The sequence below is a fragment of the Nomascus leucogenys genome, chromosome 2, assembly GCF_006542625.1.
Source record: "Nomascus leucogenys isolate Asia chromosome 2, Asia_NLE_v1, whole genome shotgun sequence".
NCBI classification, from domain to species: domain Eukaryota; kingdom Metazoa; phylum Chordata; class Mammalia; order Primates; family Hylobatidae; genus Nomascus; species Nomascus leucogenys.
In genome coordinates, this window is record NC_044382.1 from 21,221,405 (window position 1) to 21,798,120 (window position 576,716).

General features: G+C 43.4%; 9 protein-coding genes, 1 long non-coding RNA gene, 1 other non-coding gene and 1 pseudogene across 15 annotated transcripts; 7 read left to right on the forward strand and 5 right to left on the reverse strand.

Annotated features, from left to right (window-relative positions):
• Window positions 1–804: 804 nt before the first annotated feature.
• LOC115831845 lies at window positions 805–908 on the reverse strand. Its single transcript, XR_004027337.1, has one exon. It is a non-coding gene; the product is annotated as a U6 spliceosomal RNA (small nuclear RNA).
• Window positions 909–4,552: 3,644 nt separating this feature from the next.
• On the forward strand, window positions 4,553–102,887 carry ADAM19 (ADAM metallopeptidase domain 19). The gene is made up of 23 exons (XM_030825914.1): window positions 4,553–4,767; window positions 9,707–9,792; window positions 16,208–16,278; window positions 42,672–42,750; window positions 49,793–49,869; window positions 60,669–60,861; window positions 61,857–61,922; window positions 67,151–67,222; window positions 71,205–71,371; window positions 73,529–73,613; window positions 74,859–74,998; window positions 77,339–77,516; window positions 80,644–80,733; window positions 83,221–83,416; window positions 85,463–85,571; window positions 87,061–87,265; window positions 88,316–88,393; window positions 88,505–88,613; window positions 89,789–89,933; window positions 91,061–91,145; window positions 91,752–91,976; window positions 98,341–98,493; window positions 99,203–102,887. The coding sequence occupies exons 1-23, from the start codon at window positions 4,674–4,676 to the stop codon at window positions 99,254–99,256; spliced, it is 2,757 nt and encodes a 918-aa protein (XP_030681774.1). The 5' UTR covers window positions 4,553–4,673; the 3' UTR covers window positions 99,257–102,887.
• A 2,645-nt stretch (window positions 102,888–105,532) lies between these two features.
• NIPAL4 (NIPA like domain containing 4) lies at window positions 105,533–120,123 on the reverse strand. Its single transcript, XM_030825924.1, has 5 exons — window positions 119,792–120,123; window positions 116,860–117,099; window positions 111,439–111,529; window positions 108,442–108,602; window positions 105,533–107,927 (listed from the first exon to the last, which is right to left on the reverse strand). The coding sequence occupies exons 1-5, from the start codon at window positions 119,826–119,828 to the stop codon at window positions 107,299–107,301; spliced, it is 1,158 nt and encodes a 385-aa protein (XP_030681784.1). The 5' UTR covers window positions 119,829–120,123; the 3' UTR covers window positions 105,533–107,298.
• A 34,760-nt stretch (window positions 120,124–154,883) lies between these two features.
• Window positions 154,884–185,878, reverse strand: LOC115837013 (annotated as a pseudogene).
• A 2,923-nt stretch (window positions 185,879–188,801) lies between these two features.
• On the reverse strand, window positions 188,802–324,602 carry CYFIP2 (cytoplasmic FMR1 interacting protein 2). Of its 3 annotated transcripts, none has more exons than XM_012504947.2 (32): window positions 324,487–324,602; window positions 305,222–305,361; window positions 303,578–303,667; window positions 295,859–295,936; window positions 294,073–294,174; window positions 289,877–290,058; window positions 287,885–287,981; window positions 286,418–286,546; window positions 282,915–283,019; window positions 280,952–281,043; window positions 279,005–279,122; window positions 276,320–276,439; window positions 275,687–275,812; window positions 270,877–271,043; window positions 270,003–270,150; window positions 267,786–267,860; window positions 266,727–266,880; window positions 265,191–265,347; window positions 264,558–264,654; window positions 262,780–262,856; window positions 259,980–260,088; window positions 257,390–257,509; window positions 251,288–251,487; window positions 249,387–249,474; window positions 231,527–231,670; window positions 230,306–230,396; window positions 229,095–229,225; window positions 202,952–203,024; window positions 202,258–202,352; window positions 196,234–196,472; window positions 194,984–195,131; window positions 188,802–191,583 (listed from the first exon to the last, which is right to left on the reverse strand). In XM_012504947.2, exons 2-32 carry the CDS (start codon window positions 305,336–305,338, stop codon window positions 191,416–191,418), a joined length of 3,837 nt encoding a protein of 1,278 aa, XP_012360401.1. In that variant the 5' UTR covers window positions 305,339–305,361; window positions 324,487–324,602; the 3' UTR covers window positions 188,802–191,415. The 3 variants fall into 3 exon arrangements, with proteins under 3 accessions (XP_012360401.1, XP_030681758.1, XP_003268621.1); XM_030825898.1 differs by having other exon boundaries at window positions 305,222–305,356; window positions 324,487–324,557; XM_003268573.4 differs by lacking the exon at window positions 267,786–267,860 and having other exon boundaries at window positions 188,815–191,583; window positions 324,487–324,595.
• FNDC9 (fibronectin type III domain containing 9) lies at window positions 196,490–248,945 on the forward strand. 2 transcript variants are annotated; one of them, XM_030825932.1, is made up of 2 exons: window positions 196,490–196,652; window positions 247,024–248,945. In XM_030825932.1, exon 2 carries the CDS (start codon window positions 247,031–247,033, stop codon window positions 247,703–247,705), a length of 675 nt encoding a protein of 224 aa, XP_030681792.1. In that variant the 5' UTR covers window positions 196,490–196,652; window positions 247,024–247,030; the 3' UTR covers window positions 247,706–248,945. The 2 variants fall into 2 exon arrangements, with proteins under 2 accessions (XP_030681792.1, XP_003268627.1); XM_003268579.3 differs by lacking the exon at window positions 196,490–196,652 and adding an exon at window positions 244,288–245,046.
• An 8,945-nt stretch (window positions 324,603–333,547) lies between the features above and the next one.
• ITK (IL2 inducible T cell kinase) lies at window positions 333,548–408,701 on the reverse strand. Its single transcript, XM_003268572.3, has 17 exons — window positions 408,487–408,701; window positions 379,988–380,092; window positions 377,924–378,005; window positions 374,965–375,093; window positions 371,370–371,410; window positions 365,981–366,132; window positions 360,633–360,698; window positions 356,612–356,666; window positions 350,837–350,919; window positions 348,844–348,977; window positions 347,317–347,391; window positions 344,875–345,046; window positions 344,191–344,407; window positions 342,890–342,954; window positions 342,681–342,799; window positions 339,669–339,826; window positions 333,548–336,055 (listed from the first exon to the last, which is right to left on the reverse strand). Exons 1-17 carry the CDS (start codon window positions 408,622–408,624, stop codon window positions 335,981–335,983), a joined length of 1,866 nt encoding a protein of 621 aa, XP_003268620.2. The 5' UTR covers window positions 408,625–408,701; the 3' UTR covers window positions 333,548–335,980.
• Window positions 408,702–422,258: 13,557 nt separating this feature from the next.
• FAM71B (family with sequence similarity 71 member B) lies at window positions 422,259–426,302 on the forward strand. The gene is made up of 2 exons (XM_030822574.1): window positions 422,259–422,996; window positions 424,978–426,302. The coding sequence occupies exons 1-2, from the start codon at window positions 422,391–422,393 to the stop codon at window positions 426,184–426,186; spliced, it is 1,815 nt and encodes a 604-aa protein (XP_030678434.1). The 5' UTR covers window positions 422,259–422,390; the 3' UTR covers window positions 426,187–426,302.
• A 20,377-nt stretch (window positions 426,303–446,679) lies between these two features.
• MED7 (mediator complex subunit 7) lies at window positions 446,680–450,748 on the forward strand. The gene is made up of 2 exons (XM_030825936.1): window positions 446,680–446,920; window positions 449,741–450,748. The coding sequence occupies exon 2, from the start codon at window positions 449,758–449,760 to the stop codon at window positions 450,457–450,459; it is 702 nt and encodes a 233-aa protein (XP_030681796.1). The 5' UTR covers window positions 446,680–446,920; window positions 449,741–449,757; the 3' UTR covers window positions 450,460–450,748.
• Window positions 450,749–484,459: 33,711 nt separating this feature from the next.
• HAVCR2 (hepatitis A virus cellular receptor 2) lies at window positions 484,460–505,627 on the forward strand. Its single transcript, XM_030825944.1, has 7 exons — window positions 484,460–484,669; window positions 486,602–486,940; window positions 488,807–488,890; window positions 494,676–494,719; window positions 498,067–498,220; window positions 502,486–502,522; window positions 504,172–505,627. The coding sequence occupies exons 1-7, from the start codon at window positions 484,612–484,614 to the stop codon at window positions 504,362–504,364; spliced, it is 909 nt and encodes a 302-aa protein (XP_030681804.1). The 5' UTR covers window positions 484,460–484,611; the 3' UTR covers window positions 504,365–505,627.
• Window positions 505,628–510,148: 4,521 nt separating this feature from the next.
• On the forward strand, window positions 510,149–528,392 carry LOC115837258. The gene is made up of 2 exons (XR_004032312.1): window positions 510,149–510,197; window positions 528,305–528,392. It is a non-coding gene; the product is annotated as an uncharacterized LOC115837258 (long non-coding RNA).
• A 1,439-nt stretch (window positions 528,393–529,831) lies between these two features.
• Window positions 529,832–557,899, forward strand: HAVCR1 (hepatitis A virus cellular receptor 1). 2 transcript variants are annotated; one of them, XM_012504686.2, is made up of 8 exons: window positions 529,832–529,884; window positions 532,261–532,593; window positions 534,815–535,042; window positions 538,256–538,363; window positions 544,981–545,036; window positions 550,060–550,174; window positions 554,510–554,543; window positions 557,578–557,899. In XM_012504686.2, the coding sequence occupies exons 1-8, from the start codon at window positions 529,839–529,841 to the stop codon at window positions 557,684–557,686; spliced, it is 1,029 nt and encodes a 342-aa protein (XP_012360140.2). In that variant the 5' UTR covers window positions 529,832–529,838; the 3' UTR covers window positions 557,687–557,899. The 2 variants fall into 2 exon arrangements, with proteins under 2 accessions (XP_012360140.2, XP_030678449.1); XM_030822589.1 differs by lacking the exon at window positions 554,510–554,543 and having other exon boundaries at window positions 529,839–529,884; window positions 557,578–557,765.
• Window positions 557,900–576,716: the final 18,817 nt, after the last annotated feature.

Below are 576,716 nucleotides of genomic sequence, written 5' to 3' on the forward strand. Positions count from 1 at the left end.
AGACAATGCATACAAATTTATTACCATGCATGGAAGAGAATCACAGAGTGATTGTCCAATATCCCATTGGGGTACGGAGGTTTATATACCCTACTTCTTAGGGGAAAGGGAGATAGGGGAGTGCGGATGATTTTAGGGGGATAGTACATGATTTTTAGGGGAATTCAGTGGGCTTGAAGAACATACAATGGCCTAGGACAGAGTCTTTTGGCCCACAGACCTGACAATAGTTTGTGACAAAAGTCTGTTCAGGTGTGTTGACAGACTTCAGTCTTCCTGCGATATGAATGCAGTTAATGAAAACACAGGGAAGGCACCCGAGACTGTTGTCTTCTTTGGCAGGTCCAGACTTTAGGCAGATAAGGGAACTTCAGAGAACAACTTCATGCTGTGCTTTGGGAGAGACAAAGGATTGAGAGACAGGAGAGTGTGGGGAAAGGTCAAAGAGACCTTAAGACTTCTTTAGTTTAATGTGTCAAAGTGCCATATCTTGGGCTATTGGTTTCTGAACCCCAATACTACTTACAACGTGGCAAAGGGTTCAGGTGAATTGCTGTGATATTATGATATATATGTATATTGGTTTTCATCCATGGTTCCTGGCTCATATCTCCCATAGCCCTTGTTATAGTCTTTTGTTATGACGTTGGGGCACTTTAGGCCTCAGAAACAGGTGTCGGGAAACAGAATCTGACCTTCTTCTGCCCTTCTTTCACCTGCCTACAGCAGGACTATAATCTAATTGTGGGTCATAGACCCTCATTGCAGAGATGATCCCGCCCTATACTCTTTATTTTTTATTTTTCAAGTACAGAATGCGTCATGAATTTTCATGTCATCCTTCCACAGGAGCCAGGGTAATCTCTGTATCTTTCCAATTTAATAGATGTAGTGCTGAAGCGAGCTGCCCTATACTCTTGAGGAAGGAATATTGCACAGAGAGGTCAAGAAGAATCTAAAGACACAGGCCTTGCTGGGTTTACGTAAACAAGCGCTTCCCTGAGTTCTGTGAGCTGCTCTGGTAAACTAATTGAACCCAAAGAGGTGTCCTGGGAACCCCAACTGGAAGCCAGTCGGTCAGAAGTTCTGGAAGAACACAAGTCTGGTGTCTGAAGGGGGCCCAGTCTTGGAAACTGAGCCCTCAACCTGTGGGATCTGATGCTGTCTATAGTGTCCAAATTGATTGCTGCTTGGTGTGTGGGGAAAGCCCCCACATCTTTGATTACAGAGGTCTTCTCTGTTTATGATTGTCGTGTTGAGTGAGAGAAGAGGAAAAAGCACTTTGAGTTTGTGTTTTCTCCACCACCAATTGTGTTCTAGTGTTTTGTGGAAAGTAGAAATTGCAAGTGATGAACTTAAATATTTAGCTGCAGAGATTTCCAGAGTGTTGAAGATGAGGCCTGGCTTCTCCTCGGTACTTATGTAAAATGTGAGTGGACGGAGATAAATGGAAGGAATTGCTGAGCAAAAAGGAAACAGAACTTGAAGATTTGGAAAATTATCGGCCTATTCATATTGCAAAAAATGAAAAAGGATTTTCTGGAGAGGACACGAAGGGTGTGGCTGGACAATAACCCATGGAGCTAGTCAGCCATCTCTTTAGAAGCCAGAAATAGAGATGGGTTTTACCAGCAAAGACATTGCCAGTTTAGACCAAAAGGAATAAAGACAGGATGAAACAAAGGAAGGCTTTTAGAATTTTGTTCTACCGGACAGGACAATACAGCTCGCTTCATTCTTTAAGAAAAATGATTCACAGATCAGGGTTGCCACTCCCACCACAGCGGGCTGTTGGGGAGGCAGGGAGTGAAAGGGTGGAGTCTCCTTCTCTTAAACAGGCCAGGCTGCTCCTGCCCAGTGCCTTGGGGTGGGGGACTGTGACAAAGAGCTATGGTGCTGGCCACTGCCTGGTGCTGTGGGGGTGACACTGCTGACCCAGTGGGCCTACAGGGCAGAACATCCAGCCAAAGAAGATTGTTGTAAAGCATTAAGATCTGATGGAATTTGCCTTGCTAGGTTTTGCAATTTTGGGGACCTGTCACCTTGTTCTTTTCAGTATCTCTCTTTTGGAATCAGCACGTCTATCCTATGCCTGTCCCACCACATTGTATTTGGAAGCTGAGAGGAATTTTGCCTCAGGATGAATCAAACTTCAAGTCTCACCCATATCTAATACAGATGAAATTTAGATGACACTTCAGACTTGGAATTAATGCTGGAATGAGTGAAGACGTTTGGGCTGCTGGGATGGGGTGGATATATTCTGCATGTGAGAAGTGTGAAAGGAAAATAAATCTTAGGACCCCCAAATCACTAAGCCAAGGGAAAAGTCAAGCTGGGAACAATGTCAGGCAAACCTGTCTCCCATTTTATTCTTTTCTTTTTTTTTGAAATGGAGTCTCACTCTGTCGCCCAGGCTGGAGTGCAGTGGCGTGATCTTGGCTCACTGCAACCTCCACTTCCGAGGTTTAAGCGATCTCCTGCCTCAGCTTCCTGAGTAGCTGGGATTACAGGTGTGCCACTACGCCTGGCTAATTTTTTTGTATTTTTAGTAGAGACAGGGTTTCGCCACATTGGTCAGACTGGTCTCGAATTCCTGACCTCAGGTGATCTGCCCGCCTTGGCCTCCCAAAGTGCTGGGATTACAGGCATAAGCCACAGTGCCAGGCCACCATCTTATTCTTAAATAAGATAGCTACAAAGGTAAACAGCTACATACCTTCCTCACAATTTTCACACAAGGAAATTCCTTGTGGACAAAGGACGGACAGAATTTAAAGTCATCCCTCTGAGGCTCACCGGAAACAAATGCATATCTGATTGCTTCTTCTGCCCTATTGTTTATGTAAAAATGCAGATTCACTGAGCTAGACTAAATTGTGTATTCGGTGGAAGGTCAAGGACTCAAAAGAATGTAACCTCTTCTGTTTCTTATTTTACTTATAACCTGGAAGCACCACCCCTTCTGCAGCTTGGAGTTGTCTTGCCTTACCGGACTGGAAGCAATGTACATTGTACACATATTGATTGATGTCTCATGTCTCCCCAAAATATATAAAAGGAGACTGTATCCCGACCACCCTGGACACATGTTGGGACCTCCTGAGGCTGTGTCATGAGCACGTTCTTAACCTTGGCAAAATTAACCTTCTAAATTGACTGAGACCTATCCCAGATATTTTGGGTTCACAGAAAGATACGAATTTTACGGCAGCTGGAGGAGACTAATGGAGTCCCAAACGACATTAATGGCCAGAACCACTTATTTGATTTCCCTCATGGGTGCCCATGAGTAGGGTTTGATAGACCTACCTACCCATCATCTTCAGGAGTGCCTTGCCCTCTCCAACACATAGCACTTCTCTAGTCAACCTGGGTTTGACTAAACAGGCTCAGAAAAAGGAACAGATGGACGAGGTTTGAGGCTGGGTTTCTACAACGAGGCTTTGCTAAAACTTGCTGAGGGATCTTAGGCAAGTCATTTCTCTCTCATTATCAGTTTCTCCACCTGGAAAATAAGGTGTGTTGCATCAGGCTCTGGAGTTACACGGATGTGGGTTTGAATCTCAGCACTGACATCAGCTGTGTAATCTTGGGCAAGTGGTTTAGCCTCTCAGGTTTGATTTCCTCATTTCTAAAACAGGGATAGTACTAGTACCTACCCCATGGGATTATTGGGCTAATGAAAAGGGATAATGTATGCAGAGTCCCTGGCTAATAAAAGTTATTTTCTTCGATTAATTAAATAAGTGAATATGTGTAAAGTGCTGAAGACAGCGTTTGACACTTAGCGTTTTATCAGTCTTAGCTATCACGATTTTCTTATTCTAGTACATAGAAAGTCCTCAATAAGTAACAGTAGTTATTATTATTTTTGGTCACATCTCCCTGTGTTTCCCTCCAAAACCCTAACCATCCCCAATTCTAGTTTTCTCCCCCCATGCAGCCCAAGGGTTTTCAGGTCCCAGCGCGATTGTCTGGGCTGTTTCCTCCGCCTGATGTTCCATTTCTCCTTCTCCCGATCTCAGATGTCTTCTCCTCTGGGATTCCTCTGGTCTTCACCACTCCCTCCTCCCAGGCAGAAGGAATGTCTTCTGGATTTGTGTCCTGCTTAAAAAAAAAAAAAAAAGAAGTCCATATAGCACTTAGTTGTTTGTGCCTGGCTGTTGGGTTAACTCTTTCTGAGCCTGTCTCCGAGAGTGGAGGCCCCTGGGGGGACGGCGCTGGGTGAGTCACCTCTGAGTGTCACCCAAGGCGTCTGGCACAGTGCGGGACAGTAAACCGGCCGCTGTGCGGAGAGGGGTCCAGTTTAACTCCTGGAAGCCCGAGTCCCCGACCCTCTACAGGCCGCGTCCACCACGAATCCCTCCTCCTTGGGGGCTCGGATTCTCCCTTCCCCGCGGTCTCCCTCACCTGAGCCAGCCCCGCTCCCCCGAGTCTCGCCAGCTCCTCCCCGGCCCCTCCCTCCAGCCCCCTCCGGGCTGGAGCCTCCCCTCCTCCATCCCCTGGCGGAGCCCCGCGGGGCTGGGGGCGGAGCGTATCGGCCGAGGGCTGGGAGCCGGGTGGGGAGGCGCGGGGCGAGCCGGGGGGTTCCAGACGCGCCTCCACCGCCGGGCAGGGGGCAGGCATGGCTGAGGGCGTGTGAGCGCCGAGCGCTAAGGGCCGCTGCCACCATGCCAGGGGGCGCAGGCGCCGCCCGGCTCTGCTTGCTGGCGCTTGCCCTGCAGCTCCTCCGGCCGCGGGCGGCGCGGGAGCCTGGATGGACAAGTAAGTGGCCAGGAGCGGGGGGATGGAGACTGGGTGGCCCGGAGACCTGGGAGTAGCCCTGCGGGTCCGGAGCGCTGGGACCGCGACCCCTGCGCCTCCTGCAACTCCGCGGGGCCTGCGCCCCCGCCGCCCCCAGCCTGGGAGCCCGGGCTTTGTTCCCACGTTGTGCGCCCTGGGAGGTGGCGGAGGTCGGGAAACCCGGCGCAGCCAGAAAACAGCCGGCCGGCTCACTGGCTTGCCTTCCCCTCTCGCCTTCTCCTTCCTCTGTTTTTCTGCTTTTGGCTTCTCTTTCCGCCGTTCTCGGGGCTTATCCTCCTCCGTTTTCTCACGGTCCCTCGTGTCCGCTCCGCCTCTCTGTCTTTCTCTCTACCGCCCGCTGCACTCGCCAACGCCGAGCATCCCGAGCGCCCTGCCCGTGTGGCCTGGGAGCGGCTTCCTGGGACCAGGCTCGGTGCCTGCCACACTGGTGGGGTAGGACATAAAATGCCCGCGGGAGACTGTGGTAGCCTTGCTGGGGGATGGCTCGCTGGGTATCTCCAGCCGTACACTTCGGATCCCCGAGCTGGCAGGAGCCCTACCGAAGGCCAAGTCAAACGCACCCATTTCACAGATGGGGAAACCGAGGCCCACAAAAGGGAAAGGACTTGCCCATGGCCACCCCACGGGTTGAGGTCCGCGGTGGCACTGGAAACCAGGGCTCTCTTTCCACGCCAACCCGACGGCCGCCTTCTTTGGTCCTCAGTTTCCCCTTCTGTGAAGCGAAGGGGTCTGACTCGATGTTTCCAGCTAAAATGCCGGGTGATGTCCGTGTTTCTCACGATTAGTTTCCCAGACACCAACCCCCTCCCCGGCTCCATCCCTCGGGGGCTCTACGCAGATTTCGCGGAAGGAATGGTCCCGGGGGGCGGTGCCCGGGTTCTGTCATTACAACCGGAGAAGGCTTAGCCCTGGCTCCACCGCTGGAGACGGGCTGGGCTGACTCCAGACTGCTGCCTGGGGGACCAACAGTCAGCGTTTTCAAATAAAGCGAGCACCGGCGGAGCGAGGGTGGGCTGGCTGGACCCCCGGGCCGCCTCAAACCCAGAGGCTGAGAGCTCTTCCGACAGTTCGGAACTTCCAGGGGCCGAGGTCGGGCGGTCCTCCCAAAGGGCTCAAAGGAACTGCCCTTTAAGCTATTGTACCGAAGGGGAAACTGAGGCACAGGAGGTTCTAGGGTAGCACCAGGCCTGTGTCAGTGCTTAGTGCAGGAGAAAAGCATGAAGAAAGGCAAGGAAAGCAAGTTACTGCTCCTAGCACAGGCGCCTTCTCTGAGTTTTGAGTCCTTGGAGACCACTTGCTGTAGAATATCTGGGAAATAACGAAAAGTGAAAAAGAAAATGATCTGCAACCCCCAAATCCACAGTTGCTATTGATATTTTGTTTTTTTTTCCCTCCCCATTCTTTGTGTGTTCCTATGGATATATATTGATAAAATTGGAACCATACCCATAAGTACAGTTTTGTGTCTTGCATTTTTCACTTCACACCATGAGCATTTTCCACATCATTAAATTCTCTGTAAAACATGATTTTAATGACTCTATACAAAGTTTTCAAAAGTTAAAAGCACGACTCATACAAATGTGGCCAAGATTTATTCAACTCATTAATGAGGTAGCAAACAGGAGAGTAAAGCTGATTCAGGGAGCATTAGAAAGGGGTGATACAAGCATCGGAGAAAGAATGTTGAAATCATGTGGCCCAGGACAGAGACAGAAATGGTGGATGCCCCATGAAGCAAAACCATAATTCTTGGTTATCTTTCTTTTTTAATTTCCTTCCTTCCTTCTTTTCTTTCTTTTTTTTTTTTTCAGAGTCTCTATCTGTTGCCCAGGCTGGCATGCAGTGGCACGATCTGGGCTCACTGCAATCTTTGCCTCCTGGGTTCAAGTGATTCTCCTGCCTCAGCCTCCTGAGTAGCTGGGCTTATTGGCATGTGCCACCACACCCGGCTAGTTTTTGTATTTTTAGTAGAGACGGGGTTTCACCATGTTGGCCAGGCTAGTCTCAAATTCCTGACCTCAGGTGATCCGCCCGCCTCGGCCTCCTAAAATGCTAGGATTACAGGCGTGAGCCATTGTGCCTGGCCAGGTTATCTTTCTACTATGCTGAAATCACTTACATCTCTGTCAGACAGAAATCTGTAGATATATCTATCTATCTATATATAGATTATATAACTTATATAACTTCACAGAGTATAGCCTTTAATCAATGGTAAATAAAAAGTCAATGGTACATTCCCCTAGATAATGCAATAATCCATGGGTGGTCTGTTAAACAGTGCTCTGATATGACATTGAGAAGACATCTTGCTTGCTCTTTGCCTTATTTCTAAGTTTTGGAGACCTTTTCTTAACATGTACTGTGTTCCTCTTCTGGTGAGACTTTAGATTGCTTTCACTATTTTTTTTACAATCATAGATATCATTTAATTTCATTAAATGTTCCATTAAATATTATAGAATTCCTTTTTGTTTAAAATTATCTAGACTTATCAGAGCCACCAGGGCAAGAGCGATGCTTGTCTTTTTTTTTTTTTTCTGAGATGGAGTCTTGCCCTGTCACTCAGGCTGGAGTGCAATGGCGCAATCTTGGCCTCCCAGATTCAAGGGATTCTCGTGCCTCAGCCTCCTGAGTAGCTGGGATTACAGGCATGCGCCACCACACCCAGCTAATTTTCATATTTTTAATAGAGACAGGTTTCACCTTGTTGGCCAGGCTAGTCTCGGACTCCTGACTTCAGGTGATCCCCCCACCTCGGACCTCCAAAGTGCTGAGATTACAGGTTGTGAGCCACCGTTCCTGTCCTGCTGTATGCTTGTCTTGTTCCTCCATGAATATTAAGCACCTATTCACAGCATAGCACTTGGCACATAGTTAAGTACTCAGAAAATATTTGATAAATATATGAATGCATTGTTTCTAATATTTGCCTGTCTGATGAATTGGTGTTGGTCCAATAAGATTATTTTTAAAATCTATGTTGACTGCAAGTGCATTATATCGGTATTCTGAAGGGAATGTTAATAATTACTCATAGTCACCACTCTAACAGAACAACTATGGCCATCTTTTTTTTTTTTTTTTTTTTTTTTTTTTGAGACGGGGTCTCGCTCTTTCGCCCAGCCTGGAGTGCAGTGGCGCAATCTCGGCTCACTGCAAGCTCCGCCTTCTGGGTTCACGTCATTCTCCTGCCTCAGCCCCCCGAGTAGCTGGGACTACAGGCGCCTGCCACTGCGCCCGGCTAATTTTTTGTATTTTTAGTAGAGACGGGGTTTCACCGTGTTAACCAGGATGGTCTCGATCTCCTGACCTCGTGATCCGCCCGCCTCGGCCTCCCAAAGTGCTGGGATTACAGGCGTGAGCCACCGCGCCCGACCGGCCATCTTTTTATCACTCATATTCTGTATGATTGATGTAGTTAGTTTAGACAGAATAGATTTTGGGGTCCTTGGCCCCATTCCCAGGAGCACTACGGAGACCAGTCCGTTTAGGTGTCGGGAAATTACCATTTTGTTAAGATGGTCTACAGCCAGTATTTGAGTTCTCCAGCACCCTGAACAAATCTCTCCTATAGTTTAAATTCTCTTTCTTGCAAAACAGGACTCCTCCCCGTCTCTACTAAAAATACAAAAAAATTAGCCGGGTGTGGTGGCGGGTGCCTGTAGTCCCAGCTACTCGGGAGGCTGAGGCAGGAGAATGGCGTGAACCTGGGAGGCGGAGCTTGCAGTGAGCTGAGATTGCGCCACTGCACTCCAGCCTGGGCGACAAAGCGAGACGGAGTCTCGAAAGAAAACAGGACTCCTACTTCCTACTTCCCAGGGTTGCCCTGAGCCTGAAGGAGAACTGGTTTGGGTGAGTGATTTGGGAAGTAGAAAGTGGAATACAAATGCAAACTTGCCATTAGGAAGCTCCAATTAATGTAACTTGATGCTCTGCGAAATAGGAGGCAATTTCATATTGACTCTTCACAATAAAGCTGTGAGATGGGCAGGTGGCATCACTGTCTTCATTTTACAGGCAAGAAAACTAAAGCTCCATGGGAGCAATATTCATGGGCTTGACCTCCAGAATATGCCCAGAATCCCACCGCTTCATTCCTCTCCACTGATGTCATTCTAATCTGAGCCACCATCATCTCTCACCAGGGCTCCGACATATCTCTAGCCTGGCCTTCCTGCTTCTGCTCTCACTCTCGCCCGCTCTGCCTCACCCCACCCCCATTCTCCACCACGCAGGCAGAGTGATCTTTTTTAAACTTAACACAGATCATATTGCTCTGTATTTAAAACACCCAGTGCCTTCCAAGTCTATTTATAAGAAAATCCAGACACTCTCCATGGTCTCTGCATTATCAGACCCATGGCTGTCTTGCTGACCACATCTCATACCAACTTCCTCTTTCATTTACTAGCTACCCCTACCTTATGCTTGTTCCTTCAACAGGCCAAGTTCACTTCTGCTCAGGCAGGGCCATTGCACTTGCTGTTTCCTCTACCTGGGGCACTCTTCCCCCAAGTTTTTGCATGGCTGCCTTCTGGCTTCTCAGGACTCAAATGCCATCTATGCTGATCATCCTGTTTCAAATGGGCACCTCCTGCTAGATGTCTCTTTATTCCATGACCCCAACTTATTTTCTTCAGGGTACTTAGTAGCATGTGAGAACATTTGTTCATCGTCTGTCTCCCACCTTTACAAGTACAGAGACCTTATATGTCCTATTTACCACAATATCATCGACACCTAGAGTGCCTAGTTCCTAGGAAGTGCCAAGAGCCTGAAATCCAGCAAGTCTTCTAATGACCCAGTGCAGGGGCAGCTCACAGAAAGTGCAAGTGTGGCTTAGCTGGGGTATAGAGGTCTGGGATTCCAATGGTTTTGCATCTTGTATTGGCAGGAGGAAGTGGGGAAGGCAGCCCCAAGCTGCAGCATGAACTAATCATACCTCAGTGGAAGACTTCAGAAAGCCCCGTGAGAGAAAAGGTAAGACTCAAAAGACCTCATTTACATTGGCAGGAGTTGACAACTGAGGTTTGGGCTACCTACTCAACTTTCTTAGAATCCCAGTCGTCACCATTAGTTCTGTTTCCAGCCTACTCTATCCTCTGGGTGCCCATTTTGGATTTCACAGACGGGACTTTCCTTCCTTGTATGGCAAACTTCTAGAACACTTCCAAATGCTATTAGTTGAGGAAATGAAAATTCATATTAATGCTGACACAAGCTAAGTGCAAATGTGTTGGTGTCACAGAAATCACTTAGTCTTGATTGGAATTCATTAAATATTGTCATTGTTATTTTTGCTCTGCATAATACATACTTCATTTTCTTGAAGGAATAATGTACTTGGAGAGAAAAAGGATAATAATGTAAACTATTTTAATAAGAGGCAGCGTAGAGACCTAGTACTGGGGAATGTATCTTAAAATCTAGTAGGCTCCCCTGGCCAGAACACCAGGAAAATGCATAGGCTTTATCAAAGAGATTGGGGAGAAAACAAGAAACACTGTCCTGTTCCTGCAGAGAGGACCTGAGCATTTAGGATATTCTTTGTGGTTCTGGTTTTTGTTTTTTATTTTGTTTGTTTGTTTGTTTGTTTGTTTGTTTTAACAGAGTCTCACTGTCGCACAGGCTGGAGTGCAGTGGCATGATCTTGGCTCACTGTAAGCTCCGCCTTGCAGTTTCAAGCGATTCTCATGCCTCAGCCTCTGGAGTAGCTGAGATTACATGTGTGCGCTGCGAAGCCAGGCTAATTTTGTATTTTTAGTAGAGACGGGGTTTCACCATGTTGTCCAGGGTGGTCTCGAACTCCTGACCTCAAGTGATCCACCCACTTCGGCCTCCCCAAGTGTTGGGATTCCAGGCGTCAGCCACTGTGCCCCACTGTGATTTGCTTTTTCCAGCCCAAGTGAGACGTGAAAGAGCAAGTTGTGTGCCAGTAACCAGCTATGTGACCTGCCACTTGCTGAAGTGGTAGATTTTCCTCATTTATAAAAAAGTGCTTAGAGAGAATAAGGAGAAAAGAAAGCTGGGGGCGGGGGGGAGTTGTTTTCTAAGATCTCTTTGGGTTAAAACGATTTGTGATTTATTGGGCAAAATATAGGAGAAAGATTATAGCAGGAAAGAGATGTGTCAGGAAGGACTTCAGACATTGTGGCTGTTGAATCTGGAAAGATAAATGGAAAGGAGTAATGTCCAGGATCCTTGAAACTCTGGCCAGGATAATACAGACATGTCCAAAAAGGCTCCAACTTGGATTTACCAAGGGAACCTAACAGTGTAAATTTTAGGACAGACCAAGTGCGATGGCTCAAGCCTGTAATCCCAGCACTTTGGGAGGCTGAGGCATGAGGATCATTTGAGGCCAGGAATTTAAGACCAGCCTGGGGCAACATACTGAGATCCTACCTCTACAAAAAAAAAAAAAAGAAAGAAAATTAGCTAGGCCTAGGGGTGTGTGTCTGTAGTCGCAGCTACTCTGGAGGCTGAGGTGGGACGATCGTCTGAGCCCAGGAGTTTGAGGTTATAGTAAGATATGGTCGCATCACTGTCTTCCAGTCTGAGTGACAATGCAAGACCTTGTCTCAAAAAAAAAAAAAAACAGGACAAATAAAAGCAAGTAACATTTTGTCCTAAAGGCAGTAAACGCATGGAATTCATTTCATCAAAAAGTAGGAGAGGCTGAAAATAGCTTCAGGAAAAGTCTTGACAAATTAATGGATGGTCATTCTAGAGCAGATTACTTTTAACAATTAAGATCTTGGGTATTGCAACCTATTCATACTGCCTGAGGAATGGACCTGCTACTTTTTATAGAGGTTTCTTTGTTCTCTCCAGATGTGGATGCTGGGCATCCTCAGGAAGGGCCTGAGAACAAAGCAGAGGACCAGATCCTGTCTTTGTTCCCAATCATTGTCTGCCCAGCATATGGGTCATTGTATTCTGTAGGAATAGTCAGCATAGTGCCTGGCACCGTAACTATTTGTTGAATGAACAAATGAATGAATGTCGAAGAGAGAGAGACTAGAGGCTGGATTTCACTTAGGCCTCTCATTCTCATTTATATAATTAATTCACTCATTAAACATTTTTTTCTTCTCTTTTTCTCATCACTGACTTAAAGCTCACATTCATTAAACATTAGCTGAACACTTATACTGTATACTAAATATTATACTAGATCTTAAGGGGAATGCAAATATAGGACAGATTTCCAATACCCCCTATGGAGCTAAAGATCTATTTAATCTAGACTGAAGGAGAAAAAATTCTTAACCCATCCCTAGGAGAGGTATAAACAGTGGGTCAGTTTACTGTACTTCCTAGGAGAGGAGAGCTGATGGTGCCTCTTCTTAATACAGAGTGGAGTTTCATCAGAAAAGCTCATTAGTAGAGCTGGACAGAAAAGCTTCATAGATCCTTAAAATGCAGTTTCATTGTTTTGCTTGAAATGCCCCATAGAAAAAGGGAACATCCTTTTTTAAATATCAGTGCCTGAGCACCTTCCAGAATAGAGAGAATTATTTTTGGATCACCCACATAAAAATAAAGATTACTACTCCTGGCGGGGCATGGTGGCTCACGCTCTGTAATCCCAGCACTTTGAGAGGCCGAGATGGGTGGATCACCTGAGGTCAGGAGTTCGAGACCAGCCTGGCCAGCATGGAGAAACCCCATCTACTAAAATTACAAAGATTAGCCAGGCGTGGTGGTGTACACCTGTAATCCCAGCTACTTGGGAGGCTGAGCATGAGAATGGCTTGAACCCGGGAGGCGGAGTTTGCAGTGAGCCAAGATTGGGCCACTGCACTCCAGCCTGGGTAACAGAGCAAGACTCTGTCAAAAAAAAAAAAAAAAGATTACTATTCTTGCTGCAGCTTGTGTCTCTTTTGGGGAGGGGAAGATAGTGCTTTGATCTGGGGCAGTATTCATTCTCTGTGGGGACAGTCACATGGTTACCTACCTCTTGGATGAGGGAATTGCTGTAGCTCTGTTGCTGTGTCGTCTTTCTTTCTTTCCTTCTTATTTTTTTTTTTTTTGTTTAGACGGAGTTTCGCTCTTGTTACCTAGGCTGGAGTGCAATGGCATGATCTGGGCTTAGCTCATCCTCTGCCTCCTGGGTTCAAGCGATTCTTCTGCCTCAGCCTGCCAAGTAGCTGGGATTACAGGCATGCGCCACCATGCCTGGCTAATTTTGTATTTTTAGTAGAGATGGGGTTTCTCCATGTTGGTCAGGCTGGTCTTGAACTCCCGATCTCCAGTGATCCGCCCACCTCGGCCTCCCAAAGTGTTGAGATTACAGGCGTGAGCCACCGTGCCCGGTCTGTATGGTCTTTCTTAAATGCCCACTTGGGGCTGGGGTCCCTGATGCTCAGTGTGATTGGGCAGGGCACTGCCTCAAAAACTCCATAAAGTGGCAAAGGATCTGCAACCAGAATAGCTGTTGGCAGAGCTGAATCAGGGCATGACAAACAGAGAAGTGAATCTCTTAGTGAAAGTTATTGGTCAATCATCTCCCCAGCTTCCTACTCCGGTGGGTTTGAAATGTTCCTTCTTGAGATGAAGTAATATGATTAATTAGGCAATGGCCAGGGTTGCCCAAGAGCCCTTGATCGGAATGTTGAGATCTCATCAGAGCCCTTGGTGACCTCAAAGTCTCAGAAATGCCCAAATCCTAATGCAGAGTGGGGTTTGCAGCGAGGAAGGGGAATGTGCTTAGACGAGGTAGGCTTCTAACCAGAGGCGGCAGAACAGGTGACCTACTTTCTCAGACATGCAAGAACTAAGCTTTGAGGTCAACCTTAGAAGGGCTAGGAGCTCTACTCTAGCAATGATTTTGTGGATTGAAAGGGACTTCAAGAATTTATCTGCTGGATGAGGTGGCTCACACTTGTAATACCAATACTTTGGGAGGCTGAGTTGGGAGGATCACATGAGCCCAGGAGTTCAAGATCAGCCTTGGAAACATGGTAATACCCCAGTATCTACAAAAAAATTAAAAATATTAGCCCAGTGTGGTGGCACGCACCTGTGGTCCCAGCTACTCAGTATGCTTGAGCCTGGGAGGTTGAGGCTGCAGTGAGCCGTGATTGTGCCACTGTGCTCCAGCCTGCACAACAAAGCAAGACCCTGTCTCAAAAAAAGTTGTCAGTTCCTTAGTCCCAAAATAGAGAGCTTATTTTTAAAACATTCCAAAGAATCTGTTCTGTTTTAAATATGTAAATATCCTTTTTTAAATAAATAATTTATTTCTTCGAAAAAAGTTCAGTAGCCTTAAGTTGAATTGTTGAAGCATGGAGATTTTTTATGACTTGGTTTTTAAATTTCTTAGAAATTCTCCACAATAATAAAGTAAAAAGAGATTAATAAAAAGTTCCTTTCTTAAACTATGAAAGCAATTATAAACATGTGGAAAGATGTGCAAAAGAAAACAGAATTAACTCATGATCCCATTAGCTATGGTAACCTTTAGGCTTATTTCTCTCTACATTTTTCCCTTTGCAAAGTGTATTTAAATAAAATATTCAGTGTTGTATTTTGAGCTTTCTGACTAATGATTATTGTGTACATTTTGTCAGTAACTTACCAACTACTTAAAGTTGCTGCTTTTAATGATCATTCAGTGTTCTTTCATATGAATGGATCATCATTTATTTAACCATTCTCTAACAGGTTATATTTAGGACAGTTAAGTTACATTTCATTATTCATTACTTTTTTTTTTTTTTTTTTTGAGACCGAGTGTCACTCTATCGCTCAGGCTGGAGTGCAGTGGCATGATCTCGGCTCACTGCAACCTCCGCCTCCCAGGTTCGAGCGATTCTCCTGCCTCAGCCTCCTGAATAGCTAGAACTATAGGTGTGCACCACCACGCCCAGCTAATTTTTGTATTTTTAGTAGAGACGGGGTTTCACCATGTTGGTCAGGCTGGTTTCGAACTCCTGACCTCAAGTGGTCCACTCGTCTCGTCCTCCCAAAGTGCCGGGATTACAGGTGTGAGCCACTGCGCCTGGCCCATTATTCATTATTATAAGTAATAAATGTCCTTATATACAAACCTTTGCCTGTGCCTCCATTTATTCCTTTCAAACAGCCTCACATTCCTGAGTCTAAACATTTTTTTTTTTCTTTTGAGAAAGTGTCTCGCTCTGTCACCCAGGCTGGAGTGCAGTGGCGTGATCTCAGCTCACTGCAACCTTTGCCTCCCAGGTTCAAGCAATTCTCCTGCCTCAGCCTCCTGAGTAGCTAGGGTCACAGGTACCCATCACAATGCCTGGCTAATTTTTGTATTTTTGGTAGAGAAGGGGTTTCACCATGTTGGCCAGGCTGGTCTTGAACTCCTGATTTGCCTGCCTCGGCCTCCCAAAGTGCTGGGATTACAGGCATGAGCCACTGTGCCCAGCCGAGTCTAAACATTTTTAAACTCTCGGTGCATACTGTCATGTTATCTTTCAGAGAGTTGCCGTCAGTTTAAATTCTCAGTGGTAGGGATTGCGAGTGCCCAGTTTACATTGGGCATTGTGCATTGTGATTTAGAGTTTTAGATAACCTCTGGCACTTTGATTTTTTTCAAGGTAACTTATTATTTTTAATTTTTTTTTCTGGAGGTGGGGAGGTGGTTTATTAGCGATGCTGAACATAGTTTTTGTGCTTATCAACCACTGGTATATGTTAAGTGATCCGTTCTGGATATATAGCACCTGTGGCCACTACCAAACTGCTTATGTGTAAAATGTATCTACTTTTTGGCCTATAAAGCCTTAATTTGAGGATCTCTTAGTTGCTTCCTCTGAGATGATTGGGGTTTTCTAAATGGAGAGCCAAAATGAGATAAGAACCCACTACGAAGAGGATCCCCTAGTATTTTACAAGATAATAGGCAACATGTATCATGGCTTGCCGTGTGCCAGGCACTGTGATACATTATTTATGCTAATTATCTCACTCAATCCTTACAAGATGCCCATCAAATTGACTATTACTATCCCTGTATCATACATGAAGAAACTGAGATGTGGGGAGGCTCAGCAACGTGTCCGACTTCACACAGCTGCAGGTGTCAGAGCCGGTGCTTGAATCCAGATCTGACTCTGCAGGACATTTACTGCTGGAGATCGTGTTTTCCAGTGTTTCCCTTCACCGCACCACATACATACACTTACACCACATTGCAGCCTGGAGTTTCTTCCCTACGCCTTTCAGGAGAAAGCAGATGGGGGAAGGATTTGGATCATTCTGGGATTGAGGTCATTTTACATGTGGGCTGGAAATGCAGTTGACCTTTGCTCATTCACTTCCTGTGGATCAATGTCGGAGCGCTGTGCTAGATCCTGTGCCCGACCCTGGGAGCCAGGGTGCCGGCTTTTAGGAACTGACATTGTTTTGTTGTTGCTTTTAGCATCCACTCAAAGCTGAGCTCAGGGTAATGGCTGAGGGGCGAGAACTGATCCTGGACCTGGAGAAGAATGAGTAAGTGGACTCCTCCTTTGTCTAAAATGAAACAAATAACTTCTGTGTCAACGCCGGACGCAGGTGTCGCTGTTCTGGAAGGAAGCAGTTGATGGAGTGACCCCAAGCTGTCAGTCCTTGGTTCCTTTCAGGCAGCATCTTGCAAAGCCAGAGCCTTTCCACAGCCTCTTGACTTGATGTGAGATTGCTGGACTGCTAAATGTGTTGCTAAAATTTCCTTAGGCAGTATTTCGGGGGCCCCTGGAGTTCACTGCGGGCACACAGAGGTCTGTGTATGTGTGAGATTACGGGAGTGGATGGACCGGAGGTCTTTGGCAGCTGCCTTACTAGCGCCAGCCCAGTGCGTGGCAGGAAATCAAGGAGATTAGAGGAAAACAGCAGAGAGGAGCTAGCAAAGCAGGGTGTGCTGGGGCTTGGAGCCTCAGACTCAGATTGTTCCATGTGTTCTGGTTCAGCTGCATCTGAGATTTTGTCAACAGGGCATCGTCAACAGTCTCCTGGCTTCATCGGGCCCGGCTCTTCCCTCTTCCTAACCTCATTCATCTTGGGTGGTAGCCTGGCTCAGAGGCACTTGCACATTGATTTGCCATCAGACGCAGTCATATCTGGATTCATGTAATGGAGGAGGTGAATGGGCACGATGTATGGCTATGTCTGTGGCTCATTCTTTGGCCATTCCCCATCTACTTAGCCATGAAGAGCTCTCCTTACTTGGCCGAGGGACTCTGAAAACATTTGGTATTTCCCCACCGATGGTCCCACTTTTCGTTCTGCCACACAGACGTCGCAGATAAGGCTGCATGGCTTGGAGAGCTGCCTGTCTCCTCTTGGCAGCCTCCAGAACCCCCTGGAAGCCAATGAGTAATCAAATGCATCACTGCCAAGAAAAGGATGAAGAAGGACCTTCCTGTATACAAAAGGATGGGAATAGCTTTTAGGCTTGGGTGGAAAGGGAGAATATAATTTATTCCAAATTTGGGCTTTTTGGGCACTTGCAAAGGAGGATGAGTGGTGTCCCGAGTGTGGTTAAAATACAACTCACAGCTTATGCAGTGGTGGGGCTTCGTCCACATCCTTCCTCTGCCTCCAGGACATGGTGGCCTCGGGAAGCCAGAAAGATGGGGATCACAGTCATTTTTGTTCCTCTCCTCTTGAGAGTAAAGCCACTTTAGGCTGTGAGTCTTCTCTCCTGTGTCCCTGGAATAGACCTGGCCAGCTGCGTCCCCAGGCAGTGCAGCATCTATTGGCCCTGGATTTTTCCTTGTGTTGTCTTCCTTTGGTCCTACAAGAAAAGGCCCTTAGAGGGTTTGTTCTTGACTGTGTCTCTCGGGGGCCTGCCTTTGTTTCTCATGGCAGCTTTGTTCCCATTAACTCTAGTCTAAGTGTTCCCTGTTGTTGCCTGTGTCTAATCTCTCCTGTTCTGCCCCCAGTAGAGCCTGTGGCCCTTCAGCTTCCTCTGGTCAGCCCAAGTGATAGTGTTGGCGTTGTGGGAAAATCTTTAGGAGTTGGACTGGCCAAGCAGGAGTCCCAGGACTCAAGTCTCTATCCTTCCCTCCTATTTTGAAACATCTGCTACAGACCATAGGAAGTTAAAGCAGGAAGATGCCTTAGAAAACACTGAATGGAATGATCTTAGAAAACTCTGAAATTATGGATGCAGAAGTTTTGATTCAGAGAGGGATAGGCATTTGTCTGAGGCCACCCAGCAAGTAAATGAAAGAGCTGAAACTAGGATCATGTGTATTCTTGGTGTGAGTCTGGAGTTACAGAACGTGACCCAGGGCAAATGGCTGAATCTTTTGGAACTTCAGTGTCCTTGTTTGTAAAATGAGGGTAATAAGGCCAGCCTCCTGGGATGGTTGTGAGGATAAATGAGGTGAAGTGCAGGAAGTGCTTGCAGAGTGCGTGGTGAGTGGCCAGCCACTCTTGAGATTTTTATCGTCCCACACTGAGGCTCCAGAGGAGAGCCCGGGGCTGTGGTTCTAGCATCTGCTTTTCTGAGAGCAGCTCTCGTTTCCCATTGAGCCGCATGGGGCTGGATGTGGTTCCTGGCCTCCTTGAGTTGGCAGAAGGCAGCAGAGTTGGTAAAAATGGAAGCAGCAGAGCCAAGCAATATGACCTCACCAGGTGTCCCTGGGGGACGACTTCCTGCTATTTTCATCCAAATTGGGCTTTTTGTTTTGAACATGTGTTAGTGAGCGGAACTCCAACTGCACACGACTTCCTAGTGTGTTTATTTCCCAAAGCCTTCTCATTCATGGTGCGTGCGAGTCCAGATTCAAAACAGCTTTGGAGCGGGGGAGATGATTTTCTAATTTTTCAAATCACTGTATTGAAGTTTCTATAATCTCATGATATTTGGGGGAAACTAGGCCCTGGGCCAAGCCATTTCTCAGCCTCTCGTTCTTAACCTCCTCGATCAATGTATACTTTTTTTTTTTTTTTAATCTATGTGCCCCTGTGACATTTCAGGCACCAGTGCAGGTACTGGGGATAAAGCTGTGAATAAAACAGTTCAGTCTTTATGGAGCTTCTATTCTAGTGGGAAACGGTAAGCAGACAAGTGAGTGCACTGTCCGTCAGGTGATGGGTGCTTCGCAGGAGACAGAGGAACATAGGGAGTGGGGCCAGGGGAGTGTGGAGGTAGAAAGGAGCTGCTGTTTCTGAATGGCAGTCAGGGAAGGCCTTTCAGGTGAACTGATACTTGAGCCAAGACCTGAAGGAGGTGACGGAGTGAGCCATATGGGCAGCTGAGAGATGACAATTCCAAGGAGAGGGAACAGCCACGTTCAAAGGCCCTAATAGATGATGAAGGTTTCCACTCTCCCTCTGTACATTTCCCCATACACTGGGTTCTCAGGTCTCCCAGGAGCGGTGAGCGAGGGCTTCTGGGACTCTGGGGGGAGGGAGAGGACATTTTAAATTTCTTTTTCATTATCCTGCCATGTCTGGCCTTCTCCCATCAAATCAAAGCCCACGTGTTAATGCATCGCCCAAAATAGCAGTGAGCAAGCCTTTAATGGAATTCACACATGGAGAGATCGCCAAGAATGGTGAGGATGGAAAGGCATGGGGCATGGGCCAGGAGAGGAGGGGGAACACAGCAAAGGGAGCTTCAGCTCAGGCGGCAGACACACTGAGGTGTCCTACAATAGCACGGCAGCCGGCAGCCTGTCCCTGCTTTGAAGCAACTCAGGATAAACAGATGACATCCGTGAGAAGCACACATGCTTTTTTCTATTGAGTGCAGGTGAAAAACAGTGACCCTTTAGGGATGATCTGAGCATTGCTTTTGTGCCGTTATTCCTGTGTTCAGATCCTGGCTCTGTCACTTACTACCTTGTAGCCTCTTTAAGCCTTAGTTTGTGCATCTGGGGTGTAATTATAGTCCCACGTCATAGAGCCACAGGGAGGATGAAATGAGATGGTGCAGGTGAAGGACTTAGCAGAGTGCCTTGTTTGTATTCCAAGCTCACGGTAGCTATGATTATTTCTTGCTCATTGTTTTTAAATTGCAAAAGCAAAGCATGCTCATTGTAAAACATGTAGCAATTCCAAATAAACAAAAGAATGAAAGTTTCCCTCCCACAAGGAAAATCCACTGCTGTTTGGTGAGCAAACCCTGGGTCTTTTCTATGCATACAAGAACATGCACACGAATCCTCACAGACACAATCACATATAGTCACAATCACATACAGACACTGTCACACGGAAGCTGCTATTTTTGTTGGGGAGGGAGGAGCAGAACTGAGATTATGCCAGACATATTGCTCCAGCGTTTCCTTTTTTGAACTCAACTGGATGTCATGAAGACAGTCCTCTGCTCTAATAAAGTATATATTACATTGTTTAATATTTATACACACATGTAATCACATAATTTGCAAAGATTCGTGCATAGCTGCTGTTGGAGAAACTTGTGATTGAGGCAGTGTGGTACAGTGGACATAGCACTGACCTCAGAGACAGATGATGTGGAATTGGTCAAAAAGCCAGCCAGCTCCCCTGAGCCTCAGCTTTCTCATCTGTAAAATGCAGATTTTGGCCCTGGATAGGCTCTGAAGGCTCTTCTTGCACTACCTCTTTAAAGGACGCTCTGTGAGTAGAAAAATGCAAAAGAAGTCTCTGCCTCAGGAAATTTGCTCTACCTGTGGAGACATCCTGGGAAATATTGGGCAGTGGGATAAAGGAAAAAGGTGCCCCAAATCACAGGACCTTGAAGTTGGGGATGAACTTCTAGGTCAGAACCCGCTGGTTCAGGCAACAGAAAATGCAAGAAGGGAAACTACAGAGCAGAAATTATAGACTGCTGTTTACACAACCCACAGATTTGAGCATTAATCCATATTTTTTCTCCATGTTCTTTTCCCCATGTCCTGAGACTGCCTCACCAACCCAGGAACCCATATTTGACAAAAACTTGTTTGCTGAAATCAAATGGAATCCTCCTTAGTTAGCTACAGGCATCCAGGGAGATGAACAGGGCTGTGTGAGCCCCAGTGCCATCTCCTGTCCTTTCTTGGCTTTTTCCCAAAAGGAGGGCACACTGAATTGCTCAACCAGATTCCTGGATGCTCACTGGGCCGCATTGCTAGTGAGCAGGATCACTCTTTTACAAGATCACCTGCAAAAGCAAATGAACGGCTCAACTAGTAGGCACTTTGCCCAGAGGCTCTTTGGCCATATGCTTCTGTCTTCTAGTATCTTAAACACATTCTAGGACTCTCATCTCTTCAATATACTGTCTTTCCTCAAGTCCAAATTACGATGGCTTGAGAAAGGGAGAGACGTCCTTTGGTCTCACCCCATCCATTTGTGCTCCAGCTGAGTTAGCTAAAGAGAGATCCCATTTGCTCAAGTTTAGTTGATAAGAATGGGCATTTGTTTTCTTTTGTGAGTGTATTTACCTCCAAACCACCTGGGGAACTGCAATTGTCAAGGCAGAATTTGGGCATTTAGAGGTTTACTGATTTTAATATCCATCATTACTTCCGACTTTAATCTTTCTTCCTATCCCTAACTTCTTATCAGTCCTTCAGTGATATCATAGGGAAGGAGAAGGCTTTCGTTGTCCTGGAAATCAAGCTACAATCTGGAAAATTAACAGTCATTCAGTGCTAATGGAGTAATCTAGCTCCCTAACGTTCTCATTTTTCCTCAAGTCCATTATACAATTTGGATTGCATAATACTGGTAGAATTGAAGAAGGGCAGAATTAGCATGCAGGAAAGGGATTTTTCAGCAACACACGAGCAGATTAGTTGCCATCTCTTATTCCTGCGCTTCTTTTTCAAGGAGACCTGGTAGAAATAGTAGCAGACCCAAAGCAAAACCCTGAATACCACTTAGGCAGTGGAGCTCTCCCCACCTCCACCCTCCCAGCTTCCTCCCAGGTCAAGAGTAGACTTTAACATCTTACCTAGGATAAAGGACAGCTCTCTTTGACCCTCTCTTGTCAGGAGCTTCATTTGTTGTTGGCAAAATTCAATTTCCTGGATCAAAGAGCAGCTTAGAAAGGCTTAGATGGTATCCCAATGCTCTTAGTAAACCATGCTTCACTGAGTTGCATTTAAATGAGTCATAGACATATGGATTACATTGCACTTAAAATACACATGGCTCAAGAAATTAAAGGATATCATTCTTTAACCAAGTATTTGGCAGATCTAAAGTATTCAAAATGTTTTTCCAAACTCTACTCGCAGCTGGGCTCCCCATTCCCCATGGCTAAGGTTGTATAACCCAGGGAGATGGGTGCTGAGGAAACAGTTGGATGAATGGGTGGGGACACCAGAATTTGATGAGAGCTGCCTGTGGTGTCTGAAATTTTCTTCACATGTTCTTTGGAAGTATCAAGAACTGGTTTAACCCTGCTGTGTTGACGCTGAAGGCAGTGAATGCATGAGTGGATTTAAATTCCAAGTGCTATGCTAGGCACGTCATCCCAGAGAGACCTGGTAGTCCTGTTTGAGATGTAGTTTCTAATTGTAGCTTTGTAGACTGAGAATGATTTCATTTGCAATTCCCATGTTGTCCCAAATGCCTGGAGTTGCAGAACAAAGGGATTGCCAGCCAGTCTGATGTGATTTTTTATAAGCCAAACTCTCAACCCCACCCCTGCATAAGCAGGGTCTCCATTTGCAATGTACTGAATGTTTATGTCTCCCTTTAAATTCTTATGTTGAAGTCCTAGTCCCCAAGGTGATGGTATTAGGAGGTGGGGCCTTTTGGATATGATTCATTTATGAGGGCTCTGCTCTCATGAATAGGATTAGTGCCCTGATAGAAGAGACCCCAGAGAATGAGCTCACCTTTTCCACCAGGTGAAGACACAGCTAGCAGCTACCGTCTATGAACCGGAGAGAGGGCCCTCACTAGACATCAAATCTGCTGATGCCTTGATCTTGGACTTCCCAGACTCTAGAACTGTGAGAAGTAAATTTGTTGCTTATTTGCTACCCAGGTTATGCTGTTTTGTTATAGCAGCCAGAATGGACTAAGATGCCATTGTTTTTAAATTGTTGGAAACATGGTATCACTTTCTTAGGGTCCATTGCTTAAGCTCAGACTCAGTAATAAGCCTGCTGATCTGAAGGGATGCAGCTTCATGATACACTTGCCTAAGGTATCAGAGAGCATCCAAAATTGAAATAGCCTAGATGTGTTGATTCTGAAAGCCTTGTGCACACAAGCCTTAAACATCGTAATCCATAGAGTAGAACAGATTTAGACTTTGGTCCCAGAGACCCTGATTCAATTCCAGATACTGACACTTCCTGGTTGGATGGTCTTTGGTAAGTCACTTGCCTTCTAAGTTTTACTTCTTCGTCTGTATTCACAGTAATACTACTGTTAGTAGTCCCAGCTACTCAGGAAGCTGAGGTGGCAGGAACTTTTGAGCCCAGGAGGTGGAGGTTGCAATGAGCTGAGATCATACCACCACACTCTAGCCTGGTTGACAGAGCCAGACGCTGTCTCAAATAATAGTAATAATACTCACTGCTTTGTGAGTATTTGCTGAGAATGGATACCTCGGAAAAGGCACTTCACACAGTGTCTTATTGAATCCTCATGGCAACCCTTTGAATGAGATATTGTTGTCTGCATTTTATAATGAAACTCAAGCATGAGGAGTTTAAGTAATTTACCCAGTATTGGGCATAGCCAGGAGTCAAACTCAGTCCTGCCTGCCTCTTACTACATTACAGCACTTGCACAGAAAATAGAGACATTGATACCTTCATTGCAGGGTGTGGAAGGCTGAAAAATGCACCCTCTCCCCTCCAGTGATAACCACATTCGAATCCCTGGAACATGTGGCAGAATCTTTGCAGATGTGATTAAGTTAAAGATCTTGAGGCTGGGCGCAGTGGCTCGCGCCTGTAATCCTAGCACTTTGGGAGGCCAAGGCAAGTGGATCACCTGAGGCCAGGAGTTCGAGACCAGCCTGACCAACATGGTGAAACCCGGTCTCTACTAAAAATACAAAAATTAGCTGGGCGTGGTGGTGCGCCCCTGTAATCCCAGCTACTCAGGAGGTTGAGGCAGAAGAATTGCTTGAACCCGGGAGGCAGAGGTTGGCAGTGAGCTGAGATTGTGCCACTGCACTCCAGCCTGGGCAATAGAGTGAGACCCCATCTCAAAAAAAAAAAGAAAAAGAAAAAGAAAAAAAAAACAGGTTATAAAAACCTTGCTGATAAAACAGGTTGCAGTAAAGAAGAATCACTTGAGCCTGGGAGGCAGAGGTTGCAGTGAGCCGAGGTCACACCACTGCACTCCAGCCTCAGCGACAGAGTGAGACTCCGTCTCAAACAACAGCAACAACAACAAAATTAAAGATCTTGAGATGGGAAGATTATCTTGGATTACCTGGATGGGCCCTAAATACAATGGCAAATATATTTGTAAGAGGGAGGCAGAAGGAGATTTGACTATAGACAGAACAGGAGACAGTGATGTGACCACAGAGGCAGAGATTAGAGTGGTGCAGCCACAAGCCAAGGAGAAGCTGGAAGAGGCAAGAAACAGATTCTCCCAGAGGGCACGCAGCCCTGCTGACCCCTTGATTTTGGCCCAGTAATACCGATTTCCTTCTTCTGAACTCTCGAGCTGTGTGAAAACAACTTTCTGTTGTTTGAAGCCACCAAATTTGTGACAATTTATTACACACTAGGCCCGGGTAACACACACATAGGGTTTGTGAGGTTAGGAGATAATGTATTACAATGTGCTTAGTACAACGTCTGGCACATAGCAAGCAGGTTTTCAATGCATGCTAATTTGTATTAATGCAAAGTCCAGAACAAATGTTTTCAAGTGTTTTGGGGATGCAAGCCGTGACATGTGGCCCTTGCAGCTTTCTTCAAGCATGAAAATGACAAGAGAAAAAAACATATTGAGCAATAATCTCTGTGGTTATTGCTTATCTACATTACGTAAGTTCTGGGTCATGTTCTCTGATGCTCTGTCTGCCCTTAGGGAACTTCTGGCTGAGGATAACTAGGAATGATTGTCACATATTAACAAATGGTGATAGCTAAAAAGTAGGAGATGCCTGTATACCAGGCATCGTACTGTGGTATTTACATGGGTCATCTACTTCACTTGTCACAACCAACCAATGAAGAGTAGATTCCTATATTAGCCCTATTTGGCAGATGGGGACCCTGAGGTGTGGAGCAGTGTGACTTGCTCAAAGTCATGTGGGTGGGAAGAGCAGGGCCAGGATGTGAAGCTAGATCTGTGTGACTCCCAAGTCCAGGCTTTTAACTGGGGCAGTATATTGCCTCTCAGATGCATAGTCCTGGCTCAGTATGCTTTGGGCTCTTCTTTGGTTAGCGCTGGCATTTCTTCTCCATTGTTCTATTCTCCCCCTTCGCTTTCCTCCTACCTTTCCCAGGCCCTGGTTAGAATTTGCATGTCAGTGTAATGTGATAGTGTAATCCAGGCAGGTGTGCATCCTGAGCTTGGCTCCTTGCACTACCTGGAGGTGTAAGCTTTGGCAAGTCGCTCAACCTTTGAGAGTCTCAGTTTTCTCATCTACGTGATGGGGATAATAACCTCATAGGATGTGTGTGGAATTCAATAACGTAATGCTCTTAAAGGATTTACAGGGTGCCTGGTGCACTATGAGAGCACAATAAATAGACACTGTTATTTGTGTTTTGCAGGGTCAGAAAAACATTTAAGAATGAAGTCAGAGGGAATTCCCCTGAGTTGGTTTCCAAATGTAATTAAGAAGAGTTGACCTTAAAACCCATTGCCCCTGGGAGGAAATTACTTCTGCTCTCCAGCGATGCCCAGTTTGACCTAATTATATCTCGAAAACACTGCTTTGCAGTGTTCTCCAGTGGGCCAAACTGTACCTCTTTTCTGTGCCTGCAGAATCAGATGAGGCCCTGAACTGTCCAGTCTGGGGTTGGGATTTGTTCACTGGTTCCGGCTCTCCTTCCAGGGACCTGCAACCAGGGCTGCCTGTGCAGCCAGGAAGGATGTCCACGGTTTTCTTTTGTCTCAAGCTTATTTCTCCTGGCTGCTCTTCAGCAGGAGCACGGGGTAAAATGAATGGGAGGAAGCTGTCAACTGCCGTGTTGGCCTTAGATGGACCCTTATCCGAATGAAGGGAAGCTGTGGACTTGGAAGGAGTCAGGATGCTTGAGTTTGGGGATCCCTTTATCATCAGGCTGCTTACCTTCAGATAACAACAATAGCTGGCATTGAGGGAGTGAGCATTTACCATGAACTTAATATTTTATGTAGATTTAAAAAATCTCTATGTGTATTTATATACAAATGAGGTCATACTGTATTCTTGGTTTTTGTGACCTATTTTTTTCACTTGGAAATATACCACGGGCATTATAAAAACATTTAAAAGATTTTACATGGAACTTTTTGGAATGTTTGACATTTTTCATAATAAAACTTCAGAGAAAAATTAAACAAGTTACAGAGTTTTTAAATGCATGGTATCGTACTTTATATACTATTTTATAATTGGCTTTTTTATTTTTTGTCTTCAGTGTCTTTCCACATGAGCACATTTATAGACCTGTTTCATTATTTTTAATGGTGACATAGGATTCCACTGAATGGATGAATCAAAATTTATTAATTTCCTTGTTAACTGACAGTTAGGTTTCTGATTTCTTGTTATCACAAATAATCCTAGCAGTAGGATTGTACATAATCCTTAAGCACATTTGCAAGTGTTTCTGTAGGACTGATACCTAGATGTAGAGTTACAGGATCCTGTGGGGTACACAATTAAAACGTTTTTAAATTTTGACAGGTTGTACCTCTCACTCCACAAATACCTCCCCAAAGGCTGAATGTACCGTTTTGCATTTATACAACAACAGATACCTCCCCAAAGGTTGAATGTACCATTTCGCATTATGAGTATATTATAAATATGTCTCCATGTACCTTTGTCATATTTAAAAAAATTAATTAGAAGTTTTATTTTTACTTACTTTTTAGCCCGTAAAACAAGTCTGAGTAATTTTATCTTTTCCTTTTTTAATTTTTAATTTTTGTGAATACACACATATTAAGTGTATATATTTATGGGGTACATGAGATGTTTTGATACAGACATGCAATGTGAAATAAGCACATCATGAAGAAAAGGGTATCCATTCCCTCAGGCATTTATCTGTTGCATTGCAAACAGTCCAATTATACTCTTTATTTTAAAATATACAGTTAAATTATTATTGACTGTAGTCACCTTGTTATGCTATCAAATAATAGGTCGTATTCATTCTTTCTATTTTTTTTTGTACCCATTAACGATCTGCATCTCCCCACTACACCCTTCCCAGCCTCTGGTAACCATCCTTCTACTCTTTCTGTCCAGGAGTTCAATTATTTTGATTTTTAGATCCTACAAATAAGTGAGAACATGAGATGTTGGTCTTTCTGTCTGTACCTGGCTTATTTCACTTAACATAATGATCTCCAGTTCCATCCATGATGTTGCAAATGACTGGAGCTCATTCTTTTTTATGGCAGAATAGTACTCCATTGTGTATATGTACCACATTTTCTTCATCCATTCATCCCAGATAGAGACTTAGGTTGCTTCCAAATCTTGGCTGTTGTAAACTCTGCTGCAACAAACACAGGAGCGCAGATATGTCTTCAGTATACTGATTTCCTTTTTTTTTTTTTTTTTTTGAGTAGAGTCCCGCTCTGTCACCCAGGCTGGAATGCAATGGCACAATCTCGGCTCACTGCAACCTCCGCCTCCCAGGTTCAAGCAATTCTCCTGTCTCAGCCTCCCGAGTAGCTGGGACTACAGGCACACACCGCCATGCCTGGCTAACTTTTTGTATTTTTAGTAGAGACGGAGTTTCACCTTGTTGCCCAGGCTGGTCTGAAACTCCTGTTGCCCAGGCTGGTCTCGAACTCCTAAGCTCAGGCAATCCACCCACCTCGGCCTCCCAAAGTGCTAGGATTACAGGCATGAGCCACTGTGCCTGGCCCACTGATTTCCTTTCTTTTGGGTTTATACCTAGCAGTGGGATTGCTGAATCGTATGGTAGCATGACATAGTGGTTGTACTAATTTATATTCCCACCAACAATGTGCACAAGGGTTCCCTTTTCTCTACATCCTCACCAGCATTTATTATTGCCTGTCTTTCAACTGGGTGAGATGATATCTTATTGTAGTTTTTTTTGTTGTTTTGCTTTGTTTTGTTTTTTGAGACAGTCTTGATCTGTCCCCCAGGCTGGAGTGCAGTGGTGCGATCTTGGCTCACTGCAACCTCCGCCTTCCGGGTTCAAGCGATTCTCGTGCCTCAGTCTCTTGAGTGGCTGGGACTACAGGTGCCCGCCACCACACCTGGTTAATTTTTTTGTATTTTGTATTTTTAGTAGAGATGAGGTTTTGCCATGTTGACCAGGCTGGTCTCAAACTCCTGGCCTCAAGTGATCCATCCCAAAGTGCTGAGATTACAGGCATGAGTCATGGCACCCAGCCCGTTGTAGTTTTGATTTGCATTTCTCTGATGATCAGTGATGTTGAGCACCTTTTCATATGCTTGTTTGCCATTTTTATGCTTCTTTTGAGAAATGTCTATCCAAAGCTTTTGCCCATCTTTTGATTGGATTATTAGGTTTTTTTGTCTTACAGAGTTGTGTGAGCTCCTTGTATAGTCTCGTTATTAGGCCCTTGTCAGGTGGGTAGTTTGCAAATATTTTCTCCCATTCTTTGGGTTGTCTCTTCACTTTGTTGATTGTATCCTTTGCTGTTCAGAAGCTTTTTAACTTGTTGTGATCCCATTTGTCCATTTTTTCTTTGGTTGCTTGTGCTTGTGGAGTATTGCTCAAGAAATTTTGCCTCGACCAATGTCCTGGAGATTTTCCCCAATGTTTTCTTGTAGCAGTTTAATGGTTTGAGATCTTAGTTTTTTTTTTTTTTTTTTTTTTTTGGGCGGGGGCGTTGCAGGGACAGAATCGCGCTCTGTTGCTTAGGCTGGAGTGCGATGGCGCGATCTCAGCTCGTTGCAGCCTCTGCCTTCTTGGTTCAATTGATTCTCCTGTTTCAGCCTCCCGAGTAGCTGGGATTACAGGCGTGCACCACCACACTGGCTAATTATTTTATTTTTAGTATAGACAGGATTTTGCCATGTTGGCCAGGCTGGTCTGAAACTCCTGACCTCAGGTCATTCGCCTGCCTCGGCCTCCCAAAGTGCTGGGATTACAGGCATGAACCACTGTGCCTGGCCTGAGGTCTCAGATTTAACTCTTTGATCCATTTTGATTTGGTTTTCGTATACAATGAGAGATAGGGGTCTAGTTTTATTCTTCTGCATATGGTTTTCCCACCGTTTATTGAAGAGACTATCATTTTCGTGGCCGTGTGATATTATATTCTATGTGTATGCATGATTAACTCTTACAGTTTCTTATAATGAAAAGTTATCAAACGTGCAGAGTAGAGAGAATGATGTTATGAATCACTGTATACCCAACTGAGTCAAAGAGAATTTACATGTAACGTGAACATATAAAGGCAAGTTGCCCTTGGCTCCTCTACAAGTTTATATCTCACTACCCTTGTTAAGAGATCCTGTTTTCCCAAACACACCATTGAGTTGATTATTGAGCTTGGGCAGACTCTTTAAACCCAAACTCTCTTGTCTTTTTTTTTCCAAACAGTTTACTGAGATATAACTCACATACCATATAGTTCACTCATTTAAAGTATACAATTTCATCTGTTTTAGTATATTTACAATGTCATGCAGCCATCGCCATAATCTAATTTTAGAACATTTTCACCACTCCAAAAGGAAAACATCAGCAGTGTTATGAGTTGAATGGTGTCCCCCCAAACTCATATGTTGAAGTCCTTATCCCCAGTACGTCAAAGTGACCTTATTTGGAAATTGAGTTGTGGATGTGTTTAGTTAAGATGAGATCATACTGGAGTATGGCAGGTCTCTAATCCAGCATGAATGGTGTCCTTTTAGAAGGGGGAGGTTTGGAAACAGACACACACTCTGGGAGAATGCCATGTGAAGGTTAGAGTTATGCCACCACAGGTGAAGGAACTCAGAAGCCGGGAGAGAGGCCTGGGATAAGCCCTTTCCTTGCACCTGCAGAGAGAGGATGATAGCTTGATCTTGGACTTTTAGCCTCAAGAACTGTGTGACGTAAGCTTCCGATTTTTAAGCCACGTGGTTTGTGACACTTTGTTACGGTAGTCCTAGAAAACTAGTACAGTCATTCTTAATTTTCCCCCACCCCACGTCAGTCCTGTGAAGCTGATGTCCTATAAATCTGATGTCTCTAGATTTACTTATTCTGGATGTTTCATATAAATGGGATTATACAATATGTGGTCTATTTGACTGGCTACTTTCACTTCGGGTAATGTTTTTGAGGTTTATTCATGTTGCAGTTTATCAGTATTTCTTCTTACTGCTATATAGTATTACATTGTATAGATATACCATATTTTGTTAATCCATTCATTAGCTGATAGAGCTGCCTTTTAAGCTCGAGCTAATTTTTCTCCATTCTACAAGTTTAATTTCAGGGGATACTGATTGAGCACCTCTATGTAAAGTCCTGTGCTAGGTGCTGTAGAGATTAGGCATGAAAACAGGATATTCTTACCTTCTGGCAGTTTAGACTGTGGGGGAGAAAACAGCATGCAAACAGCATAATCCAAGACAGATTATAAATTTACATGATAGAATTGAAAGTAAAGAACTGTGAAGGCAAGAGGAATGGGAATTTGTGACTGGGGAAGAGGGGAGCCTTCCCTAATGAGGGTTACTTGGAATATTGTCTTGCAGAATGAGGGGAGGCTTTTGATGAAGGAGGGAGATGAGATGAATGGAGAATGAGAAAGGAGTTCAGACTGAGAAAACAATGTGTAAATGTTTGGTCTGGATCAAAGGGAACCTAAAACTGTAGTGCTACTAATCTTTTAGGAATCTAGTATCCCTAACTAGCCAAATCATTTGAATTCAGAAGAATGTTATGTTGAGGGTGGGGAACAGGTTGCTTTTTCTTCCACTGGTGGGCTACCAGAGGATTTGAGTGGCGTAGAGCTCAATATTTTAATTCTCTCATTTTTGACTTTGAGTTGCATTCTCTTGCCTCAGGTAGACCCATGTGGTCAGGGAAGTAGGTGAGCTACTTCTAGGAAACATACTTGAAGTGCGCTTAAAAGCTAGGCTGTATTTCTACATCTTGGAAGAGAAGCAGCTTTCCTCCCACCCCTCCCCACTGAAGAACAATTTGGGCTGAGCCAAGAGGATGGAGGTGTACTTGGTGGATGGAGCCCATGGATTGGAAGGGGCTGAGCATAAGGCATTGATGGCTTCTTCACAACTTCTGTAGATGGGGAAGCTTCCTGAGATGCAAGGCTGGTGGGCGGGATGCAGACAGATTTATGGATATACATTTGGATTTGGGAGAGGCCCTTTTGGCCTTCTCTTTTCTCCCAGCTCCGAGGATGTGATTAAACTCTTCATCTAGGCTCTCTGGAAATTGGAGGGTGTTTCCTACTCTTTACCCTTTGTGCTTGGGCAATGGAGCATGACTATCCTGGAGAAAAATGAGAGGAGGCTGACAATGTGGCCCCTGGACAGATCCTGTCCGGAAAATGAAACTACATTTACATTTCACCCAGGAGATGTTTTTGATTTTGAGCAATTAAGGTTTGCTTTTTCTTTATTTAGAACTCTGTGACATACACAGACCTTTGGCTGACCGCTTGAATAAACTAAGTGAATAGTCTTCTGGGTACTATACGGCAAGTTGCTAGGTCTTGCACAAACTCAACTGGGGCAGGTATTGAGTCAGAGAATCCCTGGCTTTTCTGGCAAGTCTCTTCCCAGTGTACTGGGCTTGAGCTCTGGACTACTCATGGAGAATTCCTAATTTATGTTATTCCTTTCTTCTCTTCCTTCATTAAACAAATATTGTGAGTGCCAACTATGTGGCAGGCACTGGGATAGGTCCTGGTTATTCCTGGGAGAATCAATGGTGATCAAAATAGTCTCTGCCATCATGGATCATGGGGCTTAGAACGTAGTAGAGGGGACAGATAAACAGTTACAGAACAATGTGGGACCTGCTAGGAGGGAGGAAGTAGAGGGTACTGTAGGAACATGGGGAAGGGGAACTTCCCCTGGATTGGGGCACGGGAAGTCTGATAGGAGGAAGTAAAGAAAAGGGGGAGTGTGGTGGTGGTGGAGAGTGTGGCAGAGTTGGCTCACAATAGGGAGTATGTGCCATGCAGCACAGATCACAGGATCAAAGGCCCAAAGGCAAGAATGACATTGAAAATGAAAAGTTCTCTATAGTTAGAACAGAGAGCAGGAGGAAGGAAATGATGAGAGAAGAAATTGGTGAGGCAGGCGGAGGTGAGTCCTCCTTAAAGGGCCTTGTAAGCACCTTAAAGAGTTTGGGCTTTTATCTCTAGGGCAATGGGAAGCAGATGAAGAATATTTTAAAAGTCACATAGTGACAGCATCTAAAATGCATTTGAGAAGGACTAATTTAGGGAAGAGGTAGCTGATATAAAGAGAAGAGGATAGATTCCAGAGATATTTATAGGGTGGAATCATGGAAACTGGGAAATGGGTTGCATGTGGGCTGAGGGAGAGGGTGGTTTCAAGGGACAGTCCAAAGTTTCTAGCTTGAATAAGTAGCAGGATAGTTGTCTTAATTCATTTTGCATTGGCAAAACAGAATCCTAGAGACTGGGTCACTTATAAAGAAAAGAAATCTGTTTCTCACAGTTCTGCTGGCTGGGAAGTCCAACATCAAGGTACCAGTGTCTGGTGAGGGCCTTCTTGGTATGCTACCCCATGGTGAAAGTCAGAAGGGCAAGATAGCACATGAAAAAAAGAGCAAGAGAGCAAACTTGCAGCCTCAAGCCCTTTTATAACAGCATTAATCCATTCATTAGGGTGGAGCCCTCATGGCCTAATCACTCCTCATCAGGCCTACCTTCCAACACTGTTGCATTGGGGATTAAGTTTCCAAAACAGGCTTCTTGGGGGACACATTCAAACCACAGCAATGGTGGTGTCTGTCCCTGGAGTTTTCCTTAGCTTGTGGTGGGACCTTGGACAAGCCACCTCTTTCCTTGGATCTTTAGTTTTCTCATTAGATAGGTAATTAGACTCAATAGACTAATTAGACTAGGTAATAACTCCTAATCACCAACTTGGCAGGATCATCATGGGGATGCAATAATAAAACCTATGTGAAAAGCAGTGTCCTGTACTCTTTCCATAACGCTGACAGGCCCAGCAGAATCAAAATCTGTGCCTCCCCTGGCTTTCTCTGTTTTTTCCTCCTTATCTAAAATTCTAAGCACTTGGTCTCTTAGGAGCTGGTGAGACCTCTGCCCATTCCAGCAGCTGAGGCTTCATTGGGGACCTCTCTAGGGGTTCTGAAACCGGCTTTTGTTGAAAACAATGATATCATTGAGTAGGTGGAGCTGGGCCGGACTTTCCTCAGCCAGTTGAAGGAGAAATGGGGTCTTTATGACTTCTGTACTTGTGGCTCTTTTCCAGCCTCTTCCATGGCTCCCATGTGTCTCACTTCCCCCCTTTCCTCCTTGCAGAAAACTGGCAGTCTCCACATTTTCTCCTCTTGCATCAGTCTCCCTGGGGAGAGGGCCAGAAGGGCCAAGGAGCTATAATAGCTGCATTATATCAAGCATGGTTTCTTTTTCCAAGGCCCCCCTTCTGGGGAAGGGAAGGGCAAGTCATGGAAAGGGACTCCTTTGGAGGGAGACTGGAGTGCTGGGGAAAAGGGTGATCTAAGTGTTGGGAGGAATGTCAGGCTCTTTGTATTCTAGAAGCTCTTTGTCTCTTGACTCACTGATGCTAGATTTGGGGCTTGGGTAAGAATGCAAAGGTCAAACTGGCTTCTCAGGGATATGGTGATAGGAATATGGATTTGGAGAAGGAGGGCAGCCATGTTGAGTGAGTATCCTTAATTCCTGATCCCTAGACTGGCCTTGCTCTCTGCTCTCAACACACACACACGCATGCACACACACATCCCTTTTCCATAACTGTGTAGACAGCTTGTTAGGAGAAACTAGAAATTGGTTACCACATTGGTTTGCAGCTGTCCCAGGAAGGAAGATGAGCTGTGAAGCAGTGCCTTCTGGGGACCAGACAGTGATACCTGCCCTCTGCATGGTGTCAGCATTTGCCAAGCACTTGGGAGCTGCAGGTGCCAAGCCAGGAGAGGGGCAGGAAACCTAGGCCTGCCTCATTGGCTGCTGAAGCCCCATCCCCTAGCACAGTGCCTGCACATCACGGACCTCCATAAATGTTTGTGGAATGTGCAAGTGGACTTGCAGATACAGGACCTGCAGGGCTCGATGCTCAGAAAAGGTGCTGCATCTTAACCAAGGACCCCCAGCAAATAATGATGAAATCAAGCTGTGAGAAACTGGCCTCCCGATGCCAGGTGGCCTGCAGTTTGTACCACATTACACTGCTTAATATGCAGTTATTCATGAGATTGCATGAATAGCCTTTCTCTCTGCCTTCTGGGTGTGTCTGGATGGCCCAACTCTTGGCTTGTCTACTACTGACATTTAGCTTACTCTAGTTTATTGAGATGATGGGTTTAGAAACAAAAACTGTGTGATGCTGGGCAAGTTGCTTTTGCTTTTTTTCAGATTCTTCATCTGTAAAAATGGAGGTCAGGGTTGGGCAGAGAGGGTGGTATATAAATAATGTTTCACTGTGGTAGACTCTGTAACTTACACACTAACCCTCACTTCTCCTAAACAATCTTTTTGGAAAGGATATGGGGCAATGCACAGAATGTGGGAAAAGTTGAAAAACTAAGGTTTGGAAAGGTTGAGATCCCAGAATGAATAGACGGTCCCTTCATGTACTATCATCTTGAAATTCCAAGATGAGATCTGACTGTCCAGGCATATCATGAAGCATTCATTTGGCCAGGCAAGGGCAGGGACCTTGACCAACTCCAGGTGCCCTAGTCAGCAATGCAATGAGAGGGGAGTATTTCTTTAAATGCAAATCGGGCCATTGTTACCTCAAGAAGGTGGCATGGATGCTGGGCAGGCTCCGACAATAGGTATCCACTATGATCTAGGAGGGCTTTCCAAGTTCTGACATCCTTGACTTATGCTTTGGGTGTGGTCTGTGTCTTAGTATGCTAAGAAACATTGGGCAAGTTTATGAAAGTTACTGGGATATTTAATCAGAGCCTAAAAAGGGCTAAGCACCTACATTTAGCAGGCTGGTTTGTGGTCCTCACCTACCTGTTTTATGTTTGTTTGTTAGTTTCAAGGAGTAGTCTGCTTATTCCCTTTTTTCTAAGCATGTTCTCACAGCTCCAATGATCTCAGAGGGTCCTTCTCTTCATTTCCCCTGTGTCTTATCCACACCATTTTTCTTTATGATGTGGCTGTTGACTCATACCTCTTACATTCGTCTTTCCCTTCAGGTTTTCTGTGGTATCGGCTAATCTGATAAACACTGTGGTTATTTACCAAAAACTGGTTGCTAGAGAAGTTGCTCCTACTCACCATTTTCGCTTTTAGATTTTTCTCAGAAATACTAAAGGTAGTACCTCATTTCCCCGAACTGTTCTTATCTAATTCCGACAAATACACATAATGGGCTATTCGGGACACTGGAAAACAAATTTGTGAACTCTTCTTGGGTGAGCCACTTTGAGGGCCCCTCAGGTCCCTGCCAGTTAAGTTGTCTGATCTCAAGAAGTCAGCTCTATTTGTGCAGAGAGGTTGCCCATCTTCATAGAGGCAGCCACGAGGGAGGCCTGAAGAGGATTAAGTAAAGGCCCTGCTGGCCAAAGGAGTCAGTGGTGCTCATCCAAACATCCTTTGGTATATAACGTAAAAGCAAAACACAGGACCAGAAACCGGTCGGAAGGGTGCCAGGTCTTGTGGGGACTGGGAGAAGATGTCGTGGGAAGTGGTTGGTGAAAGGGAGTGTTGACTTAACGCATTGTTTGGAAACTTCCTTAATAGGAAGTTAAAGAAAACATACTGAGTAGCGTTGGCCTTTTGCCAGGCTTCTGGATGGCACCATTTTGCCTTTGGAGTGTTGCTTCCAAAGCTGGTCCTCTGGCAATGATGGTGCTTATTCAAGGGAGTCCCTGGGATAGGAGGAGATCCCAAATTTTTACTCTAGGAGCAACCTCCAAAGTTCCCCCTTCCTTGGCCTTTCTGTTCCGTCATAAAGGAATGTGTCTGCTTGCAGCCCCCTGGACTCATCAGTCCCTTATTTGGCTTTGGGGCCATGCCTTTGGCACGTTGGTTTGTTTCCATTCCTTTGGAGTCAGAGGTGGAATGAGTACTGATGCAGAAATCTTGGTTCTGAAGCAGCTCTGGCTGTCTCTTCCCTGCTTTTCTTTCAGCATCTTAGAAAACAAAATAATACTCACTGAATTTATTTTGTCCCAAATCTAGACTAGTGCAGGCCATGACATTAGAATAGCACTCTGCTTTTCAGAGACACTTTCCAGTACCTGTCTGTCCTGGACATGGCCATTTCTGTTTGATAGAAAGGGAAACTGGGTCTGAGTAGTTTGTTACTTGCACCATATCACCTAGCCAGTTAAAAAATATTGTCAAAATTTACAAACCCGAAAGGAGAGAGACTAGTATTATAAACCTCAGATGCCCATTACCTAGATTTAACAATAATCAAGATTTTGCCACGTGTATATATAGCTAGTGCTGGAGAAAATGATAGTAATATTTGTAAAACACAAATACTTTCTACTTTACAAATAATTCTTTTACATTTGTTCATACGATCTTCCTATATGCCAGGCACTATTCTAACATCTTACAGGAGCACTATGAAGTAGATTTTGTCATTCTCCTCATTTTATGATGAGAAACCATAGGCACGGAGAAGTTACTGACCAGTCTGAATTCACATGACTTATAAGAGCTAGGATTTGAATGTATTTTCTCATTGATCCTCAGCATTGCTGTGATATTGATGGTGATTATTAGTCTGTTCATTTTGCAGTCTAGAAAATGGAGGGGGTCTATGTGGCTCACGTGAAAACAATTTTTATACAAATACATAGTGAGCACTTCTCGAAGTTTTATTTATCTAATTAATGGGCTAACCAGCAAGATGATAAAACTGGTTTAAAATTGGATAAGGGAAACTAAGATGTATTTGTGTGGGGGTGTATGTATATTTAATAGTGAAAAAAGGAATGCTGAGATAAGATTGCTAAATTAGATACAAAACTAGTTAATATCCTAGGGGCTATAAAATCATAACCTTTGGGGTTATCTTTTCTACTAGATGGAAATATTTGCATTTCTGTTGTATCTTATTAAGTTTTTACAAGTTAACATCTGATCTTACAGAGTGGAACAAGGGCTGCCCTAATTAATTGTAAATAGTACATCTTTCAAAGCCACATTCTTCCCATAAAGTCCAGAGAACCGTAGACAGGCCTCTGAGAGTCTAAGGCTTGGCTGTGCTCCCTTAATGTTTTTTAATTTAATGTTTTGAGACAGAATCTGGCTCTGTCACTCAGGCTGGAGTGCAGTGGTGCAATGTCAGCTTACTGCAACTTTCACCTCCCGAGTTCAAGCGATTCTCCTGCCTCAGCCTCCTGAGTAGCTAGGATTACAGGCGCATGCCACCACACCGGGCTATTTTTTTTTTTGTAGAGACGGGCTTTCGCCCTGTTGGCCAGGCTGGTCTTGAACTCCTGACCTTGCGTGATCCACCTGCCTTGGCATCCCAAAGTCCTGGGATTACAGGCGTGAGCCATTGCGCCTGGCCCTGGCTGTACACTTGTGTGACATTGAGAGGAACCATAGTCATCTTTTGCTTTATTTCCAGGCTTTGGAAGGGCAGTTGCCTAGTGCGGCTGCTGCTTAAACCAAAGCATTCCGACTTTCCCTCTATGCTGGGCTAGCACCATCTTTAGATTTTTGGAAGGTGATTAGGAGGCTAGAAATGAAAAAAAGAATTAAAAATGTTAAAATTGCTCAAATAGAGTAGAATAATCCCTAGAACCTGAAAACATAAATCACCTGAAAAAAAAAAAACTATTAAAAATACAGATTTCTTAATCCTTCCCTAGAAAAGGGAGGGGATTGTGTATTTTTGAACAGTCTTTCCAGGTGTTGTGCAGTTGTTGGGCTAAGTTGCATGGTGAGGACATTATTACTAACACAGGCAGGATGAAGACCCTCCAGGTGAAATAAGAGAGACCAGAAAGGCAGGACCTCCCAAGGCATCATCAGGGTATAAATGCCTGGAGACTCTTGGAAGAATTAGATAGAGAAAGACCCAGAGAAAGGAGGTGTCAGCAAAACTTGCTACAGAGATGAGCAGAGTGATGCTGACCTATGCTGAGCTCATCTGCAGAGGGTGTTTTTCAAGGTAATTTGGAAATTTATCACTTTATCTTCACTGGTTTGCTTATCTGAAGCAGGAGGAAGAAGGTTTGAGCTCCCAGAAGATGTTTTGCAAATTCATTTTGTGTCACTGCTCCTTCCTCTCTAGAGGGTGGTTTAGCATAGAGAGGCATTTGAAATTTGTCTGATGATAAATAGAACTTAAAGGAATTGTCCTGAGTTTGAAGCTTCTCAGCTTTAGGAAAGACGGGTCTGAGCTGTTTTCAGGCTGCAGTGTACTTTCAGGGCCTGGCTGCTTGTACAGGTTCCAGTTCTTCTTCCCTAGAGAGTGACCTAATGTTTTATGTCCGGTATTTGGGGGTAGCTTATTTTTCTAGCTGGGAGTCTGAAGATGCAGGTTTTGCTCAGGGACTTTGGAATCTAAATGACCCAGATTTTGCTCAACTCTAGTGCTGGCTACTATCATGATGGTGCCGAGACGTGGCAGAGTGTCCTACTGATTTCTGCCTGTCCGTGGGCTCCTGAGCACAGAGCAGACAGAGCGGGAGCCAGCAGGGTAGAACAGAAATTGCTTTTCTATTAAAGCTAGAAAAAAGGAGTGGGCGGAATGGGAAATCTTGCACAGTCCTTTCTCTTCCTGGATGCACATCACTCACAAGTCGTTTCCTGAAAATCCTAATGCAATCCAATGGTGAGAGACGGCTTCCTGCCGGTCTGCTGAGCCAGCCCCTTGTCAAGGAGGAGATGAGAACAAGATGTGGCCAGAGAATGGGGCAGCTGGGCTGGGCCGGGCTGGTCAGTGGCCTTGTGCCCTCCTCTCTATGGGATAGCAGCGTCCTTTGGTTCTGAGAGCAGCACCTAGACACATGGGCGTGTATGGACCTAGCTTGGGGGAGTTGCAGAGTTGTTCAAACAGATGGCTGGCCCTAACCCTAGAGTTTCTATCTGATTCATGAGTCTGGGTGGAGCCCGACAGTTTGCATTTTTAACTAGTTTCTAGACGATGCTGATACTGCTGCTTCAGAAAGGGTGATTAGGTGGAAAATGAAAGCAGATTGTTTTATGTAGATTCAGAGGCCAGAATGAAGGCCTGTGGGTGCCAGTGACAGAGGGGTAGTTTTTAATCTGAAGTAAAAAATTTAACTACTGTATGTGGTCAGAAGTGGAGTGGGTAGTCTCAGGAGCAGCCTCTCCCTGGAGGTGTCCAGTGGTGAATGGCCATTTGGCAGATTCCTACACGAGATAAAAGGTTCATTCATTCGTTTGTGAGTTTATTCACTCATTCACAGAATGCACATGTACTGCCTGCCTGCTAGGTGCTGGGGGCCGGGAAGAAGCCTTCAAAGACACAAGGTCCCTCTTTTCGGGGAGCTCACAGTGTAATTGGGGTTTGACTACATGATTTCTAGGATTCCTTTCAGTGTTGAGGGTCGGAGAGTCCTGTGATGATGGGGTAATGTCACTGGATGAATGATCTTTTCCCCCCTTGCTAAGTCTCAGAAGTGGCTGAGAATGTTTTTACCAGGAGTGCATTTTCTGTGGGAAAATTCACACTTTCCCACTGGCACCTGGAATGAACCATTAAACTCTGAACTCCTGACCAGCTGTACATGGCGCAGTCTGTGAAAGCAGACCCAGGAAATGGGCTGCAGGAATGAGCACATTGCTTTTTACCACCTTTCTTAAGTGATGTACTGGAGAGTTCATGGCTGGGGAAAGTTAGAGAGAGAAACTTTCTGGGTTCTTCTGTCCTACTCCCTGTTGAAAGCAATAATGAGTATCACTAACTTTAACTGAGCTCCACTTTGTGCCAGGCATGGCATTAAGCCTGCTGCATTTATTATGTCGTTTGATCTTCATCACAGCCCTTCATCACAGCCCTATCAAATGAGTATATCATCCTCTTTTTTGTATAAGAGGAAACAAAGGTTCAGAGGCATACATTTACTTGTTCATGGCCATAGAGGCAGTGAATGTCAGAGCTGGAATCAAAACTTCAGTTTTCCAGCGTCCAGACCATGCTCTAAGCTCCTAGTACACTGAACTACTCATCCATCCATTCATTCAGTAACTAGTTAAGTGGTTTTCTCATTGAACAAATGTTAAGCACTGGCATAAACCAGGGAGCAAAACTGCTTGGCCTCTGCCCTCATGAGGCTTACAGTTTTTCTCCCTCAGGCAAATGCGTGACTCCTCCCTCAACTCTTGGGCTAGTTAGATGCTAAGGAGAAAGAGAAAGGACTGCGGGACAGATTCTGGCAAGTTAGCCACTGACCCAAAGTTTCTGTGTGAATGAGAATTTCTCTTCACAAAGCTGGGGTTTGTGCTTTACTTTATTTTTACATTTTCCTGTTGGACTTCTTTTCTTCTTGTCCAAGGCGAGAAGTTGAAGGCCTTGACATAGTACAGGAGACAATTCTTGTGGCATTTGCCTTCTGACCACACACTGGGGATGGAGGGAAATCTGAGCAATCCCAGAACTTAAGAGCTGGATGTGACTCTAGAGGATTTCTAGAGACCCTCTACGATGACCCTCTCTTGCTGGGAAATGTCACCTCTTTCAAAACCTGGGTTATCCCTGCAGATTCCTTTGGCTTTCTGTGCTGGCCTCCGCCTACATTTTCTTCTTTTTAAGAGCAGTTTTAAATTAAAATTTCAGTTTTCAAAACACCTCTCTGACAGTTAATTTAAAAGTCAACCAACTTCAGAAATGTGCAGCTTATATTGTGAACATCTTCTGCAACCCCTGAGATAATCACCATCAACAAAGGGCATTTGTTTCTCTCTCTCTCTCTTTTTTTTTTTTTTGAGACAGAGTCTCACTCTTGTCACCTAGGCTGGAGTGTAATGACGTGATCTTGGCTCACCCCCAGGTTCAAGCAGTTCTCCTGCCTCAGCCTCCCAGCTAGGCACCTGCTACCACACCCGGCTAATTTTTGTATTTTTAGTAGAGACGGGATTTCACCATGTTGACCAGGCTAGTCTTGAACTCCTGACCTCAGGCAGTCCGCCCACCTCAGCCTCTCAACGTGCTGGGATTACAGGCAGGAGCCACCGCACCTGGCCTCTAGTTGTTTTTGATACCTGCTTTAGAGTGTGTAGTATTTGATTTTTAATGAAATGGACTTTTAAAATACATACTCTTCAGAACTTTACTATTCCTGTCTAACTCCATTTTAGACACCTTCCCATATTAGTACATATAGAGCCACATCATCCTCTTTTTTTCAGATTCCAATTTCTAATGGTGCGTTCCTTTAGAAACTTTTCTTGCCCCTTGACCTTGACTTTTCTTTTTCCTTTTTTTTTTTTTCTCTTTTTTGAGATGGAGTTTCGCTCTTGTCACTTAGGCTGGAGTGCAATGGCGTGATCTTGGCTCACTGCAACCTCTGCCTCCCAGGCTCAAGCGATTCTCCTGCCTCAGCCTCCCGAGTAGCTGGGATTACAGGCACCCGCCACCATGCCCAGCTAATTTTTGTATTTTTAGTAGAGATGGGGTTTCACCCTGTTAGCCAGGCTGGTCTTGAACTCCTGACCTCAGGTGATCCGCCCACCTCGGCCTCCCAAAGTGCTGGGATTACAGGTGTGAGCCACCGTGCCTGGCCGACCTTGACTTTCTGTAGATCAATTCTGCCTTTAATGTGGCTGAACTATTAATAGTTGAAACATCCATTTGACTCTTATATTTTTCTTTTAATTTTTAGAGAAAATTCTAAGAACATTTCTTGAAGTTGCCTGGCCTTTGGTGAGGGGATTCTTAACCTCTACTTCAAGGGGTCTGTGGTGAGAGAAACAAATGTCCAAGTTTAGAAAAGAAAAAAAGGAATTTATTGGAAGAGTAACATAGAATTACCAGGTCTCAGGAAATCTGAACCACTAAGTGTCCGAAAGGGCAGGCAGCAGAAGCTTAGGGAACCCTTGCAGCAGGAACAGAAGAACAGATGCATTGCTTCCATCTGTTCAGACCTGGCAGTATCACTCCACTGGCTTCTCTTGAAACACGGGTCACCCCTTGGCCAGGGCCAAGTAGGACACCTTGATTGACAATCTCACCAAAATATGCATCAGCGAAGAGGTATTCCCTTAAAGAAAAATTGGTCTGCTGATACTAAAAATTGGTAGATCCAGTGCTGGAAAAATCAACCAAGGTACACAATAGGGTTCATAGGCCCTGGGAAATTTTGCATGTGTTTGCATGTCTGTTTTCCCAGGACCCAGACAAATATTAAGATCATTGCTTTAGTTCTGTCAATTCCATCTAGTTGGAGTGATGTTCCCATAGTGATGATAAATTATATTTAATTTACATTAAATATAAAATTAATAACAAACTTCTGGTTTTTCTTTTTGTTCCTTGGCCCCTTGTGGCTGCCCAGTTTCTTTTACATGGAGATGCTTGGGATAATCCTGCCTGGTTCAGTTAAAATCACTCGTTGTTGTTACTAGGAGGATGGAGTTCATCCACTTATGATATAAATGTCTCTTTTTATTTTTTGCAGGCAACTTTTTGCTCCTTCCTACACAGAAACCCATTATACTTCAAGTGGTAACCCTCAAACCACCACACGGAAATCAGAGGTGAGTTCAGGTCAACAAATGTCTATCCAGCAGCTGTCCTCTCCCAGCCCCACTCCTAGGACCCCAGGTGATGCCTGATGGAATTGGTTCCTCCTCTGAAGGGAGTGTTTCCCCCAAGCGAAGACCAAGGGAGCAAACAAGAGAAGCAAAACATGTATTTGATGTTTCATAGGTGCTTCTCCTCCTTTGCTGACTAAAATGGCTAAAGAAACATAGACTATTTTAGGGTAATTGCATCTGATTACCATTGATGCAAATTATTGTGAAACATACATGTTCTTTGCTTTATGTTAAGTACCCACATATTAACAAAAGTTTTAGTAAAAGGAATGACTTACTCATAATCTTGTTGTCTCATGCAATTAGATGTTTAATCAGTCCTTTTTAAAGGGATGTGTAACATTTACAGAGTTGTAATCACTGTGCATATACATTTTGTAGTCTGCGATTTTAATGTGATTTTTAAGTTATGAATATTTTCTTATTTTGCTTCTATATCTGTATTGGACATTTTTTCCCTCAAAGTTGTTTTTGAGTAGGGATGTTTATACAATGTCAAAGATCTTTCATTTAGAAAATGGTCTTTCAGATGGTTACATGTCAGTTTGCTTTGCCACACTCCACTGGTAGACATTTAAGGTAGTGAATGATACACATTTCATGGTGGCTAGCTCTTCTTACAGGGATGCCTATTGGAATTTGTAGGCTCAGAACGTTGATTCTCAACCAGGAGAACCAATGGCGTTCCCCCGACCCCAGGGGACACCTGGCAATGTTTGCAGGCAATTTTTATTGCCGTGACTGGCAGGGAGGATCTACTGGCATCTACATTCTATAATGCATAGAACAGACCCACCACTCCCCCACAACAGAATTATCCAGCTCCAAATATCCGTAGTGCCCAAGTTGAGAAACCTTGGATTCCAATGACCATTCTCAAAGTCTGGGCTGGTGAGATGGGGGTGAAGAAGGGAAGACGCACAATGGCAGGAGCAGCAGTGGCCTTTGCCTTTGGGGCAGGATATAATGGACTACTGAGGCACACAGACTGGGAGTTGTGGTGTGGAGAACAGCAAGAGAGGTCCCCCTGCATCAGGACTCCTCCAGCAGCTTCTCATGGAACCTGAGTATTCTACCAGGCCCATTCTTTAAAATATCCCTGCTGGAGTGCAAGTGTCCAGCAAGATAACACTGGCCACTATCAGTCATTAACAGCTCAGATTAGTTCACCTGATTACCCCTGGATGGGGAAAGGGACACAGGACAGGTAATTTGTGTGTGTGTGTGTGTGTGTGTGTGTGTGACAGAGTTTCACTCTGTAACCCAGGCTGGAGTGCAGTGGCGCGATCTTAGCTCACTGCAACCTCCGCCTCTTGGGTTCAAGCGATTCTCCTGTCTCAGCCTCCCCAGTAGCTGGGATTACAGGCATGCACCGCCACACTTGGCTAATTTTTGTATTTTTAGTAGAGACAGGGTTTCACCATGTTGGCCAAGCTATTCTCGAACTCCTGACCTCAGGTGATCGGCCCACCTTGGCCTCCCAAAGTGCTGGGATTATAGGCATGAGCCACTACGCCCGGCTAATTTTGTAGTTTTAGTAGAGATGGGGTTTCACTATGTTGGCTAAGCTGGTCTCGAACTTCTGACCTCAGGTGATCCGCCCGCCTCAGCCTCCCAAAGCGCTGAGATTACAGGCCTCAGCCACCGTGCCTGGCCACAGTTTTTGATAGATCCAAGAGCCCTGGAGCATAGTAACTGGGTAGCTCAGGGGCTGTGTTATGTGGCTGAATGTGAAGACCAGTGCTGCCTTCTTCACCAAGACTTTCCTGGATGGGGAAGGAGTTGGTAGTGTGGCCAGTGCCTGCAGCAAAGTTGGACTGGGTCTTCTCATCCCCAGGGAGGCTGTCCAGCTGTGACTTCATATTCTTCAATGCCCCTTGGTCAAAACTTTTCCTCTCTTCTTGAGACCTCTGTTCTCTGCCTCCAGGGGCAGGGGTGGGATGGGGGAACAAGCATGCCTAGAAAGCCGTTAGCTATGACAGCCTCCTTCAAACACTCTCCTCTGAGTTTGGATCCTGCCACTTCTGTACCCGCAGCTCAAGAATGGGTCTCAGTCCACAAATTTGCCATGAGCTCATGCTTCCTGCTATGAAAGCCCCCTTGGGGTGGCCCCATCAGGCTGAGAAGCTGAGGAATGCAATGACTTCATGACTGATCCTTGACTTGTTCTTTGTGCTCTCAGCTTGTGCATTAGGCAGAGATGTTGTAAGGGCCTTTCAGAAAGAGAGGATTGGAAGAGAACTCCCCCTCTCCCAGAATCCCCTCCTTCTAGAAGGTCTTGTTGACTGAAGCACATCCTAGCTGATCCTTGGGACGGACAACTCATTGTTTGCTTACATCCCCTGCTGCTAGACTCTTGCAAAGCTCCCACCCAGGCCCATGGGGTTCTCAGTCAGACTTCTCATTTGGGAGCTGAGAGCTCAATGAAAAATGGGAATGGAATAAACCACTCAGCTGCCCTTGACCCGAAAGTTGGAGACTGCACTCTACTACCAAAGTTGGCCTGGGGTAGCTAGAGTTCTGGGAACCTTATCGAGACTCATCAGCCAGGCCTTTAGGCGACAGCCTGCATCTAGGTCAGGCAGTTGGGGGAATGGGTCTGTGAATGTGTTCCAATAGAAAGGATGACAGGGTTTGCAATCTGAAGCCAGGGTTGTTATCTTGGCTCTAACTAGTTATATGACCTTAAACAACCCCCTTGACCACACTAGTGTTGAGTTTTCTCATTTGTAAATTGGATATGCTGACATCTGACTCGCAGGGCTGCGGAAGAGTAAGATGAATCACTGATTTTTATGGGAATTCATACACATCTCTTCCAACCCCACATTTTACAGATGAGGAAATTGAGAGGAGAAGGGGAAAAGTAACTTGCCCAAGTTCATATAACCAGTAAGTGGCAAGGCTTAGGCTAGAACTTGTCTCCTTTGTTGCTAGAGAAGGTGGGGATAAAAGAGCTCTGACAAGCCAAGTTCCTCCTTTGCTACTGCTAGGAGAGGCAGAGGATGGAGCTTGGGGCCAGGCTGCTGGGGTTCCAGTATCCACTTTGCTGTGTCACCTTGTGAATGACTTAACACCTTTCTTTCAATTTCCCTCTTTAAAACATGGCAGTAATAATATCTGCCTCATAAGATTGTGGTCTGAATCAAAAGGAAAAATCTGTCTAAGTTGTTCATCAAGCAGTAAGAGCTGGGTAGATGTTAGTTCTTTTATTTTAGACATAGGGCCTTGCTCTGTCCCCTAGGCTGGAGTGCAGTGACATGATCATAGCTCACTGCAGCCTCAAACTTCTGGCTTCAAGTGATCCTCTCGCCTTGGCCTCCCAAAGCATTGGTATTACAGGCATGAGCTGCCATGCCTGGTTAGACGTTAGCTCTTATTGTTTTGTTTGTTTGTTTTGAGACAGAGTCTCACTCTGTTGCCGACGCTGGAGTGCAGTGGCGTGATCTTGACTCAGTGCAACCTCTGCCTCCCGGATTCAAGCAGTTCTCATGCCTCAGCCTTCTGAGTATCTGGGATTACAAGTGCCCGCCATCACACCTGACTAATTTTTGTATTTTTAGTAGAAATGGGGTTTCACCATGTTGGCCAAGCTGGTCTCAAACTCCTGGCCTCAAGTGATTTGCCTGCCTCGGCCTCCCAAAGTGCTGGGGTTACAGGTGTGAGCCACCCCACCCGACCTCTTACTGTTAATAATAGTAAGTTGTAGGTGTCACTGTCACAAGAGATAGCATATGTGAAAGCTCTGTAAATTATAAAGCATGCTACAGAAGCCAGGTGCTCTATTTTCGAGAGAACTAGGGCTGTGGACACTATTAGCATCCATTCAAAGATAGGAAGAGGTGCAGGGATTCTTCACAGCCATCCCCAGGTTTCAGTTCTTTCTTTTTTCTCTTTTTGGAGACAGAGTCTCATTCGGTCACCAGGCTGGAGTGCAGTGGTGCCATCTTGGCTCACTGCAACCTCTGCCTCCTGGGTTCAAGCAGTTCTCCTGCCTCAGCCTCCTGAGTAGCTGGGATGACAGGCGTGCACCACCATGCCCAGCTAATTTTTTGTATTTTTAGTAAAGACAGGGTTTCAACATGTTGGCCAGGATGGTCTAGATCTCTTGACCTCCTGATTCACCCATGTTGACCACCCAAAGGGCTGGGATTACGGGCGTGAGCCACCGCGCCTGGCCTCAGTTCTTTCTGTTAACCAGCGTTTTGAAACTGTAGCTGATAAACGTTTCTGAGCTCCTTGATTCTCTGTCATTCCAACTTCTCTGAGTCCCATTTACTCCACACAGGCCTGGCCCCTCTTCTCCCCATGAATAATCCTGTGCTACAGGGTTTGTGGCTCCCCTGTTGAGTTCTAAGGACCAGGTTCAGGACTTGAGTGCTTCATGAGGGGCCTCCAAATCCCAGATCCCAGGGGTAGGTTGAGAAACCACATGACAGGCTGGCATTTGAAAGCAGTTGGAATCCTGACCAGGAGGAGGGTTTTGCCTGCCACACCTTCTTTCATAATCACAGCACAGTGGCTTTCCTTTGTGCTCCTCTCATGGGTAGCATCTGACTTGTTTAAAGTCCAGAAGAGTTTGATGCAAAGACAGGAGTTGGCTCTGTCCCTCCTCCTGACTGTATGAGCTTGAATGGGCAGAGGAGCCACATCGCTGGCTGATGGATCATATGCAGATGAAAGGGCACCTGTGGTCTGGAGAATGAGGCCGTGTTGAGTGTCAGCTTGGCCTGTATCCTTTGATCTGGCTGCATGGCTGGCTGGATAGGATGGAGCATTGGCACAGCTAGGGCTTTTCATTCAGCCTCTTGGTGGGCTTGCAGGTGCCTTGAGGCCATATTCTTTGATAAAGGAGAATTTCATGATTATTTGGTTGCCGATGTTTATTGCCTGCCACTCTGGGCCAGGTACTGTACTAGCTCCTTTATATACGATATTCTCACCACCACTCTGGGGTATAGAGGCTAAAGACACTGAAGGTCAGAGAGAGGTTGTGGAACTGCGTATGCTTGGATTTAAATATGCCTGGCTATGCCAAAATGTTTGAATTTAATTATTCGTCTATACTCAGGCTTAGAGCTGGGAGGGAGGTGGAGCCAGAGAATACAGACACACGGGGTAGCTGATTATTGGGTCACATCCTTGTCTGGTGGGGACAAAGAAGCAACTGCAAGCAGCATGGTCCTAGAGATGGGGGAAAAGAGAAAGCTTCCGTGTCTGCAACCATGTGGTTTGCATCCATCCCTTTTGAGACCTTTCCAGAACTTGGCTCTACCCTGTGGGTTTTACCTTCTCTCTGTTCTGACCAGTGCATCTCTCTTGACTTATTTGGGAGGAAGCCTCTAGGAATGTGTCTCTTGTTGTTACCCCTCAATCTGTTGGACACAGTCCTGATTTCATCCCCATCTGTCTGGTTTAGCACTTTAGCATGCTCAACAGTGCATATTTGCTTCCTACATTCTATGGTTACCTGACTTATAAAACACTCAGCCAGCACCTGAAATGTTTATTTCAAGCCCCTTCTTTTGGTTTATAATTATATCTGTTTGGATTTCTCATTAATGACTGCCTCTCACAAGACCAAAAGCGCCACGAAGGCTGAAGCCATGGCTCTGTTTGCTGGCTATGGTGTCTCCAGGGCCTGGCCCCAGGCCTGGTGCATAGTGGTGCTCACAGCTGTTTGTAGTGATGGAGGAATTCTGACAGCCATGAGACAGTGGCTGGGGAGCAGCAGCAGAGCTCATGGGCACAGGTGCCAAATCAAGTATGATCCAGGTGTGGAGGCATTCGTGTGGAAGAGCATTTTGAGCTGTGGAAGGGTAAGGAGTGTTCGTTTCCTAGGGCTACTGTAACAAAGCACCATAAACTTAAAGGTTTAAAACAGTAGAGTTTTACTTTCTCACTGTCCTGGAGTCTAGAAGTCCAAACTCAAGATGTTGTCAGGGCCATACTTCCTCCAAGCCTCTGGAGAGAATCCTTCCAGGCTCTTCTAGCTTCTGTTAGCTTCTGGCCATCCTTGGTGTTCCTTGGCTTGCAACTTCATCACTCCAGTCTCTGCCTCCATCTTCAAATGGCCTTCTTCTCTTTCTGTGTGTGTGTCTGTGTGTCCTTCCCTTTTCTTAGAAGGACACAAATCATTGGATTTAGGACCTTCTCTAATTCAGCATGACACCATCTTTTTTTTTTTTCCTTTTTCTTGAGACAGAATCTCACTCTGTCGCCCAGGCTGGAGTGCAGTGGTGTGATCTCGGCTCACTGCAGCCTCCACCTCCTGGGCTCAAGCAATTCTCCTGCCTCAGCCTCCCGAGTAGCTGGGATTATAGGTGTGTACCACCATGCCCGGCTGACTTTTGTGTTTTTAGTAGAGACAGGGTTTCACCATGTTGGCCAGGGTGGTGTGGAACTCCTGACCTCAAGTGATCCATCTGCCTTGGCCTCCCAAAGTGCTGGGATTACAGGTGTGAGCCACCACGCCTAGCTCAGCATGACATCACCTTAATTAAATTACCTCTGCAAGACCCTATGTCCAAATAAAATCACATTGTGAGGTGGACATGAATTTTAGGGGGATTCTATTCAACTCATTGCAGGGGGTTGCAAAGATAACGTTGGTGAGGAGGCAGGCTCTTTCCATGGCGTGCTTTTGGCCACAGAAAACACTGATTCCTGAAAGAGCCCTGAACTAGGAAAATTCTGGATTTCCCAATCAGCAGGGAGACCTTGGGCAAATCTCTTTGCTCTTTTGAGCCTCAGCTTTTCATCTGCTTCATGGAGATAATGACATCTGCCTTGCCACGTCTCCTAGGATTATTCTGGGAATCAGATGAAATGGTGGCTTGGAAAGCTCTTTGCAGGTTGTAAGATGTTATAAGGTTGGGTAGGTATATAATAAGCCATGAGTCACCCATCACTGTCCTGAGACATTAACATTGCCATGCTTATCAGTGTTCTTTAGCCTGACCACCTCCTTTCTCCTTGCTAGGATCACTGCTTTTACCACGGCACGGTGAGGGAGACAGAACTGTCCAGCGTCACGCTCAGCACCTGCCGGGGAATTAGGTAAGAGACCCTGAGGCTGCAGGTGGCACCTGGCACTCTCCCCAGGAGTGGAAGTTTCAAGACAGACAAGGCTAAGGCAAGGACCTTGGGAAGGAGTCCATTGAGAATGTGTGCAAGCCGGCCCAGAGAGGGGCTGAGCCTGGGAGGAAGGGCAAGGGAAAGCCTAGGTGATCCACAAATACATTGGGATTTAACTTTCCTGATGAACTTGATGTTTTGAAATATAGGTTTTGTTATTATTTAGGTATGGTAAGGCCAAAAAATCAGGAGATGACTGCCACTGAAAAGATGGTCATACTCACAGAAAAAGGAGGGGCCCAGCTCTGCCATTGGGGGCGGCACGGGGAGGCGCTGGGGTTGGTCAGCGGGCAGAGGGAGCCTGGAGAAATGTCAGCAGAAGCCCTTCTTGTGGTTTCTGCAGAAAGGAATGGGCGAGGCAGAGTAAGCAGGTTTAGGATTGGCTAGTTTGCATCATTTCAGCAGGCTCTGGGGTTTATGGGCTCTCTGTCCTTAGTTGTCCTATACCTGGTTCTGGGGTGATTAGGGAAGGGGGATAGTGGCCCAGAGGGTGACAGCCCCATAAAATAGATGGCTAGGGTATGGACTCTGGATTGGTTGGCTTGCATTTGAAAGGCAAGGTAGCTGGGAAATTGTTGACCATCTCTAGGAATTGGCTAACCCTGGAAGGGGCAGTCCCTCTACAGTCAGTAAGACCGAGATGTCAAAGAAACAGGATATAAAAAAGAAGACACATGGTTAATACACTCGGGATGGATGAGTTTGGGCATTTGATTCCACACCTCCTCAGTTCTTCTCTGGGAGATGTATTTGGGGGTGGTGAAATAGGAAATGGACGGTTAATGAACAGAGAGTAGGAAGAGAAAGGAGAGGCAAGGATAATTTTCAAGACAGAAAATCAACTGAAAAGTTCTAACCAGAATGTGCTTTTGAGAGTGACCCTTCCTTCTCTGAGTGAGACTACCTGGCTTTGAGCTGGTAGCAGTTTACCAGCTGGGTGACCTTGGGTCTCAATGGTCTCATTTGTAAAATGTGGATAAAAAGAATATATGCCTGCTGTTGTGAGGATTCAGCTTGCGAATAGCTATCTTACTTAGGAACTTGCAGTGGCACACTGTCAGCATGCAGTGACCTCCTAGGCCTTTGCTTCTCTAGGTGTGGTCCATGGATGGGCAGCATCAACTTTACCTGGGAGCTTGTTCAAAATGCAGCATCTCAGGTTCCTCACAGACCTACTGGATTTTAATCTGCATTTTACCAAGATTCCCAAGTGATTTGTGTGCACATTACAGTCTGTACCTGAGAATGTGTGTTCCTTGAGAGTATGGAGTATATCTCGAATATCTATTTCTCTCCACCAGTCTGCCCTAATGCCTTGCATGCAGTAGGATCTACACATGTATGCTGACGTAATAAGTCTTATTTATGTAGACCACTTTCAATCTCCCCCTCCTTTTTTTTTTTTTTTTTTGAAGAAGGATGATGATCTAAAAAACCTGGTATCTTGTTGCATATACTAATTGCCTGGGTTTTGATTGTCTGTACTATGTGGTGCCTCTGTGCAGTGATAGACAGTGAGCTACAGTTTCCCAGAATACACAGGCTCAGTGAGAGAAACTTCAGCCCAGTGTAAACTGGCTCTATGACAAAAAGGAAAAAGCCCTGATTTGTAGCATCTGCCAATATGCTGGCAAAGATCATCCCACCATGATCAATTTCAAGCTACCGATGTGATGTTATTGAAGGCAGAATTGGGAAGATATGCCTTTGATTGGCTCTCGTGAGCTGATAGGAGGTGGCTCCACTGTATGTTCTTCCTCTCTTGACTGATTCATTCATTCATTCAATGATTGCATTTTTCATTCACAAATAGAAATTGGGTGTCTTCCTAATGCCATTGCCCTACACAGGTGGAGGGAAAACCAGCATTGTAATTTTGGAGCCCTCAGTTTCCTTGTCAATAAAGTGAACATCAATATTAGGCATGGTAGAGATTATTGCTGTGATTATAGTACTTTTAAACATAAGGGTTTTTCCTCATCTTACATCGGTGAAACCATGCTAAGACTTACGCAGGCTCCTATATAAATGGAAGGTTTCTCACACTGCAGGTCCCAAGTATCTGTTTATAAATTGGGCCGTGACTTTGAATGCTGCATGGTGAGTTGGCTGGAGGAAATCAGGCAGGAAATGGGCTTTGGATGGGAAGCAATAACAGAGTGGCCCCAAATCCCCTCTGCTTAAGTGACCTGATTGAGCCAAGCTAACTGGCCTCACAGTGGTATTTACAAGCCCAGCCACCGCCACCTGCAGTCTGCAAGTAAACAAAGTTTGTCCCAAGAAGGAGGAAAAAGAACATGCAGGTGTGACCTGCTTCTGTCTGCCTCTTCCTCCATCCCCTCAGTCTGGAGCAGTGGGAACTTGGCTTGGCATCTTGTAAATCATGCCAGCAGCAGTGCTGAAAGGGAGGGGGATACCGGGTGAGCTGTCCATGTGTTTCTGTTTTGCATGCTTCCGTCTGGTGAGGTCCACCTGCCTTACTTTCCCAGCCTTCTCACTACACACGCCTTAAGAAACCAAGGCTGTGGGTGGACTGATTTAAGAGCTGGAGACTCATGCCAGATGGTTCCATCTGGACCCTGGAGAAGGAGCAGCTGCAACAGCAGCAACATTCAAACCCGTGTCTTCAAAACACAAGGCGCCTCCCAAAGCTCGTAAAGCACTGCTGCAGTGAAAAATCTCCATAGTGATTGTTCTCCTCTCCTGGAAACATGCTCCCATGATTGGAGAAATAGATAGGATTTCTATCAAGTGAGATCTTCAAGCTGATGATACCAAGAGGAATTCAGCTGAGCTTCTAGGTGGTTGCTAGGCCCCCTCTTCTCTCCAAAGCAGTTCTTTAGGTTACTTTAATTGAAGAAGTCATATATGATCTTAGCAAAAATAAATTCAAAAAGTACAAAAGAGTGTACAATGAAAGATAACATCTCTTTCTCACCTCAGATTTCCAGATTTCCCCCCTTCCTAGAGACAGCCGTTGTTACTAGTTTCTTGTATATCCTTTTAGGAATATTCCTTGTGAAAAAAGAACATAGATATGTAATTGATATGGTTTGGCTCTGTGTCCCCACCCAAATCTGATCTCCAATTGCAATCCCCATGTTTTGAGGGAGGGTCCTGGTGGGAGGTGATTGAATCATGGGAGCAGTTTCCCCATGCTGTTCCGGTGATAGTGAGGGAGTTCTTACAAGATCTGATGGTTTAAAAGTGTCAGTTTCTGGCCGGGCGTGGTGGCTCACGCCTGTAATCCCAGCGCTTTGGGAGGCCGAGGCAGGCAGATCACGAGATCAGGAGATGGAGACCATCCTGGCTAACACAGTGAAACCCCATCTCTACTAAAAATACAAAAAATTAGCCGGGCGTGGTGGTAGGCGCCTGTAGTCCCAGCTATTTGGGAGGCTGAGGCAGGAGAATAGCGTGAACCCAGGAGGCGGAGCTTGCAGTGAGCTGAGATCGCACCACAGCACTCCAGCCTGGGTGACAGAGCGAGACTCCGTCTGAAAAAAAAAAAAAAAAAAAAGTGTCAGTTTCCCTTGTGTTCCCTCTCTCCTGCCATCTTGTGAAGAAGGTGCTTGCTTTCCCTTTGCCATCCACCATGACTGTAAGTTTCCTGAGGCCTCTCCAGCCATGCAGAACTGTGAGTCAATTAAACCTCTTCCTTTATAAATTACCCAGTCTCAAGTAGTTCTTTATAGCAGTGTGAAAACACACTAATACAGGAATATAATGTTTGTAATCTTATTTGGGCCTCTGGACCCTTTGAGAATTGATTGGAAGCTATGGGTACTTATAAATGACACCAATAGGCCGGGTGTGGTGGCTCATGCCTGTAATTCCAGCACTTTGGGAGGCCGAGGCGGGCGGATCACTTGAGGTCGGGAGTTCGAGACCAGCCTGGCCAACATGGCAAAACCCCATTTCCACTAAAAATATAAAAATTAGCCGGACGTGGTGGTGCATGCCTTAGTCCCAGCTACTTGGGAGGCTGAGGCAGGAGAATGGCGTGAACCCGGGAGGCGGAGGTTGCAGTGAGCTGAGATCACACCACTGCACTCCAGCTTGGGCGACAGAGCGAGACCCCATCTCAAAAAAACAAAAAAAGACACCAATAAAAAGATGTGGCATCCCATCTCACTGGGGATGTCAAGGGTCATTCTCCCGAGCTTGTCTCAGATTAAGACATTCTCTAAATATCTACACTGGGTTAAGGTGTCTCTGACTGAGCCTGTGTGTTCTGGGAAACTCTGTGTGTGTGTCTGTAGTTCACTGTCTATCAGCAGGAGGTGTTGGTAAGATGGTTGGTAAGTTGTCTACTTTTAAAAAAAAATTTTTTTGTTAATAATTATCATTATATAACTAATACAGGTTTAGTGTTAAAGTTCAAATCATGCAGGAAAGTGTAAGCTTTAGAAAGTGAAAGTTGTTTATCTTGTCCTACCCTTCCAACCAATCCCATTCTCCATCTGTTATTACTGTTGGAGGTATCCTTAATGACTGTTGGAGGTATCCTTTACTGAAATACATAATTGTGTGTGTGCATATGTATATATATATATATATATATATATATATAGACATATTTAATCCAAATGAGGTCACCCTATGCATACAGTTTTGTATTTTTTTTCCAACTTAGCATTATGTTTTAGGTATACATAGATCTATCTCATTCTTTTAATGGTTGCATAATATCGTTTGTACTAATGTCTGGCAGGTTTCATTATATAGAAAGTCTTTCAGAGGTATACAATAAATCATCCATAGTGGTCTATTTGATGGATCACCTTTGTATTACAGCAGCTCTGCCTTCAAAACATAGGGCTCACTCTCACAGTAATTATACCTTCGCCGTGGTCCCTGGACTCAGATTCTGTGAGAGAGGGAGAGAGGGAGAATATGAGATTGAAAATGAATGCAGGAGAATGTGTAGGAAAGTGTGCATGATGGCCTGGAATAAGCTCAAAATTTAAAGTCAAGGGATCCATGTTTAAGATCTAGCTACATACTTCCTGGCTGTGTGGATCTCTGTGTTTTCCTCTCCCCGTTAAATTTTTTCCTTGTCTTTGCTGTGGACAGGCTGGTACCTCCACAGGACCTACTCTATCCAAAAGGTGGCTAAGTCCTGGGAGTGGGGTGGGTGGTCAGTGGGGGTGAGGTCAGGGGCATACCCCAGAGTCATGAACCTGGACATTAGGAGAGCTGGGATTTGCCCCGGCTCTCACATTAACTCACTAGGTGAGCTTGGGCAAGTTCTTTTTTGGGTGGGCTTTCCTCTCTTCTGTAAAACAAGTAGACCAGACCATTAAAAGCTTCCTTCTGTGTTGGAAGTCCTGGGAGGCAGAGAGGTTGGGCAGAGTCTCAGGGAGGTGGGAGCCTGGGGCAGAAGGAGGTGGCTCATGTACACACAGCCAGCCCTGGACAAGAAGTAGCAAGTACTTTCCACCTTTGAATTCCTTGCCTTCCTTCTGCAGAATGGATCATAAATGCTACCTCCGTGTCAGGCATCACACAGATTAAGCCCTCAGAGGACAGTATTATTAAGTTGTGATGAATTTAGATTCTGGAGCCAGATGCTTCCTGGTTTAAACCCTGCCAAGCTACTTAAGTTCTCAAGTCTCAGTTTTTTCATCCATAAAATGGGAATAATAATATTGACATCACTGGTGGATTTACAATAGGTGAGGAGTGCAAGCTCCTTGACAGTAGGGACTTTGCTTTGATCGTGCTGTTTCCCGTGCTGAGAACAGTTCCTGTCGCACACTGGGTTCTCAGTACAGATGTGTGGAATGGCTATCGAATAAAACACTTTGCACTTTGCGTGATAATACACAATGACCGTTAGCTGTTCTTTTAAAATGCTGCTTTGGTTATTAGTAAACATTGCCTATTCAGTCCATTATCACAGCAACTCTGTGAGATGCGCAGTGTTATTACATCACTTACCACACAGCTAGGAGACAGCACAGCCAGAGTTTGAATCCAGGTGCTATATCCAGGGGGCACCCTGTCCTTGAGAAAGCACATGACCTACAAGCGTTCTCTTCACTTTTTTGCAGCCTTTGGAGTTCCCTGTAACTCCTTTTGCATGGATATAATTTGCGGAGAAGGGGAGAGGAAAGAAGGGTAGCAGGGTAGTTACCTTTTAGGGCACCTCTGGGTATAGGGATGTAGAATGTGTCCCCTTTGGTTTAGCTCTGAATGGACAAGTCCCCAGGAAGCAGTTCTTGGCCTAGTTCCTTGAAGAATGCATTTGGTGAATCCTTCGGTTATGCAGGGGTTAGACATGAATTGCCTGTTACCTGCCTGGCCTGGCCTGCCCGGGTTTCCTGTACAATTTCATTTGTATCCGTCTCTTAACGATGAGCAATAGGATGGAGAACAGAATGGAGAATGGCATGTGAGGCTGGCCACCCAGCCTCCTGGGCCCCGGCTCATGCCTTCTGGCTGAGTTCTGCCTTTGCCAGGGCTAACATTCAGCAAATTAGATCAACCAAGGCTCCTAGAAGGATAAACAACTGGTGGTGCTTGGAAGAGGGCAGCTAAAGGATTTAGGGGTGAGGGCGGGGAGGGCTCCTGGAACCACATTCTCAGACATTCCCCCAGCAACAAAGCTGCAGTCCGCTGACAGTGCTGGGGCTTGTGCCAGCCTCTCCTCCATCCCCAGGCCTTCTGAGAGGATTGCATTCGTGACATGGGCAAATTACCAGGAACAGCAGTTGGAGGAAGGGAGGGAAGTGGCCACAGAATCCTATTGCTGGAACGACCTTCAGGGTCCTTCTGAGCCTCTGTTTCTCTCAAATTGTAATCTGCCCACTCCCTGAATCAGAATTACTAGGGGCCTGGTGAAAAGCAGGTGCCTGCTGCAGAGGATGGTCTGCAGGCCAAAGTTCCTGAGTGTGGCTAGGCAGGGAATTACTCATGGGCCTTGATAACAATGCAGACACTCAGGCCTGCAGCTCTGGGTTTTTTAGGTTGGGCCCTGTATTAGTCCATTTGTGTTGCTATAAAGGAATACATAAGGCTGGGTAATTTATAAAGAAAAGAGGTTTATTTTGGCTCTTGTATGGTTCTGCGAGCCATACAAGAAGCATGGCACCAGCATCTGCTTCTGGTGAGGGCCTCAGGCTGCTTCCACTCGTGGCAGAAGGTGAAGGGGAGCCTGTGTGTGCAGAGATCAAGTGGTGAGAGAGGAAGTGAGAGAGAAAGGGAGGAGGTGCCAGGCTCTTTTTAATAACCAGCTCTTGAGGAAACTCTCACGGGAATTTGCTGAGTAAAAACTCTCTCATTACCACCAGGATGCACCAAGCCATTCATGAGGGATCCACCCCATGACCCTAACACCTCCTACCAGGCCCATCTCCAACAATGGGACCACATTCTACCATGAGACTTGGTGGGGACAAATAAACCATATCCACAGCAGACCTGGATACCCATGTTTTCAATACACTGTAGCATATTCTAATAGATATCCCTGAGACCTCTGCTCCTAGAGATCTCTGACACTTAGGCTTGGAACTCACTGATGGAGGCAGAAAGCATAGAGGCTAAGCGGATGGGGTCCAGAGTCTGTGGACCTTAAATCTTTGACTTCAGATTACCTAGTCCCCATGCCTGGAGCCCACACTGCCCTTAACCGTGAGAGCTTGTTATTTAATGTCTCTGAGCCACAGTTTCTTCATCTATAAAGTGGGACTCATGAGGGTGCCTCCTTATAATGATGATGTGGGAATGAAATAAGAATAACATTTGTAAACACAGTGCCTGGCATCCAGTTAGCTCAATCAGTGGCATCTGAAGGTGAAAAGTAGGCTGCATAGCTCCTTTGTCTTTTCTCCTAGGAAACTGAGGTGAGACCAATCACCCCTAAGAAGAGAGCTGCTGGCACTATCGCTGGAGCCATCTGTAGACTGGTGGTATCTTTCTGATTCACTCTACAGGATATTTTTTTTTTCTTTTGGAGACGGAGTCTTGCTCTGTCACCCAGGCTGGAGTGCAGTGGTGTGATCTCAGCTCACTGCAACCTCTGCCTCCCAGGTTCAAGCAATTCTCCTGCTTCAGCCTCCTGAGTAGCTGGGATTACAGGCGCCCGCCAGTATGCCTGGCTAAGTTTTGTATTTTTAGTAGAGACAGGGTTTTACCATATTGCCTAGGCTGGTCTCCAACTCCTGAGCTCAGGAAATCCACCCGCCTTGGCCTCCCAAAGTGCTGGGATTACAGGTGTGAGCCACGATGCCCAGCCTCTACAGGACTATCGTGACTGAGGCAGCAGAAGGTCAGGGTAAGGTTGTGGGACTTGGAATAATTCAAATCCAGACTCCTTTAATGCCTAGGTGATAGGCTGATCTGTGCAGCAAATCACCATGGCACATGTTTACCTGTGTAACAAACCTGCCCATCCTGCACATGTACCCTGGAACTTAAAATAAAAGTTGATGAAACAAAAACAAAAAACAAATCCCTACTCTTACTCTTACTATTTGTGTGACTTCGGGTTAATTAACCTTGCTGAGCCTTTGTTTTCCCATTTGTACACTGGGGACAATATTTGTAAGGGTCCTAGGAAGGTGGTGGGAGTAACAAAATGCTCACTTAGCACAGTGCCAAGTCCATAGCAAAGGCTCTATAATCTGCAGCCGCTATGGGGATTCTTATTTATTGTGCACCACACTTTGGCTTGGTTTCTGTCCTGTTTGGCTCACAGGCTTGTGCAAGTGATGCCAGATCAATTGCGCCTTGTGACCCTCCATTGGAACTTTCCCTGATTCCTCTATGGAACTTTCCACTCACTGGGTGTAATCTTGGCAACCACAACCTGGTGCACACAGAACCATCAGTTGGTTGGTGGTCAAGCCCTCTGTGTTCCCAAAGTGTGTAGCCATTAGGGGAAACTGAGGTGATGGAAGAGGCCTTGGTTGGCTGGGCTGAAAAGATAACTTGGGAACAGGATGCGTGTAGCAGCTCTCTCCTCTGCCCTTTCCTGGCTGGATTAGGGAGTGGATGTGACCCTTGCTCCTTGCCCCGCTCCCATCCCCAGATGTTCAGGGAGTACCTTAGATGTCCGTCAGAGGGGGTGATTGGGTACTGCTGTGTCAGACTGGGTGAGGCAGCCAGGAAGTCATTAGGCTTCCTGGATCTGGAATGAGGTCAGCCAGGGATAGGATCCGGGAAAGGCTGCTGCCCATCAGAGCCTGGCGCTGATTTTCCAGAGAGCGTCACAGGCTCTTCCCAAAGGGCAAAATCTGGGCAGGAATCCCAAGTGGCGGTTGTGGTGGAGGTGGAAGCTGAGATAAGCTAAGAGAGAGGTCCTGCCAATTTACAGTGGCAAAGACTGGGTTGGAGATGCTGTAGGTTCTGAGCTCTCTGCATGGATGAGAGCCTGCCTGAGGTTTTAGAGCATACAAAATGCTGCTAGAGTCCGTGGGGCTTACTCCTGGGCTTCCTCCTCCCCCTGAGCCTTGATGACATACTTTTACAATCATGTTTATCTCATTGTATTAAGGTTGGCAGATATCTGCTGCCCGGGCCTTCACTGATCATTAGCAACAGCAATTGATAATAAGTCGTGGTCCTCTTTCTTGCTGAGGCAAGAAAAGCCCTCAGAAGCCTTGGTGATGTAACACTTGAAGCAGCTGCCTCCAGTCCAAGGGGTGATGAAACTTTTTGCTCTCTCTGTTATACATTAGAGTGACTTATTCCAGTGTTTACACTCAACGCTTCACAAGGGTAGGCACTTGGTTTGTCTTGTTCACTATTCCATACTCAGCAACTAGCATGATACCTGGCCCATAGCAGGAGCCCAGTAAATGTTTGTGACTGTCCTCCAGAGGACTGTGAGTTTCTCAAGGACAAGGATTATATCTAGATTATGTCTAGGACACAGTAAGGACTCCGTGAGTTTATTCTGAGTTCAATGCTAGTATCTATAATCAAGGGAGGAAAAAAAGTAGTCCCTCATGCTTCGTGGTGGATGTCACTTCACCAAATAACTGCCGTGCTGACGTGGGGCAGGTGGGACAGGTAAGCATGTCATCACTGATGCATCTAGCTCTGGTTTCCAAGCACAAAGACCCTTGTCTTTCCACTTAATCATCCAGGAGTCTTGATAAGTTATCATTGTCGTTTTAGGGATAAGGAAACTGATGCTTGGAGAGATTTAAGATGCTTGTTGAAGAGCATGTGACAATTGAATGTTGGAGCTAAATCCAGAACCTGGGTCACCTCTCTTGCAGGCCACTGTTCTTTCTCTGGCCACTGTACTGCTTTTTCTGAGTCTCTAAAGTTTTGACCCATGATTTGTTATATGCCATGTTTTGGTTTGGGAGGCTTTTTGGAATCCTGGACCTACCATCCTTCATAAGTTTTAAGTGTCACAGGTACAGCCTTTTTAGAACTTTTTGAGGTTTCCCAGTCTAGAGACTCTTAACCTGGAGTCTCACAATGAGCTTGGTGGTGGTGGTTGGGTGGGGTGGGGGTCGGGGGGGGAGGTCCAAGTGCCCTGAGCTCATGCGCCACTTTTTATGTATAAGTGCATTTCTCTAGAGAGGAACTATGAGCTTGCATCAGAATCTCACAAATGGGTACATGGCCCCATAATTAGGTTAAGAACTCATGATCAAAACCCACTATGTCATTTTGCATATGGAGAAACTAAGACCTACACAAGGGACTTTTTCAGAACCATAATCTTTGACCAGAGATTCTATTCCTCCTCTCAACAGAGGACTGATTACGGTGAGCAGCAACCTCAGCTACATCATCGAGCCCCTCCCTGACAGCGAGGGCCAACACCTTATTTACAGATCTGAACATCTCAAGCCGCCCCCGGGAAACTGTGGGTTCGAGCACTCCAAGCCCACCACCAGGGACTGGGCTCTTCAGTTTACACAACAGACCAAGAAGCGACCTCGCAGGGTGAGTTTTGAGGCTCTCAGTGCAGAAATCAACCTGGGGACGGGCTTGCCCCCTCTGAGGTTGCTCACTTTGAATCCAGGAGTATTTCTAAATTGAAGGGTGATGCCTAAGAAGAAGGAAATAGTGTTTTTCTTTTATTCTAAGTGATTGTTGAGTGTGAAATATCCTCATCATAGAATAACTGCTTTTGGGGGAAAACACTACTACCTTTAAAACACTCAGATGCTGATTTCAGAAAGCTTAAAAAGTGAAAAGAAGGCTGGGCGCCATGGCTCATGCCTATAATCCCAGCACTTTGGGAGGCTAAAGCAGGCAGATTGCTTGAGGCCAAGAGTTTGAGTCCAGCCTGGGCAACATGGCGAAACCCCATCTCTACTAAAAGTACAAAAATTAGCTGGGCGTGATGGCTGGGTGCCTGTAGTCCCAACTACTTGGGAGGCTGAGGCACGGGAATCACTTGAACCCGGAAGGCAGAGATAACGGTGAGTCGAGATGGAGCCACTGTACTCCAGCCTGGGTGACAGAGCGAGACCCTGCCTCAGAAAAATAAATAAAAATTAAAAAGTGGAAAAAAAAAGTATGCCTTCCCTATTGGAGTAGACACTACACCATATGCACACAGTCCTCATATTGATTCATGCTGAAAACGACAGGGTGTTTCGAGGTTTCGAGGTTCTGTGGGAACGTGGTGGTTAGCACACTCCCTCTCATATGCTGGCCTCCGTCCTGCCTGTGCTCACCAGCTCATCTCAGTATTTTCTGAGAATAAAGGACTGAATCCAGTGTTCCAGAGCAGTCTCCAGCAATAACCAAATGGCAGTGGAAGGTGTTATGTGAGTGACGGCCACCACAGCCAAGAACATCTCTAGTGCCCAATGACGAAATCATCACGGAGGTAGCTGCTGCTTATCCAGCAGCTCTGTTTCTTAGCAGTTTTTTTAAAAATGAGGCCAAGTCCACTATTTGTACAGCGCTGATCTGTTTCTCTTTCTTAGATGAAAAGGGAAGATTTAAACTCCATGAAGTATGTGGAGCTTTACCTCGTGGCTGATTATGCAGAGGTAAGGGGGAGGCAATGGGTCTTGCAGAAAAACTGCTCTCTTGATAGGTTCCATTCCAGGCTCCAGACTGCTTTGGGGAAATGTTGCCCATTCATCTTTCTCCAGTTCATCTATGATTTTGACCTTAAATCTGACCAAAGGCCGGGTGCGGCGGCTCATGCCTGTAATCCCAGCACTTTGGGTGGCCAAGGCGGGTGGATCACCTGAGGTCAGGAGTTTGAGACCAGCCTGGCCAACATGGTGAAACCCCATCTCTACTAAAAATACAAAATTAGCTGGGCATGGTGGTGCATGCCTGTAATCCCAGCTACTTGGGAGGCTGAGGCAGGAGAATTTCCTGAACCTGGGAGGCGGATGTTGCAGTGAGCTGAGATCATGCCACTGCACTCCAGCCTGAGCAACAAGAGCGAAACTCCATCTCAAAGAAAAAAAAGAATCTGACCAAAGGCTCATTTTGCCATTTTAAACATAGTTGGGGGGAACTCCCCCAACTCCCCCGGCCCCTTCCTCCCCCGCCCCCACACACAGCTAAGCCTCTCCTGGCTCGAGACATCAATCACATAGAAAATCAAGACAGTTGTCTGATTAACATTTCTTGTACTGGGTCTGAAGACCTTTAGATTCTGGTGTTTATTCTGAGGTACCCAGGAATTGTCTATGGAAATTCTAAAACTTTTTTTTTTACAAAGATAATAAATATATTCCCAGTCATCCGACTGAAAACTGTATTCTTGCCCATGTGTGGGTCCATTTTTATAATCATGTCAATGCCAAATGATGACCTAAAGCCATGGTCCCCAAAATGTGGTCCCCACAGCACCAGCGTCAGCAGCACCCTTGTGTAAAATGCAAATTCTTGGGCCCCACCCCCGACCTCCTGAATCCCAGACTGTCAGGGTGGGGTCCAGAAATCCATGTTTTAACAAGACCTCCGGGCAATTGGGTTGCACGGTCAAGTTTAAGAACCACTGACCTAAAGGCCTAGCAGTTCAGCCTTTAACTCCATGTTCCTCAAATCAGACAGGTTCTAAGATTTGATGAACCCTCACCTGGCTCATCATATATTTCATTTATTCATCAGTGATCTCTTGATTTTCTACTATGTGCCAAGCCCCTGGACATATAGATTTCAAGAAGATAGACCCTCCCCGGGCATCGCAGAGTTTGCAGTAACAGCACACAAACCTGTAGGTCCAAAGTGTGATAAGCACTAAGATGGACCATTAGGAGGGATGAGATTGCAGATAATGGGGGATTCAACATGGTTTTGGGAATTAGGGAAAGCTTCTCTGACATTGAAGCAGACACCTAAAGAGTGAGTTTAGGCCCCAGAGCCCGTATTTGCCTAAATTAGCCAGATGTTACCTTCAATTCTCACTTTGTTTAGCGACTCCATCATGTAAGTACTAAGTGCATCTTCTGTGCATTGGATGTCATTATGAGCTGAGCGCTCGCTGTGTTCGAGCAGGGCAGGCACTGGCCTTGGTCTCTCCTGAGGACAGAGCCCATCACAACTCCAGTCTGTCTGTATCCCATCCACATGGTTTAGCTACCATCTCCCTAAAGAGCTCATTCTAAGGCAGCTGTACCTAGTCACATTTCCAAAGCATGTGTCCTGGCGGCAGGGCCTGGTAGTGGGGAGAGCACTAGGCTGCAGGCCAGAAGGTCTTTGAGTGTTAGTCACTGGATGTTAGTTAGCTTCAGAAGGAGGTGGCCCTTGAAGCTGTCTTAAAAGACAAGGAGGAGTTAACTGGGCAGAGGAGTGGAGGTGAAGGGCATTCCAGGCCGAGGGAACATTGTGCTCTGCTTTGAAAAGCATTTAGCTTTTTAATTGACGTTGATATTGGTTTTTCCAACAGCTATTTGTGTGTGTGTGCGCTTGTGTGTGTGTGTGTGTGTGTTCTATGTTTTCTGTTTCCTCTCCAAAGACTAGTGTGTGTATAAGATGGGGGAATAGTGTGGGGAGCAAAATCCAAAGCTGGTTTAAAAGCCAGCTGAGGCTCCATAGTTGTGGGAGGAGATAACTGACTCTGGCCTGCCCTGCCCGACTGCCTGTAGTGGGAGGACTGGTGGAAGAAAACTGAGCTCCTCTGACTCTGGGACATTTTTACATTTAAGTTCTGCATCTGTGATCATCTAATACAATGGTCTTGAGTCATTTTTTTCTGCTACAGAATCCTTTGGTTACATGGAAGTTCCTGGGAACCCCAGTAGTTAAGCATATAGAGCCCAGCTGCTGTGTTTAAAGGTGGAGTGTTTCTCCCCTTTGGCCTTGCACTGTTCTCAGAGGAATCTCTGTGCAGGGTTTAAAACCCACTGGGTGTGTATCTCCAGCAGCTGGAGAAGTGGGCAGCATGGTGGGAGGCAGGGATTAGGCATCTTCTGTCTCCTGACCTCCAGAGTCACAGCACACCCCCAGAGAAAAAGTGTCCGCTCAAGGCGCCTCCAGGACTCTGGTGTCAGCTAGAGCCATCTTTCTCTTACAAAGGAGAGCATCTCAGCAACAGCCCTGGGTTCCCAACAGGGCTGTGATTCATGCAGCCGTGGCGGATAAGGGAATGTACTCATTTCTCAGAGTCCTGGACACCTCTCCGCTGAAGGCTTTGACTGATTCATTTGAGGGACTGGGGTGGGGGTGTAACAGGCTAGGCTGAGTTCACAGCCTCACAAATCATCCCCTCTCCACCCTGTCTCCATCCTCTGCAGACAGAAATATATTCTTGATAATTAATTAATCTGAGAGGATGGGAAGGCAGGAAAGGGGAGGGCTGCTTTACCATGATTTATAACCTGCTGCAGAGACAGGACACCCTTCACCTTGGGGTGAATGCAGAGCAGGAAGTGGAGACACAGGTAGGGAGAGCAAGACCCTGCTGCTGCCGAGAGAGAGAGAGTTGTCAGCAGTAAAAATGAGCAGGCAGCTCCTCGCTGCCTGGGCCTAGGTGGGAGCTTCTAGGGTGGTTCTCAGTTTATTCATTCCCCAGGTGGAACGGAATCCAGTGGGGGATAAAGAGTAAGGTGGGCTGTTGTAGGGGTAGACAGGATAGCTGTAAACATAGGCCTGTAAAGGATTTCCATGATGCTGGCACAGTGCAAAGTGGCAGGGAAAGGATGGTGCTGCATGTGGTACTTGCTGTGTCACCCTAGAAAATGTAAGCTTGAGAGAGTCCTTTCTTTAGATCAGGGGTCTGCAAACTATACCCCATGGTCACATCCAGCCTATCCTGTGTTTTTGCAAACAAAGTTTTACTGGAACACAGCCAGGCCCATTGGTTTCTGTATTATCCAGGCCTGCTTCTGAGCCACCATTGCACAGTTGAAGAGTTGTAGCGTGACTATGTGGCCACAAAGCCTAATCTGGCCTTTGCAGAAAAGGTTTGCTGACTCCTGCTTCAGACTACTCTGGACAACAGAATTCACTTCTTAAATTATGGTGGTCTCATTGGGCAGTTCTTTGAAGAGAAGATTAATATTTTTTTGAAAGACAATGAAATCTGACCCTGATGTTCTAATAAATATTACGAAATGAACGGAAATGCTGCAACGCAGTCTGTGCCGAGAGACCAATTTAGAAACAGGAGGCCTCTATAATGAGAAACTCCTGGATTAACGCCTTGGAAAGGTCTAAGTTACAGTGTCACACTGAATCTAACTCTAGAAAGCAGCGGTGACAGATTCTCTTCTGGTGAGTGGCAGTTTTAAGGAAGCCTAAGAATGTCCACAAGCTGTGGTAAAAGGCAAATGGTGGATTTCTTCCCTGTATCAGGGCTGGTACACACCGCTGGCCAAACAAATATCCCTGGGTGTTTTACTTGGCTGTTCTTGTTGTTTCTTGCTTAGATATTCTCGTGGGATGGGGTGGAGGAAGGATGTGAAGGTTTTGAATTGAAATAACATGTTTAGTGGGTACCCAAGATAAATTAGAGAGGACCCAGACTCTGTGTAACAATGGCAGTGTACGGGACATGCCCATCATTTTCAAATTTGGTTTGCAGTTGTAGCAGGTTTTCTCTTTACACTGTGAAGCTTTCCTTCATCATTGCAGCTCAGAGAGATCTATCTTTTTGAGGCAGGAATGGTAAATAGGAGGTATTCATACTGAAATGTCCTCTTTCTGGTACCCATGGCAGATATTTCTAATGGAACACAGCTTTCTTTCCTGTGCTTGGTTAGAAATGTCTGATTGCGGCTGGGCGCAGTGGCTCATGCCTGTAATCCCAGCACTTTGGGAGGCCAAGGCAGACAGATCACTTGAGGTCAGGAGTTTGAGACCAGCCTGACCAACATGGTGAAACCCCATCACTACTAAAAATACAAAAATTGGCTGGCCATGGTGGCGAGCACCTGTAGTCCCAGCTACTCAGGAGGCTGAGGCAGGAGAATCGCTTGAAGCCTGGAGGCGGAGGTTGTGAGCCGAGATTGTGTCACTGCACTCCAGCCTGGGCAACAAGAGTGAGACTCTGTCTTAAAAAAAAAAAAAAAAGAAATGTTTGATTGAATCGATGCAGTCACAGAATTCTCATTCTTCTCACTGTAGAAGGCACTGCCAGTGGATCTGAGTGGTGTGCAAGATGAAGCCTCTTTGCCAGTGTCTTATGGTCCTCCTCGTTAGCACTCATGTCATTCACATGGCCTCCCACTGTGGTTATTTCTGTGCACGTTTTCCTGGCAGGTTTTCTCAGATCATTTCAGTTGTATACTCCTTAAGTACAGGATCTGTCACTCAGGATCTGCCACAGTTATTTCTGGCCCTCTCTGTTTTAATTGAAGCTCCTCTAGGCTAGAACCAAGATCTCACACTTCTTTGTGTCCTACGTAGTGCAAAGCACAATGCCTTGCCCATAGCAGGCATTCAGCAACAATTCGATCATTGTTGATTGACCACATGTAGGGAAGCCTCGTGAGATCTGTGTGATGGTGGCTTCATGTTGGGGTGATGACCAAGGTGAGGATTGAATCAGTCCTCCTAAGCCCCAGTGGGAGTTTGCCAGAGGCCTTGTAGTTCGAAGGACAGGAGAATAGCAGTGCTGCACTGAGCTAGTAGCTGTGGACATTGACAGGTCCTACCCTCCAAAGCTCTTACTGTGGTGGGGAAGACAATTGCATAAAAATGACGGCTCATAGAAGACAGAAGAAAATAAGAGCAAATTCAAAGACAAGTAATGGGGCGCAGGAAGCATCCTGCGAGAGGTTCTGTGATCTCACGTGGTTCTGCTTGTCCCATTTAGTTTCAGAAGAATCGACGAGACCAGGACGCCACCAAACACAAGCTCATAGAGATCGCCAACTATGTTGATAAGGTGAGACCAGGTGTGTACTTTGTGGGAAAGGTGCCAGGTGCCAGCACTTCCAAGGGCACTGGAGCTGCCTTCTGCTGGATTGGCTGCCCCAGCCATCTTCTGAAAGGGAATGAGCAGTGCCATAGAGGCCCAGGGTGGTCCTGACAGAGCCCTGAACTACATACCCTTAGGCAAGTAACTCATTTTCTTTATGTTGCATTTGTTTTCTTTTGTTTTGTTTTCAACTTATAAATAGAAGGGCTGTCGTAAATCAATGTGTGGTTTTTTTTTTGTTATTTTTATTTTCCTGGTGGAATTTTAAAAAATGAAATCTTATGCCAATGTCTAGTATGAAAGTTAGATGAAAACAGACTGCTCTAAGCGGGAGCAGGGGTGAGGACCCAGAACACTGTCCTTCTGACCCCTTCCTCTTACCCCTGCAGTGGCTCCCGAGCAGCTTGGGGCATGGAAGAGCCCAGTTTAAGAATCCTTTAAGGTTCTTTAAGGTTCCTTCCAGATACAAAGCCCAGGGATTCTCTGACTTAGGAGGGAATTGAGGTAGGTCAGGGTGGGAAAGACACACAGCCTTAAAAGTTGAGAAGTGGGCTGTTTGAGAAGCGAGCTGTTTGAGAAGTGGATTCCTTGAGAAGTGGATTGTCTGAGAAGTGGGTTGCTTGGGGCTAATCTATAAAGTCTCCATCTGTAAAATTATCCTAAAATTATGTCTTGTCTCTTAGGAAGGATGTGCAATGGTTAACTTTCCTAGATCAGGACCTTTTACAAGATGCTCTTGGGAAATACCTACATTTTTGAATTTTACTAGAACAGGCTGGTCTGGGACTTGGAAATACGTTGTGTATATGAAAGAGGATATTTGTTATAGTACAAAATGCAGAATAGGTAACCTAGAGTGACAGTAGCCTCTTGGTAGGCTAGTAGTATATAGTTTTTAAAAGTAGGTTTTAATGTGTTTGGGATCACAGGTCTCTTTGAGAATCTGGTAACGTTTATTGCACAATTTTAGAATACTCATAACATTGATGAAGCTTAACTTTGGGCCTGCTAGGGATTCACGAATTCCAGGTCTAAAGGGAAAATCATTTTTTCCTAAACACTAGAGAATGTAGGAGATCACTTAAAATATTTTTTAGGGATTAATAGGCAAATGTATTAGTGTTCTGAAGTCATCAGATGGCAGTTTCCATGCCCATAGTTTTTTTCTGCCCTAGATGGCTCTGGAAACAAAGGTCAGTGGTCAGTGACAGGTGAAAGTCAAACACTGGCATTTCCTGGAAGGACAGACTCTAGGGACACAGTCCAGTCCTCTCTCTAGCTCCTGACTCACTCAAGAATAACATTTAAAGAATCCTACAACCCAAACACTCGACATCTGGGAAAACAAGGGAAGCTTGTTTCCCTGGGGAGAATATGGGAGGCTGACTCTGCCTTCACCCATGTGACATCTATTGTTTGGAGACCTGGCGGGTGCGGACTTGGCTGGGTATCCCCTCTGTGGGGTATGTGATGGAACGAAGGGCGCTGGTGACAAGCGAAGGGAGAAGAGAGGCACCAGCAAGCCCCAGTCCTTACTGAAAGCCCTAAGCCTGGGTGGCCCATGCATCCCGTTCAGCCGTCTTGGCTCTCTCCTCATGGCTGGTGTTAGTCACTCCTGGCGGGTAAGGGAAACCACGCCCACTTCTCTGGAGCTTGCTGACCCAGCTACTTGAACTGAACTATTGTTGAACTAAAACTGGAATGAATTGGACTCATGTGCTGAATCATGAACCCAATCCAAAATGTTTTTCTGTAACTGTGAAAAAAAGCCAAGTTTACTTCCTTCAAAAGCTCCCTAGTAAAGCAAATTCAAATTGGAATCTGAACCTTTTATTTTCTGTAACGATTGAACTGGCACAAAACAGAAAAATCAAAATTTCCATTGAAATAAACTGATATTTCAATGAATCTGGAGCCCATCTTGACCAGCGTTTCTTGGAGCGAGTGGATTATCTGGATGTGTAGATACTGCAGCACTGAAGTAGTAAAAGGTCACAAATAGGCTCTGAGGTTGTAATTTGGGCCTTCATCCCGGCTCCACCATCTTCTTGCTGAGACTTTGGGCAAGTTCCTTAACTTCTCTAAGCCTCAGTGCCTGGTACATAAAAAGTGGTGGAAAAATGTTGGTGCTATGATTATTCTTTTTAGCTGGGGCAGTACCTACCAATTTTGGACAAAGATGGTATCTCCTGCTCATATGACCTCTCCATACATGGGGCTTTTTATTAAGTCACTGGCTCAGTATTTGTAGGGTGGACCCAACAAAGAACCCATTGTACCCACACCTTCCAGTGGTTTTACTTTAAAGAAAACCTTCCTCTTGCTTATATTTGTATGAGATGAAAAATGCCAGATCATAAAGATTAGATGTAGCTCTAGCCTCGAGGAGGTCGAGTCAGATCTTGCGTATAGAATTTCAGGATCTCTGGTTTGGACAAAACCCTGAAGATTACCAAGGACCTCTGTAGTCTATTGCCTGCAACCTGCTTATTCCATCCTTGACAAAACCTGAGACTATCCAGGGATGGGGAAGAAAATTTGAAGAGTAAGCATATCTATGCACTTTTATGTCATTGATACTCATTTACTTCCCAAATGAGTGGGAGACATTTTATAATAAAATATCCATGTATTAATATAATTTGGTATATCCATACAAAAGAATATTATTCAGTAATAAAGAGAAATCATAAATGGATACGCTCTAACACATGGATACATCGCAAAACATTATGGTGACTGTGAGAGAAGCCAGACACACAAAACCACATACTGTAAAACAAATGTCCAGAAAAGGCAGAATAAAAACAAAGTAGATGCATGGTTGCCTGGGCTGAGGGTGAGAATGGGAAATGACTATCAACAGACATGAGGGACCTCACCGATGTGATGAAAATATTCTAACACTGGATGATGGCGATGGCTTTATTTTATTTTTATTTTTCTGAGATGGAGTTTCGCCCGTTGCCTAGGCTGGAGTGCAATAGCGCAATCTTGGCTCACCGCAACCCCTGCCTCCTGGGTTCAAGTGATTCTCTTGCCTCAACCTCCTGAATGGGATTACAGGCATGCGCCATCACGCCCAGCTAATTTTGTATTTTTAGTGGAGACGGGGTTTCTCCATGTTGGTCAGGCTGGTCTCGAACTCCCGACCTCATGTGATCCGTCCACCTCAGCCTCCCAGAGTGCTGGGATTACAGGTGTGAGCCACCACGCTTGGCTGGTGATGGCTTTAAAACTTAGTAAATTTACCAAAAAGTATTGAGCTATACACTTAAAATAGGTGGGTATTATGGTATGCAAATTATACCTCAATGAAGTGGTTTTAAAAAATCTATATACAAGAGAACTTTTTAGATACCCATAAGAAAGATAAGGCCCACGTAAGGAATTGGGAGAGAAAAATTGTACCAGACAGCCTGGCCAAGGGCACTGATTACAGAAGACAGCAAAGCTCAGCTCTGAGCTATCTCATGACCAGCTTTGTTTGAAAGCCTTCTTCCTATTTTAAAATGAAATTTATGTTCCTGTCTGTTTTACCTATTGACCTAAGCCCTACTTGAACATCATGCAGAACAACTTTTTCCACATGATAGACCTATTCATATCTGAAAGCAGTTTTATCTCCTATCTCAGTCATCTCTAAACAAAGTCACTGCAATTCTGCCACCAGAATGTCCTGCTCTCTCTCAGGATCTCATTTTCCCTTTCTAAAAAAATGTCAGTAACACCAGTTGCCTCCTTCCCTTGGAGCCATGGGCAGAAGAGAAATCTGGTATCTGTGCTCTGAGTTCTTAGGCTAGGAAGGAGCTTTTTTTTTTAAATTTATTTTTATTTTTTAGTTTTAGTTTTTTTCCTTTTAATCTCAAGCTCCAACAGAATGAAAGGAAGGGGCTTTTAAATCCCAGGTGGTATTGACAGATACTGTGGTTTTTCTGTGTTCTTTCAGTTTTACCGATCCTTGAACATCCGGATTGCTCTCGTGGGCTTGGAAGTGTGGACTCACGGGGACATGTGTGAAGTTTCAGAGAATCCATACTCTACCCTCTGGTCCTTTCTCAGTTGGAGGCGCAAGCTGCTTGCCCAGAAGTACCATGACAATGCCCAATTAATCACGTAAATAGCCTTTTTCCATACGTTGTGTTGTCCTTGGCTGCAAAGCCTCTGCCCACTGAGCGCTTGCTCAGAGTTTGCCCCATGGCGAGTGTTGTTTGTACAAAGCCATTCTGACTCAGAATCAGGCATCTCCTAAATATGTGCTCTGTACCCAGCATACACCAGAAAATGTTTAAAAGCCTGAGTCACATTAGTGCTAAGAAGCGTTTACGGTCTAATGGGAAAATTAGACTTACCCATATTCCACTGAGCATCTGAAATAATTGTGTATGTATTTGGGAAGGGACTGACTGTTGGTCAGGTCTTGACTTTCTAAGAGGCTCATCTCAATCTTCCTGGCACTTTGTTTTCATACATGAGCTGATCTCCCAACACAGGCACAGGAGAGCGGGCTCTTGTGTTGTCCTTCACTTGGTTCCCAAGGGGCACAGGCTGAGTGCCTGAGAGAGTCCCAGTGTTAGACAGTGCAGGGACTGAGAGTTTGGTTGGAGGGAGACATTGAGAGGGATTGTGCTAGATTTTCATCAGCCCCAGAGAGACAGTGATGGGGGGTCACATGTGACAGTGCCCCAGGGTGATCATTTGGTACTTATTAGTGTTGACTTCTGAAGGTATTTTGAGGCAGTTACAACAAACGGCATATAGATAATAAAACCATTTGTCTTCTTCTTCTTTTTTTTTTTTTGAGACAGAGTTTCCCTCTGTCACCCAGGCTGGAGTGCAGTGATCTCGGCTCACTGCAACCTCAGCCTCCTGGGCTCAAGCAATTCTAGTGCCTCAGCCTCCCAAGTAGCTGGGATTGCAGGCATGCACCACCATGCCCGGCCAATGTTTGTATTTTTGATAGAGACAGGATTTCACCATGTTGGCCAAGCTGGTCTTGAACTCCTGGCCTCAAGTGATCCGCCCGCCTCAGCCTCCCAAAGTGCTGGGATTATAGGTGTGAACCACACATGCCTGGCCTTAAAACCATTTTTCTTCTGTTCCCCAAATATAGCTGAGTTAATAATCATTTAAACCTTGGCTTATCCTTTTAAAGAAACTGGGAAAAATAACTGTCCCCAAAACCTGGGCTGTGAATAGTTACTTCATGACAGTACATTTGCCTAGGAAGAGTCTTTGGCTATTAGAATTTTGGCCTGAACTTTGGAACAGTTAGAAAATAACTGGTAGGACTTCATATCAATTTGCATAGATTTTGCATATTTCTTTGCAGATTGTTTCCCTGAAGATAAGTCTGCCTGTAATTCAGCAAACATTTATTATATACCCACTATGTGTGAGATTCTGTGCTAGGTTCTACTGATCCCAAAATAGTTAAGATAGTCTTGCTGTCAAAGATATCATGGTCTAGATGAGAAGACAAACGTGGAGATAAGTACCGCATAATCAATTTCCGTATAGATTCTTTAAATACATTACATGTTTGTGGCATGCACAGAAACACTGGTAGTTTTTTTTTCTTCTCCCCTACCCTGGATGTATATAACTGAAAGAGGGATGTATTCATCTGGGGAAAATGCAGCTTGCTGCTGGCAGATTAGGATCCCATTGCAAAACAAAGGCAGAAACAGCTCATTCTTGCATCCAGCTGCACGTTGTGAGGCTCCTGATGGGACACAGCTGTTTCCTTGGCCCCTGAGTATGTGGGAATGAAGCATCATCAGCCCCACAGCTGCTGCCCCGATGCCCCCACCCCTACCCTGCGGGACTCACACCACAGAGCCAGGGATAAGGTATTGGATCCCGGCAGCTGGTGGAAGTGGGCATGATTCACTTCAGCATCAGAATCTGTGCCACCCTTCCATCAACCTCTCCCTCTGACCTTTTCCTGTGCAGCAGGAATGCAATGCAGCTTTGCAAACCCTGCCCATTTCCTTCCAAGGAATCAGCTATGGGTATATTGTGGGAGATAAACGACCTTTCTCTCTCTCTTTATGTTCCTCTGGAGTCATGAGGGAGTAGGTGAGAGGAAGCGAGAGGTGTGGTGAGCTGGAAGTTGTCCAGTTGGCCTGGTTACAAGGGCCTCTCCCCTTGGGAATGACCTGGGAAAGTCAGCGGGGCCAAGGAACCCCGTGATGGCCACCTACTCCCGGGCACATTGGAACAGCCCTCTCAGTCCCCTCCCCTGTCACCGTCTCTCCTTGCCTCCTGCAGGGGCATGTCCTTCCACGGCACCACCATCGGCCTGGCCCCCCTCATGGCCATGTGCTCTGTGTACCAGTCTGGAGGAGTCAACATGGTGAGTCTCAGCCCGTGTGTGTGTGCTGCAGAAGGCGCTGAGCTGCCTTTCAAGACCAGTGGTCATCTTTTGAATAATAAGTTGATATTTATTATTGTGGTGGAAAAAGCTTTGACATCAGGAAGGGCAATTGTTTAAAATGAAGTCATTAAGTTCTAAGAGATGGAGGTACCGAAGGGTGAATTTTCATTTATTATAGTTCATTCCGTATCTTCAAGTTCAGGAACCCTGAAGAGATTACATGCATACATCACTAGATCTCATATGTTCCAAACCAGGGGCTGGAAAATAGTAAGAGAGTAGAGGTTAAAAGTGTTTTTATTTCAGGTCGTGTGCTGTTATATGTCATTAAGAAACAAGAACCTGTCTCAAAGTCATGGTTAGGAAATTACTGCCTTCTTTTGAAATTCACTCTGACTTCGTGAGACTATTTGTTTTGACTCTTCATTTCTAACCTGTGAAGTGCATATCAAGGAAGACTTGTCTTCATCTATTTGTCTGTCCCTCTATCCATTCTGTATTTATCGACAAAATAGCATAATGGCCAAAACCACAGGCTCTAGGGTCTGAGGCTGTTGGGTTGAAAGAACAGCTGTGTGATTTTGGGTAAGTTAATGAGTGTTCTCAGCTGTAAAAAAACAGATAGTTTTACAGTTGATAATCATAGGATAGGAATGGGAATTAAATGAAATAATGCAGGAAACACACTTCCATGTTTAGTAAATCTCTTTCTGCTGCTTCTTTCCTGCTGGGTTTTTTTCCTCTTGATTTCTTTTGCTTTTGCGTCATCAGACGATACACCAAGTGCTGTGCCTGGAGTGTGTCTGTCTTGTGTGGCTCTCTCAGGAAACACTAAGCCAAGTACACCCTATGTTTGAATCAAGGTGGTGTTTTCTATGTTGATTTCCTTATGTCTGGAGAGATATATATGTTCAGAAGAAGAATGGGGAAAAATCTTCCTCTTTTATTTATTCAGAAAGCATTTATTGGTCTGGAAGTTCATCAATAGGTCAGTTGTGGTCTGCAACCTTTGAGAACTCAGGAAACATGGACTTTTAAACATTTGATTTCCTCCTAGTGACAGCAGATTCAGTCTTGCTGTCAGAGGCACATATGGAGAATCTGTATGCTTAGTGACAGTGGAATTGGTGGAGATCTGAAAGACTTGGCTAAGGATAAGGCAGGGATGGGGTCAGAGGCGGATCTGTCCCCTTGACCTTGACCTCAACTCTGTCTTCTGAGCAGGACCACTCTGAGAATGCCATTGGCGTGGCTGCCACCATGGCCCACGAGATGGGCCACAACTTTGGCATGACCCATGATTCTGCAGATTGCTGCTCGGCCAGTGCGGCTGATGGTGGGTGCATCATGGCAGCTGCCACTGGGTGAGTCAAACAGGAAGAGGGAGGATGGGGAGGAGGGCGGGCACACCTGGACAGTGTGACCCAGGGGTTCCTCCCAGCTGGCCCCACTGAGACTGCCTTAAACTTCTGATGGGGCCAAAAAATGTGGTTTTTACAACAAAGAAATTGAGAGAAGACCAAGGCAAATGTGTGGCAAGAACTTAACTTTCCAGCAGGAGGTTTGGTGCTGGTGTAACCCTAGATTTATTTAATTTCTGTTTTAAGGTGTTGAGTTATAAAATTGGCTTGGCCATGTGTGTCTTTTTTATTTCATGAATTTTTGGTGAGGACACATTTTGATCATAGCCACAACCCTTAATTCTTCTATCCCAAGAGAGTTGGATCAGTGCTGTTTCAATTCCAGGCTTCGTTGAAAGCTCAGATGTAACAGAACAAGTTGAAGAAGAGGGCCATCCACACACCCCACAGTGACTTCTCAGGGAATTTGCTGGCCACATTACCCATGAGGAACAGGGCGAGGCAGCTGCATCTCCCTGTGGTCATGAGGGTTTTTTTTTTTTTTTTTTTTTTGAGACGGAGTCTTGCTGTGTCGTCCAGGCTGGAGTGCAGTGGCGTGATCTGGGCTCACTGCAAGCTCCGTCTCCCGGGTTCATGCCATTCTCCTGCCTCAGCCTCCCAAGTAGCTGGGACTACAGGCACCCACCAGCAGGCTGGCTAATTTTTTGTATTTTTAGTAGAGGCAGGGTTTCATCGTGTTAGCCAGGATGGTCTTGATCTCCTGACCTCGTGATCCACCCGCCTCGGCCTCCCAAAGTGCTGGGATTACAGGCGTGAGCCACCGCGCCTGGCCGGTCATGAGGGATTTTTAAAACCAGAGCCCTTGAAGAGAATTAGGGAGTTTCTTCAAAGGACTTGTCTTCTAGCATCTGGACTCAGGCAGCACAAAACATTGGGTTCTTCCAGGTTCTTTGGAAGGCATCACGACGGGACCTTGTGTTTCTTCACCCCAAACCATTAGGGTCTGCTTATGATTCTTAGAGCATGGTGTTTCAATGTCTCCAAGAAACAGTGCAGCTTTCTTAGAGCTCTGGTGTCAATTTTAAAAAATTACTTCTCAGCTGTGACACGGAAAGGATGATGTTGGCTGGGTGCGGTGGCTCACGACTGTAATTCCAGCACTTTGTGAGGCTGAGGTGGGCGGTTCATCTGAGGTCAGGAGTTCGAGACCAGCCTGGTCAACATGGTGAAACCCCATCTCTACTAAAAATACAAAAGTTAGCTGGGCATGGTGGTGCATGCCTGTGGCCCCAGCTACTAGGGAGGCTGAGGCGGAAGAATCACTTGAACTCGGGAGACGAAGGTTGCGGTGAGCCAAGATTGTGCCACTGCACTCCAGCCTTCAGCCTGGGCAACAGAGCAAGACTCCGTCTCAAAACCACAACAACAAAAAAAGAATGAGGCAGGATCCAAGTTCACAGTCATGCCTGGATCCCTATAAGCCCATGGTTAAGCTCACCCCTTTCTCTCTCAATCTGAAAAGCATATCTGAAGACAAATGATTGAGAGTTATATTGATTACTACTCCCTTTCATTTTTAAATTATTCACAAATTTGGATAGTTTAACAATTATTAGTAACAAATTCCTTGTAGCATACCTTCCCACTGAAGGAAAACCTCCAGTTTCTTGGAGGGTTTAACCTTTAATTGGTTTAGAGAATTGGGAGCAGGATAACTCTCCTTTTGTAGACCCAGATGGTTGTACTTTTTGTCCTTTTCACCAATAGTGGGACCCAGGACCTTCCATACTCCTGTGATAAAGAGCATGCGTTTATGAGTTGGCTGGTTGAGTTTGGAGTGCCCTCTGCATCCTTAGAACAGCGATGAGATCACTGGCCCAGAAAGAAATACAACTTATGATCTTGGCCTTTTTTTGGCCTGGTCCTCTGTTGCAAGAGAATATTCACCTGATACCAGCTTCAGGAAAAGTTTAGGTTGGCTGGTGTTTTCTTCAGCGCTAAGGCTCGGGAGACCTATTGTAACACACAACCCTTTACTTATTGCAGCCCCCTCATGCAATGGGCAGAAATTGCTACTCCTGATCCTCAAATGCTTCCTCCATGCAGAGTGAGAAAAATAAAATGCTATGGGATGGTTAATATCTCATCACTAAGGATGAAAGAATTCTAAATTAATATATTGGTAAATGTTCTAAGGGGCCAGAATGTACGTGTGTGAGACAATGGGGGTCTGAGCCCAGGTGGAGTCGGCCCCACGGGTAGCAGGAGTGACAGCAGGAGTGACACCTGCCTGACTGCTAGATGCTCAGACTTCCCACTAATTCCAGCCTTGTTCTCTGCCAGGCACCCCTTTCCCAAAGTGTTCAATGGATGCAACAGGAGGGAGCTGGACAGGTATCTGCAGTCAGGCGGTGGAATGTGTCTCTCCAACATGCCAGATACCAGGATGCTGTATGGAGGACGGAGGTGTGGGAACGGGTACCTGGAAGATGGGGAAGAGTGTGACTGTGGAGAAGAAGAGGTGAGGGGTCACAATGGTGCTAGCAGGAGGGGAAGAATTTGCATTGGTTTCAAAGCTCAAGGTCAAAAGAGAACACAATTGAAAATTTCTTAGTCACAGGCGTTTCCTACATATAACTGTCCAATACCCCATGAAAAATCAGATACGAAGAAGCCTTCTAGATGGAGTGTTTGTGCCGCCTGTCCCAGTTTGTGGCCAGCATCACTAGTGTCCAAGATCACTTCTTCTTGTGAGTGTCTGGTCTAACCAGAAACCACGATCATGTGGCATGTTGACTCTCTCTTCCTCAGTGGAGCTGCACATGCCTGCTTGGCCCTCCAGCTGCACGGAATTTATTCTGGAGGCCACACAGCCAGATATATGGGCTTGAACGGGAGCCTTATGAGGATGCTTAAAATAACAAGCTCATGCTGTTTAGGCTGGAGGAGAGATGATGGAAAAGGAATGTAAGAAGTGCTGTCAAGTCTCAAAAGGGCTGCTAGGAGGAACTGTTTATGTGTAAACTTTCTCCTTCCTTCTGATCTTCACAGTGAGTGTGGAGGGCACACGGCAGAGCCCGGTCATTTTTAACAAATGCTTGTGGTTTCTGCAGAAAGCAGAACTGGATTGTTTCGTCTCTATTTTTTGAAGGCTGAAAATATGTATGTTTATACATGCATAACAATTTGGGATAGATAACAAGTAATAGTAAATTATGGGGGTGAGACTGAGGTTCTGTATAAATGGAAAAAAATCTGATTTTATGGCCTTCTCTCTCTCACTCTGTTGCCCAGGCTGGAGTGCAGTGACGTGATCTCCACTCACTGCAACCTCCACCTCCAGGGTTCAAGTGATTCTCCTCCCTCAGCGTCCTGAGTAGCTGGGAATACAGGTGTGTGTCACCACACCTGGTTAATTTTTTTTTTGTACTTTTAGTAGAGACAGGGTTTCGCTACATTGGCCAAGCTGGTCTCAAACTCCTGACCTCAGATGATCCACCTGCCTTGGCCTCCCAAAGCGCTGGGATTGCAGGTGTGAGCCACCGCACCCTGCCTGTGACCGCTATGATGTGATTTTCTTTTTTTAATGCCAGTATGTCACTTTCAGAATAAAACAAGAACTAGTCGAGGATGCCACCCCCCCACCACCATGAGCCCAGAGAGATCAATATAGACCCATCAGAAAGGAGGGAGTGGTATGAACATGGAGGGCCACTGGGGTTGAGGAATGGCCTGAGAGTGGGCGTGGCCAGTTGGCTTAGGTTCTGAGCAGTTGCTCATTCAACAGGCATACTGAGTGTGGGCTATTGTGTCTGGTCCTAGGGTTAGGATGAATGGCAAAAATGGCATAGTTCCTGTCCTTGGGGAGCTGATAGTCTAGTGGGAGAAACACATATTGAAATAATTGCAAAAGAATATATGTACAGTCCATGGCAAGTGCTAGGAAGACAAATGGCACAGTGCTCTGAACATATATAATGTGAGGGGGAACCTCCTTGCTTGTGTGGGAGGTGACCTGGAGCCCGTATCTGAAGGCTGCATTAGGAGTTGGTGAGACACGCAGGAGGGAAGGCACATTTCAGGTGGAAGGGGAGCCTGTGCCTTCGTGGGAAGAAATATGGTACATTAGGAAGGCAGGAACACAGGTCTTCCTGGAGCCCAACATGGTGGGAGAATAATGGAGGAAAGTGTTGTGTTCCTTCTCTTAGGGGAGACAGGTGGACAGGTGTCTGTGGTCAGGGGATGGGATGTGGCTTTCCAATGTGCTAGAGCCCTGGACAGTTAGGGGTATAAGGTTGATAAACATGAGGCAGGCCTCAGGCAGACCTGACTTGAATTCGGCAGGTGTGTCCCTCAGCCAGCTACTGGACTTGCCTGAGCCACAGCGTCCCCATCTGTGGAATGGAGACAAGGCTGCCTCATAAGGCTGTGGTGGAGAGATGTGTGGAGCCCCACACACTTTTCATCAATGGCTGATGGATTTGCCTGTTAATATGTAAGAGTGTGATGAGGACACTCAGGGTCACTGGAATGCCTCATCATCTTTTAAAAATCTCAGGCTGGGGGAGAGCAAGGAACCCTTCTGTTCCAGAAAGGTCCAGGCCAGGAAGGGCTTAGGAAGAGAAGCAGATGGAGAAAAAAATCTAAGGAAACAGGCCTAGGAGTTGACATAAACTATTTGGAGAGGTTGTTCCAGCAGACCCTTGCACCGGCAGCCCCTTTTCATGAGATAAGAAGGCCTAGGAGGGTTGGGGGCAGGAGGGCACCCATGAAAGACAGGGTGTCTGGATATTCTACTGGGGATTAGAAAAACAAATCATAAAATTTCCATATACTCTGCTAAAAAGTCAATTTTAGAAGAATACATGGTTACAGGGAGAAATATGCATGTTATATTAAGTAAAAAATACCGTGGATACTATGATTTTGTAAAGTAAGTATAAATATATATGTATGTGTGTAGAAAATGCTTTGGAAAATATTCATACTCAAAATGTAGCTCTGTCCTAGCAGGGCATGGTGGCATGCGCCTGTGGTCCCAGCTACTAGGGAGGCTGTGGCATGAGAATTGCTTGAACCTAGGAGGAGAAGGTTGCAGACTGTCTCAAAAAAAGATGTAGCTGTGTCCAAGTCATGTTACTAATGATTGTGCATATATATGGTTCTTGTGATAAGTACACATTAGCTTAGTGACGAAGCTGTCACATGATTTTTGAGGTCAAAAGTTTCTAGGCCAGGTACGGTGGTTCATGCCTATAATTCCAGCACTTTGGGAGGCCGAGTTAGGTGGATCACTTGAGGTCAGGAGTTTGAAACCAGCCTGGCCAACATGACAAAACCCAATCTCTATTAAAAATACAAAAATTAGCCAGGCGTGGTGGGGTGCGCCTGTGGTCTGAGTTACTTCAGAGGCTGAGGCAGGAGAATCTCTTGAACCCAGGAAGCAGAGGTTGCAGTGACCCAAGATATTGCATCACTGCACTCCAGCCTGGGTGACAGAGTGAGACTCCCTCTCAAAAAAAAAAAAAAAAAAAAAAAAGGGAGTTGCTAGAGAAATGGGGTGCCAGGGGTGTGTGGGCAAGGATAGGGAAAACGTTGGGGGTGGTGAAGGCCCTCCCCCACTCACATCCACCCCACTGCCTCCCCAGGAATGTAACAACCCCTGCTGCAATGCCTCTAATTGCACCCTGAGGCCAGGGGCGGAGTGTGCTCATGGCTCCTGCTGCCACCAGTGTAAGGTAAGTGGCCCTTTCCTCCACGCCTTGGGCCCTGGCCTGACGGTGAGACCACAGGACTGCCCTGCTGGGGTGGATGGCTGGGGATTTGCCTCCATCCTGGGGGTGTGATGGCAACAGAGTTTCAGAAACATGGAGCAGGAAAGGTGCCTTGAATAAAATTTACTATTCCTATACTGGGCCTCACTGAATTCAGATCATCCCAGAGGAGGGTGGCGCCTCTTTGGAAATGGTACTTTTTTTTTTTCTTTTTTAAGGAAGTATCCAGAGAGAGTGGGCTTGATTTTATTGAGCTCATAAACAATAATAATTTTCATAATTTGTATTGACATTAATGGACCTCTTAGTAGATGCCAGGCACTGTGCTGGGAATTTTATGTACGTTATCTCATTCTCTTCTCACAAAAACCCCATAAAATATATGTGATTATCCTCATTTTAAGATGTGGAAACTAGAGCTTATAGGGGATAAGAGGTTTATCTGGAATCAGGCAGTCAGGAAGGGACTGAATCCAGCTTTCCCTGACTCTGGCGCCCACATTCCTAATATTGTCGTGAGAGATAAATCGTCTGTTACTGCTAGTGTTACTGTAGAACCACAATCTCTCTTCCACACTTCTGAAATTAAGGGAGTTCTAAAAGCTGAAAAAAAAATGTAAACACATTTGGTGGCAAAACTTGACCTGAATTGACATGAGACGGATTATAGTCTTTTTTTAAAAAAAAAAACACTCCTAAAGTGAATATTTATATTGCATTACAGAAATATTAATATGTTTGATCAGAAGGTGTTATCCCCAGCCTTGCTATGGAGTTATGTAATATACATATGTAGTTATATATGCGGACATATGTAATTATCCACATCTATATATATATATATACACGTGTAATTATATATGTACACACATGTACATATGGACCTATGTATTACAATATCTGCTTTCTAAATCTGAAAAGCCTGAACCCCATCTGGCCCCATCATTTTAGGCAGGAACTGTGGGCCTGCCCTTCTGCCCAGCACTTGCTGAGTGCTCGTTAGGGGCCAGATACCATTCACACAGTTCGTTCTAACTCACGTTTAATCACCCATGAGTGTGTTATTATCTTGAGTTGTGGGTGAGTGAGCACACACAGGTTACGCAGCAGGTGCCCAAGGCCCCGCTGCCGTTTAAGGAGCTGGGAAGTGTGCCCAGGCAGGCTGGCTGTGGGGCGGGTCCTCTTTGCCTCCACCTGCCTCTGGGTGGCAGAGGTGTGTCCTGCAGCCTCCTCCTGCATACACCACCCATGCCCACACTTGCGACTGGGCATCCACTCTCAGCAAGCTGCTTGGCTGGCCCAGTCTCGACCTGAGGGTGGCCAGTGGAGAAGCCTGTCTGCCTTCTCCTGGAAGGACCCTGTGGGTGGGAGGAGTGGCCCAGGAGCAGGGGAGGGGGTCTATTCTCAGTCACAGGTTTTTGCCTGGCTCTCGGAATTTGCACGGCATCTGGTTTGGCTGTGCGTCCCCCAGGGAGGCTGTTGCTGGGTCAAGTTCTTCCAGTCTTGGCCCAAGGCCTAAGCATAAGCGTGGAGTGGACCGCTTCATTCCACACAAGAATTTCAGTTTGAGCCTCAGAAAGGATTCCCTGGTGTCCGAGACTGTGACTTCAAACCCTGGCTGTGTGATTTGGGGCAACCTATTAACTGTCTGAGCCTAGGTTCTTTATCTATAAAATGGGAAGAGTATTAGTAACACCGACTACCCAGGGAGGCTGTAAGACTCTTCACCCTTTGCCCCAGGTGTGCTGTTGATCAACTTATTGATCTGCAAAGTGGGGCAAATAGCACTATCTATCCCATGGAAGCTGTGAGGATCCCACGAGATATGTGTATGTCACACAGTCAGCCCAGTGCCTGGCCCCTTAGTGGGGATATAGTATCGCTGAGGTGCTTTGTAAACTCACAGATGTTATGTGAATGCTAGTTTTTTTTTTTTTTGTGTGTGTGTGTGTGTGTGTGTGTGTGTGTGTATTAGTGGGCCTGGCTCCTCTGCCACTTACTATGAGTCTTTGGATGCATCATCTAACCTCTTTAAGCCTACAGATTTTATCATCTGCAGAAGGGATAATTATATTACACAGGACTGTCATGAAAACTAAATGAAGTCATATTTGTACTGCACACTTAAGTGGGAGCTGCACGAAAGTAGATGCTATTACTAAAGCGTGTAGGAAACTGTAAATTGTTGTATAGGTATTATTTCTTGCCTCCTTCTTAAGACTTCTATGAAGAGAAAGTGAGTTAGCATTTGTGAAAACAGCTTGAAATTCTGTCAATATTCACATGAGAAGGCTGAAGATGGTTTGGGCTAATGAGGTCATGTAAAAAGTGCTGTGAAATCATGGTAATGGAAAATTCTGTTCTATGAGAGTGATCCTTATGAGCCCTTGGGCAACAGGGTTGAGGGCGGGGAGGAGATTGACTGTGTTTTCCTCTCGTTCCTTGGCTCAGCTGTTGGCTCCTGGGACCCTGTGCCGCGAGCAGGCCAGGCAGTGTGACCTCCCGGAGTTCTGTACCGGCAAGTCTCCCCACTGCCCTACCAACTTCTACCAGATGGATGGTACCCCCTGTGAGGGCGGCCAGGCCTACTGCTACAACGGCATGTGCCTCACCTACCAGGAGCAGTGCCAGCAGCTGTGGGGACCCGGTAAGTCTCTCCTGGGGAGCATGGCTCTCCCTAGCCCACCACTTCCCAGCCAGCCTCCTCTGGCCCTCAGGGTAGTTTGGAATCTTGGCTTCAAATGGCACCTCTAGATACTACCTCTTGCATCCCCTTGACTCAGGGTAGATGTTCAGGGATAACCAGAGGACAGTGTTCCTTCCCCGTGCCTTGATGCTTTTATTTCTCAGAGTGGACAATTGAATAAGAGTAATCCAAAAGAAAAATGAGCAGAGGATGGAGACAGAGAAGCAAATGCAAATGGCCCTTAAGCTATGAAAAGACATTTAACCTCAGTCATATTAAGGGAAAGCAAAGTATAATTATGATGAGGTGAGATTTTTCATATATCAGATTGCAAAGACTGAAAGTTAAGATAATAATAATATAACAACAATAATAATGATATAGTGTTGTGGAGGGTGTGAAGAAACAGGTAGATATAATCACTATGGAAAGCAATTTGGAGATATACTTAGAAATGCAGCTAACACTTGCAAATGTATGTGAGGATATATTTACTATGATGTTTACTGCACCATCGTTAGCCATAGCAACAACAACCTATATGTCCTTCGGTAGGGACCAATTAAATTAATTCTGGTACATTCATATAATGCAATGCTTTATGGCTAAATAAAGAGGCAGCCCTATATTTACTGAATAAAATCATCTTCCACAAAAAATTAAGTGAAAAATGCAAGGTGTAGAACAGCGAATAAAATATGCTTTCAAGCCAGATTTGGTGGCTTGCCCCTGTAATCCTAGCTGCTCAGGAGGCTGAGGTGGGAGGATGGCTTGAGCCAGGAGTTTGAGGCTGCAGTAAGCCACTCCACTCTAGGATTCCAGCCCAAGTGACAGAGGGACGTACCATCTAAAAAAAAAAAAAAAAGGCTGGGCACAGTGGCTCACGCCTGTAATCCCAGTACTTTGGGAGGCTGAGGCAGGTGGATCACCTGAGGTCAGGAGTTCAAGACCAGCCTGGCCAACATGGTGAAACCCTGTAACTGCTAAAAATACAAAAATTAGCCAGGCGTGGGGGTGGATGCCTGTAATCCCAGCTACTCGAGAGGCTAAGACAGGAGAATCACTTGAACCCGGGAGGCGGAGGTTGCAGTGAGCTGAGATCGTGCCACTGCATTCCAGCCTGGGTGACAGGGCAAGACTCTGTCTCAAAAAAAAAAAAAAAAAAAAAAGGAAAAGAATATGCTTCCATTCTTTATTAGATAGATTATCTTTAGAAGATACACACAGAATTATACCTAGCAGATATAGAAATTAGAGATATAAGTATCTTTAGAAAATATACTGTTAATAAGTGCTATTCCTCCAGGATGTAGAGAAGTAGGAACTGGATGACTACAAGAGAAATTTTCCAAGACATACTTACATCTTTAAAATATTATGCATGTATGACCTATTTTTTAAAATCTTGAAACGGAGCATGGCTTCTTCATTAGAGAGCAGGCTTAGCATGCAACCCTCCCCACCCACAAATATAAATCCTCAATAAGGTAGGAAGAATTTATATAAAACAGGCCAGGTGTGGTGGCTCACACCTGTAATCGCAGCACTTTGGGAGGCTGAGGCGGGGGGATCACGAGGTCAGGAGTTCAAGACCAGCCTGGCCAAGATGGTGAAACCTCATTTCTACAAAAAAAAAAAAAAAAAAAAAAAATTAGCCAGTCGTGTTGGTGGGCGCTTGTGATCCCAGCTACTCGGGAGGCTGAGGCAGAGAATTGCTTGAACCCAAGAGGCGGAGGATGCAATGAGCCATGATCGTGCCACTGCATACAGCTTGGGTGACAGAGTGAGAATCCATCTGGAAAAAAAAAAGAATTTACATAAAACATTATTCTCTGAGTAGATCTTGATGAGAATATGGGGATGGAGTAACCTGGAGGGAACAGGAAGAAGAGGCTGAGTATTCCCTCCTAGAAATTATTCTTAACTTCATGACTTTACCAAAGATACCTTTGCCCTCGGGGGCTTCTGACAGACGAGTATACTGATAGATGTTGCTTGCCCACCCAGGAGCCCGACCTGCCCCTGACCTCTGCTTCGAGAAGGTGAATGTGGCAGGAGACACCTTTGGAAACTGTGGAAAGGACATGAATGGTGAACACAGGAAGTGCAACATGAGGTGATGACCAAAGGGCAGGCCCCATGAAATGAGGATGAACAAGCAGTTTCTGCTCTGTCCTCACTGCTGCCCAGCTCAGCAGCATGACTGGCCCCAGAGCTGCACCTTTACATCAATCAGTTGAAGTCAGTCATCTATTCTTGGCCCCCTGTTTGACAATGCACTTTTCAGCTCTAAGGACGTCAGAGGAGGGTGTGGGTGGCAGTGCTTCCTAGAAAGCTGATTAGGCTTCCTTTGGGGACCATCTTACAGTAGGGCAGGGAATCAGCCCTTTTGGGTCATTTCTGCCAAATTCTAATCATGCCCTAATTTGAATAGCTCCTCATTCATTAATTGACTCATTCATTCACTTATTCATCATTCATTCTAACCAACCATCCACTCATCTGTCTACCCATCCATCCATCCATCCATCCATCTACCACCCACTCACCCACTGATCCATCCATCTATCCATCCATCCACCACCCACTCACCCACTGATCCATCCATCCATCCATCCATCCATCCATCCATCCGTCCGTCCATCTATCCATCTACTATCTGTTGAAGATTTACTGTCTATCTACTATCTATTGAAGATTTACCATGTGCAAGATACTGTGCTGAGTGCGTGGAACTTTTAATTAACAATATAGTATGATAATAGGAATGTGGAGAGAGCCATCCAACCCATCTTAGCGTGTCTGAGTGGTTTCCCAAAGGAATTTGTACCTACACTGAGATCTGGAGCAGTTACCTCGGTGAGCAGAGTGGAGAGTGGTGCTGGTACATAGGAGAGTAATCCAGGAAGAGAGATGAATATGGAAAAATTGGTGGTTGAAAGAACTGAGAACAGTTTGATACAGTTAAAGTATAATGTTGGGATGCAAAGGAGAAGGTCTGCTGAGAAATTAGCCTGGATAGTTTAGCATGGACCAGATCATGAAAAGCCTCAAATGCATGGCTAGGGGAGTTTGGACTTTAGCTTGAGAGCAGTGTGGAAATTAGACTCCTATGGGGCAGACTGGAGGCAGGGAAATCAATCTTCTGCAGACCAGGTAAGGGGGGTGGGGCAGTGTGAATTAAGGTAGATATATAGGAGGGAAGATTGACAGGGTTTGAAAATGGCTTGAGCCCAGGAGTGAGGGAGAATGGGGAGTTGGAGATGACCCCAGATTTCTAGCTGGAGCGCCTGGGTGGATGGCGGTATAAGGAGCAAAAAGGGAAAGATTGCTCAGCTCAGGTGGCTGTTCTTGGAGTTAAGGACTTTTCGAGGCCAGTTCTCTGGTCTAGATTTGCTCAGGGTCAAGGAGCCTGTTCTCTTCCCTTGGTGTCAGTCCACATGGAATCTCTCCTGGTGGGTTCCAAAGCACATGACTGCCCTAAACCTTTGCCCCACCCCACGCAAGCCTGCTGTCTTGGTCAAGAAAGACTGAAGCTCTCTGGTGCCCCAGCTCTTCCTCTGCCTCTGATTCCACTTCCTTCCCTCTCTGTCTCTTGTGCCCAGAGATGCAAAGTGTGGGAAGATCCAGTGTCAGAGCTCCGAGGCCCGGCCCCTGGAATCCAACGCAGTGCCCATCGACACCACTATCATCATGAATGGGAGGCAGATCCAGTGCCGGGGCACCCACGTCTACCGAGGTCCTGAGGAGGAGGGTGACATGCTGGACCCAGGGCTGGTGATGACCGGAACCAAATGTGGCTACAACCATGTGAGTCCCCTCCTCCAGCTCACCTAGGAGCCAGCTGCAGAGCAGAGTGATTAAGAAGTGAGCTCTGAGGGAAGGATGCCTGGGCTCAGATGCCACCTCCCCAACCTCAGCCTCGGTGGCTCCCTTCATGAAGCGTGTATAGTGACAGCAGGCACCCACCCCAGAGAATTGTCAGAAGGATTAAAGAAAATCATCCTGGTAAAGCACTTAGGTGGCCTAGCTAGTGCCACTCTCATCATTGCTAATTATCATGGGAATTAAAAATGGACTAGGAGTTAGGGAAGCCTGAGCAAAATAATAGCAACTATCCCAGAGTCGATTCTGATAATGGGGCTATGGAAAACATGAAGCATTTAGCATAGCACCTGGCATAGAATACTGTCACCATCATTATTTTTAAATATAATGTTAAAATTGATACATATTAATGGCAAGTAATTAACATAATCAACATAATAGTCCTTTAATGTGATAACACATATTTAATATTGTATTGTTAAATATGATACTTTAAAAATATATTTGTGTTTTCTCCCTAATTACAAAAGTAATAGCAGAATTTAGTTGGCTGTTGTCCTGTCCTTAGCGTGTGGGCTGTTTTCCATTTTTCACTTTGATAGTAACCTGAAGTGGGCTGCCTTTTTGGGCCCTCATACTTTTTTTTTTTTTTTTTTGAGATGGAGTCTTGCTCTGTCACCCAGGCTGGAGTGCAGTGGTACAATCTTGGCTCACTGCAACCTCTGTCTCCCGGGCTCAAGCAATTCTGCCTCAGCCTCCCGAGTAGCTGAGATTATAGGCACAGGCCACCAGGCCCAGCTAATTTTTGTATTTTTAGTAGAGACAGAGTTTCACCATGCTGGCCAGGCTGGTCTTGAACTCCTGACCTCTGGTGATCCGCCCACCTCAGCCTCCCAAAGTGCTAGGATTACAGGCGTGAGCCACCAGGCCGGGCCATGGGTCCTCGTATGTTCCAAGTGCAAAATCTTGCCTCCTAACTCCCAACCAGCATCCCTCCCACTGCACTGATCATTCTGTTTTCTCTCCATGCAGATTTGCTTCGAGGGGCAGTGCAGGAACACCTCCTTCTTTGAAACTGAAGGCTGTGGGAAGAAGTGCAATGGCCATGGGGTGCGTGCTGGGTTCTGGCTTCTCTGTGTCATGGGGGCGTCATGAGGGCAGGCCCTGTGGGTGGCTGACACTCTCCGGGGTGCTGATGCCTCTGCCCTTTCTTCGCTCCAGGTCTGTAACAACAACCAGAACTGCCACTGCCTGCCAGGCTGGGCCCCGCCCTTCTGCAACACACCAGGCCACGGGGGCAGCATCGACAGCGGGCCCATGCCTCCTGAGAGTGAGTGCCAGCCTGCTGGGGCCACTGCTCGCTTTTGTGACAAGAGCGGGCGTCAGGGACAGGTGGCATGTTGCAGAGCATCCATATTGAGTCAGCTTCATTGTCCTGATTTTGTAGAGAGGAAATCAGGATAAAGAGAGACCAAGAGAGAGGAGCGACTGCCCATAGTGTGGTGTGGGGACACGGTTCAGTCTCTCTTCTCCCATCCTTTCTACTGAGGAGAGGGAGCCCGCTTAGTAGAGTGAGAGTAAGAGAGACTGTAGGTCATTGAATGTTCCCATTCTTTTTAGGGGACACGGTGACTATTTATCTTTGGGCACTTAAAAATAATCATGAACCTAGGACACATTATGGTGGTTTAGATTTCCTCTGATGGACACAAGTTAAAATGGAGAACCAGACACTCAGAAAATTTTATAGTATTTTAGTGGATCTCTCAAGGATTCTAGCACTATGGTTTCTAAAGTTTTTTGTTTTTTTTTTTTTTAAAATAGCAAATAACTTAAAAAAAAGCACCAAAATCTTTCAAGGAAGAAACCCCAGTATGTAAAACTGATAAAAAGTAGTGTTTTGTTAGTACAAATATATTCTCTATATTTACATTAACCACTTGAGAGAATATTGGGGTAGTTTTGATGAAACCAAATGTTGAGTTATGGATTATGGGTGAGAGTTCTAGTCTTAAATCCGTCTGAGTCTTTTTGTTTCTTTGTTTTTTTTTTTTTTTTTTTTTTTTTTGAGACAGAGTCTTGCTCTGTCACCCAGGCTGGAGTGCAGTGGAGTGATCTCAACTCACTGCAACCTCCGCCTCCCAGGTTCAAGTGATTCTCCTGCCTCAGCCTCCTGAGTAGCTGGGACTACAGGTGTGTGCCACCACACCCAGCTGATTTTTGTGTTTTTAGTAGAGACGAGGTTTCACCATGTTGGCCAGGATAGTCGTGATCTCATGACCTTGTGATCTGCTCACTGCGGCCTGCCAAAGTGCTGGGATTACAGGCGTGAGCCACTGTGCCTGGCCCATAATGTGTGTTTTTAATTATAATTTGTAAGTTAAAATAAGTAATACAAATTAAATGCAAATCAAATGCCTGAAGAGGAAGCATGAATACCTATTTTGAAATCTGCTGTAGCCCAGACAGCTTCTAAATCTCCCACTTGGGTTCTGTTTCTGGAAGGTGTGGGTCCTGTGGTAGCTGGAGTGTTGGTGGCCATCTTTGTGCTGGCGGTCCTCATGCTGATGTACTACTGCTGCAGACAGAACAACAAACTAGGCCAACTCAAGCCCTCAGCTCTCCCTTCCAAGCTGAGGCAACAGTTCAGGTATGACAGGGTTCGATGGAGGATTCAGGGTCAATTTATGGGTCACAAAGGTCTCCATAAATGGTACTTAGCAAAAGTGTTGGTGATAGTGGGTCTAATTCAGGGAAGACAAATGCAAGGTACACACTGCCCTCTCCCCTGCTGTGACTGTGACAGGCATTACTAGTTGATCTTATTGTAAGTACTCTACTGATTCTGGTCATCACTCCTGAGTTCTTCTCAGCAGAATATCCCCAACCAAATCAAGTTGAAATATAAAATAAAATCTATTTGCCATCCTTTGTCTAGTTGATTTGTTCCCCATTTTATTTTATTTATTTATTTCTGAGATGAAGTTTCGCTCTTGTTGCCCAGGCTGGAATGCAGTGGCGCAATCTTGGCTCACTGCAACCTCTGCCTCCTGAGCTCAAGTGATTCTCCTGCCTCGGCCTCCTGAGTAGCTGGGGCTACAGGTGCATGCCACCATACCCAGCTAATTTTTTGTATTTTTAATAGAGACGGGGTTTCACCATGTTGGCCAGGCTGGTCTCGAACTCCTGACCTCAGGTGATCTGCCCGCTTCGGCCTCCCAAAATGCTGGAATTACAGGCATGAGCCACCATGCCCAGCCCCCTCTTTGTCTTTTTAACCACTGTTGCTTTAAAGTTTGTTTCATCTGGTATCAGAATAGCTACTCCTGCTCGCTTTTGGTGTCCCATTTGAAAAGTGATTTATTATTTTGGATATGGAAGATGTACAGTCTCTGAGTCACCTATTAAATAACACTTGTTCTGGAGGGGATTTTAAGTCCCAGGTCTTTCTGGATCTATGCCTGATGGGGATTGGTTGATGGCTCGTGACACCCTTGTGTCTCCTCACAGGGGAAGGGTCTTAAAAGGGTGAAGAGAAGGTGCTGAGAGAGCTCTGCTTTGTATAAGGCCAACTCTGTTTCCTTGAGAGTTCTCTATTGGCCACACGTTTTTCTACTTAGGAAGATGTGGTTTGAGAAGACCAATCCGACTCCCTCCAGAGCAGACTTGGGAAAGATTTAGCTGCTTGCTGGCCATGCTTGGGTCAAAGGGAACTCAGGCACTGTCTCCTGCTGAACATCTTCCCCTTTCTTTTCCTCCCCCGTTTCATGTTTGTAGTTGTCCCTTCAGGGTTTCTCAGAACAGCGGGACTGGTCATGCCAACCCAACTTTCAAGCTGCAGACGCCCCAGGGCAAGCGAAAGGTAAGAGCTTTGCACCACTGAACTTTGCTACTTTTCCTTTATCCCTCAAGGCCATGCTGTATTTTTCTTTTTGAGATGGAGTCTTGCCCTGTCGCCCAGGCTGGAGTACAGTGGCACCATCTCAGCTCACTGCAAGCTCTGCCTCCCGGGTTCATGCCATTCTCCTGCCTCAGCCTCCCGATTAGCTGGGACTACAGGTGCCCACCACCATGCCTGGCTAATTTTTTGTATTTTTAGTAGAGATGGGGTTTCACCGTGTTAGCCAGGATGGTCTCCATCTCCTGACCTCGTGATCCACCCGCCTCAGCCTCCCTGGGATTACAGGCATGAGCCACCATGCCCGGCCGCCATGCTGTATTTTTCTAAGAGCCTCTGTGGGCCCATGGGATTGGTAATAAAAGCCCTTTTATTGGCTAGAGAGACATGTTATTTGGTTCCGACATCCCCTAATGACTTTAAAGGTTGCATCTGACTTCTGGGATCCTCAGGGGTTTAATAGATTGGTGTGTCTGTTCTCCCTTTGGGCTCTGGTTTATCTCAGAGAGACACACAAGGACAGCCCTGAGTGATTTCTTGTCTCAGGTGTTCCTTGACTTGTGCGTACAGGTGATCAACACTCCGGAAATCCTGCGGAAGCCCTCCCAGCCTCCTCCCCGGCCCCCTCCAGATTATCTGCGCGGTGGGTCCCCACCTGCACCACTGCCAGCACACCTGAGCAGGGCTGCTAGGAACTCCCCAGGGCCGGGATCTCAAATAGAGAGGACGGAGTCGTCCAGGAGGCCTCCTCCAAGCCGGCCAATTCCCCCCGCACCAAATTGCATCGTTTCCCAGGTAAGTGGATAGTCAGCAACCTTGGGCTGGGAACATTGCTTTTAAGGCCACTTTCAATGGGTAATAGCAAAGGTGGGGAAGGTGAAACTTGTGGGGTCATGAGCTGACTGCCTTTTCTGCAATTCAGTCAATACAGGGGCGCACAGCAGGTTAGAGCAATGAAAGTGGGGAAATAGACTCTCTAGGCAGCTCCTAAACCACGTGGCATTTTCTCCTGGGGTTGTCCTATTTTATGACAAGCCACTACCTACCTTCCCAAATTAACTTCCACCCCAAATTAACTTCTGTCAGTTCCCCATGCTCGTCTGCCTGCTAGGTCTTTGTAAATGCTGCTTGTTCTGCCTGATACACTCCTTCTGCCCTTGGCGGGGCCAGCTGCTGCTCATCCTCAGATCTGCTCCTAGATGCCGCTTCTCCCAGGAAGTCCACTCTGATTCCTCAAGTCTGAGGTTGATGGGACTGTACTTCTCTCATCATAGTACTCTTCCCACCAAATTGTACCCATTGGTACCTTCTACTGATTGGAAAGTCTTAGGGATGGATCCTGATGCCTTGCCCATCCCAAGGGGCAGGTGCCTCTGGGAGGTGAGAGTGGGGTCTAGACTCTCCGCCCCCAGCCCTGGTGCTCTTGGAGGCAGAGCCTGCCCAGCAGCGTGTTCCCACTGCGTATGTGTGCTCTGATGGCTCTGACCACACCTTCTGCAGGAGATCCCCCAGTGCAGACACAGGTGTTTTCTGGGTGGCGGCCGGGTGGGGTGCCTTCCGGAACTGGCCTGTGTGTTTTGGGTGTGACCCCTCAACTGAGACTGCTTTCTTTGGGTGTAATCCAGAGGGCTCCATGGAACCCAAGCTGTCTCTGACCCTAAGGACTCTGGGGTTGGCTGCAGGCTTTGGAGGGTCCTTGGGATGTGTAGCAGTGGTACAGTTTGGGAAGGCTGAGGGCATCCATTCTGTTTCTCTGCTGTGAAACCGCTGCTCTCCCCTTCCTTTTGTGTGGGGCAGAGGTAGGATGGAAAAATCCATGCAGAAAGAGAGAGGAAAGATTGACAGGGAGAGAGAAGGAAGGAGGAAAGGAAAAAAGCAAGAGAGGGGAGGAGTGGAGAGAGAGGTAGAGAGTGTACTCGTGTGCTGAGGGTGCTATAACGGAGTACTGCACACTGGGTGGCTTCAAAACAGACACTTATTTTCTCACAGTTCTAGAGGCTAGGAGTCCAAGGTCAAGGTGCTGGAAGGGTTATTTCTGAAGCCTCTCTCTGTGGCTTGCAGGTGGCCACCCTCTTGCTGTGTTCTCGCGTGGCCTTTCCGATGCACTGCTGCCTCCCTGGTGTCTGCATATCCAACTCTGCCCTTCTTATGAGAACACCAGATTGGATTAGGTGGCCTCATTCTATCCTAATCTCCTCTTTAAAGACCTTATCTCTAAATATGGTCACATTCTGAGGTACTCAGGGTTAGGGCTTCAGCATATGATTTTTTTTTTTAAATGATGAGTGCACAGTTCAGTCCCTAACAGAGAGATGAAAGAAAGGGAGAAAGCAGGCGTGTAGAGACTTGGGGTTACAGGAGAACAGGGGTGCCAGCAGAGGGAGGAGGGAGTGGGTCGGTTTGAGGGAGCAGTCCACTCAAACTGTTGTTCCGAAAAACCCACACTAGAGGCATGTTCAGAGAACACGGGGCCAGCCTCACCCCTGTCACCCCGAGGTGCTGAGCCATAGGTCAGGAAGCGTCAGGGACAGCGGGGACCCAGCTGTGTGTTAAGTGGCGGAGGCTGTGCGTACCCTGCAGCTGAACCCCTGGGACTGCTGGCAGGAGTCCCGGGTGCAGGAAGCTGCCCAGCCAGTGGCAGGCACCCCAAAACACAGCTCCCAAGCACAGCTTCTCCTGGGCCTCAGGGCCCAGGTGGGTGTCTCTCTACAAGCGAGCAGTGGGAGGCAGCTGCTCTGAGTGGGGGCTGCTGTGATGACATTGGGCTGCCACCTGCCTCCTCACAGCCATTCCAAGAAGGGAGTTGCTGCAGCCCTCCTTTCTCTTGGAGGTTGCCAGGCCTCATAGGATTGAAGGGACTTGCCCGACATTGCACAGTTGTGAGTGGAGGAGCTAGGACTTGAACCCAGGTCTCACCTAGCTGAGCGAGACAGCTGGGGGTCTCACCCAGCTGAGCGAGACAGCCTCCTGCCCTGGGGCCACTCAGTCTCCAGTCAGCCATCAAAGATTCCCCACCTCCTAACTGGGGGACATGGAGCCCCTGGAGAAGTGATGGATGAAACCTCATCATCACATCTTGAGCTCTGCTATTCTAAACCGGCTTATGCACCTGCACTCTGGGCCAGGTGATGACAAGGAAGGCAGATGGCAGTTTTGCCTCCAGGAGCTCACATGCTGCTGGGGCAGCGACTCTGGGATATGTGTCACTGCAACAGCGATACGTGCTGTGAAGGAGAGGCTCAGGGTGCTCAGAAGAGAGTAACGAGGATTTGACCTAGTCTGGGAAATCCAGGAAGGTTTCCATGAGGAGGTGACATTTGAGCTGAGACATGAAGGAGGAACAGGACTTAACCAGGCTGTGAGGGCAAGTGATGAAGGAGCTTTCCTGGTCCCAGGACCCACTAGTAAGGAGGCTCTGTCATGGGAGAGGGCCCTGTGGGTTGAAGGAACTTAAAGGTTTGTGTGCTTGGGGCCCAAGGAGCTATGAGATGAGGCTGGAAAGCCAGGAAGAGCCTATCTGTGCCCAGGCCACATAGCCTTGGTCAGGACTTTGGTCTGTATTCCATAGGAAGAGGACAGTGGTGACGTGATGGAATTCTCTGTTGACAAGGATTGATCGCTCTTTGGGATATCTTTAGGCAGGAGAGAGGTGTATTTCCTGCAAGGGGCCCATAGATGCTTCTGAAGCTGTTAATCTACTGTTTGACCTGCATGGGGATTACTTAGTGTATTCACGTTGTGATAATTCATCTAGTTGTATATTTATGATTTGTTCACCTTTTTCTGTGTGTATTATATTTGAATTTTTAAAATAGTTTTAAAAAATGAAAGTCACTCTAGAAGCAAATGGGTGTCCTAGTTAGAAGATTTAAAGGTTGTCCTGAAGAAAGATGGTAAAAGCTTGGAGCAGGGAGTAGGCAGGGCTGATGGAGTGAAGCTGATGAGAAATGTGCAGAAGAGAGAATAGATAGGAGTTGAAGATCCATTGCTTGGCAGGGGATGACGCCCTGTGTCAGGCTTGTGCAATCTGATTGAGTGAGATGCCGTCCCTTGTGGAAGGGAGCGTGGGCCAGAGTAGCTGAAGGACTGTTTCTGCTTTAGAAAAAGGAAAACAGTGCTGGGCGAGGGCCCTGGTAGGGCTGAGTTGATCATCGCAGATGTGGCCTGTGGCTGGTTGCTGCGCTGGGAGGCCCAGCGCTGACATGCTGATGAGGCTCCTGCCCAAACTCCAGCCCCTCAGTGGCTCATTTGCACAACTCCCTTGAGAGCACAGCCTTTCCCAGTTGCAACCTGACATCTGCACCCAGCTGTCACCTGCCCCAGAAGGTCTCTATCCTGGCTTCCAGCAACCACTGCAACTTGGCAGCTGTTCTGAGCTGGGGAAGGCGGTGGTGAAGGGGGCGGGTTGCATTGTCCTAGATGGAGCTGAAGAACATGGCTTTTTGGCCCTAAGAATTTTAGTTTCTGATGCCATGAAGCTTCTTGGGGAAAATCTCAGCTCTTTGTGTTATTCCTGCCCTCTCTATGTGCTTGCCTTTTGTCCACTTTAATATGTGGTAGTGACCCTCTCAAGAAGGGAAGGAAGTCAAGGAGAGCAGGCACTGGAACTCCCATCTATGCAGTTGGCTTCCCCTTAAACCCTAACAGCTTGGGGGCCTGCGGGTGGGACAGTCATTCTTTGCCCCTTAAAAAACAATGGATCAACTAATACGTGTTGAGCACCTACTGTATACTAGGCACTGTTCTGGAAGCCAAAGATGTATCAGTGAACCAAACAGATACGGACCCCACCCTGCTTCCACTCTGGAGGGGAATGGAGAGACAGAAAGTAAAAATCAACTGGATAAGTAAATAAATTATATATGTTGGAAGACGGTAAGTGATATGAAAAGAAAAGAAGAGGTATATTAGGATAAGAAGGTCAGGGAATGTCAGGGTGGGGGCTGTTGTAATTTTAAATAAGGTAGTCAGGGCAAAGCCTTGTGGAGATGGTGAGAACATGAAGGTAATAGTAACACAGCAAGGACAGAATCCATGAAATATGCCACACACATGGACAACCAACATGAACAAAATGTAGCTGCTGCTTTGTTTAAATTTTGTTTTAATCTAAACAGGCAATACACATACATGCTCTTGTTAAAAAAAAAATGGAATGTTCAAGGGCTGGGCGTGGTGGCTCACACGTATAATCCCAGCACTTTGGGAGGCCAAGGCAGGCAGATCACCTGAGGTCAGAGTTCGAGACTGGCCTGACCAACATGGCGAAACCCTGTCTCTACTAAAAATACAAAAATTAGCCGGGCATGGTGGTGGGCGCCTGTAATCCCAACTACTCGGGAGGCTGAGGCAAGAGAATCGTTTGAACTCGGGAGGCAGAGGTTGCAGTAAGCCGAGATCGTGCCATTACACTCCAGCCTGGGGGACAGAGCAAGACTCCATCTCAAAAAAAAAAAAAAAAAAAAAAAGGAATATTCACCTGGAACATACCCCTCCCCTCTCGCACCCCATCCCAGCGTAATCTCTTTGGTCTGTATCCTTCCTTTTTTCTGTTACACACATTCCTACTAGGCGGTGAGCGTGCTGACTTATTTTATGTCAACTATCCTCTACAGCTTGTTTGTTCCACCTAACAACTCTTGAACATCTCCCCACGCCAGCCCCTATCAGCCTACTTCATTCTTTTTAAGTGCTATATCATCTGTCACTTTATAATTTTAGTTATTTTTCTGCTGATGAAATTTTGCTTATTTATAGTTTCTTTGCTGTTACAAACAGTGCTGCAAGGAACAACCTTGCAATTTCATTTTTGTGCACGTGTGCAAATAGTTCTCTAACATAGGTCAGAAGAAGTAGAATTACTAGATCAGAGAACAGTTATTTGTATTTTTTTTATTATACTTTAAGTTCTGGGGCACATGTGCAGAACGTGCAGATTTGTTACATAGGTATACACATGCCATGGTGGTTTACTGCACCCATCAACCCGTCATCTACATTGGGTATTTCTCCTAATGCTATCCCTCCCCCTAGCCCCCCACCACCCAACAGGCCCTGGTGTGTAATGTTCCCCTCCCTGTGTCCATGTGTTCTCATTTCATGTTCATCTCCCACTTATGAGTGAGAACATGCGATGCTTGGTTTTCTGTTCTTGTGTTATTTTGCGGAGAATGATAGTTTCCAGCATCATCCATGTCCCTGCAAAGGACATGAACTCATCCTTTCTTATGGCTGCATAGTATTCCATGGTGTATATGTGCCACATTTTCTTGATCCAGTCTATCATTGATGGGCATTTGGGTTGGTTCCAAGTCTTTGCTGTTGTGAATAGTGCCACAATAAACATACGTGTGCATGTGTCTTTATAGTAGAATGATTTATAATCCTTTGGGTATGTATCCAGTAGTGGGGATGCTGGGTCTAATGGTATTTCTAGTTCTAGATCCTCCCTATTTAATAATGGTGCTGGGAAAACTGTCTAGCCATATGCAGAAAGCTGAAACTGGAACCCTTCCTTACACCTTATACAAAAATTAACTCAAGATGGATTAAAGACTTAAACTAAGACCTAAAACCATAAAAACCCTAGAAGAAAACCTAGACAATACCATTTAGGACATAGGCATGAGCAAAGACTTCATGACTAAAACACCAAAAGCAATGGCAACAAAAGCCAAAATAGACAAATGGGATCTGATTGAACTAAAGAGCTTCTGCACAGCAAAAGAAACTATCATCAGAGTGAACAGGGGCAACCTACAGAATGGGAGAAAATTTTTGCAATCTGTCCATCTGACAAAGGGCTAATATCCCTAATCTACAAAGAACTTAAACAGATTTACAAGAAAAAAACAACCCTATCAAAAAGTGGGTGAAGGATATGAACAGACACTTCTCAAAAGAAGACATTTATGCAGCCAGCAAACATATGAAAAAAAGCTCATCATCACTGGTTATTTGTAATTTTAATAGATACTGCCAGCTTGCTCTCCTGACTTCCTCTTGAGAATATAAACACATTATACATACGGTTTCTTTCTAAATGGGACCATACAGTATATAACTTTTTCCTATCTGATTTTGACCTGTAAGATATCAGGGATATTTTCTTTCAAACAGGCCTCTGGCCTTCAAGTGAGGTTTATTGCTTTCTCTCCAGGACTTCTGCAGGCCTCGGCCACCCCAGAAGGCACTCCCGGCAAACCCAGTGCCAGGCCGCAGGAGCCTCCCCAGGCCAGGGGGTGCATCCCCACTGCGGCCCCCTGGTGCTGGCCCTCAGCAGTCCCAGCCTCTGGCAGCACCTGCCCCAAAGGTGAGTCCACGGGAAGCCCTCAAGGGCTTTGAACTTCCAGAACAAAAGCCAAGGGCAAAACATTCATGTTTCTTGGTGCCCGCTTGGCTGTGGAGTTTTGGCTTCATGTGAAAGGTGATGCTGAGAATCCTGAACTGTAGTGGCTTCAGTCCTGCCCTTGCACCTGACCTGCGGAGGGACCCTGAGCAAGTCCCTCTTGAGTCTGTTTCCTCATTTGTACAGAGGCTATGATGAGCAGTAGTACCAGCCCCATCAGGTTGCTGTGAAGAGCAAGGAAGTGCATTAGTAGAAGCCACCTGGCCTGCGGGAGGCTGTGTACACTTGGCCCCTCCTCGTACCTCTTCTGTGTGGCTGACAGTCTCAGTTTGCCAGTCTTGGGAGTTAGGTCAGAAAGGGATGAGGTGAAGAAGCTGGCTGACCACTCTGTATTCCCACGAGGCATTGGGAAAACTATGGACTGTGCTGCTGCCTTAGCAGGGAAGGGAAGAGGGAGGGGTGACTGGTCAGCTTGAGATGGGGGCATCCACCACACCCCTCCCTGCAGGGCTGATGGTCTGGGTGAGTAGACCCATGGATGGACTTCACAAGAAGCCTTTGTTCTCAGTGGGTGGTCCATCCTTCCTTCTAAAATCGGGAGGATGGCTCCACCTTGATCCCATTGATCAGCATCAAGCTGATGTCTCTCTCCCTCCCTTCTTTTTCTTCCCAGTTTCCAGAATACAGATCACAGAGGGCTGGAGGGATGATTAGCTCGAAAATCTAGACCTGTCCAAGGGGCTTCTCCTTTTCCTTGAGCCCTCTGGACACTGCAGAGGACCCATGGCCATGGAACCCTGAAGAAGCATGTCTGGCCACCTCTGAGCTCCTCCCACCCTCCTCCAGGAACCTCCACATGTCCAAAAATCTCCTTGTTGACTCAGTGCCTCCTTGGCTTCCTCGGAAGCCCAGAGGGACTACGATCTGATGGCTTCTAGGTGTTGTTTTGTGCAATATACAGCCCCAGGTAGGGAGGGGAGAGTATGAGGAGGGTGAATGGCAGCTTCTCCTCCAGACTCCTATCCCCGAGGTGCTGATGGAGATGCTCAAGGCGGGCAAGCCCCTCAGGCCAGCACTTCGCTTGCAGAAGCCATCCATTCACTCCTGGGGTGCAGGGCACGCAAGAGAGCTTCCCATTGCTTCTGCTCTCCTCAGAGGTCCCGGGCTGGACAGAGGCTGGTACTTACCCACCCGTTTTAGCTTTTAGGGATTAAGGAAGGGTCAACCAGCCACTGCTGTGGCTCTGCCCAGGGCTTGGTTGAGGGAATGGCTTCTGGCTATATGGCTGCATGTGACAAGCCAAGTCCCCTTCCACCTCTCCCCAAACCCCTGCATCCTCGTATTCACACGGGTCACTCTGACTCAGACAGGTACTATTCGTAGGCAGTGTAGACAGCAGGAGGAGCACCGGGCTTGGGCTTCCTCTGAGCTGTGATGCCAAAGGTTGCGACTCCTGACTCTGGATAATTTCTAGTTGCTCTTTGTTTTCTCTGCCGCACTTTCCTGGTGCCCCATGCTTTTCTCTCTTCCTTCCCTTTTCATTCCCCCTCTAATGTGTGGTGCTTTGGTGAGCAAACCCTCAGCAGTCCTGACCTTCGGGTGACCAGGTGTTTGTGACCTACAAGTCAGAGTCCTCTCTCACAGTCGGCCACTGGATTTCCCTCATTGGCTCTCAGGAGTGTGACCAGAGTAGACTCGGGGCATGGCAATTGGGGTCATATGTTTATTTTTCTTTGTGTTTTGTGACCTCAGCAGGGTGGGAGTCTTCCTCCTTACTCTCTGAGCTAAATCTAGATGAGGTTCCCCCCTTAGGGAGCCCAGCTATTTACAAAGTACACACGAGGGAGCCAGCCTGCCCTAGTGGCTGGTCATTGACTTCGGGCTGGACCATTGCCCTCTGAGCAGAGAACAGACCCATTTCTTGGAGCTGCCGAGATCAATGGAGAAGGCAGCCAGCAACAGCTGCACTGGAACAGTCAGAGCTGGGAGCCTCTTCCTCAACCCAGCTTTTTGTCATTCACTTCCTTTTGTTCTCTCCCTGGTCACTGCCCTTACCTGACCCTCACAGAAAGAGAGCTCTGAGCAGGTGAGGGGGTCTGTGGTGGCTCCTGTCTTCCCTGCAGCAGGGAAGGAGGGCCGTGTGGTGCTTTGCTAGATAGGACGGTTTTTGCAAAGCACCTGGAGATGTTTTCTGGGAGATTGACTCCCACCCCACAAAGGTGCTGGGTGGCTCTCCGGACAGGAGCTGGCCTGACTCTCACTCCTCTGAGGCTTTCCTGGGGCCTCCTCCCATCCTGCCATGAGCAATTGTTTGCTCTTGAAAACCTCACTGCAAGGCTGAGGCTGAGTTTCTGATTCACCACCCCAGGGCCTCCTTATAGTTCTCTGCACACAATAGGTGCTTCTTGGATGTTCTCGGGTTTAGAAATAAGTGGAAAATACGGGATGTACCCCTGGGGGAAAAGCCTGGGTTGGGTTTAGAAAGATCTCAGGAAAATGAATTTCTCTTCCCTCAGGGTGGCTATGATACAGGTTCCCCATGTCCTTGCCGTGGGTCATCCTTGCTGTGGAGATCCATTCCCCACCTTTCCTGTGGCCCAACCTTTTATTTAAATGTGCCACCCTCTGTCTCAAGGCTTGGTTCCTGGAAAGTAAAGGTGAAAACAACCCCTTTCACCCCTCTGCAAAACAAACAAGCAACATCCTCAAAACCCAACCCTATGCCTCCCAGAGGTTCCTGTGGCTTCTCCAGCCTTTCTCCCTCACATCAGGAGGTAGATAGCTCTGAAGTGACAGCGCTACAGCCATAGTGACTGCATGAGCCGTCTGAACCTGCAGTCCACCCTCCCTGGAACCACACCAGAAAGAGACCTGGGTTGTTGTTTTCTTGCTTTTTGTTTTGTTTTGTTTTATTATTTTCATATCACCTCCATCCCATAAAGTTGTACTGTGAACTGGAAGATGGTGGAATGTTTTGGAATTTGATAGACTTTTGGCAACCAGTTCTACTGATGCTTCACTCCTGGCTCTGTTCAGGGAGGCTGCCCAGGAGGAAGACTGGCCATTACACATCCCCTTTTCTTTCCAGTGCCCAGTACGCTGTTTTGAGGTGTCAAATACAAATAAATCTGGGCTTAGGGAAGGAGAGACCTTATTCCAAAGCATGATTGCAGAAGGGGAAAGGGAATACTGCAAAAGGGAGAGGAAGGGGCCTTATGGGAATAGTGAAAAGGCTCAGACCGACTGATGGCAAGATCTGCAAGCACCTCAAAGCCCAGGCAGAAAAGGCCTTTTCTTTTATTGGAAGAAGTAAACATGGCTAGAAAGAACCACGTTCAGGGAATGACTTTGTGCCCAGCCTTTTTTTTTTTTTTTTTTTCTCCAGGGGAGGGGCTGTTTGCTGGCTCAGGCTGAGGGTGGACCAAAGTCCAGAGTCTGGTTGGGAGGAGGGAAGCTTAACTCAAGTTTGGATTAGTGAGTTAGCAAGCTCTTTGTGCAGATGGAGATGTAGGTAAATCTTTGTAAAAGTGAAATTAACCTCCTGCCAATTTTACAACCCAATAATTTTTTTTTTTAAGGGCCTTGGAGCCGTCTCTAAAACAAACCTCAAGGGATTTAGTGCCCTGTCTCCCTGTCTCTAGAAGACTTATCCTGGGCACCTGGCTCCATCTTGTAACTGCCTGCTAGCCGTAGGTTCCTTTCAGCCTTGCTGACTTCTGCCTATAAAAGTAAAGCCCTTTTCTGCTCCAGCTCTGAGATACTTGCAGATCTTAAGGTCTGAGACTTACTGATTTTCTGGTTGGAGTGTTTTTTTGTATTGCCATAGTCCCTTCCCCCTGAAGCAATAGCCCCTCACCACCTCCTGCAATACGCCTTTCCAATAAAGTCTCTCCCTGCCTACTTCCTAATTTATTCTTATTTGACAGAGGGTTTGGAAGACTTGCAATTTGAAAATTGGGGACCAGTTCCAAAGTCAGTAATTGTGTTAACCACGTGTATAACAGCTCTGCTGGACACCCAAGAAAGCCATGGGAACGCCAACTGGAAAGGTCCCCTTCCTGAGGGAACCCTGCGAAGGAGAGGTTCTGTAGAATCCAAGCCCACATTTCCAAAGTCACCCCCAATGCGCGCCCTCACACCGTCCACTGTGCGTTTGTATGTGTCTGGGATCCAGGGCAATGTGAATTTTCTTTTTATTTGGGAGATTGTTCATGGAAAACAGATCTTCTTCTCTCTTGTCCACCTATTAATTGTTTACAATATTTGTACATCTATGCAAAATACTTGAATGGGCCGTGGTGCCTTTTTTCCTTGTTTGTATTTAATTAAAAATGAATTGTTTGTCATTTGCAATGTTATCTGTAACTCTTTATTGTGTGTTTGTTGTAATATCCTACTGCTCAGATTAGATAGGATTCATGACGTGGACTCCAGAAAGAGTTCCCACAAGGACGGTCAGTTCAGCCTATACAGCCATCATGGTGGACCCTGAGCCACAGCAAAGCCTATGTTTTCCTATGACCAGTAGAGGGGGCTGTTTGTCTTTGCACCTGGACGCAGGCTGCTTATTAAAGGCCTGAATGATCCTGAGATTCTTCGATATGTTTTTTCTCATCCCACACTACTGCATATAGAAGACAGCTGAGAGCTTCTGCTCACCTTCTCATCTTAATAAGGCAAGGGATCATACTTTAAAGAGGGGAGACACTTGCCCAAGGTTTCTTGGGCTGGGTAGGCAGGCACAGCTAGGGATAAGGTTGGGTGTGCTTTCTGATTCCAGAACCCTGCGTGATACCACAGCTCGTATTCATTAGTGCTTCCTAGTCCATAAAAGGATCCCACCCTTATTCTCTCATTGATCCCTACCCCAATTTTGAGGTTCTCGCAGGGAGATGGAGGATTAATAACCATGATCGAAGGTAACAGTTACTGAGTACAGTCGGTCCTCCATATCCGTGGGTTTCAAATCCGTGGATTCAACCAACAGCAGATTGAAATATTTGAAAAAAAAAAGTACAACCATAAAAAGTAATACAATTTTAAAATACAGTATAACAACAATTTACACAGCGTTTACATTGCATTAGGTATTATAGAAATCTGGAGATGATTTAAAGTATATGGGAGGATATATGTAGGTTATATGCAAATACTATACCATTTTATATAAGGGACTTGGCCATCCTTAGATTTTGTTATCCATGGGGGTCCTGGAACCAATCCCCTGCAGATACCGAGGAACAGCTGTATTTAACATATATGAGCCACTGCATGCTATTTACAAATAAGGATTATCTCATTTAATCTTCACAAAAACCCTGAGAGGGGCTTCTTGCTCTCTGATATACTTCTTTTTTTTTTTTTTTTTTTTTTTTAAGACAGTGTCTCTGTCTGTCACCCAGGCTGGGGTGTAGTGGTGCAATCTCAGCTCACTGCAACCTCTGCCTCCCGGGCTCAAGCAATTCTCGTGCCTCAGCCTCCTGAGTAGCTGGGATTACAAGTGCCCACCACCATGCCTGTCTAATTTTCGTATTTTTAGTAGAGATGACCTCAAGTGATCCATTTGCCTCAGCCTCCTGAAGTGTTGGGATTACAGGCGAGAGCCACCGTGCCCAGCCTGATTATATTTTTCTAGCCTCTCATGGTTATGAGGTTGCCTATGGACCCTAAAGACATCTAAACACAAATGCTTTCACTATTAACATGCCTGCTCATGAAATTGCTTCCCACTCACAAATCCCTACCTGGTTAAGAGGCCACTCTTTCCCTGCTGTCAGCCAGTCTCTGGGGTGATGCTCACGTGTTGGTCACTAGCATAATGGAAAAAGCCTGGTTGGACAGACCCTGGTTGGAGTCCTGACTCTGCTTGCTACTCAGTAGATAAGCGGGCCTGGATAAGTTCCAGATTTCTGAGTCTCTTTTCACCAGATTTCTGAGTCTCTTTTCACTATACAAATAATATACCTACCTCAAAAGTGTTGTGATCATCTAAGAAGTTCTGTATGTGAAAGCCCCCAACAGCGCCTGTCACAGGCTATGTGCTGAGAAACTGCTGATGACATCAACTTACAGTTGCTTTGCTCAACATGCAGAGTTCTATTAGGATCTGCCTTACATTGAGTGCTGGTCCCCAGGAGAGTTTGGGCAAGGAAGGACTGTGATATTGTTCCTTCACTCTTGTTTCTTTTTTTCTTTTTTTTCTTTAGTGCCTATGATGTGCTAGGCACTGAGGATAAGCAGTAAATCAAAGCCAACCCTCATGAAGCTTATATCCAGATGGGGAAAGAGCACAGATCACAAGAAAACAAATGAATGAAGTGGTAGCAGATTATGCACCAGGCACAGTGGCTCAAGGCCTAAAATCTCAGCATTTTGGGAGGCCAAGGTGGGAAGATCACTTTAGGAAAGGAGTTTTGAGACCAGCCTGGGTAACATAGCAAGGCCTCGTCTTTACCAAATCTTGAGCCTGGGAGTTTGAAGCTGCAGTGAGCTAGGATCACACCACTGCATTCCAGCCTGGGGGACAGAGCCAGACCCTGTCTCAAAACACAAAAAAACAAAACAGATTATGCAACTGGGGGCAAGGTTAGTCTTGGAGAGACACATTACGCTTGGTGGTTAAACGAGATATCGGCTTTGCTCTTCCTGGCCGTGTGACCTTGGGCAATTATTTAACCTCTTTGAGTTCCTTTCCTCATCTACAAATGGGAATTAAAAACATATCCAACTTGAGGATTTGTGAGGAGTTAAAGAGAGAATTCACAGGAAGCACCTACTATGCCTGGTGCCTGGTAAGGGCTCAGGTGTTAACTAGGGATGAGTTGTCTTCAACTGACTCTATTTCTAAAACTATCTTTCCCACTCTACCAAGGGTGTTAACTACCACAGACACAGTAGGGGCTTCACTGGCAGTCACATTCATTCAGAGATTGGAGACTGCCCTTCCAGCCCTAGAAAAACCAGTTTAATCACTCCATGCTCAAGGAAGTTCAAGACACAAGTATCAAGTAAATATAATCTGTACTCTTTATTCTTGACCCTGCAGACCACACTCCTAGGGCCCTCAGTTTACTGCCATTCTCAAGATCCAACTTGTTGCATTGCTTTTAATTACAGACGGAAAGCCACATTCATCAAAAACTGGGGATTTGAGGCTGAAGAGTCAGGGAGGAAGTCTGCTGGTCAGCCAAACCTTGGAGCTCCAAGGCCAGCAGGAATTTACCTGGGCTTGGCCCACTTAGGGCACAGGATATAAACACAGAGTGCAGGTAGAGTCAGTCACACAGGGGAGGCCCTGCACCAACCTCGGGGCTGAGGATCAAGTCTTGCCTCTTTCCAGATATACCAGCCCACTAATTTCCCTTTCTAATGGTTCTTCTCCAACCCCCACACTCTTGTGGCTAGAAGGGAGATGGGATGGGAAGGAATAGTAATTATCTCTCTCTCCAGCTGCTCTGGTTTTTTGTATGCCTCTGGCCAAATGTGAGGGGACCAAAGGTACTCCCCATAGCAGGTGGTGTTGGAACAGTCAGAGCATGCTGCTTCCTAGTGTGGGCAGCTCATCAGTGGAGCGGGGGACTCGGTGGCAATCTGGTCAACAGCTAGAATGCACCCCATGCCAAGTCTGCACCTCCACTTGGCCATTGAGATTCACAGCTGATCCCACTGTCCAAGCCTTTAAGGCTGCAGCCCAGAAATTACCCCTGAGCTCTTTTCTCCTAAGTTCCCGGATGAGCACCAGAGTCAACACAAAAGTTAGTCCCTAGTATCCAGAGAGCCTGGGACTGCCTTCTGCCAAATCCCAACTTTGCTCCTCATCCTCTTCCCACCTCCCCAGATCACAGATTGGTTGACTCCTTGAGGAATAGAAAAGCGCGTTCTGCCAAATTCTAGCTTGGCAGCCAGGCCACTTTGAAGCAGTGAATTTGCTGTTCTTTTTTCAGAGTAAGACAACATGAAACACTGGGTTTGGCCACCAGAGTTTGGCTGTGGCTCTATTATTGTTTTGTTTCCAGTTCTGTGATTACTGCCTTTATGTCTCAGTGACTGACTCCTTAGGATGTAAGTAGAGGGGGAAGGAGTGATGGTGGGATGGACTGGGTGGATGCCGAGGTGCTGACTGCTAGGCTGGAGTGCTCGGGGAATGAGCTGGTTGAAATTTTTCCCTGAGACATCAAGTGGCTTTCACAGTAAGAAGGTCAGCTGAGGTCTTGCTTCTGCCTCCAAAGAGGAAGTGACAAGAGCAACAGGATATTTTACATTGGTTGTGTCCCTGTCAGCTCTGGATAGGGAGGCATGGCCAATTGCTCTCTGGGCCTCTGGGAGCCAGCTCTATGTCATCCTTGGGCTAGAAAACAACAACAACGGAGATTCCGTCTCAGGAGGAGAATTGGTGTGAAGGAACTCCCAATGACCAATATCTCAGGGAAGTCCTTGGACTGTGCTACATTCAATGGGTCAGACTCCATCTTCTTCCCAACGGCATAGAGATGGCACCGAAAGAATGAATGAGAAGGGAGGTCCGGGGGACCTGCAGGCACTGATGTAAACTTGGGTATTTGGTCACTGAGTCTGTTTCCAGGAAGTTCTGCCACCACTGCTATTTGGGTAGAGATTTTTCTCCTGGAAACAGTGATGAGGTATAAATGAACTTCTCAAGAAAAGAGAGCCCATTGGTAACAGTTGCACTGGAAAATAACCAGGTGGTTTTGAAATTGGGAGGTCAGGCTGTACCATCGGGCTCATCGTCTCACTCACATATTCCAAGCTTCAAGAATGGATTATAAATACTTTGGGTTTCTCTTCTGGCAATGAGGTGCTGGCAAGTTCTATATTGTCCACCAGGACATTCTTATCTTCCAGTCTAATGACAGTCGGTTCTGCGGCAGGAGAAGGGGGTGGGTTTTTGTGCATGTGGGGCAAGCTGGCGCAGCTGATGTCCAGGTCTTTGAAAGCATGCAGCATGAACACGCCCAGGATGATGGTGACAAAGCCCGAGAGGGTGCCCGCAATGTCCACAGCAGACATGCTGTACCACTCCTTGAAGAGGACGATGGATGAGGTAACGACCACCGTGGTGAAGAACACGTAGTAGATGGGGAACACCAGGGAAGTGTTGAAAATGTCCAGTGCCCTGTTGAGGAAGTTGACCTGAGTGCTGAGGGACAGTGCCAGGATAAGGGACAGGATGTAGGGGAGTGGGTGCCGGACAACTGGCAGCCCCTGGAAGAAGTTCTTGATGGTGATGCCCAGTCCCTTGACAGCAGCCACGGAGAATGCCCCAATCACAGAGCAGATGATGATGTAGATGAGGATATTCCTTTGCCCGTAACGTGGGGCGATGACAAAGATGAGGATGAGGCATGACACCAGCAGAAGCACAGCAAACACGATGAACCCTTTGGGAGGAGAGGGAGAAGGATCACTCAACTGTGGCGGGTGCAGGCAGTGTCTAGGGCCCAGACTCATGGCAGTGGGAGGTAGCATTAAGATTGTGGGCTCTAGAGTCAGACAAACTTGGGTTCCAGTCCCAGCTTCATGACTTCCTAATAACTTGGTTAGGTTGTTAAACCCCCAAAAACTCAGTTTCCCCATTTGTAAAAGAGGACCAACAATAGGATCATCCTCATAAAGCTGTTCTGTGGGATTCAGTGAGACAATGTATATAAAGCATTCATAACAGTGCCTGGCACATAATAAACACTTACTAATGGTACCCATACATATCAGGCCAGGAAGCCTTTAAGCTAGCCTTGCTAACAAGTACCAGCCCATTAACGTTTCTTCTTTAGCTTGCCTTCTCCTCTAGGTGGCAGCACCTGAGATGGTGAGAACCCAATCTGACCTTTTATGGGGCAGTGGGGGGCGTTCAACCTCCAGTATTTTCCTGCTCTTCGGGAGCATGGTGTCTACCTGTGTCTTTCATCTTGGAAGCCATCTCCATGATGGTAGTGACCTTCTCTTCCTCAGGGGCATGTATCACCATCACTGTGCTGCCGGCCACACAGATCACACAGCCCAGCTTCCCCAGCAGGTTCAGACTCTCCCCCAGGAAATATGAGGAGAGGATGGCACTGCACGTGGAAATGGGAGAAGGGGATTACAGCAGCCATGCCTGTCCCAGAGTCCCAAAGAAAAATGGGGCCTGAGCAAGCACTCACAGAGAACAACAGATCAGAACTCACTACTCTCTCACGTGGAAGTTTTTCTTCCAAGAAAACTTACGTTACCATGGGCAAGTCATGTGACCACCCTAGGCCTCATTGTCCCCGTCTGCAAAATGGGGATGCTAATAATATCCACGGGAGACATTGTTCTTAGAAACTAAATGAGATAATGCACAGAAAATGCACAGTACAGAGCTGGTACCAAAGAATAAACACAGCTGTCACATATGGAGGGCTTAGCATGTCCTGAACATTCTGAATGTATCCCGTGTATTAACTCATTTAATCCTCACAGCATCCCTAGCTGAGGCCAAGAGAGGTTAAGCAACTTGGCCAGGGTCACCAGGTTCTAAGAGGCCAGGCCGGAATTCTAACCCAGGTAGTCTAATTCCGGAGTCGGGGGGCTTAACTGCTATGCCACGTTGCCACTCAAATAAACACTCATCAAATGTCTGATAGTTTTAAATATAGTTGATAGGAAATATCTGTGTTTCCCGCCGCCCCCAGTCCTCCTGACCTGGGGTCAAAAAATGTTTGATATAGAAACTCATTTCTGGGAGTGTTACAACATTTGCTGGAGGAATAGAAATGCAGGTGAATTTCTTCCATTTTAGAGACTGAAACTATTCCCAAACAGAAGAGTTGGAAGAACACTTCAAAATGCTCTTGTCTAACTGCCTTCCCAATGGGCACATCCTCTCTTAGCACTGCCAACAGATGGCTCTCGGCTTTGGCTTATAGATACCTCTGGTGGCAGGGAGCCCACCCCTTCCCAAGCCAAATGAGACCATTGTAGGTTTGCTCTAATCATTTACCAAAAACGTGCCTTCTGGTAATTTCTATTTTTTGCTCCATCTCTGCTCCTGGGGTCATTCATAACACATCTATTATTTCATTTGTATAAGCCAGTGTGAACAACCTCAGTGACAATCACAGGTACCATGTCTTAGGCATTTCTTACCTACTATGTATGGTGCTAGGAACTTCCCATCTATCACACTAGCATCTCACAGCTCTTTGCAAATTGAAATATACTATCTCCAGTTGATAGATGAGAAGACTGAATCTCAAAGAAGTTAAAATGACATGGCAAGGTCAAATAACTAGCAAGTAGTGGAACCAGGAATTGAGCTCGAGTCCTTTCTAATTATAAAGCTCATGGGTTTTCTTCTATGCCTCATTGAAGAGGATCCTTGTGACTTCCCTGAGTCTTCAATTTCTGGGCAAATCATCTCCAGTTCCTTGCTGCACCGTGGTGACATGATTTCCATTCCCCTCACATCCTCGAGCCGAGCCAGCAGACGTGAGAAAGGAGGGGAAAAAAATCACGGGCAAGCCTCGTATGATCACGGGGGCATGCTTCTGTCTCTTCACGAAGGTGGCATTAGTTTAGGGTAAAAACCTATTGGCTATCTCGGGACACAATTAGCCTCAAAAATCCTGGTTCAAGTTGTCAGGAGAGAGGAGATTGATATCTAAGCTCTCCTGTCTGTCTTCTGTCTTTCCTTGGAAACTACCAAAAACATTTTGGCCACAATGTCCCATTCAAGAGATTATTCATGCAGGCAGGGGCCACACACTGGAGGATTTTATGGCTCTCCCAATTTCCCCCGGGTAGGAATTTGCGAACTCATCGGATATGCAATTATGGCATCACAGCTACATCAGCTGTGTTAGGCCAGTTATACAGCATGAGTCAGGCCAGTTGTACAGCATGCGTTCTATTTGTTTTTTGAGTGTGTAAATGTTGCAAAATTTTCATCAAGACAGTAAAACAAATCATGGGTACTGGGTGTGGTCCACTATGATTTACCAGCATTCCAAGGCTAGGCCAACAATCAGAGTCTCCTTTGAATGGGGCTCCAGGACCCCCACAGAGGAGCTGGCTCTGTGTTTGTAGCTTAGGGGGACTAGGAGCAGTGGGAAGCACAGACATTTAGTATCAGTTATTTTTAAAACTATCAAACATTTGTTGAGTGTTTACTTGAGAGGCAACGTGGCATAGCAGTTAAGCCCACTGACTCTGGAATTAAGATTGCCTGGGTTAGAATCCTGCCTGGCCTCTTAGAACCTGGTGACTTTGGCCAAGTTGCTCAACCTCTGTTGGGCTCAGCTACAGATGCCATGAAAATTAAATGAGTTAATATGCATGATACATTCGGAATGTTCAGCACATACTAAGCCCCCACCATGTGATAGCCATGGTTATTGTTTAGTACCAGCTCTGTACTGTGCATTTTCTGTGCATTATCTCATTCAATCCTCAGAACAATGCCTCCAGTGGGTATTATTGGCATTCCCATTTTGCAGATGGGAAAAATGAGGCTTCGAGTGACTAAGTGGCTTAAATGACTTGCCTATGGTAACATAACTACTAAGTGGCAGAGCGAGGATTAGAACTCAGGCAGCGTTAATCCGGAGCACATGCTCTTAACTTGTACGCCACATCTATTGCGGCACCAAAATACTGACATGCGCCATTCATCCTGGTGACGGTGGAAGCCCTTCCAACTGGTTTGGGCTTGGCCTGCCTCTCTATTACCCAGTCAAGGGGATGCTGGGGCAAGAGGCAGCAAACATTCCCAGGGTCTATAGCTCTCAACAGCACACTGCCTCTTTCTGGAGGCTGAGACCAACCCAGGTCCCTGATTGCCAAGTGGCAGTTGACCCCACTTGGCAATTCCAGACCTCAACAAACTGAAAACGGAACAGAATAAGAGAGAGCTAGAGAGGGGACAATAACCTTATGAGGACACTCAGTGCTCCCAGAGGTGTGACGACTGTTGCAGGTGCAAATGCATAGGCTCCAAAGTTGGCAACTTCTCCAGCAGCCACTAGGAAATGAAGGGAGAAAAGAGGCTAGTATGACACAGAAGCACCATCTCCATTCCAGACGAATCATACCGTGTGCAACCGTCTGGAGCATCCCAGACCAGCATTCTTTAAAATCCTGATCTGTATTCTGGAGAGTCTGATTCTGATCGAAGGGTCAGTCCCAGTCTATCTGGATCAGATCCTTCCATTTTAAAGATGGTGAAGCCAAGGCTCCAAGCCCAAGGTCACATGACATGCTTATGGGGTAGAAGCCCTCTTGTTTTTTAGGCCTCTTGGCTTCTAGTCCAGGCACAGTTAAATTTGTCTCAGGGACTGCCAGTATTTTGGGCTAAATTTTTAATTTAAATTCTAGGAAGTGTTAATTATCAAAGGAAGAAACAGTTACAATTATTGGTTCTCCAGGTACCAATTGGTCCACGGACACTTCTTTTCCCCTCTTTTCCAGGGAAATTTTGAACAATCTGGACTGAGAGGCAGGTGGTTAGAAAAATCTGACATTCCTGGCTGGGCATGGTGTCTCACGCCTGTAATCCCAGCACTTTGGGAGGCCGAGGCGGGCAGATCACCTGACCAACATGGAGAAACTCTGTCTCTACTAAAAATACAACAACAACAACAAAAAAAATTAGCCAGGCGTGGTGGTGCATGCCTGTAATCCCAGCTACTCGGGAGGCTGAGGTAGGAGAATCGCTTGAACCCAGGAAGCAGAGGTTGCGGTGAGCTGAGATTGCAGCATTGCACTCCAGCCTGGGCAACAAAAGCAAAACTCTGTCTCAAAACAAACAAACAAACAAACAAACAAACAGGAAAAGGAAAATCTGACATTCCCAAAGGGACTAAGTTCTTTCTTTCTATCCGAGTTTCCAGTTTGTAAACTCCTGAGTTAATACACAGGAGAATGCTTAGAAAGTTTAGCAGATAGTAAGCCCTCAATATGTGATAGCTGTGGTTATCGGAAAAGTGTCTTTTCCATCTCTCTGCTGATAGAGGACCACCTGGGTCTCCCCTTTAAAAGCAGATAGTCACCGGGGTAGCTCTGGCTGAGATGGGGATCAAAACTTGATGCAGGTGGATTATGAATAGAAACCTGGTTAATTTTCCACCTAAAAGAGTCAGGGTTTGATAGCAGGAGAGGGTGGGTGGAAAGTGGGGGAAATGTGTGACCAGCTATGTTCTAAGTGGGCCAACACATTAACTGCCTGTGGACTGGGGGAATTTGGCCTAGGAGTTCCAGCTTCTACCATGTAGAAGTCAAGAGTCCACTACCAACAGGCAGTGATATTATCGAGCTATGTTTAAAGGGAAGTTGAGAAAATACACCTTCATCATTGCCAGCTCTGTGCAAACCTCTCTGGGAGTAGACGCTTCATGGATGAAGACTGGCTTTGATGGTAAGACGTTCTCCCTGCAAAGGTTGTCAAGGTTTTCCCCTGGGAATCTGGGCCTCAGATTCACACTTGCCATACTAGAGACAAAAATGCCCCACCCATCCCTCCCTTTGTCTCCAGCCCTGCTATCAATAGGCCACTGTTATTAGTAACAAACAACCCACTTACTGGTGAGAAATCCAGCCCACCACATTGCATCTTTCAGGTAGCCGAAGCCTCCGTCCACTGTGGAGGGAATGGACACAAAGTTAGGATGGAACTTGGCCACACTTTCTCAGGCACCTTTCCTAACTCTCTGCTCACTCCCTGGCCTCTAAGGGCTGCTCCTTGAGGCTTGGTTCTGGGCCTTCTCCTGGGTGGGTTCATTTGTTCCTAAAGTTTTAAATACCATCTATATCTGGTGCCTCTGTATCTGTAGCCTGGACCTTCCTTCTGAGTCCAGGTGTATATCCAACTGCTTACTTCACATCTCCTCTTGGATTTCTCACAGCCATCTCAATTTCTGTCCTAAATGGAGCTCTTGGTTTTAAATATGCCCCACCCACCTGCCAAATGAAACATAGTAAGTGGCACTCTCATTTATCCAGTTGCTTAAGCCAGAAACCAGGGAATTGCCCTTTGACTCTTCTCTCCCTCCTTCTGCATCCAGCCCATCCTGGTAACTCTGTCTCCAAAAAGATCTCGCATGTGTCCACTCCGCTGCCACCTGCTACACCAAGGCACTGTTATCCCTGCTTCAGGTTGAGGCAAGAGCCTCCTTCATAGTTACTCTGGTTCCACTCTTGGCCCTTTAATAACCGATTTTTCTTTTCATGGCAGCCAGTCGTCTTTTAAGAATGCAAATCAGATTATGTCACTCCTCACCTTATGGCTGGCCAATGGCTTCTGAGTGCTCTCAGGATAAAGACCAGAATCCTTAACAAGACCATGCATAGTTTTGGCCCTGCTCACCTGTCCAAGTGCATCTCCTGCCACTCTTCTCCTCTCTCCTAGCTCTCCAAAAACGATGAGATCTTTTCTGCCTTGAGGCCTTTGCACATGCTTTCCCTGTGTCCAGAATACTCTTCCTACTAATATTTGCCTAAACTTACACTCACTCTACAGGTTGCTGTGTGAATGTTGCTTCCCCTACGATGCCATCTCTGACTCCCTGATTTCTATTATTTCCTGTTGGATTTCCCTCTCTCCCTCCCTCCCCCCTCCCTCCATCCTTTCCTTCCTTCCTTTCTCTCTCTCTTCCTTCCCTCCCTCTCTCCTCCCCCCTTTCTTCCTTACCTTTTTCCTTCCCTCCCTCCCCCACTACAGGGTCTCGCTCAGTCACCCAGGCTGGAATGTGCAGTGGCACCATAGCTCAATGAAGCCTCAAACTCTTGGGCTCAAGGGATCCTCCCACCTCAGCCTCCTGAGTAGCTGGGACTACAGTCATATGCCACCATGACTGGCTAATTGAAAAAATTTTTCTGTACAGATGGGTTCTTGCTGTGTTTCCCAGGCTGGTCTCAAACTCCCGGACTCAAGTGATCCTGACACCTCAGCCTCCCAAAGTGCTGGGATTACAGGTGTGAGTGACTGCACCCAGCTGGGCTTCTCTCACAACACCCAGCTCTTCTCTTTCATGGCATTGTTGTTTATAATTTTAGTTGATCTTCTTATTTTATGACATTTCCACCAGTAAAATGGAAGCTCCACAAAGCCAGGAATTGCGTCTGCTTTGTTCAGGACCTGGCACATAGTCAATACTCAATAACATTAGCAACAAGGATGATGATAATGATGGATGATGATGGATGGGTTTGAGACAGTTTCATAAAAATCCAAAAATTTATGTTGCCTTTTGGGAATGCCCACTTTTCTAAGGAAAAGTTCTCTTGTTTTCATCAGGCTCCTAAAAAGGTCAGAATTTCCCATAAATGTTAAGAACTCTGAGAGCATCTTACTCTAAGGGTTGAAATAACAAAAGATACTGAAATGCCAGATTGGAGAAAAAAACGGACTCCAGGAAAGTTGTCTTTCTGCATGGTCAATGATACCTTCTCTGAGCACAAGCAGAAATTTCCCTGGCACTGTGGGAGGTCTCTGGGCTTTTGAACACTTGTCTAGAAGTGAAGGGTGGAATGGCAATAACCATTATTCCTGACTTCATCTCTGCACCTCACAGCTATTCATTTTGCAGCACACATGGGCTCTAGACCTGTACCTCTAACTGTGGGAACCTCCCACTGAGATAACAGTAATACGAATACTAGTGCTAGTCTGTGCACTAGTACCTCTAACTGTGGGAACCTCTCACGGAGATAACAGTATACCAATACTAGTGCTACTCTGTGCTAGATAAGATTCTAACTATGTTGCATTTTCTTATAACCCTTCAGGCTGGTACTGTTCTTGTCTCCATTTTATAGATGAGGAGACTGAGGCATAGAAATAGATACTTTTCTTGCCCAGAATTGAATCACCAGGAATTGAGGAGCCAGAATTAGAACCCTAATAGTCTGCTTCCAAAGTGCAACATCCCACAGAAACATTAAATTGAACATGTCCAAACTTGAATGCATCATCTTTCCATAAACCTGTTCCTCCTTCTACACTCTTCATCTCAAGAAATAGCACCTTCATCACCCCAGTTGCTCAAGTCAAAAGCATGAGTCATCCTTGACTCCTTCCGCCACCCCTCCTCCCTTGCTTGAAGCCAGTCTGTATCAAAGCTGGTAAGTTCTACCTTCAAAAACTAGCTTTGGAATCCACCAGTTGTCTCCATTCCCATTTCCGTCTCCCGGGCCCAAGTTCTGTCCTTTCACTCACCTGCTTGGCCTCCCGGGCTTCAGGCTTGTCCTCTTCACCCAGCAACCAGGGATCTTTTCAAATTGCAAATTAGACTGTCACTCCCCTGCCTAAAACCTTTCAGTCACTTAACAATTGCACTCAGGCTCTGTGCTTCCATTTACCAGACCCTTCATGAGCTGGGCCTTCACTCACTGTGCACCCCTCCTGCTCCTGCCATTCTGAATGACTTTTGTTTTCTAGTATCACTCAAGTTCTCTCACCTCTGAGCCTTTGCACATGTTATTCCTTCTGCCTGGAACACTGTCTCCCTATTTCCCCTTTTACCTTACTGTCTCCTAATCATCTAGGTCTCAGAGGTCATCTCTTCTAGAAAAACCTCCCCTAATCCCCCAAGTCTGGGCTTTACACACCCCTCCAAAATATTCCCCCATTGCAGGCTGTGTTTTCCCCATGATGGCACTTAACACATGATAAAACAACTGCCTATTGACTCATCTGTCTCTTCCACTTGACTGAAGGTTCCACGAGGACACTGAATCCCCATGTCTAGCATTGTCCCTGGCATACAGCAGGCATGCGATAAATGGTGATTAAATGAATGAGTCATTTTGCACAGGATTCCTTTTCTCAAGCACTGTTTCACGGAAAAACATCTTATTTTCCAAACAAGCAAATCCCTTGGGGTCAGACACTTCACCATTTTTTGGCAGCCCAGAAGGGAGCTCAACTGGATGCTAAGTGAGGGCACACCAGCATCTGACATTGTTCTGAGCAGCAGTATCTATTCCCATTTTGCAGAGAAGCTGCGACTTGCCTGTGATAACGTTGGTGGGAAGTAAGACCAAGACCAGACCTGCAGTATCTGATTCTTGGTCTTGAGACTTGTCCCTTCCCTCCTCTAATAAACACATCATGAAAGTCTCAGGAAAGATTGGATTCTAAAGGAAGGCCTCCTGTTGGCTCTCTAAACTGAGACCTCCTATTGGAGGCCTTCCTTTATAACCCTAAACCCTAACCCTGCTGGCAGGTGGGATTCCAGACAGGGTTGACAATGAGCCTTTTGTACCTTGCTGAGGCCATCCTCTTAGACTGCAGCCCTGGACCTCGTGAGGGCTCAGCTGCCCTGTGCCCTAACCTCTCCTGGCCCAGGAACCTACCAGCTCGAGTGGCTCCCGTGGCCACGAGTCGCAGGAGGCCTTTCTTCTTGAGGATGACGCTGCTGCCGATGAGGAAGCTAGACAGGAAGGCCAGGCCCAGGCCGATGTAGAAGCCATAGTTCTGCCTGATCCTTTCCTGCCAGCTGTGAAAGGTGGCATTGCTGGGCACCTCAGGGCTGAGGTCACTGACAATCTGGCACAGGACTTCTTGGGAGGAGCAGTAGAGGTGGAGCAGAGAACCTGGATGGGAAGACCACAGTGAGAGAGTCACACTGGGGACATTTGCACACTTTTAAAATATTGGAATTGGCCACTGTTTCAAACCCTGTGCTTCTGCTACTGCAGGGCTATACCTCTATACTGTGCTTCCACCTAAAAATAATTATGTTCAGTGAGTGCTTACTCTAGTTAGGGGCTTTCTTTGCATGACCACAACAAATTTGTACCACCACGTGTCAGATAACAAACCTGGGCACAAGGGCAGACCCTCAGTCAGAGGAAGTACACAAGTTCAATGAAACTGCAAAGAATAGCCAATAATTCTCCAGTGCTACTATTCACATGGTCTTCTGCTCTGGGGTTTTCCAGGAGGGTTTCTAATGACCACTTGGAAGCAGGCACAACAATCTTTTCTAGGCTTTTAGTTGAAGAAACCAAAGCTCTGGGAAGTTTAGTGACCTGCCCAAAGCCAAAACATGGGTACTGAATAGTGAAGCCAGTGTCAGATTCTAAGCTTATCTGATGCCAAAGCCCGGGCTCTTAACCATCACACACACCTCAATAAAGCAGGTAGCATCTGGCCTCCTAAGAGGCTTTTTGTTTGCTTTTGCTTTTGGTTTTTGGGTAGAGATGGGGGTCTCACTATGTTGCCCAGGGTGGTCTCGAACTCCCAGCCTCAAGCTATCCTCCTGCCTCAGCCTCCCAAAGCATTAGGATTACAGATGTGAGCCACCGTGCCTGGCCCTAAGAGGTATTTTAAAATAGAAAACATTTAAAAATTGGGAGATTTTCCATGAAAATTCAGATGTGAGGCTACGGTGAAAAATCAGATCTGCTTACCATATTGGGCCCTCTTCTAAGGCAACAACTGGCTGCAGCTGGGCAGTGTTGCCCCCTAAAATAGGACATACTTTCTGCAGTTCCCCAAGAGTCTTATCTGGCTCCTTTCAGTAATTTCTAGCATGTGCTTGGCCTTTGTAGGCATCTGAGTTTGTGACCTCTGGAGGTAGCCTTTTTCAAGCTGTGTGTCACCAAGGCCCAGGTCCCTATACCAAGGATGTAAGCCTCAACCTAGAACTCCCAGCCAGTGCCTGGAAAGGCCCCAAAGTCCATGGTCAAGCAGCTGTGTCTCTGGCACATCTGCAGGGCAGAGTGGCATCTTGGTGGAACAGACTAAGGGCAATGTTGACCTTTCTTCCATGACACAGACCCATGAATAACAGAACTTGAAGAGCCCTTAGAAAGCAGTCTAAATTCTTATTTTCACTGGGGAAACTGAGGCCCTGAGAAGGGGAAGGGCTTGCTTAAGTCACCCCAACATCTGGTGAAAGATCTGGATCCAGCATCCACTAGGGCACATCCATGTGTCTTTTGCAGTGTGATATCGCTCTTTCCAAAACTCGTGTCACAATCAAGGGATGAGACAAGAGGCATCTCAGTCCCTAATCAGACTTGTTCCGCACTGCTCATTCCTGTTTCTCCAGCTCAGGCTTCCTTGCCCAAGAGCTGAATCTGGGGAGTTCCCTGAGCCCAGGAAATGAGCCAGAACCTGAGAGGACATGGGCTAGGGGAGGTGACTCCTGAGAGGAAGACCAAACTCATCCCCACACCCTTCCCCTGCTCCCTGAAGGTGCACCTCTAGCAGATGGAGCTAAAGAGCCCTCTATCGATGGACCTGGCTGTCACAGTAAAGCCTGCAGCACCCAAGGGCTCAGCACCCTCTATTGAGTCAAGTTCTCCCACTGCAGTGAAAAGTAAAAGACAGAGGGCTGATGGCCAAAGTAATCCAATTCTGAGCATGGGCCAGATGATTCCTGTCATCTCTTCCAGAATATGCTAGGACTGGGGAACACATTCTGGCCTAGAGAAAAGGTGAGGCTGAAAATGCCTGCCTTGTTCAGGAAACCAAAGTCAGACACCTAACAGGCTGGCTTTGAAAGCTTCACTGTAGAAGGGAAGAGGCTAGAGAAACAGGGACATCCCACAGCCTGCAGTACGGAGCCACACCAAGGAAGGAGTTGAGGTTTTACTGTCCACCAGCTCTGGATCTATATTCCATTTCCTCACTGTATTACTTTGAGCAAATTATTAGCTGCTCAGAGCCTCAGTTTCTGGATCTTTAGAATGGGGATAGCAAGATAATAAAATAATAATACCTACCTAATTTCTAGAGTTGTTTTAAGGATTCAGTGAGATAATGCAGGTAAAGGGCCTAGTCCACTACCTGCTTTATGGTCAGAACGCAATACGAAGCCAGCAGTCTTTCTTTACCCCTTCCTGTGGTTCTTTCTCTTTCTTTTCCAAAGACAAGACCATCCTGTGGTGGTCCTCCCACTGACCCAGAGAGAAAGCCCAAACTGCGCAGGTACTAAAACCTGAAGCAACTACACATGAAAAACACAGAATCCTCCCCCCGCCCCCACCACCTCTCAGGGTGTCTGCTGTCGTCAAAATGCCTGCCCCCCACTAACCCCCCCATCTCAACCCAGGGGACATACTTTCCTTCCCTGACTCCTCTCAGCCACCCCAGCTGCGAAGATGAAAGTGAAGTCTCAGCCAGAACTTCAAAGCTGGGTGGGAGCCACCTCGTGCTGGCCCTGCCCCTCCCCAGCTTTGGCCCCCCTGGGAGGAGAAGATTCGAGGGAGAGGGGTGGCGAGGAGGGGAGGGCGCCAAGCGCGGAGCCCGCCTGGTCCCCAGCCCTGCCGTACGCACCGTTCTCGCAGCTGGTGTTGCTGACCCGCAGCTCCATGGGGCCCGGGGTACACGAACCGACGCGCGGGCCGACGGCGCCCGGGCTCCCCAGCTCCGGAGCAGGTGGCCGCGACTTGTTCCCCGCGTGGCTCGCGCGCGAGAAGCCGCCGGGGTCCGGACCCAGGGGTGGGGAAAGTGACGCGTCCCAGAGTGGGAGAGTCCCCGGGGAGGAGTCACCCGGCGTCTTGGGCAATTCCGGGGGCAGGGGGCCCAGGGCTTGGGCCGCCCGCAGAGGGGCGCATGCCTTCCCGGGGTGAGGACGCTGCCAGGCTCCCAGCTCTGGAGTCACCGCCCGGTGCCAGCGGCAAGAGGTGAGGAGGCGGGTTCCCCGGCACCGCCCCTCCGATGCCTGCACCGGCACCCAGCTCCATCCCCAGTGAAAGAGTACAGGGGACCTGGATGGCTGGAGAAGGGGCAACTTTCCTGCCGAGGTGGAAGTGGCAACGTAGGGGTTGGAAGTGGGTACTGCTGCCAATTGGGAACCTGGGTTCCTTCTTTTCCTTCCTTCTCGCCCTCCCACCGTCCCCCTCTCCTTCCTCCCCTCCACCTTTCCTCCCTTCCTCCCATTCCACCCTCCTGCCCTTCCTCCCTTCCTTCTGCCCTGCGACCTCCTTTCCTTGCCTTACCCATTCATTGATTCAGCCTAGGTCTGATCTGTGCTGGTAGGTAACAGGTACATAGTGAGTGCCTAATAAATGCTCAATATATATTTCTGTCTAATGAATAGATAATAGGAGCTTGGTAAATTAAATGAAAGAAGTGAATGAAGTGATTGGAGACCAAAAGGAGTCAGACTATTCCCTGTCCCCCAGGTACCTTATATTTTAATGGGGGAAACAAAATGTGATCATCTCTTAGAGACCAATGTTTTTGAAATTACCACTTTAAAATTATTTACACACACACACACACATACAGACGTTGTGATGGAAAGCATATTTATTACTATGGGTAACAGTAAAAAGCAAGTTAGAAAAACACTGACCTGGAGCATAAAAATACGTATGTAGAGTTTGCCATAGGCCAGGCAGAGTTCTAAGTGCTGAAAAATTCCAGTTCATTTAATCTTCATGACTGCCTTATAATGTACAGAATTTTATTATTTACCAAAAGGAAACTGAGGCACAAAGTGCTCAAGTAACTTGCTGGGGATCTCAGCTGAGAAACAGAAAAGCCAGGATCAAACTCATGCTGTCAGTGGTCACATTAAGCCACCTGGCATTTTACACTGAAATAAACTGCTCCTGGGCAGTGAGGGTGTGGGGCTACTAAGAAAGCAGTGATTGGTTCTGTCAGTGGTGGTCACCGGCTTCCTGGAGGAGGCAGCTTTTAAGAATTGTCATGTATGGAGTCGTCAGCATGGGCCAGACACTGTGCTAACCCCTTTCCAGGCACTGTCTCATCGAAGCCTCCTAGGAGACAGATATCCTTACTCTTTCCATGCTACAGATAAGAGGAAATTGTTATTTTTAAAAATTTTATCGTGAGATAATTTTAGACTTATAGAAGAGTTACGAAAATAATATAGAGAGTTCCCATACACCTGTCACCAGCTTCCCTTAATGTTAACATCTTGTATAGGAATAGAAAAAACTGTCCTTTAAATACTCTGAGACACTTGCTCCCAAGGTTGCACAGCTAGTGAACGAGGGTGCCAGGTGTAAACCGAGCTGCTCTGACCCCAAGCCTGTCCTCCTAGCTACCACCTCCACTGTCTACTTGCGGACCTCTAGCTGGGCCTCCAAGGATGGGTTCTCCCAGCATGGGGCTTCCTCTAACTTGCTGGACGACCTTAAACAAGTTGCTTCCTCTACATAAGGATCAATTTCTTTGTCAAATGCAACAGCCCCTTCTCCAAGGGGTGGGGATCGGGTTGGTGAAGGGAGAGGTTAAAAGAGAAAGGGAAATGTGAGACACAGTGAATGTAACAAGCCACGTTTGCCCATTTTACTGGCCGCATAATTTCACAAGCCCTTGATTCTGTAATGATGTGCACCTCTCTGGAAAAATGCTTTGAAAACAAAACAGGATACAGCACAAGGCCCCCACATCTCTTGCCTGAGACACTATATTTCTTAAAAGATAAATGACCCTAGACCTTGCCTATTCCTACACATAGGATAACGTTTGACAAGGTTAGTGACTATGCCTCTGTCATCTATAACCAGATATACTCTTGCACCCAGACTTTCATGTGATTCTGCTTTACTGTAACTTCTGAGCAAGTTTGATGTAATGTTTGAGCACATACTGCACTTCTGCTACCTGTATATCAGCTATGAGCTAAAACACTGTTTCAGAGCAGTGGGACAGAACCTCTCTGAAAGACTCCTCCCAGACTTTTGTCTTCAGTCTCCAGTCCTCAGTAAGACTTCTGTTTTTTTTTGAGACAGAGTCTCACTCTGTTGCCCAGGCTGGAGTGCAGTGGCTCGATCTTGGCTCACTGTAAGCTCTGCCTCCCATGTTCAAGCGATTCTCCCGCCTCAGCTTCCAGAGTAGCTGGGATTACAGGCACCCACCACCACACCCAGCTAATTTTTGTATTTTTAGTAGACACAGGGTTTCACCATGTTAGCCAGGCTGATCTCGAACTCCTGACTTCAGGTGTTCCATCTGCCTCGGCCTCCCAAAATGCTGGGATTACATGCCCTCAGTAAGACTTCTGAATAAAACTAATTTTAATTCCTTAAAAGCTTGATTTTCTTTTAGTTGACAGAAGTCATAGCCATTGCCAACAGAATATATCCAAGTCTGCGGGTGAGTGCGCCCAGGCCCGCCTCTAACTTTGGAGGTGTGTGGTACCACTGTTCAGGTAGAGGTGAACACCTCCAAGACTGTATGAATTTGAACACAGAGCAGCAAGACACTAGATGATTGGCCCTATTCGGAAGTGAGACTTCATGATGAAAAAATATATGCATCCATGCTACCTGCAAGGGAGAATTTGACAAGAGAATTCAACTTATCTTTCTCTTCCCTAAGCATTTCTGCTGTTCAGCTCCTCCTTGTGCTATAAAACAGAGTCAGCACTGAACCTGGAGTGGTACAGCCCTCAAATCCTCACTGCATTCAAACTTGACTGCTTTTGTTCCAAGGACATAGGGTGAGAGATTTGGAGTATTTCCCTCTGGTCCGAACTTTTTTCTTCCTCGCTTTATTGAAGTATGACTGACAAATGAAAATTATATATATTTAAGATGTACAACATAATGATTTGATATAGGTGTACGTCGTGAAATGATACGACGATTAAGCTAATTAATACATCTATCACCTCACTTAGTTACATTGTGTGTGTGTGCACATACATGCGTGTATGTTGAGAACACTTTAAATAGTGGCTTCTCTTAGTGGCCTGACTTTTTAAATCACAAGAGAAGATGTTTCGGATTGTAGTTGCCAGAGCTGAGCCCAGATCCTGAGAGGCAGATGCACATACATGTTCTTTAATACATTTATTTTTGTATGTGTTTGTGATTTGTGGAACCTCTAAATTTTAGGCTCAGGGCAGGGGCCTCCTTGTCAGGGGTTAAGGGCAATATTGAGTTTATCCTATGCTTCAAGATGGGCCTTTTCGGAGTCAGGAGAATCTCATGTTTTAGGGCAGTGGCACGAGGTGAAGGAGGCTAGGATCCACTGCAGGGACTTTCACAACCTCACTGGGCCTCAGGCTCCCCATCTGTTCTAAAAGGGGGCTGGGCCTCAACAGGGCTGGCATCAGAGCATCTCGCCAGTGTAGACATAAAGGGCCCCATTGAACTGCAGGCTTCTCGGCTGCTGTCCTGACAAAGCCCTTTTATCCTCTAGCCACAATGGCCCTGTCAGGCAGGTAGCTGGGCCTGCAGCATTGTCTCCCCAGAAAAGAACAACAGGGTTCACTGTCTGTTCCAGGCTCAGTCTCCCTGGGGAGGGTGGGTGGCTTAAGAAGGGTCTAACCAGCTAGGGACAGATGGGTTCTGCCCTTAGCCAGCCAGCGACTGGTGACCCAGCCACAGCTCTTTCGGTCAGTTATTCTGGGATGAGTAGGAAAACAAATTCACCAAAACCCAAGTTTTTAAAAACTTTTCCAAGTGCATGTCCAGATGTTTTAGTTTACAGAGATGTGCCGTCTAATATGGCAGCTACCAGCTGCATGTGGCTTTTGAGAACTTGATGAGCCGCTAATCTGAATCATGATGTGCTGTAGGTAGAAAATAGGCTCAGTTAGCATTTTGGACTAGATCGTTCTTTGTTGCCGGAGGCTGTCCTGTGCGTGTAGAATGTTTAGCAGCACCCCTGGCCTCTACCCTCTGGATGCCAGCAATGCACACACCCCTGCACCCCAACCCCCACCCCAGTTTTGACAATCAAAAACATCCCCAGACTACTGCCAAAATCATGCTGGTTTGAGAACAGCTCAGATTTCAAAAACTTAGTAAGGAAAAAAAAGGAAAATCTCATTAATGATTTTTAAATATTGATTACATGTTAAAATGATAATATTTTGGATTATTGGGCTAAGTAAAACCATTATTAAATTATTTTTCCTATCTTTTCACTCTTTATAAAGTGGCTACTAAACTGTTTAAAATTACACATGTGGCTCATGTTATGTTTCTTCTGGGCAGTGCTGTTAATAGAAGAAACTGAGTGCCAGAGAGGGAAAGTGACCAACAGAAGGTCACAGAGCAACAGAGAGGCAGTCCGGGCCACAATCAGGTTTTCAGACTGGCACCTGTAGGATAAATGCACCTGGTAGCAATAACTTAAGCATACGCTTACAATGAGCCTGTACAGCAGACACACCTGAATGTCTGTTCTAAGCTCGGGAATCTGGGAGTAGCCAACCTGGAGACTCGTTTCTTGTCTATGAGGAACATCTGAGTCCCCTGCCTGTCCCATGGAATATGGGCTGTACAGAAGATCCAAGCCCTGAGGTTTGAGTTGGATGAAGGTTGCCAGGTGGAGGTCGTTAAGGGGAGGGTGTTAAGTGAAGATGGAATATAAACTGCATGTGGTTTGCAAATGGTTGTGGTTTTCCTGCCCAGCCCTTCACTACTGGGTTATCTTGTCCAGCCCACCGTGGCTGGACTGTAGGTAAAGAGGACATCTTTAGCCTCTTGAACCTGGTGCCTTCCCTATTGAGGTGAATAGGAGTTCAGCACAATAGCACCCCAGAACAACTCTGCTGCTCCATACAGCTTCACAACAGAAAGGAAATCCAGAAATCAGTGCATTGCGTCTTTCCAGTGTGCTATGGTCAAAGAGCACTACAGCAGGAATAGAGAGGAGAGACATTATGTCTGTGGCTCACATTATGCTTAATCTTCACTTATCTTTGCAGCAACCCTGGTAAGAGACTTTGTTATTAAGCCTATTTTCCAGATGAGGAAACTGAAGTCCTGTGAGGACCCTTAGCCTGCAAGTTGAGAAACTAAGACTCAAACCCAAATACTCCTTTCAATACTACACATACTGCCGTGCAGTCTTAGGTCTAGTGAGACCTGGACAGGTCACCTCTTCTCCTTACATCCTACCTGGATAAGAGGACTGTGCAAGATACAGTCTGAAGTCCTTCCCAGCCCTGCCGAGCTGGTCTTCTGGGTAGGGTGGGGAAAGACAGATGGTTGTCACCTCCTTCAGGCTGACGGGGAGTCATGGAATCTGGATGGTCAGCATGCAGAGGCTGGCCCACCCCTTTTCAGGTGTGTCCCTGGGATGGCTGCTGTCCTCATAAACAGCTTTGCTGACATCAGAAATAAGGCTTGGAATGGACATGTGTATTTGCTCTGGTTCTAAGAAGAGCACCATGCCCAATGATGGAGTCCACTGACATCGATAATGATTACTAACCCAACACGCTACCGAGTTCTGTGTGCTAAGCACTTAGCAGATACTACCTCACGTGCTCTTACAATTCCTTCCTCTGGTACCAATTTAAATCCCATCTTACAGATGAAGAAACTGAGGCTCAGAGACCTGAAGTGACTTTCATAAGGTCACATATGGTGACAGTGAATTTCAAACTGGGATTGTGCATTCCCACAGCAGTTCCTTTAACTAAGGCACTGGTTTGATGAGGCCACTGGTTTGAGGATTAGTCCCCTTCCTGACTCTCCTCTGTATGGGAAGACTGGGGCCATCCAGACACAACAGGGGGCAGCTGTGTAACCTTCGCGTCAGCCCTTCTCCAGAGTCAGAGTTGAAGAGGCTCACCTAATCCAACCCCCTTGGTTTGAATTTGTGGGGAAACTGAGATACAGAGAAGGTTATGTCCAGCATCACTCAGCTAATTTGTGGCAGAATCAGTACTTGACTCAAAGTCACTGGAATCCCAACCCAGCACTTTTATCTCTCTATTTGCTTTCTTTCTTTTTTCTTTTTCTTTCTTTCTTTTCTTTTCTTTTTTTTTTTGAGACAGGGTCTCTATCACCCAGGCTAGAGTGCAGTGGCATGATCTCAGCTCACTGCAACCTCCAACCCCCAGGCTCAAGCAATTCTATTGCCTCAGCCTCCAGAGTAGTTGGGATTACAGGTGTGTGCCACCATGCCCAGCTAATTTTTATACTTTTAGTAGAGACAGGGTTTCACCATGTTGGCTGGGCTGGTCTCAAATTCCTGACCACAAGTGATCCACCCGCCTCGCCCTCCCAAAGTGTTAGGATTACAGGCGTGAGCCATTGCACCTGGCCTGTTTCTTTGCTTTCTTTCTGAGAAGAAAGGACAGACTAGGACAAGTCATGAGTTAACAGTTTTTGGCCACTTTTTAAAGATAAGCCAATGCACTAAGGTTTTCACAGGTATTACCCCATTTAATCCACAAAACAAGCCTAAGAATTAGGGACTGCTATTATTCCCATTTTGGAGATAAGAAAACTGAGGCTCAGGGAGGTTGAGAAACTTGTCTTCTATTAAATAATGGAGCCATAACGAAACCCAGCAGACTAATTCTAGAGCCAGTTTCTTTTCAGGCTGATCCAACTGCATCTATGGGATTCTCCCATCAGAACATCTGCCTGCAGGTGGAAGACTGTCCAATTACTGTAGAGGGCAGGGCTCACGCCAATGCATGTATGTGGATGTGCAGCATTGCTTGGCCTTGATGTGGGTGTGCAGAGAGCCTAATGCACTTAAAGTATGTATAAGAACTTCAGATCTTGTCGAAAACCAGCTATAGTTAAAACAATAATATTGATATGAACTATTACTTGTTGCACAACTTCCGTGTTGCAGGTTCTTTATGTGTATTGCCTCTGAGCCTTACAGTGACCCCATGTTAGGATACCTTCATGGTAACTTTATAAAGTTACCCAAATTTTACAGCTGATGGCAGTGAGACTTTGTGAGGTTAAGTGACTTGCTCAGGTTCACACAGAGAATAAGTAGCTAAGCTGGGATTCAAGCAGGTTCCCAAAGCACCTGCCACTCTTGTGTCTTCCTTGTTCCCTAACGTTTGCTTCTCACTGGCAACCGTAAGGGCAGAAATCTCCTGGTGGAGGATTGAGGAGGACTGTAGTTACGCTCATCCCCTGGGCCTGTGTGGACCTACAGCATTCGGTATACAAGAACAGGGAGGGTGGGAACACAGTGAGCTTTGAGTGTGGCCAGAGGGAAGATTGATTCTAAAGTTAACTTGAACATGAACAACAAACTTAGGCTCTGTTTTCCCTTTCAGTTAAAAACAAACAAACAAACAAACAACCATCTCAGACTCTGCTGTTTGACAGGCTGGTATAAAAAGAGACAGGAGATGTCAGTTCCAGTCCCTGTTCTGTCACTAACACACTGGGACCTGTGGCAGTTCCTTTCCATTTGGGCCTGTCTTCCCAATATGCCCAATGAAAATGAAGAACTAGATCAGTGGTGTTTGTTTAAAACTTTTTTTTTTTTTTGATGGTATGTGGGTAGACAGCAAGCCTTTTTTTCAAATAGAAAGTTACATGGAAGGACAACATACAAACTTCTTTCAGGAGCAGCTGCTTTCGTTGATTCAGGCCCAGAGCCTGGAACCTTGCCCCCTCGGTCTCCATGTTGTCTCCCTGCTGCCCCTCCCCTGTGACAGCCACGGAGGCATCCCCACCTATGCTAGGACTTGGAAGATCCCGGGTTGACAGCGGGGGCCATGTGGCTTCCTATGCATACAGCATGTGCACTGGCCATGGCATTTATGGAATGCTCCCTGTATAGAGAGGCTCATAAAGGGATGCCCATAGGCTCTGGACCTTCTCAGTTATCCAGGCCCATTTGTCAGGGCCTTGGGCCATGGGCATGCTGTTGCCAAGTGGGTCTGAACGCTTATGCATGGGTGGTAGGGTCTGAGTTCCAAGGGGAAATTCCCACTCACTCCCGAGTGGCATGTGATGTGAGGCATGGAGAGGAAGAGAGGCTTTATTTGCAAGTTCAAGTAAAATTGGCTTAGCCTCCTTCGGGGATCCTGGAGAGAAAGAGCAGGTTTGGGGTTGTTTAGGGGTCTCAATTCAGCCACACACAATAGCTGTGTGGCGTTAGGTAAGCTACTTACCTTTTCTGGGTCTCTGCTGAATGATCTGTAAAACACAAATAATGATGAGGATAATGATAATAATGAAGTGACTTCTTTTTTTTTTGGTGTTGTTGTTGAGACGGAGTTTTGCTGTTGTTGCCCAGGCTGGAGTGAAATGGCACTATCTCGGCTCACCGCAACCTCTGCCTCCTGGGTTCAAGCGATTCTCCTGCCTCAGCCTCCCGAGTAGCTGGGATTACAGGCATGCGCCACCATGCCCGGCTAATTTTGTATTTTTAGTAGAGATGGGGTTTCTCCATGTTGGTCAGGCTGGTCTCAAACTCCCGACCTCAGGTGATCCGCCTGCCTCGGCCTCCCAAAGTGCTGAGATTACAGGCATGAGCCACAGCGCCTGGCAATGAAATGACTTCTTACTGTATACTTACTATGTGCAGATTCTATGTAAGTGCCTCTCATGCATTATATCAGCAAAGCCACATGATAACCATATTAGGTAGATGTTGTATTATCCATTTTGCCAAGGAAAAAACTGAAGCATAGAACAGTTAAGCAACTTGCCCAAGTTCACACAGCTATAGCTATCAAGTAAGATAGCTAAGATGCAAACTCATGTTTATCAGACTCCAGAGCCTACATTTTCATCTGCAACCTTATCCCACCTTCTTCAAATAAAACCTGCTTCAAAGCACTGTTTTGAGAATCATGAAAAAAAATCTAAGTCATAATCACAGAGCTGGCATATAGTAGGTGCTCAGCAGATGAGTTCCCTTCCTCATCTCCACATTAGCCAAAAGTCCCCTGCAGGCTTGAAGGGGTTGATGATTGTTTGTAAGTTCCTCTTTTCCTAGCAGGTGAAAATAGGGAGAAGGAAGATAATTCTGTCCGATTTCGGGAAAGATGACTTTTTTCCTGCAAACAACTATTTTCACTTTAATATTTAGACTGGGTCTTGCTTTATTGCCCAGGCTGGAGTACAGGGGAGCAATCATAGCTCACTACAGCCTCTAACTCCTGGGCTCAAGTGATCCGTCTGCCTCAGCCTCCCAAGTAGCTGGGACTATAGGTGAGTGCCCCTACACCTGGCTAATTTTTTTTTAATTAATTTTTTGAAGAGACAGGGTCTTGCTATGTTGCCCAGGTTAGTGTTGAACTCCTGGGCACAAGTGATCCTCCTGTCCCAGCCTTCCAAAGTGCTGAGATTACAGGGATTAACCACTGCGCCTAGCCCAAATAAACTTTTTAAATGAGTGTTTACCAATCTGCGTTCCATGGAATACTATTCCAACATTGTTCTGTGTTCAATAAAGTTTGAGAAATGCTATATCCTCAACCCCTCTCTTGAAAAGGCCCATTGTACATTAGCATATTAAAGGCACTGATAAATCCTGCTGCAAAGAGTTCCACCTAATTTAGCTTAACCCTGTCCCCCACCATAATACATATTAGCATGTTTTTCTAAAGAACACACATAGAAGAGAAGCTGATTCTTGTCCATTTATGCACATAAGGCAATTAACGGCCAGAAAGCTTTGGGTTTAGAGCTTAGGTCGCATAGCTATCCAGTGATAAATACTTTTGTAGATGAAGACTTATTCTCAAATCCATTGCTGAGATGCAGGGTAGAGTGGCAAGTAAAAGAAGGAAACTCAAGTCAAATAATGCGAGTTTATATCCTGCCTCCACCATTCTTGAGCCTTGTGACCTTGAGCAGTTTGCTTAACCATCCTGGGCCTCAATCTCCTCATCAGTTACATGAGGTAATATGATACATACCTCATGATGCTAATTTGGGGAACCAGTGAGTTAATACACGAAAAGTATTTAGAACAGCACCACACAGGAAGTTAGTTATCAGTATGCCTGTTGGAGTTTTGCATAAAAGGAAGTCCACCTGAGTATACATGGTACCGGAGGCCTGCTGTTTGAGAGCGCCTGCTGCCTGCCGGGGCTGACAGGGCCTTGCTGGAGGGAGGACAGGCCTTGGCTTGCAGCTCTGGGGAGGCCTGTTTTCCAGCCAAAGCTCCCAGGAGGTGAGAGCTCCTGTCCTCCCTCCCCTACCAGCTCCAGGGCCAGGCCTCTTGGGTGCGGCCAGATCAGACAATATCCACATTTCTGTTTCTTCTCCCTGTCTCCTAAGCTCAGAGGAATCCTTGTTGGAACTGACAATTTGTGAGGCTAGATCAGTCTGGAAGAAGGAGCTGAAATAAGCAGTACAGCATCGTACAAGGAGCACCAGCTTTTGAGCCAGATAGTCCTGGCACCAAACCCAGGCTATGACACTTCCCAGTTGCATAATTTTGGCCAAGTCACTTAATTCCTTTGAGTCTCAGTTTCTTCATTTGTAACACGTGCGTAATAATGGTACCTACTTTCTAAGTGTGCTGTGAAGTATGAATAACAGCCAATGTTTAATAAATGCTTACTACATGCCATGCACTGTTCTAGCAGCCAGGGATAGCTAATGTCATAATAGACAAGTTACCTGCTCTCACGGAGCTCAGTTCTATTAATAGAAGGGGTAGATATGACACAAGTAAAGAAATAAAAAAATAGATCAGAGTGTAATAATGGATATGGAGAAAATAAAATAGGGTAAGGGTCAGAGAATGAATAAAATGGTCTGGGAAAGCCTCAATGAGGCAGTGATATTTAAACTGAGATCTGACTGATAAGGAGTGAACTGTATGCAGCAATCTGGGGGAATAGACTTCCAGACAGAGGGGACAGCTAGGCCAAAGGCCCTGAGGTGGGAGTGAGCTTGGTTTGCTTGAGGGACAGAAAGAAGGTCCTTATGATGCAGAAGGGGAGAATAGTATAAGATAAAATTATCCAACCCTACTATACACTTAAATGAATGAAAACCTATGTCCACACAGAAACTTCTACATGAATGTTGGTTCACAGCAGCATTATTCATAAGAGCCAAAAAATGGGAACATCCCAAATATCTATTAACTGATGAATGAATAAACAAAATGTGGCACATCCGTGCCACGGCAGCCGCAGAAAGCAATGAAGTACCGAGATGCGCATGGGAGACAACATGTATGAGCCTTGAAAGCACTACGCTAAGTGGAAGACACCGGACACAGAAGTCCACATATATGATTTCATCTCTATGAAATCTCCAGAAGAGGAAAATCAACAAAGGCAAAAAGTAAATGAATGGCCCCAGGGGATGAGGGGAGTGGAGAATGGAGAGTGACTGCTGGGGGGACCCTTGGTTTTGGAATGATAAAAGTGTTCTGGACCAGATGCGGTGGCTCACGCCTGTAATCCCAGCACTTTGGGAGGCCGCGGCGGGCAGATCACGAGGTCAGGAGTTGAAGACCAGCCTGGCCAACACAGTGAAACTCCATCTCTACTAAAAATACAAAAAATTAGCCAGGCGTGGTGGCGGGCGTCTGTAATCCCAGCTACTCAGGATGCCGAGGCAGGAGAATTGCTTAAACCCAGGAGACAGAGGTTGCAGTGAGCTGAGATTGCACCACTGCACTCCAGCCTGGGTGGCAGAGTGAGACTCTGTCTCAAAAAAAAAAAAAAGTTCTGGAATTAGTGGAAATCGTTGCACACCTTTGTGAAGATACTAAAAACCACTGAATTGTACACTTTAAAAGCATAAACTTCATGGTAAGTGGATTATATCTCAGTCTTAAAAAAAAATCAGAGGGCGAGGCAGGGACCAGCTTAGAAGTTAAACTGGAGATTGGGGGTGGCACTACTGTTATGCCATATTACAGAGGGGGATCCTAACACAGAGAGAAGATAAGCAGCTTGCCAGGGTCCACACAGCTACAAATCGGCTGAACCTGGCTTCAGAGCCCATTCTCTTATGTAAAACATTTATGTAGCACAGGGGCTGGTATCCATCCATATAAACTCAATATATGTGGTTAGGGTTTCAGTTTCCCGATTCCCTTCCCTTGAGGCTTCTAATCTCATGTCTGGCCTCCACTTCCTGAGATGCACCCTTCCCACCTGCCTTGTTCCAAGCAGAGAGGCTAAGGAAGGACCTGGCGTTGCGTTCTTTTGTCCTTCCCTCTTGGGCAAGTCTACAGCAGCAACAGCCACAGCTTCCTTGGCTGCTCATTAACTCTCTGCCAACACAGTCACACTGGAAATTCTGGTTTGCGGGCTGGGCCTGGATAAGGGACCCCAGAGGAACCCAGAGCGTGGGTTAAGCTTTCTTCAGGCTTGTCAACTGAGGCAAAGGGTTAATCTGCCCCTCTGCTACCAATGACCTCCGCCCAGCCAGTGCCAGGCTGAATGGCCTGATGGGCAAAGGCCTGAGGGCTGGGAAGAGCTCCGCCCACCAGGGCGGGACACAGCCGCCCACCTCAGGATTGGCTGCACACAAAGGCGCTGGGCCAATAAAAAGCCACGCCTTTTTACACAGTTGCACTAAAGCTTAAGTGGTGATAATTATCTGCATTTTGCTCCCCAAAGAAAAATGTAGCTGTTTATTCTGTAGCCAGCCCATTACATACGTTGGTGCTTACCTATCTCAAGGTCTGCATTTCCAGAAAGCCTGTCTGACAGAGCCGTCTGACCCTTAGTCAAACCCCAACAAAACCAGGAGTAAGTAGTCTTTATTTTAGGGAAGGCCCTCACTGGTAATTTTTAACTTTTTAGGAGCTTCAAATTCCTTTAAGAATCTGACAAAAAGGGTCAACACTTGCCCAGAAAGAGGCACGCACCACTTTTGCACTGAATTTCAGAAGGATACAGGTCAATAACCCTTGGCTTTTGGCCAAAGCGGGGAAACATCCTATATTTTTGAATGTGCATTTTTTATTGAACCAGAACTTCACAGAGAATAGTGCACAAATGTTAAGTGTGAAGATCAGTGCGTTTTCATATATGCAGACACCCTTGTAACTACCATTTAGATAAGATATGGAACATTTCCAGCCCTCAGAATGACCAAAAGAAATTTGGCAAGACTCTTTCTTTCTTTCTTTCTTTTTTTTTTTTTTTTTTTTTTTTTTTTTTTTTTTTTTTTTTTTTTTTTTTTTTCTTTCTTTCTTTTTGAGATACAGTTTCCCTCTGTGGCCCAGGCTGGAGTGCAGTGGCACAATCTTGGCTCACCGCAACCTCTGCCTCCTGGGTTCAAGTGATTCTCCTGCTTCAGCCTCCCTACGAGCTGGGTTTATAGGCGCGTGCCACCATGTTTTTGCATTTTTTTTAGTAGAGATGCCTTTTGTCATGTTGGCCAGGCTGGTCTCAAACTCCTGGCCTCAAGTAATATGCCCACCTCAGTCTCCCAAAGTGCTGGGATTACCGGCGTGAGCCAGTGCACCCAGACAAATCATAAAATTTTAAAATTGTATGTTATAATTGGTTAAAAAATAAATAAACTGCAGTTCAGAAGGGTGTAAAATGAAGGATAAAAGTACCCTGGCTATCCTACACACAAGAGGTAGTCACCACCATTAACAGATTCTGTGATATCTATCCAGAAATTACATATACATACCACAACACGGAGTCACATTATACAGCTTTTATTTCAGGTTGCTTTTATCCTAGCAACTAACTTAGAGACTTTTTCATATTAGTACATATGAATATACTTATTTTTAGAATACTGCATCTTTTAGCATATGCTAATGTACGAATATTTTTAGAATATGCTAATGTACGAATAACTAGCTTATTCAGTTACGTTTCTACTGATTATCAGTAGAACAGGTTGTTTCCAGGTTTAAATATTATAAACTCTGCTGTGTGGACATTACCTCTACACAGTTTAGCCTGTAGGATAAACTCCGCAAGTGGAATTGCTGGGTTAAAGGATATGACTACCCAAAGGGCTTCTGGTAGGCTGAATATTCACATTCCCCACCCATGTCTTGACCCTTAAACCTGTAAATTTGTTACCTTACATTGTAAAAGAGATTTTGTAGATGTGATTAAGTTAAAAATCCTGAGACAGGGAAAGTACCCTGGGTTTTCCAGGTGGACCCAATGTAATCACAAGGGTCCTTATAATTGGAAGGCAGATAGGTCGGAGTCAGCAGGGAAGGTCATGTGAGGATGGAAGTGGGGACGGAAGTGATGCAATCAAGAATCAACAGCCTCTAGAAGCAAGAAACAGTGAGAAGAAAATTGTTCCCTGGTGCTCCAGAAAGAACCAGCTTTGCCTACACATTGATTCTCGTCTGGTGACTAAGGAGACTTACGTCTTTTGGTGCCCATAATTGTAAGATAATATGTTTGTGTTGCCGTTAATTTGGTGGTAATTTGTTACATCAGAATCAGGAAACAGGGCTGCATCCTCTCATTTTCACCAATAGGAGAGTACTGGGTTCCCCAAAGTTCCCAAATAGACTCTTTAAATGTTGCCAGTTTAGAGCAGAAGTTTGAGAATCTGAGGCTGTCCACAACTCACTGTTTTCTGAAGAAGTAAAGCAAAATACATATATATGTGCCTGTAATTTGCGAGTGCTCACGGATCCCCTGAGGTTAGAAATTTCCTTTTAGGGTTTTGGGTTCCATTTCCCTTGCCATCTCCCGCAAGCCAGGCTGTGGTTCCCATCCATGGTTCCAGTGCAGAAGATCTCAAACTGCCAGGGCAGGAAGAGTCCTTAGAGATCATCTGGGGTACTATGCCCATTTTAAAGACGGAGAAAAAGTAGAAAAACTGGAACGAGATGTGAGTTTCATGACTCCCAGTGCTGTGTATTTTTATTTTTGCCTACACATCCTCCTCCGCAAGGGAGGAGGAAGGACAGAGAAGCATCCGGGTCTGAGCTGAGGTTTGGGCGAGCTCTCATGTCACAGGTGAATCCAGTTTTAGTAACCAGTCAACCTCAGGCAATAAAGGCCTCCCACAGGCTCATTTTCCCCTCTTCTGGGGAGGGAGATGCACACACAGAAGACCTATCCGGAGACTCCTGGCCTCAGGCTTCAGGTCCTGAGAATGAACTCTGGGTTCTTGAGAGCTAAAGAGTTTGCCAAGGAGGGGCTGAGATGGAGAAATTGATCTTCTCCCCACTGGTCTCAGGTACGACCCTTTCCCACCTCTGGGCTTCATGGGCTCTGCCATAGTCCCCTCCAACTGCTGGTTTCTTCCTCATCTAGGCTTTTTGATTCCTGAATCTGTTGGAAATAGCTTTGGACTGAATGGGGATTAGGGGTGATGAAGATCTTCCAAGATATACTTCCACCTTCCCTGGGGAATCCTGAATGGAAACCCAAGTTGGAAAGGAGGAAACAAAAACGGGGCACTGACACCTGGCTGCAGAGGGTAAAAACAAGTGCAATCAGCTGACTGAACCCTTTTCTCTCTATCAGCACCAGTTATTGATCACTGACAGTGTGCCGGGCACCGTGCCAAGGCAATTCATACATACTACCATTCATTCCTTGTAACAACCCAAGAAGCAGGTATTATCACTGTTACAGTTATTTTGCAGATAAGGAAAAAGATGCTCAAAGATTAAGAACTTGCTAGTTCCTGGCAGAGCTGGGTTTTCAACAACCCAGCTCTTAACCAGTTACTCTCTTCTGCCTGCATTCTTAGTTGAGGAGGGTTCCAAAAGAGAAAATTAACACCACCAAACCTCATGCTCAGCCCTGACTCTGTCCCTTTCTGTTTGTCCATGTCCCTCCTGCCTCAACCCTACTTCCATAGTCCTGTTTTCTGCAGCCCAATATAGTATACCCGTAATAATTACAGTCAGTGCCGATTAGCCCTTTACTCTCTTCTTTTATGCCAGCTGCTGTTTTAAGGCAGGGTATTTTGTTTGTTTGTTTTTTAGGGGAAGGAGACAGAAATGGATTCATTTAGATGACATAAATGGAGCACTTACATGTCATCCGCTGTGAATGGCACTGGCACTATTACGGTGAGCAAGACAGGCAGTCCCTATACTCCTAGACTGTATTCGTTAAATGATCACACAATTAACATTGAATTATAATTTTGATAAGAGGTAAGAAGGTCAAAGACAGATGCTTAGAGAATATTTCACAGATCAACTGGAACCCAGGCTTCCAGGAGGAAAAGGCATTATAAAGATGATAGAAGGCCTTGGTCTGTGAGGAGGGGGAGGTGGGGAAAGGGAAGGGGAGAGATGGTAGGGGGAGGGGAGCAGGCAATGTGGTTGCTTAACCTCTATTGTGTTCTAAGTCTGTCCTTGTGTATGAAATGGGGATGGTATTTTCACCTCAGGGATGGGTGGAGTGACGTGGCATGAGACTATGTGGTAGCTAGTAGAAGGGGTTAAACCCAGGCTGCCCTGCCTAGGGTCAGCCCCATCCGCATTACAGTTTAACCCGGTTTGCTTTCTTCAGCTCATTCCTGGGTTTGGCTGCTTGCCAGAAAGCCTGTTAGAAAAGTTCCAACCAGGGACTCTGATTTCCTCTTTTCCTGTCAGTCTGAAACTCCAGAAGGCAGAAATCCCTGGGTTTTATTCTGGCTAATGAAGGTGGAGTTTGGGGGCTGCATATTTTTCACTTGGATAGCATCTCACAGCGTATTTTCCCAGGAAAACCCTCCCCTATCCCTGTTCTGCCGGCAGCTGTGGGCTAGCCAGACAGTGATGTGTCTGTGATCCCACCGGACTCAGCCCAGAAAGGAGCCCAGGAGGAGAAAATTAGAGTAAATCAAACCACATGGGGAGTGAACTGGCTTGGGGGCTGTTTACTCTTCTGCTTGCATAGAGGGGAAATAAATATGTCTTTATCCCTTTCCCACCGTGGGCTTTATTCTTTTTAGGGGTGCTGAATGCAGGTTGAGAGCCAGCCCTCTCCCAAAGTTTCTAGGGTCTGGGGCAGAAGTACCACATACCATATGTCTCCAAATGAAAGTTCCATATCACACCAACAAACTGTTTAAAAGATGCTCTATCTTCCTAACTTGACAAAATAGACCATTATAACACAAAATAAGGTATATTTAAAGTCATGGTTTTTACATGACTGGAAGTTGGCAAAAATATCAAAGATCACTGAATTTAATTATCATTGTATATTTCTGGGTGTTCCGTTTATGTGTCAGTGACGTTTGAATAAAGACACTTGTAATTTACATGATTCTATGCATTTTTGTTTTCTAAATCAACTTTGATTTGGAGAAACTGCTCTGATAAGTTGCACCTGGAATTGTCAAGCAACATGTAGGTTCATTTCTGAATCTAAAAGGCCTGTGGTAGGCTAAATATTCACATTCAAGTATTCATTTTACATACTACATTCACCTACTGTAATGAGGCCACATGTACAGAAAGCCCTCAGTTAACATTGTGGAGAGGTTCTTGGAAACTGCAGCTTTACGTAAAATATACAGGTCCTCGAATGTCCTCACTGGTTCAACATCATTTTGTTATAATGTTGATGAGGACAAAATAATTGGTTTTGTGTAGTTTTGCTTAAACTTGCAGTTTCCAAGAACCTACTGATGATTAGTGAGACTTACTGAAAACATTATCACAGAAAATTACAAAATATCTTCACCTTAGTATATAAATATTCCTTACATTACAATTTTCCCTGTCTCTTAAAGCAATATCTAGATCATACAGTATTTCTTGAAGTGTTCTTTCAAATTTTTCATTTCTCAGATATTATAAGGAAACCTCCTTAAAAGCAGTGTTTTCCTCAATTTGTTTTGACCTCTTTCAATCAAGATTATACCCTGACCTGTCATGGTCAAAAAATGGTTTATAAACAAGTTAGTTTGGGAGTACTTGCATGTGAATCTTCTCTTACATAGTCATGTAAAACATTTTGTTTTATTGTTTTGGTTTCTTTATATTTCATTGGAATGCCATTTTTGTTGTATATTTCACATGCATTTTTATTTGGGAAAAGCAGTTTCTAAAACTTGTAATACTTTAATTTCTAAAGTAAATTAGACAAACGTAGATTCCTTTTTTGTAATAATAGTAAAAAATAGTTCATACTAAATAACTATAGATGGTGCTTATTCAAAATTATTTTTATTTTCTCCCAAGATCACAATTTCATTCTTTTTATGTTTTTTTAATTTTTTCCCCACAATTTTATGCTTTGAGGATCCTGTTTTACTTATTTTAATGCATCTTTTACTTTTTCGAAACTAAATCTAAATACTTTAATGGCATTTTGTCAACAGTCCTTTGAGTATGTGAAAGTGGTTTCAGTGCGAAATCTGATGTTTCATCAAATGTTCTCTTTTAGCAGATCCATAAAATATTTTAATCTTTTTTATTCTAAAAATTGACATAATTCTAGGCACAGTTATAACTATGTCTCCTAGTAACAAATTTAAACTATGTGCTATATGTGGTAGAAAAAATACCCCTGGATTTTCAGCTAAAAGTTAATGCCATTTCCATGGGCTTGCCCTGACCGTCTTTTCAATAAATTCCTCAAGTTGAAAGTTGATTTTTTTTTTTCCAGTTCTCCTTTATATGATTGTTTTTTCTTTTCTCTTCCCCAAGTGCCTCCACAGCTCAAACTGCTCCACAGTTCCAGGGAGTGCTCGTACCTGATATTAGTGGTGGCACAATCCACAAACCTTTCCTGTGCTTAGATGCAGTAGCATTTTGTCTCAAGGATGTACACAAGAGATTAAAAAGATGCCACGGGGGCCTGAATGGTGTGTCACAGAGTAGATGTTTAGGATTACAGATTGTACTAAGCCAGCACTGAGCATTAGATGCTGAGTGACGATGATGCCCACTATTCTTTGATAAACTTGTTACCTTTAGGGCCTGGTGAAGTGTGGGGCTTGGGGCAGAAACATGTTTAACCTGATCTAGACTGGTGTTGATCAGGGCCACCATGTGTTGTTGGTAGATTACTTCTCTTGGTGTTCTCATGCTTCTCCCGCCATGTCCATGAGTTCAAATTCTCATTTTTTAAGGTTTATTTTCGAGTGAAACCTCTTCCATGAAGGCCTCCCTGATACAGGCCCCACCCTGTCAATCTTAGCCAAGCTGGAATATCTTTCTCTTTTCTTTGGTCTTCCAAAATATTTGATGTGGCCCTGTTAGGATCCCACAGGATAGAGTTACTGTACATGTTGTTACGTACTTTAGTGGTTAAGAGCTTGGACCTGGATCCAAATTCACTAGACTTTGGATCCTAGCTTCATTCTTTACCAGCTGTGAGACTTGTGCCTCAGTATCTTCATCTGTAAAATGGGAGTAAATAATAGTACTTATCTTCTACAATTTTTTGTGAGGTTTAAAGTGTTTAAAGCTCGTTTTCTGATAGGTGGAATGGAGAAAGCACAATAAATGCTAGTGATTATTAGATTCACCATATTCTCCTTCACATTCTAGTACAATGTGTGCATGTTTTCTCCCTCCTATAATTCCCTGAGTTCCCTCAGGTCTGTAGTCATGATGGATTTTTTCCATTGTTCTTATTGTAAAATACACAAAATCTACCATCTCGAATTTTTAACTGTACAGTTCAGTGATACTAAATTCATGTTATTATTCAGCCCTCATCAACATCCATCTCCAGAACTCTTTTCATCTTGCAAAACTGAAACTCTGTACTCATTAAATAATAACTTACTCCCCTCTCCTTAGCCCCTGGCAACCACCATTCTTTGTCTCTGTGAAATTGACTACTCTAGGTATCTCGTACAAGTGGAATCATATAGTATTTGTCCTTTTGTGACTCACTTATCAGACTTAATGTCCTCAAGTTTCATCCGTGTTGTAGTGTATGTCAGAATTTCCTTCCTTTTTGTGGCTCAGTAATATTCGATTGTATATATGAATATACCACATTTTGTTATCCATTCATCCATCAGTGAACTCTTGGGTTGCTTCTGCCTTTTGGCTGTTACATATAATGCTGCTGTGAATGTGAGTATTCAAATATCTGTCCGAGTCCCTGCTTTCAGTCCTTCTGAGTGTGTACCCAGAAGTGGAATTGCTGGATCATATGATAAATCTGCTTAGTTTTCTGAGGAACTGCCATGCTGTTTTCCATAGCAGTGGTACTATTTTATATTTCACCAATGGTTCACAAGGGTTACAATTCTCCACATCCTCACCAACATTTATTTTCTCTCTTTTTTTTTGGTAACAGTCATCCTAGTGGATGTGAGATGATATCTTATTGTAGTTTTGATTTGCAGTTCCCTATTAGTTGAACATGTCTTTATGTGGTTATTGGCCATTTGTATATCTTCTTTAGAGAAATATCTGTTTAAGATCTTTGTCCATTTTTAAATTGGATTGTTGAGTTTCAGTAGTTCTCTATGTATTCTGGATATCACTCCCTTGTCAGACATAATTTGCAAATATTTTCTCTCATTCCATAGGTTGTCTTTTCACTCCTAACCGTGTCCTTTGAGGCACAGAAACCTACTTTTTGTGAAGTCCAACTGGTCTTTTTGTTGTTGTTGCCTGTGCCTTTGGTGCCACATCCAATAAATCATTGCCAAATCTAATCTCATGAAAGTTTTCCCGTTTTTTTTCTAAGAGTTTTGTTGTCTTAGTTCTTATATTTAAGTCTTCAATCAATTTTGTGTTAATTTTAGTATATGGTATTAGATAAGGGTCCAACTGAATTATTTTGCATATGGATATCCAATTTCTGAGCACTATGTGTTGAAAAGACAGTCATTTCCCTATTGAATGGTCTTGGCACCCTTGTTGAAAATCATTTGACCATAAGTGCAAAGATATTTTTCTAGGGTCTGTATTCTATTCCATTGGTCTATATGTCTGTCTTTATGCCAGAACCACTGTTTTTAATACTGTAGCTTTATAAAAAGTTTTAATATCAGGAAGTGTGAGTCTCCCAATTTTGTTCTTTTTCAAGATTGTTTTGGTTATGAGAATCCCTTGAAATTCCACAAGAATATTAGAATAGATTTTTCTATTTTCAAAAAACATCATTGGGATTTTTATAGAGATTGCATTGAATCTGCAGATGACTTGGGTAGTACAGATAGCTTAACAATATCAAGTCTTCCAATTCATTAACATGGTGTATGTCTCTTTTCACACTGCTGATAAAGACATACATGAGATGGGGGAATTTACAAAAGAAACGGGTTGAATTGGACTTATAGTTGGACGTGGCTGGAGAGGCCTCACAATCATGGCGGAAAGCAAGTAGGAGCAAGTTACATCTTATGTGGATGGCAGCAGGCAAAGAGAGAGCTTGTGCAGAGAAATATTTTTTTAAAACCATCAAATCTCGTGAGACCCATTCACTATCACAGGAACAGCATGGGAAAGACCTGCCCCCATAATTCAATCGTCTCCCACCGGGTCCCTCCTACAACACATGGGAATTATGGGAGCTACAAGATAAGATTTGGGTGGGAACACAGAGCCAAACCATATCACATGGTATGCCTTTCTATTTATTTGTGTGCTATTTAATTTCTTTTAGCAGTATTTTGTAGTTTTCATTGTGCTTGTCTTTCACCTCCTTTGTTAATTCCTGAGTATTCTTTTTGATGCTACCGGAAATGCAGTTTTCTTAACTTCCTCTTCAGATTAGATTGTTCCTCGTTAGTATGCAGGGATGCCACTTTTTATGTGTATTGACTTTGTATTCTGCTAATTGGAATTTGTTCTAACATTTTTTGTGTTAAATCTTGGTTTTCTACATAGAAGACTGTATCATCTGTGAACAGAGATCATTTTTCTTCCTTCCCAATTTGGAAACCCTTAATTAATTTTTTTTTTTTTTTTTTTTTTTTGCCTAATTGCTCTGTCTAGCATTTCTAGTATTATGTTGAATAGAAGGGAAAGCAAGCATCCTTGCCTTGTTCCGCATCCTAAACAAAAAGCTTTTGGTCTTTCACCACTAAGTATTATGTTTGCTGTGGATTTTTCATATATGGCATTTATTATTTTGAGATACTTTCTATTTCTGGTCTGTTTTTACCATGAAAGGGTGTTGAATTTTATAAGATAATTTTTCTCCACCAATAGAGATGACCATTTGTTTTCTCTCCCCTTCATTCTGTTAATGCAGTGTATCACATTGATTCTTCTTTTTGTACATTGAGTCATCATTGAATTCCAGGAATAAGTCCCACTTGGTCATTGATATCATTTGAATTTGTGTTCCCACTCAAATCTCATGTTAAATTGTAATCCCCAGGGTTGGAGGAGGGGCCTGGTGGGAGGCGATTGGATCATGGGGGTGGACTTCCCCCTTTCTGTTCTCATGATAGTGAGTTCTCATGAGATCTGGTTGTTTAAAAGTATGTGGCAGCCGGGCGTGGTGGGTCACGCCTGTAATCTCAGCACTTAGGGAGGCCAAAGCAGGCAGATCATGAGGTCAAGAGATCGAGACCATGCTGGCCAACATGGTGAAACCCCTTCTCTACTAAAAATACAAAAATTAGCTGGGCATGGTGGTGCACGCCTGTAGTCCCAGCAACTTGGGAGGCTGAGGCAGGAGAATCACTTGAACTCGGGAGGTGGAGGTTGCAGTGAGCTGAGATCGTGCCACTGCACTCCAGCCTGGCAACAGAGTGAGAATCTGTCTCAAAAAAAAAAAAAAAAGTGTGTAGCACTTCCCCCCTCTCTCTCTCTTCCTCCCACTCTGGTCCTGTAAGATGAGCCTCATTTCTCCTTTTCTTCCACCATGACTAAAAGCTTCCTGAGGCCTCCCCAGCCATGCTTCCAGTACAGCCTGTGGAATCATGAGCTGATTAAACCTCTTTTCCTCATAAATTACCCAGTCTCAGGTAGTTCTTTATAGCGATGTGAGAATGGATTAATACAGACATGGCACATACTCGTTTAAAAATGCTTCTTAATTCTGTCTGCTAATAGTATTTTGTTGAATTTTTGCATCAGAGTTATTAAGGGAGATTGGTCTGCACTTTACTTGTGGTGTCTTTCTCTGGCTTTGGCATTGTGAAGCAGGTTCACTGCACTAGTTACCAGCTTGTCTGAGTCTGATGAGACAGAACACACACATACAAGTTACATGACGTAGGCTTATTACTTACAGAAAAGCAGCAAGGGACAATAAAAGACTAACATTCATTATGAGCAGGTCTTCCAAAGTTCAGAAAAGCCACTCAGGGTACATGGAGTCTCATCTGTGTGTGCTCCTTTTGCACTGCAGCTGAGGCAACCTGGAATGTAGCCCACCCTGGGTTTGATTTCCTTGGGGTGACATGACATACTGGGGTGACATGACATGCTGAGCAAAAGCGTTGAAGGACATCTTGTCTCTGGAGGTAGGGACTGGATCAGGACCTGGGCTTTTCTGGCCGGTTCCTCCCTGTCTCAGAATATTACACTCCCAGCACATTCTGTAGTTGTTCTTGAACTACAAGTAAGAAAGAAGAGAGAACTGTGTCAGTCCAAGGCCACCCAGGGAACTGTCCTGCTGATATCAGGCCAATACTGGCTTCATAGAATGAGTTAGGAAATGTTCCCTTCTCTTCAAATGTCTGATAAAAGTTTGAGAAGAATTGGTGTTAATTATTCTTTAAATGTTTGGAATTTACCTGTGAAACCATCAGGTCCAGAGCTTTTCTTTATTGGGAGGTTTTCAGTTGGTGATTTAATCTCCTTACAAGTTATAAGGTCTATTCAGATTTTTTTTTCTTTCTTTTTTTTTTTTTTTTTTTTTGTGTGTGTGTGTGTGTGAGATTCAGTCTTGGTAAGTTTTGTGTTTCTAGAGAATTTGAATTTTCCAATTTCCCTTCTGTTTTTGAGCTCTAACTTCACCCTATTGTGATTGGAGAAGATTATTTGTATTATATTTTTAAAAATCAGTTGAGACTTTATGGCCTAAGCTATAGTCTATCTAGGAGAATGTTCCATGTGTACTTGAGAAAAATATATATTCTCTTGTTGGTAGAGTGTCCTATATGTCTATTAGGTCTAGCTGATTTATTGTGTTGTTCAAGTCCTCTATTTCCTTCTGTCTAGTTGTTCTGTCCATTACTGAGAGTGAGATATTGAAGTCTCTATCATTGTGGAAATATGTATTTCTCTGTACAGTTCAGCCACCTTTTGCTTCATATGTTTTGATTAGCTGTTATTAGGTATGCAAATGTTTATTATGTTATGTCTTCTTACTATATTGAATCTTTTATTAATATATAATACCTTTCTTTCTTTGTCCCTTACGATTCTTTTAATTTAAAGTTTATTTTGTCTGATGGTATTACCATCCCTGCTCTTCTTGGTTGCTATGTGCATGAAATATCTTTTCACTTTCAACCTATTTATGTCTTTGGATTCTAAAGTGAGTCTCTTATAGACAGCATATGGTTAGATCATTTTTAAAAATCTATTCTGCCAAACTGTCTTTTCAGTGAAATGTTTAATCCATTTAAATTTAAAGTAATTACTGATGAGGGATTTCTGTCATTTGCTATTTGTTTTTTATATGCCTTATAACTTCTTGTCTTTTTCTGTGTTGTCTCTTATATTTAATTTTTTAAATAGTGAAACATTTCCATTTCCTTACCTCCTTTTGTGTAAATTCCATAACTATTTTCTTTGCAGTTACTGTGAATATTACATTGAACATCCTAAAGTTATAACACTATAATTTGAATTTATATCAGCCTTAATGGCTTCAATAACATACAAGTTCTGTTCATTTACAGCTCCATCCCCACTGCTTTCAGCTATTGAAGTTAAAAAAAATGCATCTTTGTACATTGTGTCCAAAAATGTAAACTAATAATTTTTTTAAAAATGCATTAGTCTCTTAAATTATGTAGAAAACAAAATGTAGAATTACAAACTTACATTGCAATAACACAGTTGACTATTGAAAATGTGGGGGTTAGAGGTGCTGACATCTGCAGAGTCAAAAATCTCCATAGAAGTTTGACTTCCCAAAAAACTTAGCTATTAGTAGCTTACTGTTGACCAGAAACATTACTGGTACCATAAACTGTTAATACATACTTTGTATATGTATTATATACTGTATTCTTAAAGTGAGCTAGAAAATACAGAAGAGAAAATACATTTACCGTTTGTTAAGTGGAAATGGATCATCATGATGGTCTTCATTCTTGTCAACTTTATTTTGAGTAGGTTGAGGAGAAAGAAGAAGAGGACAGATTAGTCTTGCTGTCTCAGGGATGGCAGAGGCAGAAAGGTGGAGGAGGTGGAAGGGGAGGTAGGAGACACGTGCACACTTGGTGTAACTTTACAAAAATACATTGTAATTTCTGACTTTTTTTTTTGCTTTTGCATTTCTCTAAAAATGTTTCTATGTTGTACCAATCCTTCTTCCACCGTTTGCTTTAGTTTCAGTGACTGTATCATGGAAGGGTCCCATGTCATAAAAGAAGTCAAAAAGCAGTCTTGAATAATCAAAACCCTTCTTCCAGATGGTCTAATGTCAATTTGTTTTCTGACGCAGCTACTTTTGCATCTTCTTCCTCATTGCCTGGCCCTGGTTCTGAAGCACTCATCTCCCAGTCATCTTCTGTTAATTGCTCTGGGGTGACATCCACTGGTGCTTAAATTTTTCCGAGGTCCAAGTAATATTCACAATCTCTTTCATGATTTCCTTGATTGGCTCTGTTGTAAATCCTGTGAAGTCATGTACAACATTTGGGCATGGTTTTCTCCAATAGGAATTTATTATTTGGGGCTTGATGGCTTTAACAGAGTTTTCTGTAACACCAGTGGCATCATGAATGGTGTAATCCTTCGACTTTCTTGATGTTCTCTCTAGCATGGTTCTCTTTGGTAGTTTCAACAATCTTTTCCATAGAGTACCATGTGTAATGAGCATTAAAGGTCCTTATGACCCTCTGATCTAGAGAGACTGGATTAGAGATGTGTTTGGGGACAAGTGGACCAATTTTTCGGTGTTGAACTTAGGGGTTTTGGGTGGCCGGGGGCATTGTCCAATATCAAAAGAGTTTGAAACGGTCTGGGTGTGGTGGCTCATGCCTGTAATCCCAGGACTTAGGGAGGCTGAGGTGGGAGGATAGCTTGAGTTGAGGCTCAAGCCTGGGCAACATAGCAAGACCCTGTTCTCCACAAAAAGGGGAAAAAAGATTTTTGAAAAGTAGTTTAAAAGGCAGTCCTTTACTGGCAAGGTACTTCCTAAATTCAGGGACAAAGCATTGATGGAACCAGTCTAGAAAAAGTATTTGTATTGTCTAGGCCTTCTTGTTATGCCACTAAAAGAATGGCAGCTGGTGTTTTTTTCTTTTTTGTTTTTTGTTTTGTTGTTGTTGTTGTTGCTCCTGTTAAGCCTCAGGGATTAGCAGCTTTATAGAAAAGGGAATTCCTGATCATAAACCTGACTGTGTTTGCACAAAACAGTAGAGTTGGCCTATCATTTCCTTCCTTAAATCCTGCTTCTCTTCCTTACTAATAAATATCCTCTGTGGCTTTTTTTTTTTCCAGAATAGAGCACTTTTGTATGCTTTAAAAACCTGTTCAGACAATATCACTTCTTCCCAGGTTGGTTTTGTTCCTGCTTTTTTCTTTTCTTTTCTTTTCGACGGAGGCTTGCTCTTTCGCCCAGGCTGGAGTGAAGTAGTGTGATCTCGGCCCACTGCAACATCTGCCCCCTGGGTTCAAGCGATTCTCCTGCCTCAGTCTTCCGAGTAGCTGGCATTCCTGGTGCCCACCACCAAGCCCAGCTAATTTTTGTATTTTTAGTAGAGACAGGGTTTCACCATGTTGGCCAGGCTGGTCTCAAGCTCCTGACCTCAGGTGATCCACCTGCCTTGACCTCCCAAAGTGCTGGGATTACAGGCTTAAGTCACCACACCCATCCTCCCCAGGGATTTTCTTAATGGCACCTGGGAACTTGTCTGCTGCCTCTTGGTTGGCAGAAGCTGCTGCTTCTCTTACCTTGACAGTTAAGCCAAACCTCTTCCTAAAATTATCAAACCATCCTTTGCCGGTGTTAAACACTCTAGCATTAGATCTTTTGCCTTCTTTTGCTTTAAGTTGTCATGTAATGACTTCATTTTTTTCTCAAATCATATTAGAGTCTCATATGCATGCCTTTTTTTTATTATACTTTAAGTTCTAGTGTACATGTGTACAATGTGCAGGATTGTTACATATGTATACATGTGCCATGTTGGTGTGCTGCACCTATTCACTCATCATTTACATCAGGTATTTCTCCTAATGCTATCCCTCCCCCTGCTCCCACCACACGACAGGCCCTGGTGTGTGATGTTCCCCACCCTGTGTCCAAGTGTTCTCATTGTATAATTCCCACCTATGAGTGAGAACATGCAGTATTTGGTTTTCTGTCCTTGCGATAGTTTGCTCAGAATGATGGTTTCCAGCTTTATCCATGTCCCTACAAAGGACATGAACTCATCCTTTTTCATGGCTGCATAGTATTCCATGGTGTATATGTGCCACATTTTCTTAGTCCAGTCCATCATTAATGGACATCTGGGTTGGTTCCAAGTCTTTTCTATTGTGAATAGTGCCACAATAAACATACGTGTGCATGTGTCTTCATAGTGGCATGATTTATGATCTTTTGGGTATATACCCAGTAATAGGATGGCTGGGTCAAATAGTATTTCTAGTTCTAGATCCTTGAGGAATCGCCATACTGTCTTCCACAATGGTTGAACTAACAGTGTAAAAGTGTTAGTTCAACCCACCAACAGTGTAAAAGTGTTCCTATTTCTTCACATCCTCTCCAGCACCTGTCGTTTCCTGATTTTTTAATGATTGCCATTCTAACTGGTGTGAGATGGTATCTCACTGTGGTTTGATTTGCATGTCTCTGATGGCCAGTGATGATGAACATTTTTTCATGTGTCTGTTGGCTGCATAAATGTCTTCTTTTGAGAAATGTCTGTTCATATCCTTTGCCTACTTTGTGATGGGGTTGTTTGATTTTTTTCTTGTAAATTTGTTTAAGTTCTTTGTAGATTCTGGATATTAGCCCTTTATCAGATGAGTAGATTGCAAACATTTTCTCCCATTCTGTAGGTTGTCTGTTCACTCTGGTAGTTTCTTTGCTGTGCAGAAGCTCTTTAGTTTAATTAGATCCCATTTGTCAGTTTTGGCTTTTGTTGCCATTGCTTTTTGTGTTTTAGTCATGAAGTCCTTGCCCATGCCTATGTCCTGAATGGTATTGCCTAGGTTTTCTTCTAGGGTTTTTATGGTTTTCAGTCTAACATTTAAGTCTTTAATACATCTTGAATTAATTTTTGTTTAAGGTGTAAGGAAGTGATCCAGTTTCAGCTTTCTATATATGGCTAGCCAGTTTTCCCAGCACCATTTATTAAATAGGGAATCCTTTCCCCATTACTTGTTTTTGTCAGGTTTGCCAAAGATCAGATGGTTGTAGATGTGTGGTGTTATTTCTGAGGGCTCTGTTCTGTTCCATTGGTCTATATCTCTGTTTTGGTACCAGTACCATGCTGTTTTGGTTACTGTAGCCTTGTAGTATAGTTTGAAGTCAGGTAGCGTGATGCCTCCAGCTTTGTTCTTTTGGCTTAGGATTGTCTTGGCAATGCAGGCTCTTCTTTTATTCCACATGAACTTTAAAGTAGTTTTTTCCAATTCTGTGAAGAAAGTCATTGGTAGCTTGATGGGGATGGCATTGAATCTATAAATTACCTTGGGCAGTATGGCCATTTTCATGATATTGATTCTTCCTATCCATGAGCATGGAATGTTCTTCCATTTGTTTGTATCCTCTTTTATTTTGTTGAGCAGTGGTTTGTAGTTCTCCTTGAAGAGGTCCTTCACATCCCTTGTAAGTTGGATGCCTAGGTATTTTATTCTCTTTGAAGCAATTGTGAATGGGAGTTCACTCATCATTTGGCTCTCTGTTTGTCTGTTATTGGTGTATAAGAATGTTTGTGATTTTTGCACATTGATTTGGTATCCTGAGACTTTGCTGAAGTTGCTTATCAGCTTAAGGAGATTTTGGGCTGAGACAATGGGGGTTTTCTAAATATACAATCATGTCATCTGCAAACAGGGACAATTTGACTTCCTCTTTTCCTAATTGCATACCCTTTATTTCTTTCTCCTGCCTGATTGCCCTGGCCAGAACTTCCAACACTATGTTGAATAAGAGTGGTGAGAGAGGGCATCCCTGTCTTGTGCCAGTTTTCAAAGGGAATGCTTCCAGTGTTTGCCCATTCAGTATGATATTGGCTATGGGTTTGTCATAAATAGCTCTTATTATTTTGAGATATGTGCCATCAATACCTAGTTTATTGAGAGTTTTTAGCATGAAGGGCTGTTGAATTTTGTCAAAGGCCTTTTCTGCATCTATTGAGATAATCATGTGGTTTTTGTCTTTGGTTCTGTTTATGCGATCGATTATGCTTATTGATTTGCATATGTTGAACCAGCCTTGCATCCCAGGGATGAAGCCGAGTTGATCATGATGGATAAGCTTTTTGATGTGCTGCTGGATTCAGTTTGCCAGTATTTTCTTGAGGATTTTTGCATCAATGTTCATCAGGGATATTGGTCTAAAATTCTCTTCTTTTGTTATGTCTCTGCCAGGCTTTGGTATCAGGATGGTGCTGGCCTCCTAAAATGAGTTAGGGAGGCTTCTCTCTTTTTCTATTGATTGGAATAGTTTCAGAAGGAATAGTACCAGCTCCTCTTTGTACCTCTGGTAGAATTCAGCTGTGAATCTACCTGGTCCTGGACTTTGTTTTGATTGGTAGGCTATTATTGCCTCAATTTCAGAGCCTGTTATTGGTCTATTCAGGGGTTTAACTTATTTCTGGTTTAGTCTTGGAGGGTATATGTGTCCAGGAATTTATCTATTTCTTCTAGATTTTCTGGTTTATTTGTGTAGAGGTGTTTGTAGTATTCTCTGATGGTAGTTTGTATTTCTGTGGGATCGGTGGCGATATCCCCTTTATCATTTTTTATTGTGTTTATTTGATTCTTCTCTTTTCTACTTTACTAGTCTTGCTAGCGGTCTATCAATTTTGTTGATCTTTTCAAAAAGCCAGCTCCTGGATTCATTGATTTTTTTTTTTTTTTGAAGGGTTTTTTTTGTCTCTATATCCTTCAGTTCTGCTCTGATCTTAGTTATTTCTTGCCTTCTGCTAGCTTTTGAATGTGTTTGCTCTTGCTTCTCTAGTTCTTTTAATTGTGATGTTAGGGTGTCAATTTTAGATCTTTCCTGCTTTCTCTTGTGGGCATTTAGTGTTGTAAATTTACCTCTACACACTGCTTTAAATGTGTCCCAGAGATTCTGGTATGTTGTGTCTTTGTTCTTATTAGTTTCAAAGAACATCTTTATTTCTGCCTTCATTTTATTATGTACCCAGTAGTCATTAAGGAGCAGATTGTTCATTTTCCATGTAGTTGTGCAGTTTTGAGTGAGCTTCTTAATCCTGAGTTCTGATCTGATTGCACTGTTGTCTGAGAGACAGTTTGTTATGATTTCTGTTCTTTTACATTTGCTGAGGAGTGATTTACTTCCAACTATGTGGTCAATTTTGGAATAAGTGCAATGTAGTGCTGAGAAGAATGTATATTCTGTTAATTTTTGGTGGAGAGTTCTGTAGATGCCTATTAGATCTGCTTGGTGCAGAGCTGAGTTCAAGTCCTGGATATCCTTGTCAACTTTGTCTTGTTGATCTGTCTAATATTGACAGTGGGGTGTTAAAGTCTCCCATTATTATTGTGTGGGAGTCTGTCTCTTTGTAGGTCTCTAAGGACTTGCTTTATGAATCTGGGTGCTCCTGTATTTGGTGCATATATATTTAGGATAGTTAGCTCTTCTTGTTGAATTGATCCCTTTACCATTATGTAATGGTCTTCTTTGTCTCTTTTGATCTTTGTTGGTTTAAAGTCTGTTTTATCAGAGACTAGGATTGCAACCCCTGCTTTTTTTTGTTTTCCATTTGCTTGGTAGATCTTCCTCTATCCCTTTATTTTGAGCCTACGTGTGTCTCTGCACGTGAGATGGGTCTCCTGAATACAGCACACTGATTGGTCTTGACTCTTTATGCAATTTGCTGGTCTGTGTCTTTTAGTTGGGGCATTTAGCCCATTTACATTTAAAGTTAATATTGTTATGTGTGAATTTGATCCTGTAATTATGATGTTAGCTGGTTATTTTGCTCATTAGTTGATGCGGTTTCTTCCTAGCATTGATGGTCTTTACAATTTGTCATGTTTTTGCAGTGGCTGGTACCAGTTGTTCCTTTCCATGTTTAGTGCTTCCTTCAGGAGCTCTTGTAAGGCAGGCCTAGTGGTGATGAAATCTCTCAGCATTTGCTTGTCTGTAAAGGATTTTATTTCTCCTTCACTTATGAAGCTTAGTTTGGCTGGATATGAAATTCTGGGTGGAAAATTCTTTTCTTTAAGAATGTTGAATATTGGCCCCCACTCTCTTCTGGCTTGTAGAGTTTCTGCCAAGAGATCCACTGTTAGTCTGATGGGCTTCCCTTTGTGGGTAACCTGAACTTTCTCTCTGGCTGCCCTTAAGATTTTTCCCTTCATTTCAGCCTTGGTGAATCTGATGATTATATGTCTTGGGGTTGTTCTTCTTGAGGAGTATCTTTGTGGCATTCTCTGTATTTCCTGAATTTCAATGTTGGCCTGCCCTGCTAGGTTGGGGAAGTTCTTCTGGATAGTATCCTGAAGAGTGTTTTCCAACTTGGTTCCATTCTCCCCATCACTTTCAGGTATACCAATCAAATGTGGATTTGGTCTTTTCACATAGTCCCATATTTCTTGGAGGCTTTGTTCATTTTTTTTTTTTTTTACTCTTTTTTCTCTAAACTTCTCACTTCATTTCATTCATTTGATCTTCAATCACTGAAATCCTTTCTTCCACGTGATCAAATCGGCTACTGAAGCTTATATGCATCACGTAGTTCTCGTGCCATGGTTTTCAGGTCCATCAGATCATTTAAGGTCTTCTCTGTGCTGAAGAGTTAGCCATTTGTCTAATCTTTTTTCAAGGTTTTAGCTTCCTTGTGATGGGTTTGAACATCCTCCTTTAGCTCAGAGAAGTTTGTTATTACCGATCTTCTGAAGCCTACTTCTGTCAACTTGTCAAAGTTATTATCCGTCCAGCTTTGTTCTGTTGCTGGTGAGGAGCTGTGATCCTTTGGATGAGAAGAGGCATTCTGGTTGTTAGAATTTTCAGCTTTTCTGCTCTGGTTTCTCCCCATCTTTGTGGTTTTATCTACCTTTGGTCTTTCATGATGGTGATGTACAGATGGGGTTTTGGTGTGATGTCCTTTCTGTTTGTTAGTTTTCCTTCTAACAGTCAGGACCCTCAGCTGCAGGTCAGTTGGAGTTTTCTGGAGGTCCACTCCAGACCCTGTTTTCCTGGGTATTACCAGCAGAGGCTGCAGAACAGCAAATATTGCAGAACAGCAAACGTCGCTGCCTGATCCTTCCTCTGGAAGCTTCATCTCAGAGGGAGACCTGGCTGTATGAGGTGTCAGTCGGCCACTACTGGGAGATGTCTCCCAGTTAGGCTCCTGGGGGATCAGGGACCCATTTGAGGAGGCAGTCTGTCCATTCTCAGATCTCAAAATCCATGCTGGGAGAACCACTGCTCTCTTCAAAGCTGTCAGACAGGGATGTTTAAAAATCTGCAGAAGTTTCTGCTGCCTTTTGTTTAGCTATGCCCTGCCCCCAGAGGGGTGGGGTCTACAGAGGCAGGCAGGCCTCCTTGAGCTGAGGTGGTCTTTACCCAGTTCCAGCTTCCCAGCGGCTTTGTTTACCTAGCCAAGCCTCAGCAATGGCAGACGCCCCTCCCCCAGCCTTGCTGCCACCTTGCAGTTTGATCTTGGACTGCTGTGCTAGCAGTGAGCAAGGCTCCGTGGGCATGGGACCCACTGAGCCAGGTGCAGGATATAATCTCCTGGTGTGCCGTTTACTAAGACCTTTGGGAAAGTGCAGTATTAGGGTGGGAGTGTCCTGATTTTTCCAGGTACCGTGTCTCATGGCTTCCCTTGGCTAGGAAAGGGAATTCCCCAACCCTTTGCACTTCCTAGGTGAGGCGATGCCCCGCCCTGCTTCGGCTCACACTCCATGGGCTGCACCCACTGTCCAACAAGTCCCAGTGAGATGAACCCAGTACCTCAGTTGGAAATGCAGAAATCACCCATCTTCTACATCACTCATGCTGGGAGCTGTAGACTGGAGCTGTTCCTATTCGGCCATCTTGGAACCATACCTATGTATGCCTTTCTTCTAGCAACTCTGTACTCACATAAAAGCTGCATTTTCAATATGAGATAAAGTATTTTGTACAGAGAAGAAGGTTTTCATGACTCCTGGCATAGCTGCAGCTTTAGCTTCTTTTTTTTAAACAGTGGTCCTAATGTAGGATTCATTTATCTTGAAGTGGTAGACAACCCCAGCTGCAGACCTCAATCTATGCATATCAAGTAATTCAACTTTTTCTTGTAATGTCAAGACTTTTCTCAGCTGCTTGAATGCTTCCAATATCACTAGTGGCATTCTGTATGGGCCTCAGGTTGTTACTGAAGATTTACAGTATTTCACCAAACATAAGGAAAAATACGTGAGAACTGCCGGAGATCTTTTTACTGCTATAAGCAATTTACTAGAGGGACAAACTGTTCACATGGAGATGCATAGCATCACACAACATTTTAAGCAGAAACTCAACATACTTGGTCTCACTGCAACAGCAACAGAAAGTGTCTATGAAATTATTACAACATTACAGTATGTACTCCAGTTAATTTTATGCAGTTATGATTTCATACCACATCTTTATTTACATTTCTCTTGACTGCAAATGGCACAATGTATGGCATGTAAGTGTGTGTGTAAGTTTTCATAAATTTTAACTTTTTCTAATTTCTATATATTTTATGGTAGACGAGATAAAATAGCACCTATTTATAGTTTATACATTCATAACATTTACTTTTTTATATTTCTAGATATGCAAGGCATCTGTGATTATTTTCAAATTGTTGCAAATCTCGAAAAAGTTTTCCAATAATTTTTTTTTTAAATCCACATGTGGCTGGGCATGGTGGCTCAAGCCTGTAATCCCAGCACTTGGGAAGCTAAGGAGGGTGGATCCCTTGAGTCCGCAGGTTCGTAAACCATCCTAGGCAACATGGCAAAACCCTGTCTCTACAGAAAATACAAAAAAATTAGCCAGGCATGATGGCACATGCCTGTGGTCTCAGCTACTTGGGAGGCTGAGGTAAGAGGATCACCTGGGCCTGGGAGGTTGAGGCTGCAGTGAACCATGATTGTGCCACTGCAATCCAGTCTGGGTGACACAGTGAGACCCTGTCTCAAAAAAACCAAAAAGAAACAAAAGTAAAAATCCACATTTAAGTGGAACCATGTTGTTCAAGGGTTAACTATACTAGTTTTTGGACTAGTAATAATTTTTAGTCTCTTAAATCATGCAGGAAACAAAGAATGTGGTTACAGATAATTCTTACAAGAATATTAGCTTTAAAAATTGCCCATGTTTTACCTTTGCTGAGATCTTTATTTCTTCATATAGCTTCCTGTTATTGTCTAGTGTCCTTTCATTTCAACCTGTAGGACTCCCTCTAGTATTTTTTTTTTGCAGGGCAGGTCTAGTGGTCACAAACTCCCTCAATTTCTATTTATCTGGGAATCTCTTTTTTCGGTTGTTAAATTTTAATCAAAGCTTGTGTATAAAATTCCTTTATTCCTGCATCTTCTCAATTGTTTCTTCCTTGTGTTTGACCTTTTCCTTTCCCATTTGGTGAGATTTGGCTTTCCATTCAAGGATCTTTTTGTGGTCTTTGCCCATCTTTAGCCTAGTGATAACCACCTTGCTGGGTGAATGCCTATGTAGACAGTTGTGCCATTAGCCTTTTCCTGCTGCACCCATACAGTGTAGATAACATATTTCTTTTATAAACCTGGACTACTTTGCCAATTTGCTGACCTATATAGTGTCCTCATACAACCTGAACTTCATCATCCTTTCAGATGGGCAGGGACCACACGTTGTACTTCTGTCTCAGCTGTTTGGAAAGAGGGGAAGACACCTTCCTGCGAATGTGGGAAGGTGCTTTGAAATGCCTTTTGCAATTCTTCCTTTGGTTGGAAGTCACAAAGGGATTGAACTTTGTTTTGGCTGCTCCCACTTCGGTGATGGCTGCAAAAGAGTTATCTGGGAATCTTTTAATATCTCCCTCACTTTTTTTTCCCCAATGAAACTTAATTTATTACCCTAAAATGTAAATTACATAAAATTTTCACGTGTCATGAAATATTATTCTTGTTAAGTTTTCAACTATTTTAAACTGTACAAATTATTCTTAGCTCATAAGCTATAGAAAAACAAGTAGCAAGCTGAATTTGGCTCAGGGGCTGCAGTTTGTTGACTCAGTTTATTTTTCATTTTTTATTTTTTTTAAATTATACCTTAAGTTCTAGGGTACATGTGCACAACGTGCAGGTTTTTTACATATGTATATACGTGCCATGTTGGTGTGCTGCACCCATTAACTCGTCATTTACATTAGGTATATCTCCTAATGCTATCCCTTCCCCCTCCGCCTACCCCACAACGGTCCCCGATGTGTGATGTTCCCCTTCCTGTGTCCAAGTGTTCTCATTGTTTTATCAGAGACTAGGATTGCAACCCCAGCCTTTTTTTGTTTTCCATTTGCTTGGTAGATCTTCCTCCATCCCTTTATTTTGAGTCTATGTGTGTCTCTGCACATGAGATGGGTCTGCTGAATACAGTACACTGATGGGTCTTGACTCTTTATCCAATTTGCCAGTCTGTGTCTTTTAATTGGAGCATTTAGCCCATTTACATTTAAGGTTAATATTGTTATGTGTGAATTTGATCCTGTCATGATGATGTTAGCTGGTTATTTTGCTTGTTAGTTGATGCAGTTTCTTCCTAGCATTGATGGTCTTTACAATTTGTCATATTTTTGCAGTGGCTGGTACCAGTTGTTCCTTTCCATGTTTAGTGCTTCCTTCAGGAGCTCTTGTAGGGCAGGCCTGGTGGTGACAAAATCTCTCAGCATTTGCTTGTCTGTAAAAGATTTTATTTCTCCTTCACTTATGAAGCTTAGTTTGGCTGGATATGAAATTCTGGGTTGAAAATTCTTTTCTTTAACAATGTTGAATATTGGCTCCCCCTCTCTTCTGGCTTGTAGAGTTTCTGTGAAGAGATCTGCTGTTAGTCTGATGGGCATCCCTTTGTGGGTAACCTGACCTTTCTCTCTGGCTGCCCTTAAGATTTTTCCCTTCATTTCAACCTTGGTGAATCTGATGATTATGTGTCTTGGACTTGCTCTTCTTGAGGAGTATCTTTGTGGCATTCTCTGTATTTCCTGAATTTAAATGTTGGCCTGACTTGCTATGTTGGGGAAGTTCTCCTGGATAATATCCTGCAGAGTGTTTTCCAACTTGGTTCCACTCTCCCTATCACTTTCAGGTACACCAATCAGACATAGATTTGGTCTTTTCACATAGTCCCATATTTCTTGGAGGCTTTGTTTGTTTCTTTTTACTGTTTTTTCTTTAAATTTATCTTCTCACTTCATTTCAATCATTTGATCTTGAATCACTGATACCCTTTCTTCCAGTTGATTGAATCGGCTACTGAAGCTTGTGCATTTGTCATGTAGTTCTCGTGCCATGGTTTTCAGCTCAATCAGGTCATTTAAGGAGTTCTCTACACTGGTTATTCTAGTTAGCCGTTCGTCTACTCTTTTTTCAAGGTTTTTAGCTTCTTTGTGATGGGTTCAAACTTCCTCCTTTTGCTTGGAGAAGTTTGATCATCTGAAGCCTTCTTCTCTGAACTTGTCAAATTCATTATCTGTCCAGCTTTGTTCCATTGCTGGCAAAGAGCTGCATTCCTTTGGAGGGGGAGAGGTGCTCTGATTTTTAGAATTTTCAGCTTTTCTGCTGTTTATTTCCCCATCTTTGTGGTTTTATCTACCTTTAGTCTTTGATGATGGTGATGTACAGATGGGGTTTTGGTGTGGATGTCCTTTCTGTATGTTAGTTTTCCTTCTAACAGTCAGGACCCTCAGCTGCAGGTCAGTTGGAGTTTGCTGTAGGTCCACTCCAGACGCTGTTTGCTTGGGTATCAGCGGCAGAGGCTGCAGAACAGCGAATATTGCTGAACAGCAAATGTTGCTGCCTGATCCTTCCTCTGAAGCTTCGTTTCAGAGGGGTACCAGGCCATGTGAGGTGTCAGTCTGGGTGTCTCCCAGTTAGGCTAATCGGGGGTCAGGGACCCACTTGAGGAGGCAGTCTGTCCATTCTCAGATCTCAAGCTCCATGCTGGGAGAACCACTACTCTCTTCAAAGCTGTCAGACAGGAACATTTAAGTTTGCAGAGGTTTCTGCTGCTTTTTATTTGGCTATGCCTTGCCCCCAGATGTGGAGTCTACAGAGGCAGGCAGGCCGCCTTGAGCTGAGGTGGTCTCCACCCAGTTCCATCTTCCTGGCCACTTTGTTTACCTACTCCGGCCTCAGCAATGGCGGGCACCCCTCCCCCAGCCTCACCGCCACCTTGCAGTTTGATCTCAGCCTGCTGTGCTAGCAATGAGCAAGGCTCTGTGGGCATGGGACCCTCTGAGCCAGGCGTGGGCTATAATCTCCTGGTGTGCCGTTTGCTAAGACCATTGGAAAAGTGCAGTATTAGAGTGGGAGTGACCTGATTTTCCAGGTGCCATCTGTCACCCCTTCCTTTGGCTAGGAAAGGGAATTCCCTGACCCCTTGTGCTTCCCAGGTGAGACAATGCCTCACCCTGCTTCAGCTTATGCTAGGTGGGCTGCACCCACTGTCCTGCCCCCACTCTCCAAGGATCCCCAGTGAGATGAACCCAATACCTCAGTTGGAAATGCAGAAATCACCTGTCTTCTGCGTCACTCACGCCAGGAGCCGTAGACTGGAGCTGTTCCTATTCAGCCATCTTGGAACCGCCTCTTGAGTTTGTTTATTTTTTAAAATTTTTTATTTCCATAGGTTATTGGGTAGTGTTTGGTTACATGAGTAAGTTTTTTGGTGGTGATCTGTGAGATTTTAGTGAATGCCCACAAATCAAGGAGTGGATAAAGAAACTATGATTTATATATATATATATCACATATGTATATATATCACATATGTATATATATCAATCACATATATACATATATGTGTATATATTAGTTTATATATATGAATAATATGTTTTATATATATATATATACACATATATGAGATGGAATACTACTCAGCCATAAAAAGGAATGAATTAATGGCATTCACAGCAACCTGGATAAGATTGGAGACTATTATTCTAAGTGAAGAAACTCAGGAATGGAAAACAAAATATTTTATGTTCTCACTCATAAGTAGGAGCTAAGCTATCAGGATGCAAAGGCATAAGAATGACACAATGGACTTTGGGGGCTCGGAGAAAGTGTGGGAAGGGCGTGAGGGATAAAATATTTCCCTCACTTCTGCAGGACAGTTTTGCTTGATATAAAATTGTTGGTTGTCATATTTCTAGAATTGATACATAATATTTGTACGTATTAAGACGGTACATGTTATTTTGTTACATGCATAGAATGTGTAATAATAAAGTCAAGGTATATAGGGTATCCATCACCTCGAATATTGTTTCTTCAGGTTGGGAATATCTCCAGGCCTCTCTTCTAGCTATTTTGACATATATAACACATTGTTAATTATAGTGACCCTACTCTGCTATCAAACATTAGAACTTATTCCTTCTATGCAACTGTATGTTTGTATCCATTAACCAACCTCTCTTCATCCCCCCTCTACCAACATACCTTTCCCAGTTTCTGGTATGTATCGTTCTACTCTCAGCCTTTATGAGATCAACTTTCTTAGCCTCAATATATGAGTGAGAACATGCAATATTTGTCTTTCTGTGCCTGGCTTATTTCATGTAACATAATGACCTTCAGTTCTATCCATGTTGCTGAAAATGGCATGGTTTCATTCTTTATTTTATGGCCAAATAGTGTCCCATTTTATATGTATCACATTTCATTCATTCATTTATTCATTCATTCATTTATTCATACATTGATGGCCACTTGGGTTGATTCCCTATCTTTGCTATTGTGAATGGTACCATGATAAATATGAGAGGGCAGGTATCTATTTGATATACTGATTTCTTTTCCTTTGACTAAATTCCCAGTAGTGGAATTGCTGGGTCACATGTAGCTCTATTTTTAGTTTTCAGAGAACTCTCCATATTGTTTTGCATAGTGGCTATGCTAATCTACATTCCCACTGACAGTGTACAAGAGTTGCCTTTTCTCTATATCCTTGCCAGCATCTGGTTTTTTTTTTTTTAATTTATAATAGCTATTCTAACTATATCTCATTTTGGTTTCAATGTGCATTTCCCTGATGAGTAGTGATGAGCTTTTTAAAAATTTCATTTACCTGTTGGCCACTCATATATCGTCTTTTGAGAAATGTCTATTTATATAATTTCTCCACTTTTTCATGTGATTATTATTAGTGAGTTGTTTGAGTTGCTTGTATATTCTAGATAATAGCCCCTTGAGGGATGAATAGTTGGCTAATATTTTCTCAAACATTCAACAGATTGTCTCTTCATTTCATTAATTGCTTTGTCTACTGTGCAGAAGCTTTTTAGTTTCTGACAGTCTCCTTGTCTATTTGTGTTTTTATTGTCTGTGCTTTTGAGGTCTTAGCCATAAAATCTTTGTCTAGATAAATGTCCTGAAGTGTTTTCCCTGTTTTCTTCTAGTAGTTTTATATTTTCAGATGTTACATTTAAGCCTTTCATCTAGCTTGTGTTGATATTTATATGCAGTGAGAAATAGGAGTCCAGTTTCATTTTTCTGCATATAGACATTCAGTTTTCCCAGCATTACTTATTGAAAAACATGTCCTTTCCCCAGTGTATGTTCTTGGTGTCTTTGTCAAAAATCAGTTGGCTGTAAGTATGTGACTTTTTCTGTGTTCTCTGTTTTGCTCCATTGGTCTGTGTGTCTGTTTTTATACCAGTACTTGCTGTTTTGGTTACTATAGCCTTGTAATATATTTTGAACCAGGTAGTATGATGCCTCCAACTTTGTTTTTTTTATTCAGGGGGACTTTGACTATTCTGGCTCTTTTTTGGTTTCATATGAATTCTGGGATTGTTTTTTGTATTTCTGTGAAAAATGACGTTGGTATTTTGATAGAGAGTGCGTTGAATCTGTAGATTGCTTTGGGTAGTATGGTCATTTTAACTACATTAACTCTTCTGATTCATGAGCATGGGATGTCTTTCTATTTGTGTCCTCTTTAATTTCTTTCAACAGGGTCTTGAAGTTTTCCTTGTAAAGGTCTTTTGCTTCCTTGGTTAAATTTATTCCTAGGTATCATTTTTTTGGAGCCATTGTAAATGGGATTGCTTTTTTGATTTATTTCTCAGTTTATTATTGGTGTTTAGAAATGCTGTTGATTTTTGTAAGTTGATTTTATATCCTATTTTGCTAAATTTACTTACGAATATAAGTTTTTTCATAAAGTTTTAAGTTTTTTTCTAGATATAAGATCATGTTATCTGCAGAGGAATAATTTGACTTCCTCTTTCCACATTTTTATTTTTTTTTAATTTTTTTTTTTAGACAGGGTCTTACCCTGTCACCCAGGCTGGAGTGCAGTGGTACAATCTTGGCTCCCTGCAACCTCTGCCTCCCGGGTTCAAGCAATTCTCTTTCCTCAGCCCTCCCCCCAGGATAGCTGGGATTACAGGCACCTGCCACCACACCTGTCAAATTTTTGTATTTTTTTAGTAGAGACGGTTTCACCATGTTGGCCAGGCTGGTCTCGAACTCCTAACCTCAGGTTATCCTCCCACCTTGGCCTCCCAAAATGTGGGGATTACAGGCATGAGCCACTGCACCTGGCCTATGTCTTTTATTTATTTTTCTTACCTGATTGCTCTGGCTAGGACTTCCAGTGCTGTGTTTAATAAGAGTGGTGAAAGTGAACATTCTTGACTTGTTTCAGTTTTCAGAGAAAAGGTTTTCAGCTTTTTCCCATTCAGTGTGGTGTTAGATGTGGACTTGTTGTATATGGCCTTTATTATGTTGAGGTATGTTCCTTCTATGCCTACTATGTTGGAAGTTTTTATCATTAAAGGATGTTGAATTTTATCAAATGCTTTCTCCATTTACTGAGATATGGTTTTTGTCTTCCTTTCTGTTGGTGTGATATATTATGTTTAACTTGTATATGTTGAACCATCCTTGCATCCTTGGGATAAATTCCACTAGATCATGGTGTATTATGTTTTTGATGTTGTATTTAGTTTGCTTAGTATTTTGAGGATATTTGTCTCTGTTAATCAGGGATATTTGCTTGTGGTTTTCTCTTTTTTTTAATTAGGGAAAACTTTGAATGAATTAGGGAAATTTTCCTCCTTTTCAATTTTTTGCAACAGTTTGAGGAAAATTGGTATTAAATCTTCTTTGTAAGTTTGGCAGAATTCAACAGTGAAGCCATGCAGTCCTGCACTTTTTTTTTGTTGACAGATTTTTTTATTACTGGTTCAATTTCATTTCTCATTGTTGGTCTGTCCGGGTTTTCTATTTCTTCCTGACTCAGTCTGGGTAGGTTTTGTGTGTCCAGAAATTTATCAATTTTCTATTAGTTATTTATAATTTCTGATCTTTTATATTTCTGTGGTATGTCTCCTATTGTAATGTCTCCTTTTTTTTTTCTTTTAGATTTGGGGGTATATGTGAAGGTTTGTTACATAGATGAACATGTGTCATGGGGGCTTGTCATACATATATTTCATTACCTAAGAGTTAAGCCAGTACCCAATAGTTACCTTTTCTGCTCTTCTCCCTCCTCCCAACCTCCCTGCTCAAGTAGACCCCAGTGTCTATTGTTTCCTTCTTTGTGTTAGTAAGCTTTTATTATTTAGCTCCCACTTACAAGTGAAAACATGCAGCATTTGGTTTTCTGTTCCTGTGTCAGTTTGCTAAGGAAAATGGCCTCCAGCTCCATCCATGTTCCCACAAAAGACATGATCTCATTGTTTTTATGGCTGTGTAGTATTCCATAGTGTATATGTACCTCATTTTCTTTATCCAGTCTGTCATTTATGAGCATTTAAGTTGATTCCATGTATTTGCTATTGTGAATAGTGCTGCAATGAATATTTGCATACATGTGTCTTTATGGTAGAATGACTTAATATTCCACTGGGTATATACCCAGTAATGGGATTGCTGGGTCTAATGGTAGTTCTGCTTTTAGCTCTTTGAGGAATCAACATACTGCTTTCCACAATGGTTGAACTAATTTACACTCCCATCAACAGTGTATAAGTGTGCCCTTTTCTCCAAAACCTCACCAATATCTGTTATTTTTTGAGTTTTTAATAATAGCTATTCTGACTGGTGTGAAGTAGTATCTCATTATGGTTTTATTTGCATTTCTCTAATCAGCAATATTGAGCTTTTTTCTTTTTTTTTAAGTTTTTTATTCTTTAAGTCTTTTTAAATATGTTTCTTGGCTGCATGTGTGTCTTCTTTTGAGAAATATCTGTTCATGTCCTTTGCCCACTTTTTAACGGGGTTTTTTTTTCTTATAAATTTAAGTCCCTCATAGATGCTGGATATTAGACCTTTGTCAGATGCATAGTTTGCAAAAATTTTCTCCCATTTTAGATTGCCTGTTTACTCTGTTGATAGTTTCTTTTGCTGTGCAGTATCTCTTAAGTTTAATCAGACCCACTTGTCAAATTTTGTTTTTGTTGTGATTGCTTTTGGTGTCTTTGTCATGAAATCTGCCTGTTCCTATGTCCAGGATGGTATTGCCTAGGTCGTCTTCTGCGGTTTTTATAGTTTTGGGTTTTACATTTAAGTCTTTAATCCATCTCGAGTTAATTTTTGTGTATGGTGTGAGCAAGGGGTCCAGCTTCAGTCTTCTGCATGCAGCTAGCCAGTTATCCCAGCACCGTTTATTGGCAAGGGAGTCTTTTCCCCATTGCTTGTTTTTTGTCAGCTTTGTTGAAGATCAGATGATTGTAGATGTGTGGTCCTATTTCTGGGCTGTCTATTCTGCACCCTTGGTCTATGTGTCTGTTTTTTGTACCAGTACCATGCTGTTTTGGTTACTGTAGCCTTGTAGTATAATTTGAAGTCCGGTAATGTGATGCCTCCAGCTTTGTTCTTTTTGCTTAGGGATGCCTTAGCTGTTCAGGCTCTTCTTTTGGTTCCATATGAATTTTAAGATAGTTTTTTCCAGTTCTTTGAAATGTCATTGGTAGTGTGATAGGAATAGCATTGAATCTGTAAATTGCTTTGGGCAGTGTAGCCATTTAAATGGTATTGATTTTTCTTATTCATGAACATGGGATGTTTTCCCATTTGTTTTTGTCTTCTCTGATTTCTTTGAGCAGTGTTTTGTAACTCTCATTGTAAAGCTCTTTCATCTTCCTGGTTAGCTGTATTCCTAAGTATTTTATTTTTGTGGCAATTGTGAATGAGATTACATTTCTGATTTGCCTCTCAGTTTGGCCATTGTTGGTGTATAGAAATACTAATGATTTTTGTACATGGATTTTTGTATCCTGAAACTTTGAAGTTATCAGCTTAAGGAGCTTTTGGGCTGACACTATAGGATTTTCTAGATACAGAATCATGTCATCTGCAAACAGATGTTTGACTTTCTCTCTTCCTATTTCAATGTCCTTTCTTTCTCTTGCCTAATTGCTCTGGCTAGGACTCCCAATACTATGTTAAATAGAAGTGGTGAGAGAGAGCATTCTTGTCTTGTGCCAGTTTTCAAGGGGAATGCTTCCAGCTTTTGCCCACTCAATGTAATGTTGGCTGTAAGTTTGTCATAGATGGCTCTTATTATTTTGAGGTATGTTCCTTCAATACCTAGTTTGAGAAGTTTTAACATGAAGGAGTGTTGAATTTTATCAAAAGTCTTTTCTGTGTCTATTGAGATAATCATGTGGTTTTTGTCTTTAGTCCTGTTTGTGATAAATCACATTTTTTGATTTTGCCTATGTTGAACCAACCTTGCATCCCAGGGATGAAGCCTACTTAATCATGGTGGATTAGCTTTTTGATATGCTGCTGTATTTGGTTTGCAAGTATTTTGTTGAGGATTTTTGCATCAATGTTCATCAAGGATATTGGCCTGAAGTTTTCTTTTTTTGTTGTTGTGTCTCTGCCAGGTATCAAGATGATGCTGGCTTCATAGAATGAGTTGGGGAGGAGTCATTCCTTGTCAAATTTTTTGGAATAGTTTCTGTAGGAATGGTACCATCTCTTCTTTTGTACATCTGGTAGAATTCGTCTGTGAATCCATCCAGTCACATGCTTCTTTGAAAGCCCAGGACTGGTTGGTAGGCTTTTTATTACTGGTTGGTTGATAGGCTATTTATTACTGATTCAATTTTGGAGCCTGCTATTAGTCTGATCAGGGAATCAATTTCTTCCTAGCTCAGAAGTGGAAGGGTGTAAGCTGTATGTTTCCAGAAATTTATCCATCTCATCTAGGTTTTGTAGTTTGTGTGCACAGAGGTGTTTGTAGTAATTTCTGAGGGTGGTGGGTTTTTTTCTTTTTTTTTTTCCCCTTTTTTGGAGATGGAGTCTTGCTCTTTTGCCCAGGCTGGAGTGCAGTGGTGCAATCTCGGCTCACTGCAACCTCTGCCTCCCAGGTTCACACAATTATCCTGTCTCAGCCTCCTGAGTAGCTGGGATTACAGACATGCACCACCATGCCTGGCTAATTTTTGTGTTTTTTGGTAGAGACAGGGTTTCACCATGTTGGCCAGTCTGGCCTCAAACTCCTGACTTCAAATGATCCACCTGCCTCAGCCTCCCAAAGTGCTGGGATTGCAGGCATGAGCCACTGTGCCTGGCTTGTTTCTGATTGTTGTTTTTATTTCTGTGGGGTCAGTAGTAACATTCCCTTTGTCGTTTCTAATTGTGTTTATTTGGATCTTCTCTTTTCTTCCTTATTCTTCTAGCTAGTGACCTATCTATTAATTTTTTCAAAAAACCAACTCCTGGATTAATTGATCTTTTGAGTGGTTTTTCATGTCTCAATTTGTAGTTCAGCTCTGATTTTTATTATCTTCTGCTAGCTTTGGAGCTGATTTGTTCTTCTTTCTGTAATTCTTTCAGTTGTGAAGTTAGGTTAATTTGAGATCTTTCTAACTTTTTGATGAGGGCATTTAGTGCTATGAATTCCCCTCTTAACACTGCCTTAGCTGGATCCCAGATATTCTGGTATGTTTTATCTTTGTTCTTATTATTTTCAAAGAACTTCTTGATTTCTGCCTTAATTTCATTATTTATCCAAAAGTCGTTCAGGAGCATGCTGTTTAACTTCCATGTAATTGCATGGTTTTGAGTGGTTTTCATTGTCTTCTATTTTTATTGTGCTGTGGTTTGAGAGTGTGTTTCATATGATTTTGGCTCTTTTACACTTGTTGAGGATTGTTTTATATCCAATTATGTGGTTGATTTTAGAGTATGTGCCATTTGATAATGAGAATATATTCTGTTGTTTTGGGGTGGAGAATTCTGTAAAGGTCTAACAGATTCATTTGGTCCAGTGTTGAGGTTAGGTCCCGAATATCTTGTTAATTTTCTGCCTCAATGATCTGTCTAATACTGTCAATGGAGTGTTGAAGTATCCTACTATTATTCTGCAGAAGTCTGTCTCTTTGTAGGTATCTAAGAACTTGCTCTATGAATCTGGATGCTCCTGTGTTGGGTGCATATGTATTTAGGATCGTTAGGTCTTATTAAATTGAACCTTTTACAATTGTGTAATGCCCTTCTTTGTGTTTTTTGATCTTTATTAGTTTGAAATCTGTTTTGTCTGTAGTTAGGATTGCAATCTTTGCTTTTTTGTTTTCCATTTGCTTGGTAGATTTTCCTCCATTCCTTCATTTTGAGTCTATGAGTGTCATTACATGTGAGATGTCTCTTAAAGGCAGCATACTATAGGGTCTTGCTTTTTTATCCAGCTTGCCACTCTGTGCCTTTTAAGAGGGCATTGAGCCCACTTACATCCAAGGTTAGTATTGATATGTATGGATTTGATTCTGTCATTGTGCTGTTAGTTGCTTAAGATTTTGGCTTTTGTGTGTGTGCTTATAGTTTTTGTATTAGCTGATAGCAGTCTTTCCTTTCTATATTTAGTGCTGCTTTCAAGATCTCTCATATGGCAGGTCTGGTGGTAATGAATTCCCCCAACATTTTGTTATCTGAAAAGGATTTTATTTCTCCTTCACTTAGGAAGCTTAGTTTGGCTGGATATAAAATTCTTGGTTGAAGATTTTTTTCTGTAAGAATGTTGAATATAAGCCCCCGCCAATCTCTTCTGGCATGTAGGGTTTTAGCTGAGAGGCCTGCTGTTAGCCTAACAGGGTTCCTTTTGTAGGTGACCTGCGCTTTCTCTCTAGCTGTGTTTAATATTCTTTCATTGTGACCTTGGAAAATCTGATTATGTGTGTTGGGGATGATCATCATGTATAGAATCTTTCAGAAGTATTTTCTGAATTTGACTGTTGGCATCTCTAGCAAGGTTGGGGATATTTTCATGGATGATATCCTCAAATATGTTTTCCAAATTGTTTGCTTTCTCCCCCTCCCTTTCATGGATGCCAGTGATTCATAGATTTGGTCTCTTTACATAATCGCATACTTCTCAGTGGTTTTGTTCATTTTATAATTTTTTAAAAAATTTTTGTCTGAAAATTTTAGAGACTTAGTATTCATGTTCTGAGATTCTTTCCTCAGCTTGGTTTATTCTACTGTTAATACTTGTGATCACGTTGTGAAATTCTTGTATTATGTTATTCAGCTCTGTCAGACCCATTAGGTTCTTTTTTATACTAGCTATTTCATCCTTCAGCTCCTATATTGCTTTATTGTGATTCTTATTTTCCTTGGATTGGGTTTTTCTGTCCTCCTGAATCTTCATGATTTTTGTTCCTATCTATAATCTGAACTCTATTTCTGTCATTCCAACTAGTTTGGCCTGGTTAAAAACTCTTGTTGGAGAACTGATGCAGTCATTTGGAGGACATATGACACTCTGGCCATTTGAGTAACCGGGGTTCATCTGTTGGTTCTTTCTCAGCTCTTTGTGTGGGTGTTCTTTTTAACTGCAGTGTAGACTGACTGCAGTAAATAGGCTTCTTTTCTGGATGTTTTCACTAGGCCAAGGCTTTGTGCAGGGTCTTTATTTGAAACTGACTTCTTGTCTCTGGTTTCAGAGGGGGTATGTTAGTAAGGTATCTTTGGTGTTGAAGCTTTGAGGTGTAATCCAGCAGGTGGCCCTTAGGCTTATTGGTCAGTTGGTAGACTCTTGCTCAGTTGTATTTCCTCACAGTTGCAGCTGTGTTCCCTCTCAATGTTCTGAAAGTGTGGGTTCCTTTCCCCCTTGAGTGCTGACTGTAGATGACAACTTGGCACTCCTGGGCTGCCCACTGTAGCTCTGGGGTGATCTCAGTGTTTGTTTCTCTTCCCCAACTTGGAGGCATCAGAGGAAGGGATTTTAGTAGTGGTTGTGGTCAAGGGTTGTTTGCTTGTCTCCTGAGGGCTCTACCCCAGAGAAATGAAGGTCAGCAATGGCTCAGTACAATCAGCCCAGGATGGAGAGTTTGTGCTACAGGACTAAGCCATGGGTTCCCTGTCCGGTGACAAGCAGTGAGGGGTAGAGGGGGTGGCATTGGATCAATGGGATATGGAGTGGACTCCCCTCCTTGGATTGACTGCAGCTTGTTGGAGGTGTGGATGAGGCACTTTAAGGTCTTTGCTCCCTCATTAGTCTGAGGGTGGCAAGGGCAGTTCTACTGCAGAGGCAGTGACAGAGGCTTTCAATTGCACCTGGAAGAGTCTGACCACTTTTCACAGGGCTGCTGCGGTATGCTTGGGTCCACTCCAGTCCCTAGTTACCTCAGATTTTCTAGTACTGAGAGGTATCACCAGTAAGGCTGAAAAACAGCAAAGATGGCAGCCTGTTTCTCCCCCTGGGAGCTTTGTTTCAGGGAGGTATGGGCCTGTTGCTGGCCCAAAGGCACCTGCAGGAAGTAGCTGGAGACGCAGGTTGGGAAGTCCTGCCCAATGAGGGGGAATGGGGATGATCAGGGACCCACTTAAAAAAGCAATCTGGCAACATTTTGGTAGAGCAGCTGTGCTGTGCTGGGGGTCTGCTTCAGTGCCCTCCCCGGTCACCTCAGACGCTCTGAAGTCCAAAGGCTGGAATGGCTAAGTCGCTCAAACAGCAAAGATAGTGGTTCACCCCTCCCGCTGGAGCTCTATCCCAGAAAGATTAAAAATCTTTGTTCACCGGAGAAACACCAAGAGCGGTGGCTGGAGGACCCGGTTGGGAGGTCCTGTCCAATGAGGAGGAGCAGGATCAGGGATCCACTTAAAAAAGCAGTCTGGCCATGTTTTGGTAGAGCTGTGCAGTGCTGAGAGATCCCTCCTACCCCCAGTCGGCTTGGATTCTCTAAAGTCTGAAGGCTGGAACAGCTATGTCACTCAAACAGCAAAGATAGTGACCTGTCCCCTGCTCTGGCAGCACCATCTCCAGCAAAATTCAACTCTCTATCAGCTAGAGACCACTGTTGGCATTGGTTGGAGGGCCCAACCTAGGAGGTCCTGCCCAGTGAGGAGGTCTGGCATCAGTTACCTGCTTAAAGCAGCAGTCAGGCCATGTTTTGGTAGAGCAGCTGTGCTGTGCTGGGGGATCCCTTTCATCCCTGGTCAGCTTGGACACTCCAAAGCCTGAAGGCTGGAATGGCTAAGGCACCCAAATGGCAAAGATGGCATCCTGCCCCTCCCACCAGGAGCTACTTCTTAGGGAGGTGCAATGCCACTACTGGTGGCTGGCTGGAATTCCAAGCCAGTGGGTCTTACCTTGTGAGGTGCTGTGGAAGTGGGCCTGCAGGCTATTGCTGCTCAGCCCCCTGGATTCTGCCTCTTTCCTAGGATTATGTATGGGGGTCTAACCTCCCACTTTGCTGGAGCTGCAGCTACTTTTGCCGGAAAGCGTGAGTATCTAAAGCTTCAGTTTCCACACATGCCTGAGTGGCTACAATGCTGAGGCTCCACATAGTTCTGTCTGTCAGACTGAAGGCCTTTGTGGAGTGGGTTCACAAAGACATCTCCTGACCTGAGGGTTGCAAAGATCCTTGGGAGAAGCATGGTTTCCCAGGGTCACTCATTCACTCACTGCTTTCCTGGGTGGCGGAGGTTCCCCTAGTTCCGTGTTGCTCCCTGTTGGACTGTTGTCCTGTCTTTTTTTTTTTTTTTTTTTTTTTTTTTTTTTTTTTTTAGACAGAGTCTTGCTCTGTCTCCCAGGCTGCAGGGCAGTGGCACAATCTCCGCTCACTGCAAGCTCCACCTCAGCTTCCCGAGTAGCTGGGACTATAGGTGCCTGCCACCACGCCTGGCTTAATTTTTTGTATTTTTAGTAGAGATGCGGTTTCACTGTGTTAGCCAGCATGGTCTCCATCTCCTGACCTCATGATCTGCCCACCTTGGCCTCCTAAAGTGCTGGGATTACAGGCATGAGCCACCGCACCTGGCCCTGTCTTGCTTGTCTTTATTCTCCATGGGTCAGGTTGTTTCCTTGATTAGTCCCAATGCGAGCACTTGGATGTTTCAGTTGAAGGTGTTGTATTTACTTGCCCCTTCCATTCCTCTCTGTGAAAGCCATACACATTAGCTGCTTCTAGTTGGCCATCTTGGCCACTCCCCACTCTTTTTTTGTTTCTGACTTTGTGTCTTCTTTTTTTTTTTTTTTTTTTTTTGGTTAGTCTAGTTAATGGTTTATCAGTTTTTATCTTCTTAAAAAAAACTATCTTTTCATTGACGCTTTGTAGTTTTAGTTTATATTTTGCTTACTTCCACTTTGATCTTTATTATTTCTTTCCTTCTACTAATTTTGGGTTTGGTTCTTGCTTTTCTCGTTCCTCGAGGTGAATTGTTGGGTTATTTTAATTCCTTCTGCTTTTCCGATATAAGCATTTATTGCTATAAACTTCCTTCTTAGCACTGCTTTTGCGGTGTCCCATAGATTTGGGTATGTTGTATATCAATTCATTTCTTTTAAGCAGTTTTTTGATTTCCTCCTTAATTTCTTATTGGACCTAGGTGGTTATTCAGGAGCATATTGTTTACTTTCTATGTATTTGTATAGTTTTCCAAAGTTTCTCTTGTTATCAACTTCTAGTTTTATTCCATTGTGTTCTGAGAAGATAATTAATAGATTTTGATTTACAAAAATTGTTGAGACTTGTTTTCTATCCTAACAAATGGTCTATCCTGGATAATGTTCTATGTGCTAATGAGAAGAATATGTATTCTGTAGTTCTTGGTTGCAATGTTCTTAAATGGCTCTTAGGTCCATTTGGTCTGAAGTACAGTTTAAATCCAGTATTTTTTTTTTAATATTTTTTTTATTATACTTTAGGTTTTAGGGTATATGTGCACAATGTGCAGGTTTGTTACATATGTATCCATGTGCCATGTTGATTTCCTGCACCCATTAACTCGTCATTTAGCATTAGGTATATCTCCTAATGCTGTCCCTCCCCCCTCCCCCAACCCCACAACAGTCCCCGGAGTGTGATGTTCCCCTTCCTGTGTCCATGAGTTCTCATTGTTCAATTCCCACCTATGAGTGAGAACATGTGGTGTTTGTTTTTTTGTCCTTGCGATAGTTTACTGAGAATGATGTTTTCCAGTTTCATCCATGTCCCTACAAAGGACATGAACTCATCATTTTTATGGCTGCATAGTATTCCATGGTGTACATGTGCCACATTTTCTTAATCCAGTCTATCGTTGTTGGACATTTGGGTTGGTTCCAAGTCTTTGCTATTGTGAATAGTGCCACAATAAACATACGTGTGCATGTGTCTTTATAGCAGCATGATTTATAGTCCTTTGGGTATATACCCAGTAATGGGATGGCTGGGTCAAATGGTATTTCTAGTTCTAGATCCCTGAGGAATCACCACACTGACTTCCACAATGGTTGAACTAGTTTACAGTCCCACCTACAGTGTAAAAGTGTTCCTATTTCTCCACATCCTCTCCAGCACCTGTTGTTTCCTGATTTTTTAATGATGGCCATTCTAACTGGTGTGAGATGGTATCTCACTGTGGTTTTGATTTGCATTGCTCTGATGGCCAGTGATGATGAGCATTTCTTCATGTGTTTTTTGGCTGCATAAATGTCTTCTTTTGAGAAGTGTCTGTTCATGTCCTTTGCCCACTTTTTGATGGGGTTGTTTTTTTCTTGTAAATTTGTTTGAGTTCATTGTAGATTCTGGATATTAGCCCTTTGTCAGATGAGTAGGTTGCAAAAATTTTCTCCCATTCTGTAGGTTGCCTGTTCACTCTGATGGTAGTTTCTTTTGCTGTGCAGAAGCTCTTTAGTTTAATTAGATCCCATTTGTCAATTTTGGCTTTTGTTGCCATTGCTTTTGGTGTTTTAGACATGAAGTCCTTGCCCATGCCTATGTCCTGAATGGTATTGCCTAGGTTTTCTTGTAGGATTTTAATGGTTTTAGGTCTAACATTTAAGTCTTTAATCCATGTTGAATTAATTTTTGTATAAGGTGTAAGGAAGGGATCCAGTTGCAGCTTTCTACATATGGCTAGCCAGTTTTCCCAGCACCATTTATTAAATAGGGAATCCTTTCCCCATTTCTTGTTTTTGTCAGGTTTGTCAAAGATCAGATAGTTGTAGATATGCGGCATCATTTCTGAGGGCTCTGTTCTGTTCCATTGATCTATGTCTGTTGTGGTATGAGTACCATGCCGTCTTGGTTACTGTAGGCTTGTAGTATAGTTTGAAGTCAGGTAGCGTGATGCCTCCAGCTTTGCTCTTTTGGCTTAGGATCGACTTGGCAATGCGGGCTCTTTTTTCGTTCCATATGAACTTTAAAGTATTTTTTTTCCAATTCTGTGAAGAAAGTCATTGGTAGCTTGATGGGGATGGCATTGAGTCTATAAATTACCTTGGGCAGTATGGCCATTTTCATGATATTGATTCTTCCAACCCATGAGCATGGAATGTTCTTCCATTTGTTGGTATCCTCTTTTATTTCATTGAGCAGTGGTTTGTAGTTCTCCTTGAAGAGGTCCTTCACATCCCTTGTAAGTTGGAATCCTAGGTATTTTATTCTCTTTGAAGCAATTGTGAATGGGAGTTCACTCATGATTTGGCTCTCTGTTTGTCTGTTATTGGTGTACAAGAATGCTTGTGATTTTTGTACATTGATTTTGTGTCCTGAGACTTTGCTGAAGTTGCTTATCAGCTTAAGGAGATTTTGGGCTGAGACAATGGGGTTTTCTAGATATACAATCATGTCATCTGCAAACAGGGACAATTTGACTTCCTCTTTTCCTAATTGAATACCCTTTATTTCCTTCTCCTGCCTGATTGCTCTGGCCAGAACTTCCAGCACTATGTTGAATAGGAGTGGTGAGAGAGGGCATCCCTGTCTTGTGCCAGTTTTCTGAGGGAATGCTTCCAGTTTTTGCCCATTCAGTATGATATTGGCTGTGGGTTTGTCGTAGATAGGTCTTATTATTTTGAGATACGTCCCATCAATACCTAATTTATTGAGAGTTTTTAGCATGAAAGGTTGTTGAATTTTGTCAAAGGCCTTTTCTGCATCTATTGAGATAATCATGTGGTTTTTGTCTTTGGTTCTGTTTATATGCTGGATTACATTTATTGATTTGCGTATGTTGAACCAGCCTTGCATCCCAGGGATGAATCCAGTATTTCTTTAATTTTCTTTCTAAATAATCTGTCTAAAGCGGAGAGTGGGGTGTTGAAGTCCCCAAATATTATTGTGTTGGTGTCTATTTCTTCCTTAAGATCTGATAGTATGTCTTGAGTACTCTCATGTTGGGTACATATATGTTTAGAATTATTTGATCCTGGTCCTTACTTGATCCCTGTATCATTAGATAATGACCTTCTTTATCTCTTCTTCACTGTTTTTGACCTAATATATGTTTTATCTAAGTGTAGCTACTCCTGATTGTTTTGTCTTTTTCCATCTCTTTACTTTCAATCTGTGTCTTTTACAAGTGAGATGAGTTTCTTGTAGGCAGCATACAAATGGGTTATTTAACTAATCCATCCAGACTGTCTGTCTTTTAAGTGAAAAGTTTAATCTGTTTACATTCAAGGCTATTAGGTGAGGGTTTATTCCTGTCATTTTATTAATTGATTTCTGGTTGTTCTAAATATTCTTCCTTTCTTTCTCTCTTTGTATCATTGTGGTTTGATTTTTTTTTTGGTAGTGGTAACATTTGAGTTTTTTCTTTTCCTTATTTGTATGTTTGCTCTACCAGTAGGCTTTAAACTTCCATGTGTCTTCAGAATTGTAGAAGGCATTGTCCTTTCACTTCCAGGTGTAGGACTGGCTTAAGCAATTCTTTTTTTTTTTACTATTATACTTTAGGTTTTAGGGTACATGTGCACAATGTGCAGGTTTGTTACATAAGTATCCATGTGCCATGTTGGTTTGCTGTACCCATTAACTTGTCATTTAGCATTAGGTATATCTCCTAATGCTGTCCCTGCCCCCTCCCCCCACCCCACAACAGTCCCCGGAGTGTGATGTTCCCCTTCCTGTGTCCATGAGTTCTTATTGTTCAGTTCCCACCTATGAGTGAGAACATGCGGTGTTTGGTTTTTTGTCCTTGCGGTAGTTTACTGAGAATGATGTTTTCCAGTTTCATCCATGTCCCTACAAAGGACATGAACTCATCATTTTTATGGCTGCATAGTATTCCATGGTGTATATGTGCCACATTTTCTTAATCCAGTCTATCGTTGTTGGACATTTGGGTTGGTTCCAACTCTTTGCTATTGTGAATAGTGCCGCAATAAACATACGTGTGCATGTGTCTTTATAGCAGCGTGACTTATAGTCCTTTGGGTATATACCCAGTAATGGGATGGCTGGGTCAAATGGTATTTCTAGTTCTAGATCCCTGAGGAATCGCCACACTGACTTCCACAATGGTTGAACTAGTTTACAGTCCCACCAACAGTGTAAAAGTGTTCCTATTTCTCCACATATTCTCCAGCACCTGTTGTTTCCTGACTTTTTAATGATGGCCATTCTAACTGGTGTGAGATGATATCTCATTGTGGTTTTGATTTGCGTTTCTCTGATGGCCAGTGATGATGAGCATGTTTGCATATATTTTTTGGCTGTATAAATGTCTTCTTTTGAGAAGTGTCTGTTCATGTCCTTTGCCCACTTTTTGATGGGTTTGTTTTTTTCTTGTAAATTTGTTTGAGTTCATTGTAGATTCTGGATATTAGCCCTTTGTCAGATGAGTAAGTTGTGAAAATTTTCTCTCATTTTGTAGGTTGCCTGTTCACTCTGATGGTAGTTTCTTTTGCTGTGCAGAAGCTCTTTAGTTTAATTAGATCCCATTTGTCAATTTTGGCTTTTGTTGCCATTGCTTTTTGTGTTTTAGACATGAAGTCCTTGCCCATGCCTATGTCCTGAATGGTATTGCCTAGGTTTTCTTCTAGGGTTTTTATGGTTTTAGGTCTAACATTTAAGTCTTTAATCCATGTTGAATTAATTTTTGTATAAGGTGTAAGGAAAGGATCCAGTTTCAGCTTTCTACATATGGCTAGCCAGTTTTCCCAGCACCATTTATTAAATAGGGAATCCTTTCCCCATTTCTTGTTTTTGTCAGGTTTGTCAAAGATCAGATAGTTGTAGATATGCGGCATTATTTCTGAGGGCTCTGTTCTGTTCCATTGATCTATGTCTCTGTTGTGGTACCAGTACCATGCTGTTTTAGTTACTGTAGCCTTGTAGTATAGTTTGAAGTCAGGTAGCGTGATGCCTCCAGCTTTGCTCTTTTGGCTTAGGATTGACTTGGCAATGCGGGTTCTTTTTTGGTTCCATATGAACTTTAAAGTAGTTTTTTCCAATTCTGTGAAGAAAGTCATTGGTAGCTTGATGGGGATAGCATTGAATCTATAAATTACCTTGGGCAGTATGGCCATTTTCACAATATTGATTCTTCCTATCCATGAGCATGGAATGTTCTTCCATTTGTTGGTATCCTCTTTTATTTCATTGAGCAGTGGTTTGTAGTTCTTGAAGAGGTCCTTCACATCGCTTGTAAGTTGGATTCCTAGGTATTTTATTCTCTTTGAAGCAATTGTGAATGGGATTTCACACATGATTTGGCTCTTTGTTTGTCTGTGATTGGTGTACAAGAATGCTTGTGATTTTTGTACATTGATTTTGTATCCTGAGACTTTGCTGAAGTTGCTAATCAGCTTAAGGAGATTTTGGGCTGAGACAATGGGGTTTTCTAGATATACAATCATGTAATCTGCAAACAGGGACAATTTGACTTCCACTTTTCCTAATTGCATACCCTTTATTTCCTTCTCCTGCCTGATTGCTCTAGCCAGAACTTCCAGCACTATGTTGAATAGGAGTGGTGAGAGAGGGCATCCCTGTCTTGTGCCAGTTTTCAAAGGGAATGCTTCCAGTTTTTGCCCATTCAGTATGATATTGGCTGTGGGTTTGTCATAGATAGCTCTTATTATTTTGAGATACATCCCATCAATACCTAATTTATTGAGAGTTTTTAGCATGAAAGGTTGTTGAATTTTGTCAAAGGCCTTTTCTGCATCTATTGAGATAATCATGTGGTTTTTGTCTTTGGTTCTGTTTATATGCTGAATTACATTTATTGATTTGCATATGTTGAACCAGCCTTGCATCCCAGGGATGAAGCCCACTTGATCATGGTGGATAAGCTTTTTGATGTGCTGCTGGATTCGGTTTGCCAGTATTTTATTGAGGATTTTTGCATCAGTGTTCATCAAGGATATTGGTCTGAAATTCTCTTTTTTGTGTGTGTCTCTGCCAGGCTTTGGTATCAGGACGATGCTGGCCTCATAAAATGTGTTAGGGAGGATTCCCTCTTTTTCTATTGATTGGAATAGTTTCAGAAGGAATGGTACCATTTCCTCCTTGTACCTCTGGTAGAATTCGGCTGTGAATCCATCAGGTCCTGGACTCTTTTTGGTTGGTAAGCTATTGACTATTGCCACAATTTCAGAGCCTGTTATTGGTCTATTCAGAGATTCAAATTCTTCCTGGTTTAGTCTTGGGAGGGTGTATTTGTAGAGGAATTTATCCATTTCTTCTAGATTTTCTAGTTTATTTGCATAGAGGTGTTTGTAATATTCTCTGATGGTAGATTGTATTTCTGTGGGATCGGTGGTGATATCCCCTTTTTCATTTTTTTTTGCATTTATTTGATTCTTCTCTTTTCTTCTTTATTAGTCTTGCTAGCAGTCTATCAATTTTGTTGATCTTTTCAAAAAACCAGCTCCTGGATTCATTGATTTTTTGAAGGGTTTTTTGTGTCTCTATTTCCTTCAGTTCTGCTCTGATTTTAGTTATTTCTAGCCTTCTGCTAGCTTTTGAATGTGTTTGCTCTTGCTTTTCTAGTTCTTTTAATTGTGATGTTAGGGTGTCAATTTTAGATCTTTCCTGCTTTCTCTTGTGGGCATTTTGTGCTATAAATTTCCCTCTACACACTGCTTTGAATGTGTCCCAGAGATTCTGGTATGTTGTGTCTTTTTTCTTGTTGGTTTCAAAGAACATCTTTATTTCTGCCTTCATTTCATTATGTACCCAATAGTCATTCAGGAGCAGGTTGTTCAGTTTCCATGTAGTTGAGCGGTTTTGAGTGAGTTTTTTTTTTTTTTTTTTTTTTTTTTTTTTTTTTTTTTTTTTTTTTTTTTTTTGAGACAGTCTCGCTTTGTCGCCCAGGCTGGAGTGCAGTGGCGCAGTCTCGGCTCACTGCAAGCTCCGCCTCCCGGGTTCACGCCATTCTCCTGCCTCAGCCTCTCCGAGTAGCTGGGACTACAGGCGCCCGCCACCACGCCCGGCTAATTTTTTGTATTTTTTTAGTAGAGACGGGGTTTCACCGTGGTCTCGATCTCCTGACCTCGTGATCCGCCCGCCTCGGCCTCCCAAAGTGCTGGGATTACAAGCGTGAGCCACCGCGCCCGGCCTTGAGTGAGTTTCTTAATACTGAGTTCTAGTTTGATTGCACTGTGGTCTGAGAGACAGTTTGTTATAATTTCTGTTCTTTTACATTTGCTGAGGAGAGCTTTACTTCCAACTATATGGTCAATTTTGGAATAGGTGTGGTGTAGTGCTGAAAAAAATGTATATTCTGTTGATTTGGGGTGGAGAGTTCTGTAGATGTCTATTAGGTCCACTTTATGCAGAGCTGAGTTCAAATTCCTGGATATCCTTGTTCACTTTCTGTCTCGGTCTGTCTAATGTTGACAGTGGGGTGTTAAAATCTCCCATTATTATTGTGTGGGAGTTTAAGTCCCTTTGTAGGTCACTCAGGACTTGCTTTTTGAATCTGGGTGCTCCTGTGTTGGGTGCATATATATTTAGGATAGTTAGCTCTTCTTGTTGAATTGATCCCTTTACCATTATGTAATGGCCTTCTTTGTCTCTTTTGATCTTTGTTGGTTTAAAGTCTATTTTATCAGAGACTAGGATTGCAACCCCTGCCTTTTTTTGTTTTCCATTTGCTTGATAGATCTTCCTCCATCCCTTTATTTTGAGTCTATTTGTGTCTCTGCATGTGAGATGGGTTTCCTGAATACAACCCACTGATGGATCTTGACTCCTTATCCAATTTGCCAGTCTGTGTGTTTTAATTGGAGCATTTAGCCCTTTTACATTTAAAGTTAATATTGTTATGTGTGAATTTGATCCTGTCATGATGATGTTAGCTGGTTATTTTGCTCATTAGTTGATGCAGTTTCTTCCTAGCCTCGACGGTCTTTACAATTTGACATGTTTTTGCAGTGCCTGGTACCGGTTGTTCCTTTTCATGTTTAGTGCTTCCTTCAGGAGCTCTTTTAGGGCAGGCCTGGTGGTGACAAAATCAGTCAGTGTTTGCTTGTCTGTAAAGTATTTTATTTCTCCTTCACTTGTGAAGCTTAGTTTGGCTGGATATGAAATTCTGGGTTGAAAATTCTTTTCTTTAAAAATGTTGAATATCAGCCCCCACTCTCTTCTGGCTTGTAGAGTTTCTGCCAAGAGATCCACTGTTGTCTGATGGGCTTCCCTTTGTGGGTAACCCGACCTTTCTCTCTGGCCACCCTTAACATTTTTTCCTTCATTTCAACTTTGGTGAATCTGACAATTATGTGTCTTGGAGTTGCTCTTCTCGAGGAGTATCTTTGTGGTGTTCTCTGTATTTCCTCAATCTGAATGTTGGCCTGCCTTGCTAGATTGGGGAAGTTCTCCTGGATAATGTCTTGCAGAGTGTTTTCCAACTTGGTTCCATTCTCCCCATCACTTTCAGGTACACCAATCAGACGTAGGTTTGGTCTTTTCACATAGTCCCATATTTCTTGGAGGCTTTGTTCGTTTCTTTTTATTCTTTTTTCTCTAAACTTCCCTTCTCACTTCATTTCATTCATTTCATCTTCCATCACTGATACACTTTCTTCCAGTTGATCACATCAGCTACTGAGGCTTCTGCAATCTTCATGTAGTTCTCGAAACTTGGCTTTCAGCTCATCAGCTCCTTTAAGCCCTTCTCTCCATTGGTTATTCTGGTTATCCATTCATCTAATTTTTTTTCAAAGTTTTTAACTTCTTTGCTATTGTTTTGAATTTCCTCTCGTAGCTCGGAGTATTTCGATTGTCTGAAGCCTTCTTCTCTCAACTCATCAAAGTCATTCTCTGTCCAGCTTTGTTCCATTGCTGGTGAGGAACTGCATTCCTTTGGAGGAGGAGAGTGCTCTGCTTTTTAGAGTTTCCAGTTTTTCTGCTCCGTTTTTTCCCCATCTTTGTGGTTTTATCTACTTTTGGTCTTTGATGATGGTGATGTACAGATGGGTTTTTGGTGTGGATGTCCTTTCTGTTTGTTAGTTTTCCTTCTACCAGACAGGACCCTCAGCTGCAGGTCTGTTGGAGTTTGTTAGAGGTCCACTCCAGACCCTGTTTGGCTGGGTGTCAGCAGCGGTGGCTGCAGAATAGCAGATTTTCGTGAGACCACAAATTCAGCTGTCTGATAGTTCCTCTGGAAGTTTTGTCTCAGAGGAGTACCTGGCCAAGTGAGGTGTCAGTCTGTCCCTACTGGGGGGTGCCTCCCAGTTAGGCTGCTCAGGGGTGAGGGACCCACTTTAGGAGGCAGTCTGCCCATTCTCAGATCTCCAGCTGCGTGCTGGGAGAACCACTACTCTCTTCAAAGCTGTCAGACAGGGACATTTAAGTCTGCAGAGGTTCCTGCTGAATTTTTATTTGTCTGTGCCCTGCCCCCAGAGGTGGAGCCTACAGAGGCAGGCAGGCCTCCTTGAGCTGTGGTGGGCTCCACCCAGTTCGAGCTTCCTGGCTGTTTTGTTTACCTAAGCAAGCCTGGGCAATGGCAGGCGCCCCTCCCCCAGCCTTGCTGCCGCCTCGCAGTTTGATCTCAGACTGCTGTGCTAGCAATCAGCGAGACTGTGGGCATAGGACCCTCTGAGCCAGGTGTGGGACACAATCTCCTGGTGTGCCGTTTTCCAAGTCTGTTGGAAAAGCACAGTATTAGGGTGGGATTGACCCGATTTTCCAGGTGCCGTCTGTTACCCCTTTCTTTGACTAGGAAAGGGAACTCCCTGATCCCTTGCGCTTCCCGAGTGAGGCAATGCCTCACCCTGCTTCGGCTCACGCACAGTGCGCTGCACCGACTGTCCTGCACCCACTGTTTGGCACTCCCTAGTGAGATGAACCCGGTACCTCAAACAGAAATGCAGAAATCACCCATCTTCTGTGTTGCTCACACTGGGAGCTGTAGACCGGAGCTGTTCCTATTCGGCCATCTTGGCTCCACCCTCAAGCAATTCTTATAGGACTGATCTAGTAGTGATGAATTTCTTCAACTTCAGCTTGTCTGGGAAGACTTTTCTCCTTCATTTTTTAAAGACAAATTTACTGGATATAGTATGCTTGACTGGCAGTTTTTTTTCTTTCAGCACTTTGAATGTATCATTTCATTCTCTTGGCCTGTGAGGATTCTGCTGAGAAATCCACTGTTAGTCTGATGAGGGCTCCCTAATAAATAACTAGATCATTTTCTTTTGCTGTTTTTATAATTCTGTTTTTTGACTTTTGACAGTTTGACTATAATGTGCTGCGGGGAAGACTATTTTAAATTGTATCTGACTGGAGATTTCTGAGATTCCTAATATCTGGATGTCTAAATTTCTTGCTAGACTTGAAGATTTTTCAGCTATTATTTTGTAAAATAGGTTTTTCACCCTTTTGGTTTTCTCTTTGGCTTCTGGTACACTGAATATTAGAATATTCGGTTGCTTTATATTGTTGCATATATCACGTAGGCTTTGCTAGTTTTTTATTTTTATCTGACTGGGTTATTTCAAAAGACCTGTTTTCAAGTTCTGAAATTCTTTCATCTGCCTTATCTAGTCTGTTGAAGCTTTAGAATGTATTTTTTATTTCATTCAATGAATTCTTGTGTTACAGAATTTTTGTTTTGGATTTTTTAAAATATCCATCTCTTTGGTAAACTCATATCCTAATTTGATTTTTTTTCTGATTTCTTTTTATTGTATTTGAGTTATCTTGTATCTCACTAAGCTACTTTAATATCATTGTTTTGAATTCTTTAGTATTTCATTTGTTTCTTTTTCATTGGAATCTGTTGCTGGAAAGTTATTGTGTTCCTTTGGAGGTGTCTTATTTCCTTTCTTTCTCATACTGTGTCCTTATGTTATCTGCAGAACTGGTGTAATAGTTGCTTCTTCCAATTTTTTGGATTTACTTTCATAGGGGAGGACTTTTTCTTGAAAATGTGTCTACAATGTTGGTTGAATAGAAAACTTCGGCTTTGATTCTGGGTGCATGCTACCATGTAATCTCCATATGATTTCTTTGGGTGTAAACAGTGTCAGTTGTATCTGTGATTTTCTCTGTGGCTTAGGGTATGGTTATTAGTAGCTATGGTGAAGTTTTGCTGGGGACAGGATGTCACATGGACCAGTCCTTAGGCCCCAGTAGTGGCATCTGTAGGCCAAATGTACTTGTCCTTTGGCCCCAAGGTGGTGTACACTGGCACTAGTGTTAGTGGGTCAAGTGGGCCAACTCTTAGGTCTCCTTTTGGCCTGGTTCAGGTATCAGTTGTGGCAGCAGAGGGCAGGGCAGGTGAGTAGATTCTCAAGTCCCCTAGGTAGTGGGCATAGCATAAGCAATTGGCAGTAGCAGTGGCTGGACAGTTTTCTGGCTATCAAGTGGTCCATGCTAGTGTTGGTGGTGGCTATGATATGCTTGTAGGTGGTGCATGTGGGTGGGTGCTAGCTGTGGTGGTAGTGGCAGGTTGGGTGAGCCTGTTTTCAGCCCCCCGGAAGGAATACTCACATGCCGGTGGTGGTGGATGGGGCAGGGTTATTTCCAGGACCCTGGATGGTATGCTTGGGCACTGAGGGGGGAATGTAGCCAGGCTGGGCAGGCATGTCTTTAGGCCCCCCAGTGGTATGTGCAGGTGCTGGCTATGATAGGCAGCAGCAGGGTGATCCCTAGGCCCCCAGAAGAATGCTTGGGTGGAGGTGGCAGCTACACTGTGGCCTTGCTCCTGGGGAGGGTGAGGTTGGTTTAAGTGGTAGCAGCCATAAATCGGTGCCTGAGGAGCTCATGCTTTGGCCTCAGGTGGTGGCTATTTACAGGGTAGCCTTTCCTCAGGTTGCTCTTGTTTTATTGCTATATTTTATTTTAGTTTTTCAGAGACAAGGCCTTGCTTTGTTGCTCAGACTATAGTGCAGTGGCGTGATCATAGCTCATTATAACTTTGAGCTCCTGGGCTCAAGTGATTCTCCTGCCTCAGCCTCCTGAGTAGTTAGGAAAGCAGGTACACACCACCATGGGTAGCTAACTTTATTTTTTCAAAGACAGAATCTTGCTATCTTGCCCAGGGTGGTCTTGAACTTCTGGCCTCAAGTAATCCTTCCACCTCGGCCCCCCTGCTCAAGCACTGGGATTGCAGGTATAAGTTAGCACACTCTGATTCAGTGTGCTTTTAAGTGGCTGGTGGCCCTGCTACTGGGGGTGACAAGGTTGCTAGCCATGGCTGGCATTTTGACCCTGGCAGCAGCAGCCAATAGTGGTACCTGGCTGCCTGTAGAGGGATGTCAGTGGGGCTCCTGGGATATGGAGGTGTAGGAGCTATTGGGCTCCAGGAAAGAATGCAGTCCAATGAGGGCTAGGATTTCAAAATAATGCTTTGTTATCGTGGCTTATGTCTCAAGGTGTGTGGGGGGGGCCTAGTGTGAGCTCTGTCTCTGGAGCAATGGCATTTCATGGTCTCCAGGCAGCTCCCTATGTTAGTCTCAGGGTCTGCGTGAGTTGTGAGGCTCTCCCTTGGCTAGGATTGCAGGAGTCTGTAGTGGGAATGTGGACCTTACTTATCCTTTGGATTTTTTTAAATGTCCATCTCTTTGGTAAACTCATATCCTAATTTGATGTTTTTTCTGATTTCTTTGTATTGTATTTGAGTTATCTTATATCTCACTAAGCTACTTTAATATCATTGTTTTGAATTCTTTAGTATTTCATATGTTTCTTTTTCATTGGAATCTGTTGCTGGAAAGTTATTGTGTTCCTTTGAAGGTATTTTATTTCATTTCTTTCTCATATTTCTTGTGTCCTTTTGTTATCTGCACAACTGGTATAATAGTTGCTTCTTCCAGTTTTTTGGATTTGCTTTCATACGGGAGGACTTTTTCCTGAAAATGTTTCTACAGTGTTGGTTGAGTAGAAAACTTTGGCTTTGATTCTGTAAGTAAGGATCTCTTACTTACCCTTACTTCTCCTTTTACCACGCTGGGGAAGCTCTAGGCTTCTAGTTGATTCCAGCCCAGCAAGCTGCTTTGCTTCCTTCTTCTGCCTTGTTTCTTATCACTTCTGTGTTGAATTTTAGCCTTCTCTCTTAGACGGTCTATTCAATTGTTATTAACTACCTGCTGGTTTGGTTCTTCTTTGTGGAAGAGGAGAGTGCTAGATGCATCTAGTCAGCCATCTTGAAGCCCTTCTTGTTAGTTTTTTTCTTTTAAAAAAATGAAAAATTCTTGCCTTTTTTTTTTCTTTTTACCACTTTGAAATATAAGCCTCCTCCCTTCTGGCCTCCATAGTTTGAGAATCTCATAATCTTACTGAGAATCCTTTGTATTTGATGCGTCACTTCTCTCTTGCTGCTTTCAAGATTCTCTTCATCTTTGTCTTTCAACGGTTTGATTAGAATGTCTTTCTTTGTAGGTCTCCTCAAATTCACCCTACTTGTAGTGAGCTTCTTGGGTATTTATAACCATATCTTTCATCAAAGTTGGGAATTTTTGGACTATTACATCTTCAAAAAATATCTCTGCCCTTTGTCTCTCTTCTGAGACTCCCACAATGAGTATATTGGTTCACTTAATGATGTCCCATGAGTCCCTTAGGCTGTATTAATGTCCCTGCAATCTTTGTTCATCAAACTTGTTAATTTCAATTGTGCTATCTTCAAATTCAAGAATTCTTTCTTCTGCCTGCTAAAATCTGACTTTGAAGTCAAGTCTTCTAGAATATTTTTTATTTCTGTTTTACTTTTCAGCTCTAGAATTTTTTGTTTTCTCTTTTTATTGATATTTTCATCTTATTCGTACATTAGTTTTTGACTTTCTCCATGTCTTCCTCTAGTTCTTTCAGCATCTAAGACAGATATTTTAAAGTCTTTGGTAGTTCTACCATCTAATGTTTCTCATGGGTAGTTTCTATTTTTTTCTTCCTTTAAATCAGCTATATTTTCCTGCTTCATTGTATACCTTGTGATTTTGTTAAAAGCTGGACCTGGGAAGCTAATAGTATTGTATTTCTGGAAATCGGGTTCTTTCTTTTCCTCCAAGCCTTGCTGTTTGTTTTTGTCTTTATTTATTAATTTTTTAAAAATCATTGTAGGCTGCCTACATGCTAAAGATCAGCCTGAGGTGTAAGCTTAAGGTCTTCTCAGATCTTTTCTGAGCTTGTGCCTTTTCCTCTGCATACAGGGTAACTTTCTAATTTCCTCCTTTTATGTAGTTGTTTTTGAATGTCCTCATTTTTAATGTCTGGCTCCCAAAAAGGGAAAAAGAGAAAAAATGAAGTGGGAGTATACAGGGAAGAAAAAGAACTCTGGCCTTTTACATCCCTTGGAGTTTGCTTCAGCTGGGGTGGGGAGTGGCTTGTGACAATGGCTGCCTGCCTTGATGCTTACACCTCCATGATCAGAAGCAGCAATCAGCCATCAGCCATCAGAAAATTGATCCCTGATATTTGGAGGACAGGGTCCTTATTGCCCACCCTGGCTTATGCAGGAACACATGCACAGCTGCCTGCCATGGGGTATGGGTGGGGTATGGGAGGTAGGGTGGCAAATGGGTAGCAGCTGATGAACCAAGAGCTGAAGTTGGGCAAAATGAACTGTAGTTTACTGTCCAAGCCTTTCCCCGGAAGTTGCAAGCCTTGAATAAAATCCAGAGTTCCAAAATAGTTGTATCAGATTCTGCCAGCGTGATTGTCATATAGGTGTGGAGATGGATTCCTTGGCCTTCCTACTCCACCATATTCCTGTACTTCTCTCCTCTTTTTTTCCTTAATCTTGTAAATAGTGACTGTTCAAGGGGTGTTCCACAAAGGAATAGCATCCCAGCCTTCAAACTGTCCAAGGCTCCAAGAGACATACTTTCTCCAGATCCATCCCCAGTGTTCTGGGCTAAGTTGTGCCCTGTCCCTGACCCATGCCCCAAGTTCTAGCCCTCAGTAGCTCATAATATGGCTGTATTTGGAAATAGTGTCTCTAAAGAGGTCATTAAGTTAAAATGAGGTCACTAGGGTGAGCTGTAACCCAATATGACTGGTCTCCTTATAAAAAAAAAAAAGGTGGCGAGGTGCCTGTAATCCCAGCACTTTGGGAGGCCAAGGCTGGTGGATCACGAGGTCAGGAGTTCAACACCAGCCCAGCCAAGATGGTGAAACCCTGTCTCTACTAAAAACACAAAAATTAGCCAGGTGTGATGGTGGGTGCCTGTAATCCCAGCTACTTGGGAGGCTGAGGCAGAGAATTGCTTGAATCCAGAAGGCGGAGGTTGCAGTGAGCCAAGATCGCTCCACTGCACTCCAGCCTGGGTGACAGAACGAGACTCCATCTCAAAAAACACACACAAACAACACAAAAAAGGTTAAGACACATGAGTGAAGACCAAGTGAAAACACAGGGAGAAAGATAGTCACCCACAAACCAAGAAGAGAGACCTTAGGGAAAGAAACCAACTCTGCTGACACCTTGATCATCAATGTCCAGCTCCTGGAACTGTGAGAATGAATTTCTGTTGCTTAAACCACTTGGTCTGTAGTATTTGTTATGACAGCCCTGGCACACTTGTACCCCCAGTTATGATATTCTTTCCCACTGTCAAAATGCTTCCTCTTCCCATTTGAAATCCTTCAATAATTTGTCAGGCCCTTGCTTCTCTAATTGTGCCCTCGTTTCATAATTTCCTACATGTCAGTGGTCCTTCTCCTGTGGGAATTTAAAAAAAATCTTACCATGAATTTGCATACCCTTAGGCAAATGTTTTTCAAAGTGTGTTCCAAGAGAGGATGATTAACGTTGCAGAAAAAGGAATTTCCAAGGTAATGACCATTGATATAGTTTGGCTGTGTCCCCACCCAAATCTCAACTTGAATTGTGTCTCCCAGAATTCCCCCGTGTTGTGGGAGGGACCCAGTGGGAAGTGATTGAATCATGGAGGCCAGTCTTTCCCCTGCTGTTCTCATGATAGTGAATAAGTCTCAGAAGATTTGATGCATTTATCAGGGGTTTCTGCTTTTTCTTCTTCCCCGTTTTTCTCTTGCTGCCACCATGTAAGAAGTGCCTTTTGTCTCCTGCCATGATTCTGAGGGGCTCCCCAGCCAAGTGGAACTGTAAGTCCAATTAAACCTCTTTTTCTTTTCAGTCCCAGATATGTCTTTATCAGCAAGCAGTGTGAAAACTGACTAATACAGTAAATTAGTAGTGGGAGTGGGGCATTGCTGAAAAGATACCCAAAAATGTGGAAGTGACTTTGGAACTGAGTAACAGGCAGAGGTTGAACAGTTTGGAGGACTCAGAAGACAGGAAAATGTGGGAAAGTTTGGAACCTCCTAGATACTTGAATAGCTTTGACGAAAATGTTGATAGTGATATAAGCAATAAGGTCCAGGCTGAGGTGGTCTGAGATGGAGATGACAAACTTCTTGGGAGCAAAGGTGACTCTTGTTATGTTTTAGCAAAGAGATTGGTGGCATTTTGTCCCTGCCCTAGAGGTTTGTGGAACTTTGAACTTGAGAGAGATGATTTAGGGTATCTGGTGGAAGAAATTTCTAAGCAGCAAAGCATTGAAAAGATGCCTTGGGTGCTGTTAAAACATTCCATTTTAAAAGAGAAACAGCATAAAAGTTCAGAAAATTTGTGGCCTCACAAAGCAGTAGAAAAGAAAAACCCATTTTTTGAGGAGAAATTTAAGCCAGCTGCAGAAATTTGTGTAAGTAGCAAGGAGCCTAATGTTAATCCCCAAGACCATGAGGAAAATGTCTCCAGGCCATTTCAGAGACCTTCATGGCAGCCCCTCCCATCACAGGCTTGGAGGCCCAGGAGGAAAAAGTGGTTTCATGGGCCAGGCCCAGGGTCCCCGTGCTGTGTACCATCTAGGGACTTGATGCCCTGTGTCCCAGCTGCTCCAGCCATGGCTGAAAGGGGTCAATGTAGAGCTTGGCTGTGGCTGCAGAGGGTGGAAGCCCCAAGCCTTGGCAGCTTCCACATGGTGTTGAGCCAGCAGGTGCACAGAAGTCAAGAACTGAGGTTTGGTAACTTCCACCTAGATTTCAGAAGATATATGGAAACTCTTGGATGCCCAGGCAAAAGTTTGCTGCAGGAATGGGGCCCTCATGGAGCTTCTGCTAGGGCAATGCCAAAGGGAAATGGGTTGGAGCTGCCACACCGAGTCCCTACTGGGGCACTGCCTAGTGGAGCTGTGAGAAGACAGCTACCATCCTCCAGACCCCAGAATGGTAGATCCACCAACAGCTTGTACTGTGCACATGGAAAAGCTGCAGACTCTCAATGTCAGCCCATGGAAGTAGCCAGGAGGGAGGCTGTACCCTGCAAAGCCACAGGGGTGGAGCTGCCCAAGACCAGGGATCCCACCTCTTGCATCAGTGTGACCTGGATGTGAGACCTGGAGTCAAAGGAGATCATTTTGGATTTTTAAAATTTGACCACCCTGCTGGATTTTGGACTTGCATGGGGCCTGTAACCCCTGTGTTTTGGCCCATTTCTCCCATTTGGAATGGCTGTATTTACCCAATACCTGTACCCCCATTGTATTTAGGAAGTAACTAGTTTGCTTTTGATTTTACAGGCTCATAGGCAGAAGGGACTTGCCTTGTCTCAGATGTGACTTTGGACTGTGGACTTTTGGGTTAATGCTGAAATGAGTTAAGACTTTGGGGGACTGTTGGGAAGGCATGATTTGTTTTGAAAGGTGAGGACATGAGATTTGGAGGGGCCAGGGGCAGAAGGATATGGCTTGGCTGTGTCTCCACCTGAATCTCAACTTGTATCTCCCAGAATTCCCACGTGTTGTGGGAGGGACCCGGGGGGAGGTAATTGAATCATGGGGGCCCATCTCTCCCGTGTTATTCTCATGATAGTGAATAAGTCTCATGAGATCTGATGGGTTTGTTAGGGGTTTCTGCTTTAGCCTTTTCCTCGTTTTTCTCTTGCCTGCTGCCATGTAAGAAGTGCCTTTCCCCTCCTGCCATGATTCTGAGGCCTCCCCAGCCATGTCCAACTGTAAGTCCAATTAAACCTTTCTTCCCAGTCTTGGGTATGTCTTTATCAGCAGTGTGAAAACAGACTAATAAAACCATCTAGGAGATAGGGTGTTAATCTAGACTCATAAGGTTCTGCAGGACTCCTCAGAGTCTTATGAATCTTTGAAGGGAAAGATCATGAAGTGTTTCCCAAATTTATCTTCTTTGGAACCCTTTTTTCACTGAGGATCTCAAGACTAATAGTCCTCCCACTACACTAGCTCAAATATGACTCCTTGTGATGGCAATTTTATGAGGTGATGACATAGGTTGAGAAAGACTTTGAGTGTGTGAAGTAGACCCCTCAAAGTGCACCAGTGGGAAATTACCTAGAATCAGGATATCAGAGCTGGAAAAGATCATCTTGTCCAACTTGACAAAAGAGGAAACAGCCCTAGGACTCATCTTAGTGGGTGACCTTTAGGAAAGCTTGTGCTATGTGAAATGCGAGGCTCAATTTGTAAAGATGTAATTCCCCACGTGGGAAAGCAAGCAAAGCCATTAGTTTATTGTGCGTTAACCTATATTTTTCTTTCATTCTCTTTTAGGTTGTTTGCTTAGTAATTAGTTTTAATATGGCCTTCTACAGGTCAATGAGGATTAGAATAGAACCAGGAATCAAGACCAAGTTGCTGGTTTTACTAGTTTGGAAGCAGTTTTAATGAAGATGGAAATGTTTATCAACTCAACACAGATACCCCCAAAATACAAATCAAAATATCATCTTCAGCTGCATAGCAAATATGATTTAAGAATTTAACATCATTATTTGATCACAAGCGTAAATATAAGTCACCATAAATAAATGTAAATTCATTGTACAAAAATTCCCAACAACTCTTAATACAAATATGGTACATTTGACGTTTTCTGAAACAGATTTTTTTTTAAAACTTTTTAAAACCTAAGCTTTATTTTTTTTCCTCGTTATTAGACACACACACAAAAAAATAAAAAGAGGTTGGGGCAGTAATGCCAAGGAGGAAAGAATATTAAACTCATTGGGTGTTCGGAAATCAGTGCCACTGGCAAGCCAGGGAAATGAAATCTTTCTGCTGAAAGGGAAGACCTCAGTCTACTGGGATCAAGTCTCCTGAAGGTAATGTGACTCGGCCCAGAGGGTCAAATTTAGGGATATGAATGTGGGGTGAGAAAGGTGGGTTATTGAAATAGAAATCTCATCAAATAGATCATTCAAATCTCCACGAAGTTGTGGTCAAGGATTTGGATGGAACTCTAGCCATCTATCAGCTACAGAGAGCCAGCTACCATCCTCAGACAGGACTAAAGATGTAGAAAGATCTGGAACTTTGACATTTTATATGTTTTGAAAGCATGTTCTGCCATCTGGGATAATGTGTCTCTTTTGCCTCTGGAACACATCTATGGTCATCAAGAAGGAAAAGTCAGAAATCAGAATAGAAGGTGGTACCTCCAGACAGGAGGATCTGCCAGTTTCTACTTGGAACCTCCTCCCTTCTATCTTCCCTATATGTATTTTCTTTCATGGCTTAGTGGTAGCTCAAAGCTCAAGGTGACCAGAATGATTCCCTTACAGCAGTGGTTCCCAAACATTGATGTGCAACAGAACAACTTGGGTAGCTTGTAGAAAGGGCAGATTTCCTGGCCCTATTCCCAGAGATTCAGAATTAGTAGGTTTGAGGCAGGGCCCAGGAATCCGCACTCAAATGTGCTACTCTCAGGATCTGACCTACGGGGCCTTTCACATGTGGCCCCACCTTTCCTCACTGGAGGACATAAGTGCATCACACAAACATCTTGCTGTGGGCACTTCCTTTGGGGTTAAAAATGGGACCATTTGATTAAGGCAACCATTTCTAACCATCTTACTTCCCTGGGCTGGAGAAATACCAAATGTCACATTTTATGTTTTTAAAACCTCAGGGCCACAGACTTCCTTTGACAATGACATGCTCTGTAACAAGAAATTTATATCCTAAAGCCTTTTGTCCTTCTCAATGGTCTTACCACACTCGGTGGGAGATTCTGCAGAAGACTTTTGGTTCGGTCTAGAAAATGGAAGTAAATGTTACCCCTGGGAGAGAAGCCACACCCCAAAGTTTAACTTTAAGGAACGTAAAGAGAACAGCAAGTTGAGAGTAAAAGCTAAAATGTTCCAAGAATCTTTCAGCTTCTAGGACAATGAAAGTTCTGATTCCCTAAAAGAGGACTCTTCTTTGGGGGCAGGGGGTGTATCTTGGTATTAAAAGCTCATTGACAATTATTATTCCTCCTCCTCACCTCTGTGTTTCCAAGACGTTTTGGGCCTCTGTGGAAATAACCCCTTAATATTTTCTTTCTTGTGGAAATGTTCCTTGATAAGCAATTCTGTGCCAAGAAGTTGTCCCTAATTTGGTCACTGGCTAATGCTGTAGGCAGTGCTATCACTGATTTGTTCAAAGCCGCTTCCCCTATGTGACCCAATGCTAAGCCTTTCCCGAAGGAATAAGGGAACCATCTCACCATCAAGCAGCTGAGATGGCCTGAAAGCATCCTGTTTGGACTATGACATTTCTGGCTGTGTTCATACATACTGCTTCCTCACAGCAGGCCTGATCAGTCTCCTACCCCACCTGCGTAGAGTGTGATACAGCTGTGAATGCTTTTTGGACTTCTCTCTAGGACTTCCCTGAGAGAAGGGAGTTAGAATGGGGCTTTAGGAAGCCTATGTGGTAGAATCCCTGGTACCCAGAGTGGGAGAGGATGCCACCTGGGGCACTGCAGTGAGGGAACCAGGAGAGATGAAGTAGTAAGCTGAGGCATGCCCTTCTGGCCAGGCTGGCGTCTCTGGGCATGGCCACATCTGTTCACAGTCTGAGACTTGAGTCCTGGGGTCACACATGGGCACTGGGTAGGAGGTGTCCCTCTTGGGAGGAGGTCTTGGGAAGCAACCACAGATAGGTGGGACGATGGGATGGAGAAAGGGTGAAACTAGGAGTTCTTAATATAGTTGAGGGGGGAGAAAAGAAAAAGCACACACTGCCCTGTTTACGTTTTTTTTTTTTTTTTTTTTTTCATTTATGCTATGGAGAAACCAGCATGGAGATGTCATGGGAGAGCATGCACAGGCCCCGCCCTAGGGAGTGGTGATGTGTTTGGGGAGGTGCTTGTTTCCAGGTCCATCCCACACGTTGTCCAGTTGGATCCTGTGGCAGGCTGGCTGTGGCTTTCTCTCTCCTGCTTCTCTTCCTCCTCCAGATAAGGGTCTGCAGGATCTTCTGCTTAGCAAGTGGTGGCCAAGGACTGGTGGATGGGTGGCTGGAAGCACCGCACATGCTCCACAGTGGAACTGTCTGTCTCCACGGACTTCATGTACTTGTTCAGGATGGCAAAAACCTCATTGTTCAAGATCTGGTACTTCCTGATCCGGTCGGCCATCTTCTTCAGGGGCTACAGAAGGAAGGGGATGTTCAAGTTAGGACAGGACAAAGTGGGGGTGGAAAGAGGGAGTAACAGGAGAAGTCAGTGAGGTCCAGGGTCCCCTGCATCAGTGATCATGTCACTTTCTTAAAGTCCTTTTATGGAATCCCCTGGATCTGGCAATCAAGTGTTAACTGGACCATAAAAACCCTCTCCAAGTTTTAAAACGATCTACAGAGCTACAGTAATCAACAACAGTGTGGCACTGGCATAAAGGTAGACATATAGATGAATAAAACAGAATAGACAGCCCAGAAATACACTATTACACATATGATCAAATGATTTTCAACAAGGGTGCCAAGACTATTCAATGGGGGAAATAGCCTTTTCAACAAAAGGTGCTGGGAAAAATGTATACCCACATGAAAAATAATACTGGATGCTTACCTTATATCATATACAAAAAATTAATTAACTCAGAAGGGATCAGAGACCTAGCCATGAGATTAAACTGAAATTCTTAAAAGAGAACACAGGGGAAAAATTTTCATGATGTTGGATTTGGCAATAATATCTTGGGATATGACATCAAAAGCAAAGGCAAAAAGTTGCACTACATCAAAATTGAAAACTTTCGTACATCAAAGGGACACCATCAGAATGAAAAGGCAACCCATAAAATAGAAAATAATCACAAATCATATCTGATAAGTAATATCTAGAATAAGTAAAAACTTCAACTCAACAAAAATGACTCAATTAAAAAAATGGACAAAGGACTTAAATAGGCATTTTTCCAAAGATATACAAATGGCCAATAACACATGAATATAGCACTCAGCATGGACAGTCATTAGGGAAATTCAAATCAAAACCACAACAAGATAACTTTTTCACCCCTCAGGATGACTATTATTAAAGAATAAGTGCTGATGAGGATGTGGAGAAATTGGAACTCTTGTGTACTGCTGGTGGGAATGTAAAATTGTGCAGCCACTATGGAAAACAGAATGGCAGTTTCTAAAAAAATTAAACATAGAATTACCATACGATTCAGCAATTCCACTTCCAGGTATATACTCAAAAGAATGGAAAGCAGAAATTTGTAGAGTTATTTGTACACCCATGTTTCATGGTAGCCAAAATTAACCATTTTCAAAAATACCCAAAAGGTGACAGCAACCTGAGTGGACAAACACAACATGGTCTATATACCCAATGGAATATTATACAGCCATAAAAAGGATGGAAGTTTGGACACACACTACAACATGGATGAACCCTGAGGACATCCTAACTAAGCCAGTCATGCAAAAACAAATACTGTATGATTCTACTTATATGAGGTACCTAGAGTAGTCAAATGCATAGAGAAAGTAGAATGATGGTTACCAGGGGCTGGGGAGAAAATGTGGAGTTATTTTTTAATGGGCCCAGAGTTTCAGTTGGGGAAGATGAAAAATCTCTGGAGATGTGGGAATGGTTGTACAACACTTAAGTGTACTTCATGCCACTGAATCATATACTGAAAATTACCATTGAAACTATTTTATGTGTATTTTATTATTATTATTATACTTTAAGTTTTAGGGTACATGTGCACAATGTGCAGGTTTGTTACATATGTATCCATGTGCCATGTTGTTTTGCTGCACCCATTAACTCGTCATTTAGCATTATGTATATCTCCTAATGCTGTCCCTCCCCCCTCAACCCACCCCACAACAGTCCCCAGAGTGTGATGTTCCCCTTCCTGTGTCCATGTGTTCTCATTGTTCAATTCCCACCTATGAGTGAGAACATGTGGTGTTTGGTTTTTTGTCCTTGTGATAATTTACTAAGAATGATGGTTTCCAGTTTCATCCATGTCCCTACAAAGGACATGAACTCATAATTTTTTATGGCTGCGTAGTATTCCATGGTGTATATGTGCCACATTTTCTTAATCCAGTCTATCGTTGTTGGACATTTGGGTTGGTTCCAAGTCTTTGCTATTGTGAATAGTGCTGCAATAAACATATTGTGCATGTATCTTTATAGCAGAATGATTTATAGTCCTTTGGGTATATACCCAGTAATGGGATGGCTGGGTCAAATGGTACTTCTAGTTTTAGATCCCTGAGGAATTGCCACACTGACTTCCACAATGGTTGAACTAGTTTACAGTCCAACCAACAGTGTAAAAGTGTTCCTATTTCTCCACATATTCTCCAGCACCTGTTGTTTCCTGACTTTCTAATGATGGCCATTCTAACTGGTGTGAGATGGTATCTCATTGTGGTTTTGATTTGCATTTCTCTGATGGCCAGTGGTGATGAGCATTTTTTCATGTGTTTTTTGGCTGTATACGTGTCTTCTTTTGAGAAGTGTCTGTTCATGTCCTTTGCCCACTTTTTGATGGGGTTGTTTGTTTTTTTCTTGTAAATTTGTTTGAGTTCATTGTAGATTCTGGATATTAGCCCTTTGTCAGATGAGTAGGTTGCGAAAATTTTCTCCCATTCTGTAGGTTGCCTGTTCACTCTGATGGTAGTTTCTTTTGCTGTGCAGAAGCTCTTTAGTTTAATTAGATCCCATTTGTCAACTTTGGCTTTTGTTGCCATTGCTTTTGGTGTTTTAGACATGAAGTCCTTGCCCATGCCTATGTCCTGAATGGTATTGCCTAGGTTTTCTTCTAGGGTTTTTATGGTTTTAGGTCTAACATGTAAGTCTTTAATCCATGTTGAGTTAATTTTTGTATAAGGTGTAAGGAAGGGATCCAGTTTCAGCTTTCTACATATGGCTAGCCAGTTTTCCCAGCACCATTTATTTTAAAAAGCCCTTTGTGAGGTGACCCCTACCTCTCTCTCCTCTCACTGGGTCCCTGAGACCTACCCTTCGATCCGCCTTCCTGCCTCAGTGCCTCTGCTGTCACCGTTGCTGTCTGGAGCATCGTCCCCGCCTCATACCACCTTTGCTGCTTGGTTCTTTGCTGCGGGCCACTCTGGACTCAGCCCAGACACAGCCTCCCTCTCCTGGGAAGCTTTCTCTGCCCTCAGCCTGGTTTAAGGGTCCTTCTCTCCCTTCCCACAGCAGCCCGGCTCACCCTACGCCAGTACCTATCCCATCCAGGTGCCTCACACAACTCTGGTATTTGGTGAGTATTTGTACAGGTGAGAAACTGGCATCAGCAGAGTCTGATTGGGACAGGCAAGATGCACTCCGGGTCTGGAGCCCAGCCCTGCCCTTCGGGGTGAACTGATTCATGGCAGTAGGTGATGAGTGGGTGACTCATGGCTTCCTCTAAGCAGGTTCCCAGCCTATAGTATCTTTGCACTTGCTGTGTGGGGAGCTGGCCTTCACAAACAGCTCCTCCTCCTTTGCTTTTCTGGTGAAAGCCTGGTTGTCAGCCCAGCCCCACCTTCCAGGCCTCAGCCACCAGCCTGCTTACCACATTCTTAATGATTTCATCCTTCCCGTCCTGCCTCTGCACTTTTAGCAGGTGGTAACAGAAGTCGAACAGGTCGAAGCGACGCTGCTGGCCCAGCAGGACGATGATGGAGCAACCAGCCCAGTTCAAGCCATCGCCAAAACACTGCCTGGGAGCAGGGGGAGGAAGCAGCTGGAGTGAGAGGTGGGGGAGGAGAGCAGGGAGGGAGGGAGCCTCATCTTGGGCCAGGAGTACAGCTACTAAGCAGGCCTGTCTTTGGGCCAAGTCTCTTAACCTATAAAATGGGTACAAAGGAAGCTGTGAGGGTGGGTTCATTAGTTGCAGGGATGGTAGTTATGTCATAAGTCCTTCCGGCCACAAAGAGGAGTCAGCCTCTTTGCATCATTAATGTAAAAAAAAAAAAAAAAAAAAAAAAAAAAAAAGTTCTGAAGAAGCTCTGAATTTGCAAGGAAAAACCCACCCAGCCCTTGAGATGTATATGGCTGATTACTCCGTGCAGGTCAAAGAAGAATCTGTCTTGACTCTCTAAAGGAGCTGAAGGAACACCCAGGGGGTGAGGGGCCATTTCAAACCAGGAGGCCAACTGGCCAGAAGCAGGCTGAAAGGGAAGGGACAGGCCATAGTGGGCAGATGCTGCTGGGTTGAGGCTGAGTCCTTTTGGTTCTGACAAAGCTCTGACTGCAGGCCCCCAAACTCTCAAGAGACCTGGGCAATTTGGATGGCAGTAGGGTCATCCTTCGGCTGTCTCTTTTGTCCTCAAGCAGCAGCCCCAACCCGGGCAGGTGTCTCCAGTTCCCCATCACTGTACTGGAAGCCTGCAGGCCAGCGCTGCTCTGAAACAACTTCACCAACACCACTTTCTCGGGAAGCCTCCTCTCCCTGCCACGCCTTTTTCCTAGAGCTCTTGGCTGCTGGAGGGGAAGCCTTGTCTGCCTTTCCACTCTGTCCTTGACATGTAGCTGGGTGAGGGCAGGAAGAACTAGCTCTGCTGTCTGCTCTAAGGACTCCTAACGGCTCCTCATTTTCCAGTAGTACAGTGTAGTCAGGGTGAGGCAGGCAGTGAGGGTCTTACTATCAAACCCTTACCGGGCTCTTTCTTGCCCGCGCAGTCAGCTCAACACACTCAACAAAGTTGTTGGCCAACCACCCCCACCCCCTGCCCATGTTTCTGGCTGAACTCTGGAAGACCCATGACTTGCAGGAGTACAGGCAGGTTGGGGGTAACACTGCCTTCTCTGGGGGGTACTCACTCAGCTGTGAACTCGTTGGTTCCCACAGGGATGCAGTAGACAAACTGCATGGCGCTCCACAGCCGGTGGAACTCCACACACTCATCGACGTGCATGACGCCATTGGTGGGCGGTGGGCCCCGCCAGATGGGGTCCTGCAGGTAGCTCCGAATGCGGGTCAGGATGACCTCGAACATGGACAGGCCACAGCACAGCCGCTCCTTGGTCAGGAGGTCACCCTCGCGAGCGATGGCGATTTGCTGGAAACGGAAGGGCACATAGACCTTCTGTCCACATCTCAGAACCCATCTGCCACCTCCCACCAGAGATTCCTAAACTCTGGAGCTGGCTGCACCTCGAATTCATTCACCAGAACTGGTCTTGTTCAGAGCAGGGCACAAAATTGATGATCCTGAATGCAACAGCAGGGAAGTTTCATGGTAAGTCTTACTGGTGTTAAGTAAAATCCAGGCACCATCAGTAGTGGATTAATTTTTAAAATTATGATTTACCCACATAATGAATTCTGGATAGCCATTGAAAAGACTGACATGATACTACTAGTAGTGCTATAGCTTCTACTATAATTACTACTAGCTTATGCTTTCTGAGTGTGGGTAATAAAGCAGGTCCTGTTCTAAGCACTTGATAGGTATTGAGTCCATTCCATCCCATGAGGTAGATGCCATTACTGTCCCCATTTTACAGATGAAGAAACTAAGGTTCAGAGAGGCAGCCAGTGAGTGTTAAAGCTCGCACTTGACCCAGTAGTCTAGATCTATTGGTTAAGTTGTAAAGTAAATAGAACAAATTGCAGAAATGAATGTATACTACAATTCTATTTAAAAACATTGACAATGTACAATCGCACAGATGAAAGTATGTGTGATGTGTGTGTGTAAAGCATATTTTAGAAGGACTAACATCAGTTGTGGGAACAGATGGGCTTGGAGAAGTGAGTGGGATTGTCCCTCTTGACTTTAAATACTTTTGTACAGTTGAATGTGCTACAATGAGCATATGTTACTTTTAAAACTTGCTCATGATTTCAGATAACTATTTCCTCTAGAAGTGCTTCTTTGACAGTTACAAATGACCTCTATTAATAATGTAAACTGGCTTTTCATCTGGGTTCTGGCTACTGCATATCTAATAAGCAGCTGGCTAGACAGGCTAGATGTCAAAACACATTACTACACATGTTATGAGTCAAAACATGTAGGGGTAGAGGTCCTGAAAGCTATCTGCAAAGTAAGGTAAATGTTAAAATCTGAGGTTAAAGTAAGGTCTCCAAATCTGTGAACAAAGCTAAAAAAGGCAGGCTTCCGACACTGAGAGATCCACAGGGGACTCATGGGATCAGCTCCCCAGTGGGAGGTTTCACCAAGGAGCCATTTTACAGGGTGACTGGGAGGCACCTGCCTGACCTCCCCCAGAAGCTCACTCCCTGGAGGCCCCCAGGAAGAGGGTGACCTTTAAGTAAATCCATGAAGGGAAGGAAATCAGGAGACACCAATGCAGGAGTCTGTTATAAATGTGGACCATGAGTGTAGTTGTCATGACAACTACGAACTGAAAGAAATCTAGGAAAAAGATGAATTGGAGAAGTAGTTTGCCAATGTGTGTTTTAAACACGAAGGAGAGGGAACCCTAATTCCCGGTGACTCATCCTGATTTCATTGGCAGGAACAGCTTGGGAGCAGAGGGGGAACCGCTCACATTGCCACAGATGGCTAGAAATATCTCTTGTGTTAAAAAAAAATATATCCTGAGCCTGTATTTGAGTCTGTTTGTATTCTCTTTATTTGTTCTTACTCTGTTCTATTTGGCCCCAGAAAGGGCTCCCCATTTCAGAAAGAGAATGTCTGGTACAGGGGAGACGTTCAGTAAATAAAAGACCCCAATTTGTTCTCAAGCCATGAATATTCTGCAAATTAACGCAGAGTTCTGGTTTACTAATTAATCTACTGTGCATTTGTTGATTTGAATCAGTCCTCAGGGTCAGACAGTCCTGGAAGGGGGAATAGAAAAATTGGCAACTGAGGTTATAAATCTGCAGACCAGACTTTGAACAGCCAATGAAAAGGGCCTTGACTGACACAGGAGCTTTCTCCCTTTCCTTTGAAAAGTGTTTGTCCTTTCCTGGTGGCCTAGTGGTTAGGAAAAAAGAAAAAAAAAGTTCTAAGAAAATAAAAATATTTCATAAACCTCATTACCCAGAGATGAGCATTCTTAAAATATGTATGATTTGTTTAGGTATGTGAATGCATACATGTATATTTAACAATTTGAGTCATATTACTGTGTTGCTTTTTTTCTTAATATATCAGTAACTTCAACTTATTTCCTTCAATATTTTGAAGGAATGGCTACATTTAATGGCCATTGATATAATTCATTTAGTTGTATATACTTGGTTATCTTAAATTGTTTACAAACTCACAATTATGAACAATTCTAAAGATACCATCCTTTTTTTTTTTTTAATCTTCGAGACAGTCTCACTCTGCCGTCCAGGCCAGATTGCAGTGGCGCAATCTCAGCTCACTGCAACCTCTACCTCCGGGGTTCAAGCCATTCTCCTGCCTCAGCCTCCTGAGTATCTGGGATCACAGGCGTGGGCCACCACACGCCCGACTAATTTTTGTATTTTTAGTAGAGATGGGGTTTCACCATGTTGGCCAGGCTGGTCTTGTACTCCTGACCTCACGTGATCCACCCACCTCGGCCTCCCAAAGTGCTGGGATTCCAGGTGTGAGCCACCGTGCCCAGCCCACCATCCTTATACATAACATCGTGTGAGCTACTGCTGAGCATTTTGTTAGGATGAATACTTAGTAACTGAAGGGTCAATGAGTGTAAATATTTTAAAAGGCATCTGCTATATAGTGGCAAACTATTCTCAAGGAAAGTTGATCCGTGTGCATCTACCTGTGTGAAGCCTGTTCCTTGTACCCTCATGAATACTCCTGTATCCCAGCCTGGGCAACATAATGACACCTCATCTCTATAAAAATAAAAAAAAAATTATCCAGGTATGGTGTTGTGCGCCTGTCATCCCAGCTTCTCGGGAGGCTGAGGCAGGAAGATTGCTTGAGCCTGGGAGGCTGAGGCTGCAGTGAGCTGTGATCGCACCACTGCACTCCAGCTTGGGTGACAGGCAAAGACCCTGTCTCAATAATAATAATAAAATTATTCCATTCAGAAATAGTCTTCATCAACTTGAGATGAAAAATTTTAAAAATTTTACCTCATTCTTTGAATGTGTATTTCATTGATTACTGGTAAGGCCAGATACTTTTCCATGTGTGTTAACATTGTATTTTTTTATGTTGTGAATTTTCTTTCATGTCTTGTCTTTTGGTATGTCTATCATTTTCGCTTTGCTTTGAAAATGTGCTTTATAGATTGCTTCCTGCAAATACCCTCAATTTTCAGTTTGGTGTTATGTAGGGAGGGGAGTGTTTAACATAGCTTTTATCCATTTCTTTTCTATTCCCCTCGGTGGGGAGTATTTCTCTTTCTGCCCTTCTTATGTGAGTTTAACAAGGGGATAGAGAAAACATTTGTGAAGCTGTGCTGAAATCATCAATATTCCTTCTCTATAACTTTGAGAAGGAATATTCCTTCTCAAAAAACTCAGTGTTTTTTGAATTCTTATGCTTCTATTATTTGCTCATGATAACAAGAAAGGCAGGTAAAGTAGCTATGATCCCATCACATAGATGGGATAAAATAAAGATTGAGAAAAATGGCTTGCACTAGATAATTCAGGGGTGGAGAAGGGACAAGGATCCCTGTCTTTTAACTTCCCCCAGCCCCAAGTTTTTCTTCCTTGATAGTGTGGGGTAACAAACCAGGTCACTTCAATTTGTCTCAAACAAATGCAAAGAATGCAATACTGCTCAAGCTTCCCAGCTTTAAATATGTTGCAGACTTCCTCTGTCACCTCCTAGATATCTTACGAGTACCCTGTGCCCAAACCTTCTCAGAAGTTAATATTTTGTTAACTTTCCTTTGGTTCATGGAATGACTAAGTTTTGGACTATTTCTTGAGGAATGGGAGACTTATAAAAACTAGCATTTCCTGTCTCACAGAATGTCTAGGCTTTTATTTGTTAAACACTCGGCATTTGACAGACTGAGATTTCTATCAGTCCCAAGGAAATGGTGTTCACCAGAACAGGGAAGGAATTCACAGTCTTCTAAGTGAAAACACATGCCAGACTTTGGAGTGAGAGGCGGGATGCCTGCAGGATGACAGCAGCAGTGGAGCAGACACATTCAGATGTCACTTGCTGGGTTTTCTCCCTAAAAGGAAATCACTGGGGAGGATCTCCTCTGTTTAGCCTCTGCAGGCCAAAAAAGAAAATGTGTGTGCTCTACAGTATCTGAGTTCTCTCTGAGGTGAGTCAAAGAACCCAACCACCATTAGCTGCCTTTTTTTTTTTTTTTTTTTTTTTTTTTGAGGCGGAGTCTTGCTCTGTTGCCCAGGCTGGAGCGCAGTGGCATGATCTCAGCTCACTGCAACCTCCACCTCTTGGGTTCAAGCAATTCTTCTGCCTCAGCCTGCCAAGTAGCTGGGATTACAAGTGCCCGCCACCACGCCTGGCTAATTTTTGTGTTTTTGGTAGAGTTGGGGTTTCACCATGTTGGCCAGGCTGGTCTCAACCTCCTGACCTGAGGTGATCCTCCTGCCTTGGCCTTCCAAAGTGCTGGGATTACAGGCATGAGCCACCGCGCCCGGCCCCACCATTAGCTTTTAATCACCGTTTTCAGAAGGAGGTTGGTGGCATGTGGGGGCCGGGCTGGGGTGGCTTCCTCAGCATGACGTCTGTGCAGATGAGGCTCTGCATCGTGCTCCAAAAATACTTAACATGTTTTGCCAGAAGAGAGGCCACCTTCTGCCCTCCGCTGAGGATTTGAGTCCTTTTGCCGTTGGTGAGAACACCAAAGAGGACCGCCGGAATGCGAGTTCAAAAGCAGATTTCAATCCTAAATCTCTTAAACAGTCAGCATTGGCTTGTCTCACTAGAATACCCTGTTTCTCTTCTTCCTGAATTCTTCCCCTGCCTGCCCCCAAAATGTGAAGGTTGCTGAAATCAACTTGAAAGGAGACAGCACATGCCTTTTGTTTCTCCGCTCTCCCCCTATTTCTCTTCCTTCCTGCTCCCTGCATAATCTGAATTCTCTGAAGGCAGGGGTCCTGTCTTACTCATCTTGATGTTCATCGTGACTAGTACTGGTTTTTAACAATTACAGAATAACATATAAGCTCATTCACCTTTGTTAGAACACTACAGAAAAGGCTGAAGTCTTCTTTCTCTCCCACTCTATTCTACCTCATCTCTCTTCAGAGGTTGCCACCATGATAAACTAGGTAGACATCATTCCAGACATTTTCAGAAGAGTTTTATATGGTTTTGTTATGTGCATTTAAAAAAAGCCATCATCCTGCGTGAACTGTAGTGCAACTTGCTTCATCCAATCGACTGTGCCTATGATCCGTCCACACTGATGCATCAAGATCTAATTTTGCCTTTTCATTATGTATTAAGTACATACGTGATATGCAATAACCTGGCATTTTATTTAATCAATGCTTTACTATTAGATGTTTGGGTTGTTTCTAGTTTTTGCTTTAACAAACAATGTTACATAAGCATCTAGTGTTCCGTTAAGTGTTTCTTTAGCAAAAATATCCAGAAGTGAACTGGCTCACAGAGTATGTGGAGTTTTAATTTTCAGAGGCAAAGTAACAGATTCTTGATATCTAGCAGGGGCACAGTAGATATTTGTTTAAATAAGCAGACGACTTGTTGGCAGGATACGATACAGGGTACAGAAGAAACACTCAGGCCTGAGAGTCAGCAAATCTCATTCCAGACCTGCTGTTGCTATTAATATTAACCAGTTTTTGGGTATTCGACATTCTCTTCCCTTCTCTGAGCCTCAGTTTTCTGACCTGTACAACGAGGGGGTTTGGTCAAATGCTCTCAAGCTCCTGTCAGGGATCAGAGCCCATTCATTATATAAGATTGGTACCTGAGGGGTCCCCAGCCGCTCGATCAGAGGGACCAGGTGGAGCGGGGCATACTTGGCTTCCAGACGTTTCATCCGGACCTCCAGGCGCTCCCCCTCTGCAAAAGGAGTCGCAGAGCAGAAAATGAGACTCAGGGCACACGGGGCAACTGGGGAAGGAAAAACTCTCAAAGGACCTGATGATGTATCTGCATTCCAAAAATGGGATGGTGTGTGTGGAACTGCTCTCCTTCATTCTGGAAAGCGTGTGTAGTTTTTACAAGGAAAAATGTTCTATGATTTGTCCCACAATGGAATCGTCTGCCTTCTAGACTATCTCTAGTATAGTGGTTTAATATATTAATATATATATTTAAATTCCAAGTCTAGATACCACTATACTAGAGATATGTTAGAAGGAATAAGGGACAGGGCCTGGAGTGTCATTTCTATAATCTTATAAGGAATTTGTTGAATTAGAATGAATGACAGAATCAAAGATAATAGGCCTCAGAGTCTGTCTGGTTGGTCATGAGGTCAGTAGGCTCAATGCAAGTGGCTAGATCCATCTTCCAATTCGTGATTCTATGGCTATTCAATAGGTGTCCAAAGCTCTAACCTTCCCCCTTGCTGACTAGATCTGAGTTGACTGGGATTAGGAAGTGAGAATAAGGTTCCAACGCTGGTTGGCTATTCAGCTGCTGTAGTGGTTTCTTACCTTTGATGTAGACTCTAGGCAAGATGTTTTGGAAGGGTGCAGCATGGAGCAAATCGCAGACCTCCTCCTGAGACTGCAGAGATGGGGGTAAAGAAAGAGAAAGCAATTTTCATTTTAAACCAGGAAGATTTTTCATTCCTAAAAACCTGAGCACTGGAGTTAGCTAGACCTGGGTTCAAATCCTGGCTCTTCTACTCACTGTGACCTTGGGCAAGTTACTTAGCTTCTCTGAGTCTCTTTATCTATCTGCAAAATGAGGATGAGAACAGTACCTATTTTAATGGGTTGTGAGGATCAAACGAGAAAATGCATAACCTTGTGGAATAGTCACAGGTACATAATGAGAGCTCAATACATTTTTACTATAATCTTATCAGGAATTTGTTGAATTAGGATGGATTACACAGAATCAAATACATGATGGGCCTCAGTCTGTGTCTGTTTGGTTGTGAGGTTTGTAGGCTCAAGGCAGGTGGCTAGGTCAGTCTTCCAGTCTACAAATCTAGGACTCTGTGTAAAGGCCTATGTCTGATTGGTTTTCTCCACACCAGACATCAACTAGCAAGAAAAGAGGGACGAGAACCCAGGCCAGATTGGTTTCAATGGTTACTTGTTATGTGTAAAGATAAACTTAAAAGCAAACATACAATGGCTGGAGGGGAAGCTTGGTTAGGGCAAGATGGGAGATAGGTCTCATGGGCTTACTGTCCTGGGACATGCTCACAATCCCTGGATTTCAGAACAAAGGGGAGGGAAGGAGTCTGGAGAAGCTATCCTCTGCTGGGGTTTGCTTTCTCTTCAACTGTGGGCATTTGGATTAGGTAGGATCCAGGCTCCATTTCAAACTCTGATACTTTGGGATTCTAAGCATCTGAGAAAATAAAGATTGCAGGTGTCCTTGCCTTCCTCTACCCCAGGCATGGATGGAACACTGCCAATCCAGGACTCTGAAAGGCCAGCTGTTCAAGAGGGGAACCCCAACTCCTGTTTAACTGCAGATCAGTCCTAGAAATGAGGCTACCAGAGGAAGAACACTCTGCAGACCCTTCACAGCAGCCTGATCTGACTGTCATTCTCAGTTTCTTATCCAGAGGGGAAAATTTCCCCTCACCATTTTTTTTTTTTTGTGAAACGGAGTCTCATTCTGTTGCCCAGGCCGGAGTGCAGTGGTACAATCTCGGCTCACTGCAGCCTCTGCCTCTTGTATTCAAGCGATTACTCCTGCCTCAGCCTCCTGAGTAGCTGGGACTACAGGCGCTCGCCATCATGCCTGGCTAATTTTTTTTTTTTTTTTACCTACAATATGATAGCATTTATTTACATCTGAAAACATGTACAATAATGATATGTATTGTTCAGTGATACATACGTATGAAGTGAAATAATAAAGAAATTCATGGGAGTGAGAACTACCAAATCCAGAGTAGTGGTTATGTCTCAGTGGAAAGGGAGGGCAAGGTAGTATGTGGTGGGAAAAACACAACTTTCATTCTATTTACAATGTTTTCTTTCTTAAGCTGGTGATTGGATATATAGGTCCGTATTATTTCACTCTGTTTATCATTTTCTGTGTTTGAACCTGGCTAATTTTTGTATTTTTAGTAGAGATGGGGTTTTGCCATGTTGGCCAGGCTGGTCTCGAACTCCTGACCTCAGGTGATCCGCCTGCCTTGGTCTACACAAGTGCTGGGATTACAGGTGTGAGCCACTGCGCATGGCCCTTTCCTCCTCTCTTAAGTGAGGTGTTTGTTTCTCTCCTTTCTAGTAAATCCCATAACCTGGCCTTCATTGCTGTGTCTAAGCTTAGATCCTTTGATTCATCATATAACCTGAAAACTTTGCTTACTGATCATTCAGGCTAATCTTTCATATTCACATGGTGAATTACATTGGGTGAATTTGAATGACGAATCAGCCTTGCATACCTGAAATAAACCCACTTGATTATATTATCCTTTTGATGTATTGCTCGATTTTATTTGCTAACATTTTGTTGAGGATTTTTGCTCTGTATTCATGAGGGATACTGATTTGTAGTTTTATTTTCAAATGCCTTAGGTTTTGGTATTAAGGTAATGTTGACCTCAAAAGATGGGGAGAGTTCCCCGTGTTTGTATTTTTTTGGAGACAAAACCACCTTTCCAAAATTATAACAGGGGACATTATGACAGTGAAAGAAATCAGACCTAATGAACCTCATTTTGCTTCTAACCTGGAAGCTGTTCTTGTTCATTCCTGGGCATAGGCCGAACTAACTTGGGGCATGAATTCGGTTCATGGTTTGTCTCTGAAACAAAATTGATCATAGCCCTTTCCTGAAAAGACCCCTTTCTTGCCTGAGGACCAGTCCGCCTTTGCAGGACTAACAAATTAGCTACAAGATTAGAAATTACAGTTTAAGGGTCACGCAGCCTCTGGCTCCAAGAGTCTGAACCTCCCCAATTGCCCCTGGTGATAACATCATTATTTTAAAACCCAAGATCAGTGCTTGAGATATTTTTCAGACCCTGCACTCCAGTGGATCAGCTGACACCATCCAGACTGGTAATCTGGCTCAAGGAGTTCTGCCATCTCACCCAGGAACAGAAAACAGCAAGAGAAAATCACTTCGACCCTCTATGATTCCAACTCCAAACTGACTAATCAGCACTCCACACTTCCTAAGCTCCTACCTGTCAAATTATCTTTAAAAACTCTGATTCCCGAATGCTAGAGGAGACTGATTTGAGTAATAATGAAACTCCAGTCTCCTGCATGGCCGGCTCTGCATGCATTACTCTTTGTCCCTTGCAATTCGCTTGTCTGGATAAATGGGCTCTCTCTGGGCAGTGGGCAAGGTGAACCTGCTGGGTGGTTACAGAGGAGACCATGTAGAATTGGTACTATTTCCTCCTTAAATATTTGATGGAATTCACAAGTGAAACCATCTGTGTCTGGTGTGCGTTTTTTTGCTTTTTGTTTTTGAGACAGGGTCTTGCTCCCTTGCCAGGGCTGGAATGCAGTAGTGTAATCATGGCTCACTAGCCTTGACCTTCTGGGTTCCGGTGATCCTCCCATCTCAGCCTCCTGAATAGCTGGGACTACAGGTAAGTGCCACCAACCTGGCTAATTTTTTTTGTAGAGACAGAGTTGGGAGTTTTCTTTGTTAGAAGTTTATTTTATAAGTAGGAATGATATTTCTTTAATAGATACAGTACTATTCAGCTTATCAATTTTTCTTGTGAGTTTTGGCGGTTTGTGTCTCTTAAGGAATTGGCTCCTTTCATTTAAGTTTAATTTATGGGTTTGTTACATATTTGTCTTTAGAACATTTTTATTGTCCTTTTAATTTTTGTGGGTTCTGTAGTAATGTCCCACTTTCATTCCTGGTCATTTGTGTCTTCTCTTTTTTTCTCGGCTAGAGGTTTATCAGCGTTAATGATTTTTTTCTCCCCATAAAACCAGCTTTTAGTTTCAATATTACTGGTTTCTTTTTTCTTTCTTTCTTTTTTTTTTTTTTTTTTTTTTTGAGACAAGGTCTCATTCTGTTGCCCAGGCTGGAGTACAGTGGCATGAACATGACTCACCTCAACCTCAACCTCCCAGGACTCAGTTGATCCTTCCACCTCAGTCTCCCCAGTAGCTGGGACTATAGGTACACACCACTACACCCAGCTAAGTTTTGTATCTTTTGTAGAGATGGGGTCTCACCATGTTGCCCAGGCTGGTCTTGAACTCCTGGGCTCAAGCCGTCTGCCTGCCTTTGCCTCTCGAAAGTGCTGGGATTACAGGCATGAGCCACCGCGCCTGGTCTCAATGTTAACTGGTTTCTGTTCCTTACTAATTCATATCTTTTCTTCTGCTTGCATTAATTTGTTCTTGTTTCTCTGGTTTCTTTTTTATTTTTTAAATAATTGAAATAAAGATTTTTATAATAGGGATGGGGGATCTCACTGTTGCCTAGACTGGTCTCAAACTCCTGGGCTCAAGCAATCAATCCTCCTGCCTCGACCTCCCAAAGTGCTGGGATTATAGGCACGTGCCATTGCTCTAGTTTCTTAAAGTGGAGGCCTAGATTACTGATTTGATACCTTTATTCTTTTCTAATAGAACATTCAGGGTATTCTTCCATAACTCCAGCAATCAAGAGCTCATTTCTTCTGGAGGCAGCCCAATCCACTTTTGAACAACTCTAATGGTTAGAAAGTTTAGTTTGGTATTGAGCCAAGGCTGCTTTCCAATAGTTTCCAGTCTAGATCCTTGTTTTGTTCTTTAGAGTATCACTGAATGTATTTTTCAAGCTAGTATCTTTAGCTCTTTTATCTCTATTCTTCCCCTAAGGGTCAAGCACTTTGTAAGAGTTTTCTACATCTCTCTCCATTTCCTAGTCTTCACTGTCCTTCCTCAGCAAACAGAAATATCATGCCTAGTCATACCATGCCATGGTAATGTCTCTAGCAAAGATTACCAAGGACTGCACTGTCACCAACTTCAGTGCATACCTTTCAGTCTTCATCCTATATGGTGTCTCTAAAGTATTAGGCACTGTCCTCCTCAGCTCCTATGACAAGGTGTGCCTTTGTTTCCACCATTTTGGCTTCTATTTTTCAGAATCTTTGCAGATTTTATCTCTGATCATCCCCTAAATGTTGTTGTTGTTGTTGTTGTTTTCTTATTCTGTTGTCCTGGTTTGTCTCATCTACTCCCATGACTTGAAACACCATTCACTGTCCACCATTAATCAAACCTGTTTTCATCCAGACTTTTCTCCAAAGCTCCGGACCTGGGTATCCAACTCCTTGTTGGATGTTCCCACTTGAATATTCCACAGCTCAATGTTTCTAAAGCTGACCACCTTCTCCCCCTTATCACCTGGGGTTCCTTGCTCACAGAATGGCACAATCAACTCCTCATCTGCCCAGGCCTAAACCCTGGGGTGCATCTTCTCTTTCTCCTATGAAGAGTGATTAGTCTGTCCTGCTGATTCTCATGTATGATTCTTTCCACGTTTCTCCACACCAACCACCACAACACTAAGAGCTCCATAAGGGTAGGGATGGCGTCTCTATTTCTGCCTCTCATCTCCAGTGCCCTGCATGTAATAATTTCTCAATAATTTATTAAATGTCTAAACATTTGTTACTCTATAAATATTTCTTAGATGAGTAAATAAATTTGTCTACATGACAGTCCTCCAAGTATGAGAATGCTACTATTACATCCATTCATTCATCCAACAAATATTTATTGAGCACCAGGCACTGTTGCAGGCTTTGCAGATATGATGCTGAACAAGTTAGACTAGATCTTTGCCCTCACAGAATTTACGTTCTAGTTGACAGATAAAAACAAGTAAACAAATCACAACATTTCAGGGTAATAGGCTAGACAGTGACAGGAGTTGGGAAGGGACTACTACAAGGTAGTTAGAAAGGATCTTTTTGGCCGAGTGTGGTGGCTCACACCTGTAATCCTAGCACTTTGGGAAACTGAGGCAGGAGGACTGCCTGAGCTCAGGAGTTGGAGACCACCTTGGGGCCAACATTGGTGAAACCCCGTCTCTACTAAAATACAAAAAATTAGCCAGGCTTGGTGGTGCATGCCTATAATGCCAGCTCCTTGGGAGGCTGAGGTAGGAGAATTGCTTGAACCTGGGAGGTGGAAGTTGCAGTGAGCTGAGATTGCACCACTGCACTCCAGCCTGGGCCACAGAGCTAGACTCTCTCTCAAAACAAAAACAAAAAACTGGTTTTGTTTTTGGTTTTGTGGGACGTTTGAGTTGGTGACATTTGAATAGAGAATGGAATAAGTTGGTGACATTTGATTAGAGAATGGAATGAAGCAAGGGACCTAGCCATGTAGATATGAGGTATGGGCGTTCCAGTACAAAGGCCCTGGGGCAGGGAACAAGTTAGGGTGTAGTAGTACATACGGCAGGAGGCCCTAAAGGTAGGGAGAGACCAGATCAGGTGGTGCCTTGTAGGCATGGGGCTAAGTGTGAATTTTAAGTGTACCAAGGAGCTATTGAAGTTGTTCCAGAGGACTGGTATACATAGCCCCACTGCCAAGTGTTCTCATCCTTCACTTTTCCAAACATTTCAGATGTTCCTAGCAATGTCTTATTACTGGAAGGCTGGCCATTGCATGAACTATCAACTTTTTATTTTGTTAATATGGGTAAAGTGGTGTTGGGAGCCATCTTAGAGGATAGCGGAAGGGGAAGAGGGCTCTGGTTCTCTACAAGAGTAATGCTGCTGTTTTGTTCATTTTACGTGATGAGCTTCTTCAGATTTCTTTTGGGGAGACAGTGTTCCATTTATCCCCTTCAACGCCCCTGCCACCCCAATGCAAACTGAAACTGCAGGACCAGAGGTTCTTTGGGGGTGGTTCCTGCTGGCAAACTTCTGTGTGTGCTTTGTAATGTCATTTATCAATGAAGGTGAGAAACGAGAAGGATGCAATTTCTTAAGAGATGGAAAAGCATTTGCCTGGAAGGTCCCAGAAGATGAGCTATGTGGCTGTTTGCATGATGAGGTGGCTACACACTCTGCAATACCTTTTGTGGAAGGTGTTTGTTTGGCATTCAAGCTGAGATCATTGTGACTGATAAAAACATCCATTTTGGAGCACACAAAGGCCTGTGTAAGGGATACAAACAAGCTTCCATTGTGGGAGCCCAGGCAAAGGCTGACCTCCCTCTTGTCTGATCTTTATCTTAAAGGATCCACATTAAGCCATCCACTCTGCCTAGGAACCCATCAAGCCATGCCCTGCTGGAAAGGCTCCTTGCTGTAGCCTGTGAAGACCACCTAGCCTGGGTTCTCTCTCCACTCAGCTCCCTCCTCTCCCCTCCACTCTTACTGTTCCAGCCATAGCAGCTGTTTATTATTCAAACATGCTGTCTTATGTGCTCATCACAGAATCTTCGTCTCTGGAATGCGGTCTAATCCATCGCTTCTCCCTTACTCTCTTTGCTTAGTAAATTCCTGTGCTTTCAGATCGCAATTTAAGCATCGTTCCCTTTAGGAACACTTCCCTGACCCCAATGCCTCCCTGCTCATGTAGGTTCTTTTGTTAAATGTCCTCAAAGAACCAAGTTCTTTTCCTTTCCAGCATTTTAACTCAATCTATATTACACATTCCCATACATGACTAATTCATGAATTGTCTACTCCCCCACCACTGAGATTTAACCTCCATGAAAGTAGAGATAATGTCCATCTTTGACCACATCTTATTCCCAATAGGGAGCACAGTGCCTAATATATAATAAATGCTCAATAACTATGTAGAATTAAAGTTGAACGTCCCAGCATGTAAGGGAATTTAGCCTTAGAACACAATCTCTCCTATTTGGGGCATATGTGTTTCTCCTTATTATAACAAAGAGAGTATTATCTCTTCAATTTTACTGATTACTCTGTGAACTATATGAAGTGGTTTTAAGAATTGTCCATGTAGTGGAATTTTCAGGTGTTTTTAATTTTCTTTCCCACTCTCTTTCCCTTTGTTTTTTTCTACTTGTATGCATTTACTGTTTTCTACATTGAACATATATTACTTTAAAAAATGAACTTGAAAAAAAGAACCCTGAAAGCAACTACTTTTTCTCAACTTGAAAATAAAGAGCTTTTGGAGTCTCGTTGCTGGAATCAGAGGGGGAAGGAAATGAAATCCTGGCATGCCACTTTATCCATCAAAGAAAAATATTTGCATAGGGGCCAGGCACGGGGGCTCATGCCTGTCATCCCAGCACTTTGGGAGGCCGAGGTGGGTGGATCACCTGAGGTCAGGAGTTCAAGACCAGCCTGGCCAACATGGTGAAATCCCATCTCTACTAAAAATACAAAAATTAGCTGGGCATGGTGGCACATACCTGTAGTCCTAGCTACTTGGGAGGCTGAGGCAGGAGAATTGCTTGAACCTAGGAGGTGGAGGTTGCGGTGAGCTGAGATTGAGCTACTGTACTCTAGCCTGAGTGACAAAGTGAGACTCCGTCTCAAAAAAACAAAAAAGAAAAAAATTTGCATTGGTTTCATAAAAATAGTTTTGTTTTAGGCTACACTTAAGGACAAATGACAGATGTAGAACAAAATACAAGTATTATAAAAAAAATACAGTGGTGATGAAGTAAAAGTGAAGCTGACAAGAGGCAGGAAGTGGGAGCACAAGGGGCGGTAATTTCCTCAGTCTTTTGTCCTTTCATGGAAAGGAGTCAAGATACTAAATCCTGTTACTAAAAGCAGCAGTAGAGGTGTAAGTATATTATCTATGATTACAGGAGAAAACAACAGAAGCAGTAATATAATCAAATGTTGAAAGGAAGAGAGGGAGAGAGATACATGAGATAAAATCTCATCTTTCCAAGTAAGGAGTCAGTAAGTATTGTCTGAAGTTGCTAATTAAGAAATAGGGGGCCGGGCGTGGTGGCTCACGCCTGTAATCCCAGCACTTTGGGAGGCCGAGGCAGGTGGATCACGAGGTCAGGAGATCGAGACCACGGTGAAACCCCGTCTCTACTAAAAACACAAAAAATTAGCCAGGCGCGGTAGCAGGCGCCTGTAGTCCCAGCTACTCCGGAGGCTGAGGCAGGAGAATGGCATGAACCCGGGAGGCGGAGCTTGCAGTGAGCCGAGATTGCGCCACTGCACTCCAGCCTGGGTGACAGAGCGAGACTCCGTCTCAAAAAAAAAAAAAAAAAAGAAATAGGTTACCCTCATGAGTGTTATGGAGGTAACTGGAAGAACTGGAAACAGGATAAGCTGCCCTGGGAATTGGGAATGCAGGTGGGCAGAGGTGCAGTAGAGCCAAGTAGGATGTTTTTCATCAAAAGCTCATCTGTAGTATTTGATTTGTTATAATGTGCAATTAACAACTTGAACAAAATGAAGAGGCTGAATTAAATGGTCTCCAAGTCTCTAGAACCAAGAGTCTGTAAAATACAACCACTTTTCTCTTTAGAGAAGGAGAGGCAATGAACATTACTGAGCACTAGCGAATGAGCTAGCTGCTTTCTGTCATTCGCCTGCTGTATGCTTCTGGACAGCCCTGTGAGATAGGGCTCACTGTCCCCATCCTGTGGACAAGGACATCAAGGCTGGTAGTAAGGTGAACTTTCCTAACTAGGTCCCCACACAGATGCTTAAATAAGCAGTAAGGCTGACATTTAGATCCAGGAGCCACCCCACTTCGACACCCATTGTTTTTCCATGGCAGCCAATGCAGCCAAAGCCTTGGGAAGCTTGACTTTCCCCCTTCATTATATATACATGTCATTAAATTGCAAAGTTACCAAAAATAGAAACAGAAAATCACTTAAAACCTTAACACCTAAGAAACTTCAGCCTCACTCATATCTGACAGGATCATATCATTTGTTGACTTATTGGGTTTTTGGTTATAGCAACTAACATTCTTTAAACTTAAACTGTGGTATATATGCAGTTTGAAGAAGAACAAGAGTCTGAGCTACCTTCTTCTGTGCAAAGAAATAGGAAATTACTGATACCTTTATTCCCAACTTCCAGAGGTAGCCTCAACCCTGAATTGGTTTAAATAATTTCTTTGCAGACGGACTAATTTTTATAAATCTGCTGATGTGATTCCAAGTCTATAATTAGACCACTCACATCAGTTTGTACCCACAAATTCCTTCTTCCCTGACCCTCTTACCCCCACCCAAAGTTTTCTACTCAGTCTTATCCATCCCATAAAGCCCCATTTAAGTTTTACCTTCTAGGAGTCTTCCAAGCCCCTCCAGCCCACAGTGCCTTTGCTTTTTAAAAACTTACCAGAGCTCTTATTCATTTGGGGCTTCCACTAAGCCATCTGCAGATTGGGCTGTCTAATCTAGCCCAGGGTCCTGAAATCTGAGCTGCTGATGGAAGACCAGGGCAGTAACCCATATCTCATGTAAACATTGATGGAGAGAGAATTTTCTTGAGGGACAACCTATGCGCAGGACCTGCACGTTCTCTATATTTTTCTCGTTGGCCTGATATGAGAGGCCGGCAAGAATATAGAGAACATGTGTATAATAGGATCTAGATACCCAACAAGGTTGTACCAAATTCTGAAGACTTTCATTCTGACTTGAATAGAGTCTGAGCCAGAGATTAAGTCATTCTTTCATTTATATAGCAAATCATAGGCACAAGGCTTTCTGCAAGGTGCTGGAGTAGGTGAGGGAGACCAGAGGCACAACCCTTACCAAGATGATGACAAAAACAAGTAAATGGGCAATTCTAGTAAGTGCTACAATTGGGGTATGCCTGAGCTCTATGGGGATGCAAAGAGGAGCAACCAATTCAGACTTTTGGGGAGGATGATAGGGAAGGCTTTCTGAAGAAGGACGTTAACTTGAACCAGGGCTGAGTGTTGGACAGCTAAGGGAGAATAGTACCTGCAAAGTCCCCAAAGCAAGAGGCCATAGTAGGGCAGGGCTGAGAGCCAAGGTAGACTGAAGCTTTCAGTGCTGGAGGAAAGTGATACGAGACAGGAAGGAAGGGGTGGGCAGGAGCGGTTTGGGAAGAATCTTCTAAGCCTCTCTTAGTTTTCTGGATATTATCCTGATGGTTTTCATCAGGGAAATGGCAGAGCTGCAGTTTCACCTTCTGGTTGCAAGGGAGAAAGGACTGGGGAGAGCAAAGGGGGTGTTGGAAGAGTCCAAGCAGGAGAAAGCGGGGCCAGGAGTAGTGGCAAAGGAGATAGAAGGAAGTTAGCAGAGGCCACAGACCTGATGACTGGACATGAGGGCGGGAGGAAAAGGACCCCTGCCCAGGGCACCTGTATGACGATGGTGCCGTTCGTGGAGTCAGAGGACAGCAAGGCTGCAGGCAGGAGGAAGAAGCCAAGGTCAGATTCAGGCAAGGTAAATTTCTGATGTGTGTGGACACGGAAGAGAAGATGTCTAAAAGGCAACTAGATGTGAGGCCTGGGCCCTGCAGAGTCTGCAGAGTAGATCTGAACTTGGAAGTCAGCATGGGATGGAGGCTGACCCCAGGGGAAAGCAACTGCGCAAGTGCAAGGTTTGCACGAGTGGGTGCTTCTCAGGGTGACCAAGACCCTTCCGGAGACTTCAGTTCCTCTGACTATATGAGACCCAAGAGGAAAAAAAGCACAAATTGCTCCTTGAGTTCAAGGGAAGACATAAATTCTGAACATTTCCATGTCTACTAGCATACAACCTAAATGGATTAAAAAGACACCTTTCAAGTCAGGAATAGGGAAGATGCCACTTCTTTGCATTTGCTGCTACCTCTTTATTCCTTTCTTTAGGTCACCAAATATCTATTCAGTGCTTGCTCTGTGATCTGGCAGACAACTCAAAGGCACAGAGATGAAGACGACATGTTCCATGGAGCCAGGGAGGGGCCTGGATGCTGCGAGAAACACTACAACAGGTAGAGCTCTATAAAAACAAGATTTCAATGAAGTTTATCATCTAGTGGAGAGGAGATCCAAGGACACCCGTGACTGAGAAATAAAACAGAATCAACTGGGTGCAATAGGAGAAGTTGCTGACAAAGGGCTTTGGAGACTGAGAAGAGAGAGAACCACCACCAAGTTCCTTGCAGAGAAATGCATTTGATAAAACGTGTGTTGAATAAAAGGACCAGGGGTTTGTGGAGGATGAGGAAATGATGGCTGTGAGATGGCCCTGAGAAGGAGGGGCAGGGTTTTGAACTGGGAGGAAAGGTGCCATCCTATTCAGAAGGAGGATGAAATCAGGGATAAAATGAGGTGGCTGATATGAAAGGAGTAGGGCATCCTTGGCTTGGGCTTGTGAGGAGTGTGGGCCACAGCACTATTGGCAGTCAGGAGCCAGGCTTTCAGTTCTAACAGGGCTTAGAGAAAAGGCCGATTCAAGTCTCTTTGCTCATGGCAAGAGGAGGAAAGGGGGTTCTTGGTAACCGAGGACCTGCTTCTTAAGCGTTGGAGACTTTGCATTCATTACCACTTTTAACACTAAGAACTCTTTGAGGTAGCTCCTTAGTCCCAGCACTTTTCAGGTGTGGAAACTAAGGCTTAGAGAAGGAGTGTCCCATCTTTTGGCTTCCCTGGGCCATACTGGAAGAAGAATTGTCGTGGGCCACAGATAAAAATAAAATACACTAACGACAGCTGATGAGCTAAAAAAAAAAAAAAAAAAAAAAATCGCAAAAAAACTCAACGTTTTAAGAAAATTTGTGAATTTGGGTCGGGCTGCATTCAAAGCCATCCTGGGCCATGGGTTGGATAAGCTAGGCTTAGAGAATATAACAGAGTCTCATAGCTATCCAGTATAGAGGGAAGACTTGAACCCAAGATTTCTGAATCCAAAGATACATGGTTTCCAGTGGAGACCATGGAAATCAACCTGAAATCAGGCTGAGAGAGCCTCATGCAACTCACCCTGCCCTTCCCCTTGGCCTCATTCTGTGTAAGAGTCTCCAGACTTAATGACACCAGTTCTTTGATAGGTATGGTGTCTCCCTTTGGACACAGGCAGAGTATAAGTAAATAGAGTAATACTTCTTATTAAATGAAGAAATGGGTGATAAACCAGAGCTATGGCCTCTCAGGATTGTCTTGCTGCCAAAGGCCTGGTCTCATCTCCGAGTGGCCATTGGGCCCACCAGGCAATCATCTTCTTTAATATCAACCTCACTGTGTTCTACTTGATGGTCTTATAGCCCTAGATGGGACAAAGGCATGAGGATTCCTGGGTGCCTTTAACAAGTTTCAAGTTGGGAATGCTGACTTTAAAACTCCAAGTGGCCACTTAGAATCTTCTGGGTAGTAAATGTCCCTAGCATGAGTTTCCCTTACTCGTCATTAGGCAGCAGACTCTGCCCCCTAGAATGAGTCTCCTTCAGAACCATAATGGTGCTGGGAGGGAGAGGCTGGGCTTGCAATGCAGTCGATGTTTCAGCAAAGACCCCAGGAACTAACTATGTTTATTACAAGTGACTGGAATGTGCAATCAGCAAATTCACAGACAGGAAATAAAAATGAATTAAGTTAGCAATTTAATTGGAATAGAGACCCACAGTCCTCCTTTCCCCATGCTGCCTTGAAAAAGGAACAGCTAACTGGGGAGCCCTATCTAGTTAGTGTCCTGGGCTTTGCTGCATTGCCTTGCTGTACAGGACTGTGCATCTGACCAGGTGGAAGTGGGCATTTCGGGAGGAAAGCTGCTGCCCAGATACCAAAGCAGGACAAATGCCAGCACCTGCAATGCTGGAACAACGGGCAGTTTCCAGGGGTCTCAGATCATTGCTGCTTTTGCTGGGAGACAATGATACCATCTTGTCAGGGTTTGTGCTTATTTTGGGGTTATGGGGGGAGTTTATTACCCAAGGCTGCTGGGTATAGTTTATGTAGCAAGTGTAGCCTTGGCATCACATCCTAGGGAATGCCAAGCACACTGCAGAAATCAGAGATTGTTTATAATCACTTTCTAGCAGATGTTATTCTTTAAAAATTAATATATTTAAAAAGAAAGAAGTGAAATGTCTTGAGGAAGGATACCTTTTTATGATTTCCTGAAGGCAACATGTGTGCTAGTGATGGTCCTGGGGTCACCTCATACATCAACCACTATTGAGAGGCAGCAGTGGCTTTTGGAGAGGATTCTGACACCAATTCAGGTGCAGCAGGATCGATTGACACCCATGGTGAACTAGAAAAGGGCAGTGGCATTCAAACTACAAATTTGCTGTTCTTGATTTCCAATGACCATCATCATTAATAGTCTAGTTACCTTACATGTGGTATTTGACTTGAAATTTGTCATTTTCTTCTAGGAATGCACCAAATACTTAATTCAGCCCCTAGGCAAAGACTGTCCTCTGGAAAATTACTAACTTAGATATGTTTTAATGATTGCCACTTTAGCCTCTTTTCTTTTTATTGGCTATCTTTATGTTCACTTTCAAAAAATTAGAAAATGCAGATAAATTTTTTAAAGGAGGAAAAAATGTATAACTCCACCACCCAGGAGTCATCACTGCTATAGCCTTTCCCAGAGTTTGAACTGCCCAGTTCTTCTCTGCACATACCATTTCAGCATATATTTTAAAATAAGAACAGAATATACCTACTCTTCTGTAATCTATTTTTATCATTTAGTATATACTATCAGCATCTTCCCATGTGCAGTACAAAGCTTCTATCTGGATTTTTTGGGCCTATTTTTAGTTATCCTACATCCTTTTTAAAATGATCATCCTACTCCTCAAAATTATTTGATAAACGAATATTCATTAAAGTACCAGCTCTCAGAGCATGCTCTTTCTCCCAACACATCTCAGCAACCCCATTTTAGTGGGGCCTTCTAAAGATCAGGTAACATTCCAAACCCATGGAGTGAGTCTCTCATAGAATTTCAGATACTGTGACAGAAAGTGGCACTGCTCTTTCTGGGGGGCTGAGGGGGTGTTCTTGGTGCCCTTGAATTACAAGGCCAAGGTGGTAAATGTCAACAAGGCTTAAGGTAGAAGCCAAGGACAATGGGATTCAGTCTTGCCCTGATGCAGACCTGCAGTGAACCTCAGTTTCTTTCTCTGTAACTTAACCCCCAAAGTATGCCATGTGGTTGGGTTGTGCAGCCAGGCAGGGAGTGGTAATAATAGATAAGTTGGTGGAATAGGCATGGCTGAAATCTTCTAAGCCTTGTGGGTCAAAGTTGGGAGTTTGAATTTTAAGTATAACAAGAATCCACCTGTTAGTTTTAAGCTGGAGAGTATACAATTTATAATTGTATGAAGACCCCTTTGCTGTTAATGCTAAGGCATGACCCTCTCTCGGCTCAAGCATGGAAAGGCGGTGACCCTCAGTGAGGCTGGGTTTGAGACATTTCTCTTAAACAGAGCATAGGGAGAAGGCATTCTTTGTGTGTGTGTTTGTGTGTGTGTGCGTTTCTCTGTTAGTATTCCTGAAGCAGAAGGCAAGCCTTCCCACCACGGCCAATGGGAGGAGAGTGGCTGCCAGAGGTGTTCTCTTAGGGCCTCTCACTGGCCTCTAATTTGGACTGGCCAGCTTCCCTGGCTTCATTTGCCTTTCTTGGATCTTAAACTGGTATTTCATCATGGTAAATCAAATAGGTGGTCAGCCTGTAAGTTACAGCCAAGTTTGATGCTAGCAAATGCATCTATAAATTTTTTTAATGAGGCCAGATGTAGCTCCAGGATATATGTTACCAAGAATAAATCTTACCAACTAGCAGAGTAGCTGGAAAAGACAAAAACCCTCATGACTTTCCTCCTCCTCATACATCACGACCTTGTCTGGTTTAACGCCTTTCCTTCTTAACTTTTTGATCCCCTGTTGAGGTTTTATGTCCCCCGCTTCAACTTCATATTAGGAAAAATTCTAAATATATAAAATATTTGAAGGAATAGTGAATATCCTTATACCCTTGATATACAGTCAAAATGAACATTTTGTCATATTTGCTTTAACTTTATTTTACTGAGTCATTTGGGAGTAAATGGAAGACACTGAGTCACTTCAGCCTTAAATACCTAAGCATGCAACTCCTAAAAACAAGGACATCCTCCTGTGCAACCTCAGAATTGTGATCCCCTAAATTTAAAATTTTCTTAATATGATACACGATGTAGTCAAGACTAAAATTTCCTCAATTGTTCTTAAAATGTTTCTTTTATAGCTTTTTTGTGGAACCAGGATCTAACCATGATGAGTTTTCCAAAGTGTGAATAATATGCAATTGCTATACAAAAACAACAAACTTCAACAATTCCTCCTTGGAGAACTCCCAGGAGCTTGTGCTTCTCCAGAAGTTTCTCTCTGGGAGGAGTTAATAAGTGAAAGTTATAATTCAGTAACTTTGCATGTACCAAGTGTCATGCTAATGTTTATTATTCCCACTATATGATAACTACAAGAGAAATAATCATTAGGTGATTAAGAACCGCGGTCTGTCTACTGTAAAATTGCTGTGTTGACAGTAAAGCAAAAAAGGTTTTTAGGGTCAGGATGCAAAAATATTTTACTGTAAGGAACTCACATCAGAATTCAAGGGATTCATGTTTTATTTTTGCATTACTTTCTGTCTTAATTTTCTCTTTGTATTATAATTTAAAACTGATGGACCATCAGTTTTAAAACTGAGGGGTTCCATCAAATATCAAAAACCTTAAGTGTTCCCAACTCACTTAGTCTATGAGGCTAACTGGAGACTTGATTTCTCTTGGCTACAGGCTACAATAAAGATTCCATGTACATATTTAAAAGAGATTCAATACGATCCTAAGAATGCCAGATTTATGCAGAATGGCATTAGACTCCACCTTTAGGGTTCTGTTCACAGCTGAGTGAAAAACTACCATTTTTAGCTGATTTCCTAAAGAGCATCATTAAGCCAGTATTTTCTTAACCTTTAACTCTGATTTTTGAGGCAACAAAAAGACAAATAACACCAATGCATTATGTTTTTCTATGGAGAAAGGAGCTGGAAATGGGAGGTCCAGACACCCCACAGGGATCGCTGCTTGGATTTTCTGGCAGGAGGGGGATGGGGAGCTGGGCCCTAACCAGAGAGCTTAGTGTTCTAAACATTCCCTTATATGGAGGCACATAATGTGTTTCCCGCATACTGATGTTAAGCCCCAAGGATACAGAGCCTGTGAAGCAGGCAAGAAATTAGGCTTCCCATTTGCACCATGACCCTCTCCCTTGCACAGAATGTACAAGCCACAGCTTCCAGCCCTCATTTGGGACTCCAGGTGCAGTGGAAAGCTCAACCGAGAGACGCTGCCTCTGCTCCTGTTCCACTGGTCCCTCACTTCAGCAGCTCTTCATAGCCCTTGCTAAATCTATCAGTAACTTAATCTTACCTGATTCTGTGTGTGATCTTTTCCTGTCAATCTATGCCTTGCTTGAATAGTGCTGTATATTACTGTGTTTCATCACCAACCCCTTCCTCAGTCCCCTGAATTATCAAGGGGATAATAGAATTATTATTCTGGATCAGAATCATGTCTGGTCAACTGGAAAAGATCTATAGCCAGGAAACTGTGGCCCAGAAAGTGGGCTTTCTCTTCCCTCAAGTATATGCCAATGACGTCCAAGGTTAGCATTTCCTAAAGTGGAAATTGGGCATACAAGGAAATGTGATTTAATCATAATGAGCCACACAGTGAGCAAGTTCTTTCCTTTTTCAGTTTCCTATCAATCTTTCTGACAACCTTAATGAGAAAGTCTCCATTTGAAACCAGCACATGTTAGCACCTAATATTTACTAATCTTGTTTTTATCAAAGAGGGAGTAGGGCTTGTGTTCAGAGATCTGGGCAGGCAGCAGCTGGAATTATATGACTTTGCTGTATTTTGATTGAATGTATTATTCTGGTTGCTTTCTAATGATGGCAAGAGATGATTTTTTTAAATGGAAGTGATAGTTTCCTTTTAAAATTAAGTTTCAGTAAAAAGATTATGTAAATAACAGAACCAGTGATCTGCAGATGTGGCAAGAACTGTGACAACTAAGCATCAATGTTAAGAGTCTGGCAGCTCTAGTCCAAGAAAATGCTTCTAGATCAGAGATCCTCCACTCTGGCTGCACATCAGAGTCAAGTGTGGAGCTTTTAAAATATCTGAGTCTGGCCAGGCATGGTAGCTCATGCCTGTAATCCCAGCACTTTGGGAGGCTGAGGCACATGGATCACAAGGTCAGGAGTTCAAGACCAGCCTGGCCAACATGGTGAAACCTGGTCTCTACTAAAAATACAAAAATTATTCAGGCATGGTGGTGGGTGCCTGTTATCCCAGCTACTCGGGAGGCTGAGGCAGAGAATTGCTTGAACCCAGGAAGTGGAGGGTGCAGTGAGCCAAGATCGTGCCACTGCACTCCAGCCTGGGTGACAGAGCAAGACTCTATCTTAAAAAAAAAAAAAAAAAAAAAAAAAAAACATATATATATAGGTCCATTCTCAAGGATTTTGTTTTCCTTGTGAGAGGCCTCAGAGATCAGAATTTTCAGCAGATTTCCAAGTGATTTAAATGAGCAGCCACAGTTGAGACCATTGCACTACCCTGCACTGCCTCCCTGGTGCTTGGCGATGTCCATTGTAGAATAATACTCAGTAGGGCAAACTGTAACATGACCCTGCCCATTGGGGGTCTCCTCACAGAAAAGTCATTGATACAGAACTACATAACCAAGGCTCTGATTTCTTGGCAGTTACTGGCAAGGCTCGAAAAATAAGCAAAAATTGAGCTGGCTTTGGATGAAGGTGATGGATTGCCTCTGTCTAGAATGGTGGTATCTTGAGGATTTTAGAGGATAAACATTACACCACGAGGAAGCTGAAATGTCCCTCCCCTGATTTATGGTTAATGAGCCCTGTGTTAGGTGCTGAGGATACACTAATGACCCTTACCTGGGAAATCTTTCCTATCATGTCTACCTCCTGTTTCTATGGATCAGTTCTTGTTTTATGCCATTTTTCACTCTATTTTGTATCTAAGCTGAGGGTCTCTGACTATAAATTTTCATCAGTAAAATTCTGAACAAAACATCAACTGATAAATGTTTATCAATCAAATCTATATAGCTGCCATTGTTAAATGGTGTGTTAATAGTTAAAAGCTTTGGGAATGGCCGGGCACGGTGGCTCATGCCTATAATCCTAGCACTTTGGGAGGCCAAGGCAGGTGGATCACTTGAGGTCAGGAGTTAGAACCAGCCTGGCCGATATGGTGAAACCCTATCTCTACTAAAAATACAAAAACTAGCCAAGCATAGTGGCAAATGCTTGTGATCCCAGCTACTTGGGAGGCTGAGGGACGAGAATCGCTTGAACCCAGGAGGTGGAGGCTGCAGTGAGCCAAGATCGTGCCACTGCACTCCAGTTTGGGCAACAGAATGAGACTCTGTCTCAAAAAAGAAAAGAAAAAAAAAAACCTCTGGGATCATCTTGCCCACCACTAGAGGAGGGCTAACCCTCTATGCTGACAACTGGCAGGTGGGTGGTGAACAGTGCCATCATGGATGGGATATGCCCTGGAGTCTCACACTCTGGCTCATGAGGGCTCTTGGTCTTGTCTGTGGAACCAGTGACTCTTACCTCTCAGACCATTTTTTCCCAAGTCCTGATACGTTCACACTAGCAGGTTTGTTTTTTAGATAAGGCCATTTCTGAAAAGATGTAAATATACTTAAGTATCATAAAGTCACACAAAGGAAGGGTATTATTGGGAGTCAAAGTGCCTCCATTCCACAAAGCGTGGATCGTTTTCAACCAAAAACATAATCTGTGTCTGGGCTGAGAGAAACACTCATACAGGAAAGCCAGAGGCATTACTTGTGGGTGCCTGGGCAAAAGGACAGGACATGCCTCTTGGGCAGCTGGAGGAGTTTTTTTCCTCAGAGTGATGGGCAAAATCATCCCAGATCAAGCACAGGTGGGTGTACGGAGTGACGGTCTGAGAGGGGTGGCTGAGATGGGGCTTTTGCTTTTTTACTTTCCATGCATTTGAATTGTGTACATTTGCTACGTATGAGTCTTTCCTTTTAAGGAAAAAAGTAATAAATATTTAGTGCAGTAAATCTAAACAATAAAGTCTAAAAAGTGAGAGACACTTCTCCCATGCCCCTGTCATCCATCACACCCCATAGAGGCAGTCACTCTTCTCACCTTGGTGAGTACTGCTTTTATAACTACTAATTTTATATGAGAAAATCTGCTAGAACATAAAAACATCTGGAAGAATATCCTTTAGAATGTGAACAGAGGTCGGCTGGGTGTGGTGGCTCATGTCTGTAATCCCAGCGCTTCGGGAGGCCGAGGTGGGCAGATCACTTGAGGTCAGGAGTTCAAGACCAGCCTGACCAACATGGTGAAACCACATCTCTTCTACTAAAAATACAAAAATTAGCTGGGCTTGGTGGCGCATGCCTGTAATCCCAGCTACTTAGGAGGCTGAGGCAGGAGAATTGCTTGAACCTGGGAGGTGGAGGTTACAGTGAGCCGAGATGATGCCACTGCACTCCAGCCTGGGCAACAGAGTGAGACTCTGTCTTAAAAAAAAAAAAGTGAACAGAGGTCATCTTAGTGTGACAAAGTGGTTTTTGTTTTCTTTCTGCTTCTCTGAGTTTTCAGTCAATGAATTTATTTCAATTATGTAATAAAAACAATTAGAGGAAAGACATTAAAAGGTAGAAGTAGGAGACAGAAGGTCAGATGTGGAGATAGAACTATTGAAAAGAACAAAAACAGTCGGCAAAGCTCAGCTGGGCATCGCTCTGTACTGTAATATGCTAACCTTAAGGATCTTTGGACTCCAAGGCACATCTGGTTTTCATCCAGACTCCTGCACTAGCTGTAATGCTGGGAAAATCAGCTCCCTCTTGGGGCCTCAGTTTTCCTATCTACAAAATTTGAGGTTGCACTAGATGAGCAGTTCTCAACAGGGGGAGGTTTTACCCTCCTAAGGAATATCAGGCAATATCTAGAGACATTATTGGTTGCCACAATGAAGGGTACTACTGGAATATAGTCCAGAAATGCTATTCGACATCCTATAAAGTCCAGGGCAACCCCCTAAAAGATTATCTGGCTCCAAATGTCAGTGGTGCTGAGGTTGAGAAACCGACCCTGGATAGTCTCTGGGGGCTTTTCCAGATCTGACTGGCATTCGGATCTGTGAGTTTGGGTCTAGGCTCTCCTCACCTCTGGTGAGGGCAGTAATGCTCTCAAATGACTGACCGGAGTGTTTCTGTGGTCCACTCTAATAAAATAAGGACAGAAGAAGTAACAGAGATGAAGGCAGAGAACACTCCAGGCAAGAGGCCTTGCAGTAAAAGGCAGACTAAACGGCTCTGTCCTTCCCAGGGACTCGGGCCTGCCTTCCCTCACACGTACAAATAGGTCCCTCTCCTGGTGTGTGCTGGCATAACAAACAATGGCCGGAAGTCTAGAAAACCACGCAAAATTTAAACAAAAACTTAGTGATTACTATTTCCCTAATGACCACTTTCTGATTTCCCAGGGAAGGAAATACTAGAGGAAACACTAGACATTAATAGAATTTCCTTTACAAACCTGATACACATAAAAATACTTAACAAATGTTGATTAGTTTCAGATTAGATCCAACAAATATATTAAGAGGCTGCGATGACCAGACCATTTATGGATACGAGATAAATGACAGACATAGCACTACCACTACAGATTGCAGGAGGAAGGTCTTTTCAAGAAGTGGTGCCAGAACAATCTGGAAATAAAAGATTTATACCTCCCATTAAACACAAACATCAATTCTAGGTGAATAATATGGACTTAAAGGTCTGTTTAGCCTTGAAAGACTAACCTCTAAAACTTTCAGAGGATAGCCCATCTTATGCATTAGAGTAGGAAAGGTTTTCTAAACAAATCACAAGAGTATCAACCGTAAGGGAAAAAATAAATAACTACACTAAGCCTCAAGAACTTCTATTCACCAAAAGACAAGCCAGAGTAACATATCTGCAATACATGTATCCATAATATATAATGGCCACCAATCCATAAGAAAGATGACTTAAAAAGGCAAGAATGTTGACCAGCACTTCACAAAAGATGGTGTCCAAATGGCTAGTAGCATGTGGAAGGAGAATCAGCATCATTAGGGAAATAAAAATCATAATGAAATATGGCAGTTCCCCCAGAATGGCTATGATTAAAGAGGGACAAATTGTTTATGAGGCTGCAAAGAAATTATAACTCTCATATACTGCTGAATGGGAGTATAAATTGGTACAATTTGTAAAACTGCTTTGAAGCTAACCTGATAGGTATTTCCCTAATAAAAATAGAAGCATCTATACACCAAAACACATGTACAAGAATATTCATGACATCATTATTCATAATAGTACCAAACTATAAACAACCCAAATGTCCACCCACAGTAAAATGGATGATTCAGTTAATCTGTTCATGCAATGAGAATACTAGAGTAATTGATTTGGAAATTAAAAAATGGATCATCTACAACATAGATGAATCTCAAATGTAATGTTGAATGACAGAGGTCAGAAAGGAAAGGGAAAACATACTAGATAACTCTACATGAAGTTCAAGGACAAGCAACACTATCTCTGGAAATAGAACTCAGAACCATGATTCCTTGCAGAACACTGAAGAGGGCATGAAAGAACCATCTATGGTACTATAAATGTTCTGCGTCTAGACCTGGGCCACATGGACATGTGCCTTCATCAAGCTGTACACTTAAGATTTATGCATTTGACTGTAATACATTAATTGAAACTACCAGAACACCCTATAAAAACCAAAAAACCAGACAAATGATGCACAGGTACCTGGGTTTCTGTACTAATATCGCACCCTGAATGTTGAGAAATATTTATAAGCACCTAACTTAATGAGGAAAATACCTTTGTCCAAGTGATCAACTGTTCAATTTATATCCCTTTACCTATTAATGATATATTAATCTGTTTTTTTAAAGGCAGACAAAAAATGGAAAAGTAAAATGGGCAAGAGATTTCTTACTTTTTCCTTTGCACTTTCTGGTATTTCCCAGTTTTTCTAAAACTAGCATATACTATTTTAAAATTATAGGTCAATAATATATGAATATGCTTTCCTTGTAAGAAATTAAGACATTCCAAATAAGGCTAAAAAGTCCCTGTTGACATCTAATCCTGGATTCCTCCCTAATACCTAGAGAAAATGACTGTGAATTATTGGTATGCTTTTTTTTCTAGATCTTTTTCAATGTAGAGTTATTTGTGGCATCATGTGTGTCTTGTCCTAAACTTTTTTAAGCTCAATATTGTATCTTTCACTATTTTTTATCTTGGTATGTGCAAAGCTACTTTATCAGCTTATTCTTTTTACCTGCTTCAGAGTTTTCCATGATAATGGATATTCTACAGTTTATACAGCCTTTCCTCTACAATGGCCATTAGGCATCTTTCTTTTCTTTTTTTTTTTTTTTTTGGCAATTAGTAGTCCTCTTTCATTGAGAACAATTGGTATGTCATTTAAAAAATTTAATTCTAGCTTCCTAAACTAAAAAAAACTCCAGAAAGTTCATGCCTCATTCTAATCTCAGAAAGCATGTCTAGGCTTGGAGATCTCCCCAGCTGTCTAAGTAGAAAGGGGAATGTGGACTTTGGTGAGCCTAATCCCTGCTCTGTGTTCCCCATCCTTCCCCAGCCCCCAAGGACTGGGATCAATACTGGAAACCTGTGCTTTAGTTCTTCCACCTCTGCTGCTGCTATGCTATATGACCTCAGGTGGGTTCCTTCTCTCTCTGGTTCTCAGTTTTCTCACTTATGAATAGAGGGGGTTGAAACATTCATGCTGTAGGGGGTCCGTCTCAGGTCTCAGCTCTGAAGGTCATTGATACTGAGTGTCCTGTTGTCCTCAGTGATACATGTGAGTGACCACCCGGACGGTGCCTGAGGAAGTGGTCCTTTCCTTGCAGCCCCCATCAATAGTCTGCCTCTGGATTCTGAACAGGGGAAGCTGAATTGATGGTCTCTGAGTCACAGTTCCTCATGAAAAGAGGTGCTTAACAGGAGACACTCAGGGACTGAGGCTTCAGGGACCTGCCCCCCCCACCCACCTCCACTGTTCCTGGTGCCCCTGAGGCCTTCAGAAGTTGTTCCTATTTATCCCTATGACTTCTCAAGGCTACGTTGCTATAGCAACCTGGGTCTGCTGATCTGTGTAAAAAACTTACCAATTAGCTGTCTGGAGAGTCCATTTAAGGAGTAACAGAGAAGGAATTACTCCTTATAGAGGAAGAGCAAACAGTCCCCATTTCAGAGCCTCTCAGGGACAGTCTGAGAACGGCGGGTCCAAGTTACTCATCTTAGGGATGGGGGCACGGAGGGATGAAATGAACTGGTTCATCCCAAGTCACAAAGACAATTAGAGACAAGGCATCCTTTCTGGCTCTGATTCGGAAGCTCCATTATCTCTCTACCTTTGTTCCAGGCTTCTCCTTTCCCCTCCTGTCTATTCTCCAAGCACCTATTGCCTCCAAGATGGGCTCTAGACTGTAAGAGCCTTGTCCTTCACTCTCCCAATAGCCCCCAGGCCTTTGAAAACAGCCAGGTAGACCCCCTCACCTGCTGCTCACATGGCATCCTGTGGTGGCCCACGAAGCCCCAGTGACCTGCTGCCTGGCTGCCTCCCTCCGCAGCTCTAACCTCTGTCCCCTTGGCACCAGCTCACTATGAGGTCCTCCCTATTCCTTAAGACCGAGCTCCATGCTCTTCAAAAACAGCACATCTCTCTCTGACACAGCCACTCTCCCTTTATCCTGTAATCCTGTGTATTCCTTCACAGCTCCCCTCCCTATCTGCAACCACACTCGGATTGTTATGACTTTGCTCGTTCCCCTCTCTGGAACAAAAATGGCAAAACTCTGTCTCTTATTCATGACCATTTATCCACAACCTAGAACTGCTCCTGGCAATGAAGAGGCTCGCCACGCCTCTTGCTGAATGAGTGGATGGATGGCTGGATGCTGAAAGAGATTCCCACTAGGTCCTGAGAATGAGGCATCCCAGAGTAACATCCTTCTGCTCCAGGCTGTCTCTGTTACACCTGTAGGACTGGGCCCACTGGGAGCACCATGTGGAGAACAGGGACAAACTGGAGTGCCTTGGGGAGGAAGGAGGAGAGCACAGTCTCTGAGTCAGCCGTGAGGCAGAGCAAATACAAGTGGTCACGCAGGAAGAAAAGTGTGCCGGTTCTGCAGGGTCCCAAGACGGAGATGTACGGGGGGCGGGGGTGTGCTTTGTTCAATATGACAACACTACAGATGGTTTAGTTCTTACTGCATGAGCTTCACATGTGGTGTATCTTTCCAGCCTTGAAACTATCCTGCAGGGTAAAACAACTGTCCCCCATCATAAAAAATGAAGTAACAGTGCATGTTCTCCCCTCAGCCTGGGACAGCTTCACCAGGCAAATTCCTGCTCATTCTCCAGGCCACCTCCCTGGAGAAGTCCTTCCTCAGCCCCAAGAACACATCAAGTTCTCTGTCTTCTGTTCCCACAGGACCCTGCACTCACCCCTCCTAGCTCTTGCTGTAACAATAGACACATGAGTTCGGTGTAAATATGGACAGGACAGGAGGCAGGGCTGGACACTGCTACATGCCCCAGCACAGTGCCTGTCCTATGGTATCCAAGGAATAATTATCTAATGAGTGAGATGGAGCAGGGAACCCTCTTAGGGGCCTGCAGCACTGCCCCCGCCAAGCATGGAAATAATTCCAGGCACCTAGCTAGCCCTGAGAAGTAAATAAGCAAGCTGATAAGCAAGAAGGTAATAGTAACTTAAAACAACAGCCAAGGAAGCTAGAATCGTGGGATGTTTGATTCGCTACAGAAATTAAAGATAACATCTTCACATATGAACCAGAGTTCTTTTTCAGAAAACTAGACCCACACCAAACAGATGTGCTGGCATGCAGACCTCAGATAAGAGGGAACTGCAGGCCGAACTCTGACCACAGTTCCAGTTCTTTGTTCTAAACTTATTCCTGGGAGGCCTGGAAGAAGCCACACCCACAAGCCAGAGCTAACATTCTTTTCTGCTGACCCTAAATTTTCAAACAAAGCTTCTCTTCCTTACCCAATTGCAAAGCAGAAACTCGCTGAAATCTACCTATGACTATAAGCCCCCACCCACTTCAAGATAGCCTGCCCCTTTGGGCTAAACCAATGTGTAACCTCTATACAATGACTTATAACTTTGCCTGAAACTTCTGCTTTCCTGAAATTTACCCCTGCCCTTAAAAACCCTTGTTTGCAAGCCATTGGAGAGGTGGGGTCTTAAGCGAGAACTGCTCAGTTCTCCTTGCTTGGTACTCTGAAAATAAACACCCTCCTTTCTCCTGCAGTAAACCTCGGCGTGGATGTTTGTTCTTACTGTGCCAGGCAGGTGGACCCCAGTTTGGTTCCATAACATGAGGGAAATTGAGGGAAACTGAGACCTAGACAACTGCACTAATCGTGAATGGCGGAGCCAGGACTAGAATCCATGTCTGTCTGGAAATGAACTGAAAAGAGCACGCGAGCTTGCGCTAAAAGCACAAATCGATGCTGCAGGAGCCTCAATATCTGGTTGGGGTTGGCATCCCCTCCAACCTGGAGACACCCCAATTCCTTTGGGCTCTGGACTTACCAGAGCTTGCTCTATGAGGAGGCAGAAGAGGATGGCATTGCCCACTTCCCTCAAGCTCTGGAACACGTCTGTTTTGAGCTCTGCGTACTCAATGATGTCCTTCAGCTGGTGGTGGAAGAACTCCAGGATCCCTGGGAGGTGAAGCGGGGTGGTCAGTGGGAAGTTGACACTGCTCAGTAGGGTCTATGGGAAACAATGACTGAGTGGCAGCCCCAGACCTGACTCTGGGATAGCAAAAAGCCAAACCACGCATCCCTCTTATCTGCAGGCCCAGAGTGAGATTTCTTTCAGGGCTCAGTACTGGAAAAAGTTCGAGAAGGTGGCTCATGTCTTTTTCAGAACACACACATGCACATGCACAAACACACGCACACAAATGAGGCACCATGGGACCCTTCCCAGTCCCTCCAAAGTTGCCTGAATTCCTAATCATGACAGGAATATTTATTAGTAGGTGTCAGATATTGTGCTGAGCACTTTATCTGTAATATCTCATTTAATACAATATCACTAACTAGGCACTATTACCCCTGTTTTCAGATGAGGCTCAGAGAGGGTAAGGGGCATGCCCATAGTCACACAGGTAATAAGTAGGGCAGCTGGGACTGAACACCAGAAATTTTAGCCTTATCTTTTTCCTATTCTGAATCACACAGATCCAGCACTAGACATCTTGGTTTTGAAAAGAAACATCAGATGCCAATTCAGAGTCCCCATTTTTCCCTCTTCTCCAGGCCCTGTATTCAGTTCACTATTAAGGAAGGAAATGATTATTTCTCTGCCCAGCGGTCAAACAGCAAAGATGTCCATTTCCTGACTTAACTTAGATATGTCAACTTGGCACCACTGCCTGGAGCCTCAGTCTCCCCAAATATGCAGATGGAGGAAGATCTCCTGGAGGTACAGAGCTCATAAATACCTTTTCTAATAACCTGGCTCTGCATTATTTAAACACGCTCACATTTGCTGTCCCCTTCCAACTTCCCAGCAGTCCCATGAGGCAGGTCCCGCAAGCATCATCTCCCTCCACTGACAAGATGATAACATTGCTCAGAGGGATTAAAAGGCTATCTAGCTAGTGGCGGGGGAGGATGGATAGCCAGTACTCTGCCAGCTCACTGGCATGTTAGAGAAGCAAACGCTCTAAAGTGGATGGTCAGAGCCTCCCTCCCCACCTTGGGATGGGTCTGGATTGTTTTGCTATCACCAACCTGGGGAGCCATACTCATGTCGGGGCAAGCGGCATATCTTGGGCATCACCTCTATCAGTGTTTTCACATACTGGAGAATGGTTCCTTGGAGCTGACAAAAGAAGAGTACAGATGAGTGGGCTGAATTCTGGGCTATGGGGGGTATGGAGGTTATGCTGAGACCTCTGAGAGGGTGGGGCAGGCTGTTGCCTAAAGGCGGGGAACAGTCCCTTTGACCTTTATAAGGGAAAATAAGCCTTTATAAGACTGAAAAAGGAGCTCTCTCATTGTCTTGGGCTTATAGACTTCAAAGAGGGCACATTTCTAGGTGTAGGGTCTTTCCTGGGACTGAGGATGCTTATATCAGATTCAGACTGAGAGCTAAAATGAAATGGAGCCAGGAAATTGTGGAGATTGAAACATGCTATTTAATTTCAGCCTGGAAAATTCATGGCACGTTCATCCCTCCTGTGCCCAAGGCAGACATCTTTAATCAATTACCACATTTTCTTGTTTCACTCTGGATTTAGCCCCACAATCTTTAACAACCCATGGTTCCACAAAGCTGCTTCCAAAGAATTGGAGTTAGCAGATTAATCCTATTTGCTATTCCTGACCTGGTTATATATTACTTTCTCTTTCATCATTTGAAATTTCCATAAACATCTTAAAGGTTTTGACCTTCAGCAGTGTTGCAGGAAATTAAATGAAATTCAGATGACCATATTTGGGGCAGATTCAGAATAGTGGTAAAGGGATACAGAACTCTCTTAAAGCCAGTGTAGTATGGGGAGCAGTGTTTAGCAAGAAATCCCCGGGGAAAGAAGCATGGTGCCTGATTAGAGATGTCTGCCATGGGTAAGGGCATGGAAAATGGCAGCACATGTGTCATGAATTTGCCCTGCTCAAATTAGATAATGGAGCACAGCTGGGGAGGATGAGCAGTCAGTGGCAAGCTCTGAAGGACAAAATCAGGATTTCTGAGTTCAGTCATCAAATACAAGGAGTCTGGGGGTCAGAAAATGAGCACAGCTATAGGTCAAAATGTGCACAGAAATGTAACAGAATGATAGGTAAGACCAATCCAGGGATATGGGCAAGGGAACTCCCTGAGTGGTTTCTACAGGCAGAGCTGCAGTGCCTGGGATTTGTTTTTACAGGCCAGGTAAAAAGTAAAAGCAAACCTTGTTTATGTCAAACCCACATGGGCACATCTCAAGCCACACCGAGGCCTTTCCTTACCAAGCTCTTCACAATCTTTAGCAGTTCCTCCATGACCACAGCGATGCCCTGATAACCCAGGAGTCTGCAGATAGTCTTGAAATGAGGTGGTCCCACGAAATTCCTGTAGGAGCTGTAGATGTGGCTGTAGGCAATGTTGAGAGGCTGGAAAACAGAGGTAGTGGCAAAGTAAGTGCCTGAGTACTGAATGGATGCTGGTGGAGTCCTGGCAGATGTTCTGCTGACAGAAGCATTAGGAACCCAGTGTTACGAGTGTGCTCACTGGAGCCCCATGAATATGTCTGCAAAATGGTGGTCATAGAGAGAGGTGTGGTCAGTGACTACAGGATGGCACACAGTCACCAGATGGAGCAGCCACTCCCTAGCAGAACAGGATAAAGGGCTTCCAAGCAAATATCCCTTTTACAGGGATTCCTGCCATCCATGACGTTCCACACCCAAACCAGGAGTTTTACAAATTGAGCCATGGGGGAAAAGATAAACAGCCAATTTCCTTTCTTAAGAGACATTACTAGTACTAGACATTGGCTGCAAGAACCATGTGAAAACTCAACAGCTGGTTCAACGTTGTCATCTTTCCTCTACTGTTAGTTGTTTCCATCTATGACAGGCGGGGTCCTGGGAACACACAGGCCTGGGAGTCAGGAGATCTCTGCTGAGTGCATGGGACAACCGCCTAGGGTCTTTGAGCCTTAGTTTCCACATCTGTGAAATGAGGGGTTGGATTAAGTCAGTGGTTTCCTAAGTCTAACAGCAGCAATCCGAAGGAAAGATGCCACGGAAGCTCATATGTGAAGCAGGCAAAATGGAGCTGCTCTGGCTTGATGCTGGCTGGGGACCCAGGGACCTGGCCACCACCATCATCCGCTGAACCCCATGAGACGCCATAACTGAATTTGAAAGATCTCTTTAAGATCTTTGTCTGAGAATATACAACCAAACTAGAGGCCCCTAAATTGGTCTCACTTGGTTGGTGAGAATGTAAAGTTATCATTGACTCTAACGCTGTGCTCTGGAAATGCTGCCGCTTACGGAGCAGCTAATGCCAGGCTTTGTGAAGCCCTCTGGGTGCATTATTGTTTAATCCACCCAACAAACCTATGTGATCTATATCATTATTAGCCCCATTTCACAGATGAGGGAACTGAGGCTCAGATGGGAAGAAGGCTGCACTCACCTGAAGTGGGTATGGCTGATTCCAAAGCCCATGCTCCACCTATCATGGTGTATTTTGGAAGCTGAATTCTTATATAAATGATACTCAGTTTTTTACATAAGGTTTCAATTCAAAACTTAGGTTTTTTTGTTTTTTGAGACAAAGTCTCCCTCTGTTGCCCAGGCTACAGTGCAGGGGTGCGATCTTGGTTCACTGCAATCTCTGCCTCCAGGGTTCAAGCAATTCTCCTGCTTCAGCCTCCCAAGTAGTTGGGATTACAGGTGCCCTCCACTATGCACGGCTAATTTTTTTGTATTTTTAGTAGAGGTGGGGTTTCACCATGTTGGCCAGGCTGGTTTCAAACTCCTGATCTCAAGTGATCTTCCCACCTCGGCCTCCCGAAGTGCTAGGATTACAGGCATGAGCCACTGCACCCAGCCCAAAACTTGGTTCTGAGTGTAGTTCTCCCAACTGGAATTGCAAAAATCTTGTACATGGAACATGCAATTTATGGGATGACCACATAAGATATTCTATTCACTGAAATTCTCTATTAGCTAGCTAGTTAGAAATTCTACATCAGTTAAATGGAAATTCTAATGATGCTTTTGGAGTACTGCAAGATTTTCAACTCCCTTTGGAGCCATCAAGAAAATATTTAATTGAGTTCAGTCTAAGTTTTGAGTTAGGTACGTATGTATGAATTATTCTAAACTTTACAAAACAAGCATCACAAGTATGCACTAATAACAAGGATCCATGAAGAACACAATTAGAATTCCCACTAATAGCAAGGACTTGTGAAGAATCAGAACACCCACTCATTCACCAGGTTGAGTAATAGTTCACTTGGTAAGCTCATGCCTAGATATTGGGAGGCCTGGAACGTGAGAAGGAGCAAAATTTTGTACATGACACTGAGGAGCTGTCATAGCAAACTCTGCCTGAACCTAGCGGAGGTACTTACTGTATTTAGCTTCGAAATGTATGGGCCAGGAATGGCTTACATAGGGAGAAAATGGAACTGATTTAAGAGTATGATGTTCACTGAAGTTGATGTTCAGCAAATCCTGGGAGTGTATGACTTGCTGAGTTGATTTAGATAACCGTGGGGCCAGGCCATGTCATTTTCTAGGTGTGGAGCAAATCTGTTTGAGTGCCTCTGTCACAGGCCACCCTGTCAAACCGGGCTGGGACTAGGTTGAGGTGAGTGAGGCACATAGGATATGTAAAATGCTAGGAGGCATGTACTCTTCTAAGCGAATGCAGCTTAGTTTTTGCCCTGTTAGCAAAGCCCCACTCTGTATTCTCCTGTTTCCCTCTCTGGAGATGAGGAATACATAGCAATCACCAAACAAGCCATGGCTTACCTCTGGTGGGAGAAGGAGACTAACTGGAAAGGGGGATGAGAGGACTTCCTAGGGTGATGGAAAAGCTCTGCATCCTGACTGGGCTGTTGACTACATAGATGTGTTTGTGAAAACTCACAAAACTGTACATACAATTATGATCTGTGCCGTGTGCACCGAATGCGTCCCTTCCAAATTAGGATTTGGAATCTTAATCACAAACAAATTAGGATTTTTGTGTTGAAATCCTAACCGCCAATATGATAGTATTAGGAGGTGGGCCTTTGAGAGGTGATCAGGCCATGAGGGTGGAGCCCTCATGAGTGGGATCAGTGCCCTCATCAGAAAAGACAACAGTGCTTGCTGTCTCTCTCCTCTATGCCATGGGAGCCTACAGTGAGGAGAGGGGCCATCTGCACACCAGGAAGTGGGCCCTCACCAGACACTGGATCTGTTGGCACCTTGATCTTGGACTTCTCAACCTCTAGAACTGTGAGAAATAAATGTTTGTTATTCAAGTTACTCAGCTTATGGTATTCTTGTTATAGCAGGCTGAACTGACAAAGACAGTGCATCTTACTGAATATGATTGATTATACTTCAATCAAAAAGTAAATTTAAAAATCCCACTGAGCTATGTCATAGCTTAATTCACCTTCCCAACATGATTTTCAAAGGTTAAAAAGCAGAAACATGCTTTAAATTTTCTCCTGAAGAGGGCTGCAGCTTAAGCCAGCACAGGCACCAGGTGACAAAGATCTGGCTGTGCTCACAGCCATGGGAACATGGTGTTCACGGACTGCCCTGACAGCCTTCTCATTCTCCACCCACACCAGGGACTCTAGGCTTCTCCTGTAAACCCAGCAAAGCTCTCAGCACATTCTCGTTTGTCCTCTTTTCAAATATTTCAGAAAGGAATTTCTGAGTAGCAGGGAGCTTTCTAATGGATATCACTGCAGAGGACAAAAAGCAATCATCTACTTATATTTTCTGTCTGATTCTCTGACTTCTTTTCTAGCTTTGTCTGAGTCCGTAGGATGGGCTTTGGGGTGGGCACACCTCAGTTCAAATTCTAGGTCTGTAAATGTACTAGTTAGATGCTCTTGGGCAAATTACCTAAATCCTCTAAGCCTTAATTTCCCCTAAGTAGAGATGATAATACCAAATCCAATAGACTTGTTTGAGGTTTAAATGTGATCACATATATAAAGCAGTCAGCATGGTGCCTGGCACACTGGAAATGCTCACTGAAATAATAGCCATTAATATTATTTTGTTTGATGACTTGGTAAATAAAGACAAAAACACAGCTTTCTGGTCGAATTTCCCCCAGAAGCTCTGGCAACAGCTATGATTCTCTGATTGTAAAGAGGGGGGTGCATATGTGGGGCATAATTTTATGCAACACAGCATGTACCCCACAAAGTGATAGGACAGAGGTGAGAGCCAGGACTAGTTGATAGAATGCACCAAAAAATGCATTTTATTCAACATTAAGAACATCATAAAAATGGGAGATGTTCAGCAACAGATTGTACTGGGTGGAGTCCCTCCTCACTGCAGGTATCTTATAACAACAGGGTTGTTATAAGGGGTCCTGTCAAGGGCTGGAGGTGGGGATAGATGTGCTCCCTCTAGAGGATCAAGCTGAAATGCATTCTTCCTGGACGCTCATCCTTCTGAGTGGTGTCCTAAACCCCCACCGCCACCCAAGAAGCTTCTAGTACCAAGCTTCCCTGAACACTTTCTGGCAAGCACAAATAAATACATATTTACATATATGGAAACTGTTCAGCGGAGAATAGTATTGGAATTGTTTTACCACGTAAGGATTTTTAAAATGCCCCCTACACACCCACTCGGTTCACTTTGGAGGCCCCTGATTGACATTCCTATGTGAGTCTTGGATTCTGGTCTAGACTGGGAGTTTAGGCTTCAGTTGATGGCCCAAGATGCATTTCATGTGAGAAGGACCAGGATGAAATGAGAATTCAAATCCTTCTCGTAAGATTAAAAAAAAACTCCCCTGACCCCTCATTCCCCCAAATATACCACACGCATGCAAGAAGAAATGCACACGCATGCTGAAAAGTACACACACACTCATCCCCGGAGGGCACCCATCTGACCTGCTGGCTCAATAGGAGGCTGGGCCCTATTGAGAAAATGTGGGAATAGGGGAGCCTGGGCATTTTCTGAGCGTTGGCAAAGAAAAACAAGAATGCAACATGACATGAGCCATTGGAAACTTGCCATTGAACCAATTCTGCTAACTGATAGGTTCCAACCAATGGGCCTCACAGGAAACTAATTATGTATCCTATCTGGTTAGGATGGCTCATTAAAATCAAGCTTGTTTAAATCCACACTACACAAAATAGATAGCTTTATGAGATCTCAAGAAATAAACAATGCTGTTTCAGGAATTAGAGCCATGTTATTACTGTGTGACGCAGACCTGCATTTTCTTAAAAAAAGCAAAAAAGTATTTTTAAGGAGAGAAAAAAATATGGTGAGTTTAATCTAGCAGATCCTGGGCACTGTAATATTATCTGTAGATGAACTTTAAAATGTTGTGATAAAATATACAAACATAAAATTCACCATTTTAGCCATTTTTAAATGTTGTATATAGACTTTTCATCTATCTGTTGAGATAAGCCTCTATCTCATCAGATGGTAAACACGGCCAGCCACTTCAAACAGTAAGGCCATTTACTTGGCAAACTGAATTTGTAAGCAATTTGCATCTCTGCTCTCTGGAATCACAATTGCTGTTTTCAGAGATCCCAAGAGGAATGAAAACTGTTCCTAATTTCCTATTTTTGTTACAATTTCTCTAATGGATATCATCAGCCTGCAAACACAAACACAGCTCTCTAATTTAGGTGGAAGAGCTGCAGCTCAATTCCCTAAAATCACTGCAGGTAAATAAAGGCGAGGGCAAAAATAAAACAGCAGCATCGTCCTTGTCGGGAAGGTCACAGAGCAAGATGGTGCCAAGGACTGATCAATTCTCAGTTCCAGGATCAAATCCATTGTGAACGCTTGGGTAAAACTACTAATTTGTCTGTCTGTCTTTTCTTGACATTTGGGGGGCCATAGGGCTGGGTCTCTGACATCTGGGTTCCTTCTTGGCCTTCTCAGCTCCGAGGCTGAAAGATCCAAAGAGCTGCTATGCAGATCTCAAGAAATGATGCTCCTTTCTTTCCTGAGCTATGAATAAGGTGCGTTGGAAAAGGCAAGCAGGGGAACAGGAGCCCAGCCTTCCGGCTCCGAGAGATCACATCAACACTGTCACACTCAGCGATGCTAAAACTTTTGAAGGGAACCGATGTCATCACTTTTCTTGATAATCAGTACTCATGTGATGACACACAAGTATATCATACTTCTCTGTGAATTTTTCACATACGAATTCCGTCATAGCCGCCCGCATTGTTTTCTGTGGCTGCTCTAACAATTACCACAAACTTGGTGGCTTTGAACAACAGAAATGTATTCTCTTAGGCTTCTGAAAGCCATAAATCCAAACTGGTATCACTAGGCCAAAATCAAGGTGTTGGCAGGGCCACACTCCCTCCAGAAACTGCAGGGGACGATCTGTTTCCTGCCTCTTCAGCTACGGCTGCACCACTCCAATCTTCCTATCTCTCTGCTGGGTCTTCATATGGCCTTCTCCTCTTACATGTGTAAGCTCCCTCTGCTTCTCCCTTATGACACTTATGATAGCATTTAGGACCCAGCATAACCCAAGATAATCCAGGATTATCTTCCCATCTCAAGGTCCTCCAATTAATTGCATCTCCAAAGACCTCTTTCCAAAGAAAGTTACATTGACAGGTTCCAGGATTAGAACCTGATGTCTTTGGGAACCATTCTCAGCCTTCTAAACCAGGTAAGGCAGTGCAAGTATCCCCATTTAGCAGAAGTGGAATCTGAATCCCAAGTGAAATGAAGTGACTTGTCTGGGGTGAGATACAAGATGAAATTCTGCATAGGAAATTCCATATGTATTGGTTGCCAAAATCACAAAAGCCTTCTGGACTGGTGGATAAATTACCTTGTGGAAGTGGTACCATGCAGACAGAAGGGTGGGGTGGTGGCAGGGAAGTGGGAGGTGCTGTTGGTGGTGGTGTCACAGGGACCGAGATTCCCCTGGTCAGCCCAGGCGGGCAGTGTTGGCATCCAGGTATGTACCCAGCAGAGCTGTGCCCAACTTGCTGCAGCAAAGCACTGGGTTCTGGGTCCTAAGGATATGATTTAACAAGGGAGGCACTGTGACAGTATGACAGTATGATGCATTTTCCTGAGGTCAAACTGTGCCTCAGATAGGGGCTTGTGACAACCAGGCCAAACAGACCACACCAACAATTTCTAAGGGCCAGAAAATTACCAGGAAGTTATTGGAATAATTGAATGAATGCTTTATGTCACAATCTATGTCACTTGGAAGGCAGTTTTAGGATAGACTCTATATAATTTACTTTATTTAGAGAATATATTCTTAAAGTTTTGATTCATATATTAATTTTGATTACTTGACCAGTTGTTAAAGTTTCGTTTTATTGCGCATCATCCCTAAGTGACAGAGCTCTTGGACAGAAGAACTTAGGCTCCAGAATAGGGCCTGTTCAGAAGAGGAAACACTTGCTGGTCATATTTCTCCAAATGAGTTGATGTCTTCCCTGACGCTACCACATCAGGTGGTTAGATGTTCTCTGTAAGAGCTTTTAGTTCTTCACCTGCTCCAGCATTCTGGAGTCCACCATACTATGAAGTCCTGGCCCTACCTCTCAAGGGAAGCTAATCACAAAGCAAAAGGCTGCTATGGACTGAAGAATCACAGGTTACAGGATGGTACAAGCAGAGCAGCAGAGCATCAAAGAGGCCAGCCAGGATCTCCAGCTCTAGTGGCCAACAGACCCAGGCTTACACCACTGTTTGCCAGGAACTTGCTTTGTGAGAGCAGCCAAGCTGGCCCTGCTGAGCTTCAGTCTCTCCCGTTGTACAATGGTGATAAGAAGGCTGATATCAAGGAGTTGTCATGTGGTTTGTAAAATGAGAACACACATGTTAAATGCAGAAAAAGTTCCCAAGTTTCTAAGTTGTATGAGTTTTACTGTCATCTTTGAACTTTTCAATATTATTTATGTACAATGAGCATATACATTAAAAAATAAAACCAATAAAAGTGATTTAAGAGAGGAAAAGCAAGGAAGTGCTGTGCAATTCAGGGTGTAAACTTTGCTCATTATAGCCTCTGGATGAAGCTACGACCAACTCAGGAAATGGCTCTGAACCACTGACCTTTTCTTCTTAATAATAGCAGCTACTATTCCTAAGCCTAGGACTTTACAGACATGGGTTCATCTGTTATAAATAACACTACAAGGCAGGCATTATAATATTCTCATTTTTAAAGTGGGGGAATTTCCCCCGAGAACTGGAACAAGACAAGGGTGCCCACTTTAACCATTTCTATTCAACATAGTACTGGAAGTCCTAGCCAGAGCAATAAGACAAGAGAAAGAAATAAAGGGCATCCAAATGAGTAAAGTGGAAATCAAACTGTCACTGTTTGCTGATGATATGATTGTATACCTAGAAAACCCTAAAGGCTCATGCTATACACCAACACCGACCAAGGTGAGAATCAAATCAAGAACTCAACCCCTTTCACAATAGCTGCAAAAAAAATTAAAATAGTTAGGAATACATCTAACCAAGGAGGTGAAAGACCTCTACAAGGAAAACTACAAAATACTGTTGAAAGAAATCATAGATGACACAAACAAATGGAAACACATCCCACGCTCATGGATGGGTAGAATCAATATTGTGGAAATGACAATACTGCCAAAAGCAATCCACAAATTCAATGCAATTCCCAACATCAAAGTACCATCATCATTCTTCACAGAACTAGAATAAACAATACTAAAATGAATATGAAACTGAAAAAGAGCCCACACAGCCAAAGCAAGGCTAAGCAAAAAGAGCAAATCTGGAGGCATCACATTACTCAACTTCAAACTATACAATCAGGCTATAGTCAGCAAACAGCATGGTAATGTCATAAAAATAGGCATATAGACCAATGGAACAGAATAGAGAACCCAGAAATAAAGCCAAATACTTACAGCCAACTAATCTTTGACAAAGCAAACAAAAATGTAAAGTGGGGAAACGACACCCTTTTCAACAAATGGTGCTGGGATAATTGGCAAGCCACATGTAGAAGAATGAAACTGGATCCTCATCTCTGACCTTATACAAAATTCAACTCAAGATGGATCAAAGACTTAAGTCTAAGACCTGAAACCATAAAAATTTTAGAAGGTAATATCTGAAAACCCCTTCTAGACATTGGCTTAGGCAAAGACTTCATGACCAAGAGCCCAAAAGCAAATGCAACAAAAACAAAGATAAATAAATGGGACTTAAACTAAAAAACTTCTGCATAGCAAAAGAAATAATCAGCAGAGTAAACAGACAACCCACAGAGTGGGAGAAAATCTTTGCAAACTATACATCTGACAAAGAACTAATACCCAAAATCTACAAGGAATTCAAACAAATCAATAAGAAAAAACAAATCCCATTGAAACGTGGGCTAAGGACATGAATAGACAATTCTCAAAAGAAGATATACAAATGGCCAACAAACATAAAAAAAAAAAAAGCTCAACATCGCTAATGATCAGGGGAATGCAAATCAAAACCACAATGCGATATCACCTTACTCCTGCAAGAATGACCATAATCAAAAATCAAAAAATAATAGATGTTGGCGTGGATGTGGTGAAACGGAACACTTTTACACTGCTGGTGGGAATGTAAACCAGTACAAATGTAATGGAAAACAGTGTGGAAATTCCTTTAAGAACTAAAAGTAAGAACTACCATTTGATCCAGCAATCCCACTTCTGGGTATCTACCCAGAGGAAAGGAAATCATTCAAAAAGGATACTTGCACACACACGTTTATAGCAGCACAATTCGCAATTGCAAAAATATGGAACCAGCCCAATGCCCACTAATCAATGAGTGGATAAAGAAAATGTGGCATGTATATATCATGGAATACTACTCAGCCATAAAAAGGAATGAAATAATGGCATTTGCAGCAACCTGGATGGAGTTGGAGACCATTATTCTAAGTCAAGTAACTCAGGAATGGAAAACCAAACATGATTATGTTCTCACTTGAGTGGGAGCTAAGCTATGATGACAGAAAGGCATTAAGAATGATACAATGAATTTTGGAGACTCAGAAGGGTGGGAGGAGGGAGAGGGATAAAAGACTACACATTGGGCATAGCGTATACTGCTCGTATGATGGGTGCACCAAAATCTCAGAAATCACCACTAAAGAATTAATCTATGTAACCAAAAACCACCTGTTCCCCCAAAATTTATTGAAATAAAAAAACTGAAATAAGTAAATAAATGAATAAATACATAAATACATACATAAAGTGAGGGAATTTGGCCAGGCGTGGTGGCTAATGCCTGTAGTCCCAGTACTTTGGGAGGCCAAGGTGGGTGGATTGCTTGAGCCCAAGAGTTCGAGACCAGTCTGGGCAACACGGTGTGGGGAGGATGCTTTTTTCTTTTTGAGACGAAGTCTTCCACTGTCACCCAGGCTGGAGTGCAGTGGCAGGATCTTGGTTCACTGCAATGGGAGGGTGCTTTTATGCTCTGTGGGGACTCACCACTAGCTCTTGGGAAGAGACATGCTGTATGCATTGCTGCAGATTTAAGACAGGTCCCTGGGAAGACTGAATGCCATGGGAAAGCCGCAGAGCAACTGTCTGATCTCATATCTACTAAAAATACAAAAATTAGGTGAGGCGGGAGGCAGTGGCTCACGCCTGTAATCCCAGCACTTTGGGAGGCTGAGGTGGGTGGATCACCCGAGGTCAGGAGTTCAAGACCAGCCTGGCCAACATGGTGAAACTCCGTCTCTACTAAAAAGACAAAAATTAGCTGGGCATGGTGGTGCACACCTGTAGTCCCAGGTACTCGGGAGGCTGAGGCAGGAGAATCACTGGAACCCGGGAGGCAGAGGTTGCAGTGAGCCACAATTTTGCCACTGCATTCCAGCCTGGGCAACAGAGTGAGACTCCATATCAAAAATAATAATAATTAGCCAGGGGTGGTAGTGCACGCCTGTAGTCCTAGCTACTTGAGGGGGCTGAGGCAGCAGGATCTCCTGAGCCTTGGGAAGTCAAGGCTGCAGTGAGCCATGACTGTGCCACTGCACTCCAGCCTGGGAATTCCAGGGTGTGCTCTGTGAGCCACTCACTTTCCCCATGTGCCAATCCAGCTTTGGGACTGGGGCTTGTGCCATGTTATCCCTTCACTGCCACCTTCAGGAAGGGTGGAAGAACCTTGCTCCTAGCTGATTTCCTCTAGCAGTAATTTACTACTGATGTCAACTAGCTGGGGCTCACCTGGCCTGACAGCGAAGAGGCTACAGCTTGCACAGATTCTGGAGGAATTGTCCCTGATGATGGAGAAAGTGTGAGCCTGGCTGGGGTGTAATGTCCTGGGGCAGGTGTCCCAGATACTTTATCTCCTTCACAAATGGCTACACTGGCTCCTCTGGGTGCTGCTGGTGAGCGGCGACAGCTCAGAGGAGCGGTGTGAACCCTGGCCTCCGAGTCTGGGGCCCCACCCCATTTCACTGGCAGCTCTGCCATTCATCAGTTAAGCGGCATGAGGAATGCCATGTCCTTCTCCCAGGACTGTGAAACAAGAGGGCTTTGAGGCCTCACATTCTCTGAGTATCTTAATTCCACAGAGGAAAATTTCTTATGGTTAAAAATGTCATCCAAGAATATTAAAAATAAATTCCCATTTTCTGTGGAAAAAGGCTTGAGTTCTACCTTGTTCCTCCTCAGACCCCTTAACTCTGGTGTTTTTACTCCCTGCAGAATAACCTTTTCAAAGGGCATCTGCAAACAGCTGTGTGGCCTTTCTGTGGGGAGGATGCTTTTATGCTCTGTGGGGACTCACCATTAGCACTTGACCTGGCTGTGCTCTCATGGGAAGAGACATGCTGCATGCATTGCTGCAGATTTAAGACAGGCCCCTGGGAAGATTAAATGCCATGGGCAAGCCGCAGAGCAACTGTCTGATCAAGGAACACTGGCTTGTTCCTGAGTTCCCGAGACTCCAAGCCTCCCGGAGACCTTTGGCCAAGGGTAGGGTCACAATTCACCAAGGTGGCTCTTTTTTTATTTTCAAGGAAAAAGTCTTTCTATGTTGCCCAGGCTGGTCTGGAACTCCTAAGCTCAAGTGATCCTCCCACCTCAGCCTCCCAAGTGGCTGGGACTACAGGTGCACACCACTGCCGCCGTGCCTGGCTTTCTTCCTAACCTTTTATCATCAATGTGAATCAGAAAGAGACCTTCATGGGTTAACTTGGATACTTTGGCCAAGAACCAAGAAGAGAAAAGCTGACTTTTAAAAACATATAATTTGTATAAATTTATTCAGGTCTAAATCTATCTGAGCTACTTTCCACCCTCTATTCCAGACACACCCTGTAATCTCAATAGAATGGTGGCAACGGGTTCTTACAAGGTTGAAAGGAACAGGAAGGGATGGAACCTCAGAGCCAGACGGCCCTTTGTGAGGAAAGGGGAGGCAAGCAGTCTGGATTCTTGAAAGGAAAGGAACGCTGGGGATGATTCAATCCAGGAGTAGCAAACAGTTTCCATTTCTGGCATCAACTCCAACTGATTGACTGGGAGGCAGTTTCTTGGGACGCTTGTGTTCAGAGGAACTCTGGGGCTGTTTCTGCACCCAGCTGGAAGCAGTGCTGCATTAGATTCCTAGGGTTGCTGTCACAAATTACCATAAATTTGGCAGCTTAACATGACAGAAATTTATTCTCTCACAATTCTGGAAACCAGAAGCCTGAAATCAAGGCTCTGGCAGAACCATGCCCTCTCCAAGGCTCTAGGGGAGAATGTTTCCTTGTCTTCCCAGGTGCTGATGGCTCCTGGTGTTCCTTGGCTGATGGCAGCATCCTTCCACTCTCTGCCTCTGTCTTCCCTTGGCTTCTTCCCCTTGAGCCTCTCTGTCTTTTCTCTTACAAAGACATTAGTCATTGGATTTAGGGCTCACCCTTAAATCCAGGAAGATTTCATCTTGAGATCCTTAACTAGTTATATCTACGAAGGCTCTATTTCTAAATCAGGTCACATCCTGAGGTTCTGGGTGGATATATATTTTGGGGGGGCATTATTCAACCCAGTGAGAGTGCCATGATGGTTTACCAAGCTTGACAGGGGTTCAGGGCTGTGCAGGCATAGGGCTCATGTCTTCCGCCTTCTGATCTGCCATCCTGATGTAGCCCAAGCCCACAGCTTTACAGATGATGGTGGAACTGAGACTCAGACAATAAAAATAAAAGGGTCTTGACCAGTATCATATAACTACGTAACGGCACACGAGTCAAGAATAAAGAAAGATGAAGATAAAGAGGTGGGGTAGGCACTTTGGATGGGGAAGTGTAGGGGTGGGAGGGGATGAAGATGAGTATTACTGCTTTGGTTGTGGAATAACTGAGAAAAGCATCTCTGCGTTTAAAACCATTGGCCAAAGAGGATCTAGATGGGACAAGAAAATAATAACCAGCCAATTGGGGAGAAAATGTAGGAGTGTTAGAAGAATTAGTACCGCACTGGGGATCCGTTTTCAGGGGATCATCTGCCCTTTTTCAGCCAAAGGAATGAGAGCTCCTCTCACTGGGCAAAAGCCTTTCCAGGCTGGTCCCTGAAAGCATCGTGCATACAGATGCCTGCTGGTTGCCATGGTGAATGATGCTGATCTGAAGAAATGAATAATGCGAGCATTAGGGGCGGCAGTGGGATTACTCAGTGTTGAGAGAAACAACACGGAAAGCCCAGAGCGGAGGAGGGAGAAGGCACCATTCTCTCAGCTTTAATCTACTCCACCTTGGAGGGCAGAGCTCTAACCAGACACGCTGCAAGCATCAGGTAAGAGACATAGATGGCTCTTCTTGGAAATGGAAATGGCTTTTCACACTCTGCTTAGAGAAGGGCCGGGCAATGGTAAATGAATATTAAAAATAGGGGAGAATTTAGAAACGGAAACAGAGGAAGAAAAATCAGTAAGGGAGATGGACCTGGTCCTAAAAGCTGAGGATGCTATTTGCGTCTTGACAGAAAGCTCTTAAAAATGTCTGCTGAGGTAATTCCATCTGTACAGACAGCTAGTGGCAGATAGTAAGCCAAGAGAACATTTGTGTGTGACAAGAAACAGGATTCCTGATTACTCCTGATGGAAGGGTTTTACACAGGTGGCTGCCTGTAATGAATTAAGCTTTTTTCATTGTGGTCGAAAGTGTATTTATAGGGATGTGTGGTGTGGGGAGGATGAGTGTGTAGAAGACACCAAGCTAGGGAACATAAACATTTGGTCTCCTTCATGATGACCTTCCCTGGAAGGGTCTGAGCACATCTGTCTCATCCCTTTTGTTCCCCATTTACTGGGAAGAAATTTTCAGCCACATGGAAAGACACTGTTCACCTTCCTAAGCATCTTAGTTCACTGTTACCCTTACAGAAGAAAAACAAGGATTGAGAAATTACTCAGTGCTGTGCACCTTTCTGCAGCTCCACTCCTGGAGGAAAATGGGCACAAACACAAGAGGATGGGGGAAAGCGGAGGTGACAGAAAGGCAGGTCATAATAGCCATTAGTTTGGCTTAATATCCAATGCAGGCGAAAATCCAGTTGACAGCTGTTTACTATGTCAGTGCAACGCGAAATGAAACCTACTGGGTTTCATATGAGGGAGGAGAGGCGGAAGACAAAGCAGGGTGAGACCGTTACGTGAATATGCATAGGCTGACTATGACTGTCTCTGTATTTCTGATCGGGGCAATCAGTAGAGGGAACTGCATGAGAGAAACTAAAATACTTGAAGATGGCTCTCTCTTATCAAAGTGGGGCCTGGCAATCTAAAGAGGGCTCATTTGATTTGTCTGGAAAAACAGCAACTGGGTCTCAGTCCTGGCACCTCATTTTGCAATAACGTCTGTAACTAAACCCGGCAGCCTTGCATTAGGAAATGTAGTGGTTAGGCGGCACTAAGTCCTTTCTCTACGTATTAGCGGTATGACATCAGGTTGCTCATCCGTAAAATGGGAATCTAGCTCAGAGGATGTGATGAAGAATAAAGGAAATTAATTACTGTCTGTGAATCATCTAGCATGACAAGTGACATAGCAACCACTTACTGTGAGCGGTTATTACCATGATTAACATTCATAATACCAGCAGAATTAAACAGTGGTAGTTATGCTGATATTAGGGACTGATTATCTTCACCTATAAAATAAATTTCCTGGTACCGCTGGCTTTGAAAAAAACAAACAAACAAAACAAGAGCAGAAGCTTTGGGGTGAAATCAGCTGCCAAAGAGCGACGAAGCGAATTTCCACTCACCATGGGCAACAGAACCATGAGGCTAAAAAAAGCAGTGGGTAGAATGTTCTAGATCATTGAGCTCACAGTACTTGGAGCAGAAACAGGAGGTCAGGAAGGAAAACTGAGGTGAATCAATTGCCTGAGGGTCACAGACCTGAGAATAAAGGTGGAGCCTCTGAGGTTCTACTGATTTCTCCTCACCTTTTCTTCTTTTTTCTTAAGGGGATGAGAACAATGTTGTTATATGAAGGATCTCAGCTAGGGTGGGATGTGGCTGGGATTGCATGGGTGCATCTCTTTTTAGGCCTGAACTTTGGCATGGGACAGCCCCAGTTTTAACTTTTGTCCTGCCACTTTTTTGCTATGCCTAAATAACAGAACCTCTCGGCCTCCATTTCTTTGTCTGTAAGATGAGGGCAACATGAGTGCCCATCTCAAATGTGCAATAAATGGTGGCTATGATTATGATAAATACATACTTAAATTGGGGGATGTCACTCTTCACTTTGATTCTGGTTCCAGAATCGGGATGAACATCGAGGTGGGGAACATTTCTTATACAGGAGCCATCATCTCCTGGTCGTCCTCGGAGCCTTGCCTGGAGGACTATTACCATATTATGTACAGGCCCAACTGGAACAGCATCTTCTCTGGCTATCTTCGCTACAGCTTCCACCACGAGGAGAAGGTGCCTCGAACGATCAGCTCCGTGGTGCTGGAACATCTCGCCCCTTCCACTCTCTACTTCCTGTGCATCAGCTGTAAGAAGGCTGCCTTCCCTTACAGGCACTACTGCACCATGTTCCACACCCTGGATAAGACTCCGCTGGCTCCTGGAAGCTCCCTGGTAGACCCCCAAATCTCCCTTTGGGTGCTGATGGCCATTCTGCTGGCCTGCTTCACAGCCGTCTTGGCCTTCATCTGCCTCCAGTTCTGGTGCGTCCGTTGCCATGAGCCGCGATGGTCTTACAGGGCTGGCCACATGGAGGAGGCCAATGGGTTGGTGAGATGGCCAGAGGAGGCCCCGGATCTTGGTCAGAGGGAGGAAGACCTGCAGGGGCTCCCCCTGGTGGAAGTGCCACGCAAGAACTCCAGAGATGGAGCTGAACTGGATCCTGAAGCCAACCAGGATGCCCCTGATGCGGGTGCCTTACGGAGGGGGGGTGGTGACCAACCCGCTATACTGCCTCATTGTGGGGAATGAGAGTGGGGAGGAGAGAACCCGCATCATGTAGCCTAAAGCTTTCCACACAGTAGGTCATTTGTACAAATGTGTCTATAGACTACCCATTTCTCTCCCATCAAATGTCACTGCTATTGTGGGTCACCTGGGTTGGATGAATGCCCCACGACAAAGCTTCTCAAGCTGGAAAATGTATCCCCCAGGGTATGCCGAGGCACAAACAAGGCATCTCTGCAGCAGCGTCCACTCGGAGGACACAGTTAAGAATTGAAAGCATTGTTTTAACATTAAAACAAACATGGATATGTTATAAAGTAGAAAGCAAAAGTTTGCATGACTTAAATAAAACACAGCACTTGAAGGAAATGTTTGAGTTACAAGTAGGCTCTTGGAGGTACACTTTTGGGCAAAGGTAGATGTCCAGTTTCCTCTGCCCTTGAGGGGATTATTTGGAAAAGTGTGAGAACCCTTACTCTGGAGTGTTTTCCAACTTTTAGGCAATCACACACCACCTGTCTCTATTTTTTAAAACCATGGATTATCTTCACTATTATTAATAATGCTTTCCTTTAAATTGACTCATTTTTTAAGCGTAAACTTATTTTCAAAGACAGCCTTATATTACTCCATAAGTGAAAAACCAGCACCCTCCTGCTACAAACAGAAGGGAAGAGACGTAAGAATAAACATCATGAAAACAAGATAATATTAAATCTAACTTAGCTTCTATTGCCTGCCAGTGATTCTGAGCTTAATGCCTGCTTGCTTGTCTTTGATAAAAAGGGAGATCCAGTGTTGGAGAGGTAATAAAGACATATTAGCACCAATATTTGTCTTTCTCCTTGATATAGCATAAGGTTTGAAAAAGAATCAAAAAGGGAAGTGCTGTTTTTACTTTGTGAGTCAGTGTTAGTTAAATGCCATGTCTGTGAACCACCTCAAATGCTGTCAGTCAGCTTCCCCTGATTTGAGAAAATTGTCTTGACCAGACTAGGTAGGCTGTTCCGGAGAAGACGCCTGTACTCTCCAAGCATCATCCTAAGACCTTCCCAGTGCCCTCTTATATCTATAGACCACAAAATACCAGAATCACAGGATGACACTGCAGTGAATCAACTGAGAAACAGCAGGAGCTGAGAAGCCAGGACGAGAAGCCCCACATCCCTATTCCCTTTCCTACCTCATGCATTCCCTGCTCGGCACCCATACTTTTGCCCCCATACCTGCTACTTGTGAACAAATAAAGATTCATACACTCGCAGCTGTTTCTGCCTGGATCTCATTGCTGTCTCTTTCCTTTCCCTTTAGAGATAAGAGTCTCGCCCTGTCAGCCAGGCTGGAGCGAAGTGGTACAATCATGCTCACTGCAGCATAAAACTCCTGGGCTCAAAGGATCCTCCTGCCTTAGCCTTCCAAGTAGCTGCTGGTGCATGCCGCCATGTCTGGCTAATTTTTTAAATTTTTTTTTTTTTGGTACAGACAGGGTCTTGCTATGTTGCCCAGGCTGCTCTCAAATTCCTGGCCTCAAGTATCCACTGGTCTCGGCCTCCTAAAGTGCTGGGATTAAAGGTATGAGCCACTGTGCCTGACCTCATTGCTTCCTTTATCTCTGCACCTTCTTACTCTTCTAATTAAGGGACACTTTTCCATTTGCTTTTTCTCACCAACCCTCTTCTAGGCAGGGTAGGGCAGGACTACTTACCTTGGATCCATAGAGGTAATAAGGCTGGACGTTGGCAGGTTTGTCTCGTTGTGGTTCTTGGGTGAAAGGAATGGCAGTCCGCACAAAACTAGTAGAAGCATAGGGATGGGAAAGAGTTAATAAGGTCCTAATATTATTCTTCATGGGACACAGATAACAGGAGTGCTTCCTGGCCAGGTGAAGGTTTGCACTGGTACAAGTGCACTGTTTGTTGGGTGGTTGACTATAAAGGTACTAAACTCTTCTGATATCTTCTCATTCAACTGCCATCTCCTTTCTATAGATGGGAAAAATTCAGTCTAGATTCCTGGGCTCAACCAGGTGCTTGTGGCTGCTCAGAATGACACTAGGCAGGAAACTAAGAGTGGGCTTTCTCTGGGGCTCCACTCCTCTACCTCCAGTTTGGTTTCACAAGAGCAGAGTTCAGCAAACTCTTTCTCAAAAGAGCCAGGCAGCAAATATTTTTAGCTTTGGAAGCCAGATGGCCTCTGTTGCAAGTACTCAACTCTGCTGTTGCAGCATGGAAGCACCCACAGACAATAATAAACAAATGAGCATGATCGCGTTCCAATAAAACTTTATCAATTACAAATCATTTTCACTTGTCACCAAATATTATTCTTCTTTGGATTTTTTCCCCTCAACCACCCAAAAGTGTGAATACTATTCTCGGCTCATGGGCTTTACAAAAACAGTCAGCAACTAGATGTGGCCTGTGGGCCACAGTTTGCTGCTCCCTGCTCAAGAGTGTTAAAGCTCCTAAATCTTTATAGAACTGGAAATCTATCTCACTTAGTGTGTGGATGCAGGTGCATTTGTGGATATCTCCCATACCCTTTCATTCATTCAACACATACTCATTCAATACTGGCCCTGAGCCAAGCCTTGGAGATACCTAGAAGATCTGCAGATGAATACATTTTTTTTTGCATCCTTACATACTTATTTTGCATGTGAATATATATGCCTTACTCTTCCACCAGGTTATGAAACTTTGTGGGGATAAAGAAATTAGGTCTTGTCTCTACCTCAGTGCCTGGCCCAGGGCTGTGTGCACCTTGCAGGAGGCAAGTTCCACTTTGTCATGCGTATGTGTGCTCTGCAAATGTATGCTGTTTTGCGGGTATGCTTTCAGATACGTGGATATCCTTACAAACATACAATCTGATCATGTCATCTCCTTCCTCAAACTCTTTCAGGGTTAATAAAAATGCACGACCCTGCCCTGGCCTCTAGAGTACCGCACAATCTGCTCCTGTGTTATCTTTCACAGCACCATTTCCCACCCGACTAGTTTTACCCTCATCAACTTCTTGGAGAAACCCTTAGAAACTTGTCTGGAATATTCTTCTCCTGCCTTTTTGCCTTATTTATTCCTAGTCATCCTTTGCATCTTAACTCCAGCATTACTTCCTCAAAGAGGAAGCCTCCCTTGAGGTTTGCATGACTTTTTGGACTGGAATAGGTGGTACTGTTACCTCTGTCATGGCCCCGTGGGCTTTCCTTCATCTCCTTATTCACTGTTTGGAATGGTACATTTGTCGTGTGATTGATCACCCACATCCTCCTCTAGTCTGAAGACTCAAGAGGCAGGAAGGTATCTGCTCACCATGTCATGCCCCATGTTTTACTGGAGCAGTAAAACACCCCAATGGGCAACTTCAGAGTAGCAGTAGAAAGAGCTCTTCAATGAAAAAAGACCTAGTTGTTAACCACATTCAACTGTCAACCAGCTCTGTGACCTCAGGCAAGTGAGAGAGCACAGAGCCTGTGCCCAGGAGGGGCTCTGAGAGACAACTGTTGCAGGAACCACTCACACATGTACTGGGCCTAGTTTGGAGGAGGCAGCTGGCCACTCCCGCAACCCCCATCCAGCCCCCTCTGCACAGGGACTCCCTTACCGGTTCGTGGACCCATTGTAGCAGTAGTTGGGGAGAAAGTCAAAGTTCAGTTCCCAGAAGACATGCAGGGTGATACGGCCGTAGGGGGCGGACACATTGTGATTGGCCTCCCGGAACATGGCATCGAAGCTGTCCAGCGTCATATGCTTACAGAGCAGCCGGTGCGTGAGCCGGTTAATCTCCAGCAGCCACTCCAGCTCCTGTATGGAGAGAGAGCCCACAATTGCTGAGAACTTGCTTGTAAGCATCACATGTGTGTGTTTTATCTTACTGCTTCTGTTCATGCAAGTGACAGCTGCTCAGACAACCTCCCGGCCATCTACATGGGAACTAGGATCCTTACAGTAGCAGGTGACAAGGTTCCCTTCTTCTGAGAAGTAGAAGGATTGTCAGACTATGCTGACAGAAATGGAGGCCCAGAAGGTTAAGGGCAAGGTAGGGGAAGGGGAGGTTGCATGCCTACCCCCTGGAAGGAGATCATGGACCATGTGCAAATCCCTTTTAGGTAGAGAACAAGCTTACTTTCTTTCCAGTTTCTATGTTGGTGAGAAAAAAGCAATACTAAGAGCTACCACTGATTAAGGGTTTACTATTAGGTTGGACCCTATGACGTTACTTGATTTTTAGGGTCAAATATTGGCAATTTTGCCTGGTTCAACCAAATTAGTATGTGCCAGTTTTATATGTGTCAACTCATTTAATGCTTATCAAACCCTATGAGGTCAGTATTGCTGCCATTCTTATTTTATACATATGGAAACCGAGGCTTTGAGAAGTAACTTGGCTTCAAATGCAGGAAACTGGGCTCCCAAGTGCACATTCTTTTTTTTTTTTTTGAGACGGAGTCTCGCTCTGTCGCCCAGGCTGGAGTGCAGTGGCGCGATCTCGGCTCACTGCAAGCTCCGCCTCCCGGGTTCACGCCATTCTCCTGCCTCAGCCTCTCCGCGTAGCTGGGACTACAGGCGCCCGCCACTACGCCCGGCTAATTTTTTGTATTTTTAGTAGAGACGGGGTTTCACCGTGGTCTCGATCTCCTGACCTCGTGATCCGCCCGCCTCGGCCTCCCAAAGTGCTGGGATTACAAGCGTGAGCCACCGCGCCCGGCCAAGTGCACATTCTTAACCACTATATATTCTAACTGCTATAGAAAATTTAAAAAGAGGTGGGAGCAGAATGCCTCATCCTTTGGAGTGTAGGCCCCTTGAGGTGTCACATGGGGTTGGCAAAGCCATGGCTACAAGCCATGGGCAAGCAGTCTGCAGTCAGCTCATGATGACTGGGATCTATGTGCACTGTGGGCCCTGAACGAAGGAATCCCATCTTCAGACAAAGTGGGACAGAGTATCTGCACACAGCAGGACATGACATTTGTTGGGAAATAAAAGAAGAGTGTAACTCTTTGAACACGCTTTGGTCTCTCATTGCCCTGCAACTTCCCCGCCACTGCTATCAAAAGGAATCAAAGCACAGTCTTGTGTAGAGACAGAAAGCACCTTAGGCCACTCCTGTGTTGTTTTGGTTAAGCCATCTTTTAAGATCGGTACAATGGTCCCTCATTCAGAGAGGGGAAATTGAGGCCCTAAAGGTTAAGTAACTTGCCCAAGGTCACCATAATAGGCCTTAGGATGTGAATCCAAGTCTCCTTATTCCAAATCATGTGTTCTTGGTCCCTGTGACACAGTTCCCTGGAACAACGATGCAAGAGCTGTGAAAGTCCTTTGAAAGGCAAAGGTGGCTTTACAACATAAAGGCTAAAAGAACATCGGCAAGGCCAATTCATCAGAGCATGGCCAGGTGGGATGACCATGGGGTCGGCTGTAATGGCTGGAATATGTCTACAGGAGGCAGTCTCATGCCAGGGATTCAATTTCATTCTCATTAACCATAAAGACCCCTAGATGGAGACCAGAGTATGGTCAGGTGGCGATCCCAGGCTATGCTTCCAATTTTTGGAGCTCTGCCTCTCTGAAACTCAGATTCTGTGGCTCTAAGTTGAAGTGTGCAGAAATGGTTAAAGGCTTGCAAACATACATGGCTAAAGAGACCAGACAGGTTAGGAAAGTGAGATCAACTGGGGTGAAGAGAAAGTTTGGGGAGTGGGTCCATCTATGGCAAATTGGAGGGCCCTGCCCAGGTAAAGGTGGAGCTGCTACTTCTGATACCCCGTCTGACTGCTGCCATGTTGGAGTGGGGGATTAATGATGGCAAATCCTGCAATTTTTCAAAAGAAGGTCAGAATTTCAATTCTGGAACAGCATTGGAGGAATAAGTTTCCAGTCATTGTGTACCATGAAGTAAATGAAGGGCAGAAATACAGAATCAGCTTTCTGATTCTGTCTCTTGGGGGCCTGGCTAGCTGGAATATGTCTTTATTCTGATTTACTTAGGATGGGTACTAAAGAAATAAAAAATACATGGAGTAAGTGCCGCTGAGTTTATTTCTAAGATCGCTGAGTCCCCTGGCACACTGCGGTGCCTTGTTACTGGGAAGACAACTGAGAAGCTGGGGAACAATTTCTGTGTTATTGTTCTGTGACTTCAGCAGTCTCACAACATAAATCCGTGTTCACAAGAGAGACTGAAGGAGAGGCAGAGGCTGCTGCAACCGCAGGTCCGCTTCTCCCTGCACATTATGTAACCCAGATGATATTTCTGCAACACATTTCGGATTTGTTCTTCTGGACTTGAAACCAGAAGAGGGCATGTGCCAGCTGGATGCAGGGCTCAATGCACCAAAGCATGGAAAAGGCTTAAAAAGCCATGTGGGCAGTTTAGGGGTCTCCTAAGAGGATGACAGCTTTCCACAGCAAGGCTGGTTTACTAAAGGGCAACACAGAGAAACAGAACTGGGGCAGTAAAACACCCCAATGGGCAACTTCAGAGTAGTGGGAGAAAGTGCTCGTCAACGAAAGAAGACCTGACTGTTCATCACATTCAACTGTCAACCAGCTCTGTGGCCTCAGGCAAGTGAGAGAGCAAAGGTCTCAAACTCAGTACAGTGAGGCCTCATAGGTCACACACATAAATGAAGCCTGCCAGTGGGGCTATGGCAAGCTGCAGAAAGTGTAGCCCATCTCACAGGTACTTCTAGTCATTTATGGGCAATCGTTACCATCTGGAAATGCTGGCCTGGCATTGCCAGAGCTTCTGCAGTTTTATTTGATTTCTTCCAAATGTCAAATGTTGGCTCAAAATTACAAATGTACTATGCTGCCTAAACAAAACACAGTCTGCGGGCTGCCCGTTTTCAACTTCAGCATCGGGTCTTGCTGAGACTTGTTTGCTCAGCTGTGTAAAATGAGGGTGACTAACTCCCCAAATCTTTGCAACCTCTCCCAACTCAGAATCAAGTTGCCTCCCCATGTCAGAATGGAGTTTTTCAGGTGGAGGGAAAGGCTGAGGGGAGCTCATTCCTCATTTTGTTTCTTGGAGGAGGTAGAAACTTCTCAGCCAGGGCGAGCAGGGGCCATCCTGACCTACTGGGAGAGCGCTTCCCTGAGGTCTCTTCATGGGCTTCCCAGGAACTGGTGTTCTCGGGGGAGCCACTGCTCTCGCCTGATAAACAAGGGCTTTCACTGCTTGTTTTGATTTTGTTCCCAGCTAAAAGAACATTTAGTGCTTTTGAACAGGTGGGAAGAGGCCATGGAGACACATATATCCCAAATCTTTTTTTTCCCATAAGATATGCTCATTATTGGAAAACTAGAAGATACAGATAAACAAAAAAGAAAAAAAATCCCGCCACTTGGAGCTAATCACTGCTAACCATTTGGCATAAAGAATAACTCTGTTTCTCAAAAAAGAGGTGACCAAATGATTTCTCAGAAAAATGTGTGCTGTACTACAGTCTCCTGAAGTAAGTGACCCAGGACTTAAGTGGGTGGGTAGGTCAAACCCTAAGAAATCACCCAAAATCACTGCATTGCAGCCCCAAATTTATTTTTCTCTCATCTTTTTTCCATAAGCTATTATTTATTAAGTGCTAACTATGTATACAAAGGACTCTTGGGAGGCCAAGGCAGGCAGATCACGAGGTCAGGAGTTCGAGACCAGCCTGGCCAAAATAGTGAAACCCCATCTCTACCAAAAATACAAAAATTAGGTGGCCCTGGTGGCACATGCCTGTAGTCCCAGCTACTCAGGAGGCTGAGGCAGGAGAATTGCTTGAACCTGGGAGGCGGAGGTTGCAGTGAGCTGAGATCACGCCACTGCACTCCAGCCTAGGCAACAGAGCAAGACTCCGTCTCAAAAGAAAACAAAACAAAAACAAACAAACAAACAAAAAAACAGGTAGTATCTCATTTTATCCCTATGGTAACCCTAAGAAGTGGATTCTGATATTCCCTCCATTTCTATAGATAAGGAAACAGGCTTGGAGAAGCTGAGTAACTTGCACAAGATCACATAGCTAGTAAGTAGCAGGGTGAGGACTGGCACCCTAGGAATGATGCTAGAGTCCTAGTTCACTGTCACTTTATTTTTACACTTTGTCCACTTAAAATAAAAACCAACTTTATTTAAAAATAATGTTAGACTTACAGAAAAGTTGTAAAAACACCATACCCTGCATATCCTTTACCCAGCTTCCCCACTGTTAACATCTGGCGGAACCATAGTACAATTATCAAATGAAGGAAATTAACTTTGGTACAACACTATTAGCTGAATGACAGGCCTTATTCGGGTTTCACCAGTTTTCCCACTGAAGTCCTTTTTCTGTTCTAAGATTCAATCTAGGATTCCATGTTACATTTAGTTGTCATGTTCCCTTATTCTTTCCTAATTTGTAACAGTTTTCAGTCTTTCCTGTCTCTCAAGACCTGCACACTTTTGAAAACTATCATTCACTTTTTTTTTTTTTAGAATGGCACTCGATTTGGGTTCATCTGATATTTTCTCATAATTAGATTGAGATTGTGCATTTTGGCAAGAATATATGATGACAACAATAATATGTCTTACTGGTGATATTAACTTTGATACTTGGTTAAGATGGTGTCTGCTAATTTTCTCTATTGTACAGTCATTCTTCCCTTTGTAATTAATAAATATCTTGGGGGAGATACTTTGAGACTGCAAGTATCCTGTTTCTTCTCAAAGATTTTTTGGTTAAAAAATTTTTTTATTGTGGTAAGATGTACATAAAATTGAACATTTTAACTATTTGTAGGTGAACTATGGCATTAAGTACATTCACACTGTTGTGCAACTATCAGCACCGTCCTTTTCTAGAAGTGAATCTCACCTTCTCCAACTGAAAGTCTGTATCTATCAAACAGCATCTTCCTCTTCCCTGGTAACCACCATCCTTCTTTATGTCTCCATGAATTTGCCTACTGTAGGAACCTCATATAAGAGAAATCATGAAGTATTTTTCTCAAAGTTCTGCCCACTTATTTTAGCAACCATTGACAGATCTTGCCTACAATTTTTATTATGTTCTAATGGTGATTTTCCATTTCCCATTCCTTCTGTTCATCTGCTTTTGAAAGCACTGAAATCTTCCTTTGATCCACTGAAAGAGTCAAGTTTACTCTAATTCTTGAAGAGAGAGAGAATTAGCAGAGAGTCGTTTAAATTGCTGTTTTCCTGGAGAAAGGAGTAGGCCTATTCCAGGCTTGTGCATCAGAACCAGTTACATAATCTGCAGGGTACAATGTTTAATGAAAATGTGGGGCCCTCTTGTTTAAGAACTTCAAGATAGTGACAGCAGAGTGGTAAACCAGCTGCAAAGCCCTTCTGGGCCTTATACTACTGCACACCCGTGAAGCCAACCCTCCTGTGCAATTTTCCCTAGCTTCTTAGGACCCCTCACCTACTTGCTCAGCCTGCAGGATCCTAAGGACATGCAGCTGTGTCTGAGGGTTGGCCATCTCTAGAAATCTCAAGGAGATCCCCTCCATGCTATCGTTCCCAAGGCAATCAGGAACATAAGATTATTCTTATTCTGTGTAAGTTTTTCTTTCCCAGCTCCATTCAGATGGGAAAGAGACTCACTGCCCCTCTTTAACTGGCCCAGCACTAGACTAACTACAGTCCCCATCTAGGCTTCTAGCCTGAGAAATCCCAGAGCAGAAATCCCACACGCTCCCAGACTCTTACCACAATGGAGGTCAGGTCCTCACTCTCAAAGCGGCTGATAGCCTGGTCCAAGGATTTATACATGGCGGCAGAGATGCGCTGGGTAATGAGTCTGTTCAAGTCAATTGATCTACCCAACAGCTGGATGAAGAGAGAGAGAGAGAAAAGTTACTTAAAATTCACACTGGCCAGGTGCAGTGGCTCATGCCTGTAATCCCAGCACTTTGGGGGACCAAGGTGGGAGTGAGACTGCCAGGTGGGAGGGGTTTCCTGGAGAAACTCCAACCAGCCTGTCCATTGAGGTGGAGCCTCGGGAAGTTTATGATATATGCAGCAGGGAGGAGCCCGGCCCCTCCTCTTCCTGTGTGGAACCTGGGATTCCAATGGCCTGGCGGGAAGCTCTCTAGCTTAGGGACTCTGGCCTTGTGAGAGTCCCTGTTTCCCTCCTTTTTTTCCCTTTTCACCCAATAAAACCCTGCTTTACCCACCCTTTAAACAGTCTGCAAGCCTAATTTTTCATGGTCATGGGACAGACAAGAACCCCATCTTTAGCTGAACTGAGAAAAAGTCCCGCGACAGGAGGATAGCTTGAGCCCAGGAGTTTGACACCAGCATGGGCAACAGAGTGAGACCCTGTCTCTACAAAAAATAAAAAAAATTAGCCAAGTGTGGTAGTGTATACTTGTAGTCCTAGCTACTTGGGAGGCTGGAGCTGGGAAGATAACTTGAGCCCAAGAGTTTGTGGCTGCAGTGACCTATGATTGCGCCACTGCACTCCAGCCTGAGCGACAGAAAGAGACCCCATCTGTTAAAAAATAAATAAATAAAGATTTGCACTGACACCTGACAACTATGTGCATGCACCAATAGGAAACTGGATTAAAATTACAAAGGACATAACTGGGACGAATCGGAACTGTATTTAGAAAGCAGTATTGTTAAATTTCCTGAGTATCATCATTCTATTCTGTTTTTATAAGACAATGTCCTTGTTCTTAGGAGATACAGGCTGAAGCATTCAGGGGTGAAATGTCATGGTTTGGCAACTTAAACTCTCAAATGGTTAAGAACAAAAGTATGTATATTCATCCCACACACACAAACATACACACTGTATAAGTGCTAGAGAGAAAATATATACACGAGAGACAGAATGTGAACTAAATATGGTAAAACATTAATAATTGCAAATCTGGCTACGGGATAAATAAGTGTTTATCGTATTATTCTTTCAACTTCCCTGTAGGCTTGAAACACAGGAAGTTTAGGAAAAATACGATTTACTCAGGCTGTGGGAAGAGGTTCAGGGTAGGCTCTGGCTTCTGCTGACATCCTAAATTTAGCCCAGAGGTTCTTCCTGCATCTTTCCTGCGCGCAATTCAGTCACCAGGGCACAGCAGCTGTCTCAGCAAGGGCCCACTTTGTGCCTTCATGAGGGAAAATTTAAAAGCAAGAGGATGAAGGTCTGATTACAGGATGGAAAATATAGCTTAAGGTACTTTCCACTGGGGTACATGCGGGCATTACTGCAGCAGCTATGTAGATAGCAATGAACATTTGTCAAGTACCTGCTGTGCCCATAGCACTTTGCTAGGTGTCAAATGATTATTCTTAATTATCTTATTTTTCAACTTCTCTTTTGGCATAAATTTTCTACCAACTGACTAGGGCCCCTTATAGCCATCTTATGCACACATAAAGCCCTCAGTATTTAATATCCTGTGGCTAATTCTGGCTGCATTGTAACCGATAGCAGTAATCTTCTGAGAGGCTGAAAGAAAAGCTCTCACTGAGCCACTGCCGTTGACAGAAGTACAAATTCTATTTTCCCCCCTCTTAATGATTCTCCATTTCCCTTGGATTTCTCATAGCAATGGGAATGTCCAGGGTTTCTGAGATGAATTCTTTCCTTTTCACCTCTGGCATGGTCTTAGCCTCAGCCCGGCCCTTTCACAAAGACCAGGACCACATAATAAGCACACAGACATCACAGCATAAAGGCCATTGTGCCACCCGCTTGGCCAACAGCAGGGCTCTAGGAAGAGGGCTCAACATCTGCTGGGGCATCTCTTATGCTGTCTGTCTGCCTCACATTAACATTGTTAAATGGGGATGTTTCTCAGTTCCCAGCAACATTTCCTCTATATATATACAGGGTCAAATGTTAATAGAAACCAACTCTACACACAAAAAAACCCAATTTCTACTGTGGATTTGCCCTGACACGCTTTCGTTTCAAAGGCGCCACAGTCTTCCTCACTTAGACCGGCACTTGGGTTCTGTTCAGGGACAGATTTACCCATCTCTGAGTGGCAGTCCCAGCTGAAAAAAGTGGGCTGCAGCTTATGATGAGAAGACAGAGGCTTTGGTTGCCATAACTTGTCAGAGGTTGGCTATAGATGGGTGGAGAAGCCCAGAACTTAAGCCAAAGGAAGCCCAATGCCTCTTTATCGTTTATGAGATCCTGAGGCTGTGCTACAGCCAGGCTCAGAAACCCACACTGGCAACACTGGGCAGACAATACCCAGGCCTGATTTCTGATCTCTATGCTGACTTCGCAGCTGCTCTCTCCTGCCCTTTCCATCTCCACAGTGGCTTCCGCTCCCCATACCTGGACGTGTCTCTGCTTCAGCAGTGTTTCATAGCGATTGGACGGTGGATACGGAATGATGACACCATAATTCTTACACTCAGCTCGAAAACGTTTATCCAACAGGACACTGGAAGGAATAAAAGTGAAACAAGGCCAGTAAACAGATAGTGAATGACTCTCAACTGCCCAGATACATCTATTTCAGATCACAGGATCTACCCACAGAGCACTATCTTATATATCTTAAGTAAAATTGTTTTCTGCTCTAGACAAGTAACGTCAAATTTCTTTTCAGTCACCGAAGCTCAATATGTGAAACAGAGTTTCTAAGTTAAAGATGGGCAACACAGAAGTTGAGCCACTTTCCTCTTTTATTCATTTACCACAAAAGCAATTGAGTGCCTGCTTGATGTATCCTAGGAAACATTCTGGGTACTGGGAATACAAACTTCCTGTCCTCATGGAGTTTATATTCGAGTGAGGAAAGACTGATAATAGAAACACAAACAGAGGAATGGAATAATTTCAGTTAATAGGTAACAGTTGCATAGTGTTATTTCCCAGGCACTTTAAAAACACACACACACACACACACACACACACACACACACACACACACACATCATTTTAAATCTCACCACAACCCTATGAGCTGAGAGTGTTACTATCTTTCACACTAAGGCATGGATTGCAGAGGAGAAGTGCTTTGAAAATAAGAAAATGGGATCATTCGGAGTTAGGAAGTCAGGCAAAGTCTCTCTAAAGAAGTTTTGCTAAACAGAGACCTGCATGATAAAATTGGAAAGATCTAGGGGAACACTATCATTGACACAACAAGCTTGGTTACGTTTGAGAAAAGGAAAGATGGCCAGTGTGGATAAAGTATAGCGTAGGTTGGAGAGCATGGTGCAAAATGAATTTATAACATTAGGCCAGGGCCAAACCAGGTAGGGCCACACAGGCCATAGTAAAGAGGCTAGGTGTATTCTAGACATAACTAAAAGGCACCGAAAGGTTTTATGCAAGAAAGAGACAGCATCTATATCTACACTGTCCAAAGTAGTAGCCACCAGCCACATGTGCCTACTGAACACGTGAGATGTGGCTGCTCCAAATTGAGATGGGCTGTAAACAGGATTTTGAGGACTTAGAAGAAAAGAATGAAAAATCTCTAATAATTTCTATATTGAGTATATGTCAAAATTATAATGTTTTGGATATGTGGGGTTAAATAAAATATATTATTAAAATTAATTTCATCTGCTTCTTTTTCCTTTTTAAAATACGTCTGCTAAAAAATTTCAAATAACATCTCTGGCTCACATTTGTGGCTGCATGGCATTTTGAATGAACAGGACTGACCTAGCTGATGGTTTTCTTCCTGGGCTTTCTCTGAATCTCTCAACCTCCTCAACTTCCCACACTTTAAAAAATCACTGATCTTACAGGGAAGGGTGTAGATAAAAGCCCACATGTCTGATGAAGGAAGACCCAGGGTTCGACACGCCTGAGTCTGTTTATATAGATGATGGAACAGTGTATTTGGAATCAGAATTGTCTTACAGAAGCCAGAAACCCAACTCACTGTTAGAACCACATCCCATTCAATCCACAGATGCCTATGGACTACTTTGTGAAAGGCTGTGTTCTCTGCTTTCCTTGAAATCCTACGTGTATGCTTTCTATACTTTACAGCATTTCAGAGTCGCGTTATTTAATGCACATCCTATGCTAACAGAAACTTGTGTGTGCTGCACATCAACTCCTCTTTGAAATATATCAGGGCCACTTTGGCTGTTAAAAGCAAAATGAAGCAAATCCTTTTCATAGAAAAATTATTAAAGTAAGGAACGATCCTTGAAATTACTGGTTGGTATGTTTGGATTTCCAATAAGAAAGGAAATACCTATATAGAAAATTTAAGGTTTTCCTCGATCAGTGCTGTTACAGGTCCTTGAAACCCAGGAACTCACGAGGGTCTGAATCAACATATACTGGCAATACCAAGGAGCCTCTAAGCCTGATACATCTCTGATCCAGACTTCTTCACTGGCCTCCTGTCTGGTTTGCACACACCCATTCTTCTCCAATTCATTCTCCATACATTTATATTTTTAAGAGAGTAAACTTTCAAAAGTAAATAAAAATCGAATCGGGTCACTGTTGTACTTTTGAAGCCATCCGGAGGAATTCCACTCCTGGGAGAAACAGCTACAAAGCTGGTGTGCTCTGGCTCTGCCCCCTCCCCAGCCTTAGCAGGCAGCCTGCCCCCTCTAGTGGTGGTAAAGAGACACTGACATGTATTAATCCACAGGAATCCTCCCACAGCCCTGTGAGGCTGGCATGCTGTTATCATCATACTCCCACCACAGGGTCCTTGCACAAGCAGTTCCTTTTGCCTGCAACTTCCTGCCCCATCCTTCACCTCGTTTTACTTCCTTCACTCCTACCAACTTCAGATAAGAACTCAGATGCCACTTCCGCAAGATGGCCTTTCTAGTTCCCCGCCCCCAAAGGTTTAACTGTGGTATGTTCCCATGAGCTTTTCCCTCACAGACAGCATGTAACCTCCTTGTCGCTGTGCATTCATCGGCTTTTAGTCAATGTCTGTCTTTCCTGCTAGACTGCAGGCTGTGTGAGGTTAGCCCTCTATCTGCCTAGTTTCCTTTCCACTCTATCTCAGCACCCAGTCTGGGCCCGTGGAATGGCTCTGTTTTCCTAAGGTGCTAAAGAAGAAGGGAGGTTTCACAACAGAAAATCATGTCTTCCAGGTGGCAGTCTTAAGAGATTGCTACTCACAGCTCTGGGGCTTTCCTACCTGCCAGCCATGGCTTTGTAGTAAGCAAAGATCTGGTCTGCCAGCTTGTAGACAAACTGATCAAAACACAGGTTCACCTGGTGGAGAGGAAGCAGGAAACATCACTGGTGCCCGTTCAGCTTTATCACAGAAACTAAGCCAACTGAAAGAGAGCAGTGAGGCAGGACTGCCCAGAGTGCATTCTGGGGAAAGATGCTTTGAAGGGGAAAAGATTCTGCGGCTAAGTTTGGGAGGTTTGGTCCCTTGCTCTCAGGGTCCTCAGTCAGTCAACAGACAAGGCAAAGTTCAAAAAGGACCCAATCTCCCCATGGCCTCCCTCCTCAGCTGTTTCGAGGCCGACTGCCTGGAGGGATGCAACAGACAGACCGTCAGAACCCGTCAGTGCTCAAATTCATCTGCTAACTCGGCAGCGTCCCCATCCATCTCTTCTGACAGATGTTATTTTTCATTGTATTTTTCTTTGATTTGCAATTTTTTTTTTTGAGACAGAGTCTTGCTCTGTCACCTACTTTGGAGTGCAGTGGTGTGATCGCAGCTCACTGCAAACTCCGCCTCCCAGGTTCAAGTGATTCTCCTCCTTCAGCCTCCCAAGTAGCTGGGATTACAGGCACCCACCACCATGCCTGGCTAATTTTTGTATTTTTAGTAAAGACGGGGTTTCATCATGTTGGCCAGGTTGGTCTCGAACTTCTGACCTCAGGTGATCCACCCACCTTGGCCTCCCAAAGTGCTGGGATTATAGGCATGAGCGACCGCATGTGGCCACAAATTTGTTTATGAAGTTGATAGTCACATTTAAAAGCGCCTTCCTTCAAACTTTGCTTAGACACCTTTGGTTTTTAATGAATAAAGTTGCCATTTCAGGGTCTCATCATCAGTGATAGACTGTGATGCTCAGGTGGGAAGATAATTCACACCAGACACGAAGAATCAAACCAAATATTTCAGAAATGGCAAGAGCAGGACATGACCATGAGATGGGGCAAAGGCAGTAGCTAGGTAAGAGTCAAAGGAAACAGATCCTATTTACTGTCAGATTTAATATTTTAAGTCTTTCATGTTTAATATTTATGTGATTAACCTTTGGTCCTTTTTTCACCAGACTCTTGGCTCCATAAGGTTAATGATTCAAAAAGCTTTCAGATCTTTCATCTCACACCCTATGTGGTATGCAGAACACAAAACCCCAGTGCTGTGTTTAGCGCTTTCCTCAGACCCAGGTCACTGAGGCCTCTGCCCTGCACTTTGAGCTTCAAAGGTCATCAGCGGACCTCCCTCCAAGCAAAGAATCCATAAGGTCAAGGTGGGCGTGTGCACTCAGGCCCCATTCTCCCCTTCTAGAACCAGCTCTGAGAAGCCTTCTACAGGCGGCTTAAGCCTCTTCCGGGGCCACGTGCTCTCTTCCCTGGCTTCCCCTCTGAGGGTGGACTCCACTATGGGTGTGTGTGACCCTAGGTTTTAGGTCTAGCCAAGGGCCACTGTTTTTGAGCAGAGTTGGCAGGCAGAGCTTGGGTATTTATACACATGCCCACGAAGCCCTTCATGGTGCAGCACAGAGTTTGTGGGTGGGAAGAGAAAGGCAGCAGGCCCTGAGCTGGGTGTCTCAGTTTGTACTTCTGCCCTCAGAGGTTACACAGGCCTTCTGATGGCCATGATTACAGAGATTCCTCTCCAGAACAAGTCACTGATACTCCTACTTCATGCTAATAGCAAAAGACTGGAAAAGTCCGGAATTTGGAACAAGATAAAAGGAGCAAAAAGAGAAGCAAGTCACTTGCCTCAGCTTCGATCTCATCGTACAGGAACTGCTTTTTAAACTTGGTCAGAGCATAGTAGGCGCTGTCGTTGTACAGATCCAAAGGGTAGAGGACATACCTGAAGAGGGAAAAACATAGTCAGCCGCTTACTAATGATCCCCCTTAAGGAAGACAGCTTTATACTTGCTTGGGAAATAGAAACAAGTTCACAGTCAGGAAAAGACCATCTTTCATCCCTCTCTGATGTTCCTTGAGCCTCTACCACTTAGAAGCAACTTACTTTACAGTCAGTCCAAAGAAATAAGAAGTCCAGGGTGCAAATAAAACCAAGACTTGTAAAAATTCATCTGGGACTAAAACACATCAGGTAGCAGTTAAGAATACAAGCTACCTGCTCCTGAGATGATTCTTTTCTGAGCATAGCTGTTATGAGGCTGACAAGGCATAGGAAGGGCAGTTGGGCTGGGAAACTTCAGAATTTATCTGCAAGGCTGAATTAAATGATTCCGTCTGGCTGAGCTCTCCCCATGGTGGGGCATATGGCCTCATTTCTTGTCAGCTCAGTGCTTCCTTCTGGAAAGAATGGATCTCCCTGGCAAACTGCCCTCTACTTGTACCCCAGGAGCCACCTGCTGGCCCAATCCTGCCTCTTACTCCATCATGGAAGGTTCTTTGGTTTCCAGGATATGGTCCGTTAGAATCCAGGGCATGGACATCTCGATGGGGAACTGGATTCGTCGGCCCATGGTTAACTCCAGGAAGAATTCTCGGAACCAGAGCTGGGAGAGGTCACAACACTGCTGCAGGGCTTCTGAAAGCATAAGGGAACGAGCCTTCAGTTACTTTTAGCACTAAAAGACCTTAGTTCTCATTGTTTTTATTAATTTTCATTGTTATTGTCACTGTATTAGGTATGTAGCAGGTACTAATATTGATTAGTAGATCCTGCTCTCTTTTACTTAAAGGCAAGCCTAACATCTACTGCCTCTCAAGCATTTGTTAAGCTTGAGAGGCAGTGGTTGTGGGCTGGTGGGGGAGAAGAGGAGGCAGTGATGTTTTAGAGCTTTAGATGTCCCTATAGTTCCCATCACCCTCCTACAAAGCCATCCTGAAAACCTGCAACCTAAGCATGAAAAGTACGCTCGTGGCCGGGCACAGAGGCTCATGCCTATAATACCAGCACTTTGGGAGGCTGAGGCAGGCAGATCCCTTGAGGTCAGGAGTTTGAGCCCAGCCCGGCCAACATGGCGAAACCCCGTTTCTACTAAAAATACCAAAAAAAAAAAAAAAATTAGCCAGGCGTAGTGGTGCATGCCTGTAATCCCAGCTACTCGGGAAGCTGAAGCAGAAGGATTCTTTGAACCTGGGTGGCAGCGGTTGCAGTGAGCTGAGATCACACCACTGTACTCCAGCCTGAACCTGGGAAGTGGAGGTTGCGGTGAGCTGAGATAGTGCCACTGCACTCCAACCTGGGCAACAGAGCAAGACTCCGTCTCAAAAAAAAAAAAAAAAAAGTGTGTTCATTAGACAAACACAGTGTCAAGACAGGCCCCCGAGTGCCCACTTTCAACTGGATTGTGGTTCCTTGACTCCTTGTGTGTGATAATTGCCAGATCCCATACAGTTTAGAGACCTTGAAGGCCCTTTCCGGGCTACTCTTTAATGGAGAAGTTTGTACTGTTTGTTACAATCACTCTTTTCAATGCCAGCAGACATATTAAGACTCATGTTCCTGAGATACTACTCTTCCTCTGCTCTGGACATCCATCTTACTAAAAGGAGAGGAAGTGTGAAGCACACAGGACTGGGATGCAGCTCAAGAGCCTCCCCTGCTGGCAGCAGCAAGTACTAATTAGCGCTTGGCTGCGGCTGAGTAGCAAAAGTCTAGCATCCGTGTGTCTGTAGGTGCGTATTCTTGTTTTTGATCCCTCTCTACTAAGGACTTTATAACAAATTAGCCACAAGTATCTCCTGGACAAATTTAGCTAGGTCAGAATAGCTGAGTTTAACCTGGCCTTTCCCAGCTCCAAAAGCCCACTGGAAAGTGAATGTGTTTTTTCCTTGGTGGTGATATGTGCCCTTAGGGTCAACGGTCACGTCCCTTTGCAATGCCTGGCTTGGTGGTCTCAGTGGCTCTGAGAGCCCTCATCCCCTCCTCCCATGCCTTAGCAGGGATGGGATGCAGCTCACCACTGATGTTGAGCAGATGTGTGAAGAAGAAGGACTGTTTGTGAAAGTCCTCTATGGCGAGGACAATGGGTCCGTCGAGGCTGCTCCTCAGGGTCTTCTTGGAGCCGCTTTTGTCTGCGATGAGCGATTCAAGCATGGTCCGCACCATGTACAGCTTGAAAAAGCAAGCAAGATGAGAAGGTCAGAAGCTGGCCCTCTACCCCAGGGAAAAAGGTTGCTTCATGTTGTATTTATGTATTTTTTTTTTTTCTGCAGATGTCTGCTCTTAAAAAGCACTGTCCTAAGGAAGCACCAGTTTAAGGTTTGAGAAGTAAATGCGGAACTGTGAAAACCTTCATGGCCAACCCGGGCCCCGTGGCATCCCTGGGCCAGTGGACCTGGCCACACCAGGTAGCTCCCTGCTCTGCTTGGCCAAGGGTGTGTGTATCAGAGGAGAACCTCATTACGTGTCACCCTGGAGTCACTCCCTGCTTTCCCAGAGGGCCACAGATGCCATGGGTGGAGCACTGGACTGGGAGTCAAAAGACCGGGGTTCAAGGCCAGGCACTGCTGCTGATTTGCTGTGTGACCTTCGGCAACAAAGCTCCCACTCTGGGCCTCAGTTGTCTCATGTAACATGAGGGGGTTGGACCAGATGCCTTCTCACACCAGTCCCTTTCAGCACTAACATTCTGAGGAACTGAGAAATGGGATAAGATCAGAACGAACCCCCTCCCACACCTGTTCCTGATCCTCAGCGTTTTGAACCCGTGGCTGAGCGATGGCGCCCCCTTGGTGGCATCAGCTGCACTGCACAGCCTGCCGAAGTTCGGGGTGGAAGGCGGGTTAACATTGGTACTTACACAGGAGGCTACTAGACAATTAACTCCCGCTTACAGGGTGCCTTAAGTGCAAAGGATGCAAGTGCGGTGGGGTGGTTCTCTTTGCTAATCTAGATCTCTCCACATCATTTGTCTGTGAATCTTAGGGCTGGAAGGGGCCTTGAGGAGCCAGGCTAGTCCATTCCTGCTGCCTCCTCGAGAAGGGTACCCAAACCAACCCAGCCAGGCGGTGTGATACCAGGGATCGGCAGCCTCTTCGGCCCTGTGTGCCACCAGTGGGGTGAAACAAAGCCCTCGGGGACCACTGGCAGGCCTAAGACATAGATAGGAGAGAAGGAAGAGGGAATGGGAGGGCAGGAGAGACAGGGAAGAGGGAGAGAGAGAAAGAGAGAGAGAGAGAGAGAGAAAAGCAAGAGGTATTGTATACGGTGGGAAAGCCGCCGCGACTGCCGGGGGCCACCTCTGAGTCACTCCAACCTCCCAGCAACCGCGTTCGTCTTCGCTGCCTCTGGAGCTTCCCTGGGATCTTCCCCATCGCATGCCTGGCACTGATGCGGGTAGGGCAGCCACAGAAACGTGTGACCCACCATCCCTGCCACAGGGCTTCCTTTGTGGGAAAGCAGCCACGGTGGCCGTCAGTGCCTCAGACAGTCCCCCATCTGCAGCCCTGTTGGGGGGCCCGTCTCATCATCCCTAAGAGCCGAGAAGCACTCTTCTCGTGACGGCCTCTTGAGTCCTCAAAGGAAGAATCCAAGTCTAATCTGCTGTGGGTGCTGTCCGATTGATATCCAGCTCTAATTCTCTGAAAACTGGTTTCACCCATAAGAGGGTGAACTTTTTCCCCACGTACTTTTACTTAACAGAGCATTTAATTCACCAAAACAGTCTCTATCCCAACTGTACAAGATGCCCATGTCTACTGTGTCCTGAAGACCGTACCAGAGCCCTGGGTGGGTGTCAGGAGACCTGGGTTCTTGTCCCACCTCCACCTGGGACTCACCTTGTGACTTGGACAAGTCACTTCCCCTCTCTAGACCTCAGTTTCCCCATCCGCAAGATAGGGGGACGGCCTAGGTTTCTCTAATAGCGCTCCCAGCTCTGGTTGTCTACGAATCTATTCAACATGTCTGTGCCACCTAGCATGACCTGGTGGAGGTTGGGAGTGAGGGGGGATTTACTGCTGGTGACCCACCCCTCTCACATTATCTACACAAATACTCCTTCCTCTCCCCGCCTTTTCTCTCTGCCTGTTAAGCCCCCTCCTCCTCCTTTCCAGTGTCTTTTGTGCCTTGTCTGTCTCCTGCTCACTCATGTCTTAAAACTTACAGAAACACCTGAAAGCCCTGCTCAGTGTCCCCCAGACCTCAACCCTTGATACTACACAGAACTGTTTGCAGATGCTTCCTTGGGGCGTTCTACAACCAGCTGGTGAGATTGGTGCAAACTGGCAGAGGGCTGTGAAGCCAAGGGGAGTTAAGATGACCCTGCCGAGAACCCCCTCTCCCCTGCCCCAGTCCCCAGCACAGACACAGACGCACACACAGGGAGAAGGGTCAGGGGGTGGGCCTCAGATGGTCCATCTCGGGTGATTGAGAGCAGAGAGAGGCTTAAAGGTCATGGGAAGTGAGGCCTGTGAGACCCTTAAACTTGCAATGAGAACCATCTGCTTTTTCCAGTACATCAAAAATATTACCAGAAACTACCTATCCTTAAGTAGGTAGCAGGGATTTAACGAAGATGCCCATATTATTGACTTTTTTTCTGTAATGTTATGACTGCTCTGGATAAGCCACAGGCGACCTCTTGTGCAGAAGCTCTGGCTGGCAACTCTGAGTGTTTCCAAATACTAGACTTCCTCTAAGGGGACAAGGGCTTTCAATACTTGCACTTTTGGAAGGATGTGGAACTAAGGGATATTTTGTTAGTAACACAATCTCATCCAAAGTTTTCATTTTACAGAGAAGATATTCAGAGCTCAGAGAGCTCGAGGTGCTTGCCCAAGATCACACAGCAAGTTAGAGGCAGAACTTTTAGGGGAAAGGGCCAGGACTTATTAAAGAGGGACGGCATAGATGCATGTAGATAGATTCCACTTTAACTTCCTCCTTCACTTTGGAATCTATACTTCATAGGACTAGAAGATAGCCAGGCAAGGTGGATGTGGTGGTATTATCCCCATTAGCCAGTTTAAACAACTGAGGCACAGAGAGATCTGTAACGTGCCCGAGGTCACACAGGTATCTAGGACTAGAATCCAGGTCTCCTGAATCTTAAGCCAGTGGTCCTCCTTCCTATATCAAAACAAGATGGCAGAATAAGACCAGAGCAGCCACTCAACCCTGCCCCTCCTGACCGATGGCTCCCAGTCCCACTGCCCATGGCCAGCCATGATGATCTACCATAGCCCGGCTGGCCTCTGAGTCAACGCAGCTGGCCTGTGCCTGGAGCCGCTTACCTGTGTGCTGGATGGCCCCACAGCACGCCGGGGCACCTTGATGTCAAATCCACCTTTGGGGTCCTTCTCCCCTCTCAAGCATGGGTCATTGGGGGGCTCTCGTCCTCCCTCCCAGTCACAGATGGTCTTTCGAATTGCCTGTAGGACACTGGGGAAGGAAGAACTAAGACTCAGACCAGGTTTCACCATGGGAAAAAGGCACTACAAGCTTGTGTTTCTAGGACCCATGGTGTCCCAGGAACACCCACATTTGAATTCTTGGGGTGCTTGTAAAGCATGCTCATTTCTGCCCCCATTCCAAAACTCTGGTTTAACAGCTTTAAGGTACAGTCCAGGAACCTGTATTTAAACAAGTGTCCTACATGGTTCTGACGTCCAAGGGATGTCTGAGAACTCAGCTCTGAGCCCATCGAGTGAGACAGAACTTGTGTGAGGCAAGAGGTCTATATTTCCTTTCTGGTTATAGGGGAGTCTCACTGGTCTTATGAAATCTGTGTGTGCTTAGTTTTCATAATAGCTTAGATGTGCTGCATACTTACTCCATGTCGCATGTGCTTAGGTCTATATATGGACCATCTCATTTCATCATCCCAACAGGCAGCAGGTAGCATTATAATCCCCATTTTACAAATGAGGAACACTGAGGTTTGGAGAAGGTCAGCAACTTGACCAAGTTCACACAGCTAGATAGAAGTGGATATGGACTTCCAGAGATGAAGGCTTAATTCATCCCAAATGCCCAATCTCCTAAAGAGCCCTCTGGAGCTTGCTGGAAGGACCCATGTGTGTTCAGTGGCTGAGCCAGGATATCCTCTCTGATTGGTACCTGGCATACTTATGTCTGATATGCTCCTGAAAGCATCTGAAAACCCACCTGATGAGGACGTTCTTCTTCTTCCGTACCGCCTGCCGCAAGGGCTCACGCAGCGTCACCTGGGCGAAGTCCTGCAATGCCGCGTAGATGGTGTTCCTGATGGCCTGGTTGAAGACGCTCTCCATCCTGCCCATGAGCACCTGCAGGCCTTTGATCATGGCGATCACCTGGGCAGGAACAGGCCAAGGGTCACGTTCACCATGTCCAGCACACCAGCTGTCTACTACCCATCACCGCCTCACCAGGGGAGGCGGGGAGTGAGATGTCCAGAGGCATGAGGCCAGTGCTACTCAAAGTGCCAGTGCATGGCTAGGTAAGAGACGTGTGCCAGAATGTACGTACATCAGCATTTTGCTTCATTCATTGAGAAAGTCTTGCTACAAAACACAAATGTCAGCTCAACTAACAGCATTCTTCGCAATGCAACTGATTTTCATCCTGGCACGAGCTCCCAATTTTGTTGCTCGCTGCTGACAAATGGCAGCTGGCCCATGGGCCACAATTTGAGCATTTTGAGAAGTGCCCTGGCTTTTGAAGGCCTCTCCATAGACCAGGCACCCACAGACAACATCAAATAGAACCTTCTTAACATAAAATTTTCTAAAGAGTTTTTACAACCTTTGTTTTTGAAGCCATTTTGCCAGTTGCTGCTTGAGTTTATAAAATCAAAACTTCTGCAGAAGTCATGGGGGAGAATGCCTCTACTCCTCTATTTCTCTTCTCCTTACCCTAACTCACTTATCTGTTTGGAGAGACGGGGATTCAGGTATGTGTGATGAGAGGAGCCTGGCCTGACCTTGGCTCGCTCTGTTGGGACCTGCCTGCCTGCAAGTATGTGGCCTCCCTTCTAGGTTTCTGGCCGCTTCTTGCAGTAACCATCCCCTGCCCATCCCAAGGAAGGGAGGCGTGTATCTATGCAGCTGCTTTGCCTATTACCCAGTGGCAAGTTTAATGAGATGCAGGAGGCATAGGAAGACTGGTGTGGCCTTGGGTGAAAACCACATTCTCTAGTCCAGCTTTACCAGCAGTAAGTCTGAGCCTTTGACACCACTGGCCTCTAACATTAATTGCTCAATTGATTCAGAATTCAGAGGGAAAGGCATGTGGCAGATCGTCCACCTCACAACTGCCACACAGATCACACCCATAATGGCGTGTTTCACCTTCTACACCAGACTGGAAACACATAGGACAGGGCCCAGCTATGCTGTGCACGCCCAGCTGCCAATGTCTGGGCCCATGGTGGGCAGACACATTTTTTGTTGAAAGGAACAAATAAATGAATGAGCTTAGACCCTAAGGCTGTTTTTTTCTCTAAAACTTAAAGGAAAAAAGAACATTTTTAGATGGAAGTGGTAAGAAAACAACTCAGGAGGTGATGGTTTTCATTGGCACCAACAGTACAATTTTGTTGGCGATAAGCTTTAGTGCAGAGAAATAATGGGAGAGAAGCATTAGAGGACTGTTAGATCATAACAGTATCTGGGCCCCTGGCTACAGATATAACTAGGAGACATTAGGACAAAGGAAGGAGTAGATAATGAAGATGTCTCAGAATAATTCCAAATACAGAGGAGTGGGCAGGCCTGTTGGATCTAAGGGAAAAATCTTTGCAACTCTAGACAAGGCAAAGATTTCTTAGCTGAAACCCCCAAATCACAAACCACCAAATAACTGATAAATTGGACCTCATCAAAATTAAAAACAGCTGCTCTTCAAAAGGCACCCTTAAAAAATGAAAAGGCAAAGTCACTGATGAGAAAAAATATTTGCGACATATATTTGACTAAAGACTTGTGATCTAAAATATGGAATGAATTCTCACAATTCAATAATAGGAAGACAGAAACCCGATTTTTAAAAAATGGGCAAAAGATCTCAATACTTCACAGAGGAAGATATATGAATGGGATACAAGACAGGACAGAGGTAAAGGGAATTCTCAAGATAATAAATAATGAGGAGAATCTTGGATCTGTGGCGGGGCTGGTCTAAAGACAAACCCATTCAGATTGGAAAGAAGAGAGCTTGTGGAGGAATGGCTCCAAGAAAAAAAGAATAATACCAAAACTCATCAAATGATGACTGTGATGGACTATTTTGTAAGGAGTTTAACATTTTGTTGGTATGTTTGGGGTTGCCTTTTTGATAGACTCATAGAAAACAAAATAAAAAATAAAGTATTGCTAATTCTATGAAGAACAAAAAGTTGTGCAAGAAAATAAATGGATTCACATTAGATCGTGTGGCTCAGTGACCGACAACAGTTACTTGGTTATAATAATAAGGTAACCATTGATTTTTACCAAAAAGTGTAAAATTACCATGATGGGAAGATGGGGGAAGGAAACCAGGTGTGTTTCAGGGATGGGAGGTAGGAAGGAGAGAGCTATATCCTCATTTCCCAAAGTAGAAAATCAATAGAAAATGTCATAAACTGAAAAACCAAGAAATAGTCTCATAAGCCTGTTAGAACTAGGGAGATAAATACCACAAGGAATCACTTAACAAGTTGAATGGTGCTTCCTATTTGGGGATTCAGAATGTAATAACATGGTGCAGCCAGGTTAGTACTTTTGCTTTGTTTTATTATTAAAGGCCACATTGAACTACTTTTCTTTTTAATTTTTTTAAACACGTTTTATTAATGAGATAAAAATGATAAAACCTCTCAATGTATAGCAAAGTAATGACTAGACGGAAATAGAGTGACATGTTCTTGGTGGTTGTGCTTGGATGATGATATAAGGTTGTGGGAAGGTGAAGGTAGAAGTGGGGTTGGGGGAGCATCTTCTAAATCACTTACAGTGCATACACATCTCTTTTATTAAGGAAATAAATGTATAAATAGTTTTATAAAGTTGCATTTACCCTCTGACTGTCTCACTTTAAATAGGCTTGAGGATGACTTTGTCCTCTGGTGATGACTGCAAAACTTTCTTCCAGGTTGCCCATTAGTAATGGAAGTGCCAAGAGGTCCGGAGCCACTCAGGACAATGTCAAGAGTGATTATGAAATTATGCCACTGAGCCTCAGTCCTTTAAAGTGAAGCTTGGAGAGATGACGACTCTAACCTTTTACATTTGTATGACCCTTTAAGTTTTCAGAGCTCATCTACATTCATTATCTTACTTGACAATTATTGTTTGATTCTCCACAATAACCCTGGGATGGGGCAGGGGAGAGATGATTAGCTCCATTTTACAGATAAGGAATCTGAGGCTCTGAGAGCTGAAGTGACCAGAGGGCCCAGGGCTGTGATCCAGGTCTCTGATTTCTAGATTCATCTCTTGTAGGTTTCAAATGGTCCTCAAAGAAATAGCTGTCACTCACAACCTAGTGTAAAGGAGTTTTCCTCTCAAATAGAAACATCATTTTGTAATCAAACAAAACACAATACAAAAGGTTATAAATCAGACAGACCTGTTTCCAGAAATTACTACTGTTCATGGTTTGGTATACATCATAAATATTTATGTCCTTCAGTTTTGCACAAATATATAAAAGTATATTATATTTTGGTATAAGTGGAATCATTTTATATGCTGTTCTGTTTTTGGTCTAAATGTCTATATTTGGATTTTTATTTTTTATACATTGATATATGTATTTAGATATATTACATATTTCTTTACATATTTAAAAATATCCACATTTATGTGTATATGCATATTTATTTCTAGATATATTTTTGCTTCTTCCCTGTATGCATGAAAACTACAGATATGCTGTTTGTTGTTTCTTTTTTAACTTAACAATATGCTGAGCATAGCCTTCCATGTAGGTATATCTTTTTTACTTTTTATTTATTTTTTTTAAGACAGAGTCTCACTCTGTCGCCCAGGCTGGAGTGCAGTGGCACAATCTTGGCTCAATGCAACTTCCACCTCCCGGGTTCAAGCGATTCTCCTGCCTCAGCCTCCTGAGTAGCTGGGATTACAAGTGTACACCACTATGCCTGGCTAAATTGTTTTTGTATTTTTAGTAGAGATGGGGTTTCACCATGTTGGTCATGCTGGTCTTGAACTCCTGACCTCAACTGATCCACCCGCCTCAGCCTCCCAAAGTGCTGAGATTACAGGTGTGAGCCATGGTATACCTTTTTTAGAGACTGCACAGCATGCAATGATGTAGCTGAATCTTAACTTATTAACCTGGTTCCATATTGAAGAACATTTAAGTTGTTTCATATATTTTGGTATTATAAACAACACTGTGATAAATATCCATGTACAAATATCTCTGCACAGTTGGCTTATTTCCTTGGGATATATTCCCAGAAGAAGAACTTGGCCAAAGGGTATGCACATTAAAAACATGAGTACATATAATCAGATTGCTCTCATAGAAAGCCTACAAAATGTAGACTGACCACTAAAGACATGAGAATGTCTATTTCCTGCACTTTAACCTGCAACAGGCATCATCCAGCTGTCACATCTCTGCTATCCTGATGGTAAACACTGTATCCCATCTTATTCCAATCTGTAGCTCTCTGACCACTGGCCAGTTTGGGCATTTTTCATACCTCTTGTAGCCATTTGTTCTTCTTTTGTTTCTTCCGTTGGTTTCTTTGTACCCATTTTTTTCCAGTGGAATGGATGTTTTTCTTTAGATTTTTAAGAACAGAATGAGTTTCTAATCAATTCTGAGTAGCAGAATAACTTCTGACAGATTAATTTAGATGGGAGGACAGGGAAGAGCACGAAAATTAGGGCGACCGATGCTGTTTTCTTGCTCAGAACTACTCAGGAACCACCATGAGCTGCAGCCTCGGGGAGGGAGGGAGATGCAGGGAGTCTGCACCTACCTCAACGAAGGCAAATTTTTCCTCACTGGTATAATTGTAGCGTGTGGCTCTCTCATATTCCTCCGCGGTACCAGGACAGTCCTTGTTGCAGAACTTGTCTGTGGGATGAACCAGCTTCCAAGAGTACTGGGGAGAGTGGGAACAAACCAAACGTCCATCAACTGATGAACGGACAAACAGAATGTGGTGGATCCATGCAATGGAATATTATTCAGCTGGAAAAAAGGAATAAAGTACTGATTCATGCTACAACATGAAAAACCTTGAAAGTATGCAAAAGAAAAGAAGCTTGATACAAAAGACCACGTATCATATGATTCTATTTATGTGAAACATCCAGAATAGGGAAACCTATAGAGGTAGAAAGTAGATTGCTCAGGGCTAGGGAGATGGGAGGGGAGATAACACAGGGTTTCTTTTTGAAGTGATAAAAATGTTCTAAATTTGACTCTGGCTATACAACTCTGTGGATATACTAAAAACCAATGAACTTACACTCTAAATGGGTAAATGGTATGGCACATGAATTGTAACTCCATAAATCTATTAAAAAAAAAGAGTACTAGGGGGAGATGGAAGCAGATTCCAAGGAAAAAGAGGTCAGTGTGAGGCCCTCTACCCAGAGACACCTACCACCTCCATGACGTGGGCGCTCCACTTGGATAGAAGCTGCAGACCCCGCAGGGCTAAGTCAAAGAGCTCGCGATACTCCTCGTCTGACTTCTGGCTGTCCAGCCCTGAGCCCGTCACCACCTGGGGAGCATCAGGTGTCATACTCACGGTCTATGTGCCTGACACTTTTATATGTTATCTCATTGATTCCCCCAAGAACACTGCAGGGACGTGCTATTATTACATCCCCTTGACAGATAAACTGAGGCTCAGACAAGTGCCTTGCTGAAGGCCACATGGTTTATAAATCACTGAAGGTTTATAAATCACTGAAGTGCACACGATATAGTAACTCAGGAACATATACCTACATAGAGATATTAAATACATGTATGCAACAGTATGTTTTTCTTTTTTTCTTCTTTTAGAGACAGGGTCTCACTGTGTTGCCCAGGCTGGTCTCCTAGGCTCAAGCAATCCTCCCGGCTCGACCTCCCACAGTGCTGGGATTACAGACGTGAGCCACCACACCCAGCCTCAACAATATTTTTTACAAAGCAATCTTACTCTTAATATATGGGATTCCTTCTGATTTTCTATTCTATATTTATATAAAAATGCTAATCACAAACACTAAGTTGATTTCACAACTCATTAGACATGACTCACTGATTGAAAGGCAGTGGATAAACATCTATATAATATTCCACAATGATACAGAATATGTGTGTATGCACAGACATACTCCATGTGTGTATATATGTACATACACATATATACATATACAGCCGGTCCTCATTATTGGCAGATTCTGTATTTGTGAATTCCCTTACTGGCTAAAATTTATTTGTAACCCCAAAATCAACACTCATGGTGATTTCTCAGTCACCTGCAGACACACACCCACTCCCAGCTGAAGTCAGACAAAGTGACTCTGCCTTCTTGTTTCAGCTCTCATACAGTAAACAAGTGTCTTTTTTGAAGTCTACCTAGTGCCATGTTTTCTATATTTTTATGCTTTTTACTGTAATTGTTCAATTTAAATTGGCCCCCAAGTTTAGCGCTAATGTGCTATATAGTGTTCCTCTATGCAAGAAAGCTGTAACATGCCTTATGGAAAAAAAATATGTGTTCTAGATAAGCTTTGTTCAGGCGTGAGTTACAGTGCTGTTGGTCATGAGTTAATGAATCAACAACAGAGATCACATCAGGTGTCTTTAAACAGAAGCACATATAAAACAAGGTTATATATGGATCAGTTGATGAAAATGTTATGACCAGAGGCTCACAGGGCTGTAACTCTAATTTCTCCTTGGAGCAATGATTCAGTATTTGCCACTTCAGAGTTCATGGCCATTTTACAGAACTACTGTGAATAATGAGAATCAACACGTATAGAGCATATAATTTTAAAAAATATATTTGGCCAGACTCATTCTCAGACCACACCAAAATGTGAGTAGGAATTAAGAGCTCTGGCTGGGCGCAGTGGCTGATGCCTGTAATCCCAGCACTTGGGGAGGCTGAGGCGGGAGAATCGCTTGAGTCCAGGAGTACAAGACCAGCCTGGGCAACATAACGAGATCTATTTTTAAAAAAGAAATAAAATATTTAAAAAAATTTTTTTAAAGAGCTCTAGCACTCAAAATAAGTTATTCCTGTAACTTCAGTTCAACTGATTGGTACATATGTTTAGAAAGCTAAAGTTCTGGGCTTGACCTTGGTCCCTGTGGGCCACAAGTCTAATGACCACAAGTCATGGTCTAATGGCCACGAGTCCTTGCATCTGTCAGACAGTCCCCATTTCAGGTACGTTGCTCCGTGATCAAAGGCATCTCCTGAGTTGGGGTTTGGGAAGTACAGTCACCATGGCTGTTAGCCACATGGTGGAAGCAGTGAGCATACGTGGGTCAGTGCACAGTCACCCACGAGTGCTATGTAATAAAGGAATCTGAGTCAGGGGATCAGTGTTTATCAAACAGCATATTCGTTTACTAGGAGGGTATGTATGGGATGAGAACCAGAAGGATATATGTATCCAAATACCAGTCTTAGTTGGTTCTGGGATGGTAGGATTTTATGTGATTTTCTCTCCTTTTGCTTATCTGGGTTTTTTCCTGAGGTTTGTACACTGATCATGTCTCCATTAAAAAAAAAAGGTTTTTAAAAAAGGAAAAATTAAATGAAATGTAATTATTGGGATTAGTGGAGATTTTTATGGCCTTCATCTGCCCTTAAGTGTATTACTGATTTTTTTTTTACAATGATCACTTATTACTGTTTAGTTTAAAAACATTTAGGTAGTGTTATGAGTACAAGTGTTCTGTTTTCTTGCCATCCAGGGTGGAGATGGTTTGCATCACTTATCAAGCACAGGCAGAACTAACCATCACCAGGCCCTTATTATCTGCCATATCTTTTAATCCTCTCAATGAACCTTTCAGGATAGATACTGTTATCACCCTCATTTCACAGATGAGGAAATTGAAGCAAAGAGATGTTGAATAACTTACAAACGGCAGCAGCACCACCAGAATTCACCCCAGTCTGCCTGGCTCCAAAACCCCTGCCGTTGGCCACTTTACCCTCCTGCCTCCCTCCCTTCTACTCTCCAGTGTTCCGTGGGTCCATGTTCTTTCCTGGCTGCTCCTTACCCCTTCTGGCCCTGGGCCCATGGGCCTGTACCCCAGCAGCCTGCATGCTCACCTCACTGTTGCTGTAGCGAGCGAGCTCGGAGATGAAGCGGATGTGGTCATCCCGGATCTGAACCATCTGCTCGCAGATATTGTACTGGGGGCTGATGCTGCTCTGGGTGCACGTCCACCTGGGTAGAAAATTATGGGGTCGGAGAGGGTCCCAGCCTCAGGTGCCTGGGTGGGACGGGCATTAGCTGCTCCTGGTGCCCAGCCCACGTGGCCAACTCCCCTGGGTGACACCAATTGGTATCCCAGCCGCCTCAGCAAGAAGGCCTGCTAAGTCCAACACTGTGGGAGCTTCAGGCCTAATGGAACAGTCCTTCCTCCTCCTCTTTGGTGCTGGCCTCGTCTAGGATCCAACTGCAGGCCTTTCCAGACACCTGGTCCATAATACTTACCAGTAATATGAGAGGGGCAGGAACATAGCCTCTCTAGGACTACAAAGGGATGGAATCCGAGCATAGAAGCAGCAAGGCGGGCAACCTCCAAAACCAGCCTACCCACTCTGACAGCACAGACACTCTGCCGTTGAAGCTGGCTTTGCGAGGGCCTTTGGGCTGGGATTGCGGAAATATGAATGTGACTGTGCCTCTTTTCCAACAGTGCCCTGGCAACATGGAAGCACACTGTGGTGGGAGAAGCCAGGGTCACTCTGAGACGTGGGGGTGACCCCTCCCTCCACCCACCCCCTCTACCTCTCGCCCCCTTCTCTCCTCCTCTCTCCACCTTCTTTCCTCCTTCCCTCCGCCTTTTTTCCACTCCTTGTGAAAAGATGTCATTAGGAAAACCATCCTAAGACAGACAGGAAATGAATGAATGAACATCTTCACTCTCCATCCCCAAGAGAAAAACGACCACTCCCTTCACCCTGTTCTACCCTCAGGTGCTGGTGACCCAGCAGACAGATGAAGCATGAGCACCAGACAAGGCAGAAAAAAGATTCTGGGGAGAATTTACTATCTCAAAAGAAGCCCTGATATGGTTCTCACAAGAATGGCAGAACAGTGACAGCCTTCCTCAGGCCTCCCTTCAGTATCACTCAGAGAGTTACCTGTGGAGAGGGGAGCACACGGCCCCTCACACCCAACCCCAGTCACTTCCCCAGCCTCTGCTCCCAGCCAGCTTCAGCTGGTCGAGAAGTCAGGCAGGGAAAAGTGAGGAATGAGGTCAGCATTCTCCATTCCCTGCTTTTCCTGCAAAACCCCATCACGCGCTAGCAGCCAGAGGGTGATGAAGCGACTACATGAGCTTTCCTTTGGACGCTCGTTTGCCGAGGCTCCAGGCGGATGCAGTTCAAGGACACTCCATTCATATCTTTTTAAGATGCCAATACACTCTCCCTTGACTAAAGGACGGCTTGTTCCTCTCTGTGTGGAAAAGCCATAACTTTGGGCGAGAAGCACACAGAAGGAACCTCCCTAACAGCCTCAGAGACCAAAAGAGCAGCCGAGGTTGGAGCCCCCCAACTTCAGTGAAGCACTGACCCCCCAGGCCTTTGCACAGATGACCTAGAATTGTGGTTTATAAAGCGGCTGAAGGTGAGGCTGCCCACCCAATTCACATCGACTCCATGATGGACTTGGCGCACGGTCACCTAACCTGAGAGGATCAGCCTGAGAGGAACAACGCCACCTCTCCTCACTGGACCACTGAGGGCTGGCCACTCTTCAGAGAAGGAGGTGGACTCCTGCTGTCCTGCTGAGAGGACATGCGAGTCACTGCTGGGCTGGACAAGGGGCGTGGCTGTGCTCTGAGCCCTTTTGAACCTGGCAGCAAAGGGCGGATACAAAAGGGCTCAGAGCACCCACGCGGCTCCCCTCCGGCCGGCACCTGTGTTCTGATGGAATCCACCTGCCCAGGGCTCTGGGGAGGGAGGAGGGGCTGAAGTGGCCCCTCGGCTCTCTGCCCGGGCTGGGCATCCTCGCGGGAGCCGAGAGACATTACGGCAGGCACTCACTTGGACTTGTTCTCTTCATAGTGAGCACTGGTCTTAATGTATCTGGCCAGCTCTATCTGCATGTCGCCGAAAAGGGGCACCACCTGCAGCTGCTGCAAAGGAAGCAAACACAGCTCGTGAGATGCTGAGGAGGGGCTGGGGTGGCCGCCTTCGCGACCACCCCACTGTAGGAGGCAGGCCTCTGTGTGTGCCTGGGGGCTGACCCCTAGTTTCTGCTTCCAATGATCCTACCATGTGACTCTGAAGCCAAAAGGAGCCCTAACCAGTGTATGGGTCCTCCCCTGCCTCCAACCAACTCTGTGTTCTAGGCAACGGAGCCCAGAGAGGCAAAGTGACTTGTCCAAGGTCACTCAGCCAACAGCATGTGTGAAGCCCAAGGACTGGATGGATGGCTGCCCAGTGCAGGGTCCTTTCCACTTGAATCTTCCCTGGCTTCCTTGCTGTTATGAATTCTAGGCTAGAAGCAGGTGTCTGAGTGCTGTTGGTCTTCCTGAGAAAGTCTGTACTTTCAAAGCAATTAAAACCGTAATAATACCTAACACCAGAGGGCAAACAACTCCCGACCAAAAACCAGGGCAAATGGCGGGGAGGCTGGTATTTATTATGTACTTCTCATGCACTAGGTACTATGCCAAGCACTTTAAAAACAGTATCTCAAGCCATACAATAGCCCTGTGAAGTCTGTACTATTATCATTCCCATTTCAGAGAAGAAGAAACTGAAGCTTAAACAGCTTAAGTGATTTTTCAAAAAGTCAGACCAGCTAGAAGTCAAGAAGCCAGGATTATACAACCCAGGGCTCTGAGTCATCTATGTAACCCCACTGAATCCTCCAGGGAACCCTACAGAGCTGATACCCTTGGTATTCATATTTTTCAGACTTGGAACTCAGTTTCAGAGTGATTTAGCGACTTTCCCAAAGTCATCCAGCTATTAAGTGGCAGAGCCAGACTTAACACCCAGGCCCGCCAAGGGAGAGGTTGTATTCTCTTCTTCCCTCATCTCATTCATGCTGACTTAGGGAAGATTTTGCAAGGGTCTCCCAAAATGAGCCCTATTTTCATCTGGGGCAACTCTAGAGAAAAGTAAAAGTTCCACCCTTGAAAACCAAGCCAAGGCACAGGATTTCCTCTTAGTGACTTATGTTCCTTTTCCTTAACCTTGAAAAGTCAGTGGGACTCAGGCCCAATCTAATGCCCTCCATGTCACACCACTAAGGAGTTCTGCTGTGAATATTAATCTGGGCTTTCCCATGTCTGACCTCTCAGGCTTGCTCCATGACTGCAGTGCCCAATGCTAGAATAAACTGAGAACATGGGAAGTTAATTCCAAAGTGTAAGATTCCTTTGCAAAATTCTAAGAGGCTTAGTTTAACTGCAAATTTTTAAAGATCTGGGGCCAAAAGATCAACTCTCAGAGGCACTGAAATAGAGTGAGTATATGATGGACGTTGCTGAGGCATTCTATCCAGAGGTAAGGGGAAGCTGAGGTGGCCCCTGGTGTACCAGGTGAGAGGCTGTGATTTTGCAAATGTGCACCAATTTAAAATCCAGTCTTTAATCATTCTACTTCTGCGAGCTCTGAGTTATACTGGAAATTAGAGCAGGTGCTGTCTTCTGAGATGCACCTCTTTAAGTGACAAGGGACTTCAGGAAAAAAAAAAAAAGCAGCATTCAAAAAGAATCACAGGGCCTCCTCCTAGCCAAATCCCAGCTGAATCCTGAAACTTGGAACGATGTGTGGCTATCATGCAGCAGCCTTCTAGGGCATAAATGCCTCCATCAATGGCAGCTGGAGGCCCTGCCGTTCTATTCTCCTCCTCTTCCTCCTCTTGGGATCTTTGGAGCTATAGCTCAACTAAAAAAACCTGACAGTTTTCTGGCTAATTTCATCCCTTTCCCCCAAAGACATCTTGGCGCTGGTAATCTCAGCCCTCTGCCCAGCCCCAGCCCCAGTTGCTGACCTTAAAGAATTTATCAATTTTGCTAAGATTAATTCTCTTCTTGGCATCCAGTTTGTAAATGTTACTGACATTTCCATCCATTAGGTAGAGGCCAAAGCCCATCACCTAGAATGAGAAGGGGGCAGAGCATAGAAACTAATCACATCCGCTGGAAAAGTTTAAAAACAAAAAGGTCTGTATATGTGTCACACACACACACACACACACACACACACACCCTGTAGAGACACACATTATAAAAACCTATGCATCTTCAAATAAAGGCAGGAAATATAAGTCTAATTTCAACCAGAAATTTAGGTATTACTACAGCAGCTACTTCTTCAGCCCTTACTATGGGCCAGAGTCTATGCTCGGAGCTTTAATAAGCATTATTTTCTCTTGAGTTAAGTTCTCTGAAATAAACTTATTCTATAGATGAGGAATCAGAGACACAGGGAGGTTAGACAGCTCGCCAAGGCCAAACAGTGAAGCAGCAGAGACAGGAGCTGAACAGGATCTGTTGACAATATTTCCGCATTTAGATCTTTCTGAGAGAAAGGGCTGCTCCTAGCTCCTTGCTGTATCCCAGAGTGTGGCACAATATGGGCATCTGATGGATACTTGAACAGTTAGTGAATGTGAAAGTATCCACTTCTTTCTCCACAGAAAGGACAATGTAAAGGTTTCCCAAGGAGCCGCTGGCGACTTTAATTTTTTAAAAAAATCTCTTCCTGAATTTGCCCTCTGAGTGGGTTGACATTCTTGATTCCAAACCTTCTAATAGTCTCCTGAATGCTGGCTTGTTTTGCTCCTTTTAAAATGTATGCAGAAAGGGGGCCTGAGCAGCTGTGTGACCATGAGAAAGTCACTTCTCTCCATGTCTCTATTTCTCATCTGACACGAACAGGGTGGAGCAGGGTACTGCTAAGGTTGCATTTACTTTAAGGTTGCATTTAAGGTACTGCTGTGGGTGCATTTACTGTTTTGTTTTGTTTTTTGAGATGGTCTCACTTTGTTCCCTACCCTACCCCACCCAGGCTGGAGTGCAGTGGTGTGATCACGGCTCACTGCAGCCTCAACCTCCTGGGCTCAAGTGATTCTCTCACCTCAGCCTCCCGAGAAGCTGTGACTACAGGTGCACGCCACCACCCCTGGCTAATTTTTGTATTTGTCTGTAAAGATGGTGTTCCACTGTGTTGCCCAGGCTGGTCTCAAACTCCTGGGCTCGAGTGATCCTCCTGCCTTGGCCTCCCAAAGCGCTAGGATTACAGGCATGAGCCACTCTGTGGGTATATTTTGTTCTGCAGAATGAACTTTATCCTTTTCTGCGTAAGAGCAGACAGTGCTCCGTGGTGGCATCTGAGTTCACTAACACAAACTAACCATGTGGCAAAACCATGTGAAGGCCAGACTGAAGAGGGTGGGGAACAGAGAGGGAAGAAGGCAGGGAAGTCCGGGTGTGGAGGACTGGAGAATTTGAAGGCTGCATTAAGACTACTTGGTGGGCTGGTAAGTAGTGACTTAGCTTGTGGAAAGTTACAGCAATCGCCCAGGCAAAGCACCAGGGGTGAGAGGGGTGTGTGAACTGTGAGTGGCTTCTCTGGATTTCTGATGTCAGGAGGAAGCCAGAGTGAACAAGTCTCAAAGCCACCCAGCCCCGCAAACTTAACTGAGATGCTAAGACATGTAAGACAGGAGCACCAACACAGGGCTGGGATTCTCAGAATAGCAGGAGAGACACTGAAGGAGAAAAAAGGAAAAACCACCAGAATGTTGAGAGGTGAGGATCTGGGACAGAATCAAAAGGGGCTCTGTAGCGTGTATAAAGAATGGGAGAAGGCTGTTCATGTCAGTGCTACAGCTGTGGGGTATAAGATAGAGACAACCTAAGCTAACAATGGAATAATGGCGAAGTAAGGCTCATGGAAATCACATTATTTCACAGCAGCATAACATAGCCAAATAAATTTAGTCACATGAGATAAAATGGATACATGGTCATGCAGATTGCAAATTTTGAAAATATATAAGCATACAAAAAAACTTAGAAGGACATACACAAAAATGCTGAAAGTAGGCCAGGCGCAGTGGCTCATGCACGTAATCCCAGCACTTTTGGAGGCCAAGGCGGGTAGATCGCTTGAGCCCAGGAGTTCAAGACCAGCCTAGTCAACATAGGAAGACCCTGACTCTACAAAAAATTAAAAAAAAAAATAGCTGAGTGTGGTGGCATGTGCCTGTAGTCCCAGCTACTCGGGAAGCTGAGGTGGGAGGATCACTCGAGCCTGGGAGTTAGAGGCTGCAGTGAACCATGATTGTGCCACTGCACTCCAGCCTGGGAGACAGAATGAGACTCCAACTTGGAAAAGAAAATGCTAAAAGTGTTAAGTCTTGGTGAAGAGATTGTGAGAGATTTAAATTTTTTTATGCTTTGCTGTATATTCCAGATTTTCCAAAACAATAAATATGACAATTTTGGAATGAAACGTGTAAACTGATGAAACAATTGTGATCACTTTGGCAAAATGTAGCAAAAGCTTGAAGATTTATTTTGTTTTCTAGTATGGAGGTTCCTTAAAGAACTAAAAGTAGAATTACCATTTGATCCAGCAATCCTACTACCGGGTGTCTACCCAGAGGAAAAGAAGTTATTGTATGAAAAAGACACTTGCACACATGTTTATAGGAGCACAATTCACAATTGCAAAAATATGGAATCAACCTAAATGCCCATCAACCAACAAGCAGATAAAGAAAATGTGTTATATATATACATCATGAAATACTACTAAGCCATAAAAAGGAACAAAATAATGGCATTCACAGCAACCTGGATGGAGTTGGAGGCCATTATTCTAAGTAACACAGGAATGAAAAACAAAATATTGTATGTTCTCATTTATAAGTGTCAGCTAAGCTACGAGGGTGCCCAGGCATAAGAATGATATAATAGACTTTGGAGAACTGGGGAAAAGGCAGGGAGGTGGGTGAGAGACTACACTTTGAGTACAGCGTACACTGCTTGGGTAACAGGTGCACCAAAATCTCAGAAATTACCAGCAAAGAACTTTTCCGTGCAACAAAAAGCCACCTGCTTCCCCAAAAACTATTAAAATAAAAAAAAAAGATTTATTCTGTTTTTCCCTTTGAGCTAGCAATTTCTCTTCTAGGAAGTTTGCCTTGACAAAATGATTGTGCACAAAAACTGCTACGAGGGTGTTCAATGAAGTTTAGCAAATATCCAGCCACAGGGGATACGTTACATGACAATGTTCCAATACAATGGAATACTTGGCAGTCATTAAACATAACATTGTAGAAATAGCTTTAATGACATCTGGAAAGGTGACTATGGCATATTATATTACAGGAAAGGAACGGGTTACAAACCATTATGTGCAGTAAGATCTGTATCAGTGTTTAAGAAAAAAGAAACATTGTTTTTTAAAAAGGATTTTTAATAAGAAGAAGGTGAGAGGGTAAACCCAAACCCCATGGGTGTGGCCTCAGGGGAGTTTTACCTTGAGGAGCATGTGTTTCTCACTGGGGGTCAGGTACATCTTGTTCTCGTAGTAATCCACGCAGATGTTGACAATGTCAGCCAGCAGCTCCTCATAGCCTGGGATCACTTCAAGTTGCTGGTGGAGACACTGAACAGCAGCGCCATCCTCAGGTGAGGCAGTGCGTGTATCCTGCACCCTCACCTGCACCCCTGCAGAAGGCCTACAGCTGGCGGGTGTGGTCCCCGCTGATGGCCAGGAATCACAGCTCCAGGGAGGGGAGGCTGCATGCCAGCTGGCACCTGATGCCTGAATCCTCTCCTCGATGTCCCCACAATACTCCTGCACACCTCTCATGGCAAGGAACTCAGCCCCCTATTTTGTTCCCAGGCAGTTCTGATGGTTAGAAAGTGCTTTCCTGGCCTGAGCTAAAAAGCAGCTCAGTTTTACAGCTGTCATTTCAGCTCAGCTTGGAGGATGTGGGCTTATCTAGGATGTCTTCTCAGACAATGGCAGCAAAACCCCACCCAGGGGAGGAGAGCTGGCAGTGGGGAGGGGGGCAGGTGTCTCCCTACTGGCAGGACACAGCAGTAGAAAAAACATCTATTAGATAAGGGTTTGAGGTCCCCACCCCAGGCCCTTTCTCTCCAAAGGGACCAACCAGGCCCCTGCAGGGTATGCAGAGGAGGGCACTGCTGGTACTTCCCACAGGCAAGAGAAAGAAAACCTGAGGCCTCAGTTACTGAACAGCTTTCTGCAGTTAACAAAGAGTGGCAAGGGCCCTGTCAACCCAAGGGCCTCTGTGATACGGATTTGAGCGTGAACACCCTTGGAAGATGGAGGATCCCCTCAGTTTTGGCCTGAGTCCTGCAGACATTCTTGCTAGAGACTGTTTAGGCTGAAGTGACAGTTATGCTTGTCTTGCTTATGTTGGGCAAAATGGGAAAATGGCAGCTGAGGGGTGTGCCCTGGCAAAGCAGTGGCAGCAATAACAGCTATGTCTTCCTAGGCCCTGAGCATCTGTCAGTATCTGAATGCTAAGGACTTTTCATATAATGGTATCATTTATTTCTCACAATAGTCCTATGAGATGGGTTCTCATAATATTCTCAAAATAACAGACCCATTTTACAGATGAGGAAACTGAGGCTTAGATTGGCCCCAAGTCTTACAGAGTGGGTCAGTGGTGGTCTAGGATTAGAAAACAAGGCTGCCTAACTCTAGACCCCACGTTCTCAACCCTGATGTAGGGTCAGAGCACTGGCTGAGAGGGCTTCACGAGAATGACAACTGGAGAGGGTGAATGGGCCACCTGGGGTTGGGAGGAGAGACTTAAGTCCTCAGCTGCATTTCACTCTCATGTAGGGCAGTGGAGATGGAAGCTGCAGACTGAGCTTGTCTGCTTGGGCTCGTGGTCCACCCAACCTCTACAGGCCTGCCTATAACCCCGAGACACCAGGCCAAGCCTAACAAGGAGTCTGCCCTCACCTGGGTGATCCTGTTGTGGTTGGCCAGGAACATGGAAAGGTTCTGCGACTCCTGGATAGACTGGGGATCTGCCATCTTCCGCAGGAACTGTGCTGCCCTGAAACGCAGACAGTGCGTGCTGCAGAGAGGACTGTCCAAGCACAACAGCCTAAACCATGCCTCACCGGCTCCCGCGCCCACCTAACCCAGAGTGACACCATCCTGGAAGTTAATGAGCTCTGATTATCCCAGGCAATGCTAATGTCGAAACAGAGTGTGTTCTGAAGTCATTTGCTTTGGGGCTGTCTACACCCTAGTAATAAGGGCCCCTTAAATTAAAAGGCAAGAATGTACTAAAAATCTCTGAAATCTCAGAAAGTTTAAGGGGAACTAGCATCCCATCAATCAGCTGGGAGTGGTAAAACAGGGAGTGAAATGATCATCCTTGTACCCTCCTGTGACCTCCAGTGAGGCTGCATGGTAAGTTATGGAGAAGCAGCGCAGGTAGGATGCTAGAATACACCTGTTGTGTATTCTGCTATTTACAGGAAAACTTCAACGTTTCCAAAGCAAAGCATTATATGGAAAACAGAAGGCTATGGAACCTCACAGAATTGCAAGTGTTGGAATGACGGGCACAGGGAACAGAAGCAGGACTTGATGGGAGAAAGCTGCAGCTGCCTGACTTCCCAGCCTAACCTGGGGATGGTGCCACCTGTGTCATCATGAACTGTGAAAACAGACAAGACACCCCACCTTGCTCATGACCTAGCTGGGCGGCAGAGGATCTCATTTGTGGCCATGACGGAAGCAGGCTGGCTACAGGTGGGGAAAATTTGATAGAAGATATTATGCAATAAGCTACCCATAAAAACTTTGTAAAGTTGTCACTTCTAAGTCAGCCTTGAGATGGGGCCCTGCCTGCTGGACACCATCAGATTTCACAGTTGACTCAGGATGGTAAACTTGTGAGAATCAGTCTGTTTTCTCTGGTTACTTTGCAGCCCAGGAAGATGTCATTCAAAGAGGGTCTCTCTTAGAGACACAGCAAATCCTTCTCAAGAGACTTTTGAGTGGCTGTATACTGGTTTCTGGAGTGACTCCTCCCCCACTTTCAGTCCTCTTTTTTGTTTTAATTTAAAAAAAGAGACCGGGTCTCCTTATGTTTTCCAGGCTGGTCTTGAACTCCTGGGCTTAAGTGATCTGCCTTCTGTGGCCTCCCAAAGTGCTAGGATTATAGGTGTGAGACACCTCTCCTGGCTAACCTTCTTCTTCTTAAGAGCTGGCAGAGACCCTGGACTCCAAAGGCAAGCAACCATCCCATCAGGGTTTCTCCACCTCTACACCTCCAGTGACTGACAGAAGGTTTAGCATATGACTCAAGCTGATCAAAGGCAATCCTCCCTGGGACTTCCATGAAAGTATTTGGAAGGAGAAGCATCCCGTCCTTTCTTAAAAGCTGGGGTTGCTGCACTGGCCTGAGGAAAGCTACTGGAAGCTACCACGGACCTGAGAATGAAGCCAATGTAGAGGAGGAGGCTGAGCTGAGAGATGGAGGCACTCAGACTAACATCGTCATCTGAGTGCCTGTGTGCAGGTGTACCTGGACTTTCTGTGAGCCAATTCATTTCCTTCTTTTACAAACGCTGTTTAAATTGGCTTTATGATTCTTGCAGAAAATGACTAATGTAACCATTTTATGATGATCTTACTGGTCCCATATTACATGGGGCAACATAAAATGCTGCTGTTTCAGAGATGGGGGAACTGAGGATTTGATTCCATCTTGAGACATAAAACTCTACAAAGATCAAGTTTTTCCAAGGCCCAGCTCTATGCCCTGTTCCTCAAACCACATTGAATCAGGCCAAGCCTCACTATGTTTGGGGGATGGCTAGTTTGGTATCAAAGAAAAAGCAGGTGAGCGGGGCTCCATTCTCTTCCTCCACTTGGCAGGCAGCCCTGGAGGAGGGGCCTGGATGGGGAAAGGGGAGAGGGGGAGGTTGCCCTGACCTCTTGTAGGCAGAGTGGTCGTTCTTGACGCTGCACTTCATATTCTTTAGCTCATCCAGGACAGCAAACATGTTGATGAACTTGCCCAGGGTCAGGAGGTAGGCCTCAGAGACAAAGTCCTTCCTGCGCTCCGCGTGGCACAGCCGCTTCACCTCGCTGCAGAACCGCTCGATGGCCTTGCGCTGGGGGCAGAGGGGCAGCGAGTAAGGTCCACTGTGCTCCCTTGTGGGTGCAGGGTCCAGGCTCCTCTAGGGCCCTCCTCAGAGCCAGCCCTCTGGAGAAAGGCAAATCTGCCAGGCAATTTTTCTCAGAGGAGTCCTTAAATCCGAAGCTGATTTCTTTTTTTTTTTGAGACAGAGTCTTGCTTCGTCACCAGGCTGGAGTGCAGTGGCATGATCTCGGCTCACTGCATCCTCCGCTTCCCAGGTTCAAGCAATTCTCCTGCCTCAGCCTCCCGAGTAGCTGGGATTATAGGCGCCCGCCACCACGGCCAGCTAATTTTTCTATTTTTAGTAGAGACAGGGTTTCACCATGTTGGTCAGGCTGGTCTCAATCTCGTGACCTCGTGATCCACCCGCCCTGGCCTCCCAAAGTGCTGGGATTACAGGCATGAGCCACCGTGCCCGGCCCGAAGCTGATTTCTTGAGGGGAGCCTGGAACCTGCCCCCATGTGACTCAAACCAATGCATTCATTCAACATACATTGGCTGAGCATCATGTCTTATTCATTTTGGCATTCCCAGCACCTAGGACAGTGTCAGGTACCAGTCGATAAGAAGGTAGAGACCAAGAGTCAGAGATATGCCGAGAGGAAAAGAGGTTCATTCATCCAGTAGCTATTAAATAGCCATCTACTATGTGCCAGGCACCATTCTAGGTCCTGGGGTAAAGCAGGAAACAACAGAGAAAAACAGACAAGCAAGCAAATTCTGCCTTCAGGAATTTACATTCTAGTTTTTTGTTTTGTTTTGTTTTGTTTTGAGATGGAGTTTCACTGTTACCCAGGCTGGAGTGCAGTGGCACGATGTCGGCTCACTGCAACCTCCGCCTCTCGGGTTCCAGTGATTCTCCTGCCTAAGCCTCCTGGGTAGCTGAGATTACAGGCATGCACCACCATGCCCAGCTAATTTTTTGTATTTTTAGTAGAGACTGGGTTTCACCATGTTGGCCAGGCTGGTCTCGAACTCCTGACCTCAAGTGATCTGCCTGCCTTGGCCTCCCAAAGTGCTGGGATTACAGGCATGAACCACCACGCCTGGCCTAGGAGTTTACATTCTAGTGAGAGAAGACAAAAAACAATACACAGATCTATTAGAACATGGTATGTGCTATGGAGAAAAATAAAGAAGGAAAGCTTGAGCAGAAGGGCTCAGAGGGGTTGTCCTTCTAAGGAGGAAGATCAGAGATGGAATCCTCAAGAAGTGACTTTCAGGAAAAGAAGCTGAAAGAGGAGGGAAAATAGGCTTACGGGGTAACTCAAAGGTCAGTGTGAATGCCTTGAGGCGTGTTCCAGGGATGGGAAGGAAGCCAGGGTGGCTGAAGGGGAGTGAGTGCAGGAAGGAGGCAGAGAGATGGGGTCAGGGCACTGGCTCTTGTAGGCCTTTGTGAGGGCTCAGACTTGGACACTGCAGGAGCGGGGGAGATATGGGAGGTTCTGAGGCCAGATAACATGGCCTGAATTATATTTTAAAAGAGTCACATTGGCTGCTGTGGGGAGAACAGACTCTAGAGTGCAAAGATAGATGTGAGAGAATAGTTAAGTGGGCATTTAAAGGCTTAAAGGTGGGGTTACCATCTGAGCCAACACTTCCACTCCTAGGTCTCTACTTGAGGGACATGAAAACATACGTCCACACAAAAACTTGTATGTGAATGATCAATGTTTCTTCATAATAGCCCCAAAGTGGAAATACACCAATGTCCATCAACTGATGAATGGATAAATAAAATGTGGTATATCCATACAATGGAATAGTATTCAGTCCTAAAAAGGAATGAAATTCTGACACATGCTGTAACATGGATGACCCTTAAAAACATAATGCTAACTGAAGAGAGCCAGATGGACACAAAAGACCACATGTTGTATGATTCAATTTATATGAAATGTCCAGAATAGGCAAATCCATGGAGGCATAAAGTAGCTTAGTGGTTGCCTTGGGCTGAGACTGGGGAGATGAGGGTATTATGGGGTGATGGCCAAAGGGCGTGGGGTTTCTTTTTGGGGTAATGAAGATGTTCTAAAATTGACTGTGGGCCAGTTGTAGTGGCTTATGTCTGTAATCCCAGAACTTTGGGAGACCAAGGTGGGTGGATCACTTGAGGCCAGGAGTTTGAGACCAGCCTGGCCAACATGGAGAAACCCCATATCTACTAAAAAATAAATAAATAAATATATATATATATATGTGTGTATACATATATATATATATATATATATGTAATTAGCTGGTTGTGGTGGCACACACCTGTGGTCCTGGCTACTTGGGAGGGAGGCTGAGGCAGGAGAATCACTTGAACCCAGGAGGCTGAGGTTGCAGTGAGCCAAGATAGTGTCACTGCACTCCAGCCTGAGCGACAGAGAGAGACTCTGTTTCAAAAATAAATAGATAAATAAATAAATAAATAAATAAATAAATAAATAAAACTGATTGTTGTGATGAATGTACAACTCTGTGAATATATTAAAAACTGCTAAATTGTCCACTTTAAGTGGGCAAATTATATGGTATATGTTAAGTATATCTCTATAAAACTGGTACCAAAAATTTTAAAAGGCAGTTGAACAGCAACGACAGAAAGAGGCTACTGAAGTAACCCAGAAAGAGCAAGAAAGAAAGAAGAGGAAGAAAAGGAAAGCAGGGAAGGAAGGGGGAAGAGAAATGATGGCCCCGATTGGGCTCCATTCCGCTTCCACGGGCCTGAGTCAGTCAGTCCTTTCCTTCAAAGACCAGACTAAGTCATGCTTTCTCCTTCCAGAGTCTAAATCCAACTAAACTCTGTGAGGATGAAAATGGCCCATATCTGCACTGTCCAATATGACAACCACCATCACACGTGGCCACTCAAAACTTGCAATGTGCCTAGGATTACTGAGGAACTGAATTTTTCATGTTGTCTCATTTTATTTTTTTTCCAACCTACTTCTTGCTTTGATTTTAAAAGTTTATTTTTACTTATCTTTATTTTTAATCTTTATGTTTTTCATGTTGTCACTTTTTAATTACTGTAAGTACCCACATGTGGCTAATGGCTATGGCACTGGACAGCACAGTTCTAAATTATTCCAGATCCTCCCTTCTGTAAATACCTCTTGTCAGGAGACTCTCAGTTTCACAGTTAATCAGTTTCTGGATAGTTCTTCTCTCTTGGCCCTGCCTTCCCAAAAAGATTTTGGGCTCCCGAAGGCAGGTCCATGATGCTAACAGCAGCTGCAATTTGTGAAACCTACTCTGACCAGGGTCCTACTTGGCTCTTTACAAACAGACCTCATTTATTCTCACCATGAACCTGTGAAGCCGGTCCTTTGCAAGGTGAAAAATCCCAAGGTGTCAGAGACATTAAATAACTCACAAACACACGGTTAGAGAGTGAAAGGGCAAGGGATGTGACTTGGGCTTCTCTGCCTCCAAAGGCCGTGCCCCCCACCTAGGCTGCATATCCACACCCCACCTTCCCATTTCCCTCACACCCAGGCACTTCATTCTATTTCATAAACACAGCGAGCTCCTTCCAGCCTCAGCCTCAAGGCTTTTGCCTCTGTGGTACCTTCTGCCTGAAACCCTTTCCTCCTGGTCATCACACGTTAGCCTCTATCTCTCCCTTGAGTCTCAGCTCAAATGCCACCTCCTGAGAGGCTGTCCCTAAAGCAGCACTCACATCACAGGCACTCTATAACCCAGAATTTTTCAAAATGCTATTTTACTCATAGCACTTATTATTCCCTGAATATTAATGTGTATTGCTTATTGTCTCTCTTTCCTCCTACACAAAACGCACTCACGTACTCACTAGGATGAAAATTCCACGAGGGTGGGGAGACTCATCCGTCTTGCTCACCCAGGGGTATGCAGGGCACAGTCAAAAAATATTTGCTTAGTGAATAAATAACATGGCACACAACTGCAGACCCCAGTGGTTAGAAAACTAGGGGCCTTTTCAGTTCTCCAGATACAGACCTGCCCCTCCCCACTCACCTGAAAATACATGAACTTCATGAGCTTGGTGACCTCCGGCTCCAGCACCTCCACTGTCTTCTCATAGATCTCTACTCGGTTGGGCTGCTCGTTGCATTTCACCTGTGGGGGATGGTGGGGACACACACATCCTGGTTTGCCCAGGCGGTCCTGGTAGGTGGGACTTCAGGCATGCACCACCACATCCAGCTAATTTTTATAGTTTGTGTAGGGATGGTGTCCCACTATGTTGCCCAGGCTGGTCTTGAACTCCTGGGCTCAAGCAATCCTCCCACCTCAGCCCCCCAAATTGCTGGGATTACAGGCATGAGCCACCATGCACGGCCCTGTTTTCTTATTAATAGGGCCCTTTTTCACTCTCAAATATACCTGATTTTGGATGATAACTGATATGCTCATCCCAGTAAGAGGAGACTTGCGTAGCCCCTGCTTCACCAATCTGGCAGGGGGCAGAAATGCTCCCCAGACATTGGCTGCAGGAAAGGAACCAGTTGGTCCCAAGAACAGAACCCTCCTTCCTTTTTCTCAGTTCTGTGCCCTGTCCGTGAGCTACTGACATGTTCACATTGATCTGCAAGCTCTCTCTCCTTCAGTCTTTCCCCTGTCCCCACTCTAGCGGGGTCCAGCTGGATTCTAAGCAGAGAGAAATGTTCTTTCCGTTGTTCTGGATACACCTGGGACAAAGCTCCCCTAGACCTACCCAGGCTCATTTCCCCTGCTCTGCAGTTTTCACCAGTGTGCACATCAGAATCCCATGGCAGACATCCTCACAACGCACATGCCAAGGCTGCTAATGGATACATGGGATCTGAAGAGCGAGCCAAGGTAAACACAGGGACATTCTTCACACTATTGCTTAGAAAGTCTTAAAGTGGCAGCATCATGCTAAATATCCAGCAGTTGATGATTAAGTGGATAAAATATGCTACAATCACATAATATCACTGTGAGCTGTTAGAAGGAATGAGACAGTTCTATGTAACCAGGAAACAAAGTCACCACAAACAGGTGAAAAAAGTGACAGAACAGTCAGGTCCCATTTTTGTTAAGTGAAACAAAACAGCATGTGTGCTCATATATAAGACAGGCATAGAAAAGCTGAGAGGATGCAAACCAAATTGTTAATAGTAGTTATTGTTGGGGCCTAGAATTAGAAGGAAGGGGGAGGAATAGTTTCTGTTTACTTTACACACCTGTGGCTTGCTGATTTTGTTGCCATGGGACCCACTAATTACATGATGGCACTGATGGTAATAAAAATATCTGTATGTGTCAACATGACAAAAGTCAGTAATTAAGAATTAAGTGGAAAAAAAGCAAGTGGCAGAACAATATAAACACGAAACAATACATTTTTGTAAATAATAATTTACAAAATAATGTTCATGCCAGGAAAAAGATCCAGAAGAATATGTCACCATGTCACAAAGTGTACATGGCCATCCTATGGCGGGAGGTGGGTTTGGGTGGTTGGGCTGAGGCAGTGGGAACATCTTGCTTTTTACTTCATACCCTCTGCAGTGGTTTTGGTGTCATGTAGTTACCATATACTGCTTTGGAAATAAAATATATTGAACAAATGTGTTTTAAGTCCCTGGACATGGGTCCCTGTCATCACTTTTATGGGGAGCTCTCTGAATGTCTTCCAGGTTCTTCCTTGGATAAGAAGACCTGCTTCACTCCTTACCACATGGGAAAAAAAGCTCAGCTTTCTGGTTTGGGGATGAAGTAGGGGTTAGTAATGCCCTCCGGAGGGGAAAGAGACACACATCAAGGACAGTCTCACCTGGGGAATGGCCCGCGAACAGCTGCGCCAGGTGTACAGCATGACCGCATACTCATGTCCTTCTTCCAGCATCTCATTCTGAAATGGTAAAACAGCCTCAGCAGGGAGGAACCAGACGGGTGCCACCAGGCTTCAAAAGCCCCCAGATCCTCACTACTTATGGTATGGTCCATGGACCCACAGCATGGACATCACTTGGGGACCTTACTGGAAATGGAGAATCTCAGGTCCCTCCCTGGGCCTATGCAATAAGAATGTGCATTTCAACAAAATTCCCAGATGACTCACATACACAATGAGTTTGAGAAGAACTCATCCTCAGGCCACATTTTCCTAAACAGATGGATGGCTACCTTAGAAAGAATGAGGCAGAGCTATGTGCCCCCCAGATATAATGTTAGCAAGAAAATAAGCAAGTAGCAAAATAGTATGTACAGCAGATAGGTTAAAAAACAAAACAGAAATAGTTATGAAACTATATTATCAAAACTGCCTTTGCAAAGATTATGACAGTGAGAGAAATCTGACATAGTTGACTCCATCTTGCTTCTAACCTCCAAGCTGTCCTTGGTCATTCCTGGATGTAGGCTAAGCTAACTTTGGGAGGAATTTCGTTGACAGTTTAACCTTAAAGCAAGGATGATAATAGCCCTTTCCAAAACTAAACTGCCTTTGTAAAACTAATGAAAGGCCACAAGGTTAGGATTATGAGAGGTGTGTGAATTCTGCTTAAGATGTAGGCATACCTTCCATGATCCCTTACTATTCAGGAGTCATGTGGCCAGAGGTCACAAGATTTGTGCCTTCCCCAGTTGCTCTTACAAATACCAACCCTATTGTAGAATGTAAAATTAGTCTTTTGAGAAGTTCTTCAGACTGACTCCACCTGGACTTTTGGGACTCGACTGGTCCAATGGCCCCCACCCAGATGCAGCCTCAGCACATAAGGCCTGTTTTCCACACTCCATGACTGCATCCCCAATCAATCAGCACGCATTCCCTAGCCCCATGCCCACCAAACTATCCTGGAAAAATCTAACCTCCAAGCCTTTGGGGAGACTGATTTGCATAATAACTGTCTCCTTTGTGTCCAGCCTCATATTGATTAAACTATTTCTTTACTGCAATACCACTGTCTCAGTGAATTGGTTTTGTCTGTGCAGTGGACAGGAAAAACCCATCAGGTGATTACATTATTATGTATTGAAAAAAAATTTCAGTGCAACATGCACCAAGCTATGAATAGCAAGCTGTCTGTGAGGCTGGATTGTTTTGCATCACTTTTTCAAAAGTCATATGGCACTATAATTTTCACACTTTTATAACAGCCCATGTACTATCTCATAAGCAGGAAAATGATTAATATCAATTTTTAATAATAAGCAGAGCAGATGGGAAAACCAACAACAGCATGAAAAACGAACGTGAAAAAATACAGTGATGACTCATCTCACTAAGGAATTGCTACTGTGGAAAGAGACCTAAACTCAAGGTCCAAATACCTGGGCTCAAGGCTGGGTGCGGTGGTTCACACCTGTAATCCTAGCACTATGAAAGGCTGAAGCGGGTGGATCATCTGAGGTCAGGAGTTCAAGATCAGCCTGGCCAAAATGGCAAAACCCTGTCTATACTAAAAATACAAAAATTAGCCAGGTGTGGTGGGGGTGCCTGCAATCTCAGCTACTCCGGAGGCTGAGGCAGGAGAATTGCATGAACTCGGGAGGCAGAGGCTGCAATGAGCTTAGATTGCACCATTGCACTCCAGCCTGGGCGACAGAGCAAGACTCCATCTCAAACATACATACATACATACATACATATATAAATATCTGGGCTCAAATCCCAGCTTCATCACTTACTAGCCCTTTAGTCTATTGCAAATCACTTATCCTAAAATTCTCCACTTAGTCATCTGTTAAATCATGATAATAATAATAATCTCACAGAATTTTATAAGAATTAAATGGAACACATACACATACTCTTGGTAATCTGTGAAGTGAGTCAGGAAAATAATCTGGCAGTGTCACAACATGTTAACCACAGAGTTACCATTCGACCCAGTAATTCTTGGGTATGTGTATACCCAAGAGAACTGAAAACATACGTCCACACAGAAAAATGTGTAGATTCAAGATTTGCATGTAACACAAATATTCATAGCAGCATTATTCAAAATAGCCCAATAACCTGAATGTCCATCAATGGATGGATGGATAAATAAAATGTGGCATATCCATACAATTAATTATTTGGCAATACAAAGTAATGAACTACCGATACACGCTGCCACATGGATGAACTTTGAAAACATGCTGGCCAGACGTGGTGGCTCACATCTGTAATCCCAGCACTTTGGGAGGCCGAGGCAGGTGGATCACCTGAGGTCGGGAGTTCGAGGCCAGCCTGACAAACATGGAGAAACCCTGTTTCTACTAAAAATATGAAGTTAGCCGGGTGTGGTGGCGCATGCCTATAATCCCAGCTACTCGGGAGGCTGAGGCAGAAGAATCGCTTGAACCTGGGAGGTGGAGGTTACGGTGAGCCAAGATCGTGCCATTGCACTCCAGCCTGGGCAACAAGAGCAAAACTCCATCTCAAAAAAAATAAAAAGAAAAAGAAAAAAAGAAAAAAAGAAAAAGAAAGAAAGAAAACATTATGCTAAGTAAAAGAAGCCAGACACAAAAGGTCCATATTGGATTATTTATTTAGATGAAAATAGGCAAATCCATAGAAACAGAAAGTATATTAGTGACTGCCAGGAGGTGGCGGGGTGAGAGGAATTGGGATTGACTGCTAACAGGTCCAGGGTATCTTTTAGGGGTGATGAAAATTAGGTAGTAGCCATGGCTGTATAACATTGTGGATATGCTAAAAACTACTGAATTGTACACTTTAAATGGAAATACACCTTGAAAAAAAATCAACAAAGAAAGAATTTTACTAGGCCATCTCTTTTTATAAATGTTTATGTCTATATTAAAAAATGAACTTTATTTTTAAATCCACATATCACCATTTCATAATATCTTATTAGTACAATAGCAGATCAATTTACTTATGACAGTTCTGTTTTCAACAGCAAATGTCATTGACAAGTCACACTTTCAGTGATTAATTTAGAGAACTTTAAAAATCAGTAACATGTTGTCCTTGAGACCAGGGAGAACCAATCAAGCCCGTGGGTCCCGCAGTCATCTGCCTCAGAACACGTGTCAAAAAGGGGAAGTGACAGTCATGCAAGGAACATGTGTCTACTTTTAGCACCAACCTGCCTGCCGATGGGTGTTAATTCCAACTCACGCATTCAGTGAATGTTTAACTGGGCACTCATGGGTCCTAGGCTCTGTGCTTTGAGCTGCGAACAGCACAGTGAACAAGAAGAATGTGAACTCTGCCCTACGGATAGTTTGGCCATCAGCCAGATCTGTCATGTAATTATGCTGGAATGTAGAGGTTAGGATGGTGCGGTGGAAAGAGCCCTGGGTGGGGTCTCGGGAAACTTGAGTTCTGGTCCTCACTCTTCTTGGGCCCATCTTTTAACTTGTAATGTCTTAGTTTCCTTACCTGGAGGTAAAGAGTTGGCCTGAATCATTCGTGTTCAACCCTGGCTATATATTAGAGTCACCTGGGGAACTTTGATGCCTAAGCCATGCCCCAGATTAACTAAATATTTATCCCTGGGCATGGGGTGGGGCACTGGTGTTTTTAAACAATCCCCAGGTTGATTCTCTTGTGCAGCCCACATTGACAGCTTCAGGACTAAGGATCTCTAAGGTCCTTTACATTTCTAATACTCTGAAAGTCCATGACTTAAACCCAATGTGAGTCTAGCTCAAATTTTATGTAGTGACAGATCCAGTGATCACTCAGCCCCCATCTCACCCCAGCAAAGAACCCTCAACTCTTCCATATAGTTGGTCAATTAGGTGGTTTACGCACTTCCCCTCCTCCTTTCTCTGGGTATCCTGCCCTTTGAGAGATTCACCTTGCCCAAGTGGGGACAGGAGACATACAAGAAGATGAGCATCTCATATGCGCACATTACTGCTGATAAGCTACCCTAGAAAGACTGGGGAAGGCACAAGGAAGACACTGTTGACTGAAGGGAGATTTTGGTGTTATCCAAGAATGTCAGCATTGCATGCCACTCATGACTCATGCCTAAGCCACATCAACACTCTTCCTGTGTAGGCAGAATAATGGTCCCCCAAAGATGTCTGCATCCTAATCCCTGGTGCCTGTGAATATGTTCCTTCACATGGAAAGAGGCAATTTGCAGATGCGACCAAGAGCCTTGCAATGGGGGTAGGCGGGTGGTGGTGGTTATTCTGGATTATCCTGGGGAGCCCAGTGTAAACACAAGGTACTCATAAGCAAAAGAGGGAGGCAGAAGAGTCAGAGAAGGAGATTTGAAGATGCAGGCAGAGATCAGAGTGATGTCACTGCTGGCTGGGGGCCACAAGTCAAGGAATGCAGACACCTCTAGAAACTGGAAAAGGCAAGGGAACAGACTTTCTCCTGGAGCCTGCAGAAGGAATGCGGCCCTGCTGGCACCCTGATTTTAACTTAGTAAGACCCACGTCAGACTTCTGACCTACAGAACTATAAGCAAATAAATCAGTGTTTTTCTAAGTCACTAAGTTTGTGACGCTCTATCAGGTCAGTAACAGAAAATGAACACTATCACCCTCCAACCTAGCCCCTCCTTCCAACTGCTCTGTTGGTGTCTTGACCTGGTCTTCCTGGGAACTCAGTCAGTGCAGTCCCAGCTGACTGCTAAGCCAGTGTCCCTCACATCCATATCCTCTTAGCTGTACCCCAGTGCCATCACCTTCATTCGGCCTTGAATGCCTGCAGTGTAGATAACTTTAATTATCTTGACTAATTTATTTGCCTCATTCCTACTTGCAACTCATTCTACATATGACTAACACATGGAACCTGTCCCCCAAGCAGCGTTCTATTCACATCTCTTTTAAGGATAAAGATTTTTCCATTGCTTTTAATTTTTTATTAAATAAACTAAAGCCTTCTGTTACGGGCTGAATTATGTGCCCCCCAAATTTATATGTTGAAGCCCTAACCCCACAGGACCTCAGAATGTGACTGTATTTGGAGACAGGGCCTTTAAAGAGGTAATTAAGTTAAAATGAGGCCATTAGAGAGGGCCCTGATCTAATCTGACTGGTGTCCTTATAAAAAGAGGAAATTTGGACACACAGAAAGAAGGTGCCAGAGATGTGTGCACACAGAGAAGAGACCATGTGAGGATGCAGAGAGAAGCAGCCATCTAGGAACCAAGGAAAAAAGTCTGAGGAAAAACCGAACCTACGGACACCTTGATCTTGGACTTCTAATCTCCAGAATGGGGAGGAAATACATTTTTGCTGTTTAAGCCACCTAGTCTGTGGCACTTTGTTATGGTATCCAAGCAAACGAATACACCCTCTATGCCCCGACCCTTTATTTGTAGGGAATCTGTAAACACTATCCCTAGATGTACTTTACAGTCCAAACCAGTCACTCCTTGAAAATCCTTGCCCTGTGCCTTTGCTCACACTGGCTCTTCCACATGGTGTGCTCTCCCCGTCTCATCTCTGACTGGTAAAATTCTAACTGTGTGAGATAGCACGGAACAGGAGAAAGAGATCAGGACTGGGAGTCAGTCCTGGATTTCAGGTCCAGTCCTGTGATTTACTGGTTGTGGGATCATGAGCAACCTGCTTATCAACTTTTCTAGGCCTCAGTTTTCTCATCCCTAAAATGGATATAATGATCCCTTTGCAAGTCACAGGGGCTGTTATAAAGCCCCAATAATGTAATCTATGAAAATGCCTTACATATATTTTAAAGTATACTGTATCTACAAGGTATCATTATCCTCCTACAAGGCCTCACACAAAAGCCACTTCCTACATCAAGCTTTCTCTAACTCTCTCAAGGTTCCTTCAAAAACACAGAACTTTGAACTTTTACCATGACATTTACCCTTAACTTCGTGTATTTTCATTTGTCTGCAAGGCATAGTCTGGAGCAAAGGTTTTGTAGTCAGGCAGACCTTGATCTAGAGCTGTCACTTGTCAGCTGCAGGACTCTGAGTAAGTTATATAATTTTTCTGGGCTCCAGTTTTCCCCACTGGCAAAATGGATATGATAATAGAACCTGCCTCACAGGGTTGATGTGAGGAGCAAATGAGACAATGCATCTAAAATATCTGTATAGAAAAAGCATTCGATAAATAGTAGGCTTGTCAATTTCCCACTTAACTCACTGAGGATCAGGACTGGCCCCTATCTGTCCTTGCATACCTCTCCAGCATTTACATAGTCCTCTGCGGGCACCAGCGACACAATACTTATTGAATGAATGAACAGGGTTTGTCAACACAAGGTTATAGGAAATAACCGATACAGTGCTATGGTTGGAGTGTGTTCCCCAAAGTTCATGTGTTAGAAACTTAAATCTCCAGTGTAACAGCGTTGAGAGGTGAGACCTTTAAGAGGTGATCAGGTCATGAGGGCTCCACCCCCATGAAAGAATTAATGCTGTTATTATGGGGGTGGGTTCCTCATAAAGGATGAGTCTGGACCCCGTCCCCTCTCTCTCCCACCCATGTCATGCCTTCTGCCATGACATGATACAGTAAGAAGGCTCTCACCAGATACTGCCCCCTCAATCTTGGACTTTCCAGCCTCCATAATCATGAGCCAATAAGCCACTACTCATTTTTTTGAAATAGGGTCTTGCTCTATTGCCCATGCTAGAGTGCAGTGGCACAATCACGGCTCACTGCAGCCTCAACCTTCAGGGCTCAAGCAATCCTCCTACCTGAGCCTCCCACGTAGCTGCGACTATAGGTGTGTGCCACCTTGCCCAGCTAATTTTTAAATTTTCTGTAGAGACAGGGTCTTGCCATGTTGCCCAGGCTGGTCTCGAACTCCTGGACTCAAGGGATCCTCCTACCACAGCCTCCCAAAGTGCTGGGGTTGTGGACATGAGCTACCATACCCAGCCTAAACTTCTATTTATTATAAATTACCCAGTCTGCAGTTTCCTTGTTATAGCACCACAAAACGAGCTAAGACATATAGCGTCAAAGGTCTATGGAGCCACAGGCAGGGTCTATGGAACCACAGGCAGGGTCTATGAACACAGAATTTGGAATTCTTTAAATTGCAGTGCTGCATGAGAATAAAATCAACGGAAGCCCAACAGAGAAGGGGAGGAGCCCTCCACAGATGAATCAGACTCTAAGAGAGAAAATAATAACTGGCCCTATTTGCAAATGATTTAGGCCATCAGCTTTTTTGAGTAACTGTTATTCCAAAACCAAAGCCAATTCCCTTTTTCAAGGAATCTTTTGCTCTGCTCAAGAGACAAAATTCCACACATTCTTTAACCTATAAACAAGGCAGGATCCAATCACATGTTAACCCAAAAAGCTATAGGAGCTCAGGGAAGTGAGTAGTGGAGACTAAGTTGGGCCCTAACAGTTGAGTAGGATTCGCAAAGCTGGACGATAAAGGGGAACTGTATGTTTCTAGGCACCGAGAGGGGATAGGGCAGAATGTAAGAGTGGGCTTAAGCAGATGATTCTGACTGAGGCAGGTGGTTCTTAGAGTAGCTAAGCACATGCCTCTTGCGTGAGAAGCTGCCCGCGGCCCCTGCCAGCCCAGCAGGGAGCATGTCTGCACACGTGGGTCACAGAGACTTACCATGCTGGAGTGGACCGTAGCCTGCTCAATGTACCTTGCGATGCCCGTGACAAATGCATTCCTGTCCTCGAAGTTCGTGTCAAAGTTAGCCTATGGAATTAGAGGACAGGAACATTTTGGTTGTTAGAAAACAGTTCCAAGTTGGCTGGGTGTCCAGAGGGCAAACTGCTGCCAACAAACAATGCAAGCTCTCTGTGGAAACCTCCTGCTGTGTCACCTTTCATCTTGCCCCTTCCCCACAAAGACCCACTCTCAATCACACTGGGCAGGAGCTGGCGATGACAGGGCCCGCCATCTGCTTCCCATCAGTAATCAGGTTCACTCAGCTGAGCTTCAGAAGCAGATGCTTCAACTCCACAAGCCCAAATAGCTGCTAAAAGTTAAGATGTGCATTGCTTTGATTTGGCAGTTCCAGAAATACTCACCCAAGGGTGTGGATATACAGGTACAAGAATAATTACTGTGGCAGTTTTTTGTGATTAAAACAAACTGTACACAACCCAAATATCCATCAACAGTGAAAGGCTAAAGAAAATATATATATATATAAAAATATATATAAATAGCATATCCATAAATGGACTTTTAAGTACCATGAGGTGGCTAAGCCTAATGTGGTAGTATTGCGGTATTGTCATGGAAAAATATCCATAACAAATTTTAAGTTAAAAAGCCAACTCATAAGGCAATAAATATAGTATGGTTCTCTTTTGGTAAAAAAAAAAAATATATATATATATATATATACACACACACACACACACACACACACATATGTATACTTGGTAAAAAAGGTATATATAGGCATAGTTATAGAAAAATTTATGTTTTTGTATACTTTTTTGTATACTTTTCTGTATTGCTCATAATAAAAAAGATATTTATATAATTAAAATTTTAATCTAGGTTAGAAGATGGGAATCAATGACATTTATGGGCCGAACCTTCAAGCATGTGCTTCATACATCCACTGAATGAAATTTAAGAATTTATTATGTATTTATATTTAGTCTCCTGTAGCAGTCTGAGAACTATCAAAAGGTCAAACACGGCTAAGACTTTCAAATTAGCATATCCTTTCTTAACATGGCCTCTGGCCTGGCACACCCAGACAAGGGGCTACACTGACTCCCGGCCCTGATAGGTCATAGTTTGGAACAATCTGATGGTGGTTTATCACAAGCTCTGCTCTCTCAGGCAAAAGCAAACAACTGTGACCAGCTTCCCTGAGCCATGAGCTGCTATGGGGTGTTGTATGGGGTGTTGTATTGCCCTCCTCACATGCATGAAGGAAAAGTAATTACCCAGGCAGGCTCTGGGGTTTCTAAATTGCAACATTTAATTCATGAGGCCAGTGCTGCCAAAACCTTGGTTGGTACAGCAGCAAGAATAGCCCAGAAGGTATTTGGGGGTCAAAGGAGATCAACAAGATTTCCCTGGGGGAGGGAGGGAAACAGTCCTGCAGCACATTTAGTAGCTAATCTGTTCCTTACACTCGGCTCTACCAGTACATAAGGGACTCCATCAGCTCACAACCTTTCACCTTCTAAATGCAGACCTCCCCTTCCCTCTGCCTAGGGCAAATCCTCTTAGGGAATCCCCAGAATTCCTGGGCCCCCTGGTGCTATCTGCCATTTCCATTACCTGGTACATGATGGAGGAAGGTGGAGGCTCGATGCATGGCTGCTGGTCGGGGAGGGGAAGCTCTTCAAGCAGGTCCACGTTGGACAGGGCATCTTCCAGGGTGACGTGGGTGGTCATGGCTGCAGTTTTTGTATTCTGCACTGAGGGGAAGGAAGAGAAGGTCAGTGGAGAATTTCAGGGGCCTCTAAAATTCCTCCTAACTGCACCATGTCCAGCGTCCTTTGGGAGAATAAAGAGAGTTAAAATGCACTGAGGCCACTTCCACTCACCACTTCTTCCCAAGGTGCTCTCAACGTGTATCTCTTATATCTCAGGATCTCTTTATGGCTAACAAAGTATTTTGTGTGCACTTGGTTGACCCTCACCACCACCCTCTGTGATCAACATGGAAGATGGTACCCTATCCATATAACTGATGAAAAATCAAGGCTCAGAGAAGTTATGTGATGCCCACACAGCCACGTGACCATGAGCGAGGGAACTCAAGTGGGATGTGAGGACATAGGTCATGGTTAGTTTCTCCACCTTTTGTTCTTCATAAGGATATTTATCAGTTCTGCTCGTAAATTACCATGCAATACAATTATCCATGATCGTGACGGCCAAGATAATCAACTGAAAACCAGAGCCCAGGTTTTTAGGCTAATTAAACTTGGATTAAAATAACTTAATTCCTGCAAATCAACCTTCTTTGCAAAGATGGAAGAGCCACTGTCTTCCTTGACCTGGGTATGTTTTGTGAGCCACATCAAACAAATCAGCCCTAAATGGACATTTCTGTGTCTTAGACCCTGGCACAGAGCAGCTGCTTTGACAGTATGTTTGGCAGGATTAGAAGCTGAAGAGAATCTGAACAGCACAGTTACCCGACTTGAGCTAATTCCTATTTTAAGAACTCAGCACCCAGCAAAGAGAATACTCATTTTTCCCCCCAAACATATGTGAAACACTGCTTAAAAACTAATCATGATTTAGGCTATAAATCAGGTTCCCACAAGTTTTTAAAAAAATGATGGTCTACAAGTCACACTCACTGATTATTAAATATAATGTAATGAAATTAGAAATCAATAATGCAAACTGTAGCAATAAAATCCCATACCTTTGAAAATTTATAAGACATAACTTCAAGATCATTCATAACTAAAGAGGAATTCAAATAGAAATGATAAGATATTTAGAAATGAAAGATGGAAAGCACTAATAAATGTCTTCAACACATTTAGCTGAAAGAAAAGTGGAACTAAATGAAGTTAACATTACACTCAAAAACCTTAAGAGAACAAAAATCAGCCCACAGAAATGAGAACAGAGGGACTGAGAGTTACAAAGGCAGACATAAAGCAAAAAACAAAGCAAAATAAAACATAACAGTAGAGGTGAACAAACACTAAAAGCTGAGTTTTAGAAAAATATTATTAATAATAATAAAGCCAACCCTAAACACACATGATTAAGAGGGACACAAAGAGAAGGGCCACTGTGCTTGTCTGAGAACCGCTTCCTGACCATGTTCGATCCCAGGGAGCTGTGAGATCCCTGGGCTGGAATTTCTCCTGTGAATGTCAGCGAGTTTGCCTTGCTTGTTAGGAAATACAGCGTCTAACATTAGGGGGAAAAAGGACCATCAACAGAAGAATTTGGTCCAGGGTCTGCAAAGGACTAAAACAACTGCAGAATATACCCAAGGTCATGCTGCCCCGAGACTAATACCTGCCTTAGGCCCAAGGCTGAGAGGGCAGATTGGGGCTGAGCCTTCACTGGCTGCTGTGCAGCTAACTAGATTCACATTTCACCCAGTTCTCAAACACACCTTCCCATCACGTACCACGGCAACAGCAAATACTGCATCCAGTGAGGGCTCACTGAGCCCAGAGGTAACTTCCCCATCTGCCCTCTGCAGAAGGCTGGTCTCCTAGGGTGGTTTCAGGTCCTCTCCACACCTAAGCTTCTTCCTCTTCTCTCCCCCACAATTCTAAGTATGGCATTCAGTTCTACAGCAAAACCACTTGACTGATCCATTGAAAGGAAAGAAAAAAAAAAAGACTGTCTTCCTTCTTACACTACTACTAAGTCCATTTTATAGGAGGGAGTAATGATTTTACTGGGCATAATGATCTTCAACCTCCAAAGCCCTAGTAATTCTATTCATTAATTCCAATTATAAAAATAGTAAAACATTCCTTTAGCCCTTACTCTGTCAGACGCTATGCGAAGTACTTGACTATTTCAATCTTGCATCCACCCTATAAAGGTAGGTACTATGATTATTCCCAGTCTTTAGATGAACAAACAGAACCCCTGCATTTAATTTCATAGGATCAAGTGCTGGCAAGTGGTGGAGGGAGGGCTGACCCAGGTTTGTCCAGCTCCATAGTCTGAAGTCAGCTTCATTACTACATACTTCCAAGGGCTCACGCTCGCATTTTGAGATTACACTTGATAAGCGGAGGTTTATTTCATATCAACCTCTATGCTAGGTGCTTTCAAACAATCTGCATTAATGGTTCTTGGCCCTGCTTGTGCCAAAAAATCATGTGCACAGCTTAATAACAAAATGCCTGGGTTCCAACCAGGGGACCAGGAAGACTGCATTTGAAAGGTGTCCTATCTCATTTTCAATAAGGAAAATCCAGATGAAACTTACAAGGAGATACACCATTTCTCTGATTAGATTGACTCAAATCCAAAAGTTTGACTACACATGCTGTTGGCAAGACTATGGAGAAACAGGATCTCCTAAACATTGTTGGTAGGGATGGCGAAATGACACAACTCCTGTGGGAGGAAATCTGGCAATATCTATCTAACAAACTTCCATAAGCATTTTACCCTTTGACCAGCAATCCCACTTCTAGGAATCTGTCCCAAAGATGCATTGACAAAAATACGCAAAGATATATGCACAAGGCCATTCACAGCAGGACTACTTGTGATAGCAAAAACTGAAAACAGCAAACATCCATTGATATAGTTAGGATACTTGCCTTCACCCAAATCTCATGTTGAATTCTAATCCCCACTATTGGAGGTGGGGCCTGGTGGGAGGTGTTTGGATCCTGGGGGCAGGTTCCTCATGAACGGCTTGGGCCATCCCCTTGGTGATGAGTGAGTTCTGAGTTCACAGGAGATCTGGTCATTTTAAAAGTGTGCGGCACCTCCCTCCCCCACACTGCCCACTCTCTTGCTGCTGCTTTCACCATATGGTATAACTGTTACCCCTCTGCCTTCTGCCATGATTGAAAGCTTTCTGCGGCCTCCCCAGGAGCTGAGCAGATGCTGGCACCATGCTTCCTGTACAGCCTGTGGAACTGTGACATCAATTAAACCTCTTTTCTTTATAAATTACCCAGTCTCAGATATTTCTTTATAGCAGTGCAAGAATGGCCTAATACATCATTAACAGAGGACTGTCTGGATAAACTATGGTGCCACTGTACAGGGAAATATGAAGCAGCAGGAAAATGGAGTGAGGACCCTCTCTACATGCAACTACGGGTGATCTCCAGGACATGGTATGGAAAGCATGCGCTCATTTACCCAGGAGAGGGGGCTGCAGATGTCTACACACACATCTTCTACTTAAAAAACAAACAATGGGAAGGCAAGCCGTATAGTTTTAAAAATTAGTTACCTATGGAGAACAGGAAAAGAAGGGAAAACAGTTAGGAGATAGGGGCTAGAATCTTTGAATATGCCTTATTTTGTAGATTTGACTTTGAAAACATCAAAACATTTTACATACTTATAAAATAAAATTTAAATTTATAAAAAGTGGCCCCCAAATCGAAAAGTAAAATGAAACAAACGAATCTATATATATGTTGTACTACTGGAGTAACTCCACAGAAAGGGACTATTATTCCAGGTGATTTTAAAATTGAGTGATGTGCTGGAAGAGCCCTGATGGATCACAAAGACATCTAATAAAAGCTTGGTTTTTATTACTTTGTTACTGTTAGATGAGCCTGTGAACCAACCTTTATGTTGAGAATTGGTAAATAAAAGCAAACATTTAACCTGTCTTTCCTAAACAAACTATACCACCAGATAACCAAACTATAGAAGAGATAGATGTCTCTTTCCATAAAAGTATTTTTTTCCTTTTTAACAGAAAAATGATAATATCCTTGTTTTCCAACCTCTACAAACAAATGGATCTAGGCATGGATCATCATCAGCTGCTAACATCCCTAAATGAAAGACGATCAGACATTATGTGCCTAATGATGGAAAAACGCACCAAGAATGCCGGATCCAAAACAAAACACCTGAATCTAATTAAGCCTTTGATGCCAACTCACAGGAAATATAAGAGGGCAGAAAAACATGCTATACCCCAGTGATGTAATCAGCAAACTACAATCTATGACAAATTCTGCTGGACAAATGACAAATAAATTGCAAAGACAGAAAAGAGAGATGGGAGGAAAGTCTATAGATTTTGAAGAGACTGAACACACTATCATGTGTGGACCTTATTTGGATCCTATTTCAAACAAACCACCATACAAATAAAATTATAACTTTATGAGAAAATTAGAAAATTAGTACTGACTGGATATTTGATAATTTGAAGGAAATATTTTATTTAGGTTTGATAATATCAAGGTTATGTTTTAAAAGAGCCTTTATCTTCCAGAAAGATCTACTAAAATATAGATAAAAGGACACAGGGGTTTGCTTCTAAATAATACTAGATGGGGGAAGAGTGAATAGAAATGAAATAAATTCAGCAGTGAGTTAATAACTATAGATTGTATATGACACATACATAGAGATTACTGTATTTTTCCATCCAATTTTATATGTTCCAAATTTTTCATAAAATCCCCTAGATCAGTTTATAAGCTCCCAGCTCTTATCCAACTTCCCTTTTTTTCTCCTGTAACTAGGTTTCTTCTGGGCTACTCAAACTTAAAAAAATACTAATTTACAGACAGGTGTGGTGGCTCATGACTGTAATCCCAGCACTTTGGGAGGCTGAGACGGGTGGATCACCTGAGGTCAGGAGTTCAAGACCAGCCTGACCAGCCTGGTCAACTTTTCTTTAGTAGAAATGGGATTTCTACTAAAAATACAAAAAAAAAAAAATTAGTCAGCATGGTGGCAGGTGCCTGTAATCCCAGCTACTCAGGAGGCTGAGGCAGGAGAATCACTTGAACCTGGGAGGTGGAGGTTGCAGTGAGCCAAGATCATGCCATTGCACCCAGCCTGGGCAACAAGGGCAAAACTTCATCTAAAAAAAAATACTCATTTACCAGAATAACCATTAAGTTTTCCTCTGTAGCATAATAGTACCCCTGAACATCCCTTGAAGAGAATCAATAAGTAAGTGAACAACCTACGAAGCTAATAAATTAGGAGTCTATTTATGTTAATGCTATCTTTCTTCTCCTCTGGCAAATACAACTTCTATAGTGGATTTCTATGAGCATTGGTAGATCATTCAGTGCCTAAGGGAGAAGGAAATCCGACATTTTTAGCTCAAGTGCTGGTAGGCACTGCCAAATCCACATCAATCAGAAAGGAAAAATATTCTGGAAATTTGAACAGAGGCATAAATGAAAATAAGAACGTACTTCTTTCCTGCCCAAGTGTCCTGCCTGTTACGCAATCTTCCAAGTGAGAATGATTCTTTATATTCGGTCTATGAACATGTGACCATTTCATCATTTTGAAAAAGAAATTAATAAAATATTTAAAAGTTAACAGTGTTCTGGGAGCATCATTTACCAAACACAGCTGCAACTTCTCAGTGGGGGGCATTCATGATGGGTTTAAATGCAGTGTCTTCATAACAAACTCAGTCAGTGGCCTGGTTTCACCAGAAGTAATAATAACATTGGGCACACAAGCAATTTGCTTCTGAGAAGGGGGGTTTTAGGTGCCCCCCCAGGCAGACATGACTGACAGACCCCAAGCAAGAGGGGGGTGGGTCCCATAAATGCAGGATGGCTGCCAGGAGAACATGGCTTTGGAAATGCAGGTTCTGACATTCACAGCTTAAACCCTGCTTCTCTATAAGCAAAATACTTGCATTGTCATTATCTGTTTGATTTTCTGGAAAGAAATTAAATATTAAGACTTTCTACTGAAGTGAAATATTAGGCTAGTATAGTGGGTAAGCTTGAGTTCTGGGTTTGAATCTGTCATCTGCCACTTATGAGCTATCTAAACAATAGCATGTTCCTTAACCTCTCTGAGCCTCAGTTTCCTTACCTTGTAAGGGTGACAATTTATAATAGTGCCTGTCCTCAATGTTTATTTTGATTATATAACTACAGCATGTAGAATACGTAACATAGTAGCCAGCAAAGACATGTCAAAAGACAAAATTACAATAAATTTATAGAATTGTCCTTAATTTGTGATTTATGAATTGAAGCACCTGCTTTCTATACAATAGAATGAAAGCTCCCACTGGGCAATAGCAAAACTGTGGGTTTTGTAAGGTGGGAAAAAGGAAACACAACAATAGAAAAATAAATGATTAGCTAACATCAAGTTACTTCAGGTTACTTTTTTGTAAGGGTTAATGCAGAGAGGATTTGATTATTCTGCTGACTCAGGTAGAGAGTGGCATTTAGCATGAGTGACTCCATTTTGATTTGGTCTGGTTTTTAGGGGCCTAGTACAGGAGCTTAGTCTTAAACAATGGCCTCCCATACTTTTGTTTAACATTAGCTAGTCTGTGTCCTGTTTTCAATAGAGAGGATGAATTAAATACTGCAACAATTCTCCTACCAAAAAAAGGAAGGTATTATTATGATTACACTAATATCTCAGTTCTATAGATCTTTCACATTGATTTTCTCAATCACAACTATCCTGCAAATTCAATTCAGTAGGTATAATTTTTGCTGTGTTTCTGAGGACACTGCGTTATGGAGAAGTAAACACTTTTATTCAAGGTCACATGGTCAGCTAGTGGCAGAGGTAGGATAGAAACAGGATATCTTGACTCCCAATTCTATGCCTTTTCTTCTAGACCACACCTGGTTTTGTACCTTTTTGAAAGGTGCCAAGCATATTTTTTTCCCAGTTTGGCTGCTTTTTCCTTCCTCAGGAAGAACACAACTCTGCCAAGCTAGAAAAATTAGGTAATTGTCACCTTTGTGTTTCATGAACATCAAGAGGCCAGGAAATATTTTCTGTGTCTGTATGGCGCTCCAGCCAGAGGCTATATAAGTATACGTACACACACACAAACATACTGCACACACATATACATATATATACACATATGTATACATATATTAGTACAAATAAAATATTATATAGATACATAAATATAAAAATAAATAAAAGAGAGATTTAGATTATTCCAATTAAAAAAATTTACAGTCATTTGCCTCATAATGATGTTTCAGTCAACAGTGGATCATATATATGATGGTGTTCTCATAAGATTATAATATCATATTTTTACTGTACCTTTTCTATGTTTAGATACACAAATACTTCCCACTGTGTTGCAACTGCCTACAGTATTCAGTACAAGAACATGCCGTACAGGTTTGTAGCCCAGGAGCAATAGGCTATATACCATATAGCCTAGGTGTGTAGTAGGCTATACCATCCAGGTTTGTGTAAATGCACTCTATGATGTTTTCTTGGCCTCAGAATAAAACCCAAATACTGCTACTTCTTCCTCCCATGCCAGGGCAGACATTGCTAATTGGTAATGACACTATTTTCCACTAAGTCCACAGACAGCTTCAGAATCCTCATGAAATACTGAGCTCCAGGAAGCCACCAGCAATCAATGCGAGTTTGCCCATGAAATAAAACATAACATGCCCTCTCTGGAGTAGAACCATGCATGTGAAAGCTCCTCAAGTTCAGGGACCATTTTCTTACCTATCACTGAAAATGCAGAGACCTTAGCAGAGTGCCGCAAACAGATTAGGCACTGGGGAAGTACTAAATGAAAGAATTCATGAACACACCTCAATCTCCTGACAACATAGGAGAGAGGAGACGACCTGAAGTTGGCCATGTCCTTACTTCTAGTTTTTCCATTCCTTCTCCTTCACTATTAATAACACAGATAAGGCCAGACTTGGTGGCTACACAGATAAGGCCGGACTCGGTGGCTACACAGATAAAGCCAGACTTGGTGGCCCACGCCTGTAACCCCAGCACTTTGGGAGGCCAAGACGGGAGGATCTCCTGAGGTCAGGAGTTCGAGACCAGCCTGGCCAACATGGTGAAAACCCATCTCTAATAAAAATACAAAAATTAGCTGGGCATAGTGGTGCGCACCTGTAGTGCCAGCTACTCGGGAGGCTGAGGCAGAAGAATTGCTTGAACCTGGGAGGTGGAGGTTGCAGTGAGCTGAGATCGAGCCACTGCACTCCAGCCTGGGTGACAGAGCGAGACTCTGTCTCAAAAAAAAAAAAAAACCACACACACACACAAAAAAAAACCACAGATAATTTAAATCAGCATAGAATACGTACTCATATCCATAAACTGCCAGGATAATTCTTACATAATATTTTTTTCTAGAGATTCTCTTTTTTTTGCCACTTTTTATTTTACAAGGCAGCTTTATACCACAATCACAGACAGAAAACTAATATTATATGCCATAAACACAGAGAAGCCATAAAAAACATAGTAATGAACATAAACACAGGTCTGGGTATTATCTGAAAATCATCCCATGTCCACCACTGATATCCAAATGAGAGGCATTTTAGTGTGGAGGTGAACTGGATAGCTTGAGTTAGAATCTTACCTCTGCCAATGCCTAGTTGTGTGACCTTGAGTAGGTGACATAACCTTTCTGAGCCTCACTCTCCTCATTTTGGTATAAGCGATAATGACAGTTCCTATCTCATAGGCTTTGAAAACTAAATGGGTTAATCCATGTAAATGGCTTGGCTGGTAGAAAGTGCTCGATAAAAGTTAGAGCCTCAACAAAACTGAATCCAGAAATATATAAAAAAGATTATGCACCATGAACAAGCGAGATTTATCCCAGGAATGCTAAGATTGGATTAACATTAACATCAGAATATCAATTAATGTAATAAGCTATACCAATAAAGGTCAGAAACCATATCATCTCAATACACACAGAAAAAGTATTTGACAAAATCTTAACGCCTTCATGATAAAAACACTCAAAAAACTAGGATTAGAGAATATCCTCAACTTGACAATTAATGGCCACCAAAAACTCTTAGCTAATATTAGACTTAATGCTTTCCCACTAAGATCAAGAACAAGACAAATAAGTCTGCTCTTAGCGTTTCTGTTCAACATTGTACTGGCAGTTCTAGCCAAGGTAATTAGGCAAGGAAATTAAATAAAAGACATCTAGATTAGAAAGGAAAAAGTAAGACTATTCCTATTTGCAGATAACATAGTCTTGTATATAGAAAATCCGTGAAAAATCCACTAAAAACTATTAAAAGTTATAAACTAGTTCAGCAAGTTTGTAGGATACAATGTCAGCATACAAAAATCAGTTGTATCTCTATATACCAGCAATGCTCAATATGAAAATAAAATGGAGAAAACAATTCTATTTATAGTAGCATCAAAAATAATACAATACTTAGGAATAAACTTAACAAAATAAGTGCAAAACATACACTCTGAAAGCAATGAAACCTTGTTGAAAAAATTAAAGAAGACTTAAATAAAAAGATATCCCATATCCATAGGCTGGAAGGATTAATATTGTTAACACGGCAATACTACCCAAACTAATCTACAGATTCAACATAATCTCTCTCAAAATCTCATCTGGCTTCTTTGCAGAAATTGACAAGCTGATCCTAAAATTCATATGGAAATTCAAGGGACTCACTCAGGATAATCAAGACAATCTTGGGGGTGGGAGGAACTGAACAAAAATGGAAGACTCACACTACCTGATTTCAAAACATACTCAAAGCTACAGTAATAAAATTGTGTGGTGTTACCATGAAGACAGTCAATGAACAATGATAAATTAATGGAACTGAACTGAGAATCCAGAAATAAATCCTCACATTTATGGTCAATTGACAAGAGATGTAGAAAGAATATTCTTTTCAACAAATGATTCTGGGACAACTGGATACTCACATGCAAAATTTGTTTTATGGTGTGAGGTATAAATAATGTAATATATGATAAATTAACTCAAAATGGATCAAAGATCTATGTAAGAGCTAACACTATAAAACTCATAAGAGTACATCTTTGTGACCTTGAATTATGTAATAACAACAAAAACACAAGCAACAAAATAAAAAATAAACTAAACATCAAAATAAAAACATTTGTGCTTCAAAGGACACCATCAAGAAAGTAAGTCCACAGAATAGAAGAAAATATTTGCAAATCACATATTTGCTAAGTATATAAAACATGTAAATAATTCTTGGCTGGGCACAGTGGCTCATGCCTGTAATCCTAGTACTTTGGGAAGCTGATGGGAGACTTGCTTAAGCCAGGAATTCAAGACCAGCCTGGGCAACAGAGCAATACCCTGTTTCTACAAAAAAAATGTTAAAAATAAAAATAAATTTAAAAAATGAATTCTTAAAACTCATTCATAAATATAACCTGATTTTAAAAATAGGCAAGGAACAGATTTTTTTCCAAAGATACACACATATCCAATAAGCACACAGAAAGATTACTATCCTTAGTTATTAGGGAAATGCAAATTGATACCACTTCACACCCACTAGGATGGCTATAATGAAAAGGACAGACAATAATAAGTGTTGGCAAGGATGTGGAAAAACTGGGAATACCGTTGCTAGTGTGAATGTAAGATGGTGCCTCAACTTTCGAAAATCGATTAGTATTTCCTCAAATTTTTAAACAGAGTTACCATCTGACCCAGCAATTCTACTCCTAGGCATAAACCCAAGAGAAATGAAAATACATGTCCACACAAAAACTTGTACATGGATGTTCACAGCACCATTATTTGTAATAGCTAAAAGGCAGAACTAACATATGCATCAACTGATAAGTAAAAAATCGTATAGCCACATGGAGTATTTTTCAACCATAAAAAGGAATTAAGTACTGATATTGATACAACATGAATGAACTTTGACAATATTATGCTAAGTGAAAGAAGCGAATCATTAAAGACCCATGTTCCATTTATTAAACATGCCCAGAATACGCAAATCTATGGTTGCCAAGGGGTGGGGTTGGGGGAAATAGGTGGTACTGCTAAAGGTCATGAGGTTTCTTTCTGGGGTGCTAAAATGCTCTAAAACTGACTATGATTATGGGTTGTACAACTCTGTGAATATATTAAAAACCACTGAAATTTTTTTTTTTTTTTTAACAGAGTTTCACTCTTGTTCCCCAGGCTGGAGTGCAATGGCGTGATCTCACTCACTGCAACCTCTACCTCCCGGGTTCAAACGATTCTCCTGCCTCAGCCTCCCAAGTAGCTGGAATTACAGGCACCTGCCACCATGCCCGGCTAATTTTTGTATTTTTAATAGAGACAGGGTTTTGCCATGTTGGCAAGGCTGGTCTTGAACTCCTGACCTCAGGTGATCCACCCACCTCGACCTCCCAAAGTGCTGGGGTTACAGACATGAGCCACCGTGCCTGCCCTGAACTGTATTTTTTAAATCAGTGAATTGTATAGTATGCAAACTATGTTTCAATAAATCTGTTACCAAAAGTCAGTATTTTTATAACTACTTTTTGGGAAACTTTGAGTGTAACATAAGTAGAAGGGGTACAAAGAGAGCTGGGGTGGAGTAGGAGCTTGGGGAGTTTGGGGACTGTAATAATGCCCCTACAAGCAGAGGCTGTGGACAGCAAAAACCAACGGGGACAGCAGGGGAGGAAAAAAGCAATAGATACAACCATACAGAGCAGCCCCCTAAACTGCAGGGGTGAACTAGACCGTATAAGGCAGGCCCAGCTAGCTTGTTTTTTCCCTCCCCCTGCCCCTGCCTGTTTTGGTTTCTCTGCCGTCTGTCAGGTCCTGGGGCTGCCCTACCCTGGAGTAAAGACTCCTCAGATAATATTATCTGAGAAGTAATAATATTACTGCCTGTGAGGTGGGTGGGGTGATAGGTTCTGAGGTTTAGAATAAGAATAAGAAGGGAGTCTAGCTCTCTTCCTACTGATGAGGAAACCGAGCCTCAGAAAAGAGAAGGACTTGTGCAAGGTCACTGGGCTAGTTAGGGGTGGAGCTAGGGTTAACATTGCACTTCCTGAGGAGACAAGGGAATACAATAGAATAACTCATATGATACAGAGCTTTAAAAGAAAAGGACAGGGCCAGGCATGGTGGCTCGTGCCTGTAATCCCAGCACTTTGGGAGGCCGAGGCAGGTGGATCACCTGAGGTCAGGAGTTCGAGACCAGCCTGACCAACATGGTGAAACCCCATCTCCACTAAAATTAAAAAATTAGCCAGGTGGCATAGCACATGCCTGTAATCCCAGCTACTCGGGAGGCTGAGGCAGGAGAATCGCTTGAACCTGGGAGGCAGAGGTTGCAGTGAGCTGAGATCGTGCCACTGCACTCAGCTTGGGGAACAAGAGTGGAACTCCATCTCAAAATAAATAAATAGATAAATAAAAGAAAAAGACAAGTACTGCAACAAAAATTCTGCAGCAAAATGAAAAGCCCTCTAAGAAAGGAAATATAATCAAAGGACATTACTTGGCTGTCTGTGATCATCATTTAATAATTAGACACTTTTATATTAATAATGTAGACACTTTAAACCTGATGTAGGTTAAAATAGAGCTCTTCCTATCTTGAGAGACGGGGGCAGGGGAGGGAGGGAGATGGTGTAAGAAAGCGAAATCTCCATCCATCACAGCAGGAAGTAAATAGACAACGTGCAGAATAGATAAATCAAGAAACAGCAGTGTAAGCATATCATTTAGAGATCTGGAGGCAGCTACTAGAAGAAACAGTGAGTTAAAAGCGGCAGCCTCCAGGGGAGGGTGAGTGCTGGATGGTTGTTTTTCATTATAAGCCTTTCAATACTATTTGATTTTTTAAAACATTTGTATATATTGTTTTGATCAAAATTTAATAATTTGCTTTAGAAGACAACCACCCAAAGTCTCCTTATTAGCAGTTCAGACACCTGGCTGGTACCCAGCACTGACTGGCAAGGTGGTCTTCGTTGTTTCAGTCCCTTGCTGCTTGTCTTCTGGGACCAGAGGCCCCATCACCTGCAGCTTCTCTCCACACAGGGGACCTGCGGTCAGAGCCGAGAAGTCAAGTCAGCCTCGACTTGGGCCTCTGGAGAAGGCCTATCCTCCTTGTTGTTTATAAGTAGACAGAGAAAAAGATCTTGGTGGGGGCTGGCTAAAGGGCTTGCCACTTCGTTTGCCGTTTTGCCCAGCTGCTTCCTGTGTTATTAGGGTTGAGGCGGCCTTTCTGGTGACACCAAACCAGGCAGCTACCAGCAGCTCGGGGGAATGGCCACATGCTCTCAGGAGGGGAAGTCATGCCACCAAGGTGGCTTGCTGATTTGCTCCTGCTGGGGCCCTGGGGCTGTCATATAAGGAACACCAACATGACGCGTATGTGGAGAGAGGAGCTGCCTCTCAGATGCACCTGCTAAAACTCACAAAGGGAAGCCATGCATCTGCTATGGAAACAAAGAGGAGGACTTCAGGTCTGGCCACCAGATCGGAGCACGTGGAACTCAGCTTCATCGATGTGAAACTGCAACTCGAACATGGCTCAGTATGAAGACAAAGGCCCCCAAATCACATCTTCACTCACTCTAAAAGGGCAAATTTCTCTGTCTGTAAAATATGGAGGTTAGCCTTGGTTCTCTCTCAACCATGATGTCCAAACCTGCCTTGTGAAGGTTATTGTGGGTAACTTGTGCTAATAATAGCTTAAGCACTGAGGTTTGCAAACAAGGTACATTTTATTGTATGTGAGGCGAGGGTTCAAGGTCTCTGCGTGATATTATTGCTCGCATGTTCATCTCTTCCCTAGAGTGGCAGGAATGGAGCAGAGTTGGGGGGTTTGCTGTGGGGGCTGATGTGTTGAACACGTCAACACTGTCCATTTTGTGTACTAAAAAAACAACAACAGCAACCAGTTAAGAATCACTGGATTTGGGCCTCTCTCAGGACCCTTCCAACTCTAAAGCAAATGACCATGACTACAGTTGAGACATTCCATCCAAAGGGCTTCCTTAAAGACACATGTTAAGGATCATGCAGACCATTCTCTGTGGCCAAGGTATACAGGGAATCATAAACCTGTCCAAGGATAGTCTTCCTTGTGCCTTTGCTCAAACTGTCTCCACTTCCTTATGGACTGTCTTCTTTCCTTCTCAAATCCTACCGATCTATCGAGGCCTATGTCAACACATGCCTTTCCCGCAAAAGTCTGACCAGCCAAGCCCCACAATGACCTTCATTTCTCTCACTCCCTTAGCACTCACAGTCTAGAGTTCACAGTTTTTAACTGCACGACAAACTGCTTTATATTTCACTAATTCTTTGGATCACTAAGAATGCCAAGGATAGTCATCCTGTCTGAGTTTGACCTATAGCAACCAGCACAGAGATAGGCACACACCAGGAATTACTTGCTTAATTAATACTTCATGAATGATTTGTTGAATGCATGAGCCAATGACCAAAATTCTTAACTTCTGGTTTAAAAAAATTAACAAGAAAGTTAAAATATGATGCTTCTCTAAGGTCCCATATCCAAGGCTGCCTTATCAATATAAGAATCTGAGGAGAGTTCTTTAGAAAATCCTTCTGTCATATAGTTTCCACTTCAAACCCTAAGAAGCAGGTCCTCATCTCTCTTTCCCATATGGAAGTATAACAGACTTGGAGATAGGAGGCTGACCTCTAGCTCTGAATTCTTATCTCGCCATTCATATCTTGCCAAAACAAATCTTAAAGCATCATATTTTAAAAGCACAAATCAAAAATAGTTCTCAGATATTCCTTAAGAGTTATTGCATGTCTTCTCTGAGGGTCAGCCCTGCAAATTCTCTTTGATCTCAGCCAGGCCTTCAGTGAAGTTAGACAATTCTCTCATTCTTCCCCAGTTGATTTCTTATTCCACCCACAGAGGCAACTGTTCCAAACCCTGAAGTCTCCTGAAGTTTCCTAATCAGTCCATCACCTTTATTTCCTGCAGAGGACCTCACCTCCTGCCTTACTTAGAAAACAGAGATTATAGAACATGGACAGACTAAACACACCTCTGTTTTACATAGAGATTAAAGCCTGAGAACCACTGCTCTACAATGACCAAATACTGATGCAAAAAGAATCAAAAGGTCTACTGATGAAGTCATCACTGGGTCTTTCTCAGGCATCTCGCCAGAAGGTCCTATTTACTTCCCTCTCTCACTGCCTGTATCTGAGTTGCCCAGTCTATCAAAATGCCATGCAACCAGAATGATCCCTGCAAGAAATTCTGCCTGAACTCAAGCTCTGCCTTCTCAAAACAATTTCTTTCAAGAATTTGCACCCTCTGTTGCCAGGGCCCAAGTATGGCTTAAATGGCTGTTTTTTGAGGTACATCACACACAGCCCTTAGCATAATGGCCACCATGGCTGGAAAGCCAATATCTAAGCTCTTTGCATCCTGGGAGGCGTCCCATACCCCCTGACTGAATTCTGAAGTGTCTCTGCACAGACAAGGCCATCCAGGGGCCTTGACAGAATCTGTGAATCACAAAGTGCCTTTAAGCTTCCCACTGGCTCAACAGCACAGAGAGGCCACAGATCCGTCTTCTTAAAGTGACACACAATATATAATTAATAAATTGTTTCTTAAGGAACGGAGGGCATTTACCCAAGAGAGTCACACATTCAGGAGGCTCCTTCTCTATTTCCATGGTCTTTTTTTTTTATCAGACTGGGATTTACAGACATTACGTCATCCGCAGGCTTTCATGATGACGGGCAGGTAACAGTTGGGCAGGCTGCCTTCCATTGCTCAATTTTGAACGTCAGAAAGGTAGTGGCTGGTTTAAGGGCACACAGCAAGTCAGGGATCCTCTGTCCCATGCTCACTGTGCTGCTCTGTCTGCCCTGGAAGCAAAGCATGCCCTCAACATTTTTGGATGGTTGCAAAATGCTGAATTCTCACAGAGGAAGAGGCCCTTCCTTAACTCTACGTGTTGAAATGTGAGAATGGCCCCGGGCTTCTGCTTGGCTTGTTCCCTCCCACTTCTCCTTGCCTACTCAAGTTCCACCCACCTCCCTTGTGCTACTTAAGAGCACTTCCCACCTGAAGCCTTTCACTTCATGCTCTATCACTCTTAACTTTCCCTTCCTTCGGCAGGTAAACTTGGGGCTGGGTTTACTGGTCACAGAGACCAACTTCCCTCAAAAAAGCAAAATTCAGGAAAGCTCTGGAGGCAGAGGGGCTGGTAACAGCCAAGGGTTGATTACATACATGAGCCAAATTCTTAATGGTTATGTAATTAATACATTATAACAATAAATATATAAATATGCTAGTACTTACTATGTGCTAAGCATTCTGCTCGGCACTTTCATGCACCCCTCGAGTAGTAAGAGCATCCAAAGATATTCTAGTTCCTCCCTTGCCTCCATTCACTGCCTAGAAGGCAGCAGCCTGCCCCCCTTCTCCCACCGTCTCACTACTGATGCAGGGGCCATCCCCTGGACCCTAGGCATGGCTTTGCTCCTCAGAATGACAGGACCAAAAGCCTTTCATAAAGACTCTAGTGAGGTGACTGATGTCTGGCTTTGTCAATTACAAGTGAATAATTAATACTTGCCAGTAAAGAAATAGACTCATTGTTACGGTGGCCACATGGAGGCTACAAAAGGCCATTTTGTGACGCTCTTGGTGGACCCCTGGGGCCAACAGTGGTCCAAAGAAGCTGCGTTGAGAGTGTAGTCCAATCCTTAAATGTACGGACTGGGACCCGTACTGTTTTCCAGGAGCGCTTTTCCCGTTAATTAGCTTGTTGCCTATTCATCATCTCATTCAGCTTTCTGGTTGATGACAGCAGCAGAAGCCCACTGAATATCAGAGAGGGTGTGATTTATCAGAGGGGACATGTAGTGTTCTCCCGGGGCCTTTTACCAATTTTTGAATTCATGTCTACTTCCTTCTCTGGGCCAGCATCTGATTTGAGTAAAACTCTCCAACCCCACTGGGTTGTACATCCGACTCTTGGCCTAATGCCTAAAGCAAGTTTTTCCTTTTTTATTTTCCAGCAGGGACTGAACAAGGCAGCCTAGGGTGCCTACAGAACCGGTCAGAACTAGCCAGGAAATAAAGCAGCTTAGTGAGCAGAGAGCTAATGCCCCCAGCCAGAGGCTCAGTGTGCAGAACTAGCTAGAGGCACTGACTTTGTAAGCAACAACACTCTCTTCTTGAGGTCTAATAATTGCCTTGGCAAAGGGCAGCCAATGCCAACGAGGAACTCTGTGTACGCAAGTTTCTCATCCCGAAAGTGGACACTGGGTGCTCAAAAAATGCCTTCTGGTGACAGTAACCCCTGACCAGTCAAACAAACATGCACGCATGCACACGCATGTACACACACTCTTACAGCATTCCTGCCCGCAGGGCCAAAGCTGCCCTTGCCAAATACAGAGCTGACAGCTGCTAGATATTGTCATTTCAGGGACCTGTTCCCAAAAGAACTACCCAGCTCCCCACCTCCACTTCCAGCCCACTGTTTGAAATTCCACCATTGGTGATAGCAAATATTTCTACAGTGTTTCCCATTAAAGCTTTGTTTCCCATTAAAATGCCTCCATCCTCTGTTTCTTTTCCGGTCAAGTGACTTGTAAAGCACCTGCTCTGCATCAAATGGGAACTTCTTTTGTATTTAGCTGTTCAAGATAAACACAGTCATTGGCTCCTTTCTTGAAAACCATTTCTAACACTGGAGACTGGGGAAAGGGCAGGGCACTGTATGGAAGTGGAGGTGGGAGGCCACCAGGAGGGCCACAGAGAGAGGGTCTAATGGTGGAGAAAGCAACTGTCAAGGCTTTCACAGGCCTGCCCATAGATATGGACCTGATTTTTGCCCTCTAAGATCTCAGGGACTCAGGTTGCTGGCACAGCCTGTATCCAAGAGTAAGATGAGACCCACTGCCCTAACTGGGACACAGACAGGAGGCAGGAAATGGGAACACAGGAACTGACACTCTCCTGATTTGCCCCTGCTGCCAGCAGGGCTGCCTCCGTCTCCCTGCCCCTGCTGAGGGCACAGGCACCCAGGAACTAGCAGAAAAAGATCCTTGTCCCATTCTTGGCCTAGCTGGAAGGACAGCTGATGGCTCATCAGGCCTGGTGAGTGTTTCTACTGTGCTGGGGAAAGTAGGCAAACAAAGGTCAAAATCAGATTCCCTGCGCTGGGGAGGCACCGGGGCTGTCAGTGTCCTTTCCAGCCGGGTTCTGGATATAGAGGGCCATACTTCTGCGGACCATGTTACCTGCCCCCATCCCCAAGCAGAGAGCACCTCCTCCTCTTCTTTTGCACATAGGTGGGCTGTTCCTTGGGGTGAGGGGTAGGGCTGTCCTGAAAACCAGACGCCACAACAGACAGTTAAGCATCTTCCTGGTTCTTCAGAGCTCAAGAAAAAATAACCTTTTCCCCCAGGAGTCAGCCCACTCATCCCCCTTCCCCCACTTCCACTCTGCCCGCAGCCAGCTTGGTGAGCGATGCTAGCTAGTGTAGGCCAGAAAGCTTCCAAGCGGGTCAGACCTGCTCCTCTCTCATCAAAGCCCTCCGCCCCCAAACATCGACGCTGCGCCCCTCGCCCCACCCATCACACGTTCTGTGTGCCCGAGGCGGCTGCCAGGCGGGCCCAGGCGGCTCTCGCTAGCCCTGGGGGAGGTGACGGTGGTCACGGCGGCAGAGGCAGGGGCCAGCGCTCTGCAGTAGCTGGACCCGAGGATGTCGCCGCTGCCGGGCTCGCGGCCGCTGCAGGTGTCTCCGGTCCCTGAGATTAGCACCGCCTCCTCCCGGGCTGGCGGCTCCGGCCCAGGCCGCGCACCTGCTGCTGCGGCTCCCCCGCCGCCGCGCCGGAGCTCCGCGATGTGCCCGCGCCTCCCGGGCAGAGGGTCCGTGCCGCGGGACGCACGGTGGGCCCGAGGGGGAAAGGGGCCGCGTGCGGCCTGAGGCCGGGCCTCGCGCTAGCCCGGGCGCAGCGCCCAGCGCCCCCCGCGGGCCGGGAGAGGGGGCGGCCCTTCGCGCATCCTCACGGCCTCATCCCCGTCCCCGACAGCATCCTGGTCCCCGTGCCCAGCCCGAGGCCTGCGAGGGCCGCTTACCTGGCTCTGCGGCGGGTCCAGGGGAGGGGCCCGAGGCTACCGCAGGGCCCCGCGCCGGGGCGCAGGATGCTGTGCCCCGCTCGGCTGCGCCGCGCTCGGCCCCGCCCCGGCCCCGCTGCTCCGCCCGCCGCGGCTCCGCCCCCACCCAGCGCCCGCCCCTTCGCCGCTGCAGCTGTCACACAAAGGGCAGGAAATGGCTGCGGCGAGGGGCTCTCCGCGCTCCCCGCTGCACCGCCGGCGCACCCAGGACCTGCCTCTCGGTTTCGGAGGACCGCTCAGCACCCAGGCTTCCTGCCCCGGGGGCGGGAAAGGGAGGGAAGGCTTCTTCCACGGCCTCCATCACCGGGAACCACACCTGCAGCAACCCGAGGACGAGAGCTTCGGCCGCGTTCGGATCTCATTGGCCCCACATGATTTCCAAGTGCTCTTTTATCAACCCAATCTTTATTGATTACCTATCCTGTTCCAAGTACCGTGCCAGGACCTGGGTGTGCACTGGTGTACAAAAGACAGGGTCCCTGCCCCCTTGGAGTTTTATCACCTGCCAGGAGAGACAGGTGTAAATTAACCTAGCAAACGTCCAGTTACAGCCCAAAGTGCTCTGAGGAGAAGGAGCAGGGTGAAGTGACAGAAGATGCAACTGGGGCTAGGGGAAGGGGCCTTCCACCAGTTGAGCTTGGTCGCTGATGGGGCTCCTTAGCTCAAGAATAACTTCTTCCTCTCCCAGTTCCCTGGAGAAGAGTCCCTGAAGCTGCCACCTGTTTAACAGGGGCGTACCTCAACTTCATGCTGGAAGAATTGCCTAACGGACAAATAGGTGACAGGAAGCACTGAGAGGACAGGTACCTTTCTCTTCAAGGCTTATATGCCGTTTTGGGCTCTTTAAAGAAGCAATTATCTGCCCAGCAGTGGCTCACACCTGTAATACCAAAACTTTGGGAGGCCGAGGAGAGAGGATTGCTTGAGCTCAGGAATTGGAGACCATTCTGGGCAACTCAACGAAACCTCATCTCTACTAAAAATTAAAAAAAAAAAAATAGATGGGTGTGGTGGCATGCACCTTTGGTCCCAGCTACTCAGGAGGCTGAGGTGGGAGGATTGCTTGAGCCTGGGAGATTGAGGCTACAGTGAGCTATGATCCTGCCGCCGCACTCCAGACTGGGTGACAGAGTGAGACTCTGTCTCAAAAAAAAAAAAAAAAAAAAAAAATGAAAGGAGGGGGAGAGAGAGAGAGAGAAAGGAAGAAAGTGAAAGAAGGAAAGAAAGAGAGAAAGAAGAGAAGGAAAGAAAGAAGAGAAAGAAAGAGAGAAAAGAAAAAGAGAAAGAAACAATTCTCATTGAAATCCAGCCTGGTAGGCCTTCAGACCAGGCTGAAGTCAGGCTGCATCAAATTCTAACCTTGAGACACCTGAGCAGGTCACTTCACCACTCTGCTCCACAGAGGTCACCGTATCTGCAACACAGGGAATAACAGTTGCCCTTTATACCTTACAGGGTAAATAATCTGAAAACATTTGAGACATTGTGGAGTGTATGTAGACATAAGGAGTGCTTTCCCAGGGCCCACAAATTTATACTTAAATCACTCAGCTTTTCCTAATAAGGGCAATTTGTGGAGGAGCCCCATTATTCAAGCTCCAGCAAAGGACTTGTGGAAGCCTTTGCTTGCCTTTACTGATCTCACCTTATTTCCCACATGCTCAGAATCCATAATTCCCTGTGGTTTGGTCTTAAATCACTAATTCCAATTCAAATTGCTATTTCAGAAAAAAATGACATATATATATATATATATATATATATATATATATATATACATATATTTCTTTCCTGGTTCAGTGTGAGAAGCTGTGGGGGTGTTTGTGGAGGATGGGTTTAAAAACAGAACCGAGGTTTCCTTTTTAAAAAATGTTCCATTTTCCACCGTGATCCTTGGGATTTCAAGTTCAGTGATTACAAATACTTAACAATGAGAATCTCAATAAGTCAGATTTTCATTCTAAGGGGCATATTATTTCAGATGGTATAGTTTTTTGGAAGATGTATTTCCCTGTTGTTCCTTCCCTGTCTTTTCACCTTCAGGAACAAGTTGCCTAAAAACAGAAAAGACTATTACATATATATTTGGTTAGATCTTAGGCAAAAATAACTCCCTGACCTCTGAGTTCTATTTGTGTATAAAGGAGAGCAGTACGGTCTTTTGAAGCCACTGTGTTGGAAATCCAGAGGCTTGCGTTTTGGTCCTAGTTTTGCAACTAACAGAAGAATGATCTTAGGCAAGGGGCCTCACCCCTGTTTCCCCACCTATTAAATGAAGTAGGTTGGATGCACTCCAACTTCCCTCTGAATGTGGAAAATTATATGAGTTAAAGGGCATGCCCCTTCCAGGCTTAAGGCACTTCCCTAGCTCCCCACTGCCCCCCGATGAAGCCCAAACTCTCTCCAGTGGCCGGAGAGAGTCTTCAAGAGCTGGCAGCTATCTCTCCATGTGAACAAGCTTGCTGTGCTTCAGCTAAAAGGAACAGCTTTTAGTTCCTCAAACTTGCTGTGTTCTCTGTTGTGCTTGACATTCGTACATGCAAGGCTTCTTGAATGGCACTTTCTGCCCCCCATTCCCTCCCTCCACATTCCACACTTTTTCCCAGTTTACCTGATGAAGTTCTGTTCATCTTCCTGGTATTTCTTTAGATGTCGCTTCCTCCAAGATTCCTACATGTCTGGGTTAGCTTGAGATTAGTTGTCTATGTGCCCTTAGCTGCCTGGGCTCCCTCTATCACCCCACGTATTAGTCTGCATTATAATTGTCAATACACTTGCCTGTATTCTACCATGAGACCATAAAATCTAAGGGAGCAGGGATATGTCTGTCTTGCTTTCCCATTGCATCCTCGGAGCCTGGTACTTAACAGGAGTTCAGTAAAATTGGATGGAATGAACACCCATAGATGACATTTTTAAACTTTGCCACTGAAATGTATAGCTGTCTGTCTACTGCCTTCAGATTTCCTTCACATCCAACCCCCAGCTGTGCCATCAGTAGAGGATATCAACAAGAATTGCTTTGGTACTTGCAAAGTTGTGGCCCATGTGTTGTCCATGTGGCAACATTGCCTTGTGTTTCAGAAAAGCTTCAAGTTATAATCCCAGCACTTTGGGAGGCCGAGGCAGGTGGATTGCCTGAGGTCAGGAGTTCGAGACCAGCCTGGCCAATGTAGTGAAACCCCGTTTCTACTAAAAATACAAAAAATTAGTTGGGCGTGGTGGTGGGCGCCTGTAATCCCAGCTACTCGGGAGGGTGAGGCAGGAGAATTGCTTGAACCTGGGAGGCAGAGGTTGTCGTGAGCTGAGATCACACCATTGCCCTCCAGCCTGGGCAACAAGAGCGAAACTCCATCTCAAAAAAAAAAATTATTTTAAAACTATCAGGATACCCTGCTTTATAGACACCAGTAATGAAGTATCTGGAATGGGCATGAAGGGAAAACATAAATAATGATAATAATAATAATGGCTGACATTTACCAAGTACATTACCTCATTTAATTTTTCGCAATTTTTCTATGAGGAAAATATAATCATTTTTCCCATTTTTATAATTGAGGCAATTAAGGTTTAATAATTTGCCCAAGGTAGAGAAGTCAAACCCATGCTTTTTACCACAATCTCATTCAGCCTCACTTTCCCTCTTCTAAGCTAGGTCCATGTGTTTACTAATATGATACCTTATTCTAAAAACATATTAAATGTAAGTTACAGGAATACATTATGTTAAAAAATTAAAAATCAACAAGAAATTTTTTAAAAGGAAGGAAAAGAGTACAAAGATGAGATGGAGAATCAAATGTACCTAAGACCAAAATGTAAGCAAAACAACAAAAATCAATCACAACTCTACTTGCTATGAGCTTGCTAATACATTTGGTTCTAAGTATTTATGTGGGTGGCAGGAAAAGATAAACTTGATAGTCAGTTACAGAATTTACATTGGCCATTCTGTAGATAGAACCTGACTACTTGCTCAAAATTGCCTCATTTTATAGGCAAGATAATCGCTTGAGCCCAGGAGGTGGAGGTTGCAGTGAGCAAAAATGGTGCAGCTGCATTCCAGCCTGGGCAACAGAGCAAAACACTGTCTCAAAACAAAGCAAAGCAAAACAAAACAAAACAAAAAAGTATATCCCTTAGATTCTTGTGAAGGTTATATGAAATGATAATGTAACACACTAAGCAGAGTCTGGTACATAATAAATGCTCGGAAATGGGATTATTATTATGATTTTCTTTTTGAGACAGAGTCTCACTCTGTCGCCCAGGCTGGAGTGCAGTGGTGTGATCTTGGCTCACTGCAACCTCCGCCTCCCAGGTTCAAGTGATTCTCCTGCCTCAGCCTCCCAAGTAGCTGGGATTACGGGCATGTGCCCCCACACCTGGCTAATTTTTGTATTTTTAGTAAAGATGTAGTTTCACCATATTAGCCAGGCTGGTCTCCAACTCCTGATCTCAGGTGATCCTCCTGTCTCAGCCTCCCAAAGTGATGGGATTACAGGTGTGTGCCACCACGCCTGGCCTGTGGCCATCTCTTGTTGCTATTGTGGTGAACTCAAGTGTTGCCAGTATCCACTTCAAGTGCTGTGTGATGCTAATCATCTCTGAGTGAGCAATTCATCTCTCCAGTTTATTGGATATCAGGGTAAAATGTAATATCTCCTGGTTCTTATGGTGAAACATTTTTCATCATGTTTAGTGTAATACAGCAAACCTTGAATAACACCATGGAACCCACGTGAAGTGACACTAGTGATGCTGAAAGTGTTCCCAAAAAGCAGAGAAAAGTCATGACATTACAAGAAAAAAGCTGAATTGCTTGATATGTACCATAGATTGAGGTCCGCAGCTGCAGTTGTCCATCATTTTAAGATGAATGAATTTAGCATAAGGACCACTGTAAAAAGAAAGGAAGAAAGAAAGAAAAGAAAGAAAGAAAAAGACGAAAGAAAGAGAAAGAAAGAGAAAGAAAGAAAGAAAGAAGAAAGAAAATTCATGAAGCCATGGCTGCAGCTCCCAGCAGGTATGAAAACCTTGCACTTTTGGTTAAATACCATTTTAGCTCATATTAAAAATGCAGGTTTTAGGTGGGTGCGTTGCTATAAAGATTGCTATAAGAAAGACATACCCATAGACTCTAATATGAGTCAGGAAAAAGTGAAGTCATTATATGACAACTTAAAGCAAAAGAAAGGTGAAGGATCTAAAGCTGAAGAATTTAATGCCAGCAAAGATGGTTTGATAATTTTAGAAAGAAGTTTGGCTTAAAAAATATCAAGGTAACAGGAGAAGCAGCTTCTGCTGACCAAGAGGCAGCAGACAAGTTATCAGATGCCATTAACAAAATCATGGAGGAGAAAGGATAACTAATTGCCTGAACAGGTTTTTAATTTGGATGAAAGCACTCTATTCTAGGGGGAAACAAAAGCCACAAAGAACATTGATTAGTAAGGAAAAGAAGCAAGCACCAGGATTTAGGAAAGGATAGGCTAACTCTGCTGTTTTGTGCAAATGCAGTCAGGCTTATCATCAGGACTGCCCTTACCTATAAAGCTGAAAACCCCCAAGCCTTGAAGGGAAATGTTAAACACCAGCTGCCAGTCTTTTGGTTGTACAACAAGAAGGCCTGGACAATGAGAACTCTTTCTGGATTAGTTCCATCGATGTTTTGTCCCTGAAGTCAGGAAGTACCTTGCCACTAAGGGTCTGCCTTTCAAGGTTCTTCTGATATTGAAGGATGCTCGTTGGTTATCTAGAACCCCATGAGTTCAACACTGAAGGCATAAAAGTGGTCTACTTGCCCCCAAACACATCTCTAATCCAGCCTCTGGATCAGGGGGTCATAAGGACCTTTAATGCCCATTATATATGGTACTCTTTGGAAAAGATTGTCAATGCTATGAAAGAGAACCCTGATAGAACATCAAGAAAGTCTGGAAGGATTACGCTGTTGAAGATGCCATCATTGTTACAGGAAAAGCTATGAAAGTCATCAATCCCAAAACAACAAGTTTCTGCTGGAGAAAACTGTGTTCAGATGTTGTGCATAACTTCACAGGATTTACAGCAGAGCCAATCAAGAAAATCATGAAAGAGATTGAGCATAATGCAAAAAGGTGGGTGAGGTGCATGTGTGAAGGGTCTCAACATATGGATCTTGGAGAAATCAAGAACTAATAGATGCCACTCCAGAGGGATTAACAGAAGATGACAACTGGATGGAGATGAGTGCTACTGAACCAGCACCAGACAATGAGGAAGAAGATGTAAAAGAGGCAATATCAGAAAACAAATTGATGTTAGACAATCGGGCAAAGGGTTTTGGTTACTCAAGATGACTTTTGACTTCTTTTATGACATGACCCTTCTATGATGTGGGCACTGAAACTAAGGCAAATAGTGAAAGAAGGATTTGTATTATACAGAAACATTTTTAGAGAAATGAGAAGGCAAAAATTCAGACAGAAATTACGATGTGTTTCTGTAAAGTTACATTGAGTGTTCCTGGTTCTCCTGCCTTCGCGTTCACCTCCTCTATCTCTTCTGCTTCTATTAGCCTTGAGATAGCAAGACCAACTCTCCTTTTCCTCCTTCTCCTCAACATTTTCAATGTGAAGACAATGGGAATGAAGACCTTTATGATCATCCACCTCCATTTAATGAATACTAAATATATTTTCTTTTCCATTTGATATTCTAAATAACATTTTCTTTTCTGTAGCTATTTTGTTTGTTATAAGAATACAGTATATAATAAATATAAGACATACAAAATTGTGTTAATCAACAGTTTGCATTATCAGTAAGGCTTACAGTCAACAGTAGGCTATTAGCAGTTAAGTTTTTGGAGCATTAAAAAATTATGCGTGGATTTTAGACAGTGCAAGGGGTTGAGATTGCTAACCTCCATGTTGTTCAAGGTCAACTGTGCTTGACTCCTTCAGTTGTCTCTCGTGTGATTGTGGCCAGCACTTGGTTTGGGCCTCGAGGGTCCTAGACATAACATGAAAATAATGCAGGGGAAGAAGTTGGAATAAGATGCATTTTTATGCCTGCTAATTTCTCCACCTGAAATGTCCTTCCAGACCCTCTCCTTTTTGGGAACTCTCATTTACCCTTCAATGCACATCTCAAACTTCACTTCTCCTGTGAGGCCCTTCCTGATCCCTTAGGTGTGTTTACTTAATTCTCTGTGCTCTTGCTGTACTGTGACTATAGCTACATTGCATAACCTACAACAGCTCTTTGCAATTATAGTCGGTTCTTATTATTCAGTAATTATGTTCTGTAACGTTGCCGTGGACACTGAGTTAACAAATACTGAACCATTGCTTCTAGGGGAAATAAAGGGTTAGGTTCCTACAAGCCCCTGTTCACCACATTTTTGTCAACTGATCAATACATAACCTTGTTTTATGCATGTTTCTGTTAAAAAAACCCTTATTTAATATATATTAATGATTTATTAACATTGAACTCACAATCCACAGTATTATAACTCATCCCTCATTAAACTTATTGAACTAACAGTTTTCTTGCAGTTAGGAACACTAGACAGCATGTCAGCCCTACATTTGGGGGCCGTTTTATTTATTTATTTATTTATTTATCTATTTGGCAGTGGGATTCAAGCACAGAGGTGAGTTCTAGGAAGGACCGCGTGGAAGCCTTTGGCATTCTCATCCATGCTCAGTGATTGACTGGCGCGTGACCTGGCTCCTGCAATGGAGCTGGGCATTTGGTGGACTGAAAGGCACAGAGTGCTCAGCACACCAAAACTATAACCACCCAGCCTTTGTATTACTGGGGTTTTAAGAGGGAAAGCTATTTTATTGCTATCCAACAGTGAATGACGTACTCCAAATTACAATTTCCATATGTCACCCACACGACAGATGACAGTGAATGATTAGGAAACATAATATGGTACTGTGAACAAGGCAAAAACCATCTCCAAATTAGTTTCTTTTCCACTGGCTTTGCCTTTCTCAAATCCATTCACTATGCTGCTGGCAGAATATATTCTTAAACACATCACAAATTTGACCTTCTCTTCCTGTGCAATGACATCTTTACCTATAGGGTGAAATTCCAACTTCTTGGTCTTTTAAAGTATAGTTCTTGCCTAGATTTATAGACTCAGTTTCAATTTACCCACCTCTTCTATCATCCTTACCCTTGCTGAGAAAATACACGCACACGCGCGCGTGCGCACACACACACACACACATGCACACATGCGTGCATGCTCCAGCAATAGTGAACTGACAATAGCTTCCCCATACCTCCTGTTCTCTCTACCTGGAAAGTATTTCTCTTACTTCTGCCCACTTACTTACCTTATATCTCATAAATTTATCTTCAAAACTGGGTTAGTATATCCTCGCGACAGTGCTTCTTAAACTTTAATGTGTATACAATTACCTGCAGATCTTGTTAAAATGACAATTCTTGCTCAGTAGGTGAGGAAGAAGCCTGAGAATCTGCATTTCTAACAACATGGTGATGCTATTGCGGCTGGTCCAGGGACCACACTTTGAGTAGCAGGGTTCTAAGAAGTTTCCTTTGATGTCATCCTTTCCCTGATAGATTTCATCACTTATTCTGGGCTCTTCTCTTCTTTGACCACAGTATTTTGTTGTTGCCCTAATTGTTCCATTATAATTTTATTTCTTTATATGTTTTCCTTTTCAATCCGACTAGGAATATTTTAGAAGTAAAGACTATGCCTTTTCCATCTTTGTTTTCATGAGGATACGTACACTGAACTGTGTACATGAACCATAGGAGCATTTGATATTTACTTGTTGAATGAATGTTGTTCAATGATATGTAGTCTTTAATTGTCTGTGGAAAATGAAACAATGTAACCATTTTTACTTAAGGAAAAGTTCTGAGAGTTTGTGATTTAAATAAATATGGAACCCAGGCCCTATGCACCATATTTATTAAAACACAGCTTTAATATTGCTATATTCAACTTTTAACTCTGTGTGCTCCACAAAGGATAACAGGTATTTGTAACATTTTTATTTTGAACAGTGGCAGTGACTGTACATTAATAAATATGCATCTGATCCAAATATAAATACATAGTCTCAAAAGGTACAAAATGCAAAATCTAAGAAATAAAACTAGAACCAAAACTCTGTATAAGGGAGTTCTCTACAAACGCAGGGGACCATTTACAAAATGTGAGAAGAGAAAAACCAGGCAGGAAGCCCATTTTGTGGGCTAGAACACCGGGAGGTGAAGTATCTACACATGTTCAGTTAAGGATTTGATGAATTTGAGCTTGAAAAAGATAATACCATGCACAGGGGAATTTTCTAAACCAAACCACAGAGATCAGTCAATTCCAATGTTTTCTTTCTAGACTGAATGTTCCAGAAATCATCTCTAATTAAGGGTTCCAAAAGATAATGTAGAAAATTCTAAAAAGTAAACAGAGATAATTTTGGATAAGCTGAGTAAAATCGTCTTCTGAATGACAGAGTTTTATCTTGAGGCTCTCCACTTCACAATAATTATAATTAAAAATTATGCATCTGAATCTCAAGCCAGTCAAAACGTCACATGATTTAGAAAGAGCCAATTGCAACACCATCCTCTCATATCAGGGAATGTCCCTCCTCATGAAGTGTTCAAGAAGACTACAGCTGAAAGTTGGAATGATGATTAAAGGAAGAACTCATACTTCTACGGAAGAATCTTTTAAAGTTGCTTTGAAGCTCGTCTATAAATGGCTTCAAGCAATATGACTGGTTTGTTGTGAGAATTAAAGGGTTCATTAACTGAATAACTCCAAAGTCATTAACATGACCAAGGTAAGAATACAGAGTAGGAAAAGGAAAATCCTATTCCAGGTTGGAGGGCCATGCCATCAACCACAGTGGTCTGTGCCAGAGCAGCACTATTCGCTAGTGGTTCTATATTGACTTCTTTACTGGCTTTCCATCTTTCCTCTCTGCTGTATTTATTTCCTCTGCAATCCCTTTCATTTTCAGTAGGAGGCAGTGTCGAATAAGAATAAAGAATCTGTGTATTGGGGTCAGACAGATTTGGGCTAGAATACCAGCTCTAGACTTTCTAGTTCCGTCACTTTCAGCAGATGTCTTGGCTTTTTAAAGCCTCAGTTACATTATTTGTAAAATGGGAATAATAATACTACCTCATGGGGATGTGAACCCAGGGTGAACAGAGATTTTGCAGCAAAGTCTCCTAGCTCAGTACATATTCACCTTGCATATAGAAGTGCTCAAGCCAGAGTAGACATTCTCATGCCTCTTGGAAGCACCCCGGTCAGTGCCTGACTGTTTCCATCCTGATGGTCTGAGCAAGAACAGACTCTTTATTTCTCTCCTAGAATTTTAGGAGACTTGGAGTCTCAACCTTAAAATTGCTCAACCCTAGGGCCTAAACAAGTTTCAATTGCTCGCCAAGGCAACACTGACCAACACAATGCTGCCCTCTGTTGATGAGGACCGGATAGTGCAGAGACGGGGCTGATTCCCAGAGGCTGGAAAAAAGGATGTTTTTCAGAAGTAATCATTTCTTCTCAGGATGCTGGTGGAAGCATTCTGTGCAGAAAAGGAGACATAGTCACCTGCACAGCTTGGTATAAAAGATGAGCCTGGGAGTGATAAAACCTAAGATCTCTTCTTGTATCACATGGTTCTCCACCGTCAGAGGTTCTCTTGTTCTGGCGCAGACATCAGATACCCAATGCTCCAAGCATGGGACCTGAACTGTTCACCCCAATCCATCCAATGGGTCTCACCATGCTCCCTTCAAGGAGAGAGGTAGCTGCGTACTCTGTAAAACCTCATAGAGCTGCTTCTCAGAATATCCGGCCTCCTGTGTGAGCAGCTGCTCTATCATTGTCTACGGCAGGAAGCTGTGGCTGACAGCATCACAGCAACAGAGCACACTCACTCTAACCTTACTTAACTCACCAGTTTTCTTAGAAAAAGAGTCATGCTGTTTGTTCCGCTTGCCTCCATATCCTGGGATACTGTGTTGTTGGGTCAAATAAAAAGTCCCTGGAACCATAAACTTTAGATTCATGTTAAAAATAACAATAAAAATAGCAATCTGGGTCTTGTCTCTCTCTATTGCTCATGTCTCTCTCTATTACTAAGAAGTGCAAGAATGCTGTCTGAAAGCTGTCAGGTTGGGGTTTGTGCACCGTGACAAGAGGCTAGAGGAAGGGCAGAGAGATCACTTCTGTACTGGCCCGGCTCCCAGCTTGGTGGCTGACCCTCCAGCTGTGGCTTGACTGCCAGCTGTGGTCAGGGTGCTGCTTCCATGGTGACTCAGGGACTGATGCCACAGGCCAGGCTGCCTCTGGAGGGTCCTGGGCTGGTGGCAGCTTCTAATGCTCTATGGAATGAGGACATATCCTTCCTCCATTCAGGATCTCCAGCCCGTGTGGCCTGGTACTCGGTCTCTACAAAAGTCCTGATTCTGCAATTTCAGCCAGTTGTCGCAGCAGTCTGGAGAAGGCTGGCCGATCTTCTGGTCTCTGGAGAGGGAAAAAAGAACTCTGTAAGTTCTTTGGACTTGTGGGTCATAGGTAAATCCAAAACAAACCAGAATTTAATAGCAGCATCCCCTGTGGATTTTCGTATGTGCTTCCATGTTGACTGTATTCCATATACATTGTCATAGTTGTTAACAGCAGGTATTCTGGAATCCAAGGGACTAGTGTTTAATCTCAGTTTTACCACTAATTAGCTGTGTGACATTGAGCAGGTTATTTAACCTCTTTGAACCTCAGTTTTGTCATTTGTAAAATGGAGATAATAATAGTATCTACCTCATGAAATTGTTTTGAGAATTCAATAAATCACATATAAAAATACATCATGAAATTAATGCTAAGGAACACCAAAAAATGAAATAGCTGGGTATAAATCTCAGAAAATATCTATAGGATCTAAATGAGAAAAAATTAAAAATTCTAATGAAAGCAAAGAAGATCTAAATAAATGGACAGATATTCCATGCTCATGGACAGGAAGACACTATAGTGTTAAAATGTTAGTTCTTCCCAACGTGACTTATGGATGCAATACAATCCTAATAAAAATTCAGCAAGTTATTTTGTAGATATTGACAAGCTGACTGTAACATTTATATGGAGAGGCAAAAGACCCAGAGAGCCAATACAATAATGAAGAAGAATAACAAAGCTAGAAGACTGACCCTACCTGACTTCAGGACTTACTCTAAAGCTACAGTAATGGGACAGGATGATGCTAGTGAAAGAATAAACGAACAGATTAATGGATCGGCCCAGATATAGATCCATATAAATATAGTAAACTAATACTTAACAAAGGAACAGAGGAGAAAGGGTATAGGAGAAAGGGTATAGTCTTTTCAACAGTGCTGTAATAATTGGGCATCCATATGTAAAACAATGACTCTAGTCACAGACCTTACACCTTTCAGGAAAATTAACTCAAAGTGGATTGTAGACCTAAATGTAAAATGCAAATTATAAAACTTCCATAAAATAACACAGGAGAAAATTTGGGTGACATTGGGCTTGGCAACGAGTTTTTAGATGTAAACCAAAAGCACAATTCATGAATAAATAAGTTGATGTTGAGCTTTGTTAAAATATTTTAAAAGTCTGCTCTGTGAAAGACACTGTCAAGAGAATGAGAAGACATGCCACAGACTAGGAGAAAATTTTGCAAAACACATATCTGATAAAGGACTTGTATCCAAAATATACAAAGAACTCTTAAAACTCAACAATAAGTAAACAAACAACCTGATTGAGAAATGGGCAAAAGATCTGAATAGATATTACCAAGAAGATATACAGGTGGCAAATAAGCATATGAAAATATTCTTAACATCATATGTCATTAGGAAAATGCAAGTTAAAACAATGTAATATGACTACACATCTATTAGAACCACTGAAATCCAAAACAATGAATGCTAATGAGGAACTCTCATTGCTGGTGGGAATGTAAAATAATACAGCTACTTTGGAAGACACTCTGGCAGGTTCTTAAAAAGTTAAACATAGTCTTACCATATGATTCAGCAAGCATACTCTTAGGCATTTACCCAGTTGAGTTGAAAATTTATGTGCATACAAAAATCTGCACATAAACATTTATAGCAGCTTTATTCATAATTGTTTAAAACTGAAAGCAAGCAAGATTTCCTTTGGCAGGTAAATAGGTAAACAAACTGTGGTATATCCATACAATGGAATATTATTTAGCAATAAAAAGAAATGAGCTATCAAGCCAAAAAGACATGGAGGGACCTTAAAGGCATATTACTAAGTGAAAGAAACCAGTCTGCCTGAACGCTCACACTTGTAATCCCAGCACCACAGGAGGCCTGAGGTGGGTGGATTGATTGCCTGAGTTTACCTGGGCAGCATGGCAAAACCCCGTTTCTACCAAAAATACAAAAAATTAGCTGGGCGTAGTGGCACATGTCTGTGGTCCCAGCTACTTGGGAGGCTGAGGTGGGAGGATCGCTTAAGACTGGGAGGCAGAGGTTGCAGTAAGCTGAGACTGCGCCACTGCACTCCAGCCTGGATAACAGAGTAAGACCCCATCTCAAAAAAACAAAACAAAACCCCCAAAACCCAAACAAACAAAGAAACACAAAAACTAAAAGCAACCAAGATTTCCTTTAGTAGGTAAGTAGATAAACAAACTATGATATATCCATACAATGGAATATTATTTGTCAACAAAAAGAAATGAGCTATTAAGCCACGAAAAGACATGGAGGGGCCTTAAAGCATATTACTAAGTGAAAGAAACCAGTCTGAAAAGCCTACATGCTGTATGATGCCAATATATGGCATTCTGAGAAAGGCAAAACTAAGAAGACAGTGAAAAGATCAGTAGTTGCCAGTGGTTTGGGGATGAGGAGAGGGATAAATGGGTGAAGCACAGGAGATTTTTAGGCCAGTAAAACTATTCTGTCTGATACTATAAGGATGGATACATGGCATTATGAATTTGTGAAAACCTACACAACTCTACAGCACAAAGACTGAACCTTAATGTAAATTATGAACTTTAGTTAATATAATGTATGAATAGAGGTTCACTAATTGTAACAAATGTATCACACTCATGCCAAATGTTAGTGAACAGGGAAACTGTTCAAATGAGGTGGGTATATGAGAACTCTGTACTCTTTGTTAAAAAATAAAGTCTATTAATTTAAAAAATCAATAAATGATGGTTAAAAGAGGAAAAAAGTGCCAACTGAATATCAGCCATCATTATTATTATTGTAGCTAATCCTTATGAAGTGGATAAGATTTGTTTTATGCCCTTGTTTATGTCTGTATCGTTTCTTTGTTTCTGATTATAAAAGCTCTATGAACTCATAGACCGAGCATTATTTAATTCTCTTAACAGTAAGAAAAAGGAAGTTCAGATAATTGTCAAAGATTAATGGCAAATAAATGGTAAAGCTGAGACAAAATCCTAGTGTTCTAAATTTTTTGTATTCCACCTTGTTGTCCTACAATGACCTGAATTTTTATTAATTCTCTATTTCAGCAACTTTCCACTTTGGCTGAAATGTATGATTTTGTAACTCAGCAAAGACTAAGACTCATAGTGATGGGGCTCAAGCCATGGCCTGCAATCCAAGCCATAGGGTAAATGAGCCATCTGGGTGGGTACAGAGTAATTGGCTCCCCATTTTAAATGCAGAATGAATAAAATGAACTCAAATTAAGCCATTTTAATATTTTCATAGTGCAAGTGAACTTTGTTCCCCAAGTTATAGAACTAACTTCCTGTGCTTTTAATGGTTTTATGATGTTACAGACTTTTTTTCTCTTTTCAGAAAATCAAGAAGGAAGCTGGCATAGGCCACACCCCATCCTCCACTCTGAAGCTATGCTTATAGCTTGTGACATTGTGTAGCAAACCAAATAATATTTAAGGTCGCCATCAGCTCCTTTAGGGATGGGGGATCTATCCCTTTAATAGATCCTCAAAGTCATGTTGTTGCTAATCTATATTAGTTATCCCTCCTGCCTCATCCTTCTGAGAGGGTTCCTTTCTCTAGGGAAGGAGGCAGGTCCTGAAATTGTATACGGCAATGCATGGGGAAGCTCTTCCTCCACTGACCTCTTTCCAGCAGTGATTCATAATCTGGTAGACATGTGTGGAGGCCAGCCGGGGCTTGTACAACCGAAATCCGGTACTGATGTCTTCCACCACTTCTGAGTTGCTTCGGTTTTCATACGGGATTTTGCCTTCGCTGAAAACTTCCCACATCAGCACACCTACGAGAAATGGTGAGCACAGCACAGTGAATGACAAAGCCCACAGATAGCAAACAAACCAACCTGCCTCTAGAAATTACAGACTCCTTGCATTAGGATTCACGTGCTACCTCCAGAAGTACATCAAGTCTACCTGAGGCTTGTTAGGCCTGTCCTATTTTTGAAGAACGGAAATTTCCCAACCTTTTTAGTGGAGAGGGATTTTCAAGATGGACCCTTTGTTATATCAAACTCAAATTCTACAACTAACAGTTGTAGACTCAAACATCAAGATGCAGGATGTAAATGAATGGAGTGCAGGAGGTGTGACACTATAAGGATTGGGGAGGACTGTGTAAAATGAGATAAACAGTTCTGTCTTAAGGAGACAGCTATGATTTGACTCCAACCAAAGTATGGCACATGAAAATGAGGGATCGGAATTGTCACATTTTCTGATTTTTTAAAAAAGAAGTCAAAAATTAAGAGTTGAACTTGTTGAATTTTAAAAATACCATGTAGACCAAGCAAAACACATCTTTTTCTTGCCTATTTTTGACCTCTGATTTAATCCCTTTCTTTTCCTCTTCTGCCCTTAGTAGAAATGTCACAGCCAGCTTTGTCTTTATCATGTGCTGATATATTCACAGGTTGTCAAAGCAAGAAGGCTGCTTGCAAATCAGCTAATCCAGAGCTTTTCAAAGTTTGTTCCACAGAATCTTGGAGTAGACATTCCCAAAGCAAGATCCCCAAAACACCTGAATAAAATCATCTCAGAGGCTTGTTCCAATGGCAGATTCCTGGGCCCTAGCCCAGACCCAGTGGATCAGAATCTCTAGGTGTTACTCAGAGGTGCCTCAGGAGTTGGAAATTCAGAATCTGACCCTAAATAAGAATGCTTATCACCCCAAGACACCATATTTTTTAGTGAAAATTTTTTGAAAATCTGCTGCTGCTAAAACATGGTTTCAGAATGATTGCTTTAATACATAGATGCATAGATGAGAAATGTATAGATAAAAAAATTGAGTGAAGTACAAAGAGCTTGACTTGTTCTGAATAGCACACCGCTAATTAGGGCAAAGAAACTTAAAACACAGGACAAAGTCCAATGGGCTGATGCAGGCATGGAGCTTTCAGCTCATCCAGGTTTCTGTTGCTTAGGCTAGTACCCCCAGTTTTTTCACACTTTTTTTCATTGACCTCTTTCTATTCTGCATCCATCCTTCAACTTCATTTCTGGACTCTCTTCAAATAATATATCCTAGGCAGGGATGAATTTCAGCCCAATCCTCTAATGGTAAGATGCCGCAGGAAATTCCCAGGCTGACACCCTTTGGCTGAATAAACCCCATTCAGAGTCAGAAGGTGAATGTGCTAAAGTGGCCATTGCTCCAAATGTCTCATTGTGGGGCCCTTGCTAGGTACAGTGTGATCAGTTTCATCACTCATAGTGAGATGACTGCACATCAGCCCCAACCTTCCTAGTTATACACACTGGGGAGAGGAGAGTCATCCAAGAATGCTGTTAGTACAATTTCTTTCAAGTCCATTCTGTAACTTAAACCTGGTTAACAAAGTGGCTGCAAGGGTTGGTTAATAGGGTACTGTTTAAAGAAACAGGTAGGACTCATAATGAACAAACCACTTGGCTCCTAGAGATGGATAGTCTAAAATGCTGCAGAAGATTTTTAACACTCATTCTTCTCCTAAAAGATTTACCTAGCCAAACTCCCCCTGGTTTCTACTACTAGTAAGCCCTTGTCAAACCCTTCCTTCATACCGAATGGCAAAAATCAATCTTCAAGTAGTTTCTGTCCACAGTATAATTCTTCTTGTAATCCAAATCAAAGAGGTTGTCTGGTATATTTTTTTGCACACTTTAGTATGCACCAACTATGACTTCAGGTGACATGACAAATCCAGCAAGAACATTTTGCACATCCTGCCATACCAACATCATTCATCCATTCATGGCCATTTGCACTTTTTAGAAATTCTAATTCCTTATCATGGCCTACCAGCTTCATTGCCTGTTGTTCTCCCAATAAGGCAGTACCCCTTGTTCTTTGGATGCACCAAGTTTTTGCACTTGCTGGTCCTTCTGTCAGGGACACTGTTCCCTGGCTATTCAAATGGTGACAGCTCCCTCCTATCATTCAAGTCTCTGCTCAAGAATTACCTTCTGAGAAAGGCCTTCCCACACCACACTATTCAAAGCAGACCCTCTTTCTATCCTAGTCACTCTGCCTCATTACTGTTTTATTTTATTCATAGCATCTACTTATGATTGCCTGGCTTTATCTTCTATCCCTTAGCTTGTTTATTATTATTATTGTTTATGATTGTTATTATGATCTTTTGTGATTTTCTGTCTCCCCTCCCATCTCAAATTTAGTTCCAAAAGAATAGAAGTCTTTTCTGTTCTATGAACCACTGCATCCTCAGCACCTAGATTAGCCCTTGGCATAGAATAGATGCTCAGTTAATTGTTGTTGAATGAATGAATAAATATTAATACTTATTGAGAGATAAGTATGGAAATGTAGTGTTGGACAAAACATGGTCCCTGCCTTCGAGGGGCTCATATTTGAATCTCCTGACTTCTCCAGCTTTTGACTTCACAGCAGCTGGCACCAGAATGCTGTCTCCACTTTTAGTTAACTCCCACAACCACGTCCAGTATCTCTAAAAGCAAACAAAATAATGAAGGCCCTTTCATAGTTTTCAGGGCCTTTCTTATGCAACCCTCCAGTGGGACACCCACATGATATGATACAGGGTTTGGCGTGGGTAGGGTTGTCTGCATTTGATAAAGGAAACAGCTGGCCTGCAGCCCAGATCATGGGGCGGTGGCGCCCAGCAAGACACTCACCAAATGACCACACATCCGACTTGCTGCTATAGCGACTAAAAGAGAAAACTTCTGGGGATGCCCACTTCACTGGGAATTTGGTGCCTGTGGAACTGGTGTACTGATCATCCAGAACGAACCTGGGAAGAAAGTGGAGAGAGAAGGTCAGAATGTTCCAGGGGCCTGAGTCCCATTCCTGAGACTTCACTGGCACCACATCCCTCTTTTACCTTGTCATCCCGAAGTCGGACACCTTGATGACTTGGTTTTCTCCCACCAAACAATTTCGGGCAGCCTGGAGAGGAGACAGGCAAACAAAGGCGGAGAGGAAAACTGTTGATGAGTCATCAGTAGTTAAGGAGTCTCCTATAATCATAGTCCTTTGCTTTACTGCAGTGCTGTCATACAAGGGCATCATGGAGCTTTACATATGTTAATTAAGCCTTACAAATGCCTGCTGGAAGTTAACTGCAAAGTTGAATGTGTAAGATCCACTATCAAGATGAGTAAGTTTATCTTCATTCTTGAGTTCTAATTAGAAATCCTTGGTGTTGTCTAACCAAAGATAGGCTCTAATGCAACCTGATGTGATAGGAAATGTTAATATCAGGGATAACAGGAAGAAAGCGTCTCCCAGTTGACTAAATTAAGAATGTTTTGATGTTGTTAATCCTCTTAAAACTGTTCTTCAGTAGGGAGAGTACCTGACCCCTAATTAGTATTATAGAATGTTGCATTGAAAGAGCCCTTAGAGATGACACCCCAGTGTGTCTCAATTTTTTTTTTTTTTTTTTAGATGGAGTCTTACTCTGTCACCCAGGCTGGAGTGTAGTGGCTTGATCTCAGCTCACTGCAACCTCTGCCCCAAGTGATTCTCCTGCCTCAGCCTCCCAAGTAGCTAGGGTTACAGGTGCCCGCCACTAAGCTCAGCTAATTTTTTGAATTTTCATTACAGATGGGGTTTCACCATGTTGGCCAGGCTGGTCTCGAACTCCCGACCTTGTGATTCGCCCACCTCGGCCTCCCAAAGTGCTGGGATTACAGGCGTGAGCCACTGCACCCGGCCACGTGTCTCAAATTTTAATGTGCATACAAATCATATGGGGAATGTGTTAAAATGAATATTCCTGAATCCCAGCCACCAGAGATTCTGAGACTAGCTTAAGGGCTTCCCCATTGTGATTCTGGTAGACCCTTGAATAACACCTTCAGACAAACTCAGTTTCCTCAATTTACCAGGAGGAAATTGAGTCACAGAGAGGTTAAGAAGGAGTGGCAGTTATCTCCATTTAGGAAGAATGTAAACTGAAATGCAGGAGGTGAAAGAGTTTGGGCTGGGATCCGAGCCCAGAAGTAAGTCCTCATGAAGCCCTTTCCACTAGGACCACCCGAAGTAGGTGAAGGAAGGGAGAAGCTGAGAAAGGAAAGGAGATTGCCTGTGATGTATTATTTATTAATGCATTCCCAGTCATTTCAGTGAGACCTGTCCCTTTACCCTGGACCTGTGGGTGTTCACCCTGCATGCTCATACCAAGTCTCTGTGGATGACACATGCCTCTTCCAAGTAGGCCATGCCCTCACACACATCCAGACACATGCCCAGCAGGGTCTCTGCAGCAAAAAGTCCCCGCTGGGTGCGTAGATAATCTGACAGGCAGCCGTGCTCCATGAACTCAAACACCAGGCAGATGGGGGCCTGCTCCAGGCACACCCCATACAGCTGCACCAGTTTGGGATGAGAGAGTTTCCTGGAGGAAAAAGACAAGGGGTGAGATGGCCTAAACTCAGTCTCCCAAAAATGCCGAAAATATCATGGTACCAAAATAGCCAATGGTCATTTTGCCTAATTTATGGTTTGGATGAAAATAATATTCATTCCCTCCCCAAAACAAAAACATGTCATTGGAGCTGAGACATGACAAATGGCAAGGAGTCAGCTGTGTGTGTGAAGATGAGCAGAGGCCAGTGTGGCTGGCATGTCATGGACCGGAGGAGAGATGGGTAGGAGCTGAGAAGGGGGAGGTGGGCATGATCAGATTATGGCGGGCCTTGGAGACCACTGTGAAGAGTTTGATTTTATTCTCTCTGCGATAGGAAGCCACTGCCAGGAGTTTGCACAGGGAGATAGTACCACAGGGCATTTGAATGGCATTTCAAGAACACGGAACCGATGTTCCCCGCAGAGTTTCTGCATATCCTTGTTTTGAGCACTCACATCATGACTTCAGCCTCCTCTATGAAGTCCTCTTCTGACATAGCCCCTTCCTGAATGGTTTTGATAGCCACCTTGTCCTTGTTGAGCCAGTAGCCCAGATGTACCAACCCAAATTGCCCACTGCCAATCTCTTGCACAAAAGTGAGCTCCGAGGGATCGATCACCCATTTCCCTGGAAGAGAGAGAGATAGTTCTCTGGGGTCAGCAAGCGATAGATATAAGGTATTGGGATACCAGGGGACTATAAAGCCCTAACTAGAATTTTAGCCTATTGTTAATATAATTGAAAGATGGCAAATAAATTATCTTTTTCCCACATAATAACATAGGATATGCTAGAAAACTATGAAAATCTGTGTGGGAAGGTAACATGGAAAGAAGGAGAGTGGCATTAATCAAGGTATTAAAGAAACCATATTAATCAAAATATTAAAGAAACCGTTCTTGCAATGTCCCATTTTCTATGTCTGATTGTAAAGTTTTTATTGTCATTTTTCACACTAAGTAAATTTCATTTGAGCTGATCATTCTTTCATTCATTCATCTATTAAGAGCACCTGCTATATACACAGAACCCTATTAGGCCTTACCGGGGCGGAGGGGCAGTTAAAGAGATAGATTTAAAGAGAATTTGTGCAGAGGCACAAGCTAGCACGGTGTCTGGCACATGGGAGGCTCTCAAGAAATGTTTAACAAACAAATACGAGATTCCGAGGCTCAATTTCCTCACCAACAAAATGAGTGGGCTGACCAGATAATATCTGAAATCCCATCCAGCAGGGAAACATTAAGATTCTACATTTATTAGAATACCCTTATTTTCATAAGGAGGCTAAAGAGGCATTATCTTTCCCCAACACTTGGTCTGGTACCTAAACAGCCAGATTTCCACTGCTTTGAGGCAGAGACTCAACAGCAAGCAGTATTGAGCACCTACTGTGTGCTGGACATGGTGCCAGTTAGGGATAAAGAAGCCCATGCGTGGCAGTGGTTCTCCAAGTATTGCCCTCTGACCACCTGTATCAAAATCACCTAGCGTGCTTGTTTAAAAAGTAGACTCAGCCAGGCACAGTGGCTCCTGCCTGTAATCCCAACACTTTGGAAGCTGAGGCAGGAGGATTGCCTGAGCCCAGGAGTTTAAGACCAGCCAGGGCAACATAGTGAGACCCTGTCTCTACAAAAAAAAATTTTTTTTTTTTTTTTTTTGAGACGGAGTCTCGCTCTGTCACCCAGGCTGGAGTGCCGTGGTGCGATCTCGGCTCACTGCAAGCTCTGCCTCCTGGGTTCACGGCATTTTCCTGCCTCAGCCTCCCAAGTAGCTGGGACTACAGGGGCCCACCATCACGCCCGGCTAATTTTTTTTTTTTTTTTTTGTATTTTTAGTAGAGACGGGGTTTCATCGTGTTAACCAGGATGGTCTTGATCTCCTGACCTCATGATCCGCCTGCCTAGGCCTCCCAAAGTGCTGGGATTACAGGCGTGAGCCACCGCACCCGGCTCTATAAAAAATTTTTAAAAATTAGCCAGGCATGGTAGTGTGTGTCTGTAGTCACAGCTACCTGGGAGGCTGAGGTGGGAGGATCACTTGAGCCCAGGAGGTTAAGGCAGCAGTGAGCCGTGATTACGCCACTGCATCTCCAGCCTGGGTGACAGAGCAAGATCATGCCAGAAAAAAAAAGTAGACTTCAGGACCCTATCAAGGATTGTGTTTTGGTGAGTGTTTGGATAGGAGCCAGGAGTCAACATTTTTAATAAGCATTCTAGAAGACTTTCATGCACACTGAAATTTGAGAACCACCAACCTAGGAGATAAGAAATGAAAATTAGACCAGCCTTCTCCACAGGCAGCACACAGCTGGGACCAAGGGATGCAAAGCCAAATGCCTTCAGAGTCCAGGCAGATAACCCCAAGCGAGTGAAGCAATTCCGCAGGACAAGAAAACATAGTGGGGGCTTCAGCACTGGAGATCATGCCACGCCTAAAGGCATTCCAAAGAATTTTGACACTCTCTTATGCAGACAAACACTTCTAGATGCTGTCAGCTTGCAGTTCTTGCAATAGTCTGCTACTCAACCAACTAGATGATATAAAAGTTCTAGAAGATAGGTGGAAACACAGTGCTAAGGCATGGTTTTCTAATATTTTTCTAATAGCATTTAGTAGGGTGCTCTGTACAAAGTAGGTGCTTAACAAACACTTCATTAATGAACTCTTCACTAAAACCAATGGCCACTCGTTTGACCTAGAGAAATGTGCTTATGTATGTACTTCTCTTACACACAATGTAAATATTCATTAGTGCCATCATCTCTAGATATATAAAATACTTGTTTTAATGGTGATTTGTAGTCTGAGGAACAGGTAGGCTCATGGCCAGTTTATTCAGAATTTGCCCCAGACCTTTAGGGACATGAGTTTACATTCCTGATTGTACTGCTCACCGTATCTCAGCCCTGCTGTAACTGGGGCTTTCTGCCTCCCAAAACAAACTGGATACCGGAGTCGAGTCACCAGGCCTGGGTTGATTGAAAAGCCAAGAAGCAGTGGTTAGGGCTTTGCTGTAGCAACTATCTAACTTAAATCACTAAAAAAATAATAATAATAATCAGATGCAAAAGCTAATTTTATTCCGGAAAACAAATCCCAAAGCCTAATTACTGATACCACATCCTCCTTGAAAACATCATAAGCACAGATGGGCAGGTGGTAAAATTCCATTATTTCCACAAGATAGCTTGCTAATAGAAGATATATAATATAATTAAATATTTGTCATATTTTTCTATTTGTATATTTATTTATTATTTATGGTCAAAAAGAAGCCAGGGTGGGCTTTTGCCAGTTTTCATTAAGTCTCCTGTGTGGGTGCTGATATAGTTTGGATGTTTGTCCCCTCCAAATCTCATGTTGAAATGTAATCCCTGGCTGGGCACTGTGGCTCAAACCTGTAATGCCAGCAGTTTGGGAGGCTGAGGCGGGCAGATTACCTGACATCAGGGGTTCAAGACCAGCCTGGCCAATGCAGTGAAACCCTGTCTCTACCAAAATACCAAAATTAGCTGGGTGTGGTGGCACATGCCTGTAATCCCAGCTAATCAGGAGGCTGAGGCAGGAGAATTGCTTGAACCTGGGAGGTGGAGGTTGTAGTGAGCCAAGATTGAGCCACTGCACTCCAGCTGGGGTGACAGAGCAAAACTCTGTCTCAAAAGGAAAACAAAAAAAGAAGAAGAAAAGAAAGGAAAGGAAAGGAAGGGGAATAAGAGAAAAGAAAAGCCCTATGTTGGAGGTGGGGCCTGGTGGGATGGGAGGTGTTTGGGTCATTGGGTGGGATCCATCACAAATGCCTTAGTGGTGTCACTGTCCTTGTGATAATAAACGAGTTATCACTCTGAGTTCATGCAAGACCTGTTTAAATGTCTGTGGCATCTTCTCCCTCCTCGCTCCTGCTCTTGCCATGTGATACTCCTGGTCCCCTTTTGCCTTCTGCCATGACTGAAAGCTTCCTGAGGCCTCCCTAAAAGCCAAGAACATGCCGGCACCATGCTTCCTATACAGCCATGGCCCAATTAAACCTCTTTTCTTTATAAGTTACCCAGCCTCCGGTATTCCTTGATAGCAATTCAAAAAAGCCTAACCCAGGTGCCCTCTGGCTTTGTCCTCTAGAGCAGCAGTCCCCAACCTTTTTGGCACCAGGGACCGGCTCTGTGGAAGACAGTTTATCCATGGATGTGTGTGGCAGGGGGTTGCTTTCAGGATGAAACTGTTCCATCTCAGATCATCAGGCATTTGATTATTATAAGGAGCACACGACCTAGATCCCACAAGTGCTGTTCACAATAGGGTTTGCACTCTTATGAGAATCTAATGTCGCTGATCTGACAGAAGGCGGAGCTCAGGCGGTAATGCTTGCTCACCTGCTGCTCACCTCCTGCTGGGCGGCCCCGGTCCACCCCTGCTCTAGAGCTTACCTCCTCCATTATGCTGGTGATAGTTGATGAGAAGAGGGATGGAATCGAACACATACTTTTCAGCCACATAGTATCGCTTAGGATTGTCATTTGTTTCCTTGATGTGATAATGCTTTATACAGGGATTGTTCTCACTTAAACAAATGAAACACAAATGTAGTGATTATTAAGAAGCAATGTTGAGACACAAAAAAGTCTACTAGTATTAAGTTCTTATTATCTTTGTCTTATAACCTCTCACAAGATGGCAGATATTGTTCAACTTATAAGTCGGTCTTGACAGATTGGGCCTGGGTGCTGCAGTACTGTGTTAAAAAGGACTCTGAGGCTGTGTCTGGACCCAGTGGACAGCAATGCTGTGATGGATTGGTGATGGTTCTTCCATTGCCACAAAATGAGGGAATAGAAATATTTGCTGTGTTTGCCTTGCCTGTTCTATGAATTTAACTGATTGTCAGCATACATTGAGAAAGCCTCTCTGACCCCTTCACCCTTATTTGACTTTATGCTGCAGAGGATGAACATAACAGGCCTGACTACCCTCCTTAGAAAGGCCTGCTTCCATGGTGAACCCTTGGCTGGTGTTTGGGAACTTGGATTTCGGGAGGGCTCTTTCCCTAACTGATAAGAGTGGCGAGCTGTGCCTTGCCTAAACTGTCTGCTAGAAACAATGTGCTTTATGGTGAACACTTGTTTTCCTTTTGGGTATCTGGAATTTTGGCATGTGCTAGGCAGGGGCTGTCTGTGGAAACAGCGTCCAATAAAAGCCTGGGGCACTGAGTCTAACGAGCTCCCCTGGTAGACTGCTAACGTGTGGTTACAACTTGTTGCTAGAGGAATTAAGCACGTCCTGTTTGGCTCCAATGGGAGAGGACTCTCGGAAGCTTGTGTTTTGTTTCCTCTAGATTTTGCCCCATGTGTCTTTTCCCTTTGCTGATTTTGCTTTGTATCACTTTGCTTATTAAATCTCAATAAGTCTTAGTCCTGGAAGGCCTCCTAGAGAGTCCCTGAAGCTGGGGGTAGTTGTGGGGAAACTTGACACAGACTTCATGTTTCATCCCTTCTCCATCATACCTGTGGGGTTGCAGGTCACCTCCTTACTGTCTCCCAGCCATGGCAGAGGCACGGCCCCTCTGTGATGTACACTGTGTTCCCTCCTATCCCTGGATCGGGCCCTTCCTCTTTGCCACCTGCCCTTGCTCCACGTCCTGCTCACATCCTCAGTCTTCCAAAAAAATTTTCCAAAGTCACCTTAGAAATTATTTGTCTCTCCTCTTAACTCTGACTGCACTTTGGTCATTATCAAACAGCTTAGTTTTAACTAATGTTCTAATTAGAAGGGAATTTGAGACCTAGATGGGTTCTTAGACGTTTTACAGAGAAGAAACAGGTCCAGAGGGGCAGAAAAGCAGCAAGGATCTTGCAGTCAAGTTGGCTGGAGCCTGGATGTGGCTTGGCGCCTCCAGACCCACGGCCATAGGGAGGCACCATCAGCTCCTGAACCTCGGTTTCTTCTGTGTGCAATGAGCATAGTAATACCTGCCTTCAGGGCTTCTTAGGATTGGAAATGGTCTGCATATTTTCTGGCACATAATAAAGACTCAGTTAATGGTAGGTAGTTTCATGAGCAGAGCCAGAACTGGAGTTCATATATTTTTGCTTCCAGATAGAAATATCTCTTCTGTTATTCTATGTATTAAATTATATACTCATCCAATACAGTGCCAAGTATTTTATGTCTTTAGAACTCTAAAATTGGAGATGCTAATTGAAAGACGACCTGGCATCCACTCCCAGCTCTGTCACTTTCTAAGTCTCTTACGTTCTATCCTTGATCTCCATGGCCTTGGTTTTCTCAGAGTAAAGAGGGAAAACAGATCATTTCTGGTGAGCCTCTGCCTCTTGCACTGTCTAACTTTGTTGTCTGTACCCCAATGCTCACACGCTTCAGAAGTGTTTCTCTCCACTTTGCTGAGCAGAGTTAGCTCCATACCTCACAACAGCCTTGGTGAAAACAGACACGGTGTATGTTCCTGGAGTCCTGGAATCTCTTACCATGAAGGCTCCTTCTTTGCCCTGGAATGGTTAGAAAGAATGGAAAGTTAGTGATCTCAGGAAACCAGGCTTATGCCTCCAGCTCCACTTTCTTGCCCACAGAAGCAGGAAATACTTGGCAGAAGTAGGCCGACTTGGCATAGAGCAGATTTCAGTAAGAATGGCTACCGTTTCATTTACTCCTGTCTTTCAGTAGATATTTCTTGGTCTCCTACATGGATCCCAGACTGTTCTTGTGCTGACATGAACCATGAATGGAGACAGAGACGTAAGCTCTGCCCTTTTAGAGCTCCCCATGTATCAGACTCTTTACAGATATTTTCCAACTCTTACCACAATATTGCCATCTGGATATTGGTATCCTTAACTGCCGATGACACTGAGTGCCAGAGAGCTTAAGTGGCATTCCCACGACCCACAACTAGAAAGTGACAGAATTGGGATTTGAACTCTGGCATGTGAGCAAAGCCCAGCCTTGGTCTACTACTCCAGGATGCCTCCTTTCAAAGAATGTTAGAAGCTGCTTCTCCATTTCCCTACAAAGGCACAAAACTGTCCTGAAAACTTCATCCGTGTCTTAATGGGAATATAGAACTTTAAAAAATTTTTTAGAGTCAGGGGGTATGTGTGCAGGTTTATTACATGGACATATTGCGTGTTGCTGAGATTTGGGTTTCTATTGAACCCATTAGCTAGATAGTGAACATATTACCCAATAGGTGGTTTTTCAATCCTTGCCACTCTCCCTTCCTTCCCACTTTTGGAGTCCCCGCTGTCTATTGTTCCTATCTTGATATCTGTTTAGCTCTCACTTATAAGTGAGAACATGTGGTATTTGGTTTTCCATTTCTGTGTTAATTCACTTAGGATAATTCCTCCAGGTGCATCTATGTAGCTGCAAAATGCACAATTTTGTTCTTTTTTAGGGCCGCATAGTACCCCACGGTGTACATGTGCCAAATTTTCTTTATCCAGTCCACTGTTGATAGGCACTCAGGTTGATTCCATGTCTTTGCTGTTATGAATAGTGCAGGTGTCTTTTAGGTAGAATAATTTATTATCCTCTGGGTATATACCCAGTAATAGGATTGCTGGGTTGAATAATAATTTTATTTTTAGTTCTTTGAGAAATCACCAAACTGCTTTCCACAGCGGCTGAACTAATGAACATTCCTACCAACAGTGTATAAGGATTCTCTTAATGATAACATATTTCTTAGGCCCTTTCCAGAGTGAGAATTTGGCTGCAGGGCGGAAGGAAAAAGAACATTAAGCTCCTGGTTTCATGAGAGAGGTGGGAAGAAGGGAGTGACCTGAGAATGTAACTTTCGCCACCCTGACAATTCTGCCAGCACTGATGAAATAAGCACTAATAAATGGACATACCATTTTATTCATTCTTGGTGGAAATTAAAAAATCTGAAGTCTATTTTAAGTACTTCATATCTAACACTCTGTTCCTACCCCGCTGTAAATTTGCGCTGGTAACATTTGTTAAGCCAAATATTATGATTCACTTAACTTAGTCATAGTGAGGGCCCTAAGTAAAGGTCAGAGTTAGACAAGATCCTTGTGTGGAGGGCATACACTTGGAGTATAAGGAACAAAGTATATAGAACCTACAACAACACAAATTCCTCTGTCCCACAACTAAAAAGATAGTTTGCCTATGGGCACACATCTATGCACACACACAGACAGTGGCCCATGCTAATTGTTTGAATTCTAGAATCTCTGGGTTTAAAAGGATTTTTTTTTTGAAACTGGAGTCTCATTCTGTCACCCAGGCTGGAGTGCAGTTGCGCAATCTCAGTTGACTGCAACCTCCACTTCCTGGGTTCAAGCAACTGTCTTGCTTCAGCCTCCCGAGTAGCTGGGATTACAGGTGCCCGCCACCACGCCTGGCTAATATTTTGTATTTTTAGTAGAGATGAGGTTTCACTATGTTGGCCAGGCTGGTCTTGAACTCATGACCTCCAGTGATCTGCCTGCCTCGGCCTCCCAAAGCGCTGGGATTACAGGTGTGAGCCACTGTGCCTGGCCTTAAAAGGAACTTATAAAGATGAGTAACTGTATGAGCTTCAGTTTCCTCATCTGTAAAATGATCTTTGGAAGGTTGTTGGGAGAACTAACGTAATATGCCTAGAATTGCTCCTGGAATACAATACTAGGACAAGAACTATTAGGGTTATAATTGGCCATTATTATCACATGCTATGTTTGCTACTTATTGGAAGTAATTATTCCATTGTCAGTCTCCATCTGAGACATGTTGGTTGTGTTAGGAGTATTTTTCTTTCTTTCTGTTCATATAATTTGAAGGCGACATTTCAGAAGATAATCTCAACACACAGGGTAAGTTATTCTGAAAAGATGGACTGATAATTCATAGTCTTGTTACACTGCATTATACTTTAAGAGTGTCTCTGACACAGCCATTTTTCGTTCTGGAGGTGGTGCATTTCTTCTCTTGAAACAAACCAATTATTAAGTCAACATTGAGTCTTCAATGACACTTTAGAATGTCTGAACTTCAGATCACCCTATGTGTGAGATGCTGTAAGGTGTTCTAAGTGAGTTACCCGCTTGCAAGGAATTTACCATCTACCTAGATGGGTAAAGACAGAAGAGAAACTGCTGAGATTGGAGGCAGAGTGAGAACAGAGCCACTGGAGAAGTAATAATACTGATAATAACATTTGACCCATAAGGGTTCAAAAACAAGAAAAACCATGTTCCATAGCTAGGGTGAGGGAAGGCATGAGAGACTTCTGGGAGGAGGCAACATTGGAAGAACTGATATGGCACATTAAGAGATGCTTTTTAGTGGCTCCCAAATGTGGGTAAGTCCCAGAATAACTTGGGTACCACCTCTTGAAGTTCTGACTGGATAGGCCTGGAGTCCACGAATTTGTAATTTTAAAAAGCTCCTGCAGTGATGGTTATGATCACCCAGGTCCCCCTTAAGCGGAATTGTTAGTTTAAAAACATTTATTAAGCCTTCAATGTATTCATTCATTCATTCATTCAACAAATATTTATTGAACAACTACAAGGTGCTAGATACACTTTTGGGTGCCTAGGTACAGCAGGAACAAGATAAATTGTTTATAGTCTAGTGGCAAAACATGTGTGGGGCAGTACACCAGGAGTTTTAGTTCATAAAAAGGTGTAATGAATCAATTCATCTCTTTTTTGTATTATTATTATACTTTAAGTTCTGGGGTACATGTGCAGAACGTGCAGGTTTGTTACATAGGTATACATGTGCCATGGTGGTTTGCTGCACCCATAAACCCGTCATCTACATTAGGTATTTCTCCTAATCCTATCCCTCCCCTAGCCCCCCACCCACCGACAGACCCTGGTGTGTGATGTGTCCATATTCCTGGTGTGTGATGTGTCCATGTGTTCTCATTGTTCAACTCCCACTTATGAGTGAGAACATGCAGTGGTTGGTTTTCTGTTCCTGTGTTAGTTTGCTGAGAATGATGTTTTCCAGCTTTATCCATGTCCCTGCAAAGGACATGAACTCATCCTTTTACCAACCCAAATGCTCATCAATGATAGACTGGACAAAGAAAATGTGGCACATATACACCATGGAATACTATGCAGCAATTCATCTCTTGAAGGTCCTATACTTATTAGATAAAAAGACTCTAAATACACCTAGAAATAATACAGCGATTATTTCAAAACAGCATACAAAAAAAGTGAAAAATAGCAAGAAAATGTCATTCGATTCTATCCAGAATCTGGGCTAAGTCTGACAGGGACCCATTGAAGTTTGCCCTTATATTTACCTAAGGAGGAGAAGAGGATTTGGTAAAGTAGCTCAAAATATTAGTAAGGAAGCTGGGCGTGGTGGCTCATGCCTGTAATCCCAGCACTTCGGGAGGCCAAGGCAGGCGGATCACCTGAGGACAAGAGTTTGAGACCAGTCTGGCCAACACGGCGACACCCTGTCTCTAGTAAAAATACAAAAATTAGTTAGGTGTGATGGCACATGCCTGTAATCCCAGCTACTTAGGAGGCTGAGGCAGGAGAATCACTTGAACCCAGGCGGCAGAGGTTGCGGTGAGCCGAGATCATGCCACTAAACTCTAGCCTGGGTGACAGAGCGAGACTCTGTCTCAAAAAAAAAAAAAAAAAAAAAAATATATATATATATATCAGTTAGGAGGAATGTTTCAACTGCCAGAGCAAGCAAAATGTACTTAGCACTTAGCACCTCACAAGAACTGCTGTAATACAGGAATCATCTTTTGGAAGTCATTAATGTGGGCTGTTTGAAGTGCTCCATAGACGTCATTAACTGATGAGTGATTAATATAACAAAACTACACTTGTTTAAACACAGTGTAATTCAGAGTTTTAGCTAATTTTGCACTCCACTCAATTAGTTCGTATTAATTGAGTTCTACTTTGTTATCCAATAACACAGACTGACGGCGCCAGGTTTGAGCTGGCTACATTTGCATTGTAAATTTAACTTGAGAGCGTACAGATTCCCGGGAACTACACTGGAGATTCTGATTCTTTGGATCTGGGGTGGGACCTGGGAATCTGTATTTTTGAACATTTCCCAGCAATTCTAATGTGTGTTTTTTTGGGGAACCCACAGTAAGTAAGTAAGTGCTGAGTTGATGTAGAGCCAAGGAGAGACCAGAGTTCGGTAAGGACTCAGCTCAACTTCTTTTCCTTCACGGAATTGTTCCCAACTCCTCTGGAGTTTACCTTAGTTTATTTGAGATTATTCGCTTGCTCTTTTTTCTGCATTTGTCTTGTTTCCCAATAAAGTCCCAATGCCGTGGACTGTGATCAGCTGTGTTGGTCACAGGACAAGGAGCAGGAAGTGGCAGGATGAAGGCTGGGTAACTGTGATCCCTGATTTAATCCAATTCTCCCTTCTACTCACTGAGAAACCGGGGCCCAGAAGGAAGAAGAGAGGTCCCCAAAGTCACACACTGAGTTGGTGACATAACAGGAACTAGAGTCCGGTACCTGCCCCCATACTGTGTTTTCTACTTTTCTCTTCCCTTTTCTCCCATAATCTTGACATCCCTGAGTAAAATCGGTCCTGCTATGCACACTGCATGGCTTTAGAGGATAACTGTTGATGAAATAGAAGTTAAAACAAGTGCTATGTTTCCTCTGGACTCACAGCCCAGTAAGGCCGAATCAGAGTCACAGGCACCTCTGACCTACACCGAGAAGAAGGCACGGCCGACTGCCCTGATAGCACCCCACAGCCAGCCATCACCACTCGCAGACTGCTGCAGCTGTGGTGATGGCTGCATGTCAATGCCAAGCCCAGGTTTCTCATCCTGTTGTTTGCTAGTCCTGTAAATTCCCAGAATATTTTCACCAGACATGAAAACTACCGTTAATCCAACATGTCCACCCACTGCATTGGCATAAAACACAGCAAGGCTGAAAAAACAGTACAATTCTTTCTTTCTTTCCTTTTTACCTTTCTTCCCCTCCCTCCCTCCCTCCCTCCCTTCCTCCCTTCCTTCCTTCTTTTGACAGGGTCTTGACCTTGCCCAGGCTGAAGTGCCGTGGTACAATCATAGCTCACTGTAACCTTGAACTCCTGGGCTCAAGTGATCCTCCCACCTTGGCCTGCCAAATCGTTGGTATTCCAGGCATGAGACACTGCACTTAATTCATTTTATTTTATGTCAAAAGACAGGTTGAGGAGACTTACTGTGTCCAAAAGAAGTTTTTCAGCTTTGTCTCGGCTGATACTCTTATTGTACCATCTGAAAGCAAGGAAAAGTCATATGTCAATGAGATATTTTAAAGTTTCATTATTTACTTATAAAAGACAATGCTAGAAAATCATATGGTCATTTTCTATTTCTACCAGTGCTTCAAAAAATTTTTAAGTGTATTTTATTTATTTAACAAGCCTGCACACATATGTTTCTACTGGTGCATTTAAACTCAAAAGCAAATGCATGATTCATTTCTGGGTATTAAAATGTTTAATTGGAAAGAAACATATGAAACGGAATTGGCAAAATATTGATCATTGTTGATGCTGGGTTTGGGGAACATGGATATTCATCATATTATTATCTTTACTTCGGTATATGTTGGAAATTTTCTAAAATAAAGTTTTAGAAAACATTAATTTTCCTCTTCATTTCATAAGTCAGTAGGCAGTTCATTATAAGGAGGAGGGTGCTAGTGCAGCTATAAAATTGTAATACCAGTTTGAAAGTTTAGCAAATATCCTTTTAAAACAACTGTAGTATTTTCCTCTTTAAGACTGCTCTTCCAGACATTCTGCCGAGTAATTGCATTATTTGTATAATTTTGTTGTCTGGTGAAAAACAACTATAAAATGGTAAAGAAGAATATAAGAGATTTTTAGGGATGAAGTTTTTTTTATGCTGTTAACAATATTTGAGCCACATCCTAACCTCTCTGGCTGCTTTTTAGGTAAGAGGAGGCAGACTGATCATCGGTTAATAATCAGTTTTGAAAATTAATGAATGCAGGAGGAGAGAAGTTCTGGGTAGGGAAGGTATACCACTTAACAAACTTGTTTGGCTATTTGAGAGTAGCCATGACTAAAGGAATTCACGGATTCATTAGAGGTTTTTGAACATTATAAGACAGAACAGTACATGACACCAGCATGGGCTCTTAGAGATTATTTAATCGAGGACTGGGAAAATATAGGCTTCATCTCACACACAAGCCGTCAGCAATAGTAGTGGCTGCCTAGAGCTGTGCATTGAAAAGGTTGTCGCCAGCATGGTGGGTAAATAGCTTCACTATTAAAGGGTGATGTCTGCCTGAGTTCAGTGCGTGGGAAGGGAATGCCAGCAAGAGAGTCATGATTTGCTTTCCTTCATCTTGTCTGAGCCTTCATTTTATGGAGAAGGGATCAGAACTCAAATAGGGTGAGGTAACTTGCCCAAGGTCATGACTGCAAACCAAGGCAGGAGACCTGAATCCATTCAATTTACCAACCCATGACTATGTTACCAGGTGGTACATTTTTAAGTGCTTAGGCAGATCTCACCTGAAACTAGACAACACTAAGTTCACGAATAAAAAGTTACCATACTGGAATCTTTCATATATCCAGTTATATACTAAATATCTGAATGTTTGCTTGTAAGTCATGTTATTTTCCAGCTGAGATTCATAATCTGGAGAATGCAAACTGAAAGTGCACAGTATAACTTGTTTTGTTTGCATGGTATAATGTTTTATTTTTAAAATGGCTTAAAATACCTTTAGGTGGGTGAATGACTTTTTTTATTTGCTCCAGGCCTCACCATTTCCTATTGCTTATCCTGTTGGAATTTTGAGTTTGCTTCTTTGATCATAAACAAAGAGATTCTGATTAAAAGCAAAGATGAACAAACAAAACTACATAGCCTAGTGGTCATTTGAAATAAATGCTTATTGTTTTTTCTTCAAAGGTATTGCCTATAAATAATTTTTATTTTATTTAAGCATATATCCTATATGTTTTATTTCAGCTCAAAAATTCTTAGAACTGATGACCCTTTTGTTCACTGAGGGAAGGGCTGCTCACACGTACTTGATCAAAACAAACCAGGTTGAGAGACTTCAGACAACGACGGTTCTTCACTAAAGAATCTACTAGAATTTCAGCAACAAATAACTCGACCACATTTGAATTAAGAACCCTAATGCGTTAATAGGTGTCCTCATTAGCTTTATTCTTTAGGTCTGGTGTCTTATATTTAGTGAGTAATTAATTTTTTAAAATTTTTAAATAATTTCAAACTTGCAGAAAAGCTGTAAAATAGTATAAAAGAATCATTGTATACACATAACCCAGATGAGCCAATTGCTGATATTTTATACATTTGATTTACTATTCCTTTTAGATAGACATAGATTGACTTTTCTTCTGAACTATTTGAGAATTGACTTTTACTCCTAAGTACTTCTGTGTCTATTTCCTAAGACACAGAGTATATACTTATATAACCACAGTACAATTACCAAAGTCATGAGATTTAAGATCTACATAACACTATTACTTAACTGCAGATCTTATTCAAATTTTATCCGTTGTCCCAATAATGTATATTATAACAAAAAATATTTTTTTGTATGGTTCAAGATCCAGCCCAGGATCACCACTGTATTTAGTTACCATGTCTCTTTAATCTGTTATTATTATTTTTTTTGAGATGGAGTTTCGCTCTTGTTGCCCAGGCTGGAGTGCAATGGTGCAATCTTGGCTCACAACAACATCTGCCTCCTGGGTTCAAGCAATTCTCCCGCCTCAGCCTCCCAAGTATCTGGGACTACAGGCGTGTACCATCACGCCCGGTTAATTTTGTATTTTTAGTAGAGACAGTGGTTTCACCATGTTGGTCAGGCTTGTCTCAAGCTCCTGATCTCAGGTGATCCACCTGCCTCAGCCTCCCAAAGTGTTGAGACTACAGGCATAGGCCACTGCGCCCGACCTCTTTAGTCTTTTTTAATGTGGACCAATTTCTCAGCCTGTTGTGTCTTCCCTGGTATTAACATTTTTTTTGAAGAGCACAGGACATTAATTTTAGAGAATATTCCCTAATTTGGATTTGTCTAATATATCCTTATAAATATATCCTCATAAGTAAATTCATGTTGTGCATTTTTTGAGTAGGAATATTACAGAAGTGATGTGTGCCCTTCTCAGTGCATCACATAAGGAGACACAAGATAACTTTTTGTTCCATTATTTATGTGCATTTGGATTGATTGTTTAAGATGGGACTACTAGTTACCTCCACTTTGTAATTACAAGTGATTTGTGAGGAGATACTTTGAGACTATGTAAATATGCCATAGCTCAACAAACTTTAACCTGCTAGTGGTGACATTCATTGAGAATTCTTGCCTGAATCAGTTGATACTCTGGGTTACAAAATGATGATTTTTAAACTTTATCATTCATTAGCTGGCATTCTACTATAAGAAAAAACCCTTTCCTTTTTATTTATTTCTTTATTTATCTATCAGTCTATCTATTCATTACAGATTCTTACATTATTCAATGGTTTGTAGTCTAGTACTTATTTTAATAGTCATTATTTATTTTGATACTCAAATTGTCCCCAATTTCATCTAATGGAGCCTGTTAGAGCCAACTTCTGTGCTCATTTGACATGCCCACATCTTTTTGGCTGGCACAGTGGTTCGTACCTGTGATCCTAGCAGTTTGGGAGGCCAAGGTGGGAGGATCACTAGAGCCCAGAGGTTCAAGACCAGCTGGGCAACCTAATGAAATCCTGTCTCTATAAAAAATTTACAAATTAGCTGGACATGATGGCATGTGCCTGCAGTCCCAGCTACTTGGGAGGCTGAGGATTGTTTGAGCCAAGTAGGTTGAGGTTGCAATGAGCCGAGATCACACTACTGCACTCCAGCCTGGGTGACAGCGAGACCCTGTCTCAAAAAAAAATTAAAAAAGAAAAATTTCTTTTTAAGTACTTCTTTACTTTCTGGCACAGAAAGATGTTTCAAATTCCTTTTTGATCTACCCCTACCCCAAGCCTTTTCTGCAGAAAGTCGTGGTTCTTTTTGGTGGAAAGTGTTATTTAGGCATCAAGAGCTGGATGGTATGTGTGAACATTGCTGTTGCAGTAGGGATCATCTGGTATTTTTACAGTAAACCAATAACTTATTCCTAACCTAGGGAGGATTCCTTAGGACTGTATTTTCCAAAAACAAATAAAATATCTTACTCATAAGTTTCCAGATTATTTGGAGATTTTTCCACCAGATAACTGCTTGGTACATATCCTTCATGCCTGTTAAAAGGAAAATTAGTGTTTAGATCTACATAGAACTAAGTGTTATATCATTTTATAGGTTTAATCCACTAAAAGTCGTTTAAAGATTGGGGAATATCACATTATTTGGCATTTGCGATAAGACATTTTAAAGTTTAGAGTACAAGAATTGGTAGGCTGGGGGTGGTGGCTCATGCCTGTAATCCCAGCACTTTTGGAGGCCGAGGCAGGTGGATCACGAGGTCAGGAGTTCGAGATCAGCCTGGCCAATATGGTGAAACCCCGTCTCCACTAAAAAAAAAAAAAAAATAGCCAGGCATGGTGGTACACGCCTGTAGTCCCAGCTACTCGGGAGGCTGAGGCAGAAGAATCACTTGAACCCAGGAGGTGGAGCTTGCAGTGAGCCGAGATCGTGCCACTGCACTCCAGCCTGGGCAACAGAGCAAGACTCTGTCTCAAAAAAACGAAAAAACAAAAAAAAAAGAATTGGTAAAAAATAATAGCAACTTGCTGTCTGTTAAAGGCAGGTTGATTTCACTACTAAAATATGAAACATAATAAAAAAAGAAGTGGCGATTTTACTTAAAAAGCTCTTCTTGCTATTCTCCTCATTGTGAAATTTCCTCTACTGGAAAAAAAGATTAATATTCAGTCTCTATTTTCTATAAGGAAACATTTTTGTGTGATAATCAACATTTTTTCCACTTTAGTACTATCATTTTATAGTCAGGAAATCAAAATAATTAAAATATAAAAGATGACTTTCCAACCACAGATTCTAAAATACACTACCAGTTGGCATTGTAAGCTTTTTAATTTAAGGCCTCCCTAATTGAGCTTCTTCAGATATGAATGGTATAAACATGAGAAAAAAGGATAAAGCCAGGCTAGATTTGGGGATCGGGAGTCACTTTTGAGCAAGAATTAATAATTGTGCATAAACAAAAAGCATAATAAACAAAATAAGAATATCAAACTTCTTTACATTTGTGTATAACTCTGTAGTTTTCAAAGCACTTTCACATTCATTGTCTCATTTAATACCACAGGGTGAAAGCGGCATCCCTTCTACTTACTCTCTGGACCTCTGACTTTATACCCGTCAAATGAAGGGCTTAAACTAGATTATACTTAAAATCTACCTTAAGTAGATACTCCATACCCTGTCAATCTGTAAAAAGATGCCTGATAGGCTGGGCGCAGTGGCTTACGCCTGTAATCCTAGTACTTTGGGAGGCTGAGGTGGATGGATCACTTGAGCTCAGGAGTTTGAGACCAACCTGGGCAACATGGTGAAACCCTGTCTCTAGAAAATATATAAAAATTAGCTGGGTGTGGTGGCATGCACCTGTAGTCTCAGCTACTTGGGAGGCTGAGGCATGAGACTCGCTTAACCTGGGTGGTGGCAGATGGGGGCAGTGGTAAGGAGGTTTCGATGTGCCGAGATCATGCCACTGCATTCCAGCCTCGGTGACAGAGCAAGACTCTGTCTCAAAAAAAAAAAAAAAAAAATGCCTGACAGTTTATTGCTCTTTATTCCATAACATGTTTTAATTTTCTTATAATAAGGCCAATTTTCAATCTAGTGATTATGTTTATGGGAAATGTGTAATTGGTGCACAGAGTTGTGAAGAGTGAAGAAATCAAGACTGTAGATGCCAAATACAGGATGATCATCTTATATTTTACTCCTCTGGCAGACATTGCTAACCAATCATGGCATACTTTCTTTGGAGAATTGGACATCTGCCCTCAAAATCATCCTTCACACAGTGCTCAGGGTAGCCATTCCAACTGAAGAAAGTCAGCTTATTCTGAAATTTGCTGTTGTTTCTGTATCACTCTTGGAATCCCCTTAATTATGTCTGGTTTTGCCATACTATACTTTTACAGTATATTAATGGATCAAATAATATTTTGCTTTTGAATAGAATATGCCACCCAAAGCTGGGTCATCTACACAAATGATAACTCTCATACTTGTATGTGGATATGTAGAATTTCCAAAGCTCTTTCACTTCCATCATCTCATTGATTTTCTCAACACTGTGACGTAGACAAAGCTGATATTATCATCTGCATTTTACAGTTCAGGAAATGGATTCACAGAGGAAAAGTGACTTGGTCATCCATGAATGACATGGTCACACATATGACATGGTCATCTGTGAATCCTCAGCTACATATGACAAGAGTAGCCGATAAAGTCCAAGTCCTCTGTCTCCTCATCTTGTGTGCTTTCCACTACACCACACCATCACAAAGCAAACTGGGGAAATTCCCATAATGCTGACTGGCTGCTGGGGTATCCTCTTTGATGCCCTTTGAAGTGCATAGTTAAGCCTTTCCACAGGTCACCAAATGAAGAGTTTAACTGTCATTTGGGGAAGTAAGACCTAGGAGAAGAAATTTCCCGGTACATTAGGTGTGCTAAGTAAAGTCAGTTGATTGAACTAATGAATTTCTAAGTCCCTTTGGTGTTTGTAGACCCTGTAGACAGTCTTGAACCTATTTCCAACATGGGCCTGTCTATAATGGACAAAGTGAAGGTGACGTGACCAGCTCAATTGTCTTCATCAATCAACTAGAGAGGGAGGTTCCAGGTGAGGGGAATTGGGGTCTGTTCTTAGCTAGCAAACTACACTGCCTCTCAAACCATGGCTCTGAATCTCATCACCTTTTACCCTGTCTCACTTCTGTCTTTTCTCCCCCTGCAATGGGGTTGATAAGCCTGCTTAAAGAGAAGGCACCTTGAAAATGTAAATTTTGGTGTATGTAAAAGGTAAAGTCTTATCCTTAAAGATATTTGTGCCCTTCTTTTTTTTTTAACCCATCAGATTGGCTTTTTTTAAAAGCTCAGTGACACCCAGTCTTGGCACTTCCATAACTCTGTTAGCAGGAACGTGAATTTGGCAAGCTTTGTGAGGAAATTATGTGGCAAAATTAAGATATCACATACTCTGACTGAACTGTTGCACAGTTAGAAATGTGACATATAGGCCAGGCATGGTGGCTCATGCTTGTAATCCCAACTACTTTGGGAGGCCAAAGTGGGAGAATTTCTTGAGTACAGTAGTTTGAGACAAGCCCGGACAACATAATGAGACCCCATTTCTACAAGAAATTTAAAAATTATCTGGGCATGGTGGTGCATGCCCATAGTCTCAGCTATGCAGGGGTCTGAGGTGGATCACTTGAGCCTCAGAGGTCAAGGCTGCAGTGAACTGTGAGAGTGCCACTGTGCTTCAACCTGGGTGACAGAGCAAGACCCTGTCCCACCCCAAAAAAAAGAAAAGAAAAACTAATGTGATACATATATATATTATATATTATATATATATATAAAATATATATATGTTTGTATTCCAAAGATGGCCAAGATACACGAATACAAGATCTTCATTAAAGCCTTGTTTGAAACAGCAGAGGAAACAAATAAACTGGCAACTAAATGTCCCACCATAAAGGGTTATTTAAATACTTATAATACAATCATACATTCTAAGATTGTGCAATTATTATTATTATTTTTGAGATGGATTCTTGCTCTGTTGCCCAGGCTGGAGTGCAGTGGTGCGATATTGGCCCACTGCAACCTCCACCTCCCAGGTTCAAGTGATTCTCCTGCCTCAGCCTCCCAAGTAGCTGGAATCACAGGCGCCTGCCACCACACCCATCTAATTTTTTGTATTTTTAGTAGAGATGGGGTTTCACCATGTTGGCCAGGTTGGTCTTGAACTCCTGACCTCAGGTGATCAGCCCGCTTTGGCCTCCCAAAGTTCTGGGATTGCAGGTATGAGCCACTGCGCCCGGCCTATGCAACTATTTTAAAAATGAGGTAGATTTGCATGTGCTGGTATGAAAAAATCTTCAATTTGTATTAATATCATTAAAAATTAAAAGCAAGATGCAGAACAGAATGGATCCACTTGGTACAAGTGAAAAAAGGATGCATTTGCATAGGTATAACTTTTGTTTATGATACACAAGAAGGTATTAATAGTGATCACTTTTTTTTTTTTTTTTTTTTTGAGACAGAGTCTTGCTCTGTCACTCAGGCTGGAGTGAAGTGGCACCATCTCGGCTCACTGCAACCTCTCCCTCCTGGGTTCAAGTGATTTTCATGCTTCAGCCAGTGGAGTAGCTGGGATTACAGGCGTGCGCCACCACACCCGGCTAATTTTTGTATTTTTAGTAGAGACAGGGTTTCACCATGTTGGCCAGGCTGGTCTCAAACTCCTGGCCTCAAGTGATCCACTCGCCTTGGCCTCCCAAACTGCTGGGATTACAGGCATGAGCCACTGCACCCGGCCGAATAGTGATTACTTTTGGACTTGACGTGGGGGCAAATGGAGGGTGGCTTATATTTTATGTATATTTCTCTCTACTGTTAAGTAAAATGTTGACATAAATGATCTATACATGGCAATGACAGTTTTCTTTTTTATATTTTAAAATTAATAATAACCTCATACCTTGAAAACATTTAAACCCTTAATATTAATATACAAAGATGTTTGTTGCAGTGTTGTGAATGTTTGCAAAATATTGGAGATAAACTAAGTGTTCAACAAGGGAATTTGCTAATTTAGAGTACATTTATGGCTGGATTGATGCAACCATTGAACTCATATTCTGGAAAATATTCCAGAGCATGGGTTAATACATCGGATATATTAAGAGGAAAAAAAATAAAACCTTAAAAGGCAGTGTGAATCTCATGCTCAGTATTTTTTTCATTCAAATTTGCATAGTGGGAAAGTGGTATTTGTACAACCTTATTTTCTCCCCGAGTCATGTGGATGGCTAGTTCAATGACTGCGATTGTAACTAAATCTTTAGTATCTTCTTTCTGATGCATCCTAACATAACTATCAACCTGTACCATCTCTACACACACCTTTTCTTTCCACCAAAAATAAGCACTTCCTAGTGGGATGTACCTTCAGCCTCACTTAACACTCAGGAACAATAGCGCTTTGCAGAACAAATTACCAAGCTCCCAAATTGTAGATGTCAGTGGAAAAATCCACGGGGTTTTTTAGATGAGTTTGGGTCTGGAGTGCCTGAGATGGGGTGCAGGGAGCAAGCATAGCAAGTGGCTGCCTCAGAGCCACTTCTGAGAAGAGGAAAAACGAGCCTCAACTACTTCCTCTTCCTGCCTCTTCCTTCTGCCTCTGCTCTCCTCTCCCACCTCAGTGCTGTGGTCACGCTGTGGGAGATAGGACAAATCATCCTGGTGTTTTATTTGTTCGCACCACACCTCAAACACGGGGACGGCAGCCACAAAGATGCCTTACCCATTCCTGTCCTGGACTCTCCACCAGTGAATCTCAGAACTGTCCAGCAGGCAGTACTCTTCGTTGCGCCGCAGTGCGAGTTCCTGAGGATCATTGGTTTGGTAGTCATACAAGGCAATGACCACAGTTTCTTCAGGTTCCCAAAGTGGTCGCTGGGGAAGAGAGACAACAAAACCAAGCAAAGACATAAAAAAGGAGGTAAAATGCCTCCTTTCATCGGGGTGTCTGGGGAGACTGTCTGCCTTCCTCTGGTTGACTTTCTTTATGAGTTAGAGTTACAGCGCTGAACCTGACACAAAGACATCAGTGCTTGGAATTCATCACATTGCTCATTCTATGAGGTAAATTCTGAACACAGTGAATTCCAAGCAGCCACATGATTTTCACAAAAGTCTGCTGGTTTCTCTATCTGCACTATGTTATATGCAGCAGCCTCTCTGCTGGATGCATCATGCCCTTGGCAAAGGAGATGCAGTCAACATGAAATCTTTCAGTTTGTGCTTTACTGATATGATTTGTGGGTTTATCTAGATCTACAGAATCATAGGTTATTGGAGCTGGAATTCCTCTAACAGATCATTTAATACACTTTTTCATTTAGGATGAGGAAACTGAGGCCCAGATGGAGAAGTGGACCTGGCCAATCTACCACTAGAATTAGTCCTAAGATTCTCTACTCTAGCACCTGTCTCCCTTCCTTCTCCTATAGGCTCTATTGCTGATGTCTCTGTTCCTCAGTCCCTTTCTCCATGTCCATATTGAGGACATGGAGAAAAGACCACAAAGCACACAGTCGCCAGAGTTCAAGATGGGCATGCCTGCTATGGGTTAGCAGACTTTGTGAGAGTCAATGTAGGGAAATATTTAGTTCCTCACTAGAATGTGGTTTAGTGTTAGGAAGTCACAAGTTCTCTGAGTACTTTGAAGCATTTGGTGGCATAAAAATACTGGAGCTGAAAAAAGAGTCTCGCCATATTGATGTAGTATGTCATCTCAGCTGAGCCCAGATCAGATTTTTTTTTAAATAGAGACAGGGTCTCACTATGTTGCCCAGGCTGGTCTCAAACTCCTGGGCTCAAGTGACCCTCCTGCCTTGGCCTCCCAAAGTGCTGGGAGTACAGGAATGAACAACTGTGCCTGGCTGCAGATTGGAATTTGAAATCTAGATATTTGTGGAGCTTGTGAGGATGTGTAAATGGGGTGCTACGGACAAGAGTGGATGGCCTGAGGCTTTTGCTCTAAGAGCTCATGGAGGGAGGAATAGTGTTCGAGGATGTTTGAAGAAGACAAAGGAGAGCTATGGCATTCATCCCACTGTAGGTCAACTCATTGGTTAATACCTGTGAAGAGAAAGATCAGAGCAGAGTCCTCAAATTATGATAGTACATTTCTATAGGGGGCACACTGGACATGTATTTTTTTTCTAATAATCATGCAAGCTTGGAATATGGGGGTTATTTTGAATATCACAGTTTGAGGTATGCTATAGGCCTTTAATGGGTGATGGCCAATAATAGAAAATGCTCTGTAGAGTCCCACATTCCCCACAACTTTCGAATATCCTGGTAAACATTCATGTGGTGAGAAACCAGCTTATACAGTAATTATATAAGAACATCTTGAGCCTAGATCCTAGCTGTACCCTATCCACAGTACTGGATTTCCCAAGAATGCAACTACCTTGTTACTTTGAGGGAAGACTATGTTTTGGTTCAGAAGTTTACTAAGAGTTGTTCACCATTTTGGAAAATTATATCACTGGTGGTAATGCTGTAGTTGAGTCCCAATACCACATTTTGTATCAGTTGCATTTGAGATGCCAAATCCAATGGGATCCTACCTACAGGTGCAAGAAATCGACTATTTCATTCTGTCTTCCAGTGCAGTCATGTCCCAATATTTACATAGAAACACATATTTTGTTATATATATTATTTTTCTTTCCTTTTTAAATATTACAGTTAGAACATTTATTGATTCTTTTTAAAAAGTATGTTTAATACAAAAGTTAGCCAGGTGTGGTGGCACGTGCCTGTAGTCCCAGCAACTGCGGAGGGTGAGGAGGGAGGATGGCTTGAGCCCAAGAGACAGATGGCGCAGTGAGCTATGATTGCACCACTGCACTGCAGCCTGGGCAACAGAGTGAGACCCTGTCTCAAAGCAACAAAAAATTTTAATTAGATACTTTAATTTTTAAAAATTGTGTATTTATATGTTATATTATTTATAAATTTCTTTTCAGGATAACAAAAGGAGCCTTACAAAATATCTGTCATTAAAAGGCAGCATTGAGTTTGATAAGGTTGGGAACCATTAGATTTGAGTGAGAAAATCAAGGGATGGCATTTGGAGAAACTGAGTCTGTAGGCTCAGGAACGGTTGTTTGGGAGCCTCCATGATGTGGTGAGGCATGAAAGGAATGAGGATCCTGCCTCCTGGCCACTCTGCTGCAGGCCTCAGCACAACCTGACCCCCCAGGACCTCTACTGGCTCCAGGTGGGAAGAGCTCCACTCGGCTGAGGGACCCTCACAGAGAGCCCAGGTAGCAGTGGCAGAGATAGGGTGCCTTAGTAGACAGCCAGCAAGAAAGGACACATGCAGACACATTCTAGCGGCCCCTCAGCAAGCCCTGGGTTGACTGCGAGGGACTGTAAGAGGAAGAGTTGAGTTCCCATGGATGCAGGGGGCCAAGAGGAATCAGAATTTGGACTTCAGTGTGACATACGACCTTGTTTGTATCCATAGGCAAAAGAGGCCTAGGATTGTCCTTCACTCTGACCATGGATATTCTCCATCTTGAACCAAAATAGCCACCCCCTGACCCTGGAGGACTGGCCCTGCTCACAGTGTTTCTCACATAGAGCATGAGACCTATTGGCTCAGACTGGATTAAAAACAGTTTCTCTGTATGACAACCCGAGATGTCATTACCACTCAGGCAGCAGAACAAGAAGGTGAGGAGAGAAATGACTTCAAGTGGCTCAGACAAGAGAACCGTTGCATTGGATTTAGACATGCGGTTGAAACTAGAACAATGATTCCAAAACCTTTGTGGTCAGAACACTCAAAACAGTATCCACGATGCTCCTCCAAGAAGGCTGAAAAGCCAAAGAGTGTAGGAAGGGAAGGACCGGCAGTGTTTTCTGGCTTTCACCTTCATTGGTACCAAAAATAAAGACACAAGAGCAGCCTCACTTAAGATGGGAGGTGTGGATTTAGGCGGGACTGTTGAGGGAACGGTCTGCAAGGGAGGGCAGTAGGGTTCTGAATGAGGCCTTCAAAGGGGACGGTGAAATAGTCTGCAGAAGGTCAGTGAAAGAAGAGGAGAGAGAGCTCATTCTCTGCTACAGTTTCAGTACATTTCTTTCCTGTTGTGAGGGAGTAGGCTGATGACAGATCTAAACACCAGGCTGGGGCTTTGAGGATTTAGAGCTTCCTTTATGGGGACGCTGCCCGTTTTGAAATGTCACCATGTTGGCTGAAGGGAAAAAAGGCAGAGCTCATTCTTCAGGAAGAAGCATGAGGAAACGGAATCTGTAAGCTCTGGTTAAAGAACTTGCTCTGGAATGAAGAGCGAGTACTCAAATGTGGATATTGGTCGGGCACAGTGGCTCACACCTGTAATTCCAGCACTTTGGGAGGTTGAAGTGGGTTGATCACCTGAGGTCAGGAGTTCAAGACCTGCCTGGCCAACATGGTAAAAGTCCGTCTCTATTAAAAATACAAAAATTAGGCCGGGCGCAGTGGCTCACGCTTGTAATCCCAGCACTTTGGGAGGCCGAGGCGGGCGGATCACGAGGTCAGGAGATCGAGACCACCGTGAAACCCCGTCTCTAATAAAAATACAAAAAAATTAGCCGGGCGTGGTGGCGGGCGCCTGTAGTCCCAGCTACTTAGAGAGGCTGAGGCAGGAGAATGGCGTGAACCCGGGAGGCGGAGCTTGCAGTGAGCCGAGATTGTGCCACTGCACTCCAGCCTGGGCGACAGAGCGAGACTCCGTCTCAAAAAAAAGAAAATACAAAAATTAGCCGGGCATGATGGTGAGCGCCTGTAATCCTAGCTACTCGGGAGGCTGAGGCAGAAGAATCGCTTGAACCTGGGAGGCGGATGTTGAAGTGAGCTGAGATCGTGCCGTTGCACTCCAGCCTGGGTGACAAGAGCAAAATTCTATCTCAAAAAAAAAAAAAAAGTGGATATTGGTGTTAATATATTATCATAAGGTCAGGGTCATATCCCCTACCTAAAGGTCGTGATCCTTTCTCCCATCTTTTTTTTCATCTCCTTAACAAAATAAGCTGCCCTAGAGTAGGTACCATGCCATCTAAGACTTGTAAGTCAGTATATTATAGATCAGTGAAGAGGCTTATTAAAATGCAGATTCCTGGGCCCCTCCCCCAGCGTTTTGGACACAACAGGTCTGGGGGTGGGGCCTAAGAATTTGTATTTCTAACATGCTCCCAGATGATGCAGATGCTTCTGGTCCATGGACTATACTTTGAGAACCACCACTCGATTTAAAGACCACCACGCCAGAAACCTTGCATCCTACTAAGTTGCTGAATGGCCTTGGAAAAGCCTGAAGACCTCTCTCGGGATTTGATTTCCCAAGCTTTACAATGAGAATAAAATTAAAGCCCTCTGAAGTGGATAGAACAGATAGTAAGTTTTAAAATTGATAATAAAAGGGTGGAAGTGCTTTGAAATATATAAAATATCAACAAATGTATGTCTCCAAAATGCTTGCAAAGAGTAAATGTGCACTTTTTTTTTTTTTTTTTTTTTTTTTCTGGAGACAGGGTCTTGCTCTGTCACCCAGGTTGAAGTGCAGTGGCACACAGTCATGGCTCACTGCAGTCTCGACCTCCTGGGAGCAAGTGATCCTCCTACCTCAGCCTGCTGAGTAGCTGCGACTACAGGCATGCACCACCACACCAGCTAATTTTTAAAAATTTTTTCTAGAGATGGGGGTCTCACTTTGTTGTCCAGGCTGATCTCGAACTCCTGGGCTCAAGCGATCCTCCCACTTTGGCCTCCCAAAGTGCTGGGACTACAGGCGTGAGCCACCATGCCAGACACACTTTTATATAGAGTGAGCTGCTACTATACTCCAAAATGGTCAGGTGAATGGCCATCCAATTTGATATCAGTATTTGTTGAATAAATAAAGTGACATAGAGATTTAGCAGCTGAACGGTGCTTTAAGTGGACAGACCCCCAAGACACGTCAAGCCCAAAAATACCCAATGTGTTGAGTTCCGCTGAATCATGACAGTCTGTTGCATGCATCCAGGGTTTGAAAAATATGGGGATAGGGGGACATGCAAATAGGAACATGCCAATCAGGTAGCCTGTGGGCCCACCTGCACCCGGAGCTAGGGCTCTCACTCACCCTGTTGTCTTCAGGAGTAGGAGGAAGAGGCTTCTTTGAAGCTGAAAAGAGAAAAACAGGAAAAGAAAAAATGAGCATGAAAACGAATGGACCCAACCGGAAGTGAGCAGCCAGGGGGCTTTTCTGAGAAAAAGGGCCCAAGGAAAACAACAGAAGAAAGGGGGCCAGAAGGAGCAATAAGACACAATGAAACCCGACTTGGCTTTGTCAGAAGCTGTCTTTTATCTCCTTGGACCTGCTGGTTTCTGATTCCCTTTTCTAGTAGATACCAGAAGCTTCCAGAGGTCCATATTTGGGGGCCCTCTCTCTCTGCATTCCCAGGAAAAGCCTGCCAGTGGGGTTAGACTTGCACCCTTCCCTGTAGGTATAGAGACTTCCAGGAATGTCTCTGCCACCTGCTAAGCTCAGGAGTGGGAACTGGTGACTCAGGGGGACAGTGACTCACTAGCTTCCTGACACAGTTGTGGGCTTGAGGAGGGGGTGGCTGAGGTGGGAGGTCATTGTGCTGCTTTTTGAGTGGGCTGGAATCCACTTTTAGTTGCCTTAAGGCATCTGAATATGTGTTCTTTCTGTCTCTTTCAAACTATACCAACCCCAGCATCTCTCTGTCTTTGTCTTTCTGCTTATCTCTGTTTCCATGTCTCCCTCTGTTTAGCTCTCCTCTCTCTTCCCTCTTTCCTCCTTTCTCTTTTCTTCTCCTCTCTTTCTCTTTCCCTCTCTCTTTCCTCTCATCTTTTCATATTCGTCTCTCACTATTTCTCCTTTGTAGCTCTGCAAAGGCCATTCCTGGACTCAATGAATCAAAGGTGTATGGCTATGTCTGGGGCTCGCGGTGGTACGGGAGGCACTGCACAGAATTCAGGCCAATACAAAGACGTCCTTAATAATGAGAGATAATAAGAGAATGGGCTGCATAGGTAGGCGATGAGTTCCTCATTTCTGTATGAGGTTGACTTGAAGTTGGACAGCCCACATCAGGGATGCGGTAGAGGAGAGTCACACATTGACACTGGAGCCCAGCTCCGTGCAGACTTGGCAAGAAAGAGTAGGCTGGGGTAGTGACCTGGTTATGATGACCAGAGAAGAAGGAAAACCCCTATAATAGGAAGTATGGTTCCCATTTAGAACTCAACTTGGAGCTGGGAGACTGGTGTTCTAACTCTGGCTTCACCAATACTAGCTGTGAGCCTTGGCCACTTCCAGCCCTGGACATTCTATGACTAGTCTCTCTTTCTTCTTCCTCTGGCCTTGCTTTTCCCTTCCTTCCTTTTCCTCCCCACAGTGGGGAGATCAGGGCCAGTTCTGGTTGCAGAAATGGGTGTTACTGTGGGTTGGGTGTGGCTGGGTCTGTTTCTACTCAACCGCTTCTGCTGCTTCCCAGACACACACAAGTTCTGAGGTTATATCTCAGCCTCAGATTCATTCATCCACCAATAAGGAAGACAAGTAGACACAATTACCATTTATCAAGAACTCTGTAAATGTTGGCAGCTGTACTGCTTTCCACAACACCATTGAATCTCCCAGCCTTACACGTAGCTACCTATTATCATTATCCCCCTATTGCAGGTGAGGAAATGCTCTTAGAGGCTCAGAGGGATTATCCAAAGCCCAGTGCTCATAGACTCGCACTGGCAATGTGCTCGGTACCAGGAATCCTGTGAGCCTTCACCCAGAGAGATGACCATGAGCTGCGTTCACAGTGCAGTGTGCTTCTTGAAAACTCTGCTGTCAACTATGTAAAACTCAGATCCATGAAGTTATTTAACCAAATCAGAAGAGGGTAGAGTAAGGAGAAGCTCAGAGGGGGATATGGCAATGGGTTGCAATGCAAAAGCAAAACCATTAGCACAGTGACTGCATGACACCCACAGCAGGACCCCAAGAGGGCTCAGGCCCTGTTTTCACATGGGGAACAGCTCGGCGTGACCAGTCCTCCCGCATTGGAGTTCTGGTGAGTCATTCAGATGTTCCTAGCATCTTAGTCACATGTGTATCACTTGGAGGAGGGAAATACTGTGCGCCCAGAAGAGGAATAGCTGCAGCATGCATGGTGAAAACTACAAAATGGAAATACCAAGTCAAAGAATTTCAGAATTGGAAAAGGGCTTAGGTATTATTTCATCCTAAGCCCCTCAGAACTCCCTGCCATTTTTGAGATGAGGACATTGGGGCCCTTGATGGCCAAGTGACTCATCTGAGGGCCCACAGTAAGGCATTGGCAGAAATTTGGAGACCAGATCACTGACTTTGGAAAGGGCTTTCACTCACTGAGGTAAGCCCATGCCGTTCTGTTATTATGGTGGATCCTATCCATAGAAAACTTTCCATTTCATTTTTATTAAATATTGGCCCGCATGAATATGGTAAACAGGACTAATGTGGAGGATCACTTGAATATTTACCAATTTCTAAAACTTGTTAAGTATTATTCTTCTGGGCCCAGGGATCGATTATGCCGAAGGGCTTTTTCCCCCAAGGTGCAGGATGAAAAGTGATGGTTTTTAAAGTGGTAATGAGAGGGCCTATGAATCAGGAAGCCACAGAAAACCTAGCCATGTGTTACATCCGCCTTGGGTTGCCAATTTTCAGTATTAAGTTTCAGGGCACAAAAGGAAATGATAAATGAGAAAGGGAAACTATGGCAAAAGAGGTTGAGAAGAGGGGAAAATGGAAGGAAAACAATCCACATTGGCCATCATTCCTATTCAACAATGGATTTGCAGAGCACTTCCAGTGGTGTGACCTGGAGCATACTGAATTGCTCAAGGCAGCCCATTCCCTTAATACCACACCATGTACCCCAGATGGTTGAGAGGAACAAGACCATAATGAATGTGAAATGCATTCGAGTGGAGTTGTACTCGACTGGTGGTTAAAGTTCCAAAGTCATCAATAAAATCCAGTTGCAGCCCAATTCCCTGGACCTGAGCCTTTAATGTCAAAGGCAAACAAACAGCTTTTTTTTTGTTTTCACTTTGCATTTAGACTGTGGCCTTCTCCTCTCTGAGACTGTGGAGGTCAAGGGCAAGTTTGAAGAGGAGGCAAGGAAAAACCACAGAGTAAAATGTAAAAGAAAAAAAAAATCCTCTCACCTTTAAGGGTATAGAGTTGAATTTGTGTAATTAAAAATATGTGTGATATGATGTCACTGTAAGAAATAAATATTTTGTATCTCTTAAGACTGCCTCTGTAATTAAGATTTAAATAGACCATGCCATTCAAACGCAGATTATAGCAGGGCTCCTCAAACTGTACTGTGCACATAAGTCTCCTGGGATCTTGTTAAAATGAAAATTCTCATCTAGTAAGTCATGAGTGGGGCCAGATCATTTGCATTTCTAACTAGCTCCTAGGAGATGTTGATGCTGCTGGTCCAAAGAGCACACTTCAAGTGGTTAGGAGCTGTAAAGACATCAGCTTTGGGATGGAAGTGCCAACAGGCTGGTAGGAAAGACAGATGATTCCTCTTGGAAAATTCTGAAAATGTAGAATTTTGCATTCTGTTCCTGACACTCTCAATGATTGAAGGCCAAAAGCTTTTACCCTTTTATGGTCATTTCACAAAAAGTAGAGGGAATTCCCAGTCTCTTACCATTCTTTGTTGGATCATATTGGGCACAGCCTGCTGCAAGCTTCTCCAGCTGAGAACAGCACCTCCACTTCCCATCCATCCAGAAATTAGGATGATATTTAGGCACCAAACTGTTATTGTTCCTTGTTTCTGAAATAGGTTGGCACCAACAGAAGAGTTATTTCCAAGTCAGTCTATCAAGGGCTACCAATTTTATAACACCTCGAGATTAGACCTGGCTGAGTCAGCCTGAATAAATATTGCCCAGAACACTCAGAAGCATGGGTTGACCTGAGTGCATAAATGCACTGTGCTATTTACCGAGGTAGTTCATGTTACATTTAGGCATCAGCACATCTAGGCTTGCGCCTGGCTCTGCCTTGCATTAGTTATGTGTTCTTAAGTTGGGCAAACCCTCATGTGAGCCTCAGTTTGCCCCACTGTGCTATGAGATTGTTAAACACTGGGTTCTACAAAGGTGCCTTAAGGGTAATGAGAAGGTCGAGAAGGTGGAATTACCATCCTTCCACCTCTCCTACCTTTAACCACAGCAACTTTGGTTTTCTCCCTTCTAGATTTGTGGCTTTGAAGTAAGATTTTGGTTGGAAAAAAAGGGGGTTCTGCTACTGAAACTAATACATATATAAGGCACAGAACAGGGTTGGGTGTAGTGGCTCATGCTTGTAATCCCGGTACTTTGGGAGGCCAAGGCAAGAGGATCACTTGAGTCCAGGAGTTCAAGATTAGCTTAGGAAACATAGTCAGACCCCTTCTCTACCAAAAAAAGAAAAAAGTTAGCTGGGCATGGTGTCATGCTTCTGTAGTCCCAGCTACTCAGGAGGCTGAGGTGGGAAGATCACTTGGGCTCAATAGGTTGAGACTATGGTGAGCCATGCTTGTGCCACTGTACTCCAGCCTGGGTAACAGAGTGAGACCCTGTCTGAAATAGTTTGGCTCTGTGTCCCCACCCAAATCTCATCTTGAATTGTAATCTTCCTAATTCCTATGTGTTGAGAGAGAGACCAGATGGTGGTAATTGGATCATGGGGTATTTTCCCCCGTGCTGTTCTTGTGATAGTAAGTGAGTTCTCATGAGACCTGATGGTTTTATAAGTATTTGGCAAGTTCCTCCTTCTGTCATTCTCTCTCCTGCCACCTTGTGAATAAGGTGACTGCCTCCCCTTCACCTTCCACCACGACTGTAAGTTTTCTGAGGCCTCCCAGCCATATGGAACTGTGAGTCAATTAAACCTCTTTTCATTATACAGTACCCACTCTCAGGCATATCTTTATAGCAGTGTGAAAATGGACTAATATACTAACTCAATGAATAAATAAATAAACGAACCAACCACAGAGCTAGATAGCTAATCTCTAATATTCCTTCCAGTTTTAACATCCTGTGTATAAAATCCCTTCACAGAGGGCAAATGGCCAATGACCATAGCTGGGGCCCTTTTGATTACTTTTTTTTCTTCCTTTTTTTGGTGGGGTAAGAACAGGGTCTTGCTCTGTTACTCAGGCTTGGCTCACTTGGCTCACTGCAGCCTTGACCTCCCAGGCTCAGGTGATTCTCCCACCTCAGCCTCCCAGGTAGCTGGGAGCACAGGCATGTGCCACCATGCCTGGCTAATGTTTTTATTTTTAGTAGAGATGAGATCTCACTGTGTTGCCCAGGCTGAAGTGCAGTGGCATGAGCATGGCTCACTGTAGCCTTGAACTCCTGAGCTCAAGTGATCCTCCCACCTTGGCCTTCCAAAGTGCTGGGATTACAGGTGTCAGCCACTGCACCCAGCCCATTTTGATTACTTCTTACTTTTGTGTTTGCTCTATGTTCCATGACTGTTAGAACTGAGAGCACTTTCCCATTTAACCAGCACTTGTCTGCTCATAACCCATTTGAGGCTCACAACAATCTTGGGATAAGATACAACTTGTGTTTCGATTCCCATTTTTTTCAGATAGAGGAATTGCAGCTCCAGAGATAACAAATAATTTGCTTATCCTTAGTCCTCATAGCTTCGTAGAGGCAGATTAGTATTTGAACCCAGATCTTCTGACACATCCAGTGCTTCAGGCTAAAGAACAATAATGGTAACATTGATCAAGCGCTTTCTTTGGGATGGGTATTGTTCTAACTCCTCAATCATTCAATTCTCACATCAGCTCCATGATTGTTTTTAGTCAAAATTTACAGAGACACACGAAGATCAAGGAACTTACCCAGGGTCACACACTAATCATTGGCAGGGCTGGGATTTTCACCTTCATGCCTGGCTCCACATCCCACGTGCTTAAACACTGCTGCCTCTAACTGTGCCATCAGGAAGGTAAGGCTTAAGAAATACCCTTACCAATGTCTGAAAAGCTTGAAAGCTAGCTGATATTTATTGCATGCTGTCTATGGGCCAACCTAGTTTCCAGGACTTTGCTCACATCAGCTCCAAAGGCAGGTGCTGTTATCCCTTCCTTTTCTCCCTTTTAAATAGACAGGAAACTGAAGCACAGGCAATTAAGGAACTCTCCCAAGTGTACATAGCAAGTGACAGACTGAGATTTAAACCCAGGTCATCTCACACGAGGGCCTATGCTCTGCTTCTTCATACTATACGGGGAGTTGGCAAACTTGTTCTTTAAAGGCCAGACAGTAAAATATTTTAGGTTTTACTGACCATGAGACAAAATCAAGGGTCTTATGTAGGTACTTATTTAACTATTTGAAATGAGTTATATACAAATATTGCTCAGAGCCTGACAAGAAGAGACAGCAGCCTGGATTTGGTCAATACCTGAATGATACCCAATGATATCCTGGGCCCAGGATGAAAACTTGGGAACCTCCACCAACCTCAAAAGAAATCAGCCATCAGCTGCTCTCACACCACACTCTATTCTATCGTAGAACCCAACCCTACCATAGGATCAACCCTACCATAGGATCAAGAGTGTCAGTGATTCAATGGCAAAGGAGTTTAATTACCTTCTTTAAGGGCCAGCACCCAGCGCTGCCGGCTCTCACGATCTGGAGCAAACACATATAGGAGGTAATTGTCATGCACCACCTGGAGACACACACACAGAGTTCAAGGTGAGCAGTGTGCACGGAGATAGTTGACTGACAGCAGACCTGCTGAGCCGAGAGTGGGGTCTCGGGTGTTTATCGTCATATAGGCAAACATTTGGGTAATTAGGGGGCCAGTATCCTTTTTATCCAGATGTTTGGGTGCTACAAACACAGGGTAAGCAGTTTCAGCTGCTTGTCTCAGATTCCATGCCCCAAGAGAGCAATCGCTAAACTAAGACAGCAGGAGAAAGTTCTCCTCTTGACTAGAAAGCACGTTTATTTCTCATCTTAAGTTTTTAGTGATAAAAAAATATTTCTGGCACACGGAAGAGAAAGATATTATATGACAAATGTGTAATGAGAGTTTTGAAAACTTCTTATTTTGAAATAGTTTAAGACTCACAAGAAGTTCCAGAAATAGTACAGAGTTCCTGTGTACTTTTCACCTACTTTTCTCCACTGATGACATCTTACATAACCACAGCACATCTTTCAAAACCAAGCGATTGTCATTGGTACAATACTGTTAACTAAACTGGAGTCTTCTTTATATTTCACCTCTTTTTTAGGCACTCATTATCATTGGGATTTTGAACAACTGAAAAATACATGCTATTCCTTTTACTTACAGTCCTCAAAATTCCAACTTGTGAGGGTCACTTTTCTAGTAGAAAAAAAGTTCTTTTCTATGCCATGTTAAAAATATATTCATCTCTCAGGTTGGCAAGCAAGAATGGTAGCCTGGGATGTACAAGGAGATATCCATGCCTTTGAAGCCAGAAGTGCCAAGATTCATATATAAGATAAGGACTTTAAAGATACCCTCCACCAGCTCTGTTCAGTAGAACTTTGGGAGGCTGAGGCGGGTCGATCACGAGGTCAGGAGTTTGACACTAGTCTGACCAACACGGTGAAACCCCGTCTCTACTAAAAATACAAAAATTAGCCGGGTGTGGTGGCACATGCCCGTAGTCCCAGCTACTCAGTAGGCTGAGGCAGGAGAATCACTTGAACCAGGGAGGTGGAGGTTGCAGTGAGCCAGGATTGCGCCACTGCACTGCAGCCTGGGTGACAGAGTGAGACCCTTGTCTCCAAAAAAAAAAAAAAAATTTCTGCAGTGATAGGAGGCATTCTGTAACCAGTGCTGTTTCAGTACAGTAGCTGCCAGCCATGTCCTTCTATTGAACGTGAACATCCATGTGTGGCTAGTGGCTACTGTACTAGACAGTGCAATTCCAGATAGTCCTCAGATTATAAAATCTGAATCTTTTTGCCTCAGAATCTCCAAGCAATTCATACCCAGCAGTTGCAATATGTTGCCTCAAATCATGAGTAAACTGCACTTAAAGCATGTTAGATTTGGGGCCCCTGACAGCAGCTTTATTTCTTCCTTCACTAATTAGGACTTTCCTTGAGGAAGAGAAGCCGGGAGGGAAAGCAGTATGAGGAATAACCACCTTTTCAAGATTTTGTGCTTAATTTTTGTTCAATAAGTGAAAGAATTAACAAATAAATGTCACTGATGGAAGGAACACATACGTTTCCTAATGGGATTTGTCTAAGTCCTAACCTTGGAGCAGAGAGTCATCCACGTCCACCCTCTCTTACAGTGACTGAGGATTTTTTTTTTTTTTTTTTTTTTTGTGATGGAATCTCACTCTGTTGCCTGGGCTGGAGTGAATGGCATGATCTCGGCTCACTGAAACCTCTGCCTCCCAGGTTCAAACGATTCTCCTGTCTCAGCCTCCTGAGTAGATGGGATAACAGGTGCCCGGCAGTACGCCCAGCTAATTTTTTGTATTTTTAGTAAAGATGGGGTTTCATGTTGGCCAGGCTGGTCTCGAACTCCTGACCTCGTGATTCGCCCGCCTCAGCCTCCCAAAGTGCTGGGATTACAAGCGTGAGCCACTGCGCCCGGCTGTGGCTGAGGATTTTAACCACGGTCCAGGGAATGGGGAACTACCCACCTGATGGACTTACCTGAAACGGGTATTTATAGTGGCATGGGATGCTGATGTCACTTTTCACAATCTCAACACATTTGATTCGGGAGAGCTCGATGGACCCCTTCAGCGTGCGCTTCTTCTGTGGGGAGACAAGCACATCCCATTCATGTAAAAAAGAAGACAATATTTTTGTCCAGATTGCTCCAGAAATCTACTACTAGATAAGATCCATTGGCTTTTTAAACCAATTCCAACCCTCCAAACCAAATATCCAAAATTGCCTCCCGGGCCCTAAGTGTGGGATAAACACTCTGAGCGGACTCCTGGGGAAACATGACTTTAGAGTCTTCTTCTTGGTGACAGATTTCCACTCAGTGAGACTGGGTCATGTATCCCACTGCCCTTGTGACAAATGGCAGCATTGGCAGAACTTGTAGCTGAGATGCGTAGAGAAATCCATGGACACACATATGACAATTTTCTCTTCTCTGTGTCTATCCATGACCATATTAGCATAGTAATTGAGCTTGGGCCTGACCTGGATTGTGGTGCATACCATTAGTGGCACCTTTTTTTTTCTGCTTCTGGCTTCTCCATGTCCTTTAATTATCTGCAGTCCCATGATGACACTCCCAAAGGACATTCCTGACTCTGGTCTACAACTATCCCTTCTCTAGGTCCTCTCCAACCTCCCCATCAAATACTACTGGGCCTGTGTCTCATTTCCTTGGAAACTTGCTAGCTGTATTTCCCTGATAACTAATTCACATGATGGTATTTGTGATTTATAATGATGTTACATGTTACCTATTTCTAAGGATCCTCGTGCTTGGAGAATGGATCTCAGGGGATTTGATGCCTTACCCAATGGAACAAATTCCATTGGTGGTCTATCAGGCTCCAAGGACAGATAGTTAGGAAAGTGCTTCTGGATGGAAGAAGCCTTTCACAGGTGCCTAGAATTGAGCTGTCATTGAGAATAGACTTTAATTCAGCTATGGAACCAGTTGCAAAATATGTCATTATACCCACTATCAATCAATCCCAAAAGACACAATTCTGAATGTCGTAGACCCAAATGCTGAAATCCTGAATGATAAAAATCCCTAAAGTCTAAGCCCCTAACATCTAAAATCTCAAAAATCACGATTAGTGAATTTTCTGTTGTATGCAGGATAGCCTCATTATGTTAGTTGCTTCATGTTAGGCAGAACTATTACTTTATTATTGTCTTCATTTGGAAATTATGTGTGGTTTAAGATGTATATGGGTGCCAAATCGACAAGGGGTGGACTTGTAGACTTAATTTTAGGTGTCACATTGACTGGATTAAGGAGTATCTAAGGCTGGACATGGTGGCTTACGCCTGTAATCCTAGCACTTTGGGAAGCTGACACAGGAAGACCACCTGAGATCAGGAGTTTGAGACCAGCCTGGCCAACATGGTGAAACCCCACCTTTACTAAAAATACAAAAATTAGCCGGGTGTGGTGGTGGGCGCCTAGAATCCCAGCTACTCTGGAGGCTGAGGCAGGAGAATGGCATGAACCCGGGAGGAGGAGCTTGCAGTGAGTGGAGATTGCACCACCGCACTCCAGCCTGGGCAACAGAGCGAGACTCAAAAAAACAAAAAAAAAATAGACTTATCTAGACACGTGATAAAGCATTATTTTGGGTGTGTCTGTGAGGGTGTTTCCAGAATAGATTAGTATGTGTATCAGCATGGACGAGGTGGGGGAGATCTGCCTTCAGTGTTGGTGGACGCCATTGAATCAGCCAGGGACCCAAAGAGAACAAATACTGAAGGCAAATTAGTCTCTCTCTGAGAGTCAGGACAGACTTTACTTCTGCTGTTTTTGATCAATCTCATTAAAAGACTTAGGTTGTCTATCATAGTATTTCAGATGACCATGATTATTTAAGCTGTTTCTTTTTTAAAAAAATTTAAAGGTGAAATATATAGTATATTAGTTTTTTTGTTTTAAAAATCAGCTTCATTAAAGTATAATTTACATATAATAAAATTTACCAATGTACATTTCAGTGAGTTTTGACAAATGTATACAGTTGTGTAATAACCTCTGTAATTAAGATACAGGAGAAGAAATAACCAAAATCAGAGCTGAACCAAAGGAGATTGAGACACGAAAAATCATTTAAAAGATCAATGAATCCAGGAGTTGGTTTTTTGAAAAAATTAATAGGATAGATAGGCCACTAGCTATACTCATAAAGAAGAAAAGAAGGAAGATCCAATTAAACACAACTAGAAATGACAAAGAGGATGTTACCACTGACACCGCAGAAATACAAATAATCGGAGACTACTATGAACACCTCTATGCACACATATTAGAAAACCTAGAAGAAATGAATCCATTCTTGGACAACATACACCCTCCCAAGACTGAACCAGGAAGAAATAAATTCCCTGAACAGATCCATAACAAGCTCCAAAATTGAATCAGTAGTAAATAGTCTACCACTCAAAAAAAGCCCAGGACCAGATGGATTTACAGCCGAATTCTACCAGATGTACAAAGAAGAGCCAATATAATTCCTACTGAAACCATTCCAAAAAATTGAGGAGAAGCATCTCCCCTACAACTTATTCTATGAGGCCAGCATCATCCTGATACCAAAACCTGGCAGAGATACAGCAAAAAAGAAAACTTCAGGCCAATATTGATGAACATTGAAGCAAAAATTCTCAACAAAATACTTGCAAACCAAATCCAGCAGCACATCAAAAAGCTAATCCAGCCAGGTGCGGTGGCTCATGCCTGTAATCCCAGCACTTTGGGAGTCTGAGGAGGGTGGATCACTTGAGCCCAGGAGTTCGAGACCAGCCTGGGAAATATGGTGAAACTCTGTTTCTACAAAAAAGTTACAAAAATTAACTGGATATGGTGGTGCACACCTGTAGTCCCAGCTTCTCAGGAGGCTGAGGTGGACAGAAGTTGCAGTGAGACAAGATTATGACACTGCACTCCAGCATGGGTGACAGAGCAAGACTGACTCAAAAAAAAAAAAAAAAAGGCTAATCCACCATGATCAAGTAGGCTTTAGGGATGCAAGATTGGTTCAACATATTCAAATCAATAAATGTAATTTATCACATAAATAGAACTAAAGGCAAAAACCACGATTATCTCAATAGATGCAGAAAAGGCTTTCAATAAAATTCAACATCCCTTCATGTTAAAAACTATCAATAAACTAGATATTAAAGGAACATACCTCAAAATAATAAGAGCCATCTATGACAAACTACAGCCAACATCATACTGAATGGGCGAAAGCTGAAGGCATTCCCCTTGAATACCAGCTATTTCTTTAGGAATACAGTTTGTCTGCTCCAAACTGTTATACCCATGTGACTGTCCTTAGTATACCTGGGTGTTTATGTTTGCAAAAAAATGTATGCTATTATTGCCTATTTTATTGCGCAAGGTGGCCTATGAAGCGTTTTGTCATGTCTTTATATGTTTCTCAAATAAATCCACTTTAAAATGTAAACAAATATCTTTTTAAAAAGTTTTTAAAATTATTTTTTCTCCAGAATTATACTTTTGGGGATTTTTATGTTTTGGATTTCAATATTTGGGATTATGGTGTTCAGGATTGTGGCCCAAACCCCATTCTACCTTATTCTTTTAAGGAGGTAGCAAATGATGATGAAATGAGCACAAGTTTGGAAAAGCTACATTCAAAGTAGGTCTCCGCCTCTTACCATAAGAGCTCTGTGACCTTGGGCAATTCATTAAACTTCCCAGAACCCTGGTTTTTATATCTGATAAGTGGGGATAATACCTACCTTTTGAGAGTTGATTGGGGAATAAAATGGGATGATGTAAACAAATTAACTGGCTTATAATAGGTGCCCTCAATAAAGGGTATCTTCCCAATTAAAGAAGTTAAGGAAGCCTTAACTATCGCAAGAGATTTGTGATATATGAGCGTGCTTGGTTGGTATCCAGGGACCCATTACATCATCAAATTCTCCCAAAGTGAATTCAGTCTTTACTTCCTGTTTTTGGGTCCTCAGCCCAGAAGCTGATCTTTGATTTAGTAGCTGAGGAACAGAACTGAGATTAAAAAAATTCAAGATGCGAGAAGCAGACCCTATCAAATACAGGAAAGCTTTGTGGTGTTTGGTTTTTAGTTTTTTAAGTAAAAACAACCGTATCCATTTTTGAAAGTACAAAATCTATTTATGTTTATTGTGACAAATAAAAACACTATAGAGGCTCAGTAAGGTGGCTGATGCCTGTAATCCCAGATCTTTTTTTTTCTCTTTTTTATTTGAGATGGAGTCTTGCTCTGTCGCTCAGGCTGGAGTGCAGTGGTGTGATCTCGGCTCACTGCAACCTCCACCTCCTGGGTTCAAGAGATTCTCCTGCCTCAGCCTCCTGAGTAGCTGGGACCACAGGTTCGTGCCACCACGCCCAGCTAAGTTTTTGTATTTTTAGTGGAGAGGCGGTTTCACCGTGTTAGCCAGGATGGTCTCCATCTCCTGACCTCGTGGTCCACCCACCTCAGCCTCCCAAAGTGCTGGGATTATAGGCGTGAGTCACCGTGCTGACCCCCAGTTTTTTTTGTATTTTAGTAGAGATGGGGTTTCACCATGTTGCCCAGGGTGGCTTGGAACTCCTGAGCTCAGGCAATCTGCCCGCCTCAGCCTCCCAAAGTGCTGGGATTACAGGCGTGAGCCAACATGCCCAGCCAATCCCAGATCTTTGAGAGGCTGAGGTAGGAGGTCGTTTGAACCCAGGAATTCGAGAGCAGCCTGGGCAACATAGTGAGACAATGCAAAAAATTACATAAATTAGCCAAGCCTCAAGGTGTGAGCCTGTAGTCCCAGCTACTTGGGAGGGTGAAGTAGGAGAATCGCTTGGGCTCAAAAGTTCCAGGCTGCAGTGAGCTGTGATAGTGATGGTGCCATCGACCCCAGCCTGGGTGACAGAGCAGGACACTGTTTCAAACAAGCAAACAAACAAAACAAAATACTACAGAGGCATGTGAAGAAAATATTTATAGTGTGTTATTATCCCACCCTTCCCCATAACCCTGAGGTAGCCAAGGTTAATCATTTGGAGTATATTTGTCTTTTCCCTGCACTTTTATAGGGTATATATAAAGGAAAATGAGTGTCTGCTCTACATATCAGTCTAGAACTTGCTTTTGTAGTCTAATGCTAAATTAGAAGGTTTGTCTTCCCGCAAAAGCCTCTGCAAACGTGCCCTTTGGGCTCAAACTATCTTCTCATTTACAGTTAGAAATGCATGCTGTGGTCCTGCCCATAATCACAGTTCTTTGGAATGGTTAACCTGTTTTTCACAAATAGTGGAGCACAGCGGAGCTGCCTTTTCAAGAACTGTCTGCAGCTACTGGTAAACAGGGAGCATGAGCTTGAGGTTGCCGTGTTTTGACCTCTGTTGGGTTCTTTCCTTAAAGCATGCACAGTGAAATAAAAATAACAGGCTCATGGCACGTGATATGACAACTCCATTTGCTGACATTTTTGTCTTTGGAAACTACTATGTTCTGAGCTCCCTAAGGTCAGAGACCAGGGCACCTTCCCATATACCCAGTGCCCAGCAGTGGCTGGCCCTCAGTGGAGCTTAATTAGCTCAAAACAAAGGGTGTCAGGTTGGAACACAGTTTAAACAATCTTAAACAGATTTAAGGCTACTAGATTTAGCCATTCAGGAAATATTTATGGAGGGCCAGCTGTGAGTGAGGTGCTATTCTGAGTTTAGGAAATGAACCGATAACATGGCAGACTCTCACAGAGCTTGTAGTATACTTGGGAAGGCAGACAAGTCAAAGAAGTGCTGGAGGCCAGGCGCGGTGGCTCACACCTGTAATCCCAGCACTTTGGGAGGCCGAGGCAGGCTGATCACGAAGTCAGGAGATCGAGACCAGCCTGGCCAACACGGTGAAACCCTGTCTCTACCAAAAATACAAAAAATTAGCCAGGCAAGGTGGCTGGCGCCTGTAGTCCCAGCTACGCGGGAGGCTGAGGCAGGAGAATGGCATGAACCCCGGGGGGTGGAGCCTGCAGTGAGCCGAGATCGCACCACTGCACTCCAGCCTGGGTGAAAGAGCGAGACTCCGTCTCAAAAAAAAAAAAAAAAAAGTGCTGGAAAGAGAATAGAACAGTTGATGTAACCAAACTGTGGCCAAGGCAGACCTCTCCGGAGAAAGAAAGGGCATTTAAGAAGAGACCAAAAAGTCGAACAGGAGCCATTTGGGAGAAGGTCTAGGGGAGTGAGCATCCTAGGTAGAGCAAGCAGCCAGGGCAAAATCCTAGGGTAGAAAAATACTGGGTAAGTCTGGCTTGTTAACAGCCTAGCAGCATTGTAATGAGGGCAGACAGTGGAGACAAATATTAACTGGAATTGTAAATAGGGATAAAAATTCTATGTGAAGTTCTAAAGTGATACTGTCCAATAGAAATGTAACATAAACCATATATGTAACTTAAAATTTTTTCCAGTAGGCACATTCAAAAATGCAAAACATAACGAGTAATAATTTTAACAATATATTTTGTTTAACCCAATATCTAAAATATTATCACTTCAAATTGTTAGGTGATTTCTGACAGAACTTAAAACAGAATTACCATTTGACCCTGCAATCCCATTCTTGGGTATATACCCAGAGGAATATACATTATTCTACCATAAAGACACATATACACATATGTTCATCACAGCACTAATCACAATAGCAAAGATAGAGAATTAATCTAAATGCCCATTAACAATAGAATGAATAAAGAAAATATGAGGCCAGGCGTGGTGGCTCACATCTGCAATCCCAGCACTTTGGGAGGCCAAGGCAGCAGATCACTTGAGGCCAGGAGTTTGAGACTAGCCTGGGCAACATGGTGAAACCTCATCTCTACTAAAAATATAAAAATTAGCTGGGTGTGATGGTGCACACCTGTAATCTCAGGCACTTGGGTGGCTGAGGCACAAGAATCGCTTGAACTCGGGAGGCAGAGGTTGCAGTGAGCTGAGATCATGCTACTGCATTCCAGCCTGGGTGACAGAGCAAGACTCTGTCTCAAAAAAAAAAAAAAAAAAAAAAAAGAAAAGAAAAAGAAAATGGGGTACACATACACCATGGAGAATTATGCAGCCATAGAAGAGTATGAGATTGTGTCCTTTGCAGCAGCATGGGTAGAGCTGGAAGCAAATAGCTCAAGTGAACTAACACAGGAACTAAAAACCAAATACTGCATGTTCTCACTTGTAAGTGGGAGCTAAATGCTAAACAGTGAGCTCATATGGGTATAAAGAAGGGCACCACAGACACCAGCACCTACTCGAGGGTGGAAAGTAAGAATTGAAAAGCTACCTACTGGGTACTATGCTTATTACCTGGGTGATGAAATAATCTGTATACCAAACCCCTGCAACATGCAATTTACCTATATAAAAACCTGCACATGTACCTCTGAACCTAAAATAAAAGTTAAAAAAATTAATTTGTATGTGGATCTTGTATCTTTTGACATGGATGAACTTGTTTAATAGTCCTAGTGGGTTTTTAGTAAGTTCCTTACAATTTTTTTTGTGGAAAATTATGTGGTGTGCAATGAAGAACAGTTCTACTTTTTTTTCTCAATCTGGAGAATTTCATTTCACTTTATAGTATAATTTATCTCGCTAGTACTTGCAGAACAGTGTCGAATAGAGTGTTAAAAGTGGAAATTGGCCAGGCGCAGTGGCTCATGCCTGTAATCCCAGCACTTTGGGAGGTTGAGGCAGGTGGATTACTTGAGGTCAGGAGTTTGAGACCAGCCTAGGCAACATGGTAAAATTTTGTCTCTAAGAAAATACAAAAATTAGCCAGGCGTGGTGGTGCTCATCTGTAATCCCAGCTGCTCGGGTGGCTGAGGCAGGAGAATCGCTTGAACCCAGGAGGTGGAGGTTGCAGTGAGCCAAGTTTGTGCCACTGCACTCCAGCCTGGGTGACAGAACAAGACTCCACAAAAAAAAGAAAAGTGGAAATTTATGTCTTGTTCCCAAACTTACAGATAAAGCACCGTCTTTCACCATTAAGTATAATGTTAGTTGTAAGTTTTCATAGATGACTTTTTGCAAGACTCAAAATTTTTTTTCTATTAGTGTACTGAGGGTTTTATCACAATGAGTGTTGGATTTGTCAAATGTTTTTCTTTGTTTATTGAAATATTCTTTTTTGACATTTATTCAAGTAATATTGTATATTATCTTAATTGACTTTAGGGTAGTGAGCCAACAATGCATTTGTGAAAATAAAATCATACTTGGTTGTAGTATATTAAAAAAATTGTCATCCACATAAAAATTAATGAGATTTTTTTTGTACTTGTCTTTGAAATTGTATATTTTGTGCATATCTCAGTTTGCACTTGCCATACTTCAGGTGCTCAGTAGACCCATGTGGCTAGTGGTTACCCTAATGGACAGCGAGACTCCAAGATTTCCAAGGAGGAGTTCTCCTCCCAACTCACATGGCCTCCTTTGTGCCTGTGCTTTAACAGTCTGTCAGATGAGCTTGCTCTCAGGCTTGCTCTTCAGTTGGGATGGATTTCATGCTCCACCATCAAAGTCACTCTCATTCCCAAATGAGTGCTTGGGATCCCACCACCACAATCCATCCTGTCTGGTTGGTCAGTCTTTCCAAAGACCCTGAGGTTGGTTCTTCTGGCATCTCACAAGATCCAATACTTGGTAAACAGCAGGACCAGCTATGTCCTCCCTACTTGGTCCCTGGGGAGTGGCCGGTCAATGAGCCCGACACAGTTCAGTCTCTGGGAAAGGGTGATTGCCTATAATCATCCCAAACAACTGTGCTATTTCTGAAAAATGCCAGGGTAAAACTTTCCAAGGAAACCACACAAAAGCCACCAGAGAAAGGGAGAGGCCAAGTACAACCTGCTCTCATTCTTACTTGTTATTCTGTCTGCATTACTTGGGGCAAAAGTCACAGGACCTTGCTTACCCTTGTCTCTTTTCTTGGCCATGCTCAAAGATATGCCATCCTCATAGTCCAATATTTCATCCCAGGCATCTGACACGTGTCAGACACAATTCAAGATGCTGATGCTTACAAATCTGCACAAGGGTAACCTTGTGTAATCAGCTTTTATATCTTTTTTCTTTTTATGTTACTATTTCTCTCTCTCTTTTCCACTTTCCTTTCCTTTCTTCTTTCCTTTCTTTCTTTCCTTCTTTTTCTTTTTCTCTTTTTAACAAACCCTTGTATTAAGGGCTGACTTTCAATAGATCTCACAGTGAGGGAGCTGCTCTGCTATGTACAAAACCCCAACCCAGAAACAGGTTGCTTACAAATGGGTCAGCATCAGGTTTCCCATAAATGTGCATTGCTTGATAGATAGATGAGGGGGCAGGGCGGCTTTTTATGTTAATATTTGGTATGAAATAGAGCTTGGATTATAAGTTTCAAAGAGAGAAGCAGGAAAAAACATGAAAATGATACTATTTTTGAACATTTTTTATATTCCAGGCACTCAACATTCCATCCCGTTTCATCACGATCCTACAACATATTATCTCCCCATTTTATAGATGAGAAAACTGAAGTTCACAGAGGCCAGCCCTCTTAATACGTAGAAGAGCAGCGTACAAGCTCCACTCTATGACTCCAGAGCCTGATAACCTAACTACTATGCTTCCCGGCTTAGCGCTTGCTGGGACTTTCCACAGAAGACTATCATTCCCTGAACTCAGCCCTGGAAAATCAATTGCGTGACCCATTTCACCAAGCCATGGCCTAGCAGAGCTTTGTTTCTGTCCCATTTGATTGAGCAATGCTTATGCTGGATTGCAAAGGTGGAACACACTCCCTGGTTCCTCAGAAGAGCCACTCCTCTCTGCTCCAACAACACTGGCTCCTTTGCTGCTGGACTAGCCCAGCAGATGCGTCGATGAGACGTTACGTGTCTGCTACCCATGGGAAAAGGACATCTCCACATTTCTAAAAAATAGCAGTTTTCACCTTTCTCCTCTGGTAAGTCAGAGTGGAGGAGAACTGGAGCTTTCAAGTAGGGCAGACTCGGGTTTGCATCCTAACCTCATTCCTTACCAGCTGTGCAACCTGAGGCAAGTGTCTCAACCTCTCAGTTGCCTCGTTCTTCAAAAGTGACATAAGAATAGTCTCTGAATCATTGAGTTAATTAAGAGAATTTTTAAAAATTACATAAACCTACTAGCAAATGCTAGTAGCAATGGCTCCTGCCTGTAATCCCAGCACTTTGGGAGGCCAAAGAAGGAGGGTCGCCTGAGGCCAGGAGTTCAAGAACGGTCTGGGTAACATAGTGAGGCCCTGTCTCTACAAAAAAATTTAAAAAGTTAGCCAGGTGTGGTGGCACATGCCTGTAGTCCCAGCTACTCAGGAGGCTGAGGAAGGAGGATCAATTGAGCCTGGGGGGTTGAGGTTGCAGTGAGTCATTATCATGTCTCTGCACTCTGGGTGACAGAGTGAGACACTGTCTCAAACAAAACAAGATAAAACAAAACAAAAAAGATATGATCATTACTGTCTCTATAGAAAAATTAGCATCTTGTAAAACACCAGAGCAATTTGTAATGAGCTGTTCCTAGTTCCTCCCTCCCCAGCCCATCTTCAGCTAGATCTAGCCTCCCTCTACTCTGAAGCTCTGGGAAAGTCTGGAGCTAAGGCCGTTAATTTCAAGGCTCCCTGGACCACCTTAAAGCCAGGAAACTAATCCATCCCACACCTGCCTTCGTTTCTCTCTTCTTTTCCATAAGACCTCTTACTCATCACTGACCCACTGTTGGCTGGCTTTCTCCACCTCAGCATTTCGCACTGTGGGTTACCATGTGGCTGGATGTGCTATGAGGAAAACAATTTCACTTCCTTTAAAACCTGCCATTTTAAAATAGTAACACGCTGGCCACCCAAATGAAAAAAGTGAGAATTTTCAAAAAGAAAGAAGGAAAGGAACAAAGAAGGAAAGAAAAGAAAAGAAAAAGAATTATGCTCACATACAGTTTTCAGAGGGCAATTTAGGATCATCTATTAAAATGTGTTTTCTCACAAGAAACTATTAAGAGCAGATACCTGTGCGGGTGGTACTGGGGGTTGGGAGTAGGGAGTGGGAAGAGAGCTTTCTTTCCTTTTTTTTTCTTAAGAGATAGGGTCTTGCTCTGTTGTCCAGACTGGCCTTGAACTCCTGGGCTCAAGCAATCCACCCACCTTGGCCTCCCAAGGAGCTTTTCTTTTTACCTTGTATCCTTCTGTACTCTGAATATTTTACCATGAGTGTGTATTTCTTTTATTATATTAAAAACAGTTAACTAAAATGAATAAATACATTTCCCTGATCAGATTTATTCTATGGAAACATTTGTTCAAAATATATAAAGATATAATAAAAAGGATGTTCACAGAAGCATTATTTATTACACTAAAATAAACTGGGAAAACTTAAATATCCATCAATAGACAAATGGTTAAATTAGTTATGGTTCATCCATCCTGTGACTACTCTGTAACGATAACAGATAATAAAGTTCATCTATACAGAGGGACACAAGTATATACCAAATGTTAAAGAGTAGATTTAAAGCAACAGATGGAGCATCATCCCATTTTTGGAAGAAGAGATTACGTATTAGTATATGCAATATCCAAAGAAATAATACAAGAAGAAAAACATTCCAAGCTGCTAACACTGGTTCTTTGTTGTGGGTTCCACTGTGGCAGAAATTCACAAAGTTATATATTCTTATGATATTTGAAGTTTTTACAGAGAGTGTGAAGCAAGAGGAAAAGCAGAGAAATGAAAATAATATTTTAATACAGTTAGAAGTTTCAAAAACATCAGAGTGCCAACTTAGATGATTATGGGAGAGGAATAACGGGTATGCATCAAATGCTGGGTGTGCAAAGTGATGCACACCCTTGTAACCGCATAATACCATTAGCAGTGAGCAGCAGCTAGAGAGCACCTGCCACCTGCTCATCTGTATCCACGGAGGTTCAAGTTCATGACAGTCTCTCTCATGTTCTTCTTGAGGGATAGCCATTTTCTTCATAGATTCTAATAAAGTAATTCAGTGTGCTTTTATATGGATATATTTATCTTATAAGTGAAATGATAACTCAGGAATAATGTCCAAGCCCCATTCTTACTAGATTAAGGCAACATGATCCTAGCATGATGAAAACATGTAGGTTTAGATTTTCTTACAAAAGGGAGCAGAGAGAAAAGGACTTATGTGGAAATTAAGAGCAAGAACTAAGTGATATTTTCCAAGCATAGAGTAGATTCTCAAGGCATCCTCTGTATCGTTTCTCTCAGTATCTCTGAGCTGTGAATGTTCCTTCAAAGACCTTCCTCCCAGAAGAAGAAATATGAAATGTTTAATGAGTTTGAAAGAACATATTTTTTTGTGTCTTCTTTTTAAGCACTGAAGGACCAGTAGCCAAAATACATAAGTGCATAACAACTTCATTGCATTTCAGGAAATAACTTCTTGCATTGAGGTGATGTTCAATTAATATTTGTTACTAGATTGAAGAAACAGCAAGTAAAGCCAAGTATGCAGCAGAAAGTGATTATTGTGAACCCTATGACAAAACTTTTAATGGAAATGATTTGGAATAATATTTCCAGAAAAATTGGCAGGTGAATAAAAATCTCTTGACAATGAAAATGTAGGTTAAAACTAGTCTGCCCAAAGTGTTTAGCTGGTGGTTAAAGAGCTCCTACAAATTAAATAAAATACTAATAAACTTATAGGAAAATGAACAAAAGGAATATAAATATTTAAGCATATGGAAAGATGCTTAATGTCACTATAACAACAGAAATGCAAATAAATTATACTTAAGTACTATTTTTTAAACCCCTATCAGATTAGCAAAGATCAAAACATAAGATAATGGTGTTGGTGAGGTTTTGAGAAAACAGGCTTCTCACATGTGGCCCTGGGGAATGTTCATTGGTACAACTTCTGTAGAGAGTAATTTGCTCGTAGTCAACAAAATAACAGATGCAAATATCCTTTGACTCAGCAATTCCACTTCTAGAAATGTTTTCTGCAGACTGGAGCTTCTCAACCTCAGCGTTATTGACATTTTGGGCTGAACAATTTTTTGTTGTGAGTCTGTCCTGTGAATTGTAGGATAGTTAGCAGCACCCTCAGCTTCTACCCACCAGATGTTGATTGCATCCTCCTCCCTACTTATAACAACCAAAAATTTCCCCAGGCTTTGTCAAATGTCCCCTGGTGGGCAAGATCACCTTTGGTTGAGAACCACTGTTATAAACGTATTTATGGAAAATGACACATCTACAAGGCTGTTCATTTCTCATTGTGCATAATAACAAAAAACTGGAAACAGACCAACCTTCATTAAAAGAAATTTTTCATGCATACAATGAAGTATTATGCAACCATAAACAGAATGAAGAATATCTTTGTGTATCAGTGTGGATCAATCTCCAGGATACATTGTTAACCAACTAAAAGAAAAGTTAAGAAGTGTGTGCAGAGTATGTTACTACTATTTAAAAAGGAAGGAAAGAAGAATGTTTATTTGTATTACAAGTATATGTATGAAGTATTATTGGAAGAATTTATAAGAAATTAACTATCGTGGTTGCTGTGATGTAGGACAGCAATGTGACTTGGGACAAGGATGGGAGATTTGTTACTGCATAACATTTTGCAACTGTTTTTTTAAAATTATTGAAATGTGCCACATGGCAAAACCCCGTATCTGAAAAAATAAAAATAAAAGTAAAATTATGTGAATGTATTATCTCTTTAAGAATTAAAAATTAGGCCGGGCCCGGTGGCTCACACCTGTAATCCCAGCACTTTGCGAGGCCAAGGCGGGTGGATCACGAGTTCAGGAGATAGAGACCATCCTGGCTAACATGGTGAAACCACGTCTCTACTAAAAATACAAAAAAATTAGCCGGGTGTGGTGGTGGGCGCCTGTAGTCCTAGCTACTAGGGAGGCTGAGGCAGGAGAATGGCATGAACCCGGGAGGCAGAGCTTGCAGTGAGCCGAGATCGCGACACTGGACACTGCACTCTAGCCTGGGTGACAGAGCGAGACTCCGTCTCAAAAAAAAAAAAAAAAGAAAAGAATTAAAAATTAGTCTGCATTTTTCACAAGATCACCAAACAAAAGTGACTATTAATACACAGATATGAAGTCCAGCAGGCACAGAGGCAAGGGGACAGGGATTCATTCCAACAGCAGTTAATTAGGCGTTAGGAACCAGTTAGATCAATCTGAAACACAGTTGGAAAGCAATGTGAACAACACTAACTTCATGTTATTGAGGTTTACAATGAGCTTGTTTGGAATTAGAACAGCCTTTTCTTGGATCCAGAGAAATGTGGGTTCAGTTTGTGGCAGGAGGCTCATTTGCTCGCTGTGCTCTGGCAGAACGTGGGGGCCTGGGATCTCTTTTGACCATCTTCCCTGCTCCTCTGTGCTTATATCTATTAATGGCAAAAACCACAATTACTTTTGCAGCAGCCCAATTATCTTCAAGTGCCCTGGACTCTGTGGATCACCTCTGCGTCTCCAAATGTCCGGTGGAGGTTATTACATTTCACTCTTGGAACTACTTAAAAGCAAATTATGATGAATTATGATTCACATTGCTATCCCAAGGATTCAGTGCTCCCAGGCTTCAGTTTCCAACTTAGCTTGGCAATTTCCACCATACCCTAGTTCCCTCAAATAGTATTGTCTGCTCAATAGTATTCTTTCAATTGACTTATTTTTTCCACATAAACAAATTTATTCTAGGAGGAAACTTTAAATCACCACCATAAATTTTAAAACACTTATTTCTAACATAAATTATAGTAGATACATAACTATTAAAGACATGTTAAAACCAGATTTGTCCATGTGCCATCTTGTGTACTCCTGGTAGTACCCCACTTTGGGAAACACCAAATTGGATCATTGTCATGGAAATGGCCTCAGCATGGACTGTGGAAAAGGATGAGGTTTGGTATTAGCACCCTCAATCTCCCTTTCTGGGTCACTTCGCTGGGCTAATACTTTCCTCCTGGTACTCCTTGTATTACCACTTTGGACATAGCATTCCCAGAATGTTATTCCCAGAAAAGGCTCGATAAGCAGTCAATGCTGCTATTAGTTGTTAATCTGGAAAACTAAATAGTGCTGAGGTAGATACAGCATCTTTCCTTGTCAGAGGCCACCCCAGGAACAGATCCGCAGGTTTACAAGCCCAGGAACTCATGTTTGTCAGCCCATAGAGTCCAGGTGAATGGAAACACATTCTGCAAAGTCACCAAAGACTGGCGAATTCACAAACTCGCAGCGAGAAACTGGCTGAGATGCTTGCAGTCGTGAAGGTAAGTAGAATTACCTTCTTGTAAAATGTAATTCTACTTGGGTAACCACAAAGATATCAGGAAAGGTCACACTAATGTATGTAGGATTAAAGTATAGGGAATCCTTATGTCCTAAGGCATGCTGTTGCCTTTACATTTTTCACTTTGCTTCCTTGGACAAATTACTTACCGTCCTCGTAGCTGCATTGCTTCCTCACTAAAACAAAATTTTACTTTTATCTTGTTCAAAGAATTGTAAGGAGGAAATGAGAAAATACTTAAAGTGTTCAGTCCTCTTCTTGTAGTGATGCTAACTATTGTGGTTTTTTTTTTAAAAAAATTGTTACTGTTGATGATGTTTCTGCTGTCTTTCGGGTAAGTCTGCTGGGCAACCTGGAGCAAACCTGCTGGTCCCGACTCAACACCTCTATTGGACTGTATTAGAAACTCACCAACAAATCCTTGCCCCAACTCTGCCTTTTCGGCTTCTATTAAAAGACTTATCAGACCCAAACAAGCTTAGATCTGAAAATGTCCATTGAAGAACATTTAATCCAACTTTTAATATTTGTCCTATATGTGTAACCTAGATAAAGATACTTAGTTTCTTTAAACCTCAGCCTTCTCATAAATTACATGGGGATAACAATAGGATAACATAATGAATGTGGTTATTGTGAATATTTACGATATAAGACATATAAAACACTTAACCTTGATGCTCTGAAACACAGCAATAACTCATTAAACATTGGCTGTTATTATTTCAGATTTTATATTTGTTACACATGAAATGCCTGACTTCATTTTTAGGGTGTGTTCTTGGGGTCTTGCTTGTATTTTGACAACATGCTTTCTCATGACCCACAGTTATTAATCACCCTAAAGGTATTACTTCCTGGAAAGATTTCCATGTTTGGCTAATCTCCATTACTTTTTGTGAATTCCTGATATCATTGGCAGAGATGCACAATTTACACGTAAAAACAAAGAGAGATAGGGTCTCACTCTGTAGCCCAGGCTGGAGTGCAGTGGTGCAATCATAGCTCACTGCAACCTTGACCTCCTGGGCTTAAGTAATCCTCTCTCCTCAGCTTCCCAAATAGCGGGACTATAGGTGTGCACCATCATGCCCAGCTAATTTTTTTATTTTTTGTTTTTGCGGAGATGGGATCTCACTATGTTTACCCAGGCTGGTTTCAAACTCCTGCCCTCAAGCAATCCTCTCACTCTGGTCTCCCAAAGTGTTGGTATTACAAATGTGAGCCAAGTTTCCACGTTTTTGAACTGGAAGTGTCTTTAGAAATCATTCAGTCCAACTTGATAGTGTTAGAGATGAGGACAAGGAGGCTTCAAGGTGACTTTCTAAACTGGCTCTTGTCTTTTCATTTCTACTATTCAATTTACACCCTGGGGAGATGGGTCACAGAGTGGGAAGATACCTTGTTGATCTCTGAAAGTCAGGGACAGGCCAAGGGGCATAGGATTCTGGGCAGTTTCCCTGCCCTGCTTCAAGCAGAGAACTTCTACTTCTCTCTGTTTTATATGTGGGGATGGTGATGACTTGTATAATTTTATATTGAAATGTTTTATGAAGTTTGAAAAAGCATCGATCCAGCTGAATCCTTTGATTTTATGGACAAGAAAGCTAAATCCCAGAGAGAGTAAAGAATTAGCCAGGTGACCCGGGTCCAAAGCTCTTTTCTATTAGGCTGCCCTATTGTTCCTTGCTCACCTCATCCCACTTTTCTGGAATTACAGCCTGAGAATTTCAGGGTCATAGGCCCTGTCTAAAATCAAAACTAACTTCTATGGAACAGTCAAAAGTGGCTCCTGTGATACCTTCTTGTATTTCATTTGCTCCTTGATAAGGTGTTTCATGACCTAACCCAAAGAGCTCATTCTTGGGAACCTTTCAGACCACCCCTACTCTGTGACAGTCAGTTCAGGGATTCAGGTTTTGCAGAGTAGGAGACCTTTTGGCACCTCTTAAATCCAACTATGCAGGTGGTGGGTTCATCTACATACATGTGACACTGACTTTAAATCAAATCATCTCACCTATGTATAAAAGATTACATATTTTCCCCTCTCTCTCAGTACAACATTCAAAATGGGGTACTTGAAAATCACAACAGTGAATTCTTTTGTTTCTATTAGTTCCTTTTTAGAAACATAATCTTCTCTAATGGTTCTGGTAACAAATATGGTGCTGCTTTTGGTGGCTCATGCACTGCTTCTTCAATCTCTTTGGAAGATGATGTAGCAACAAATGATCAAGACCAGAAAATGTTCTTATCCTGTGACACAATTATCCTATTTGGGGCACTCTATCCTAAGAAGCTGATTTGAAAAATGAGACAGCCCTATATTATGTATACTGTTTTTTTTTGGTGTTTGCATTATACCTGGAAACAACCTGAATGTTGAACCATGGCTAACAGATAAGTTCACCTATTCCTCCATGTACGTAAAATAGATAAGCATGTTCTTGCAATGAACTGACTCAACCATTAAAAAATCATATATATTAAAAATGATTACTTTGGAGGCAATGTAGATATATGGAAATACATTTATATAAAAGAATAAATGGAAAAGTAGAATATAAAATTGTCATGCATTATGATTATAACTCTGCAAAAGATATGTCTGCACGAGGGAAAAGACCAGTGCTGACACAGAAAGTAAATTGATGTCTTCAGACCAGATTATAGAAAACATTCTCAATGTACTTGGTTCATTAATTTTTTTTGACAATATGAGGATCAGAAGATTGCTTGCTCTGTCTTGAGATAAATCAAAGCTGATTTAACTCAATTCTAATTTAACTCAATTCTAATTTGGTTTCAGTCTTTGCTGCTACAGTCTATCTGAGCTCAGTGTTGATCCTGACCCAGGTTATACACCAGACACTTTCCCATCAAAACATGGAGCGAGATGATTCTGGACAAAGTACCCCCAGGAAGAAGGATGCCACGAGAAAGTTAAAACATAAGACAACTGCGGAGGTTGCAGTGAGCCGAGATTGCACCACTGCACTCCAGCCTGGACGACAGAGCGAGACTCCGTCTCAAAAATAAAAAAAAAAATAAAATAAATAAATAAAACGTAAGACAACTGAAGAACAACTCATAGGATGGGACACTACACAATGGCCCAGGAGACCACTGCAGGAGACTCTACCCGGCTTCCTGGCTTCTATTCTTGGCCATTGTATAATCTGCTGACCCCATAGCTATCAGCTCACTTCTAGATGGATGGAATCACACCCACTGCCTCAACCTTGGAAACTTTTCACTGGGGTTGGAATCAAATCCAAACTCCTTGCCATGATCCACAAGGGCCTGCAGAGTTTGGCTTCTGCCCCTCGTCTTGTGCCCCTCTCTTGAACTCTGCATGTTCAAATCTCTGTTCTTCACACAAGCCAAGCTTTTTCCTACCTCAGGGTCTTTGTCCTTGCAGTTCCCTCTGCCCAGAATGCCCTTTCCCATTTCTTCATTTAACTAGTTACTTCCTCAAACTTCAGTTTAGCTATAAATTCCTTCTCTGATCACCCCACCTCCCAGTTCAGCCCGAGTGGCTGCCTGGTCTTGCCATAGAACCTACCACATTCTCTATCTGCCATCTATATGCAGTTATACACTTGCTTGCTGTCTGTCCCATCCCCTAGAATGCAAGCTATTAGGGTGGTGCACAAGTAATTGACCTCAATTAAAAATCTCAATTACTTGTGCACCAACCTAAGACACCTGCCTCCATTACTTACCATTGCGTACCTCACATCTAGCATGGTGCCTGGCACAGAGCAGCTATTTACAAAATGTTTTCTGAACAAAGGAATAAATCAAAATGTACCAAAACAGAAACGTTGCCTTGATACAGAGTCAATAAAAACAAATAAACCAATAATAATAATAATAATAATAATAATAAAGATTTGGCACAATATCTGAAGTTTGGGGGGAAAATCCCTATAGCTGAATTTTTATAACAAACAGTTATAATTTCTGTGACTTTTTAAATATCAAAAAAGGAAAAATATGAGAAGCCTACTTATAAATAACTTTAGGTTAATAGGAATAAATGGCAACATAAGACATAAGAACCTGTATCTAGCTCTTATTTTATTAAAATACAGAAAACTTTTACTGAATTTCAAGGAACTGAGAAGACTGTTGACCCAAAAGGGGACTTTTATATGCATAGGAAGACATTACAGACCTGTTTTCTCCTTAGGATCGAGGCCTCTGAGTGTCATGAAGCCAAACCCAAACTGACCTCTGCATGAAAATTATGTCCTAGAAGGTCTACTTTTTCCAGTAGGCCTCATAATTCACTGATGAATGGAGGAATGTATTATTAGTTGGCTAAGAAAATGAGGGCAGAATGAGGATTTACTATTTTGTCCATGAACGTTTGCGAAGAGCTTTAAAATAGTTTTTGTAGACACGATTTCCATGTTTGATATTTACATCTTGTTTTACATGGAGCTTGTAGTTCAAGAAACTGAGCTCTTCTTTTTTTTTTTTTTTTTTTTTTTTTTTGAGACAGCATCTTGCTCTGTCACCCAGGCTGGGGTGCAGTGGTGCGATTTCAGCCCACTGCAACCTCTGCCTCCTGGGTTCAAGCGATTCTCCTGCTTCAGCCTCTCGAGTAGCTGAGATTACAGGCATATGCCACCACGCCCAGCTAATTTTTTGTATTTTTAGTAGAGATGGGGTTTTGCCATGTTGGCTAGGCTTGTCTCGAACTCCTGAGTTCAGGCAATCCGCCTGCCTTGGCCTCCCAAAGTGCGAGGATTACAGGCATAAGCCGCTATGCCCGGCCTGAAACTGAGCTCTTCTGCTTTCTTTCAGACTGAGTCAGAATCTAAACTCTCGTGTTTATAGTATTTCTCTGTGGGCTATTTTTACTGCAGAAACTGATGAATGGGTGTACCAGTCCCTGAACAGTAGGAATCAAATCAAATTTTACTGTGAGAAAAGAAAATATCAATACAACGGTTATCTCCATAAAACATTAACCTCACATTACACAGGCAAAGATCAATTCATGATGACACTCCATTAAAACAGATGCAAACTGTGCATGTTTCAATTGCAAAGTACCTTGCTTGGGCCCTTCCTTGTCTCTGTGTGGCTAGACAAGGCCCACATTTTTAGCTTTCAGATGCTTTTCTGAATTCAACTTGAGTTATGTGACCTTCATTCATTCCCCAGATATTTACTGACCACCTACTACAACTAACCAGTGCCCAGAACTATTTTAGATGATTGTGATACTGTGATGAAGAAGACAGTCAAGATCTCTGCTCTCATGGAACTGCCCTTCCATTAGATGGACAGACAGAAATTAAACAGGGAAGCAGATCCATAAACCTAACAAATAAATGCAGATACTAAGGTATCTATGTGCTTTGAAGAGGTGGGAAATAAATCAACAACAGAATTCGCCAGGAGTGGTGATGCACTCCTGTAGTCCCAGTTAGTCGGGAGGATCACTTGAGTCTGAAAGGCAGAGGTTGCAGTGACCCAAGATTCCGCCACTGCATTCTAGCCTGGGTGACAGAGCAAGACCATGTTTCAAACAAACAAGCAAACAAACAAACACTCTTGCAAAAATCTGGGGTGTTTTAGACAGTGGAAACAGCTAATGCAAAGATCCTGCATCCTGAGAATGAGTGCCATTTTATGTGTGTGTCTCACTTGTCTCACCCTAGTCCTGGCCCTGTACAAAGGCCCTGCTGAGACCTTGAGCTTGGAGTGCTTATGGTTCAGGAAGAAGGCAGATGTGACAGAAGCACATAAAGGGAGTGTGGTGTGAAGTGAAATAAAGAAGGCCGGCTGGGACCACAGGATGAAGGGTCTTGAAGGGCATAGTTGAGAATTTATTTAAATACCCTAAATAGCCATGGAGGGTTTTAAGGTAGAAAATAGTATCTGATTTAAAATTTTAAGGTTCATTCTAGGTGTTGTGTGGATAACAGACTGTAAAGAGCTTCAAATGCCAGCAGGAGCCCAGCTGGAAGGCAACTAAATGACATGGGAACGAAGAGAAGAGAGCCCATGACTGCTCAATGTCTCAAGCAAAAATGCCCAGGTAGTTTTAACAATATAACCTGCATGGCCAGGCATGGTGGCTCATGCCTGTAATCCCAGCACTGTTGGAGGCTGAGGCGGGAGGATTGCTTGAGCCCAGGAGTTTGAGGCCAGCCTGGGCAATATAGTGAGACTCTGTCTCTACAAATTTTTTGTTTTTTTTTAAATAGCTGAGCATGATGGTGCATGCCTCTAGTCCCAGCTACTCAGGAGGCTGAGGCAGAAGGATCACTTGAGCCTGGGAAGCTGAGGCTACAGTGAGCTGTGACCACACCACTGCACCCCAGCCTGGGCGACAGAGCAAGGCTCTGGGTCAAGAAAAAAAAAAAGAATATTATCTACAGAGGGTTTAGCTGTAAAAGGCAAGGAAGGAGGGGTAAGACAGGCAGAAGAAAAAGGAGAAAAGAGTTGCTTAAGTCTCCTAAAAAGAGTTGAGGGCGGGTACCTGGCCCTCCTGCTAGTTCCTACATGTGCCTCTCTGACCCAGCACTTAAAATTCCAACCACTTGAATACCTGAATCTTCCTCTTCCTTGTTCAAGGATAGGCCATACACTACTGCCTCCAGGGAGTCTTTGTTACTTGTTCCTATACCCAGTAATCTCCCTTTTGAAGTCCTATGTCACTTGCCTTTGTCTCTATTATTTGGGCATTGAACCTTCTCTACTTGACGTTCGTTTGTGTCTCCAACCTCTCCAGCTGAATCTATACCTTATGTCCTTACTCCCTCCTTTCTTTTCTCCTTTTCTCCTTTTATTCCTTCCACAAATTATGCACGAGTGAATAGTGTGTGCCAGACACTCTTGTAGACACTGGTGAGACCATCTTTATCAACTTGGGTGCCTGCTGTCATAAAGCTGATAGTTCAATGGAGGGTGACATTAATACATCATCACATTAACAGATGAGTAGTTACAACTTCAGCATGTGCTGTGAAGAAAGGGCAGCTGGTGCTATGGTAGAACAGCACAGGAGGACATGACTTAGTGTAGGAACTTCAAGGAAGGCTTTCCCAAGTAAGTGACACTTAAAATGGAGGCTTTAACATTGAAGAATACCTGGTGTGGTTGGATCCCAGAGATGAGAGAAAGTGAGACATGAGCTGAGACAGATGAGGCCATGTGGTAGATTCTGGTGGTGTCCATCCTTAGGGCAATGGGGAGAGCTGCTGGAGGGACACATCAGTTTCTGATGAAGGTCATCAGGACTTGACTACAGTCACATGTGAAGAGCTGGTGCTGCCTGCCATGTGGAGGATGAAGTGGCAGGAAGGGGTGAAGCGGGTGCAGGGAGACCATGAGAGGCGGTAGCAGTTCCAGGTGAGAGATATCCTGACAGTCCCAGGTGAGAGATATCCTGACAGTCCCAGGTGAGAGATATCCTGTGGGAATCTGGGGAGATTCTAGGGGAACTTTAGGAGGCAAAGCTTGCCAAGGCTCCCTCTCTCTCTCTCTTTTTTTTTTTTCTTTTGCGACAGAGTTTCACTCTTGTTGCCCAGGTTGGAGTGCAATCGTACAATCTTGGCTCACTGCAACCTCTGCCTCCTGGGTTCAAGCAATTCTCCTGCCTCAGACTCCCGAGTAGCTGGGATTATAGGCACCTGCCACCACGCCCGGCTAATTTTTTGTGTTTTTAGTAGAAACGGGGTTTTACCATATTAGCCAGGCTGGTCTCAAACTCCTGCCCTCAGGTGATCCACCCGCCCCGGCCTCCCGAAGTGCTGGGATTACAGGCATGGGCCATCACGACCGGCCTCTGTCTCTCTCTCTTTTTTTAAAGACACATAGCAGGGCTTCTTGAAGTGAATGAAGACAGTGATTTGTCCTGGGGCATATGTGGAAAACGTAGAGGTCCTAAAATATTTCATTGCAGAAGACCCATTTGGCACGGGGTACCAGTTTTCAGGACTGTCCTTTACATTGGGGACTTCAGAGCAAGAATGTATTGCATACTGTGTAATAACCCAATGGAATCCCTGATTACCTGTGATTAACAACTATGGTAATAAGTATTATTTATCAGAGAGTAATGTAGACTCTAGAGACATGGGACATTAGGCAAGTTGTTTAAACTCTCTTTGTCTCAATTTCTTGACCTACAAATTGGGGTAATAACAGTTCCTAACTTACAGGGTGGTTACAATGGTTAGGTGAAATAATTCACATTTTTGCACAGTATTGGACATGCAGTAAGTGCTCAGTAAATGTTAGTTACTATCTTATTAGAATAAAGGTGACCTCCATCTTATTAAAAGGAAATAAGATCATGAAGGAATGTTTAATTATTTTATTTTATTTTTGAGACCAGGTCTCAGCCTGTTGCCCAGTCTGGATTACAGTGGCATGATCACAGCTCACTGCAGCCTCAACCTCCTGGGCTCAACGGATCCTCCCACCTCACCCTCCTGAGTAACTGGGACTACAGGCATGCAGTCCACATCTAGCTTTTTTTTTTTTTTTTTTTTTTTTTTGTAGAGACGGAGTCTCACCATGTTGCCCAGGCTGGTCTCAAATTCCTGGGCTCAAGTGATCCGCCCACCTCGGCCTCCCAAAGTGTTGGGATTACAGGTGTGAGTCTCTGTGTCTGGCCTTGCTTAATTATTTTAAAAACATAGGCCGGGCGCGATGGCTCACATCTGTAATCCCAGCACTCTGGGAGGCCAAGGCGGGCAGACCATGAGGTCAGGAGTTCGAGACCAGCCTGGCCAATATGGTGAAACCCCGTCTCTACCAAAAAAAATACAAAAATTAGCCGAGCATGATGGCGCGCACCTGTAGTCCCAGCTACTCAGGAGGCTGAGGCAGAAGAATCACTGGAACCTGGGAGGCAGAGGTTGCAGTGAACTGAGGTGGCACCACTGCACTCTGGCCTGGGCGACAGAGCAAGACTCTGTCTCACAAAAAAAAAAAAAAAAAGAAATAGTTTTTTAGAGGATTGCACAGCATTATATAATTTACACAAAATCACACTGATCAAATGTGAGCTAGTCTTTGACCCAGATCTGTCTGATGCCAGAAGCAATGTTTTTTATCACTATGCAGTAATGCTTTCAAAAGCAAGGAAAGGGGACCATCTCCCCACCTACCATCTTTAATTTAGAAAGGATGCTTGCTGCAAGCAGGAGATAGTTCTGTTGCTAGATAAGACTGCAGGCTAAAGGGAAGAGGCCGTGAGGAGTGGAGACCCTCACCCAGATGCTTAGTGGAATGGTGATCTTGACTGTTTCTCTTGTTCCATGTAAATGATAATGCCTCCCACATCATAAGGAGCACAACACACTTGATCCCTAAGGTGCAAAGAGTCATCCAAATAGGAGAACCTTTCCAGTTCTCCAGAGGGGCTTTCAGAAGATCAAGGTGGTGCTTAGGCAAAATTGTGGGTAATAATCACCTTACCATGTAGCAATTGGTAAGAAGCTTATAACATACTTTTCTCATAAAATACTCAACATCACTTGAAGTAGGTAGTGTTGGGGCCCTTACTTTACAAATAGGACACAGGCAGAAAGAGGTCAAATGTCTGGTCTGAGATCCCACATCTAGAAAGTGGCCACATGAGTCACACCAATCTATGATGCTTTATTCCCATCTAGGCTGCCTCTTCCATCCTGTGCTTAATCAAAATGCCTGAGGCTCTCCACTTTCCTTTTACCCCTGAAAAGGATCTGATATCAGTCATGTGCAACTAAATATGCTGTTTAGTTGGTGGCTACTTCTCCAAGGATCATTTGTACTTAGGCTTGCCGATGGTGTGCTGGATTTGTACTGGCCTGAGGTAGCTAATTGTTAAGTTTTCAGGAATCTGTGAGCCAGCAGACATCACACTGGTAGTTTAAAATGGTCCATGATGGGAGTATTTACACCAAAGGAATTGGCAGACACTATGAATCAGGGCTCCCCAACAAGCCCCGTGCTCGGATTCCTAAGCATTTACCAGCACATCCATGTGCCCTTATCTCTCATTGTCCTCTGTCATAGAATTTCAGGCATCAGGGACTACTTGGAAAAAAATTGACAGGCACAGGAGAGCCTCTGAAATCATGTCTGTCTGCAAGCCACCACCTGCCAAATCTATGCTTCTTTCTGGCCCACTCCTCTAGTACTGGGCTTCATCCAGTGCTTCATCCACTGCTCCAGCAAGATGAAGGACTTGGCCCCTCTGAAAACACTTGCACATCTCAATAGGGAAAACAGGCATCTAACACCAGAACTAAATCCATGTTAAAGTAAAAGCCTCAGTCAATTAGTATTATAATGACAATAGGCACGATTTTTTAGGTTAGAATAAACATACTTGATTTCTAGAATTACAGAATATGTTCTTGAGTATGTAGAAGGGTTATTTTTCATATGGTGTTATAAATTCATAGAATATGAGAACTGCAAGAATCGTAATTTTACAAATGAGAAAAGAGAAAAAGAAGCTCTGACACCCGACACCCTAAGAGGGGCAATAACTGGCCAAACAGCTCATGATGCATGTATATCTACCCCACAAACTTGTATTTAACCACAGAATAGAAGGAATCCAGGACCCTGGTCTTAGCTTGACTTTGAAGAATCCTTGAATATCTCCCATAATTTGAAAATGAATTGTTATGACAGCCTGCTAGCTTCTGTAGAGACATGAAAGGGATACAAATAGTGGTTAATTTTTACTAGATGCTTACCAGATGACCGGGCCTATGCTAAGTACCTAATATATTAAGTTGAATTGTTTGAAACTTCTAATATCTGATATTTGATCTGCCAAATAATTGCAAAAAGTTCAGCCTAAAGACATTATACCTCTGAGTCTTTGCCATCTTCCTATGAAATGGGTACTATTATCACACCCATTTTACAGATTGAAAAAGAAGGCGTTAATTTAAAAATGAAAATGTTCTTTCCACAAGTGTAATGTTATTTACTTATGAGTAATATTAATGCAGTCTTGTGTGCAATTTGGTGGCCCGAAACCATGTAGCATACATAAGACGCGAACAATAATAACTCACATATATTACCTTTTTCAGTGACCTTGGATAAATTTCTAATGAATAAATTTCTACAATAATTAAATAATTAAAGAAATACTTTAAAAATGTTATTTATAAGAGTAAAAAAGGCATTAGAAAACAAGAAATTTGATGTTTGGACATGTATTCTCTATATCTCACATGGAAGAATTAGAAACTATAGCCTAGAGCTCCCCAGAATGAAGTAATTGTCTTGAAATTTTCCATAATGCTCACATAAAGAAGTAGGGTGATTTTATAACCTTGTCTACATGCAAATTATGACGAATAAAATTCTGAATTAAGGCCATCTGGTTTTGTGATTATTTGCAAATAATATTGAGCTGAATTCACAATCAGTTCACAAATAGCAGTTGGGCTAAGGAATTATTAATACTAACTAAATGAGATGATACTATGTTGAATCAGGAAAATGAACTGGTGAAAACTGTAAAATGGGCTTTGAAAAAAATATTTAAAGGTACATGACTGTTCTTTCAATATGAAACAAAAACTTTAAATGTTCCATTCACAAAGAAGCATTGAGTAATGCCATGCGATTTATTAGCTCTACATGATAAATCCCCCAAGTTCACAAACTGGGCTCCTGGCCACCTAGCAAAGAGGCCTTGCACATAATTCCATGTGTTTTCTGATTGACTGGTAAATTGTTTTCAGTAAGAGTCTGATAACAAGACAAGCAATTCTTTTCACTTCTGAAGAGGCAGCACTATTTCGTCTGCAACTTTTTTGTTTTTTGTTTTTTTGTAATTCACCGAAGACATGCAATGCCTGCAACTTTAAAAAGTGAGGCATCCATAGGCTCTATACTCAGCCTGACCTCCTCTGGAGCTCCATCTCATGAAATGCTTTAAAGCCTGGCACGCCAAAGAATCCCAAACTCATGCCTCCACCTACTAAGTCAGACTCCAACAAAGAATCAGAGCACTTTTGTTTCTAAGCGACCATCAGGCACCTAATATTATTTTCCCTTCAGTAAAATATAAGTGATAATCCTTGTCCTACCCCACTAATGATGTAAAAATAATATAGTCATACAGTAAGAAATCAAACATGCTTTGAAAAACTGCAGTGTAGGGCTAAACAAAAGCCACTGCATAAAGCAAAGAAGTTTTGAAGAAGAAAGGGATCTTGAAGGTTGTTATTTCCCGTTTTTTTCCTTTTATAAAGAAAGAACCTGAAATAGGAGGTAGATATTTGTCCAGACTGGATCCCTACTGAGAAGTAGAGTTTGGTCTCCTGACCCTTTGTCCAATGCTTTTTCTACCAAACTACATTATTAGGATTATTCCTGTTGCTTTTGTTATTAGTGATGTTAAGAAGCATGAGACTATTTTTAGATAAAGAGACAGACTGACCTAGCTAAGCAGCCATACTCCTTCTGGGTAAGAACTGCTGCTCTGCACTGCCAAAACTTTGTTCTTAATAACCCTGGTGTCCTAGGAAGTCTATCAAGAGATGAAGAGGTTTGCCATTGTGCCTTACAACTTTTAGACAATTAAATGCCTGGGAAATCTTATTTCAAGATTGGGCAAGCGATGAGTTTTGAGACAAACAGAGTTATTCATGAAAACGTTAACATTGAACCCAAAACTTAACCATTCTAAACAACAGTTTCTTCCACTAAAAAATAAGAAAGCTGGGGTAGATCATCCCATTGAATGCTAGTGTTGTATTAATCTATGTTTCATTAAATTTAGTATGTTTCATAGAAAGTTCAAGTTTTATCGAATCATAATACTTGCTACCTAAAATGTTATTAATAATTTAAAAATCAAACATAATCTTGAAGGGGGAAAAAGCCAATGAATGTTAAATTTACAGTTTTTAGAACTGAAATCACCTAGCACCACAATTTCACCTCTTGACTGCTTTCTGCATTCTCTTCTGATTACTTTTATTGTACTCTTTGTGTTGTTATAATAAGCATGTTTGTGTTTCCTGTGTTCTATTTTATGCTATGTATATACTTTTGCATTAGCCCAGTCCAAACATAAAATGCTATGCGAAAAAAGACAAATGAAACTGCTCACATACCCCATGACGATCCTCAAAGTATGCCAGGCTGGCTTTGGTTAACACAAAGAAGCGGACTTTAAAGTTCGAGGGAGAAGTTCTTCTCTTTTGTTGGGATTTTTTGATGAGCTGTTCTTCCAGGAGGATAAAGTTGTTCATGATCCTGTTCTTGAAAGGTGATGCACCTTGGGCAGCACCTCTTAGCTCAACCAAAGGAAAAGAGTTTTGGGGCAAAGAATGCAATGTGGAGGCAGTTGATCTTCAGAGAGCTGCTCAAGGGCAACTTGCCTTCAACGTTATCTTTCTATCAACGTTCAGCCAACATAGCTGAGCTTTTCTCCTCTGATGTCAAAGGCCAAAACCACATCCTTTCAAAATTCACAAAACGAGGAGGCATATGTAAAAAATACATACAGCCTCTGCTATATGGCTTGAAATGATATTTGAAAAACTGTGGACTCAAAATTATTATAAGGATTACAGTTTAATCTTTATAGTTCCTGGTTTAATCCATCCAGCAGTTAAAACATGTAGCACAAGGGGTAAGGACAATGCATGGTTTTGCTTACCATGATATACTCGGCAACCATCAAAGTGTCTGACACATAAAAAAGATGTTCGAGAAAAATTTGTTGAATAGATCATCACCGAGTTGGGTTGGACAATTAAAAGAGGTAATGAGCACAAAACCCTCATACATTAAAGTGAAGAAATATCTTGCTGAAGTTTATTAGTTTTTAAGATTTAAATTAAAGCCCATAGAAATTTCTCAATGCTACATATAGATGACTGCCTTTCTGTCCTGACATTTTGTGGAAGAGTGAAAAATAAGTGAATCCTTCAGAATGGCACAATAAACAAAGTATATATGGGCTTTGAAAACAGACAAATTTGTGTTGGATTCCCAGCTCTGTCACTTACTAAGCTGTTTCTCTTTGAGCAAGCCACGACTTCTCTGATCCTTAGCTTCCTTGTGAGGGTCCCTTGGAGGACTGAATCACATACATCTTATGAATGGTGTTTGCTAGTCATACATGTTACCTTAGAGTTAGTACATAGTTGAAGTATAATGTGTGACACTTACCTCTACTATGTTAATAATCAAGAGATTTTAGTGTAAGCAGATATGGCACGTAGTGGGTAGGGATAAATAATAAATGAAACAATCATTATTGCTGTATAGGAGTGAAATTCTCCAATGTTTATTTTTAAATGTAAATTACCAGGCAATAGCCTAATCTTATTTCATATACTGGATGCCCCAGCATAATCAAGACACCCAGGAGGGTACGTTATGGGTATATTTTAAATGACCTCCCCCATTCTGAGATTTTTAAGACATATGTGTGGAAATACACTGGCCAAACAAGATAGTTTTTTTTTTTTTTCTGAGTATGGGCTTGAGGTAGGGATTGCTACTGTTTCCAAATAGCTACTCTCTCCTTCTTACTAGAGTAACTGAATCCCTGACGGTTATCTGGGCATCTGGCCAGCAAGAATAAAGACTACAAATTTTAGCCTCCCTTGAAACTAGGTGTAGTTGTATGACTGTCTTCTGGTCAACTGAATGTAGCAGAAGTCGTGTGCACAACTTCTAGGAAATTTCCTTAGTGGGATCTGTCATCCCCTTTTCTTTCCCTTTTCCTCCTGCCTTCTGACTAGGATATTGAGGTGACAGTTGGAGCTGAAGCAGCTATCTAGTATCATAAGGTGGAAATTGAATGTTGAGGACAATGGAGTATAAGATAGAAAGGGCCTGGGACCCTGGTGACCATGGATCTTCCATGCCAGCCCTGGATTACATTTTTTAATATCTATTTTCTAAGTCTCAAGTTATTTTGAGGTTTCTGTCACTACCAGCAAACCTAGATAATACAGTGCTATCTTCTCAAACTAGACTATAAACTCCTCTGAGAAAAGTACATTTTATACCTGTTTGGTTCAGATGAAAAGATTTACAGACTTCACAAAGTGTTCTCATCCGGGAAAACAAAATATCGTCAGTAGCTGTTGCAATAGTTAGGAGTCTTTCATTTGCTCAGTCTACATGGAGTGTCATCATAAGTAATTTTATTCTCTTTCTCATAGCGCCATCAAACCCACTAACTGAGACTCATCTTTGCCAACTTCTAAATGCAAACTTAGGAGGCTCAATATTTTTTTCTCACTTTAAGGAAAACATAAACAAAAACAAATAGTCCCTTTGTTTGTTTTGGTTTTAAAAAGTTCACTTCACAGGAGCCAAATTCAAGGAGTTCCCACTTGCCAAAGATGGAACAATTTGAGTATCAAAAGGAATAATAATTGCCATGAATTGAAGAACAGCAAAAATGTTAAAAAAAGAGTTCAAAAGAGAATTGAAAAAAGCATCCCAACCTTTTGATCACTTCTGGAGGATGCTGAAGAACCAACTTGTTTTTCTGAAAACTGGAAACAGAGGAAAAGAATAAAACATATTGCCTGCTTTTCTTGAAGAATTATCTTTCAATTCAGTAATCAAGTATTTAATGAGGAAGTTCTTTTTTTTCCGAGAAACTAATCAGTGAAGGAGTGATAGAATAATATTGTTTTGCAATGCCAATGAAATAATAAATGTAGGCAATGATCATCAATGGCTGTTAAAATTATTATGCAAAAGCCAATAGGAAAATGTGTAACTGTCATATGAAGCTGACAACACTGTAACATGCTGATTAATCTTAAAAGAAGGACAACCAGACATCGTATGCCTCCCGAAGTGAAGCAAGAGGAAGTACACAAAACCGGCAACTCAGGAGTCTTGCCAAGAGAAAACAAAATCAAACAGAAATCTAATCAAACTTCGAGATATAAATTCGAGTTTACAGGAAATACAAGAGATAAACGAACCTGACAAATGACACTGTGGAGATGCAATTGGATAAGTCCAGAATACAAAACATGCTAAGGACAAATGACTCAGTATCAGTAACAAATAAGTCATAGAAGGCAGGGCACGGTGGCTCATGCCTGTAATCCCAGCACTTTGGGAGGCCAAGGGGGTGGATTGCTTGAGCCCAGGAGCTTAAGACCAGCCTGGGCAACATGGTGAAACCCTTTCTCCACAAAAAATACAAAAAATTAGCCAGGCGTGGTGGCACACACCTGTAGTCCCAGCTACTCGGGGGGCTGAAGTGGGAGGATCACTTGAGCCCAGTGGGTGGAGGTTGCAGTGAGTGGGATTACAACATTGTACTCCAGCCTGGGTAACAGAGCCAGACTCTGTCTCAAAAAACAAAAACAAAACAAAACAACAAATAAATCAAAGGGGGAGCCCTTAGATTAAAGGAGACTTTAAGAGACATATGAGCATGTTTGGACTTTGGATTAAGAGTTAAGCAACTCAACTGTATAAAGATGTTATGAGACAATTAGACAAATTTGAATGCTAAATAGATGTTTGGTAATACTGAGAAACTTGTTATTTTTTAAGATGTAATAATGGGCTGGGTGTGGTGGCTCACGCCTGTAATCCCAGCACTTTGGGAGGTTAAGGTGGGCGGATCACGTGAGGTCAGGAGTTCGAGACCAGCCTGGCCAACATGGTGAAATCCCGTCTCTACTAAAAATACAAAAGTCAGCGGAGTGTGGTGCTGTGTGCCTGTAATCCCAGCTACTTGGGAGGCTGAGGCAGGAGAATCACTTGAACCTGGAGGGCAGAGGTTGCAGTGAGCTGACATGGTACCACTGCACTCCAGTCTGAGCGACAGAGCAAGACACCATCTCAAAAAAAAAAAAAAAAAAAGATGTAATAATGGCACTATTATCGTGTTAAAATAGTCCTTATTTTGTAGAGAAACATACACTGAATTATTGATAAAACAATAAAATGTTTATGATTTGCTTCATCATAATCCAGTGGAGGGGGAGAAATTGGTAGGGGAAGGGATGAAAAATGTTTGACCATGATTTGAAAATTGCTAAAGCTGGCTAATGGATACATCATTATTCTACTCTCCTTGCGCTGATGCACATTTGAAAATTTCCGTAATAAAAAGTTAAGAAAAGAAAAAGGGGCTGGGCGTGGTGGCTCACACCTGTAATCTCAGCACTTTGGGATGCCGAGGTGAGTGGATCACCTGAGGTCAGGAGTTCGAGACCAGCCTGGCCAACATGGTGAAACCCCGTCTCTACTAAAAATACAAAAATTAGCTGGGCATGGTGGCAGATGGCTGTAATCCCAGCTACTTGGGATGCTGAGGCAGGAGAATAGCTTTAACCTGGGAGGCAGAGGTTGCAGTGAGCTGATTGCGCCACTGCATTCCAGCCTGGAATGCAAGAGCAAAACTCCGTCTCAAAATAACAACGACAACAATACAAAGAAAAGAAAAAGAAAGCCCCGGTCAGTTCAAGGTAATAATCAAAACTCCAAACGTATTCAAGTTGATGCTTTTCCTTAACTTTGCATGAGTTTGCTTCAGGATTTGAAGCATGTTGGCTTTTCCACCATGTCCTAACCTCTCTTTTCCCACACACAAGCCTGGTTTCTGACCCACCTGAGTCGGAAGCTCAGGCTGGAGGGAAAAGAAGAAGAGGGGTAAAGGGTGCAACATTCATGAAGCTGCAGTAGTAATCTGGGGATGATGTCCTTGGGATGTGGTGGATGCACAATTGCTGCTTTTTCTTGCATGTTTCATGTGCTTTGTTGTTTTCAGAGATTTTTCAGCTGAAGGTTCTGACAACTGTTTCCCTGATGTAGGAGATGCCACTCTCCATGGGCCAAGGAGCCCAACCCTCAGCCCTTGGGCTTCAGCTGTTACAGCTCCTGTCAGGATTCATTTGCCCACTAGGTTGTCCTCTTGGGTAAAATTTCCTTGAAAATGAACCACAGAGGCTGGGTATGGGGGCTCACCCTGGTAATCTCAGCACTTTGGGAGACTGAGGTGGGAGGATCCCTTAAACCCAGGAGTTCAAGACCAGCTTGGGCAACACAGGGAAACCTCATTTCTATTAAATAAAAAGAAAAAAGAGCCAGGCACGGTGGCTCACGCCTGTAATCCCAGCACTTTAGGAGGCTGAGGTGGGTGGATCACTTGAGGTCAGGAGTTCAAGACTAGCCTGGCCAACATGGTGAAATCCTGTCTGTACTAAAAATACAAAAATTAGTTGGGTGTGGTAACATTCGCCTGTAATCCCAGATACTTGGGAGGCTGAGGCAGCAGAATTGCTTGAACCTGGGAGGTGGAGGTTGCAGTAAGCTGAGATCGTGCCACTGAAATCCAGCCTGGGGGACAGAATGAGACCCCGTCTCAAATGAAGAAAAAAGAAACGGAACCACATACCACTTATTCCTTCCCATGGTTCTACTGGAAGACTCAGGCCTCCTGTCCCAGCCAATGATGGATATACCATTTGCCCCAAGTAGAGCCCCCTTTCCCTCTGACACCGAATAAGTAGCTCTTCCACAAACTTCCACCATTATGTTACTCCAGGTGGGATTTAGACACTAGTCCTTATAGCTGCAAAACTCTGGGACTCACACCAAGCTCACTGAAGGGTCTCTTAAAGTCCTTTTTGGTTGGCTTCTGGTAGATAAGCACCCACCCGCCTTCCCCTGTGGGCTAGTGGTGAGAGGAAACACACAGCCCCCAACATTCTCTCTCTTGCATTTTCATGCCTTGTTTTCTAAAGGCTGAATGTGGGCGAACGCTATTACTGGCAGAATCTGTTTTGCCTCTTAATGCGTCAAGTGTGGATGGAGGTACTTCATTCCCTTTATCATATTAATATAGGGCTTTGGGGCCTCAACTGAAACTGGGTTGGAAAAAACCTAATTTAAACCAATTTCTATAACAAAGGAAAAATCAATTCAACCTGGCACTGCTGGGTCCGCTGGTATTTAACGACGACATCAGAGGTTTTGGTTTTCATTCCTTAGTTCTGGGCTGGTTTCATTCATGGGCAAGCTGTCCTCCATGGCAGCAAAATGGCTGCTGGGCAGACATCTTATCAGTGGAGCTAGATCCCTTTCCTTATAGTTCCAGTAAAAGTCCCAGAATTTTGAATCATTGCCCCAGCTCACATGATATTCTCACGTGTACTTCAATCATTAGAGCCAAGGCAACGGAATATTCAGTTGATCCTTTCCAGGCCTGGACACACTCCTGGATCTGGGAGTGGGGTGGAGTCAGCCCTACCCAGCCACATGGACCTACCCATCCACAGATGGTGGAGGGATGGTTCTCTGAGGAACACTAGAGTGTTGCCACTAGAGGAAGGGGAATGGCTGCTGGATCATTGATAAATGATTGCTCTCTTACTGTTACCTAAAACCGATCTTCATTGCTTTATCTTTTGAAGTCCTACAACTCCAACCTTCTCTAGTCTGAGGGCTTGCCCTTTGGATAACTCCAGGGCCTTCTTGTGTCCAGGCCAAAGAGACCCTTCAATTGTCCTCTTTGGATGTGGCTTTGAAGCCCTTTAATTTCCTTGTGGTTCCCATCCAAACTTAATCAGGTTTATTAATATCCATTTAAGAATCATATCCAGAATATTTTGGTACGTACATAACTTCTTTCTTCTGAAAACAACAAAAACAACAACACCACCTTATGTTTGCTAGAGCTATCAATTCTAAGGGGGAAAAATAGCCTGAGCACAGAGAGGTATCTGTACAAGATGTTTATTGCAGTGTTTTTTTTTTTCTTTTTTTGAGACGGAGTCTTGCTCTGTCGCCAGGCTGGAGTGCAGTGGTTCAATCTTGGCTCACTGCAACCTCCCCCTCCCGGGTTCAAGTGATTCTCCTGCCTCAGCCTCCCGAGTAGCTGGAATTACAGGCATGTGCCATCACGCCCAGCTAATTTTTTGTATTTTTAGTAGAGACGGGGTTTCACCACGTTAGCCAGGATGGTCTTGATCTCCTGACCTCCTGATCCGCCCACCTCGGCCTCCCAAAGTGCTGGGATTACAGAGGTGAGCCACCGCTCCTTGTTATTGCAGTATTTTTTTTTTTTGGTAATGGAAACTACCTGTCTGTGCATCAATGAGAGACAAGTAAAATAATCTATGGTGCATCCTTACAATGGAACACTAAAAGGTTATGGAAACAAATAATGTATACTCATAATGTATCAACCTAAAAAACTTCAGGATATATTGTTAACATGGAAAAGGCACAGAACAATATGTTTGGCTTGTATGTTTTTATGTTTTGTTTTTACATACAAGCCATACATATTGTTCTGTACCTTTTGCAGGTATGTTTTGTGTTTATATTAATATATATTTAAATGCACATGGTGATAGCAGGAAGTTTGTATATCAAAATTGCAGCATATAAAACTGGAAAGGTAAATAAGTGTTTTGCTTTTTAATTTACATAATTTAAAAGATGATAAAATGGAAGGATTTTTTACTTTCCAATTTAAAATAAAAGAAAAATATGTCATTTGTCAGAAATCATTGGTTTGATTCGTAGAAGACAATAATGACTGAAATGGCTAGTAAACTTAGAGCTAATTTTTTGAAATATATATATTTCTGGTAACAAAAGTAAAATATATTCTTAGTGGAAAAAGCAGACCAGCAAATAAATAAAAATTACATCTAATCTCACCCTTCAGAAATAATCAATGTTAATATTTATTTTACATTCTTCCAATATTTTTTCAGAGTTAAATTTAATATTTACTTAGAATAATCATTTTATCCCAGCTCCTGGATCAGTTACCTCCTTCTACCTGTAGACAGTTTCTGATCTTTTTTTTTTTTTTTTGAGACAGAGTCTCAATCTGTCACCCAGGCTGGAGTGCAGCACCCAGGCTGGAGTGCAGTGGCTTGATCTCGGCTCACTGCAACCTCTGCCTACCAGGTTCAAGAGATTATCATGCCTTGGCCTCCAGATAGCTGGGATTACAGGTGCACACCACCACGCCCAGCTAATTTTTGTATTTTTATTAGAGATGGAGTTTCACCATGTTGCCCTGGCTGGTCTCGGACTCCTGAAGTGATCCACCCGCCTCGGCCTCCCAAAGTGCTGGGATTACAGGCGTGAGCCACAGCGCCCGGCCTGATCTTTATTTTTATCTTTAATGTTAAGTGTTTTATTATGTGCGTGTGTGTCTGTGTATGTGAATTTAGCTGCAAGTTTCTTCAGTGTAACATTAAATAAATAACACGTAAACGGAGGCAGGACATCTCATGATTTGTAAACAGAGCAAAACAGGGATCAGAGACAGGGAAGTTGTCCTAAGCCTGTGTGAGCAGGGAAGGATTCCGCTTGGTAGTGGGGCCGAATACGCTGAGCAGTAAAGCAGCAAGACAGGATGGGAGATGGGAAGGGGAAGACAGGTGGTGCTAGTTGGATCATAATGTTGAGAAATAAAATTATTTTGATCCCCTGTCTGACTTCTTTTTTGTATATATACCAGTTCATTTTCCTTTTCAACCCAAGGCAAAGAGGCAGGCTGATTTGCATATGGTCCTCAGGGGAAGAGTTAGGTGACTGTAGTCTTTTCGGAGCCAGAAGGTAAGGCAGAAATCAGGTTGGCTTCCTGAAGTCCTAGGTGCCCCAGGCTGACCGCAGCTCAGCCCACGCCACCTCGGCTGAGCAGCATTGACATAAAAGTACTGTGGATTGTATTTTAGGCCAGGGGATTTACCCAGCCAGTACATATTGTGTATGGTACGGAAATCTCCCCACCCTCACATCCTGCCTAGCTCGCAATGCTCCCCTGGGCTGCACACTCATTGAAAAGGCTATATATAGCTGTCTACTTCCCTTGCTTTTCAAAATCATAGATGAAGAATAAAAGTTATTGACTTGAAACCACTTCCCACAATGCACGTTTAGACTTCAGCCATCTATAATCTTGTATGTCTACATATACTCAGTGCCTTGTATACACTGTTTTGTGTTATCACTCTTCACAGCTCTTCAACCTTAGGCTCATTTAAAATGTATGCAAAATTATCCTTAGAATTGTGGTTTTGATTGTTTTTCTTCTTAAGAAACAGTTATTTTTGGTTTTGAATGTAGTGGTAAAGGGTATTAGAGTCACCATTCATTCAACTAATTTGCTATCACTCTACTGTGTATTTACTTGCCCTCCTGTTTTCTTCTGTTTCTTCTGTGTGCATTCTATTGGCTTGTAAGTGCTCTAAAATTTGGATTCTAGCTTATATATGCTCTACCACATTCCTCGCCAAGAAAAATTACCCAAATCTTGTAAATAAAAATCAAGTAAAGCAGGCAATATGTACTTCTGATGTCATATTAAAGCCTTGTTTAACATGCCTGCCCAGGGATTATTTAATTATCTAAGAGAATGAAAGAAGACAATGGGATTGGATCCATAAGTCAAGACTGAAGTATTGCTATTATCTTCAATAACTTTATTGAGATATGTTTCATCGACCATAAAATTCATCCATTGAAAGTGTATAGTTTGGTAATGTTTGGTATATATTCACAGAGTTATACAGCCCTCTCAATTTAATTTTTAGAACATTTTCAACACCCTAAGAAGGCTATCCATGACTGATGAAAGTCTCACTCTGCGAAGGGAATGTCCTAGAAATGAAGTCTCCATCTTGCTACTTCCCTGAGACAGCAAGTTGACCCAAGGTAGCTCCTGTTACCAGTTCCTTTCACACACACACACACTCATACGCACACACTCATATTCACACATACACACACTTTAAATTTCTCATTGAAAAACATATGATGTACCACATATGCTATTTTGCAACCTACATTTGTGTGTGCCCAGTATCCCAGGCCAAGCAACTTGCTTTTTTACTTGCTAATATTTATTGGAAATTGTTCAATATCAGCATACCTAATAGTTGCCTCAAAGTATGTGTGGTGGCTGAGCACTTCTTATTACTCTCACTGCTATCACACGTTTTACCCCAAATCATCTCTTGCAGGAGTTGCCCGGTCTCTACTGCTGTCTTCCCTGCACTTCTACAATCTCTTTTTAATATGGTTACCAGAATCATCTTCTATATTTATGGTTCGGATCATCCCCCATTCAGAGCAAAGCCAAAGACCTCTCAGAGTGCTACAAGGTCCATCCAACATGATCTGCTCATCCACCACTACCCCAGTTGCCTGTCAGCCTCATCTCCAACAACCCTCCTCCTAACTCACTCTACTTTCATCACTGTAGCCTGCTTGGATCTCCTTAAACATACCAGGCATGCTCTCATATCAAGGTCATGGTCCTTGCTCCTTCCTCTGACTGAGAAGCTCTTTCCCCAGGCATCTTCATGGCTTCCTCTCTGATCTCCTTTATGTCTTCACTCAAAGGTCACTTCTGGGTCAATCACAGTGGCTCACTCCTATAATCCTAACACTTTAGAAGATCTGAGGTGGGAGGATTGCTTGAAGCCAGGAGTTTGAGACGAGCCCAGGCAACATAGCAAGACCCTGCCTCCACAGAGAAATTTAAAAACTGACAGGGTATGGTGTCATGCACCTGTAGTTCCAGCCACTTGGGAGGATGAGGCAGGAGGATCACTTGAGCCCAAGAGTTTTGAGTCTGCAATGAGCTGTGACCACATCACTACACTCTAGCCTGGGTGACAGACCAAGACCCCATCTCTTAAACAACAACAGCAACAACAACAAAACCTTTCTCATTGAGCATTCTTTAACCACCACCTTCCCCTCCCCTACACACACTCCCATCCTGCTTGCCTGCTTTTCTGCAGCACTTACCAGCATTGGAGATGTCATTAAATTTATTGGTTTATCATTGAGAACATAGGTACCAGGAAAAAAATTACTTGTTTACTGTCTATATACAAGCTCCATGAGACCAAGAATATTTGTCTATTTTGTCCATTGCTATATGCCTGCACCTAAAACAGGGTCTAGCACAAAGTAGGCAATTAATTATATTAATGGAGTGAATGGATAAATTTATGCTGCATTGCATTTGTATGTTTGTGTCCTATTTGTCCTATTAGTGTCACCAGTCTAGTATAGTTTAACCATTTCCACACTTTGGGATGTCGGTATGCTTTTGGTCTTATGTGACCTTGCTGAAATTGCTTGTAACTTCTTTTTTTGTTGTTAGTTTTGAGACAGGGTCTCACTTTGTCACCCAGGCTGGAATGCAGTGGTGCAATCTTGGCTCACTGCAGCCTCCACCCCCCAGGCTCAAGCAATCCTCCTGTTTCAGCTCCCTCAAGTAGCTGGGACTACAGGCATGTGCCATCATACCCAGCTAATTTTTTTGTTGTATTTTTAGTAGAGATGGGATTTTGCCATGTTGGTCAGGCTGGTCTCGAGCTCCTGAGCTCAAGCAATCCTCTCACCTTGGCCCCCCAAAATGCTGCAATTATCGGAGTGAGCCACCATGCCCAATCTGCTTATAATTTTTCTGAGCCTTCATTTTCCCTCTATAAAATAGAAACCCGGCCTGGTGTGGTGGCTCACACATGTAATCCCAGCATTCTGGAATGGTGAGGTAGGCAGATCACTTGAGGCCAGAAGTTAAAAAACCAGCTTGGCCAACATGGTGAGACCCTATCTCTACAAAAGAGCCAGGCACGTGGTGGTGCTGTGCTTCTGGTCCCAGCTACCGGGAAGGCTGAGGTGGGAGTATCGCTTGAGCCTGGGAGGTGGAGATTGCAGTGAGCTGAGATGGTGCCACTGCACTCCAGCCTGGGCTACAGAGCGAGACTCTCAAAAAAAAAAAAAAAATGGGCAGGGGGATGGGGAGAGACCTATACTTTTTAGGCTTGTTGTAAGGATTAAAATTTTTATTTATTTATTTTTTTAAAGACAGGTCTCAGCCTCTTGAGTAGCTGGGACTACAGGCATGCCACCATGTATAGCTAATATTTTTTATTTTTTGTAGAGCTGAAGGTCTTGTGATGTTATCCAGATTGATCTCTCCCTCGTGGTCTCAAGTGATCCTCTTGCCTTGGCCTCCCAAAGTGCTGAGATTACAGATGTGAGCCAACGCACCTAGCCAGAATTAAAACGTTTAGAAGAATGTATGGTGGCAACAGCATGCCTGGCTTATAGTAGGTTCTCGATCATACAATTATAGTTTCTCTCATTATTAATTATTCATCAGAAATGACCTTATGAGAAGACTATATGGCTATGTCTATATATAGCTCCAACTTCTTTTTTTTAACATTATTGTGTTGATTTTTAGTTACGATTCCCTTGTAACAGAATATATGCCACTTTGTTTTTTCTTTTTTTTCCCCAAAAAGTCATTCAATATCTTTAGAAAAAATACTTCAGCTTTTCAGAGATAGGAAACTTTATCTTTGCATTTCCACTTTCTGGCTGGTCCCAAACAAAATACTTGCTCATTAAACTTTGTTGAATAAATAAATGGAAGAATGAATCTCAATGGGCACAAGCAAGTTTATATTTACTGCAAAGCTGCAATGTGCCAGGCACTGCAGTTGGCACTGGGGGATATAAAAATAACATTTTGTGATTGAAGTTTATTTCAAGACCTCCACATGGTAATCATTGAGTTTGGGGGAATGTATGTTTATTTCAGAAGTATTTCTCTAGCTGGGGGAGGGGGAATTTGGATTCTTCACCTTGAGCAAAGTAAAACAAAACAAAACAAAACAAAAACTCCAGAAAGATGTCTTTGTCACCATTTCTCAGAAGAGCTTTAAAAAGAAACAGAATGTCAGTGGTTTATCAAGTAGGCATCAAGACTGAAGCAGCAGACATATCAGTGTGGGAAATCCTGTGGTGATTCAAGACCTCCAAGAATTCCTGTGGTTCCCAGTAAATCCCCACACACATCACTAACTACCAATGACACTAGCTTTGATGCAGAATGAGATTATCAGTGAGCCATGCAGCTTGAGGAAGAGAAAAAGCTCTGACCTAGAATCCAGCTTTGGACTCTGACCTCAAGCAAAACAATCCTGAGCCTTGGTTTTCTCATTTTAAAATGATGTTTTAAAAAATAAACTTGCTTCTGGCTGGGCGGGGTAGCTCACACCTGTAATCCCAGCACTTTGAGAGGCTGAGGAGGGTGGATCACCTGAGGTCGGGAGTTCGAGACTAGCCTGGCTAACATGGTAAAAAACCCTTGACTCTACTAAAAATACAAAAATTGGCTGGGCGTGGTGGTGGGCACCTGTAACCCCAGCTACTTGGGAGGGTGAGGCAGGAGGATCGCTTGAACCTGGATGGCAGAGGTTGCAGTGAGCAGAGATTGCGCCACTGCACTCCAGCCTGGGTGACAAGAGTGAAACTCCATAAAAAAAAAAAAAAAAAATGAACCGCTTCAAATGAGAGAATAGGTGAGAAAATCCTCCATATCCTGAAAATCACCGCACAGATGGAACCCTGTTTCTGTAGTTCTGATGGGGAGCAGGAGTCCCTTGGGACCATTCATTCAACACCTATCCTTGAGTGCCTGCTGGCACTGTGCTACCTACACACTGGGGACACAGAGATCAGCATCTAGACAGTACCCCTGCCCTTAGCAAGCACACCATACACGCCCAGGATTTTATCCCCAGGAAGTAATTCAGCCCAAGCAAAAATATTTTTGCAAGAAGGTGATCCTTAAAGGGGTAACTATAACAACAGCAAAACTGGAAACAACCAAGATATTTATAAAAGCAGAATGGCTTCATAAATTATGTGTCCCAGCATTTTGATTGAAAAGAATACCCATCCTACCCACACCTACACCCTGGCAGGGTCAGCCTCTCCCCTGTGGAGGCATTGATTTGTTTTGCGAGGGAGGCTGGTGACCCTGACCTGAGGGGATAGCTGCACGGAGGCTAGGACAAAGGGGTGTGAGATGAGTACAGGTCACAAAGGACTGCAGGGGATAAATGTGGTGGTGCCAGGAGATTTAGGCAGAAGTCCTGTAGGGAGATGGGCAGTTACCTTCTCTCCCTCTCTCTCTCGGGGACTCTATTTGTGGCTGATGGAGCTGTCTTAAACGAAGAGAACCATGAGCAATGAATCTTGTTTACCTTATTACACCGCCCACAGCTACTATTCAATGAGTGCGTTCAAAACCTCCATGGGGGACCTGCAACGACAATTGTACAAGAGAGGAGAGTACGACATTTTCAAGTATGCACCAATGTTCGAGAGTAATTTTATTCAGATAAACAAAAAGGGAGAGGTGATTGATGTACACAGCCGTGTCCGAATGGTGACAGTGGGCATCGTCTGCACCAGCCCCATCCTCTCTCTGCCTGACGTCATGGTGCTGGCCCGACCAATTAAAATCTGTGAAGAACATGTCAGACGGGGCCGGTTTGCCAAGGGGAGAGGTCGCAGTCCTGTCAAGACTCTAGAGCTCACGAGACTGCTTCCCTTGAAATTTGTGAAGATCTCCATCCACGATCGTGAGAAACAGCAGCTGCGCCTGAAACTCGCCACTGGCCGTACTTTTTATCTGCAGTTATGTCCCTCTTCTGATACACGGGAAGATCTCTTTTGCTATTGGGAAAAACTTATCTATCTCCTGAGGCCACCAGTAGAGAGTTACTGCAGTACCTCGACACTTCTAACTGGGGACGCAGCACCTGAAGACAACAAAAGCCTAGTGGTAAGCCTCTCAAAGGCTCGAGGAACATGGGGCAGGTTCTTTGGGGGAGCAGTTCAATGCCAGTCCTACAAAGCCTTTGGTGCTTTCTGAGGCCCACCTGGAAAAAGTATTGCATGTGCAAGGGCTCAGGACCAAATGAGCCACTACTAGGGGACTTACCACACTGGGAGGTGGGAGGACTTGTGTGTCCTATAAGGCTGAATTTCAGAGACCTTAGGTATCAGCTACTCTGGTCTCACACCCAGGGTTGAAATCCTTTCTACACCATCCTGATTGTCAGTCTTTTCTTCAACACTTAATACCCCAACCCAGGTGGTCTGATTTGTTGTGGAACTTTTATTTGTATAAATTTAAGGGGTGTAGGTGTAGTTTTTTTTTTTTTTTTCATGACTATATTGCATACTGGTGAAGTCTGGGCTTTTAGTGTAACCATAATCTGAATAATATACATTGTACCCACTAAGTAATTTCTCATGCCTCACCCCCTCCAACCCTTCTGAGTCTCCAGTGTGCAATCGGAGACCGTACAGTTTTTTGTGCAATTTTTTTTTTTTAGGCAGAGTTTCGCTCTTATCTCCCAGGCTGGAGTGCAATGGCACGATCTCGGCTCAATGCAACCTCTGCCTCCTGGCTCAAGAGATTCTCCTGCCTCAGCCTCTGAGTAGCTGGGATTACAGGCACCCACCACCAAGTCCGACTAATTTTTATAATTTTTTTTTTAGTGGAGATGAGGTTTCACCATGTTAGCTAGGCTGGTCTTGAACTCCTGACCTCAGGTGATCCACCTGCCTCAGCCTCCCAAAGTGCTGTACCATATTTTTAACAATGAAGAAGTCTTTGTTCGATTTGAGTCACAGTCTGTCTCCCTGTGACTACCAGGCACTGATTTCTGTGTCAATCAGCACACCCTGTGTGTGTGTATGCACATGCACAATCTTAGTAGTCACCAAAATGTAAAGTGAGTGTATCCCTTGATTGTGCAATCCCACTTCTGGAAATCTGTCCTGCAGAACATGTAAAAATAAGTGTGTAAAATACAATGTCCAAGGATGAGGAATTGTATCAGTACATTCTCTGGTACTGGAATTGCTCAACCAAAACTGAGTGACCTTTGAAGGGGTGCTGTAGATGGAACCTGGCAACAAATGAGAGCAAGACTTAGGCTTTGGCCGGGTGCGGTGGCTCATGCTTGTAAACCCAGCACTTTGAGAAGCCAAGGAAGGCGGATCACCAGAGGTCAGGAGATAGAGACCAGCCTGGCCAACATGGTGAAACCCCATCTCTACTAAATATACAAAAAAATTAGCCAGGTATGGTGGTGGGCACCTGTAGTCCCAGCTATTCAAGAGGCCAAGGCAGGAGAATCCCTTGAACCCGGGAGACGGAGGGTGCAGTGAACCAAGATCGTGCCACTGCACTCCAGCCTGGGTGACAGAGCAAGACTCTGTCTCAAAAAAAAAAAAAAAAAAAAAAAAAAAAAAGACTTAGACTTAATGATTTTAGAGGTTCTCCTTCTCCTTCTTTTTTTCTTTTTTCTTTCTTTTCTTTTCTTTTCTTTTTTTTTTTTTTTTTTTAACAGTGTCTCACTCTGTTGCCTAGGCTGGAGTGCAGTGTGGAGTGGCACAGTCTTGGCTCACTGCAGCCTCTGCCATCTGAGTTCAAGCGATACTCCTACCTCAGCCTACTGAGTAGCTGGGATTACAGGCATGTGCCATCCTGTCCAGCTAATTTTTTGTATTTTTAGTAGAGTCGGGGTTTTGCTATGTTGGCAAGGCTGGTCTCGAACTCCTGGCCTCAAGCGATCTGCCCCCCTCGGCCTCCCAAAGTGTTGGGATTACAGGCATGAGCCACCACACCAGACCCAGTTTCTTCTAATTATAAGCCCTTGAATTAGTCAGCTCCAGGATAAGAGAGGAGCAGAAAGTTCTGATCTCCCTTTCAGTCATCTCTATCTCATCTGTTTCTCTTCCCCTTGATACAGGCTGCAGAGCTCCACAGAGAAGGGGATCAGAGTGAGACTGGGCTCTACAAGCCTTGTGATGTATCTGCAGCCACCTCTTCTGCTTATGCTGGGGGAGAGGGAATCCAACATGCTTCCCACAGAATGGCTAGCGCAGCTTCTCCATCCACGAGCACTCCAGCGGCTGCTGAAGGAGGAGCAGCAAGGACAGCAGGTGGCATGGCAGTGGCAGGAACAGCAACAGGCCCTAGAACAGATGTGGCAATAGCAGGGGCAGCAACGAGTCCTGCAACAGGTGCTATGACCATAGCAACAACCAAATCTGCAGGCCCAGGCCAAGTGACCCCAGCGCTGGAGGGAGCAGCCATCAAAAATCCAGGAGAAAACAAATCCAGCAAGTCCATGGCAGGTGCTGCCAACATATCCTCAGATGGTGTTAGTTTGGCCTTGGTGGGTGCTGCAAGCACCTCCTCGGAAGGTACTTCCACCACGATGGCGGGGGCTGCCAGTCTCTCCCAAGACAGCAGCTTGAGTGCGGCATTTGCAGGCAGTATGATGACCAGCAAGTGTGCAGCAGAAAGAACTGAAGGACCAGCAGTGGGACCCCTCATCTCCACCTTGCAAAGCGAAGGCTACATGAGTGAACGAGATGGAAGCCAGAAAGTTTCCCATCCCAGTGCTAAAGCCTGGAATGAAAAAAAGGAAAGAAGAGAAAAGGACAGACATCCCAGTAGGAAAAGTTCTCATCACCGCAAGGCAGGTGAAAGTCACCGCAGGACAGCGGGGGACAAGAATCAGAAAGCGTCTTCCCACCGGTCCGTATCTGGCCATAAAAACACGAGAGATGACAAAAAAGAAAAAGGGCACAGCAACGTAAGGGGCAAGCGACACAGCTCCTCTCGCAAGAGCTCCACCCACCGCTCCACCAAAAAGGAGTCGAGAACAACTCAGGAATTGGGGAAGAACCGATCTGCATCTAGTACAGGACCTTTACGTAAGAAAGCCAGTAAGATCAGCTCTTTTTTAAGGAGCCTCAGAGCCACTCCTGGTTCAAAAACAAGGGTCACATCATACGACAGAGAGATAGATATCGTGGCTAAGATGGCGGAGAAGCAAAACATAGAGGCCAAAGTGGAGAAAGCCCAGGGTGGCCAGGAGCTGGAGATGATCAGCGGCACTATGACATCCGAGACGACGGAGATGATCGTCTTTGAAACCAAATCCATTTAAAGAGGAGCCAGGGCTACAACTGCCCAGGGATCTGGGAAGTATCCCTAGAGGAGTCCATCCCAGCTTTCTTTACTGCAGTTCAAATAATAAAGGAAATCATACAACTCCAAAAGAAATACAATCTCCTGCTTGAATTTTTCTGCCCATAGCCTGGTGGTGACCTCACAGTGGCTTCTGTGATGCTGTGATGGTGGCTACGCTACAGCTGGAGACCCCAGCCTCCAGGCAGGTAGAGCCCCACCACCCGCCCACGCCCAGCAGTGCCAGTGTGAGTGTTCCACTTTGCCTCAATCCCTTTCTGCTTTTACTTCCCCAAGACTGTCAAAGCCACAGACTAAGAGCTGGGATGCATGGCCACCACCATGTCCCCACGCCCATTCTCCTCTTTTCCTTGAATGCCCCTGAACATGGACATTCAGTCCAGTCCTTAGCCTATGCAGAGACAGGATTCACATCCCCTCAGGGGATATTCAGGGTAGGAAGGAGCAGTGTAGCAGCATTTGTAGGCAATTAGAATAGGAAATCTATTCATCTAGATCAGGAATTGGCAAATCATGTTCCGAGGTCCAAATCTTACCAGCTGCCTGGATTTGTAAATAAAGTTTTATTGGAACATAGCCACAGACATTCCTTTGCATATTGTCTATGGCTGCTTTCACACTAAAAATGACAGCTGTGAGTAGCTGCAATGGAGACCATATGGCCCACAGAATCTAAAATATTATCTGGGCCTTTAAGAAAATGTGTGCTGACTCTTGATCTAATCTTAACAAGTCTTCCTCCAAGGTGTAGACAGTGGAGAAATTCTCACATATGCTTACCAGTAGACAACTAGGAGAATGTTTACAGTAAAACAAGTTGTAATAGCAAAACCCTGGAAATTGCCCAAATGTTCATCAAACAGGAGAGTTAATAAATTGTGGAATGGACTACAGTGCATAATCTACAATAGTGAAAATGAATAGCAGCTATACATGTTGGCATGGATAAATCTTTATTTTTTATTTTTTTGAGACAGAGTCTCAGTTTGTTGCTCAGGCTGGAGTGCAGTGGGGTAATCTTGGCTCACTGCAACCTTGGCTGCCCAGGCTCCAGTAATTCTCATGTCTCAGCCTCCGGAGTAGCTGGGATTACAGGCATGCACCACCATGCCCAGCTAAATTTTTGTATTTTTACTAGAGACAAGGTTTCGCCATGTTGGCCAGGCTGGTCTCAAATTCTTGACCTCAAGCAATCTGTCATCCTCGGCCTCCCAAAGTGCTGGGATCACAGGCGTGAGCCACCATGCCTGGCTGGCATGGATAAATCTTACATAATGTGGGATACTTAAAGCATGTCACAAAAATATATATGATATAGTTCAATTTATAGAACAGCTCAAAAATAAGATTCAACAATGGGATATATATTTGCTAAAAGTATAGAGAAAAACAAGGAAATGATATTCACAAAATTAAGGATAGTGACTATCTACAGGGTAAATGGATAGATGTCTGATCTGGGAGGCACATACAAGGAGTTTCAACAGAATAGTGATTATTCTATTTCTTAAAGAAGAGGTTGTATTCATGGGGTGTTGTTATCGCATCTTTATTTTAACATCTCTGAAATCAGGATTGTTTTTAAATCACTGTCAGCAAGGTGTCAATTGCATGTCACTATCACTGCCTTAGAAATGCCCTAATCAATTTATTTCACCAATGTTTTCCTTTTTACACATACACATGAGAGATTTATGACAGAATATCTAAGTCTGAAAGATATCTTTCAATAAGCATGAAATAAAAATTCTAAGTGACATAAAAAGTATTCAGAATACAGAAACATGGAAAAATGTTTAAATATATTAAGAAATAAAATAGTCCCAAATAAAATAGTCCCAAACACTGTATACTAACATGACGTAAATTATGTGTTCATGTGCCAGTTAATTCCCAGAATAAAAAAATCATACTACATTAGAAATGGGATTATAAATTTTAAAAACCTTTATTGTAAAAAAAATTGTCTTTCCATTTTTAAAAAACCTGTAAAATGAGTCCATGGAAAACATTAAATTATTAACACCAGATAATAAAAATTTGGATTTGAGAAAAATGATTCTGGGAGCCATGTAAGTCCAGGAGGGGAGCACCTGCCCAGCCTTACAAGTCTTTGCTCATTCTCTGCAGCAACAGTACCTTGGAGGAAAGAAATTGGGTTTCCAGGAAAACTTAGGGACCTTTTCTGAAGACCAAATATGTGTAGCTGAGATGGAGGAGGTGAGAAGCGATGTATTCTGGGAGGAGTGGTGGCTTGTCAGTATCAGGGGAATCCCTTCTCAGTTGCTCTAGTGGGTGGCCGGAAAATCTCACCTTGCGATTTTTGATAAATACCATAGAGGCTGAGATTAAGATGTTCTGGGAGTTGACTTTCGAAACAGTGGGTACAGGTAGAAGGAGAGAGAGAGAGAGAGAGAGAGAGGCACATGCTCAAAAGTCCGAGAGGGCCTTTGGGAAAGCCACCCGGGAGTGTGAAATGTTGGCAGGTGGGGTAGAGGAGAGAGATAAAAGGAAACTCCTTTCAAAGCCTTTGGTCTGGAGTTCCAGATTTACGGCTATGCCAGAGTCTGAATTATCCTAGCTACAAATGGCTTAATCTCACAATTGTGTAGACTATGGCTTTATCTTTTGTCTTTCTTCTAGTCTTGTTTTATGCACCCTCCCCTGTCTGAGGGTTTCTTCAGCATGAATATAGTTTATCCACTCAAATGCAATTTAAGTAAAGTAGAGATGGGGACTTGCCCACCACAGCGTGCTGTGCCATGCACTTTCTCTGCATTTCCTTTTCTATCTTGATACTTCATCAAGAGATAGATGCGTAAATACCTATGTGTTTCAAAGCAACGGGCCTCTTCCTCAGAGGGAGTTATCAATTGGGGCATCAAGTGAATACCCCTATCAGATAAAAGCCAATATTTTTAACAGCAATATTCATCACCATGGTAACAATTCTGTGCTGCAAGTGCAATGAGACAGTGGATGGTTGATTACTAACCAATGTTCCAAACTTAAAGTGTGGCATTACACACATAAGGACAAAGATGACAAAGCGATATTTTGCCAAAAGCAGTATAAGATCACTTATGCAGTTGTCATGTTAGGGTGGAGTCTTTCAAGCAGAGAAAACCGGTCTATGCTGAGAAGAAGCAAGGTGCCTCAAAATGTCGAAGGCAGACCATCATGGCTGGCAGGGCAAGAACGGAAGACGAGATGCTAGAAGGAGCAGCAGGGGACAGACTGTGCAAGGCTTTGAGGTTCGCGTATGCTACTTTGACTTCTGTCCTTAGTAATGAGAAGCCACTGAAACATTTTAAGTTGAAGAGTGACTTGATCAGATTTGCACTTCGTAAAGGTCACTGTAGCTGCTGTGAGAAAAAGTATTTGGGAAGGTAGTTGTTAATATGTGTCCTTATGTAATTCCTGTCTTTTGCTGCAGGATCTATAAAATGAGATTAGAGGAGATGTTTTGAAAGACACATTCCCATTAGAAATAACCATGTGATGGCTGGGCGCTGTGGCTCATGGCTGTAATCCCAGCACTTTGGGAGGCCGAGGCTGGTGGATCACCTGAGGTAAGGAGTTCGAGACCAGCCTGGCCAACATGGTGAAACACTGTCTCTACTAAAAATACAAAAATTAGCCGGGCAGGTGGTGCATGCCTGTAATCCCAGCTACTCAGGAGGCTGAGGCAGGAGAATCTCTTGAACCTGGGAGGCGGAGGTTGCAGTGAGCCGAGATCAGCCACTGCAGCCTGGGTGACAGAGCGATACTCTGTCTCAAAGAAAAAGAAAAAAAAGAAATATCCATGTGGGGTATACGTGGTGATGCACTATCCAGACCCTCCTTCAATGAAGGACTTGTGTCCTCAGTTGCTGAGAATGCTGCCCACAGACAACTTTCAGCTGGCAGTGAGTTTAGAAATTGTGCCAGTTGCAGACATCTCTTTCACCCAATGTGATGCTCCTTCCAGAGCTCACATCAAGAACTGAGTGATGTAGAGTATCAAAGTCTGGCTGTCAGCCCAATACAGACCAAGTCTGAAGGGCTATTCTAGTTCCAGAGCTTCCTGAGGAGCCTACATCAAAATTCACCTTCCTTCCCTGTGTACTCCTACTTCCACCCTTTTCCCTTCCACAGGTGCTGGTCCTAAGGGCACTCCTTAACAAACATCCTTCCCACAAAACTCTGTCTCAAAATCTGCTTCACAGAGAATACAACTTGCAACATTATGTCAGTGTAATGTGCTGGGGTCACCTCCTTGTGACTTCACTAACCTTATGAAAAGTGTTGATGATAGCCAGGAAGGAAAGATATAACATAGCATATACAATTTTGAATGTAAATAATTTTAAAACTAGGTATATTTGCTTACTGCCAAATTAATTGGTCCATTTTAGAAAATTCAAAACATGTAGAGATAAAAAAGGAAACAAATATTTAATTGATTGCTTCGATAATTCACTTCTTACTGCTTCCAGAAAGTTGGAGTAGACGTGTTTTTCTCTGCTCCTCCTGATCAGTACAACTAAAGATTTTGAACATTACATATAAAACAAACAGCAGAAGACTTGAAAGGTGGAAAGAAAGCTAGGAACCTCAGGAACTGAAGAACAACATGCTGGTTATTTCCCTGGGTTTTTCGTTTGTTTGGTTAATTTTTGCCTCATATAGTCCACAAACTGGAGGTGAAGAAGCTGGAACCACCTACACCAAAAAAATCCCAACAAAAAATATGATCAGGAAAAAAGAAAGAGAAAGAAAGAAAAACAAAGAAAGAAAAAGGAAGGAAGGAAGGAAAGAAGAAAGAAAGAAAGAAAGAAAGGAAGGAAGGACGGACCAGGACAGGGGCAGCCAAGAAAAGCAGAAAACTTTTACACAATTACAAGTCTACTTCAGCCAAACATCACAGAAAAGCAAAAAAAAAAAAAAAAAAAAAAAGCTGTGGCCCCACCCTCACTCATGACAGCAAAGGCGGAGTTGGAGTTGAGATTAACATCCTCATGAGGCTATAACGAGGCCTCCTATACCCCAAGCGTGTGGTATCAGAGAATGCCAAGGAAGGAGCTTGGACTTTGACTTTCACTCCTGATAGCTGGTAATGAAGCCCTTCCCTCCTCTTCCCTGTGCTAGTGGTGTCCATATGGGGAGTTGGAACTCCCACCCTTTCCCAGTAGTCATGGTAAGTCCACCCTGGGGGCCAAGTAGGTAACCTGAACTGCTATAGAAGTAACAAGGTGGCGCGCCCCTCCCCATCTCCTGCTGGAATAGAGTCAGAAGAAGCCTGTTAAAAGTAAATTTAAATAAGATTCAGAATCTACCAATGAATAAATGTCCAGACTTAAACCAAAAATCACTAGTCATACCAAGAAATAGGAAAATTCAAAATGGAATGAAAAGAGACAACCTGTAGGTGACAACATCAAAATGACAGAGATGTTAAGTTAATATCATAAAAATTTTAAGGCGTCCATGAAAAGGGAATTAGGAATGTGCTTGGAACAAATGAAAGAAATAGAAATCCTCAGCAAATAAAAAAACTTCAACAAAGAAAAAGAAGATGAAAAAGAAGAACCAAATGAAAATTTTAGAACTGAAATTATAATAGCTGAAGAAAAAAGCTCAGTGGTTGGGCTGAACTGCAGAATGGAGGAGAAGAGAAAAAAATAAGTGAACTGAAAGAGGATAATAGAAACTCCTCAATTTAAACAACATAGAAAATAGTGATTAGAAGAAAAATAAAGCCTCAAGGTCTTGTGGGACTATAACAAAAGATCTAACATTGTGTCACTGGAGTCCTAGAAAGAGAGAAGAAGGGGTAAGGCTGAAAAAACAATGATTGAAAGCCCTGAAATTTGGCAAAAGACATAAATCTACAGATTGAAGAAGCTGAAATAATACCAAATAGGGTGAACTCAGAGAAATCCATGCTAAGACAAAGCACAATTAAATTCTGTAAACAAACAAACAAAAAATGTTGCCAAGGTGGGAAGATCACTTGAGCCCAGGAGTTTGAGAACAGCCTGGGTAACATAGGGAGAACCCGTTTCTACATTTTTTTTTAAATTAGCTAGACATGGTGGTTCACACTTGTAATCCCAGCTACGCAGGAGGCTGAGCTGGGAGGACTGCTTGAGCCTGGGAGGTTGATGCTGCAGTGAACTGTGATGGTACCACTGCACGCCAGCCTGGGAAACAGAGCAAGACCCTGTCTCAAAAAAAAAAAAAATTTTTTTTTTTTGAAAGTAGCTAGAGAAAACTGACGTAATATCTATAGGGGAAAACAATTCAAATGACAGTGGATTTCTTATCAGAAACCATGGAAAACAGAAGGAAGTGGCACATTGTTTTTCCTGTGCTGAAAGAAAAGAGTTGAAAACCCAGAATCCCATCCCAGCAAATTAATACTTCAAGAATAATTGGAAAATCAAGACATCAGTTGAAGGAAAACAAAATTTGTCATCAGTACACCTATCCTACAAGAATGGCTAAAGGAAGTTCTGTAAACAGTAGGGAAATGATTTATAAAAAGTAGAGAGGGATTGTGGAAGATAAAGAAGAAAGAACATGGTAAGCAAAAATATGGGAAAACACAATAGATTTTTCTTCTCTTGCATTTTCTAAGTTACGTTTGACAGTTTAAACTGTCTGATGGGATTAAAATTTTGTTGAGGAAATATCTAAGGCCATTGTATTAAAATGTGGGAGAGTAAAGGGACAGAAAGGGAGGTAAGGTTTCTATATTTCACTCAAACTAGTAAAACGACACGATAGACTGTAAAAGTTATGTATATATAATAGAATACCTACAGCAATCACTAAAAAAGCTAAAAAGAAGATATACTCAAAAACACTATAGATAAACCAGAGCAGAATTTTAAAAACTGTTCAAGTAAACCACAGGAAGGCAGGAAAAATAAAATAGAAACAAAAACACAGAGAACATAAAGCGAAAAATAAAACGGCATACAAAAGCCTGACATATTAATAATCACGTTAAATGTAAATGGTCTAAATACACAAATTAAAAGACATTGGCAGAGTGAACCAAAAAGCATGACCTAACTACATGCTGTCAACAAAACTCCCTACGAATATAACGATATAGGCATTTTGAAAGTAAAACAATGAAGAAAGATATATTATGAAAACATTAATCAAAGTGAACCAGAAATAGCTATATTAATATAAGACAGACTGCACAGCAGAGAAAATTACCACAGAGAGGCATAATGATAAAAAGGATATTAAAGGGACCAAGAAGACATAGCAATTCTAAAAGTGTTTTAACCAAATATAAAAGCTGCAAAATATGTATAGTAAAAACTGGTAGAACTGAAAGTAATAAACAAATCCAAGTTTGTAGTTTGAGACCTCCACACCCCTCTCTCAAAAATTTAAAGAACAATTAAACAGAGAATTGTTAAGTATATGGAAGACATCAATAACACTATCAACTAACAGGATTTAATCAAAATTAATAGAACACTCCATTCAACAACAGCAGAATATATATTCTCATCAAGATACCATAGAACATATACCAAGATCAGGATAACATCCTGGGCCATAAAAGAAACTTCAACAACTTTAAAAGAATTGAAATAATACAACGTGTTTTCTGACCACAGTGGAATCAAACTAGAAATCAATAACAGAAAGGTAACAGGAAAATCTCCAAACACTTAGAACTGTGTTGTTAGAATCTAAGAGGTCAAAGAGGGTCAAAAAAGGTTGTCTAAAGGGAAATAAAAATTACATTGAATTGGCAGGGCATGGTGGCTCATGTCTATAATTCCAGCACTTTGGGAGGTTGAGACAAGAGGTTTGCTTGAGCCTAGGAGTTCAAAGTAGCAATGAGCTATGATTATGCCTCTGTACTACAGGCTGAGCAACAGAGTGAGACTCCAGAAATAAAATAGAAATAGAAATTATATCAAAACGTGTGGGATACAGGTAAGTAAAGGAACTAGCACTGTATGCATACACTTTCTAAAAAGACAGAGAGGTTTTTTTCTTTTTCTTTCTTTTTTTTTTTTTTTGTTTGAGACAGAGTCTTGCTCTGTCGCCCAGTCTGGAGTGCAGTGGAACAATCTTGGCTCACATAAACGTCAATCTCCCAGGCTTAAGCAATCCTCCCACCTCAGCCTTCTGAGTAGCTGAGACTACAAGTATGTACCACCACACCTGGCCAATTTTTGTATTTTTAGTAGAGATGGGGTTTTGCCGTGTGGGCCAGGCTGGTCTCAAACTCCTGACCTTAGGTGATCTGCCCGCCTCAGCCTCCCAAAGTGCTGGGATTGCAGGCATCAGCCACTGCACCTGGCCTAATTTTTTTTTTTTGCTCTGTTGCCCAGCCTAGAGTGCAGTGGTACAATCTCGGCTCACTGCAACCTCTGCCTCTCAGGTTCAAGTGATTCTCCTGCCTCAGCCTCCCAAGTAGCTGGGATTACAGGTGCACATTATGCCCAACTAATTTTTGTATTTTTAGTAGAGACGGGGTTTTAGCTTGTTGGCCGGGCTGGTCTGGAGCTCCTGACCTCAGGTGATCCACCTGCCTTGGCCTCCCAAAGTGCTGGTATTACAGGCGTGAGCCACCATGCCCAACCTGAAGAAAGAAATTTAAAAAGATCTAAGTCAATGGAGAAACATATCAGGTTCATGGATTGGATGTCTCAACATAGTAAAAATGTCAGTTTCCCCAAATTAATATACAGATTTAATATGATTTCTATCAAAATCCTAGTTATTTTGTAGATTTAGATGTGATTATTCTAAAATTTATATGGAATGGGAATAGAACATTTGTAGAAAAAAGAATAGAGTGGGATGAACCAGTCTACCTAATTTTAGGACTAGTTATACAGCTATAGCAATCAAGACTGTAAGTTATGGATGGAGAGATAAAACAGATAGCTAGATGGAACTGAATAGAATACCCAGAAATAGATCTATACAATTATGACTGATGGATTTTAAAAAATAAAAGTGCAAGAGTAATTTAAAAAAAATAGACTTTTGCACATATAGTGCAGGAGCAATCAGACATCCATAGGCAAAAAAATTAACCTTGACCTAGGCTCACACCTTATTTAAAAAAATGAACACAAAATAGATCACTGACTTACTTTAAAAAACAGAAAACTATAAAACTTTTAGGAAAGAAACATGGGGGATAATCTTTGGGAACTAGGACTAGGAAAAGAGTTATTAAACTCAACACCAAAAGTATAACTAGTAAAGGGAAATATTGATAAACTAGACTCCTTCAAAATTAAAAACTTTCACTCTATGAATGACCCGGGGAAAAGAATAAAGACAAGCTAAAATCTGGAGCAAATATTTGCAAACTACATATTCCACAAAGGACTAGTATGTAGACTATATAAGGAATTCTCAAAATTCAACATTAAAAAAAACAAACAGTCCAATTAGAAAATGGGGAAAAAATATCAAGATAAATTTTTATCAGAGGACATACAGATAGTACATAAGCCCATGAGAAAATATTCAGCATCATTAGTCATTAGGGAAATGCACATTAAAACCACAATGGTTTAATACTATACACATATAGATAATACTACACACATATTAGAATGATTAAAACAAAAATAATAAATAAGGAACAACATCAAATTATGATGTAAAACCAGAAAAACTATACCACCCACACATTGCTAGCAGGCATGTAAAGAAAGTCAATGAGGAAAACAGTCTGGTAGTTCTTTTTTTTTTTTTGAGACAGAGTCTCAATGTGTTCCCCAGGCTGGAGGTAGTGGCGCGATCTCGGCTCACTGCAACCTCCGCCTCTTGGGTTCAAGTGATTCTCCTGCCTCAGCCTCCCGAGTAGCTGGGATTACAGGCATGTGCCACCATGCACAGCTAATTTTTTAAATTTTAGTAGAGACGGGGTTTCACCATATCTTGGCCAGGTGGGTCTCAAACTCCTGACTTCCAGCTACTCAGGAAGCTGAGGTGGGAGGATCATCTGAGCCTGAGATGTTGGGGCTGCAGTGAGGCATGATCACACCACCACACTTCAGCCTGGATGAAATAGTGAGACCCTGTCTCAAAAAATAATAGTAAATATTTTAAAGTTACGCATGAATGACGGTGTGCACCTGTAGTCTCAGTTACCCAGGAGAAGGAGGTGGGAGAATTCTTGAGCCCAGGAGTTTGAGGCTGCAGTGAACTACGATTGTGCCACTGCCTGGGCAACAGAGTGAGACTATGAATCTACAAAATGAAATAAAACAAAACAAACAAAACACTTCCAAACAAACAAAAGATAATGATATCCAGGGGTTTGGTGAGAGGGAGGACATGCCAGAGCACAAGGGATTTTTATGGCAGTGAAACTTTGTCTATGGTACCATAATGGTGAATATGTGTCATTATATTTTGTCAAATCCATAGTGTACAACACCAAGAGTGAAGACCAGTGTGAACTATGGACTTTAGGTACTAATGATGTGTCAATGTCGGCTCATCAAAATCAAATGCACCACTCTGGTGCAGAATAGTGGAGGCTGTGAGTGTGTGGGGGGAGTGGGTATATGGGAACTCTTTATACTTTCCACTCAGCTTTGCTGTTAACCTAAAACTGCTCTAAAAAATAGCCTATTTAAAAAGTAAAGTAGAGTGGTTGGCTGGGCACGGTGGCTCACGCCTGTAATCCCAGCACTTCGGGAGGTGGAGGCGGGCAGATCCCTTGAGTCCAGGAGTTCAAGACTAGCCTGGGCAACATGATAAAACCCCGTCTCTATTAAAAGTATGTTTTTTTTGGCTGGGCACGGTGGCTCATGCATGTAATCCCAGTACTTTGGGAGGCCAAGGTGGGAGGATCACGTGAGATCAGGAGTTTGAGACCAGCCTGGCCAACATGGTGAAATCCCATCTCTACTAAAAATACAAAAATTAGCTGGGTGTGGTGGCGGGCACCTGTAATCCCAGCTACTTGGGAGGCTGAGGCAGAAGAATTACTTGAATCCAGAAGCTGAGATCGTGCCATTGCTCTCCAGCCTGGGTGACAGAGCGAGGCTCCACTTCAAAAAAAAAAAAAGGGAAAAAGGTAGACTGGTTATGGAATTATAGGGCATCTTTGTAAACCCTTGGAAGAAAAGTTTTGTTCCCTCATTAGACATGACTCTTCAAATGCACTTTGAAATCTGTGAGATTGCTTTCTCTAATTTGTATATAATCAACAATAAATACATAGGGAGATAATAACAGTACTAATCAATATCAAATCTCAAAGAAATTTGGAGATTATATGATTCAGTGTCAAACTTTTGCACATATTGTTCTTTTAAAAAAATTAAAAATATAAAATCATAAATGGAACTTAGTAAACAAAAGAGATGAAGGTGAGGGTCCTCTGGCTGAAAGTAGGGGTAGAGTGGGCAGCCTGAAGCCCCACCAGCTTGGCTCCCCTTTGCCTCAGGGGACACCTGGAATGCACTTCCGTGACTTGGAGGCCACTGGTTTGACCTGAGATTCTCACTTTACTGAGAATAATGTGTCTTGCTTGAGGTTACCCATCTGACTGGTTGAAATCAGGTCTACGGAATCTCAGGCCAGACTCTTTTCCATTCTGCTTTACCCTGATTGATCTGGGGGGATTCTCAGGTTAACACATGTTGGAAGACAAACTGGGACTCAGGTGTCAGAGGTGGTGGAAGATGATAAGGAGACAAAGGAAAGGAGACAAGAAGGAAGACAGTCAAATTCTGTGCAATACATAGACTGGAGTCTGAATGGGGTAAAGAAACCCACAGGGGTCAGAATTCATAAAATCTGTCTGTCAGAAGCCCAAGTTCTAAGAGAAGTTCATCCTGGACCTGAAGCAGGGTGGAATCAAGTGGATAAAGACTTTCCCAGATCACTGTAGGGAAGTAGCACCTGGACTTGCCATGGGTTGGGCCACTGTGTCTGCAGCACCTAGGAAAGTAGCTGGCATGTAGTAAGTGAGCAATAAATATTGGGTGAATGCCAGCCTGGCGAACATGGCAAAACCCTGTCTCTACAAGAAATATCCAAATTAGCTGGGCATGTTGGCACATGCCAGTAGTCACAGCTACTGGCTGAGGTGGGAGGAATCACTTGAGCCTGGGAGGCAGAGGTTGCAGTGAGCTGAGATCCTGCCACTGCACTCCAGCCTGGGTGACAGAGTGAGACCCTTTCTCAAAAGATTTATTTCCTAATAAATACATCCATTTGCCAAAGATATATAATATATAAAAATACATAATATATATTATATAAAATACATTATATATAATATATTTAATACATAATATATAATTTATATAATATATATATAATACATAATATATAATTTATATAATATATAAATATATATTGTATTTTTGTAATGTATATTTTAATATACATTAAAAATCTATATTAAAATCTATATGATATATAATATATATGGGGTGAATAAATGCATCATTAAACTTTAAAATCCTGTCTAAGAGGGCACTACCACTCATACCCTCGGGAAAATAATTCTGGCCTTTTACAGTTGCATGAAAAACCTCTCTTCTCTAAATGGTGGCATGTGAACTACTAATCCTGTCTTTAGTTAAGTTGTAATATTTTGGCTGGGTGTAGTGGCTCACGCCTGTAATCCCAGCACTTTGGGAGGCCGAGGCAGGCGGATCACCTGAGGTTGGGAGTTCGAGACCAGCCTGACCAACATGGAGAAACCCCGTCTCTACTAAAAATACAAAATTAGCCAGGAATGGTGGCGCAAGCCTGTAATTCCAGCTACTCGAGAGGCTGAAGCAGGAGAATCACTTGAACCCAGGAGGTGGAGGTTGCGAGAGCCAAAAAGAAAATTGTAATATTTTGTAGATCATGAGTTTTTCCCTTAATTTTTTTATTTAAAATATTGTGTTAAGATATTACTTATCCTTTTTTTTTTTTTTTTTTTTTGAGACGGAGTTTTGCTCTTGTTGCCCAGGCTGGAGTGCAATGGTGCGATCTCAGCTCACCACAACCTCCGCCTCCCAGGTTCAAGCAATTCTCCTGCGTGAGCCTCCCAAAGGGCTGGGATCACAGGCGTAAGCCGCCGCGCCCGGCCGATATTATTTATCTTGATTACTGAGTTTGCTCCTCCTTAATTTTGTGCATGAGGCATGTTCCTTACCCACCTCCACTTAGTCTTGATCCTGATATGAAGCTACACTGAAAGCAAGTAGCTCACATTTGTACACACACCATTCAGGAGATTTTTTTTCTTCTTTCTTTTGCTTTTGCTCAAATCTGTCTTTGAACAAAAATATATTCAACATTGGCCGTGTGTGAGGTAATTCCAGGGATTGTTAAGAGGATGCCCAGATAAGTTAGGAACTTAGCTACAGCCATAGAAATAAAACAGGCACATAATTACAACTTCAGCTAGAGGAGTGCTGTCCAGAAGTAAAGGAAAGAGGCTTTGAGTTGGTGAGAGGTAACTTTTATTTGGGTGAACTTAGAGAAACCTTTTGGAGAAGAGCACCTTTGAGATGGATCTTAAAGAGGGAACTTAAATGGATCGGACAGAGCCCAGATCCTTTAGGGAGTGTATAGAAAATCAATCAATGAATCAATAAAACAGGTATTTTTTGTTGTTGTTGAGACGGAGTCTTGCTCTGTCGCCCAGGCTGGAGTGCAATGCTGCAATCTCAGCTCACTGCAACTTCCACCTCCTGGGTTCAAGCGATTCTCCTGCCTTGGGCTCCCGAGTAGCTGGGATTACAGGCACACACAACCACGCCTGGCTAATTTTTGTATTTTTAGTAGTGACAGGGTTTCGCCATGTTGGCCAGGCTGGTCTCCAACTCCTGACCTTAAGTGATCCACTTACCTCAGCCTCCCAAACTGCTGGGATTACAAGCGTGAGCCACCGTGCCCGGCCGTAATGGGTATATTTTGTCATAATTCAAAGAACAGGTATGATGATGGCATGGCTATTTTTTTTCCTCTGGTGAAATTCCACATAAGGTAAATGTAGATTTTAACAGTAACAGCTACAACAAATTCAAAAGGGCTTACCTGCCTTTTTGTAGGATTACAAATTCATTTTAGGTTCTTCAGCCTGCAAGTGATAACTGACAATGTCTCTCAGCAGGACCCAGTATGTGAGACACAAATCTTTCTCATAGGAAAGTTTAAGCTGGGGATTATTTCCAAATGCCAAGGTTGCTGCTTCCCCCCGCTGGTAAGAAAAAATGCTGTAGGCAAAGCAAACCACAAGCACTCTCCCCACCCATGTGCTGCACACAGATGTGGATTGTTGACGTTTTAGTGATAAGGTCATTAGCAGCCATGAAGTAACAACAACAACAAAATAGTGATTAGGAATTGAAACTATACTGCAGACTGCAGAAAAAAAAATACATTAGCAATGACTCTCATCCGAAGTGCATCATTAAGGCCTGGGACGGTGGCTCACCCCTGTAATCCCAGCACTTTGGGAGGCCAAGGTGGGTATAAGGCAGAAGACCACTACTACTCCTGCTGCCCTCCTCCCCTCATCTTGCCTAGTTCACAAGACAGGAGGAAAGAGAGAAAAAGCAAAAAGTTGGAAAAAAACAAAAGTAAGATAAATAGCTAGACAACCTTGGCACCACCACCCGGCCCTAGGAGTTAAAAAAAGTAATAATAAGCCGGGTGCGGTGGCTCACGCCTGTAATCCCAGCACTTTGGGAGGCAGAGGTGGGCGGATCACCTGAGGTCGGCAGTTCAAGACCAGCCTGACCAACATGGAGAAACCCCGTCTCTACTAAAAATACAAAATTAGCTGGGGTGGTGGCACATGCCTGTAATCCCAGCTACTCGGGAGGCTGAGGCAGCAGAATCGCTTGAACCCTGGAGGCGGAGGTTGCGGTGAGCTGAGATCGTGCCATTGCACTCCAGCCTGGGCAACAAGAGCGAAACTCTGTCTCAAAAAAAAAAAAAGTAATAATAACAACATCAACCCCTGACCTAAACTACTTGTGTTATCTGTAAATTCAGACACTGTATGAAAAAAGCATTGTAAAACTTTTTGTTCTGTTAGCTGATGCATGTAGCCCCCAGTCGTGTTTCCCACACTTGATGTATCACGACCCTTTCACGTGGATCCCTTAGAGTTGTAAGCCTTTAAAAAGGCCAAGAATTTCTTTTTCGGGGAGCTTGGCTTCTAAGACGCAAGTCTGCCAACGCTCTTGGCCAAATAAAAAACCTCTTCCTTCTTTAATCCGGTGTCTGAGTAGTTTTGTCTGCAGCTCGTCCTGCTACAGGTGGATCACCTGAAGTGAGGAGTTCGAGACCAGCCTGGACAACATGGTAAAAACCCATTTCTATAAAAGTAAAAAAATTAGTTGGGCATGGTGGTGTGCATCTATAGTCCCAGCTACTCGGAAGGCTGAGGCAGGAGAATCACTTGAACCTGAGAGGCAGAGGCTGCAGTGAACCGAGATCACACCACTGCACTGCAGCCTGGGTGACAGAGTAAGAGCCTGTCTCAAAAAAAAAAAAGTGCATCGTTAAAACCATATACAGTATATGAGCTTATAAAAATCAGGAAGAAGCAGGGACTGGAGATGAAATTTTTCTTTTTTTTTCTTTTCTTTTTTTTTTTTTTTTGAGACGGAGTTTCACTCTTGTTGCCCCAGCTGGAGTGCAATTGTGCGATCTCCGCTCACTGCAAACTTTGCCTCCCAGGTTCAAGTGATTCTCCTGCCTCAGCCTCCTGAGTAGCTGGGATTACAGGCATGTGCCACCATGCCTGGCTAATTTTGTATTTTTAGTAGAGATGGGGTTTCTCTATGTTGGTCAGGCTGGTCTCGAACTCCTGACCTCAGGTGATCTGTCTGCCTCGGCCTCCCAAAGTGTTGGGATTACAGGCCTGAGCCACCGTGCCCAGCACTTTTTTTTTTTTTTTGGCAGAGTTTCACTCTATTGCTCAGGTTGGAGTAAAGTGGCGCTATCACAGCTCAAGCAATCCTCCTACCTCAGCCTCCCATGTAACTGGGACCCCAGGTGCAGGCCACCATGCCCAGCTTGGAGATAAAAATTTTTACTTGCTATCTTCCAATTATTCTGCCGGGCTGATCAGCAAGCCAAAGATACAATGTAACTGACTAACAGCCGCTCAGAGATTATTATCTATAAACCTGTTTACCAATGACAGAGGTAGTAAGGCCAACAAAATTAACAAGTTGCCGTAACAATTAGACTTCTATAAGCATAAAGAAACAAACAAAAGGAGTTTTGACCCTTACTGGGCATCAAATACAAAAATTAACCCCAAAAGGATCATAGACCTAAACGTAAAACTTAAAATTAGAAAACTTGTAGAAGAAAACAGAGGAAAAATCTTTGTGACTTTGAGTTAGGCAAAGATTCTTGGAAAGGACACAAAAAGTATGAGCCATAAAAGAAAATAATTGATAAACTTGTCATCATCAAAATGAAAAAACTCTGTTTGCTGAAAGACACTTAAAAAAATGAAATGATTAGCCACAGACTAGGAGAAAATATTTGTAAAAGACATATCTGATCAAAGACTTATATCTTGTGTGTATTTGTGTGTGTGCGCCCTTACAATTCAATAGTAAGAAAACATGCCAATTTAAAAAATGGGCAAAAATTTTGAACAGACAATTCACCAAAGAAAAGATATATATGGCCATTAAACACATGAAAGATACCTAATACTAAGGAAATGCAAATTAAAATCATTATACAGATATTAGAATAGCAAAAAGTAAAAATTAAAGGATAATACCAATTTGCAGATTGAGGGCAACTATACCTCTGACAGATTGCTGAGAAATGAAAAATAAGCGGCCTCTTTAGAAAACTGCTTGGTAGTTTCTCATATAGTTAAACATATAATTATTATAAGGTCCAGCAATTTTATCACTATGTTGTCATCCAAAAGAAATGAAAACATATGTCCATACAATTGACTTGCATGGGAATGTTTATAGTAGCTTTGTTAAGAACCACCTCAGACTGAAATAACCCAAATGTCTATTAACCAGTGAATGGATACATGAATTACAGTATATTCATTCAATGGAATATTCCTTATCTGTAAAAAAGAACAAAGTATCATACATTGAACAACATTGATGGACTTCAAAAGTATTATGCTAAGTGAAAGGAACCAGACACCAAAGACTACATACTTTCTAATTTTATTTATATGACATTCTGCAAAAGGTAAAACTATATGAACACAAATCAGATCAGTGGTTACTAGAGGATGGGGAAAAAGGGAAGGAACCGAAATTAAAAAAAGTTGTTTGGGGTGATGAAATATTCTACATCTTAATCCGGGTGGTAGTGGTTTTATGCCAGTATGTATTTATCAAAACTCTTGTAACTATTCACCTAGAGCTAATTTTATTCTATGTAGAGTATCCCTCAATAAATCTAAATTTTAAAAAATCAATAGGGTGATTCTGCTTGTCATTGAGGTTCAAATGACAGCAATGTTTTTTAAAATGTGCCAAGATCCTAAGGGAGGCAAGAAGTCGGTTACCGTGTGCCTTTGCCCATTTCTACCCTTTCATCTCCCCCGCTCTTTCTTTCTTTGCTCACTAGTTATGGAGCACACAGGCTCCCTTCCTCTCTCTAATTCAGAAAGATCATGGCAGCCCCATGCTCTTTGCATTTGCTGTCTCCCAGATCTCTGCACAATTCACTCCTTCATATTTTGTTTCCAAAGTTAACCTTCTGTGAGAGGCTACCCTGACCACCCTGTGTAAAGTAGCTAACCCCCAACCCACATCACTATCACATTAATCTGTATTATACTTCCCCCCATAGCCCTTATCACTATTCGAAGTTTTTACTTGTTTGTATACTTCTTGTCTGTGTCTCTCTAGAACACCTTCTAGAAAGAACACCTTTTTCAAAGGCCCCACTGGCTTTTGTCTGTCTTTTTAGCCTTCTAGACCAGTGCTGGCACAACAGACACACAATATACAGATTTATTCAATGAGTATATTCCTTGTTAAGCTGTAGTAGGCATCTTTAAGTAATAAGCTTTCCATTGAGATACTGCAAATATAGTCACATAATTAAATGTTTAACACACATCATATTGTCACTAGCTCTTCTCATGATATGGACTTCATATCCACATTCATTTGAAGTTTATTGGAAAGAACACTAGATTGATAGTCAAGAGTCCAAGATTCTAGCCTCGATTCTGCTACTAACTGTTAAGACACTGCACCTTTGGGCCCAGTAATTCTATTTCTAGAAATTTATTTCAAAGAACAAAATTGGACACATGCACAAACATATATGCACTGGGATGCTCATCATCCTGTGTAGTTATACTGGCTAAAATTGGGAGAAAAATAATTTAACACAATGAGGATTTGGCTAAAGAGACTGTGGTATAACCACCAAAGCCACACTATGAATTTATTTGAAAGTGATGATTGTATTCATTTTCTTATTCAATAAACGCTCATTGAGTATTTGCCAATTTCAGGCACTGTTGTATGTAGGTTCAAACACAACAGCAGTAAATGAAACAAAGGTCCCATGCTTATAAACCTGATATTTTTTATGGATAAGAAAGGCAATAAAATACATAAATATACTATATAAGATGATTTCAGATGATGAGAGGTTCTATGAAAAAAAGATAATACATAGTAAGGGTTTCAGGGGCATCTTCCAAGAGAAAGACTGGGGATGCGCTATTTTGTATAGAGTAGTGTAACCCCAGAAAAACTCTTTGAAGTCACATTTGACCAGAAACCTGAATGAATTGAGGAAATGAGGCCAGGCACGGTGGCTCACGCCTATAATCCCAGCACTTTGGGAGGCCAAGGCGGGCGGATCACGAGATCAGGAGATTGAGACCATCCTGGCTAATACAGTGAAACCCCATCTCTACTAAAAATACAAAAACATTAGCTGGGCGTGGTGGCGGGCGCCTGTAGTCCCAGCTGCTGGGGAGGCTGAGGCAGGAGAATGCCGTGAACCTGGGAGGTGGAGCTTGCAGTGAGCCGAGATCGGGCCACTGCACTCCAGCCTGGGTGACAGAGCAAGACTCCGTCTCAAAAAAAAAAAAAAAAGAAAAAAGAAATAAGGAAATGAGACGCGTGAATATCTATGCAAAGAGTTCCAGGCAAATGCATTGGCCCCGAGGCCGGGATGTACTTGGCAATTTTGTAGGGCCTGTGATATAGGCCAGGGGGAGGATGTCAGATTTTATTCTAAAAGTAATAGAAAGCCTTGGAGGATTTTGAACAGAGGAGTGATAAGACCGGACTTATATTTTAAGAAGGTGTGGTAAATAGACTAAGGGAGGACAAAAATCAAGAAGTCCAGGTGAGAGATAATGGTGGCACGGCATAGGACCATAGCAGTGGGGACGGTGGTCAGTCATATTTGGAACTTTATTTACTTATTTTTAAATAGAGCTAATGCAAAAGGCTGGTATGATAGTTTCGGTGGGGTATGGGAGAAAGGAGAAAAAGGTGATTCCTTAGATTGAACATTTGCAATTGAGTAAAGTGCAACTGGGGAAAGATGTCTGTCACCACTGGATATGAGGGTCTCAAGTGCAGAGGAAACGGTATTCCAAGGCCTGCATGTAATCATCTGGATGACATCTGACTGAGAAGTGGTTAGAGAACTGAGTCCTGGGGCAATCCAATAATCAAATGTGCCAAATGCTGCTGACAGACGGAGTAAAATGAGGACTGGGAACGACCACTGGAAGTCACTGGTGCAGGACATATTGGGGTCAGCGGTGAGGAGAAAAGCTGGATTGGGGTATGCTCAACGTAGGTGGATTTCTTCAGCAAATAAATTGATACGTACGGGGGAATTAAAATGGGGGAGTCCGGGCGTGGTGGTTCACTCCTACAATCCCAGAACTTTGGGTGGCAGAGGCGGGAGCTCCAGATGAGCCTCGCCAACATGGTGAAACCCTGTCTCTACTAAAAATACAAAAAAAGAAAAAAAAAAAATAGCTGTAACCCCAAGCTACTCGGGAGGCTGAGGCACGAGAATCGCTTGAATCCCAGAGACTGAGGTGGCAGCGAGCCGAAATCGCGCCACTGCACTCCAGCCTGGGCGAAAGAGAGAGACTCCGTCTCAAGGAAAAAAACAACAAAAAAACCCTGCATGTTTATATTTTCGAATTTGTATGTAAGACGTCTTAATTGTATGCGTTAAATTAAAAAAGAAACGACAAAAGGATGGAACTACCAGCAGCGACTAAGTCAGTAAAAGAGTGGTAACGGGGAAGGGGTGGAATATATGCAGGCGCAAGAGCAAGCGTTTCTTTTGGAGGTTATTTTCGTGTCATAAATTTCAAAATTCCTGGAAGTCTTACAAGAGCATGTTACACATTAAAACATAAGATTGTTTCTGGTCAATAAGGGGTCTATAAAAAATAAAGCAATAAGGTGTCTTGTTTAATTTTATGCCTTAATTTAAAAAGACATGAAGGAACAGAACCCGCAGCTACGATTTTTAAAAGTCAGTAACGCGGGGTATGGGAGGAGTCAAATATAAGCAAGCGCAACAGCGAGGGATCGGTCTGAGGCGGATCTAGAATTTCGTTAAAGGACAGCTCCTACAGCCAATCAAGGACAGAATCGGTGGCTCCTTCCGGGAGGAGACCGGAAGTTAGTTTCGGCTGCAGAGGGGAAGGCGGCTACCAGTGTAAAGCCAGAGCTGAGGTGAGTGGGCGGCAACGGCTTGGGTCTGCCGCCTGTGTGCGTTTTTTTCTTCCGGACCCTGCAGCTTCCTCTGTGCTGGGCTGGGAACTGGGGAGGCATGGCTGAGTTCGGCCTCCGAAGGCGCTCTCTTGTCTTTCGCGAGCGCGGAGGCCTCGGAGTGGACAGCTAGGAGGAGGGGGCTCTAAGCGCGGCCGTCTCGGGGCTTCCTCCGTGTTGGGACGCCGAGTCGGAGTGGAGGTTGGAAGACCTGGCGTCTAGTCCCCGCGCCGCTGTTTTTCTAAGCTGTGTGGCCTTTGGCGAGTCATTTGCCCTCTCTGGCTCTTTGTAACATGAGAATAGCCCTCCCTACCCTTCCTTCTTCTGGGAGCAGTTGTGAAACAGCTGAGATATGAGGGTAGGCGAGGGCGGTAGATCCCAAGCCTAATCGTCAGGTCCATCTGGAGAGGTTTTTAAAGCGACATTCCAGGGCCCATAGACAGAATGAATCAAATCTCTGGGGCTGGGACCCTGGAATATCTTATCGTCTTCTGGTGAAGCTCCTTCTCCCGCAGTAGAACAAACACTAGATGTTGGATCTTGAGTCTAAGAACCAGCTATGATGCTTGGCTCTGGTTTTATTAAAATAAGACCTCCATCGCCTTTGAAAAGTTCCGTCTAGAGAGACAGTAGAGAAAGAAATATAATTTTTGTGATATGCAAGTTCTTATTGCACAGTTAGATGCTTCACGGCTTAGGAATATAAGAGAGCTTGCCCTTTGGAGCTAAAGGGACCTGGGATAAGAATTCCTATTGTACCATTTATTAACCTTTTGTTCTGGGGCAACACTTCCCCTCATTGAGTCTTGGGATCTTCACCTCTAAAATGAAATTGATGATAGAACTTAATTCGTGGTACCGTGTGGTGGCTCACGCCTGTAATCACAGCACTTTGGGAGGCCGAGGCAGGCGGATCACGAGGTCAGGAGATTGAGACCATCCTGGCTAACACGGTGAAATCTGGTCTCTACTAAAAATAGAAAACATTAGCTGGGCGTTGTGGCGGGCGCCTGTAGTCCCAGCTACTCAGGAGGCTGAGGCAGGAGAATGGCGTGAACCCGGGAGTCCGAACTTGTAGTGAGCCGAGATCGTGCCACTGCACTCCAACCTGGGTGACAGACGAGACACTGTCTCAGGAAAAAAAAAAAAAAAAATGCATTTTGAAGTACCAGGTCACTGTTAATTCCTTGATTTTGGTAATTGTGCTGTGGGTAGAAGAAAACATTCTTGTCATGAGAAAACACACTGAAGTATTCAGGGGTAAAGGAATGAGAAACCAATAAAGCAAATGAAGGAAAATGTTAACATTTGGAGAATCCGAGTGAAGAATATGAAGTGTTCTTTGTATATTCATGCACTTTTTCTGTAATCTGAATTTATGTTAAAAGTTTTAAAATGTTGGCTGGGCGTGATGGTTCACACCTGTAATCCCAGCACTTTGGGAGGCCAAGGCAGGAGGACTGCTTGAGCTCAGGAGTTCGAAACAAGCCTGAGTAACATGGCAAAACTCTGTCTCTACAAAATATACAAAAATTAGCAGGGCGTGGTGACATATGCCTGTAGTCCCAGCTGCTTGGGAGGTTGAGGTGGGAGGATTGCTTGAGCCTAGGAGGTCGAGGCTGCATCATCCTATGCACCACTGTGGCATAGTGGAAACTCAGGGCCGCGCCACAGCTGCCCTCAGTACCTCATGAATTCTAAGTATAATATTGCTTCTAGTAGAATAGTTGCCCCACCTGATGTTAGAGGGTGTTGTATCTTGAAACTCTGATAACACCAATCTAAAGGAGCACTTAATAATCTTCTCATTGGATGGTATACCTAGGCTTAAGGTAGAGTAAGTAGAGGTTATTATGGCCATAGAAGATACTGGGTTTCAACCGGGGGTTTGACATTTCTGTGATAGTTGTAGAGAAGTTAATGTGTCCATACAGCCCAGGCGTGGTGGCTCATGCCTGTAATCCCACCACTTTGGGAGGCCAAGGCGGGCAGATCACCTGAGGTGGGGAGTTAAGAGTGCTGCCAACATGGCAAAATCCCGTCTCTACTAAAAATACAAAAATTAGCCAGACATGGTGGCGCACACCTGTAATCCCATCTACTTGGGAGGCTGAGGCAGAACTGCTTGAGCCCAGGAGGCGGAGGTTGCAGTGAGCTGAGATCGCACCACTGCGCTCCAGCCTGGACATCAGAGCAAGACTCCATCTCAAAAAACAAACAAACAAAAGTTAATATGTCCATATAAAATTGCATAGTATACTGTGACAAAAAGGGTATGGAACTGAATCATCGTTTCATTCAGGAACTTTGGATAATATCATGTGTTTAGGATTTAGCAATGTTAATTTTGTCAGAGTGTTTATGAGGATACAAGTAAGTGTTTGCTACTGGAAATAAATCTGTAACATAAAGCAAAAGTGATTGTGATATGAGATTGGGAGACAACCTGTGTAGTTTTGTTATGGAGTAGAGAAATGGGGCATAACTGGTGAGGGGCATGGAGTCCAGAAGATTTTCTTTAGAGATGAGAAGATGCTACAAATTTTTTAATGCTGATGAAATTATTAGAGAATGGAAAATATGTGAATGGTTGAGAATATAATGTCTACTTAGAAAAGATGGCAAACTTTCCCTATCATAAATGTTAGTTTTAGAAACCAAGGAGATCATCTTATCTTGGGCCCCATACTACTGGAAGAAAAGGAAGAAAATATTCCACCTGTAGTTATGAAATGTAACAGGTTTGTTTTATGGCTCTAATAAATCTTTGGTCTGTGTCCATAGGTTATTGTTAGTCCACAATGGGTGAACCACAGCAAGTGAGTGCACTTCCACCACCTCCAATGCAATATATTAAGGAATATACGGATGAAAATATTCAAGAAGGCTTAGCTCCCAAGCCTCCCCCTCCAATAAAAGACAGTTACATGATGTTTGGCAATCAGTTCCAATGTGATGATCTTATCATCCGCCCTTTGGAAAGTCAGGGAATCGAACGGCTTCATCCTATGCAGTTTGATCACAAGAAAGAACTGAGAAAACTTAATATGTCTATCCTTATTAATTTCTTGGACCTTTTAGATATTTTAATAAGGAGCCCTGGGAGTATAAAACGAGAAGAGAAACTAGAAGATCTTAAGCTGCTTTTTGTACACGTGCATCATCTTATAAATGAATACCGACCCCACCAAGCAAGAGAGACCTTGAGAGTCATGATGGAGGTCCAGAAACGTCAACGGCTTGAAACAGCTGAGAGGTTTCAAAAACACCTGGAACGAGTAATTGAAATGATTCAGAATTGCTTGGCTTCTTTGCCTGATGATTTGCCTCATTCAGAAGCAGGAATGAGAGTAAAAACTGAACCAATGGATGCTGATGATAGCAACAATTGTACTGGACAGAATGAACATCAAAGAGAAAATTCAGGTCATAGGAGAGATCAGATTATAGAGAAAGATGCTGCCTTGTGTGTCCTAATTGATGAGATGAATGAAAGACCATGAAAGATGTTTCTCTTTCCTTTTTTCCTTTTGATAATGGCATCCTATATTAGTTCATTTTCTTTTGGACAGTCTTAAGAGAGGTTTCACTAAAAATGTAAACAGCTTTAATCTTGACTCCAACTTTTTCAATTATGAGATGTCATAGGCAGTAATTTTGCTGTATAACAAGCATAGACAAATGAGTACCCTGCACTAAGAATAATCACTTTAAAAAGCAAAGTGTTACCTGCTGTTGTATGGGACATTCCTATGTTTTGGAGTTGCAGTAAAACTTTGATGATAACCTCAATAATAGCAAAGTTTTCGTCTTTGAAAAGGGGATATATCATTTGCTTTAAGAATGATAGATAAATGGGTATCAAGCTCTATAAATGTAAAACTGAAATCTTTAGACTTATTCCATTAAAAATTTTGCTTAAGCTCCAAAAAGTTGCATAACATGATAGAGAGGAGCCCAGTAGAGTTATAAAACAGAAACTTTATTTTTTCCTCATGACTGCTCCTGTAAACCCACTGTCTCAGTCTTTTCTCCCTATCCTGAATGGACTCTTGCAGGGAAGTCCCATAAATTGTTTTTTTTTTCCAGTCACTCAGGTAATAAGTCCTTTGGTCACTTTAAGTTACAGACATTAATTTTAGTAATTAAGATGTCTGTGTCATTAGCTACACATTTTCTTTAAAGCTAAGCTCAGACTTGCTTAAGTCCACAATGGGAAAGGGGTTTGGTGGCAGAGACTGCTAGGTGTCTACCAAAGATTCTTGCTCTTTGAAGATATGTCGTCAAGATGTGGCAACCCAGCCAGGGACATTTCCCTACTCCCAGCATCTCTGTGAGAACATTTGACTAAGTTCTAGGTGGTGAAATGTGGGCATAGGAATCCAGGCTTGCCCCATAAACATTTCTTGCATGATCCTCCGTTCTCTTCTCCCAGCTGCTGTTTGGATGGTCATATCTCGGATAAGTTTGGAAGCCACCGTAGATGGCAGAGATTGTCAGTCTGGTTCTTTGAATGACCGTGAGGACTAAGTCTTCCTTTCAATAACTCCACTCTGCCCCTAGCTAATTAGACTTTATGTGAGCACTTTCTTCTCTTCTTCCCCCGACTGTCCATCTGCTCTTCCACCAAGGTGTTAGTGGAGAGTTGACCTTCTGTCTGAGGATCTGTGCCTGCCATTTTCCTAATGTAGGCCGGTGGTTCTTAAAGTGTGTGGTCCTGGACCAGCAGCATTGGTATCACTTGGGGACTCACTAGAAATAAAAGTTTTAGTATAATCCATAGGTTCAGAAAAATAAAAAATAAATGAAGGTTCTCTGGCTCCATCCCAGGCCTTTTGAACCAGAAACTTCTGGGTGTAGGTCCCAGCAAGCTGTATTTTAAGAAGTCTATGTGATTATGATACATGCTCAAGATTAAGAACCATTGAGGCTGGGTGCAGTAGCTCACTCCTGTAATCCCAGCACTTCGGGAGGCCGAGGCAGACGGATCACCTGAGGTCAGGAGTTCGAGACCAGCCTGACCAACATGGGGAAATCCCGTCTCTACTAAGATACAAAATTAGCTGGGCTTGGTGGCGCATGCCTGTAATCCCAGCTACTCGGGAGGCTGAGGCAGTAGAATCACTTGAAGGTGGGAGGCAGAGGTTGTGGTGAGCTGAGGTAGCGCCATTGCACTCCAGCCTGGGCAACAAGAGCGAAACTCCATCTCAAAAACAAAAAAGAACCATTAAGAGGCAATGCCTTTCCCCAGATGTCTACTTTTTTATTTCTTCCTTAGCCCCTGGTTTCTAGCATAGGGATTTGCTCCATTGAACTTTCATTGGTCCTAGAGCTAGCAAAATTCACATTAAAATGATTATAGGGGGCTGGGCGCAGTGGCTCATGCCTGTAATCCCAGCACTTTGGGAGGCTGAGGTGGGTGGATTGCTTGAGGTCAGGGGTTTGATACCAGCCTGGCCAAAATGGCAAAACCCCGTCTCTACTAAAAATACAAAAATTAGCCGAGCATAGTGGCAGGCACCTGTAATCCCAGCTACTCGGGAGGCTGAGGCACGAGAATTGCTTGAACCGGGGGGGTGGAGGTTGCAGCGAGCCGAGATCGTGCCACTGCACTCCAGCCTGGGCGACAGCGAAACTGTCTAAAATATATATGTATGTATGTATGTATATATATGACTACAGGTCAGTTCTCTATGAAATGTGCATGCTGTGCTTTCACAGATCCAGGGACTGTAAGTTATCCCTAGGTAGACACTATCAGATAGGCAGTTAGTTGGCTAGTCTCAATTTTTGTTTTTTTCTGGTACAGACCTTTGGGCCTATATATACTGGTATAGACCTTTGGGCCTCAGAGACTTCAGAGGACATAGTTCAGGCTCTCAAGCTTAAACTGAAGTGGGGAGCATCCCTTGTGAAGGAGAAAGGTGGAAATTGCTTAGCACTTGAACAACTCTCCAGAGAAAATTCTCTTTCTTTGACTCTGAGAACCTTGAGGAAGGTGTTGGGCTGAGGTGCAAAACCAGTTTTTGGCTACTTTGAAAATCTTTGTGTGTAAAAAACAGAATCACATAAGAGCTACAACACTTATATATGAACATGTGTGTGTGTGTGTGTGTTGTGGGGAGGGGCGTTGAGGGATTAAAATGCCACCGGGGGGCCAAGCACAGTGGCTCATGCCTGTAATCCCAGCACTTAGGGAGGCTGAGGTGGGAGGATGGTTTTAGGTCAGGAGTTTGAAACTAGCCTAGGCAACATAGCGAGATTGTGTCTCTACAACAAATTAGAAAAAAAAAAAAATGCCATTGGGGAGGATCTGATCTTGCAGGTCTGTGAGTAGGACCCGACATAAATTCCTAAAGGGTTCTGATATGAACTCTTGCTATTAGAGTGGAATGAAAAAAAAGCTCTATTGGCCTGATGGTTGTCACAAGTTTAAAAGGCTATATAAGGTCTTTTTAATCTTGTGTTAAAATATATCTCTGCACACCTGCTTATAATGAATATTCTTGAAAGATTTATTCATTGAAGTGAAATATCTGGAAGGATCACCTTTTTAAGCAGCTTTTGAAATGACTGATGCCCAGGCCCCACACTGCGGAGATTCTGATTTCATTTTTTGTACTGGGGTACTAGCATTGGTTTTAAGAAATCAGAAGATGATTCTCTTGCACAGTGGTTACAGAATGTTGCATTAATCTGTGCTCTGTTACTGCTGACAAAAACCCTACTTGAACTAATTTAAGCAAAAAGATGAATTTATATAAAGGATATGAGGTATGGGCCAGGTGGAGTGGCCCACACTTATAATCCTAGCGCTTTGGGAGGCTGATGTGAGAGGATCACTTGAGCTCAGGAGTTTGAGACCAATGGGGGCAATATAGTGAGACCTTCTCTCTATTACAATTTAATTAAAAAAAGAAAGGATATGGGGTATGTTGATTGAAGGATAAGTTGAATATATAAACCATGAGGAGGACAGAAAGTGTCTGGATGAAGTTTTGAGTTAGTAGCCCTGGAGACCATCCTTCTTGTTGAGAGGTGACAGCGTGCTGGCAGTCCTCACAGCCCTCGCTTGCTCTGGGCACCTCCTCTGCCTGGGCTCCCACTTTGGCGGCACTTGAGGAGCCCTTCAGCCCACCACTGCACTGTGGGAGCCCATTTCTGGGGCTGGCCAAGGCCGGAGCTGGCTCCCTCAGCTTGCAGGGAGGTGTGGAGGCAGAGGCGCGAGCGGGAACCGGGGCTGCACGCTGCGCTTGCGGGCCAGCTGGAGTTCCAGGTGGGCGTGGTCTTGCGGGCCCCGCACTTGCAGCAGCCGGCCGGCCCTACCGGCCCGGGCAATGAGGGGCTTAGCACCCGGGCCAGCAGCTGCTGTGCTCAATTTCTCGCAGGGCCTTGGCTGCCTTCCCGCGGGGCAGGGCTCGGGACCTGCAGTCCGCCATGCCTGAGCCTCCCCACCACTCCGTGGGCTCCCGTGCGGCCCGAGCCTCTCCGACGAGCGCCGCCCCCTGCTCCATGGCGCCCAGTCCCATCGACCACCCAAGGACTGAGGAGTGCAGGCACACGGCGCTGGGCTGGCAGGCAGCTCCACCTGCAGCCTTGGTGCGGGATCCACTGGGTGGAGCCAGCTGGGCTCCTGAGTCTGGTGGGGACGTGGAGAACCTTTATGTCTAGCTAAGGGATTGTAAATACACCAATCCGCACTCTGTATCTAGCTCAAAGTTTGTAAACACACCAATCAGCACCCTGTGTCTAGCTCCGGGTTTGTGAATGCACCAATCGAGACTCTGTATCTAGCTGCTCTGGTGGGGACTTGGGGAACCTTTGTGTCTAGCTCAGGGACTGTAAAAGCATCAATCAGCTCCCTGTCAAAACAGACCGCTCGGCTCTACCAATCAGCAGGATGTGGGTGGGGCCAGATAAGAGAATAAAAGCAGCCTGCCGCAGCCAGCAGTGGCAACCCGCTCGGGTCCCCTTCCACACGGTGGAAGCTTTGTTCTTTCGCTCTTTGCAATAAATCTTGCTGCTGCTCACTCTTTGGGTCCGCACTGCCTTTATGAACTGTAACACTTATCGCGAATGTCTGCAGCTTTACTCCTGAAGCCAGCAAGACCACGAACCCACCGGGAGGAACGAACAACTCCAGACGTGCCGCATTAAGAGCTGTAACACTCACTGCGAAGGTCTGTAGCTTCACTCATGAGCCAGCGAGACGACGAACCCACCAGAAGGAAGAAACTCCAAACACATGTGAACATCAGAAGGCACAAACTCCAGACGCACCACCTTAAGAGCTGTAACACTCACCGTGAGGGTCCGCGACTTCATTCTTGACCTCAGTGAGACCAAGAACCCACCAATTCCGGACACACTGTTAGCTTCATTCTCTTTACGGATGAACTTCTTTAATAATGTAGGTGGAGAACATGGCGGCTGACAGTTCCCATGTGTTAAGTATTTCTATGTTTACCACTGTCCGGGAGTTCCCTCTCAAATGCAAACTTAAAAAAATGAGGCTGGGCGCAGTGGCTCACACTTGTAATCCCAGCACTTTGGGAGGCCGAGGCGGGCGGATCACGAGGTCAGGAGATCGAGACCACGGTGAAACCCTGTCTCTACTAAAAATACAAAAAATTAGCCGGGCGTGGTGGTGGGCGCCTGTAGTCCCAGCTTCTCGGAGGAGAATGGCGTGAACCCGGGAGGCGGAGGTTGCAGTGAGCCGAGATCACGCCACTGCACTCCAGCCTGGGTGACAGAGTGAGACTCCGTCTCAAAAAAATGAGGAGAGGTTAATTAACGAGCTAGACATGAAGAATTAGGGGTTGTATACTTGATTCCAACTGGGCAATCAACTGGGACTTGGATCCCATCAGAATTTGACAGTCCCCGCTATGTCTGTGTATGGAAGAGTCAGTCTGTCTCTCAGAGGAAGGAAGCAGTGCTGAGTTAACGATAACAAGATATCCACTACAAATCAGGCACATGTGAACTTAATATAAAAAACAAAAATAAACAGATTGTACAAATTTGTATTCCCTTTATGAGAGTAGTTTTTCAACCCAGCTTTTCATTTATTCATGATATTCATTTGATGAATACTTACTGTGGTCCCCACTATGCCTGATACTAGTTTAAGTGTTGGATGTGTGGGAAGGGTGAAGGAAAATTTAAGACAGATAATAAGACGAGTTAATTTCTGAAGGTGATAAGTTTGTGTCTTAACCACTCAGCCATTACAGCACCTTCAGAAGAATCTTGCTTCCAGTTATGTTCCTATTGCCTGTTCAAAGCACCTTGTCCACATTATCTTCCCTTTTCAAGGCATGTGTACATGTTCACTTTTTTTTTTTTTGTCTTTTAAAACTTTTTTTTTTTTTTGAGATGGAGTCTCACTCTTGTCACCAGGCTGGAGTGCAGTGGCACAATCTTGGCTCACTGCAACCTCCAACTCCCTAGTTCAAGTGATTCTCCTGCCTCAGGCTCCCGAGTAGCTGGGACTACAGGCGTGCACCACCATGCCCAGCTAATTTTTGTATTTTTAGTAGAGAAGAGGTTTCACCATGTTGACCAGGATGGCCTCGATCTCCTGACCTCGTGATCCACCCGCCTCGGCCTCCGAAAGTGCTAGGATTACAGGTGTGAGCCACCGTGCCCTGCCTAAAACGTTCTTTTTTCTAAGTAGAGACGAGGTCTCACTATGTTGCCCAGGTTGGTTTCAAACTCCTGAGCTCAAGTAATCCTCCAGCCTCCCAAAGTGCTAGGATTACAGGCAAGAGCCACCACGCCTAACCTCACATTTGTTAAGGAATTTAGAAGGCAACTTTGCTAGGCATGGTGACTCACACTTGTGATCCCATCACTGAGAGACTGAGGCAGGAGTATCGCTTGAGTCCAGGAGTTCGAGACCAGCCTGGGCAACATAGGGAGACCCTGTCTCTACAAAAAATTTAAATTTTTGATGATGGCACATGCCTGTGGTTCCAGCCGTTCCAGAGGCTGAAGTAGAAGGGTCACTGGAGTCCAGGAGGTCGAGGCTGCAGTGAGCCACAGTTGTGCCACTTCACTCCAGCTTGGGTGACAGAGCGAGACCCTGTCTCAAAAACATAAAAGAAGGCAGCTTCAACTCATGCACTGAGCCCCAAGTTTACTGGGAACAGCAGATGAAAATATCTCATGAGGAGATACAAAGTTGGCATAATTTGGATGAGAAAGGCTATTATGGCTGCATTATAGTGAGGGAGGAGGTTGGAGCTTGAGAAGCAGGTGGAGGACAGATATACATGATTTAGAGAGCCAAGGGAAGGAGCTGGGTTTTTATCCGAAATCTGATGAGAAATTATGTTTGCAACTGATTTCTCATCAGATTTTACTAAAATACAGAGAATCAGTAGGAAGGGTACTAGCTGTCCTTTGATAGCTAAGTACCACAAATGGTGCTAAGTGCTTTGTAGCCATTCTCTTATTTAATCCTTAGAACAATCCTCTGAAGAACCTTCTAAATCTGATGGTATTTATGGCTAGGAGTTGCTGGCAATGTTTTAATCTCTTTGTATAAATAAAGTCATTTTAGCCTTACAACTACTGAATGAAATCAGTATTCTTTTTACACTCATATTTCAGGTGTGGAAGTGGAGGCTCAGAGAAGTTATGTAATTTACCCAAGGTTACCTGACTAGTGAGTGGCAAAGCCAGGATGGAAACTAGGCATTCTAGTTTTCAAAGCCTGAGCACTCAACCTTCATACTTCATTGCCTCTCCATTCCCTTATGTTGTTACTAAGTCATGTAGGTGAATAAGTAGTGAAACCAAGAGTGGAGCCAATATTTTGACCCTAAAATCCATGCTTGTAAATACTACTTGCTACGGGGCTGAACAGATTTATAGATGGAAACTATGAGTTCCCTTTGAACATATTAAGGTGCTTATGTCTTAGCTTAGACTTCTATGAGTATCTTAAGGAGATTCTGTGCTTATAACTTTAATCTTCCTAAAAACTCTTAGTAGGTATTATCCCCATTTTATGAGTAATGAAAATTAAGGATTAGAGTTTAGGTCTGCTCAGGTTGGAATCTAGGTCAGGAATTGGCAAACTCTTTTGTAAAGATTGAATTAATAAATATTTTAGGCATTGAGGACTGTACAGTTTCCATTGCAGCTACTCAACTGCTGTGGGTCGAAAGCAGCCATAGACAATGCATAAACAAGAGAGCTCGGTTCCAATACAGCTTTCTATATGGACATTGAATTTTGAATTTCAATAATGTTCATATGTGAAATATTCTGATTTTTTCCGACTATTTAGCATGTACAATTATTCTTAGATGTGAGAGTACAAAATCAGACAGCAGGCTGGATTTGGCTGGTGGGCTATGATCTAGGTAATTGGATTCTAAACTTTGGAGTGTTTTCACAAAGCTACTAATAAAAAATCACAGAAATATAAATTACAGAAGCTTCTTCATAGGATTATTCCAAGGATTAAATAGGAGAATGGCTACAAAGCACTTAAGTCTTATTTTATTTTTAATTGACAAATTATTTATTTATTTGTGAGGTACAATGTAATGTTTTAATATATGTATACCCTACTGAACCTTTTTTCTTTTGCATACCACTGGCACTTAGAATTAAATTTGTGAGTGGGTTTCAAGTTGCATTGTGATGAGGCTACCAGTAAGTGGCACTCTTACCTCAGATTTAAGAGTTGTAGCTGGTTGCAGGTAGACTAAAATGAAGAAACTCAGAGGTACTGCTTACCCTAACTTACCCTAACTCTGGGTAGTTAGTGTCAGAATTAAATTGAATCATTAGATACATACTTGGTCTGTTGAATTAGAGAAGTGGTTGGTGTTGGAAAACACCCCAGAATCCTAGGGCTCTACTGTTTAATCAGCTGTATATCTTGGTTTTGTATATTAACTTCCTGCTGGACGTGGTGGCTCATGCCTGTAATCCCAGCACTTTGGGAGGCCGAGGCGGGCAGATCACCTGGGGTCAGGAGTTCATAGACCAGCCTGACCAACATGGTGAAATCATGTCTCTACTAAAAATACAAAATTAGCCGGGCATGGTGGCACATGCCTGTAATCCCAGCTACTCGGGAGGCTGAGGCAGGAGAATTGCTTGAACCCGTGAGGCAGAGGTTGCAGCGAGCTGAGATTGCACCATTGTATTCCAGCCTGGACAACAAGAGAAAAACTCCATCTCGAAAAAAAAAAAAAAAAAAAAAAAACTTCCATAAAACTCAATTGTCTTAACTATGGTAACCATAATAGACATCTCCCCATAGCATAGGTACCATCTAATGCTGAGAATGAAAGAGAAGACCCACCCTAATTCTTTTAATTTTTTTATTATACTTATTATATTAAGTTCTGGGGTATATGTGCAGAACGTGCAGGTTTGTTACGTAGGTATACACGTGCCATGGAGACCCATCCTAATTCTTTCTGAAACTCATTTGCCTCGAAGCGACATACCCAGGGCCTGCTAAACATCTGTGCAGAAGCATCTGATATGAAGGGGCAACAGGAGTGCCCTGGAGGCTTAAGTGGTGCTTGAGTCTGGGGCTCTGAGTCACTGCTACTTGCAGGGGAGAGTGATAAAGAAAAAAAAAAAACAAAAGAGGAAGGCACAAATAATAGCAGAAATGAAAGGGGGGACATTATTATAGTTATAGTAAAAAATAAAATATGGATTTTTTAATAAGTTAGAAAATTTAGACAAAATGGACAAATTCTTAGAAAAGTACCAATACAGATTGAGGAATAGGAAACCAGGATAATTCTCTAACAATTAAAAAAAATGGATCAATAGTCAAAACCTTCTCACAAAGAAAACTTCAAAGTTCAAATAGCTATACTGGTGAATCTTAAAGTCAGCTGATTACCAAAAGCAAATAAGCAAACAAAAACACAAAACCAAACAAACAAAAAAATAGCTTTGCTGGCAAGTCTGCCAAACATTGCCAGAAAAAAAATACAAAAATAAATAAATAAATAAATAATGATTCCAGTCTTATACAGACTCTTTCAGAGAATAGAAAAACAGGAAATATGTCCCAACTGTTTTTATGAGGCTAGTACAAAATATTAGCAAATTGGACCCAATAACATGTAAAAATAAAAGGTTATGTATTATGGTTAATCTGTGTTTATCTCAGGAATGTAGAATAGATAAGTAATATGTCACAACAATATAAATTGAAGAAAAATCACTTGGTCATTTCAAAAGATGTGCAAAAGGCAGTTATAAAATTTAGCATTGGCCGGGCATGGTGGCTCATGCCTGTAATCCCAGCATTTTGGGAGGCTAGGCGGGCGGATCACTTGAGGTCAGGAGTCCGAGACCAGCCTGGCCAACATGGCAAAACCCTGTCTCTACTAAAAATACAAAAAAAATTAGCTGGGCATGGTAGCCCACACCTGTAATCCCACCTACTTGAGAGGCCGAGGCAGGAGAATTGGATGAACACGGGTAGCGGAGGTTGCAGTGAGCCAAGATCACGCCACTGTACTCCAGCCTGGGTGACAGAGTGACACTCTGTCTTAAAAAAAAAAAAAAAAATTAGCGTCTATCCATGAAAAAGAAAAAACATTTAGAACATTAGGAACAGAAGAAGACTTCCTTAATATAATAAATAGTAGCTCCATAAAACCTATAGCATGTATTATACTCAAGATGAAAACCTGTAAATTTCCTTTGAGAGCTGGAGTAAAACAAGGATGCCTGCTATCAAAATTTCTATTAAATACGTACTAGATTTCCTAACCAGCATGGTAAGGAGAAAAAAAGTAGTATTGAAAAGGAAGGAACAAAACTGTCGTTATTTGCAGAAAATGATTGTTAACGTAGAAAATTCAGTATAACCCACAGATAACTTATTAATGAGTTTACTGATTGCTGAGGAAAAAATATTCAAAAATCAATTTTATTCTGGTATACCAGCAACAAACAATAACTTAAAAATGAGATACTCGGCCAGGAGTGGTGGCTTATGTCTGTAATCTCAGCACTTTGGGAGGCTGAGGCAGGAGGCTTGCTTTAGCTCAGGAGCCCAAGACCAGCCTAGGCAATGTAGTGAGACCTTGTCTCTGCAAAATGAAAAATAAAGAAACTAGCTGGAATGATGGCATGTGTCAGCTGCTTGGGAGGCTGAGGTGGGAGGATTGCTTGAGCCCAGGAGGTTGAAGCTGCAGTGAACCATGATCATGCCACTGCACTCTAGCCTGGGTAACAGAGTGAATCCCTGTCTTGGCGTGGGAAAAAAGGATACTACATAAAATACGATTAGTAATGTGAAGTACCAGGAATAAATAAAAAAATTTATTGAAAATTTCCATTGAGAAAATTTTTAAATTTTATTAAGAGATATTAAACAAAATCCAGGCTGGGCATGGTGGCTCATGCCTGTAATCCCAGCACTTTGGGAGGCCAAGGTGGGTGAATGACTTGAGGCCAGGAGTTTAAGACCAGTCTGGCCAATAGGGAGAAGCCCCATCTCTACCAAAAATACAAAAAATTAGCCAGGCATGGTGGCACAAGCCTGTGATTCCAGCTACTCAGGCGGCTGAAACATGAGAATCATTTGGACCTGGGAGGTAGCGGTTGCAGTGAGCTGAGATCGTGCCACTGCACTCCAGCGTGGGCAACAAAGTGAGACTCTGTCTCAAAAATATTTAAAAATAAAAATAAATAAATAAATCTAAATATAAGGAAAGAGAAAACATGTTTATGGATTAGAGTACTCAACATTGTAAAGAGGTCAAATTTATTCCAGATTGATCTGTGAATTCATAAGCCAATCAAATTCTCACCAGGTTTTAAAAAAATTTGCCAAAGTGATTCTAAAATTTATAGGAGATACAAAGTAGCTGGATAGCCAGATTCCTTTGAAAAAGGACAAATGGAAAGATTTGCTTCACATGATATCAACATCTATCATAATGCTGCTATAATTAAAACATGCTGTATTGACAGACAAATAGAAAAATATATGATTGGAACAGACTAGAAAGCCAGGAAATAGATGTATACCTATGACTGTTTTTTTCAGTCCTATTTTAAAAAATAAAAGTTGTATATATTAAGGTGTATAATATAATATTTTGATATACATATACATAGTGAACTGATTACTACAGTCAAGCTAATGAGCAGATCCATCTCTTTACATGGTTACCTTCCCCCACCAGGGGTGGGTAATGAATATTTATTTATTATTTTATTTTTAATTAAAATTTTTTTTAAATAGAAATGGGGTCTTGCTGTGTTGCCCAGGCCGGTCTTGAACTTCTGGCCTCAGGCAGTCCTCCCAACTTGGCCTCCCAAAGTGCTGGGATTACAGGCTATTGTGCACAGGCTTATTTTATGTTTTAATTGACATAGTAATTATACATATTCATGGGGGTTTGTATTGATGTTTTGATGCATATACTGTGTACTGCAGGGGTCCTCAAACCCCTGGCCGTGGACTGGTACTTGCTCATGGTATGTTAGGAACTGGGCCACACAGCACGAGGTGAGCAGCAAGCGAGTGAGCATTACTGCCTGAGCTCTGCCTCCTGTCAGATCAGCAGTGGCATTAAATTCTTATACAAGTGCAAACCCTATTATAAACTGTGTATGTGAGGAATCTAGGTTGTGCACTCATGAGAATCTAACTAATGCCTGATGATCTGAGGTGGAACAGTTTCATCCCAAAACCATCCCCTCACCCCAATTTTCCATGGAAAAGCTGTCTTCCACAATACTGGTTCCTGGTGTCAAAAAGGTTGAGGACCACTGGTATAGTGATCACATCAGTATAATTGGTGTATCCATTATTTCAAATATTTATCATTTCGTTCTATTAGAAACATTCAGTATCCTCCTTCTAGCTATTTGAAGCTGTATAACATTCTTAACTATGGTAATTCTACAGTGGTGTAGAACACTAGAACTTACTCCTCCAATCTCACTGTAATTTTCTATCCTTTAACAAATCTGTCCTTATCCTTCTTCCCTCTATCATTCCCAGCCTCTAGTATCCTCTGTTTTACTTTTATGAGATCAACATTTTTTAGCTTCTACATAAGAATGAGAAAATGCAGTGTTTAGGCTGGGTGCAGTGGCTCACACCTGTAATCCCAGCACTTTGGGAGGCCGAGGCGGGCAGATCACCTGAGGTCAGGAGTTCGAGACCAACCTCAGCATGGAGAAACCTTGTCTCTACTAAAAATACAAAATGAGCTATCTATAATCCCAGCTCTCGGGAGGCTGAGGCAGGAGAACTGCTTGAACCTGGGAGGTGGAGGTTGCGGTGAGCCGAGATCGTGCCATTGCACTCCAGCCTGGGCAACAAGAGCGAAACTCCGTCTCAAAAACAAAAAGAAAAGAAAAGAAAAGAAAAGAAAATGCAGTGTTTAATTTTCTATTCCTGGCTTATTTCACTTAACATAATGTCATCCAGTTCCATCCACATTGCTGCAAATGACAAGATTTAACTCTTTTTTATGATCGAATAGTATTCCATTGTGTATACATACCACATTTTCTTATCCACTTCTCTGTTGTTGGATACCCAAGTTGATTCCATATTTTGTCTATTGTGATTGTGCTGCAATAAGCATGGGGGTGCAGATATCTCTGATATACTGATTTCCTTTCCTTTGGATAAATGCCTAGTAGTGGAATTGTTGGATCACATCGTAGTTCTGTTTTTAGCTTTTTGAGAAACCTCCATACTGTTTTCTATAGTGGCTCTATTAGTTTACATTCCCAAGTGTTTACGAGTTCTTTTTTCCGGTAATCCCAGCAGTTTTGAGGCTGAGGCGGGCGGATCACCTGAGGTCAGGAGTTTGAGACCAGCCTGACCAACATGGAGAAACTCCGTCTCTACTAAAAATACAAAATTCGCCGGGCGTTGTGGCATATGACTGTAGTCCCAGCTATTCAAGAAGCTGAGGCAGGAGAATCGCTTGAACCTGGGAGGTGGAGGTTGTGGTGAGCCGAGATTGCACCATTGCACTCCAGCCTGGGCAACAAGAGCGAAACTCCATCTCAAAAAAAAAAAAGTTTTTTTTTACTCTACTTCCTCACCAGCATTTATGTTTTCTTTTTTTCATAATTGCCGTCTTGAGGTGAGATGATATCTCATTATAGTTTTGGTTTGCATTTCTTTCTTTTTTTTTTTTTTCTGAGACAGAGTTTCGCTCTTGTTGCCTAGGCTGGAGTGCAATGGCGTGACCTCGGCTAACTGCAACCTCTGCCTCTGGGATTATAGGTGTGTGTCACCACACCTGATTAATTTTGTATTTTTAGTAGAGATGGGATTTCACCATGTTGGTCAGGCTGGTCTCGAACTCCTGACCTCAAGTGATCCACCTGCTTTGGCCTCCCGAAGTGTTGGGATTATAGGCATGAGCCACTGAGCCTGGCCTGCATTTCTCTGATAATTAGTGTTGTTGAGCATTTTTTTCATATACTTGTTGGCCATCTTTATATATTTTCTTTTGAGAAATGTTTGTACAGATCATTTGCTCATTGTAAAATCAGATTCTTTATTTTTTGCTATTGAGATGTTTGCGTTCCTTGTGTATTCTAGACATTAATCCTCCACTGGATGAATAGCTTGCAAACACTTTCTCCCATTCTGTAGGTTGTCTTTTCACTCTTTTGATTGTTTCCTTTGATGTGCAGTTTTTGTTTGTTTGTTTTTTGAGACAGAGTCTCACTCTGTCACCCAGGCTGGAGTGCAGTGGCACGATCTTGGTTCACTGCAACCTCCACCTCCCAGGTTCAAGTGATTCTCCCACCTCAGCCTCCTGAGTAGCTGGGATTACAGGCGCATGCCATGATGTCTGGCTAATTTTTCTAGTTTTAGTACAGACAGGGTTTTGCCATGTTGGCCAGGCTTGTCTCGAACCCTTGACCTCAGGTAATCCACGCCCCCGGCCTCCCAAATTGCTGGGATTACAGGCATGAGCCAGCATGCCTGGCCCTGATGTACAGTTTTTTAGTTTGATATAACCCTATTTGTTTATTTTTGCTTTTGTTGCCTGTGTGGTTGAGGTTTTATTCATAAAATATTTTCTCAGACCAACACCTTGAAGCAATTCCCTTATGTTTTCTTCTAGTAGTTTTATAGTTTGGGGTCTTACATGTAGGTCTTTGATCTATTTTGAGTTTATTTTTGTATAGGGTTGTAGGTGAGGGTCTAGTTTCATTCTTCTACATATGGATATCCAGTTTTCCCAGCACCATTTATTGAAGAGACTGTCCTTTCCCCAATGAGTATGGTCAAAAATCAGTTGGCTGTAGATACATGGATTTATTTCTGGGTTCTCCATTATCTTCCACTGGTCTATGTGTCTGTTTTTGACACACAGTATTATGCTGTTTTGGTTACAACTGCTTTGTAGTATATTTTGAAGTCTGGTAGTGTGATACCTCCAGCTTTGCTCTTTTTGCTCAGGGGGTCTTTTGTGGTTCCATGCAAATTTTAAGATTTTTAAAACAATTTCTCAGCCGGGCGCGGTGGCTCATGCCTGTAATCCCAGCACTTTGGGAGGCCGAGGCGGGTGGATCACAAGGTCAGGAGATTGAAACCATCCTGGCTGACATGGTGAAACCCCGTCTGTACTGAAAATACAAAAAAATTGGCCGGGTGTGGTGGTGCACACCTATAGTCTCAGGTACTTGGGAGGCTGAGGCAGGAGAATGGCCTGAACCTGGGAGGTGGAGGTTGCAGTGAGCTGAGATCGCATCACTGCACTCCAGGCTGGGTGACAGAGCGAGACTCCATCTCAAGAAAAAAAATAATAATAATAATTTCTCTGAAGAATGTCATTGGTATTTTGGTAGGCATTGCATTGAATCTGTAGGTTGCTTTGGGTAGTATGATCATTTTAACAATATAAATTCTTCTGATCCATTAGCATGGGATGTCTTTACATTTGTTTTATCTCTTTCACTTTTTTCATCAATGTTTTGTAGTTTTCCTTGTAGAGGTCTGTCATATCCTTGGTTAAATTTATTCTTAGGTTTTTTTTGTAACTACTGTAAGTGGGATTGACTTTTTAATTTTTTTTGATGAGTTTGTTGTTTTTATATAGAAATGTGACCGATTTTTTATGTTGATTTGTATCCTGCAACTTTACTGAATGTGTTTAGCACTATGTTGAGTAGGGGCATCCTTGTTTTTTTCCAATTATTAGAGGAAAAACTTTCAGGTTTTCCCCATTCAGTATGATGTTAGCTGTGGGTTTGTCATGTATAGCCTTTATTGTGTTGAAGTACTTTTATTTATTTTTCTTTTGAGACAAGGTCTTGCTCTGTTGGCCAGGCTGGAGTGCAAGGGCACAATCTTGGCTCACTACAACCTCCTACTCCTAGGCTCAGGTAATCCTACCACCTCAGCCTCCTGAGTAGTGGGACTACAGGCATGGGCCACCGTGCTTATCTAACTTTTAGAAAACTTTTTGTAGATATGGGGTTTCACCATGTTGTCCAGGCTGGTCTCAAACTCCTGAACTCACACGATCCACCCTCCCAAAGTGCTGAGATTACAGGCATGAGCCACCATGCCCAGCCTGGTACTTTTCTACTATACCTAATTATTGAGAGTTTTTGTCATGAGGGTGTGTTGAATTTTATCAGATGCTTTTTCTGCTTCTATTAGATGATCATGTGGTTTTTGTCCTTCATTCTTTTAATGTAATGTATTACATTTATTGATTTACATATGTTGAACCAGCCTTGCATCCCTGAGGTAAATCCCACTTGATCATGGTGTATTATCTTTTTGATGTATTGTTGGATTCAGTGTGCTAGTATTTTATTGAGGATTTTAGATCTGTGTTCATCAGGAATATTGGCCTGTAGTTTTCTTTTTTTGTTGTGTCCTTGTCTAGTTTTGTTATCAGTTATGCTAGCCTCATAGAATGAGTTACGAAGAGTTCCCTCTGCTTTAATTTTTATGAAAAGTTTGAGAAGAATTGGTTTGAATTCTCATTTAAAGGTTTCTGTAGAATTCAGTGGTAAAGCCCTCTGGTCCTGGACTTTGCTTTGTTGGGAGAATTCCCTCCCCTCCCTTTCCCCTCCCCTCCGCTCCCCCTTCCTCTGTCTTTCTTTTTTCCTTTCTTCTGTTTTTTTTTTTTTTTTTAAAGAAATGGGCTTTTGCTTAGTTGCCCAGGCTGGTCTTGAACTCTTGGCTTCAAGCAATGTTCCCATCTTAATCTCCCAAAGTGATAGAATTACAGATGTGAGCCACCACACCCAGTCTGTTGGGATAGTTTTTCTTACTGATTCAATTTGTTAATGGTCTGTTTGGGTTTTCTGTTTCTTCTTGGTTCAATATTGATAGGTTGTATATGTCCAGAAATTTATCCATTTCCTCTAGGTTTTTGTCTCTTTATACAGCTTTTGACTTGAAGTCTGTTTTGTCTGGTATAAGGATAGCTACGCCTGCTTGCTTTTGCTTTCAGGAGCATATAGTTGTTAATGGTAGTCTCTAATGATCCTTTTTAAAAATTTTGGCCGGGTGCAGTGGCACATGCCTGTAATCTCAGCACTTTGGAAGGCTGAGGCGGGCGGATCACTTAAGGTCAGGAGTTCAAGACCAGCCTGGCCAATATGGTGAAACCCCATCTTTATGAAGAATACAAAAATTAGCCAGGTGTGGTGGCAGGCACCTGAAATCCCAACTACTTGGGAGGCTGAGACAGGAGAATCACTTGAACCTGGGAGGGGGAGGTTGCAGTGAGCTGAGATTGTGCCACTGCCCTCCAGCCTGGGAAACAGAGTGAGACTCCATCTCAAAACAACAACAAGAACAAAAAAATATTTTTTTTTATTTACTAATTTTTTTGTACAGATAGAGTCTCACTCTGTTGCCCAGGCTGGAGGCTGTTCTCAAACTCCTAGCTGCAAGCGATTGTCCTACCTCCGCCTCCCAAAGTGTTAGGATTACCAGTGTGAGCCACCACACCTGGCTCTAATGATCCTTTGTATTTCTGTGGTATTCATTGTGACATCTCATTTTTTATTTCTGATTTTATTTGGGTCTTCTCTCTTTTTTCCTTAGTTGGTCTAGCTAATGGTTCATTAAGTTTGTTTATCTTTTCAAAAAATCACCTTTTGTTTTATTAATCTTTTGTATTTTTATTTCTGCTCTGGTATTTATTATGTCTTTCCTTCTAATTTTGGATTTGGTTTGTTCTTCCTTTAGTATTTCTTTGAGCTATATCATGAAGTTGTTTATTTGAAATCCTTCTTTTTTTGTTTTCTCTCTTGAATTTATTTTGTAGGATAGCATATTTGAAATCTTTCTAGTTTAATTGTTTTTTTAATTTTTATTATTGCTGTTGTTTTTTTGAGACAAGTTCTTAGTCTGTCAGGTTGGAGTCAATCATGGCTCCATTGTTGGCACAATCATGGCTCATTGCAACCTTAAATTCCTGGGCTCAAGGGATCCTTCCACCTCAGCCTCCTGACTAGCAGTACTACAGGTATGCATCACCATGCCCAGCTAATAAAGTTTTTTATTTTTTTAGAGATAGGGTCTCACTATGTTGCCCAGGATGGTCTTGAACTCCTGACCTCAAGCAATTCTCCCACCTCGGCCTCCCAGCGTGCTAGGATTACAGATGTGTGCCACCATGCCTGGCCCTCTTTCTAGTTTTTCAATGTAGGCATTTATTGCTATAAACTTGCCTCTTAATGGAGGTTGCAGTGAGCCAAGATCACACCACTGCACTCCAGCCTTGGTGACAGAATGGAGACTCTGTTTCAAAACAGCCCCCAAAAAACAACAAAAAACTTGTCTCTTAATATTGCTTTACTTGTGTTCCATAGGTTTTGATATGTTGTGTTTCTATTTTCATTTGTTTCAAGGAAACAAATATATATACATATCTTTACATATATATATTATTATTATTTTTTTGAGACGGAGTCTCGCTCTGTTGCCCAGGCTGGAATGCAGTGGCATGATCTCAACTCACCGCAGCCTCTGCCTCCAGGGTTCAAGTGATTCTCCTACCTCAGCCCCCCAAGTAGCTGGGATTACAGGCATACACCACCATGCCTGGCTAAATTTTTTGTATTTCTAGTAGAGATGGGGTTTCACCATGTTGGTCAGGCTGGTCTCGAACTCCTGACCTCAGGGGATCTGCCTGCCTCAGCCTCCCAAAGTGCTGGGATCACAGGCGTGAGCTACCGTGCCTGGCCAAGAGTGATATATCTTTTATATATATCTTTTGTTCCTTAATTTCTCTCTTAATTTGTTTTACTTGCTCCTTAATTTGTTTTATTTGTTTTGCAATTTCATTCTTGGCCAGGTGTGGTGGCTCATGCCTGTAATCCCAGCACTTGGGGAGGTCGAGGCAAGAGATGCTTGAGCCTAGGAGTTTCACACCAGCTGAGGTAACATAGCAAGACCCTGTCTCTACAAAAAATAGCCAAGTGTGGTGATGCACACCTGTATTTCCAGGTACTCAGGGAGCTGAGGCAGGAGGATCCCCTGAGCCTGGGAGGTAAAGGCTGCAGTGAGCCATGATCACACCCCTGCACTCCTGCCTGGGAGACAGATGGAGACCTGGTCATAAATAAATAAATAAATAAATAAAATTTTATTCTTAATTTCTTCTTCATGCATTAGTCATTCAGGAGCGTGTCTTCTAGTTTCCCTCTATTTGTATAGTTTTGAATATTCCTCTTTTTATTGGTTTCTAGTTTTATTCCATGTGGTCAGGTAAGATACTTGATATGATTTTGATTTTCAAATTTTTTTTTAGCCAGGTGTGGTGGCTCATGCCTGTAATCCCAGCACTTGGGAGCCCGAGGCAGGTAGATAACCTTAGGTCAGGAGTTTGAGACCAGCCTGGCTAACATGGCAAAACCCATCTCTACTAAATATAATAATAATAAAAAAAGTAGCTGGGTGTGGTGGCGGGTGCCTGTAATCCCAGCTACTTGGGAGGCTGAGGCAGAAGAATTGCTTGGACCTAGGAGTTGGAGGTTGCAGTAAACCGAGATCTTGCCATTGCACTCCAGCCTGGGTGACAATCCTGGAGAATGTTCCATGTGCTGATGAGAAGAATGTGTATTCTGCAGCTATCTAGTGAAATGTTCTGTAAATGTCTGTTAGGTCCATTTGGTTTATGGTGCAATTTATATCCAGTGTTCGTTTGTTGATTTTCTTTCTAGAAATCTGTCCAATGCTGAGAGTATAGTGTTGAAGTCCCCAACTGCTTTGTATTGGGATCAATCTCTCCCTTTAGATCTAACAACATTTGCTTTATATATCTGGGTGCATGGTGTTGGGTGCATATATATTTACAATTGTTTGATTTTCTTGCTGAATTGATCCATTTATCATTATATAATGTCCTTCTTTGTCTCTTTATACAGCTTTGACTTCAAGTCTGTTTTGTCTGATGTAAGTATAGCTACTCTCGCTTGCTTTTGCTTTCCAAATCAGAAATCCTTAACTTCTCTCTTACTATTTTTGCAGTTGAGTAGTTTTCTCTAGTGATAAGGTATTATTACTTTCTATTTCTTCTTTGGGTATTGGCTCTACCAATGAGTTTTATATTTTTGCTTTTCAAAAGCGAGCAGGAGTAAAAAAGAAAAAGAATATCTTTTTCCATGAGCAAAAATCTTTGTCCAAAAGCAAAACAATATCTTTTTCAATCCTTTTGTTTCCAATCTATGTCTTTACATATAAGGTGAGTTTCTTGTAGGCAGCCTATAGTTGGGTCTTGTTTTATTATCCGTTCAGCCAGTCTATATCTTTTAAATATGGAATTTAATTAGTTTACATTCAAGATTATTATTGATAGATGAGGACTTATTCCTGCCATTTTATTGATTTTTTTTTGTTTTGTGTATCTTTTGTTCCTTAATTTCTCTCTTACCATTTTTGCAGTTGAGTGGTTTTCTCTAGTGATAAGGTATTATTCCTTTCTATTTCTTCTTTGGATATTGGCTCTACCAATGAGTTTTATATTTTTGTATCTTTCCATGATGGTCATTCTTGTCTTTCACTTCCCGATGTAAGACTCCCTTGAACATTTCTTATAAGGCTCATCTAGTGGTGATGAGTTCCCTCAATTTTTGCTTGTCTGTGAAAGATTGTATTTCTTTTTCATTTCTGAATGATAGTTTTGCTGGGTATGAAATTTTTGGCTGGCAGGCTTTTTTTTTTTTCCTTCAAATCTTTAAATCATTCTCTCCTGGCCCGTAAAGTTTCTGCTGAGAAATTCACTGTTAGTCTTATAGAGATTCCCTTATATATGACCCAACACTTCTCTCTTGCTGTTTTTAGAATTCTGTATTTATCTTTGACTTTTGATAATCTGACTATAATGTGCCTTGGAGAGAACCTGTTTGAATCTAATGTATTTGGGGTTCTTTGAGATTCCTAGATCTGGATGTCCATCTTTCTCCCAAGACTTGGAATGTTTTCAGCTATCATTTCATTAAATATGTTTTTTTTAATATACCTTTTCCCTTTTCTTCTGCTTCTGGAATGCTTGTAATGCAAATATTTGTTTGCTTAGTGATGGCTCATAAACTCTGTAAGCTTTCTATTCTTTCTTTTTCGGTTTTTTTTTTTTTTTTTCTGTCTGCCTATATTATTTCAAAAGACCTGTCTTCAAGTTCAGGGATTTTTTTTTCTTTTTTCTTTTGCTCAGTCCATTCTATTGTCAACACTCTCAATTGTATTTCTTATTTTATTCATTGAATTCTTTAGCTTTAGGATTTCTATTTGGTTCTTTTTTAAATGATATATGTCTGTTGAATTTCTCATTCAAATTATGAACTGTTTTCCTGATTTCATTGGTCTATCTGTATTCTCTTGTATCTCACTGAGTTTTATTAGAATTATTATTTTGAATTCTTTTTCTTGCATTTTTAATAGTTCCTTAGTATTGGGGTCTGTTATTGGACAATTATTGTGTTCTTTGGGAAGAGACATGTTTTCTTGCTTTTCCTTACATTGATTTCTATGCAAGTCAGTGAAACATTTGCCTCTTCCAATTCTATGCAGTAGGTTTAGTAGGCAATGACTTATTTGCATAGATGGTCTTGGAGTGTTGGTTCAGTGGGGTGCGTTGGCTTTGGTTCTAGGTGGATGCAGTAGTGCAGTGTCCATGTAGTTTCTTCAGCTGTAATCCATGCTAGTGATGTTTGCACGTGTCTCAGTGGCATAGGGTAAGAGATTTTGTGGCAATGATGGTGCAGCTCTGCTGGAAGTGGGCTTTCAGGTTATTTCAGGTTATTTCTCAGGTCAGTGCATCTACATGCACATGGTAGGTTGGCCAATTTGGGGTCTCACTCATCAGGGTTGGGACCACAGAGCTTTTACTTTAACTAAGGGCATCAGTGTGCTGTTTCATGGCTAGCCTGAAGGCCGATCATCCAGGGGTGGCCAATGGTGCTGTTTCTTGAGTCCAATACACTGGCTGCTTTGCTGGCCTTGGGGGGTGTGTCTCCTGGGGATGGTCCTTGAGGCTGCTTTTTAGTTCTGAGAAGTGAGTAAAGGTTATTTGGGCTGGTCTGGGGAGTGTCTCCTTAGGGTGGTCCACAGGGCTGTTTCTTAGACCTGGGATGTGGCCATATGGCTTTTTTGGCTGGCCTGGGTTTAGGTATGGTAAAGATGGACCACAGGGCTATTTCTCAGGCCCAGGATGGGATGCATAGCTGCTCAGCTGGCCTGGGTGTGTGTCTGGTGGGGGTGGACCATGGGGCTGTTTCTCAGGCCTAGGATGTGAGGGGACACACAGTTGCTTGGCTGGCCTGGAGGTGTGTCTGCCAGGAGCAGCCTGCAGGGCTATTTCTTAGGCCCTGGACATGGGCACATAGCAGCTTGATCAGCCTGGGAGCATGCCAGACAGGAGTGGCCTGTGGGGCTGTTTCTGTGGCCGAAGATGTGGGTGCACAGCTGCTCAGTTGGCCTGGGGGCTTGCCTGCCAGGAATGGCTCAGTGGGCTGTTTTCTAAGCCTGAGACATGGTCACGCAGCTGGTTGTCCTGCCTGGGTACGTGCCTGCCATGGGCAGTCAACAGGGCTATTTCTGAGGTCCTGGTTTGGGGTGCAGGGCCTTCGGGCAGGCTAGGGGTATGTCTGCAATTGTAGGAGGGGGTGCTAGATGCCACAGGGCTGTTTTTCAGGCTTTGGGTGCAGGCATGTAGCCACACTGCTAGCTTACAGATGTGTCAGCTGTTGGATGGCTCAGGGACCTCTCTTGCTCAGGGGAGGGCCTACAGTAGTTTGGCTGGCTTTAGGGTGGGTTTGCCGGGGGCAGGACTGCCAGACTATTTTTCTAGCTGAATATGTGAGCAGCAGGGGTTGGTTTCCCTGCTGGGCAAGGCCAGAGTCAGAGCTAATCCTGGGCCCAGCCTCTGCAGAGTTGGGGTTGTGACATTTAGTCACTTGTGTGGGCTTGGCAGAATGAAGATGGAGCCCTAGCTGGAGAGATGTAGTGGCTACTGGCCCGCAGAGGAGGATGCACTCCACATGTGGCTCTGGTCTCAAGATGGCACTGTGCTGCACCAGTTCGGCTCACACCAGGTCGGGGGACCGAGTAGGGGGTGGGGAGTGCATACCTTGTATCCTAATCCAGAGCACACAGCTGCATTAATTCCCCACACCTCTCCTGACTGGGCTCAGGGCTTGTGAGGACCTTGCAGGATTCTCCTGTAGTAAGGACTGTAGGTATTTTTGGTGGCAGTGGGGGCTGCTAGGGTTCTTCTCCTTACTGTTTCCTTGTAAGGGAAAGTCTCTCCTGTCTCTTGGCCAGTCTGGGCTGGGGAGATGGGGGCTGCAGAAGCTGGGTGCATCCGTAGTGTCCTCCTGGGCTTCTAATCATCACAGGTGCCTCTCTACTTTCCCACTGTACTCTAGTGCTCTCCCTTTGACATCTGGTCAAATCTCAGCTATTATTTATTGCCTTGGTCCTTTCTTTTGGGGGAGATGAGTGCCAGGCATCTCTAGTCAGTCATCTTGTAGTATATGATTTCTGAAATATGATAGAGATGTCATTACAAAGTAGTGGGAAAATGATGAAATTTCCAATCAATGGGGCTGGGATAAAACATGCAAAAATAAACTCCAGAAGATTAAAGACTTAAGCATGGAAGACAAAATTATAAAGATTTAAGTTAATGTAGGCAAATTTTTTATAATCTCTGGATAAGAGGGGAATTTCTTAAAAAGTACTAATGTACTACTCAGAAAAGGAAAGATGAGTCAACTTTACTATATTAAAATTAAGAAAGTTCAAGAAAACATATTGTGTATCTCCCAGTGGATAGTGTAAAAAGGAAAAAAAGAAAGAAAGCAAAGAAAACACACTGTAAAGTGAAAAGCCCAGTATGGGAGAAAATATTTGCAATGGATTAAATCAGAAGATAACTAGTACCAGAATATATAAATTATTTGTATAAGATAATAAGAAAAATATAGAAACTCGATGGGAAAATGGGCAAAAGACTTGAATAAGCATTTGTCCAAAAAAGTCCTAATCAAAATAAAGGATCCTGACTGGGAACGGAGGCTCATGCCTGTAATCCCAGCACTTTGGGAGGCCAAGGCGAGTGGATCACCTGAGGTCAGAAGTTCGAGACCAGACTGGCCAACATGATGAAACCCCTGTCTCTACTAAAAATACAAAAATTAGCCAGGTGTAGTGGTGGATGCCTGTAGTCTCAGCTACTTGGGAGGCTGAGGCAGGAGAATTGCTTGAACCCAGGAGGCAGAGGTTGCAATAAGCCAAGATTACACCACTGCACTCCAACCTGGGTGACAAAGCAAGACTCTGTCTCAAAAAGAAAAAAAAATGGCCAGACACAGTGGCTCACACCTGTAATCCCAGCACTTTGGGAGGCCGAGGTGGGTGGATCACCTGAGGTCAGGAGTTCGAGACCTGCCTGGCCAGCGTGGTGAAACCCTGTCTCTAGTAAAAATATAAAAACCAGCCGGATGTGGTGGCACACCCCTGTAATCCCAGCTACTTGGGAGGCTGAGGCAAGAGAATTGCTTGAATCTGGGAGGTGGAGGTTGCAGTGAGCCGAGATAGTGCCACTGCACTCCAGCCTAGACAACAGGGTAAGACTCCGTCTCAAAAAATAAAAAATGAAAAAAAGTTAAAAAAATAAAAATAAGAAACAAAAGATTCTTAACTTATTAATAACTATGAAAATTCAAATTAAAACCACAGTGAGATGTTATTATACCCTTACCAATTTGGCAACAAACAAACAAGCAAAAAGACGAAAAAGCCAACTTTGAGAATACCAAGTGTTGCTGAGAATGTAGGATAAAAGAAATTGCTGTATACTGCTGCGGGGAGTCTTAGAAACTAATTAAGCATTCTCTAGTAAGGTTCAAGATGTTTATACCTTCTGACACAGTAATTCTGCTCTTAGAAATGTAGTCCAGAGAAGCTTCTCTATTTGTGTACCAGGATTCATCTATGAGAATGTGCAGAATGGCATGGTTTATGATAACTAAACAAAAGATAAAGTGTCCCTCTAAAGGAGAATGAACACGGCCGGGTGTGGTGGCTCATGCCTGTAATCCCAGAACTTGTTGGAAGGCCGAGGTGGGCAGATCACCTGAGGTCAAGAGTTTGAGACCAACTGGCCAACATGGTGAAACCCTATCTCTACCAAAAATACAAAAATTAGCTGGGCGTGGTAGCACGCACCTGTAATCCCAGCTACTCGGGAGGCTGAGGCAGGAGAATCGCTTGAACCTGGGAGGTAGAGGTAGTGCTGAGCTGAGACTGAGCCATTGCACTGCAGCCTTGGAGACAGAGTGCAAGATTCTGTCTCTAAATAAATAAATAAATTAGAATGAACAAATAATATGAGGTATATTCATTCCCAGAAAAACTGTTTAGTAAAAATACATAAACAACTTACAGGCATACAAACAGCATGAATGGATTTCATAGATATACTATTGACCTAAATAAAACACAAAAGACTACAGACTATATGATTTTTTTCACATAATGTTCAAACCTAAGGAAAACTATACATATAATTTTGGGATACACACATAGCTGGTAAAGCTATAAAAAAGACTATAATTGGAAAATTCAGGGTGATTTCCTGTAGGAGAGAGGGAAGATTTTTATAAATAATTTTTTTTTTTGTAGAGATGGGATCTCACTCTGTTGTCCAGGTCTTGAACTCCTGGCCTCAAGCAATCCTCCCACTTGGCTTCCCAAAATGCTGAGATTACAGGTGTGAGTCATTGTACCTAGCTACTTTGTTTTAGAGAGACAGTCTTGCCATGTTGCCTAGGCTGGCCTTGAACTCCTGGCTTCAAGAAATCCTCCTACCTCAGCCTCCCAGGCATGAGCCACTGTGCCAAGCTGGGAAGATTTTGTGATCAGGAAGAAGTACACGGTCTTGGCATGGGGAATAGAAGAGACTTTTGGAGACTAGCAGTGTTTTATTTTTATTTTGGAGTCCTAGTTCCTTGAGTTTTTGCTTCAAAGTATTTATAAACTATAAATTTATGTTTATATAATGTCCTATATTCTGTTATATTTCCATTAAACAGTAGTTTGACCTTAAAGCCATATTATGACATGACATCATTACATATCCATTGTTTTGGAAAAAATGAAAAAGCCTGATGGTACTGATATTGGCAGCAGCATAGAACATCAAAAGAGTTCTCACTGTCGGTGGGAATGTGAGATTTTGAAAGTTGCTCAACATTCCCCTGTAAGGTGGATGCCTGTGAGAAGAGAAAAATGAGAACGTGGGTCAGAGACAATGGGGGGGAAATAGTAAAGTGAAAAAAAAAACAAAACAAGCAAAGGACCTCAAGGGACTGACTATGAGTACGTCCATGTATTGAAGACTATGATAAGCTTAACTATCTGAACCCGGGGTAAAAGGCTAATAACCAGCAAACAGAAAGGTAAGGGTGATGCCGCACTGGAAAACATGCTCAGAATGAGAGACCACTCATGCTGCTCCCCCACCAGTGAGGCCTCTGTAGGAGGTTGTGGGACCTCCACTTTCAAGATGAGACTGCAGATAAGATTTCTCACAGTGACTCACATAGCTCAGCTGAATTTTTTTGGTGAGGAACCCCTTTTCATTCTTTTCATTTTCGTCATTGGGAGCCTAGCTGAGCTATTAAGGGTGTAGTATTTCTACACCCCTCTCCATTTCCTCTACTCTAAAGACATTTAGTTACTCAGGCAGGAGCAGCATCAAGTTCCCTTAGAAGTTACTTAATGGATAAGGCTGGGTGCGGTGGCTCACACCTGTAATCCCAGCACTTAAGGAGGCTGAGGTGGGAGGATTGCTTGAATCCTGGAGTTCAAGATCAGCTTGGGCAACAAAGTGAGACCCCCTTCTATACAAAAATAAAAATAACAAACAGGGTGTGGTAGCTCGTGCCTGTGGTCTCAGCTGCTCGGGAGGCTGAATAGGGAAGATCAGTATTTATCTTGCTCCATGCCACTGCCAGTATTACTACTATCAGACTTTTTAATTTTTTCTAAAACAATGGATATGTAGATGTCACAATATGGCTTTAAGGTTAAACTATTGTTTAATGGAAAAATATAACAGAATAAAGAGTATTACATAATATAAGTTTATAGTTTGTAAGTACTTATAAACTGTAAGTATTGAGCTTAAGCCCAGGAGTTTGAGGCTACAGTGAGTAATGCTTGCACCACTGCACTTCAGCATGGGTGACAGAGAGAGACTCTGTCTCTAAAATAATTTTTAAAAAATTACTTGCTGGATAAATGTTGTGATAGCTCAGAATGCTGACTTGTCCTACCTGGGCCACTGTTTTCTATATTGGGAGGGGCTTTCAGCTGGCCTTGCACTCACTTGAGTGTGACCTCAAGCTTAATCTCTCTGGCATCCATTCATGGTTACTAAATAAAAAACTCTCTGTAAACACAGGAGCTCTTTATCATCTCTTCAGGGTTGTGAAGAGCATGTGCTTGTAACTTACAAAACACTGCATTAGTAAGATGTCATTTTTAGGTAAGAAAAACAACCATATATACTTGGAGGAGAAAGTTTCTTTCCCCATCTCCTGCCTCATCCCTTTTTGTGTAAGGGGTCTCTAGTGGATGTTTGTTTTTGTTGTCCAACTTCTGTCTGTCCTCCTGAAATGCACTGCAGTTTTTATTTGGGGGAATCACTCTTCTCTCACTTTCAGAACATGAAGTGTGGGGAAGTGACCCAGGCCTAAGCCTATTGATGCTTTTTGACCCTTTGGGGACAGTGATTTTTCAGGAATGAGTCTGTGACTCAGACCCAGACTTGGGCCTTTGAAAGAGTATAAATCCCTTAACCGATAGGGGAGTGACTCACACAGATGTGTGCTCTGTGGGTGCAAGAGAGGGGCACTGTGTAGAATCTGAGAAAAGAGGCAGCCCTGGAGGCAACTGAATGTTGACATCAGTCAGAAACCAGGTTCTTGGTGACCTCTCTGAGAGCCACTGAATCAAGCCTTGCCTGAACCTGGATTTTTCCATAATGTCAGTTAATAAATTAACTTTATAGTTGAAGCCAGCTTGAGTTGGGTTTTCTCTCATTGGCAGCATAATAATGTATGGGGTTTTTGGTAAGAGAATTTTGTTGGCATATGGGTGCATCAAAATAAGTGTAAGAACATGCCATAGTCATGCTGTGAGAGGTAGTCAATAGCAAAGGGGAAATTTATTTATCTTTGTAAACACGTTATTCTGAAGACCCTGAAAAACCTGAAGTTTCTTCCAGGTATGCCCAGGATCTTGGTGGTCTGATGTAGCCCTCTTAGTGCCGGGACCTGGTGAGGAGGGCAGAAGTGTTGAAAGTTAACTTAAGCTGGGCCCAGTAGCTCACACCTATAATCCCAGCACTTTGGGAGGCTGAGATGGGTAGAGCACTTGAACCCAGGAGTTCAAGACGAGCCTGGGCAACACAGTGAGATTCCCATCTCTACAAAAAAAAAAAAAAAAAAAAAAAGAATCTGAAAGAAGACTCATCAAGTTGAAAGTGGCTGTTTCATGGTACTGAGATTATGACATTTGTTTTATTTATTTTTTGATCCATATTTTTCAAAATTTTCTGCAGTGAATATGATTTATATAATTTTTTAAAAAGGTTTTTAAAGTACTATACAAACATGCAAGGTGACAGTACACTTCATGGGAAGTCACGTGGCTAGTTACAATCTGGAAGTCAGAACATCTAGCTCACAATTGCTTAATTTAACCTCTTACCCTTAATATTCAACCTCAGTTTCTTCCTTTGCAAAATTTTGAACTAATCTCAGTTAGGTCTATGTAACCTGAGATGTGATTTAACTAAGTTAATTATCAACTTAATTTAAGTACATATAGGGTCCCCACCTTAAGTGGTCATTGTGGTTACTCCCCAGTATCTACTCCACTGCACTTCCCAATTGTGTAGGGAAGATTCTAGTTGGACTGAGATTTTCCGGGTGCTGCCATCTAAATAACCCATATTTTCCTGTCTCCTGATCTGGCTCTAACTTCCATTTTATGAACTTTGTAAAGTAGCCCTTTAGTTATCTATAAAGGTGTAACTCTAATTTTGCATAATTAGAGTTACACTCTATGCATACTGTGCCTGGCCCAGTGAGTTCATCTAATGGAATCTACGTAGCTGTAATAAAAAAATGAGGACATTCGGCCGGGCGCGGTGGCTCACGCCTGTAATCCCAGCACTTTGGGAGGCTGAGGCGGGTGGATCACGAAGTCAGGAGATTGAGACCATACTGGCTAACACGATGAAACTCAGTTTCTACTAAAAATACAAAAAATTAGCCAGGCGTGGTGGCGGGCACCTGTAGTCCCAGCTACTCGGGAGGCTGAGGCTGGAGAATGGCATGAATCTGGGAGGCGGAGATTGCAGTGAGCCGAGATCGCGCCATTGCACTCCAGCCTGGGGACAGAGCAAAAAAAAAAAAAAAGAATGAGGACATTCTATGTGAGCTGAAACAAGATTTTAGGCTGGGCGCGGTTGCTCATGCCTGTAATCCCAGAACTTTGGGAGGCTGAGGTAGTTGGATCACTTAAGGTCAGGAGTTCGAGACCAGCCTGGCCAACATGGTGAAACCTCATCTCTACTAAAAATACAAAAAATATGCTGGGCGTGGTGGCTCGTGTCTGTAATCCCAGCTACTCAGGAGGCTGAGGCAGGAGAACTGCTTGAGGCAGAGTTCACAGTGAACCGAGATTGCACCATTGTGCTCCTACCTGGGTGACAGAGCAAGACTTCATCTCACAAAAAAAAAAAAAAAAAAAAAAAAAATTTAAATACATTTAAAAAAGAAAGTTGCATGCTGTGGGGCAACCAGACAATTGTGATGAAATGTGAAGCACAGGGCACCAGCTGTGACGTGTTTTTGCCAAGAAGTCAAACCACGTTCCAACTAAACTTCTAGAGCAAAGTTTCATTTTCAGCAAATTCACAGAAAAGAGGAATAATGTAAATGACCCCACAGGGAAACAGACAAACCCTGAATGTGGAGCATTTCACAGGACAAAACCTGGTTTGTATAACTGGTTTGTATAACCAATGGCAAGGGGGTGGAGGGAAGACTGTCTTCAATTAAAAGAGACTTGAGAGTCATAGCAAACAAATGCAATGCTGGGACTTGTTTGGGTCTGGATTTAAACAAACTGATTGAAAAAAGACATTTTTGAGATAATCAGGGAGATTTGGCTATAGACTGAAGTACTAGGTGCTGCTAAGGCATCATTAAATTTGTTATGTGTGATAATGATATTATGATTATATTAGCAGAATGTCCATTTTTGTTTGTTGGTTTGTTTTGAGACGAAATTTTGCTCTTGTTGTCCAGGCTGGAGTGTGGTGGCACAATCTCGGCTCACTGCAACCTCTGCCTCCCTGGTTCAAGCGATTCTCCTGCCTCAGCCTCCCAAGTAGCTGGGATTACAGGCACCCACCACCATGCCTGGCTAATTTTTTGTATTTTTAGTAGAGATGGGGTTTTCACCGTGTTAGCCAGGCTGGTCTCGATCTTCTGACCTCGGGTGATCCACCTGCCTCGGCCTCCCAAAGTGCTGGGATTACAGGCGCGAGCCACCACACCCGGCCTCAGAATGCCCATTTTTTAAAAGGAAGATTGCACACTAAAGTATGTAAAAGTGAAATAGCACGATGTCTGGGATTCGTTTAAAAATATTTCAGCAGACTTGGAATGGTGGCTCACACCTGTAATCCCAGCACTTTGGGAGGCTGAGGCAGGAGGATCCCTTGAGCCCAGGAGTTTGAGACCAGCCTGGGTAACCTAGTAAGACCCTTGTCTCTAAAAATAAATTAAAACAAATTAAAAAAAAATTAAAGGGCCAGGTGCCGTGGCTCCTCCCTGTAATCAGCACTTTGGGATGCTGGGACGGGCAGATCACCTGAGGTCAGGAATTCGAGACCAGCCTGACCAACATGGTAAAACCCTGTCTCTACTAAAAATACAAAAATTAACCGGGCGTGGTGACAGGTGCCTATAATCCCAGCTACTTGGGAGGCTGAGGGGAGTCAGAGGTTGCAGTAAGCCGAGATAGCACCATTGCACTCCAGCCTGGGAGACGAGTGAAACTCCATCTCAAAATAATAATAATAATAATAAATAAAAATATAATAGATACAATTTAAAAAATAAATATTTCAGCAAATAAAATAACAATAGGAAAATGCGAAGTTCAAAAAAAGTATATGGTATTTTGTCCAAGAAAAGAGAGTATGAGAATATATATTTTATTTTCTTGGGTTTGCATTGGGTGTATACACAAGAAACTTTTGAAAATGAAAACCTGGTTGGGTGCGGTGGCTCAAGCCTGTAATCCCAGCACTTTGGGAGGCTGAAGTGGGTGGATCGCAAGGTCAGGAGTTCGAGATCAGCCTGACCAACATGGTGAAACCCCGTCTCTACTAAAAACACAAAAATTAGCCGGGCGTGGTGGCAGGTGCCTGTAATCTCAGCTACTCAGGAGGCTGAGGCAGGAGAATCGCTTGAACTTGGGAGGCACAGGTTGCAGTGAGCTGAGATCGTGACACTGCACTCCAGCCTGGGTGACAGGGTGAGACTCTATCTCAAAAAAAAAAGAAAGAAAATGAAAACCTATAGCATAGGTGGGAGAAATGGGGGTAAACATGGAAGGATGGGATCATGGGATCAAGGCTTCTTGAGCTTTTTATATTCCTTTTACTTTTTAACTATTTGAATGTATCATCTGAAGTTTTTAAGAAAATAAACAGGAAATAAAAGTTAAGTGAACATGAAAATGTTCCGAACCAGCTCCCTACACACAGAAAAGAAGAGTTAAAGTAGATCTCTAGACCCCTTCATATCTAGACTTTAATGAACTAATAAATTGTTAATGTTTTAAAAAGCTGGTCTCAGTAGCAATTCTAGAAATGAGCAGAAAACAAAGTAGTAAAAACAAAACATGGCTGGGCACGGTGGCTCATGCCTGTAATCCCAGCATTTTGAGAGGCTGAGGCAGGTGGATCACCTGAGGTCAGAAGTTCGAGACCAGCCTGACCAATATGGTGAAACCCTGTCTCTACTAAAAATACAAAAATTAGCCAGGCATGATGGTGTACGCCCTTAGTCCCAGCTACTTGGAAGGCTGAGACAGGAGAATTGCTTGAACCCAGGAGGCGGAGTTTGCAGTGAGCTGAGATCATGCCACTGCACTCCAGCCTGGGTGACAGAGCAAGACTCCATCTCAAAACAAAAACAAAAACAAAAACAAAACAAAATGAAACACAGAAACTGAGAGCTGATGATTTTAAGAGCCTTGACCAAGTTCATGCTGCTAATAAACATAACCCCAGACCCCATATTTAATCTATTCTACCTTACACTTGAATATGGGCATTTGCTGGTTATTAGTTATGTGGGAAGACAAACATTAAATTAATAAAACATAATTTATAGTGGAAAAAAATCTGACACTTAGGGGGCTTATGCTCTCATTCTAAATCACCAATCGTGTGCCTTTCGGCAAATCAATTTTCTGAAGTCTCAGATTCCTTGTCTATAAAATGAGAAATTGGCCAGGCGCGGTGGCTCATGCCTGTAAACCCAGCACTTTGGGAGGCCGAGGTGGGTGGATCACCTGAGGTCGGGAGTTCAGGAACAGCCTGACCAACATGGAGAAACCCTGTCTCTACTAAAAATACAAAATTATCCGGGGTGGTGGCACATGCCTGTAGTCCCAGCTACTCAGGAGGCTGAGGCAGGAGAATCGCTTGAACCCGGGAGGCAGAGGTTGCAGTGAGCCAAGATCGCGCCATTGCACTCCAGCCTGGGCAAAAAGAGCAAAACTCCATCTCAAAATAAATAAATAAATAAATAAATAAAAATAAAATAAAATAAAATGGGAAATTGATTATGATCTCTTGAGTAACTGCCACTCTGCGATGCTATGGGAAGTACACACATTGAACAAGTTGCATATTTATATTAAATGTCATTTGTTTATATTGAACAAATTTGATATTTATACCCAAGGCATTTAATGGCATAAATGTGAATGACAAAGAAACTCAGGAAGGCAAGACATAGAGGAAGGCCACTGGCTTTTCAGAAACCACTCAGCCTGTGAGCTCACTTCCCTTTTATGAAAAAAAGCTTTTGCTTTTAAGGTGTCCAGATAAAGGTTACACTCCCAGAGCGGAGGCTATGTGAGTCTAAGCTGTTACCTCAGTAATGGGAGTGTGGCTGGAACTCAACACCTTCTGATCATTCATGGCCAAAGCCTCTTGGGGTAGGGGAGAGGGGGCACCTTGTATGCATGAGATGAAACAGGATACCAAGATCCCCTTAATTCCACTCAGAGTAGAGGAAAGGAAGTGTTGCCAAAAGGAACATGTTTTTCTAAATTGAAGAGTTGGAAGTTTGAAGGTCAAAGTCAGAATATTAGAACAGAGAGCCATGCATGTATTATCTAATACAATTTTCTCATTTTATAAATTATATAAATGAGGAAACTGAGATGCAGCAAGGTTCTAGAATACAACCTAACCTGTGTTAGAAGAAGGATGAGAGTGAGGCTTAGGCTGGGAGTTGCGATGGTCTGTAAATGTGAGGATAAGGAACATGCCATTCACTGTTGTGTTCCACCTCCTAGTCCAGTGCCTGGTGCAAAGTAGGGGCTTCATAAACATTGGTCACAGGCCTGATGAAGGGACTGATTTGAGTGAATGAATCCATGGATGATGCATCTGTACTTTGTGTTCCCTGCTAGTCAGATGGACTCGGACATGCTCCATTTCAGGTCTATCTCATCTGAGATATTATTAGAGGTTTCTCTTTATGTGCCATGACTGAGTAGCGTTTTCCTCCACTGAAGTATTGCTTCCTCTTTGTTGATGTCACAGGACAAACATCAGAACACTTACAGGATGTGTGTAGTGTGGCATGACAGAGAACTTTGGTTTCCTTTAATGTGACTGTAGACCTGGCAGTGTTACTATAAGAATCATTGGCAATCAGACACCCGGGTGTGCTGAGCTAGCACTCAGTGGGGGCAGCCACTGCTCATGTGATTGTGGAGTAGACAGTTGGAAGAAGTACCCAGTCCATTTGGAGAGTTAAAACTGTGCCTAACAGAGGTGTCCTCTGACTTTTCTTCTGCAAGCTCCATGTTTTCACATCTTCCCTTTGACTGTGTCCTGCTGCTGCTGTTGCTGCTACTTACAAGTAAGTCTCGGCATGGATATTTACAATGAGATAATGGTGCTGTACAGAGGACAAGGGAGAGATACAAGGATGGTCATTGTAATGTTGTTTGTAATAGCAAAAGCTTGGAAGCAACCTAAATGTCCGTCAGTGAGGGAGTGGGTAAATAAATGTGATATAATCATGATACAAACAGTGAGTCTGATGAAACATAGTGGTGTAGAATGTCTCAAAATTATATTGTTATTAAAGAAAAAAAGTTGCAGAATAATGCATATATTAGGCTTCTATTTGTGTGTGTGCATTGTCGGGGAGCAGGAATATGTGGACATTTCTTAATGTATAGGCTCTAGGAAAAGGAACCAGGGAATGGTAAAGAGTTGGGAGAGTATGGCATATTTTTCTTTTCTTTTCTTTTTTTTAAATTGAGATGGAGTCTTACTCTATTGCCCAGGCTGGAGTGCAGTGGTGGTGCCATTTCAGCTTACTGCAATCTCCACCTCCCAGGTTCAAGCAATTCTCCTGCCTCAGGCACCCGAGTAGCTGGGATCACAGGCGTGCACCACCACGCCCAACTAATGTTTTTAATTTTTAGTAGAGACAGGGTTTTACCATGTTGGCCAGGCTGGTCTCAAACTCATGGCCCAAGTAATTTGCCCATCTCGGCCTCCCAAAGTGCTGGGATTACAGGCGTGACCCACCACGCACCCAGCCACTTTTTCATACACCTTTGATAGTGTTTGAATGTTTTTACTGTAGTTGAGTCATATGAAAACAAAGGGAACATAAAAAATCAAAAGAAAATATATAATGAATGTTTTATAATATATAAAATATATATAGTTTTTTAAATGGAATTAACTTTGTCATTTGAGGAAAACGATGAGACAAGTCTCAATCATTTTAGATTTATTTGCCAAAGTTAAGGAGGCACCTGGGAGACAGGTCTATGACTTTCTCAGAAGATGATTTTGAGGGCTCCAGATTTAAAGGGGACAAGGTGGGATACTGAGAAGCACTCAGTTTTCACATAAAAAAGGGGAGGCAGAGGAAAAATACGGGGAACCTGCATTTTACATTAGATAACACAGACAAAATGGGGTAGGGAAACAATCAGATAACGCATTTGTGTCTGGCCAGGGTGACCGCACCGGTAAAGATGAGCTATCAATCTGCATTGCACAGCTGACCAGGAATTTCCTGTGGGCAAAATATGGGGGAGGCATGCAGCCTTTCATCCTGTAGCCATCTTATTCAGGAATCAAAAAGAGGAGGCAGGTTTCTGTGACCCAGTTCCCAGCTTGACTTTTCCCTTTGGCTAAATGAGTTTGGGGTCCCAAAATTTAATTTCTTTTCACAACTTTAAACCTTAAAACAACTCCATGAGTAGTTTCAAATACACAAGATTCTTACTTAACCAAGGGTTTTTATTTACTGTGCACTTGCTGCTTAAAAAGAGAAGTATGTTAGGAGAGCCTCCCTTTGTTGATGAACAAACAAGTAGCCCAGAAGGGCGGGCCATTTCCTGGCTGACCATGACCAATTTTCTGATTGTCTGTTTCCATCAGCCCTGTTCTCTCCATCAGCCCTGTTCTCCCGTGTTCACAGAATTGGGCCACAATTCTCTCCTAGGGCAGTGTTTCTGAAAGTGAGATTCTTGGACCAGCCACTTCAGCAACACTTGAGAACTTGCTAGAAATAAAAGTTCTCAGGCTCCACCACAGGCCAACTGAGTCGGGAACTCTAACAGTTGAGCCCAGCAATCTGTGTTTTCACAAGGCTTCCCAGTGATTCTGATGGCCTTCACATCTGAGAAGCATTGTCACAGCGAATCATCCTCCAAACAGGACTGCAGCTTCCTCTTTATTCTGTAAGACGTAGCTTGCAGTTTTCCTGAAATGGAGTAACCTCACTCACCGCCTGAGTCTTGGCTCTCCTTCTGTCTCTATTCAGGGTCCTCAGAAGTGGAATACATAGTGGAGGTGGGTCAGAATGCCTATCTTCCCTGCTCCTACATCCCAGCTGCCCCAGGGAACCTCGTGCCCGTATGCTGGGGCAAAGGAGCCTGTCCTGTGTTTGACTGTGGCAATGTGGTGCTCAGGACTGATGAAAGGGATGTGAATTATCGGACATCCAGCAGATACTGGCTAAATGGGGATTTCCACAAAGGAGATGTGTCCCTGACCATAGAGAATGTGACTCTAGCAGACAGTGGGATCTACTGCTGCCGGATCGAAATCCCAGGCATAATGAATGATGAAAAATTTAACCTGAAGTTGGTCATCAAACCAGGTGAGTGGACCTTTGCATGCCTTCTTTATGAATAAGATTTATCTGTGGATCATATTAAAGGTACTGATTGTTCTCACCTCTGACTTCCCTAATTATAGCCCTGGAGGAGGGCCCCAAGACCTAAAGTTTAACAGGCCCCATCGGTGATGCTCAGTGATATTTAACACCTTCTCTCTGTTTTAAAACTCATGGGTGTGCCTGGGCGCGGTGGCTCACACCTCTAATCCCAGCACTTTGGGAGGCTGAGGCCGGTGGATCACGAGGTCAGGAATTCGAGACCAGCCTGGCCAACATAGTGAAACCTTGTCTCCACTAAAAATACAAAAAATTAGCCGGGCATGGTGACGAGAGCCTGTAATTCTAGCTACTCGGGGGGCTGAAGCAGGAGAATCACTTGAACCTGGGAGTCGGAGGTTGCAGTAAGCCAAGATCTCGCCATTGCACTCCAGCCTGGCTGACAAGAGTGAAACTCTGTTTCAAAAAAAGAGAAGAAAAGCCAAAACTCATGGGTGACATGAATAGATGGGAAGAAAGGCCTAGATCAGTGGTTAGAGACCCTGACTCTCATTAGAATCACATAGAGAGTTTTTAAACAACTATAGATGCCAGGTACGGTGGCTCATGCCTATAACCCCAATACTTTGAGAGGCTGAAACAGGAGGATCACTTGAGGCCAGGAGTTTGAGACCAGCCTGGCCGATATAGTGTGGCTACCCCTATCTCTTAAAAAGCAGAAGAAAAAACCCCACTACCAAAAACCAGAGAAATCAGCGTCTCTGGAGGTAGATGCTAAGCATTAGCTTTTTACAGAGTCTACCTCAGGTGATTTTACCCCAGGTGCAGCCAGCATGGTGAACTGCTGGATTATGCATGTATGCTGGGAGGTGAACAGACTTAAGATTTCTATAACATGTACTTTGTGCCCAGATAGAGCTCAGTTTAAATCTAACTCTGCCTCTTACTAGTTATATAATCCCGAGCAAGTTATTGAAACGCTGTGACCTCCTCCTCTATAAAATATGACAATAATACCTATCATGTGGGCCATTAGAAAGATTTTATGTGATAATACTTTATTAAAAGCCTTTATAGGTTGGGCATCCCAAATCTGAAAATCTAAAACCTAAAATGCACCAAAATCTGAAATGCTCTAAAATCCAAAACTTTTTGGACACTGACATGACATTCAAAGGAAATGCTCTTTGGAGCATAAGTATAGTGCAGATACTAAAAAATAAAAAAATAAAAAAATGGCTGGATGTGGTGGTTCATGCCTATAATCCCAGCACTTTGGGAGGCTGAGGTGGGTGGATCACCTGGGGTCGGGAGTTCGAGACCAGTCTGACCAACATGGAGAAACCCTGTCTCTACTAAAAATACAAAATTAGCCGGGCGTGGTGGCACATGCCTGTAGTCCCAGCTACTCAGGAGGCTGAGGCAGGAGAATTGCTTGAACCTGGGAGGCGGAGGTTGCAGTGAGCCGAGATCATGCCATTGCACTCCAGCCTGGGCAACAAGAGCAAAACTCCGTTTCAAAAAAAAAAAAAAAATTCAAAATCTAAAACATTTCTGATCTCAAGCATTTCAGATAAGGAGTCTTCAACCTGTAATTATGGCCATTTGTGTGGCTGTTAGTTCCGCTATTAATAATCAGAATGTAACGATGATGACTGCATCTTACCTTTGTCAAACATTTGAAGTGTGTGATACACTCTCAATGTAGGTATCCAGGCAGGTTTGGAAGCTGAGGGTGTATTTCTCTTTCTTAATTGTCTTTCGCATTTTTTTCTTGCTGCCCCTTTGATTCCCTGAAATAAGCTTTCTGCTCTCAGATAATTTTCATCCTTATGTTGTTTCTGACATTAGCCAAGGTCACCCCTGCACCGACTCTGCAGAGAGACTTTACTGCAACCTTTCCAAGGATGCTTACCACCAGGGGACATGGCCCAGGTAACTATGCATGGGGCGAAGGAGGGAATCTTTAGCTGGCTCTGAATTCAGAGGATTTTGAATGTGGAAAAAAAAGATAAGAAAACAGTGTGAGAGTGGAGGCATGGATGTCTCTGTGCAGCTGAAATAGTGTTTAAAAAGAGGGAAGTGGTGGAGACACGCCTGTGCTGGCAAAAAGATGCTCTGGCTTAGGATTGTTTTGCTTAAATTTTAACTTGAAAAAAAAGTTAATAAACTTTATAGTCTTTAATTTTACTTAAATATTAACTAAATTGAATGAAATGCTCATTACTTTGTCCACATTTTCTGATTGACCCTGGACTGGTGATGTTTCGTCATGAACTGGTGCCAGTCTGTGTTTGGGAACTGACACATTGGATTAGGTGATTTCTAGGATGCCTTCTAACTAGAATAAAGCCCATCAGCTTCCCTGGATTCCAGCCACAGAAGGAGTAGTTAAATTCTTCATGTAATTCAGCAAGGATGTACTCAGCGTGCTCCAGAAGAGAACATGGGGCATAAAGCAGAAGTCAGGTCACATTGATCATGAAGGTTAATTTTAAGTTATTTCTTGTCAGTGTCCTGGTCTCTTCTAATCTCTCTGGAGCTCCATTTTTTTTTCTTCTGTAAAATGAGGTTAATAGGTGAGTCCCACCTCATAATGTCATAAATCTCATAAATCACACCTTATGGGCTTTAAATAAGAAAATGTCTAAAACGTTTATCCCAATGTCTGACCACAATTTGTACATGTTAGCTGTTGTCGTTAATATTATAAGATCAGGAGGCAGAGTGAGATTGTGGTTAAAGTACTTCAGTGACAGGTGGAATGGGTTCTAATTTCAGCTATTCTTGCTAGCTCTGTGACCTCAGTCAAGTTGCTCAAATTCTCTGAAGCTCAGTTTGCTCATCTCTACAATGAGGATAATTCCAGTGCCCATGTCATGAGGTTGTTGTAATGTATAAACATGATAATATATGTAAAATGCTCAGCATAGTACCTGGCCCATAAAAAGCACTCAACTGTTTATTATTACTATAGTTACTAGTTTTAGCTCTCCAAAGGTTCAGTCTTTGGTTAGTCTTTAGTGATTGGAAGCCAACATCTTTTATGCAATTAGAGAGGAAACTAAATATGGTGGGGACAGATGATCATCCACATTGTGGGCTAATAAAGTTATATCAGATAGTTATTGTATGCCATTGTTATATTTTAAAGAATCTTACAACCATAGTGCTAGAAGGGACTTCAAGGTCATTTAGTCTCACTTTCCCATCCTTTGCTTCAGTACATTTTTTTTTTTTTTAATTGAGACGGAGTCTTGCTCAGTCACCCAGACTGGAGTGCAGTGGCACAGTCTCGGCTCCCTGCAAGTTCCGCCTCCTGGGTTCACGCCATTCTCCTGCCTCAGCCTCCGAGTAGCTGGGACTACAGGCACCCGCCACCAAGCCCAGCTAATTTTTTTTTTTTTTTTGTATTTTTAGTAGAGACAGCGTTTCACCGTGTTAGCCAGGATGGTCTCCATCTCCTGACCTCGTGATCCACCCGCCTCGGCCTCCCAAAGTGCTGGGATTACAGGCGTGAGCCACCGCGCCCGGCCAGTACTTTTTACTACATCACCACTGTGTGGGCATTTGCTGTAGATGGAGTTCACTCCCTGTTGAGGTGGTGCATTTCCTTATACTTGTCTCTACCACAGACAGAAGTCTTCTTTCCTTTAGTTTTTCTTTCCTTTTTTTTTCTGAGATGGAGTCTCACTCTCTCACCCAGGCTGGAGTGCAGTGACACGATCTTGGCTCACTGCAAGCTCTGCCTCCCAGGTTCGTGCCATTCTCCTGCCTCAGCCTCCCAAGTAGCTGAGATTACAGACGCACGCCACCACGCCCCGATAATTTTTGTATTTTTATTAGAGACGGGGTTTCACCAAGGTGGCCATGCTGGTCTCGAACTCCTAACCTCAGGTGATCCCTCTGCCTCGGCCTCCCAAAGTGCTGGGATTACAGGTGTGAGCCACCACGCCCAGCCTTCCCTTTAGTTTTTGCTTGTTAGTTCCTTCCCTCTAGGGCAACAAAAATGGGAATATAGGAATAATACCTTGAATCTCTGAGCTTCTCAAGGGCCTGACTGAGGAAAAAATATTGAAACAACCAAAAATAGGTCAGTAGCTCCTAAATAGGAAAATAAAAAATTGAAATGAATGAATATTTAATGGTTTGTCTATAATGTGTAACATTATGTAAATTGGCTGCTGGCAAACCAACTCTAAAATGTGGGATGTGGGAGCATTTAATATAAAAATGGGGCTGGGCACAGTGGCTTACACCTGTAACCCCAGCACTATGGGAGGCCAAGGCAGGCAGATCACTGGAGCTCAGGAGTTCAAGACCAGCCTGGGCAACATGGCAAAACCCCATCTCTACTAAGAATACAAAAAATTAGGCTGAGTGCAGTGGCTCACACCTGTAATCTCAGCACTTTGGGAGGCCAAGGCAGATGGATCACCTGAGGTCAGGAGTTTAAGCCAGCCTGGCCAACATGGTGAAACCCCTGTCTCTACTAAAAATAAAAAAATTGGCTGGGCATGGTGGTGCATGCCTATAATTCCAGCTACTCAGGAGGCTGAGGCAGGAGAATTGTCTGAGCCCGGGGAGCAGTGAGCCGAGATCTCACTACTGTCCTGAAGCCTGGAAAACAGAGCGAGATTCCATCTCAAAAAAAAAAAAAAAAAAAAAAAATAGCCGGGCATGGTGGCATGTGCCTGTAGTCCCAGCTACTTGGTGGGGCTGAGGCAGGAAGATTGCTTGAACTCAGGAGGCTGAGGATTCACTGAACCGAGTTGGTGCCACTGTACTCCAAACTTGGGCAACAGAGAGAGACTCTTTCTCAGAAAAAAAAAAAAAAAAAAAAAAAATTGGAGTAGAGCCTTTAAAAGTAAGAGATCCAAGGGCCTGGAATTTGAACACAGAACAAATGCAACTTGTCTTCTACCTGAAGGAGTAAGGACTGGGTCACAGGTGAGTCCTCAGCTCTAGAGTAGATCTGCTTTAAATCCTAGCTTTCCCAATTAATAGCTGTGTGATCTTGGGCAAAGTGGCTCTCTCAGACTCAGTATCTTCATCTGAAAAATGGGGAAAATAGTAGTACCTACTTATTGTGGTTGAGGATTAAATGAGATTGTATGTATACGGTGCTAAGCAGCATGTCTGGCACCTAATAAGTGCCAAATAGATGGTAACTACTAAATTTATGCACTGTTAAGGCCATCACATCTCACCTCCACTGCCACCTGCCCCACCAGGCAAATCTTGGTTTCTCCAGAAAGAACATTGCCACTCCCTTCAACTGTCCCATCCATCTTGGTTGGTGGCCAAATCTGTGTGAAAAAAAGCTGTAATGACACAACGGTGCTTGATTTTACTGATTATTTTCATAGCAAAATGAAGTTTTTAAAAAGTTAGTTTTACCATTTTTATCAAGAAAAATTATTATAAGGAGGCCGAAACTGGATTTACATTTGAAAATCTTATGTGCACTTAAGATTCATGTTTACTTAGCAGTTGTACTGATGAGGGTTTTTTTTTGTTTTTTTTTTTTTGATACGGAGTCTTGCTCTGTCACCAGGCTGGAGTGCAATGGTGTGATCTCGGCTCACTGCAACCTCCACCTCCTGGGTTCAAGCGATTCCACTGCCTCAGCCTCCTGAGTAGCTGGGACTACAGGTGTACACCACCACGCCTGGCTAATTTTTTGTATTTTAGTAGAGATGGGGTTTCACCATATCGGCCAGGATGGTCTCAATCTCCTGACCTCGTGATCCGCCTGCCCTTGGCTTCCCAAAGTGCTGGGATTACAGGCATGAGCCACCGCGCCAAGCCTGCAGTTTTTATACTTTAAATTTTTTTCTGGTAATTAGGGCAAAAGTAAGTGGAACATAATCTTTTTTTCTTCAATAATTTTAGGCTGAGGCTATGCCTTTATAATATTTAAACTATAGTTTGTTAAACCAGCATTTAGTCAAACCCTTTATACACATTAAGGCTTCCAGAAGGTGACAGTGACATTTAAGAAGTTTCAACATCTCTGACTCAGCCATAAAAATGAGCAAGCATGCTTAGTTTCCCAAAAGCTGGCAATGTACTTATTTTTAGAATTCAGTGTTCGTGAGGTCAGGGCCTGTGCCCCTCTTGTTCCCTGCTCTTTCCCCTGTGCCTAGAGTAAGGGCATAGTGCATATTCATGGAATGGATCAGCAGATGAAGAAATAAACAAATGAACAGGAATGAAAGATGGTGAGCGGGTGGCTGGGCAACGTGACCCTCTTCATAATGACAGCACTGAGGTAAAGGCTGGTGAAGGCAGTATAATTAAGAATGTGCATTTAAGGCTATGCAGACCTAAATTGGAAGGCCATTTTGTCATTTGCTAAGTCGTGTGACCTTGCGTTAGTCACTTCACTTCCCTAATTTTCAGTTTCTTTACCTGTGCAATGGGACTAACAGTCTCTACTTTAGAAGAGTAGTTCTAAAGTAAGTACTTCTAAGTATCTCTAAAATGAGCTCCTTCACTGAAAGAGTTTATTTAGTGCAAGGCCTGGCTCCTATTATATTGTGGCCACAGTGATTATTTTCATTTGTAGGCAACCCTGTCTCCCTTCTCATGAGTAAATGCAAAACTTATTTAAGAAAATGGAGGCTGGGCACGGCACGGTGGCTCACGCCTGTAATCCCAGCACTTTGTGAGGCCAAGGCGGGTGGATCACTTGAGGTCAGGAGTTTGAGACCACCCTGGCCAACATGGCGAAACCCCGTCTCTACTAAAAATACAAAAATTAGCTGTGTGTGGTGGTGCGCCCCTGTAGTCCCAGCTACCAGGGAGGCTGAGGCAGGAGAATCGCTTGAACTCAGGAGGCAGAGGTTGCAGTGAGCCGAGATCATGCTACTGCACTCCAGCCTGGGTGATAGAGTGAGATTCTGTCTCGCAAAAAGAAAAAAAAGAAAAAGAAAATGGAGGTTGCAGTGAGTTGAGATTGCGCCACTGCACTCCAGCCTGGGCAACAGAGTGAGACTCTGTCTCAAAAAAAAAAGAAGGAAATGAATTTTTGTTGTCTTTTAAAATCTAATTAGAATATAATGCCGGAGGCCAAGCCTGGTCGTTCACACCTGTAATCCCAGCACTTTGGGAGGCTGAGGTGGGCAGATCACCTGAGGTCAGGAGTTCGTAACCAGCCTGGCCAACATGGCCTCATCTCTACTAAAAATACAAAAATTAGCTGGGCATGGTGGTGCATGCATGTAGTCCCAGCTACTTGGGAGGATGAGGGATGAGGATTGTTTGAACCAGGGAGGCAGAGGTTGCAGTGGGCTAAGATCATGCCACTGCACTCCAGCCTGGGTGACAGAGTGAAATTCTGTCTCTAAATAAATAAATAAATAAATAATACCTGAGTCTTATCAATATTGCTAGATTTTTGTAGAACTCATTAGGGTCCTGTGAAAAAAACAAAGCACGTATTTAATGTAGGACTTCCTGGCAGAAGTCTCTATTTCATAAAACAGTACGGTTCATTATCTAGATGAAAAAATGTGGCCATCCTAAAGTTGATTCCTGGGTGTTCAGCAAATTTTGTCTGTCTCTCCATTAATTATTGTGACAAGTATGGAGTTGAATTCATTTCAAATAGGATTATAGGCGTCATTAAGATTTTTTAAAAACTTAGATAAAAAAAAACGTTCTTAAGTATACTATTGGCTATTTTTCCTCTCTGTCTTTCTCTCTCTTTGTATAGCAGAGACACAGACACTGGGGAGCCTCCCTGATATAAATCTAACAGTAAGTAACTTTTTTTGTGAGCTATGTTGTGCTGAACTTGGAGGGGAAAAGTATGGCTTTAGACTTCCTTCATGCTCACCTTGTCCTTGGGGTAAAAAGCCTTAAGTTCCCTTAGCTTCAGATTCCTGGGCTGTAACATGTTGATGATGACAGTTCTAACCTCATAGGCCTGTTGTAATAAAGGACTGAGGTGATGCGTGTAAAGTGCCTGGCATATAATAAGAGCTTGAAAACCATAAAGAAGAAACATTAGCATTTTGTCCCTCTTATTCTTCAATTTCACAACTGTCTACCCTGTGGAAGTTTCAAAGATTCTTCATCTCCCTAGAATACCATTCTTCTTGCTTCCATTGCAACCCTAATGGGAAAGAGTATTTAAATTTATCTCTTTAAATATGACAAGACACCAATCAGGAATATTCAAAGCGAAGAGGTTTTTTTTTTTAGACAGAATTTCGCTCTTGTTGCCCAGGCTGGAGTGCAATGGTGTGATCTTGGCTCACCTCAACCTCCGCCTCCCGGATTCAAGCGATTCTCCTGCCTCAGCCTTCCGAGTAGCTGGGATTACAGGCATGAGCCACCACACCCGGCTAATTTTTTTATTTTTAGTAGAGACGGAGTTTCACCACATTGACCAGGCTGATCTTGAACTCCTGACCTCAGGTGATCTACCCGCCTTGGCCTCCCAAAGTGCTGGGATTGCAGGCGTGAGCCATGGCGCCTGGCCTAATTTTGTATTTTTAGTAAAGACGGTTTCTCCATGTTGGTCAGGCTGGTCTTGAACTCCCGACCTCAGATGATCCTCCCGACTTGGCCTCCTAAAGTGCTGGGATTACAGGCATGAGCCATGGCGCCCAGCCGATTTTATGTATTTAACTATAAATAAAGCCATACCTTAATTAACCTCAATTTTACTGTCCCTGCTACCTTCTTAGAATAAAAGAAAAACTGGCTGGGCGCAGTGGCTCACGTCTGTAATCCCAGCACTTTGGGAGGCTGAATAGGGTGGATCACCTGTCAGGAGTTTGAGACCAGCTTGGCCAACATGGTGAAACCCCATCTCTACTAAAAATACAAAAATTTAGCCAGGCGTGGTGGTGTGTGCCTGTGTAGTCTCAGCTACTCTGGAGGCTGAGACAGGAGAATTGCTTGAATCCAGGAGGTGGAGGTTGCAGTGAGCTGAGGTCGCACCACTGCACACCAGCCTGGGCAACAAGAGCGAAACTCCCTCATGAAAGAAAAACCACTAGAAGGCAAGCTTGCAGCAATGACTTAAAAATTCTTTGAGGAGGCCGGGCACAGTGTCTCGTGCCTGTAATCCCAGCACTTTAGGAGGCTAAGGTGGAAGGATTTCTTGAGACCAGGAGTTTTTGACTAGCCTGGGCCACATAGTGACACCCTGTCTCTACAAAAAATATTTTTTAAAATTTGGCCAGGCATGGTGCTGCAAACCTGTAGTTCCAGCTACTTGGGAAGCTGAGGCAGGAGGATCACTCGAGCCCAGGAGGTTGAGGCTACAATGAGCTGTGATCATGCCCCTGCACTCCATCCTAGGTGACAGGGCAAGGCCTTGCCTCAAAAAAAAAAAAAAAAAAATTACTTGAGGACATATCCAGGAGCCCACATTTATTTGACTCAGTTTCTTGCTTGTGTATTCACAACTGATGCTCAGCATCTTGTATTTGCTCCTTCTCTCTTTGCAATCGAACAGTGCTTTTTAAGGACTTGTATGTGCCCACAGTGCTTAATGCACAATATCTTGCATATAGGACTCCTGTTATTGCAGGAGTAATGTGTATTGAATCAATTTGTAAATGTATATTGAATAAATGGAAGATTTAACTTCCTTAAATTCATTGTTTTAAAAATGCTTATAATTATTTGTGTGTGTGTGTGTGCGTGTGTGTGTTTTGCATAAATGGGGTCTCAATATGTTGTCCAGGCTGGTCTCTAACTCCTGGTCTCAAGTGATCCTCCCATCTCAGCTTCCCAAAGTGCTGGGATTATAGGTGTGAGCCTGGCCTATAATTATTATTTATTTATTAATTTATTTTTTATTTTTGAGATGGAGTTTTGCTCTTGTCGCCCAGGCTGGAGTGCAATGGCACGATCTTGGCTCACTGCAACCTCCGCCTCCCGGGTTCAAGCGATTGCCTGCCTCAGCCTCCCAAGTAGCTGGGATTATAGGTGCCCGCCACCACACCCGGAATAATTTTTGTATTTTTAGTAGAGATGGGGTTTCACCATGTTGGCCAGGCTGGTCTTGAACTCCTGACCTCGTGATCTGCCTGCCTTGGCCTCCCAAAGTGCTGGGATTACAGGCGTGAGCCACCACGCCCGGCCTAATCATTGTTTTTAAAGAGAGAAAAAGAGAGAACCCATAGACTGAAATTTTAGAAACAGGATTTATTTTGTGTGGCTCTCAGTTATCAGAAAATCAAGTTAACTAGAGCAATAGCAATAATAGCTACGATTGATTGAACATTTATTATGTACCAGGCCCTGTACTAAGCGTTTTATATTTTCTCTCACTTAGTTTTCCTGATAACTCTACAGGATTACTCAGCCCTTAGTTGCAGAGCTGGGAATTTTTTTTTTTTTTTTTTTTTTTTTAGCTGGAGTCTCGCTCTGTTGCGCAGGTTGGCGTGCAGTGGCATGATCTCAACTCGAGTACTCCAGTCTTCGCCTCCTGGGTTTAAGTGATTCTCCTGCCTCAGCCTCCCCACTAGCTAGGATTACAGGCGTGTGTCACCACGCCTGGCTAAGTTTTGTATTTTTAGTAAAGACGGGGTTTCACCATGTTGTCCAGGCTGGTCTCAAACTCCTGATGTCAGGTGAGTCGCCTGCCTAGGCCTCCCAAAGTGCTGAGATTACAGGCATTAGCCACCGCGCCCGGCCTCAGAGCTGGGATTTGAATCCACGACGGTCTGGCTGTAAAGTCTTGGCTATTGAATCACTGTCTTTTTGTGAAAAATAGAGGTTTCATAGCAAGACACTAAATGTAAACTACTCTAAAACTCTCTGGGGAATCTTAGGGGATCTTGAACTAACAAGACTCCACTCTAAAGCCAATTTTTGCAGGGGCAGGGAAAGGGTCTTAAGAGCTCCTTCTCTACCCACAACACAGAAGGGCACATTTTGTTTCCTTGCTAACTCCAAAGGTTAAGGGAGTCCCTTTCTTGGATTGGCTTGAGTGTTGGCTGCAAGGTGACAGATCAAAAGTGATTTCAAGGACTCTGCCATCCTGTGATGTTGTAAAAGGGATGGTCCAATTCACAAATCTTGAAACTGATTACACAAGCGATTTCTAGCTGTTTTCTGCTTAAATCCTGTTTGTGTTTCCATAGCAAATATCCACATTGGCCAATGAGTTATGGGACTCTGGATTGGCCAATGAGTTATGGGACCCTGGAGCAACAATCAGAATAGGCATCTACATCGGAGCAGGGATCTCTGCTGGCCTGGCTCTGGCTCTTATCTTCGGCGCTTTAATTTTCAAATGTAAGTGTTTTTGTTTCTCTCTCCCTCTGATAACAAATTATTAAATGAGAACCAACAAAAACCTAGATAGAAATGAAAATGCATGTTTATACCCAAAGATGATTAGACTAAATACCCTTTTGTCCATTTAACAATAATGGCTAATTTTTATTTAATATTTATTGTGTGTCAGGCAGGCACTGCATTAAATGTTTTACATACATTTTATCATCATTGCTGTCTTATGAGATAAGGAATAGTACCATCCCCATTTTACAGTGAAGGGAAGTCGAGCTTAGAGTCAGCTGCCTTCCCAAGGTTTCAACATCAGTACCTGGCAGAACCGGAATTCAAATCCAGGCAGGCTGATTCCAGTAAACTCATTTCTTTAATTCATGAATATGTCTAGGTTTGTTAGGAAACACAACAACAAAAAACACTTCCTTCTGTGCACTTTTCTGTTATTGGTTTCTCAGGCATACCTCTTTGGGAGTAGACTGCAAGTCCTTTTAACACTGGGTCATGATTGGTGTTACAGAATGTTTTCCTCCATCATGGTACTTAGCACATAGCTTTTTCTAAGTTACTTATCCTTTTTTTTTTTTTTAAACAAACAAACAAACAAAAACAACAAAAAAAAAACAGGCCCGGCGCGGTGGCTCATGCCTGTAATCCCAGCACTTTGGGAAGCTGAGGGGGGTGGATCATTTGAGGTCAGGAGTTCGAGACCAGCTTGGCCAACATAGTGAGACCCCATCTCTACTAAAAATACAAAATTAGCCGGGTGTGGAGGCCCCTGCCTGTAATCCCAGCTACTCAGGAAGCTGAGGCAGGGGAATCACTTGAATCTGGTAGGTGGAGGTTGCAGTGAGCTCAGATCATGCCACTGCACTCCAGCCTGGGTGACAGAGTGAGACTGTCTTAAAAAAAAAAAGTAATAAAATATAAATAAGTAAGCAAATAAATAAATAAATAAATAAGTACAATGGCCAGGCTCAGTGGCTCATGCCTATAATTTCAACACTCTCGGAAGCTGAGGTGAGGGGATCAGTTGAGCCCAGAGTTTGAGACCAAGACCGGCCTGGGCAGGAAAGCAGGATCCTGCCTCTACAAAGTAATAATAATAATAATGAGCTGAGCGTGGTGGCACACACTTGTAGTCCCATCTACTCAGGAGGCTGAGGTGGGAGGATCACTTGAGCCCAGGAGGCTGCAGTGAGCTGTGATTGCATCACTGCACTCCAGCCTGGGCAACAGAGTAAGACAGTCTCCAAAAAAAAAAAAAAAAAGTATGTTCAAGTTGATAATTTTGATGGAGAATTACAGTAGGAAGCCATCATCACAATCAGGATCTAAATACTTCCATTACCCCAAAAACCTTGCATACTGTTTTTTTTTTTTTGGAGACGGAGGCTGGAGTGCAGTGGCAAGATCTCAGCTCACTGCAACCTCCGCCTCCCGGGTTCAAGTGTTTCTCCTGACTCAGCTTCCAGAGTAGCTGGGACTACAGGCATGTACCACCACACCCGGCTAATTTTTATATTTTTAGTAGAGACGGGGTTTCACCATGTTGGCCAAGATGTTCTCGATCTCCTGACCTTGTGATCCGTCCACCTCGATCTCCCAAAGTGTTGGGATTACAGGCATGAGCCACTGCGCCCAGCCACTCACACACTTTTATAATTGTGTCTATTTTATTTTCTTTTAGGGCAGAAACCAAGTCCTTATGCCCCAGAGTGTAATACGACACAGCAGCCTTTCTTACTAATACACAAACAGGGACTGTGTGTGTAGAGTGAGCAATCACCTCAGATTGGCTCAAGACTAAAGGGTGTTCCTAAGATATATGGGACTTCTAGGGCTAAAAGTGGAACAGTCCAAGAAAAACAGGGATGAGTTGGTCACCCCACTAACTGTAGACTGAAGTTGCCAAGTGCTTTACGTGCATTAAATTCTTGTAACTACCCTATGAGGTAGGTACTAATATGTTTCTAATGGAGAATCAGCATGCTAAAAGGTTAGGTCACTTGCCTGCATTTACACAGTTAATTGATAGATATAGGATTTGAAACCAGTACTGTCCTGCTCCTCATCATTATGGCTTCTGCCATTATTGTTAAATGGATTGTTAAAAGACACTACCCCACTGACACTTACCTGGGTTTATTCAGAGATAGCCAGAAAAAGAAACTACCCCACCCACACTTACCTGGGTTTATTCAGAGATAGCCATGGAATTTTTGAATTGATCACATGAATATGAATATATATATATATCTATATATATATATATATATATATATATATATATAACAGGCCCATGCCTGTAATCCCAGCTACTCAGGAGAATGAAGCAGGAGGATCACTTGAGCCCAGGAGTTTGAGGCTGTGAACTATGTTCTTGCTGCTGCATTCTAGCCTGGGTGACACAGGAAGACTCTGTCTCAGAGAAAAACAACAACAAAAGATTCCTGCAGTCTTCCTCCAACATATATCTAAAGGCTTTTCATTATTCTGCATCTCTTTTGACCATTCCTTACTCCAAGGCACCATTATCTCTACTTAATTTATCTTCTCATTTCTTTATTCCTCCTTCGAATCCAGTATTAAAACCCAAATCAATGTCTGAGCACAATGGCTCACGCCTATAATCCTAACACTTTGGGAGGCCAAGACAGGAGAGTCACTTGAGGCCAGGAGTTTGAGACTAGCCTGGGCAACATATTGAGATTCACCCAGGCTGGAGTACAGTGGTGTGATCACGGCTCACTGCAACCTCTACCTCCCGAGTTCAAGCAACTCTCCTGCCTCAGCCTCCAAGTAGCTAGGACCACGGGCATGTGCCAGCATACCTGGCTAGTTTTTGTATTTTTAGTAGAGATGAGGTTTCGCCATGTTGCCCAGGCTGGTCTCGAACTCCCAAGCTCAAGAAATCCGCCTGCCTTGCCTCCCAAAGTGCTAGGATTACAGGTGTGAGCCACTGCATCCAGCCCAAAAACATTTAAAAAAATTATCCAGCTGTGGTAGTGTGCACCTATAGTTCTAGCTACTCGAAGCTGAGACGGGTAGATCCCTTGAGCCCAGGAGTTCAAAGTTACCACTGCATTTCAGCCTGGCCAACAGAGCAAGACCCTGTCTCCAAGAAAAAAAAAAAAAGAAAAATTTTAAGTTTCAAATTTTTGAAACTGCATCCCCAGAAGACACCTTGAAAGACCTTGGTCCAGAGGTACCCAGTAATCCCACACCTGGATTCCTGACCCACAACACAGAAATGATGAGATAACGAAGTTGTTTTCAGCGGCTAAAAGAAACCCAAAACAAATAAGGATCACATCTCTGCCCTTCAAGGAAATCTAAGGTTTCCTACAGGTCTTAGAATAAAATCCAGACTCCTGATTATGGCTGGAAAGGTCTTATTGGACCTAGCCCCAGCCTACCTTTCAGACCTTATCTTGGGCCGCTCCCTTAATCCACCCATGTTTTCAGTTTCAGGCACTCAGCAAGATCTTTACAAGGGGTTCCCTCGTCCTGGAATCCTCCTTCTGGCTCTTTACTTGGCTGACTCATTTCAGAAACCAGCTTAAAGGTCATCTCTGAGGGTCCTTCCCTGACCACCCTCTCTATTATCTGTTTCAATATGATGTTGGTTTCCTTTATAATACATCATAATTTGAAATTATTTTGTTTTCCTATTTACTATTTCCTTTTTGTTGTTGTTTTTTTTGAGACAGAGTTTCGCTCTAGTTGCCCAGGCTGGAGTGCGATGGCGCAATCTTGGCTCACCACAACCTCCGTCTCCCGGGTTCATGCGATTCTCCTGCCTCAGCCTCCCGAGTAGCTGGGATTACAGGCATGGGCCACCATATCCAGCTAATTTTGTACTTTTAGTAGAGATGGGGTTTCTCCGTGTTGGTCAGGCTGGTCTTGGGTCTGGGGTACTGTTTTCTTTTATTTCTTTGGTCTCCCGCAGGAGAGCGCAAGCTTTCATGAAAGTAGGGCTCACAATTCACTTTTATGTTCCTGTGTTCCTTGTGCCAAGCAAACTGCCAGACACATAGTAGAGGCCTCATAATATTTGTTAAATAAGAAAAATGCATCTTTATTATTATTTTCTAGCACAGTCCATATAATTATCTAAGGCACACGTTGAGAGTTTCATTTAACTCAATCTAAGGTGAGACCAGATTTCCCTAAACAATGCGTGCTTCCGGTGAGCCTATTTGATTTCTTGTCTCATTTATTTTATGAAGGCATCTTTATTGGCTTTTCTTTCCCCCTTTACCTAGGGTATTCTCATAGCAAAGAGAAGATACAGAATTTAAGGTAAGAATAATGGAATGGGGTTGGGAAAAGGTGAGAATCTTGGAAGTCCCTACTCTAACATGTCCGATCTTTACTCTAAGAAGTCCTGTCCTGGGGCTTTGAGATCTGAGTTTATACTTCCTTCTTTCTCTAGGTCTAGTTATGAAGTGAAAATGTAACATGTTGCTGTGTGTACTTCCTGACATCTCTAGCTTCTTTAGTTCTAAAGTTAAGGTATAGAATTTATCACCCTAATAATACAACATGCTTATTCATCTCAATATTAATGGTTTTTCCAGTGAACTGAAACGTCAACGGATTGAGCTCCTATTATATCCAGGGTCTGGGCTGAACTTAGGTGTTACAGAAGTGAGCAAGAAACCCAGTATCTGTTCTCAGCATTTCTGTAAATCAGCCCAGGAGTTTTCAACTTTGGTTTCCTATTAGAATCACCTGGGCACTGAAGTGTACTAATGCAGGGCCAACCCCAGAGCAACTGAATCAGAATCTCTGGGGATGAAGCCTAAGCATAGAAATTGTTCTAAAAGCTCTCCAGGTGATTCTAGTGAACAGTCAGGGCTAAGAACTGCTAGTCTATTATAGACTCCTGTCTTGACCTTCGTTCCTGATTATGCACACACACACACACATCCATTTCAAATAGGTAGGGCTTACATAACTTACTAGATTTTAAACTTTTAGTGATGTTTGGCACATGAATGGAATGCAATATATTTGGATTACAAAAATGACTCTGGGCTAGGTGCTGTGGCTTATGCCTATAAGCCCAGCACTTTGGGAGGCTGAGGTGGGAGGAACGCATGAGCCCAGGAGTTGGAGACCAGCCTGGGCAACATAATGAAACCTCTTCTCTACAAAAAATACACACATTAGGTGGAAGGATTGCTTGAGCACAGGAGATGAAGGCTGCAATGAGCCGTGATTGTGCCACTGCACTCCCACCTGGGTGACAGAGAAAGACCCAGCATCAAACAAAACAAAATCCTCTGTCCATTGAATGCTATCTAAAGCATTAATTTTTTTTTTTTTTTTTTTTTTTTTGAGACAGAGTCTGGCTCCGTCACCCAGGCTGGAGTGCAGTGGCACAATCTCGGCTCACTGTAACCTCTGCCTCCCGGGTTCAAGCGATTCTCTGCATCAGCCTCCCAAGTAGCTGGGATTACAGGTACATGCCACCACGCTGGCTAATTTTTTGTATCTTTAGTAGAGACGGGGTTTCACTATGTTGGCCAGGCTGGTCTTGAACTCCTGACCTCGTGATCCGCCAGCCTCAGCCTCCCAAAGTGCTGGGATTACAGGCGTGAGCCATGGCACCCAGCCCATTTTTAAAAAATCTAAATGTGTACATAATTGCAGACATCTTGACACTTCACCCAAACTTCAGCCTGCACCTCCTAGAAATAAAGATATTCTCTTAGCTATCACAATGCTGTTGTTATACCTAAGAAAATTAAAATTAATGGACATTTTCTCAATTGTTTCCCCACAGTATTTTATTGCTATTTCTTAGCTTTTCCCCTTGTTCAGCATCTGATCAAAGATCATGCACTATATTTAGTTGCTGTCTCTTTGGGAAAGGCTATTCTCTTAACTCTATTCCATGTTACCTGGGAAATGCTTAACTCAACCGCAACCCTTTATTTCCACAGCCTCATCTCTTTGGCCAACCTCCCTCCCTCAGGTTTGGCAAATGCAGTAGCAGAGGGAATTCGCTCAGAAGAAAACATCTATACCATTGAGGAGAACGTATATGAAGTGGAGGCGCCCAATGAGTATTATTGCTATGTCAGCAATGGGCAGCAACCCTCACAACCTTTGGGTTGTCGCTTTGCAATGCCATAGATCCAACTGCCTTATTTTGAGCTTGGTGTTGTCTTTTTCAGAAACTATGAGCTGTGTCAGCTGACTGTTTTCGGAGGTTCTGTCCACTGCTATGGAGCAGAGTTTTCCCATTTTCAGAAGATAATGACTCACATGGGAATTGAACTGGGACCTGCACTGAACTTAAACAGGCATGTCATTGCCTTTGTATTTAAGCCAACAGAGTTACCAACCCAGAGACTGTTAATCATGGATGTTAGAGCTCAAACGGGCTTTTATATACACTAGGAATTCTTGACGTGGGGTCTCTGGAGCTCCAGGAAATTCAGGCACATCATATGTCCATGAAACTTCAGATAAACTAGGGAAAACTAGGTGCTGAGGTGAAAGCATAACTTTTTTGGCACAGAAAGTCTAAAGGGGCCACTGATTTTCAAGGAGATCTGTATTCCTTTTTTGTTTTTTGTTTTTGAGACGGAGTCTTGCTCTGTTGCCCAGGCTGGAGTGCAATGGCACAATCTTGGCTCACTGCAACCTCCGCCTCCTGGGTTCAAGCGATTCTCCTGCCTCAGCCTCCCGAGTGGCTGGGATTACAAGCATGCACCACCATGCGCAACTAATTTTTTGTATTTTTAGTAGAGACAGGGTTTCACCATGTTGTCCAGGGTGGTCTCGAACTCCTGACCTCATGATTCGCCCGCCTCACCTCCCAAAGCACCGGGATTACAGGCCTGAGCCACTGCATCCAGCCAGTGATCCTTAAAAGATTAAGAGATGACTGGACCAGGTCTACCTTGATCTTGAAGATTTCCTTGGAATGTTGAGGTTTAGGCTTATTTGAGCACTACCTGTCCAACTGTCAGTGCCAGTGCACAGACCTTCTTTTGCCTCCCTTATGAAGACTGCCCTGCAGGGCTGAGATGTGGCAGGAGCTCCCGGGGAAAAAGGAAGTGCATTCAATTGGTGCGTATTGGCCAAGTTTTGCTTGTTGTGTGCTTGAAAGAAAATATCTCTGACCAACTTCTGTATTCGTGGACCAAACTGAAGCTATATTTTTCGCAGAAGAAGAAGCAGTGACAGGGACACAAATTCTGTTGCCTGGTGGAAAGAAGGCAAAGGACTTCAGCAATCTACATTGCCAGCGCCGGATCTTTTGACACAGAGTGGTCCCTAAACTTAAACTTCAAGATAGTATAGACTTGGTCTTCTTGCTTATTATTGCCCCCAGTGCCTAGCACAATTCTGACACACAATTGGAACTTACTAAAAATTTTTTTTACTGTTTTTTGTTTGTTTGTTTGTCTTTTTGAGATAGAATCTCACTCTGTCACCCAGGCTGGAGTGCAGTGGCATGATCTTCACTCACTGCAGCCTTGACCTCCTGGGCACAATTCACCCTTCTGCCTCAGCCTCCCCAGTAGCTGGGACTATAGCCATGCACCACCACGCCAGGCTAATTTGCATAGTTTTAGTAGAGACAAGGTTTCACCATGTTGGCTAGGCTGGTCTCAAATTCCTGGGCTCAAGCAATCCCCCCTGCCTCGACTTCCCAAAGTGCTGGGATTTTAGGCATAAGCCATTGTGCCCGGCCTAAATATTTTCGGAGTGAAAAAATTAAATCATCAGAAAGGTAGCTTTCTGGAAGACTTCCATTAGACAGCTCAGAGAGAGTGTGACTCTGCAAGTTCACTTCTTAGAGAACTCACAAATACCCAGAAGCTCCCATATTCACTCTTTTGTTTGTTTGTTTTGAGACAGAGTCTCACTCTGTCGCCCAGGCTGGAGTGCAGTGGCACAATCTCGGCTCATCACAACCTGTGCCTCCTGGGTTCAAGCGATTCTCCTGCCTCAGCCTCCCGAGTAGCTGGGACTACAGGCGTGCACCACCACACCCAGCTAATTTTTGTATTTTTAGTAGAGACAGGGTTTCACTATGTTGGCCAGGCTAGTCTCAAACTCCTGACTGCATGATCCACCCGCCTCAACCTCCCAAAATGCTGGGATTACAGGTGTGACCCACTGTGCCCAGCCCCATATTAACTCTTATCCAGGACAAAGTGGCTTTTGTTTCTCAACATTGTTCAGCTCAGGACTTTGTTGGGGTCTTACTCTTTTGTCTATTTCCCTCTTTCTGCTGAGCCATCCTCAGTACATAGGAATGAATTAACAATATGGGCCTATCACCACCTAAAAACTGCTCCTCCCCAGGTGATGACTAAGCTGTGATTGTGTTGCATGCAGAAGATGTTGGCCAGCAAGGCTGTAGCCAGCCTGCTTGTTTCTAGAAGTCTTTCTGACAGTCTTGTGTGAATTAGAGTATTGGGCTGCATCTAGATAGTTTCGGGAGGGACCGGCATTCTGTAGGGAGATACGTAAGGGAGATCATTTTGCAAACTTAATTGTAGGGAGCAGTTCTCATACAGGCTAAAAAATTAATCTTAAATGTCTTTTTAAATTTTTTGACATAGAGTCTTGCTCTGTCGCCCAGGCTGGAGTGCAATGGTACAATCTCGGCTCACTGCAACCTCCACCTCCTGAGTTCAAGTGATTCTCTTACCAAAGCCTCCCAAATAGCTGGGATTACAGGTCACATCACCACACTTGGCTAATTTTTTGTATTTTTAGTAGAGATGAGGTTTTGCCCTATTGACCAGGCTGGTCTCGAACTCCTGACCTCAGGTGATCCACTCACCTCGGCCTCCCAAAGTGCTGGGATTACAGGCGTTGAGTTATCGTGCCCAGCCCATAAGTGTCTTAATGCCATGAAATCCTAGTGAGAAGAAACTTCAGGACACATTTGAAGGAGATCAATGGTCCCCCTCAAAAGACATTCTTATCCTACCAAAATCTTTAAATAAGGGTATGTGTACAAGGCTGATCATTGCAATGGTGTTTGCGGAGATTTTTACAATCAATAAGGGAATTGTTGATTACAGTGTTATGTCAATACACTCGTGCAAGTAAAAAGAATTAGGTGGTTTTATCATTAAGCTTTTTTGCTAATTCAACAAATACTTACTAAGTGCTTACTGTGTGCCAGGCACATTGTTTGGTGCTGGGAGCACAGAAGGGGACCAAATAGACACATTCCCAGCTCCATTCCTTGGAACTCCTAGTTGATCTGACAGGAAGGAGGACTCGTGTCCTTTCATTCATTCGGTGAAAAAAAAATATATATATATAAAATATATACTATATTTATATATATATATATATACATATATTTTTTTTTTTTTTTTTTCCTGTCAGATCAACTGGGAGTTCCATGGAGGCAGGGATGTGTCTGTTTGGTCCCCTTCTGTTTTGTTTTGTTTTTTTAAATTTTTAAATTTTTTTTTTGAGACAGAGTCTCACTCTGTTGCTGAGGCTGGAGTGCAGTGGTGCAATCTTGGCTCACTGCAGCCTTCGCCTCCTGGGTTTAAGCAATTCCCCTGTCCAGATACTCACTGGAGTAGCTGGAATTACAGGCGTGCACCCCCATACCTGGCTAATTTTTGTATTTTTAACAGAGACGGGGTTTCACCATGTTGGTCAGGCTGGTCTTGAACTCCTGGCCTCAAATGATCTGCTCACCTTGGCCTCCCAAAGTGCTAGGATTACAGCCGTGAGCCACCACGCCACGTCCGGTGCATTCAGTGAATATTTATTGGCACCTACTTTATGCCAAACACTATTCTAGTCTGCAGAAATATAGCAGTGAATGAAGCAGTCAAAAATCCTTGCTGTCATGGAGCTTACGTTACTTATCAGAGAATGCTATGTAGTTAAGTTCAAAGGAAAAAAAAAGAGTTCCACAATTATATATATATATATATATATATATATATAATCTCTGTTGAATTTGTTTTTGCCTTAAAAACATGCAAGAATATACCCAAATGAATATGGTTACCGACGGAGACAAATAGTGAAGACTCACTTTTCCCTTTTTCATGTTTCTGCTATAGTTTGAATTATTTTCTTCATTTTCTTTTGTAATAAAAAAAATTTAAGCACTATAGCAGTGTTTTTCTGTCTGCCCTCCTCATCAAAGAAATAAATGAAGACAAAGTCAAGGTCAAGATCAAGGTCAGCAGTAGAGTGTAGCAGCAAGTCAGGACTGGAACCCTGGTTTTCAAGGTGGAATCTCCCTTTACATCAAGTATTTGGAATGGGAAAGATGGACATAGAAAAACAAAAAAGGGGGGGGAATTACTACAAAGAGCCAAGGAGATAGCAAATGATAACTTAGAGAATTAAAAACAGCTCGGCAAGGTGGCTCACGCCTGTAATCTCAGCACTTGGGGAGGTCGAGGCGGGTGGATCACCTGAGGCCAGGAGTTTGAGACCAGCCTGGCCAACATGATGAAACCCTGTCTCTACTAAAAATACAAAAATTAGCCAGGCATGGTGGCGGGCACCTGAAATCCCAGCTACTTGGGAGGCTGAGGCAGGAGAATTGCTTGAACCCGGGAGGCAGAGGCTGCAGTAAGACAAGATAGTGCCATTGCACTCCAACCTGGGGACAAGAGCAAAACTCTGTCTCAAAAAGAAAAAAAAAAAAAAGCATTAAAAACAGTGCAATATAGACCAATGTTGGGGGGGCCACGTATACACTGCCTCAGGCCACACCAGGTGTTCCTGCACAGCAGTTCCCAAGCATGTGAGACAGATACATTCTAAGGGAAGGGGCCCATGTCCCTGTCTTTTGCTGTATAAGCAAGGCTTTTCTAGCAATACTGGATCCCACTAAGAAACTCCCACCCTGGCATCTGAGCTCCTAATCGGCTGATGGAGCTCCTGATTTGACAAAGGAGCTTGCCTCCTTTGAATGAGTTAGAGTACAGGGAGGAACTTGTCCACTAGTTTGGAATTGTGTTCTTCATAAAGACTAAGGCAAGCAAGTGCTGTGAAATAACATCTTAGTCCCTTGGTGTGTGTGTGTGTGTGTGTGTTTTATATATTTTGAGAATAAAACTTCATATAAAATTAAAATAAAAAAACAGTAAAATTGAATGTGTGGTTTGCTCTTAGAAATGCCTTAGGATTTTTCTTACAGAGCTGCCCACAGAAAGCCCACAGGCTCTGAAAAGGGGGAGAGTCCCTGATCTTTTTAGACTGAAAAAAAGTAAAGTCTACTGTGTTTTATCTGCCCATCACTTCTAGATTTAGAATTCCCAAGGCAGAAATTCCAAGCAGGTCAATTGCTCATTAATTGATTCAGATAACATCAAGTCAATTTATGTAAATGAAAATTGTTTTTTCCTTTTTTTAATGTTATGAGAGAATGTATATATGGAAATCACTTATTGAATTTTTTTTTTTTTTTTGAGACAGAGTCTCGCTCTGTCACCCAGGCTGGAGTGCAGTCACTGCAAGCTCCGCCTCCCGGGTTCACGCCATTCTCCTGCCTCAGCCTCCCGAGTAGCTGGGACTACAGGCACCCGCCACCACACCCAGCTAATTTTTTGTATATTTAGTAGAGACAGGGTTTCACCGTGTTAGCCAGGATGGTCTCGATCTGCTGACCTCATGATCCACCCTCCTCGGCCTCCCAGAGTGCTGGGATTACAGGAGTGAGCCACTGCCCCCGGCCTGAATTTTTATTTTTATTATTTTTTTCATTCTGCCGTCATGTGGATAGATTTTTAAACAGGTACAATTTAAATGCATTAAAATGCTCTCTGTTTTTCTTTTTTCTTTGAGACAGATTTTCCCTCTGTCTCCAAGGCTAGAGTGCAGTGGCACCATCTTGCTCACTGCAACTTCTGCCTCCCAGGCTCAAGCTAATCTCGTGCCTCAGCCTCCCCAGTAGCTGGGATTACAGGCATGCACCATCATGCCCGGCTAATTTTTGTATTTTAGTATAGACAGGGTTTTGCCATGTTGGCCAGGTTGGTCTCAAACTCCTGGCCTCAAGTGATCTGCCCACCTCAGCCTCTCAAAGTCCTGGGATTACAGGTGTGAGCCACCACGCCTGGCCAAAATGCTCTCATTTTAAGCAGACAATTTAAATTCCGCAAATAGTCCTGGCACGGTGGTTTACTGCAGTTTTTGCCATCGAAAGTAATAGCAAAAACCGTAATAACTTTTGCACCAACCTAATAGAGCCTCTGTATCTTTTTCTCAGCCATATAGACTGCATTTACAAAGGTTATTCCAAGCAGCTCACCTACTCATAGTCGTGCATGTCTTGTGAATTAACATTCCAATTTCTTCTGCTTAAGGTGTGACTCTTTTTACAAAGAGAGCAGTGAGATTGAAAAAAAAGGCTATTTAAACTATTCACATGTGGTGGCGGTGGTATGAGCTCATCTGTTTAAATGTGCATATTATTATTATTATTTAATTTTAATTTTTTTTTGAGACAGAGTCTTGCTTTATCACCCAGGCTGGAGTGCAGTGGTGGGATTCGGCTCACTGCATCCTCCGCCTCCCGGGTTCAAGTGATTCTCCTGCCTCAGGCTCCTGAGTAGCTGGGATAACAGACACGCGCCACCCCATGCCCAGCTAATTTTTGTATTTTTAGTAGAGATGGGATTTCACCATATTGGTCAGGGTGGTCTCAAACTTCTAACCTTGTGATCTGCCTGCCTAGACCTCCCAAAGTGCTGGGATTACAGGCGTGAGCCACCACGCCCAGCCATGAAATTAATTTTAAGAATATATTTTATTTAACTCCATTCATCTAAACTATTATCATTTCAATATGGAATAAAGAAAAAAATAATTAATGAGGGCTGGGCGTGATGGTGCACACCTGTGATCCCAGCACTTTGGGAGCCTGAGATGGGCAGACTGCTTGAGTCCAGGAGTTTGAGACCAGCCTGGGCAACATGGCAAAACCCCATCTCTATAAAAATACAAAAATTAGCTTGGTATAGTGATGTGTGCCTCTAGTTTCAGCTACCTGAGAGGCTGAGAGGTAGGAGGATTGTTTGAGCCTGGGAGGTCAAAGCTACAGTGAGCCAAGATCATGCCATTGCACTCCAGCCTTGGTGACACAGGAAGACCCTGTCTCAAAAAAGAAAATGGGGGAGAGAGTTTATGTTCTTTCATTGTAAGTTTCCAGAATTCAGTAAAAATTCAATGTGCACTTTACATTTAAAGCACATCTCAGTTCTGACTAGCTGCATTTTAAGTGCTCAGTAGCTAGGTGTGGCTAGTGGCTACAGTATTAGACAGCACAGTTCTGCACCATTCTCTGTTCTCACTCTCTCCTTCTCTCTCTCTTATTTATTTATTTATTTTATTATTATTATTGTTTGAGGCAGAGTCTCATTCTGTTGCCCAGGCTGGAGTGCAATGGTGCAATCTTGGCTCCCAGGCAACATTTGCCTCCCAGGTTCAAGCGATTCTCCTGTCTCAGCCTCCCGAGTAGCTGGAATTACAGGTGTCCGCCACCACACCTGGCTAATTTTTGTATTTTTAGCAGGGACAGGGTTTCAACATGTTGGCCAGGCTGGTCTCAAACTCCTCACCTCAAGTAATCCTCCCACCTCAGCTTCCTAAAGTTCTGGTATTACAGGCATGAGTCACTGCACCTGGCCCTGTTTTATAAAAATAGAGATGGGGTCTCGCTATGTTGCTTAGGATGGCCTTTAACTCCTGGGCTCAAGCAATCCTCCCACCTCAGCCTCTTAAAATGCTGATATTGCATAGTAACTTTTGGGTAGAAGTTAAAAAACCAAACCAAAACAAGAACCTCCAAAAATAACAAAGTGCTGAATTACAGGCATGAGTCACAGTGAGCCATGATGCCCAGTCTCTCTCTCACACACACACATACACACAAACAGATACAGGTTGTAAGTTACTTTTTTTTTTTTAACCATTTGTAGAAGGCTATTAGTCCATGTCAGAATATTTGGGAGAATACCTTTTTTTTAGATAGCTATATAGTATTGAGTAGAATAAACATGTATGTTCTATTAAATCATTTCCCTATTGAAATATATTTATTTTCTTTCTCTGTTTCAAATAAGGCTGTAAGGAACATCCTTTATACAAAAACTTATGTGCATTTGTTTATTTTCAAGGTATAGAGGTCTAGATACAGAATTGTTTTGTCAAAGGTTATGATGCTGGTGGAAGTATTATGACTATAAAACAATAAAATATATTTCAAACCAATATGCCAGCAAGTGTATGCCAGCTAAATATATACCATCTGTTTCAAGGCAATCATTTTAGAAAACCACATTTTAATTCCAGCATGTTCCTTCATTAAAAATAATTTGGTTTTGCTTTTTGAAAGTTGACTTAAAAACCAGTTTAAACTAAAAAATCTAGGTCAAGTGAGTCTCATAAGGCTTGCTCTTTTGTAATCAGAGTTATTTTTACTTTTTGAGGCAAGATCTCTCTCTGTCACTCAGGCTGGAGTGCAGGGACTTGATCATGGCTTACTGCAACCTCCGCCTCCTGGGCTCAAGCAATTCTCCAGCCTCAGCCTCCTAAGTAGCTGAGACTACAGGTGCTTGCCACCACGCCTGGCTAATTTTTGTATTTTTTCTAAAGACAGGGTTTACCATATTGGCCAGGCTTGTCTTCAACTCCTAAACTCAAGTGATCCACTCGCCTCGGCTTCCCAAGTGCTGGGATTACAGGCGTGAGTCACCAGCCCCAACCTGTAATCAGAGTTATTTTTATCTCTCATTCATTTTTTTCTTTCTTTCCTTTCCTTCCTTCCTTCCATCCTTCTATGCATCCATCCAAGACATGGCTTCCTAATTGGTAGCCACCTAGTCCACTTTTCCTCTCCTGGTAGTTCATTCTCCTCACACAGTAGCCTAAGTATTTCGTTTTCTTTTTTTCTTTCTTTTTTTTTGAGACGGAGTCTTGCTCTGTCATCACCCAGGCTGGAGTGCAGTGGCACGGTCTCGGCTCACTGCAACCTCGCCTCCCAGGTTCAAGTGATTCTCCTGCCTCAGCCCCCCAGATAGCTGGGACTGCAGGCACACATCTCCATGCCTGCCCAGCTAATTTTTGTATTTTTAGTAGAGATGGTGTTTCACTATGTTGGCCAGGCTGGTCTCGAACTCCTGACCTCGTGATCTGCCTGCTTAGGCCTCCCAAAGTGCTGGGATCACAGGCGTAAGCCACTGCACCTGTCGTTCTTTTTCTTTCTTAAATCATTAACTGGATTCAATTACTCTTATTTAAAATCTTTCAATAGCTTGCCATTGAACTGAAATTCTGCTGACCTCACCAACCACTCCTTATTCTCTGTTTCAGCCACACTGATGTTTCTGCTTCTAGAACAGCCCATGTTCTTTCTGATTCCAGCCCCTTTTCAGGCCATTTCCTCTCTTCAGAATACTTCTCTAAGACTGTTTGTAGAAAGCTTCCCCTTTCTCATCTTTTGGTTTCTAGTTTAAATTTCTTTTTTTTTTTTAATTTAAATTTTTAATTTTACTTATTTATTTTTGGGACAGAGTCTTGCTCTGTCACCCAGACTGGAATGCAGTGGCGTGATCTCAGCTCACTGCAACCTCCTTCTCCCAAGTTCAAGCGATTCTCTGCCTCAGCCTCCCGAGCAGCTGGGACTACAGGCACACACCACCACGCCCGGCTAATTTTTTTTTGTATTTTTAATAGAGATGGGATTTCCCCATGTTGCCTAGGCTGGTCTCAAACTCCTTGCTTCAAGTGATCTGCTCGTCTCGGCCTCCCAGAGTGCTGGGATTACAGGCGTGAGCCACCGCGCCCAGCCTGAATTTCATCGAAGAGCTTTTCCCCAACCACCAAATCTAAGTAACTATCTTCCCATCTCTAATTCAGTTTATTTCCTACATAGTTTGTTCCAATCTGAAAATCTCTTGCTTACAATTTTCTATGTGTGTGATCTATCAACCCCAACCCTCAACTGGAAAATAAACTGTATCATTCATGGCCTCTATCCCAGGGGCCTAGTACAATGCTTGGCTTACAGTGGGTGTGAAATAAGTATTTGTAGACTGACTGAATGAATGAACACATGCCTGCTGTATTGCAAACACAAGCTGTGACACAGGCACCACAAAAAGGTTTACGTTTTTCCTTCTAGGAAGTCAGAATATGGCAGGGCAGCCTGATCCCCAAGAATATAGTTATAATAAAAGGCAATAAGCATATAGCAGACCCACACACTAGATTCCGAATGATACAGAAAAGGGCTTTTTGGTGATGTCTTTAAATAAAAATTTAAAGACATTTAAATTTTATTTAAATAAAAAAATAAAAATTTAAAGACATCACCAAAAAGCCCTTTTCTGTATCATTCAGAATAAAAATTTCTGGAAATACAAATCTTTAGCTTTACCACTTATCTAACTTAACTCGGTAAAACTCCAAATGAGTCTCACAGAATAAGGTTGCCTGGCACATAGCAAGTGCTCAGTAAATATAAATGGGTGAATGCATAAAGTGACAGAGGTGATGCAGATTCTAACAGCAGTCCCTCAAATAAACATATATAGTTGAATCTTGAACAATATGGGGGCTAGTGGCACTGATCCCCTGTGCAGTTGAAAATATGCATATAACTTTTCTCTCTCTCTCTCTCTTTTTTTTTTTTTTTTTTTTTTTGAGACAGTCTCACTGTGTTGCTCAGGCTGGAGTGTGGTGGCATGATCACTGCTTACTGCAGGCTTGACCTCCCCGGGCTCAAGCAATTTTCCCATCTCACCCTCTTTAGTAGCTGGAACTATATGTGTGTGCCACTATGCCTGGCTTATTTTTGCATTTTTTGTAGAGATAGGGTTTTGCCATGTTGCTGAGGCTGATCTTAAACACCTAGGCTCAAGTGGTCCTCATGCCTTGGCCTCCCAAAGTGCTGGGACTACAGGCATGAACCATCGTGCCCGGGCTGCATATAATTTTTGACTCTCCAAAAAATTTGCTAACAGCCTACTGTTGACAGGAAGCCTTACTGATAATGTAAACAGTCTATTAAAACACATTTTTGTATATTATGTATATATATATGCTATATTCTTAAAGTAAGCTAGAGAAAAGAAAATGTTACTAAGAAATCCTATGAAGACAAAATATATTTCCTGCTCATCATAAGGATCATCCTCATCGTCTTTCCATTGAGTAAGCTCAATGTGAAGGAGGAGGAGGAAGAGGAGGGGTTGGTCTTGCTGTCCCAGGGGGAGTAGAGGTCAAAGAGGTAGAGATGGAAGGTGAGGCAGGAAAGCCAGGCACACTTGGTATAACTTTTATTGAAAAAAATCTGCGAATAAGTGGACCCTTGCAGTTCAAAGCCATGTTGTTCAAGGGTGGACTATAGTGACCAGATGTATTTTCTTTGTAGAAGAACATGTGCTTTGTGGCGTAGCGCTTTTATGTTTATTAAAGCATTATTTCATAATCTTCCATCTTTCTAGATGCTTGGTGATGTCCAAGTCTAGCTTTTGGCAACTTCAGTTGCTGTCTTTTCTCTCTGTCTTTCTGGGTTAAAGAAAAGGATGATTGTAATTAGGCTGTGAAAAATGAAGTATATTATGTGAATGTAAAAGAACTTCCACTTATGGCTGGGCAAGGTAGCTCACACCTGTAATCCCAGCACTTTGAGAAGCCAAGGTGGGCAGATCACCTGAGGTCGGGAGTTCGAGACCAGCCTGACCACATGGAGAAATCCTGTCTCTACTAAAAATACAAAATTAGCTGGGCGTGTCGGTGCATGCCTGTAATCCCAGCTACTTGGGAGGCTGAGGCAAGAGAATCTCTTGAACCTGGGAGGCAGAGGTTTCGGTGAGGTGAGATAGTGCTATTGCACTCCAGCCTAGGCAACAAGAGTGAAACTCCCTCTCAAAACAAACAAACAAACAAATGATACATAAATATATAGCGTCAAACTGAAAGTTCCTCTTGTCTCAGCTGGCTTTGCTACCAGATAGGATACTCTGACCTGACTAGTTTCATAGATTCCCGTAACTTTTCCGTATAGGTACATATGCGTATATACATACATATGCTGTCATTTTGTTGTAGTATTTTTGCAAAAATGGATTCCTTTAAACTAGGTGGTGGTTGTGTGTGTGTGTGTGTGTGTTTGTGTGTGTGTGTGTTAAATTGTGTTTTCCTCTCACCTCAGCCTCTCAAGTATCTGGGACTACAGGCACACGCCACCACACTCAGCTAATTTTTGTTTATTTCTCATAGATACAAGGTCTCACTGCATTGCCCTGGTTGGTCTCAAACTCTTGGACTCAGTGATCTGCCCACCTCAGCCTCCTAAATTGCTGAGATAACATGCATGAGCCACTGTGTTGTTGTTTTTTTGATCTAATATTTCTTTTTTGTTTGTTTTTGTATTTTTTTGAGACAGGGTCTCCCTCTGTCACCCAGGCTGGAGTGCAGTGTTGCAATCATGGCTCACTGCAGCCTCAACCTCTGGGCTCAAGCGATCCTCCTGCCTCAGCCTCTCTAGTAGCTGGGACTACAGACACCTGCCACCATGCCTGGCCTAATTTAATATTTCCTGGAAATACTTCTTTTCTTTTTATTTTTAAACAGAGTCTCATTCTGTCACCCAGGCTGTAGTGCAGTGGTGCAGTCTTGGCTCATTGCAACCTCTGCCTCCTGGGTTCAAACAATTCTTGTGGCTCAGCCTTCAGAGTAACTGGAATTACAGGCATGTGCCACAACTGCCAGCTGATTTTTTTCTTTTTTTAGTAGTGTCTAAAATACTAAATACTAGCCGGGCCCAGTGGCTCACACTTGTAATCCCAGCACTTTGGGAGGCTGAGGCAGGTGGAACACCTGGGGTTAGGAGTTAGAGACCAGCCTGGCCAACATGGTGAAACCCCATCTCTACTAAAAATATAAAAATTAGCCAGGTGTGGTGGCAAAAGCCTGTAGTTCTAGCTACTCGGGAGGCTGAGGCAGGAGAATCGCTTGAACCTGGGAGGCGGAGGTTGCAATGAGCCGAAATTGTGTCACTGCACTCCAGCCTAGGCAACAGAGTGAGACTTTGTCTCAAAAATAAATAAAATAAAATAAAATACTAAATACTAAGTTCACCATGTTGGCCAGGCTGGACTAGAACTCTTGGCTTCAAGTGATCCTCCCACCTCAGCCTCCAAAGTTCTGGGATTATAGGTGTGAACCACCACACCCAGCCGTATTTCTTGAAAATATTTCCATGTCATAGTTCCCAATAAAAAGTTGGCATTTTATCAACATATATCATTATTAAGCAGAGTCAACATTTTTTAAAGCCACAATGCCCACCACTAGCACAACATTTTGATAAAGGTTTTGATAGAACTCAGCATGCATTTTACATAGTCTTTACTTACTGTCATGAGCAGTTCAATTTGGTGTCCAGGTCCTGTGGTGGTCTTGGTTTGGGAGTGTACAGAGTTCTTTAAAAACTTCTCTAATCCCATCTGGTAAAAGCCCCATGCCACACTTAAGTGAACTCATTTTCGACAAAGGTGCCAAGAACGTACACCTTGTTCTTGGGGGTGAGAATTCTTAATGGCTTAAAAAAAAAAAAAAAAAGAAAGAATGAATAAGAAGGCTGGGCATGGTGGCTCACACACATAATCCCAGAACTTTAGGAGGCCAAGGCGGGACGAGTGCTTGAGCTACTCAGGAGGCTGAGGCAGAAGGATCGCTTGAGCCCGGGAAGTCAAGGCTGCAGTGAACCATGAATGTGCCACTGCACTCCAGCCTGGGCAACAGAACAAGACCGTGTCTCAAAAAAAAAGGAAAGAAAGAAAGAAAAATCTAAATGTTCTATTCTTAGCACAGGGTGCTCAATAAATATTTATTGAAGTAATGTTTGTTGAGTAACAAGAACAGTGGAATAGGAAAAGTTAGCCTGGCTTTTACTTCTGCCTCTGCCCCCAGTGGCTTCTGTGGGTCCCACACTCTAGTCCACTGTTTGGACCTTGGTTTGTTTATTCACTATAAATCGAGAAACTTGGCCCCAGGTAGTTTTAAAGTCCTTTCCTTCACCAGCATTCACAAAGTCTGTATAATTTTTCAAGCCTGGAGTCTGACCTAACATCCAGATCTTGGCTGAATCTTTAAAAATAGCCCAGCAGAGCATGGTGGCTCCCGCCTGTAATCCCAGCACTTTAGGAGGTCAGGGAGGGGTGGATCACTGGAGGTCAGGAGTTAAGAGACCAGCCTGGCCAACATGGTGAAACCCCGACTCTACTAAAAATACAAAAATTAGCCAGGCATGGTAGCGAGTGCTTGTAGTTCCAGCTACTCAGGAGGCTGAGGCAGGAGAGTCGCTTAAACCTGGGAGGCAGAGGTTGCAGTGAGCCAAGATTGGGCCACTGCACTCCAACCTGGGCGATGGAGCAAGACTCCATCTCAAAAAAAAACAAAAAAAAAACCAAAAACCAAACAAAACAAATGCCCAGTAGAGAACAAGTACTGTAACAATCTCCTTGTAATCTGTTTAAATTTGTAAGTGGAGCAAATCCAGTAAAAAGATCAGCCAACTGGAGAAATGTAATATTCAAACGTGCTTCCCCGTATTCTTATGTAAAGGTGTGGCAAAGAGATAAAGAATGGAATTCTGGGAGAAAGTAGTCTCAATCTATAAAGATCTTTGGAGGAGGGCTACAAACAGACCAGGAGGAGGGAGGAGAAGCTGGAAAACTGCCTTCTAACTAACTGGTAAGTGCGGTCCTCTGGAAACTTATGACAAAGAGAAAATCAGGATATAGTTGCTTGGACTTTGGTAGTTTTATATGAGATATAAGGACAATAATGATTGAGCCAAGAAATTTAGGGGAAATTTACATAAAATAGAGTTTTTTGGATTTCCTGAGAAATTGACTTTTATTTAAATGGAATCATGGACTGCCATAGCGGCCTTATTTAAACTTTACCTGGGCAAGTTTCGTGTGAAACTAAAACTGCAGAAAATTGTGTGGTACATTTGTGTTAAGCCGTATTTATTCAGGCTGGCTTGGAACTGTGACTTTGGGTGCAATACATACTTTTGGTGAGCTTCTCCTTATCTGTAAAATGGGTATTACGTAATAATATGGAAATGTGTTGAGGGCATAGCTCTGTTAGTAGTTTTATGATTTGTAAAGGAAAAATATTAGAGGGCGTGGTGGCTCATGCCTGTAATCCCAATGCGCTGGGAGTCCAAAGCAGGGGGATTGCTTGAGCCCAGGAATCTGAGACCAGCCTAGGCAACATAGTGAGTTCCACCTGAAAAATAATAGAAAAATTTGCTGAGTATGGTGGCACATGCTTGCAGTCTCAGTTACTGGGGAGGCTGAGGCAGGAGGATGGATTGAGCCTGGGGGGTGGAGGATGAAGTGAGCTAGAAACCACTGTCTCAAAAAAAATTGTAAAAAAAAAAAAAAACCCATATAAAGATAATGTTCAGTAAAGCAGAAGCCTAGTACTGGCTGCTGACTTTTATGACAGAGTCTTTCTTTGTCACACAGGCTGGAGTGCAGTGGCTCAATCATAGCTCGCTGTAACCTCGAACTCCAGGGCCCAAGCGATCCTCCCACCCCAGCCTCCTGAGTAGCTGGGACTACAGGAGGGCATCACCATGCCCGGCTAATTTAAAACATTTTTTTTGTAGAGATACAGTTTTGCTATGTTGCCCAGGCTGGTCTCAAACTTCTGGGCTCAAGCAATCCACTTGCTTTGGCCTCCCAAAGGGCTGGGCCTACAGGTGTGAGCCACAGCACCCAGCCTTGCTGCTGACTTTTTGTTTTGTTTTTTTTTTGAGACAGAGTCTTGCTCTGTTGCCCAGGCTGGGGTACAGTGGCTCCATCTCAGCTCATTGCAACCTCCGCCTCCCGGGTTCAAGCAATTCTCCTGCCTCAGCGTCCTGAGTAGTTGGAACTAGAAGCACCCTCAACCATGCCTGGCTAAATTTTTTGTATTTTTAGTAGAGATGGGGTTTCACCATGTTGGCCAGGCTGGTCTGGAACTCCTGACCTCAAGTGATCTGTCTACCTCGGCCTCCCAAAGTACTGGGATTACACGTCCAGCTGTTTTGTTTTGTTTTGAGAAAGGGTCTTGCTCACCGGGAGCGGTGGCTCACGCCTGTAATCTCAGCACTTTGGGAGGCCGAGGCAGGCAGATCACTGAGGCTGGGAGATGCAGACCATCCTTGCTAACACGGTGAAAACCTGTCTCTACTAAAAATACAAAAAATTAGCTGGGTGTGATGGCACATGCCTGTAATCCCAGCTTTAACAGGAGAATCGCTTTAACCTGGGAGGCGGAGGTTGCAGTGGGCTGAGATCGAGCCATTGCACTCTAGCCTGGGCAACAAGAGCGAATCTCAAAAAATCAAAATAAAAATAAAGAAAAAGAGAGAGAGAGAGAGAGAGAGATAGGGTCTGGTTCTGCTGCCCAGGCTGGAATGCAGTGGTGCAATCACAACTCCTTGCAGCCTTGACCCCTGCTCAATCGATCCTTCAACCTCAGCCTTCCAAATAGTTGGGACCACACACTTGTGCAACCATGCACAGCTAATTTTTTTATTTTTATTTTTTGTAGAGATGGGGACTCACTCTATTGCCCAGGCTGGGCTGCTGATTTTTGAAGGTTTGTAGTAGTAGTCTCATGTGTTAGAAATTATTGAGCTTGCAAAGATTAGTGAGTATAAGCAATTTGGTTTGTTTGGAACTTTGTGAAGCTTAGAGTGATGGGTGTGACCAGCCTGGGAAGGTGCGCAGCTTTTAGAGTTTGGACTTTGCCTTAAAGGCACTGGCAAGCCATTAAATGCCTTTGAAGTGGAAATGATGTTTAGAGAAACACATGGGAAGATTAAGAAGTTATCTGCTGATGTGAGTCCTCTTCCTCCCCCATAGCCTGCACCTGCAGGTAGCTGCAGAGCATCAACCTCATGACCTCCTACTTCCAGTGATACCTGAGTGCTGCCAGATGGTGGAACATTTGTCCTTACTTAATTTGCTCACCTAAAGCTGTCTTCAAAATCCCCAAACCTCTTCCCCAATCCTTACTGCTAACCACAACCTCTGCCTCCCGGGTTCAAGTGATTCTCATGCCTCAGCCTCCCGAATAGCTGGGATTACAGGTATGTACCACCACGCCTGGCTAATTTTATATTTTTAGTAGAGACGGGGTTTCTCTATTGGTCAGGCTGGTCTCGAACTCCCGACCTCCAGTGATCTGCCTGCCTCAGCCTCCCAAAGTGCTGGGATTACAGGCATGAGCCACCGCACCCGGCCCTTACTGCTTTTAACTGTTTCCTTTTTCACTGACGAAGCAATCAACCTGGAGCTTCCCCAGACATATGTGCTCACTTAGCGTGTGCACCAACAAGATATCCCTGGTTGTGAATTAGACCTTCTACTTGGGCAAAGGATCACACTCCTCTGTTGACTTATTGCCCCAGCAAATTTTCCCTTTCTTCCTCTTGATTGTCTCCAGATCATAAAAACATGCTGTTATTTTTATCACTTAAAAAAAAAAAACACCCAGGATTTTCTCCTTCCATTTTTGCAAAACGTTTTGTTTTTTTGGAAGACAGGGACTTACTCTGTCACCCAGGCTGGAATGCAGTAGTGCTACCATATCTCACTGCAGCCTCAAACTCCTGGGCGCAAGTGATCCCTCCCCCTTAGCCTCCCAAATGGCTGGGACTATAGGCACTCACGTCCAACTACGTTTTTCAATGCAAACTCCTTGAAAGCGTTTCCTGTATTCAATTATCTCCTGATTTTCCTCTTTGTAAACTTTTTACTGCAGTATAAAGTACTGGGCTCACTGATAATCTCCAGCTTGCTCAGTCTATGACAAATCTTATCTCTTTCCTTTGTAGCATTTGCCTCATGATTGGGCCTGTTCTTTGATGCATTTGCTTCACTTGGCTTCTAGGACCTTTTTGCTTTTTCTCTTACCTCCTTGGGCTGCTTCCATTTCTGTGTTGGTGCCTCTTCCACCTCAGCCTTTAACAAAATTTTTTTAAATTAATTAACTTTTTTTTGTTTGTTTGAGACGGAGTCTTGCTCTGTCATGCAAGCTGGAGTGCAGTGGCATGATCTCGGCTCACTGTGACCTCTGTCTCCCAGGTTGAAGCAATTCTCCTGCCTCAGCCTCCTGAGTAGCTGGGATTACAGGCATGCGCCACCACACCCAGCTAATTTTTGTACTTTTAGTAGAGACGGGGTTTCACAATGTTGGCCAGGCTGGCCTGGAACTCCTGACCTCAAGTGATCAGCCCGCCTTGGCCTCCCAAAGTGCTAAGATTGCAGGTGTGAGTCACCATGCCCGGCATTAAAATTTATTCTTATGTAGAGATGGTGTTTCACCATGTTGGCCAGGCTGACCTGGAACTCCTGACCTTAGGTTATCAGCCTGCCCCGGTCTCCCAAACTGTTGGGATTACCTGCATGAGTCAACATGCTTGTCCCTCTTTTAACCTTTTAATACTGGAAGGCCCCAGGACCTAGTCCTTAGCATCAAGCATTCCTTTGAATCTCATCCTTTGAATTCCTACCTCATTCAGGCTCCTGGCTTTAAAATACCATTTCTAAGCCAATAACTTGTAACTGTATCTTTAGCTCAGACCTCACTCCTGAACTCCAGCAGTCTCCACATGGCTCTAAGACATGTCAAACTCAACATACTTAAAACCCTGAATATTTCCTCTAAAACCTGTGGTCATGCAGGTTTTTTTTTTTTTTTTTTTTTTTTTTTTGAGATGGAGTCTTGCTCTGTTGCCCAGGCTAGGGTGCAGTGTCATGATCTTGGCTCACTCCAACCTCTGCATCCTGGGTTCCAGCAATTCTCCTGGCTCAGCCTCCTGAGTAGCTTGGATTACAGGCACCCTCGACCATGCCTGGCTAATTTTTTGTATTTTTAGTAAAGACAGGGTTTTGCCATGTTGGCCAGGTTGGTCTTGAACTCCTGACCTCAGGTGATCCACCCGCCTTGGCCTCCCAAGGTGTTAGGATTACAGGTGCGAGCCACTGAGCCCAGCCTTTGCAGCTTTCCTTGTCTTAATTGGTTGGAACCTCCAGCTCTTCCAGTGGCTCAGGCCGAAATCCTTGGAGTCATCTTAGGCCCTTTCTCCTCATATCCTACGGGAAATCCTCTTTGCTCCACCTTCTCCACCTCCTTGGCTCAAGCCATTCTCCTGCCTCAGCCTCCTGAGTAGCTGGGACTACAAGTTGCATGCCAGTATGCCTGGCTAATTTTTCTTTTTCTTTCTTTTTTTTTTTGTAGAGACGGGGTCTTGCTATGTTGCCCTGAGCTCCTGGGCTCAAGCAGTCCTCCTGCCTTGGCCTCCCAAAGTCCAGGGATTACAGCTGTGAGCCATCACATCTGGCTACTCTAGCTTGAGTGAGGAAAGTTCATTGACCACTTCCACTGCTAACCCATCTCTTCCAGAATCTTGCCATAGTCTCCTGACAGGTCTCACTGCTTCTCAATCTAGCAGCCACAGTGGTCCTTCTCAAAGGAAGTTAGACCCTATCACCCTATGCCCCTGCAGTGGTGCTTCTTTTCATGTGGGGTGAAAGCCTATGTCCTCAGAATATGGCTCCTAAGCCCCATGTGTCTGTCCTCTTTCCTCACTCCTCTGTGATCCCTGTCCCTCATTCTGTCGCAGTCACGCTGGCCTCTCTTGCTCTGTGAACATACCAGGCACCCTCCTGCCGTAGGGCCTTTGCCCTTCCTGTCTGTCTCCATGGAAAGCTTTTCCTGTCTTGGCTAACTCCCTTGTCCTTTGTCTTAGTTCAAATAATCACCTTCTTGGTGAAAGTAATAGACACTATTCAAACCTGACCACCTTGTTTAAAATTGCAACTCAGTGCCTCCTCAACCCTCCACTCCCAACCACCTTCACTCTGCTCTTGTGTATCCTTTTGCCTTTTTTGCATTAGCATTCATCAACTTGTAATATGCTGATAAATTACATTTTAGTGATGTTTTAAAAATCTGTGTGTTTATTTTTCAGTTAAATGTAAGTTATATGAGGCCGGGCGTGGTGGCTCACGCCTATAATCCCAGCACTTTGGGAGGCCAAGGCGGGCAGATCACTTGAGGTCAGGAGGTCATGACCAGCCTAACCAACATGGTGAAACCCCGTCTCTACTAAAATTACAAAAATTAGCTGGTGTGGTGAGACATGCCTGTAATCCCAGCTTCTTGGGAGGCTGAGGTAGGAGAATCGCTTGAACCCAGGAGGCAGAGGTTGCAGTGAGCTGAGATTGTGCCATTGCCCTCCAGCCTGGGTGACAGAGCGACTCCGTCTCAAAAAAAATGTAAGTTACATGAGGCCAGAGGTCTTTGGTTCATTGGTACATTCCAGATGAATAGGATCATTTCTAACATATTGCAGATCATCAACAAATAATTGTTAAATGAGTACACTTTTGGTATTTTTACATATTTTCTTTTCTTTTCTTTTTTTTTTTTGAGACAGAATCTCACTCTGTCACCCAGGCTGGAGTGCAGTGGTGTGATCTCAGCTCACTGCAACCTCTACCTCTCAGGTTCAAGCGATTTTCTTGCCTCAGCCTCCCTAGTATCCGAGACTACAGGCACGTGCCACCACACCTGGCTAATTTTTGTAGTTTTAGTAGAGACAGGGGTTTGCCATGTTGGCCAGGCTGGTCTTGAACTCCTGACCTCGTGATCCTCCTGCCTTGGCCTCCCAAAGTGCTGGGATTACAGGTGTGAGCCACCGTGCCTGGCCTTTTATATATATTCTATGGTAAACATAAGTGGTACCTTGTAATTTTTATATCTTTGTAAAAGATATAAAAAAACAGAAGCTTCATATTACTTGTTATGAAATCAGAGGAGTAGGTGAAGGAAAATAACTAGCTTAGGGCAGTGGGCAGGGCAGTAAGAGAAGTGAAAGGTAGGAAGACAGTTTCGGAGGGAATTGCAGAAGTATGGATTATAGAGGCCTAATATAAAGTGATGGGGATGAGGGAGAGACTGACAGGTACAATGTTGTGGAGTTGGTGAGTCCCTGGTTGTGGAGGGGGCCTAAGGAGAGCTTGCTGTGGTGAAAGCATGGGGAATATGAACAGCTGAACTGTTTTGCAGGAGGCTGGAGCTGGAGGTACGATGTGTGCTGAGATAGCAGGGAAGTCAGTGGTGGTTGCAATAAAGAACACTGAATTATTTTCTTTTCTGAATTCTTTCTATTTTTTGAGACAGGGTGTCAGTCTGTTGTCCAGGCTGGAGTGCAGTGGCGTGATCTTAGCTCACTGCAACCTCTGCCTCCCGGGTTCAAGCAGTTCTCCTGCCTCAGCCTCCTAAGTAGCTGGGATTACAGGCACCCGCCACCGCGCCCGGCCCATGTTCTGAATCATTTCAATTCACTGCTGTTAATCTTGGCTTACACAGATGCAGCTCTCTAGTGTGCAGCTGGAAATTCAGCTTTGGTGCCCAAGTATTGTCACCTCCAGCTTTACCCCACAACTGGGATGCATCCTTCAGTGGGTCATGAAGTTTGCCCTAAAGAGTAGTGATTCATGGAGATTGTATAGCTCATAAAAAAATCCACTGTGCTATATTGTTTGGGAGTCTTTAGAACACAGGCATCTCTCATGGGAGATGGTCCTGTGTCAGAAAATTCAATCCTATGGAATCGTAAAGTTATGTAACATCTCAGAGCCTTGGCTCCACGTCCCTGTCTTGGCTCTCTCTGGCTCATGATTTCCTCCACTTGAAACACCATCCACCCATGCTTCTCACATGTCACTTTTTAAGAAATTCTTCCCACCCCCCACATTCCACCATCAAAATCAATGGTCTTTCCCTATGGGTTTGTGTTTCCATTTGTTTATCTATTCAATTAATAACTTTTTTTTTTTTTTTTTGAGAAGTCTCACTGTGTGGCCCAGGCCAGAGTGCAGTGGCGTGATCTCGGCTCACGGTAACCTCCGCCTCCCGGGTTCAGGCGATTCCCTTGCCTCAGCCTCCTGAGTAGCTGGGATTACAGGCACCCGCCACCACGCCTGGCTAATTTTTGCATTTTTGGTAGAGTCGGGGTTTCACCATGTTGGCCAGGCTGGTTTGGAACCCCTGACCTCAAGTGATCCTCCCGCCTCGGCCTCCTTTGGATTACAGGTGTGAACAACCATGCCTGGCCTCAACACTTAAATTGCCTTAAAAGAGTTTATGGTCTGGAGTTGGGTGCCACGCAACACAGTGGCTATGTGTGACAATTTAAATTTTATTTTTTATTTTTAATTAATTTATTTTTTTGAAAGCTCTGTCATCTAAGGCTTGAGTGCAGCGGTGCCATCTCAACTCCCCAAAGACTGTCTCCTGGGCTCAAGCAATCTGAAATTTTAATTAAAATGAAATTAAATAACAAATTTTTAGGCCAGGCATGGCGGCTCACACCTGTAATCCCAGCGCTTTTGGAAGCTGAGGTGAGCGTATCACTTGAGGCCAGGAGTTCCAGCCCAGCCTGGCCAACATGGTGAAAGCCCGCCTCTGCGAAAAATACAAAAATTAGCCAGGCATGGTGGCGCGTGTCTGTAGTCCCAGCTACTCAGGAGACTGCGGCAAAAGAATCGCTTAAACCCAGGAGATGGAGGTTGCACTGAGCCGAGATTGTGACCCTGCACTCCAGCCTGGGTGACAGAGTCAGACTCTGTCTTGGAAAAAAAAAATTAAAAATGCCTTAGTTGCCCTAGCCACATTTCAAGTGCTCAATAGTCATATGTGGCTAGTGGCTGCTGTAGTGCCCGACACTCACACAGAATAACTCCATTACCAATATTCTACTGGAGACAGAATCGATCCTATGGAATTCAAATTCAAATCCTATGGAGTTGTACAGTTATGTAACATCTCAGAGCACTGGCTCCACATCCCTGTCTTGGCTCTCTCTGGCTCATCAGTTCCAGAATAACTCTGTTACCAGAATAACTCCATTACTAAAATTCTACTGGGCAGCACTCTATAGGAGGGAATAGAGACAGACACCACATATATTGCACACACATATCAAATGCATTAAGGAAGACAAGATAATAATAGTGAAAGGGACTGGTTGGCTACTTTAGATTGAAGGACTAGTGAAAAATGTCCAGGGAGGTAACATTTAAGCTGGGATAAAAATGAAAAGGAAAAAAGTGAAAACGGTGGGGCCGGGGAGCTAGATAGAGAACACAGCCACGGAAAAGGCCTTAGGGTTGAGGCAAGTTGGAAAGAAAGCTCTAGTGGCTGGGGCTGAGTCAGCAGGGGAGAGAGCGGTAGAAGAAATCTATGGGGTAGGTCAGGGCCAGATCACCAGGGCTTCAGTAATTTGAGTAAAGATTTAGGAATTATTATTATTATTATTTTTCTGAGAGAGGTATGAGAGGGTTATCAGTGGGGGAATGACGTAGTCTGATTATATATTTACCTTTACCTTACTCATCCTGATTTCATTAGTTGCTTACTTACCCATGTCCCTGCCTGATTGCACAATTCTGGATTTTTGACGTCCTTAGTATATTGAGTCATGTCCCATCAGCTCAATATGTTAGTAATAACTGGTTGAATTGAATTAGCTTTTTTTTTTCAATCTTTTTTTTCCTTGAGAAACAGGGTCTTGCTCTGTCACCCAGGCTGGTGTGCAGTGGCACAATCATAGCCTCCAACTGCTGGGCTCAAGCAATCCTCCTGCCTCAGCCTCCTGAGTAGCTGGGACTACAGTCATGTACACCAGGCCTGACTATTTTTGTTTGTTTGTTTTTTTGCAGAGAGGGAGTCTTGCTATGTTGCCCAGGTTGGTCTCAAACTCCTTACCTCAGGTGATCCACTTGCCTTGGCCTCCCAAAGTGTTGGGATTACAGGCGTGAGCCACTGTGCCTGGCAAGAAATGAATTTTTATTTTTATTTTTGAGATAGAGTTTTGCTCTTGTTGTCCAGGCTAGAGTGCAATGGCTTGATCTCGGCTCACTGCAACCTCCACCTTCCAGGTTCAAGCAATTCTGCCTCAGCCTCCTAAGTAGCTGGGATTACAGGCGCCCACCACCACCCCCACCTAATTTTTGTATTTTTAGTAGAGTCGAGGTTTCACCATGTTAGCCAGACTGGTCTTAACTTCTGACATCAGGTGACTGGCCTACCTCGGCCTCCTAAAGTGCTGGGCTTACAGGCACGAGCCACCACACCCAGTCAAGAAATGAATTTTTAAAGGCTGCCATACAAAACACTATGCTAAGACCATCCATTTCCCCATGAACCCTGTCATAAGCTGCAAGATACAGAGCACCACTGCCTCCTTGGAAGTTACTGAATTCTTAGACCAGAAGAGGAGTTAATGAAGTACTAGGCAAGCTTACTCATGTTTGTATGGTTTAATGATTAAGAGCAGAAGTCAACAGCCCGATTTAACGCATGTGGGTGCTTGACACAGAGCCTGCTATATAGTATTCTCCAAAAACCTTAGCTAGTACTATTAGTGCATATGATGTAGATTTAGTTTTCGAAGTTTTTCCGTGGCCCTTTTTGCTTATTATATGAATCCTTGGTGGGAGATAGAGGAAGCATTTTTAGTGCTATTTTACAACTGAGGAAATAGAGGTTTGAAGAGAACTCAGGAACTCTCAGGGTTACCCAGCATTGTGAGTGACAGAGCTTGCATCTGAACGTAAGTCTGCTCCAGACTGCTGTTTCCTGAAGCATTCTCTTGAAATCCCTTGGTAAGGAGGTGCAGTCTGAATCATGTTGTCCAGGAGCATAAAGGTAGGCACAGTGACTCACATTCACTCTCAATTTCTCTTGCTAATGGCAAACTTGGCAACGTGACTGCTAAGGCTAGGGATGAGTCGTTGTGGCCACTGAGCAGGAAAAGCTCCACGTCCACCAGAGGCCCAGTTTACTCTGAAAAGCAAGTGCATCTCTGCCACTGGAAGGCTGGCATTTGCTCTCATGCTGCCATTGAGCCACGCTGGTTCTCTGCCTCCAGTTTCCTTTTCTTTTTTGAGACGGAGTCTCACTCTGTCGCCCAGGCTGGAGTGCAGTGGCGCGATCTCGGCTCACTGCAAGCTCCGCCTCCCGCGAGTTCACGCCATTCTCCTGCCTCAGCCTCCCCAGTAGCTGGGACTACATGCGCCCGCGACCACGCCCGGCTAATTTTTTGTATTTTTAGTAGAGACGGGGTTTCACCCTGTTAGCCAGGATGGTCTCGATCTCCTGACCTCGTGATCCGCCCGCCTCGGCCTCCGAAAGTGCTGGGATTACAGGCGTGAGCCACCGCGCCCGGCCCAGTTTCCTTTTTGTTTGTTCCCTGATCCCCTGTATCAGGACCAGGAGTCAGTTTGGAGGCTATGTGTGGGGAAGAAGCTGGGAAGTCAGGGGCTGTTTCTACGGACAGCTTTCCCGGTCCTTTGGAAGGCACAGAGCTCTCAGCTGCAGGGAACTAACAGAGCTCTCAAGCCGTTATATGTGGTCTTCTCTCATTTCCAGCAGAGCAGGCTCATATGAATCAACCAATTGGGTGAAAAGATAAGTTGCAATCTGAGAATTAAGACTTGATCAGATACCATCTGGTGGGGGGTACCAACCAGCCTGTCTGCTCATTTTTCTTCAGGCTGATCCCATAATGCATCCTCAAGTGGTCATCTTAAGCCTCATCCTACATCTGGCAGGTAAGTGAGTAGGTGCCCTGGGTGGGAAGAAGGGAGTAGAGGAGGGTTAGAAGCCAGATAATGGGGTAGGGGAAGGGGAGGGGATGGTGGTGGTGGATGAATGTAGATGTTCTTTGGGCACTGTTATATGGCTATGAGTTAACTAGTGAGCAGGACCAGAATAAAGTTTTAGGCCAAAGAAATTGCTTAACTGCTATGAATTACAACATTCATGGCTAAATGAACAAGGCAAGATGCAGCACAGTGTGTTACATGCTGCCATTTGTGTTTAAACAAAAAGGGAGTGGTTAGATGTATATGCATAGATACATGTAGTAGGAAATAGTGACAGTGGGTACTGTGGGATAGGGGCAGAGGGTGGGAGGTGGAGGGAGGGTTAATCCTTATTGTATTCTTTTGTGCCTTCCGATTTTTTTCAGCCACATTCAATTCTTTCTTTCTTTCTTTCTTTCTTTCTTTCTTTCTTTCTTTCTTTCTTTCTTTCTTTCTTTCTTCTCTTTCTTTCTTTCTCTCCCTCTCTCTCTCTCTTCATGAGGTCTCACTCTGGAGTGCAGTAGGGCAATCTTTTTTTTTTTTTTGAGACAGAGTCTCGCTCTGTCGCCTGGGCTAGAGTGCAGTGGCATGATCTTGGCTCACTGCAACATCTGCCTCCTGGGTTCAAGCAATTCTCTGCCTCCGTCTCCCAAGTAGCTGGCATTACAGGTACCTGCCACCACTCCCAACTAATTTTTTTGTATTTTTAGTAGAGACAAGGTTTCACCATCTTGGCCAAGCTGATCTTGAACTCCTGACCTTGTGATCCACCTGCCTCAGCCTCCCAAAGTGCTGGGATTACAGGCGTGAGTCACCGCACCTGGCCTAGTTGGGCAATCTTGATTCACTGCAACCTCCATCTCCTGGGCTCAAGTGATCCTCCCACCTCAGTCTCCCAAAGTGCTGGGATTATAGGCGTGAGCCACCACACCTGGCCTAAGTATTTCATTTTGAAATAAACACTTTAATTCAAAACATTCTATGAGATAAGGAAAGATTAAAATAGGCATATCCTAATTTTTAAACACAAATTTCTGGAGTGATATATGCCTTTGGGATTATGGGGGAAAAATAATCTCTCCTTATATACTTCTATAACCAAATTGTAATAGCATGCATTATATGTGTAATCCAAAGAAAATGATACTAGTATTAGGCAAAATTAAATAAGAATTTCTTGGCGGCCGGGCGTGGTGTCTCACACCTGTAATCCCAGCACTTTGGGAGGCTGAGGTGGGCAGATCACGAGGTCAGGAGATCGAGACCATCCTGGCTAACATGGTGAAACCCCATCTCTGCTAAAAATACAAAAAAATTAGCCGGGCATGGCGGCGTGCATCTGTAGTCCCAGCTGCTGGGGAGGCTGAGGCAGGAGAATGGCGTGAACCTGGGAGGTGGAGCTTGCAGTGAGCCGAGATCGCACCACTGTGCTCCAGCCTGAGCCACAGAGCGAGACTCCGTCTCAAAAAAAAAAAAAAAAGAAGTTTTTTTTAGCAAGACTTTTTCTAAAAAAAAAAAAAAAAAAATTAAAAGAATGCTAATATAGAAAAATGCTTATAATCTCAAATTTAAAAAATTCCAGCTATATCAGCTAACTTGGAAAAAGGGGAAAAACCTTCCAGCTATAATGTCTATTTACAAGGCTGGGCATGGTGGCTCATGCCTATAATCCCAGCACTTTGGGAGGCTCAGGTGCGTGGATCACTTGAGGTCAGGAGTTCAAGACTGGCCTGTCTCTACTAAAAATACAAAAATTGGCTGGGCGTGGTGACATGTGCCTGTAATCCCAGCTACTCAGGAGGCTGATGCATGAGAATTGCTTGAACCTGGGAGGCGGGGGTAGCAGTAGCAGTGAGCCAAGATCTTTGCGCCACTGCACTACAGCCTGGGTGACAGAGCAAGACTCTGTCTCAAAAAAATAAAAAATAAACAATTAAAAAATGAATAAATTATTTTTTTAAAGAAAGTAAAACAAGTGAAAAAAAATTAAGAGAATTTTTTTTTGTATGGTGGGGGAGACAGAGTCTGCTCTGTCACCCAGGCTGGAGTGTAGTGGCACGAGCTCAGCTTGCTGCAACCTCCGCCTCCCGGGTTCAAGCACTTCTCCCTGCCTTAGCCTCCTGAGTAGCTGGGATTACACCACCACACCCCACTAATTTTTGTATTTTTTTTTAGTAGAGATCGGGTTTTGCCATGTTGGCTAGGCTGGTCTTGAACTCCTGACCTCGGTTGATCTGCCTGCCTTGGCCTCCCAAAGTTCTTGGATTACAGGCGTGAGCCACTGTGCCCGGCCAAGATGAAATATTGAGGACTCATTCTCAGTTTGTCTTTTCTTCATTGCAGATTCTGTAGCTGGTTCTGTAAAGGTTGATGGAGTGGCAGGTTCGTCTGTCACACTACCCTGCCACTACAGTGGAGCTGTCACATCCATGTGCTGGAATAGAGGCGCATGTTCTTTATTCACATGCAGAATTGGCATTGTCTGGACCAATGGAACCCACATCACGTATCAGAAGGACACACGCTATAAGCTATTGGGGGACCTTTCAAGAAGGGATGTCTCTCTGACTATAGAAAATACAGCTGTGTCTGACAATGGCGTATATTGTTGCCGCGTTGAGCACCGTGGGTGGTTCAATGACATGACAATCACCGTATCATTGGAGATTGTGCCACGTAAGGTTTTCTTTGATATTTCTTGCTAGTTAATTGAATTTTCTGTTCGGTAGTAATTTTCTTTTTTCTTAATAGGGAAAGAGGAGGTTCCTGTAAGTCCTGTTTTTAAATAAACTCTTGTTCTTGGGAAATTGAGTAACTTTTGTGTAGATGAAGTTGCAAGGCCAAGCATAATTCCAGGTCAGGCTAGAATCAGCGAACTAGCTCCTAAAGCAGTACAATTGTTCCTTGATATCCATGGGAAATTGGTTCCAGGACCCCCTTGATACCAAAATCTGCAGATGCTCAAGTCCCTTATATAAAATGGTGTAGTATTTGCATGTAAACTATGCACATAGTCCCATATGCTTTAAATCATCTCTAGATTATTTATAACACCTAATACAATGTAAATACTATGCAATTGGTTGTTATACTGCATTATTTAGGGAATAATGACAAACAAGTCTATATTTGTTCAGTACAGCAGACAACATATCCTTCTTTTTCCACCATACATTTTCCATCCAAAGTCTTGGTTATATCTACGGATATAGAACCCACAAATAGGGAGGGCCAAATGTACTTCAAACATAGTAGTTGGTCCAAGAAATAGCATTTACTGTTCCATAGTAAAATACAGTGAATATTTTTATCAAGCTGAATTTATTCACGTTGAACTGTCCTTTTTTATTTTTTTATTTTTTGAGACAGAGTCTCGCTGTCACCCAGGCTGAAGTGCAGTGGCACAATCGTGGCTCACTGCAACCCTCTGCCTCCCAGTTTCAAGCAATTCTCCTGTCTCAGCCTCCCGAGTAGCTGGAACTACAGGCAGGCGCCACCATACCCAGCTAATTTTTGTATTTTGTGTTAGTAGAGATGGGGTTTCACCATGTTGGCCAGGCTGGTCTCGAACTCCTGACCTCAAATGATCTGCCTGCCTCAGTCTCCCAAAGTGCTGGGATTACAGGTGTAAGCCACCACGCAGGGCCTTTTTTTTTTTTTTTTTTTTGAGATGGAGTCTCACTCTGTTGCCCAGGTAGCAGGCTGGAGTGCGGTGGTGTGATTGCTACTCACTGCATCCCCTGCTTCCTGGGTTCAAGTGATTCTCCTGCCTCAACCTCCTGAGTAGCTGGGACTACAGGAGTGCATCACCATGCCTGGCTAATTTTTAAAATTTTTTTTGTAGAGATATGGTTTCGCTATGTTGCCCAGGCTGGTCTCAAACTTCTGGGCTCAGGCGATCCACTTGTGTCGGCCTCCCAAAGTGCTGGGATTACAGGCGTGAGCCACCGTGCCCGGCCGTTGCTTTTTCTTAATGAATCTTCTTCCACTAATGTCTTACAAGGATAATAGAACCCAATACCTATGACCTTAATAAGCTGTGTCTCTATTTTCATTTTAATTAAGAGGAACTTTAATTTGCAGTCTCTTGGCTTTTGGACTTGGATTGTTTCCCTTATAAGGGTGAGCAAGATGAGGTCAATTCTTTTTTTTTTTTTTTTTTTTTTTGAGACAGGGTCTCGCTCTGTTTCTCAGGCTGGAGTGCAGTGGCCCAGTCTCTACTGACTGCAACCTCCACTTCTGGGGTTCAATCAATTCTTGTGCCTCAGCCTTTCAAGTAGCTGAGATTACAGGCATGTGTCTCCACACTTGACTATTTTTTGTAGAGATGGGGTTTCGCCCTGTTGCCCAGGCTGGCCTCGAACTCTGAACTCCTGAGCTGAAGTAGTCCACCCACCTTGGTCCCACAAAGTGCTGGGATTACAGGCATGAGCCACCATGCCCAATCTCTACAAAAAAAGTTTTTTTTTTAGATTAGCCAGGTGTGGTGATGCCTGCATGTAGTCGCAGCTACTTGGGAAGCTGACACAGGAGGATTGCTTGAGCCTGGGAGTTTGAGGCAGCAGTGAGTTGATCATGCCACTACAGTCCGGCCTGGATGACAGAGTGAGACCCTGACCCCAAAAAAGTGCTTCAGTGCAAATATGAAGTGTCTGTTCTTATTTGCTGAATATGCATGCACCTTTCAATACATCTCCTCTTCTTTTGGAAGGAGGGGTATGTCTCCAAGGCCCTCTCCTGTCACAGTTTCTAGCTGGGCAATGACTAAGATTGACAGCTTAGGAAGTTAACTCCACCTAGGAACAGTCTGTCATTGGTGTGCTAGGGTACAGTTCCAGCCTGAGGTCTTGTTTCTTGTTTGACTTATGCTCACTCTCATGTTGATTTCTGACTCCAGCCATGGTCACGACTACTCCAGTTGTCACAACTGTTCCAACCGTCACGACTGTTCGAACGAGCACCACTGTTCCAACGAGCACCACTGTTCCAATGACAACGACTGTTTCAATGACAACGAGCGTTCCAATGACAACGAGCATTCCAATGACAACAAGTGTTCCAATGACAACAATGGTCTCTACCTTTGTTCCTCCAATGCCTTTGCCCAGGCAGAACCATGAACCAGGTAAAGCAGATGTGTTTGGGAGCCCAAAGGCCTTCTAATGAGGAGCTGCAGACCATCCAGGGCATTGTATCAAGGTAGAAGGACAGTCTAGAGGGAGGGGTCTTACCTGGGTTTCAATCAGGGTCTCCTCAGGTTTGTGATCCTCCCCAACTCCCAAGTTATATGCATCTTTTGCACCAATAAGCATTTTTTGAGTGAGGGGACCCATTGCTTTTTGTCAGATTCTCAAAGAAATTGATTATTAACCAAAAATAGCTGGACCACTGATGTAGAACATCTAACAGGGATACTGTGGATCTGACTCAGCTAGGTATGGCTTTATGATGAAAACACAGGGAATGCCAGAGAACCAAGGTCAGATAAATGAGATTGTGTCCTCACAAAGAGCTCTGAAGACAGATCATTTAGTCCATTCTGAAAGACCTTGATTTCAGATAAGTTAACATTTACTGTTTTCTATCTACCAGGCACCATGCTTCATGCATTTAATTCTTAGGATAATTATATCCACTGTAGGTGTGGTTTATAATTGTGAGAACTGAGACAGAGTCTAAAAGTTCATTGTTGAAAGTTACACAGATAGAAGCCAGGTGTGGTGGCTCATGACTGTAATTTTAACTGAGGAGTTCAAAACCAGCCTGGGCAACATAGTGAGACCTTGTCTCTACATGGTGGTGCATGCCTTTAGTCCCAGCTACTTGGGAGGCTGAGGTGGAGGAATCGCTTGGGGCTGGGAGGTCAAGACTGCAGTGAGCCATGATTGCACCACTGCACTCTAGCCTGGGTAACAGAGTGAAAAAGAAAGAAAAGAGAAAGAAAAAAGAAATTTGCACAGATAGAAAGTGGTTGAGTCAGGTTTTGATCTCTGTTAGCTTGAAATGGGGCCAGTGCTTTTAACTACTGGATCATGCCTCCTATTGTGAGCACTGAGTTTTCTGTTTGGATCAGTTTGCCCTGATCTAATATTTTTACTGAAAAAAACCCTTAAACAACCACATTATCTTTTCAGGGTAGTCAATGACTTACACATTTTTACTTCAATGGTCCTTTAATTTATTTATGTACAGTGGAAATTGCAAAAGGTGTGATTTATACTTAGGAAAAAGTAACATTGGGTTTAAGGGCTTTAGGGATTTAGAATGTACAGGTTTATTTTTTTCAGTTCAGGCCATATAGTTGATACTTCAAATTCCCTGTAAATAAGACATTAGATTTAATACAAATGGAGGATAACTTGACTTATAGGTAGGGAAATAGCTTGTCATTCTGAGGACAAGTATAGGTTCAAATCTTCCATTTCCGGGATTTAAAAGATAACTTTTAGTGGAGATTCACAAAGCCCTCAGAAATCCATTGACCCCTTAGGGTGGCTCTGGATTCTGAGGAGTAACAAATGTCACAACCTCTTAGCTGGAAAAATCTGATGGAACATATTGATTTTCCTTGACTCCCATTGAATTGTGTGTGTATTTAACCAGGAGAGATCTGAAGGATTGGGCTAGTAGCTCAGTTTGGAAGAGAGGGTGTTAATTAGGTCATATCTTGGATTTTAGAGCCATAAAGCTTTTGTAAGAAAAACAGTTTTGTTCCAGGCAGCCGCACACACTAGAGTCTGTTAGACTTTCTTAATGTTGATTTCACTTTTTAATACTTAGCTTGTGTCTGCTAAGGTGGATGGATTAGTGGACTTGTTTTGGAGAACATCCCTAAGTCACTGACTTCATTTAAAGCCGAGATTTGGGAGAAAGTTGCCTTTCTCCTAAGAGTTGGTTTATATGGCTATAACCTGGAGGATGGTATCAATTGAGGTTATTCTTATCTGGATAGTTTTCTAAAGAGTTTGCATGAGTTGCACATTACAGTCCAGGAATGAGAGAACTCTGGAGCAAATAGAACGCAGGGACATTTATATTTGCATCCAATCCTCCCTGCTCAGTGCCCCTAGTACCTGCTTGCTGCCTAAAACATCCATGGAACAATTGTATGTATGGTTGTAGGAGCAGTGGAGAAAAGAAAGATGCCATAAGGACCCAAACTTAGGAAAGAAGTTAAGCTCAAGAGATCTTTTGCACAGAACTCAACTGGGTACAGACTGCCCACATGACTCTCCTGTGTTGTTCTGTTTTTCGTTCCAAAAGAGAGCCACATCCTCTTACAGGTTTGAGCACTAGAGGAAAACAGGAAAAAGTTGAGAACAGAAGAAAGAGCGATGTTGAAAAGTGAAGTTCTGGAGACTGTGGTGGGGAAGGAGAAACAGACAAGTGAGAGGCAATAAGGAAAGCCCAGGTTTGGGAATTCATCCAGTCACCGTCACTAATTGACTCTAAATGTCTCTGGTGCTCTAAGAGAAGGGAATCATGTAAATGCTTTGTGAAGAGGCAAGTGATCAACTTTGCAAATAAGATGAGATCTCTGATAGGAAATAAAGGAGGGATTTCAGGAAAGGAAAGGGGAATGTAGCCCTATGCTGGAGAATTCCTAATGGAAGCTTTACAGTGAGAAGTGTAAGATGAGTCAGAAAACACAGGAAATCACCCCTAAAGGAATGACTAGAATGCAGATGCAGAAGGAGCTGGGGTCAGGGCCTGCCAGGAACCTTACCTTTAGGGTTGCAAATCATTACCAAGGCTGACATTGGGCAATATTGTCAGCTTTAAGAGACCTCAAGGAATTAATATTGTATCTATTCTGTTAGTTATCGGATGTGTGGATAATTGAACTTGAGTGACGCCAGGAAACCCAGAATGGGGCTGTTGTGAAGGGGGTAGGGCATGTTAGTGCAAATTCCTAAGGCCCCATTTTCTGAAAGTGAAATATCACTTGTATGAATAAAATAAAGCTTAATTGGGTGTTCTACGTAAAATGCCCTGTTGTTGGCTTTGTCTACTTAGAGGGAACCTGCGAGTATAGAAAGTTTGAGATCATCGTATATATTGACTATGTAGAACATTATCTAGATCGCATTTCCTCGTGTTAATGAGATAATTAGATAGCAGGGCAATGCCTGAAGGCCATCTTTGAATACATTTCTAAGAGGAGCCGAAAGGTTCAGAAGTGGGTGGGTAGGAGCCCTGCATGCCCACTGTGGAAGGCCAGGAGAAGGGCCCATGGAAAGTTGATGGTAATTCCTGATTCTAGTTTTGTTCTTTATTTTTCTTGGGGTGCACATTTTTCTCCACAAATGGAACAATTCTTCTATTCTTTTCATTCCAGTAGCCACTTCACCATCTTCACCTCAGCCAGCAGAAACCCACCCTACGACACTGCAGGGAGCAATAAGGATACAACCCACCAGCTCACCATTGTACTCTTACACAACAGGTAACTGCGTTCTCTTTCCTGAACACCTGGGATCATTCAAACCTTGATAACCATTGACTTTGTTGAGAGCACACGCTCTGGAATATGACTGATCTGACTTGAGTGCCAACACCAGCCACACAGATCAGTCATTTGACTTGTACAAGTATCTACCCTTTCTGAATGTTTTGTCATTTGTGTGTGTGTGTGTGTGTGTTTTTTTTCCTTTTTTTTCTGAGGTGGAGTCTTGCTCTGTCGCCCGGGCTGGAGTGCAGTGGCATGATCTCGGCTCACTGCAAGCTCCGCCTCCCGGGTTCACGCCATTATCCTGCCTCAGCCTCCCGAGTAGCTGGGACTATAGGCGCCCACCACCACGCCTGGCTAATTTTTTGTATTTTTAGTAGAGACGGGGTTTCACCATGTTAGTCAGGATGGTCTCGATCTCCTGACCTCGTGATCCGCCCGCCTCCACCTCCCAAAGTGCTGGGATTACAAGCGTGAGCCACCATGCCCAGCCTTTTTTTTCTTTTTTTTCTTTTTTTGAGACTGAGTCTTGCTCTGTTGCCCAGGCTGGAGTGCAGTGGCATGCTCTCGGCTCATTGCAAGCTCTGCCTCCTGAGTTCAAGCCATTCTCCTGCCTCAGCCTCCCGAGTAGCTGGGATTACAGGCATGCACCACCATGCCCGGCTAATTTTGTGTTTTTAGTAGAGAGGGGCTTTCACCTTGTTGGCCAGGCTGGTCTCAAACTCCCGAGCTCAAGAAACCCTCCTGTCTTGTCCTCCTAAAGTGCTGGGATTACAGGCATCAGCCACCGTGCCCAGCTGTTTTGTCATTTGTAAAAAGGATGTAATACCATGATCTTGCAGAATGCTTGTGAGGATCAAATGGGATGAAAGATTTGGGACATAGTTACAGGGGGTAAGTGATAAATATAATAGCAGCTATTATTATTAATCCTTAGAACATCAAGAATCCAAATGCCTGACTGCCACAGGTAGCTTATGTGATTTGGAAACATCCACGTGCATATTACCTTGTTTTTAGAAATCAAATCAACCAGTCTTGAATCCAAACGTATTATTTTGACTTGATTCCTTGGGCCAGGGCCTTAAAACAATTAAATCCAGCTCTCTGGTATTTAGCTCAAACACCAGACCCTATGCTTCTCACAAGTCCCAGACCCCAAAAAGTACCAGGAGGCTTCCACTGACTCATCAAATTTGTATTTACACGAGCATTCTCAGATGGGGCTATGATTTGAATGTTTGTGTCCTTGCTATTAAGGGAAAACTCCCAAACTGGGTTTTCTCTCTCTTCTCACACCATGTCAACAACAATCATCAACTCAGATGAAGACTTCTGTGACCGAATGTGTGGAGTTTTTTCCCCATACACCAAGCAGTGGACACCGGCTGTGTGTTTAATTCAATTCTCACACTGTCTACCCGGAGAGAGGGTCAGATCCCACAGGTTAGGGGCTCAGTCCCCAAGACTGCCCCTCCCACCCCCACCACACACACCAGTCACAAGTTCGGGTCTCTGGAACTTCTGACTGGCCAGTTTCAAGTTGGGGTTCCCACAACCCTCTCTTTGGGTTCTATTAATTTCCTGGAGTGGCTTCCAGAACTCAGGGAAACACTTATGTTTACCAGATAATTACAAAGGATATTGCAAAGGATACTGATGATGAGATGCACAGGATGAGGTATATGGGAAAGGGTTGCATGCCCTTCCTTGGGAATTCTACCTTCTAGGAACCTCCAAGTGTTTGCCTATCTGGAAGCTCTCAAAACCTAGTCTTCCTCTTCTTCTTTTTTTTTTTTTTCCGAGACGTAGTCTTGCTTTGTCATCACCCAGGCTAGAGGGCAGTGGCACGATCTCGGCTCACTGCAACCTCTGCTCCCAAGTTCAAGCGATTCTCCTGCCTCAGCTTTCCAAGTAGCTGGGATTACACGTATGCGCCACCATGCCCGGCTAATTTTGTATTTTTAGTAGAGATGGGGTTTCATCATGTTGTCCAGGCTGGTCTCAAACTCCTGACCTCAGGTGATCCGCCCCCCTCAGTCTCCCAAAGTGTTGAGATTACAGGCGTAAGCCACTGCACCCAGCCTTTTTGGGTTTTTATGGAAACTTCAAGACATCAACATTCCATCCCCCAGAGGCACAGGGAAGGACTCTCTCTGGGAAGTGTCTTATGACCCACAATCAGAAAGGCAGGGGAAATTAAAGTTCTGCCTTGTCAGGTGAAAGGAGAGCAGGAGAAAGTCAAAGATTGTTTCTTGAGGTCAAACATACTTATCATGATAACAAAAGACTATAATCAGGGATATGGGAGTTATGAGCCAGGAACCACGCACAGACATCTATCTATCTATATATGTATGTATAATCTCATAACACCACACCCCTAAATTCATGTTGATAGATAATTCCCAATGCAAGTATTAAGAGCTGGGGCCTACGGAGCATGATTAGGTCATGAGAGCCCCACCTTCATGAATGGAGTCAATGCTCTTATAAAAGGCCCAAGGTACATTTTCTGGATGGAAGAGAAACAATAAATTAATTAGTTAAACAAAAAGAGGCCCAAGGGAACTTGTTTGCTCCTTCCCCCGTATGAGAACAAATAGAAGACACCATCTATAGGGAAGAGGACCTTCACTAGATTGAGTAATCAGCCTGTGCCTTGATCTTGGATGACCCAGCCTCCAGAACTGTGAGCAATAAATTTCTGTTTAAATTACCCAATCTAAGCTATCTTATCATAGCGGCCTGAACAGACTAAGACAGATGGGTTGAGGACACCCACACCAACAACAAAGAGACATGCCCCTCTGAGATCCTGCTACTCTGCCCCAAACAATCCTTCCTATTCTTTCAAGTCTGAACAGGCCTCTTAGAGTCTCTGCTCCTTGGAAGTGTGAAATTGACCTGTCTTTCCTTGTGATGGAGAAAGGTGATGCTGAAACCTGTCATCTTTCCCAGCTAACTCTCCTTGTTTCCCTTAGTGGTAAGCTCTGGGAGTGCCCTGTGCTGAGCTCCTCTTTGATGCTGAGCTGGCTCTGTGTCCTTGTGTGATATCCAAGCAAGGTCACGCTTTGCAGGCCTCCTTGTGTGTATGACTCATTGTACTCAGCAGTTGCCAATCTGTAGGCAGCTGCTCCCCAGCGTGCATGGCCTACCTTTTTTGCCAATCATTCCTGGTAGCTGGTTAATTTAAAATGGACCTACAGTGTGATTCACAGAGGGACTCATTCAGCTGGGATTAGATAATGGTGACATTTCATTTTGAAAGTGTAATCCTTAGCGCGAACTGTTTCCAGGCAGAAAAGCAAAATGAAAATAGGTAAAAACACAAGGTAACAGTGGTAGGAGCAGCTGCACCCCACTCTTTGAGAGTGTAAGGAGGAAGAAAGTAGGAGTGGGGAATCATTCTCTGAAATACTATGTCAGTGAAACCTGGTCAAGGTAGAGTTTTCCAGGGTGAAACAGACAGTGGAGCAGCTGTATCCTCAGGATTTGTGTGGCTGCTGCCATTTTGGCTGTGGATCTAAGGCTCTTGGGCCAAGTTCTTACTGTGCCTGGGTTGGCCCTCAGTTGCCTAAAGCCTCATGGAAGCAAGAAATATTAGGTCTGAAAAGGATTGGAGCTGTCATATGGCCCACTACCCACCTTTGACAGATGTATGTGCCAGGAAATGGATATATTATCTTGTTTAATTCTTTTAAGGCAGGCCATATTTAATGCTATTGCCAGATTGAGGAGGCCCTATAAATCTGCTTTGGAGACACACAACTCCCATTTCAGCTATGAGTTACTAGTTCTGTGCCCATAGGAAAATTTTTGAACATTCCTCTTTGGATGATTAGAGTATATGATATTTGGAAAGTGCATTGCATAGTATCTATCCCTCCCTCCTCCCCACTCCTCTTCCCATTATATACTAATAATAGCTTAGTGCCAACCACTTTTCATGCGTCATCTAATTTAATTGTAACAACTTGATGGGCTGTGTATGATTAATAGGTTGTAGTTCATGTGTACTGTAGCTAGAAATATATATATAGTAGTTTTCCCCTTATCTGCAGTTTTGCTTTTCTGTAGCAGTCAACTATGTTCCTAAAATACTAAGATATTTTGAGAGAGAGAGACTAAATTCCCATAGCTTTTATTACAGTTTATTTCTATAATTGTTCTATTATATTATTTATTGCTGTTAATATCTTTCTGTGCCTAATTTGTAAATTGAACTTTATCATAGGTACGTATATATAGGAAAAACATGGTCTCTATTGGGTTTGGTACTATCCTTGGTTTCATGCATCTACTTGAGGGTCTTGGAACATATGCCCTGTGGATAAGGGGGCACTACTGTATACACACACACACACACACACACACATACACTCACCCCTTTATATACCTATACATACATACATAACTGTGTGTATGAAAAGGACCTTGAGTATCAAAGTTACATTGCTAACAGACATTATCAGCATTGAACTCAAATTTTATCCGACTCCAGTCCATGCTGTTTTTCTGCATCACCCCATCCTCTTCCTGAAACTGTTACTTAAGGTGATAATACCTGTCACAAACAGGGCTGAGATTCTGTATATTGCATAAAACTACATATTGCTTTTGGCTTTCTTTTTTTCTTCCTTCCTTCCTCCCTCCCTCCCTCCCTCCTTTCTTTCTTTCTTTCTTTCTTTTTTCTTTCTTTCTTTCTTTCTTTCTCTCTTTCTTTCTTTCTTTCCTTCTTTCTCTCTTTCTTTCTCTCTCTCCTTCCTTCCTTCCTCCTTTCTTTCCTTCCTTCCTTCCTCCTCTCTTCTTTTCTTTCTCTTTCTCTTTCTTTCTTTCTCTCTCTCTCTCTCTCTCTTCCTTCCTTCCTTCCTTCCTTCCTTCCTCCTTTCTTTCTCCCTTCCGTTCCCTTCCCTTCCCTTCCCTTCCCTTCCCTTCCCTTCCCCTCTTTCCTTCCTTCCTTCCTTCTTTCTCAGTCTCATTGTGTTGCCCAGGCCGGAGTGCAGTGGCACAATCTTGGCTCACTGTAATCTCCACCCCCTGAGTTCAAGCAATTCTTGTGTCTCAGCCTCCCAAGTAGCTGGAATTACAGTTGTGCAACATCACACTGGCTAATTTTTGTATTTTTAGTAGAGATGGGGTTTCACCATGTTGGCCAGGCTGGTCTTGAACCCCTGACTTCAAGGGATCTGCCTGCCTCAACCTCCCTAAGTGCTGGAATTATAGGCCTGAGTCACTGAGCCCGGCCTTGCCTTTGGCTTTCTAGGAAGCCTCAGAAGCAGTAAAATGTAAACACAGTAATGTAAATGTTGGGGAGATATTAGTCCAAGTTTATTCATGTTGAGCCCTATAGCATTGTCACCAGTTACAGAATTTCATAGACCTAAGTATTTCCATTTGATGGAAGTGCAATGTGTGTGTAGGTTATCAGCAGAGGCTCTTGTCACTTAATTAGAAATCATCATTTAACCATTTTCTGTGTATTTCTTCATCCATAAAAATGGGATTAAGGAACTAACTGGTTGTTAGAATATAAAGTGTTCACTACATGGTAGATGCTCGGTAAGAAGACAGTTCTGTATTTGACCTATAGTTGTCTAGGAAGGCCAACAGAATATACTCTTTTTTTGGGACAGGGTCTCACTCTGTTGCCCAGCCTGGAGTGCAGTGGTGCCATCTCAGCTCACTGAAACCTCTACCTCCAAGGTTCAGGGATTCTCCTACCTCAGCCATCCGAGCAGCTAGGTCTACAGGAATGTGCCACCATGCCTGGCTAATTTTTTGTATTTTTTGGTAGAGATGGGGTTTCACCATGTTGGCCAGGCTGGTCTTGAACTCCTGAACTCAAGTGATCTGCCTGCCTTGGACTCCCAAAGTGCTTGGATTTATAGGCATGAGCCACCCGTGCCTGGCTGAGAATATATTGTCTATTACAAAGCAGATATTTTAAAACATGTTGAAATTTTTAAATGTTCAACTCCAAGAGAAATGTATCTTATATATTACATAAAATCTTAATCCTTATATGGCATAATACACATTGATCTGGTGGCTGCTATATTTTCTAAAGCACTTCTAGATCAAAGTGTAAGCACATTGGCAACAACACAAGAGTTATATGCCACCTGTTTTTGATATTACAGCATATTTTACTCCTTCTGAATATAAAACCAATGTGATGTCCATTCTGAAGACGGTGGTTCTGGTTTTTGGATGTACATGCCTCTGACCATTCATTTACAGCTGTCTAGATAGCATAAAAGTATTGATTGCCTTTAATTGGCATTCTTAACCTGGTTCCGTGAATGGGCTTCTGTGATGACCGTAAAATAGTAGATAAAATTCATGTGTGTGCACATGCAGTATTTTTTTAATAAAGAAAAAAAAAAGTCCATTTTCAAAAAGGCTGTGACAGAAAGGTTAAGAAATACAACTTTACAGGAGAAATTAATACAACATTAATAACTTGGTATGACTCTTGCAATGCCTGCAGCATTTGATCATATTATCATTCAACTTTTCATCACCAGAAGGGAATGTGAATATATTTAGTGTCTGCAGTGAAAATTCAATATTTTTTGTAATTCTAATTAAATTTCCTTCTTGTTGAGTAGATGGGAATGACACCGTGACAGAGTCTTCAGATGGCCTATGGAATAACAATCAAACTGTAAGCATATTCCCCCCATTTGATTAGCCAGATTCACTTGTATATCTCCCTGGAAGCAAGTTACATTTAAAGACTATTTCTGTAAGACTAGCCCACAGATTTTTCTTTTCTTCTTAAAAAAAAGATGAAGAAAATAATTTGACTTTTAAATAGGATGCTTTAATTTGAAAGGTTTATTTAGGTGAGCCAGTTTGTTAGGGATGCCCAAAGAGAATATGTTAGTGAATAGCGTACTTAGATACATAGTACACAGACTTTCTGCTGGGAGAAAATAGGGGAAGAAAGAATGAGCTAATTTTTTGAGACAGAACATCACTTTGTCTCCTAGTCTGGAGTGCAGTGATGCAATCTCAGCTCACTGCAACCTCTGCCTTCTGGGTTCAAGCAATTCTCCTGCCTTGGCCTCCTGAGTAGTTGGGACTATAGGCACATGCAACCATGCCTGGCTAATTTTTGTATTTTTAGTAGAGATGGGGTTTCACCATGTTGGCCAGGCTGGTCTCAAACTCCTGACCTCAGGCAATCTACCCGCCTCGGCCTCCTAAAGTGCTGGGATTACAGGCGTGAGCCACCATGCCCAGGCCCGAATGAGCTAATTTAAGGAGAACAAGTTAAGATAACACACCAAGGAGGAATTCAGTTATCAATAGGGAAACAGCATGCTTTGATGGGGTGGAGTAGAGGCTGCCCCGAACAAAAGTAAAATGTAAGTGAAACTAACATAATATGTTTATTTCCCTAATATATTTCCCCTACCTAATGACCATTTTATGTAGAAATTTTAAAACTTCTATTGATTTTTTTCTATACATAAACCTCCGTATGGGATGACTTTTTTCTTTCTTTCTTTCTTTTTTTTTTTTTTTTTTTTGAGACAGAGTCTTTCTCTGTCACCCAGGCTGGAGTGCACTGATGCGATCCCAGCTCACTGCAACCTTCTCCTCTTGGTTCAAGTGATTCTCCTGCCTCAGCCTTCCAAGTAGCTAGGATTACAGGTGCACACCACCATACCTGGCTAATTTTTGTGTTTTTAGTAGAGATGAGGTTTCATCATGTTGACCAGGCTGGTCTTGAACTTCTGATCTCAAGTGATCCTCCCACCTCGGCCTCCCAAAGTGCTGGGATTACAGGCGTGAGCCACCGTACCCGGCCCAGGATGACTTTTTAAGATAACAAGTTCTAGATAATAACTTTGATTCTGTAAAATGTTCCCATACTTTTTTTCTCAGCGAACTTGGGAAAAAAATTAAGGGACCTAGTCTTATGATGCTCATCAAAGTCTTCTACCTCCATGTAAGTTAGATAGACTTATTAATAAGATCTTTTCTTTTGGCTTCTGTAAGAAACAATCTGCCTTTTAGTATGTGCAAGTAACTTTTTGAAGTAACAAACAAAAAAAAATCTGAAGTTATGAGAATAATCCTTCTGAGGTTTTTTTTTTAATTTTTATTTTATTTTTTTATTTTTTTGAGACAGGGTTTCACTTTCATCGCCCAGATGGAGTGCAGTTTCACAATCTCAGCTTACTGCAACCTCCACCTTCCAGGTTCAAGTGATTCTTGTGCCTCAGCCTCCCAAGTAGCTGGGATTATAGGCACCCACCACCGCGCCTGGCTAATTTTTGTATTTTTAGTAGAGATGGAATTTCACCACCTTGGCCATGCTGGTCTGGAACTCCTGACCTCAAGTGATCTGCCTGCCTTGGCCTCCCAAAGTGCTGGGATTACAGGGCATGAGCCACCACAGCTGGCCTGAGAATAATCTTTCTGATAGCCAGTTGTAAGAAATGACAACATGGCCATTGTATAAAAAATTCAAAATGATCAATGTGGGGCTATTTAGTGTAGAGCCAAATGGCCTTATGCTGTATACCTTAGTGACATTGTGAATGCCATTACATAGGCGTAACATTTAAAAATTTAGCAACTTGTATGGCATGCACTGATTGATCCGACATACTGGCTAAATATCAGAACTACCACCATGTATATGTTTAATATGTTGACATATGGCTAGACTTGTGCTGGATTTTAAAAAAAAACCCTCAGAATAGTGAGGTTATTCTTTTCTTTTCTTTTCTTTTCTTTTCTTTTCTTTTTTTGAGACAGAGTTTCACTCTTGTTGCCCAGGCTGGAGTGCAATGGCGCTATCTTGGCTCACTGCAACCTCTGCCTCCCGGGCTCAAGCAATTCTCCTGCCTCAGCCTCCTGAATAGCTGGGATTACACGCATGCACCACCACGCCTGGCTAATGTTGTATTTTTAGTACAGACAGAGTTTTTCCATGTTGGTCAGGCTGGTCTTGAACTCCCGACCTCAGGTGATCCACCTGCCTTGGCCTTCCAAAGTGCTGGGATTACAAATGTGAGCCACCGCGCCCGGCCTGTGAGGTTATTCTTGGTCTCAGTTACCTACAGAATAGGTATGTTTAGAAGCAAGAGAAAACAATTTAGAGGCAGGTTCAAGGTTGGCAGTAGCAGAAACTTGGGCTTTCTGTGCCTTGACTGAAGATATCAAGATGTCTTCTCCCGGGTATCTTGAAAACATGCAGAATACATTCTGACCCAGTAGGTCACCTTCCTGGGCTCTATCTTAAGGAAAAAATTGAACTAATAAGTAGAAATGTATGAGGAGGATGTTCATTGTTAATACTTATAATCATGAAAATATTATAAACAACCTAAATGTTTAACAGTAAGGGATTACTTAGTTAAGCATGTGCACATATTGCCGTAAAGAATGTAGTCATTGGCAGGGCATGGTGGCTCACGCCTGTAATTCCAGCACTTTGAGAGTCTGAGGCAGGTGGATCACCTGAGGTCAGGAGTTCGAGACCAGCCTGACCAATATGATGAAACCTCGTCTCTACTAAAAATAGAAAAATTAGCTGGGTGTGGTGGCGGGTGCCTGTAATCCCAGCTACTTGGGAGGCTGAGGCAGGAGAATCACTTCAACCCAGGAGGTGGAGATTGCAGTGAGTTGAAATTGCACCACTGTACTCCAGCCTGGGCAACAGAGCATAAGAATGTAGTCATTGCAGTGCATTTACTGACATAGGTTATAGCATGTTGGTTACAACACATTATTAAGTGAAAGAAGCAACTTTTAAAATAGTATACAATTATGATGTACTATAGTTCATATAGAATATAGTAATTATTTCTGTTAAGAAAAAATCCTAGAAGAATAAATTTCTAGAAAAGCATATAAAGCGAAATGGCAAAAGTGCTCATTTCTGGATGTTAAAGTTATGGTTTATTTATTTATTCGAGAGAGAGTCTCACTCCATTGCCCAGGCTGGAGTGCAGTGGCACGATCACAGCTCACTGCAGACCCATCCTCCCAGGCTCAAGTGATCCTCCCACCCCAAGCCTCCCAAGTAGCTGGGATCACAGGCATGCATCACCACTCCTGGCCAATTTTATTTTTTTCTTGGAGACAGGGTCTCACCAAACTGGTCTCAAAGTCCTGGGCTCAGGCTATCCTCCTGCCTTACCCAAAGTGCTAGGATTATGGGTGTGAGCCACTGTCCCTGACCTGGTTATGGTTTTTTTTAGTTTTCCTTTTTTATGCTTAGCTGCACATTCTAAAATGAGCATGCAGTATTTGTGTGTTGTAATTAAAAAATGAAAGCAAAGCCTGCCTCCTGAAACCCCATTCTCCATCTACTCACATTACACTTCCCTCCCACCCCATAGGTAAAGTAATAATAACATAGTTTTGCACTCCCAGACACTGGCTATGCCGCTTCTAAGCAAGCATGGCTCAAATGCTGTTACTCCACTATATTCATAGTGTTTATCAGGAAGGACCTAGAAGTACCCTTGCAAAGAACCCTATTGAATCTACTGTTGCTAGACGTAGAAATAGATTCAGAGAGGCTAAACAGCTTGTCCATGGTCACACAGTGACGAAGTAGAAGACCTGGGATGTTGACTCCGGGGATTAAGATTTTACAAATGAGAAGACTTGTCCTTCACTCAGATTCTCCCCCTTCCTTCTATTAAAATACCTACCCGGTGGGCTCTCTTTAGGATTAGAACTAAGCCATGAAAGGGGGACCAGCAGGAAGCCAGGCACATTTCAGGCCTATTCCAGGAGGTGATGATCTCTTGTGATAGGCACCGGAAGACTTAAACAATTTTACATTTCTTCATGATTGCATAGCATTGAATTGTTAATCATGGCTATGTCTGTGTGCAGCTACTCTCAAATCTATTTATTTAGATAGAGACAGAATCTTCAATTACAGGTAAAAAGACAAGTAAGGACTGTAATCAAGGACAAAATTCAATAACTGAGCACATTAAGATAACATCACATCAAGTCAATTTATATAAACAATTTATTTTATTTTATTTTTTTCTTTTTGAGACGGAATCACACTCTGTTGCCCAGGCTGGAGTGCAGTGGCGAAATCTTGGCTCACTGCAACCTCTGCCTCCTGGGTTCAAGCAATTTTTCCTGCCTCAGCCTCCCAAGTAGCTGGGATTATAGGCATGCACCACCACACCCAGCTAATTTTTGTATTTTTAGTAGAGATGGGGTTTCACCATGTTGCCCAGGCTGGTCTCGAATACCTGACCTCAGGATGCCTGGGCTCCCAAAGTTCTGGGATTAGAGACGTGAGCCACCACGCCTGACATTTTTTCTTTTTTAATATCACAAGATGATGTATTTGTGGAAATAGCCTATTGACTTTTAAAACAGTAAATTAAAAAATTCACACACAAACCCACTTTAAGCATACAGTTTTAGTTTTGACAAATGTGTACACCTATGTAAATACAATCTCAAGCAAGCTAGAAAACACCTCCATCATTGTAAAATATGTTTTGCATTTCAAGTCATCCTAGATTTTCACCATATGGTTATAAACTCAGATCATTTGGTCTTACCCTTATGTTCCAGAAGTCCCCAAGCACCAATACAGGTAAATGTGGCTGGGTAAGTGATTCTGGGAAATGTTTTCTCTTCATAACTTTCTAACAAGATGCTTTTTTGATCTGTTGTTGTTTCCTCAGCAACTGTCCCCAGCACATAGTCTACAGACGGCCAACATCACTAAAGGAATCTATGCTGGAGTCTCTGTTTCTGTTTTGGTGCTTCTTGCTATTTTGGGTGTCATCATTGCCAAAAGTAAGTCATTTCAAGATTGTTCCTAAGGGACTAGAACAAGGGATGTACAGCCAAATTGCCTGGGTTCACTGGTTTCCTAAGTCACGTGATTTTGATTTCACACGACTTCCCGTTGTCTCCCCAAATCCTCATTTGTAAAAGGCACATGGTAATACCATCTACCTCGGGGGGAAGGGAAATGTAGTTTAAATGCATTGGTACCTACAAAGCACTAAGAATGGGAGCTGGGTGTGGGGTCTTATGCCTGTTATCCTAGCTACTTGGGAGGCTGAGTGAGGCAGGAGGATTGCTTGAGCCCAGGAGTTAAAGACTAGCCTGAACAACATGGTGGGACCCCATCTCTTAAAAAAAAAAAAATGTAAAAAAGCACCAGCCAGGAGCAGTGGCTCATGTCTGTAATCCCAGCACTTTGGGAGGCTGAGGCAGGAGGATTGCTTGAGCCCAGGAGTTCAAAACCAGCCTGGGCAACATAGTGAGACATTGTCTCTAAAATAAAAGGAAAAGAACAACAAAAAAAAGCACTGAGAATGGTTCCTGGCACATGACAAGTGCACAGCAATCTTAAACTGTAATTGTAGTTAGAAAGATCCTTTCGCCATAAATCTCTATAAATCTCATAGAACTTATATTCTAGTGAAGTTTTCACTTAAAACCACGATTTTTTAAACTTGTTATTTTTCAATTATTATTCCCCTATGGAAAAAATTTAATTCTATAAGAATTTTTTTGAGACAGAGTTTCTCTCTTGTCTCACAGGCTGGAGTGCAATGGCACGATCTTGGCTCACTGCAACCTCCACCTCCTGAGTTCAAGCCATTCTCCTGCCTCAGCCTCCCAAGTAGCTGGGACTACAGGCGCCCACCACCACGCCTGGTTAATTTTTTAGTAGAGTATTTTTTAGTAGAGATGGGGTTTCACCATGTTAGTCAGGATGGTCTTGATCTCCTGACCTTGTGATCTGCCCGCCTCGGCCTCCCGAAGTGCTGGGATTACAGGCATGAGCCCCTGCGCCCAGCCGAATTTTTGTATTTTTAGTAGAGATGGGGTTTTGCCATGTTGGCTAGGCTGGTCTCAAACTCCTAACCTCAGGTGATCCACCTGCCTCGGCCTCCCAAAGTGCTAGGATTACAGGCATGAGCCACAATGCCAGACCAAGAAAAATTAAATACAGACGTTCCTCAGTACCCCTGGGGGATTGGTTCCAGAGCCCCTCGATTCCAAAATCTGCAGATGCTCAAGTCCCTTATAAAATGGTGTAGTATTTGCACATAGCCTACTCACTTCCTCCAGTATACTTTAAATCTTCTCTAGATTACTTAGAACACCTAATATACAATGTAAATGCCATGTAAATAGTTGTTATATCGTATTGTTTTTTATCTGTATTATTATTGTTGTGTATTATTTTTATTTTTATTTTTATTTTTAATTTTCAATTTGTGAGTGGTTGAAATTGAGGATGCCAAACCTGTGGATATCGAGGGCCAACTGTATCAAGAAATAGGAGTTTGTTGGGTAGTGTTGCGATCTGGAAGTCAACACACCATTGTGGTATATAAGATTTATTCTCTCCCCTACAAGATCTAATTTTTTTCCCTGTGGGGGTGATATTGTTAAAATTTTGCAACACTCATTTAGAAGAAGAGGCACATGAGACACTGGGAGAGGAAACTGATAGCAAGACACAGACTAAAAAAGTAAAACAAAAGTCTTCAAAAAGCAACCACCCCGGGCTTCATGTCTCCCTTCTGCTAATTGTGTGTGTGTGTGTTTGTCTCAGTATAACCTGCCACCCATAAAGGAACCCTAGTTAGCTATTTTGCAAGAGGTGGTATTTGAAGCCATGACTGATTTAGTTCATGGGTCTGGGCAGAGGAGAATCGGAAAATTAAGAGTATGTTTGGCAAATTTGAGGAAGTTTTTACATAATTATTTTGGAGCCTGGTTAGTCAAAGTTATTTAGCAATTGGGTAAAATACCTTGCAGGGAAGTTCAAACTTTCCGTCTGAAATTTCGATACTTGAGTACACCGAAAAGAATAGATTATTAGGAGATTAACAGGAGAAAAGGAATACATATTTATTATGTGTACAGAAGCCACACAAAATATGAGATGGAAGAAAGGGCCAGATGCCTGGAGCTTAAATACCCTTTTCTTTCTTTTTTTTTGAGACAGAGTCTCTTGCTCTGTCACCAGACTGGAATGCAGTGGTGTAGTCTCAGCTCTGTGGGGGAAAGAAAGAGAGATCAGACTGTTACTGTCTATGTAGAAAGAAGAAGACATAAGGAACTCCAGTTTGTTCTATACTAAGAAAAATTCTTCTGCCTTGAGATGGTGTTAATCTGTAACCCTAATCCCAACCCTGTGCTCGCAGAAACATATGCTGTGTTGATTCAAGGTTTAATGGATTAGGGCTGTGCAGGAGGTGCTTTGTTAAAAATGTGTTTGCAGGGAGTATGCTTGGTAAAAGTCATCGCCATTCTCCAGTCTGGAGTACCCAGGGACACAATGCACTGCGGAAGGCCACAGGGACCTCTGCCCAAGAAAGCCTGGGTATTGTCCAAGGTTTCCCCCCCACCAAGACAGTCTGAGATATGGCCTCGTGGGAAGGGAAAGACCTGACCGTCCCCCAGCCCGACACCCGTAAAGGGTCTGTGCTGAGGAGGATTAGTGAAAGAGGAAGGCCTCTTTGCAGTTGAGATAAGAAGGAAGGCATCTGTCTCCTGCTTGTCCCTGGGAATGGAATGTCTCGGTGTAAAACCCGATTGTACATTCTATTTACTGAGATACAAGAAAACCGCCTTATGGCTGGAGGTGAGACATGCTGGCAGCACTACTGCTCTTTAACTGCACTAAGATGCTTGTGTAAAGTCAAACGTGAATCTGGCCTACGTGCACATCAAGGCATAGCACTTTTCCTTAAACTTATTTATGACACAGAGACCTTTGCTCACATGTTTTCCTGCTGACCCTCTCCCCACCATTACCCTATAGTCCTGCCACATCCCCCTCACTGAGATAGTAGAGATAGGGATCAATAAATACTGAGGGAACTCAGACACCAGTGCCGGCATGGGTCCTCCGTATGCTAAGCGCTGGTCCCCTAGGCCACTGTTCTTTCTCTATACTTTGTCTCTGTGTCTTATTTCTTTTCTCAGTCTCTCGTCCCACCTGATGAGAAATACCCACAGGTGTGGAGAGGCTGGCCCCCTTCAAGCTCGCTGCAACCTCCGCCTCCCAGGTTCAAGCAATTATCCTGCCTCAGCCTCCTGAGTAGCTGGGATTACAGGCTCATGCCACCACACCCAGATAATTTTTGTGTTTTTAGTAGAGATGGGATTTCACCATGTTGATCAGGCTGGTCTTGAACTCCTGACCTCATGATCCGCCTGCCTCTGCCTCCCAAAGTGCTGGGATTACAGGCGTGAGCCACTGCACCTGGCCTTAAATACCCCTTTCTTAGGGGAGAGAAAAGTGATGGATGTAGGCAATTTTAGAGGAAGAATAAATGATTTTTAGGGGAGATGAATGGGCCCAAAGAACAGACTATAGGGCAGGACAAATTCCTCTGGACTCTGGATGTGTTGTCAGCTCTAGTCTCCTTCCTGTGATGTGCATCAGTTCCCCCACCACCCCCACCCGCCCCCGCCCTGCCATTGATGAGATATTGAGATATCTGGGGAAAGGATTCACAACAACAGAATATCTTCTGGACGATCTGGCCCTTAGCTAGATAGGGGAGCTTCAGAGAAAGCCCTTCCCTAAATATGCTCCTCCCCAGGTGCTGTCACTTTGAATTCCAAAGAAGCCTATTTGAGGGCATTGTATTCTGAGCCCTAACGACCTCAAAATATACTTTCCTCCTTAAGCAAAAATAACTCATTATTTCCTTCTTTAGGAGAGAGATGACTGGTAGTACAAACTCTTGCAAAGTTATCCTTTCATAGAGGTGACTCTTAAAGTATACGGCTTTATGACCCAGTTCATCTAAAACAAATCTTGGTTGATGCCTGTTGTTCAGCAGCCTATCAGAAGGATCTTGGACTTACTCATTTTTTTTAAAAAAAGAAAGATAATTTAAGAATTGCATTAAAGTTAGGGAGAATATGTGGATGAATACACCAAACCATTAATGAAATTGAGATACTGGACAGTAAATGGCTTGTTTGGGTCCTGCAGAATCAAAAGGGACATGGGAAGGAGACACCTCAAGGTACCAGGGAAAAATCCAAGTAATAACAGAAATAATACACTTGATTGAAAAAAGATTATAAACTCTTGCTGAGATGTTTAACTTTCTCTTCAACTCCTCTCTCCCCACCCCTTCAATTTAGAGTATTTCTTCAAAAAGGAGGTTCAACAACTAAGGTAAGCTTGAAAATATTTCTGTCAATACTTTTGAGGTTCCTACTCTGGTAAAATAAAACTAGATTTCTGTCTCTCTCCTAAACTCTCCATCGTATACCTTGGATCCTGACAGTCTACTTTAATGAGCAATTCTATTATTTACACCTTCCAGTGATATTTGTAGCTTTGTGTATTTCCCTGGAGTTGTGGCAGAGCTGGTACAGAGGGAGCACCTCTATCCTAAGCAAACCCCATAGGGCAAGATAACTAAATTGCAAGATTTGCTCGATGGAACTAAACATTGAATGAGTTGCTTTAGTTTGTTCTTTTATTTCGTTTAATGCTTTGTCTTTTTTTTTTTTTTTTTTTTTTTGAGACTGAGTTTCACTCTTGTTGCCCAGGCTGGAGTGCAATGGCACCATCTCGGCTCACCACAACCTCTGCCTCCTGGGTTCAAGCAATTCTCCTGTCTCAGCCTCCCCAGTAGCTGGAATTACAGGCATGTGCCACCATGCCCAGCTAATTTTGTATTTTTAGTAGAGAGGGGGTTTCTCCATGTTGGTTAGGCTGGTTTCAAACTCCTGACCTCCGGTGATCTGCCTGCCTCGGCCTCCCAAAGTACTGGGATTACAGACTTGATCCACCATGCCTGGCCATTTTTTCATATTTTTAGTAGAGACAGGGTTTCACCATATTCAATGCTTTATCTTACTGAGTGTTATTGGCTATTTCAAAGAGATGAATAAAACAGACAAAAACGATGTAAGCAAATAAGCATGGTTCTTTTACATGCTTACAGATAAACACCATGGGGACTATAGAACAGGATAAGGGTCTGTTTGAGTGAGTGCCAAGAAAGCAGATAATTTGGAGGAAGATAATTCCTGGCTGCAGGGGCAGGGAGTGCAAAGGCACTGAGGTAGGGCAAGTGCCTCCAGTTTTCCACAGCTTCCATTAATCCTGCTGCTCCCTACCCAGCCTGCTCCACTGATCTATATTAGCTGTCTAGCCTTGCAGGCGCTTGAATTTGCCTTTAAAGACCTTTCAGTCTACCCTGCTGCCTAGTTACTTTTTCTTTTTTTTTTTTTTTGAGACGTCCAGGCTGGAATGCAATGGTGCAATTTGCAACCTCCACCTCCTAGATTCAAGCAATTCTCCAGCCTCAGCCTGCTGAGTAGCTGGGATCACAGGCGTCTGCCACCATGCCTGGCTAATTTTCGTATTTTTAATAGAGATGGGGTTTTTGCCATGTTAGGCTGGTCTCGAACTCCTCACCTCAGGTGATCCGCCTACCTTGGCCTCCCAAAGTGCTGGGATTATAGGCATGAGTAACTGCACCCGGCCCCAGTTACAATTTAAATCCCCTTTACTGCATCTATGCCCCAAGGCCATCTGCCCCATTGCCGGTAATGGTAGGAGACTGCCTAGTTCTAAAGCCAGCCAGCCTGCTTCATTTGGTTCAGGCTGAGCTTTAAGTAAGGACTTTCTCTGATTCAGAATCCATCCCTCTTACTTAGGCTGCCATCTATTAAGTCTAGTTCTCCGTCATTGGATGCTTGTACACAGACTTTCCTGAGTCTGAGTTAATTACCTGAGCCAATCCACAGAACCTGTCTGAACAGTGCCAGCATATTATAAGTGCTCAATACACATCGACTTGTGTTATTGCAGTCAAGCCCTTCACAGCAATAAACTGCGAGAGAGGCACTATTCTCATTTTACAGATTGGAAAACAGTTTCAGAAATGTTGAGTGACATCTAAGGTCACATCACATAGCATATAAAGGACTCAATCTCAGGAATCTGTGCTCATAAATATTTCTGGAATGGAAGAGAAATGTGTAAAGTATAAAAAAAGCCAAAAAAAAAAAAAAACCCACACTAACAAATTATGAACACTTTTTCATGACATTATCTTCTCGGCGGTTATATCACACTGAGTCATTTGAGCTCATTGACACTTAAATTAAGTGTCTTAACACATGTATGACTGGTCTGTTTAGGGACCATAGTGGAGCTTTGTTTTTCACAGTTCTTTAAATGTGTGCACATGTGTTTCATCTGCAGCTGAATGAAGACAAGTTCTGTATTTTGGGGGCAGGCTTTGGTAACAAATAATCACTATATGCAAATATATTATATAAAAATAACCAGTTACATCAAAATGCTACACATAAGTTAAAATTAAGTCCACTTTCTTCCCTCACTGGTATTTCCACTCTTCCTACTGATTTCTTTTTTTGAGACAGAGTCTCACTCTGTTGCCCAGGCTGGAGTGCAGTGGTGTGATCTCGGCTCACTGCAACCTCTACCTCCTGGGTTCAAGCGATTCTCCTGTCTCAGCCTCCCAAGTAGCCAGGATTATAGGCACAAGCCACCACACCTGGCTAATTAAAAAAAAAAATCTGTAGAGACGGGGCCTCGCTATGTTGCTCATGCTGGCCTCAAGGGATCCTCCTGCCATGGCCTCCCAAAGTTCTGGGATTAGAGGCATGAGCTACTGCGCCCAGCACAGGAAGATTTTTAATGCTATGATCCAGTGTACACTTGTGAAACAGGACTATTTAACTATATTCAATGTTTCTCTATTCTGTTTTTATCTTGAATATAGGATGTAGATCGTAAGTAGATTTAACAACCCTCTCTAAAGGATCACAAGCTACAGTTGGAAAAGCACCAGTCATCCAATTCTTAGCCACATTTGAAAATGTGCATCTTGATTCAGCCACTTAATTTGATGTCAGAGCTCTGTATTTTTAGATTTTCCATTTTTGTATTCTATTATGCGAGTTTCAAAGAGACCAGTCTGAGTTTTTGAATACTTCTTAGATTGTCTATCTACATGCTTATTAAACAGAATTTTCTTCAACTTAATAATAAGAGCCACACTTTTTACAACTCTGGAAGGCACTATTTATTTTATACTTTGTGTGAATGGGGCTCCTGGAGTCTCGAATACCTGATATTGCCTGATCATAAACAAAAGTGCAGCTCATGTGAGAAGTGGTCTGCTTTTCTTCTTACTCATGTTATTCTTCAACAACTCTTTCTACAGTGTTTCGTTTAGCAGCCCTCAAATTAAAGCTTTGCAAAATGCAGTTGAAAAGGAAGTCCAAGCAGAAGAAAATATCTACATTGAGAATAGTCTTTATGCCACGGCCTAAGACCCAGTGGTGCTCTTTGAGAGTTTACACCCATGACTGCAGAAGACTGAACAGATATCAGCACATCAGACATCTTTGAGACCCCAAGACAACTTTTCTGTTTCAGTTTCATCTGGCATTCCAACATGTCAGTGATACTGGGTAGAGTAACTCTCTCACTCCAAACTGTGTATAGTCAACCTCATCATTAATGTAGTCCTAATTTTTTATGCTAAAACTGGCTCAATCCTTCTGGTCATTGCAGTTTTTTCTCAAACATCAACACTTTAGAATTGTACGTTCTCTTTAGACCCCATAAATTCTGTATACATCAAAGAGGATAGTCCCTGGAAACATAGCAAATGAACTTCTATCTTGGCCATCAGAGCTGTCCAGAAGAGGGGAATCTGTCTTAAAAATCAGCAAATCCAATGTGAGACTTCATTTGGAAGCAGTGTATGATTATCTCTTGTTTCTATGTTATACTTCCAAATGTTGCATTTCCTATGTTTTCCAAAGGTTTCAAATCATGGGTTTTTATTTCCTCCATGGGGAAACAGTGAGTCTAACTCACAGGTTTAGCTGTTTTCTCGTAACTCTGGAAATGTGATGCATTAAGTACTGGATCTCTGAATTGGGGTAGCTATTTTACCAGTTAAAGAGGCTACAATAGTATGGAACACGTAGACACCAGGGGAAGAAAATAATTTGCCAGGTGATTCAACATATTTATGCATTTTTTTTTTTTTTTTTTTTTTGAGATAGAGCTTTGCTCTTGTTGCCCAGGCTGGAGTGCAATGGTGAAATCTCGGCTCACTGTAACCTCCACCTCCCGGGTTCAAGCGATTCTCCTGCCTCAGCCTCATGAGTAGCTGGGATTACAGGTGTCCGCCACTATGCTCAGCTAATTTTTTGTATTTTTTTAGTAGAGACAGGGTTTCACCATGTTGGCCAGAATGATCTCGAACTCCTGACCTCAGGGGATCCAGCCTCCTTGGCCTTCCAAAGTGCTGGGATTACAGGCACGAGCCACCGCACCCGGTCCATTTATGCAATTTTTATTACATGTGTGTCATGGTGCTAAGCATTTAAACAACCATCAGGCTTTCTGAACAAATTTTTAGAACCAAGAAGGTCAGCAATAAAAGCAAAAAAAAACAAAAAACAAAAAAAAAGGCGGGAGTAGGGAACAGGCTGCCTTTTCTGCCTTATAAGTTACATTGCAGATATAAGTGTTTGAAACTCACTAGTTTTGACCCAAATTCTAAATTGTCTCCAAACCACTTTCATGTTTAAAATTGTTTTGGAGGCTAGCGCCGTGGCTCATGCCTGTAATCCCAGCACTTTGGGAAGCCAAGGTGGGCAGATAGCTTGAGCCCAGAAGTTTGAGACCAGCCTGGGCAACATTGCAAGACCCCATCTCTATTAAGAAAACAATTTAAGAAAAAAAAAAGATAAAATTATTTTGGAAAGGCAAAGTGTCTTTCTCATATCTAATCAATTCCTGTTTTTTTTTTTTTTTACAATTAAATTAGGCTTATTGTAAGGATATCTTTAGTCAGTATAAAAATATATAAAAAACAATTATACTAAACCAGTATAATTGTTTAGAAGTATATATTTGCTGGCCGGGCATGGTGGCTCATGCCTGTAATCCCAGCACTTTGGAAGGCTGAGGTGGGCGGATCACTAGAGGTCGGGAGTTTGAGACCAGCCTGACCAACATGGAGAAACCCCGTCTCTACTAAGTATAGATTTGCAAGGGCTAGATTTTTCAGAAAAGAAACATTTCTACGTGAACAGTTAAGGCTGGGTATTAATTTCAATTTCAGTTTGAGTAAACTCTGAAATAATTCATGGTTGAGGTTCAGAGCTACCCATACCATAGTTGTCTGGGGCAACAGGATGCTTGCTTTCAGAGGAAACTTTTTGTTTTTGTTTTTTTAAGATGGAGTTTTGCTCTTGTCACCCAGGCTGAAATGCAATGGCACAATCTTGGCTCACTGCAACCTCCACCTCCGGGGTTCAAGTGATTCTCCTGCCTCAGCCTCCTGAGTAGCTGGGATTACAAATGCCCGCCACCACGCCCAGCTTATTTTTTATTTTCAGTAGAGACAGGGTTTCACCATATTGGCCAGGCTGGCCTCCAACTCCTGACCTCAGGTGAGCCACCCGCCTCGGCTTCCCAAAAGTGTTGGGATTACAGGCATGAGCCACCGCGCCCAGCCAGAGGCAACATTTTTTAACACTGTTATCATTCTAGGAACTTTATAAGTCCTTTGAAGGAAAATTCTGCGGGCAAATAAGATTGTGATACATGGTATTTCAGTTTTCCCAATGTGGCCAGCCCGATCTGGTCAAAAATTTTATTTTTTTTAAACTATAGTGTCTTTTTTTCTTAAATTTGGGGCAGCATGCACAAAATTGGAGATTTGAAATTAAAGGCAAGATTTGTAGCTTCTCTGGAAAGACCTGGCAAGATTGGACTGGATTGCTATGTGACCAGGGTCCCACTAGATGGGGCTGCCTCCTCTAATCCCCAAGTCCGTCCTTTACCTGCATGCCCTCCTTTGTTACCTGCCTGACACCTGTGGGGCTTTTAACTTTATGGGACCTGCTCTATTCTCTGGATCCTTCCTGGGGATTTATGATGCATAATACTCTGGGAATCAGGTTAGCTTTGCTTAACACATTTCCAAAACTTGTTTGAATGCGTGAGTACAGTCACTAGTAGCATTCTGTAAAGTACAATGTATGGGGGCTTAGGAGTTTAGGGTAGTATACAGGATTAGGAATAGGACTTGAGTCTAATCCTAACTCTTAGCAGTTACACTGGATGACATTATAGCAAATGGTTCTTTATGTCTGCATTTTCTTCATCTGTTAGATGTAATAATTTCCATATGAACTATGATGTACAGTGGTAATTCCAATGAAATGTTACATGTGAGAAGTCTTTGAAATGTAAAAAACACTACAGATACTGAAGCAGTTTGGAGAATTAAAAAACACTACGAAAACACAGCTTGGTAAATAATTTTTTTTTTCTTTTGAGACAGAGTCTGGCTCTGTCATCCAGGCTAGAGGGTAGTGGCACAATCTTGGCTCACTGCAACCTCTGCCTCCCGGGCTCAAGCAATTCTCCTGCCTCAGCCTCCTGAGTAGCTGGGATAGCCACCATGTCCACTTAATTTTTGTATTTTTAGTAGAGACAGGGTTCCACCATATTGGCCAGGGTGATCTTGAACTCCTGATGTCAAGTGGTCTGCTTGCCTCAGCCTCCCAAAGTGTTGGAATTGCAGGTGTGAGCCACCGTGCCCAGCCAGGGCTTAGTAAATAATTTCAATGGTGTTACACCTATAAGTCTCTTGCTGTGTGGTGTCTTTTAAAATAACATTTCTTTTTTGAAACAGTTGATATTGGGTAATTTGGCCATCATCATATACTGTAGAAAAAAATTGTCAAGTGAGAGGGAGAATAGGTAAGAAGGAAGAAAGGGGAGGAATTACTGAATATGAATTATTTTCCTTTAAATATATTAGTCCTGAAGATCACATTGAGTTTTTTAAATTACTATTTAAGGTATTGTTGAGATTGCATTACCTACAATCAGTCTTGGAACATTAGAACACTGGTATAATTAAGACTGTATGTTTAAATTGAGAAATTTTGCACAACTTTAACAAGTAGCAGAACTAATCGTTCACTGATGGCTTTAAAGATGAAATAATTCTGTGAATACATGAAACTGTGAGGGACTCTTGGTGGTTGTCTAGGTTTATTTGTATGCATACTCATTAATAAAAGTGATTTTTTGTTTGTCTCTTGAAAACAAAACAGCTTTGTTTTAACAAAACAACAATGGAACAAATTTGAAAACCGACTCGATATTTTCTCTGGCTCATCATTTAGTTTGGATCAGGCATCTTCAACTTGCCATGAGCTCTAGTCAAAGTGGATCAAATTTGTGGCAAGTCACATAGGTGTCAGGTGCTCTTCAGGAAACAACCCTGAACTCCAGGTTCTAAGGAGCTTAGTAGGGAAGAAATACAAAACCCATCACTTCTGGTATTGACTATTATTAAGAGAAAGAATCTTGTGATAGAGACTGGCTTCTCAACTATGGCATTTGGGGACAGAAATCTCTGTTGTAGGGGGCTGTCCTGTGCATTATAAGGTATTTAGCATCATCCCTGGCCTCCACCCACTAGATGCCAGTCACATCCTCCAGTGGTGACAACTGACAATGTCCCCGCGGGCACAGCTGAGAACCACAGAGGTAGAGGGTGTTTGTTGTGGGGTAGGAAGTGGTGTAGCTTTAGCTGGTTGGTCAGCGGCTGCTTCTAGGAAAGAGGTTACATTTAAGTTGAAACCAAGAAAAATGTGTAGGTAGCAGCCACATGAGAATCTAGTGGAAGGAAAACAAATGCAAAGGCTGCGGGGCAGCAGGAAGCTTGTGTATTAAAAGAGAGGACGTTGTGTTCCAATGAGTAAAAAACTAGGGAGTGAGGAGAGATGAAGAGAAGCGAGGCTGAAGAGATGCGCAAGGGGTCTGACCAGGCGCTGGATGAAAAGGAATCTATAGGCCAGGCACAGTGGCTCACACCTATAATCCCAGCACTTTAGGGGGCCAAGGCTGGAGGATCACTTGAGCCCAGGAGTTTAAGTCCAGCCTGGGCATCAAAGTGAGCCTCCATCTTATTAAAAATTTAAAAAAGAAAGGAAAAGGGCTTTATGAAGATGTCTGTTTGGAAAAAAGTCCCACTCTTAGAAAACCACTTTTGCATATTAAAGGCTAAACCTGCTACCCATCACCAAATTCTATGTTAACATTCACTAACATGCTTCAGTGACACTATTCTATGTCAGGTATAGCTTGAGAGTCAGGTTTGTTTGGATGACAGAAAGATATAAGCAGGGGAAAAAGAGGGGGAGAAGGGAACCTCTTGGCAGCAAGGGGCTTTCCACAGGGCTGTGAGACACTCCCAGGCCTTGCAAGAGGGGTTGTGAAAAAAGAGGGAAATGGCACCAACGTTTGGCTCTAACTGGTTTGGACCCAAACTTGCTGCTTTGGGAGGCAGTAGTGGGATGGTACAGGAGCTGATTTTATCCAGTCCACAGATGGATTTTTAAAATAGTTTTTTTGATGTATATTTTTTAAGATTCATCAAACCCATGATTTAATGGGTATTGATTAGAATGAGTAAAATGTTAAAGTTAATTAATCTAAAATAATTTGAGTGAATAATAGCAAAAAAGCATGTGAATACGGCAAAGGTTATGTAGATGCCTGAAGTCGGAGAGTCAATAGGTCAAAATCAGCTGGGAGCTTGTTAAAATACACATTTCTTGGCCCTATTTCTAGACATTCTGGTTTAGCAATACAGATGGGACCTGAGAATTTTTGTTTGTTTAAATGACAGAAGACAGGCTACTATAAAATATTTTACATTTCAGTAAAAGCATTGACTTCATGAAAGAACATGAGGAAATAAGAGCATACAATCATCCTTTACTTTTACTTATTTCAGATGTAAATCTCAGGAAATGAACCCAAAGTCTTTCTTGCAGGGGACTTTGGGTATTGCACTGCCACTTTTGTTTATTTAGTTACTTTTTGAGACAGAGTTTTGCTCTTGTTGCACAAGCTGGAGGGCAATGGCTCAATCTCAGCTCACTGCAACCTCTGCCTCCTGGGTTCAAGCCGTTCCCCTGCCTCAGCCTCCCAAGTAGCTGGGATTACAGGCGCCTGCCACCACGCCTGGCGAATTTTTGTATTTTTAGTAGAGGTGGGGTTTCACCATGTTGACCAGGCTGGTCTTGAACTCCTGACCTCAGGTGATCCACCCACTTCAGCCTTCCAAAGTGCTGGGATTACAGGCTTGAGCCACCATGCCCAGCTTTGCACTGTCACTTCTGATGCTAAATAAAATTACCTGGAGCCTCCAAAATATAGGAAGACCCAAAAAATGTAGGGGGAACTTATTTACACTCTGGTTTTCATGGTCTAGTTTGTTCATGTTTCTTGCAGGTTCGTAGTGCTCTCTGGAAGGAAAGGAATGACAATTAGTCATTTGATCTTCCTCTAATTAAGGTTTTCTTTTGTCGTTGATTTCCTTTTGCTTTTTTTTTTTTTTTTTTTTCCTTTGAGACAGGGTCTTGCTCTGTCACCCAGGCTGGAGTGCAGGGCTGTGATCACAGCTCACTGCAGCCTTGAAGTCCTGGGCTCAAGTATCCTCCCACCTCAGCCTCTCAAGTAGCTGGGACCACAGGTGTGTGCCACCTTGCCCAACTAATTTTTGTGATTTCTGTAGAGATGTAGTTTCACCATGTTACCCAGGCTGGTCTCAAACTCCTGGGCTCAAGCAATCTGCCCACCTCGGCCTCCCAAAGTGCTGGGACTGCAGGCGTGAGCCACCACACCCGGCCCTTTTGCCATTAATTGTAAACAGTTTTGGAGGGTCTCAGAATTCATATCCTCTTAAAGCCACCATACCTGGCTAATTTTTTTTTTAAGTAGAGATTAGGTCTTGCTATGTTGCCAGGCTGGAGTGCAGTGGTGTGATCATGGCTAACCCTAAGTGCAGCCTCAAACTCTTAAGCTCAAGTGATCCTCCTACCTCAGCCTCCTGAGTAGCTGGGATTACAGGCATGTGCCACCATGCCTGGCTCATTTTTGTATTTTCTGTAGAGACAGAGTCTCCCTATGTTGCCCAGGCTCTCTCAAAACTTTATTTCTTTTTTCACTATTGATCACATTAGATTTTCTAAGGATATATACACAAAGGCTGTTGCTCTACCCACTGCAAAAGTAATGATAGCCAACCAGAAAACGTGAGGGTGCCCTTGGTAGCCTTGACACAGAATGTGAGCGCGGTGTACATGGGGCTGAGAGAAAAACAGTCTATAACTCAGAACTCCTGGGAATCTAATTGTGATGTTCCCTTGGGGATTCTCATGGACACTAAGGACTTTTCCAACTCTTACTTAGAGTCTTGGGTGGCTACTTGTGCCTTATCCCAGTCGCTCCTGAGTCCTTCCTCTGCAGGGCCACCAGCATAACCTCAAAGCCAAGATCTGTTTGTGTTACATCTTAGCTGGAAAATCCTGCAACTACTCCCAATTTGGTAAAATTCTCAACTCCACAGCAAGCCCTCCACTGCTTATCCCCAACTCACTTTGCCTGCTTCTTGGAGTCCCTTCCTGCTATGTTCCAAAGGCTGTAAGTGCCTCAGATATCCACTCTCTACTCCATGGGTCATCCCACCTGCCAGGAATGCTTGTTCCCTGTTTCTCCAAGGGGCGTGTCATTCCTCAAAGTCCTGCTCCAGCGTCACTGCTTCAGCCCTTCTGGTCCTAATCCTCCTGGATAGAATTAATCCCCTCTTCTGAATACTTCTGGGCAGCCCTTTTTAATTACTCAATAAACACGGAAAAATAGAGGACCTCCCATATTCTAGGCATGGTGCTAGTACCTAGCTGAGATTAGTCTGCATGAGGCCAGGGTTCTGCCTAGCCTGTGGGGCACCTTAGGGTAAATTACAAAGAGGCCTTCCTCTTCTTTCTGGCTGACACAGCCCTGAGTCAGGACAGAGCTTGTAAAAAGGAATGTGACTTAGGATTTTTGTGCTGTGCAAACTAAAACCATAAATGGTGATCCTATAACTTTGTCCCTTGTATTAGAGATATTTACATTGATGGTGCTTTTTTTACTCAACACTTCGAGGGAAATGTCTGTATTTTCTCAGCACCTAGCTTATACTTCGTGGGTGTTTGATATATATCTATTAAAATTAGTTAATAAATGGATAGGGCCAGGTGCGGCGGCTCACCCATGTAATCCCAGCACTTTGGGAGGCTAAGGGGGTGAATCACTTGAGGTCAGGAATTCAAGACCAGCATGACCAACATGGTGAAACCCAATCTCTATTGGTGTCTTGGCACACGCCTGTAATCCCAGCTAGTCTCAGGAGGTTGAGGCAGGAGAATCGCTTGAACCCAGGAGGCTGAGGTTGCAGTGAGCCGAGATTGTGACACTGCTCTCTATCCTGGGTGAGAGTGAGACTCTGTCTCAAACAAACCAACAAGCAAATAAATAAAGACAAAAAATAAATTGATAAAAGAATGTTTCTTAGAACCTTCCTGTGTACTCTAGGGATGGGATAGAGCAAGGAAGACTGTCTCTTTTACAAGTCAATTTATATTACTGGCTGGAGCCGGTGTGAATCTCAGTGACTCTCTGAGATCAGTAATTTGCAACCTTAGCTGCGTATTAGAATCATCTAGGAAGGTTGAGAAACTACCCATGCCTAGATCAATTAAATCAGAATTTCAGGAGGTGGGTCGCAGGTATTATAATTTTTTCAATCTCCCCAGATTTTTTATGTTTTCGAGACAGATTCTTGCTGTGTTGTCCAGGCTGGAGGGCAGCGGTGTGATCAAGGCTCACTGCAGCCTCAAACACTTGGGCTCAAGCAATCCTCCCGTCTCTGCCTTCGAGTAGCTAAGACTACAGGCACACCACCATGCCCATCTAATTTTTTTTATTTGTAGAGACTGGGTCTCGTTATGTTGCCCAAGCTGTTCTTGAACTCCTGGGCTCAAGAGATCCTCCGATCTCAGCCTTTCCAAGTGCTGGGTTTCCAGGCGTGAGCCCTGTGACCAGCCTTCCCCAGGAGATTTGAGTGTGTAGCTGAGATTGAGAACCACTGACCTTGAGAGACTTGGGAAGGGGAGATGACAGCATGTTTCTATGTTGTGTGTGTCAAGTGCTCTGGAAGGACATAAAAGACACAAAATTAAACCGGAAAATGTCCACAATAGGTTAGAGCAGGGGAAAAACCAAGTAGGAAAAATGGCAAGAGGCTGGTGACCACAGGTGTGTCCTATGTCTGGCACCCATTACAAGAGCATGATGTTGGTGGCACCCCTGGGAACAAGAAGGCTGAATGCCGCCATGCTTTTGGAAAGCTTCCCAGGAAGCTGGCTCACAGCTGTTCAGCTGACTTTGTCCCTGGGCCTCCTAGGAACTAAATGTTTCCCCTACAAACTGGTAAAAATAAATAAGAAAGTCCCCTTTGGACTGCGAGGAAATGCTCTAGGGTAACCCCTATTTTGTGCTGTGGACAGCTGAGATGGGGCTTGCTCTGCCTGTAAGTCCCTGCACCTGCTTGAGCCTAAAAATACTTAAAAAAAAATTTGGGAACGAGGTCTTGCAATATTGCCTGGGCTAGAGTGCAGTGGCTATTCACAGGCATGATGTTAGTGCACTACAGTCTTGAAATCCTGGCCTCAAGCTATCCTCTTGCCTCAGCCTCCAGAGTAGCTGGGACTCCAGGTAAGCATCACCATGCCCAGCTCTAAAAAATACTTCGATGATGACTGATACACACATTACTTACTGGACTTTAATTTTTAGAAAAGTTTTAGGCTAACAGCAAAGTTGAACAGAAAGTACGAGTTCCCACATAGTCACCTTCCTCACACAATGCACACGCACATGACTTCGCCACCATTGTTAACATTCCCCACCAGTGTGGCATATTTGTTACAAATGATGAATCAACATTGACACATCATTATCAATTGAAGTTCATCGTTTACATTAGGGTTCATGCATTGTGTTGTGCATTCTATGGGTTTTGATAAATGTATAATGACATGTACCCACCATTATAGTATCATACAAAATAGTTTTGCTGCCCTAAAACCTGATAGATCCACCTAGACATCCTTCCCTCTCCCCAAATCCCTGGAAGTCACTGATCTGATCTTTTCACTGTCTCCATAGTTCTATCTTTTTCAGAATGTCATATAGTTGGAGTCATACAGTGTGTAGCCTTTTTAGATTGATTTCTTCCAAGTAACAATATGCATTTAAGGTTCCTCCATTCTTTTTGTAGATACACAGCTCATTTCTTCTTATTGATACATAATATTCCATGTCTGGATGTATCACAACTTATTTTTGTTTATTCATTTGCTTTAGTTGCTTCCAAGTTTTGGAAATTGTGAATAAAACTACCATAAACATTCATGTGCACACAGGCTTTTGTGTAGACATAAGTTTTCAATTGATTTATGTAAATATCAAGGAACACAATTATTGCATTGTCTGATAAGAGAATGTTTAGTTTTGTAAGAAACTGCCAAACAGTTTTTCAAGGTGGCTGAGCCATTTCGTATTCACACCAGCAATGATTGAGAGTTCCTATTGCCCCACATCCTTGCCAGCATTTAGTGCTGGATGTTAGCCATTCTAAGTGGAATGTAGTGGTATGTCATTGTTGCTTTAATTTGCATTCCTTAATAACATAAGATGTTAAACATATTTCCTATGCTTATTTGCCAGTTGTATATCTTGAAAAAATATTTATTAAGATTTTTTGGCCATTTTTTAATCAGGTGGTTCATTATCTTACTGTTGAGTTTTAAGAGTACTTTGTAGGTTTTATCAGATATGTCCTTTGCAAATATTTTCTCCCAGTCCATAGCTTGTCTTTTTACTGATGGTGTCTTTTGCAGAGCAGAAGTTTTTGATTTTATTAAATTCCAACTTGTCACTTTTTTCTTTCATAGATCATGTCTTTAGTGTTGTATCTAAAAAGTCATTGCCAACCCCAAGGTTATCTAGATATTCTTCTGTTATCTTGTATGAATTTTGTAGTTTGGCATTTTACATTTAGGGCTATGATCCATTTTGATTTAATTTTTGTGAAAGGAATAAAGTCTGTGTCTAGATTCACTTTTTTAATGTGTGGACATCCAATTGTTTCAGCACCATCTGGTAAGACTCCATTTGCTCTGTTGTATCGCTTTTACTTCTTTGTCAAAGGTGAAATGACTGTATATATATAAGTCCGTTTCTGGGTTCTCTATTCTGTTGCACTTATCTCTTTGTCTGTTTTTTCACCAATAATAGTTTGATTCCTGTAGCTCAAAGTTATTGTAGTTCAATTAGGTAAGACTTAAAGTTGGGTAGTGTCAGTCTTCTGACTTTGTTCTAACCTTTCAGTTTTGTATTGGCTTCTCTGAGTCTTTTGCTTCTCCATATATACTGTAGAATCGGTTTGTCAATTTTCACAAAAACAACTTTCTAGGATTTTGATTGGAATCTGTTCATCAAGTTGGGCAGAACTGACAGCAATATTGACTCTTCCTATCCATGAACATGGTATACCTTTTTATTTAGTTAGTTCTTCAATTTCTTTAATCAGTTTTTTAAAGTTTTCTTCATACAGCTCTTGCATATATTTTGTTAGATTTGTACCTATTTTATTCTTTTGGTGCTAATGTATTGTTTTTAATTTTAAAATCCAGTTTTTAATTTCTGGCATATAGGAAAGCATTAGACTTTGGATATTAACCTAGTATTCTGAAACTTGACGTAACTGCTTATTGATTCCAGGATTTTTTTTTTTGTCAAGTCTTTGAGATTTTCTATAGACAATCATGTCACATGTGAACAAAGAGCTTTATTGCTTCCTTTGTAATCTGTATGCCTTTTTCTTGCTTTTCTTGTCTTATTGCTTTAGCAAGGACTTTCAGTGTGATGCTGGAAAGAAGTAGTGGAGGGAATATCCTTGCCTTCTTGCTAATCTTAGTGAAAAAGCATCTAGTTTTTCACCATTATGTATGGTATTAGTTGCAGGTTTTTTGCAGATTTAAAAAATCAAAATACAAAAATTAGTTGGATGTGGTGGCACATACCTGTAATCCCAGCTACTAGGGAGGCTAAGGCAGGAGAATTGCTTAAACCCAGAAGGCAGAGGTTGCAATGAGCTGAGATTGTACCATTGCACTCCAGCCTGGGCAACAGAGTGAGACTCCGTCTCAAAAAAAAAAAAAAAAAAAAGAGAAAAGGAAGTTAGTTACATGAGGCCAGGAGTCTTTGGTTCATTGGTACATTCCAAATGAATAAGATCGCCCAGGCTGGACTGCAGTGGTGTGATCTTGGCTCAATGCAACCCCTGCTTCCTGGGTTCAAGCAACTCTCCTGCATTAGCTTCTTGAGTGGCTGGTATCACAGGCACATGCCACCACGCCCAGCTTTTTATTTTGTATTTTAGTAGAGGGGGATTTTTGCCTTGTTGTCCAGGCTGGTCTTGAACTCCTGCCCTCAAGCTATCCACCCACCTCAGCCTCCCAAAGTGCCACTGCACCCAGCCAGATTCACATTTTTTTGCTTTGTTTAGTTTTCCATGGGGTCAAACTTTTTTTTTTTTGAGACAGGGTCTTGCTCTGTTGCCCAGGCTGGAGTGCAGTGGCACGATCATGGCTCACTCCAGCAACCACCTCCCAGGCTCAAGTGATCTTCTCACTTCAGCCTCCCCGGTAGCTGGGACTACAGGTGTGCACCACCACACCAGGGTAATTATTGTATTTTGTTGTAGAGACAGGGTTTCACCATGATGCCCAGGCTGATCTTGAATTCCTGGGCTCAAGTGATCTGCTCCCCTTGGCCTCCCAAAGTTCTGGGATTGCAGGCATGAGCCACCACACCCAGCTTCAGACTTTTTTTTTTTCTTTGAGATGGAGTTTCACTCTTGTCACCCACATTGGAGTGCAATGGTGTGATCTTGGCTCACTGCAATCTCCGCCTCCCAGGTTCAAGCAATTCTCCTGTCTCAGCCGCTGGAGTGGCTGGGACTACAGGAGCCCGCCATCACCCCTGGCTAATTTTTTTGTATTTTTAGTAGAGACAGGGTTTCAACATGTTGGCCAGGCTGGTCTCTAACTCCTGACCTCAGGTGATCCACCCGCCTTGGCATCCCAAAGTGCTAGGATTGCAGGTGTGAGCCACCACTTCCAGCTGCAAACATTTTAAGAAAAAAAAAGTTACATTAACTTTTCTTTTTTCTTCTTCTTTTTTTTTTTTTTTTCTTTTTTGAGATGGAGTCTTGCTCTGTCACCCAGGCTGGAGTGCAATGGCGCAATCTCAGCTCACTGCAACCTCTGCCTCCCAGGTTCAAGTGATTCTCCTGCCTCAGCCTCCCGAGACCAGCTGGGATTATAGGCACCTGCCATCACACCTTGCTAATTTTTGTATTTTTAGTAGAGGCGGGATTTCACCATGTTGGCCAGGTTGGTCTTGAACTCCTGACCTCAGGTGATCCACCTGACTTGGCCACTCAGAGTGCTGCGATTATAGGCATAAGCCACCGTGCCTCGCCTACATTAATTTTTCTAACCTCCCCCACTCATTGATCTTTCATTCAAAATTTAACAAGTCTTTATTATGCACTTGCCATGCAAGGCATTTAAAGAATTTATGTAGAAGAAAACGTAAGTGTAAATTTTCAATACCTTGAATAGGAGATGATTCTTTTTTTTTTCTTTTTAGAAATTATTTAGTTTCTTTTTTTAAATTTTTTTTGTTATACTTTAAGTTCTAGGGTACATGTGCACAACGTGCAGTTTTGTTACATATGTATACATGTGCCATGTTGGTGTGCTGCACCCATTAAATGATCATTTACATTAGGTATATTTCCTAATGCTATCCCTCCCCCCACCCCACAACAGGCCCCGGAGTGTGATGTTCCCCTTCCTGTGTCCAAGTGTTCTCATTGTTCAATTCCCACCTATGAGTGAGAACATGCAGTGTTTGGTTTTTTGTCCTTGTGATAGTTTGCTGAGATTGATGGTTTCCAGCTTCATCCATGTCCCTACAAAGGACATGAACTCATCATTTTTTATGGCTGCATAGCATTCCATGGTGTATATGTGCCACATTTTCTTAATCCAGTCTATCATTGATGGACATTTGGGTTGGTTCCAAGTCTTTGCTATTGTGAGTAGTGCTGCAATAAACATACATGTGCATGTGTCTTTATAGCAGCATGATTTATATTCCTTTGGGTATATACAGGAGATGATTCTTAGTTATGACACCAAAATCACGAGCAACCAAAGAAAAAAACAGGTAAGTTTGACTTTATCAAAATATAAACCTTTCAAAATTAAAAAAAAATTTATTATTTTTTTTTAGAGACAGGGTCTTCCTATGTTGTACAGGCTGGACTTGAACTCCTGGGCTCAAGGGATCCTCCTGCCTTGACCTCCCAAAGTGCTAGGATTACAGGCATGAGCCACCATGCCCAGCCTATTTTTAAATTATTTTTTAATCAGCTAAATTTAAGATTCATCAAGATGTAAACCTTTTTGTGCATCAAAGGACACCATCACAAAAGTGAAAAGACAACCCAAAGAATGGAACAAAATATTTATGAATCACATATCGGATAGGAGTTTATTTTATTATATTTTATTTTTTATACTTTAAATTCTAGGGTACATGTGCACCATGTGCAGGTTTGTTACATAGGTATACATGTGCCATGTTGGTTTGCTGCACCCATCAACTCATCATCTACTGTAGGTATTTCTCCTAATGCTATTGTCCCATGACCCCCCACCCCCTGACAGGCCCCGGTGTATGATGTTCCCCACACTGTGTCCATGTGTTCTCATTGTTCAGCTCCCACCTATGAGTGAGAACATCTGGTGTTTGGTTTTCTCTCCTTGTGATAGTTTGCTGAGAATGATGGTTTCCAGCTTCATCCATGTCCCTGCAAAGGACATGAACTCATCGTTTTTTGTGGCTGCATAGTATTCCATGGTGTATATGTGCCACATTTTCTTAATCCAGTCTATCATTGATGGACATTTGGGTTGGTTCCAAGTCTTTGCTATTGTGAATAGTGCTGCAATAAACATATGTGTGCATGTGTCTTTATAGTAGCATGATTTATAATCCTTTGGGTGTATACCCAGTAATGGGACTGCTATGTCAAATGGTATTTCAGGTTCTAGATCCTTGAGGAATCACCACACTGTCTTCCACAATGGTTGAACTAATTTACACTGCCACCAACAGTGTAAAAGTGTTCCTATTTCTCCACATCCTCTCCAGCATCTGTTGTTTCCTGACTTTAATGATTGCCATTCTAACTGGCATGAGATGGTATGTCATTATGGTTTTGATTTGCATTTCTCTGATGGCCAATGATGATGAGCATTTTTTCATACATCTGTTAGCTGCATAAATGTCTTCTTTTGAGAAGTGTCTGTTCATATCCTTCACCCACTTTTTGATGGGGTTGTTTGTTTTTTTCTTGTAAATTTGTTTAAGTTCTTTGTAGATTCTGGATATTAGCCCTTTGTCAGATGGGTAGATTGCAAAGATTTTCTCCCATTCTGTAGGTTGCCTGTTCACTCTTATGATAGTTTCTTTTGCTGTGCAGAAGCTCTTTAGTTTAATTAGATCCCATTTGTCAATTTTGGCTTTTGTTGCCATTGCTTTTGGTGTTTTAGTCATGAAGTCTTTGCCCATGCCTATGTCCTGAATGGTACTGCCTAGGTTTTCTTCTAGGGTTTCTTATATTTACGGTTTTTTGTTTGTTTGTTTGTTTGTTTTTGATGGAGTCTCACTCTGTCGCCTGGGCTGGAGTACAGTGGCACGATCTCAGCTCACTGCAACCTCCGCCTCCCAGGTTCAAGCGATTCTCCTGCCTCACCCTCCCAAGTAGCTGGGACAACAGGTGTGCGCCACTATGCCCAGCTAATTTTTGTATTTTTAGTAGAGATGGGGTTTCACCATGTTGGTTGGCCAGAATGGTCTCGATCTCCTGACCTCATGATCTACCTGCCTCGGCCTCCCAAAGTGCTGAGATTACAGGTGTGATCCACCACACCTAGCTCCATTTAAGTCTTTTTGTTTGTTTGTTTGTTTGAGACGGAGTTTTGCTCTGTCACCCAGGCTGGAGTGCAGCAGCGCGATCTCACCTCACTGCAAGCTCTGCTTCCCGGGTTCACTCATTCTCCTGCCTCAGCCTCCCGAGTAGCTGGGACTACAGGTGCCTGCGACCATGCCCACCTAATTTTTTTTGTATTTTTAGTAGAGGGGGGTTTCACTGTGTTGGCCAGGATGGTCTCGATCTCCTGACCTCGTGATCCACCCACCTCGGCCTCCCAAAGTGCTGGGAATACAGGCGTGAGCCACTGCACCCGGCCCATTTAAATCTTTAATCCATCTTGAATTAATTTTTTTTGTAACATGTAAGGAAGAGATCCAGTTTCAGCTTTCTACATATGGCTAGCCAGTTTTCCCAGCACCATTTTTTAAATAGGGAATCCTTTCCCCATTGCTTGTTTTTGTCAGGTTTGTCAAAGATCAGATGGTTGTAGATGTGTAGTGTTATTTCTGAGGTCTCTGTTCTGTTCCATTGGTCTACATAACTGTTTTGGTACCAGTACCATGCTGTTTTTGTTACTGTAGCCTTGTAGTATAGTTTGAAGTCAGGTAGTGTGATGCCTCCAGCTTTGTTCTTTTTCCTTAGTATTGTCTTGGCTATGCGGGCACTTTTTTGGTTCCATATGAACTTTAAAGTAGTTTTTTCCAATTTTGTGAAGAAAGTCATTGGTATCTTGCTGGGGATAGAATTGAATTTATAAATTACCTTGGGCAGAATGGCCATTTTTCACGATATTGATTCTTCCTATCCATGAGAATGGAATGTTCTTCCATTTGTTTGTATCCTCTTTTATTTTGTCCAGCAGTGGTTCGTAGTTCTCCTTGAAGAGGTCCTTCATATCCCTTGTAAGTTGGATTCCTAGGTATTTTATTTCCTTTGTAGCAATTGTGAATGGGAGTTCACTCATGATTTGGCTCTCTGTTTGTCTATTATTGGTGTATAGGAATGCTTGTGATTTTTGAACATTGATTTTGTATCTTGAGACTTTGCTGAAGTTGCTTATCAGCTTACGGAGATTTTGGGCTGAGATGATGGGGTTTTCTAAATACACAATCATGTCATCTACAAACAGAGACAATTTGACTTCCTCTTTTCCCAGTTGAATACTCTTTATTTCTTTCTCCTGCCTGATTGCCCTGGCCAGAACTTCCAACCTTATGCTGAATAGGAGTGGTGAGAGAGGGCATCTGATAGGAGTTTATTATCCCAAATATATAAAGAACTCTTGCCAGGCACAGTGGCTCATGCTTGTAATCCTAGCACTTTGGGAAGCTGAGGTGACAGGATTGCTTGAGCCCAGCGGTTTGAGGCCAGCCTGGGCAACATAGGGAGATCTTTTCTCCACAAGAAAACAACTTTTAAAATTAATTAGTTAATTAATAATATAAAGAACTCTTATAACTCAACAACAAAAGACAAATAATTAATTTAAAAATGGACAAAAACTTGAATAGGCGTATCTCCAAAAAGATAAACAAATGACCAGGCCAGGTATGGTGGCTCACGCCTGTAATCCCAGCACTCCGGGAGGCCGAGGCGAGCGGATCACTTGAGGCCAGGAGTTTGAGACCAGCCTGGGCAACATGGTGAAACCTCGTCTCTACTAAAAATACAAAAATTAGCCGGATGTGGTAGTGGGTGCCTATAATCCCAGCTACTCAGGAGGCTGAGGCAGGAGAATCGCTTGAACCTGGGAGGCAGAGGTTATAGTGAGCCGAGCTCTTGCCACCGCTCTCCAGCCTGGGTGATAGAGCGAGACTCTGCCTCAAAACCAAAACAAAACTGAACCAAAAAACTAATGACCAATAATTACATGAAAAACTCCTTGACATTATTAGTTATTAGGTAACTAGAAACTAAAGCCACAATGAGATATTACTTTACACTTGCTAAGGTAGCTGTAATTAAGGAAAATCAAAACCAACCAAACAAAAACCAGAAGACAACATTCTTGTACATTTCAGTTGTGAATGTACAATGATGCAGCTACTTTGGGAAGCAGTCTAGTCTGGTCATTTCTCAAAAAGTTCAATGTAGAGTCACCATATGATCCAGAAATTCCACTTTTAGGTATATGCCAAAGAGAATTAAAAACATATGTTCACATTAAAATTTGAACATAGGTGTTTATAGCAGCATTACTTGTAGGAGGAAAAAAACAGAAATAAATGTCCAAAACTGATAAATGGATAAATAAAACTTGGTACATCCATCTAATGAATATTACTCAGCCATAAAATGAAATGAAATACTGATTTATGCCACAACATAGGTGAACCTCAAAATCATTGTGCTAAGTGAACAAAGCCAGACACAGAAGGCAATGTAGTATATGTTATATTCTATAAAATATCCAGAATAGGAAAATACAGAAACAGAATGAAGATTACTGGCTTGTGGGGGCTGAAAAGAGGAAAGAATAAAGAGTAACTGTTAATGAAATATGGAGGGATATGCAGTTTCATTTTGGGATGATAAAATCATTTTTATATTAGATAGTGGTGATGATTGTACAACTTTATGATATATAAGAACCAGTTTAAATTGGTGAATTTTATGGTTTTTGCATTTCAACAAAATTAAGAGTAGGAAAAGAACTTGCACTGATTGATAGACGGATATATGTGACTTAGGCACTATAAGAGAAAGGATTTAAAAAATTTTCCTCCCCTTCCAGTGAAGCCCTCCAACAAAAGTTCAGTATAAGTGCAGTGGCTATTTGTCGTTCCTTGTTATATTTGATCTCTTAGTAGCATTCGATCCCAGTGACCACACCATCTTTCTTTCAACTGTCTCTTCCCTTTTGCTCTCATGAAGTGACACCATTTATCCTGGTTTTCTTTCTACCCCTCTAGTATACTTTGGATTTTTAAAACTTTTTATTTAAATGTTCTTGTAGAGACAGGGTCTTCCTATTTTGCCCAGGCTGGTCTCAAACTCCTGGGCTCAAGCAATCCTGCCTTGGCCTCCCAAAGTGCTGGGATTACAGGCTTGAGCCACCATGCCTGGCCTTTGTTTGGATTTTTGTCCCCTCCAAATCTCATGTTAAAATGTGATCCCTAATGTTGGAGGTGGGGCCTGGTAGGAAATATTTGGGTCATGGGGCAGATCCCTCATGAATGGCTTTGGTGCCCTCCCCACAGCAATAAGTGAGTTCTCACTCTTAGTTCATGTCAGAGCAGGTTTATAAAAAGAGGCTGGCATCTCTCTTAATCCTTTTTCCTTTTTTGTCATGTGACATGCCTGTTTCTCTGTGCCTTCTGCCATGAATAAAAGCTTCCTGCAGCCTCATCAGA

Coding starts and splice junctions, on each gene's coding strand:
- FNDC9 (XM_030825932.1), top strand. CDS start 247,031: ATGAACATCGAGGTGGGGAACATTTCTTATACAGGAGCCATCATCTCC.
- ITK (XM_003268572.3), bottom strand. CDS start 408,624: ATGAACAACTTTATCCTCCTGGAAGAACAGCTCATCAAAAAATCCCAA. Junction 345,047..347,316: donor TACAGCAGGGCTGAGATACG/GTGAGCAGTACA, acceptor TCTCTCTTCCAG/GGAAATGGGTGATCGATCCC. Junction 344,408..344,874: donor GAGGAGGCTGAAGTCATGAT/GTGAGTGCTCAA, acceptor TTTTTCCTCCAG/GAAACTCTCTCATCCCAAAC.
- CYFIP2 (XM_012504947.2), bottom strand. CDS start 305,338: ATGACCACCCACGTCACCCTGGAAGATGCCCTGTCCAACGTGGACCTG. Junction 267,861..270,002: donor TGGGGCCATCCAGCACACAG/GTAAGCGGCTCC, acceptor TCTATGTCTTAG/GCCTGCCAGTGGTCCCCGAG. Junction 266,881..267,785: donor GAAGAGGCTGCCGATCCCTG/GTATCACACCGC, acceptor TGCTTTTTCAAG/CTGTACATGGTGCGGACCAT.
- HAVCR2 (XM_030825944.1), top strand. CDS start 484,612: ATGTTTTCACATCTTCCCTTTGACTGTGTCCTGCTGCTGCTGTTGCTG. Junction 494,720..498,066: donor TCCCTGATATAAATCTAACA/GTAAGTAACTTT, acceptor GTGTTTCCATAG/CAAATATCCACATTGGCCAA. Junction 502,523..504,171: donor GAGAAGATACAGAATTTAAG/GTAAGAATAATG, acceptor TTATTTCCACAG/CCTCATCTCTTTGGCCAACC.
- MED7 (XM_030825936.1), top strand. CDS start 449,758: ATGGGTGAACCACAGCAAGTGAGTGCACTTCCACCACCTCCAATGCAA.
- NIPAL4 (XM_030825924.1), bottom strand. CDS start 119,828: ATGGAGCTGCGGGTCAGCAACACCAGCTGCGAGAACG. Junction 117,100..119,791: donor CAACACCAGCTGCGAGAACG/GTGCGTACGGCA, acceptor CTTCCCATCCAG/GTTCTCTGCTCCACCTCTAC. Junction 107,928..108,441: donor TTCCAAGATGAAAGACACAG/GTAGACACCATG, acceptor CTCCTCCCAAAG/GGTTCATCGTGTTTGCTGTG.
- ADAM19 (XM_030825914.1), top strand. CDS start 4,674: ATGCCAGGGGGCGCAGGCGCCGCCCGGCTCTGCTTGCTGGCGCTTGCC. Junction 60,862..61,856: donor CCAAGAAGCGACCTCGCAGG/GTGAGTTTTGAG, acceptor TCTCTTTCTTAG/ATGAAAAGGGAAGATTTAAA. Junction 67,223..71,204: donor TCGCCAACTATGTTGATAAG/GTGAGACCAGGT, acceptor GTGTTCTTTCAG/TTTTACCGATCCTTGAACAT.
- HAVCR1 (XM_030822589.1), top strand. CDS start 529,839: ATGCATCCTCAAGTGGTCATCTTAAGCCTCATCCTACATCTGGCAG. Junction 529,885..532,260: donor CCTCATCCTACATCTGGCAG/GTAAGTGAGTAG, acceptor TCTTCATTGCAG/ATTCTGTAGCTGGTTCTGTA. Junction 532,594..534,814: donor ATCATTGGAGATTGTGCCAC/GTAAGGTTTTCT, acceptor TTCTGACTCCAG/CCATGGTCACGACTACTCCA.
- FAM71B (XM_030822574.1), top strand. CDS start 422,391: ATGAGCAATGAATCTTGTTTACCTTATTACACCGCCCACAGCTACTAT. Junction 422,997..424,977: donor AAGACAACAAAAGCCTAGTG/GTAAGCCTCTCA, acceptor CCCTTGATACAG/GCTGCAGAGCTCCACAGAGA.